At 41.6% G+C, this 499,942-nt stretch overlaps 2 protein-coding genes across 2 annotated transcripts; both read right to left on the reverse strand.

The window, feature by feature from the left end:
• Positions 1–150,522: 150,522 nt before the first annotated feature.
• Positions 150,523–151,638, reverse strand: LOC122815130 (zinc finger protein 525-like). The gene has a single exon (XM_044087383.1). It carries the CDS (start codon positions 151,592–151,594, stop codon positions 150,548–150,550), a length of 1,047 nt encoding a protein of 348 aa, XP_043943318.1. The 5' UTR covers positions 151,595–151,638; the 3' UTR covers positions 150,523–150,547.
• A 24-nt stretch (positions 151,639–151,662) lies between these two features.
• On the reverse strand, positions 151,663–403,127 carry LOC122815976 (zinc finger protein 570-like). Its single transcript, XM_044088860.1, has 4 exons — positions 402,903–403,127; positions 296,568–296,694; positions 240,507–240,629; positions 151,663–151,670 (listed from the first exon to the last, which is right to left on the reverse strand). Exons 1-4 carry the CDS (start codon positions 403,125–403,127, stop codon positions 151,663–151,665), a joined length of 483 nt encoding a protein of 160 aa, XP_043944795.1.
• Positions 403,128–499,942: the final 96,815 nt, after the last annotated feature.

Raw genomic sequence — 499,942 nt, forward strand, 5'->3', positions numbered from 1 at the left:
AGACTAACTTTTTTCATCTGAGGTGTTCTACCTTCTATATGCAGATGACCTGAAATTGGGTAAACTGATTACATGTGTTACAACAATGCCATGTCTGCAAATACTAAATTGACCATTTGGGCACAGGAGAATAATATGCTGATAGATATATCAAAAGCATATGAGATTTGGGAGCCAAATTAAAAGGTGAATATTTAATACAGCACACTGTGATTGAAACCAGATTCATTTAAGGACCTGGGTATATGGGTAGAGCCAGCTTTGAGTTTTTCTAATTATATCAACCAATTGATTAATGATAGTTATAGAACTATAGGTTGTATAAAAGATCTATAAATTCTAGGAAATCAGAAATGATGAAGTCATTGTTTGTTACTTACATTAGACCCAAACTTGAGTATGGAATAACAATATGGAAACCTTATAAGTAAACAAGCATGAATAAACTGGAAAGAGTATAGTGGAAACATACCAAGGGCATCTATATCGGATGTGAAAATTTAATATCTGAACTTGTACAGTGTCTCTTATAGATATCTAAGTGGAGATCTTATTCAGGTATATAGGCATTTAGAGATAACTATTTCTGGGAATGTTTAGGATTATCAAAAAGAACTAGAGAATCATCAGACAACCTATGTAGAAGATTCTACAAAAATAAAAAAAGATAGCTAGGTGCACAAGACCTTGGATAAAATGCCAAATCCTGGTAGGCACACTGGTGCCAGCACTGGAAAATATGACCGCGTAGAACCCTCAGGACATGGAAACATTCCTACAATTATGCTAGGCCAGGCCCAGGGGGAGGATGCCCCTCCCCCACCATTGTAGAAGGAAATAACAGTCCACAAAAATCACAAAATCTGATAGGCCAAAGAGCCATAAAGACGATAGAGTGGACTATTGAGGATAAGAAAGAAATTATGTATTGTTACTATTATGCAAGAAGCCAAGAATTTCCAGACAAAAGATACACAAAAAGATTAAGAGACGGAGACATTAGAGGAAATAAAGTATTTCCAGAAGCAAAACTGTCAGAAGCTTTAAATAAAAACTTGGGTTCATTAATACAGCAGATTTATGAAAAACATTACATAGACCAATAAACTTTGATCTGTTTGGAAAAAAGAATCATCTGAAGAAGTGCAAAAATATAAAGAACAAAACCTAGAGATTTTTGAAAGGTACAAAAAACAAATATGGACATGGGAAAGAAAGACACACATCCAGTATGGTGCCATATATTTATGCAAAGCAGAAAGCCAAATTAATCAATACAAAAAGGCAGTTTCAAAGATATTCAAATAGAAATGCAGGCAAAGGCATCCAGATATGGAAAATTTCACAATAAAAATAAATATGATCACAAAGAGGGAATGTAGAACAGATCAGTAAACTAGAAGTTAAAGAAATAGAAGGTGACGTTATGGAACACTTGAGAAGTGAAGAATTTAGTGTAGAAAGTCTAACACGGGTTACATTACAGCATGATGGAACAAGTCCCCAAAGTAAGGAGAAACAGGAAGATCAGGAGACATCTGAAGAAGAAACATGGACAAGAGAAAGAAAAAGAGATTTAATCTGGTGTAATATTTATGCAAAGGAGGAAGGAAAAAAAAAGAGCAGCACCAAAGATATTCAAAGACAAATACAGACAGAGGCATCCAGACATGGAAAATGTTACAATACAAAAAATATGAAAACAGAGGAAAAGTAGAAAAGAGGATTAGTAACGAAGAAGTTAAAGACACAGAAACTAAGGATGTCATTCTATTCATCTGTTGTAGTATTCTGACATGAGGGAGTTACCTGCCAAGGTGACAACCTGACACCACTACCTTAGGGTACGCCGGTGCATCTGACGAAGGCCACTATCAGACATCAGCCATAAAAGAGGTGTACATATACACCATCCTCTGAACTTTTTGCCACCAGTCGGATTGCCAGTCCTGGACATTGCTCTGCTGCCAAAATTGCTTACTTCTATAAAGATAACTTTCCCGTTGGGAAAACCTTTTTGTCTTTTACTGCTACCTTACTTTTCATTGAGGTTAATGTCATGCAGGAAAGGGAAGTGTGACTGTGGAAGACAGATTCCACATAAGGATAGTCATTCCCAGTGCCTCTTTTGTCTAGGGCCCTAACATGACCATAAAAAACTGCTCACTCTGTCAGTCTTTTGTGCTTAAGACCCTCTGAAGTTGGTTATCGTCCTTTGCTATTTACTTAGAAAATCAAAGCCTTAAGCTTTTAGCCAAGAGCACAATGGAAAGTTCCTCAGACCCAACGACAGAGCCTGTCAAGAATAAGGCCAAAAAAACAATGCCCAAAGCCAAAGCTGCACCTGTTGATATGAACATCTCTCCTGAAGCACATGAGAGTTCTGGGGCATGCTCCATCAATGAAATGGAGCCACAGGTCGAGCCTGCCTTGCAGCCCACCTTGGTACTGGATATATACACGTCCAAAGAGGCAACACAGACATCAACTCCTGATGTCCAGGGGGAAGCCAGGCTTATCATGTCTGAAGGCCCCAGAGGAATTACCCAGATCATGGTTCAAGTGGACGTTGACATGGACTTGGTCGAATGTAGGCTGACATCCATCCCTCTTTCTTTGCATCTCATGGATGCACCTGCAAAGAAAAAGCAAAAACATCAAACATGTCTCCACCTCCAGACCCAACAAAAAGAATCGCAGACTTTCACTCAAGGCCTTTTCAAGACCTTCGTGGTGCTAAGGCCTCCCTCAAGTCATCCAGCTTCCCCTCCTGCCTGGCCAACCTCACCTCAGAAGAGACCTAGGCCTTCAGCTACCTCAGAGGAAGACTCCTCATCTGAAATGGAGAATGATTCCTTGGATTATTCATCCCAAATCCCCTTACCCTTAGACTGTGCTTCCCCTGAGGAAGATTTGAATGGAACAGAATGTCCTATATTGGAAATTTCCTTTGGGGAGACAGTCACTAGGATGCGAGATCATTTTAAGGGGGACATTACAGAGATGTCTGAGGTCCAAAAACATTATTATGACTCTCCAAGTACAGGTCCCTAGTCCTTCTGCCATTCCTTTTGTAATTCCAGCCTTCTTAGATGTTTTTGCATCCACTTCCACTCACCCTGATTTTCAGCCTCCAGCTCCAAAAAAGCCACGCAGGTGCTACAAAGTACTTATGGACTGCAGTTATCTTTTCAAGGCCCCTGTGACTGACCCCTCTGTGATATCAGTAGCCTCTGATAAGGCCACTAGGTCACTACCTTCTACTTCCCTCCTCCCCTCAGACAAGGATAGTAGATGGTTGGAGAGGTTGGGCAAGACATTTTATATTTCAGCCACCCTAACTTTCAGGGCACTAAACTACCAGACCCATATGACCAAGTATAATTTGGAACTCCAGTCTCAAATCTCAAAGCTAGTGTCAGATATGCCCAACTTGCAGAACAAAACCTTGGCAGCTTCTCTTCTTGCTACTTCCTCTCAGGTCATCAGGCATTCAATCAAATGCAGCTACGATGCTGTAAAGGCCATCTCACAAGCTGCAGCATCTTCCTCTGCTCTAAGATGATTTGTCTGGCTAAGGCTTCAGCCACTCCCTGAGAGCATTAAAGCAAAACTAATGGATGCCCCATTGGACATTTCTGCCCTTTTTGGCAAACGCTCATCAAAATTATTTAAATCCTGCAAGAAAAAAGCAAGGAGCTAAAAGACCTAAAACACACTTTGTTCTTCCCTTTGCCCAAATTCTACAGGAATTACCCTGCAAAACAGGTTTTTATACACAGGCAATCCACTCCCCAACAGACAAAGCCCCAAAAAGGATCAAAGAAAACTCAATAGTTCTCTTCTTCTTCCTCTTCCCAGCCCCCCAAGCAGCCCTTTCTTGATAGGACGGGCTCTACATCATGACTCCTCAAGCAGTCTGGGAGCACTCCTCCTCTCCCTACACCTTACCCTTTCCCCTCCCATCCTGGGAACTCATCACTCAGGACTCCTGGGTCTTAAGCATTATAAAAGGGGATACTTCATGATCTGGCACACTGAGCCCCCTTCAGGGGTATCTCCCAACCACCAAAAGAACAGGTATCTCTTTTTCCCCCAGTTCTCCAAAACCTACTGGAACAGGGCACAATTCAACCTGTGCCCCCCCCCAGCTCAAGAGGGAAAAGGTTTTTATTCATGTCTTTTCCTAATTCCCAGGAAGGAAAGCCCTTGGAGACCCATTGTAGACCTTTCCTCTCTCAACAACTTTCTAATAGTTCCCTCCTTCAAAATACTTACCCTCCAAACTCTCTTCACCCTCATCCTCCCTCAGGCATTCCTAGCATCAGTAGACATCAAGGATGCTTACTTACATATCTCCATATAGCCCAGATACAGGAAATTCATACACTTCTCTCTGAGATCCTCACATTTTCAATTCTCTGCTTTGCCTTTTTGACTTTCCACTGCACTGAGAGTCTTCATAAAATGCCTAGCACTAGTGGTCGCCTTTTGCAAACTCCAAACCATCTAAATCTTCCCCTACCTAGATGACCATCTGATTCAAGCCAAAACACAGGAGAAATTAACCAGAGACCTCCAGTCAACAACAGCCATCTTTCAAAGCCTGGGATTCACTATAAATTTAATAAAATCTTCCCTCATCCCATCCCAAGACCATGTCTTTCAGGTGCACGTTTCAAGCCAAGGATATGGTGGTGTCTCTTCCACCCACCAAGGCACAGGAGATTTCTACCCTTTTCTCAGAAATTCTCCCCCTCAATCTCCTGTCTGCAAGACAGTTTCTGTGAATCTTGGGGTTGATGGCCTCTACCATCCCTATTCTTCCTCTAGTGAGGCTAAATATGAAGAAATTCCAATGGTTTCTGAAGTCAGTCTGGTCTCAGCATGCCCACCCTCTGGAATTCCAAATGCCAATTCTACCCTGCCTCAAGAAGGTGCTCCAGTTGTGCATTATACAACTGTCCATAAATCTATGTTTCCCCAGTCACCCTGTGCCCCCAACTCAAGTATTGTATACAGATACATTGGATACAGGCTGGGGAGCACCTCTGGACCACCACACAGTCCAAGACCAGTAGATATCCTCTCAGAGGAGAGACCACATAAATGTAAGGGAGATGAAGGCATTAATTCTGTCCCTTCAGTCCTTTCACTCCATTCTGAGACCAGGAAGGCTTCGCATCCACACAAACAATATGACTGTCCTGTGGTATATCAACAAACAGGGGTGGACAAGGTCCTACCTCCTTTGCAGACTAGCCTTACAGGCCTGGCATCTATCCCACAAACTACAAATATCTCTTCAAGTGGTTTACATCCCTTCCTGTCAGAATACTCTGGCAGTCACTCTGAGTAGATCCAGAACACAGGCCTACAAATGGATGCTTCACAGGGATGAAGGATGAAGACATTGTCCACCAGTGGGGTATTCCACAAATAGATCTGTTTGCCTCCCCCATGAACAGCTTCCAAAATTCTGTGTCAGAGAACCCCATCCTTAGGCATGGAAAGTGGATGCCCTATCAATCTCTTGAAAGGGAAAATTCCTTCATGCATTCTCCCCTGTTCCACTTACTCTGAAAGTCCTGCTGAAAATTCAGCAGGACCAGCCAAGGATCTTGCTGGTGACTCCCTGTTGGCCAAGACAGCACTGGTTCCCCCTTCTCCATCTAGCCAAGGACAATCACCAATTGTCTTACAGAGTGGACCCACTCACACAGAACAAGGGCTCACTCATCCACCCTCAGTGGTAGACCCTCCAACTGACCCTATGGGAGATAGAGCCCTGATTCCTTTCAGGCACCATTATTTGGAGGACATGCTACAAGTCCTGTAGGAGGCCAGGAAACCAAATATCAGAAAATCTTACCTCTCCAAATGGAAGGGATTTTCACTGTGGTGTCTCACCAGAAACCAGGACCCGCTTAGAGCGGACCCCCCCCCATGGTTCTGTCTTATCTATGTGAATTGCTCAATGCAGGCTTAGCTTATTCCTCCATAAAAGCATATCTGCCAGCTATCTCTGCTTGCCTGCCTCTTTCACCACCCCTAGCTTCTAGATTTCAGACCAAACAATTCCTTAAAGGCGTTCTTCACATTAGACCTCCCTGGAGACCTGTCACTCCACCCTGGGACCTGAACTTTGTGATACAGAAACTGACTCAGGTGCCTTTTGCTCCAGCCTCCTGTAGCTCACTCAGACACTGTACATAGAAAACTATCCTCCTAGTGGCTATTACCTCTGCCATGCAGGTATCGAAATTACAAGCCCTTATGGCCTCTCCTCCTTTCCTTTCCTTCCACAAGGACAGGGTTTCTCTGCATACAAACCCCTCTTTCATGCCTAAGGTAGTTAATGAATTGTCCTTAAACCCGGCCATTCATCTGCCCACCTGATCCTACGCACTCATGATATACACAGACAACTCAGGTTTTACCTACACAAGACCAAATCCTTTAGAAAATCAGACCAACTGTTGATGTCATTTCACCCCAGGGCTCTGGGATTGCCTGTGTCAAAACAATCCATCTCCAACTGGATATCCAAAGCCATAGCCTTTTGCTATACCCATTATGGTAAAACTCCTGCAGGCACAGTCAAAGCTCACTCTACAAGGGCAGTTTCTTCCTCGGAGGCTTTCCTCAAAGGGCTAGACACCAACTCTATCTTAGAAGCAGCTACTTGGACATCTGTCCACACCTTCACTAAACACTATAAGCTGGATTCCATCTCCAAAGCCAGGGCTGGGTTCTCCAGGGTCATTCTCCATGGCTTCCTGGAGAGTTCCTCAGCCACTTTCTCCTCCCTTTCTGCATGAGCTTTTCCATTCTCCTTCATGTAAGAATACTGCAACAGATGAATAGAAGGACATAGATTAGTTGTGTAAGAACTTATCATAATGATAGATGTCCTTCTCCTCTGTTGCAGTATTTGTCCATCCTTCCTTCCCCCACTTCCTGGCTTTCTTGGATGCATTGATTCTCTTTCCCTTGGACCGTCTCTCCACCTGGGGCTTCAGTTCTGAGGATGGTGTACACGTGCACCTCTTTTATGGCCCAAGTCTGATCGTGGCCCACGTCAGATGTAACACACCCTGGGGTAGTGAACAACGTTGATATACTGGCTGGCATTGGGTCGTCACCTTGGCAGGCAACTCCCTCATGTAAGAATACTGTAACAGAGAAAAGAAGGACACCCATCATTATGGTAAGATCTTAGACAACTAATCTTTATGGAGTACCTGTGAAGTGAAGGATTTAGTGCAGAAAATCTAACTCAGAGAACACCACAGCAGGATAGAAAAATGGATCCACAAATTTAGGAGAAACCAGTGCAGCAAGAAACATCTGATCAGTTGCCATATGAAGATAATTTGGAGCCTTCCATAGGAAACCAGTACATATGTTCAGTTGGAGTTGCACAGCAAGGGGAGGAATAGGAAACTATGGCATCTCTGACACAGTCAATGTTGTTGAGTGATATGCCAGTGAGTTCCCATATGACAGAGCAACAGATGACACAGGATGAAAACCAAAGAGAATATGGCACAGGAAGATGCTCTGGAACATTCTATAGAATGTCTGCAGGAAATGGAGAACAAAGAATGTGCTCTCAGAGTTGCTTGATTTAATAGAGATGGACAGACATATTAAGATCAATGAAAGAAATAGACTACAGAAAGTCAATGAAACCTATAAAGTTAGAAATCTGATAAAACAAATGAACACAGTAATTAGGACTGTCCTTAGAGATTCATGAGATGTATCAGAAGTAAACATGATATATTACTGTGCAGCTAAATTAATAACAGATAAAGTCTTACCACAAAAACACAGGGTAGTAAGTGAAAGGAAGGGGAGAAATCGAATGCCATCGTGGAAGTATCGAACAGAGAAAACTATAAAGCAATTAAGACAAGAAGTGTCATTGTTAGAAGAGAAGACAGATCAATAAAAATACTCGAAGATAAACATGATAAAAGCAATGCACAGTATCAGAACAGATAGGATCTATTGTGCACTGTGGCAAATAAACTAAAAATATCAGCACAGGCAAAAAAAACTTAGAAGATATGCAGATAAATATAAAGAAAAAGTACAAAATAAGCAATTTATTGATGATTCAAAAGAGTATGCTAAATGGATAGAAATGGGATAAAGTAATGGCCATAGAGATTGAAACAAAGACAAGAAAGCTCCTAATTGGAAAACTCCAGGTCCAGATGCAGTACCTAACTTCTGCTGATATTTAATATCTTTACAATAAGATTTAGCCATAAGTAAGTACTACTTATATGCACACCCCAAACAGACACCAGCTTGGTTAACAACAGGAACAACAATACTTCTGCTTAAGAGTAAACCTGCAAGCTATCCTAAAAACTATAATCCAATAACTTGCCTTCTGATGAGGTATAAACTTCACACTGGAATTGATGCTGACAAAGTTTATAGTCCTCTAGAAGAAATCTCAATCATGACAATAGAGCAAAAGGGTAATAAAAGAAAGCCACATGGAACAAAGGATCATTTGCTGTTAAAGTCATAATGGAGAACTGTAAAAAGGGGAAGAATCCAAGTATGGCATGGATAGACTACAAAAAAGCATTTGACAGTATCCCACATTCATGGATAAAAGAGTGCTTAAAGCTGTATAAGATGCACCCTATGTGACACCCGAGCACTGGACAGTAATCAAGGATCCTCAATCCATACCAATAGCACCAGTGAGGGGTGTCCACAATGGGAAAGATAACAAATACACACACAGTAAAGTACAATTTCCCTTAAGAGCACACAGAGATCACAGTCAGTCTGGGGCTGGTTTCTCTCTTTCTCCAGATCCCCAATAAGACTCCCCACTGGCACAGCTATAGAGTGGAGTCCTTAGCCAGGATTCCAAGCCAAGGTCTCCCCAGCACTCCCTCTGTCCAACAAGTGCTTCGTGTCCCTGACAATGTAGCTGGCACACACACACACACACACACACACACACACACACTTTGAGATATGATTTATATACAAACACACAGACACTCCTGGGGAAGGCTCTTAAATGTAAGAAAATTCTGTTAAATGCTGAACGTCAAAAATATAACAATAGTGCACTCTGCTGGAAGAAAGCTGACAAGTCAAGCATTGTATGGCTGTTGGATCCCAAACTCAGAGCCGTAATGTCTGGACCAGCAGATTCTTTTTATTGCTTTGAAACCAGAGTTAATTGCTAGATTTTACATATATAATGTGTTTAATTGCTTTGGTTTCCTGACCAGGTGCAAGATCAAAGCTATATTAAACTTTGCGTTTGTGTTAGCATGGGAGCCAGAGAAGAATGATGTAATCTAAAATGAGCCAGCAGTGATGTATTATCAATTAAAAAGACTGTCTTTTTGTCTAAAGCTGACAACAACTCACCAGCACTCTGCTTTTGTTCTATATGTAAGTTTATTTAGAACTGTGATTGATCTTAGGAAAAGATAGAAAATAGTAAGGTTAGTCTAGCTGTTTTCTATATTTATGTCAGAACTATTCTACAGTATTATTTTAAGCATTTTCCAGTGATGTCTGAACTCTTGACTAGCACTGTGTAGTAAGAAGTATTTTGCTTTTATTATTTATTATTAAATATTTTTAAACCTTTCAACTGTGGCTGTTTTGTGTAGAGATTATTTAAGCTGTAGAGTACATTGCATGTGTATAGTCTTTTGTTTTTTCCCGGTTAGGGGTCGCCACAGCAGAACTCTGGTCCACTAATGATTGGCAGTGAATTTTTATGGTGTCGAGTAGCTACCCTGGCGCCCAACCTTCAAAGAAGGTACATGCACACACACTTGCACGTATCTGCATGTCTTTTAAATTCACTCGACCATGGGGAGGACATGCAGACTCCGCACAGAAGGCGCTCCAGCCAAAAATCGAACCGGAGAACCTCTTGCTGTGAGGCGACAACGCTAACCGCTGCATCACCATGGCAATTGCATGTATATAGTGATACTGTACAAAGCCACTCCAATAATCCTTAAAAGTTCTGGTTACACTTACTAACTGGATAATAATAGTGCACAGTAATAATTGGACACCCTTTTTGGTAAGAGCCTTTTTAGTAGCTGATATTAGAGGTTCTGGTGGCAGTGGATTACTGCTTTATAAAAAACAATGCAAGCCAGTAAGACCACAGGTACTCTTCAAAGGCTTTGAGCTGAGGTGCTAGAGAGAATTTATTTTATTAAACCTATGGTCTTACTGACTTGCATTTTTTTTTTAATTTTATTTTGGTCTTGGTGGTTTACTAGATTACTACCTTATAGCCTGGGCAGAAGGGGCATGCATAGTGAACCTGTTCCAACCTTCCTCAGAAGTGTCTCTGTTTTTGTATATCAATCATATCTCAAAGTGTGTGTGTGTGTGTGTGTGTGTGTGTGTGTGTGTGTGTGTGTGTGTGTGTGTGTGTGTGTGTGTGTGTGTGTGTGTTTGGGTGGGTGTGTCAGCTATTTGGGCAGGGAAATGAAGCACTGGTTGGACAGAGGGAGTGCTGGGAAAACCCTAGTTAAGAACTCCACTGTATAGCTGTGCCAGTGGAGAGTCTTATTGGGGATCTGGAGAGAAAGACAGAAACCAGCCCCAGACTGACTGTGATCTCTGTGTGCTCTTAATGGAAATTGTACTTTACTGTGTGTGTTTATTTGTTATCTTTACCAATGTGGACACCCCTCACTGGTGCTAGTGGTGAGGATTGAGGCTTCTTCATTACTGGGCCAGTGCTCGAGCATCACAACCTACACTGATTGATTACATTACAGCAACCATGAAACAGTGGCAAACCACTTTGGAGTTAAGCCATGATAAAGGACAAATTATTATTCCAGGGATAACAATTCAAAGAGAGATATTCCAGGGTGACAGTCACCGCTGCTGTTTTGTCATGCCCTTAACCCATTAAGTTGTCTGCTTAGCAGATTAGGTTATGGCTACAATTTGGCTCCCAGAAAACAAAATGTAAAGACTTCTCATCTCTTTTTTTTGTAGATGATTTAAAACTGTATATTTCATCAGAAGAGGAACTGAAAGCACAACTGCAAGTGGTCAAAACTTTTTCAGATGATATAATAATGTCATTTTGGTCTTGATAAATGAGCAAAAGCAACCTTTAAACAGGAAAGCTGCAGCACCAAGAGAACATCAGTTTGGGACAGGAATGTGATACAAAAGAACTTGAGCAAGAGGAAGTGTATAAATATTTGGGAACTGATGAAGGATCAACAATAAAACATGAACATATGCGAATAAAACTCAGTAAGGAATATTTTAGAAGACTAAAATTAATACTGAAAACAGGGTTGACATCAAGGAATAAAGTCCAAGTTATAAAGCAATTTGCTCTTCCTGTCCTAACTTACAGTTTTGGGGTGATTGATTGGCCACAAAAGGTGTTGGATAGGTTAGACAGAAAAGTGAGGAGGATGCTTTATGCTCATCAAATGATTTACAAAAATCAGTGCATACCACGATTATATATTCCCTGTTCTGAAGGAGGTATGGGCCATCTTGAAATTGATTACATGTATAGGTCTGCAATCCTGGGACTGCATACATATCTGCTGACCTCACAAGATTAGTTGAAAGTTTTGAAACATGAGGAGAATAAGTCTAAGATGACTTCCCTGCTTAGTTTAGCAGAAGCACATCGGCATCAAGCGGGAATGGAAATTAAACCAGAAGTAGATAAAAATCAGGCAGTTACTGAATGTGCCAAAAATCAAAAGAAAGAATACAAGGTGAGTGATCAGATGAAAAGGCAAGAAATGTGGAAAATCCATAAATATAGTTACAAGTATAGGAAACCCTTGGAACAACCTCATGTTGATCAGAATCAAATGTAGGAATGGTTAAGGAGAGGTGAATTTAAACCAAAAGATGAAAGGTTAAGATAGTGGACTACGTACACGTTGGTTTACAAAGTCCATTGAACATATGGTAGAAACAGACAGATGTAGGTTTTGTGAAACAGAACTGGAAACAGTTGCATATTTTGTAGCTGGTTGTGATATACTAATGGCAGAAGGACTGTATACTGAAAGGCATAATAATGGATTGTGCAAATAATATGGTATTGAAGTGGCTGAAAACACTAGAAACGAGCCACAAGGCATTACTTTATAGAAAATGAAGTTTATGGAGATGGTGGCATTGACAAAAAGGTAGGAGTCAGAGCTGGACATGGCAGGGTTAAAGATGTTAAGATTTGCATTGGGTGTGACAGGGATGGACAGGATTAGGAATCAGTATATTAGAGGGTCAGCTCAGGTTGGGCGGTTTGGAGACAATGCCAGAGAGGTGAGATTGCATTGGTTTGGACATGTGCTGAGGAGGGATGCTGGGTATATAGAGAAAAGGTTGCTAAGGATGGAGCTGCCAGGTAAGAGGAAGGCCTAAGATAAGGTTTATGGATGTGGTGAGAGAGAACATGCAAGTGGTTGGTGTGACAGAGCAAGATGCAGAGGACAGGAAGAAATGGAAACGGATGATCCGCTGTGGCGACCCCTAACGGGAACAGCCAAAAGAAGAAGTAAAAGAAGACTCACCCATTACCAACAGTTCAAAAATAGATGCGAGAAAACCAGATATAGTAGTCCATGAACAGAAAACAAAAGTAGCATTGATCATTGAAATTGGTACACCCAGTGACTGCAGTGTTTTACGTACAGAGGGACACAAAGTCATAAAATACCAGGATTTGCAGGAAGAAATGAGGGCAATGTGGAAGAAGGATACCCAGGCAGTTCCAGTACTAGTAGTAGGAGGAGCAGGTCTTATAAAAAAAGAATTTACAATTGTACTTAGATATTTTACCAATGCATATAACTCCATATGAATTGCAGGAGGAGTCATTGCTGGGCACATTGCTGGTGCGGTAAAGAGCACTTCTGGCTAATATCAAAAGATTGAAACAGTACTAGTTTCATGAATTTTAATCGTACTTTGACTTAGGAATGGAGTCCATTCCCGTCATGGTATTAGAAATCCAAAAGACTTGGAGAAATTAAAAAAAAAGATGTTATAGGAATGAGAACTGTACTAACTGGTTCCCCGAGAGCTGCTGATGCATGGAACAGACTAGCAAATTACATTAAAGCAAGTACTAGTTTAGATATTTTTAATAACAGCCTGCACACTTACTATGGGAATAAGTGTTTTGTTATATTGTCAGGCTAGAAGGGCATTAATGCCCGTGCTTGAAATATTATGTATGTAACATTGATCTAGATGCATAACACTTTGCATTTTACGCCACAGCAGATACAAACTGTCCAGTGCTTTTCCCTTCTGATTATTTTTCTGTTTATTTACATTTGTTTGTAATTCAGTGTGTGCTTTGATAGTTTTATCCCTTGCTGCCCACAGTCCTTTGTAAATAGTTCTAACTCCATCACCAATGTTTTTAGCTCTGTTATGCTCTTGTTGACCTTACCTTTTGCCGAATCTTAAATCTTACTCCTTGGTTGCTTCCTTGCCACCCCATTTTTTAACTTGGCTACTCCGTCCATGTTTCCATTTGTCTCTGCTTTGATAAGCTTCTGTATACCTGAAAAAAAAGGCTCTTAGTTACTTAAATTTAGTGATAATCATGTTACTTAAGGATGGTATTTTTGTTGCAGTCAATGCTTTTTAGCCTTTTGCCCCCTGCAGAAGTGGCAGAGCTATAAAATTATGAAAGGAATACACTGAAAGATGAAACTCACAACAAGCTCACCAACGTGGGTGTTACCGTAACTCCCCTGCTACTTTACTATTTCAAACTACCATATCCTGCATTGGGAGGAAACCTAAGAGGTACTGTAATTTTAGACATAGAACATATCCTTCACATTTGTACAGTCTTAATTATGCTGAGGATTGCACATACAGTCCTTAGAATTTGAAAAAGAACTCTCAGCCTGTAGCATTTTTACCCCCTTTTCTTACAGTATTTGAACATTTTACTTCCAGGGTCATCATTTAAAATGCTATTATCTGACTCTTAATACAGATTCTATTCTAGCCATGGAAGTAACACAGTAATCTTTCACAAAATCAAAAACATCTGCACTGATCTTAAATTTGGCAGAGTTTTGACTTTGCTTCTTGATTTGTCTGAGGGATCTAATACTTTTGGTCTTTTCATTGTAGTCAGTCATTATAAAATAAAATAAATAAATAAATGTATTAGAGGGTTGACATATTCTGTAGTGCCAGGACAGTTATGACCACCTTGTACCAGGATAACTCCAGCCCATTCTCTGCTGTATTAGAGGCTTGACATATTTTGTAGTGCCAGGACAGTTATGACCACCTTGTACCAGAATAGCTTCAGCCCATGCTCTCCAGTTGCCTGCCTCCGCTATGCTTCACACAAACTACTTAACCTTTGCACAACTTGAGCTCACCTGTAAAAGGACACATGCTTTGCTGCTGGAACAGTCATCTGATGTTACCCCACTTATGATTTAGTCAAACTTTTGGGTAAAATTATTCAATTATATGAAGGAGTTTTAGTTAATCTGTTAACTGGATAAGTCCACTGAACAAGTTGTCTGTTTTTCAGTGTTTTCCCAGGAGCACTGTTTGCTTAAATGGGTTGATCCGAGTCACACTAAGCAAATGCAGGTGGAAGAAATCATCTCTGTACTCTTGATTACAACAAACAAAGTGGATCACATACTGTACTGCCCTGATATACCCATTCATGGCCCCATTACTTTACCAATATCTCATTAATACAAGTTAAGACACTGGCCAAAGAGCTCCACCTGTGATGTCTACATAGTAACACAATGTAATAAACTCTTAATCTATGAGAAATTAACTAGGTGGCACCTGCTTTTGTAATTGAAGGATGACTTTTCCTAGCTAAGCAGTCATAAGCTTCTATTTTCCTTTCCATTTTATAAATCTCATTATACAACGACCCCCTATTAATATTCCAAAACGTGCATGCTGATTGGTCAGCGTGCACTTTGTAAATCAGTTATAGTAATGGAAAAAGGTGCAGTCGCCCGAACTTTTTCCATTAGTATAACTCTTTTTTTTTTTTTTTTACAGCAATGGAAAACGCAAGATCTCCGTTTCTTTTTACAACCTGTCTCGCTATGTTAAATGAGTTTAACATAGTGAGACAGCTTTAAAAAAAGCAACGGAGCATCTCCGTTGTGTTTTTTAAAGTTGTCTCGCTATGTTAAACCATAGCGAGACACTTTAAAAAGCAACGGAGAACTTGCTTTCTCCGTTGCTTTTTTCAAAACTGTCTCGCTATGTTAAATGGGTTTAACATAGTGAGACCACTTTAAAAAAAAGCTGTCTCGCTATGTTAAACCCATTTAACATAGCGAAACAGTTTGTAAAAAGCAACGGAGATCTTGATTTCTCCGTTGCTTTTGCCCACAGCTCTGATGTACTGCGTAGGCATACGCATGCACAGTTCATCAGAACTGCCACAGAATACCAGACAGCTGTGGAAGGGCAGCAAGGAGGCATTATACAATGCCATTATTTAAGAAAAGTAATTATTTTTTTTCTTAAATAATGTCATTGTATAATAGCAATAACCCACTTCTGAATGTGGGTAATGCTGGATTTACCCAAGGTTGGCTTAGTTTGGCCACTCGGGCTTCGCCCTCGTGACCAAACCACACCAACCGTGGGTAAATCCAGCATTACCCACACCCAGGAGTGGGTTATTGCTATATTGTTAAACTGTGTCTCATCTGCTTTCACCCTTCCACTCTACTCTGTCCTTCCATTACCCTTTACATTTGTCTCTTGTTTTCAGTTGTAGCTTGCAGATGCCCTCATTGAAAAAATGTGCTTTCTATAGTGCTGTTCATGCGTTTGTTTGCTTACATTAGGTATTTTAACTAATATATTTAGCTGATCATCATTAAATGTGGTTAAGGCTGATTTGTGGGAGGAGGAGGAGAGAAGTAACTTATTTATGGTAAGTCAAAAAGGAAAAGGTTTACTCTTTGGGAGTTGCCACTGATAATACTACTGCAATTCAACTGTTTTGGATTTCTACCCTCCTACTCGGCCCCTGATGTGTTTAACCTCAGTGACTATTGAGTTGCCTGCCCGTACTGTAAGTCTGATTTCAGAAGCTCCTTCCAGTCTCTTCTCATTGGCTTACACTAGTGAATACTATATCGACCTAGGAAGGCCCTTCCTTTAGACCGGTAAAGCTTGGCCTACTCCCTGTGTTGTATTCTCCCACCTGCTTAGTGCACACTGCAGCATGTAGATTAACTCATTATTTTATCTTATTTTAAAACAACGTCTGAGACAAGCCTACTGATAACTGGACAGCATACAAACTGCTTCTCAGGAATCAGCTTGGGATTAGTGCTTCTGTTTTGTTCCTGGTTAGAGAAGGAGCAAACATAATTTCTTAACCTTCTTGAAAAGTAATACTGATTATTTGTGACCAACACTTTTATTCACCAGGACATTTTAAATGCGAGTCCAAAATGTTACTTATATGGCTTACTGTGGGACAAATGTCTGGTATTATACTGCGGAAAAAAGTACAGTTGTGTACACTTACCATAAATGTAGATGTTCGAGTGTCTTCACTGTTGCAGTCATCACTGTAGGGTTCTTCCTGCCGGCAGGCAACCCTTGGTCAGCCAGAATCCCAAAGTCTGGGTCCGGCATCGGCTGTTCAGTCATGCTCCCTGATGTCAGAGCGCCAGGAGTACAAAGCTGCCAGCCGACACCATGTTCTCCAGTTTTTCTTGCCCCAGATGTCAGGTGCCCACAAATGAAGGCTAATAGTAAAACAGAAATGTAACATACAACAAACCCCATACCCTGTAGCAAATACACCTCAGAAGAAGGGTGAAGTAGGAAACCACAGGAGGGACAGGAGGGTGGGTAACCCAAACTGCAACAGTGAAGACACTTGAACATCTACATTTATGGTAAGTGTACACAACTGTACTATGTTCATCGTATTTCACTGTTGCAGTCATCACTGTAGGGCTGAATCCCAAAGCTGAGATAAAGGGTGGTGGTTATGTAGAAGGGGCGGCTAGAAGGCCCTGCAAGACTGCAGAAGCAAAGCCTGCCCTAGACTTAGAATATAGAGGGAGATTATAGTGCTTAGAGAAAGTATGCACTGAACTCCAAGTTGCAGCTTCCAAAATATCTTTGGTAGGTACTCCCGGAGAAAGGCAGCTGGAGTAGCAGCAGCTCTGGTAGAGTTAAGTCCTAATTTTTCCTGGGATTTGCTTTCCATGATGAGAGTAACAAAATCTGATTCCATGAGCAATCCATTTAGAAATGGTCTGTTTTGAAACAGCTTTGCCTTTGGAATTTGTTGCATAAGAAACAATCAGTTGCTCTGTTTTCCTGATATCCTTGGTTCTGTCCAGGTAGAAACGAAGTTGTCTGTGTACATCCAAGGAATGCAAGATCCTTTCCTCCTTATTTTGTGGGTTAATGAAAAAAGTTGGCAGGTGAATAGTTTGATTTAAAGCCACTTTGGAAACCACTTTAGACATGAAAGTAGGATTAGTCCTTAAAGACACCCTGTCTTGGTGAAAAATAATATAAGGTTCCACAGCCATGAGTGCTTGTAACTCTGAGACTCTCCTGGCTGAAGTCAAAGCCAGTAGGATAGCTGTCTTCCATGATAAATACTTAATAATATGAGATGTGGCAGCAGGCTCAAAAGGAGGCAGAGTGAGTTTTTCCAGAACATAGTTGAGGTCCCAGGCAGGTATGGGTGGTGTCCTTGGGGGCCTTAAATTTTTTGCTCCTCTGAGATATTGTTTCAGAAGTGGATGCGAAAAGATTGGAGGATCTGTATTGTAATGTGCATAGATAGCTGAGGCATGTATTTTTATGGAGGAGAAGGATAAACCCTTATGTAGCATGTCTGTCAGGTAATGTAAAATCAATGGGATATTAGGAATGAGAGGATCCGAATCCTGAGCATGCATCCAGGTGCAAAATCTCTTCCATTTACCTGCATAAGATTTTCTAGTGCTAGGCCGTCTGGCTTCTAAGATGGCATCCATGATCTGTTTGGGAAGGGTAGGATTAATCATAGACCCTGAATTCGCCAGGCTGCCAGGCTGAGAGTTTTGATATGAGAGTGCAGAACCTGGCCCTGGTGTTGTGACAAAAGATTTGGAATCTGAGGTAAAATCCAAGGAGGCTCCTGGGATAGATTCATCAGTGATGACTATCAAAATTGACGAGGCCAATTTGGGGCCAGTAAAATCATCTTGGGTTTGTCCTGCTTGATCTTTAATAACACCCGTGGAAGAAGAGGTAGTGGAGGAAAAGCATACCCTGAGAGGTTTCTCCAACTGAATGAGACTGCATCTACTTTCCATGCTAGTTTGTGAAATGTCCTTGTGCAAAAAATCTGTAACTGGTGGTTGAGGGAGGATGCAAATAGATCTATGTCCAGGCAGCCCCAGGCTTCTGTAATCATCCTGAATATTTGGGTGTCCAGCATCCACTCGTGTGGGTCTGACAGGTTCCTGCTCAGGCTGTCTGCCAGAATATTTTGTTTCCCTCGCAGGAACTGAGCTTGTAGATCCACTTTGCAAGCTAGAGCTGTGTTCCATAGAGTCATGGCTAGTCTGCAAAGGGGGTAGGAGTGTGAACCCCCTTGCTTGTTTATGTACCACATAACTGTGGTGTTGTCTGTCCGTATCAGTAGTTGTCCTGGCTGTAGAAAATCCCTGAAAGCCAAGAGGGCATTCTGTACAGCTAACATCTCCTTTAAATTGATATGTAGGTGCTTCTGATCCTCTGTCCAAAAACCGTGCAGGCCTTTCCCCTGCAAGTGGGCTCCCCATGCATAATCCGAGGCGTCCGTGGTTAACACTTGGCTGGCTGGAGGCAGACTGAAGGCTTTCCCTTTGTTGTGAAGACATGCCATGGTCCACCAGTGGAATTCCTTTTGTAGGCAAGGCAAGACAGCAATCTGTGTGTCTAGACTGTGGCAATGCTGGGACCATACACTTTTTAGGTACCATTGTATTTTTCTCATATGTAGTCTTTCATTTGGTATGAGAAGGATGCAGGAGGCCATGTAACCCAAAGCCTGCAGGAATTTCCTTGCAGTTAGCTGAGACATTAATGCCAAGGTTTTGAAAGTTGAAGCCAGCTGTAGTTTTTTTTTGGATGTCAGGAATGCCATCTGGGTTGTTGTGTTTAGAAGAGCACACAGAAAGGTTATCTGTTGTGTGGGTGTCATATTTGACTTTTTTATGTTCACAGTGAATCCCAGGTACTTGAATAGATTTTGAACAAATTCCAGGTGCTGGAGTAAGACCTCCTTGCTGTCTGCTTGAATAAGGCAGTCATCCAGATAAGGGTAAATTTGAATTCCCTTGAGTCTGCAATAAGCTACTACTGGTGCCAGGCACTTGGTGAAGACCCTGGGTGCAGTAGACAAGCCAAAGGGCAGCACAGAGAATTAGTAATGTTTCGAGCCGGCCTTGAACCTGAGGTATTTTCTGCACTCCTGTCTGATAGGGATGTATAGGTAAGCCTCCTTTAAATCCAGTGTCACCATCCAAGCATTTTTGCTCAACATTGGCAGAAGCTGCTGCAGAGTAAGCATCTTGAACTTTGGTATCTCCAGGAAAGTATTTAAGACTGACAGATCCAGGATGGGTCTCCATGAATTTTGTTTTCTGGGAACTAGAAAGAGCCTTGAGTAAAAGCCTTGTCCCGTCTCTGATTGTGGAACCAGTTCTATGGCCCTCATAGCCATGAGGGATCCCACCTGGTTTAATGCCTCTGCCCATTGGTGTTTTGGCAGGTCTGGCCATCCGTTTGGTCTTTGCAAGGTATGAAAGTGGAATTTGTAACCTCTTGAAACTACATCCATAACCCACTTGTCTTGGGTTATGTAAGTCCAATTTTATTGAAAAAGAGAGAGTTTTCCTCCTAGAGGGGCTTCCAGGAGAGAAGTTCCTGGAGCCATGCAGGGGGAGTCATTGAGCCTGTTTTCTATAACATTGAGGTCTGTCCTCTCCACCCCTGGGGGTGGAAGCACTCCACTGTCTAGGTCTGTAAGAGGTCTGTGCTTGGGCCCTCCCTCTGGAGCGACTATATCTACCCCTCTGAGGCCTGTCCGAGCTGGGAAAGGACCAATTTTTAGTTGGCCAGTTTCTGCTAAATCTTGGGGGCTGAACTTGTAAGAAATCCTTAACCATTTGCATGGATTTTGCCTTATCCTCCATTTTCTTTATCACCTCTTCAGCCTTAGACCCAAACAAAACATTATGCTGAACAGGAGCATCCAGTAACTTTGCTTTCACTTGATCAGGTAAGTTTTGTTCCTTTAACTAAGCATGCCTTCTAATGACTGTGCTAGTGGCAGCCGCCCTGCATGAAGCCTCCAAGGCATCAAAATCACAATGTAAGCCATGCTTCCCCACTTGCTCAATAGCATGCATCAGATTGTGTAATTCCTTATTATCTGCACATGCAGAAATGGTACCTAGCTTTTGTTTCATAACAGACAGCAGGAATTGCTGATATTTTAGCATATGAAATTGACAATTTAAAGCCCTAATAGGTAAAGTAGCAGAAGTGTACACTTTTTTGCCCCATCTCTCCAAAGCTCTGGAATCCTTATCTGTCGGAATAGGGTTTTTAGCAGAAGCGGCCTTAACACCCTTAGGACCCTGAGAAATGGTTTCTGGATCAGCAGCAGGATTTTTGAAAAGGAACTGGTGGGAGTCAGGGACCCTGTAATATCTGTCGGGCTTATCAGGTGCTGGAGGAAAGGAGTCAGGAGTCAAATTAGCCTCAGGAAAGGCATCATCCACAATATCCAAAATAGGAGGAATAGCCAGAGGTCTATGTTGGGGAAGAAGAAGGAAATCACAAAGCCTTCTCTTAGATTCACAGTACTCCTGTCCTTCCCAGTGAAAATGTTCCCTCATGTCATGTAAAGTTTCCCCAAAAGAAAAATCCTCAGGGGGAGAAGCTGATGGAATGGATTCCTCAGCATCAGAATCCTCATAAGGAGGGAAAGTATATTCCTGTTCAGAGGAAGACACTGAAGAAATAGATGCCTGATCAGAGGATTCATAATCCAATTCTTGCCTTGGCCTTTTGTCTGGAGGGGGATGTGAACCCCTAATCATGGTTAGTAAGTCCTCTGCCATTTTAAGCAGCTGTTTCTGAGATTTGGATCCCGGATCAGAAGAGGCCTGGGCTGGTGTCCTTGATTTAGAAGGAGTCTTCGCCTTTGTCTTTGGTTTTGCCTTTATCAGAAGCTGTGTAGGCCTGAAAACCCCCTCGGAAGCCGGTACCTGCACAGCAGCTCCGGACCCATCCGAGGGAGCATTGTCAGAAGGTCCTGCAGCTGGACTACTCAAAGGCCTAGTAGGCTCCTTGTGGGAGTCCGTTTTGGCAATCGGTTCTGAAATGGCCGATGACAGGGGCTGTGAAAGCGCCTCACTGATGACGGCCGAACCTGTAGCTGGCTATGCTTGTAAACCATCATCTGATTTGAACCTCGGAGGCCTGTCCTTATCCTTGCTCGTTTGTGAACTCCGGTAGTCGGAAGCGTGTCCGACGACATTTTATAATTAAATTGCCTGCCAAAGTAGTGAAAAGCAAAATCGTACCTCTGCTTAATAGTACGTTGGTTAAATCTAGCACAAAACCGACAACTAGCTACGTCGTGGTCAGGGCCTAAACAAGGAATACAGTAAGAGTGGAAATCCTTATGAGGTATTTGCTTCCCACAAGAAATACAATTATTAACTTTTTCTGACATCGGACTGGAGCAAGAAAAAAGTTTCCCCAACGGGGTACTTAGCTTTGAGAAGAAGAAGTAAGTCTTCGGACTGAAGCACGAAAAAATATCAGGAGTCAGCCGATTGGCACTTGTGAACTGCTTACACTGCACAGCAAGAAAGGCTGGAGAACATGGCGTCAGCTGGCAGCTTTGTACTCCTGGCGCTCTGACATCAGGGAGCATGACTGAACAGCCGACGCCGGACCCAGACTTTGGGATTCTGGCCGACCAAGGGCTGCCTGCTGGCAGGAAGAACCCTACAGTGATGACTGCAACAGTGAAACATGATGAACATCAGAGAGAACATGGAATGAGAAGATGTAGGAACAGTTATACTATCCAGATAAAAAAGTGAGTAATGCCTTATATAAATATATAGTGAGCTATGAAAATGTTAAACATTTTAATTATTGGTTATATAGAAAATAAATAATAGGAGGGAACAGTGAGATTCTATTAGACATAAACAAATGTGTATGGCAAACAAGATTTCATGCTTACACTAAATTAAAATTAAATGAAGTAGTGAATTTTAAGTTTATGATTCAGAGTAATAAACTTTTACACAAATGGCTGGTTTATAGCTGTCTTCTAATAAAGAAAACAGTTTAAACCAGCTGTTAGTTTTAATCATCTCTGAATAAATATCTTACTTTGTGTCTCTGCACTTGTATGTTTTTTCATCATTAAAGGCTTGGCATTTTGAAGGTTGTTTTTGGCTTTATTTTTTTGCTTTTCACGACCTGTACAGGTGGAGCTATATTTTATCATTTCAATAACAGTTTAACTGACTCAAACAAGAAAAGCTTACAAACATAACTGTTAACAATAATGTATAAAATCACACAACTCATTAGTTACATCATATTTTTCTGTGGTTTAGCTGTGTTTTTATGCATACATTTCTGAGCAATGTTCCCAAGGTACCAGAACTCTGTGACCTAGAAAGAGCTACTGCATTAGACCTATAGCATCTGCCATAAAGTGTGGCTCTCAGAAGTTTAATAAATGGGACATTATCTTTTAAAAGGAGTAATATCTTTACCACTTCTATTGATTCTGGAATCTCCCCTACCCTTTCCTGCTCCTGTTTTTATATCTATTTTCCTACATTTTTATAATTATGTCCCTAGAAATCTCCAGTACAGGCCATTCCATGGATTTCCACATTCTCACAGTGGTCATTTTTTATTGATGTCTTCAGTTTAAGCATTCAATTCTTCTAATGTACTTCTAGAACAGTATGAGGATCACTACCCAATAAGAAAACATTTCCATAAGGGAACTCTTCTCAGTAAGACTGTTTTCATCACTTTTGAATTCATTTATCCTTGCACTCTCCCAAATAAATGCTGACACATACCTCTTTCCCCCTGCCTACCTACAGAAGGATATGCTGCAGCCTGGTAAAAATGCAACTCTGTCTACCTTCAGTGGCATATCTAGTCTGAAAACAACTGTTTTCCCATTGGGCAAATATATTTTCCATGTTTATATTCCTCTCCCAGGAATTTTCCCACTGTTTAGTCACTGACCTTTCAAGTTTTTTTTTTTTTTTTTTTTTTACCACCTGTACCCTAAACTTATTAGCCTCTTCACTGAGCATCTAGAATATGTTTAAATTTTTATCAGTCTGGTTTGATTAGCCTTACCTACCAGAAAGCTACCTAACATCTTCGTCAGCCACTGTCATCAAACCCTGAAACTCCAACCTATTAGTTTAATTGAGGATATATTCCATCATATCATTTCCCATTCCATCCATTCTTCCCTAGTCCTTAGCTGCTCCCAGTATGGTAACTGGCTTTTCTTTTTTCTCCAAATGTCTATAAACCTCCTGGTCAAGACTGTTGTTACCTGGCATCCCTATGGACAATAAGTATTCATTCCACGCACGCATCTCACTGTTTCATAATTATCTAAGTACTAAAATTGTCTATCTAGACTGTCTCTGCTCAGGATCCCACTATACCACCTATCTCTTCAGTTACTATTCAGTCATAATTAGGAGTTTGAATCTGGACAATCTGTTTCAGTGGTGCCATCTTGTAATATTTCTTAGAACACAGGCAACTCGGCCATTCTGCTGGGAGAGTGAATCTTTCTCAGGAGACTCTTGGCTTCACACCACCCCAGATAAACTCTACCAGTTTATACACTATTTTTAAAACATTCTGTGGGTAAAATTTAGGAAAAGATTAAAAGTCATACCACCACAGAAGGCCATGAATATATTTAATGCATGAATACCTTGATTACTTTGATCAAGCTTCATTGCAGGCATCTTACACATTTTCACATCTTGACTAATTCTATCTAGCAATTCATTGTACATTATAACTACTGTTTGTGTGACTGTTTGGCAGCAACAGAACCACTTCCTAAATATTCAAATGTATGTATGTATGTTCCATAAAATCAGGGAATTGGGTTTTTAGAAAGATCAGCAGAGTATCATTAATAATTAGCACCCTAATCTTTCCCACATTTACCTTATACTTCATAATCCTTACAAATAGCTTTAAACAGTTGGACAATGTTATTATTGGGGTCCTACAAGCAGTTCAGAAATCATACATGTGTAACACTGTTTCGTGATCACCCACTCCCAGACATTATCTCCTAATGTTTACATTTCTGATCTTCTGATCTACTCCACTTACAGACCATCTCCACCAAGAATGAAGTTGTGGGCAGCAACATAATCTCTGTGGTGTCTATAGGGGAAGAGTTCTATAGACCAATTACCTTGGGCATCAACTATGGTGCAGAATAGCCTTAAGATAGGAGAACACGGATCACAGACTGCACACTGTGTCAGCGGTAATCTTTTGATAGTGTAAAAATTGTCTCTAGGTGATTTGGTTGTGTTGACTAATGTCACCAAATGGGCATGGGTATTTGCCTATGATAACATGGTTGACGGCCTGGCCTACTCTGACCTATGCCAAAGAGTCATGCCCCTACTGGTCAGTATGTGCTGCCATAAAGCCCAGCAGCCATGGGTCAGGTCAGTAAGCTACTGGCTGGCCGGTGTCCAATTGCCCAGCTTGACTTACTTGGGATAGCTCTGTTGAGTTGCCTGGATGTAATCAACCTACCAAACATGAACAAAGAATCGCCACATTCAGTGCGCTTTCACTGACAGGATGGAGCTTGGAAGTGGATGGCATGATAGTAAGGAGAAGGCTGGACATCCTCTGTATTCAGCAGGCAAAATGAAAGGTTAGTGCAGCAAAGCCACTTGGCTTTGGTTCCAGAGTCTACTACTCTGGAGGAAGACAGACTAGAAATGGTGTGGAAATTGTAGTGAGGGAGTGGCTTCAGAAGACAGTGAGGGACGTCATCAGAATTAGTGGGAGAATCATGGAAATCAGACTCCAGCATAAGGATAGGGCAGTATTCATAATCTCAGCCTATGAAAGGGCAGTATTCATAATCTCAGCCTATGCCCCCCAGCAAGGTTGGGATAGTGAATAAAAGAGTGCATTCAGACTGCAGGTAGGGTCCCAATACATAAAGCAAGACAATGTGAATTGGTGTTGATAATGGATAACCTGAATGCACATATCTGGAAAGACAGAACAGTATGTGATCACTGCCTGGGTCCACATGGGCTGGACAACAAGAATAAAGAAGAAGAGGAGGCCATTCTAGACATGTCTAGCAACAACATGTGTGAGGACTACAGAACAGATATGCAGCCAAGCCAGGTATGGAAATAAGTTACATAAGGAAAGCCAGTGGAATGCAGAAGTCCAGGAAGTCATCAAAAGAAAGGAGTGCAGGAAAAAGTGAGATATAGAAAAGATGGATCAGGCTAAGAAGGAATACTGATTGGCTAACAAAGAGGCTAAGAGAGCAGTAGTAAGGAACAAGGCATCAGAAGCACCCTACCAGGTATTGGCAGGTGACTCGGTAGATGCACAAACAAACTCTATCAGGTTGTAAGGCAAAGACTGAAAGATAAAGAAGTCAGCTACTCTTTGTAAAGGATGCCAGCAACAACCTGCTTACCGGTTCACAGGGCATCAAAGTCTGATGGAAGGAGTACTAGAAAGCAGAAGCTGAATGAAGAAAACCCCACAGAAGCTGTATTGCCCCAGATACAACCTTCGATGAAAGAAGAAGAGGAGTCCACCCTAGAAGAGGTATGAATAGCACTAAGTCAGGGAAAGCAGCAGACTCAGATTAGGTTATGGCAGATATGATCAAGATGTTGGGTGGGACAGGGAGAAATGGCTCCCGAGGGTACTCATAGCAGTATGGAGAGAAAGGAGTAAATGACTGGAGGATAAGCATACTAGTGTGCCAGTGTTCAAGATTAAAGGAGACATTTACAACTGTGGGCATTACAGAGCTATCAAACTCCTGTCACACTGCATGAAAGTTCTGGGGAGAGTGATTGATAAACAAATATGCAGCACAATAACTGTTGGAATGCATTATATGGAGAGGTAACATTGCAGCCCGAACTCATTGTCACACAAAATGTATTCAAATAGAAACAAATATACAAAATAAAAAAACAAAACTAGTTAAGTGTAGGGCTAGCGGGAGTGAGAACAGCACCTACCCTCTCAATGAAGTTAAATACTAATAAAAAGAAACTATAACTCAGAACTTCTAGTATGACTGTCTAATTTATTGTACATGAACAGACCCACTCCCAAGGAAGAGATTCATTTATGTGATTTTAAACAACCAATATTTTATAAAATTTGTCTGTGTTGCTGGTGCCAACATTAGGCTGAAAGGGTCTTCCTTCTTCATGGGAGTGGTAATTATGAAAAAAGGTGAGCCTATGAAACAGTGCCCAGATGATAATGCTGGAAGTTAAAAATCTTCAGATTTAATGTTAGAAGAGTTTCAGAATATTAACACAATTCTTGATGGACTTTTGGAAAATATGGCCAGGCTCTAGGCAGAAATGGATCAAGCATTCTCAGAGCCTTCAGTTCTTGTGGCTGTGTTACATAAGGGGGACAACTTATTAAAAAGATGCATTGGACATTGCAAAAGATAGGTACACCGCAAGGACTGGAGTGCCATTACAGAAGTGGCTCATGGAAACCAAGGAATTTTTAGTGTCACTTGATAAACAGAGGAAGCAACCCCTCAAATGGCTTGGATGTGGAAGCTATGCTTGCACCAACCATATGTGTGCCACTAGTGAAAGCATCCACTTTGTAATGACTATTACATTACAATATAGAATAGTTCACTGTACATTTGAAAGGACTGATTGACCAGGCCAACCTGTGCATGTGTTCTTCCAGGCAGCTATGATGTGTGTGCACACACTGACAGTAATATTTTGTGTTCATACCCTCATTGGTGGAGAGTACAGCACAACAGGATAACAAAGGCCTGATGTGAATCAGTATGCCTGGGGTCGACCATGATGGCAACATGCAAGTAGCACAGTCTGATGACACAATGGAACTTTTTCTAATGCTCTCCCTTTGTGCATAAGCATTCGACATATATGTCCATCCATAACCCCTTTTAACTTTATTTTTGGACATGGGGACAGGGTGTCACTTTACCAGTGACAATCATCTTGAGCCAAGGTTTACACTGCTGGGTGGCTAGCCCTGCCATGGTAATTCTTCCATACCACAAACTCACGCCTGTGGCCATTTTAGAGTGTCCAGTCCATCTATTGCATGTATTTGGAATGTGGGCGGAATATCAAAATAATGTGAAACCGTGCAGCAAATAAAACCATGAACACAAGAAAAAAAACACGGAGTGCCGCTTGCCAGGCAGTGCAAAAATATAATGAGCTACAGTAGTGAAACTTAAATATAAAGTATGCAAATCTCTAAATCAGCCTAAAAACGTCAAGGCACGATGACAAGTAATAAAAAACACTCTTATTCAAAAAACAAGATGGTCGAGCACTTTCGTCCTTGATAAATGGGCTTCTTCAGAACCATCAAAACCCAAAAATGAATCATATATGTACCCACTAAAATCAATTAACAAATCACATGATCAATTAACCAAACATATTAATTGAAAGTGTAAGTGTCTCTAAACACTTAAGTAAAACCAAATACAAATTCACACAAAATCCTTATTATAAAAATACTAATCCTGTTGAAAAAATATGACAGAAAAACTTAAAAAAGTAAAATATATCTGTAATGAAAATACTAAAACATTGTAAAATTGTTCATAAACCATTATTTACAGTTGAGCAGCTTTATACTTTAAAACAGGTAAAATAGAAATATAATCTTTAAGACCTTTACCGTTGGCAGCATTTAATCGAAGCTGCCAAAACAATTGCCTCATTCCTAATTGAGTTACCCAGTCTTCCCCTAGTATCCTGAGGAACAATTTCCACTATCCCAAACAAAAATGTGGGAGGAAACTAGCGCACCCAGAGGAAACTCATACGAATACAGGGAGGACATGCAGACTCAGCACAGAAAGCACCCCAACCGGGATTCAAACCAGGGAACCTTTTGCTGTGAGATGACAAGTCTATCTGCTGTGCCATCCATTTAACTTGTATGTCTTTTTCTAAAATAAATCAAGGAGGGAATTCATAAAAGTACCACAATGTGTACACATCACAATGACATTGTTGAATTCAAGAGGAGCTCTAGCATGGTGCTGCAGAGTGCACTACCATGAAGATGTGTAGCACCTGGCATGGTTGGCTCAGACGCCATGTTGTATGCTAATAAGGCAGTCTGGGTGAGGCATATGCTAATTAACCATTTGTTCTGCCTCCCAGAACTGACTCCAGGAAAGCATTTACATGCTGATTGATTCAGAAAACCACTTGGAAGTGTAGAACAGCACAAAGCCAGTCCCATGACATTGTGGAAGTCATCTACAGAAAGCAAACACAGAATGGGGATCAGGGAATCACTAGCCACCAGGTATCTCTCTAAACTCCAGTGCCATAACAGTACCTATAGCAGTACAGGGATCAGAGGTGAGGGAAGCAATAGCCACCAGGGGATATTACACATGTGCTTTAATGTCACCAACATCACTATGGGGAGTGGGGTAGGGAAAACACTAGCCACAAGGCATACTACACTTCTGCCATAATGGCACTTAAACTAGTATAGACATCTGGGGTGTAGGAAGCACTACTCACCAAGGAATACTGTAAACTTTCATGCCTTAATAGTGCTTCAACTAGTACAGAGATCAAAGACTGAAGGAATCATTAGATATAGGGAGAGTAGACAACTCAGGGACAGGTACGGGAATGGATGTGTTTGTGTTTGAATGTGTAGTTGTGTATGTGGGAGAGTGCCCGAAGGGGGATTCCTATGCCTATGTGATGTGACTGCAGCAGTTATCAACCATGATGTACAGATTAGCAACAAACAGTATGAACTGCAGATTTCAACTGTGATTCACAGACATGCAAATTAACCAACAATGAGGGGTTGCCAAACAGTGGCTAGCATGTCTGAATTGCAAAATACTATGTTGGGGAAGTAGGGATGTACAGCTCATGCTAGGCTCTTTAATGAATTCCCAGGAAAATAACAAGCTAATATTTTATTCCAGCATCTCTCTCCATCAACTTATTATACTTTCATATTCACCACATTTTACTCCCACTAATCTTTATTTCCTTTCATGTGAAATATATCCCATTTATTGGTTTTATCTCACCAAATCCAACTACACTTCATTTTAATTATAAACCATTTTAACACTTTTGATCCATCCCTTGTTTAGAACTAGATAATCTGCATGAGTGATGCATATTTCAATATAACTTTTCCTTCCATCTCCCATCCTGCGTCCCTCATTTCTTACCTACAAGTCTGTACTACTGCATCCATTATTAATACAAATAAAACACGTACTCATTGGGCATCCCTGTTTTACCCTCCTTAATACTTACTTTTCCCCATCCATTATCATAATCTGTATTTTTATTACACTAATATTTTCTTCTATACCACGTTTCTAAAATCTCCTGCAGTGCTTCAAAACTCACTCAAAGGCTTTAACTGTATCACATGCTACCAATCGTATTTCTTTATTTTCTTTCAATGTCATCTCTGCTAGTCTTTTCACCATAATTAACATATACTTCACCTTGCATCCTTTTATACCATAGGCACCTTACTCTGCACCACATCCATTACTTTCTACATTCTTTTTTGTATTTTTTCATAAGTATTTTATAGTCACTATTCTCTAGTCTTACAGGTCTCTATTTTTATCTTTGCTTTTGTTCTTCTTCCTTACAAATTGTATCATTTTAGCATGTCTTCCTCCATTGTACCTTCCTCCATTCATTTAATATTAAAAAATCCCTTTCATCTTTATTCCTTTCTTTACGATACTTACAGCTTACACCTCCCAATCTTGCTTCTAATTCATTCTTATCTTCTATCACTTTTTCTATTCTTATACCATTTTCTAAAAAATCTTTACTGATTCAGATTTTTTTTTTATTTCCATTCTTCTTGTCCACTTTTTCTTATATTTTACCTAGAAATTTCTCTGCTACATCCATACATACCTATCAACCTCTTACTGGAAGAACTCTGGACAAAGTCTAAAATAATGCGGGGCAAATACCCAAAAATAGGGACATATTTTAGATATTGTTCTTATAAACGTAGAAAGAGCTGGAATAACACAATCCCCTGGATTCACCAATCTTCCGTGCAAGACTAGTCCTGCATAGAAGCACCCATTTAGGAGCAGGACAGCAGCGTGCCATGCATATCAATGAAGGCACACTGCCTGATCTCCTAGGCTTACGTGGAGCGTGTTTGAGTGCAGGGGGTGTGTCTGAGAGCAGAGCTCTCAAAAAAACACACCCTGCAATGTAGAACAGTAGAAAGTGGGAAGAAATGGGTGAGATCGCTCATAGGTGTCCGCTTATCCTCACTAACAGTTCCCCATGTGTACAACAGCAAATCTGAGTACAGCTAACCATAGGTGCGCGGATGTGCCCAACGCTTAGCTATGGTTAAAGCAGCTTAAAAGGCTGAAAAGGATAACAAGGAAGATATATGCAAATGAAGCAGCACAGCAATAGTGTAGTGGGCTGAGTATTTGCCTAATGAGCAGGCATTCTCAGTTCGAGTCCCACTACAACACAGTCTATTTTACATGACAAAGCACATTATAACCAATAGTTTTGTTGCAAAACCCACTAAAATAACACATATTTATGAACTAGAGAACTGCAAGAAATGCACATGTGAAGTATCAGTGTCATAATGAATAGGGCACTAGTAACCATATTTAAGCACAACTAAGCAGTAGTAAGCATATGTAAGCACTAGTAAGAGTGTTTATGTGTGTTTGCGGGGAGGGGGGGTAAGCACTGCCTACACAGATTAAGCAATGTGAAAGCTAACTGAGTATAAGAAACTGTAACCAGAAGTTAGCAGTGCTTAGCTCCTCGCAAACCCGCTTACAACTGCTTTAAAGTGCCTTAATCACTCTGTATCCAATGGCCCATGTTCTGCCCAGCAACAAAATAAATAGCATCTGCAAGGCTCAAACCCAGGACCATGCACACCATACACAAAGTGATTTACCACTAAGCCATGCCAGATATACATAAATCTGATGTTTTCAGAAACATAACATCCAGCCCAGTCATGCAACAGTACAGAGAATGTATACCAACATCTAGATGTATGTGTGTGTGTGTGTAAATATATTAATATCTAAACAGATACAACATATCTATATATGTAGTGTATATATATATATATATATATATATATATATATATATATATATATATATATATATATTTATATATGAACATATATACATGCAAATGCCAGGTCTATATCAGTTAAATGAAACAGCTCATCATCGAATACCACAACCTCGAACTTCTAACCATAAAATCTACAAACATCGAAAGCTCAGAACAGCAAATTTTTCTCTGGGAAAAAAATGCACTGTTTCGAGAAACACACACACAACACAAGCATACCAAAAAAACAGCAATCCACACACATACACTTAAAATCCTACATCTAACCGTACACAAAACTGTACATACAGTACTATCTATCCAGTATCCTTAACCCAAACCCTAGCCTTGAGGTCCGTCACTATCTCAGATTCACCTCACCCACACCCTAACCCTAACTCACATACCCTCCTTAACCCTAAAGTCTATCACTATTGCACATTCACCTCACCCGTGCCCTAACCCTAACTCACATACCAAGCCCTAACCCTAAAGTCTGTCACTATCGCACACTCACCTCACCCACGCCCTAACCCTAACTCACATACCCTGCCCTAACCCTAAAGTCTATCACTATCGCACACTCACCTCACCTGCGCCCTACCTCACATACCCTGACCTAACCCTAATGTCTGTACAATCGCACACTTACCTGAACCCAACCTGTAACTCTCCACCACAGTGCTGAAAATAGCGAAACCACAGAAACGGACAACCAAATTCTTTCCCTAAGAAAAAATTCAGCTATCTGCAGCTTTGCCATTTTCAGCGTTCACTGTTTTCAGATTGATATTAGACCATTCAAGGTATTAACACTTTGATGATCTAATATAGACCCCAAATGCCGACATCTACACATATGTATGTCAACACCTATATGTCCACATATGCAAAGCAAGGTACATATATGTACGCAGATATATATCTCCGTAGGTCTATATGGACATACTTATAAACATGTAAGCAAATATATATATACTTACATAGGTATATATGGCCATACATCTGTAGATAGTAATGGTAGATTAGCAGAAACATATATGTCCACATGCACCATTAATGGGGTTGAGAGGCCCCAAACAATATAAGTCTTGTACGAATTGGCATATCTCTCCCTCAGTCAAACACGTCCACCCTGCAATACACTACCAAGTTTATTTTAAGTGTTTTATTTAAACAGGGATTTAAATTATTCTTCTATTATGTTTCACTTTTTTATATCTCATTCCACTCTCCCCCACCCATTAGGCGGGCCGACGAGTACAGGCCCATTCAGCCCAGCCTCTCCTTGACCCATATTTTCTTTACCCACAGTTCCGCCTCCACCCTCTGCACACACACAGCCGCCATCCCTTCTCTGGTTACTGGCCTGTAGCAACCACACCCCCACACTTTTCCCACCCTCCACTCCTCCTCCCCTCAGGACACATCTTGTACATTGTCCCGACCCAAGTATCTTCGTTCTTCCACATGCTGTAGTCCATGCACATATGAACACAGCCATGCTTACCTTTGCAGACATGAGGTTACTGCAAATGATAACACCTAAATTTTTGGGTCGTCCCGCATGGGACGACTTTATTCTTGGTAATAACAATAGATTTCATGGGTGACTTTGTTTACACCAATGGTTTTATTTTTAGGTAGTCAATCAGGTTCAGGAGACAAGATACAAGGGTGGGATCCAGTTTTTGCTGGTTGCCAATGTCTTAGTTTATAAGTTCCATGATTATGCATTCCATGCCCTTTTAGATCAGGCTTGTCAGACTGATGAGACAGTAGTTCCTGGGATCCAAGGTGAATCCCCCCTTGTGGAGTGTGATAACTGTAGCTGTGCACCACTCAGTGGGATCAAAGCCTGAGGTAGGGCTATGATTAAACATGACACTTAGGTGAGATGCAAGTGTATTTTGTAGTTCATGTAGTACACAGCCCAGGATGTCATCTGGTCCCATGGATGCTGTAGTCCTAGCTGTGGAGAGTGCGGCTTCTACCTGTGTGGCCATGATTACTGGAATTGGCAATCTTTTGGTAGTGAGATGGGCCCCTTAGGAGGTGAGAGGAGGGTGAATGTGGCACTAAAGTGATCTGCCCGGATATTGGCAAACTCCTTGAAATCAGTATATTTAATACCCTTCTGTAGCAGCTCAGAGCAGTTTTGGGCATTGCCGATTAGATTCTGGATATAACAATAGAATGCCTTGTGGTTGTCTTTGGAATCTTTGGCAATTATATTTACATAACAAGCTTTGGGGGATTTTGAGGGATCTCAGCTTCTTACTCAGGCTGGTAAGGGAGCTGTTTGCATTTTGGGATTATCCTCTTTTCTTCAACAGTTTCTTCCTTCTGTTGTATAGTTTGTTTATGGCAGTGGACCACCAGATTGGCTTCCTTTTTTGGAGGACAGCATCTTGGTTCTATTTGGGATGGCACAATTCATGCACAAGTGGATGTGCTCATACAGTGCCTTAGTGTAGGATTCATCAGTTGCACTGTCAGCTCCCATCTCCATGGGTCATGAAGTTTGTCACATCTGACTTGAGTAGCATGACGCTGGCTTTGGAGAGAGTTCTTATGGAGGTTTCCTTACTGGCGGGTGGGGGTGGGATGTGGATGTCAATGGTGTTTACCTTATGGTCAGACCTGACCAATGAGGGGGTGACCACTGGTGTGGAGCATCTGTCTCCCATGTTGGTAATGACCAGGTCTAAGATATTGGAGCAGCTGGTTGGACAATGGATTAGTTGATCCAGGAGGTTGAAATGTATGAATTCCAGGAACCGTTGGTAAAAGGTGTTGGTACTTGAGTAGTTTTCCCAGTTAATGGCAGGGTATTTGAAATCATCCAGTATTATGGTGTTTGGGTGTATCTTAATATTGTCCAGTATGTTTATAATGGTGTAGTGAGACCCTTGGACCATGGAGGGGCTTCTGTAGCAAGCTGCAATTTGGATTGCAGTCTTCCCTAGTGTTAGTTGCACCTGGACAGTCTCAAATGCATTGTGTTGGGAACTAGGCTGGAGGTGCGAATAGCCTTGGTGAATATGTACACTCCTCCACCTGTAGTGTTGTGGTCTTGGTTTGGTGCCCGAAATGTGTGATGAGTTGTAGCCTGGTATTACAGGTGTACTCTCTGGAGTGTTGAACCAGGTTCTGCACTGATAGCGATGTTCCCCATTTGTAGGTGTACCTCAAGACAGTGCCTTTTTAGGTTTAGACATCTAGCATTGAGTAGCAGTACCTTCAGTTTTGCATGCTTGTACCTGTTACAGTGGTGGTTTTGTCATTTGAACCTTGCCTAGATAAGGCACTATGGGGGTGCCAAGATTTGTAGCCAGTAACCTGAATCCCAGGGGCAACAGGTGCAGACCATCTCTGGCAAAGCATCGTGGTTTGTTAATCATGTCGTCCCAGGCAGACAGATACTGGATCCCCTTTGAATGACATCAGAAGCTTAGCCACTTGTTGAAGTCATTGCTGTGTATATGTATGTGTGTGTTTATATGTGTATATATGTACATATATATCTCCATATATGAATACGAATTTAAATTATGTTTCTCGTATGTTTTACTTGTTCTATATTTCAATCCCCTCTCCCCCACCCACTAGGTGGGCCGACCTGTATAGGCCCATCCAACCCAGCCCCACCTCAACCATTGCATTCATTACCCACAGTTCCGGCCCTCCCCCCCGCTGCACACACGCAGCCACCATCCTTCCCTGGTTACTGGCCCGTAGCTACCACACCACCACACTTTGCCCACCCTCCACTCCTCTTCCCCTCGGGACTCATCTTGCATGTTGTCCTGACCCAGGTATCTTAGGTCTGCCACATGCTGTAGTCCATGCATATATGAACACAGTCATGCATACCTTTGGAGACATGATGTTACCGGAAAGAAGATCACACAATTTTTGGGTCGTCCAGCATGGGACGAAAGTTTCCCTGGTAATAACAATAGACTTCACATGTGACTTTGTTTACACTAACAGTTTTATTTGTAGGTATCGCAAAGCATACATGGCACACAAGGTTGCCCAGTATGCACAAGAAACCTAATAGGAACATCTAATTCAGGTATACGGGCAACACACAACTCTGGTATACACACGACACTACAGGTTCCCCTCCTGATAACTAAATTATTGTTTAATGAAGATGCACTGCTTTAAAGTGCCTTAATCAGTCTGTATCCAACAGCCCGTGTTCTTCCCAGCAACAAAATAAACAGCCTCTGCAAGGCTTGAACCCAAGACCATGCACACCATACACAAAGTAATTTACCACTAAGCCATGCCAGATATACATAAATCTGATGTTGTCAGTAACATAACATCCAGCCAGTCATGCAATAGTACAGACATCTAGATGTATGTGTGTGTTTAATTACATCCATATCTAAACAGATAATACATATCTATATATGTACATATACACACACACACATATATATATATATATATATATATATATATATATATATATATAGTCTGAAATATATACATAGATATAGATATAGATATATATGAACATATATACATGCAAATGCCAACATCTACACATATATATGACAACACCTATATGTCCACAGATACATAGCAGGTTACATATATGTACGCAGATATATATCTCCGTAGGTATATACAGACATAGTTAGAACTATGTAAGCAAATATATATACCTATATAGGTATATATGGGCATACATCCGTAGATAGCAAGGGTAGATTAACAAAAACATGTGTGTCCACATGCACTGTTAATGGGGTTGGGAGGCCCCAAACAATATACATCTTGTAGTAATTGGCAACCCCCCACAGCCAAACACATCCACCCTGCAATACACTACCAAGTTTAATGTATGTTGTTTGATCTATATAAATAATGGTTTAACTATACTGTCATTTATCTGTTATTTGCATATATTTCATTCCCCTCTCCCCCACCCACTAGGCGGACTGACCAGTACAGGGCCATCCAACCCAGCCTCCCCTCGCTCATAATTTCATTACCCACAGTTCCAACTCCCCTCCCCCCCACTGCACGCACACACAGCCACCATCCCTCCTCTGGCTACCGGCCCATAGCTACCACACCACTACACTTTGCCCATCCTCCACTCCTCCTCCCCTTGGGACTCATCTTGTATGTCATCCCGACCCAAGTATCATAGGCCTTCCACATGCTGTAGTCCATGAACATATGAACACAGCCATGCTTACCATTTTAGACATGGTGTTGCTGCAAAGAAAATTACCCAATTTTTGGGTCATCCTGCATGGGACAAATGTTTCCCTGGTAATAACAATAGACTTCACATGTGACTTTGTTTACACCAACGGTTTTAGATACATAACATAAATATGTGAACTGGGCTACTACAGTAAGTCCAGATGTGAGGCGTTAGTGTAATAAAGTGTTGAAGTCCCCAAGACCCCATACAGTGTATGTACACATGAACCACAGATATCAGACACAGATATAACATGTAACAAATAATAAATCAATGTCAAAAGGAAAATATAATGCTAATCATATAGTAAGCAATGCTAAGCATTGCACAGGTCAGCCTATGTGGTGTAAGCTGGCTAACTCAATCTGCCCAGTGGTATGCCCCTTTAAACAATGCCAACATTAGGTAAGCAGGTGTGCCCATAGCTTAGTCTTTTCAAAACCATCATATCATGGGAAAGTGCAGGAAATTTGGCGTATTTAAACCCCACAGGCACCAATAATTCCCATAACTGGTTGCAGCTCCCTACTGTAGGCAGAATGACTGGAGTCGGGGAAGAAAAAATGGATGCAGCCACCTAGTGATAGCACTCAACACACACACACATACATACATACATACATATATATATATATATATATATATACACACACACACACACACACACACACACACATATATATATATATACATATATATATATATATATACACACACACACACACACACACACACATATATATATATATATATATATATATATATATATACACACACACACACACACACGCGCACACGTGCACACACACTCACACACACACACACACACGCACATACTCACATGCACGCACACGCGCACGCACGCATACACGCACACACACACACTCACACACACGCGCACATGCACACACACACACACACACTGCCAGTGATATATCTGACACAAGACCTGTGTGGTGGACAGACAAAACATAGGCCCACAGTTGAGAGCGATGCAGACAGACTGCAGTCCATGTTAAATTAGTATGTACACACAAACCCTGCCAAACTGGTGCTATACAATGCATATACCAACTCTACTCACACTCTAGCTGTAGTTCTGGAACCTTATACCTTTGGAAAATCTCACACATCATTCCCTTACATAAAGGAGGCAACTCTAATGAGTACTCCAACTATAGGCCCATAGCACTACTCTCACCCCTAGCTAAGATCATGGAGAAATGTATCCATCATCAGCTAATAGATTACCTTACTAAAAATAACATCCTGGCCAGCTGCCAACATGGCTTTAGACCCTTTCACAGCACCACCACTGCCCTTCTATCTTTCACCAATACTATTAACACCAACCGGAACAATAACTACCTCTCATCTGCACTCTTCATTGACCTGTCAAAAGCCTTTGATATGGTCAATCACTCCTACTTATAAATACCCTACAATCCCTCTCTCTGGATTCTAATTCTATCCTTTGGTTCAAGTCTTACCTCAGCAACCGAAAACAAGCTGTTTTGTGGCAAAATCACTTGTCTTCATATCTCCCTGTTTTACTAGGAGTCCCTCAAGGCTCTATTCTAGGACCCCTTCTCTTCTCTCTGTTCATAAATGATCTTCATGTAGCTATTCCTCAATCCACCTGCATACAGTATGCTGATGATTCTACTATCATCTGTTGTGCAAAGTCTCTTCCTGAGCTGAAATCTCTAAGCCAAACTGTCTTCTCCATAGTAGAAACATGGTTCCAAAACCGGTGCTTACTCTTGAATGCCAAAAAAAACAAATTACTTCTGATTACTCCCAACAACAAGACCCCTCCCATACACTTCTCCATCCTAGCTAGTAATGGAACCCTTATATCACCTGATCTGACCTGTAAGTTATTAGGAGTTACAATAGACAATAAACTCACTTTTGACAATCATATTAATAACACCATTAAGTCCGTTAACAGGAAATTAGGCTCCTTGTATAGGATAAGACCCTTCCTCACCCCTAAAGCAAGAACTATCGTTGCCCACTCTCATTTACTCTCTACCCTCCTCTATGCTTCTCCCATTTATACCAATTTAAAGCAAAACAATCTCAACAAACTTACCAAAGCCTACAACAGTATTGCAAGGTTTGTAACTGGTAAGCCCTACAGAACCCATCACTGCATTAACCTACATCAGCTAGACTGGCTTGAACTGCAAAATGCGCTGCTATTCTCTCAACTAACAACTGCTCACAAAATCTTCTACCTTCCTAACAACACACCTACACTAAACAATCTTATAACACCCTATAACAATCTTCATTCCCTACGCTCCGCTAATAAACTCCTAGCTTATATACCCAAATCTAACAACTTGGCTGGTGACTCCTTGTTCTCCATCACCACTGGTAAGCAATGGAACATGCTGCCACCCAACCTAACCTCTATTTCCTCTTTTCCCCTCTTCAAACTTAATCTTAAAAATCACCTAAAACTTCAATGGTTATGCCCTTGCTGCAACCCTGACTAATACTCTACTATTAGCCTGTAACCTATCTTCTCTCTCTTCCTTTACATTACTACTCTGCCAATAAATGTTATGTAAATGTTATCTTCCACATTTTTAACCCGATGGTTTACTTTAAAATGTTACGTTAATTCCTTCCTAATGTATTTGGCATTGCCTCTTATTGCTTTTTTTATATATTATTATTAAGTATGTGGAGCTTTTCTCCCCGGGCCTCTACTGAAAATGGAAATATCTCCAGCTAGACTAGCCCGGTCAACAAATGTAAAATAATAAAAAAATAATAATATACAAATATGTAGCAGCCCTGAGACTGCAAGTCCTCTTCTGAGAGGTATTGCTACCTGCTGTTTGTAACACTGCTGCCCACATGCAGGAAGGATGTCCACCATACAGGAAAGGTAAAGGACCATGCCCAAATGATGTAGTGATTTATAGTAGTGGGTTGCCATGACAGTGGCAATTGGAAGTAGTACACAGCATGCTGTATGCAGGTAGCAAGTGGAGGACACTGATTGGTGCAAAGAGGAGAGAGAGAGAGAGAGAGAGAGAGAGAGAGAATCTCAATCTATAGGCTAAGGCCAGGAATAAAAAGGAAGTTTTGAACACACATCACTCATACAACAGGTATGTGAAGTATATATGCATGTAACTGACTGTAGTACTTGAGCCATAATAATGGGATAGATGATGCTGAATGATTTTTATGTGCCATCAGGTGTTGTTGTAATGATGTTCAGCTGAACAATTGCTATGGACACTAGAGTCTGTTCCTGTGGGTGGTGGGCCACACCCATCGACTGTGCAGAGCAGCACTGACTGACCAGATGTAAGCCATCATAGTGTGTGTTGTGTAATGGAAAACATGTCTAGTAGTATGGCCAATAGTCAGTGGTGGAGGTAATAGGATAATGATAGATATGTGGGTTCCAGAGCCCACCACTTGCAGGCTACTCAGGTTAATGTGTAATGTAGCATGCTGCAATGCCACAGGTGTGTAATAGGTGTACCTGCAATCTGTCCATGTATATACCCCCCTAATGTTAGGCTGTGTCCATATGTGGCACCTGTCTGTGGTGTAGCAAGTCAGAACACTCCAGCTGTGCAGGAAGGAGAGTCAGAGATCATGCACCTGATGTCTGAATGTACTATATATATATATATATATATATATATATATATATATATATATATATGGATTTACTTTACTTGAATGACACCTCACATCGCTCACACCCACTTCATCGAGACGACTTTACCGACAATCCACTTCACCGACATCACGTATTACAGGTAACAGGTATTAAAATATGTGAGGTAGGGGATGTATTTATAAGCAACTGTCACTTAGTCTGACATTATACATGTATATAAGTATATAATATATACAATATATAAATATAGATACATAGATATGTAGATATCTCTATAGATATACACACACACACATATATATATATATATATATATATATATATATATATGTATATATATATATATATGGTTCTACCTGACTTCGTCGACAGCGCAGAAGACCGACAACGGAATCCGGAGCTCCAGAAGATCGACAATGAAGAAGACCGACGCGAATCGCGAGTGCCAGAACATCGACAATGCAGAAGACCGACACGACGGATGACAACACCAACGCCGAGGATGCCGACATGGGAAAAGGCTGTGTGAGTATGCGGTAGTGACGGACGTTAGGGTGCGAGGCAGGTAAGTGTGGAGATTGATGGTCTGTGGGGATAGGGGTGGGTTAAGTGAGTTAGGGTTAGGGAGCGATAGGGGTGGGTTAAGTGAGTTAGGGTTAGGGAGCGATAGGGGTGGGTTAAGTGAGTTAGGGTTAGGGTGCGATAGGGGTGGGTTAAGTGAGTTAGGGTTAGGGATTTAGGGTGGGTTAAGTGAGTTAGGGTTAGGGAGCGGGTAGGTAAGTGTGCGATAGTGACGGACCTTAGGGTTAGGGTAAGGTTTAGTGTGGGCTTGTAAGGATTTTGGTGTGCTTGTGTTGTGTGTGTGGTTTGTGGAATGGGGATGTGTTTTGTTTTTAATTGTTGTTGTGGTGTGTGCAGTGTATGGGGTTTCGTGTTTGTGTACCGTCGGTTATTTCGTTGTCGGTTATGTGTGGTTTCGTGTTTATGGACTGTCGATGATGTGGTGTCGGTGATGTATATATATGTTGTGTGGTTTCGACTATGTCAGGTAGAACCATATATATATATATATATATATATATATATATATACACACATATATATATATATATATACATACATATACATGTGTATATGTATATATATAGATATATATACATGTATGTATATATATATATATATATATATATATATATATATATATATATATATATATATATATATATATATATATAATCACATATGTATGTCTACAGATATACAGATACCTACATGTATATATTAACACAGATATACAACATAATATATATCTACATATATATAGAGATATATACATGTCTGTGTCTACATATATACAAACACACACGCATATGTACACACACACATATATATATACACACACACGTCCCGTATGTTTGCATCACAGTGCTGCAAGCTATGTGGTAGGGGATATCACACATATCAATGCACACAAATATACAGCAATAAATGTTTGCAACATGGACTGGTATGTCACTTGTGAACCCATTTTTGGGACCATATTGTACTTGTCTGTGAAGGTGGGATTGTGAATTCAGGTAAGGATAGCAGGTATATTTATGGAGGTGAGTTGGGTTGGTAGATAGAGAACAGAGCCTACAGGGGTGGTATATGACACATGTGGTGGATAAACACCCTGGATGGTGAGTGTTGTCTGCAATGTGGAAGCTACATGAGCCCCCATATGGAAACAATGGGACCAAGGCTTCCCCCCATTGCCCGTCACAACAGCAGTTGCACAGACCTGAAGGTGCCTTGGTTGGAGGCTGAGCATGAGTAGCATGTGGACCCTGTGAGTGTGTACTGAAGGCCTCAAGGCAGGGGCTATAGGACTGCAGGACTGCAGCCCCCCTACCTGTAGAAAGAAAAAACATAACAACACAAATAAACCTAGAAAAAAAATTGTGAGTCCCAGAACTTCATGCATGTGTGCACGCAGTTCCTGGAACTCACAGAACTCCGAGTCCACACTGCTGTGTCAGCAGTCTGGATAGGGGGAAAGGCATCTCTGCCCTGCAGATGCCCAAAAGTCTGTGCGGTGACAACCACACAGAACAGAAGATCTCCGGACTGCATCATGTGCAGGCTGGACCATTCAGGAGGAGAGTTGAGCTCTAGTGGGGTGTTTAGCTGGTGCGAGACAGACTGGGACACTACACTACTGAATGGATATTCCAAGTTGAGGCTTTGCGATGTGGATAACGAGTTGAGGAGCAGACTGGGAGACTACCGAATATTCCGAGTGGTTGAGAATTCAGGTAAGCTAAGCTTTGAATGGGAATGAATGGGGTAAGCATTAGTGGGAACTTAGCAATGGCTTGGAAGCAACATGATGTTAGACCATCTTTAGTATTTTGAACAAGATAAGAAAAAAAATAGAACTCTCAAATGGAAGGGATGACAGATAGGACAGATTGATGCTCCTTAATTTCTGTTATATTTTATGTTTTGGCTGTGTCATCTAACAAAGTTTTTATAAATTACTGTTAATCATGAGGGAACCTTGTCCACTGCATCTCTGCCATAATGAAAACACACAATCATGTGCCTGCACACATAGGCATGCACAAACACACACACACACACGAAAATATAAGCACACACACAAGCAAACATATTTACAGCAAAAACCTATAAATACAGATACCTTGATTTTTAATACCTACAGATGGACCCACTGCATACAATGGATCTTGCAATCTGTTGTTTATTAGCACTCCCAGGCATATGACTGATAGAGATACAAAATTCTGATGAGAAAAGACATTACTTCAGAGAAAGTATGTCTTCAGTAATACTGTCCTATAATAAGTTTTGAGATAATTTTTCTGCAGTAACTATTATTTATTTACTTATTTGCATTTGTTGACCGGGATAGTCCACTGGGTCGAGATGGCCCATTTTCAGTGGAGGCCTGGGGAGAAAAGCTCCACAAGAACATAAGTTACATAAAGCTCCACAAGAACATATATTACATTACATGATAATATTTACATATATATATATATAAGGTTACATTATGTTACTTAATGAACAGCATGTAAATCAATGCATCAGGATAAACCAGGTTGACAGAGACAAAGCTGAATTAGATACATGTTTAACAGAACAAAGAAGGGGGTACTACTGAGTAGGGCTGAGAAGTACTTTAGGTAGGAGCATGAGAGGGACATTCCTATTTGGAGGACAGATATTTGAAGAGCTGGCTTTTGAAGTTATTACGGTTAGGTATGTTACGTAGGTGAGAGGGGAGAGAGTTCCAGAGTTTGCTATTGTGAAAGATAGTAGTAGTTGGCCTGGGGGATGAGAGGGTTTGTGTACTTGAAGCAGATTTTGGTTCTCTGATCTTAGGGAGTGGGGGGGGTGTAGGGTGTTAGTGCTGTGGCTAGGGAAAGACAGTCAGAAAATGTTTGAAGATGAGCTTGTGAGTAGTAGTGAGTTGTAAATATCTAAGGTAGTTGGGGAGTTCTAGCCATTTGAGGTTGAGTAGTGAGTGGCAGTGATAGGATGAGTTTTTGGAGTTAGTAGCGAATTTGCTAATTTTGTGATAGCAGGCTTCTAGTTTGGAGAGCAGGCCTAGTTGGAGATTGGTAAATAGTGGAGTGCCATACATGAGGGATGGGAGGAGGAAGGTAGTTACAAGTGTTTGTCGGGTGGAGGGGCTGAGGTAGCGATTGTGTCTGTATAGGAGACCTATCTTCTGATGTTTTTTTTTGATGGTGGAGTATATGTGGGAGTCAAACTTTAGGTTTTCATCAATAATGATTCCTAGCAGTTTGGTTGAAGGGACTATTTCTAGTGGAGTTTTATTGTGGCTTGTAATGCAGAACAGATTTCTGTCTAAAGTGGAATTTCTAGTAGGGGTAAAGATCATTAGTTTTGTTTTGGAGGCATTTAGGGCAAGGTGATTGGCTTTCATCCAAGATTCTGTTTTGGAGAAGGCATGCTGGGTTTTTATTAGTAATTCGGTGGGGGAGGTGGCAGAGGAGATGATGGTGGAGTCATCTGCATATTGGATGATGGAGGCATTGGGGATGGAGAGGTGGAAATTGTTGATAAATATGTTAAAGAGCAGAGGACCAAGAACATAGCCTTGAGGGACTCCGGTGGGTGTGGGTAGGAAAGGAGAGGTAGATTCCTTCCACTTGACGGCTTGTTGTTGGTTAGATAGGTAGCTGGTGAACCAAGCAAGGGTGGAGGGAGAGAGATGTAAGGATGAGCGCTGGGATAGAAGTAGAGGATGGTTGATGGTGTTGAATGCTTTTGAAAGGTCTAAGAATAGTGATGATACATAATTGCCCTTCTCACATGCAAGGTTGATGGTCTCTAGAAAGGAAAGGAGGGCAGTGATGGTACTGTGGCCGGGGCGGAAGCCGTGTTGGGTGTGGGAGAGAAGTTTGTTTAGGTTGAGATATTGCATGATTTGGGCATGGATGTTTTTTTCAAGTATATTTGAGAGGGGGAGAGTATGGCTATAGGTCTGAAGTTTGTTGTATCTATGTTTTTATTGCCTTTATGAAGAGGAATGATGTATGCTTGGCGCCAGTTCATAGGGATGTATGATTCCTGCATAGATCTGTTTATTAGAATAGATACAGCGTAGGCAATGGTTTCAGCGGAGTCTTTGAGGAAGAAGGGTGGTAGATTGTCTGGTGTGTTACGGCAGGATTTTAGCTTGAGGAGAAGTATTTTTATTGTGTTTGTGGGGGTGGGTTTGAGGGTAAAGGGGGAGAGTTAGAGTGTGGAGGGTTGCTGTTGGGGGGGTGCAGGAGGAGTGGTCAGGGAAGGAGGATGATAGTTTAGCAATACTATCAATGAAGAAAAGGGTGACATTAGTGGCAGTTTGTAGATCTGAGAGAGTGGGGTCTGGGCATGGGTTGCTTTTATTGCCTGAGTGAAGTATGGAGGATACGGAGCTCCAAACTCTTTCTGGATTGGATGAGTGAATGGATTGGAGGTTATTGTAGTAGTTTTTGCGGTCTTTGGTTAACAATTTTTTGGCTAAGTTACGTAGTTGTTTAAATTCTTGGAGGGAGCTGGTTGTGTTTTGTTTTTGGTATTGTTTCCATTTTTTGTCACACTGATGCATGATATTTCTAGATTCATGGGATAGCCAGGGGCAGGGATTTGATTTGATTCTTTTGGATCTTAGGGGTGCCTTTTGATTTAGGATGGTTAGGATTGTATTGTTAAAATAGGATAAAGCATCGTCAAGTGGGAGAGTTTTTAGGGGTGAGCAGTCTATATGTTTAAGTCATTCTGTGAGTATGTGTGGGTTGTAGGAGGTTAAGTTGCAGGTTAGGGATATATTGGTGATGTTTTAGGGGGGTGGGGGATATGCGGTCAATGAAGGCAGGTAGGTGGTCGTTGAGTAAATCTGGTAGAAGACTGGCTTGAGAGGCAAGGTGGGGGTGTATAGTGAGTATCCAGTCTATGATGGTACCAGAGGTTCCATCTTTGTTGGGCCTGGTTGGAAGGTTTATGAGTTGGGTGAAGTTGTAGAGATTGATTGAGTGGGATGGGGTGCTCGAGTTGATGGATGCCCAGTTGATGTTTACATCACCAAGGATATAGGTTTTGAGTATTATACTGGAGTTAAACCAGGATAGTATGTCTTCTAGTGTTTTGGTGTTTATTGCCTGGAGGGCTATAGATAGAGCAGATGCATAAAGATTTGCAGTTATTAAGCTTTAAATACACTATTTTTATTTTGGCATTGGAGAAGATGGGGATGGGGTTGGTGTATGGAGTTAGAGTATGGGTGGACGGGTAGATAATAGCTACACCACCACCTTTTCTCTGGGTCCTATCATTGCAAAGAATTTTGTAGCTAGGAGGAAGGATTTCGCTGTCAGAGATGGAGGGTTTAAGCCATGTCTCAGAGACAGCTGTAATATCAGGTTGGTTGTGAGCAAGCCAGGCATGCAGGTTGGGGATTTTGTTTCTTAGGCTTTGTGCATTGAAGATGGTTAGTTGGATGGTTTTGGGTTTGTGAGGTTTGGTGGGGCTGTTGCTTTGGATGCTGGCTGAGGAGGGTCCAGAGTTAGGGTGGATGTCACCTGATTGAGAGAGGGAGTTGAGAAAGAGGTGTTGGAGGTGATGAATGGGGAATAGGAAGGAAGGGTTGTTGAGGGGGAGCTTTTTCTTTGAGGTGATAGTATGAAAGTGGTGGTGGGGGGAAGGAGTAGAGAGTATTGATGGTTTGAAATAATAGCTTAGTTTGGAGGAATATAGCTCAGGTGAGATTAGGCTATAAGCTGTGGATGTGTAAGGAAGGTCAGAGATGGTGGCTTTGGGGTTTAGAGATTGGTGTGTGTTAGGGAGACTTGTAAGGAAGGTTAGATAGTAGAGTGGGATAATAAGGCTGGTTAGTAGCAATGTGAGTGTGGAGGGGTGGCCATAGTGTATGGAGTGTGTGGGGTAAGCATATGTTTGGGGTTGGGAGCGGCTAGTTTTAGTTAGGGTGTGGATGGGAGTGGTTAGCTGTAGGGTGGGTGTGGTGGGGAGGGGTTGGGGTGGGGATAAAAGTACAGGCACTGGGGCAGGTGGAAATTGGGGGCAGGGTAGGGGAGCGGAGTGAGCCCGCAGAGCGAACGGAGCGGGAAGAGCCAGGTAAGAGTGGGAGCAACAGAAAAAAACTATCAGTTAGTAAGGGCTCTGTAATGGGGCAGTGTACAGTCTACAGTGAGGTATGTTGGGGTGGGAGTTTAGTCTGATATGAGGTACAGGGCAGAGATGGGCTATCTCCTTTAATATATGCCCTTACCTTTAGGTTTGGTGTACTAAAAGATGATAGCTGTGGTTAGGTTGTGGGACATCAGTCAGGAAAGCAAGTGTAGCACTGTAGTGGGAGTCTGCTGCCACCTAGTGGCGAAATAGGGTGGGAGACAGACACTTTAGTTGGCTTTTTATTGAAAAACTATGGGAAAAAAGAAAGCAACCGGAAGGGCGGTAAAGGGCTGCTGTAGGCTGCTAGAGTGCTTGCTAAGGGTAGGCTACAATGTACAATTAAATTAATCCAGTAGTGTAGGTCAGATACATACACGCTAGTTAAGTCACTAATTCAGTAGGCAGTCCCAGGTAGTTGACCAGTGTAGGGGTATTCCCGTTTACTTTGTTTTCTTTTTTTTTAGGTTTGTTGGGAGGGGGGTAAAACACCTGAGGAGTTAGCTGTAAAGAGAGAGAGAGGTAAGTTAGTGATTATAGGGTATGTGGGGATATGTAGAAAGAAACTGAAGAAGGGGTGAGTGCAGGTGGGAGGGTACAGTTAGAAAGAAGCTGGATAAAGAGTGAGTGTAGGTGGGGGTGCAGTGAGGAAGATACAGATTCAGAGGCAACACATTTACATATAGGTGGAAGCAGGGTAGAGAGTGCTTGTAGGTGTGGGGTACAGTTAAAATATACAGATGCAGGGAGTACAAACATTTGGTACTTCACAGTCAAACAGAGCACATGAACTATTAGGAAATGCAGATGTTGAAAATGCAGACAAATATAGTAGTTCACAATCTAATTCACAGTACTAATCCTTAATAACTATTTATAGATCGCAGTACTAATAATTAATAACTATTTATAGATCACAGTACTAATCCTTAATAACTATTTCTAGATCCATAACAGCCCATTGAATACATGCTGATGCTGCTGTTGCTGGCATTCAGCCTCTGTAGCTTGATGAGTTTGAGTATGCATCCTAATATATTGTCTGAAAGCCCAAGGGGTTAAATGATAGATTAATGCCGGGCCTAATACAATGTCTGAACACTCAGACTAAAAATTCAAGCTATTGTGCTACTCGTGAGTGATCGAAGTCCTGAGGGCTTTAGGGGGCCTTGCAAAATGTTGTTGTGATTTGGGTAATGGGGCTTTTACTTATGTTGTTTCATTCTGTACCATTAACTGACAAATATTTAAGAATTTTCTTAGAATTAACACATGTCCATTGAGGTCTCTAAATTTCACTTTCTGCAAGTAATAAAAGGTTAGCAACAACAGTTCTAAGAAAAAGGTGGAAAGCTGCCAGTCTCCATGGCTGTTTTCATTCTTTCACACGTTCACTACTTTTAATAGTGGAATGCTTTAAAGTACAAAAGCACACAGTAACATTATAAGTACTACAGCCAGATTTTCTAACATATTCTCAGAATGATGTAATCCCTGATGCTTCATCTGTAGAAAGAAGCGTATGTTTTATGCTAGTGAAAACTTAGGGAACTATATTATGCAAGACATAAAGTAATTAAGTTTTCAACTACAGCAGTCTATTTGGTCAGGTTTAAACAGTATTTAAAAAGGACCCAGCAATATATTATTAAACTAACGAGCTTTTGTTCATTGAATAAGAAGAGCCCTAAATAACATATTGGATGGTTAAATTATCAGATGGATGGCTGGAAAACTGGATGTCCAGTTACATTTGGCAGCCACATTTCATGATTTTAGAGCCGTTATTTTTACATAAGCAAAGGCTTCATTATTGCACTTCTACTATTAGTATTTTTTATTTCTCTGTTCCACTGTTCCCCATGCCTCTCTTCTGGGTGTCCCATGTGTCTAGCAACACTGTTTTCCTGAAAAATCTATGCTGTAGAGCAGAAAAATGGGGCATTAGCTAATATGCTACATTTCTGCTTTTTTTACCTGATGGTACACAGTAGACACAAGTTTCTAATCTCAGGTCTGATGCATAGCCTGTAACATGTCTAAGCAACATGTACAAAATCACTGAGTCTTCAAGAGTAGATTGAAAGAATGAGATCGGTATATATGCCAGGTTTACATCATTAGTAGCTTATGACCCTAAACCTCTCTGCTGCATGAACACCCACTTTCCTAAGAAGCCCCTGTGGATTGGTTGCTGCTTGGGCTCTTGCTGCTGTCATTGTCAGCTGACTTCCAATGAGCACCCACTTTCCTAAGAAGCCCCTGTGGATTGGTTGCTGCTTGGGCTCTTGCTGCTGTCATTGTCAGCTGACTTCCAGCAGGTAGCATTCATACAGTCATGCATCATATCTCATTAGCTGTTGACTGATTCATTTCCCTCCCTGTCCCTATCCTCCCCCATCCCTTTGGCTGCACCCTGTCCTTCCTCCTGCTATGATTTTCACTGTTATAGCATTCTAATGCCGATTTATATTGCCTTTTCTGTTTTTTACTCCCCTCTTTTTTTCATTCCAGTTATTTTCTGCCATCTTCTCCCCATGTCCAGGAACCTCTTTTGTAATTCATGTTCTTGTACTGTTTTTGTCTGTTTCCAATTTTGAGTGATGATGGTTTTAACTTCAAAACTCAGCAGTTTGATAACATATGTTTCTCTTTCTTTCCAGATGCTATCCTCTTTCTTTATGCTCCATATACTGAATTCCCTATCATGCCCTGCTTCCTTTTAAAATATGTCTCTCTCAGTCTTCTGTGCTTGTCTTGAGAGTTATTGTATCCACCCACAATCCCAGAACATCTTCATTCCTCTCACTTTCTCTTGATACCTTCAGCATGCTCTATCCCCCTTTGTGCCTTCCTGCATAGATACCATCTATACAATACTCTCAGGTTTGATCTCTTACTCCATGTACTTTCTGCATGTGTTTCGCTGTCTGAATTGTTTTCTGCCAAAATCCTGCAACTCCTTTCCATCCTTTCTTCCTTTCCCAATTTCTTCTTACTCTCTCTTCTTTGACCTTGACCCTTTTTCCTTAATGTTCCACAAATCTATTTGATCCTTTGACTTTCTAGCCTCTTCATTTCCTCCAGGGTGCCATCCTCTCTACTTTGGCCCTCCTTTCCTGCCTGTTCCTTTCTCCTGTTTGTCTTCTCTGTTTCTTTTTCCCCCGAGTACCAAGTATTTGCACCTCTGGGCTCTGGTGTACTATAGTTTTGTATTAATTCCTTTATTGTTTTAAACCTTTCCCCGTCCTTTTCTCTGCATATCAAATCTTCTTCAGCTATTCCACTTCTCCTCTGTATTTCTTCTTTTTTCATCCCTATCTTTTCCCCTGCACTTCTGTCCTCCATGGTATTTTGAAGACCCATTTACCCCACTAAATGTATCACAATTCTTTTAGCCCTGCTTCATTCGTGACACTTAGTATGTTTCTCCACATCTCTCTTTTGCTTAGCCTCCTTCTCCTTTGTTTCTCTGCAGTGAATGATGGTACATGTCAGTGAATACACTGTGATATGAGGGATCCCCCAGACTCCCCCACTCCTGTTTTTCTATTCTTTCTCATTTGTGCTTGCTCACTCTTCCCCTTACTTTTTTGATCCAATACTCCATGTCGTTTTGTGAAGGTGGAGGAGGATTATCGGTGCTGTCATCATCCATGTTGTATTAATTCTCCCAAGCAGTGTATAAGCATTTTCCTCCTCTCTCTGGAGAATATCCCTTACCTTTTATCCAGCCTACTGTATGTTTGTCCCTATTGTTTCTCACTGTATTCCCAACATAGAGCGCTTGGGAAACTCTACTTCTTTTATCTCACCTAGTCCAGCTTTCACTTTTTCTAATCTTACTACCACTGTTTTATATTATTTTATTTATTTCATTTGTTTATCGGGGAAGTACACTGATCACAACAGACCACTTGCAGGCACAGCCATAATGAAGAAATTCACACAAAAAAAACAGAACAAATTCACAAACAGAAGGTAAAGACTACCATTGGCAATTGAAACTATTTGTAAATATTAACTGAGTAGAAAACCAAATTTGAATTAATTTATGAGAGCAAAACAGGAGATGAGAAAAGTGGATCAAAGGAGAAGTCCTCTTTGGCGGAGATACCTAGTAACTATGAACCTGTTATCAGTTTGCCATCCATTCCCTATTGCAATATTACTAGCTTATCATTTTTAATGTAACAGGCAATTTATTCCTCAAGGGCAAGAGGCACTTTATTTGTAGATGAAACAATGAAATATAAAGTTGTTTGCTAGCAGCAACATCTTCATTAGTTACAGATCTCTTTAATGTGGAATTATTTAGATAAATTTTACTTATTCAGAGATTGTGCATATTTACTGATACTGGTGGACTGTAGAAGTTTGAGTAGCATTTTATTATGGAAATGTTCTGAATTGGGCAGTTTTGTCATTACTGGTGCATGCATTTTGTTTCATTGTTTACTAGAAAAATGTTCAAAACAATACATTTTAAAACACCCTCTATATTGTAATAGGATTATAATTTAATACAATCAGGAAGGTGCATCAAAGAGCATGTGTATGTTTCATGTGCAAGGGGCCTGTGATTTGAAAACAGCGCAAAGTTAATCTTTATCTGCCACTGGCAAAATGTATTTTCTTTGAATGTGGGTTCAATGCTGTTTCAATGAATGTGAGTTTCAAGGGCAGAGAAGTTTTAATGCTAAGTCTGTTTTCATTGTGAGACTGCATTGCTTTGTTTAGCAGATATCTATTAGTGTTTGTGCTGTAAAATGCAAAATAAAACCTTCAAATGAAATCAAAATCATCTCAGAAGTAAAGCAGTATGCACATTACAGTGTTTATGGTAAATGAGGCGAAATAACCAAGGAATAGGACATTGGAATGGCTGTAGGGGGGAGGCTCCATTCGACCATAATTTTGTGAGGGGGGGAAGGGCAGCAAACTCAGACTGCCCTGGCTGAACTATACCTCTCAAATGTCCAGAGTTTTGCAGAATGAATAGATTTTTGCTTCTTATTTTGGTTTGTTCCTCATACAATTTGTGGTTTTCTGGCAAATCATTTAGGAATGAAGTCATTAAATAAAGACAGACATTGAGTTTCAGACGTCATAACCTTCAAAAAATGCATGCTAAAACAAGACCTGTTATTCTATCAACTGTCTTATACAAGAGCAATTTTTAGTACTGTTTGTATGTTCCCCCAGTATATTTGGCCTTGTCCAGATTTCCTGCATTAAGAGGTTGAGAGGTACATACAAATAAATTGCTTTATAGAATTAGGAATATCCAAACTTCTCAACTGTCCCCAATTTTGGCTCAGAATGTTGCTCTCCCCTTAATAATCCCTCTGCAAAATGGCAGTTTTGGAAGAAAACGTGGAGGGTTTACAATTTTAAATAATTGTAATGATCAGAGTTATAGATTACTTTTATTTCAGACATGCATGTAGATTCTCTTATTTTGTCAACTGCCCAAGTTAACGTACTAATATTAAAAGGTGTCCTTTCTTTGACAGGTTTCCCAGCTGTATTGTGTAGCAATTTTATATTTTTGCATCACATTTTTGGTCCATTTTTCATAAAATTGTGTTTTTTTCTGGCAAATTAGTGGCCAATCATTAAAGATTGAAGTTAGAAAATAATGGCAGACATTTGAGTTTCAGATTTCATACCCTTCAAAAAATCATACTAATGCAAGACCTACTACTATTCTATTATCTTTCTAAGTTTATAAGAGCAATATTTAAAAATTGTTCTTATTTTTGGGTCTTTGTCCCACTTCTGTGTATGGCTTTGTCCAGATTTCTTGCTCTGAGGTTGAAAGGTATGAGTATCAGAGCCATTACTGTCAGCCAGAGACATTTCAAATTGTGACACACTTGTTGCACCCCACTCCCCCATGTAGTGACTCTGGATGTGTCCAAGTAAGGCAAGGAGCAGTTATGTAGTGTAAGTGTGCAGAGTATTCCTCCATCCAAGGTAGACCCAAGTATACTGTTGATTTATGCTTATTATTCAGAAAATGCATGCTATTGCAGTGCCCTGTTGCTCTGTGTTTAAGTAGCAATGCTTTAATGACCATCAGGTAAGCTTGTTGGAGATTGTAAGATGCAAGTAAGCTTTAATAAGCATACTGTTAAAGAATTACTAACACTGAAAGCCTTTTTGTTATTGCCATGCAGAGAATATTTACATAACTAGATAGTGTATAAGCCTTAAGTACTGAAATGCATATGACAGTATTTGTAATAAAGGACAGGATTACAGTATTTTCAGAAGCTCATTACATTTGTTGGATACTTGCAATCATCTTTGCCAGCTTTACCCGTAAACTAAACAGAATGCCAATCTATCATGTGTGGTCCATAACCTGTGCATTAATCCTTTAAGCAATTTATCTTGAGCTTGTTTCTTATTTGCTGTTCATTTTTTTACTTTGATCATGTCTTTCCCATGAAACAAGTAGATAGTTGTTGTCAGGCAGCAGGTCTTTTTTTGGATAAGAAAATTTTACAAGTGGGGTTATCACAGATTGCTACTTTCAGCATGTTACGTGATACTTTTATAAAGTTGAATATAAATTATAATTAAAACTGCAGTGCAAGGAGAAGTGGTTTGAGTTGAGTGCTGCTTATTTTTTTATACTTAATTTTGACTGGCATTCTAGTAATGTATTTAAAAAGTAATTTCTTTTTTTATGCCTCGCAACCTTTTTGTTTCCATCTAGATATTAAGCAAGCTGTCATGTAGCCAATGCAATGAACTATTTTTTTTCTTCTACACTTCATTTGTCTTGATTGGACTCTTGTAATGACGGTTTGACACCCAGGGCAGCATATTTAATTAAAGTTCCAGTTGTTGTGGTTTTGAACATGGCCCCACCCATTCAGCTGTCTCCTGCAGCCCCCCCCTTTAATTTGAAGTCACCAGCCACCACTGCCTCAAGGTGCTGTAGCATATCTCCCGGGTTTGTGTGTAGATCCCTATGCACCAAACCCTGGACCTGACCATGGGTTACAGGATCATGTCTGTGTATGCCCTCAGGTGAGGGGGACACCACCTCCTGAGGAGGTTCCACCTGAAGGTAGTCCGGGCCAGTAGTTGAGGAGGCACCAGTGTGGGTCACATATGTGATGTGGCCTGGTAACATGGCCAAATGAGGTTGGAGAGGTGGCTCTGCTGCCAAATATCCCCTAAACATGCTACTGTGTCACTGTTGTAGAACATATGTGGGTAGTAATATTCTAAAAAATCCCTGAACATGTCCAAAAGCATGCATAGATATTCCCAATAACACAGAATGTCAGATGTGCAGGAATCACACAGCAAGCATACCAAATGCATATATGGAACCATAGTGGTCCAGACAATGCCATGCGGGTGAATAGTCTGTAACACACCGGCAATGATAGTGTCCACACAGGGAACATGGCCACAGACACATAGCATAAAGTGTGTTACAATACAATACATATATATCCCACTGTTAGTTCAGGTGTGCCATACTTAATGAGTTGTGTGAATAGTTTGTTGTTGCAGATTTGGGGGGGGGAGCAGAAATGTGTATTAAGAACTATGGTAACCTTGCTGGTATGATTTGCTGAGACCTGTTTCCATCTTTATGTCTTTCAGGCAAAATGTCCTTAGGGCGGCTTCCATCATATTCTGCAGAGGAAATGGAGATCATCCTCAGCTACCTCAGCAGTCACTATGCATTACTGTTTGGCAGGCATGCACATGAGGAGCAGGAGCAGACCACCCTGTGGAATGACCTCGTCCACAGGGTCAACAATGTTGGGCACCATAACCAAAGTCATTGTTGCTCTGACCTGCTTCTCAATGCCCGCAGGCATGCTGCTGCAGTACGGGGGGATCACCTTGCAACAGGGGGGGGTCGTGCAACCCCCCCCCGACATGTGTGGAACAGCTCCTCAGCAGCCTTGGGGCACCTGCCCATACCAATGTACAAGTGTCAGACAGCATTTTGAAGGTGGGTGTTACCCACACACCAGCTGAGGAGCATGCAGTTAAGACCACAGGGAACACCAGTAGACCACATTTGCATATGCATCTACATCTGTATAGGTAGAACATCTTCGTCTTCTTTTGGCTTTTCCCAGTTAGGGGTCACCACACCAGACCACCTGTTTCCATTTCTTCCTGTCCTCTGCATCTTACTCTGTCACATCAACCACCTGCATGTCTTCTCTCACCACATCCATAAACCTTACCTTAGGCCTTTATCTTCTCCTCTTACCTGGTAGCTTCATCCTTAGCATCCTATTCCCAATATACCCAGCATCCCTTCTCAGCACATGTCCAAACCAATGCAATTCCACCTCTCTGGCTTTGTCTCCAAACTGTCCAGCCTGGGCTGACTGTCTCGTATACTTATTCCTAATCCTGTCTACCCTTGTCACACCCAATGCAAGTCTTAACATCTTTAACTCTGCCACATCCAGCTTGGACATCTGCCTGTTTGTCGATGCCACTGTCCCCAACCCATATAACATAGCTGGTCTCACTACCCTCTTGTAGACCTTCCCTTTCACTCTTACTGGTACTCATCTGTCAAAAATCACTCCTGACACTCACCTCCACCCACTCCACCCTGCTTGTACTCTCTTCTTCACCTCTCTACCACACTCGTCATTACTCAGAACTGTTGATACCAAGTATATGAACTTATCCACGTTCGCCAATTCTACTCCCTACATCCTCACCATTCTTCTATCCTCCCTCTCATTCACACACACATATATGCTGTCATAGTCCAGCTGATCTTCCTTCCTCCCTCTCCTCTCTAGAGCATATCTCCACCTCTCCAGGGTCTCCTCAACATATTCCCTACTCTCACTACATATCACAATGTCATCTGCAAACATCATAGTCCACTGGGTCTCCTGTCTGATCTCGGCTGTCAACCTGTCCATCACCACTGCAAATAAAAAAGGGCTCAGAGCTGATCCTTGATATAATCCCACCTCCACCTTAAATGCATCTGTCACTTCCACTGCAGATCTCACTGCTGTCACACTACTATTGTAGATATGCTGTACCATTCTTACATACTTCTCTGCTACTCCCGACTACCTCACACAATACCACAATGCCTCTCTAGGCACCCTGTCATATGCTTTCTCTAAGTCCAGAAAGACACAATGCAACTCCTTCTGACCTTCCCTGTACTTCTACATCAACAGTCTCAGAACAAAAATCGCATCTGTAGTGATCTTTCTTGGAATGAAACCAGACTGCTGATCACTAATAATCACCTCCCTTCTTAAACCAGCTTCCACTACTCTTTGCAATAATTTCATGCTGTGAATGATCAATATTACCCCTCTGTAGTTACTACAGCTCTGCACATCACCCTTATTCATATAATCCAGTACCAAAATACCTTTCCTCCACTCCTCAGGCATCCCCTCACATTCCAAGATTCCATCCAACAATCTGGTTAATCATGTCACTGCCATTTCCCCTAAACACCTCCAAGCTTCCACAGGTATGTCATCTGGACCAACAGCCTTTCCATTCTTCATCCTCTGCATAGCTGTCTATAACTCTGCCTTGTAGAGCATGCATATCTGATATGTCATAACTACTGTTTGTTAATGCATAGTAGTAATAAACAGATGTGCATATGTGCTAGTATTGTGGACTTGTACTGTTGATGTACTATAATGCTGCACCCACCCTGTAGCAATGCCACAGCTTTGGCCACTAACATTGCATCTCTCACACCCTTATGCAGATCCCTCCGGTATACCACCATGGCAGCAGCCTGTAGTTGGTAAGTATGGTTTATGTTGATGCTTGTCAATACACCGGGCATGTACTGGCTATGGTATATGCCATGCACACATCTAACAAACCTACCCTTAATGCATGCTGTACATGTTCACGTACTGTTGATATTACATGCACTGCATCACAGTGGTGACCATGATGGGGTATTGTAAATGTATGTCAGACACCTGCAGGATAAGTAACTTCCTGTCATTGTGAAGTTTGTCCACAGGGATTAACATAATGGTGGCACAAACAGACTACAGTAGGGACATGTGTGAAACATCACCCCTGTACAGTGCACCAACAGTTTATATACCAGTGTTACAATGGCAACTGTTACAGATGTACACTATGGCATAATGTATTAGTGTGGTCCACATTATTAGCTGGGACTTGGCTGTAACACGTGCTGTTCAGTGTATAGGACACTGCAAACTGACACATTTGAGGCCCATACTTGTCAAGCATCTGCAAAAAGCCTGAAGGTGGGGAGGGTGTGTCAGCATGATACACCAGTGCACTGCACCAGGGACCCATAATGATGGTAAGAATGGCTGTATCTGCACACAGACAGGTCAGTAACTGTGGCAGACATAACTCTACACCCACAGAAATAGTGATGGCAGTGTGTGAACACCAAGGGGTGTGCATATGAGTAGACCTTGCAATCATGCCGAGTTGGGAAACATGTGTAGGGCAGACTGACCATACAAGCAAAGGCAGATGGACCATGCTAGCATACCTCTGACAGGAATAGTGACTGTTGTAGTACACGTAACAATGGGTGCAACAAAATATCATGATAATCATGTGCACACATAGGCACTCACATGACTGTATGCAATGCAGTTAGCATCCGCACACCTAACACCTTTAGTAGACATTGCATGTGGATGTACAGGATATATGGCACATATCAGGCTCATGTACTGTTAATATATGTAGCAATGTTGTTCCATGGCAGATCAAGGAATGGTGCATCACATCAATAAGAGTGTGTAGACTCCCTCATAGCCATGGTATAATCTGGCAGTTGCCAGTGTAATACTATTGAATTGTTCATACATGGTCTTCTAATGTTGAGAGCTGTAAACTACACATCAAGCATTCACAACTGACATCCGACCACACATCATCCCAGGTATGTTTTGCCGGAAAACATAGGGTCTGTGAGCATTACAGCTGACATAACTGGCACAGTACTACACATGCAGCAATGGGATGTACACCTGTGAGTTGTGGTGCACAGTACATGGCAGGGTGCATAACAGGTGCACAGCAAAACTGTGTACATGGGTGCAGTCTTCCCCAAGGGAAGGGGTATCACCTACTAACACAGGCCATGCCTCACACACATGTATATTGTTGCTAGCATGGGTTGACTATAGCTGCACTGCATGCTGTTGTGTACCATATGTTATGCATGTTGACAGATGGGTAATAGGAGGACTGTGTGTAACACAGTACATGCATCACACACATGTATACTGTTCTAGCATGGATTGACTATAGCTGCACTGCATGCTGTTGTGTACCATGTTATGCATGTTGACAGATGGGTAATGGGAGGACTGTGTATACTATCATTGTGCAACCTCACCTGTATGTGTGTCTGTGTGTGGGTGGGTGTTCATGTTGTCTGTAGGTTCAATGTGGTGTAGAGGAGGGAGGATGCTGCATGTAGGATGTGTGTATGTATGTGTATGTGTGGTTGTGTGGGTGTCCATGTATGCACGTGTGACTGGAGTTTATGATATGGCAGCACTTCCCTTTGTGATAGTGCAGTACATGGACATGGACTGACACAAGACACAACAGGAATACTTGTCTGGTATGTAATCACAGGACAGCTGATGGTCTAATAAGGTCTGCAGCATGGAACATGCATTGGGAGGGAAAGTAGATACCTGGTATACCCTCAATATCGCATGCAACAGGGAGGTGAACGACAACCCATTTAGGCAGCACTACAGATGCATTGGGTAATTACTAGACAACAGCAGGGAGTGTGTGTGTGTGTGTGTGTATCTCTCTCTCTCTCTTTCTATATATATATATATATATATATATATATATATATATATATATATATATCACAGTTGCCACATGATAGGTTGATCGAGCAGCATTGTCAGGCATGTACTGAGCAATGCTTACACATGACACTACAGTGTGTGATATTATGGAGGGAACGTATCAACCCCTCACATATAGGGGCCAAGCTCACAAAGTCCCAACATACACAGGGTGAACGCTGAATGACTGTCTTAAGGCCATGTAAACAGTACTACACTCAGGTCTTGGAGTTAATGGAGTAACAGGTCTTGTGTTGTAGTCACTTTTGTGGACATTTAGAGGAATAAGACATTAATGAGTGGCATTAATGAGTGTATGTCACCAGGCATGATGCATGATGGGCAACTTAACAGAATACATGTGAGACTGTCTGCAGCACCACAGATAGGTAGGTATTAAGGTGGAGTGTGTGTGTGTGTGTGTGTGTGTGTGTGTGTGTGTGTGTGTGTGTGTGTGTGTGTGTGTGTGTGTGTGTATTGTTATCTAATGCTAGACAGGTTTTAAGTGCATTTCTTTTTATCCCCCACAGGTGTTGAGGTGGGTCAGGGTCCCTCCTGCAGGGAACCTGATGTTGGTGTGCACGCAGACACTGACGATGATGAGACCATGATTGAGAAACAGGTGGGTTTGTCAGGGGTCGACACAGTGCCAACGTTTGACATCCTCCTCTTAGCCACCCCACACGTGCACACAGTTGCAGTGCCTATACGTACCCCATCACCAGTGGCCATAGCTGAGAGACAGTTGGCAGTTAGTGGCAGTGCACAGGGTAGTGTGGTGACCATGCCAGCTGTGTCTGTGCACAGCAGACATAGCCAGATGTCCGGCAGGCCACCACATAGGCGGATGCGCCAGGGTGCTCATGGTAGGGCTGCTGGTTATCCTGCCTCTGGCAGAGGGCCACAACTGGTACCACCAGGCGCATGTTTCAGGCTGTCATGAAGGCACAGGCATGTATAGAAATGTACAACAGACAGGGCCTGAGGCTGCAGAGGGCTGCCTACTCATCTGTAAGTGACAACATCCATGAACTTGCTGCTGTTCTCCGTGAACAGAACGAGATCATGGTTAGACAATGGGGTGAGATGGTGGGCCTCCTTGACCGTGGTATGTCTGTGCTTGAAAATCTGGTGGGCCTCCTCGACCGTGGTATGTCTATGCTTGAAAACCTGGTGGGAGTGGTGCAATGGCCGCGTGGATGTAGGCCAGAAACAACAACATCTGGCAGAAGATGTGGATGTGCTAGGATGTCAAGCCACTCCCATACTGGAAGTAGTGGCCCCAGCACATTACTGGGGATGCTGTCCACACCACACCACACCAAAGCAGGCCTCATGCACGTGGCCCTGGCCAGTCCCAGGCGGAACATGGTTCCAGCAGATATCTGTCATCATCAGGGGAGAGCAGCACCTCAAGGCCTGTACCTGCATGTGCCCGTGGAACCCCTGGCAGGCGCAGTCAGCATGTCCATGGCCGGAGGCAGTGAACTGCACACCCTGCCAGGTATGGTCTTCAGCTGTCCAAAAACACCTGTATAGGCAGCCACATGGCAGAACTGTGTGCATGCATACCCACACACTATACAAACACATGTAGGGCAACCCCATACCAACATGCACCACATAACCACACCCCATCCAAATAAACCCCTCACCCACATATATGGTGTCAAATGTATGGACCACCCTCAGCCTCTGGCAAACCAGCAACACACTTTGTGCATATAATGATGCCTGTGCCACATCCCTGTCATCCATAACATCGATGCAGGGACAGGCTAATATGGTTCTGATGCACACGGTGAGTGTAATGCAGTGCAGCAATGTACTGCAGTGTAACATGTTGTCAGGAGTAATGTGTAATGCATACATGTCAGGTAGTGTAGCCATTCAGCTATGATGCATGTCAGCTGTTAGTAACACTGGGTGATTGTGATCTCCATAATGTTATCCATTTGTGTTGTAGGTGTACATGTGTCAGCAGGAGGATGGTCTGCAGTTATATTCCACAAGGGTTATGGCACTGTGGTGACACCATGGCTGTGACTTATCCTGAAGACAGTTGCACATATGTCACAGAATTATTTAACAGTTATTGTCTGTGCCACATAGACAGGTGACCTGCTGGGACATGTATAATCTGCTACCATATGTAGACCCATCCACATACACGCACACTCTTACATGGCAACACTGTGACTAGACCCCTACCTAGGTATGTAGTGCTACTGAACTGTGTGGCTTTCATTGCTCACACCACACATTTAGGGTGAGGTGTGTACCAGGTTATGTTACATGCAGAACATCCACAGACATGTACACTATGGTAATGGTGGATGTAATGGTCATATATGGATAATACATAGTATGACATACCATCATACACACACTGACAGACACATAACAGGCAAACACACATCCGAGAGACCTGGGCATATTGGTGCTAACTAACTAGTCCATGTATCCAATGTGTCACAGGTAGGCTGCACACAGCACATGTGTAACTGGGCTGTATTGTGGTTTCAGTTACCTGTATGGTTGATGGTGACAGTGGTCACCATAAAGTGGTACATGGGGCATATACCGGGTGTACCATGATGTACTGGCAGTGAACACATCCCCCAGTGGTTATTGTATGCATTGGAACCCATGATGACACTCTGACATACCGAATATCACACATTGCCCATGACTGCAATACAACCCATTGTATATCACAACAGTGGTACTACAGGGATATGCTTCTAATGCACATGCCACAGGCATAGTAGTGTGTTGTATTGCCATGCCTCACCTATGGGGGGGGGGTGACAAAACTATCTGTACTACTGTGTGGCAATGTGTAGTGTAATAGGAGTATGTGGCCTCAGAATGGTGTACCCTATAGATATGCAGACATACACACACTTGCCAGACCTCAATGGGTTTTGCATGCCTATCGACCCATTTGTACAACACTGTTGTGCTGGTAATGCATGGCTCATGAGGCCGTTAGAGTGAGGAGTGTAACAGGGTACATGTCATGTCCAACAAAGCAGCAGCAACATGTGACTATGACAATGTGTGTTGAGGGGGTTGTGAAGGCCATCATGGAGTTAAGACCTACAGGTGTACTAACACACAGACACTGCTATCCTCAGTAATGCACATGTACACATGTATCAGTACTGTGGTGCATTGCTGTAGGTGGTCATAGCTGTGTCAATGGCTACTGTCCATGGAGAGATGGGTTGTGTAGGGGTTGTGTGTACATTGGTATCATGCTGCCTGCCAAGTGCCAGCAGTCAATCTATCGACAGACACTACTTTGGTGACTGTCAGGGTGAGAGTGACATGCATCAGCCAATCCTCGGGGTGCCTTCTGCACATGACCACTGAGGTGATCCTGTTGAAATGTATGCAGCATGTATTACAACACATGCTTAGTGCTTGTGTTGGAGACCTGTATCCAAGCATGTTCTGTTGACTGTGGTAGTGGAGTGTAGGTAGCCATGGCAGGTGGTCCATACAGTTTGTTGTCTCCTATATGTGCCAGTTACTACACAGCTGGGCAGACATGTCAGTGCCAATCAAGCATGGGTTGTCTGTACATATCCCAGCTGGATACCTGCCATCTACACATCTGTAAAGGGACTCACAGACATCAGCTCGGCAAGTAGCTATGCAGTAGGATGAATGTGTAGACAGATGGATGTTTGACAACAATATGTATGCCAGTAATAAATGTTGTACGGCCTCACTAACATGTTCTGTACAGACAGTATTCTACAGTGGCATTCCACATGTCTGATCATTATCCAGTAGGGGATATACATGGTGACACAAACCACACATCAGGAACACGACACTGAGGCCTCAGAGTCCAGCTATGCCTGCAGGTGTGCTTGTTGTCAGTAGTACTTTTAGCACTCTATCCCTGCCTGGGACAGCACTGTCAAAAGTAGTACCACCATGTTACACTAAATGGCAGTATGACAGCATGTACCCTGGGTTACTACCCCTGCACGTAACTCATTCTTATGGATAACAGTGCTGTGCAGGTCTCAGATACTTGTGTGTCCCAGACACGACACTCACACCCCTTGCTAGTGTAATGACAGCACATAGATGCATGTATAGTACATGGCATTACATACACTTATTACAGATGTCAATACCCAGGGTTTGACATGGCATTGTATGTTAAGCAGAATTTGTCTCTCTGAGTATACGATATGCCACAGAGTATAGCTGGAGATTTATGAGACTGTCAGCATAGGGCATGTGCTTTAGGCCTGTGGTACGTGTAGTGATGCATTTCTGCAGCCTTTGCAGCTGTTGCGGATGTCATGTGAGGTACATACCAAATGCGGCATTGTACTCTAAAATGTGTGTAATGAGAGATGAGTACAGTGGGACAACTACCTCTGTTTTCCTGGAAGAAAAGCCATTAGTGATGAGGTGTACCACATAGAAGGATCACCTCACTGTTGTGGCAATGTGGTTATTGAATGTGACACCACTGTCCACCTGTGTCCCTAAGTCTGTCATCACACCTTTGGTGTTTAGTGTACTGCCACCTATGTGGTAATTCATGGGTACATGGTATATCCCAAAGGGAATAACCACACATTTCTGGCCACTAAGCTTGAGCCCATGGCTCTGGCACCAAGCATCTGTTTCTGTAATGCCCTTTAGTAGAATACCGCATCATTTGGGGATTCAACAGTGGCTCCCGGTTTACAGACATCTGTGAACTTTGTTAGACAGGGAACCATAGTGTTTGCATGTACTTCAGAGAAGTAGATACCAAACATGAGTGGTCCCAAGATTGAACCCTGAGGTACTCCACTTGTCACTTGTTTGTAACTGGTATTGGAGTCAGCTACTTTTACAGTGTGTGTTCTGTCAGTAAGCCAGTTGGCAATCCATTGTGTGACATGGAAATGTGTGGCCATACATCTGTAGATAGCAATGGTAGATTAACAAAAACAAATATGTCCACATGCACTGTTAATGGGGTTGAGAGGCCCCAAACAATATACTTCTTGTACGAATAGGCATACCCCCTCCAGCCAAACACGTCCGCCCTGCAATACACTACCAAGTATTGCAGATCCCATAACCAGGACCTGACATGACATGGGCACAAGATGTTAACAGTACTACATCCCACCTGTATGATGTCAGGCTGGTATTGGTAACATATGCAGTACAGTCTGGCTTCCATGGGAAATGTAAAATGTGGAAGCTATCAACATCCCCAGGATACATATACACAGACACATATATGTAGATACAAATATACATATATATATTTATATTTACATATATATAGATATACACGTGACTACACATTCACAAGCAGAGATATGTACAGTAAGATACATATGTAAGAGGTGCACAAAATATCGAACAGCCACTATGCCTACAGTTCACACCTGAACAACTGGACACTTTATGGGCCACCCATACAAATGACAATCATTGCCTGCAACATATACCCACAGAGAGGTCATAGGAAAAAAACAACACACACAGGTTTGCAGGAATGGAAAACTTTTATTTGTGTACTATTACAGTTCTATATACTATTGCTACTGTAACTGGGATTGTCTTCACAGACATGGTGTTTGTGTGGGGGTCACATCTGCTTTCCACATGTGTGCCATTGGCTGCAGACAGACATCCTAAGGACATCAAAGTAAAGTACCGCTGCTAGCATTTACTGCACCTGTCGACTGCAGCAGAGATATTGGCCAATATGTGTGGACATTCTGACACACACTGTGCAGTCCAGAGGTATACACAGAACCACTTAGTGCAAAACATGTGTACCATGCCTGACAACATGGATGTTAACAGCCATGTAGATGGGTATAACACATAACTGGTATACATATGCCACCATAGGTTATGCATTCACACACCTGTCTGGCCTGACATGTAATACCCACTGGTACAGGGGTGCCATGGCCACAAACTACCCACTAGATATTGACATACATCTGTACAGCATCCCACTGCTCTGTCTGACATACATGACTGTTAAGGGAGGCCTGGCAGCAGTACATCTGGCAAGTATCTGCACATGACATCTCACTGGGTAAGTACACTAAGCTGCTAGGCATGTAACAGTGCACTGTGCAGGCTACAGACAGACTGGCTCAACACTGGCCTACATCTCCTATGGGGGAATGCACATGTACCTGCATATATAGCAGGCTGTACAGGCATGTCACAGCACAGGGTAAGATACACCTGTGTGAAAGTGCATAACCACAACCAATGAGAACAGAGTCACAGCCACATATGGCAAGCTAGCATAATATTGCAGTACATGGATTATCTGTTCAACACCATCCTCATATGTGCCACTCACACTCTAACCCTACATATACTGGACCGCTACACAGTTTGGTCTGATGGCTGACTGTGGTATGGGACATGTGTGTGTATGGCCCTACAAACATGTAAGCCAATACGATAACATACAGTGGAGCAGCATGTAACATCAGATAGGATGGGACCTAGGATGATGACAACTATCACAGTCTGTACAAAGGAAAAGGTACATATTAACAATATACACACTGTCCACATTCCCCATAAGTACACAGACCTCAGTAGTGTATAAACAACCACAGTATGTCCAGGTTATGTCATCAAATATAACCCCACTGTATATAACATGTGTAGCAGTCTGATATCTCACTGGCTTATCAGATATGATGACACTAATTATGGTGTACAGCACATATGGACTTCTTCATGCACAACATATGTGCAAAGGTTGATAGAGTTGGGGCTGGAAGCACATACACAGGGCCAATACTGACATGTTGCTGTGATAACCTCATACATTTACAGTTGTGACAGGGTTTGTTGCAACATATGTCCTATGGGGGATATGAAGTCAGTAACTGTCATGGCTTTCACCATCTACAGACTGCAATCCTCACACTATTTTCTGCAAGTCCACAGATAGATGCTCCATGGGTAACACATGAAACAAAAGGCACAGCACACTGCCCAGTCTGCAGATGGGGATTCCTCATAAACACAGAACTGACATGGCAGGTATTGAAATATGTAGGACAGCCATATCCACACACACACTGTTAAACCAACATTACTCCAAATGCAGTATAGCAGCACTTACAGTCTGTAGTCAGGTCAGGCACATCCTCCTCCTGTGTGTTGCCCTGTTTCCACAGTGTATGTTGTTAGAGGTAAATCCCCAATCCATCTGAGATGCTATTTGCCAAACAACAGATCTAGTTCCTGCTTACAGTGAATGAAAAGGGCCAACGCCAACATGATGTTCCCAGATATCGGAGTGTGTTTCCATGCAATTGGCTATGGGAATGTTACCACAGCTGTTCCACATGCAATCAGCTAGGGGAGGGTTGCAATTCATGCAGAGACCATTAGCTGATCATGAGCATCACTTAAAATACACATCCTGTTGCCTAAGTAAAGCAGGTATATGTCTCCACATCCACCAGTAAGGGAGTGGGAGAAGCAGACAGAGGCTAGAACAAGTCAGGGAGGGGTGGGAGAGTAAAACCTAAGCATGTTTGTGTCGCACACCTACCAGCACAGGGTATCAAACCCCTGATGACTATGTAGTGCTATCACAGTTCTGTGTAGTTACTGGATGCGCCATATGGGTTACCTGTTGTGGAGCCCTCAAAACATATATGTGATGGTGAGTGACATCTGCAACAGGGATATGGTAGCTATAGGTAGGTGACATACACGTGCCTGTCTGCATGAACAGGTGCCACCGTCAACACAGCCACACTCTCACAGGGACACACACACTGACGCACTTGGTAGGGCCAGGATTAAAACTCATCAGTAGTGGTATTGCCACAACACATCACTGTGCAGGTACCACATGCACCACATGGGTCATATGGAGGTTGTATGGGCAAAGGGTATGGGGTGGTGTCTGACATCAGACAGCATGTTTCAGTATGCCACTGGGGGTTGTAGTGAATGTGGATGTGATCATACACATAATACAACGCACACACAAACACACAGGGTGCCAATACTGACATGCATGGGTGCATTTCTGCACGGGTATGTGGTGGTTGACTGTGGCAGATGGCTATACAAGGCTAGGTGATGGGTATATCTTGGCATCAGGCCACATGACAATGGTCTGCATTGTGGCTCAGGCCTATGGTTTCTGCATTTGCCCACACAGGTGGGTATTGTTTCCACCATCCAGTCACCTGGGTGGCTATTGCATGTGGCCAATGCTGTGCATCACCTGCCGTATATGTGTTCCCTAGTCCATGACATTGACAGTGTCTGGGATGTCCACACCTCCCACATGCATGTACAGTGACATGTGGAATTGTACCTGGGGTATCAGGCCCATGTTGTGTACACAGATTATCATCAGATGTGCCACTCGTGGCCACCTGTGGCGGAAACTGGTAATGGACAGCAGGTTAACCCTGCACCTACACTGATAGCATACTACCAGCATTCCCTGGCATTGGTAGCATCTGTCCATACAGGGCATGTTTTCAGGCATGGTATGTCCTTTGTGGGTCACATGTGATGGAACCACAGGTGTTGTAGGTGTCCAGTGGGGAGCATGGGGAAGGTGCACTGTCTGCATGTATGTGCCTATTGGACAGATGGGCAGGGTGCCATGCCTTCTGTAGGCCACTGCAACCACTCCATAGTTACTATCAGTCACCAATATGCAGTGTACTACAAACATATTGGCTGTTGCCTCAGTATGTGTGTGCATGACATGGGTTGAGAGTGTGCTCTAGGTAATACTGGGGTTGCTAACTGTGATGTCATGTGTATGGGTATGGAATTGCACCCCAGCCTCTCAGCTATTTCACATCTGGTATCTCTGTGTAGTGGGCATTGTGATATAGGGCCACCATAAAAGACATTTGCAACCCCCCCCTACATTGGACAGACAGACACACACACACACACACACACTGTCTGGGAGTTGAACCCCTACCTACCTAGTTTAGTACACTAGATCACTATGCAATTATAGTATGCGCCATGGAGATTACTGGAGTACTCCTTCCCCAAAGGTGTATTTCACAGTGGATGACATCGGCAGTCCCCGAAGGTGAATTTCACATTGGATGACATCAGCAGGACTGCCAACGTAGTTCATTGGATATGTACTGAGTGTGACTAGCCTAAAATGCATTGCTCCCCACACAGACAGTGGAACACACACAAAACATACACAACCGACACACATGGGTATAGAACCCCTAACAGAGGTCTATATCACACTACAGCAGTGTGCAGTTACAGGATGTGCTACGGAGATTACTGGGCTATAGCTTCCCAGAGGTGTATTTCTAGGTGTATGACATCAGCAGCCTTTCCATAGATGAGCATTTGAATTGTATGGAGTGTGACTACCCTAAAAAACATTGCTCTCAACAGAGACAGACACACACAGTTGCCATGTCTGGGAATTGAACTCCTACATAAATATTTTAGTCACACTACAGCAGTACACAGTTATGGGACGACACACACACACACACACACATACTTGCCATGTCTGGGAGTAGAACAGCTATCTACCTAATTTATCACACTACAGCAGTACACAGTTATAGGATGCACTACAGAGATTACTGGGCTCCATCCTTCCCAGAGGTGTATTTCTAGGTGGATAACATCAGAAGCTTTGCCAAAATAGAGCATACAAATTGTATGAAGTGTGACTGCCCTAAAAGCATTGCACTCTATACAGACAGGGTCAGACAGACACACACACACACACAAACACACACACACACTTTCCATGTCTGGGAGTAGAACAGCTACCTACTTAATTTATCACACTACACAGTACACAGTTACAGGACACGCTATGGAGATTACTGGGCTACATCCTTTCCAGAGGTGTATTTCTTGATGGATGATAACAGCAGCTTTGCCAAAGTAGTGCATTTAAATTGTAGGGGGTGTGACTACCCTAAAAAGCATTGCTCTCCACACAGACAGACACACACATTTGCCACGCCTGGGAATTGAACTCCTACCTAACTACTTTATCACACTACAGCAATACACAGTTATGGGACACGCTACAGAGATTACTGGGATACAACCTTTCCAGGGATGTATTTCTAGGTGGATGACATCAGCAGCCTTACCAAATCAGAGCATTGCAATTGTAGGGAGTGTGACCACCCTAAAAAGCATTGCACTCTACTCAGAGTCAGACCAACACACAAGCATACACACACACACACACACACAGTTGCCAAGGCTGGGGTTAGAACTCCTACCTAACTAGCTTATCACACTACAGCAGTGCACAGTTATGGGATGCGCCAGAGAGATTACTGGGATATGACTCACCATTAGGTGTATGTCACAGTAGATGACCTCAGCAGCATACCTCTCAACCTGGAAAAATCAAAAATCTGGACAAGGTCCATGTAAAATAGGTACAAATCTGTATGCTGATTAACAGAAAATGTGCATACATAATTACCTAACTAATTGTGTGTCTTAACTGAAAGTATAACTTGTAAATTTGTCTACTACAGATAAAACAGTATCTTGAAGTACAAAAATGAGCATTGCATAGTACTCATTTTATAATGTCCAGCTGTTGCCGTCACACACACACACACACACACACACACACACACACACACACACACACACACACACACACACACACACACACACTCAAAATGAAATAGCCACATCTCTTCTAAGGAGCAGGCACTCACATCTCTACAAACTCTACTCTTCCTACCTTGTCCAGGTGATGATATGCATTCATTGCAGCCTTCCATATTCAAAATGAAACAGCCGTATCGCTTCTGGATGTAAGCAGCAGCATAGATCTTCTCACAAAACCGGCGATTTCCAGCAGGCAACGATATGCAACTCTTTCATAGGTGGCAGCATATTTAAACTTTGAGGGGTTGTTTCTGTAGCATATATATCCAGTGTTGCGGTTATTCCCGTTAAGGAAGTTTGAGCAGCTGGAAATTATATGTTGAGCTTCAGCTCAATTCCAGCAGTCTGGCAGGCCATTTCATGGAGCTGATGTCATCGCGCACATGATGACGTCAGCTGCGAAAACCAAGAAATAAAATTTTAAAAATAAAAGTGCCGGGAAATTCTGAAATTAAGGGGTGCCACTTGGGAATCGTGGCACCCCATTTGTTGGGCCTCAAAACTCAGTAAAAATCGATTAATTCACTATGGTTGGGAGGTTTGCTCAGCAGGCTTGTCATAGTGGGGCTATGGGGAGGGCAGAGTGTGTGTGCATGGGCCATAACCCATTCATCTCGGGGTTGTCACACTACATGGGGGCACAACCTGGGTCATATTTCACAGGTCCGTGTATACAGCTGCTAGATGACTACTTCCTTGAACAGTCATGTTGCTCAGCTGGCACATGCACCACATACTCTGTAATGCTGACAGATACCAGTGGCTGGTATCTGCAGTGTGTGACATCAGACCCTCATGTGGTTGTGGGCTTTTGGCTGTGTGCTGGGTGGGAGAGCCCTGGATGGCTCCTTGTCACAGTCACCCTCTTCCACACATCTATGTATGTCTACCGTTGGCTTATTATAGTGTGTTGCCCTTACATATATGCCTGTATTCCTATCCACTGTGTATGCAAAGCATGTGTGGTGTATACTGAGGAGTGTCTGCACTAACATCTGTGGCTGCTAGATATGTCTGGTCCACTGGTGTTTGCAGACATGGCCTTCATGTGTTTAAGTATGTGAGCATGCCCAGTATGACCTTTCAGTATGCTGTTGACTGACATTGCCTTCATTACTCTAAGTGTGAGGGCATGCCCAGTATGGCCATCTGTATTGCTTGCATGTGTGGATCAGGTCCAGGTAGTTTGTACTGTATTGCTGACCTTTGTGTTGTACACCTACAGGTAGCATGCTGTCTCTGCAGGGTCTCCGTTGATCATTTGACATGGACTGTTACTACATCTCTGCATAGGATGGGAGGCACACCTGACTATTTCTACAAAGAATTGGGGGGCATACCTGACTGTTATGATATTTCTATGTAGGATGGGGGGGCACACCTGACTATTTCTACATTTCTACACAGGATTGGGGGAGCACACCTGACTATTTCTACATGTCTACACAGGATTGGGGGGAACACCTGACTGTTACTATATTTCTACGTAGGATGGGGGGCACACCTGACACTTGTACACATTTGCTAGGACTGTACTGGTATGTCAGGTATCCCATTTCAGTCTGTAGTCTTACGTATCATGCTGGCTAGAGGCATACTAGTGTACTACAGATCTTAGCTTTAATTTACCTACATATTAGTTACTGACTTCCTAGCCTTCAGAACTGACATCCCACTGCCTGACCTGCTGTGGTCTGTCTGTGTAGGCCTGGGGGGGAGGTTACCCATAGGCCTCATTCAGAGGCCATAGCACAGCCTTTGTTTGTGTTTGTCTACACCTGTCCTGCTGGCTGTGACTGTTGTTGGGTATGTGAACCCCCGACTGGCATGTGTGAGTCACTTACCTTGTGGGTGTCCCAGTATTGAGGGTAGTGCTGCAGGGCTGCCTATGTCAGATGCACATAGTACACTCCCTACACATGGTTAGGCACAGGTAGTGTAATGTTTGGCATCCCTTTTACTGTATGTGAGAGTCGGAGAGAGGTGTTATTCCCTGGGTCCCTCCCATGTCAGTGTATGTGTTATGCGTTGCCTCTTTGCCAAGGCCAGGGCATACTGGGCATGCCTCCTTCTGCCTACTGGGGCAGGCTCAGGTTGTTCCTCCTCCAAGTCACTCTGTGCCTGTGCAGGGCTTGGCAATGGTGGGGGGCTGTGTGGCCCTGCCCTGTGCTGTTCCTGCTGCAGCTGTTTCCACAGGATCATATTGTGCAGCATGGCACATACAAGCTGGTGAGTACTGCAAGGCTCCACCAGATGTGTCCAAGCACTGGAACCGTGACTTGAGCATCTCAAACACACGCTCTGTTATGATTCTTATTTGTGCGTGTGCCTCATTATGGAGTTCTTGTTCAGGTGTGTGTGCATTTCTGATGGGTGTCATCAGCCACGGCTCCAGTGCATATCCAGCATTCCCCACTAGGTGACCTTGTGGGATGTCCCCATTGGCAAATCTCTGGTAGAGCTGCGTCAGATGCCAGATGTGGGAATCGTGATAGCTTCCAGGGCAGCCAGCACACACATTCATTATTATGCCCTGGGCATCGCACATGACCTGGCAGTTGATAGAGGGGGAAGCCCTTGTGGTTGATGTAGACCCTAACCCACTCATCAGGTGGTGCTTTAATGCATATGTGTGTGCAGTCTATTGCACCAACTACCTCAGGGTATTCTACTATTTGGTGAAAGAGACGCATATTGCTGGCCAATGCCTCACGGGTGTTGGGGAAATATACATGCTCACTTGACATATGCTGACATGACATCCAGGAACTGGTGGAGTACCCTGGATGCTGATGCCTGTGAAATCCCCATCATATCCCCAGTTGACCTTTGGAAGGTACCTGTAGCTAGTATTATTAGGCCTACACATACCTTGGTATCCACTGGGATGGGTTCCCCTCCGTTAGTTCTGTGTGTCAGGCGTGGCTGGCACAGCTCAACAGTTTGCTGCAGGAGGTCCCTGTCCACCCTATAGCGCTCCACTATCTCCAGCTCATGTAGCCTCTGGTAGGTTATCCTGGGTCTGTACACTCTTTTCCGTCTCCTCAATGTGGGTTGGTCGGTAGCATTCAAATCTTCACCACCATCATCCTCTTCCAAAAGTTGTTTTGATAGCTATTGCAGCCCCTATCATTTTGCTGTTGTGAGTGTTAAACGTTCCCTGATTGTTTACACCGGTGGTGTAGAGTGTGGGAAAACCAGAGGGGAAGGTGTTTGCTTAGTTTATAGTAGTGTTCTGAGCTGGGCTGGTCTGCTGCCTGTGTAATTGGCTGATTCTAATACATTTCACCTGCCAGCTAAGCTAGTTCTCCTTGATTACCTTCCTACTGCCAGTTTCCCTTCCCATTTCCTTCCTGTTTAAGCCCTTGTGCCGCGCAAACAGAACACTTAAATGTGCTCACTGCTGCTATTTCCAGGTTTCACCTCTTTTTTCTTCCTGTAAATCCCAGTGCGCAGTGCGCACACCCACTTAGGCTTTGTAAGGAGTGCTATGCAGGTTTAGACACACCCCCTAGCTAAGCTCTGCAAACCCGAGCCACAGGGCTCCAATCCACATACAGAATGCCTGACACACACCCCCATGATGTCACCTAACTCCTAGGCTTGCACCAGGCTATTCCCACTCTTACACTGTTGGGACCTAACTCACATGCTGGGGAAAACTGGGATTCACTATCCTTCCCCTCATTTGCATAGGATTGCCTGCTAATGTAAAGTTACATGCCTCACACTGAGCCACCCCCCTAAGCAACCACTACTCACTGGCCAGATTGTCTTCTGCCTGCCATTGACTTGCATGGCAGAATACTGATTTTAGTTAGAGTACTTATTTTAGGTTTATTTTATTATTTCCCCCCGATCCTGTTTGCACACCGCTGCCCTACGCATAAACAGCTGAGATAGCCGATAAAAAAATAAAAGTTGATTTTTTTTTTTGATTTGTTTGCAATGCCAATGGCCTTATACTTGGCCATTGGCATGCTTCCTCAATGATATGCAGCCTTTATTTGGAGCTGTCACAGCTCCGTTTCAGATTTTGCAGAAATGTACTTGTTTACTAACCAAGTACATTTCTGCTGATTGCACTAGTCCTGCATGGATGGTCACAAGCTTCCTGGATGGCAAAATCACCTCATTTGCATGGATTTCTCCTGCAAATAGAGTGATTTGCATACAAGGGCTTTGTCTGTGTAGGATTAGTGCAGGAGCTCTCATGCATGCCCCTGCAGGCTGTTCCTGGATCACACGGCAGACATACTGCCTGCTAGAGCTCCTGCACGCCGTGCAGGGCATATTGAATCCAGGGGAATGTGTGTTAGCAAGTATTTTCTGAAGGATATGTTTGAAACTCAAATGTATGTCATTATTTACTGATGTCAAGCTTCTATGATTTGCCAGAAAACCACACATTTTATGAGGAGCACACTATAAACATGAGGTAAAAATCTGGACAGTTGAGAGGTATGCCTCCATAATATCATTTGTATTTTATGCCTCCTTTATCATCTAAGATAGTTTCCATCCTTCCCTCAGTTTCACTTCTTTTCCTAACTATGGGGATACATCCTATTTCTTTATTTTCAGAAACAAATATTTGTCTAGATAACATAATTTTTACTTTTTCTCTATTTTTTGCAAATGTCTTTCTCTTTCCCTTATTTTTCACTTTTTCTTTTTCTCAAAAAATCTCTTTATATTTCATCTTAATTTTTTCCTCTCCACTTCCAAATATATTTTTATACTTGTACTTATATACAAGCCACTATTGTGTCCTATTATGAGGAATATTTCTGTCTGATCCAAAAACTATGGCATCTGTACACCCACGTTATTTCTTTCATGTTTTTAGAGTAAAACATATAATCAATTTCAGTCTTATATGTTTATTCTCTATTATTTCCTACTTCAACATCTCCACATTTCATTAATTCTTAACATCTTAATATTTTGTGTTTGTTTTTTCCTTTTACTTCCTCAGGTTACAGTTCAACTTTCCTACTGTCACCATTGAAATATTCCCTAACACAAATGTTTACATTTCTTGAAACAGCTGTTTCTCTCAGTCATGATAGTATCTACATTAATGACTATTAAACTTATACAGTTTCATCTTTTTTCTCATATGACATATGAGTACCAGTCTTAATACTATTACTGTTGCATATAAAATTCTTATTTCATAATGTTTATATGAGTTCCTATTCTACAGCATGTCTCATTTTCTACTGGCCAACCCCCCCCCCCCCCAATACTGTATTCATTTTCCTTTTTATGCTTTGTTATATCTGGTATCCAGTAATAAAGAAGCACTACTATTATTTATTTATTTATTGACATTTGCTAACCGGGTTTGTCCAACTGGGCTTGTGGCCCATTTTCAGTGGAGACCCGAGGAGAAAAGCTCCAGTAGTACATTTTTAAACAAGTACAATTTTAAACAATATTGATATAATAGCAGTTATAACAAAAATATTCACATATGTTGGGTTACGTGCATAAAGTTAAAGTTGCATTAAAAAGAAGCTAGGTAACATAATTTTACATTGATATAGTTCAATAGGTCAACAATACATTTTTTTTTTGTTTGTATTAAATTATGCAAATGCATAGTAGACACATCAGAGAGAGAGGTGTAATGAGGTACTAAGTATGGACCTTTTGAGGGTACATAAAGGGAAGTAGAGGGAACCAGTGAATCTCTTATATTATCTCAAATGGTATTCACATTTAATTCTAAAATTCCCAAATACTCGTTTTTTTCTTTCTGGTGTTTTACTTCCAGATTTTATGTTTTCTTTTCTTTCTTGTAACTCTCTAACCGATTTAGTTTTCATTTTCTTGTTCTCCTCCTGTATCAGTTTCTTCCAATTCACTTTCTAAAAGTTTTCATCCTGCACATTAATAACTTCACATTTAATTATTTTATCAGCTACTTCTTCCATCTCTTACCCTTCATCAGGAGCCCCCTTACTGATATTTTCTTCACTTTTTTTAAATTTGCCTTTAGCTTTTTAGTTTTAGTTCTAAGGCAGCACAGTCTCAGATATTAAGGGTGAAGGGGACTTGGTTAAAGGAATTATGTTATTGCTCTTAAAAGAACCACCCTCTGTAAACACCCCCTTCCTCTAAATAACCTGGTTATACGTAAATAATGAATGTTTTTGATGCTTTTAATTATACTCAACTAGGATCACTTGGTGTGTTTCAAGAAAGGATATTCCATTTTTATCGCAACTGTGGACTACCAACTACTTTCTACTTTGTTATTCTGTAGCACAGATTTTACAGTTTGATGCATAACATAATTCAAGAAGTGAATATTATACCCTACACACTGTGGTTTCTTCTTGGTTTTTGACCCAGCATATGTTGCACAGTGAGTTTTCAGAGACTTAGAGGGATACCACACATTTTCCATTTTGAAGGTAGTTAAATGTATAGTATGATCAAGAGGCAATTCATTGACCACCTTGAGCATGAAAGAATGGTTAGCCGTCAGGGAAGGATTGGTTAGTCATAAAGGCTTGAAGCTCAGAAACCCTTCTGGCAGAAGTAAAGGCTATTAGTAAAATAGCTCTCCAAGTACAAAACATTAGGGATGTGGAAGCCTCAAGTTCAATAGGTGGCAAAGTACATTTTTTCAAAATAAAGTTGAGACCCCAGTACCTCCCCTAGGTGGGTTCAAGTAAAGGATGCTCTTAAGGAACTGCTTGTCTTTAACTCTTGAGAGGAGTACAGAAACAGCAGACAATTTGCATTTATAGAACAGGTAAGCCCAGTTTTGGCTAGCTCACACAAGTAGGAGAAATTTTTAGGGATCTGCGCCTGGAGGGGATTCTTTTTATGACACCAGATTAAAAATATTTTACCTTTGGAGATGTAAGACTTTCTAGTGGTAGGTTTTCACACCTCCTGGGGCACCTGAAACGTCCTTAGAAAACTGGTGTCTGAAAAGGAATTAAAATTCTATTATCCATAGAATCATGTTGAGAGCTAGCAAGTTGGGATAAAGCAGAGAGCCCTTCTTCTTTGCAATAAGAGTCCACTTTGTATGATAACTTGTGGTGATGACCCCTGGCAAGGTGTGGAAGGGGAAACCAGTGCTGTCTGGATCAGAAAGCAGGCACCAGCAAGATATTGGTCTGTCCTACTGGATGTTCAGTAGAACATTTGTGATTAGAGGGATATGTGTAAGCCACAGAGGTCATTTTTCTCCCAGCTGAAATACATATTTGTCCAAAAGGCTTGGGATAAAGAGTCCTGGAGTAAAAGAGATTGAGCTGTCTGTTTGAGGAGCACTCCATCCATGCACTATGTCCAGAAAGTCTTCACTGTTCAGCATCCATTTCTGTAGGTCTTCCATGGACCTGCATAGAGAATCTGCAAGTATTTGGTCCCCTGATGTGATGTACACCATTTGAAGGGACAGATTTGCCATTATAGGTTACAGGTAACTTTCCCTGTGGCACAAGGTGTTAAGTGCAATGATCTTAAAGAGTGAAGACAGCTGATGCAGAGTTCAAAATCAGTTAGATACTTTTTTGGGAGGGTTGGAATAATTATTTGTACAGAGTTTGATTCTCACCTTTGAGGGAAATTGGCTAAGCTTAAAATGGCAAACAACATCAGTTAGCCTAGTACTTAACTATGAACATATAGCCTGGTCCCATACTGAAAAAGCTAGACTGCCCAACTGGTAGGACTTGGTGGTCCCCCCCCCAATTAGTTAATATACCACATCACTGTGGTTGTCTGTGAAAAATATGAGAGGGCTTGGGTTCCAAATGTGAGAAAAGGACTAAAAGGCTCTCAAATAGCCTTTGTTTCTTTAGCATTGACACACTGTCTCATTTGTCTGGGGCCACTGGCCTTGAACTGATGAGGAGACTGTCCAGGCTCCCCAAACCTGGTTTGATGCATCTGTGTTCAGTTCCTTGTCAGAAAGGACTGGAGTTGGTTGGACCTGGGTTATTCACCATTGTAACACTTTCTTCAGAAATGGCAAAGAGTGGGATTTTGGAAGTCCAGTGGATGACAATGGTGAGACCATACAGATTTCTTTCTGAAGTGTAGCCTGGCAAAAGGTACCACTGGAATGGCGCCACGCCATGTATCCCTGGGTTCTCAGAATGTCCCTTGTAGTACTAGACTGAAGGAAGGCAGAGAGGGGCTGAACTTTCTCTTGGGGGGAAATGCAATAATTAGTTAGGCATCCTGTCTGCAGCCTATGAACATTAGATTATAGGAAAGTGTTAGAGCAGACATTTTTTTGAGAGTGAATTCTGGTCTCACCAGAAGTGAAACTGTGAAACTGAGATGCAGATATAGGGGGTCCTGAGATGTACCGTAGATAAAGTCATCCAGGTAAGGAAAATTTTTTATTTCTTGTGTTCCACAAAAGGCAGTGACTGGAAGTGGTAGAAAAAATAAAAGGTACAGCAGAGAACTGAAAGTGTGATAAAAAGGTAGAAAACAAATGACTTTTCTGCAGCTGAGGTAAATGGAGATGTGCAGATATGCATCCTTCAAGTCTAAGGAGTCCAGGAAGTCCTGGTGAAGTTGAAAGGAGGAACAATTTGCAGTGATAGAATCTTGAAAGATAATGCCTCCAGAAAGGTGTTGAGGTGAGATAAATCCACAGTGGGTCACCCAAGTACCTTCTTTTCCTGGTACCAAAAAAAGTCTTCAATAAAAGTCTCTTCCTAGATGCTGGTGTGACATCAGTTCGATGGTGCCTTCGTTAAGGAGATTTTTGTATGAGAGGAGGAAGTAAGTGCATTTGATTTGAAGGAGGAAGAGGGATACCCCTCAGTGGTGGAATTTCCCTCACAGACATCTTGTAACTTTGCCAAACTATGGTCAATATCCATTTGTCTGTACTGGTGAATTCCCAGACTGGAAGAGACAAGGTTAGCCATTCTGACAAGGGAATTCCTGGACTTAGGAAGGATAGAGGAAGGTGGCATCAGATATACAGGCTCAGTCATCTGAAAAAATTCATCTACCAGACTTGGAGTCTCTGGTACGTTTATCATGATATATTTTCCTTGGCTGTTTTCCTTTAATAGGGTTTCTGATCCCTGCTGACAAAGGAGATGGGCTTAGCAGGGTGATTTCTTTGATAGCTAGGCAATGAAGTGAGAACAATCTGTTAAATCCTGCATCACTCTGCCTTTCCCTTGCACAGTCTTGAAATGTAATGCTCCAAAGGGTTGAAATTAAAGACCCCTCTGAAGGGTAGAATCCAAAATCTTTGACTTATCATCATCAGCTCCAGCTTCTAATAACTCAGACACTAGCAGCAGCCCTGGAAGAAGCCTCTGCAGCATTGTAGCTGCACATTATGGAATACCTTGCAACTTGTGTAGCCTCTCCAAGCATTGAATTTACGTGTTGCTTAGAATCAGAAACCTCAAAGATAGGTATAGTCATACTTGGATATCCCAAAAATGGACAAAAGGTATTTTGTCATTTTGGTCTTCCAATTTAAAGCTCTGAAAACAAGTGTGGATGAAGTGTCAACCTTCTTCCCATAACTGTCTATGGTCCTACTATCTCTGTTGGATGGTAAAACATTAGCTGCTGGCAGAAGCTTAAATGTTCATAGGTGTTTACTAGGCTAATGAGCACAAGGGCCTTTTTAAGCTTAGCCATGCATCCCAAATCTCTGAACAGTTCTGGTACCCTTGTTAAGTTTAAGCAGAGGTTTGGGAGATTAAACATTTACAATCAGAGGCCTGGGAGATGAACCCTTTATAGGCTGCCTGTGTCCATTAGAGACATAGATGTCAAACCAGGGATGAAGTTCCTGTTCCCTATCCAGTTGTCCAAGTTACACTTGAATTGGATGGGAAGCCCGTTCCAGAGAAGAGTTAGTCTCTGGGATACATGCCTGTCTCTCCAGAAGGTCCTAGTTCTATCACAGGCAAGGTTTAAGTCTTTAGAACAGGAAATTCTGGTACTGTTTATTTTGCAAATATGCAGATGGTCCACAGGGGTCTAACAATGCCTTGCATGCCAGGCATAGATCTTCCCTCAACAGCCAGTAGGAGACAGGATACAGGGAAAGGGTCTTGAGGCAGTCTGCATAGGACATGTTACTTACTTTTGTATTCTTTTAGTTAGGAACTTCTGTGGATGTTCCAGTTGTTGAATATGCCTGGTTAGGTACATACCAAATGGGGCATTGTACTCAATGATAGGTCTGCTGAATGCCAGATACATTGGAACAAAGACTTCCTTGAACCTAGATGCCATAGTTTTGGTTATAAGTTGCACAACACTGAATACTTTCCTCACTACTACAGACATGTGATGGTCAAAGGCTAGATTACTATGTCTGTTCCTTAGTCCCTGACTACTGGGTCAACTCTTAGGGGTGCGTTGTCAATATGATAGTTACCAGCAGTGGATGACTTCCCAAGTTATCAGTAGGAAGAGAAAAAGTAGAGGGGCCTGCTGTTATATTTTTATAGAGAAACTTAAAAAGTCTGTTACCTTATAAAACCTGCCCCACTTCAAGGGTGCTGGAGACTGGAAATCAGAAGTAGAAGTGGGTACAAATGCATAGAATAATAGGAGTTTACCAGGATAATAGCCCTAGAGCCTTTTTAAGCCTAGTTATTCATGCCCTGATTTTCCCAGTTACCAATACCCATAGGCTAGAATAGCTTTGGCATATGCCTATGTGTTAAGAGAATCTACAGCCTGTCCTTGTCCGTAAGATCCACAGACTACAAGTCATGGGTGAATTTGTGATTTCCCATACATTGGTCCAAACTGTATTTGAATAGGCTTAGGAAAATAAGTGTTGGTGGATCTTTTATATGTTCCCAAGTTACCACCTACTCAGGCAGATGGGACATTGGTTTAACATCACATTTGAAAGACAGCATATTTAGAAGTTAAGGACTCCCTTAGGTTGCACTGCAACATCAGTAATAGCAAATGAATTCAACCACCTGGGTGAGAAGAAAACTCACAAGTTTTGTTCTTCCAACATCAGGGACAAGTGTACTGCCTGTTGACACTGAAGCAGGCCTCCATGACTGGAGGGACAGGAGAAGGTGTGGGAGCCCTTACTTCCAAGCAAGTATTAGATCTTTTTTGTACATCAGACACCTGCTTGGTTTCCCAAAGTTCTGCATCATTTTAGTTAAACTTTCCCAAAAGTAGAGTTCCTCAGTAGGATAGTCAGAGTACAAAGTACCCTCATCATCGAAGGCAAGCTCACCTGCAGAACAGACCTATGATGAATATGCCAAGGAATCTTAATCAGAATCAGATTCCTTCTCAAATGAAAATTCATTCTTTCTCTTCTGAAGGGGAGGAGAAGTAAAGGAGTTGATAGGAAAGAAAGGGGGATCAGAGATAAAAATGGCCTTGTGTGAACTCCACCCATTCCTTTTCTTCACATGACTAAACAGGAGAAATATTTGGAGTTTTCTGAAAGTTGGAACCCTGGAGGATCTCCATCAAAGTTGCGGGCACCTTTTCCCATACAAGGATGAGGCATACCTCCAGACCTTCTGAAATGATCACCCTCCATTTGCCCTTCTCAACTGTATCAGTATGAACAATGTCAAAGGATGTGTGGGAGTCAGACACCATGCAGGCCTCCATTTGGGTTGTAATGGTGGGTGCCTGAAATAGAGTCGGACAAACAGGATTCCTATAGCATCTCAAATTGGTGTCTGAATCAGACTGGGCAGCAGACAGTTCAGGCCCGCTTTTTTGAATTTCTTTTCTGATTCGAGCAGGATGTCTGAGGCTGAGGGTCCGCCATCTTTTTTTTGCACAAGTTGCTTCAGACATTGAGTTTTTAAGTATGTATTTAATGAAGAAAGTACAGTACAGAGGGTTTTGGGAACAAACTATTAACAGTTCTGACAGTTTCTATAATCATGGTCAGCCCCTACACAAAAATAAGCAATGGGAGTAACACGTACCTTATAACGTACGTGCTACCACCTTTGCACTTCCCTGTCTTAGCTGACATTAACATCTTTAATAGAAAAATACATGAAAAAGGAGGTTCCCCATGACATACATAGGCAATGGTAGCAGTCAACAACACAGCAGAGAGCAGACTGATGTGACTGAAGATCCTGCATTTGGACTGACAGCAAGATAGTCTGAGGATCTTACACTCCGTGTCCACTTATGTATTTCTACCCCCCAGGGGATAGTGTCATATGATGGACATACAAGCACATGGAAGGCTTATGGCTTTGGAACAGTGGACAAATGTCATGTTATCACAGCAAAATAACACAGTGGTGTTGGAATATTGCAACAGTGAACTAAGGAAGGACATCCATTATCTACAATTCCTAACCCCAGTACATTTCTCTCATCACATTTTTTTTAATATTTTGTACTTTGCTATATATGAAGTGCTAAATTGCACACTTATTTTCTTTTTCAGATTTAGTCCACAGCTCTGAAATGAATAGCCTTTCTGCAGTGGTGCTGTATTTCTTTTTTTCTGTCTCAGTTGTAGATTTTTCCAGCAACTTAAAGTTTCAAATGTCATTTGATATAAATTTTTATCTCCCAAATAAATTAATGCCATTACATCTTGAATGTCACACCCTAGTGACAAAATAATACTGTCCATAATATATTGCATGTTCACATGGTCATTGTTTTTACTATTATTCTTACCATCAGTGTTGAGAAACTGCAAATATTTCTCCTGTTTCAGTTCCTTCTCCCAGTCTTCTTTGTACAAGTTCGTTCTTTTTATAAAAAGGAAAAAAAACTGTTACAGAAGCAAACTCTTAAAAGCTGTCTGCTCCACCAGCTAAGAATACCTCCAATATTGTCTCACCAGCTGCTTCTATTTCCAACCTTTCATCTTCTTCCTCCTGTAACACTCTCTCCACCATGTCACTCCATCTTGCTTTCTCTTCTCTTTTTTTTTGCTCTTCCTGGGTCATAAAATTTACCAATGCTGATGTCTCCAATCCTCATGTTTCCAACTCCATAACAGTTATTTAATCTCCTTTTTGTAAGTTTTGCCCTGCTCCACTCCTCTCCTCCATCTTGGAATTCCTGGAAATGCAATAGCAGCCCTCTGGCACCACCTAGCCACTACAAAGAGTGCTTCACTTCTCCTTGAAACAAACAACAACAGAAGTTTTCTGGTGCTCTAGCTAAATTTCCCTTAGTATGCATGAATACTACCTCAGGTCTCCAATGAAAAGAGACCAATACTCTAGTGGGACTAACTTGGTCAATAAAGTGCAAATAAAAAAATAATGAGTATTATGTTCTTCTGGAAACATTCCCCTATCCTTGCTGGTGTGTAAGAGTAATTATGGAAGCACTTTCAAGAAAATATCCCAAACCTCCATGCCAGGTTGGAACCTTCAGCATTTTAGCAATACAAACCCATCTGAATGTAGAAATTTCTGTGTTAAACAACCTTTTCCATTCAGTCTTTGTTATAATTTTGGTGGATTTTCACATTCTATAAAGCACTCTGAAGGACTTACTGATGTTCTTCGTGTTTCACTGTTGCAGTCATCATATTTGGGTTATCCCTGCAAGGGTAGCCCTCAGTCGGCCCAAATACCAGAGGCTTCGTATTTCTGCTTCGGTTGCTGTTGCTTCAGGACTGACATCAGGTCGTCAGTAGTATAAAGTAAGGCAGCCGATGGCATTATATCAGTCTTTCTTGCCGAGGAGCCTGAAGCAGAAGCAGTTCACACGAGTTCCGGTTGACCGCTACCTGAGTTTTCATTTTCCGAACTGAAGCTGAAGTCTTCTAAAGCTAAGTACCCCATTGAGGATCCTTTTTTCTTGCTCTAACCGATGTAAAAAAAAGTTAACAATGGTCTCGCCTGTGGAAAGCAAATACCACACCGAGACTTTCTTTCTTACTGCATCACTTGCTTAGGCCCAGACCATGATGTCCCTCGCTGCCATTTTTGTGCTTTGTTCAATGCCAGAACTATACGTTGTTGGGCCCTTATTGTAGCTAGATATTTTCGCTTTCAATCCTCGAATTCTGATATGGCTTTGGTAAGCCATCCGACAGAAGATCTTCCGAAAAAACATAAGGATAAAGACAGAGGCAGACTGCACAGGTCCAAACCTTCTGACGACGCTTCTGTTAAGCTAGTCGTCAGTTCTCCGGTCCTCAGTGAGGCGCTTTCACAGCCCCAGATGCCCTCTTCTGTGGATTTGCAGGACGCTATCGGGACCCTTTCGGAGTCCGGTATGCCACAAAATTCTTCAATGACTAAGGATCCTGTGGATAGGTCTGGAGCCGCTGAGCAGGCACCAGCTTCCAAGGAAATATTTTGCATTACCGTTTCTCGACACAGCCCGACGACTTCTATCGTGTCTACCGTTCTTTTGAAAACTACTGAGTTTTAAGGCCCAGGGTACGAACCACACCCAAGAAATCAATGACCCAATCTCATGCACTTGCTTCCTTGACTCAGTCTGAAATTGTTAAAATGGCAGAAGACCTTATAATGCTGATCGGGGAAGCCAAGCTACCCCTTCCAAAAGAAAAAGAGATTTGTCCCCAGTAGTTTTATCTGAACAGGGGTCCGATGACTGATGCATCTGAATATGAAGACATGCAACCCCTCCCTGCTTATGAGGATTCTGATGCAGAGGAATCCATTCCTTCAGCCTCTCCACCCAAGGACTTTTCCTTTGGGGAAATCCTAAATACTTTAAGGAATCATTTCCAATGGGCATGGCAGGAGTACCCTCAGTCTAAAAAGAGACTCAGGGAATTCTTAGATCTTCCACAGTGCAGACCCTTGCCATTCCTCCTGTCCTGGATGTTGTGGATGATGTTTTCATGGAATCCATTTTGACTCCCGACCCCCACCCTCCTGCTCCCAGGAAACCTGACAGGTATTACAGAGTCCCTGACTCGCGCAAATTTCTTTTCAAAAATCCTACTGCTGACCCTGAGGTTATTTCTCAAGGGCCTAAAGGAATTAAATCAACTTCTGCTAAGAATCCCCCCCCCCCAGATAGGGATTCCCGAGCATTAGACAGATGGGGTAAAAAAGTATACACCTCTGCTACTCTTGCTATTAGAGCCCTAACTTGTCAGTTCCATATGCTAAAATTTCAGCAACACACCATGGAACTCCTCAAAGAAAAAATATTCTGTCCTACTTGTGCATAAAATAGAGTTGCAAGAGTTAATGCATTCTGCAAGTCAAGTAACTAAGCACACCTTACACTGTGGTTTTGACGCCCTACAAGCATCTTGCGGGGCAGCAGTCACTGGTTCTGTCCTTAGAAGGCATGCTTGGCTTAAGGAACAGCCCTTGCCAGACCATGTCAAATCCAAATTATTGGGTGCACCCTTGCACAAAGACAATTTGGCACCAAGGCAGAGAAGGTCTTAAAAAAGATGGAAGAAAAACCAAAATCTATGCAGACAGTTAAGGATTTCCTGCAGGTTCAGCCACCCAGATTCAGAAGGCATTGCCCCTTCAAGCACTGATCCTTTCCTGCCCCATCCAGGTCAGTTCAGCCCAGGCCCTGGGGAAGCAGACCCCCCAGACAACAGCCACAGGGGATGCAGAAATCAAAGCAATGGAGTTCCTCCACTTCAGAACCAGGGAGTGCTAAGCCACCCCTCAAGGTAAGAACTCACAACGACTCTCCACTTCCACTCCCTCCCTCTGCCCTCCTGCACTTGCCCCTAGGAGGAAAACTCTCCTTCCATGAAGCACCTGGGCCACCATTACCAATGACCGCTGGGTCGTCAATATAGTGTCTCAGGGATACAAATTTTCTTTCCACACACTACCAACCCCAAAAGGGTTCCCAGATCTTCCTTCAAACCAGTGGGCAGAGGCCAAAAAGAAAGTCCTTTCCCTGCTCTCCATGACGGCAATAGAGCACGTTCCTGCAGGACAAATAGGCCAAGGTTTCTACTCCAGACTCTTCCTGGTACCCAGAAAAGAGGGCACCTGGCTCCCCATCCTCAATCTATCCATTCTAAACACTTTCCTGGTGATACCAAAATTCAAAATGCTCACCCTCCAGCAACTATTACCTATGGTCTCCACGAATGCTTGTTTAGTCACCCTAGACCTAAAAGAGGCCTACCTTCACATCTCAATCAGGGAATCATGCAGGAAATATCTATGTTTCAGGGCAGGATCTCTGCACTTTCAATTCTCTGTGCTTCCCTTTGGCTTATCTACTGCTCCCAGAGTTTCCACAAAATGTCTGGCTCCTGCCATTGCTTTTTGCAGATGAAGATAATTCAAATTTGCCCATACTTAGATGACTGCCTAATTCAGGCAGAGAGTCAGGAAAAGATGCTCAAGCACCTGGCTTTTCTAAAGGCACTAGTGACCTCCCTAGGGTACACTATCACCGAACATATATCCAAATTAGTACCCACCCAAAAGATTACATTCCTGGGAGTAAGCCTGGACACACCATCCCAGATGGCATTCCTTACTCCAGAAAAGCAACCTTATCTGACAGCTTATTTCTCTCAACTAGCCACCAGACCCCAGTTATCCACAAGGAAAATCCTGCAAGCTCTGGGGTTCATGGCATTTTGCATTCTACTCATTCCATATGCCAGACTGCATATGAGGAAACTTGAATGGTACCTAAAAAGCCTTTGGTGTCAACACTCTCAAGACCTGGAAACTCTTATACCTATGATACCTTACCTAAGATTTTCTATGGTGGGCAGCAGCATGCAACCACAACAAGGGACTACCCTTCTCACCACCCCACGCCACCCAGAGCCTCACCACAGATGCATCAGACTATGTCTGGGGTGCACACCTAGACGGCATATGCATATAGGGCCATTGCAGCCCACATCAAATAGATCTGCACATCAACCAAAAAGAGATGTTAGCTGTTCAGCATGCATTGACAGCTTTCAGGCCCCTTCTCTCCCCAGGGGCTCTACTGATCAAAACAGACAACACCACTGTGATGTGGTATATCAACAAGCAGGGAGAGACTCACTCCTACCCTCTATGCAGGCTCGCCATGACCCTTTGGCGCACAGCCTCAGCCATGCAACTACACCTGTTAGCACAATTCCTGCCAGGCTCTCTAAACTCCCTGGCATATAACTTAAGCAGAAACCTTCTGGACCCACACAAGTGGCAGCTAGACACCAAAGAACCTTTGCCATAATAACTCAGAAATGGGGCACCCTGAAGGTTGACCGCTTTGCTTCCCACTCCATCCATCAGCTCAGCAAGTTCTGCACCAGGGAGCCTCACTGCAGGGCCTGGAAAGTGGATGCCCTATCTTTCCAGTGGATCAAACTCTCGGTCTATCCTTTTCCCCCTACTACCTCTCATTTCCAGGGTACTGCTCAAAATAAGGGAGGCAAAATCAAGGACAATTCTAATTGCTCCAGGCTGGCCTCGCCAGCACTGGTACCCACTGCTGCGCAGCCTGTCCCCTCTGCCACCACGGCATCTCCCTCAGATCCCAACCCTCCTGACCCAGAGGGATGGAGAATTTATGCATCCTCGATTGCATTCACTCAATTTGGCAACCTGGCTTATTCCCTGACCACTGAATAAGCTGTCAATGTAAGTAAACAGATTCTAGATGTTATACATGAGGCCAGATGCCCTAACACTAGAAAGTCTTATGCTGACAAATGGAAAAGGATCTGCATATGGATCCAGGCTAAGGGAGCCAATACGGCACAGCCCTTCCTACCTCTCATCCTGGATTACCTAGCTGACCTACTACACAGTGGTCTCTCCTTTTCCTCAATTAAAATTCATGCCTCTGCTATCTCTGCTCATTTCAGCACTGAACAACCACTTTTCTCACACCTTCTCATCAAACAGTGGCTAAGAGGGGCTAGCAACTTGAGGCCACCCAGAAGAGCACCAACCCCAGCTTAGGGTCTAAACTTTGTGTTGGAAAAACTTACCCAATCCCCCTTAGAACCAGCAGCTTCAGCAGAGTTAAAGTTTCTCTCCTGTAAGACAGTCCTGCTTCTGGACATCACTTTAGCCAGAAAAGTATCCAAGCTACAAGCCACTCATGGCTGTAGAGCCCTTCATCATCTTCCATGCTGACAGTGTGTCCCTCAGGACTAACCCATCCTTCATGCAAAAAGTGGTGTCCAGTGTGGCTCTCAACCAATCCATTCATTTGCCCACCTTTTTCCCTAACCCACAAAACAAGGGTGAAAGGATACTACATTCTCTAGCTGTGCACAGCTAGCTCAGATTCTATCTAGACAGGACTAAATCATTCAGAATGACCAATTGTTAGCTTTGCTGCAGGAGCAGAGGGCAAAGCCATATCCAAGCAAACCATTTCCAAATGGATAGCACACTGCATCCATTTCTGCTACAAGCAACATGGGAAACCTCCACCTAAGGGGGTCAGGACTCACTCTACCACAACAGCCTCCACTTCTACAGCCTTCCTCAGTGGAGTCCCGACCAGGGACATCCTGGAGGCTGCAACATGGGCATCTGTTCACACCTTTACCAAGCATTACCACCTGCCTATCTTTTCCAAATCCAGGGCAGGCTTTGCCAATGCAGTCTTGCAGGGCATCCTAGCCAGCCCCTAGTCTTATTGACTGCCTCCACCCTTTTCCTCAGCTTTGGGAATCAACCCAAATGTGATGACTGCAACAGTGAAACACAAAGAACATAGTTCAGTTGTGTACACTTACCATAAATGTAGATGCTCGAGTGTATTCACTGTTGCAGTCCTGGTTCCCCCTCCAGCCCCCTTTTTCTCTCTCTCTCCTTACAAGGAACTTTTTGGTATGTACCTTCTACTGGTGTGGTTCTTCCACCATAACTGACACCCACATGGGGGCTCCTGATAGTTGGGGGCAAGAAAAACTGGTGCAATGGCGTTGGCTGCCTTACTTTACACTACTGACAACCTGACGTCAGTCCTGAAGCGACAGTAACTGACATAGAAATACTAAGCCTCTGGTATTCGGGCCGACTGAGGGCTACCCTGGCAGGGATAACCCAAATGTGATGACTGCACCAGTGAATACACTCGAACATCTACATTTATGGCAAGTGTACACAACTGTACTTTCCTTTTCCCTTTAAAGTACTAATATTTTTAACTTTGCAGCGGATAATCATTCTAGTCATTTTACTTGCATTAAATGAAACAGTATGTAAAATTACATTTTAGGTATCAGTTACAGACAAAAACTTCAGTGTTTTGAAATTAGTTTTACATATTTCTATGTTCAGCTAAGGATAGATTTGGCTGAGCATGCTTCATTCTTTTTCACAGACAATAAACCTTATTTTTCATTGTTGAACTTTTACTCTCCATTTTAGTCCTCACACAGAAAACAGCTTCCAAATTCCTTCACTGTGATGATGACACTTACTTTCAGAGATGTCAATTAATCCCCAGCCCATCTGATACTATGTTGACCTAATATGTTAACACCTCTTGATAAAGAAAGTAACCAGTAATTGCAGTTTTAGACAACCTGAACATCAACACCTTACCTAAAGATAAGTATTTACTAACTGATTGGCAGATTTATATTTGATGACATATTCATTTTCTGTGGAAAAAACACCAAAAAAAACAACTCTAAATCCAAGAGGAAGGGGGGGGAGGGGGATGAGTTGAATGAATGATGGATGGATGGATCCACATCAAAGGTAAGTACATACATACATAACTAAAAATGGAATGGGATCATCATACATTCATGATTCATGATCAGCCAGCCCCTAGCTAGCACCCACCGGTGGCTCATTGAACACACACAGAAGAAACGTGGTGAGAACCGAAGAAGCTGCCTGAAACCACATCCATCCAATTGTAAATAAGAAAAAAGTGTGAGGAGAGAATGGAGAAGTCAGCACAAATAATATCATCAATGGATAACTTGGAAAAAAAAGCTACCAATGCCAAGGAATGAAGTTGCCTGGAAGAGAAGAAACTGAAAGTTGTGAATAAACAAAGGTGAATGAATAAACAAAGGATATACAATCCCAATATTTTTTACTATTTGTTTTTTGATACTGGTTGATGATTTTTTTGTTTTGAATTTGATTTCAGAATGAATTGTTCTGATTTCGGCGTTTGAGCAGTTCTATCCAATCTAAAAAAAACAAATTAATATACTGCATTTAGAAAATTTATGACAAAAAAAGTTATTCTATGGTTTTGTTGTAAACAAAAGTTCTATGGTTTGTTGGAATAAATAAGACAGAAAGAAGAAAATGGGTTCAAATGTTTTGCAAAAATCAAATAGGGAGGATCAGAAAAGAGGGACAAAATCAGAAAATGGGAAGATCAGAACAGAGAGCTTGAAGTTCTGGTAACTCGCCTAGCAGATGTTATGGCTAGGGAAAGGGCTGTGAGACAAGAAAATGGTTAGGGGCAAAAACAGGATAGCATAAAGGAGGAAGGATTCAAAGAGATAAGGAGGAACAGGACAAAAGGAGGTGAGGGGGAACAGGATGCAGCTAAGAGGCCTAAGAGACAAGATTGAGAGCGAAACTGAAATGAATGGTAGAGATGAAGATCCAAAACCTTGTTGAATGCTGAAAATTGGATCGACTGAAGGAAGGAGTTGAATTCAAACAAATCCATCCAAGATCAACGACTGAGGAAGGAAGGATCATTCTTTATATCATTTTTAAACTGTGCTTAATGTATATCTTATCAATTAAAAGACAGATGATTTAATTTGCAATAAAATTTGAAATATTTGAAAAAGAAATAATGAATAACAAGGTATAACACCATCAGACAGTGCATTAAAATTTAACTATAGAGATAATGCAGAGAACGAATAGAAGAGAGGAGGAGCAAAAAAATCTTCAGGTGTTACTGCAATTTACTGGCTGCTATTTGTTAACAGAAAAAAAAAAACACTAAAGAATATTTCTTCCTTTTTTATTTTAAGGCCTATCTATAAAGCAGGCCTGCATTAGCGTAAGTGACTTACACTGAGATCAGGTCTTTTGGAATCTGGCCCAAGGCATACTACTGCTCATGCTGAATTTATTATTGTAATACTTAGTAATTCTGATACATGTATTCGTTATATACTTTATATCACATTTATTGCCACATTATTTGGTCATTTTTGTACTCCTTGTACTTTGATTTGTTACTCATTACAACCCAGGCTAAGCCTGCAATTGGTCATTCTTGACAGGTGCTACACCCTGCTAAACAAAGGTAAAATAAAACAAAAGTTTGAATAAAAATAGGAATAAGTTATAAAATTATGCGTGTGCAAGTAGAGGGCATTCATGTAGTTCCACAATGATATGTCTGTATGAAAATAGTTTCAATTAGATTTCAACTACTGCTTAGAAGAAAAATTGTTACACTGTAAGAGGATATCTTTTGTAGGACTTGCAAGGAAGGAGGATGGAGAATGAATCATAAAATGCATTCCTGGACTTGGGTATGGACACAACAAGGCTATGAGCTGACCATTAGTGTTGCAGGCTATCTGAGCTAAAAAAAAAACTATTAGAGATGGATACAGGAATGAGGACCTGTGTAGACAATGATAACTTGATCCCAGTGGCTAAAGCATGTAGGGAATTCACCCTAGTCAAAAGGCTTCTCATAATTTTGTGCATTTCCTCCTCTATTGTATCCAGCATAATTCAAGACACTGGGGAAGAAATCAACCCTGGTACAATTCCTGTGAAAGGAACCGAGTAACCTCAAAGACAGCAAATGTCTCTGCAAATGAAAAGGTGCCAAAAGAAATAGACAGCATTAAGGACAATCCTCACTGATGCAGCTCTGGTCAGGGGTTCCAGTCTCACATGAGAAACAAAAGAAAGGGAAAATACAAAGAAATAAATTACATCCTGGAAAAGTAAACAAATAGGTAAAAAGGATAAAAAGATGCACAAATCAACTTACTCTTTTATCATATGAATTTCTTTTTCCCTAGATGATAAGGCTGTGTTCAGTATTAGATACAGCTGCCTGAATTATTCCCTTCCACCGTCTCTCTTTTTAATGTCTTCAAATGCTTAAGAGTTTTTATTACTGAGACAGGAACTGACTTCACTCCTAAGACAGGGTATAAAAAGAAGTTATGTTCTTACCATAACGTTCCATGTGAGTTGTTCATCTCGCCTTTATTCTTACACATCGGCTCCGAGTCGACTGCTTTACTAGCTAAAGATCTCAGAATAGCTCGAAGCCAGGCCCCTATCCCATGATGCTCTCCATCCTACCCCAGATCTAGTTTGCTGCAGAAGTACTCCAGCAGGAGTAAGAACCCCAGAAAAGAATACCGGACACCAAGTCTACCCGTTATTTGAGACCCTTGAGGGGAATGGTGGGTGGGAATGTAAGAATAAAGGGAGATAAACAACTCACATGGAATGTTATGGTAAGAACATAACTTCTTTATGTGAAGTTGTTCAATCTCGCCATTTATTCTTACACGTGGGTAGCGTCCCAAGCACCCTAATCCTGGGTGGCTCACGGGAGTATATTCCTGAGGATAGTGGAACCAAAGGAAGCCCTGTCCCTGGAGGCCTTCTCCACTCTGTAATGAGTGATAAAGGTATGAGGCTTAGACCAAGTGGCAGCCGCACATATAGTATCCAAAGGTAAACGAGCCGTATAAGCCAAAAACATGGAGACAGCTCTAGTTGAATGGGCCTTCACAACATATTCTAACGTTTGGTTGGCAGAAGAGTAGATAAATTTAATGCAGTCAGTTAACCATTTGGAAAGGATAACTTTAGAAACTGAGAATCATTTCTTGGTGTCCACATAAGATACAAAAAGCTGGTCAGATCTTCAAAATTCCTTCATCCTGTCCAGATAAAATCTCAATTGTCTGTGGACATCAAGTTTCTGCAACATGTATTCCAACTGACTAGCATGATTACGGAAAAAGGTTGGAAGTTCAACAGTTTGGTTTAGATTGGTCTCAGAGCACACTTTTGGCAAGAATGAAGGGTTAGTCCTCAGTGAAACCCTGTCCGGATGAAACACCAAATACAGTGGTTTAACAGAAAGGGCTTGAAGCTCAGATGAAGTAATGGCCACCACGAAAATAGTCTTCCAGGATAGGAACTTCAATTGACAAGATGATGCAGGCTCAAAAGGAGAAATAATAATGCGGGACAGAACAAAATTTAGATTACAGGGAGTAAAGGGCTGTCTAACAGGAGGCCTGAGATGAATGGTGCCCTTAAGGAAGGCCCGACACAATTTGTGTGACATTACGTTAGAACCCTCAGTTCCAAGATGAAAATTTGAGATGGCAGCAAATTGTACTCTAACGGTGGCAGCCACAGCACCTTCTTGAAAAGGCTTAGAGAGAAATTACAGAATGCTAGCAATAGGGGCCACATAGGGATCAACATTGTTTCAAGAAGCCCAAATGGCAAAACGCTTCCATTTACTAGCATATAACTTTCTGGTAGAAACTTTATGGGAAGATACAAGAATGTGTTGTACCTCCAAAGAAAAGTCATGTGACTTGGCTAGGAAGGTAATTGGAGCAACCAAGCTGTCAGTCTGAAGAAACAAAGAGAGGGGTGGAGGGTCCCTGACGAATGTGTCAGAAGGTCTGGAACTGGGTCCAGAATCCAAGGTTCCTCCAGTTGGTAGAGTTGGAGAAAGGGGAACCAAATCTGACAAGGCCAAAGCGAAGCTATTAAGATTATCATCCTGTCAAGAGCTTTGGCTTTCTGCAAGAACTTGGAAATCAGGGGAATAGGAGTGAAGGCATACAGGAGTCCCGGAGGCCAATCGTGTACGAGCAAGTCCCTTGGGTTGTCCCCCAGTGGGGGATTTAGGGAAAAGTAGCTTCTGCATTTGGTATTCATAGGGGATGCAAACGGGTCGCAGCAAGACTGGCCCCACCTGCAGCAATTCTTCTCCGCAACTTCGTTCTAGAGGGAGCACTCGTGAGGTAACAGAATGGCTCTGCTCAATTTGTCCGCTATTACGTTGAAGTTCTCCAGGATATGCGTTGCTATCAGAAAACGCCCGGGGGACACAGCCCACTGACAAATTCTCAAGGCCTCTCAACACAGGGGGTAAGACTTGGTTTCTCCTTGTTTGTTGATGTACCAGACAACCAACATGTTGTCCGTCTGTGTGGCAATCGTCCCTAGAGGCAGAGAGTTGTGAAAGTGCTGCAACACCAAAAGCACTGCTCTCGGCTCCAGAACATTGATGTGGAACTGTGACTTTGTCTCCGACCAGGTGCCTTGGGCAGTACTTCCCTGAAATAGGCCCCCATCCTATCAGGGAAGCATTCGTGGTCACCATGGCCAAAGGCAGGGGAGAACAAATGGACGACCCATTGTAAGCTGTTGGCTGGTCAACCACCAGCGAAGATCCTTCTTGCAAGAGTTCATAAACATGACTAAAGATGAAATGGGAAGTTGTTGGTATGATCACTGGGTGAACAGTAACCAATGGAGAATTGCTCATGTGCATTTGTCCCAGAGGAACTGCTATGAGTGTAACTGCCATGGTGCCTGGGAGTTTTAGAACCTGATGGGCTGGTACTTTTTTCCTCTGCAGAATGCTTGAGACCTGAGTCCATAAGGAGGTTATTCTGTCCAGGGGTAATCTCATTGTGATGGTGGTAGTATCTAATTCTGCTCCGATAAAGGATATACACTGCGATGGTGGCAACGCTGATTTTTTGAAATTGATAGTGATGCCTAGCTGAGAGCAGGGATTGAGTGTGTGATCCCTGGACAGAATTCGTTGATGCCTGGAAGTGGCGTTAAGGATCCAGTCGTCCAGATATGGAAACACTTGGAATCCTAGATGTCTCAAGTGAGCCATAACTACTGACATGCATTTAATAAACACTCTGGGGGCTGTTGTGAGTCCAAAGGGCAGTGCTTGGAATTGGTAGTGACTGGCTCCCAGCTGGAAACACAGATGATCTCTGGATGGCCTGGCCATTTTGATGTGGTAGTACGCATCCTTGAGATCTATGGAGCACATCCAATCGCACACTCCGAAGAATGGAAGGATAGACTGAAACGTGACCATCCAGAACTTCTCCTTCTTTACAAATGTGTTGAGTCTGCTGATATCCAAGATGGGTCTCCAGTCCCCTGTCTTCTTTGGAACTAAAAAGAATCTGGAGTAAGTTCCCGATCCTATCTGGTTTGCTGGGACTGGCTGGATGACTCTGCTTGATCCCTGAGACTGGGTGGAACATCTGGGATTTTTGTGCCGACAGGCGGGCTTCGTAGAAATGGAATAAAGTATCCTCTGGTAACTGCTTTGTACCCAAGAATCTGTTGTAATTCTTAGCCAGGCATCCGGATACAAAACCAAGTGACCACCCGACTACCTCCACAGCAGGACAGTCGGGCCTTCTCTCAGGAGTGCTGGTAGGGCTTGCCAAGGAACTGCTCCCTGTCACCCTGGTTCTGCGGACCCCCTCTGCCACCAGGGCAGCGTCTTCCGTTATTGCCCTCTCCTCTGCCTCTAGAGGGGGGTTCACTACATGTATTCTGGAAAGCTCCTTGGGACTTTCGGAACCACATTTTCCCATCTTTCTGCCCTTTGGGGTATGGTCTAGTAGGGGTGGAAAAACGGACTCCTACGGCAGATAGAGTCTTTCCCTCCTGCTCACATCTAGTGAGAGTCTCCTTGACTTTGGGCCCAAACAGGGAAATGCCATCAAATGGGGTGTTGAGAAAGGAAGACTTGAAGGCTTCCGCAAAGGAGCATAAGCACATCCAGGATTGTCTCTGCAGAGCTATCGCTGAACCTGCTGCTCAGCTCGATCCATCGGCTGCATAAGAAATGAGCCACATGGATGAGTTCACAATAGAATTAAGGGTGTTAAGGTGTGCTGTCACCTTCTCAGAGATAGCATTATCTGTTGCACTTTAGAGCATCTCCAAGCTCTTTGAGGAGATCTCATTGAAGACGGGTGTAATGGGTAAAATAGTTAAGCGATCTCATGGCAAATGTCGCAAACTAAAGATGCATTTCCTGTATCTATCCATCGTCCTAGAGTCTCTATTAGGAGGATGGACAGAGGAAGAAGTGTCTGACATCTCTTTCTTGGTGGCCGCCGCCACCACCATGGCATCAACAGGGACTCCCTTGGTTAGAAATGTCTTGTCTTGGGGGGATGTGATAAATTTATTAGGCCTCCGAGGGACCAGTTCCATGGAATCAGGAAACTCCCACGCCCTTCGAGCGACCAAATCCATTAGTTCATCGAAGGGCGGAGTCACCCAGGAGGTGGAGGGTTGAGACCCAAAGGCCTTCAGGAGCACCAACTCATCCTCAGTAGGGCTAGTGGATTGCCAGTCACCCCTCTGCTTTAGGACTTCCAGGATATCCACAAAGAAGATATCCTCCGAGGGGGACCGTGGGGACCCTTCTGATTCCTCTAAGTCGGTGTCTGATGTCAAAGATTCCTGAGGGGAATCTATATGCCTCCTCTTGCATAATCTTTCTGGGAACATCATCAGTGGGGGCTTCTGGTGAAGTCTCTGTAGAGCAGGGGTCACTCATTGGGGGGTACCTGAGACTCTGGGTCTCAGACGCTTGACAGGAACGTGAGGTGTAGAGACAGAACTCGGCACTTTAGGGGAGAAAGAGGAGGGACCTGAGGATGTGTGTGTCTTACATGACATAACCTTCCTCATGGCATCGAAGGCACCGCTGCTTCGACCAGAGGAAGCCGCCGGTTCAGAAGAAAACGACAGCCTCCCCAGCACCGTGACAGCGGGCTCCGAACCAGAGGACTGAGCATAGCTCATCTGAACCGAAGCCCCGAGAAGAAGGGTCGGAACAGACTCATCGGTTCGACTTTACCTCCCCAGAGCCAACAAGAGAGTGTCAGCTCAGAGGCTCTTCCAAAAAGAACCGAAGAAGTCAGGGTTGAAGGGGCCGAAGGCACTGGGACAGGCCTTGGCTCCGAAATCATCAGATCCACCTCCTTCAGCTCCGAAGGCCCTGCTCGGCTCGGAAGAGGAGTACTCACAGTCAGTGGGACAGTCTCAGGCTTCTAACCCAATTGGGACGAAGCCAATAGTAATTTAGCCAATGCCGGGTTCTCTAAGTCTTTGCACCACCTGGTCTACATCGACATCAGAAAGGGTCCTCGACGAACGGGTCGAAGGAACCAAAGATGCCACCAATCAAAGGGTTGGAGACTTCAGAGTCTCGGAGACCGGTACCAAGACCGGGGACCAGCTCCGAGGCATCTGTTCGGTTCAAAGCTCTGAAGACTGCGGAGCTGGCAACCACGCCCTCACAGGACTAAGAGCCGATGACCTGGGCTCTGAGGACCCCTTCGAGGACTTGGAGGTCTGGTTAGCTTTATCCAGTGAATCTTGAAAGTCAGGCAACAAGCCTCTATCTACCAACTTCCTTCGCCGTTTTAATAAGACCCTACTGCTGAAGGAGTGGCAGATAGAGCAATCTTCCTGTAGGTGTACAGGCCCCAAACAATAAACACAATTAATGTGTCCATCTGTAATGGACATCTTCTGTCCACAATTAGACTTCTTGAAGCCAGACCTCTGTTTTTCCACCGGGTCTACTTCATTTGCCCGAACTTACAATTACCCGACACCCATTTGCCCGACACTTCATTTAACCGACAAGTATTATTGGCAAGAAAATGAGATATGCCCCCTTCCCCACTGTAGTGCGACCCTGCAGTTAGAATATATAGTTAGGGGGGTGTGGGGGGCGAAGCCCCCCACTTACTTTTGTTTTACTAAGCAATATTAAAGCAAAACTAAACAATGTAATATGAAATTAAGTGGGGGGCTGTGCCCCCCACACCCCCCTAACTATATATTCGAACTCCAGGGTCGCACTACAGTGGGGAAGGGGGGCATATCCCATTTTCTTGCTAATAATACTTGTCGGTCAAATGAAATTTCGGTCATTTGGTCTCGGGCAAATGAAGTAGACACTTTTCCACCATATTAAAAACTATAGAAGTTGTCAGAGCCCTGATCAACTTCAATCACACAAATGCACAAAAAACAACAGCAATCTGCACAAACTGAACACAGATATAAAGTCCCTGCACAACGAGGGATAAGAAAAGTTCAGTACTTCACCTATCAATATGTATGTATATATATATATATATATATATATATATATATATATATATATATATATATATATATATATATATATATATATATATATATATATATATGTAATAAAGATAGCATGCACACACACTAACTGCTACTACTTGAATTTCAAGGGATAGGGTAGTAAGAACAAGTAAAGAACAGTAATTTAAATGCAAACTTCAAACTGTATTGATAAAGCAAAACGGCCAAAGGCCTACAGCAAACCGCTCCATAAATAACGTGGAGTTATACACTAACGAAAATAGAGGTTAACTGCCTAAAAACCCTATAAGAGTGTACACTAAGCTAAATATCAAACTTTTTAGAAAAAAACACTTTCAAAAAATAGGTCAAAGATAAAGAAATAAATTCTACTGGCCCAAGCTCTCCATAGACCTTGCGATCAGTTGCAGCGGCAAACTAGATCTGGGGTAGGACGGTCAGCATCATGGGATAGGGGCCTGGCCTCGAGCTATTCTGAGATTTTTAGCTAGTAAAGTGACTGACTTGGAGCAGATGGCTCGGCTCAGAACCCATGTGTAAGAATAAACGGCGATATTGAACAACTTCACATTTAAAGTTATGAAATCAGTACTGCTTTAAAGTGTATTGGTCATGTTCTGAATCTAGTGTAAGTAACAAATCCTTGAAGTTGGAAACAACCTTCTCAGCATATACAATAACGGGTCCCCTACAGAATTTCGAAGCTTAAAACTTCAAAATTCATATGACTGAAGATCATATGATCGAAGTTTTAAAACTTCAAAATCCTGAACGGAGATCGGCATACAGCACGGAATGGGAGATTTCCCTTTTCCTCGCTGTAGTCCAATCTCAGAGTTGGCATATTTAAGGTGTGGGGGTGCAGGGGGGCTTGCCCCCCCCCCTGCAAAAACATATTTTGTGATGTAACTGCTTGTTGAGTGGGGTCTTAATTTTGAGATTCCAAGACCTCAAGGTTCTGAATTCGAAATTCTGAACCTCAGGATTTTGGTATTTCAAAATAAAGTGAATCCACAACAACACATTATGTAGATGCTGATGTAAAAAGTATGCTGCTTTTGCATTTTCTTTTGTAAATAAGGATGCCCTGTTCTTGGAACTGGAAATAACTACTATGACATCATGAAAGACTGAACCCATCAATGCCTCACCACCTAAGTTAATGTACATGCAACAGTATTTCCATGCTAAATTCATCTGCATAAGTTTCTTACTTCTTAGAAAAACAAGATGCCAACTAGGTCTTTGAGGTGGAACACCTCACATTCAGAATAAACACACAATGCTGTAGAAGTGAGACTACAATGTAAGGAAGAAGCTGCTCCTCTAAAGAAGTAAGACTACCTAGAATGCTTTGCAGTTGTAAGTCATTACTCAACATCTAGCATGACATTATTTAGTTGTTGTGGTTTCACAGAAAGAAATCTAAACATAAATTAAAAGAATCAAACAGTACACTGTAATCTTCATTTCTTGCAACTCAACTTGCAGCTTCAACATGAAGACTGTAATGACAAATTAAAGTAATTTCAAAGCAATGGTATCTCTGAAAGTGGCAACACACTTTGATAAGTGATGTTTGCCATGAGCAGTGTTCTCATCAGTAGTATGTACCCAGAAGTGCCGCTGTCTGCAATTCATATGGAGTTACCTGTACTGATCTACATTTTTAAGTAAGCCTGGAATTCCTTTTATTCATCCAGGTACTCCTACTGCTACTGAACTATCTGGATGAATTCAGTCCACATTACTGTAGTTTCTGATTTCAAGTCCTGATATATCTTTAATGTCACTCAGTACACAGGACATTATAGATACTTTGGGAAGCTATTTCAATAATTAACGCAGCTTTTATTTTTTCTTCAACTATTTCTTATTTTCTTGTTTTTACTTTTTTAACTGCTGGTACTGGATGATTCCTTGTTATCACTGCTTCATCACCATCTGCAATTCTTTGTGGTTTATGTTTCTAATGCTTTTCTCATCTATCTGTATGCTTCAGTGCTTGATCAATTCTCAAAATAACAATCTTGCCACACAACTGTGCCTCTTCTACATTCATAAAGACCAAATTTCATTCTTAAGCCATCTGAAAAAGGACTTTCTTATTAGTAATTGCACTTTCAGTATCTTTGATGAGCTACACAGTTTTAAATCACTGGAAAAAGTAGATGATATATCACTGGCAAGGTCTATTTCTGGAATTCAAGCTATACGCATAACTTAGTCTGTTAAGTGGTGACAAAGAACTGCACCACAATATCCCCTATTGGAGTATTAACCCTGCATATTTATTTTCCCTTTATTATGGAAGCTGTAAAGTGGTTTGCTGCTGTTTTGTAATAGTTGACATATAGTTTTATCAGTACAAGGCATATTTTATAGTACACATTTTTAGTAATCCATGAATATGAAATGTCAAATGTTTTTCTGTAATCTGTCCAGATCATACTTACATTCCACCCCCTTTGTATAGCTTTCTATTATATTTTAACAGCAGATGTCCTTTTTTTCCAAATAATTTTCATTTACTACCTTTCTGTTCTATTGCTAAGATTGATTTGACTATAAACATTGTCTGTGTCATTTCTTGTGTATGGCTTCTATATTCTTGGAAGGTAAGTTATTGGTATACAGTTTTAGAATGGTCTGCAGGTTCAAAAATTTCTCCAAGTCTTTTGGGGTTTTATTATCATTATGGGAATAGACCCCATTCCTAACTCAAAGTACGATTAAAGTTCAAGAAATTATTATTGTTTCAATCTTTGATGTCAGCCAGAAGTGTTCGCAGCACCTGCAATGTGCCCAGTAACAACTCCTTCTGCAATTTGTATGGCGTTACATGTATTAGTAAAATATCTAAATATGAATGTAGATTCTTTTTATAAGGTCCATTACTCCTACTACTATTGGAACTGTCTGGGTATATTTCTTCCACACTGCTCTCGTATCTGCCTGCAAATCTTGATATTTTATGACTTGATGTCTCTCTGTACGCAAGACACTGCAGTCACTGGGTGTAGCGATTTCAATGATCAATGCTACTTTTGTCTTCTTTTCATGGACCACTATTTCTGGTATTCTCGCATCTATCTTCTGAACTTTTGGTAACGGGTGATCCCATGTTATGTAGACGTCATCATTTTCTATGATGCTTTGTGGCTCATGTTTCCAGTGTTTTTTAGCTACTTCAATAACATAACGTTTACACAATTCCCCAGTGCAACAGTCTTGCCACATTATTATGCCTTTCAGTATACAGTCCTTCTTCCATTAGTATATCACAACCAGCAATGAGGTGTGCAACTGTTTCCAATTCTGTTTTACAAAACCTACATGTATCTATTTCTCCCACATGTTCAATGTATTTTGTAAACCATGTGCGTAGACCACTATCTTGTGCCGCAAATATTAACCTTTCATCTTTTGGTTTGAATTTGCCTATTCCTAACCATTGCTGCTTTTGATCCTGATCAACAGGAGGTTTTTCCAAAAGTCTTCTACACTTGCAACTATAATTATGCATTTTCCACATTTCTTGCCTTCTCATCTGTTCCTTCACCTTATATTCTTTCATTTTTTGGCACATTCAGTTGCTGCCTGATTTTATCTACTTCTGGTTTGATTTCCATTCCTGCTTGACGTTGATATGCTTCTCCTAGACTAGGCAGGGAAGTCATCTTAGATTTATTCTCCTCATGTTTCAAAACTTTCACTATGTTTGGGTCTTGTGAGGTCAGCAGATATGTGTGCAGTCCCACAATTGTAGATCTATACATGGGATCAATCTGAAGGAGGCCCATATTTTCTTCAGAATGGGGAATATATAAACTTGGTATGCAATGATATTTATAAAATCATTTGGTGAGCATGAAGCATCCTTTTTGATTTCCATCTAATCTATCCAACATATTTTGGGGCCAATCACTCCAAAACTGTACATTAGGACAGGAAGCTCAAATTGAGTTATAGCTTGAATTTTGTTCCTAGATACCAATGCTGTTTTCAGGATTAATTTAAGTCTTCTGAAAATATTCCTAAGTTTTATTTGCATTTGTTCATCCTTCATCAATTCCCAAATATTTATACACTCCATCTTGATGAAGTTCTTTTATATCACATTCTTGTCTCAAACTGTTGTTTTCTTGACTACAGTTTTCCTGCTTTAAAAGTTGCTTGTGCACACTTATCAAAACCAAATGACATTCTTATACCATCTGAAAAAGTTTTGACAACTTGCAGTTATGCTTTCAATTCCTCATCTGATGAGCTATACATTTTATATCATCGAAAAAAGATGATGAGAAGTCTTTACACTTTGTTGTTTTCTAGGAGCCACACTATAATCTGTTAGGTAGACAGCTTAATGGGTTAAGGGCAAGACAGAATAGCACAGGTGACAGGGACTCGCCCTGGAATATCCCCTTTGGATTTTTATCTCTGGAATAATAATTTGCCCTTTATCATGGCTTAATTGCAAAGTGGTCTGCCACTGTTTCATGGTCACTGTAATGTAATTGGTCAGTGTAGGATGAATCTTATACATTTTTTAAGCACTCTTTTATCCATGAATGTGGGATACTATCAAATGCTTTTTTGTAGTCAATCTATGCCATAGTTAGATTCTTCCCCTTTTAACAGTTCTCCATTATGACTTTATTTAGCAACAAATGATCCTTTGTTCCATGTAACTTTGTTTTATTTCCCCGATTGAGTTTTCTTCTAAATGACTATAAACGCTGTCTGCATCAGTTCCCGTGTATAGTTTATATGTCATTGAAAGGCAAGTTATTGGTCTATAATTTTTAGGGTAGCTTGCAGGTTCACTCTTAAGTAGGAACATTGTTTTTCCTGTTGTTGGCCAGGTTGGTGTCTGTTCAAGGTGCACATATCAATATTTCCTATTCATGGCTAAATCTTCATTCAAAGATGTTAATACTTGTAACTAGAAGTTAGGTACTGCATCTGTGCCTGGTGTTTTCCAGTTAGAGGTTTTTCTTAACTTTGTTTCAATCTTGGTAGCTGTTATTTCATCCCACTTCCTATCCTTTACCTTTGAACTTCTTATACTTTCTTTTACTTCTTTCTATTTAGCATCTTTATGTATTACAGGATCTTCAAAAATGCTTCTTCAAAATGTATCTATTTATTCTTTTTGGGTGGTATTTCAATTCCTTTTACCTTGTTTCCCAATTCTCTACAAAACTTTTTGGGGTCATCAATAAATTGCTTATTTTGTACTTTTACTTTATATTTATCTGTCTATCTTCTACATTATTTTTGTCTCTGCTGATATTTCTAGTTTACTATTTGCAATAGTGCATGATAGATCGTAATCCATTATACTGCACATTGCTTTTATCGCATTTGAGTATTTTTGTTGATCTGTTCCCTCTTCTAGACTCCTCTAACAATGACACTTCTTGCCTTAACTGCTTTATAGTTTTCTCTATTCAATACATCCATGATGGTATTCAATTTCTCCCCTTAATTTCTCTTACTACCCTGTGTTCTTGTGGTAGAATTTTATCTATTAATTTAGCTGCACAGTAATTTATTTTGTTTACTTCTGATATATCGCATGGACCTCTATGGACAGTCCTAATTCCTATGTTAATTTCTTTTATCAAAGATCTGACTTTTTGGGTTTTACTGACCTTCTGCAGTCTATTTCTTTCATTGATCTTAATACATCTATCTATATTAAATCAAGTAACTCTTCCCTTAGCTCATTTTCTTCTGAACTGCGGGCACATTTTTTGTTTTCCATTTCCTGCAGGCATTATATAGAACGTTATATAGCATCCTCCTGTGGCACATTCTCTTCAATTTCATCCTGTGCCATCCGTTGCACTGTCATATTGAATGGGAACTCACTGGCCTATCACTCCTCAATATTGAATGTGTCAGAGTTTCCAGTTTACTGTTCCTTCCCTTGCTGTCCAGCTTCAAGTGAATGTTTATACTGGTTTCCTGTGGAAGGCTCCAAAATATCTTCACATGGCATTTGAGCAACTGCTTCCCATTCCACTGGTTTCTGCTTAATTTGGATGTCCATTGCTCTGTCCTATTGTGGTGCTTTCTGAATTAGATTTTCTACACTGAATCCTTCACAGGTACTCCATAACCTCAGTTTCTATTTCTTTAACTTTTCCATTACTAATCTCCTTTTCCTCTTTGTCTTCTTATTTTTATATTGCAAAGTTTTCCATGTCTGGATTCCTTTTCCTGCATTTCTCTTCAAATATCTTTGGTGCTGCTCTTTTTGTATTTGTTTGTTAGTTTGGCTTTCTCCTTTGCATAGATATTAAATCTCTTTTTCTTTCCCATGTCCATATTTCTTCTTCAGATGTCTCCTGATCTTCCTGTTTCTCATTACTTTGGGGAGTTGTTTTATCATACTGTGATGTAACCTGTATTAGATCTTCTACATCAAATCCTTCACTTCACAGGCACACCATAACTTCAAATTCTATTTTTTTTAGTTCTACTTTAGTAATCATTTTTTCTAGCTACTTCTTTGTGATTTTTTTTTTATTGTGAAATTTTCCATATTTGGATGCCTTTGCCTATATTTCTCTTCAAATATCTTTGGGGCTGCCTTCCTTCTACTGATTAATTTGGCTTTCGCCTTTGCATATATATTGCACCATATCAAATCTCTCTATTTCCCATGTCTGTATTTCTTTTTTATACTTTTCAAAATTCTCTAGGTTTTGTTTATATTTTCACACTTCCTCAGCTGCTTCTTTTTCCAAACAGATCAAAGTGTCTTGGTCTATATACTGTTTTTCAAAAATCTACTGCATTAATGAACACAATTTTTTTTATTTCAGGCTTCTGAGTTTTTTCTTGTGGCAGTATTTTCTTTCCTCTAGTTTCTCTCAATCTTTTTTTACATCTTGTATCTGGAAATTCTGGGCTTTTTGCATAATAGTAGCAACACAGTACTTCTTTCTTGTCCTCAATAGTCCACTCTATCGGGGCGTGGCCAAGGATGAACACAGGATAGCAGCAGATTTCTTCAGCTCCACCAACATAACTGCACTGACAGGAAATAATTACTTTAAAATTCAACTAATGAAATAATTTTCTTTCTAAATACGTTTGGAATATCAGTTTCTTGAATAATATCTAAAAAAGAAAGAAAATTTAAATAATTTTCCTGTCAGAAATCATCTTGGAAATTTCTCTTTCATCACCTCTGTTTAAGATGAGTTCCAGTAAGGCTAACAGTCAGGATTCCAGCATCAAGAAAGAGCTTCAGTCTTTGATATCAACTATTCAGCAACTAACAACCAAAATGGACAAACTGGATACTAAAATTGATAACTTTATAGAAAAAAACTACTAAACAAATGGATTTGTTACATCAAGACTTGCAACATCAGAAAGCTCAGATTACAGGTATGGAAGAGTCTCTTATTGATATGAACAACAGAATTCAGGAAGAAGAAATTAACATTGAATTTTTACTGAAACAGAATACACATCTACAATCCAAACTTGATGACCTGGAAAACAGATCTAGACGCAATAATCTCAGGATTTTTGGACTGCCAGAAAATATCGAAGGTAACAACATTACTTCCTTTTTAAATACTTGGCTTCCCAAAACTTTAGACTTGTCAGAAGCATTTTCTTTTGGTATTGAAAGAGCCCATAGGTCCTTATCTAATTTTAACTCTAATAAAAAATATCATAGATCAGTTATTGTAAGATTTTTATCATCTTATGACAAGGAGATGGTATTAAAATTTGCATGGGCTAAAGCACCTATAAAAATTAATGAGGCAACTGTGCGTTTTGACAATTACTATTCTTCCTTGGTAATAACTAAAAGAAAAGTTTTTTTGCCATTAATAAGAGAGCTTAAGAAAGCACAGTTCAAAACTCACCTTTTATTTCCTGCCAAACTAAAAATCTTTTTACCTGATGGCCCTAGAATGTTTGAAGACTTGGACTCTGCTTTGCTGTATATTAAAAAAAATAAAATATTAGATAAAATAGAAGATATGGAATGGGCAAGCCCTTCGCTAAAGAGGATGGCAACAGGAACTTCTTGGAAGACTTCGGAGAAGCAAAAACGACTAAAAAACAAATGATATGTTCTATATTATTTTTTTTTCTTTTAAATTCCTCAACTACAGTTACTGCATTTCCAGAAAGCCACAAATATTTTAAAGATTTATTCAAAGTTACTTTTTTGTGTGCAAAGAACTGTTTTTGTTTCATAAATAATCAAACTCTGTGAGGAACAAATAACATGCTATGAATCAGCTTGTTTCTCTTTGTGATAAAGAGACCTAAGGTTAGTAATTTGATACATTTCCTTTCTCTTCTTGTTTTAAATATTGGCATTCTTTCTAAACCATGCATTTTGTGAGGGGTGGGGGAGGGCAAGGAGAGAAGTATGATGAAAAATATGGAATAAGTGAAATAATAACTTATTAGTTCTTTAAAATTATATATGCTGTTTAAACACTGATGTTAAATATTATACCATGACTTAATTGCTTATACATGATTTCAAATAATATGTCATGATATAATTGCAAATAATTAGTACTAATATAGTTGTAAGTAATATATCTCATGTTTAGCTTTATTAAAACAAACAGCAAGTAATCTATCTTTGTAGATACTCTTTGTAGCTTCCTTTTTTTTCTTTTTTCTTCTCTCTCTTTCTTTCTCGCTCTTCTTTTTTCTCTCTCTCTCATATATACAGTTATATACTTCTGATGATACTGATATATGTATATAATGGAATTTGTATGAGAAAATGAAATGGGGCATATTAAAATGGGTTGTGTGGTATGTTGGATAACTGTAGGCTTGGTTTCACTGTCATAGAGACTGTAATGACTTGTAAAATACTTTGCGAAGGTTTTGCACTGTTTAGATTCATTTGTATTACTAAATGAATGTCAGTCACTTGCTTTTGCTAAAATTCCCGCCAGAATGTTAAGGGAGACAATTTGGGATGTGAGTTACCTCGTGAATAATGTCCTCGAGTTGTTTTAAAAGCTTCAACACTCAGAATACACGCAGAGAAGCTGAATGCAGCCAATTTGAACTTTGACCCCTGATTTCACACTGACACATCGCAGATTCAAGAAGAATACTGTTTCAGGAAGTAGAACTGCTGTAAATGCGACTTTGTGATGAAAAACGAACTTTATGACACTTAAATGTGAGTTATTCTTTATAACAACTTACTTAAGATGTATTTTATAAAATATAAAAGTTATAATGATTTTAAATGACTTAGTATGCCATAGTAAACAACTGAGATATTTTAGAAGGCATAGAAGGTAAAACACATATACACATGTTTTTGAAAGCTTACATGACTGCAGCATATTAATGTATATAAATACTTATGATTTAAACATATATAATGTTATAAATAATTTGCCTTAACTAACTGACAAGCACAAGTATCATTATGTCTATATTTTAGAAGAAACTGTCATGTGACATATTTTAAAGCTGCAGTTCAGATATATAAAATACAGATGGCTTTCATCACAATGATTTATGTATAACTAGGAATTATCATTGCTGTGCAGTATGATTTTTAAACTTATGTATGAGTATAAATATTTTACTTAATTGGCAATAATAAGTATGAGAAGAAAGCTTTTGGTACAAGTACTTTTTTAAAACTGTTAACTGCATTTCTATGGCAGAAAGTAGGAATACCCTAATATATGTAATGTTTGAATCATAATAGCCTAAGTTATTGAATTCAAATGAACATAAGAACTTATTCTTACAAACTTTTAACAAACTAATATATAGATATGCCCCCCTTTTTTTCTCTCTCTCTCTTCTCTGTTCCCATTATCAAGATTGTTAGAATGCTATTTTGATTATGAATGTATTATACAAAATAGATGTACATAGTAATATGAGCTGTTTCTAAATGTTCTTATTTGTTTATATGAAGCTGATTTACAATTTACAAATTGTTTAGCTTTGTCATAATAGATAATCTAATTAAATGAGGTTAACTTTAATTAATAATAGTTAATATTGAATTAATTTGGTGGCAGCTGAGGTACTGCTGCTTAGGATAGAGGGATAACTCGAGTGGTATGTGCTACTCAAAGTTGGAGTTCTTAACTCCAGGCTGGGTGCAATGTTTAATCCCAATATTTTTTTTCACCTGATTATTGTTGTATGTATATAGTTCTGACATCCACATCACATTTTATAAACTCATTGTCACTACAAATAAAAGTGAAACTTATACAAAATTCCATAAGATTTTCAATAAATACAGCTATAATTAATGATACACCTAAAGGAGGAGACATAATATCACTTACTTTGTTAATTGTTATTCTGATTATATGTCTTATATGTTTATAAAAGCTAAATGATATCTCTAAAAGGAATTTCTTTAAACATTAATGGATTGAATAACCCATGTAAAAGGCAAGTTTAATGAGATATATTAATTTGCACAGGGCCAACTTAGTATTCCTTTAAGAAACACATCTCCTGAAAAAGGATATTGATAAATTAGCCACTAATAAATATACAGTCTTGCTTAGTTCAGAACATACACAGAAAAAAAGAGGAGTGGCTATTTTATGGAATAAAAGTATGCCCATACCTAAAACTATTAAGTCTTATAAAGATGATAAAGGAATGTTTTGTATGGTTACAATACAGATTAATGGAAAGACATATACATTAATCAATGTATATTGGATACCAGGAATTGGCATTAATACAGTGAAACACCATCTCAATAAGATCATATCATTTTCTGTAGGAGATATTATTTTAGCAGGTGACTTTAATTGTATCCTACATGAAAAAGATACTACTACTACAGGAAAGAGGAAAATTACATCTAATGCAAAACATTTAAAGGATTTTATTAATTTATATCATTTGAATGATATTAATAATCAGATAGATTCAAAATCTTTACCATACACTTTTTTTTCTAACAGATATAAAACTTATTCAAGAATAGATAGAGTCTTTATTTCTAACCAGATGGTAACAGACTTATTTAATTCCAAAATCATTTTGTGTCCTATATCAGATCATAATTCAATTGTCTTTGAGTTTACGGTAAAAAGTACTTATAATGTTCAGATCAAAAGAATACCAGCATACTTAACTCAACTAAAAGACTATAAAGATTATATACTTTCAGAAGTGCAACATTTTTTAGACTTAAACATTACACCTGATGTCTCCATTGTTTACATTTGGGATGCTTTAAAATCATATTTATATGGACAAAGTATCAGATGGTATAATAATAAAAGGAAATCTTGGGACAAGGAATTACTAGATATTCAAAGCAAATTAGACTCATACAAACATAATAATAAAGAAAATATTATGGACAAAAAAGTCATTGAGGAAATAAATAAATTAAATGAGAAATACAAAGAAATTTTAACTCATAAAGTCAAAATAACATTAGAGAAATATACGTTGTTGTCTTACTCAATAAGTCCCAAATACTTACATAGACTTAAAAATAAAACAAAAAGTTTGAATAAACAAAATCATATCAAAGAAATTTTCTCTCCAAGGAAAAAGAAGAATGTTTCTAGTTTGCCAGAAATATTAGATGAATTTAGAAATCACTTTCACAAAATTAATCATAATAACATTAACATGGATCCTAAAGATAAAATAAAGAAATTTATAACTACAAACATGAACAAAAAACTTAAACAACAGACTAAACTAATGGATAAAAATATTTCATATACAGAGGTTATTACACAAATAAACAAGCTTAAATCAAACAAAGTACCAGGTAATGATGGTATTATACCAGAGATCTATAAAATTCTTCCTAAAAGTACTTATTCATTAATACATAAGGTTTTTATTTTGGCCCAAAATGAGTTAACAACTTCCCCATCTTGGCAATACACATTTATTTCACCAATTTTAAAACCCAATAAAGACCCAACCAGATGCACTTCATATAGACCTATTTCATTACTTAATGTTGACTATAAAATGTTTAGGAGTATTTTTGCTGATAGATTAAAGACAATCATCCCAGGCATAATAGATATAGACCAGACAGGCTTTATTATAAATAGAAATACTTTTGATAATATAAGGAGAACTTTAACGTTAATTGATTTTGCAAATAGGAAAAAGAAAGATTTAACACTTATTAGTCTTTCGATATAAGTTCAGCATTTGATTCAGTAAGTTGGGACTACTTGTTTATCTTACTGAAGTGCACAAACTTCTCTGATGCATTTGTAAATCTGATTGAACATCTATATAAAGGAGCATTAGCTTACATTAAGATAGGAACATATGTCTCACAAAAAATACCCATTTTAAAAGGTACAAAACAAGGGTGTCCACTCTCTCCACTATTATTCACTTTAATAATGGAGCCTTGGGCTAATTTGATTAGAAACAGTACTGATATAGAAGGATTTGATATAGATGAAAATACAATATCTAATATTCAACTTTTTGCAGATGATGTACTAATTACATCAGCAGGAACTAACTCTTCTATGCAGTCCTTATTTGATAAAATGATGGATTTTAAAAATATCTCTGGTTTAATATTCAATGAAGAAAAAACTAAAATATTACCTATATTCACACGAAAAAATGTCCTCATTAATGATTTTAACAAATATATACCCAACTCAGCTCAGATAACGTACTTAAGTATAATATTAACTAAAGATATTAAATTTATTATACATAATAATTATAGTAACTGTTTTCTTAATATACAAAATCTTTTCAATAGCTGGAACAATATGTTTTTTACCATGGAAGAGAGACTCACAATTATTAAAATGATAATATTTCCTAAGATATTATATTTAATACAATCAATAATTCTCCCACCTACAAAAATAATTATTAAGAAATTGAATTCATTAATGTTAAATTTCTTATGGGCACCTAATAGACCTAGGATTGCATTAAAGAAACATACTAATAGCTGGTCTCAAGGGGCCATTTCATTTCCAGACTTTAATCTATATACTATATCTTCTATTATAAAAGTTATTACTTTGTTAATAGATCAGTCATATGTTGCAAGATGGAAAGATTATTGGGAACTAATTAGTATTCACTTCATGAAAATCTCTTTAATACATAAAAATATTATTGTAAATAACCCCATGTTATGGTTACTAAAAGAATTTTGTACTTCATCTATTACACCAAAATATATAGTTAGTTACCCATTAAACATTATTATCAGTTATCGTAATTTTATATTTATGCATCCTAAGTATAAGGAATGGAATTTTATTCTATTCCCTATAATGTATACACAAGGTATGCTTTTGTCAACCACCTCTGAAAGAACTCTTTTAGTCACAGAGAATGACCTAAAGTATTGGTATCAGTTGCTGTCTGATAATAAAGTAAAAAATTTAGACTTCTTAAAGCAAGAATTTGACTTGAGAGAGACATGTTGGTTAGAAATTCAGACTTTTAGACAACATCTTATTAATAAAATTGATTTAATGTCTTTAACAGTTAAAGAATCTGTTCCAATTCTGATTGATTACTTGATATTAAATTTACAACATAGAGTTTCTGATAAAGGTAAGCTCTCACACATACATAAAATTATCAGAGAAGAAACTCATTACAGTTCAGATACCTATTGGAATTATTTCATTTCCATTAATGGTGAATCACCAAAACAACAAGATAAACAATATATATTGGAATCTGCTTATAAAACTACTACTTCCATTAATTGGAGACTTTTTACTTGGAAATTTTCACATAGATCTTTCTATACACCTTTCATGATGAATAAAATAAATAATAAAGACAACTTATGTAAAAGATGTAATGTGGAAATAAATGCTGATTGGGCACATATGTTTTATGACTGTATAAAATTGAAGGAATATTGGAAGTTAATCAATGATTTTTTGCAGGCCCTTTTCACAGATAATTTTATTGTTTCTAAATCACTTATATTATTTAACACTCCTGTTCCTAAAAGTGTTAAAAAAGTTAAGCTTCCCTTATTATGGTCTATTCTAGCAGTGGCTAGAAAAACAATAACCAGAAATTGGATTTCAGATACCCCTCCTTCATTTAATGAATTTAAAAATGTTATGACTGAAGTGTGTCATATGGAATTGATGACAATAAAATCAAGAACTACTAGAAAAACATCTTACTATGTTATATGGGATACTTTACAAAACCTGTTAAAAAAATCTTAGTTTCAATAGTAAGACATTATAGTTTAATCAATTGATTTGATTTGTAATGGATGTCTCTGTAAATACTTTGGTTATTTTATTGAATGTTATAACTATTTATATTTTAATTGCTTGTATAAAATTGTTATGATATTTATTTTGTATGTTAAAAACAATAAACTTGTTTAAAAAAAAAAATAGTCCACTCTATCCTCTTTATGGCTCCTGTTTGGCCTATCAGGTTTTGTGATTTTTGTGGACTGCTACTTCCTTCTACAACAGACAAAGGGGGCTATCCTCCCCTGGACCCATTGTAGGAATGTTTCTTTATGTTGAGGATTCTATATGGTTATTTTTTCCAGTCCAAGCACCAGTGTGCCTACCTGAATTGGGCACTTTTTTATCTTGGGACTTGTTCATCCAACTATCTTTTTTTTAATTTCTGACCTACTTTTGTCCATGATATATGCTGTATAAAGACAGTCTATATATCAGTGTTGTCTTGGTGACATTTTGTGAAAAACAGCATCCATCTTGTGAAGGTACTCACCAAGACATGAGGATGAATTCAATTTCAGCAATACTACTCTCCTTTGCTTGCTGCCTTATCTCTCCATTTGGACAATTTTAAGGAAGAGTTTATGTCAATGCAAGTAATTTTTACTCAAGGTTAGACCACTGAGTAAAAATGTCAATACTTGTAAACAGATGGGTACTGTATCTGGACTTATTTCCGTTTAGGAGCCTAGCCACCAACAATATGACTAGACTTGTAAAGGCTCGAGGGCTGTATCCTTCTATGAACCTATGAGCCTTTCTTAATAATTTTTCTGGCTGTTACTTCACTCCATTTCATATCCCCTGTGGTAGCCATTCTTGCTGTTTATTTTATCTCTTTTATACATTTTACATTTTTGTTTGTTGGTATCTACATAAAGACTTCTCCAAAATGTTCTGATTTCTTATGTTTAAATGGTATTACTATAGCTGTCATTTTCTTTACCAATAACCTGTAAAAAATGTTTTGGGTGATCAATGAATTGTTTGTTTTACACATTTCCTTTATATTTTTATACAACTTATTATTCATAATTTATTACTGCAGATGATGTAAGATAAACCCTTATTTGCTTTGATACTGTGTGTTGCTGCTCTTATGTCATTGATTATCCACTCACTTTTCTGTGTTCTGGTAATAGTGATGCTTCTTATTTTAGCTGGTTTATAGTGCCCTCTAGTCAATCTTTCCATGGTGGGGCATTCAACTTATTCACTTCCTTTAATTTGTTGTTCTGAATTCTATATATTTTATTAATTTCTCCTAATGTTTAGAGTTTCTAATACCCTAACAGGAGGGTACCCCTTCATATGTTAAGGTATAATCACAAAGTTCATTAAATCAGTAGTGCTTCAGTCTTGGATTTCCCAGACTGCCTCCTCCTGCAGTTCATATAGAATTCATTTTATCAGGAATGTATTGAAGTATGCTTGAAAAATCTTCATTAGTGTAAGATTATATATATATATATATATATATATATATATATATATATATACACACACACACATATATATAGGACACATAATACTGCATGCACACTTTTACTTGTTAAAATACATACAGTAAAATATAGACATTTAAATGCATGTACATTTCTGTTTGTTAGCATATATGCACAAAAGGGTTAAACTTTTCTTAGTTACAAACATGCATGGTTTGGCACCCTACTATGTAATACAGAATTGATTCTGTGCTTGGTACAAACTTCAAGGAAAATTACAGATAAGAAACCCAGGTGCAGGGGGGATTGAAAACAGAAACAACTTCAAAACAGAAACAACTCCACAGAAGTTAAAGATTGTCACATAAATTCACCTTGAAACATAATGCAATGGACAGACTGCATGACATCAGGCAAATTAACACCAAAAGACTGCTTTCATAAAAACTGACAGTGACTGAATGGTGGGGTAGATTTGATTTTTTTTTAGATCTGGTACATGTAGGAACAAATTTGTTCTGATGTAAATGGAAAACAGTTATCATCATGAAGTAAACTTTGCACATTAAAGCTGTCAGCTATAACAGTGTCATCTGTTACATACACAAATTATTTTATTAGTCACTATGCAGAAGTTAATACAGTGCTGCAAAAGTTAATAGTCTGCAAGGCTCAGTACAATAATCAGACTTTGGTTTCAGCAGCAAAAAAACAATTTGACTTTTCAGTGGTGATCCTAGCCTGTATTCGAACACAGGGGGACTACTGCCTTGCATAAGGTCACCCGTAAAGGCACAGTAACTAACATTTATGTATGTAATTGAGTCCTGAATAGGAGCACTTCAGTTTTCTACAGTTTGCAACAGTACAGTTCCTAGACATCTGGATCCAGCATAATTCTGCCATGCAGGAAGGTTGCCGTGTCATAAATTCTCCAAGTCAGTGAGTTTCAAGGTTTCAAATCTGCAACTGCCAGTTTTATTTCCCCAGCTTCTTGAATAACTACATAAGTTTTCCAACCATCTACTAAAAGCAGTTTGGCCATCTGTGTCCCTGTGGACTGGTAAGAAATCTTTCTGTATTACTTGCAGTAAGGACGCCGATAGACAGGGTAGTAAAACATGTAAACAAATCTTTGCTCTTAATGTGTCAGAGCAACCAGATAAAATTTTGAACAGACTACAGAGTTGGTAAAAGGAACATATTGGTAAATGTCAAACCTTATTAGGGCAAGTTGACAGTGGGGCATTATGCAAATGGATTACATATGACTGTTATCTTAAACAAAAACGTGTGGTATGACAGCAAATGTTTACTGTGCAAGTCATGTAAAACTGCTTCTGTATGCAATTCATAAAAGTACAATTCAGGCTGTTGTTAAAAAGTTATACTGCAGAAAAACTCTTCTAATGGTAAAAAAAACAAATAAAGGTCATAGACTTGCATTATATCCAGTCATGCCCTGTCACCACATGTAAAACGTTAATTGCAGAGTTACAGCAGCAGTCAAGTCAGTTATTGACAAAATCTCCTGTACATCTTGTTACACCCTTTAGACAAAAGTAAAATAAAGCCACTGTACAGCACAAAACAGATAAGGACAGGGATGAGGTTTATGGTGAAATGACAGAAGAATTTAATAAACTTTTAAAAGACAAACAAAATTAATTCAGAAAGTTAAGACAAGACATACAAACATTTTTTCAGAAATGCATAGGAGCTTTAGAGTCAGAACAGGTCACTACAATATAAGACAGTGCGTGCAAAATTACAAGACAAGAAGAATATGGTTACTAAACAGTTAAAGAAATTCCAGACCTCAGTGGTTAGGCTAAGCTGACATAATATAATTTATAGCACGCTACTCTACATTTAAAAATGGTTAGCATACACAGCAAAAGTTAATGTATGGACAGATGCCTTACTTAAACCCTTTTAAATTTTTATTCCCAAATGTTTTAAAATTTGCATCCAGTTAAACCAAAATGTTTATAAATTAAACAATAGAGTATATGACTGCCATTCTCATGGCATACACACAAAAACAGCCTCTCATAGGTAAGCTGTTAAATAATTTCAAAATCACCATTGCAGATAAATTAATAAAACACACTGACCATTTTATATCATTGTTACAGACAATCTGTGAAAATGTAAAAAATGAAAAACAGAACAGTTCTAGTGCATAGAAATCAAATAGTAGTTAAAAATAGTAAAAAATAAAGTCACAAGAGTGACATGGATGTATTTTTTGCATCTGTTTAAAAATGCACAACAGCAAAAGGCAGACAACAGCAACTGTAAATATATCTGTTTGAAGTATGTGTTAGTTGAACCAATATCTCTCTTGTTTTTTACAATTTTTTGTAATTGCATAATAGCACCAGGAGTAGCAGAAACTCCAGCAAAACAAGTATACAGAAGTAATATTACTAATATAAAGTAGTACCGGGTATGTGACACTACAAATAAAACTCAAGGTAACTTTTCTTGTCCTAAAGGACAAGAATGTCACATTGGAAGCCTTTCCTTAGACCAGAGTGTCACAGTCTAAAAGACAGCTAGAGGACAAATATATATCCAGCTTTCACAATGTAAAGGACATGTATCTTTACATAACAATAATGCAGTAACATTCCACATACTACAGGAAAAAAGGGCACTCTTTCAATTTTACATTAACTGTGTACACAGTATTGTAGAAGGGTCTAAAATAAAGCATATATATAGGCAGAGGTGGTAAGTTTCACAGCTCCCACACTAAAGGATAACACTGCCCAAGATGTAGAATCCTTTACAATTGCACTCTATAAGCACCTACAAGGATGCATGGATCGTGCCATCCCTAGCAAAACCAAGACTCACTCCCCTAAGAGAAGGAAAGCAGTCTGGTGGACCCCTGCCATAAACAGGTTATATAACAAAAGGAGGAAACTAGTTCAGAAAAAAAGCAAATCTCAAGAAGGAAAGACATCCCTGATCAGTATCAGTAAGAAACTAAGGTCCCTCATAAAATCATCCAAGGCTAACTTCGAAAGAAAAATAGCCAAGAATTCGAAAGATAACCACAAAGCCTTCTTTAGCTATGTTAAGAATCTAAGTGGAAACTCGCAGATATGCTCTGAGCTAGTGCAAAATAGCACAAAATATACTGAACCTACTGATATTGCCAACATCCTGGCAGATAGATTCAGTACAAACTTCACCTCCCTCTCACCTTCAAAAGGGCCCACAACAACACCGGAAAAGTGTAGTGACCCGGAAATCACAAAAGCACAGGTGAAAACAGCCCTTTCAAAAGCCAAAAACACAGCATCAATGGAGCCAGATGGTGTCCCAGGCTGCATCTTGCACGAACTACAGAACAAACTAACCCCCCACCTAAACACGCTGTTCAACCTCACTCTCTCCACAGGCTACGTGTCCACAGAATGGCGCACAGCAATGATTATTCCACTCCACACAGGAGGGGCCACAACTGACCCTGGTAACTATCGCCCCATAAGCCTGACTAGCCTGGTCTAAAAGGCTATGGAGCGCATCATCATGGAACTCATTAACACACATTGGGAACCTCCAAACACTGGACCCAACCCAGTTCGGCTTTGTTAAGGGCAGATCACGCCTACTAAACCTGGATGACTTCTTTGAGACAGTCACCAAGGCCATAGACGAGGGAAAGGTGGTTCACACAGCCTACCTTGATCTCGCCAAGGCGTTCGACACCATTCCTCACTCGGGTATTATAGAAAAACTCACCAGCCTGAACATAAACCTCTACCGTCACAAGATGGGTTGCCAACTGGCTTACAGACAGAACTCACAGGGTAAGAATAGCGGGCTCCAGGTCTGACTCTAAACCAGTCACAAGTGGTGTCCCTCAAGGCTCATTTCTGAGACCCCTACTGTTCGGCATTTATTTCTCAGAAGTACAGGCAAACACAGGAGGACTATGGCTAACCAATTTCACCGATGACTGCAAACTGGGAGCCATAAATGACTCTCCGGCTGACACGGACATCCGTCAAAAAGGCATCAAGTTAAATGCCAAAAAATGCATAATCATCCCATTTGGGAAAAACAAAACACTCACAAATTACCACATAGACGGCAGCCCCCTTAATACAGAAGAGGTAATAAGAGATCCGGGGACCCAGGAAGATAGTAATCTCTCCTTTGACAATCACATTGCCAAAGTAGTTAGGAAATCCTTCTATGTGGCCCATCTAATTACTAAAAGGTTCACATCTAGAAATAAAGAGATTATACTGCCCCTCTACTCGTCACTCATCAGATCATAGAGTACAATGCCCCATTTGGGATGTACCTCACAAGACACTTCCAACAGCTGGAAAGACCACAAAAGCACCTCACCAAGAGGATTACTGGCCTCAAACGTATGTCCTATGCAGCCCGACTGAAAAAACTCCAGCTGTACTCAGTGACATATCGCTTACTCAGAGGGGATCTCTACCTGACTTACAAAGCCATGTCTAACTCAGTATTGATGAACATGCTCCACCTAAAGAAATCCAAGTCACTGCGAGCCACGCACTCTACTGAGCTAAACCTCGCCACAACAATAAATAGAACATGCTGGAAGGATAGATTCCTGTCACAGAGACTTCCCATGCTTTGGAACAAAATTCCTAAATACATTAGGCAGAGCCCCTCACTAACACTCTTCAAGAGAAGCCTTGACGAGTTGATGGGTAACAGAAACTACACCCCTGGGATCACTTAATTGGCTCTGCTTGAAACAGGCTCAGTTAATTAATCAATGGGGCAGCGAAAGCTTTCAGACTATGGCTAGGCTTATAAATGCCCTCGAGCAAATAGCCTAGTACCTACCTATGAACCGATATATATATATATATATATATATATATATATATATATATATATATATATATATATATATATAATTAGCCTGCATCAATGTTTCAGTAATTCTTGAAAAACAGGCTTGCCCTTTTATTGTCAAAACTTTTAAATGTCACAATTTGTAAATTAGACTAAAAGTACTTTGCAGTTGTTGTATGTGCAAGCAAAACTGATGGTAAATAATAAATATGCTTGGTATATGTTGTACAGCAAATGGTTTAATACATACACAGCATTCTTCAGTATATAAACCATGTTTTCTATAACACTCTGTAAATCTGTGTAAATGGACAACTTTGTCATCAGGTTTATTCCAAAAAGGAAGACTACAATGCCTTTACGATGAAATTCTTAAACATTGTCAATGATTAATGTAGGATTTTCATTAAAATCATTGCATAAAGTCATAAATAAAAATAAATAGTTGATTGAGGAATTGCAAAATGTTAATAAAACAATTTTAAGTCATAAATTCTGTAATTGTAAAGACTAAGACAATCAAGTTAGCAAAAAAAAAAAAAACTGAAGCAGATACAACTCACAATTGGCGGGACATTTTTACAGGATGATCTTCAGAAAAATCTGTTAGACTGGATTATACACCCAATTCTGGTGGCAATATTTATTATTGTACTTATTATAAGAAACTGTGTCCTAACTTGTATCAAAAGACAGCCAAAGGTTTTGTTTCCTAATGTGTTCTCTGTAAATCACAATAAAAATTATGATCTGACCAAAAAATACATATCAATGTAAACTGTTTTGAGTGTTTTTAAAACAAAAAGGGAAACTTGTTAGATATATACTTAAGATACTTATAATAGTGCATGTACACTTCTGCTTGTTCATAGGTTAAAATACATATAGTAAAATCAAGAGATTTAATTGCATGTACATTTCTGTTAGCATGTATGCACAAAAGGGTTAAACTTTTCTTAGTTAAAAAATATGCACAGTCTGGCATCCTACTAGGTAATACAGGATGATTCTGTGCTTGGTACAAGCTTCAAGGAAAATTACAGATAAGAAACCCAGGTGCAGGGAGGATTGGAAACAGAAACAACTTCCTAACAGGATCAACTCCCTAAAAGTTTAAGATTGTCACATAATTCACCTTGAAAACAGAACACAATGAACAGACTGCATGACATCAGGCAAATTAACATCAAAAGACTGCTTTCATAAAAAGTGTATAAAAAAGAACAGAGACTGAATGGTGGGGTAGATCTGATTTTTGTTAGATATGGTGTAGGAACATGTTTGTTCTGAGGTAAATGGAAAATGGACAGTTATTTATACTGATCATGAAGTAAACCTTGCAGATTAAAGCTGTAAACTGTAACAGTGTCGTTTGTGTCGTCTGTTACATAGACAAGTTATTTTATTAGTCACTGTGCAGAAGTTAATACAGTGCTGAAAAAATTAATAGTCTGCAAGGCTCAGTGCATTAATCAGACTTCGGCAGCAGCAAGCATCATCATCATCATCTCATTTATCATTTTAAATAACTTTTCGATTAGTGTCATTACTAGTACTACTACTGGAATTATCGGGATCCTTTTATACCACAGTACTCTAGTTTCTGCTTGCATATTCTGGTATTTTATCAGTTTACTTCCTTCAGTACAGAGGGCACCATAATCAGTATGCAACTATTTCTACAGTAAACATGACTTTCATCCTGTGGTGTACGTTTCCAATGCCTCTTGGCTACTTGTAAGTTCCAGCAATGGCAAAATCCAGAATATTCCAGACTTGACACATTACTGTACTTTTCAGAGTACAGACCCTCAGCCATGGGTATTTTATAACCAGCAAGAAAAAGTGCAAATGTTCTAGTTTGTACTACAGAACTTATATTTGTCTATAGCTCCCACTTTTTCTATAGAGTTAGTAAACCAGGAAGTACATAGTCTGTTATCTTGGCCTGCCATTTTTAACCTTTCATATCTTGCTTTAAATTCACCTCTCCTGTCTTTTATGAATCAAATCTGGATCAACATGTGGCTCTTATAGCAGTTTTTCATACATGCTACTATAACTCCAGGATTTCCCATTTCCTTCCGTTTTTCCAGTCATGTTCTTTTATTTATTCACTCTTGACATTTCCTGTTGTCTCCTGTTTATTGTCTCTTTCGGGTTTGATTTCAGTTCCCAATCTTTTCTTAATACTTCTGCTAATCTAAGCATAGATGTCAACTCAGACTTGTTTTCTTCATAGCTGAGAACTTTCATTATATGTACCAGTCACTTGACTGCAGACCTATATATATACTCACTTTAAAGAAGGCCCAAACCTCCTTCAGACCAAGAGATACATAATTGTGCTGTGCCTGGTTTTAATATACCATTTGATAAGCATGAAGCAGTTTTTCCTGATAATTTGGATAAGTTGAGACCAGTCAAGCATTTCAAAGCTGCAAGTTAGAATCACAGCAGCAAACTAACCTTTACTCCCAGACATCAGTGCAGTTTTCACTATTAGTCTTCTAAAATATTCCTCAAGATTTGGTCTCATTTGTTCATGGTGTACTGCTGATTCACTCCCTCTTGTTCAAGTTCTTTTATATCATGTTCTGTTTCATGTGATCTTGAAAATTTATCAAGACCAAGTGCCATTCTTATGCTGTTTAAAAATGTTTTAACCATTCGTAGCTGTGGTTTCATTTGCTTGTCTGATGAGCTGTACAGTTTCGACTAATACACAAGAAGTAGAAGATATGTCATTAGTCAAAGCTGTTTTATACAAATCAATTTGTAACCATATCCTAGTCTGTTACATACACAGATTATTGGACTAAGGCAAAGCAGCAGTGGTGAGAAATAATCATCTTGGAATAACCCTTGTTGGACTTTTATCCATGGAATTGTAATTTGGTCTTTATTATGGCTCAGTTATAAAGTGGTCTGCCACAGTTTCATACTGACTGCTGTATAATTTGTCAGTGAATGTTTATACCTATAAGCATTAATGTGGAATGCTGTTTTTTTTTTTTTTTGTAATCTATCCATGCCATATTTAGGTTCTGCCCCTTTTACAGCTCTCTCTTGTGGCCCTGTTTAATAACAGATGACCATTTCTTTCAAACTCTTCTCTTTTATTACGCTTCTGTTCTATTACAATGATTTTTTTTTCTTAGACTGTAAATTGTCTGCATCAATTCTAGTAAACAGCTTACATATTGTTGGAAGACAAGTTATTGGTCTAGAGTTCTTAGGATGTTTGCAGGCTCACTTTTAAGGAGGAGTATATTTTTCCCTGTTGTCAACACAGGTGTTAATTCAGGATGTGCATACAAGTATTTTTTGCTCAAGGCTAAATCATTGTGCAAAGATTTTAATACCGTTAGCCAGAAAATGGGTACTGCATTTGGAAATTAAGTATTCCAGACAAAAGCCTTTCTTATTTTTGTCTCAGTTTCTCTGGCTATTTTATTCCATTTAATACCCACTGTGTTAGTACTTCCTAATGTTTCTTTTACCTCTTGTATCAATTCAGCATTTTATTATATTCAACAGAAACTTTATTCATTATTCTGCAAGATTTACTGATTTCTTTTTAGATGGTGGTGTTTTTTGTTTTCTTTTATATTTCAGTATAACACCAACTTTTTGGGTCATTAATGTTCCTTACCTTAGACTTTTTCTATAATCCTTCTACATTTTTCTGTTTGTGCTGATATATAATGCAAGACAAATCCTGATCTGTTCTGAAGCAGTATGTTGATTTTATCAAATCTTTCTAAGAAATGTTGATTACCCATTCCATTTTCTATTTTTGTCTGTTAATTATATATCTCATCCTAGTTACCTTGCAGTTCTAACTGATACTTTCATGATGTCATTCTGTCTTCCCTTTTTTTCCTACATTATTCTATATATTTGTAGCATTTTATTTATTAGATTAGCTGCAAAAATTATATTCTATTTCTTTTGCATCACATAGATCTCTCAATTGTATCAGTTACTGTGCTTATTTTATCACTCTTCTACCACTTTGGGTTTCTTTCTACCATATATTTTAATATCTTTGTCCATTTGTATTAGATCAGAGAAGTTTTCCCTTACATTATTTTGTTGTTGGCTAACACATCATTTTTGTTCTGTTTTCTGCTCCCTCCCCACATATAATCCTAACTTGACATTCTGTCACATCTTCTGATGAAGATTCTATTTTTTTTTTCGTGTTACATCTCATTTAAAAGTATCTTGTTCATTTAACTGTACCATTTCATGAGAATTTATTGACACTATTTGGGATACTGTCTAAATCAGAGTCCAAATTAAATTCTTCACTCCTCATTTGGTCTATTATTTTATTTTCAATCTGTTGCCTTTCCACATCAGAAAACAGTTTCATCTGATCCTTCTCCATATATTTCACTTTTGTGTTAATATTTTATTCTTTGTAAACAGTTACCACAAATAAACATCTTGCCTGTTGATATTGTCAAATATCATGGAAGCAGCAGTTATTTCTGAATAAATACTGCATCATATCAGTTATCTTCCTTTCCCCAAGTCCATGTTTCTTTTTATAAATTCTGATAAGATTTGATTTTGTTCTTTTACTTATAACACTTCTTCATTTATAACTCTCCTAGATGTTCTAGTTTTTATCTACATATTGCATTGTTCTGATCTGCTGTATTAATGACCTTACATTTTCTGCAAGATTTTTCAAAATTTCATTCAGGAACAAAAGGTCATTGCAGAATATGTTATCAGGCTGACAGGCCGTTGCATATTAAGAACACACTGGCCAGCTCTTTACCTTGCAATAACTGTCAATTTTGTAGTTACATTGATACAACAGGTAGTTTTATACATCCTGAGAATGGGAAAGTGTTCAGCTTTAGGATAGCAGCTGACTGCAATACAGCTGACTTGATATACCTGGCCATGTGCCATGTTTTCCAATGCTTTTATGTAGGCAAAAACAACCGGAGGTTGAGGGACCGCATTTGTGAGCATGTTTACAATATCACCACTGAATCTGACAACAATGCATTTGCTAAGCACGTTATGAGGTGTGGACCTTTACATAAGTTTAAGTTTATGATGATACACAAGATGTATTTTAACAATAGGGGTGGTGACACAGAAAATAAAACTGAAGCTCAGGAAATAAATTGAATGGCAATGTTATGAGTCAATAGGAGCAAGGGCTTCAATGAGAAGATGTCTCTAAAGCTGTTTTTGAAATTGAGGCAACTGTATAAATGACATGATTGAAATTGAGGCAGCTGTATAAATGACATGAGTTTCTTTTTTAATGCTAATACTTGTTAATATATAGCATAGTGTTAATTTTATAATGTTTTATATACAAGGGGTTTTGTCTGGTTTCCATGAAGGTTGTATTGTTTAATATATACAGTAATATGATTTTACTTTGTAGATAAGATGTTCTGTATTTTTAAATGTGTTTAAGTGCATTTTTAAATGTGGTTGTTATGGTGATTGTGTTTAATGATGTCATAATGAGCTGCAGTGTGTGAGTGGCAGTGTTCATTATTTAAATTTGAATCAACAGTTTGTGAAATATGTCTGATGAAGCAGTGGAAGCACTGCGAAAGCACTCACATATTAAAGGATTTTATTTTATTTTCCAGTGTTTGGTTTATCTTTACATCATGTTGACTTAGCCTTTTATGTGTGTCTTCTGATCTTTTGACATGATTAAAATTTTTTTCAAGGTGACTTAACTGTGTTCACATCAATTGAGGTATGTGTTTTATATATCTGAAAGCAAGTTATATATGACTTGCAAGTTGGTTGTTTCAGAGGAGTTGTTTTATTTATTTATTTTACTGTTGTAAGCCAGGTTGGCATCCATTCTGGATTCATATGTAAATATTTTTTTTTTCACTTAGGGACAAGTTACCATGTAAAATATTAATACCTTTATCAGAAGTTGGGTAAACTGCATCCAGGTCGGGGGTCATACCTCTCAAGTGTACCTCATTACGAGGAACGTACCTCATTTGGGGTCTTATAAAGTTCATGTTCTTCAATGTTCCACATTGAAAGACTCTGTCACACATTCAGTGTTAGGAATTTTTTCAAGTGAAATCCATGGTAAATAGAAATGAATCGTATTAATTCATTAAAAGGTCTTATTTATAAGTAAAACCAGCATATTTTAATCATCCTATGGCCTTCCTAGTTGAAGATGTTAGTAAGCCACTAGTATGTGTTCCACATTTTGCCCAATTTGTTCCACATTATGAGGGCTAGTGTTCCTCATTTTGGAGATGGAAGGTTGAGAGCTATGGGGGGTCTACTTAAACTCTTTTTTTTCTTAATTTCTCTTTTACTCCATTACACTTAAATATCCACTAAGTAAGCATTCAGAAATGAACATGCGAATGCCCTTACAAGGCCATCACATGGGTCTTCACAAAAGAGTTAAGGTTTTCCACAATGAAGCCATGGATTTATCTGGGATATTTCTGTTTGTTGTTGGCATTTTGACTTTTCTGTAGTACCCCTTTTACCCTTTGTTTGATTATTTGGGATATTTTGCAGTCATTCCGGTGTTAAACACACTTAATTACCTTATTAGAGGAGACTGATCCAAGCAAAACCAACCTAACCACTTAAAACTGTATTGACAAGCCTTAAAAAGGAAAAACATGTCATGTCTATGGCTAATGGGATTCGGGGTTAAAGGTCTGACTGCATAGTTAAAGACTTTAAAGAAGTAAACAGTCAATGGGCATTCATGACACTTAGAAAAAGAACAATTAATGTCCTTAACAGGTCATTTGAGTATATCCATATATCCCACTGAACTACTTCAAAGGAGGTTAAAGGTATTACACAATGAAGACATTGGTTTATCTGGGCATTTGTTTCTTTTGGCTTTTTATCTTTTGTGTGTTACCTTTAATGTCTTGTTTCAACTGTATTATCACATCTTACTGGTGATTTTTTACTCTATCTACTCAGTATCTTTGTTATGGTCACAATGATCTTCATAAATACTCCCCCAAAGTGTACTGACTTATTTTAAGATGATGCTTGTACTGCTGTTGTCTTCTTTCTCAATTCTCATTAAAACTTGTTTGGCTCATCGAGTTTTCATGGTATACAAGATGTTTCTTAAAACGTGCCACATGTACATTTATGGCTTTCTTTTTTACATTTCTTTCAGTTTAATTTCTCCAAGTCTTTTTGGTTTCTAATACCATGAGGGGAATGGATCCCTTTCCTACATCAGAATATGATTAAAGTTCATGCAATTAGTATTGCTTTGATCTTTGTTATTGGCCAGAAGTGCTCTTTGCAGCACCCTCAACATGACCAGAACTGACTCCTTCTGCAATTCACAGAGCGGTGTATGTATCTCCTGCATATCTAAACAGAACTGTAAGTTCTTTTTTTTTTGAGACCCATTACTCCTACTATTATTGGAACTGTCCTTATATTTTTCTTCCACATTGCTCTCATTTCTGCCTGCCAATCCTGATATTTTATGAATTTGTGTCTCTCTGTATGCAAGACACTGTAATAACTGTTTGAAGCAATTCCAGCGATCAATGCTACTTTTGTCTTCTTTTCATGGACTAATATATCTGGTTTTCTTGCATTTATTTTTGAAATGTTGGCAATGAGTGATCCTGTGTAATATAATATCTCAATAATGCTTTGTAAATAGAAGTTATGTTCTTACCATAACGTTCCATGTTAGTTGTCTTCTTCTCGCCTTCTTCTTGCTGGATGGGTTCGGAGCCGACCTCGGCTCTCTTCGGCCACTCTAAAAGCTCGAGAGTTGGTTCCAATATCCCACAATGCTAGGCGTGAGTTACCTCAGATCTCATTTGTAAGCTAACCCCAGCTCATAATAGTAACAGAATAAATATAAACAAAGTCCACCTCTAAAATCAGGGAGAAAAGAAGGGTGACCTATATCCTGATCCAGGAACTATGCACAGTAGCATATGTCTAAGTAAAGAGGTGGTAGAAAGAGAGGTCACAATCACAACTCCTCTAGGTCTGTCCAGGCCAAAGACAACTAACATGGGTTGTCTATCTTCATTCTTGCTGGATGGGACCTAGCACCTTGTCCCGGGTGGTCTGAACAGACTCCTGAGAACAGTGGAACCAAAGTTAGCTCTATGCCTAGAAGCTAGATCCAACTTATAATGAGAAATGAAAGTGTGAGAATGGTGTCAATAGGCAGTCTGTCTTGGAAGGCTATAGAAGTAGCTAAAGCTCTGGTGGAATGGGCTTTAGGTTTATTAGGCAGCTTTTGGTGTCTAATTTCATAAACAAGGGAAATTAGAGATGTTAGCCATCTGGATAATGATACCTTTGAAACTGAAAGTCCCTTTCTGCCTTCTGCATAGGAGACAAACAGCTGGTCAGATTTTCTGAATTGTTTTGTTCTATCCAAATAGTACCTTAACTGACGATGAACATCTAGCCAGTGTAATTTTTGTTTAGACCTATTGGAATATTCTGGAAAAAACACAGGGAGGTCAATGCATTGATTTAGGTTAGACGTTGAGGCTACCTTAGGCAAAAAGGACGGGTTGGTTGATACCCTGTCCTTATGGAACAACAGATAAGGAGGTCGACAGCTGAGTGCATGAAGCTCTGAAACTCTTCTAGCTGAAGTAACAGCCACCAGAAAGAGAGTCTTCCATGAAAGCAATTTTAAAGAACAGGAGGCTGCAGGTTCGAAAGGGGGAAGAATCAAAGAACTAAGAACTAAATTTAGGTCCCAAGGAGGAGGAGGATTTCTTATAGGAGGTCTAAGTAGAAAAACTCCTTTCAGAAAGGCTTTACAAAGCTTGTGGAACATGATGGCCGACTCTGAAACGCCCACATGAAAGTTAGAAATAGCTGCCAATTGAACTTTAAGAGTAGAAGGAGATGAACCTGCATGGAAGAGTTCAGCTAGAAAATCAAGGACCATTTGGATGGAAGCAGTAAAAGGGTCTATGTGCCTTCCTTGAGCCCAATATGTGAAGCGTTTCCACTTACTCAAATAAATCTTTCTAGTGGAAGATTTATGGGAAGCTATCAAAATATCTCGAACAGAGTGAGATAATTGAGGAAGCCTGGCTAAGGTTGGAACTGGAGGAACCAAGCAGTGAGGTTCAGAGAGGGAAGGGAGCGATGAAACTGACCCGACTGATGGATCAAAAGATCTGGAACTAGGTCCAGATGCCAAGGTCGCTCCAACAGAAAATGATGTAGAAAGGGGAACCAAACCTGTCGAGGCCAGTAAGGAGCAATGAGGATCGAGATTAGTGGGAGGAAATGCATACAGAAGTCCCCGGGGCCAAACTTGGACTAGAGCGTCTCTGCTGGGCTGGCCTGGTAAAGGGAATAGTGTGAAAACATTTCTGCACTTGCTGTTTTGGGGAGTAGCAAAGGGTCCAGCAAGGCTGACCCCACTTGAGAAAAATTTCTCTCACAACCGAGTCTTTCAGAGACCACTCGTGAGGCATGAGGATAGCTCTGCTCAACTTGTATTTGATTGGACTTCCGCTATCAGAAACCGCTGGGAAGAAATCGCCCATTGCCACAGTCTGAGTGCTTCTCGACACAGGGGGTAGGACCTGGTTCCGCCTTGTTTGTTGATATACCACACTACAGACATGTTGTCTGTCTGGATTGCAATAGTTCCCAAGGGAAGAGAGTCTTGAAGGGCTTGCAACGCTAAAAGCACTGCTCTCATCTCCAGAACATTTATGTGCAGGTGGCATTCGTGTGGTTGCCATATGCCCTGGACAGTCCTGCCCTGATAATGCCCCCCCCACCCGATCAGGGAGGCGTCCGTTGTCAGAGTAGCAACCGGAGGGGAAGGAACAAAGGGTCTTCCCAACAAGAGCTGAGGAAGACATCCACCACGAAGATGATTTCTGCATGCCTGCGTAATCATAATGGTGTGGGACATCGGAAGTTGCTGGTAAGACCATTGTGCAAAGAGCATCCATTGAAGGATTCTCATATGGAATCTGGCTAATGGAAGCAGAGGTATGGCAGCCGCCATAATTCCCAACACTTTCAGAACTAACCTGGCTTTGATTCTGTTGTTGCTGAAAAGGAGTGAGACCAGTTTGTGTATGTCTGTTATTCTCTGATCTGTTAGTCACATGTTGACTGTGTCTAGATTTATGTAGGTAATAAACAGACTTTTCGCAATTTATTGAAATGCCTAATTTTTGACAAATGCGAAAGGTGTAATCCCTGGCCATTAGAAGAAGATGCTTGGTGGGAGCTGTAAGGAGCCAGTCATCCAAATATGGAAACACCTGGAATCCTTGTCGTCTCAGGTGAGAATCTACCACTGCCATGCATTTGGTAAACACCGGGGCAGTGGTGAGACCAAAGGGCAGGGCCCTGAATTGAAAATGACTGGTTCCCAGCCTGAAGCGGAGGAATCTTCTGGAGCGTCTGTTCATTTTATGTGATAATCCTGAAGGTCTATAGAGCACATCCAGTTTCCTTTTCCCAATAGGGGAAGGATGGATTGCAGCGTGACCATCCGAAATCTTGTTTTCTTGACTGACTTGTTCAAGATACTGAGATCTAAAATTGGTCTCCAGTCCCCTGTTTTCTTTGGAACTAAAAAGAACCTTGAGTAGATTCGGATCCTTGCTGGTCTGCTGGAACTGGCTGAATTGCTCTTTTGCAAGCAGCTTTGAAATTTCCAAAGCCGCTATATCCCTTTGAGCGGGTGGTACATCTGGAAGGGATTTTTGATTTGTTTGGGATGCGAGGGAATGGAATAACCTTCGAAATGATGGACTGTACCCATTTGTCTTGAGTCAGGGATAGCCAGGCTTCTGGGTACAGTGACAATCTTCCCGACTGGTGGGCAGTCAGGGATGTTGAAAGGGCTTATCGGAGAAGGCTTCTCGATTGCCCTGGTTCTGGACCTCCCTGCCTCTACCATTGTTATTCCGCCTCTGCCTCTGGCGAGATTGTTTGGAACCACATTTTCCCACTTTTCTGACCTTTGGGGTAAGGCCTAGAAGGAGTAGAAAACGGACTCCGGCGGCAGAAAGAGTCTTGCCATCAGTCTCGCACCTAGTCAAGGTTTCTTTCACTTGAGGACCAAAGAGATGATCCATCAAAGGGAATTAGTGAAAGGCGTTTTAAAGGGGTCCAAGTTGCATAGCCGCATCCAGGCATGCCTCACACCTGTCCCTGTGGCCCTGCTCGCTCCATCAGCCGCATAAGAGAGGAGGCGCATGGAGGAGTTGGCTATGGAGTTCAGGGTAGCCAGCTGAGAGTTCATCTTGTCTTGAAAACCCGCAGCCGTAGGATCCTTCAACATGTCACTCGCTTCTTTGATCAAGTCCCTTTGAAGGCGAGTGAAATGGCATATTGTAAATGTCGCTGACGAGAACATCCGCTTCTGTCCATGGACCTAGATTCCTTATTAGGCGGATGGACAGGCACTGAAGGATCAGCTAGTTCCTTCTTAGTGGCAGCAGCAACCACCATAGCATCCACAGAAACTCCTTTTGTCAAAAACTGTTTATCTGCTGGTGCCTTTATGAATTTTGAGGGTCTCCTGGGAGTGGGGTCCACCGAATCAGGAGCCGTCCATACCACCTGCATGAGGGGGTCAAAGGGGGGAGACACCCAGGAGGTGGAAGGACGAGAGCCAAATGCCTCAAGGTAAACAGATTCATCCTCCGAAGGGTTGAGGGCTGGCCAATTTCCCCTCTGCTTAAGGATTTCCAGAATGTCTGCAAAAGACATCTTCAGAACCTCGAATCCTCTAAATCTGTGTCAGAGGTGACGGACTCAGGTGAGTCTATGTGTTTCCTCTTACACTTTCTCTTCGAGGGGCTCTTCTGCCAAAACAGGAGAGGCCTCGGAAGAGGATGAGATCCCAACAGGGGATTCCTGAGGAGCTGGCTCTCTGCGGTCCGGGATGAGGGAGTGAGTCGACTTGACCTGAGGCACCGAAGAGGGGGGGGGCCGACTGTGGGGTAGAACCAGGTTCTAACACACTCCGCATGACCCCTGTCAGGCAGAGCCAGAGGTCCCCGAAAAGCTAAAACCTCCCTCGGCACCGACAGTGATGGCTGACAATGGTCGATGCCACTCATTCTTCCAAAGAAGAAATCGGAGCGATGGAGCCGAAGACAATTGTATTGGCTGAGGAGGAACATATTGATGGACAGGGGCAGGCATCGACTGATGAGTCGGGCTCTGAAGCATTTGGGCCAGTGCCTCGGACTTAAGAAGTCGACTCACTACCCTCTGAAGGTCATGATCCGACAGCCTCGATGACCTAGAGGTGAGATCTATGGCTCCGTTCAGAGAGCAGAGGAGATGCTGGGCCAAGGGATGGTGACCTAGATCTCTTCTAGATGTCGGCTCCGAAGGTTTGGTCGGAGCCGACACGGGAATTCAATACCTCGGCTCCAGCAAAACTGTAGACTGAGACTCATCGGCTCCAGCAGGTCTCGGCTCAATAGCTGGAGCCGAGGACCTGGCTTCCCGAAGAGACAGTAAGGGAATCCTCAGGCTTGAGTAAACCTCTTAAAATCAATTTGTTTTTTCTTTCCTGCAGGACCCTGGGACTGAAGCCCTGGCAAACAGCACAGGAGTCCTGCAGGTGCAAAGGTCCCAGGCAGTAGACACAAGAAGTGTGACCGTCTGTCAGAGACATTTTCTGACAGCCTTTGATTCTTTAGACATTTTAGAAAGTGTAATCACACACACCCAGTCAAACACACTGATTACACCCTGTCTTATTTTAAACTCAAAAATAAAACAACTACCAAGGTTTAAATAAGAGAAACAACACACACACACCACTAGGGGATGGGGAGAAGGCCTGAAGGCCCTAGGGAAGAACTTATAAGTTCTTGTGGAGAAAAACGGATTCTAGAGAGAAAGGGAGAATTCCTCTAAACTAAGGGAAACAAGTGTTAAAATTAAAAATAAAGGGGTTTAAGTATATTAACTTTTCTTCAAAGTTACTCACCAAGAAGCCGGTAGAAAGCCAACACCTCGATCGAGATCTGAGGTAACTCACGCCTAGCATTGTGGGATATAAGGGGAGCCTCGAGCCGGTGGAACCAACTCTCGAGCTTTTAGAGTGGCCGAGTCGGAGAGGAGGTCGGGAACTCCCATCCAGCAAGAATGAAGGCGAGATAGACAACTTAACATCTCATGTTTCCAATACTTCTTAGCTACTTCAATGTTGTAGTGTTTACACAATCCCCAATGCAACAGTCTTGCCACATTATTATGCCTTTCAGTATACAGTCCTTCTGCCATTAGTATGTCTTGAACCCTGTTGAATGGAAATGCTGCACCTCCACAAATCAAATGGGACAAGATTCATTCGATCTAGGGACCTTAACCTAGCCTGCGACATTAACAGGGCAGCATACAGGAGAGACAAATATGTTTCCCAGAGACTGACACTTCCCTGGAACAAACTCCCAATTCGCATAAAACAGAGCTCCTTAATGACACTATTTAAACATAACTTGGACAACTTGATGGGACACCGTATATGTACCCTGGGGTTTCACCTATGTCCTTCTTGGGCAGGGGAAGCCGGTGCTGATCTTAGATTCACATTACAAATACAGACTCTGTATCTTGGTCTATAAGGGAACAAGGGTATAACATGGCTATGCTTGTAAGGGCCCTAGGAACAATAGCCAAGTACTCTCCTATCATCCTAAGTGTAAGCAGGATGTCTAAATACGACTGTAAATTCTTTATGAGACCCATTACTCCTACTACTGTCTGGGTATCCTTCCACACTGGCTATGGCAATTTCAATGATCAATACTAGTTTTGTCTTCTTTTTATGGACTACTAATCTGGTTTTCTCGCATCTATTTTTAAACTCCTGGTAATGGGTGATCCCACGTGATATAAACAACATTCTCTACAATGTGTTGTGGCTCATGCTTCCAATGCTTCTCAGCTATTCTAATATTGTAATGTTTTTACACAATTTCCAGTGCAACAGTCTTACCACATTATTATGCCTTTCAGAATACAGTCCCTCTGCAATTAGTGCATCACACCCAGCAACAAAATGTGCGACTGTTTCTAGTTCTGCTTTAGCGAACCTGTATTTGTTTCTCCCATACATTTAATGGACGTAACCAATGTGTATGAAGTACACTCTCCTGAGCTGCCAATATTAACTTTTCATCTTTTGGTTTAAATTCACCTCTTCTTAACCATTTCTGCATCAAATCCTCATCAGTACAAGGTTGCTCCAGGAGTTTTCTATACTTGTTAGTAAATTTATGCCTTTTCCACATTTCTATCATTCTCATCTGATCCTTTTCCTTACAGTCTTTCTTTTGTTTTGTGGCACATTCAGTTGCTGCCTGACTTTTATCTATTTCTGGTGTGATTTATAGGTTCATAGATTAGTACTAGGCTATCTGCCCTTGCAGGCCACTTTAAGCCTAGCCAAACTTTCCAACCCAAACATAAGAATCAAACCATGTACCTTGTGTCTAGAAGGTAAACACATTAATCATTATGCCAACCCCCATTAGTGCCACGCTAACTGTCCTTGTGGACTTCCTATTCCCGCTTGACACCAATACGTTTCTGCTAGGGTCTATATTACCATCTCGAATGGTACAAATATCGAACGCTTGCATGAGTGAAAAGGTACAAAAATGAACTTACTATTGTGGGGGGTCTGCGCCTCCACACCCCCCGCTAAATATGTATTCAAACTCTGAGGTTGCACTACAGTGAATAAATGGCAAATATTCCATCCCTCATTGTGCTGCGACCCCCCCAAAAAAAGTTTATGTGCCATTTCGCTCATGTCAGCATTCGATATTTTTACCATTCGAGATGGTAATATAGACCCTTCTGCTACACTAAGCAGGGACGTGATCTTAGATTTGTTTTCTTCATGTTTCAAAACTTTCACTATGTTTAGATCGGATGAGGTCAGCAGATATGTATACAGTCCTATTACTGCAGATCTCTACATGCAATCAATTTTTGGGAGGCTCATACCTCCTTCAGAATGAGGCATATATAATCGTGGTATACACTGATTTTTATATATCATTCGATGAGCGTGAAGCACTTTTCTTGTTTTCCTGTACAAGTGATGCAATACCTTTTATTGCCAGTCAATCGCTCCAATACTGTAAGTTAGAACAGAAGAGCAAATTTGTTTATAGCTTGGACTGGGTTCCTATATATCAGGGTTGTTTTCAGTATTAATTTTAGTCTTCTAAAACATCATTTGAGTTTTGCTTTCATGTTTTGCTGATCCTTCATCAATTCCCAATTATTTATACACTTCTTCCTGCTCAGGTTCTTTTATATCACATTCCTGTCCCAGACTGATATTTTCTTGGTGCTGCAATGTTTCTGCTTTAAATGTTGCTTTTACACATTTATTAAGACCAAACAACATTCTTATATAACCTCAGAAAGGTTTGACTACTTCCTGTTATGCTTTCAGATCCTAATTTGATGAACTAACCACCAAAAACAAGATGGTCTTTAAACTTTGTTGTTGCAATGGGAGCCAAATTGTAGCCATGACCTAATCTGTTAAATGGACAGTTTAATAAGGGCAAGACAGAAGAGCAGTGGTGACAGTCACCCTGAAATATCCCCCTTTGAATTTTTGATCTCTGGGATAATAATTTGTCCTTTAACATGGCTTAGATGGAAAGGGGTTTGTCACTGTAATGTAAATGATCAATGAAGGGAGTATCTTATAGATTACTCCTTTATCTATTAATGTGAGATGCTGTCAAATGTTTTTTTTATAATCTATCCATGCTATACTTAGATTCTTCCCCTTTTTACAATTCTCCATTACTACTTTAACAAGAAATTATCCTTTGTTCGATAAGACTTTCATTATCCTCTTGTTCTATTCCCATGATTGAGTTTTCTTCTAAATGATTAAAAACTCTTGTCAACATCAATTCCAGTATCTAGTTTATACATTGTCTGAAAGTAACTTATTGGTCTATAGTTCTTAGGATAGCTTGTAGGTTCACTTTTAAGGAGGAGTATAATTTTCCTGTCAATAACCAAGTTGGTGTCTGTCTCGGGTGTGCATATAAGTGGTTCTTACTCAGGGGTAAATCTTTGTGCAACAATGTTAATACTTTTAGCCAGAAGTTAGGTACAGCACCTGGGCCTAGAATTTTTCCATTTAGGAGCTTTTCTTAATTTTACTTCAATTTCTCTGCCCATTAATTCATCCCATTTCATATCCTGTACATTTGAACTTCTTACTGTTTCTTTTACTACTTCTATAAATTCAGCATCTTTGTTACGTTCCACGTGGGCTTGACATATATTTTTCCAAAATGTGTCTATTTCTTCCCTTTTGGTGGTGCTTCTACTCCTTTTGCTTTGTTGCCCAATTCTCAATAAAATTTTTTGGGTTATTTTATTTTTCTTTTATATTTATCTGCATATCTTCTAAGATTTTCCTGACTGTGCTGATATCTTTAGTTTATTATTTACATTAGTATATGATAGATGTGAATCTTTTCTAATACTGACATCTTTAGTTTATTATTTATATTAGTGTATGCTAGATCCTGGTCTGTTCTAATACTGACATCTTTAGTTTATTATTTATATTAGTGTATGCTAGATCCTGGTCTGTTCTAATACTGATATCTTTTGTTTATTATTTACATTAGTGTATGCTAGATCCTGGTCTATTCTAATACTGATATCTTTAGTTTATTATTTATATTAGTGTATGATAGATCTGAGTCTGTTCTAATACTGATATCTTTAGTTTATTATTTATATTAATGTATGCTAGATCCTGGTCTGATCTAATGTTTGTTGCTTTTATCATGTCTGTACTTTTACTTATCTGTTCCCTCTTCTATTCTCTTGTAACAGTGACACTAATTGTACTAATTGCTTTACAGTTTTCTCTGTTCAGTACTTTCATGACATTTCATTTCTTCTCTTCCTTTCCCTTATTACCCTGTATTTTTGTGGTAAGACCTATTACTAACATTTTGGGCCTTATTGACCTTCTGTAGTCTACTTCTTTCATTGACCTTAATATGTCTCTCCATCTCTATTAAATCAAGCAACTCTTCCCTTAGATCTTTCTTCTTCTAAATTGAGGGCACATTCTTTATTCTCATTTTCCTGCAGGCATTCTACAGAAAGTTCCAGTACATCTTCCTGTGACACATTCTCTTCAGCTGTGTCATTCACTGCTTTTTCATACAGGAAGTCACTGGCCTATCACTCCACAATATAAACTTGCCACAGTTTCCTGTTCCTTCCCTTGCTGTGCAACTCCAACTGAACTTTTATACTGGCTTCCTACTAATGGAACCAGAGTATCTTCATGTGGCAGCTGATCAGATGCTGTTCCACCTGTTCCTACTTAATTTGGAGACTCATTGTTCCATCATGCTGTGACGTTACCAGTGTTGGATTTTCTTGACTAAATCTTTCACTTCTCAGTTAATTCATGACTTCAATTTCTATTTCTTTAACTTCATTACTAATCCTCTTTTCTACATTTCCCCTTGGTTTTCTCATTTTTGTATTGTAAATTTTTCCATATCTGGATGTCTTTGCTTGCATTTATCTTCAAATATCTTTGGTGCTGTTTTTCATATTAATTTTGCTTTCTCCTTTGCATAAATATTGTACCACATTTAGTCTCTTTCTTTCCCATGTCCATATTTTTTATAGATGTCTCCCGCTCCACCTGTTTATCCTTACTTTGTGGACTTGTTGTTCTATCATGCTGGGTCATAACCTGCCCAAGAACTTTCTACATTAAATCCTTCACTTCACAGTCATTCCATAATTTCGGCTTCTATTTGCGTAACTTCTACTTTACTAATCTTCTATTCTACATTCCTCATAGAGGGAACATAGAATGTTTTGTGTTCTTATCTTCTGTACTGTAAATGTTCCTATCTGGGTGCCTTTGCCTGCATTTCTCCTCAAATATCTTTGGAGCTGGTTTCTTTGTATTGATTAGTTTGGCTTTCTCCTCTGCATAAATATTATATGCCTTTCAAAAATCCCCATTTTTTTTTTTTTGCACTTCCACAGTCCCTTCTTTTGGTGTTCGAAAGACATGCGTGAATGGGCGTGCCTTCGTTGAAGGTTGGGCGTCGGGCTGGCACTGTACAAATCTACTGCCAATGATTAGAGGACCGGATGGAGACCCCTAATAGGGAAAAGCCAAAAAAAGAACAGTCCCTTCTTTTTCTAAACAGCGCAAGGTTTCTTGGTCTGTATAATGTTTTTCATGAATCTGTTGTATTAATGAACACAAATTTGCATTTAAAGCATGACAGTTTTTCTTGCGCAAGTATTTTTCTTTCCTCTAATTTCCCCTCAATCTTTTTGTATATGTTATATCTGGAAATTCTGGGCTTCTTGCATAATAGTAGGAATGCATAATTTCTTTCTTATCCTCAATAGTCCATTCTATCATCTTTACGGCTCTTTTTGGCCTGTCAGTTTTTGTGGAATACTACTTCCTTCTAAAACAGAGGGTCCATCTTCCCCTGTGCATGGCTTAACCCCACTGTGGGAATGTTTTCATGCCTTGAAGATTCTAAACTGTCATTTTTTCCAGTCCTGCACCAGTGCACCTTTTATGTTGAGACTTGTGCATGCAGGTGTCTTATTTTTTAAAAAGCAAAACTGAATGAGGCAGCCGAACACGACAATGAGAAGTTGACTGTTTATTCAGAATAATAAAAACAAGAAAAAGAGAAAATCCAGTAAGCGCTTTCACATTCAAATAGAATGCTTTTTCAAACTGTTAACAGTTGAAATCATTGGTTCAGTTTAAATACCATGACAATTCATTTGCAAACCAATCATACTTCAACCTCATGAATATTAAATAAAAGAGGCCATATTAAAATTAATTTCTTTGGTCTGTCATGCATTCTTGATTTGTAAAACCTTTCAGTTGTTTAAAAAAGTGTATGCTATACAATAAATATCAAAATCTAAATACAAAAAATGTATACAAAAAAATCTATATAAAATATAAAGGGATATCTATATGAAATGCCTATATAAATAAAACTGCATAAATAACTCCTATTAAAGAAGCTTCTGTTTAAAAAACATGAATGTATAAAGACATGCAAATATAGAAAACATGAATTTCCGATGAATGCATGAAATTACATTTCTTAAATTGTTTCAGAAAAAAACATGTTTACATTTTATATCATAATTCATAAAAAAATAATAAATAAGATATATAGAAACTTGAACAAATATGGAGGTGTGAATATTTATCTAAGGGCAATGGGGAGTGACACGTATAAATTACACATATCATTTATCTATTTTTAGGTGAAAAATATATTTGAGAAATGTGTATTTACTTAATGTTTTAGATCTTTGGCTACTAAAAAGGGTCTCATGGACACCCTGTCATTGAGTCCAGAGCCTCTATCTGCCTGTAGTCTTAGTATCCACCTCATTTCTCTTTGTTCAGTATAGTTCTTGTAGTTACCTAGCCTCGCATTTCTATAGATCAATTCTAATACCATAAATTTAAAACTGTGTGTGGTGCCCTTGTTTATTATCTCTTAACTCAGTACTGGCATAACCAGTCAGGAGGAGAAGGAAACCACACTCACTACAATTCCAGTCTCACATAGACCTACCATGACAGCAAACCAAACACCTAATCACACAAAAACATACTCGGAGGCTCTAAATAGAGATCTGCCTAAGCAGCAGAGACATCCAAAGCAGACACCAGAGCAACCGCTACCCCAAAACAAAACACGTGCAACACATATCTCACAAAGCCAGTGTGCCGAACAGTCAAAGCCCTTAAGGCTAAACAACACACCTGATACACTTGTAATAGGTGACTCTATCGTCAGGCACACTGACGTCCCACTCACCAGGCTGAACAAGGAGAGGGTCACGGTGAGCAGCCTGTTGGGCGCTAGGATCCGCCACATAACACAAGCACTCAGGTCACTCCAAGGCAAGTACAAATATGACTCAGTCATTGTCCATGCTGGTGTGAATGACCTGAGACGTACCTCCCTGGACTACATGAAAAGAGACATAAAGGAGCTCTCTGAGCATGTAGCCCAGGCCGGTATGACCCTGACCTTGAGTAGCATCTTACCCTCACCAAGAATGATGCCACAATATGAAGACAAGATGATCAATTTCAACAATTGGCTTAAGTACTGGTGTCATTCAAAGGGGATCCAATGCCTCTCAGCTTGGGATGATATGCTCGACAAGCCACGATGCTTCACTAGGGACGGCTTGCACCTGTCACCCCTGGGCTTTCGGATATTGGCAAAGGCTCTTGCTACCCCATAGTGCCTTTTTTAGGCAAGGCTCAAAAGACAAACCCACCTCCATAGGTATCACAAGGGACAAGAAACTAAGAGTAATGCTACTCAACGCCAGAAGTCTAAACCTCAAGATGCACGCACTCGAAACTCTCCTTAGCATGGAGAACATCGATATCTGTGCAGTAACAGAAACCTGGTTCAGGGCTCCCGAGAGCACCCCAGCACTACCAGGTTATACCTCATACCATGCTTTTTGGCCCCAAAACTTGGACCGAACCACAAAAGGAGGGGGAGTATCGATATTCATCAAAGATACCCACACCTCCAGGTTGGTGGCAAAGCACAAAGCATCAGAGACTATCCATGTGCAACTAACAGTGGGTAAAAAACTGCCTTCCAGTTTATAGCCTGCTACAGACCACCCTCCCAAACCCAGGAACCTCACTCGGCCTTCCTGAGAACACTGGAAAATATGAAGGTCTCTCCAAACACCATTATATTGGGTGACTTCAACTACCCAAACATAGACTGGGAGCATTACTCTTAGCTCCAACACCCTAGCCCAAAGGTTCCTAGAATTTATAAACTCAAATGCTATGGAACAAATTTTTACCACTCCCACAAGAGGGGAAAACATACTGGACCTGATCACCAACATGGGGACTCTATGCTCCAGACCAGAAGTGTATCCCTCACTGGTAAGATCAGACCATAAACTAATCTCACTGGATATTAACATCCCGACCCCACCCCCTTCCCAGAAAACCACAGTGAAAAACTTCTCTAAAGCAAATTTCACACTCCTCAAAACCGAGGTGGAATCCTTCAAAGCCCCCGGGCCTGTGGAAAATACAGCCCAGACTGCAGAATCCTTTATAAACGTATTCTATGAACACCTTCAGGAATGCATGGATCATGCGATCCCAAATAAAACCAAGACCCAATCCTCCAAAGGCAGACGTCCTGTCTGGTGGACCCCAGCCATAAACAAACTATACAACAGAAGGAGGAAGCTACTAAATGATAGAGCAAAATCCCAAAAAGGGAAGGCATCACTGATCAGTATTAGCAAAAAACTACGGGCACTCATAAAATTGTTTAAGGCCAGCTTCGAGAGAAAAATTGCACAGGACACTAAGGATAATCACAAGGCTTTCTTTAGTTATGTTAGGAACCTGGGTGGTAATTCCCAGATATGCTCAGAATTAGTTCAAAATGACAAAAAATACACTGAACCCACAGACATTGCCAACATCCTAGCTGACAGGTTCAGCGCAAACCTCCCCCTCCCTCCCCACCAAAAGGGCAAATATCTATCCCAGCAGAGTGCTGCCCCCATGACATCTCAGATGCTCAGGTAAGAGCTGCCCTCTCCACAGCAAAAAACACAGCATCAATGGGACCAGACGGTGTCCCGGACTGCGTCCTATATGAACTCCAAGAAGAGCTAAACCCAAACATAAAACTACTGTTCAATCTCAGCCTTACTACAGGATATGTGCCCAAAGAGTGGCGTACAGCAACAGTGGTCCCTCTCCATAAAGGTGGTGCCTCAACGGATCCTGGAAACTATCGCCCCATAAGCCTGACTAGCTTGGTCTGCAAAGCTATGGAAAGGATCATCATGGACCTCATAAATAAAGATATTGGGGACCTACAGACACTGGATCCTACCTAGTCTGGCTTTGTTAAGGGCAGATCCTGCCTCTTAAACCTGGTTGATTTCTTTGAAACAGTCACCAAGGCGATTGGCAAGGGGTAGGTGGACCACACAGCCTACCTGGACCTCGCAAAAGCCTTCGATACAATACCCCACTCGGGCATTATAGTTAAGCTCACCAGCTTAAATATAAACCCCTATGTCACTAGATGGATTGCAAACTGGCTCAAGGACAGAACCCACATGGTTAGAATTGCTGGAGCCATGTCAGACTCCAAACCAGTTACAAGTGGTGTCCCACAAGGCTCAGTCCTGGGACCTCTCTTGTTCGGTATATATTTCTCGGAGGTACAGGCAAACACGGAAGGACTGTGGCTGACCAAGTTCACAGATGACTGCAAACTGGGCGCCATAATCAACTCTCCAGCTGACACAAGCATCCTCCAAAAGGGCCTCATAGAAACAGACAACTGGTGCCAGAGCCATGGCCTCAAGCTAAATGCCAAAAAGTGTATAGTCATCCCTTTTGGCAAAAACAAAGTGTCCACAAATTACCACATAGGTGGTAATCCATTAAGTACAGAAGAAGTAATTAGGGACCTGGGGACCCAAGTTGATAGCAATCTCTCATTTGACAACCACGTGGCCAAAGTGGTTAGAAAAACATTTTATATAGCCCACCTAATCATGAAGGGATTCACATCTAGATCAGGGGAGGTCATCGTGCCTCTTTACTCATCCCTCATCAGGCCCATAATTGAGTACAATGCCCCTTTTGGGATGTACCTTACCAGACACCTGCAGCAACTGGAAAGACCCCAAAAGTACCTCACCAAGAGGATTAAAGGGCTCAAACAGATGCCATATGCTGCCCGGTTAAAGGAACTCCAGCTCTACTCACTGGCATACCGCCTGTTCAGAGGCGATCTGTGCCTAATGTATACAACCCGGAATTAATGGACATGCTGCACCTCAGAAAATCCAAATCCCATCGAGCTATGCGCTCGAGAGACTTGAACCTCAGCACTGAAATAAATAGGACATGCTGGAGGGACAGATTCATAACCCAGAGGCTCCCGTCACTCCGGAATAAAATCCCAGTCCAGGTTAGGCAGAGTCCCTCATTGACTCTCTTCAAGAGGAATCTTGATGAGTGGATGGGAGATCGTAGGTTTACCCCGGGTATCACTTCTGTGTCACTGTTAGACAGAGGCACAGTATACTAACCTCGAAAAAGGGCATAGCAAAATAAATTTAAAATGGGTGGCGAAAGCCAAACACATTCTGGCTAGGCTTATAAATGCCCTAGGGCAGATAGCCTAGTATGAACCTATGAACCTATAATATGTTTTGCTAGCGCATTGTTCTCATCCTCTTTATTAATTGCGTATATGTGTTCCTTCACTCATTCCCTTATGGTTCTATTAGTCATACCTACATAGAACGGATTACATTTGCTGCAGGTGGCAAGAGAGATCAAATCACGTGTTTTGCAATCAGCATAAATGCTGAATTCGTATTTCTTTCCAATATCTGGATGTATAAATTTGTAGCCATTCAACATAAAGGAACATTGATTGCAGCTCCTGCAAGCAAAAGTTCCTTTTCTAATAGATCTAGATGTTTTCTTTTCATTATTTTCATAGCATAACATACATTTCAAAGATTTTGTATTTCTATAAGTAAATCTAGGATGGTCACCTACTATAGCACTCAGTTTTTCATCTACAGTCAATATATTCCAGTTATTGATAAAAAATTCTTTAATCTTATTATTATTTGTAAATGAAATTACTGGTTTGTTCATAACTATTGTTTTTTCTCCATTCCTTAATATATTGGCCTCTTGATGTTTGGGATGTATATACGGTTTACCTTTAGAAGTTCTCTTAACAGTAACATCATGGAACAAATGTTTTATTTCTTCTTCTCTGTAACCCCTTTCCTTAAATTCTCCATGCATCATCTCAACCATTTCATGAAATCTAGATTCTTTACTAGTGAGTCTAGATGCTCTTCTAGCTTGTCCCTTAACTATGCTGGTGTAGATGTGAGAAGGATGCATGCTTGTGCAATGTAATATAGAATTTTTTCTGCATTCTTTCCTATATAACTGCGACTGTATGGTATCATCTTCCTTGATAATGGAAACATCTAAAAACTCTATTTCTGATGCTGACCGTTTTCCTGTCAAGGACAGAAAATTTGTGGTCCCATTTATATACTCAATGAATGCACATAGTCTAGTTTCAGCTCCTTTCCACAACAAAAAAACATTGTCCACAAATCGTTTATATAACAAAATATTTCCTTCATATTCACTTCTTCTTATGTATGTGTGTTCCCAGTATGCCATTAAAATATTAGCATAAGAGTTTGCACACAGGGTGCCCATGGCTACTCCCCTTTTTTGTAAAACATATCTATCACTATAGACAAAAACATTATTATTGAGGACGATATCCATTAACATAGCACATCTGATTACTGAATCTCTTGGTATATTATGTTCTATTAGAAATAATCTCATGTACTCAACCCTGTGTCATTGGGAATCGAAGTAAAAAGAGAACTCACATCTAGAGTTACCACATAACAAATTTCTCTATTTTTCTCGGATGTGATATATTCCGATAGGCTCCTAACAAATTGTTCAGTGTCTTTGACTATGGTTTCTGTCTTTTCCACTACCTTCTTGAGTTGTTTTTCTAAATATATAGATATAGCTTCAGTGAGTCATTCCTTGCTAGATACTATAGGCCTAAGGGGTGGCTTTGTAATATCCTTGTGAACTTTGGGTAGGCCTCTAAAGGTGGGTACTAACGGTTGTTCAACCAAAAATATTTATATAAATCAAAATCAATCACATTACACAAAACATGTCATATAATTCATCCTGTACATTGCTTGACTATTTTATTTAACTCTGTTAGGTCTATTTCACAATATGCTTCTTTGTCTGCTAATAAACCTAACATCTTTTTCTTATACATGGATGTGTCTAAAATGACTATAGCCCCACCTTTATCTGCTCCCCTTATAACTATATCATGATTTTATTGCAATTCCTTAAGTGCCTTTTCTTCTTCTTTATCAAGATTATAAAAATCATGTTTCGTGTTCTTACTATTATATAACTTATTTAAATTTCTTTCCATTGCCTTTTCAAAAGCCTCTACTAAGGGATGTATTTGTGGTATAAATGTCAAAGGTTTTTAGAAACACATAGGAGCTTCACTATTGCTATTAACAAACATCATTCTCAAGTTCAGATTCCTGGTGAACATTTTTAAATCTATAACATGCTCAATACAATCAACATTTTTAGGTGGTATAAATGTAAGCCCTTTGTTCAAAAGGCTTTTTTCAGGAATGGAGAAAAAACAATAGCTATGAACAAACCAGTAATTTCATTTACAAATAATAATAAGATTAAAGAAATTTTTATCAATAACTGGAATATATTGACTGTAGATGAAAAATTGAGTGCTATAGTAGGTGACCATCCTAGATTTACTTATAGTAATACAAAATCTTTGAAATGTATGTTATGCTATGAAAATAATGAAAAGAAAACATCTAGATCTATTACAAAAGGAATTTTTGCTTGCAGGAGCTGCAATCAATGTTCCTTTATGTTGAATGGCTACAAATTTATACATTCAGATACTGGAAAGGAATATGAATTCAGCATTTATGCTGATTGCAAAACACGTGATTTGATCTATCTTGCCACCTGCAGCAAATGTAATTCGTTCTATGTAGGTATGACTAATAGATCCTTAAGGGAAAGAGTGAAGGAACACATATACGCAATTAATAAAGAGGATGAGAACAATGCGCTAGCAAAACATATTATAAACAAGGACACCACACATAGTTTTAAATTTATGGTATTAGAACTGATATATAGAAATGCTAAGCTAGGTAACTACAAGAACTATACTGAACAAAGAGAAATGAGGTGGACACTAAGACTACAGGCAGATAGAGGCTCTGGACTCAATGACAGGGTGTCCATGAGACCCTTTCTAGCAGCCAGAGATCTTAAACATTAAGTAAATACACATTTCTCAAATATATTTTTCACCTAAAAATAAATTATATGTGTAATTTATACGTGTCACTCCACATTACCCTTAGATATTCACACCTCCATATTTGTTCATGTTTCTATATATATTATTTATTATTTTTTATGAATTATGATATAAAATGTAAATAGATTTTTTTTCTGAAACAATTTAAGAAATGTAATTTCATGCATTCATCGGAAATTCATGTTTTCTATATTTGCATGTCTTTATACATGCATGTTTTTTAAACAGAAGCTTCTTTAACAGGAGTTATTTAGGAAGTTTTATTTATATATTTATATAGGCATTTCATATAGATATCCCTGTATATTTTGTATACATTTTTTGTATTTAGATTTTGATATTTATTGTATAGCATACACTTTTTTAAACAATTGAAAGGTTTTACAAATCAAGAATGCATAATAAACCAAAGAAATTAATTTTAATATGGCCTCTTTTACTTAATATTCATGAGGTTGAAGTATGATTGGTTTGCAAATGAATTGTCATGGTATTTAAACTGAACCAATGACTTCAACTATTAACAGTCTGAAGAAGCATTCTATTTGAATGTGAAAGCACTTACTGGATTTTCTCTTTTGCTTGTTTTTATTATTATCAATAAACGGTCGGCTTCTCATTGTCGTGTTCGGCTGCCTCATTCAATTTTGCTTTTTGAATTTTATTGACAATTGCTGTAGCTGAGGAGCCTTACCCTTGTCTAAGGATTTTTCTTCCAGTCTTATTTTTTAACCTACTTTTACCCATGACATACGTTATATAAACAGTCTATATATCACTGTCATCTTGGTGAGATTTTTTAAAAAGTGTCCACCTCAAGAAGGTACTAAACAAGACTCGAGAAGGAATGAATTCAATTCATTCCAGCAATACAACTCTCTTTGCTTGATGATTTTATCATCTCTCCATCTGGATCCCATAGTCCAGTGTGAGCTTTTTCATGGCATACAAGACTGCATTTCTTTGCAAACCTCTTTCCATATGTAGCACATCTACACAGCCTGTTACCAGTATGTCTTCTCTCGTGAAATATAAGAAGTCATTTCTGTGTAAAACTCCATTTACAATATGCACATTTATATGGCTTCTCTCCTTTAATTTCTCTAAGTTTTTTCGGTTTCTAATGCCATGACAGGAGTGGACCCCATTCTTAAGTCAAAGTACAATTAAAGTTCCTGAAATTAGTATTGTTTAAATCTTTGATGTTAGCCAGTACTGCTCTTCGCAGCACCTGCAATGTGCCCAGTAATGACTCCTGCAATTTGTATGGAGTTACATGTACTGGTAACATACAGTGGATATAAAAAGTGTACACACACTGTTAAAATGCCAGGTTTTTGTGATATACAAAAATGAGACCACAATAAATCATTTCAAAACTTTTCCTGCCTTTAATGTGACTTATAACCTGCACAATTCAATTGAAAAACAAATCTGTTAGGGGAAAAATATAAAAAATAAAAAACATGCAATAGGCTGGTTGCATAAGTGTGCACACCCTTAAACTAACATTTTGTTGAAGCACCTTTTGATTTAATTACAGCAGTCACTCTTTTTTGCGTAGAGTCTATCAGCATGGCACATCTTGACTTGGCAATATTTGCCCACTCTTCCTAGCAAAAGCGCTCCAAATCTGTCAGATTGCCAGGACATCTCTTGTGCACAGCCCTCTTCAGGTCACCCCACAGACATTCTACTGGATTTAGGTCTGGGCTCTGGCTGGGCCATTCCAAATCTTTTATTTTCTTCTGGTGAAGCCATTCTTTTTTTGATTTGGATGTATGCTTGGGGTCATTGTCGTGTTGAAAGGTGAAATTCCTCTTAATCTTCAGCTTTCTATTTTGGGCCAAATGTGACTGGTATTTGGAACTGTTCATAATTCCCTCCACCTTGACTAAAGCCCCAGTTCCAGCTGAAGAAGAGCACTGTCCACTAACATCAGGTGGTACGGTGCCTGGGCAACTTTTTTTTTTTTTTTTGGGCTAGGCTTGTAAAAGCTCCAGGGTCATTAGCCTAGTACAAAACAGCTATGAACCCCAAAGCATGATACTGCCACCACCGTGCTTTACCGTGGAGATGGTGTTCTTTTGGTGATGCGACGTGTTGTTTTTGCGCCAAACGTACCTTTTGGAATTGTGGCCAAAAAATTCAACCTTGGTCTCATTGGACCATAACACATTCCCACATGCTTTTGGGAGACTTGCTGCATTGTTTTGCAAATTTTAGCTGGGCCTGGATGTTTTTTCTCTGTAAAAAAAGGCTTCCATCTTGCAAACCTATCCCAAAGGTCAGACATATGGAGAATATGGGAGATTGTTGTCACATATAATATACACCAGTACTTGCCAGAAATTCCTGTAGCTCCATCAGTGTTGCTGTAGACCTCTTGGCACCCACCCTGACCAGTTTTTGTCTCGTCTTTTCATCAGTTTTGGAGGGGATGTCCAGTTATTTGCACCATCATTGTTGTCCCATATTTTCTCCACTTTTTGATGACTGTCTTTAGTGTTTTCCATGGTATATCCAACGCTGTGGAATTTTTTCTGACTGATACCTTTCAACAATGAGATCCCTTTGATGCTTTGTAACCTCTCTGCGAACCACAGCTTTTGCTGTAGCAGGCAAATAAGTAAATTTCAGAAAAATCCTACTAGGACAGCTGAACTTTATTTGGAGTTAATCAGAGTCCCTTTAATTAATGGCAGGTTTATACCCAAGAAGACTGAATGTTGTAATTAAAGCAAAAGGTGCTTCAACAAAGTATTAGTTTAAGGGTGTGCACACTTATGCAACCAGCTTATTGTACGTTTGTTTTTTATTTCTTTATATTTTTCCCCTAACAGATTTGTTTGTTTTTCAACTGAATTGTACAGGTTATAGGTCACATTAAAAGTGGGAAAAGTTTTAAACTGATTTATTGTGGTCTAATTTTTTTGTATCACAAAACCTTGGCATTTTAACAGGGGTGTGTACACTTTTTATATCCACTGTATTTAAAAATGATTGTAGATTCTTTTTTTTAAAGACCTATTGCTCCTACTATTATTGGAACTGTCTGGGTATCTTTCTTCTACACTGCTCTCTTTTATGCCTGTAAATCCTGATATTTTATGACTGTGTTTCTCTGTACGCAAGACACTGCAGTCACTCGGTATGGCAATTTCACTGATCAATGCTACTTCTGCCTTCTTTTCATGGACCATTATATCCATTTTTCTAGAATTTATCTGTTGAACTGTTGGTAATGGATGATCCCATGTGATGTACACTTCATCATTTTCAATTATGCTTTATGGCTCTCGTTTCTAATGTTTTTCAGCCACTTCAGTACCATAATGTTTGCACAATCCCCAGTGCAACAGTCTTGCCACATTATTATGCCTTTCAGTATACAGTCCTTCTGGCATTAGTATGTTGCAACCAGCAACGAGGTGTGCAACTGTTTCCAATTCTGTTTTACAAAACCTACATTTGTCTGCTTCTCCCGCATGTTAAATTGACTTTGTAAGCCGTGTACATAGCCCACTATCTTGGGCCGTCAATAATAACCTTTCATCTCTTTGTTTGAATTCAGCACTCCTTAACCATTCCTGCATTCGTTCCTGATCAAAATGAGGTTGTTCCAGAAGTTTTCTATACTTGTAACTATATTTATGCATTTTCCACATTTCTTGCCTTCTCAACTGGTCCTTCACATTATATTTTCTTTTGTTTTTGGCACATTCAGTTGCTGCCTGACTTTTATCTACTTGTGGTTTGATTTCCACTCCTGCTCGACGACAATATGCTTCTCCTAGTCTAAGCAGGGAAGTCATCTTAGATTTATTCTCCTCATCTTTCAAAACTTTCACTACATTTGGGTCTTGTGAGGTCAGCAGATGTGTGTGGAGTTCCACGACTGAAGATCTATACATGTAATCAATTTCTTGGCCCAGCCCTCCTTCGGAATGGGGAATATATAATCTTGGTATGCACTGATTTTTATATATCACTTGGTGAACACGAAGCATCCTTCTTGTTTTCCTATCTAATCTATCCGATATGTTTTGGGGCCAGTCAGTCACTTCAAAACTGTAAGTTAGGACAGGAAGAGTAAATTGGTTTATAGCTTAGATTTTATTTGTAGATGTCAGTGCTGTTTAAGTCTTCTAAAGTATTCCTTACTACATTTTATTTGCATTTGTTCATGTTTTACTGTTGATCCTTCATCAATTTCGAAATATTTATACACCCTCTCTTGCTTAAGTTCTTTTATACCACATTCTTGTCCCAAAATGATGTTTTACTGGTGCTGCAGTTTTTCAGCTTTAAAGGTGGCTTTTGCACCTTTAAGACCAAATGAAATTCTTATATCATCTGAAAAAGTTTTGATAACTTGCAGTTGTGCTTTCAGTATCTCATCTGATAAGCTATACAGTTTTAAATCATCGACAAAGAGAAGATGAGAAGTCTTTACACTTTACTGTTTTCTAGGAGCCAAATTGTAGCTATGGCCTAAGCTGTTACGTAGACAGCTTAATAGGTTAAGGGCAAAGCAGAACAGCAGCGGTGAGAGAGAGAGAGCCACCCTGGAATACCCCCCTTTGAATTTTTATCCCTGGAATAATAATTTGTCCTTTATCATGGGTTAATTGCAAAGTGGTCTGCCACAGTTTCATGGTCATTATAATGTAGTCAATTAGTACAGCGTGTTATCTTACACACTTTTAAGCACTCTTTTATCCATGAATGTGGGATAGTAGCAAATGCTTTTCTGTAGTCAATCCATGCCAGAGTCTTCTCCCTTTTACAGTTCTCTACTATGACTTTTAACAACAAAAGATCCTTGTTCCATATAACTTTCTTTTATTGCCCTTTTGTTCTACTGCCATAACTAAGTTTTCTTCTAAATTACTATAAACTCCACTGGCCTCAATTCTTGTGTATATTTCTTTGGAAGGCAAGTTATTGGTCTATAATTTTTAGGGTAGCTTACAGGTTCACCCTTAAGTAGGAGCATTGATTTTCATGTTGTTAGCTAGGCTGGTGTCTAATCAGGGTGTGCATATAAACAGTTCTTGCTCAAGGCTAAATCTTTGTGCAAAGATGTTAATACTTTTAACCAGAAGTTAGGTACTGCATCTGGGCCTGGGTTTTTCCAGTTAGAGGCTTTTCTTAACTTTGTTTCAATTTCTCTGGCCGTTACTTCATCCCATTTCATATCCTGTACCTTTAAACTTCTTATTCTTTCTGTTACTTCTTTTCTCCCGTATGAGTTTTGTTATGGTACACAAGGCCACTCTTCTGTCTAAAAGTTTTATCAAATATTGCACATTTATATGGCCTTCCCCTGTGTGCATTTTTTTTATGGTATACAAAACTGTTCTTCCGTGTAAAACTCATGTCACACATTATACATTTATAAAGCCAATCACCAGAATGAGTTTTTCCATGGTATACAAGATCACTTTTGTGTGTAAAACTCCTGCTATATGCAGCACATTTATATGGACTATTACCAGTGTGTGTTCTCTCATGTTTTGTTAAAGACCATTTTCGTTTAAAACTGCTATTACACCATGCACATTTATATGGCTTCTCTCCACTGTGTATTACCTCATGCTGTACGAGCGTACATCTCCATATAAAACTCTTATCACACCATGCACATTTATACGGTTTCTCTCCACTGTGTAGTTTCTTATGCTGTGTGGCATTCCCTTTCCATACAAAACTCTTATCGCATGTGCCACACTTATAAGGCCGATCACCAGTATGAATTTTCTCATGGCGTGTGAGCTGCACTTTCAATAAAAAACTCTTATCACATATAGCACACTTATAAGGCCGATCACCAGTGTGAGTTTTCTTATGGTGTGTGAGCTGAATATTAAATATAAAACTCTTATCACATGTACTGCACTTATAAGGCCTATGACCAGTATGAGTTTTCTCATGGCGTGTGAGCTGCACTTTCAATAAAAAACTCTTACCACATGTACCACACTTATAAGACCGATCACCAGTGTGAGTTTTCTCATGGCATATGAGCTGATCTTTAAATAAAAATCTTTTATCACATGTACTGCACTTATAAGGCCGATCACCAGTGTGAGTTTTCTCATGGCGTGTCAGCTGACCTTTCAATAAAAAACTCTTACCACATGTACTGCACTTGACCGATCAGCAGTGTGTGTTTTCTTGTGGCGTGTGAGCTGAACCTTTAATATAAAACTCTTATCACATGTACCGCACTTATAAGGCCGATCACCAGTGTGAGTCTTCTCATGGTACATGAGCTGATCTTTGAATAAAAAACTCTTATCACATGTACCACACTTATAAGGCCGATCACCAGTGTGAGTTTTCTCATGGCGTGCAAGATGACTTTTGAATAAAAAACTCTTATCACATGTACTGCACTTATAAGGCCGATCACCAGTGTGAGTTTTTTCATGGCATGTGAGCTGCCCTTTCCATACAAAACTCTTATCACATGTACCACACTTATAAGGCCGATAGCCAGTATGAGTTTTCTCATGGCGTGTGAGCTGAATATTCAATATAAAACTCTTATCACATGTATCGCACTTATAAGGCCGATCACCAGTGTGAGTTTTCTCATGGTATACGAGCTGACCTTTGAATAAAAAACTCTTATCACATGTACCACACTTATAAGGCCGATCACCAGTGTGAGTTTTCTCATGGCGTGTGAGCTGCCCTTTCAATAAAAAACTCTTATCACATGTACCACACTTATAAGGCCGATCCCCGGTGTGAGTTCTCTCATGGTTTGTGAGCTGACAATTCAATATAAAACTCTTATCACATCTACTGCACTTGTAAGGCCGATCACCAGTATGAGTTTTCTCATGGCATGTGAGCTGCACTTTCAATAAAAAACTCTTATCACATATACCGCACTTATAAGGCCGATCACCAGTATGAGTTTTCTCATGGCATGTGAGCTGCCCTTTCAATAGAAAAGTCTTATTACATGTACCACACATATAAGGCCGATCGCCAGTATGAGTTTTGTTATGGCGTGTGAGCTGAAACTTTTGTATAAAACTCTTGTCACATACTGCACATTTATACGGTTTCTCTCTTGCATGATTTTTTTCATGGTACAGGAGGTCAACGTTCTGTCTAAACATTTTATCACATGTTGCACACTTATATGGCATAATTAGTGACAACTGACATGGATTCTTGCAGCAGTGTAAGCCCCTGGAGACTAAACAGAATACAATAGTTAGCAGTCTTATTAAAAATGAAAATTATGTTATCAGGTATATGTATACAGTGCAAAATCGCAAACACATTTCTTTATGCATTTAAACTAACAGTACATTATATAACATTTTTCTACTTAAAATGTACTCTGCCAACACAGAGTAATGCAGAGATATGTAAACAGCTCTGCACTTTGCTCAGATTACTGTACCTCCATCCAGCACATGACAAACTTTTTACTACACTTCCTGTGTGAAATTACAGCAAAAGTTATCAAGGGGTTGCTGCTACTATTTAAACAAGTGTTTTGCTATCAATATGTAAACAACACTTCATGGTGTCACCATCACTTCATCTGTACACTGGTCAGAACAGGAAATAAATAGTAAAAGGTAGTACTCGTGACTAGCGGTGGGAGGAATTACTGAGGGAGGTACTGTTGGTGTGTGCAATGACAGCAGGATGACATCATCTAAACTTCACCTACGGCTTCTACTTCTTTGCAGTAAAACATTAAATAAGGTGAGTATAAAGACTCAGTGTTATCCCCGTTTCAGCCATGTTCATAAAGATGGTCAAGGATTACTTAGAAACACTCAACCGAAGAAGGAAAGCTATGCCAGAGATATTTAATGAACAAAGAATGAACGGAACAGCTACATGATTGAAATGCAATGCAATTTGGGAACAGCAGAAAAGAGATTTTTTTTTATTTTTATTTATCCTGTGTTGACTGGGTTAGTCCCACTAGGCTAGCAGCCTCTTTTCAGGGGAGACCCGAGATGGTATTTATAATATTATGGTAGATTTGGCCAAGACATCAGGGAACTTCCCACTACTCGGTAGTAGAGGGAAGCATTTGTGTGCGACACAAAAGACTTCCTGTTCCAGGTGCAGAGGCAGCATGGAGAAACGGGGAGAAAACATGTCGGATTCATTTCAGTTTCAGCAAAGGCTGGAAGTTGCTGAAAATGTAGTTGAAATGGTAGCTTTTCTGATAATGTGGGTGCAGAAAAAAACAGTGACATTGCAGGAAAAGGAAATTGTAGCTGAAACAGAGATTGATTCAGAGGAAAAGTTTCAGAGGAGATTGTTTGAACGAGAGACTTTAAACTCTGAAAAATGCATAATTACAACCCTCCAATTGGGGGGGGGGGTGCGGGATGCTTATTTGGAAGAAATGGCAAACCAAAGTGAGCCAGAAAATGGAGGAGCAACTTCATGGAATCACATCATAAAAAAAAATTAGAAGAAAAAGGAGAACAGACAGTGCCAGAAAAAGTTCTAGAGACAAAAATGTATGCACAAACTGTTGGAGAAGGAAAGTACAGTTGTGTACACTTACCCTAAATGCAGATGTCAAGTGGATTCACTGTTGCAGTCATCACATTTTGGTTATCTGCCTGCAGGTAGCATTCAGTCGACCTGAATACCAGAGTCTTGGGATTTCTGCATCGGATGCTGTTGCTTCTTCCATGACGTCAGGACATCTTTGGTATAAAACATGCAGCCGATGCCATTACATCAGTTTTCTTGCCCCAGATGTCAGGAGCCCCCTAAATAGGAAGCGAATACATGGTGTGGAACAGCCCCAGCAAAAAGCAAATACCAATGATATAAGGTATGCCAAACAAAAAGAATAGGTAGAAGTAAACAGAAGTCAGGGGGCTGGAGGGAGGATAACCAGGATTGCAACAATGAATACATGCGAACATCTACATTTATGGTAAGTGTACACAACTGTACTATGTTCTTCATGTTTCACTGTTGCAGTCATCACATTTGGGTTGATTCCCAAAGCTGAGGATGGGTGGAGGCAGTCAAGAAGCATTAGGGTTGGCAAGCCGGCCCTGTAAGACTGCTGCAGCAAATCCAGCTCTGGATTTAGAAAAGATAGGCAAGTGCTAATGCTTGGTGAAGGTGTGTACAGAGCTCCAGGTCGCAGCTTTCAGGATGTACCTGGCAGGGACTCCCCTGGGAAATGCTGTAGAGGTTGACGTAGCCCTAGTGGAATGTGTTTTGATCTCCTGTGGGGCAGGTTTCCCATGGTGTTTGCAGCAGAAATGGATGCAGTGTGCTATCCATGTAGAAATGGTCTGCCTTCTGCCCCTGTAACAAAACACACTAGCAGCTGGTCAGATTTTCAGAAAGGTTTAGTCCTCTCCAGATAGAACCTAAACTGCCTATGCACGTCCAGGGAGTGCAGGATCCTTTCCCCCTGTATTCTGAGGCTTAGGGAAAAAGGATGGCAAATAAATGGATTGGTTTAAAGCTACACTAGATACCACATTTGGCATAAATGATGGGTTAGTCCTGAGGGAACTCTGGCCGCATGAAAGATAATGAAGGGTTCCACGGCCATAAGGGCCTGCAATTCAGACACTCTTCTTGCTGAAGTGATGGCTAGAGGTAAAGCTGTTTTCCAGGAGAGGAATTTTAACTCTGCTGAAACAGCAAGTTCAAAGGGTGGAAGCGTGAGTTTTTCCAATACAAAGTTAAGGTCCCAGGCTGGAGTAGTAGCTCTCCTGGGGGGGGGGGCTTAAATTTTTTGGCTCCTCTCAAGAACTGTTTGACCAGAGGGTGAAAGAAGAGGAGTGGCAGAGTATTATAATGAGCTGAGATGGCAGAGGCAGGAATCTTAACTGAAGAGAAAGATAGGCCTTTGTGGAACATTTCTGTTAAGTAATCTAGTATATGAGGTATGCTGGGCACATTTGTGTCCATTCCTTGAGATTGGCTCCAAGAACAGTATCTTTTCCACTTTTTGGAATAGGATTTTCTAGTAGTAGGCCTTTTTGCCTCCAGGATGACATCCAGCACCTGCTTACTGAGGGTTCTGGGTATGAACCAGGCTGCTAGGTTCAGGGTTGTAACAGGATGCAAAATCTGCCCCTTCTGCTGGGACAGCAGGGAGGGGGTCTGAGGCAGGTGCCAAGGTGGCAGTACTGTCAGACTGCGCAAAGGTGGGTACCAGTGCTAGCGTGGCCAGTCTGGCACAATCAGGGTTGTCCTTGGCCTGTCCTGTTTGATCTTTAGTAGAACCTTTGAGAGGAGGGGCAGAGGGTGAAAGGCATAGACAGAGGTTTCTCATGTAAAGGACAGACCATTCACTTTCCATGTTTGGCTGTGGAGAGTTCTGGTGCAATATTTGCTCAACTGAAAGCTCTAAGGGGAAGCAAAGAGGTCCACCTCTGGTGCCCCCCCCACCTGTGGATCAGCAGCTTGAATGATTTGGGTTCCTGTTTCCACTCGTGTGGGTCCATTAGATTTCTGCTTAAGTCGTCTGCCAGCGAATTTATTTAGTTTGCCTGGCAGGAATTGAGCTTGCAGGTGCACTTGGTTGCTCAAAGCTGTGTCCCACAGAGCCATGGCTAACCTGCAGTGTGGGTAGGAAAGGTTTGCCTACTGCTTGTTTATGTACCACATAACTGTGGTGTTGTCTGCCTCTATCAATAGTTGCCCTGGAAGAATAAGGCGTTTGAAGGCTGTCAGAGCATTCTGTACAGCTAACATTTCTTTCTGATTGATATGCAGGTGCATTTGCTTTGGGCTCTATTTGTCTTGAATACCTTGTCCTGCCATGAGAGCCCCCCCCCTGCATAGTCTAATGCTTCTGTTGTTAAGGCTTGGGCGGCAGGGGGTTGAGTGAAAGGGAGTCCCTTGTTGTGGTTGCAAGCCTCTGCCCACCAAAGAAACTGTCCTTAGGCAAGGAATGATAGGAGTCATTGTTTCCAGGTCCTGAGAAAGTTGACACCAGAGACTTTTTAAGTACCACTGAAGTTTCCTCATATGCAGTCTTGCATATGGAATTAGTAGAATGCAAGAGGCCATGAATCCTAGGGCTTGCAGTATTTTTCTTGCAGATAGCTGGGTTTTGGTGGCCAGTAGATTGAAGTAGTTTGTCAAAGACATTTGTTTTTCTGGAGTGAGGAATGCCATCTGGGAAGTTGTGTTCAAGCTTGCTCTCAGGAATACAATCTGTTGGCTGCGTACCTGATGAGATTTCTTTTTGTTGATGGTGTACCCCAGTGAAGTTAGAGGTCTCTTTACAAACATCAGGTGCTGGAGTAGCAATTCCTGAGTGTCTGCCTGAATCAGGCAATCATGCAAGTATGTGCAAATTTGAATTTTTCTCTGCCTGCACTATGCAATGGCTGGAGCTAAGCATTTTGAGAATACCCTGGGCGCAGTAGATAAGCCATTGCGAAGTGCATAGAACTTATAATGCATAGAGCCTGCTCTGAAGCGTAGGTATTTTCTGCACGATTCCCTTATGGGGATGTGTAGATAAGCTTCTTTTAAGTCTAGGGTGGCTAGCCAGGAGTCCTTGGTTAGCATAAGAAGCAACTGGAGAGTAAGCATCTTGAACCTTGGAACCACCAGGAAGATGTTGAGAATAGACACATCCAAGATAGGGAGCCAAGAGTTTTCTCTCCCAGGTACCCAAAACAGTCTGGAGTAAAAACCTTGTCCCCTATGCTCTTGTTGGGACAGGTCGAACAGTCTTGATACTGAGAAGAGGAAGCACTTGCTTTTGGGTCTCTGCCCACTGGTTTGGGGGGAGGTCTGGCCATCTGCTTAGGGTTGGAGGGTTGGCAGTGAGTGGAAGTAGAGTCTGTATCCCTGGGAAACAATGTTCAAGACCCATCTGTCATGGGTGATGTACTCCCAGTTTTTTGCATGCAGGGCAAGTTTTCTTCCTAAGGGTGCAAGTACTTGGGCAAGGCTTGGAAGAATTAAGGATAAGTCATTGTGAGATTTTACCATAAGATGTTGGCTTACTACTCCCTGTTTTAGAGGTGGGAACACTCCACTGCTTAGATCTGTGCATACCCTGAGATTGTAATCGTGGTGGTATGCTGCCCCTGGGTTAGGACCGAGAAGGTCTGGGAGGGACTGGAAAGGACCAGTTTTTAGAAGGCCAATGCCTACTGAATCTATTTGGCTGTAACTGTAGGAAATACTTAACAGTTTGCATAGATTTAGCTTTTTCCTCCATCTTTTTGAAGGACTTCTGCTTTATTGCCGAACAGGCGTTCTTGATTTAGTGGTGCATCTAGTAATTTTGCTTTGACAGTCTGGCAAGATATGTTCCTCATGCCAAGCATGCCTTCTAAGAACAAACCCAGTGACAGCAGCCCTGCAAGATGCTTCTAAGGCATCCAAACCACATTGCAAAGTATGTTTTCCAACTTGGTTAGCAGAATGCATTAAATCTTGTAAATCTTTATGTTCTGCACAATCAGGAATCATCATAATTTTCTGTTTAATTAGTTCTGTAATATGTTGCTGATACTTTAACATATGAAACTGACAATTTAAAGCCCTGATGGCAAGAGTAGCAGAGGTATATACCTTCTTACCCCATCTGTCTAAAGCCCTAGAATCCCTGTTCGAAGGGGTAGGGTTTTTGGCTATTGTAACCTTAATGCCTTTAGGTCCCTGGGAAATGGTCTCTGGATCTGCAGTAGAATTCTTAAAGAGAAACTTGTGGGAGTCAGGTACTCTGTAGTACCAGTCAGGTTTCCAGGACGCTGGAGGCAAGGTATCAGGGGTAAGGCTGGATTCCAAGAAGACATCATCTACAATCTCCAGAACAGGGGGTATAGCTAGAGGCCTGTGCTGAGGCAAGTCTAAAAATTATCTGAGTCTCTTTTTGGACTGTGCGTAGTCCTAGCATTCCCAGCTGAAATGCTCTCTTAAGGTATAAAAGGTTTCACCAAAAGAAAAGTCCTCTGGAGGGGAGGCAGAGGAGAAAGAATCCTCTGCATCTGAATCCTCATAGGTAGACAAGAGAATGTCCTGGTAATCAGAGGGATCAGAGTTATCAGGTTCACTGTCTGTAGAATCAGAAGGAAAAACAATCCTTTGTCTTATAGAGGGGAAGGCTGGCTTCCCCTAATTAAAGTTATAAGGTCCTCAGCCATTCTAAGCATTTGTTTCCATGGCATGGGAGCTAGAGCATGTGCTTTGGTCATTGGATTTCTAGGCGAAGTGCAAACTCTGGGCCTGAGAAACTCAGTAGTTTTAGTCAAAAACGAAGATGTCTATTTAATACGATCAGAAGGTTGGAATACACCCTCAGAAGCCGGTGCCTGCACAGCGGCTCCGGACCCATCCAAGGTAGAGACATCCGCAGGTTCCATAGCTGGAGAAGCAACTAGTGGCATACTTGACTCAGAAAGGGTCTCAGCAAAGGCCTGCAAATCTGCAAAAGCGGGTATCAGGGTACCGGCCGATGCAGACTGTCTCTGTCTTTATGTTTACATTTTTTCGTAAGATTGGAAGCCGGATGGCTTAATCAAAGCCATTTCAGAATATGGAGAATGAGAGCAAAAGAATTTAGCAACATAAATAGCCCTACAACTAATAGTTCGGGCATTGAACAAGCCACAGAAACGACAGCGAATAACATCGTGGTCCTGGCCTAAACAGATGACTCAGTAAGAATGAAAATCTCTGTGAGGTATTTGCTTTCCACAGGCAAGACAATTATTAACTTTTTCTGACATCAGTTAGAGCAAGAAAAAAGGATCCCCAATGGGGTACTTATCTTTTTTGAGACTTCAGGTCTGAAATTCGAAAAATGAATATTTCAGGAGGCGGCCGACTGGCACTTGCGAACTGCTTCTTCTTTGGACATTGCATGGCAAGAAAGACTGATGTAATGGTGTCGACTGCATGTTTTATACCCATGACACCATGGAAGAAGTGACAGCATCCGACGCAGAAATCCCAAGACTCTGGTATTCAAGCCGACTGAGGGCTACCTGCAGGCAGATAACCCAAATGTGATGACTGCAACAGTGAAACACGAAGAAAGTACAGTTTTGTACCTACCATAAATGTAGATGTTCGAGTGCTAATACAGCTGCAGTCAGGCGGGTCCTCGGTCGGCCGAATTCCAAAGTCTAGGTCCGGCGTCGGTTGTCGTCACTTCTTCCCTGACGTCAGTGCAACAGGGGTATAAAAGAACCAGCCGACGCCATTTTCTTCAGTCTTTCTTGCCCCAGATGTCAGGTGCCCCCAGAAGGAAAGCAATACATAAAATAATGTAATAATGCAATGCAATATAATTAAAAAACAGTAGCTGCAAGCAAATACACCATAAAAGAATACCCCTAGAGGGGAAGGTGGGAGGGAAACCTGGACTACAGCTGTATTAGCACTCGAACATCTACATTTATGGTAGGTACAAAACTGTACTATGTTCATCGTGCATACAGCTGCAGTCATAACAGATGGGTAGAATCCCAAAGCTAAGAAAGGGGTGGTAGGCACTAGGTGGAGCTAGGAGGAGCCAAAATGCCCTGCAAGACTGCAGTGGCAAAGCCTGCTCTAGATTTGGAGTATAATGGTAGGTTGTAGTGCTTGGAAAAGGTATGCACAGAACTCCAAGTGGCTGCTTCTAAAATATCCTTGGTAGGAACTCCTCTGAGGAAGGCTGCAGAGGTGGCTGTGGCCCTGGTAGAATGAGTTCTAATGCCTGTAGATACAGTTTTGCCATGAAAGGAATAGCAAAAGCGTATGCAGTGGGCTATCCATTTTGAGATTGTCTGTTTGGATATTGACTTTCCCTGAGCTCCTACTGCATAGGCCACAAAAAGCTGTTCTGATTTTCTGAAAGGCTTTGTTCTGTCCAAATAATAACACAGTTGTCTGTGGATGTCCAAGGAATGCAGTAATCTCTCCTCTTTGTTTTGAGGATTAGGATAAAAAGTAGGTAAATGTATGGCCTGATTTAAAGCTACCCTGGATACCACTTTAGGCATAAAGGACGGGTTGTTACGTAATGAAACTCTGTCCTGATGGAAGATGATGAAAGGCTGGACAGCCATAAGAGCCTGTAGTTCTGAAACTCTACGAGCTGAAGTGATAGCCAGAAGGAAAGCTGTTTTCCAGGACAAATATTGTAAATCTGATGAGGCAGCTGGTTCAAAAGGGGGCAAAGTCAGTTTTTCCAGAATGAAATTAAGATCCCAAGCAGGTATTGGTTGTTTTCTTGGAGGTCTTAAATTCTTAGCCCCTCTGAGGAGCTGTCTTAATAGAGGGTGAGAGAATAAAGGTGGATCAGTGTTGTATTCTGCAGAAATGGCTGAGGCATGGATTTTGATGGTGGAGAACGAAAGTCCACTGCTTAGCAGTTCGGCCAAATATTGTAGTATTTGAGGAAAATTCAGTTTTCCAGGGCACTGGCCCTTTTTCTCATTCCAAACACAAAAACGTTTCCATTTTGCAGTGTAAGCTTTTCTAGTTGATGCCCTTCTGGCCTCCAAAATGACATCCTGCACCTCCTTGGAGAGCAGGGCCTGCTGTGATGCTAAGGAATCTTCCATGCGGCAAGATTGAGTGTCTTCAGCTGACTGTGAAGAGTTTTGAAGCTGTGCTGAGTCAGAAGAAGAGGCATTAGAGGCAGGGTCCATGGTGGGGAATGCGTCAGGCTCCTTAGTAGTGGGTACCAGTGTTGCCTTGGCCAGTCCGGAGCAATGAGGATCATCTTTGGTCTGTCTGCTCTGGTCTTCAATAGGACTTTGGCCAGCAGAGGAAGAGGTGGGAAGGCATAAACTGTCATTGATGTCCAGCTGAAAGAGAGAGCGTCCACTCTCCAGGCCTTTGGATGGAAGATCCTTGAGCAGAATTTTGTCAATTGATGATTTTTGTGGGAGGCAAAGAGATCTATGTCTGGCCTTCCCCATTCTTGGATTATTTCTGTAAAAACTTTTGGATGCAACTTCCATTCGTGTGGATCTGTCATATTCCTGCTTAGGTTGTCTGCCAGCGTGTTTTCCTTGCCTGGCAAGTACTGTGCTTGTAGCTCCATTTGTAAGTCCATGGCCATGTTCCAAAGTGACATGGCCAGTCTGCATAGGGGATAAGAATGTGTTCCTCCCTGCTTGTTTATGTACCACATAACTGTGGTGTTGTCTGTTCTTATCAATAGCTGACCTGGTTGTAGAAGGTCCTTGAAGGCTGTAATAGCATTTATCACTGCTAGCATTTCTTTTGATTGATGTGAAGGTGCTTTTCTTTTGGGTCCATTTGCCCTGAATGCACCGGTCTGTCATGTGCGCCCCCCAGGCGTAGTCCGAGGCGTCTGTTGTGATGACTTGATTTGCTTGAGGCTTGCTGAATGGAAGACCTGTGTTTGTTTGGCATGCTTGAGCCCACCACAGAAATTCCTTTTGCAGACATGGAATTAGTGGTATCACTGTTTCCAAACTGTGGCTGTGTTGAGACCATATGTTTTTTTAGGTACCATTGTAGTTTTCTCATATGCAGCTTTGCACATGGGATTAGTAAGATGCAAGATGCCATGAATCCCAGAGCCTGCAGGATTTTCCTTGCAGTCAGCCTGGTGCAATTTGCCAGTGTTCTGAAATATTGAATTAGTTGCCCCTGCTTCTCTGGCGTGAGGTAGGCCATCTGGGTGTTTGTGTCCAAATTGGCACCCAGGAAAATTATCTTCGAGAGGGTATTAGTCTTGATTTCTCTTTGTTGACTGTGTATCCTAGAGAGTTTAATAACATTATTACATAAGCCAGATGTTTCAGAAGAATGTGCTTGCTGTCCGCTTGGATCAGGCAGTCGTCCAAATAAGGGTATAGTTGTATCCCTTGAAGTCTGCAGTAGGCAATTACTGATGCCAGGCATTTCGTGAATACTCTGGGCGCAGTAGATAAATCAAAGGGCAATGCAGAGAATTGATAATGTATTGAACCTGCAAGAAATCTGAGGTATCTTCTGCAATTTTGTCTGATTGGGACATGCAGGTATGCCTCCTTGAGGTCCAATGTTACCAGCCAAGACTCCTTGCCCAGCATGGGAAGAAGTTGCTGTAGAGTGAGCATCTTGAATTTTGGTACGCGTAGAAATGTGTTTAGGATGGAAAGATCCAAAATAGGTCTCCAATCTTTGCCCTTCCTTGGCACCAGAAATAGCCTGGAATAAAAACCTTGACCTTGTTCGTGTGTAGGTACCTCTTGAATAGCTTTCATGTTTATAAGATCTGAAATTTGCTTTTGTGCCTCTGCCCTTTGATTGTGTGGCAGGTTTGGCATGCCTTTCATTTTTGGAAGGGTATGAAAATGGAATTTGTAGCCTCTGTTTATAATGTTCAGGACCCATTTGTCCTTTGTGACAATATGCCAATTTTTTGAGAATAGTGCCAGCTTTCCTCCTAAGGGTGCTGCCATTTGAGACCTGGTTGGCATGCAAAGGGGAAAGTCATTGGTTTTGCTTTCTGAAAGATTGCGAGTTGTCCTCACCACCTCTTTGTGTAGGAGCTTGCCATTGTCTGCCTCTGTACGAGCCTTGTGTTTGTCCTCTGCCCCTCGGGCGCCTGTATCTGCCTCTTTGGGGTCTGTCTGTGGCAGGAAAGGACCAGTTTTTGGAAGGCTAATTTCTACTAAAACGTGGGGGTTGAACCTGCAGAAATTCTTTCACAGTTTGCATTGATTTAGCCTTTTCCTCCATTTTCCGTAATACTTCCTCAGCATTTGCCCCAAACAGTACATCCTTTTGAAGAGGGGCGTCTAGTAATTTAGCTTTGACATGATCAGGCAAGGCTTGTTCCTTGAGCCAAGCATGCCTACGTATGACTGAGCCTGTAACAGCAGCTCTACATGAGGCCTCTAGAGCATCAAAACCACATTGTAAGGTATGTTTACCCACTTGTTCTGCACTATGCATCAAATCCTGCAACTCCTTCATGTCTGGTTGTTCAGGTTGTGACATTTTACTTTTCAATTGAGATAACAGAAACTGTTGGTATTTTAGCATATGAAACTGACAGTTTAAGGCCCTCATGGATAAGGCAGCCGAGGTATATACCTTTTTTTCCCCACCTTTCTAAGGATCTGGAATCTCTCTCGGAAGGCAATGGGTTTTTGGCAATGGAGGCCTTAACTCCCTTGGGCCCTGTGAGATGGTTTCTAGGTCAGCAGCATGGCTTTTGTATAGAAATTGGTGTGGGTCAGGAACCCTGTAGTACCTGTCAGGCTTAACTGGAGCTGGAGGGAGAGAGTCTGGGTTAAGGCAGGCCTCCGATTAAACATCATCTAGGATGTCCAGCACAGGAGGTATGGCCAGAGGCCTGTGCTGGGGTAACAAAAGAAATTCCCTGAGCCTTTTCTTGGAATCTGAATAATCCTGGCCTTCCCAGTGGAAGTGTTCCCTTAAGGTATGCAGAATTTCACCAAATGAGTAATCCTCAGGGGAGGATACAGAAGGAACAGATTCCTCTCCATCAGAGTCTTCAAAAGGAGAGTAAGACTGTTCCTGATAATCAGAGTGCTCTGAAATAATGGAGCCCTGATCAGAGGAGGGGGAATCTTCCTACACTCTGGGTCTTTTGTCCGGAGGTGGCTGAGAACCTCTGATTAGAGTAATTAAATCCTCAGCCATTTTAAGCATCAGTTTCTTAGGCATGGGGCCTGGAGATGGACCCTGTGTAGCTGGTCTCTTAGGGTGCATGGTAGCTTTAGACTTGGTGAAAGCCTTGATGGAGAAAGAAGAGGAAGGTCTGAAGACACCTTGAGTGGAGGTGGACCTGTCCACATTCTGTGTTTCAATGCCAAGTGTGGCTTCGGTATCTGTAGTCAGGGTGTGGGCCGAGGAGCCTGCAACCTCGGGTACAGGAGACACTGCCAAAGATGTGTCGTCGGTAATCAGGGGATGCGTAGGCGCCTCGCTGAGAACCGGACCACGTGTAGTCGTCTTTGGCGTGGTGTCGGTAGAGGCCGCGGACCTCGAGTGTCGGTCCTTGTCTTTGCATTTTTTAAGACAAAACCGGAGTCGGAGTATCCAACGACATAGTATAGTTAAATGCTTTCCCAAAATAATGCTGGGCGAACTCCGCCCGACACTTAATAGTGTGTTTGTTGAATGTAGCACAAAAGCGAAAGACCGAGACGTCGTGGTCTGGGCCTAAACAAGGTATACAGAGGGAATGGAAATCCTTATGCGGTATTTGCTTCCCACAAGAAATACAATTATTAACTTTGTCTGACATCGGTCTGAGGCAAGAAAAGTTTCAACGGCGTACTTAGCTTTTAAGAAGACTTCGGTTCCAAATTTTTTGTAATCTCAGGAGCTGGCCGACCGGCACTTGCGAACTGCTTCTGCTTCGGGCACCGCGCGGCAAAAAAGACTGAAGAAAATGGCATCGGCTGGTTCTTTTATACCCCTGTCGCACTGACGTCAGGGAAGAAGTGACGACAACCGACGCCGGACCTAGACTTTGGAATTCGGCCGACCGAGGACCTGCCTGACGGCAGGGGAACCCATCTGTTATGACTGCAGCTGTATGCACGATGAACATCATCAAAGAAGAAAAGCGAAATAAAAGAAACAAAACAGAAGTACACAGTACATGTGAGCAGTAAAACGAAGAAAGTTTGGACAGATATAAGGTTTGGGACTCTGCTATAGCACCTATGGGTGTCAAAGTAAAAGAGGTAAGATCATTTACTTTAATTAATAATGAGACTTTTTCTGACTTGATATTTGAGGCTGGGCGGGGCCATGAAAAATTTTTTGGGTGCATATGAACAAAAGAAAAATATTTATCCATGGTCAGAATATGAGGTGAAAGCTTTTTACAGACAAACAAAAAAAATAACAGTGATCCAAGTTCAGAACTGAAGTTGAAGAAAAAGAACTGAAAAACATTTGTTAATTATATGTAAACAAGTAATGGACATTTCAAACTATATGATGAAAAAAGGACTGTAGTGGGGAATGGGAATGTTGAGTAATACTGAAAATGGAAAACGATAATGTTATGCATGTACCTAGTATTATTAATGACAGGGATGTGGTGAAATACACAGATCAACCAAAGACTTGTTATTTTTGTGGGAAAAATATCATTAATCAATGACTGTGATCAAAAAATATATTATTTATGTGGTAAAACAGGGCACAATGCAAAAAAATTATTTAAAGTGTAAAATGTGCCAATACTGGTTATTCATGGCTAGAATGTGAAATTAATGTGCAAGAAAATGAAGTTAAACAGGCGAAAGATGTAGAAGAACGTGTTATACAAGAAAATGTACACAAAGATGTGACTGATAAAGGGGTTATACATGAAGTTATACAGGAGAAAGATCTAGAAGAATGTGTTATACAAGGAAATGTACACAAAGATGTGACTGATAAAGGGGTTATACATGAAGTTATACAGGAGAAAGAGCTAGAAGAATGTGTTATACAAGGAAATGTACACAAAGATGTGACTGATAAAGGGGTTATACATGAAGTTATACAGGAGAAAGAGCTAGAAGAATGTGTTATACAAGGAAATGTACACAAAGATGTGACTAATAAAGGGGTTATACATGAAGTTATACAGGAGAAAGAGCTAGAAGAATGTATTATACAAGAAAATGTACACAAACATGTGACTAATAAAGGGGTTATACATGAAGTTATACAGGAGAAAGAGACAGTAGAATGTGTTATACAAGGAAATGTACACAAAGATGTGACTGATAAAGGGGTTATACATGACGTTATACAGGAGAAAGAGATAGAAGAACGTGTTATACAAGGAAATGTACACAAAGATGTGACTGATAAAGGGGTTATACATGAAGTTATACAGGAGAAAGAGACAGTAGAATGTGTTATACAAGGAAATGTACACAAAGATGTGACTGATAAAGGGGTTATACATGAAGTTATACAGGAGAAAGAGATAGAAGAACGTGTTTATACAAGGAAATGTACACAAAGATGTGACTAATAAAGGGGTTATACATGAAGTTATACAGGAGAAACAGCTAGAAGAATGTGTTATACAAGGAAATGTACACAAAGATGTGACTAATAAAGGGGTTATACATGGTTATACAGGAGAAAGAGCTAGAAGAATGTGTTATACAAGAAAATGTACACAAAGATGTGACTAATAAAGGGGTTACACATGACGTTAAAGTAACAAGGAAAAAGAAACAGGAGACAAGGAAGGAAGAACGTGACTGTAGTACATTAAGAAAGCAAAATAATTCAATAGGGTAGGTAGAGAATTATAGAAAGGAAAAGAACATTCAAAAATATAACGCTTAGAGAAAATAAGAAAGGAAAGGGATACAAATTGTCTTATACTAACTGTTCTTAAAAGCTGAAAATATTAGCTTTAAATGTGAACAGAATGAAAAATCGTAAGAAAAGAATGGGTATATTACAATGGTGTGCGGCAGTAGATCCACATATTATTGTTTTAGAAGATAACAGATTATTAGCAGAGGAAGAAAGAACACAAACTGAAAAACTTTGGAATGGTGTGCTAGTTTGGAACACGGGGTAAGAAATATGCTCGTGGATATGTATATTATGTCAAGAAAACATTAAAATATTAGATATAACCTTAGTGGAACTAGGACAAATTATGGTAATAGACTTGAGATGGAAAAATGTATATAGAATTATAGCTTTATATGCATACATAAACAAAGAGAGGGAAATGATGTTTAAAAATATTCTTGAATATATTTGTGTAAATATGGACATTATAGTGGTGGGTAATTTTAATTCTAATTAAAAAAAACAACAGCATGTACATGAGTTATAACATTTATATTTAAAAAAGGAAATAAAGCGGAGATAAACAATTGGAGACCTATAACATTGAAAAATACAAATTATAAATTTTTTGAGAATAACAAAAAGGTTACAAAATATGGATAGAATATATGACCAAATGTGTTTGGAAAAAAAGTAAATGGAAGTCCAAGAGTTATTATGGATAATAAAGAAATAATCAATGAAATCATAAATAAAAATGTAGAAGGGAAGGTTGTGATAGGGGATACAAGTAAAGCCTATGATAATAATCAATATAAATCATTATGGGAAATTTTGCAGGCATATAATGTAAGCAAAAAAATATTACAAGTAAAATCTGTTTCTGAAAGGAACTATGTAAGACTAAATGTAAACAGCTGGATTGGGGAAGAAATAAAAATAGAATGTGCAATAAAGCAGGGCCGCCCAGCTAGTAGCACATTTTTTTCATTAGTTGTTAATATAATAGTGAAGGAAATTAAAAAAATGTCAAGTGGCACTGGATACAAAATGATGAAGGAAGTACAATTGTCAATAACGTATAAATTATCCAGATGATATTGTACTAATTGTTAACAATAAAGTATGGCTGGAAGAAATAAATGAAAAATTAAGTATAAATTAAAAACGGTTTAAGTATAAACAAAAGAAAAGTAAAGGATTTGGTTTTGGGGGTATGATAGGAGGTATCAAGTTCAATGAAAAATATATACATATATTAAGAATAATACTTGGAAGGAATGAATGCAGACAACAATGGGATCATGTACTCAGAGAAGTAAAGGATAGAACTACTTTTTTGGAAATCATACAGATTTTCATATAGAAAAAAGTGCACTTGCTGAACACCATGGTAATAGCAAAAACTGCTTATGTTGTTAACATCTATACGATTCCTATTAAGTATGAAAAGGAACTAATGATAAATATATTTTCTTTTATATGGGGCTCTAGACTGAATCCAGTCAAGAGAGGGATCCTACATATGAAAGAAGAGCAAGGAGGCTTGAGTTTAATGAACCCAATAGTACATGCAGCATCTTTAATTTAATATAAGGTATTAAAAGGAACTGTGAAGGAAAATAACAACTTGATACAAATGAAGGAAGTTAAAAAAATAAGTAAAAGCATTGTGAATGAAGAAATGAAAGAGAACCAAAACAAAACTGTGTTATGGAAAACTGAATATATGTGAGAAAAATAGAAAGGAATGGTACTTAAATATTATGAAAGCATTTTATGCACTGATGCATGGAAAGATTTAGGAATAGAGAAGAAAAGCCATAATGATAAGATATAATAACTATAAAAAGATTAAAGAATGTAATGACTTTTTATGTAGATCGTCTATAAGAAAATTGCCAGTTAAGGCAAATATGCCATACAAGAAGAAGCAAGATAGAATATGTAATAAGAGTTTGAGACTACTGAGCATGTGTTTTTGAAATGTGAATGAGTTAATACTTCGTGGAAAGAAATATTTAAACATAAAGTGAAAGGTTTGCTAAAATATGAGGAAATAAATATGGACGTAATAGAATTTGGTTGTTATGTTGCACAAAGCAGGAAGAAGTGAAGAAAATGGACACAGTAATATTTTACGTTTCATGGACTGTATGGAAGGAGAGACTAAATTAAATCAAATACAATGGAAAATGGACTTTGATAATGACTTTGGAGAAAATGTTTTGTTTGTAGATAAAAGAGAGTGGCAGATGCTTAAATTGAAGTTTATAATGTGTGGAGATTTGTAAATATGTAAATAACATGTAAAGTACACGCCAATAAACCCCCCTACTTTTAACTGGCATTCGTGGTGTTAGTATACATGAGTACACGCGTATGTCCTGTTCCTAGTGCGGAGGCGACTGGGAGGATGATGCGTGAGATGAAAAATCAACAAAAGGTAGTAGAGGGAAATGCCAGCCTGGAAAAAGCAAGTGATGCAGAGGTAGAAAACTTGGAGGAAGCTTCTACAAAAAAGCTGTCTGACTGGACCAAGGAATCAGTCAGAGAGGAGTATACAGTTACAACAGAGAGGAGTGTAGGTTCATAGGTTGGTACTAGGCTATCAGCCCTAGGGCCTATGCAAGCCTAGCCATAACAATTCCCTGGCTATTTATTCCCACACTATTTACTTCCCTGGACCGCTGTCTAGCAGGGTGAGTGACGTGATCCCCTGGGTGAATTTCCTTTCTCCTATCCAATCATCAAGCTTCCTTCTGAAGAGGGCCAAAGAGCCACTCTGCTTGACATGTATGGGCAATCTATTCCAGAGTCTGGGGAGTCTCTGGGTCAGGAAGCTATCCCTCCAGCATGTTTTGTTTATTGTGATGACAAGGTTTAGATCCCTGAAGCGTGTGGCTCTGAGGGATTGGGATTTCTTTAAGTGTAGCATGTCCAACAGCTCTGGGTTTGACATGGCCTTGTATGTTAAGCAGAGATCGCCTCTGAGTAGACGATATGCAACAGAGTACAGCTGGAGTTTTTTAAGGCGGTCAACGTAGGGCACCTGCTTTAGGCCTGTGATTCTTTTAGTGAGGTATTTCTGCGGCCTTTCCAGTTGTAGCAGATGTCTTGAGAGGTACAGATCAAATGGGGCGTTGTATTCTATAATGGGTCTAATGAGGGATGAGTACAGTGGGACAATGACCTCTTTTTTTCTGGATGAAAAGCCCTTAGTGATGGTGTGTGCTACATAGAAGAATTTCCTGACTGTTGTGGCGATGTGGTTATCGAAGGTGAGACCACTGTCCACCTGTGTCCCTAAGTCTCTTATCACACTTTTGGTGTTTAGTGTACAGCCACCTATATGGTAATTCATGGGTACATGTTTTTTTCCCAAAGGGGATAAATAGAAGTTATGTTCTTACCATAACGTTCCATGTTAGTTGTCTTCTTCTCGCCTTCTTCTTGCTGGATGGGTTCGGAGCCGACCTCGGCTCCGACTCGGCCACTCTAAAAGCTCGAGAGTTGGTTCCACCGGCTCGAGGCTCCCCTTATATCCCACAATGCTAGGCGAGAGTTACCTCAGATCTCGTTTGTAAGCTAACCCCAGCTTATAATAGTAACAGAATAACTGTAACAACAGAATCCACCTCTAACAACAGGAAGAAGAAAGGGAGACCTACATCCTGAACCAGGAAATATGCAAAATAGCATATGTCTAAGAAAGAGGTGGTAGAAAGAGAGGTCACAATCACAACTCCTCTAGGTCTGTCCAGGCCAGGGGGAAGGAGGGTGGGACGCAAGAAGAAGGCGAGAAGAAGACAACTAACATGGAACGTTATGGTAAGAACATAACTTCTATATGTTAAGTTGTCTATCTCGCCTTCATTCTTGCTGGATGGGACCGCGTCCCTAGCACCTTGTCCCGGGTGGCCTAACGGAACAGACTCCTGAGAACAGTGGAACCAAAGTTAGCTCTATGCCTAGAAGCTAAATCCAACTTATAATGAGAAATGAAAGTGTGAGGAGTAGCCCAAGTAGCCGCTGCACAAATGGTGTCGATGGGCAGTCTGTCTTGGAAGGCTAAAGAAGTAGCCAAAGCTCTGGTGGAATGAGCCTTAGGTTTGTCAGGCAACTTTTGATGTCTAATTTCATATACAAGGGAAATCAAAGATGTTAGCCATCTGGATAATGAAACCTTTGAAACTGAAAGTCCCTTTCTACTCTCCGCATAGGAGACAAACAGCTGATCAGATTTTCTGAACTGTTTAGTCCTATCCAAGTAGTACCTCAATTGACGGTGAACATCCAGGCAGTGTAATTTTTGTTCAGACCTATTGGAGTATTCTGGAAAAAAGACCGGTAGATCAATGCTTTGATTCAGATTTGACGTCGAGACCACTTTAGGTAAAAAGGATGGGTTAGTTCGTAAGGATACTCTGTCCTTATGAAACAAAAGATAAGGAGGACGACAGCTGAGTGCTTGAAGCTCTGAAACTCTTCTAGCTGATGTAATAGCTACCAGAAAAAGAGTTTTCCATGATAATAATTTTAAAGAAGAGGAGACTGCAGGTTCGAAAGGGGGAAGAATCAAAGAAGCAAGAACTAAATTTAGGTCCCAAGGAGAAGGAGGATTTCTTATAGGAGGTCTGAGAAGAAAAACTCCTTTCAAAAAGGCTTTGCAGAGCTTATGGGACATTAGGGCAGATTCAGAAATACCCACATGAAAGTTAGAAATAGCTGCCAATTGAACTTTAAGTGTAGAGGGAGATGAACCTGCATGGAAGAGTTCAGCTAGAAAATCGAGGACTAGTTGGATGGAAGCAGTGAAAGGATCTATGTCCTTTCCTTGAGCCCAATGTGTGAAACGTTTCCACTTACTCAAATAAATCTTTCGAGTGGAAGATTTATGGGAAGCTATCAAAATATCTCTAACAGAGTGAGATAATTGAGGAAGCCTGGCTAAGGTTGGAACTGGAGGAACCAAGCAGTGAGGTTCAGAGAGGGGAGGGAGCGATGAAACTGACCCGACTGATGGATCAAAAGATCTGGAACTAGGTCCTGATTCCACGGTCGCTCCAAGAGAAAACGATGTAGAAAGGGGAACCACACTTGTCGAGGCCAGTAAGGAGCAATGAGGATCAATGAGGCCTTCTGAGCGATAGCTTTCTGTATTACTTGAGAGATCAAAGGGAAAGGAGGAAATGCATACAGAAGTCCCCGGGGCCAAACTTGGACTAGAGCGTCTCTGCTGGGTTGGCCTGGTAAAGGGAATAGAGTGAAATATTCTCTGCACTTGCTGTTTTGGGGAGTAGCAAAAAGATCGCAGCAAGGCTGACCCCACTTGAGAAAAATTTCTCTCACTACAGAGTCTTTCAGAGACCACTCGTGAGGCATGAGAATGGCTCTGCTCAATTTGTCCGCAATTTGATTGGACTTCCCGGGGATGTGCGTTGCTATCAGAAAACGCTGAGAAGAAATCGCCCATTGCCACAGTCTGAGTGCCTCTCGACACAGGGGGTAAGATCTGGTTCCGCCTTGTTTGTTGATGTACCACACTACAGACATATTGTCTGTCTGGATTGCAATCGTTCCCAAGGGAAGAGAGTCTTGAAGGGCTTGCAACGCTAAAAGCACTGCTCTCATCTCCAGAACATTTATGTGCAAGTGGCACTCGTTTGGTTGCCATGTGCCCTGGACCGTCCTGCCCTGATAATGCCCCCCCCACCCGATCAGGGAGGCATCCGTTGTCAGAGTAGCAACCGGAGGAGGTGGAACAAAAGGTCTTCCCGACAAGAGCTGGGGGGAAGACATCCACCACATGAGATGATTTTTGCACGCCTGCGTGATCATAATGGTGTGAGACATTGGAAGTTGCTGGTAAGACCATTGAGTAAAGAGCATCCATTGAAGGAGTCGCATGTGATATCTGGCTAATGGAAGCAGAGGTATGGCCGCTGCCATAATTCCCAACACCTTCAGAACTAACCTGGCTTTGATTCTGTTGTTGTTGAAAAGAAGTGATACCAAATTGTGAATGTCTGTTATTCTTTGATGTGTTAGTCTCGCAGACATGTTTATTGTATCTAGATTTGCGCCTATGTAGGTAATAGTACGACAAGGCGATAAAACAGACTTTTCGCAATTTACTGAAATACCCAGCTTTTGACAAACGCGAAAAGTGTAATCTCTGGCCATCAGAAGGAGATGCTTGGTGGGAGCTGTGAGGAGCCAGTCGTCCAAATATGGAAACACCTGGAATCCTTGTCGTCTCAGGTGAGAAGCTACCACTGCCATGCATTTGGTAAACACCCGGGGGGCAGTGGTGAGACCAAAGGGCAGGGCCCTGAACTGAAAATGACTGGTTCCCAGCCTGAAGCGGAGGAATCTTCTGGAGCGTCTGTTCATTTTTATGTGATAGTGCATCCCGAAGGTCTATAGAGCACATCCAGTTTCCTTTGCCCAAAAGGGGAAGGATGGATTGCAGCGTGACCATCCGAAATCTTGTTTTCTTGACTGATCTGTTCAAGATACTGAGATCCAAAATTGGTCTCCAGTCCCCTGTTTTCTTTGGAACTAAAAGAACCTTGCGTAGATTCCGGATCCTTGCTGGTCTGCTGGAACTGGCTGAATTGCTCTTTTTGCAAGCAGTTTTGCGATCTCCAAAGCTGCTAGATCCCTTTGAGCGGGTGGAACATCTGGAAGGGATTTTTTTGACTGATTTGGAAAGCGAAGAAAAGGGATAGAATAGCCTTCGGAAATGATGGACTGTACCCATTTGTCTTGAGGCGGGGATAGCCAGGCTTCTGGGTACAGTGACAATCTTCCCCCGACTGCCTCCGAAGATGGGCAGTCGGGCAACACCTCAGGGATGCTGAAAGGGCTTGTCAGGGAGGACTTCCCGACTGCCCTGGTTCTGCGGACCCCCTGCCCCTAGGGCGGCGTCTACCATTGTTATTCCCACCTCTGCCTCTGGCGGGGAAACGACTCTGTCGTCAGGCGAAGTCCCTTGAGATTGTTTACGGAACCACATCTTTCCACCTTTCTGGCCTTTGGGGTAAGGCCTGGAAGGAGTAGAAAAACGGACTCCGACGGCAGAAAGGGTCTTGCCATCAGTCTCGCACCTAGTCAAGGTTTCTTTCACTTGAGGACCAAAGAGATGATCCATCAAACGGGAGTTCGTGAAAGACGTCTTGAAGGGTCCATAAAGTTGCATAGCCGCATCCAGGCATGCCTACGTAAGGCCACACCTGTCCCTGCGGCTCTGCTCGCTCCATCAGCCGCGTAAGAAAGAAGGCGCATGGAGGAGTTGGATATGGAGTTAAGGGTAGCCAGCTGCGTGTTCATCTTATCTTGGAAACCCACAGCTGTAGGGTCCTTTAACATTTCACTCGCTTCCTTGATCAAGTCCCTTTGAAGACGAGTAAAATGGCACAGGTAGTTCAGCGAACGCATCGTAAAAGTCGCTGACGAGAACATCCGCTTCCCGTACCTGTCCATGGACCTAGATTCCTTGTTAGGTGGATGGACAGGTACTGAAGGATCAGCTAGCTCCTTCTTCGTGGCAGCAGCTACCACCATAGCATCCACAGAAACTCCTTTTGTTAAAAACTGTTTGTCTGCTGGAGCTGTTATGAACTTGGAGGGTCTCCTGGGGGCGGGGTCTACCGAATCAGGAGCCGTCCATGCCTTCTTAGCAACCACCTGCATGAGGGGGTCGAAGGGGGGGGGACACCCAGGAGGTGGAAGGACGAGAGCCAAACGCCTCAAGATACACAGATTCGTCCTCCGAAGGGTTGAGGGCTGGCCAATTTCCCCTCTGTTTCAGGATCTCCAGAATGTCTGCAAATGAGACATCTTCAGAAGGGGAACGGGGGGAACCCTCAGAATCATCCAAATCTGTGTCTGATGTTATAGACTCAGGTGAGTCAATGTGTTTCCTCTTACACTTCCTCTTCCGAGGGGGCTCTTCTGCCAAATCAGGAGAGGCCGCGGAAGAGGATGAAATCCCCACAGGGGGTTCCTGAGGAGTTGGCTCTCTGCGGTCCGGGATGAGGGAGTGAGTCGACTTAGCCTGAGGCACCGTAGAGGGAGGGGCGGACGGAGCCGACTGTGGAGTAGAGCCAGGCTCTAACACACTCCGCATGACCTTGAATGCACCCCTGTCAGGCAGAGCCAGAGGTCCCTGCTCCGAGAAGCTAAGAACCCCCCTCGGCACCGACAGTGATGGCTCCGAGGCCAATGTCGGAGCCGAACTCACCAGCCAAGCACCGAGAGGGAGAGGGGGGTCGGACAAGGGTCCGATGCCACTCACCCCCTCGGAGCCGACGAGGGAAGTCCGGCGCCGAGATTCTTCCAAGGAAGAAAACGGAGCCGACGACGGAGCCGAAGACAATTGTATCGGCTCCGACGCTATCACAGTCTCGGTTCCGACTCGACCCGGCTCCGAGCTCAATAGAGTCGAAGGAGGAAAAAGTTGGTGGACCGGGGCAGGCATCGACTGATGAGTCGGGCTCTGAAGCATCTGGGCCAGTGCCTCGGACTTAAGTAGTCGACTCACTACCCTCTGAAGGTCATGATCTGACAGCCTCGATGACCTAGAGGAGTGAGATCTATGGCTCCGTTCAGACAGCAGGGGAGATCCTGGAGCCGAATGAACGGAGCCAAGAGATGGTGACCTGGACCTCTTCCTAGTTGTCGGCGCCGAAGGTCTGGTCGGAGCCGACACGGGAGCTTCTACTACCTCGGCTCCGGCCGGAGCCGAGGGGGCCACAGCAACTGTGGACTGAGATTTATCGGCTCCAGCCGGAGCCGATGAAGGCAGAGGTTGAGAAACCTTAGGTCTCGGCTCAGTAGCCGGAGCCGAAGACCTAGATGCCTTAGAGGGCTTCCCTGTTGAAACAGACAGGGAATCCTCTGGCTTAAGTAAGCCTCTAAGAATTAATTTATTCTTTCTTTCCTGCAGGACCCTGGGGCTGAAGCCATGGCACACAGCACAGGAGTCCTGCAGGTGCAAAGGCCCCAGACAATAGACACAAGAAGTGTGAGCGTCTGTCAGAGACATTTTCTGACAGCACGCATCACACTTCTTGAATCCGGAGACCTTTGCTTCTTTAGACATTATTAAACAGGTGTACACAAAACACACACACACACACACTAGTTACACCCTGTCAAGATAAATTATAATAAAACCAGTAACTAGGATTTTAAAATAAAATAATACACACACACTCCACTAGGGAAGGGAAGGCCAGTAGGCCCAAGGGAAGAACCTAAGGTTCTTGAGGGAAAAAAAACGGAAATTTTTGGAAGGGGATAAAAATTACTCTAAACTAAGGAAATTGAGTAGATATATTAAAATTAAAGGGGTTTAAAAGACTAATTTCACAATAAATTGTCACTCACCAAGAACCGGTAGAAAAACCAACCTCGAAGCTGCAGCGGCAAACGAGATCTGAGGTAACTCTCGCCTAGCATTGTGGGATATAAGGGGAGCCTCGAGCCGGTGGAACCAACTCTCGAGCTTTTAGAGTGGCCGAGTCGGAGCCGAGGTCGGCTCCGAACCCATCCAGCAAGAATGAAGGCGAGATAGACAACTTAACATCTATACATTTCTTGGCATTGAGATTGAGCCCATGGCTCTGGCACCAACCACCTGTTTCTGTAAGGCCCTTTTGTAGAGTATCCACATCATTTGGGGATTCAATAATGGCTCCCAGTTTGCAGTCATCTGCAAACTTTGTTAGCCAGAGTCCCTTAGTGTTGGCCTGTACTTCAGAGAAGTAGATGCCAAACAAGAGCGGTCCCAGGACTGAACCCTGAGGTACTCCATTTGTCACTTGTCTGGAGCTGGATTTGGAGTTGGCTATTTTTACAGTGTGGGTTCTATCAGTAAGCCAGTTAGCAACCCATTGGGTGACATAGGGATTAATGCCCAGCTTCATAAGTTTATCTATGATTCCAGAGTGGGGGATGGTGTCAAAGGCCTTGGCAAGGTCTAGACAGGCTGTGTGAACCACCTTACCCTTGTCCATGGCTCTGAAGACTGATTCGAAGAAGTCAATCAGGTTCAGGAGACAAGATCGTCCCTTCACAAACCCAAACTGAGTGGGGTCCAGTGTTTGAAGGTTGCCAATGTCTTTGTTTATAAGTTCCATGATAATACGCTCCATGGTCTTGCAAATAAGGCTATTCACACTGATGGGATGGTAGTTTCCAGGATCCAAGGTGGATCCCCCCTTGTGGAGTGGGATAACTGTAGCTCTGTCTACTCAGTAGGCACGAAATCTGAGGTGAGGCTATGATTAAACATGACACTTAGGTGAGGTGCCAGTTCATATTGTACTTCATGTAGTACACAGCCCGGGATGTCATCTGGTCCCATGGATGCTGTATTCTTAGCTTTGGAGAGTGCATTTTTTACCTGTGTGGCCGTTATTACCGGAATTTGGCAATCTTCCGGTATTGAGATGGGCTGTTTAGGGGGTGAGAGGGGGTGAAGTTGGCACTGAATCGATCTGCCAGGATATTGGCAATATCCTTGGGATCAGTATATTTAATGCCATTCTGTTTTAGCTCAGAGCAGATCTGAGCATTGACATTTAGATTATTGACATAGTTATAGAATGCCTTGTGGTTGTCTTTGGAATCTTTGGCAATTTTACTTTCGTCACTAGCTTTGGAGGATTTTATGAGGGATCTCAGTTTCTTACTGAGGCTGGTAAGGGAGTTTTTTGCATCCTGGAATTTTCCTCTTTTCTGTAACAGTTTCTTCCTTTTGTTGTAAAGTTTGTTTATGGCAGGGGACCACCAGATTGGCTTCCTTTTTTTTGGATGAGAGCATCTTGGTTCTATTTGGGATGGCACGATTCATGCATGAGTGGATGTGCTTGTACAGTGCCTTAGTGTAGGATTCAGCAGTTGAACTTTCAGTTCCCGTTAGCATGGGTGTCATGAAGTTTGTCACTTCTGACTTGAGTAGCATGAAGTTGGCTTTGGAGAAGTTTTTTATGGAGGTTTCCTTACAGGGGGGTGTATAGTTACAAATCTAATCAGGAGGGTTGCGGGATGATATACTGCAAGAAACAATAAAAAAGTGAGCCTGAGAATGAGGTTTAATGGGAAGACATTACAGAAAAAATAAATGAAGGGGATACAGATGTAATACTAGGAGGAAGCAGTAGAAAGACAAAAAATATATATATATAAAGGCAGTAACGACTACAAGAGAAAGAGAGAAAAAAAGAAAAAGAGGACACTGTAAAAACAAAATCTATTGTAAGAATATAAAGCAAAAGAGATCAGGAGTTGAACAGATACGAGTTATGGGACAATGTCATTTTACCTTTGAGTGTAAATGCACAAGAGATGAGAAAGTACAGTTTTGTACCTACCATAAATGTAGATGTCCGAGAGGAATGCATCTGCAGTCCTAACAAATGGGTTGTCCTGTCGTCAGGCAGCCCTCGGTCGGCCGGATTCCAAAGTCTGGGTCTGGCTTCGGCTGGTGTCGCTCTTCACCCGACATCATAGCTGCAGTAATTCGGGTATAAAGGCATCAGCCGACACCATTTTCCTCAGTGTTTCTTGCCCCAGATGCCAGGTGCCCTCCTGGAAGGCTAAATTTGGATAAATGCCAATGATTCCAAATAATATAAAGTAAACATCAAAATAAGCATGTATGTACATATATACAAACAAATACACCATAATAGATCCCCCCCAAGCTAGCTGGAGGCTGGCAAATACCCTAGGAGTACCTCAGAGGGGAAGGAGGGTGGGTAATCCTGACTGCAGATGCATTCCTCTCGGACATCTACATTTATGGTAGGTACAAAACTGTACTATGTCCTTCAAGGATGCATCTGCAGTCCTAACAAATGGGTAGAATACCATAGCTAAGCAAGGGGAGGAGGAAGAGTAGTGATTATGGTGTAGCTAGGATCCCTTGCAAAACAGCAGTGGCAAAACCTGCTCGGGATCTAGAGTATAAAGGCAAATTGTAATGCTTGGCAAATGTATGCACGGAGGTCCAAGTAGCAGCCTCTATAATGTCCTTGGTAGCCACTCCTCGTAAGAAAGCTGTAGTAGTGGCTGTAGCTCTCGTGGAGTGAGGCCTGATGTTTTCTGGAGTTTTCTTTCCATGATAGGAGTAACAAAATCTGATGGTATTTCCTATCCATTTGGAGATTGTCAGTTTTGAAATTGGTTTTCCTTCCTTTCCTGTGGCATATGCCACCAGTAGCTGGTCAGTTTTTCTATTGGATTTAGTCCTGTCCAGATAGTAGCGTAACTGCCTGTGCACATCCAAGGTATGTAAAAGCCTTTCTCCCCTGTTCTGTGGATTTGGGAAAAATGTGGGTAGGTGAATAGCCTGGTTTAGTGACACTCTGGATACCACCTTAGGCATAAATGTAGGATTTGTTCTCATAGACACTCTATCTTGATGGAAGATCAGGAAGGGTTGTACTGCCATTAGTGCCTGTAGTTCAGAGACCCTTCTAGCTGAGGTTACTGCCAGTAGAAAAGCAGTCTTCCATGACAAGTATTGTAGTTCTGCTGTTGCTGCTGGTTCGAAGGGAGGAAGTGTTAATTTCTCTAGCACAAAATTCAAGTCCCATGCTGGCACTGGTGGTTTCCTGGGAGGTTTCACATTTTTAATTCCTCTCAGAAATTGCCTGAGCAGGGGATGAGAGAAGACAGGAGGATCCAAGCTATACTGTGCTGAAATAGCTGAAGCATGTATCTTGATGGAAGAGTAGGACAGGCCTGTGTGGAAGAGCTCTGCCAAGTATTCCAGGATGTTGGCCACGTTTACTAGAGTCACATCTTCCCCCTTTGCAGTACTCCAAATGAAATATCTTTTCCATTTTGCAGCATAATTCTTTCTTGTTGAAGGCCTGCGTGCCTCCAGGATTATGTCTTTAACCCTTTGGGATAAGTTTGGGTTAATTGCTGTCATGTAATGTTCCAGGCAGTTAGTTGCAGAGTTTTCAGGTTTGGATGCAGTATTTTGTAATTGCTCTGTGTTAACAATAATGGGGTCAGGGGTAATGTCCATATTTGTTCTCGAGACATGGTCCTCAGCAATGGGTACCAATGTTGTCTTGGCCAGTCTGGAGCTATCAGAATGATTCTGGGACGGTCCTCTTTGATCTTCAGAAGCACTTTGTGCATCAAAGGAAGTGGTGGGAATGCGTATGCTGTCAGGCTTTTCCAACTGAAAGAAAGGGAGTCCACCTTCCAAGCAAGTGGGTGGTGCGTCCTGGTGCAGAATTTCTTTAGCTGGTGATTGACCGGAGATGCAAACAAGTCTATTTGAGGCAATCCCCATTTCTTTGTGATGGCTTTGAAGATGTCCGGGTGAAGCATCCATTCGTGGGCATCTGTGGTTGTTCTGCTTAATATGTCTGCTAGAATGTTTTCTTTTCCTGGCACAAAGATTGCTTGTAACTAAATGTTGTAGGTCAGGGCCACATCCCATAGGTGCAGTGCCAGCCGGCATAGAGGATATGAATGTGTGCCCCCCTGTTTGTTGATGTACCACATAACTGTGGTGTTGTTTGTCCTTACCAGCAACTGACCTTCTTGGAGAAATGGTCGGAATGACTGGATTGCCATTTTTACCGCCAGCATTTCCTTTAGATTTATGTGTAGGTACAGCTGTTCTTGAGTCCATAAGCCTTGTATGCACTTGTCCTGCATGTGTGCTCCCCAACCGAGGTCTGAGGCATCTGTCGTGATGGTTTGACTTGGTTGGCTGTTGCTGAAGGGTAGTCCTGGGTTTGACTGACAGGCATGAGCCCACCATAGGAACTCTTGTTTCAGGCATGGAATTATTGGGATTTTGGTTTCTAGGCTGTGCTTGTGCTGGGACCACAAATTCCTTAGGTACCACTGAAGTTTTCTCATGTGCAGCCTGGCATGAGGGACCAGGATTATGCAGGATGCCATGAATCCCAGGGCTTGCAGTATTTTTCTTGCAGTTAGGTGGTTCTGTTTGATTAATGCCAAGAAGTAGAGTGGTAGTTGTTTTTTCTTTTCTGCAGTTAGGAATACCATTTGTTTTGATGTGTCCAGCTCTGCACCCAGAAAGGTTATTCTTTGGGATGGAGTCAGTCTTGACTTTTTTATATTGACTGTATATCCCAAGGCTTGTAGCAGGTAAATGACTCTTTGTAAGTCTTCTGCTAGTTTGTTTTTGTTGTCCGCTTGTATCAGGCAGTCGTCCAGGTATGGATAAATTTGGATTCCCTGTAGCCTGCAATGAGCAATTACTGATGCCAGGCATTTCGTGAACACTCTGGGCGCAGTAGATAAGCCAAAAGGCAATGCTGAGAATTGATAATGCTCTGATCCTGCAAGAAATCTGAGGTATCTTCTGCAAATTGGTCTTATGGGGACGTGCAGGTATGCCTCCTTGAGATCTAGAGTTACCAGCCAAGACTCCTTGCCCAGCATGGGAAGAAGTTGCTGTAGGGTCAGCATTTTGAATTTTGGAACAATAAGGAATGTGTTTAAAGCAGACAGGTCTAGAATGGGTCTCCATTTGTTTTCTTTTCTTGGAACCAGGAAGAGTCTGGAGTAAAATCCTTTTCCTTGCTCCATAGGTGGTACTCTTTCCACAGCTCTCATTCTTAATAGCTGAGATATTTGTTTTAGAGCTTCTGTCCTTTGAGAAGGTGGTAGGTTTGGCATTCCTCTCTTCCCTGGTAGAGTATGGAAATGGAACCTGTAGCCTTGGTCTATAGTTTGTGAAATCCATTTTTCTCTTGTTATGCAGTGCCAGTTTTTTGAGAATAATGTTAGTTTTCCGCCTAAAGGTGCTTCTAGTTGTTCCCTGGAAGGCGGTGTCACTGCTAAGTCACTGTGATTGAGCTGTTGTTGTGGTGGTGGCTGAGTGTGAACCTCGTTGGTTGTTACCTTGCCATTGGCGTCCCCTGTAGGTACCTCTGGATTGGTTTCTGCCTCTTGGACGCCTATACCTGCCCCTCTGGGACTTAGAGGAATCTGGAAAGGACCAATGTTTGGAAGGCCAGTTCCGGCTAAACCTTGGAGGTTGAACTTGTAAAAAATCTTTCACCGTTTGTACAGATTTTGCCTTCTCTTCCATCTTTTTTAGTACCTGTTGAGCAGGGGAACCAAATAAATTGACCTTGTCCATGGGAGCATCCAAGAGCTTTGATTTGACCTGGTCTGGTAATGCTTGTTCTTTCAACCATGCATGTCTCCTGATAACTGTGCCAGTCATGGCTGATCTAAAGGAAGCCTCCAGTGCATCATAGCCACATTTTAAAGAATGGTTACTAACCTGCTGTATGTTATGTACCATTTCCTGAACATATTTCTTATCTAAGGATTCTTCAGAGGAAAGCTTTTTAGTTAACTGGTCAAGCATAAACTCTTGATATTGAATCATATGAAACTGGCAGTTCAAAGCCCTAGCTGACAAGGTTGCAGAAGTGTAAACTTTTTTACCCCATCTCTCTAAGGATCTGGATTCCCTATCAGAGGGGAGGGGGTTTCTAGTGGAAGTAGTAGCTACAGCTTTTGGGCCCTGAGCGATGGTCTCTGGATCTGCCAAGGGAGCCTTGTATAAATGATGGTGAGTGTCCGGGACCCTGTAGAACCTATCGGGCTTAGCAGGAGCCGGAGGTAAAGAATCAGGAGCAGTGCAAGCATCATTAAATGCATCATCTACAACAGAAAGGACTGGAGGAATAGCCAAAGGCCTATGTTGTGGCAAATGTAGAAAGGTTCTAAGCCTTTTTCTGGAGTCTGAAAAATCTTGGCCTTGCCACTGGAATTGTTCTCTCATAGCATGCAATGTTTCCCCAAAGGAAAATTCCTCAGGCGGAGAGGCTGAAGGAATGGACTCTTCAGCATCAGAGTCTTCGTAAGGAGAATAAGGAGCCTCAGGGAGTTCTGAATGATCTGATTCAACAGAAGAACCATCAGAGGATACTGGTTCAGGGGGTTCTGCTCTAGGTCTCTTTTCTGGAGGGGGAAGAGAGGACCTGTCTGGATGGGGCTGGGAACCACGGATTAATGAAATTAAATCCTCAGCTAAAGATAACATATGTGAGCTAGTGCTGGGCCTGTGTGGGGGTAGTTTGGTAGGCACAGATTTAGAAGCTTTTGCTGCTTTGGCCCTGGCAAAGGCCTTAATGGACATGGCTGCAGGAGGCCTAGCAGCTCCACGTGCAGGGGTGGAAATATCCAGTGGTATTGTATCTGATAAATCCTGGGAAACTGCCACAGAAGGCTGATTTTCAGAAGCAGATTCTACCAGGTTAGAGGAGGCCTCGGTAGAAGGCACGGTTTCAGCTGAAGAAGGAACCGCTATCTCGGTTTCGGCCGAAACCGAGACACTCGTGGTTTGCTTCATCGCGGTTTCGGCCGAAACCGCGGACCGCGAGTGTCGGTCCTTTTCTTTTCGTTTTTTCGAAATTTGTGCTGTCGGAGGATCCGACGGCATAATGTAGGCAAAATCAGAGCCGAAAATTTGTTCGGCAAACTCCGACCGACGTCTGAGCGTCCGTCGGTTAAAAGAAGAGCAGGCTAAACAAGCTGCTACGTCGTGGTCTGGGCCTAAGCAATGTATACAGTAGGAGTGAAAATCCTTATGAGGTATTTGTTTCCCACAGGCTAAACAATTATTAACTTTCTCTGACATCGGCTGAGGCAAGAAAGAGTCCCCAATGGGGTACTTAGCTTTTTAGAAGTCTTCGAAGTAGTATTCGGTAGTAGTAATCTCTGGATCTGACCGACCGGCACTTGCGAACAGCTTCTGCTTCGGGCGCCACGCGGCAAGAAAGACTGAGGAAAATGGCGTCGGCTGATGCCTTTATACCCGAATTACTGCAGCTATGATGTCGGGTGAAGAGCGACACCAGCCGAAGCCAGACCCAGACTTTGGAATCCGGCCGACCGAGGGCTGCCTGACGACAGGACAACCCATTTGTTAGGACTGCAGATGCATCCTTGAAGGACATCATTTATTTTGATTAACAGAGACATTTATGACATTTTTCTTTGAGAATGTACAAGATATAGACAGATTTTAGTGAATATGATAATAAAAGGCTAAATATTAATCTTTGGAATAAATACATAACAAAACCATCTTTTCGGGAAACTAAAGAAAGCTTGCATACAGATTTGAACCAAAGTGAAAGAGAAAGACTTTAAAAGAAAACTTAAAAAATAAATGTAAAGAAATTTAGACATTTCAAAAGTTTATGATAATAGGGATTTATGGACTGAGGCTTGTGGAAACAAAATTGTACATATTCAGAGTATTATAAATGCTGATGGTAACTGGTGTTGTAAAATATTGGGCACAACCAAAGGCATGTTATTTTTTGTGGAAAGAACATCATTTAGTTAATACTTGTGACAAAAAGAAATGTTATATATATATGTGGTAAAACAGGGTATGAAGCAAAAAATGTGAACCTGAATGTTATAAAAGTAAAACATGGGACATTTATGGATGATTGCAAAGAAAAAATAATGAGTTAAGTATCATAAATCAGAGTAAGAGAAACAAGTACTGAAGATGAGCTAGAAATAGAGGAAACCTCAGTAACAAGGAAGATACTGAAAAAATAATGAGTTAAGTATCATAAATCAGAGTATAGAGAAACAAGTACTGAAGATGAGCTAGAAATAGAGGAAACCTCAGTAACAAGGAAGATACTGAAAAAATAATGAGTTAAGTATCATAAATCAGAGTATAGAGAAACAAGTACTGAAGATGAGCTAGAAATAGAGGAAACCTCAGTAACAAGGAAGATACTGAAAAAATAATGAGTTAAGTATCATAAATCAGAGTATAGAGAAACCCCAAAAGGAGAGATATCTATCCCCCCCAAAAGGAGAGATATCTATACCAAATGATTGCAGCCCCCCAAACATCTCCAGCGCCCAAGTGAGAACTGCTCTCTCCAAAGCAAAAAACACAGCATCCATGGGACCTGATGGTGTCCCCGGCTGTGTGCTCCACGAACTAAATGAGGAATTAAACCCACAGCTAGGACAGCTGTTTAATCAAAGTCTTACCTCTGGATACGTACCCAGGGAGTGGCGCACTGCAACTGTGGTCCCACTTCACAAAGGCGGTGCCTCCACCGACCCTGGAAATTACCGGCCCATTAGCTTGACAAGCCTTATCTGCAAAGCCATGGAGAGGATCATAATGGACCTCATAAATAAAGACATAGGAATTTGCAGACTTTGGATCCAACCCAGTTTGGCTTTGTAAAGGCAGATCATGCGTTTTAAACTTGGTTGACTTTTTTCGAAACAGTCAGCAAAGCCATTGATGAGGGAAAGGCAGTCCATACAGCCTACCTCGATCTGGCTAAGGCCTTGATACAATACCCCACTGGTATCATTGAAAAACTCATCAGCTTAAATGTTAACCCATACATCACAAGATGGGTTGCAAACTGGCTGAGTGACAGAACCCACAGGGTCAGAGTTGCTGGCGCCATGTCAGACTCAAAGCCTGTCACAAGTGGTGTCCCACAGGCTCAGTCCTGGGCCCACTCTTGTTTGGCATCTACTTTTCCAGTACAAGCAAACACAGGAGGGTTATGGCTGACAAAGTTTGCAGATGACTGCAAACTGCGCCATAGTAGAAAACACATCTGACACAGATATCCTTCAGAAGGGTCTCACAGAAACGGATAACTGGTGCCAGAGCCACGGCCTAAAGTTAAATGCCAAAAATGCATAGTCATACCCTTCGAAAAACAAGGTTACCCCTAGCTACCAAATAGGTGGCAATCCACTGAGCACAGAAGAAGTTATCAGGGACCTGGGGACCCAGGTTGATAGTAGTCTGTCATTCGACACCCATGTAGCTAAAGTAGTCAGGAAGACCTTCTACATTGCCCACCTTATCATGAAGGGATTCTCATCTAGATCAAGGGAGGTCATAGTCTCCTTTACTCATCACTCATCAGACCAATGATTGAGTACAATGCCCCATTCGGAATGTATCTGACCCGACACTTGCAGCAGCTGGAGAGGCCACAAAGTTCCTCACCAAAAGGATAAAGGGTCTCAAAATCTGTCCTATGCTGCCCGACTGAAAGAACTCCAGCTCTATTCAGTCGCTTGCTCAGAGGTGACCTTTGCCTAACATACAAGGCCATGTCAAACCCAGATTTGATGAATATGCTTCACCTCAAAAATCTAGATCCATCAGAGCCACAGGCGGAGACTTAAACCTCGACACGGCTATTAATAGGACGTGCTGGAGGATAGATTCATCACCCAAAGACTCCTATGCTGTGGAACAAAATCCCGGTACATGTGAGGCAGAGCACCTCGCTGGCCTTGTTCAAGAGAAATCTTGACCAATGGATGGGAGATCGCAGATATACCCCAGGGATTACCGCAGTGTCACTGCTCGACAGAGGCACAGCAAAATAATGGGTATAGTTCCCCATACTAAAGGGGTGGCGTAAGCCACAAAACGATGGGCTAGGCTTGTAAATGCCCTCGGGCAGATAGCCTAGTATGAACCTATGAACCTATGAACCTAAGTACTGAAGATGAACTAGAAATAGAGGAAACCTCAGTAACAAGGAAGATACTGAAAAAATAATGAGTTAAGTATCATAAATCAGAGTATAGAGAAACAAGTACTGAAGATGAGCTAGAAATAGAGGAAACCTCAGTAACAAGGAAGATACTGAAAAAATAATGAGTTAAGTATCATAAATCAGAGTATAGAGAAACAAGTACTGAAGATGAGCTTGAAATAGAGGAAACCTCAGTAACAAGGAAGCTACTGAAAAAATAATGAGTTAAGTATCATAAATCAGAGTATAGAGAAACAAGTACTGAAAATGAGCTAGAAATAGAGGAAACCTCAGTAACAAGGAAGATACTGAAAAAATAATGAGTTAAGTATCATAAATCAAAGTATAGAGAAACAAGTACTGAATATGAGCTAGAAATAGAGGAAACCTCAGTAACAAGGAAGATACTGAAAAAATAATGAGTTAAGTATCATAAATCAGAGTATAGAGAAACAAGTACTGAAGATGAGCTAGAAATAGAGGAAACCTCAGTAACAAGGAAGATACTGAATAAATAATGAGTTAAGTATCTTAAATCAGAGTATAGAGAAACAAGTACTGAAGATGAGCTAGAAATAGAGGAAACCTCAGTAACAAGGAAGATACTGAAAAAATAATGAGTTAAGTATCATAAATCAGAATATACAGAAACAAGTACTGAAGATGAGCTAGAAATAGAGGAAACCTCAGTAACAAGGAAGATACTGAAAAATAATGAGTTAAGTATCATAAATCAGAGTATAGAGAAACAAGTACTGAAGATGAGCTAGAAATAGAGGAAACCTCAGTAACAAGGAAGATACTGAAAAAATAATGAGTTAAGTATCATAAATCAGAGTATAGAGAAACAAGTACAGAATATGAGCTAGAAATAGAGAAAAACTCAGTAACAAGGAAGATACTGAAAAAATAATGAGTTAAGTACCATAAATCAGAGTATAGAGAAACAAGTACTGAAGATGAGCTAGAAATAGAGGAAACCTCAGTAACAAGAAAGATACTGAAAAAATAATGAGTTAAGTACCATAAATCAGAGTATAGAGAAACAAGTACTGAAGATGAGCTAGAAATAGAGGAAAAGTACAGTTCTGTACCTACCATAAATGTAGATGTCCGATAGATATGCAACTGCAGTCATAACATATGGGTTGTCCTGTCTCAAGCAGCCCACGGTCGGACGGATTCCAAAGTCTGGGTCCGGCGTCGGCTGGTGTCACCTCCTCTCCGACGTCAGAACGGCTGGAGTATAAAGGCATCGGCCGACGCCATCTTCTTCAGTGTTTCTTGCCCCAGATGCCAGGTGCCCTCCTAGGAAGGCTAAATTTGGTGAATGGACAAACAATTCCAGACATGCACAACAGTAATAAACAGATACACCATAGGAGATACCCCCAGCTAATAGGAATAGGGGTAGTGGACCCATAAAGAAGGTTGCAGAGGGGTAGGAGGGAGGGAAAATCCGACTGCAGTTGCATATCTATCGGACATCTACATTTATGGTAGGTACAAAACTGTACTATGTCCTTCAAGAATGCAACTGCAGTCATAACATATGGGTTGAATACCATAGCCAAGCTGGGGGTGGTTGGAACTAAGAAAGTGATGGTGTAGCTAAAATGCCCTGCAGGACTGTCGAAGCAAAGCCTGCTCGGGATCTGGAGTATAAAGGCAGGTTGTAGTGCTTGGTAAATGTATGCATGGAGCTCAATGTAGCAGCCTCTAGAATGTCCTTTGTAGCCACTCCTCTTAGGAAAGCTGTGGATGTGGCTATAGCTCTGGTGGAGTGTGGCCTAATATTGGCTGGCACACCTTTTCCATGAAAAGAATAGCAGAATCTGATGCAGTGTCCAATCCATTTGGAAATTGTTTGTTTGGAGATTGCTTTTCCTTGTACTCCAGCAGCATAGGCTACAAGCAGTTGGTCAGACTTTCTGGTGGCCTTAGTTCTGTCCAAGTAGTAGCGTAGTTGTCTGTGTATGTCCAAAGTATGCAGCAGTGCTTCCCCCCTGTTTTGAGGATTGGGGAATGGCAGGTGAATGGCTTGATTTAGAGACACCCTGGAAATTACTTTTGGCATGAATGAAGGATTGGTTCTTAGAGAGACTCTGTCCTGATGAAAAATGAGAAAAGGAGGTAATGCCATGAGTGCCTGTATCTCCGAGACTCTTCTTGCTGATGTGATTGCCAATAGGAAAGCCGTTTTCCATGAGAGAAATTGCATTTCTGAAGTTGCTGCTGGTTCAAAGGGGGGAAGAGTTAATTTTTCCAAGACGAAATTGAGGTCCCATGCAGGTACTGGCTGTTTCCTGGGAGGTTTGATATTCTTTATCCCTCTTAGGAACTGTCTTAGCAAAGGATGTGAAAACACAGGTGGATCACAATTGTATTTTGCTGAGATTGCTGAGGCATGAATCTTTATGGAGGAATATGAGAGACCAGTATGAAACATTTCTGCCAAGTATTCCAATATCTGAGGTATACTCAATACTGTTGTATCCTGACCCCTGTTAGCATTCCAGATGATGAATCTCTTCCACTTGGCTGAATAAGTTTTTCTGGTGGAAGGTCTGCGTGCTTCCAGTAAGATCTCTTGAACTTTTTTGGAAAGAGAGATATCGGAAGGAGTTATGGTAACCTCCCGGATGTCAGATGTAATGTTTTCAGGTTTTGATGAACAGTCCTGTAATTGTGTTGTGTTAGAAGCAGAGGCCATAGGGGCAGAGGCCACGGCTTGGTCCGAGTTATGCTCAACAGCAATGGGTACCAGTGATGCCTTGGCCAGTCTGGAGCTATCAAAATGCCTGTTGGTTGTTCTGCTTTGATCTTCAGTATCACCTTGGTCAGCAGTGGTAGAGGAGGGAATGCATAAATTGTTAGGGAATTCCAGCTGAAGGAGAGAGCATCCGTTTTCCAGGCTAGAGGATGGTGGGTCCTTCTACAGAACTTTTCCAGGTGATGATTCATGTGAGAAGCAAAGAGGTCTATGTCCGGTCTTCCCCATGTCCTTGTTATTTGTGAGAAAATGTGAGGATGCAGCATCCATTCGTGTGGATCCAATAAATTTCTGCTCAGCTTGTCCGCCAGTACATTGTCCTTGCCTGGCACAAACTGGGATTGCAAATGAATCTCAGATTTAGGGATTTTTCCCAGAGAATCATTGTTAGTCTGCAAAGAGGATAAGAATAAGTGTCTCCCTGCTTGTTTATATACCACATAACAGTGGTGCTGTATGTCCTTATTAGCAAATGTCCTTGTTGAAGTGATTTTTCAAAAAATCTCGATTACATGTATCACTGCCAACATCTCTTTTTGGTTTATGTGCAGGTGCCTTTCCCTTGGTGTCCATTGACCTTGAATGCATCTGCCCTCTTGAGCCCACCACAGAAATTCTCTTTGCAGACATGAAATGAGTGGGATTACGTCCTCTAGGCTTTGGCTGTGTTGGGACCATAAGCTTTTTAAGTACCATTGCAGCTTTCTCATATGAAGTCTTGCCAAAGGTATCAGAAGAATGCAAGATGCCATGAACCCCAGGGCCTGCAGGATTTTCCTTGCAGTCAGCTGGGAGAGCTTTGCTAGGCCTTTGAAGTACTCTGGTAACTGCTGTTGTTTTTCCTCTGTGAGATAAGCCATTTGTGTTTTTGTGTCCAGTTTGGCTCCTAGGAAAATAATTTGTTGGGATGGCAGAAGTCTTGATTTCTGAATGTTGACTGTGTATCCCAAAGCCTGTAGTAATTGAATGACATAGTCCAAGTTTGTTATCAAGGTTTGTTTGTTGTCTGCTTGTATGAGGCAGTCGTCCAGGTAGGGGTATATTTGAATCCCCTGGAGTCTGCAGTGTGCCACTACTGATGCCAGGCATTTCGTGAACACTCTGGGCGCAGTAGATAAGCCAAACGGCAATGCTGAGAATTGATAATGCTCTGTCCCTGCAAGAAATCTGAGGTATCTTCTGCAGCTTTGTCTGATTGGGACATGCAGGTATGCCTCCTTGAGGTCCAGAGTGACCAGCCAAGACCCCTTGCCCAGCATGGGAAGGAGTTGCTGCAACATCAGCATTTTGAACTTTGGCACAATGCGATAAGTATTTAGAGAAGACAAGTCCAGTATAGGCCTCCATTTGTTTTCCTTTCTTGGAACAAGGAACAGTCTTGAATAAAATCCCTGGCCTTGTTCCTGAGGAGGGACCTTTTCTATTGCTTTTATATTTAACAGCTTTGAAACTTGAATGAGTGCCTCTGCCCTTTGATGAAGTGGCAGGTTTGGCATGCCTTGTCTTATTGGTAAAGTATGGAAGTGGAATCTGTAACCTTTGTCTATTAAATCCAGAATTCAGTTGTTCTTGGTTAAGATATGCCAGTTTTTTGAGAATAAGGATAATTTTCCGCCCAAAGGTGCTTCTCTTTGAGCCTTTGTTGGTGGTATGAAAGTCAAGTCATTGTGGTTGTCCTTGTGGTGCAGCTAGACTGGCTGCGCCACTTCTTTGTATTGGTGGTTGCCATTGGCGGCCCCTGTAGGAGCCTCGGTATTGCCCTCTACCTCAGGCACGCCTGTTTTTTCCCCTTTGAAACTTGTCAGTGTCTGGAAAGGACCAATTCTTTGAAGGCCAATTCCTGCTGAATCTGGGTGGCTGAACCTGGAGGAAATCTTTGACTGTCTGTACTGATTCAGCTTTTTCCTCTATGGATTTCAGTACATCTTGTGCATTAGCACCAAAAAGCTTCTGTTTTTCCAGAGGTGCATCAAGTAACTTTACTTTAACATGGTCTGGCAGTGGCTGTTCTTTTAACCAAGCATGTCTACGTATAACAGCCCCAGTCATAGCTGCCCTACATGAAGCCTCCAATGCATCATAACCACACTGAAGAAAATGATTGCTAACCTGCTGAGTGTTATGTACTAGATCCTGCAATGCCTTTCTATCAATAGGCTCAGGAGAGGCTAGCTTTTTCTGTAAACCATCCAGTAAGAAATCCTGGTACTGAAACATATGAAACAGGCAGTTAAGTGACCTCATGGCCAGGGTGGTAGAGGTATAAACGTTTTTACCCCATCTCTCCAGGGACCTAGCTTCCCTATCCGCTGGCAGTGGATTCTTGGCTGTGGAAGTAGCCACTCCCTTGGGGCCCTGTGAAATGGTTTCTAGGTCCACAGAATGGTCCTTAAAGAGATGTTTGTGGGTGTCAGGGACCCTATAATATCTGTCTGGCTTGACAGGAGCAGGAGGGAGAGAATCAGGGTTAGCACTGGAGTCGGAGAAGACATCATCCAGGACATCCATAACTGGAGGGATAGCTAAAGGTCTGTGCTGGGGTAGCTTGAGGAAGGTACTTAGCCTTTTCCTGGAATCAGAGAATTCCTGACCCTGCCATTTAAAATGCTCCCTCATAGAGTGTAGGACTTCACCGAAAGAAAAATCCTCTGGAGGAGAGGCAGAGGGGAATCGATTCCTCAGCATCAGAGTCCTCATAGGCCTGGAAGGATTCTTCTTGGGTATCTGAATGCTCAGAATCCCCAGAGGCTTCATCAGAAGAGAGGTTGTCGGCCTGCTTAGTTCTGGGCCTTTTCTCTGCAGGTGGCTGAGAACCTCTGTCTGGATGAGGCTGAGACCCCCGGATAAGAGAAATAAGATCTGCAGCAAGAGACATGATCTGTTTATCAGAAGAAGGGGCCTGGGCAGTAGGTTTAGGATGGGCCTTGGCCTGGCTGGCGGCCTTAGCACGTGCAAAGGCCTTGATGGACATGGATACAAGAGGCCTAGCTGCCCCACATGCAGGAGTAACCTTGTCCACAGGAATGGTGTCGGGTAGATCCAGAACTTCGGTTTCTGGAAGAAAATCAACAACCGGCACCGGTGTAGACTCCGAGACCAAAGGACGTGATAACGCTGTGTCGTCGGCCTGGAGCGGTTGAATTACCACTTCCGAAGGGACGGAAGCACTCGCGGAGGGTTTAGGAGGAGCATCGGTGGAGGATGCGGGCCAAGGATGTCGGTCCCGGTCCTTTCGTTTTTTGGTAGATTGAGTTGTCGGTTGTTCCGACGGCATGATATAAGCGAAAGATTCGCCGAAAAAGTCTTCGGCAAATTCTGCCCGGCACCTGAGAGTGCGCTTATTAAAGCAAGCACAGGCAGCACAGGCCGAGACGTCGTGGTCTGGGCCCAGGCAAGGGAGGCAATAAGAATGGAAGTCCTTATGAGGTATTTGTTTACCGCAAGACAAACAATTATTAACTTTCTCAATTTGTGCTGACATCGGCTGAGGCAAGAAAAAATGTTCTCAACGGGTACTTAGCTTTTAGATGACTTCGGTACTGAAAACACAGGAGCTGACCGACCGGCACTTGCGAACTGCTTCTGCTTCGGGCACCGCGCGGCAAGAAAGACTGAAGAAGATGGCGTCGGCCGATGCCTTTATACTCCAGCCGTTCTGACGTCGGAGAGGAGGCGACACCAGCCGACGCCGGACCCAGACTTTGGAATCCGGCCGACCGAGGGCTGCCTGAGGCAGGATAACCCATATGTTATGACTGCAGTTGCATTCTTGAAGGACTTCCTCAGTAACAAGGAAGATACTGAAAAAATAATGAGTTAAATATCATAAATCAGAGTATAGAGAAACAAGTACTGAAGATGAGCTAGAAATAGAGGAAACCCTCAGTGACAAGGAAGATACTGAAAAAATGAGTTAAGTATCATAAATCAGAGTATAGAGAAACAAGTACTGAAGATGAGCTAGAAATAGAGGAAACCCTCAGTAACAAGGAAGATACTGAAAAAATAATGAGTCAAGTATCATAAATCAGAGTATAGAGAAACAAGTACTGAAGATGAGCTAGAAATAGAGGAAACCTCAGTAACAAGGAAGATACTGAAAAAATAATGAGTCAAGTATCATAAATCAGAGTATAGAGAAACAAGTACTGAAGATGAGCTAGAAATAGAGGAAACCTCAGTAACATGGAAGATACTGAAAAAATAATGAGTTAAGTATCATAAATCAGAGTATAGAGAAACAAGTACTGAAGATGAGCTAGAAATAGAGGAAACCTCAGTAACAAGGAAGATACTGAAAAAATAATGAGTTAAGTATCATAAATCAGAGTATAGAGAAACAAGTACTGAAGATGAGCTAGAAATAGAGGAAACCTCAGTAACAAGGAAGATACTGAAAAAATAATGAGTTAAGTATCATAAATCAGAGTATAGAGAAACAAGTACTGAAGATGAGCTAGAAATAGAGGAAACCTCAGTAACAAGGAAGATACTGAAAAAATAATGAGTTAAGTATCATAAATCAGAGTATAGAGAAACAAGTACTGAAGATGAGCTAGAAATAGAGGAAAAGTACAGTTTTGTACCTACCATAAATGTAGATGTTCAAGGATCCACATTGCTGCAGTCATAACCTGTGGGTAGTCCGCTGTCCTCGGTCGGCCCGAATACCAAAGTGTTAGGCTGGCGTCGGTCATGGTCACTCAGATCTGACGTCAGTACGCCGTGGTACTAAAGCGCATGACCGACGCCATATCCTCAGTCTTTCTTGCCCCAGATGTCAGAAGGCCTAAAAAAGAAAGGCCATAGCCAAAAATAGAAAAATACCCAATCACCAATAAAGAAAAATAATTACCCCAAAAGCAACACAGCAACCCCAAACTACAGAGGGGAAGGAGGGAGGGAAAATTGGACTGCAGCAATGTGGATCCTCGAACATCTACATTTATGGTAGGTACAAAACTGTACTATGTTCTTCGTCTCACATTGCTGCAGTCATAACCTGTGGGTAGAATCCCAAAGCAAAGGTAAGGGAGGTTGGCAAAATCAGAAAGCATTAGGAGCTGCTAACATGCCCTGTAAAACTGCAGTGGCAAACCCAGCCCTAGATTTGGAATAAAGAGGGAGATGGTTATGTTTAGAAAACGTGTGCACTGAACTCCAAGTAGCTGCCTCCAAAATATCCTTAGTAGCTACTCCCCTTAAAAAGGCAGTAGAAGTGGCAGTTGCCCTAGTGGAATGAGGTCTGATTCCAGCCGGAACATCCTTTCCATGATGAGAATAACAAAAAGCAATACAATGGCCAATCCACTTAGAAATAGTTTGTTTTGAAACAGGTTTTCCTTGTGAACCCAAGGCAAAAGAAATGAATAACTGTTGAGACTGCCTGAACCCTTTAGTTCTGCTTAAATAATAACACAACTGCCTGTGAATATCCAAAGAGTGCAAAAATTTTTCCCCTTTATTTTGGGGATCAGCATAAAAAGTAGGCAAATGAATAGATTGGTTTAAGGCCACATTAGAAACAACTTTAGGCATAAAAGTAGGGTTAGTACGCAGGGATACCCTATCCTTATGAAATATCAGGAAGGGTTCAACTGCCCTTAGGGCCTGTAATTCAGATACCCTTCTAGCAGACGTAATGGCCAGCAAAAAAGCAGTCTTCCAAGACAAAAACTTCAACTCAGATGTAGCTGCAGGCTCAAAAGGAGGTAAAGTAAGCTTTTCCAACACAAAATTGAGATCCCAGGAAGGAGTAGGAGCTCTACGTGGGGGTCTTATGTTCTTTGCCCCTCTAAGAAATTGCTTAAACAAAGGGTGAGATAATAAAGGTGGGTCACAGTCATAGTGAGCAGAAATGGCTGCAGCATGAACTTTTACAGAGGAGAAAGACAAACCCTTGTCTAATAATTCTGTAAGATACTGAAGTGCAACACTCAAATTAGGCACTGAAACATCAAAGCTCTTTGTTCTGCTCCAAATAAAAAATCTCCTCCATTTATCAGCATAAACTTTCCTTGTACTAGGCCGTCTGGCTTCCAAAATGACATTCAAAACTTGTTGAGGAAGCTGCGACCCCCCAGGGTCTAGAATAGAATATGCCAGGCTGTCAGATGCAGGGACTGAATCCTGACATTGAGGAAGTGATTGCTTGCCTGGGACAAAAGGTGTGGAATTGATGGCAAAGGCCAAGGAGGCTCCCGTACTAAACTCCTCAGCAGAGGGTACCAGTGCTGACGTGGCCAATCTGGAGCTATTAGAATCATGCAAGGCTTGTCCTGTCTGACCTTCAAGAGTACCTTGGGAAGGAGAGGCAGAGGAGGAAAGGCATAGACGTGAAGATTGTTCCAACTGAAAGATAGAGCATCCACTTTCCAAGCTTTTGGGTGAAACATCTTTGTGCAAAATTTTGGCAGTTGGAAATTTAGTGGTGAAGCGAACAGATCTATGTCTGGAGTTCCCCAAGCCACTGTCAATTGTAGAAATACATGAGGATCCAATTTCCACTCGTGGGGATCCACCATCTGTCTGCTCAAAACATCTGCTAAGGAGTTCTGTGCTCCTGGCAGAAACCTTGCTTGAAGAGTGAGGTGCAAACTCAGAGCAGTCTCCCACAAAATCATAGCTTGTCTGCAAAGAGGGTACGAATGAGTTCCCCCTTGCTTGTTGATGTACCACATGACTGTTGTGTCTGTTTGAATCAACACCTGTCCTGGTTGAAGTAGATCCTTGAAAGCCATCAGTGCAAATTGGACTGCTAACATCTCCTTCATGTTGATATGCAAATGCTGTAGTCTGGGAGGCCACGTGTCTTGAATCCATTTCCCATTGAAGTGTGCTCCCCAAGCCATGTCTGAGGCATCTGTCGTTAAAATCTGACTCGCCTCTGGTCGGATCACAGAGTCCCTTGTTTAGGTGACATTCCTGAGCCCACCACAAAAATTCCTTTTGGATGCAAGGTATTATCTGAATGACAGTGTCCAAATCGTGGCAGTGTTGAGTCCATACACTTTTGAGATACCATTGTAGCTTCCTCATATGTAGTTTGGCATTGGGAAGTACCAGAATACAAGATGCCATGAACCCCAAGGCTTGAAGGACTGTCCTTGCAGTCAGCCTGGCCAGTAGGGATAATTGCTGGAAGTAAAGGGGAAGATTTCTTTGTTTGTCCGGGGTCAGAAAAGCCATCTGAGAGGCTGTATTCAGTCTCACACCCAGAAAGCACATGTCCTGAGAGGGTACTAGACTGGACTTTGTTTCGTTCACAGAATACCCTAGGCACCTTAACACTGCCATTACATACTGTAGATGCTGAAGTAACTTGACTTTGTCTTGAGCAAGAATCAGGCAATCGTCCAGATAAGGATAAATTTGTATTCCTCTTAATCTTAAGAAGGCTATCACAGGAGCCAGGACCTTTGTGAACACCCTGGGCGCAGTAGATAAGCCAAAGGGCAATGCAGAGAACTGATAATGAAAAGTACCAGCCAAACGCAGGAACCTCCTGCAGCTGGGCCTGATAGGAATGTGAAGATAAGCCTCTTTGAGATCCAGAGTTACCATCCAGTGATCTTTGCCTAGCAGAGGCAGAAGTTGCTGCAAAGTTAACATCTTGAATTTTGGAATGTCCAGGTATGTGTTGAGAATAGACAAATCCAGAATTGGCCTCCAAGTGTTTCCTTTCTTTGGCACAAGGAACAGGCGAGAATAAAATCCTAGGCCTACTTCTGTCGGAGGGACCCCCTGGATAGCCCCCATTTTTAAAAGTAAAGAAATCTGCTTGTGAGCCTCCAGCTTTTGCTGAGGAGGAACGTCTGGCATGCCCTTGAAAGGAGGCAAGGTGTGAAAATAAAACTTGTAGCCTCGATCTATAATGTCCAACACCCATTTGTCCTGGGTAACTAAAAGCCAATTTTGCTTGAAAAGTGCCAACTGTCCTCCTAGAGGAGCTGCCAGACAGGAGGGATCTGGCAGCTGGAGATACAGGTCATTGGGTCTGTTTACGAAAAGGCTGACCCCTGCCCTCACCGGAAGACTGTGCAGGGGAACTCCACGTCCTAGGTCTGAAAGAACCCTGAGCATGAGCCCTGCCCCTACCACGTCTAGATCTACCCCTAGACTGTAAATCAGAAGAAGGATAAGCCCATCCCTTTGCAGGCCAATTTCTGCTAAACTTAGGGGGCTGCACCTGTAAAAATTCCTTAACTGTCTGCATGGACTTAGCTTTGTCTTCCATTTTCTTCAAAACTGACTCCACAGGAGAACCAAACAGAACTTCAGATTGAAGGGGAGCATCCAAAATTCGAGCTTTAACATGCTCTGACAAATTCTGATCCTTAAGCCAGGCGTGCCTACGAATAACTGAACCAGTGGCAGCCACCCTGGAAGAAGCCTGAAGAGCATCAAAGCCACACTGCAAAGAATGCTTACCTACCTGATCAGAGGCATGAACTAAATCCTGCAATTCCTTACACGCTATACCCTCAGCTAAAGCATCTACCTTAGATTTCAACTGACTTAAGAGAAAATTCTGGTACTTCAGCATATGAAACTGGCAATTTAAAGCCCTCATCGCTAGAGTGGAGGAGGTATATACTTTTTTACCCCACCTATCCAAAGCTCTAGAATCTTTATCCAGAGGAACTGGATTCTTTACAACAGAAGCCCTGACACCCTTAGGTCCCTGGCTAATAGTCTCCGGGTCAGCTCTAGGACTCTTATACAAATATTTATGAGCCTCTGGCACTCTGTAATACCTGTCTGGCTTGACAGGGGCAGGAGGTAAAGAATCAGGATTAAGGAAGCCTCAGAAAAACATCCTGAACAACATCCAAAACAGGGGAATAGCCAAGGGCCTATGCTGTGGTAAAACAAAATTCCCTAAGCCTCTTCCGAGAATCTGAGAAATCCTGACCTTCCCACTTAAAATGCTCCCTCATGGAATACAGGGTTTCAGAAAAGGAAAAATCCTCTGGAGGGGAAGCAGAAGGACAAGAATCCTCTGCATCCGAATCAGAATAAGGAGGAAAATCCTGAATGTCCTCAGCTGAAGATTCAGAGTAATCTGAGGAATGCTCCAAACCTTCCACCTCTGGCTCCACCCTAGGCCTCTTATCCGGAGGGGGCATAGAATCTCTGATTAAAGTAATCAAATCCTCTGCCATTTTCAGCATATGCTTTTTAGGAACAGAACCTGCAGAACTAGGGCTGACGCCTGAGCCAGAAGGACCAGGCCTGGCTTTAGAAGGTGCTTTAGTGATGGAAGTAGAAGGCCTAACAACCTTATGTAAAGAAGGGACTACAGAGACTTGAGAGGCCCCCTCGGCCTGACCTAACTCCTGAGAGGCCACCTCCTGTAAGATTAAAGGCTCCCCCTGAGATTCAGCTGAAACCTCGGCTGGATCCACAGATACCACCGTAGTTTCCAAAGAACCGGCGTCCGCAACGGACGACTCATCCTGCTTGGACTTTAACGATTTTTCTTTTCGCTTCTTAGCGGTAGCTGGCGTCGGAGTATCCGACGGCATGTTGTAGTTACACCGCTTACCGAAAACAAGTCTAGCACAATCTAACCTGCGTTTAATGTTGCGCTTATTAAATCTAGCGCAAAAGCGACACCCGACTACGTCGTGCTCAGGCCCCAAGCAAGGAATACAGAGAGAGTGGTAATCCCTATGAGGTATCTGTTTCCCACAAGAAATACAATTATTAACTTTTTCTGACATCCGGATTTAACTGAGGCAAGAAAAGACAAAAATATTCCCCAACGGGGTACTTAGCCCAACTTGGTCTTCGGTCTGAAACTCAGAATACGAAAATTTCAGGATGCCGAACGGCACTTGCAAACGCTGCTTCTGCTTCGGACCATGCGGCAAGAAAGACTGGGGATATGGCGTCGGTCATGCACTTTAGTACCACGGCGTACTGACGTCAGATCTGAGCGACCATGACCGACGCCAGCCTAACACTTTGGTATTCGGGCTGACCGAGGACAGCGGACTACCCACAGGTTATGACTGCAGCAATGTGAGACGAAGAACATCCTCAGTAACAAGGAAGATACTGAAAAAATAATGAAGGAGGTGAATTAAGAGATTGAATCAGTTGTCACTGTTGAAGTGACACCCCAACACCATGTGCAAAACGGGAAAAGGGGTGGAGGATGGATGGATGGATATAAGCTGGAAAATGGTAAGAGGAGAAAGAATTCCATTGGTAAGGAAAGTTAAAGATAGAACAAGCATATTTAAAGCAATTAATATAAAGGGAAATCTTAAAGGGAATGTATAAATTATTTCTTATAAGAAGTTATTATAGGACTAAAATAGGGAAAGGAATAATTTAAAAATTATTTCAGTGAATGTTAATAGTACTAAAAATATTACTAGAAGGATAGAAATTTTAGAATGGTGTAACAAGGGTGATATTGATATTATTATTCTGGAGGACATACGGATTCTGACACATGAAGAAAGATTACAGACAAAACATATGGGAGGAAATAATAAGAAACAGAATGAACACGGAAAAAAAAAAAAAAAAATCCTTGTTTCCCGCCTTTCTAAGCTAGTATAGCCCAGTTTTCAGGTTAGTGCTGAATTCAGGGCTGTGTTACAAGTTTCTGTGTTTGCCCATACCTTACTTGGATAGAAGGAAGTTTCTCTGTTCACCTGTGAGAGAGGGGAGCTTTGAGCAGCCTATCTGTCCCTGGAGGAGTGGTTCCAGCCCAGAAGTTAGTAGTTTATTGACCATTTTGGGCTAATTTCTATCTCTTTCATTTCCCTATTATAAATCTGCGTTTGCACGGTTTTGCACACCGGGCAGTGCCGGTTAGCTACGGTTAAATTATTCCCGGCTCCACTAAGTCTCTTCAGTTTTTCCCTTGAAACTAGTCTAACTCTGAACCTAAGCACTCAAAAAGCATCTTACAGCCCAGCACTTGCTCAGACCTAACAGCAAGCAATAATATACCCTGACAATGATTGCCCAACAGGGCAAGGCTCTTTATTCACCCCTCACCAACCAAGTGACTAAGCAGCTCACCCTACTATTCAGGCATGACCAAAGGGCAACTTCAGGTGCACTCTCCAGTCCAGCTGGTGAATCTGGGTATCCTGAGGCAACGTTACAACTGCCTCATGTACAGAGACAACCCTCTCCTCCTACCACAAAACACTAACATATGTGAGAGATGCAATTATTCAGCCAAACTGGAAGCTAAGCGGTCTCCACCCAAGACTGGAACAGACAGTCAAGAGGAGAAGGTTAACACTTGCACCACAACTCCAGCCGCACACAGACTTACTAAAACAGCACTGGCAAAAAATATACATAAATACACAAAATCATACTCGGAGGCTCTAAATAAAAACCTGCAAAAGCATCAGCGACCTCCAAAGCAGACACCCAAACAACCTGCACTTCCCGTCACAACCCAGACAACACATAAAACACAAAATCAGTGTGCCGCACAATCACAGCCCTTAAGGCGAAATAACATACCTAACACACTAGTAATAGGTGACTCTACAGTCAGGCACACTGACATCCCACTCACTAGGCTGAACAAGCAGAAGGTTCCTGTTAGCTGCCTGTCGAGAGCCACAATCTGCCACATAACACAAGCACTCAGGTCACTCCAGAACAAGTACAAATATGACACTGTCATTGTTCAGGTTCATATGAATGACCTGAGACGTACCTCCCTGGACTACATGAAAAGAGACATATGGAAGAGCTCTCTGATCATGTAGCCCAGGCTAGTATGACCCTGACCCTGAGTAGCATCCTGCCCCCACCAAAAATGATACCTCAGTATAAAGAAAAAATTATCAATTTCAACAACTGGCTATGCTTCTGGTGTCATTCAAAGGGAATCCAGTGTCTGTAAGCCTGGGACGACATGCTCGACAAGCCGCATTGCTTCGCAAGAGATGGCTTGCACCGGTCACCCCTACGCTTTTGAATACTGGCCAAGGCTCTTGCTGCCTCCATAGTGCCTTTTTTAGGCAAGGCTCAAAAGTCAAACCCACCTGTGTAAACAGCACAATTAACAAAAAACTGAGGGTTATGCTACTCAACACCAGGAGTTTAAATCTCAAAATGCATGTGCTCGAAGCACTCCTCAATATGGAGAACATCGACATCTGTGCAGTAACTGAAACCTGGTTCAAGGCTCCAGAGAGCACCCCAGCACTACCAGGCTACAACTCATACCACACGTTTTGGCCACAGGACACGGACCGAAACACAAAAGGAGGAGGGGTATCTATATTCATCAAGGATACCTACACCTCCAGATTAGTGGTGCAGCATGATACCTCTGAGATCATCCATGTGCAACTAACAATGGGCAAATCTGCAAAGCAAATTGTGGCCTGCTACAGATCACCCTCCATGACCCAGGACCACCACTCCACCTTTCTGGAGACAGTGGAAAACATGAAGGTCCTACCATACACCCTGATATTGGGCAATTTCAATTACCCTACCATTCACTGTGAAAACTACTCGAGTACAAATTCCCAGCACAGCGCTTCCTGGAATACATCAACTCAAACGCCCTGGATCAGCTGGTAAACTCCCCTACCAGAGGTGAAAACATATTGGACCTGGTCATCACCAACATGGGCGACAGGTGTTCCACACCGGAGGTCAACCTGTCACTGGTTAGATCAGACCATAAACTAATCACTCTGGATGTCCACATCCCACCACCACCCCCAACTAGGGAAACCACAGTAAAAAAACTTTTTTAAAGCAAACTTCACTTTACTTAAGACAGAGGTGGTAAGGTTCACAGCCCCCACGCTAAAAGATAACGCTGCCCAAGATGCAGAAACCTTTACAAATGCACTCTATGAGCACCTACAAGGATGCATGGATCATGCCATCCCTAGCAAAACAAGACTCACTCCTCTAAGAGAAGGAAACCAGTTTGGTGGACCCCTGTAATAAACAGGCTATACAATAGAAGGAGGAAACTAGTTCAGAAAAAAATCAAATCCCAAGGAAAGACATCCCTGATCAGTATCAGTAAGAAACTGAGGTCCCTCATGAAATCATCCAAGGCTAACTTCGAAAGAAAAATAGCTAAGGATTCAAAAGGTAACCACAAAGCCTTCTTTAGCTATGTTAAGAATCTAAGTGGCAACTCGCAGATATGCACTGAACTATTTGCAAAATAGCACAAAATATACTGAACCTACTGATATTGCCAACATCCTGGCAGATAGATTCAGTGCAAACTTCACCACCCTCTCACCTCCAAAAGGGCCCACAACAATACCGGAAATGTGTAGTGTCCCAAAAATCACAGACGCACAGATGAAAACAGCCCTTTCAAAAGCCAAAAACACAACATCATTGGGACCAGATGGTGTCCCAGGCTGCGTCTTGCACAAACTACAGAACGAACGAACCCCCCAACTAAACACGCTGTTCAACCTCAGCCTCTCCACAGGCTACGTACCCATAGAATGGCGCACAACAACGGTTATTCCTCTCCACAAAGGAGGGGCCACAACTGACCCTGCTAACTATCGCCCCATAAGCCTGACTAGCCTGGTCTGCAAGGCTATGGAGTGCATCATCATGGAACTCATTAACAAAGACATTGGGAACCTCCAAACACTTGACCCAACCCAGTTCAGCTTTGTTAAGGGCAGATCATGCCTACTAAACCTGGTTGACTTCTTCGAGACAGTCACCAAGACCATAGACGAGGGAAAGGTGGTTCACACTGCCTACCTTGACCTCGCCAAGGCTGTCAACACCATTCCCCACTCAGGTGTTACAGAAAAACTCACCAGCCTGAACATAAACCCCTACGTCACGAGATGGGTTGCCAACTGGCTTACAGACAGAACTCACATGGTAAGAATAGTGGGCTCCAGGTCAGACTCTAAACCAGTCACAAGTGGTGTCCCGCAAGGCTCGGTCCTGGGACCCCTAGTGTTCAGCATACACTTCTCAGAAGTACAGGCAAACACAGGAGGACTATGGCTAACCAAGTTCCCCGATGACTGCAAACTGGGAGCCATAACTTGACTCTCCGGCTGACACAGACATCATCCAAAAGGGCCTTACGACGACGGACACCTGGTGTCAAAGTCATGGCCTCAAGCTAAATGCCAAAAAATGCATAGCCATCCCGTTTGGGAAAAACAAAACACCCACGAATTGCCACATAGATGGCAGCCCCCTTAATACAGAAGAGGTAAGAGATCTGGGGACCCAGGTAGATCGTAATCTCTCCTTTGACAATCATATTGCCAAAGTAGTTAGGAAATCCTTCTATGTGGCCCATCTAATTACTAAAGGGTTCACATCTAGAAAAAAAAGAGGTTAAACTGCTCCTCTACTCGTCATTCATCAGACCCATCATAGAGTACAATGCCCCATTTGGGATGTACCTCACAAGACACTTCCAACAGCTGGAAAGACCACAAAAGTACCTCACCAAGTGGATTACTGGTCTCAAACATATGTCCTATGCAGACCGACTGAAAAAACTCTGGCTGTACTCAGTGGCATATCACTTACTCAGAAGTGATCTCTGCCTGATTTACAAAGCCATGTCCAACTCAGAATTGATGGACATGCTCCACCTAAAGAAATCCAAGTCACTGTGAGCCATGCACTTTAGTGAGCTAAACCTCGCCACAACAATAAATAGAACATGCTGGAGGGATAGATTCCTGTCACAGAGACTCCCCATGCTTTGGAACAAAATTCCAAATTACATCAGGCAGAGCCCCTCACTAACACTCTTCAAGAGAAACCTTGACGAGTGGATGGGTAACAGAAAATACACCCCTGGCATCACTTCATTGGCTCTGCTTGACAGAGGATCAGTTAATTAATCAATGGGGCGGCGAAAGCTGGCACACTCTGGCTAGGCTTATAAATGCCCTCGGGCAGACAGCCTAGTACCTACCTATAAACCTAAGTAGTAGAACAGCAGTGAAAATTTGGGATGTTACATTAGTCAAGAAGGGAAGATTGACAATTACGGATGTAAGATGGCAAGAAAGTGTGCATAGAATTATTGCTATATATGTGCACATGATTAGTAAAGAAAGGGAGACTCCATTTCAGAAAATACCACATTACACCTCCTTCCACACATTCAGACCAAAAACAACAAAACTAAAGGGGGAGGTGTATCAATATTTAACTAAGATAAATACACCTTCAGATTGGTTAAACAGTATGATGCCCTACAGGTATTTCAGATGCAATTAACTGTTGGTAGAATACCTATTCAAGTTATTGCCAGCACAGAACCCCCTCCATGAATCAGGGAACCCAGTCTGTATATTTGGATCAACTCGAGTCTATCAAGCTACATCCGAACACCATGGTTTTGGGTAACTAACTACACTAGCATTGACTGGGTGAATTACTCATGCTCAAACTCACCTGCCCAAAGGTTCCTCGACTTTATCAACTGCAATGCCCTAGACCAGCTAGTTGACATCCCCACTAGAAGCGCCAACATCCTGTATCTGGTGCTTACAAATATGGGAGACCAGTGTAGCACCCCTACTAAGAGTTAATCCCTGGTGACATCTGACCACAAATCGGTCTCATTTGAAGTAACTATCACACATGCCCCCCTCCCAGCAGGAACTAGACTAAAATAACTTCTCCAAAGCAGATTATAACCTCTTACAGGATGGTATAAACAGCTTCACTACACCTCTCCCTCAGGCAGGACCAGTAACTAGGCCAAGCTCTACACCAATACCCTATACAAGCACCTGTATAAATTGCATTGATTCGGCAGTACTTGTTAGGACCAAAGCAAGCTCTTCAAGGAAGTCCAAACCTGCCTGGTGGACAACTGCCATTAACAGGCTCTACAACAAAAGGAAGAAACTGCTGTCCAACATTAAGAAGCAGTGCACTGTAATATTGAGACACTCCCTCCTCAGCTTAAATAAGCAAGTAAGACTTCTTGTGAAGTTTTCCAAGGCATGAATCCAAATTACCTTCCTTAACTAAGGACAAACATAAGGCATTCTTAAGTTACATCCATAACCTATAAGGTAAGAGCCAGATTTGCGCTGAACTGGTACTTAATGGTAACTCATGTACTGAGCCTGTGGACATAGCTAACTTGTTAGCAGACAGATTAGGTGAAACTTCATTGCCCTGTCCCCGCAACATGTACCTCATGACATCCCTACCACTTGTCCCCTACCTTGCATCTCTAAAGGGCAAGTCATAAATGCCCTCTCCAAGGCCAAAAACACAGCATCAATGGGACCAGATAACATCCCAGGCTACGTCCTAAATGGGCTCAAACAAGAAGCCTGACTAGCCTTATCTGCAAGGCCATAGAGAGAATCATCATGGAACTCATCAGCAAAGACACAGAATCTATAAACACTAGATCCTACCCAGTTTGGATTTGTCAAGGGGAGATCATGCCTGTTAAACTTTGTGGAATTCTTTGAGACAGTCACCAGGGCCCTGGATGACAGGAATTGTGTGCATACAGCCTACCTAAACCCAGCCAAGGCATCTGACACTATTCCACACTCGGGCATCATTGACAAACTCTCCCAGCTAAATATCAACCCTTGTATCATAAGGTGGGTTGCAAACTGTCTCACTGATAGGACCCATACAGTCAAAATACTGAAATCCACCTCCAACAGCAGACATGTAATCAGTGGTATTCCACAGGGATTGGTCCTGGAACCTCTACTGTTTGGAATCTATTTATCCAAAGTATGAGCTAAAACCAAGGGACTGTGGCTGACAAAGTTTACTAATGACTGCAAACTGGGTCATACAATCTCCAAACGATGTCAACATCTTTCAAGATCTTATGCAAAGAAATGATTGGTGCCAAAGTTGCATCCTCAAACTCAATGCAAAAAATGTATTATCATCCCTTTTGGTAAGAGTGATGTTCCTGCAAATTACCACATCAATGGCAATACCCTAAATACACACTCAGTGGTGACAGTCTTGGGCACTCAGGTTGACAGCAACCTTGCCTTTGATCACCATGTCTCCACAGTGTTAAAAAAAGGCATTCTATGTGACTCTTCTCATAAGTAAGGGCATTGCCTTGCGAAAAAGAGAAGTTATCACCTCCTTGTACTCTTCACTCATTAGGCCAATAATAGACTACAACACCCCTTTTGGTATGTGCCTTTCAAAGCACCTGCAGCAATTGGAGAGACCACAAAGGTTCCTCACAAAGAAAATTCAAGGTCTTCAGCATCTGTCTTAAAAGGATAGTCTGAAGTCACTGTCACTTTATTCTTTTTCATACAGACTACTCAGAGGCGATCTCTGCCGTGCATATAAGACAATCTTTGACCCTGTTTTACTGGAAATGTTGCATATCCGTAAGTCAAATGGCACACGGGTTACTGGCTCTAATGGCCTTAACATGGTATGTGACATTAATAGAATCTGCTTGAGGTACAGATTTGTCACCCAGAGGTTACCACACCTTTGGAACAGACTCCCACTTCACATCAAACAGAGCACCTCAATCTGGACAACTGGATGGGTAACCGTAAATTAACACCGGGGTTCCACCTGTGACCCTCTTGGACAGGGGCAAGAGGCTAGGCTTGTAAGGGCCCATGGGTAGTTAGCTTAGTACTTCCTATGACCTTATGTATTTGTAAACACAAGTGTAATAATTACAGGAGATTTCAATTGTGACTTAAGAGGAAATAAAAAGAAGACAGTAAAAGATGTAAAACAGCTGATAGAAGTAGGAATATTGACTATATGAATAATAAAACATGGACTAACAGGAAAGGTACTTCAAAATCTAAGATAGACTGTTTTCTGGCATCATAAGGGATATGTATAACGAAAGAAGAAACTATTACAACAGGTTTCTCGCAACATTTGGCAATATGGTTGAAAAGATATAATAAAGAGCATATAAAGATAGGAAAGGGTTTGAAAAAAATAAAAAAAGGAATGGGATGAAACGAAAAAGGAAAGAAAGATAATCAATTATGGAAGGATCATATTACTATGAAAGCATTTAAATGTTAAATGGTCAGGATGGTGGAGTGCTTTTAAAAGAAAATATAAAGATAGTTATTTGTGGCAGATAAAGAAATGCAGTAATATGCAATAATACACAGAGATGTGATGAATAATTCAGAAAATTAACAGAGATTATTATGAAAATAAAAAAATTGTAAGAAAAATTATGGGAAATTAGAGAATTACTGTATAAACAAAGGTGTTATTGTGAGGAATAAAAGTAGAAGTTTCACCTTATTTGAGTAAGACAGTGAAGGAGGACAGTAGCATAAGGAGAGAAATAAAACATAAAGAAGGTAACACAAGGAAATGTCAGCAACAAATTATGGAAATCAAGAAATGTTTAGCAAAAAAAAGAGCCATAGTATAAAGCTATAGGAAGTAAAAAATAATTCTGAACAGATTAATAAAGAATTTGAAAATGAGATCAGACTATATGAATTGAAGAAAAGTGTTTAAACAGTTAAATGTAGAATCAGCACCTGATCTGGATGGTATTGGGTTTGAAATGTATAAAAATCTAGAAAGATGGAAGGAAATTATTAAATATGTGTATTCAATGAATGGTTAAATGAAGGATTAAAATACAAGGAATATGTACATGTATTCCATATGTATATGCATTTTCTGCTGAAAAGCTGCATACTTGAGCTGTCTGGTTAGCTTTTACATACCTACATCAACTTTATTACAAGCTAAGTACAAACTTGCAGTGTTATAAGACAGTACTGCATTTTATTGTTTCTGTTTTATTGTTTCATTGAATATTGTGTTAAAAATAGTACTGCATTTATCTGATTATTTATTTGTTCATTGAAAATTGTGAGCTGTCGCTCTGTCTGCAGTTAGTAGGTTTGTTCTTCTCACTTCATTGATATTCGGTGCGGAAGTCTTAGCCTACAGGGTTTCGCTGTGCGTCAAAGTCTTAGTCCCTTATCTCTGAAATTATTTCTGCTGAAAAACTGCATACTTGAGCTGTCTGGTTAGCTTTTACATACCTACATCAACTTTATTACAAGCTGAGATAAGTACAAACTTGCAGTGTGACAGTACTGCATTTTATTTTTTCTGTTTATTGTTTCATTGAATATTGTGTTAAAATAGTACTGCGTTTATCTGCTTATTTATTTGTTCACTGAAAATTGTGAGCTCTTCCTCTGTCTGCAGTTAGTTTTCCAACCCACCCTCCCTGTTCTTGTGGTATTAATCTTGGTGGCTTTGGAATTGAGTGTCCCTCCTGTAATTTTTGTTTGAACACTTCTCATGGGCCCATCTCATTTGCTCACTCAGCCGAGTACAGTGAGATCATATTTTGATTTCAGACACTGCTACCATTCCCATCTGTTCAGCCCTATCCCAGCTCTATCCTAGTCTAGTCTCATTAGCTCAGCCTGCCTAATACAGAGAGAACATTTGAGTACGCATACCCACTTAGGCCCTGAACTTGTCTGATTAAAGACTGCTGCAACAGGGCTCAGTTCTGAGGTTTTTTACTGGTTAATTGGGTAATTTGTTTAAATCAGTTTGCTTGTTTTCTATTGTTTATATATATATATATATATATATATATATATATATATATATAAAATTCACTGCTGCATTTATTACTGCTTGGTAGTAGCCTGATTAAATTGTAACTGTTATTCTAAGTCTTTTGGTTAAAGCACTTGGGCTTCAGACCAGTTGTTTTACATTAAGAAGGTTTGTGGTCTGCACTGTTGTGGCAGGACAGGTAGATTACATCCTTCTAAGTTGGGAACTGCTGATTGAAGGCCCAGTGTCTGTTGTTCTAAAAGTGTATTAGTTCTGGTTTAAGCACTTGGGTCCAGGCTACTTATTTTACATTAAGAAGGTTTGTGGTCTGCACACTTGTGGGAGGAGAGGCTAGATTCTTCCCTTCTGAGTTGGTAATTTCTGGTTAAAGGCTTACTCTGCCTGCTTATTTGAACTGTTTTTCTGATATTGGTGCGTCTTGTCTGCTGTAGCATAGACTAGATTCAGGCCTGCTGAATCTAGCTTTGTTTGTATAACTTGAGCACTAATCCAGGCCATCTTTTTTGGAGAAGGTTCCCCTGCACCCCAGTGGCAGGAGTGTGTGGTTAGAACTTGTCTGATTGAAGATGGCTGGAACAGGGCTCAGTTTTGAGTTTTTTTACTGGTTAATTGGGTAATTTGTTTAAATCAGTTTGTTCGTTTTCTATTGTTATTAAAAAAAATTGTACTTTATTCATCTGCTTTTACTGTATTGGTGTTTCTTCCTACTTTATTACCTTATTTTGCTTGTGCTTCTTCTTAAAAGTACTCAATTGCATTTATTCTGCTGAAGTTATTACTGCTTGGTAGTAGCCTGATTAAATTGTAACTGTTATTCTAAGCCTTTTGGTTTAAGCACTTGGGCTTCAGACCAGTTGTTTTACATTAAGAAGGTTTGTGGCCTGCATTGTTGTGGCAGGACAGGTAGCTTACATCCTTCTAAGTTGGGAATTGCTGATTGAAGGCTCAGAATCAGTTATTCTAAAAGCGCATTAGTTCTGATTTAAGCACTTGGGCTTCAGGCCAGTTATTTTACATTAAGAAGGTTTGTGGTCTGCTCTCTTGTACGAGGAGAGGCTAGATTCTGCCCTTCTGAGCTGGAAATATTTGGTTAAAGGCTTATTGTGCCTGCTTATTTGAACTGTTTCTTTCTGAAATTTGTGCGCCTTGTTTGCTGTAGCCCAGAAGTTAGTAGTTTATTGGCCATTTTGGGCTAATTTCTCTCTTTCATTTTCCTGCTATAAAACCGCATTTGCACATTTTTTTGTGCTTGTATTCAGCTCAGCGAGTGCCTGACAGGAGTCCTGCAGAGTTCTACAGCAGCAGAGAGACAAAAGAGAGTGACTTTGGAGTGATTAAGTATCATTTTTCTGCATTTTCTTGCAGCCTTTAACTAATTCCACCTAAAACGCCGATTTGTTAGCGTTTCTGTGATTTAAAAAGCTTGTTTCTGCTACATATTGTACTTATTTGCTGCCTGCACTTGAACAAAGTAATTTTTGTGTTTAAATAATCTGTTTAACTGTTGTAGGATACACACTAAAGTGCGATAGCCATTTCTGTGCCTTTAAAGTGTTTTTTTTTATTGTATTTGCTTTATTTTCGAAAAAAAATATATACTTGTTTCCCGCCTTTCTGAACTAGTATAGTCCAGTTTTCAGGTTAGTGCTGAATTTAGGGCTGTGTTACAAGTTTCTGTGTTGCCCATACCTTAATTGGATAGAAGGAAGTTTCTCTGTTCACCTGTGAGAGAGGGGAGCTTTGAGCAGCCTATCTGTCCCTGGAGGAGTGGTTTCAGCCCAGAAGTTAGTAGTTTACTGGCCATTTTGGGCTAATTTCTATCTCTTTCATTTCCCTGCTATAAAAACCGTATTTGCGTGGTTTTGCGTGCCGGGCAGCGGCGGTTAGCTAGGGATAAACTATTCCCAGCTCCACGAAGTCTACTTTCAGGTTTTCCCTTGCAGCTACACAAACTTTCAACTTAAGCACTTAAACCATTCATTTCACAGCCCAGCACTTGCTCAAAACTCATAGCAAGCACTAATTAACCCTAGCACCAGACCCCCCTATACTGTCCAGAAGGACAAGGCTCTCTATTTGTCCCTATCAGCCAATCAGTAAAACAGCTCACTTTACCTATTCAGGCATGTCCAAAGGGCAGTTTCAGGTGTACTCTTCAGTCCAACCGGTGAATGTGGGCATTTTGAGGCAATGTTACAACTGCCTCATGTACACAGACAACCCTCTCTCCTCCTACCACCAAACACTAATATATGCGAGAGATGCAATTATACAGCCAAACTGGAGGCAAAGCTCTCTCAACCCAAGACTGGAACTGACAGTCAAGAGAAGAAGGGAAATACTTGCATCACACCACCAGTCTCACATAGGCCTACTAAACCAACACTGGCAAATAACACACATAAATACATGAAAACATACTCGGAGGCTCTAAAAAAATCTGCAAAAGCAGCAGAGACCACCAAAGCAGACACCCAAGCAACATCCACACCCCATCACAAACCATGAAACACATACTTCACATAATCAGTGTGCCACGCAAATACAGCCCTTAAGGCAAAATAACATACCCAACACAACAGTAATAGGTGACTCTATAGTCAGGCACACTGATGTCCCACTAATTAGGCTGGACAAGGAGAAGGTTACAGTTAGCTGCCTGTCAGGGCACCAGGATCCGCCACATAACACAAGCACTCAGGTCACTCCAGAACAAGTACAAATACATCTCTGTCATTGTCCATGTTGGTGTGAATGACCTGAGACGTACCTCCCTGGACTACATGAAAAGAGACATGGAAGAGCTCTCTGATCACGTAGCCCAGGCCGGTATGACCCTGACCCAGAGTAGCATCCTGCCCTCACCAAGAATGATGCCACAGTATAAAGAAAAAAATTATCAATTTCAACAATTGGCTAAGTTTCTGGTGTCATTCAAAGGGGATCCAGTATCTGTCCATCTGTGATGACATGCTTGTCAAACCACGTTGCTTCGGAAGTGATGGCTTGCACCTGTCACCCTTAGGCTTTCGAATACTGGCCAAGGATTTTGCCGCCCCCATAGTGCCTTTTTTAGGCAAGGCTCAAAAGACAAACCCACCACTGTAAATAGCACAAGTAACCAAAAACTGAGGGTAATGCTACTCAACGCCAGAAGTCTAAACCTCAAAATGCATGCACTCGAGGCACTCCTCAGTATGGAGAACATCGATATCTGTGCAGTAACAGAAACCTGGTTTAAGCCTCCACAGAGCACCCCAGCACTACCAGGCTATAACTCATACCATACTTTTTGGCCACAGAACCCGGACCGAAACACAAAAGGCAGGGGTGTATCCATATTCATCAAGGATACCCACACCTCCAGGTTAGTGGCACAGCACGATGCCTCAGAGATCATCCATGTGCAACTAACAATGGACAAAACTGCAATTCAAATTTTAGCTTGCTACAAATCACCCACCATAACCCAGGACTCCCATTCTGCATTTCTGGAGACATTGGAAAATATGAAGGTCCTACCAAATGCCCTAATATTGGGTGATTTCAAATACCCAAACGTTAACTGGGAGAACTACTCAAGTACTAACTCCCTTGCCCAACGCTTCCTAGAATTTATAAACTCCAAACCCCTGGATCAACTGGTCAACACCCCCACCAGAGGTGACAACCCCTCGCTGGTTGGATTAGACCACAGACTAATCACTCTGGATAACCACATTCTGCCCCTACTCCCACTAAAGGAAACCACCGTGAAAAACTTTTCAAAAGCAAACTTCACGTTACTTAAGACCGAGGTGGAAAGGTTCACAGTCCCCATGCTAAGGACAACGCTGTCCAAGCTACTGAATCCCTTACAAAGGCACTCTATGAGCATCTGCAAGAATGCATGGATTGTGCTATCCCAAGCAAAACCAAGACTCACTCCTCCAAGAAAAGGAAACCAGTCTGGTGTACCCCTGCCATAAACAAGCTATACAATAGAAGGAGGAAACTAGTACAGAAAAGAGTTAAATCCCAAGAAGGAAAGACATCCCTGATCAGTATCAGCAAGAAACTACGATCCCTCATAAAATCATCCAAGGCTAGCTTCAAAAGAAAAATTGCCAAGGACTCCAAAGATAACCACAAAGCGTTCTTTAGCTATGTCAAGAACCTAAATGGAAACACTCAGATCTTCTCTGAGTTAGTGCAGAATGACACAAAATACACTGAACTGACTGATATTGCCAACATTCTGGCAGACAGGTTTAGTGCAAACTTCACCCTCCTTTCACCCCCTAAAAGGCCCATAACCATACCAGGAGAATGTAGAGCCCCAGCAATCACTGACACACAGGTTAAAACAGCCCTATTCAAAGCCAAAAACACAGTTTCAATGGGACCAGACGGTGTCCTAGGCTGTGTCTTACACGAGCTCCAAAATGAACTAACCCCTCACCTAAACACACTGTTCAAACTCAGCCTCTCTACAGGCTATGTACCCAAAGAGTGGCGCACAGCAACAGTTATCCCGCTCCACAAAGGTGGAGCCACAACGGACCCTGGGAACTATCGGCCTATAAGGCCTGACTAGCCTGGTCTGCAAGGCTATGGAGAGCATCATCATGGAACTCATTAACAGAGACATTGTGAACCTCCAAACATTGGACCCTACCCAGTTTGGCTTTGTTAAGGGCAGATCATGCCTTCTAAACCTGGTGGACTTCTTTGAGACAGTTACCAAGGCATTAGACGACGGGAAAGGAGGTCCACACAGCCAACCTAGACCTTGCAAAGGCTTTCAACACCATTCCCCATTCTGGTATTATAGACAAGCTCACCAGCCTGAACATAAATCCCTATGTCACGAAATGATTTGCCAACTGGCTCACGAATAGAACCCACATGATGAGAGTTGCAGGCTCTAGGTCCTACTCTAAATTGGTTACAAGTAGCATCCCCCAGAGCTCAGTCCTGGAACCCCTCCTGTTCAGTATATACTTCTCAGAGGTACAGGCAAGCACAGGAGGACTATGGCTGACCAAGTTCACAGATGACTGCAAACTGGGGGCCATAACTGACTCTCTGGCTGATACAGACATCCTCCAAAAGGGTCTCAATGAGACGGATGCCTGGTGTCAAAATCATAGCCTCAAGCAAAATGCCAAAAAGTGCATAGTCATCCCCTTTGGAAAAAACAAAGTACCCACGAACTACCACATACGTGGTAGTCCCCTAAATACAGAAAATGTAATAAGGGATCTGGGGACCCAAGTAGATAGTAATCTCTCCTTTGATAAACATATTGCCAAGGTGGTTAGAAAATCCTTCTATGTGACCCACCTAATCACAAAAGGATTCGCATCTAGAATAAAAGAGGTTATTGTGCCCCTCTACTCATCACTCATCAGACCCATCATAGAGTACAACACCCCATTTGGAATGTACCTTACAAGACACCTGCAACAGCTGGAAAGACCACAGAAGTACCTCACCAAGAGGATTACTGGCCTCAAACAGATGCCCTATGCAGTCTGACTGAAGAAACTCCAGCTGTACTCGGTTGCATACAGCTTACTCAGAGGTGATCTTTGCCTGACATACAAGGCCATGTCCAACCCAGAATTGATGGACATGCTCCACCTAAAAAAAAAAACAAATCCCTGAGAGCCACACACTCTAGGGATCTAAACCTCATTACAACAATAAATAGGATGTGCTGAAGGAATAGATTCCTGTCCCAGAGACTCCCCATGCTTTGAAACAGGATTCCAATCTACATTAGGCAGAGCCCCTCACTAACACTCTTCAAGAGAAACCCTGACGAGTGGATGGGAAACAGAAAATTTACCCCAGGGATCACTGCAGTGGCTCTGCTGGACAGAGGCACAGGGAACTAATGGCTCTGCTGGACAGAGGCACAGGGAACTAATGGCTCTGCTGGACAGAGGCACAGGGAACTAATCTAAGGGGGCGGTGAAAGCCAACACATTCTGGCTAGGCTTATAGATGCCCTCGGGCAGATAGCCTAGTACTTACCTATGAACCTATGTGTAGCAGAACTTTAAAATGTATACGGAAAAAGGGAAAAAAAACATATTAAGAAAATGGAGACCAATATTTCACAATAATACAGACCATGAGATATTTATGAAAATAATACAAAACAGATTTGAGAATGAGGTGCAATATGTAATGGAAGAAAGTGTATAAAGTATGAAAGGAAAGGATGCTAAGAATTATTAATTATTGTGAGAGAAATTATGGATTACATAAACAGTAAGAAAGAAGATATAAAACTTATGGTAGGTGATAATAAAGCACTTGACTCAATACACCATGATATATTGTGGAAAATAATGGACATGTATAATGTTAACAATAAAATCAAGCAAATGCGTAGAAATGCTTATTAGCATAATAAAGTAAGAGTCTTGGTCAGTGGAAGGCTAAATAAAGAAATGGTTATGAATAATAGTATAAGATAAGGGCGTCTTATTAGCAGTAGTTTATTTGTTTAAATCACAAACAATAGTTACAGAGGTACATCAGAAAATGAAGAATGCAAATTATAAAATTAAAATGGACATTGAAATTCCAGTTATGATGTCATATGCAGATATTATAACAATGAAAAAACAGAATGGATGAGAGAAGTTATTTCCTATTTAGTTTAAAGGAAAGAGTCATGATGCTTAATAAAGAAAAAAGTAAAGGAATGGGTGACGTAATAAAAAGAGTCGGTATACAATTTTCAGCTATGTAGTAGGACAGTACCTCAACGGGTGCGCAGTAGCAAGTAACACCTAAACTCTGCCCACCACCCAACAGCCAGTGATGTTTTGTAATTAGGAATGTATATTCACGGTGATGTCTTCACCGACATGAACACACATGTGGCACTTGGCACGTTAGCAGGGGGGAAGATAAAAAGAAAAAAGAAAAAAAGTCCCTCACACCCCTGCCAAATAAATATACCAACTCAGAGCTCACACTACAGTGAGGGGAATGGGTAAAATTCCCATTCCACGCAGGACCACAATCCACCCACTTTGCATGTCACGCCCACTTCTGCACAGACCAACCGGGGAGGTACTGTTGTACTATAATGCCCAATTTTCTACAGAAGAAATATACGTTCTCGGGATAAATTTTGATAAACAAGAAAAGAAGGCGGCATGGGATATAATAATAAAGGAAATAAAATATATATTGTATACTATGGAAAATGTACCGATTAGCATATAAAAAGTGCTTCTGATTAATTCAGTGTTATTTATTCAGTGTTGTCATGATTCCTACAGTATATGAAAAATTTTTACTAGAAATATTCTTCTCATTTATATGGAGATTGAGATTAAATCTTGTTAGAAGGCATGTATTATATATGAATACAGGAGGAGGATTAGGTATGATAAATCCAATAGTTTATGCTGCTTCATTTAGGATGTACAAGTTACTGAAATGGTTAAATAAAAAAAAAATGGAAAATTAGTGACAAATGTATTAAGTATAAGGAATTCTGGGAAAATATAAGAAATAAAAGAACAAAATAACATTTAATGAAGAAATACAGAATTATTAACAAAAGGCGCAGTGGTGCCGTGGTTAACGTTGTCGCCTCACAGCAAGAGATGCTCTGGTTCGATTCTCGGCTGGGGTGCCTTCTATGTGAAGTCTGCATGTCCTCCCTGCATTTGCGTGGGTTTCCTCCAGGTACTCCCGTTTCCTCCCACATTTCAAAGACCTGCATCTGGAGTGTTTCTCCCTGGGCCTCCTCTGAAAATTGGCTCATTCCAAGTTGGACTTTCCCGGCCCACAAATGTTAAATAAATAGAAAAACATGGTATAAGGAAATGTTATTGTATTAATCCAGGGGAAATATTCTAGCAGTAAAGATTAAAGCAATTTAAAAAATAAATAAATGGAGCAAACTTAATGAGTGCCAAGATTTTTTGTGGAGACTGGGAATAAAGAAATTACATCTAAAGGCAAATATGCCTTTCAAAAAGAAAAGAGAAAGAATATGTTTGTATTGTGGTGAAGAAACAACAGAACGTACAGTTGTGTACACTTACCATAAATGCAGATGTTCGAGTGTATTCACTGTTGCAGTCATCACATTTGGGTTATCTGCCTGCAGGTAGCCCTCAGTCGGCCCAAATACCAGAGTCTTGGGATTTCTGCATCGGATGCTGTTGCCTCTTCCATGATGTCAGGTCGTCAGGGGTATAAAACAGGCAGCCTATGCCATTACATCAGTTTTTCTTGCCCCAGATGTCAGGAGCCCCCAAAATAGGAAGCAATTACATGGTGTGGAACACCTCAAGTAAAAAGTAAATACCATTGCCATAACATATGGCCAAAAAGAGTAAAGGTAGAAAGCACAGAGAAGTCAGGGGGCTGGAGGGAGGGTAACCAGGACTGCAACAGTGAATACACTCGAACATCTACAGTTATGGTAAAGGTAGAAAGCACAGAGAAGTCAGGGGGCTGGAGGGAGGGTAACCAGGACTGCAACAGTGAATGCACTCAAACATCTACAGTTATGGTAAAGGTAGAGAGCACAGAGAAGTCAGGGGGCTGGAGGGAGGGTAACCAGGACTGCAACAGTGAATACACTCGAACATCTACAGTTATGGTAAAGGTAGAGAGCACAGAGAAGTCAGGGGGCTGGAGGGAGGGTAACCTGGACTGCAACAGTGAATGCACTCGAACATCTACATTTATGGTAAAGGTAGAGAGCACAGAGAAGTCAGGGGGCTGGAGGGAGGGTAACCTGGACTGTAACAGTGAAGACACTCGAACATCTACAGTTATGGTAAAGGTAGAGAGCACAGAGAAGTCAGGGGGCTGGAGGGAGGATAACCAGGACTGCAACAGTGAATACACTCGAACATCTACATTTATGGTAAAGGTAGAGAGCACAGAGAAGTCAGGGGCTGGAGGAGGGTAACCCGGACTGCAACAGTGAATGCACTCAAACATCTACAGTTATGGTAAAGGTAGAAAGCACAGAGAAGTCAGGGGGCTGGAGGGAGGGTAACCCGGACTGCAACAGTGAATGCACTCAAACATCTACAGTTATGGTAAAGGTAGAAAGCACAGAGAAGTCAGGGGGCTGGAGGGAGGGTAACCCGGACTGCAACAGTGAATGCACCAACATCTACAGTTATGGTAAAGGTAGAGAGCACAGAGAAGTCAGGGGGCTGGAGGGAGGGTAACCAGGACTGCAACAGTGTGCTAACACTCATATGTAAGTACACAAACAGGGAATTTTTCCTGAAAAATAACAAATAATAAAAGTTATTTCTTATCTGAAGTTGCTCGAGCTCGATCCCAGTGATGTGAACGCAGCAGCGGCAAACTAGATCTGAGGTAAAGGCAGAGGGGGATTGTGGGTATTAGGTTGTCTCGAGCTTCTTCTCGATGCAGAGCTTGCAAGCGGCCGACACGGAGCCGAGGATCGGCTCCGAACCCATGTGTAAGAACAAACGGCGAGATTGAACACTATCACATCCTGGTTTAAGCCTCCACAGAGCACCCCAGCACTACCAGGCTATAACTCATACCATACATTTTGGCCACAGAACCCGGACCGAAACAAAAGGCGGGGTGTATCCATATTCATCAAGGATACCCACATCTCCAGGTTAGTGGCGCAGCACGATGCCTCAGAGATCATCCATGTGCAACTAACAATGGACAAAACTGCAATTCAAATTTTAGCTTGTTACAAATCACCCACCATGACCCAGGACTCCCATTCTGCATTTCTGGAGACATTGGAAAATATGAAGGTCCTACCAAATGCCCTAATATTGGGTGATTTCAAATACCCAAACGTTAACTGGGAGAACTACTCAAGTACTAACTCCCTTGCCCAACGCTTCCTAGAATTTATAAACTCCAAAACCCTGGATCAACTGGTCAACACTCCCACCAGAGGTGACAGCTTATTGGACCTGGTCATCACCAACACGGGCGCAACCCCTCGCTGGTTGGATTAGACCACAGACTAATCACTCTGGATAACCACATTCTGCCCCTACTCCCAATAAAGGAAACCACCGTGAAAAACTTTTCAAAAGCAAACTTCACGTTACTTAAGACCGAGGTGGAAAGGTTCACAGCCCCCATGCTAAGGACAACGCTGTCCAAGCTACTGAATCCCTTACAAAGGCACTCTATGAGCATCTGCAAGAATGCATGGATTGTGCTATCCCAAGCAAAACCAAGACTCACTCCTCCAAGAAAAGGAAACCAGTCTGGTGTACCCCTGCCATAAACAAGCTATACAATAGAAGGAGGAAACTAGTACAGAAAAGAGTAAAATCCCAAGAAGGAAAGACATCCCTGATCAGTATCAGCAAGAAACTACGATCCCTCATAAAATCATCCAAGGCTAGCTTCAAAAGAAAAATTGCCAAGGACTCCAAAGATAACCACAAAGCGTTCTTTAGCTATGTCAAGAACCTAAATGGAAACACTCAGATCTTCTCTGAGTTAGTGCAGAATGACACAAAATACACTGAACTGACTGATATTGCCAACATTCTGGCAGACAGGTTTAGTGCAAACTTCACCCTCCTTTCACCCCCTAAAAGGCCCATAACCATACCAGAAGAATGTAGAGCCCCAGCAATCACTGACACACAGGTTAAAACAGCCCTATTCAAAGCCAAAAACACAGTTTCAATTTGACCAGACGGTGTCCCAGGCTGTGTCTTACACGAGCTCCAAAATGAACTAACCCCTCACCTAAACACACTGTTCAAACTCAGCCTCTCTACAGGCTACGTACCCACAGAGTGGCGCACAGCAACAGTTATCCCGCTCCACAAAGGTGGAGCCACAACGGACCCCGGGAACTATCGGCCTATAAGCCTGACTAGCCTGGTCTGCAAGGCTATGGAGAGCATCATCATGGAACTCATTAACAGAGACATTGTGAACCTCCAAACATTGGACCCTACCCAGTTTGGCTTTGTTAAGGGCAGATCATGCCTTCTAAACCTGGTGGACTTCTTTGAGACAGTTACCAAGGCATTAGACGATGGGAAAAGAGGTCCACACAGCCAACCTAGACCTTGCAAAGGCTTTCAACACCATTCCCCATTCTGGTATTATAGACAAGCTCACCAGCCTGAACATAAATCCCTATGTCACGAAATGATTTGCCAACTGGCTCACGAATAGAACCCACACTATGAGAGTTGCAGGCTCTAGGTCCTACTCTAAACTGGTTACAAGTAGCGTCCCCCAGAGCTCAGTCCTGGAACCCCTCCTGTTCGGTATATACTTCTCAGAGGTACAGGCAAGCACAGGAGGACTATGGCTGACCAAGTTCACAGATGACTGCAAACTGGGGTCCATAACTGACTCTCTGGCTGATACAGACATCCTCCAAAAGGGTCTCAATAAGACAGATGCCTGGTGTCAAAATCATAGCCTCAAGCAAAATGCCAAAAAGTGCATAGTCATCCCCTTTGGAAAAAACAAAGTACCCATGAACTACCACATACGTGGTAGTCCCCTAAATACAGAAAATGTAATAAGGGATCTGTGGACCCAAGTAGATAGTAATCTCTCCTTTGATAAACATATTGCCAAGGTGGTTAGAAAATCCTTCTATGTGACCCACCTAATCACAAAAGGATTTGCATCTAGAACAAAAGAGGTTATTGTGTCCCTCTACTCATCACTCATCAGACCCATCATAGAGTACAACACCCCATTTGGAATGTACCTTACAAGACACCTGCAACAGCTGGAAAGACCACAGAAGTACCTCACCAAGAGGATTACTGGCCTCAAACAGATGCCCTATGCAGTCTGACTGAAGAAACTCCAGCTGTACTTGGTTGCATACAGTTTACTCAGAGGTGATCTCTGCCTGACATACAAGGCCATGTCCAACCCAGAATTGATGGACATGCTCCACCTAAAAAAAAAAAACAAATCCCTGAGAGCCACACACTCTAGGGATCTAAACCTCATTACAACGATAAATAGGACGTGCTGGAGGAATAGATTCCTGTCCCAGAGACTCCCCATGCTTTGAAACAGGATTCCAATCTACATTAGGCAGAGCCCCTCACTAACACTCTTCAAGAGAAACCCTGACGAGTGGATGGGAAACAGAAAATTTACCCCAGGGATCACTGCAGTGGCTCTGCTGGACAGAGGCACAGGGAACTAATGGCTCTGCTGGACAGAGGCACAGGGAACTAATGGCTCTGCTGGACAGAGGCACAGGGAACTAATCTAAGGGGGCGGTGAAAGCCAACACATTCTGGCTAGGCTTATAGATGCCCTCGGGCAGATAGCCTAGTACTTACCTATGAACCTATGTGTAGCAGAACTTTAAAATGTATATGGAAAAAGGGAAAAAAACATATTAAGAAAATGGAGACCAATATTTCACAATAATACAGACCATGAGATATTTATGAAAATAATACAAAACAGATTTGAGAATGAGGTGCAATATGTAATGGAAGAAAGTGTATAAAGTATGAAAGGAAAGGATGCGAAGAATTATTAATTATTGTGAGAGAAATTATGGATTACATAAACGGAAAGAAAGAAGATATAAAACTTATGGTAGGTGATAATAAAGCATTTGACTCAATACACCATGATATATTGTGGAAAATAATGGACATGTATAATGTTAACAATAAAATCAAGCAAATGTGTAGAAATGCTTATTAGCATAATAAAGTAAGAGTCTTGGTCAATGGAAGGCTAAATATAGAAATGGTTATGAATAATGGTATAAGATAAGGGTGTCCTATTAGTAGTAATAATGGTATAAGATAAGGGCGTCCTATTAGTAGTAATAATGGGTGTATGGCAGTCTATTAGTAGTAATAATGGTATAAGTAGTAATAATGGTATAAGATAAAATTATTAGTAGTAATAATGGTATAAGATAAGGGTGTCCTATTAGCAGTAGTTTATTTGTTTAAATCACAAACAATAGTTATAGAGGTACACCAGAAAATGAAGAATGCAAATTATAAAATTAAAATGGACATTGAAATTCCAGTTATGATGTCATATGCAGATATTATAACAATGAAAAAACAGAATGGATGGGAGAAGTTATTTCCTATTTAGTTTAAAGGAAAGAGTCATGATGTTTAATAAAGAAAAAAGTAAAGGAATGGGTGACATAATAAAAAGAGTCGGTATACAATTTTCAGCTATGTAGTAGGGCATTACCTCAACGGGTGCGCAGTAGCAAGTACCACCTAAACTCTGCCCACCACCCAACAGCCAGTGATGTTTTGTAATTAGGAATGTATATTCACGGTGATGTCTTCACCGACATGAACACACATGTGGCACTTGGCACGTTAGCAGGGGGGAAGATAAAAAGAAAAAAGAAAAAAAGTCCCTCACACCCCTGCCAAATAAATATACCAACTCAGAGCTCGCACTACAGTGAGGGGAATGGGTAAAATTCCCATTCCACGCAGGACCACAATCCACCCACTTTGCATGTCACGCCCACTTCTGCACAGACCAACCGGGGAGGTACTGTTGTACTATAATGCCCAATTTTCTACAGAAGAAATATACGTTCTCGGGATAAATTTTGATAAACAAGAAAAGAAGGCGGCATGGGATATAATAATAAAGGAAATAAAATATATATTGTATACTATGGAAAATGTACCGATTAGCATATAAAAAGTGCTTCTGATTAATTCAGTGTTATTTATTCAGTGTTGTCATGATTCCTACAGTATATGAAAAACTTTTACTAGAAATATTCTTCTCCTTTATATGGAGATTGAGATTAAATCTTGTTAGAAGGCATGTATTATATATGAATACAGGAGGAGGATTAGGTATGATAAATCCAATAGTTTATGCTGCTTCATTAAGGATGTACAAGTTACTGAAATGGTTAAATAAAAAAAAATGGAAAATTAGTGACAAATGTATTAAGTATAAGGAATTCTGGGAAAATATAAGAAATAAAAGAACAAAATAACATTTAATGAAGAAATACAGAATTATTAACAAAAGGCGCAGTGGTGCCGTGGTTAACGTTGTCGCCTCACAGCAAGAGATGCTCTGGTTCGATTCTCGGCTGGGGTGCCTTCTATGTGAAGTCTGCATGTCCTCCCTGCATTCATGTGGGTTTCCTCCAGGTACTCCCGTTTCCTCCCACATTTCAAAGACCTGCATCTGGAGTGTTTCTCCCTGGGCCTCCTCTGAAAATTGGCTCATTCCAAGTTGGACTTTCCCGGCCCACAAATGTTAAATAAATAGAAAAACATGGTATAAGGAAATGTTATTGTATTAATCCAGGGGAAATATTCCAGCAGTAAAGATTAAAGCAATTAAAAAAAAGAAATAAATGGTGCAAACTTAATGAATGCCAAGATTTTTTGTGGAGACTGGGAATAAAGAAATTACATCTAAAGGCAAATATGCCTTTCAAAAAGAAAAGAGAAAGAATATGTTTGTATTGTGGTGAAGAAACAACAGAACGTACAGTTGTGTACACTTACCATAAATGCAGATGTTCGAGTGTATTCACTGTTGCAGTCATCACATTTGGGTTATCTGCCTGCAGGTAGCCCTCAGTCGGCCCAAATACCAGAGTCTTGGGATTTCTGCATCGGATGCTGTTGCCTCTTCCATGATGTCAGGTCGTCAGGGGTATAAAACAGGCAGCCTATGCCATTACATCAGTTTTTCTTGCCCCAGATGTCAGGAGCCCCCAAAATAGGAAGCAATTACATGGTGTGGAACACCTCAAGTAAAAAGTAAATACCACAGCCATAACATATGGCCAAAAAGAGTAAAGGTAGAAAGCACAGAGAAGTCAGGGGGCTGGAGGGAGGGTAACCAGGACTGCAACAGTGAATACACTCGAACATCTACAGTTATGGTAAAGGTAGAGCACAGAGAAGTCAGGGGCTGGAGGGAGGGTAGCACAGAGAAGTCAGGGGGCTGGAGGGAGGGTAACCAGGACTGCAACAGTGAATACACTCGAACATCTACAGTTATGGTAAAGGTAGAGAGCACAGAGAAGTCAGGGGGCTGGAGGGAGGGTAACCAGGACTGCAACAGTGAATACACTCGAACATCTACAGTTATGGTAAAGGTAGAGAGCACAGAGAAGTCAGGGGGCTGGAGGGAGGGTAACCTGGACTGCAACAGTGAATGCACTCGAACATCTACATTTATGGTAAAGGTAGAGAGCACAGAGAAGTCAGGGGGCTGGAGGGAGGGTAACCTGGACTGCAACAGTGAATGCACTCGAACATCTACAGTTATGGTAAAGGTAGAGAGCACAGAGAAGTCAGGGGGCTGGAGGGAGGGTAACCAGGACTGCAACAGTGAATACACTCGAACATCTACAGTTATGGTAAAGGTAGAGAGCACAGAGAAGTCAGGGGGCTGGAGGGAGGGTAACCAGGACTGCAACAGTGAATGCACTCAAACATCTACAGTTATGGTAAAGGTAGAGAGCACAGAGAAGTCAGGGGGCTGGAGGGAGGGTAACCAGGACTGCAACAGTGAATGCACTCAAACATCTACAGTTATGGTAAAGGTAGAGAGCACAGAGAAGTCAGGGGGCTGGAGGGAGGGTAACCAGGACTGCAACAGTGAATGCACTCGAACATCTACAGTTATGGTAAAGGTAGAGAGCACAGAGAAGTCAGGGGGCTGGAGGGAGGGTAACCAGGACTGCAACAGTGAATACACTCGAACATCTACATTTATGGTAAAGGTAGAGAGCACAGAGAAGTCAGGGGGCTGGAGGGAGGGTAACCTGGACTGCAACAGTGAATGCACTCGAACATCTACAGTTATGGTAAAGGTAGAGAGCACAGAGAAGTCAGGGGGCTGGAGGGAGGGTAACCAGGACTGCAACAGTGAATACACTCGAACATCTACATTTATGGTAAAGGTAGAGAGCACAGAGAAGTCAGGGGGCTGGAGGGAGGGTAACCAGGACTGCAACAGTGAATACACTCGAACATCTACAGTTATGGTAAAGGTAGAGAGCACAGAGAAGTCAGGGGGCTGGAGGGAGGGTAACCAGGACTGCAACAGTGAATGCACTCAAACATCTACAGTTATGGTAAAGGTAGAGAGCACAGAGAAGTCAGGGGGCTGGAGGGAGGGTAACCTGGACTGCAACAGTGAATGCACTCGAACATCTACAGTTATGGTAAAGGTAGAGAGCACAGAGAAGTCAGGGGGCTGGAGGGAGGGTAACCAGGACTGCAACAGTGAATACACTCGAACATCTACAGTTATGGTAAAGGTAGAGAGCACAGAGAAGTCAGGGGGCTGGAGGGAGGGTAACCTGGACTGCAACAGTGAATACACCAACATCTACATTTATGGTAAAGGTAGAGAGCACAGAGAAGTCAGGGGGCTGGAGGGAGGGTAACCAGGACTGCAACAGTGAATACACTCGAACATCTACAGTTATGGTAAAGGTAGAGAGCACAGAGAAGTCAGGGGGCTGGAGGGAGGGTAACCAGGACTGCAACAGTGAATGCACTCGAACATCTACAGTTATGGTAAAGGTAGAGAGCACAGAGAAGTCAGGGGGCTGGAGGGAGGGTAACCAGGACTGCAACAGTGAATGCACTCGAACATCTACAGTTATGGTAAAGGTAGAGAGCACAGAGAAGTCAGGGGGCTGGAGGGAGGGTAACCAGGACTGCAACAGTGAATACACTCGAACATCTACAGTTATGGTAAAGGTAGAGAGCACAGAGAAGTCAGGGGGCTGGAGGGAGGGTAACCAGGACTGCAACAGTGAATACACCAACATCTACATTTATGGTAAAGGTAGAGAGCACAGAGAAGTCAGGGGGCTGGAGGGAGGGTAACCAGGACTGCAACAGTGAATACACTCGAACATCTACAGTTATGGTAAAGGTAGAAAGCACAGAGAAGTCAGGGGGCTGGAGGGAGGGTAACCAGGACTGCAACAGTGAATAAACTCGAACATCTACATTTATGGTAAGTGTACACAACTGTACTATGTTCTTAGTGTTTCATTGTTGCAGTCATCACACTTGGGTTGATTCCCAAAGCTGAGGAAGGGTGGAGGCAGTCAAGTAGTAGTAGGACTGGCTAGCAGGCCTTGTAAGACTGCTGTGGCAAATCCAGCTCTGGATTTAGAAAAGACAGTAAGTAGTAATGTTTGGTGAAGGTGTGTACAGAACTCCAGGTTGCATCCTCCAGGATGTCCCTGGTAGGGACTCCTCTGAGAAATGCTGTAGAAGTTGAGGTAGCCCTAGTGGAATGAGTTTTGATCCCCTGTGGGATAAGTTTTCCATGGTGTTTGTAGCAGAAATGGATGCAGTGTGCTATCCATCTGGAAATAGTTGGCTTTGAAATGGCCTTGCCCTCTGCCCCTGTAGCAAAGCTGACTAGCAGCTGGTCAGTTTTTCTGAAAAGCTTAGTACTGTCAAGGTAGAACCTGAGCTGTCTGTGCACGTCCAAGGAATGCAGAATCCTTACACCTTTATTCTGAGGATTACAAAAAAGGTTGGTAAATGGATGGATTGGTTTAAAGCCACACTGGATACCACCTTGGCCATAAATGATGGGTTAGTCCTGAGGGAAACCCTGTCCGCATGGAAGATAATGAAGGGTTCCACAGCCATAAGAGCCTGTAACTCAGACACTCTTCTTGCTAAAGTGATGGCTAGAAGCAAGGCTGTTTTCCAAGAGAGGAATTTTAACTCTGCTGTAGCAGCATGCTCAAAAGGGGGAAGCGTGAGCTTCTCTGGTACAAAGTTAAGGTTCCAGGCAGGGGTGGGGGCTCTCCTCGGGGGTCTTAAATTGTTAGCTCCTCTCAGGAACTGTTTGATCAGAGGGTGAGAGAAGAGGGGTGGCTCAGAATTGTAATGAGCTGAGATGGCAGAGCCATGAATCTTAATTGATGAGAAGGATAGGCCTTAGTGGAGCAGACCTGCTAGATAATCTAGGATTTGAGGTAAGGTGGGCATGGCTGTGTCCTTACCTTGAGACTGGCTCCAAGAACAGTATCTTTTCCATTTTTCTGAATAGGATTTCCTAGTACTAGGCCTCCTGGCCTCAAGGATGACACCCAGCACCTGTTTGCTGAGGGTTGCTGTGATGTATTCAGAGAATAAGCCAGGCTGCAAGGTTCATGGTTTGCAGCTGAGGATGCAAAAGCTGTCCCTCCTGCTGGGACAGCAGAGAGGGGGTCTGATGGAGGTGCTAGGGTGGGACTGCTGTCAGACTGCGTAGGAGTATGCACCAGTGCTGGCATGGCCAGTCTGCTGCAATAAGGATTGTCCTTGGCCTGTCCTGTTTGATCTTGAGTAGTACTTTTGAGAGGAGGGGCAGAGGGGGAAAGGCATAGATTGAGAGGTTTTCCCATGTAAATGATAGGACATCCACTCTCCATGCTTGGCTGTGGCAAGTTCTGGTGCACAATCTGCTCAATTGATGGTTTTGGGGGGAAGCAAAGAGGTCCACCTCTGGTGTCCCCCACCTGTGGATTAGAAGTTTGAATGAGTTGGGATACAGTTTCCACTCGTGTGGGTCCAGTAGATTTCTGTTTAAGTCATCTGCCAGTGAATTTGGTTTGCCTGGCAGGAATTGAACTTGCAGGTGCACTTGATTGCTCAAGGCTGTGTTCCACAGAGTCATGGTTAACCTGAAGAGTGGGTAGGAATGAGTTCCCTCCTGCTTGTTTATGTACCACATAACTATGGTGTTGTCTGTCTTTATCAACAGTTGTCCTGGAAGGATAAGGTATTTGAAGGCTGTCAGTGCATTCTGTACAGCTAACATTTCTTTTTGACTGATATGCAGGTGAATTTGCCCGGGGCTTCATTTGCCTTGAATGCATTTGCCTGCCATGTGAGCCCCCCATGCACAGTCTGATGCGTCTGTTGTCAGGGTTTGGGTGGCGTGGGGTTGTGTGAAAGTGAGTCCCTTGTTGTGGTTGCAAGCCTCTGCCCACCAAAGTAACTCTGTCCTTAGGCAAGAAATGATAGGAATCACTGTTTCCAGGTCCTGAGAATGATGACACCAGAGACTTTTTAAGTACCATTGAAGTTTCCTCATATGCAGTCTTGCATATGGAATTAGGAGAATGCATGAGGCCATGAACCCTAGGGCTTGCAGTATTTTTCTTGCAGATAGCTGGGTTTTGGTGGCCAGTAATTTGTCAAATAAACTTGCTTTTCTGGAGTGAGGAATGCCATCTGGGAAGTTGTGTTCAAGCTTGCTCCCAGGAATACAATCTTTTGGCTGGGTAGCAGATGTGATTTCTTTTAGTTGATGGTATACCCTACAGAAGTTAGGAGTCTCTTTACAAACGTCAGGTGCTGAAGTAGCAATTCCTGACTGTCCGCCTGAATCAGGCAGTAGTCCAAGTATGGGTAAATTTGAATATTTCTTTGCCTGCAGTATGCAATGGCTGGAGCCAGGCCTTCTATACTGCACATCTATAATTAAGGGCATCACATCCAGAACTAAAGATGTTTTAACTCCACTACACTCATCCCTCAGACCACTAATAGAGAAAATGCTCTCTTCTGTATCTACCGCACCAGACATGTACAGCAGCTTGACAGACATCAGAGGTTTCTCACCAAGAAAATTCAGGGCCTTCAACATGACTACATGGACAGACTGAATGCTCTGTCACTCTACTCTGTATCTTATAGGCTACTGAGAGGTGACGTGACTGGCCTATAGAGCAGTCTCGGGCCCTGCCCTAATGGAAATGTTGCACATCCGCCAGTCAAATGGAACAAGATTCACTTGCTCTAGGGATCTTAACCTAGCCTGCAACATTAACAGGACATGCTGGAGAGACAGACATGTCTCCCAGTGATTGCCACTCCTCTGGAACAAACTCCGAATTCATGTAAAACAGAGCTCCTCAATAACCCTATTTAAGCATAACTTGGACAACTGGATGGCAGACTGTAAATTTACCCCGGGGAGTCACCTATGTCCCTCTTGGATAAGCGAAGTTGGTGTTGATCATAGACTCGTGATGCAAATATAGACCATACCACTTGGTCAATAAGGAAACAAAGGTATACCATAGCTAGGCTTATAAAACCCTACGGCCAACAGCCTAGTAACCTCCTATGAATCTATGAACCAGACAGAGGTACAGAGGATAACGTAAGGAGATGGAGAATATTTAGAAGATGAGCAAATTGGGGAAAGGTTAAAGGAATAGTACAGGAAGAATTACAAACAGGTAATAACAGAAAGTCTCAGAATGGAAGTGGGAAAAGAATGTAGAGGGATAGGTACTCGAAAACGAACGAAGAGACAAACTAAATGCAGAGGAGGAAAAGGGATACCACTGGCAAGATAAAGGACGGGAAAGCTGAAAAGCTAGGTGGATTCCTCCTAAAATGTTACAAATGGGGATATTAGAAAATGTGGAAGGTTTTAGATGAAGAATACAAGAGAACACAGAACTCAGGCAAAACATCTAAAAGTACAAGGAGGACCAAGATAAAAAGAAGTTATGTACTCACCATAACGATCCAACTGAGTAGGTAACTTCATTTGTCTTCAACCTGTGGGTATCGGATCCGATTCGGAAAGCTGGCAGCTTTCCTAGCCAAACTCCTCCCCCTACCCATAATGCACTGCCATCTCCCTCTAACCCTCAGATCGAATTTGCCAAAAAAAAAGGCAATAGGAAAATTACTATAACACAGGAAGGGATTACCATACATTCCACCTAATGTCATCTGGAAAAGACATATTCTGATCCTTTGATAATGAACTAAGGGTCCGGGGGATGGAGGGAGGGTCGGTTGCAGACAAATGAAGTTACCTACTCAGATGGAATGTTATGGTGAGTATATAACTTCTTTATCTGAAGTAGTTAACTTCATTTGATCAGCAACCTGTGGGACAGAGTCCCCAGCTACCAACAACTTGGGAGGCCCTTATGGAAGGATATTCCGAAGCACTGCAGAGAAAAAGATGCGCGTCCTCTGGATATTAAATCCAATTTATAGTGTGTAATAAAGGTATGAGAGGAAGCCCAAGTAGCTGCTGAGCAAATGTCATCCAAAGAAACCCTTGACCAGAAAGCAGCAGAAGTAGCCATAGATCGGGTAGAATGGGCTTGCACTCTCAGGGGCTCAGGACGACCAGAACTTTTGTATGCGAGGAGGATGCATTGGGAAATCCATCTAGCTAAGGTTACTTTAGTGACCGGTTTCCCCAGACAGGATTTAGCAAAAGAAACAAAAAGTTGATCTGATTTTCGAAGATCTGCAGTTCTGTTTAAGTAAAAATGTAACTGTCTGTGAACATCCAGACAATGAAGTCTATATTCTCCTAATTAGGAAAGAAGACAGGTAGATTGATGGACTGGTTGATATTGGCTTCTGAAGCCACTTTGGGCAGAAAAGAGGGATTAGTCCTGAGGGAGACCCTGTCTTTATGAAAGATGATGAATGGAGGCTTACTGCAAAGAGCGTGAAGCTCCGATATCCTCCTAGCAGTAGTAATGGCAATAAGGAAGACCATCTTCCAAGATACATATTTTAACTCGACTGAAGCCGCGGGTTCAAAAGGAGGCCCCGTCAGAGCTTGAAGAACTAGGGTAAGATCCCATGGAGGCACTGCATCTTTAATAAGGGGGTCTTAACAAAAAAGTTCCTTTCATGAATGTTTTGCAAATCTTGGAGGACACTAGGGGACTTGAACTGTTTCCAACGTGGTAGTGGAAAATAGCTGCCAGCTGAACTTTAATAGTAGAAGCACTAGCCCCTTGATGAAAAGTATGGGAAAGAAAGTCTAGAACTGCTGGGATAGGAGCCGTGAAGGGGTCCAAGTTCCTGTGCTCCGCCCAGACAGAGAACCGTTTCCATTTACTCTTGTATGTTTTCCTGGTAGATGGTTTATGGGCGGCCACCAGGATGGCCTTAACTGAGGAAGATATACCAGGAGTCCTAGCCATTAAGGGAACTGGATCAACCAAGCTGAGAGCTTGAGATAGTCCAGGTCTGGGGTCTTCAATCCTAATGGATGAGAGATCAGATCTGGATTGGGATCTAAAATCCAGGGAGGATGTACTAGATGAGACCAAAGGTAAGGGAACCAGGTTTGGCGAGGACAGAATAGGGCTATGAGGATAACTCTGTTCCCCAACCAACGAGCTTTCTGCAAGAATTTTGTCATCAATGGAAGAGGAGAATAAGCATACAGAAGACCGGATGGCCAAGCATGAACCAGAGCATCTCTGGGGGCTTCCCCTGGTGGGCGAATTAGAGCGAAGAACTCACTGCACTTTGTGTTCAAAGGTGAGGCGAAGAGATCGCAGCAAGGTTGACCCCATTCGAGGAAGATTTGTTTCGCTACTGCTGGGTTCAGAGACCACTCGTAAGGTGAGAGGATCGTTCGACTCAACCTGTCCACTAAGATGTTTGACCGACCCGGAATGTGCGTTGCTATGAGAAAGCGGTTGGTGGATATCGCCCATTCCCACACTCTCATTGTCTCTCTGCAAAGTGGATAAGATCTGGTTCCCCCCTGTTTGTTTATGTACCAGACTACCGACATGTTGTCTGTTTGAACTGCAATAGTTCCTGGAGGAAGAAGGGGATGGAGAGCCTGCAACACTAGAAGCACAGCCCTCATCTCCAGGACATTGATATGCAGTGAGGTCTCTGTGAGAGTCCACGTGCCTTGGACGGATCTGCCCATGCAATGCCCCCCCACCCGAGGAGAGATGCGTCCGTGGTCACCGTGACTTGGGGAGGGGGTATAACAAAGGGGCAGCCTTCCCGGAGATCTCTGCAGCGGAGCCACCAAAGAAGCGACTCCCTGCAAATCCTGCTGAGGGGAATAGGTGTAGACAGGGGGTGAAAAAGAATGGACCATTGAACTTGCAATGTCCATTGAAGGATTCTCATCTTCAGACGAGCAAAAGGTGACAGATTGATGGCCGCTGCCATGGATCCCAGGGCCCTCAGAACTAGTTCCGCTGGGGGGGCTGATGATTGGAAAAGATCTAGAATGTGAAGGCTTAGATTGTGAAGTCTGTCCGCTGTCAGAAAAACTCTGGATTGTGTAGTGTCTATCCTGGCCACTATGAATTCCAAAATTTGAGTAGGCTGAAGGGAGGACTTCTTGTGGTTGATCGTGATCCCTAGATGGCGGGCTAGATGTAAGAAATAGTCCCTGCCTGTGCAGAGTTGATGCCTGGTGGGGGCGGTTAGGAGCCAGTTGTCCAGGTACGGAAAGACTTGTATTCCCTGAAGCCTCAGGTGGGCCCCTACAACTGCCATGACCTTGGTGAACACCCTGGGGGCTGTGGTGAGACCTAAGGGTAGGACCCTGAACTGATAATGGCTGGCTCCCAGCCGAAAGCGGAGGAACCTCCTGGATCGTCTGTCCATAACAATGTGGTAGTACGCATCCTTGAGGTCTATCGAGCACATCCAGTCGTTCTCCTGCAAAAGTGGGAGAATGGATTGAATAGTGACCATCCGGAATTTTTCTTTGGCGACTGACAGGTTCAGTGTGGACAGGTCGAGAATGGGTCGTAAGTCCCCCGTCTTTTTTGGCACCAAAAAGAACCTGGAGTAAAAGCCTGATCCGGATTGCTCGAGGGGAACGTGCTGGATGGCTCTTTTTCTTAGCAGCCCTCGAATTTCGGATGCTGCTGCCTCCCTCTGATCGGGTGGAACATCGGGGAGTCCTCTTGACTGTGGAGGATAAGTTAGGAAGGGGATAGAATAGCCTCTGGGTATGATTCGGAGCCCCCAGCGATCTGTCGTAATGGACTCCCAATTTACTAGGTGTTCCGAGAAGCGCCCCCCCGACTGCCTCCAGAGAGGAGCAGTTGGGCAACCCCTCAGGGTTGCTGTGCGGGTCGATACGAAAAAGGTTCTCTCGACCCAAAATTCTTCAGCCCCCCTCTGCCTCTAGGCCGGTGTCCACCCTGTCCTCCTCTGCCTCTGAAGGACGAGGGATCCTGAGCGAAACGGGATTGTTGAGCTTTCCAGAACCACATCTTCTTTTGTCCCCTTTGGTTCCTGGAGTAGGACCTCTGAGGAGACGAGAAGCGGATCCCAATGGCAGACAACGTCTTCCCATCTTTCTCGCTCTGGATAAGCGTATTGCGGATGGTTTTGCCAAAGAGCGTAGAACCATCAAAAGGGGCGTTCGCGAAGGACACCTTGAAGGGATCCGCAAAATCTCAGAGATGGAGCCAGGCCTGTCTACGTAAGACGACGGCCGTTCCGCTAGCTCTAGACACTCCCTCCATAGCATGGGAGAGAAGCTGCATAGATGTGTTGGTAACTGACTTGAGAGTAAAGGGTCAGACCAGGAACAAGTTAACGGCTAGAAAGCTGACACCACCTTGATTTTAATGTAAAACAGACCACAAAGTTTTCAAGTTCATACACACTTACAAACCATCAGCTTAAATAGCTGCTTGTGATGAAATAAAACAATCATGAAACAATTAAACAATCAAAACCTAAATTAGAACTAATTAAAACCTTTCAAATTGTAAAAGGTTTTACTTACTAAAAAATGTGTTTTAAAACTCAGATGTGTTACACCAGCCAATGTGTGCCATTAAAACACTACCAAACTACAGTGCACTTCGTTATTGCACAATAAGAAAAGTAAAAAAACTACATATTAAAATTTATGTTTACATAATATTTAACACTGCACTAAATGCAAAGCCAATTGCTTTGCTAAAGTTGCATAGTCAAAGCTTGAATGAATAAAGTGCTTGTGAATAAAAGACATCAATGAGGGAACAAGCGGCCAACCGCAAGTGACTCATAAAACTGTACTTAACCCTCTCCAAGAAAGGGGAGCTATATATAAAGTGTGCAAAAAGCACCCCTGATGTACCACCTTTATAGCCTAGCCCTCCTAAGTTTTAGAATGGGTTTTATACTAATGGTGTCATTTAACCCGGGCCAACTTGCTGCATTTAATTTAAGCTGCCACACTAGTTCCCTGTATTCCAGAGTGGCTTCCCAGTCCCCACCACTGGAATCCTTATTTACCTGCTCGAGAATCATAAATTTAAAATTGTGATGAGGGCATACAAGGGAATGCTTGAAAAGGGCATTAGTTTCTTTATTTTTAGTTAAATCATAAAAATGTTCATACATTCTCTTCTTTATTTAAAACTTTTGCAGAACATACACACCACCAAGTAGACCACCCCTCTTGAATTGCATGTAAAATGCATAGGGGAATCCACCCTCATCTTTCTGGACGGCAAATAAATGCCTTTACTATTCAAAATTGCATGGCATTGTTGGCACGCTCCACATTTAAAGGTACCAGGTTTTTTAGTAATTAATGGTTTTGCATTATGTAGTCTAGAATTTCTCTCAAACATATCCTTTAAATTGACCCCCTTCTTTCTAATAAATCTCGGTCTATAAGGTAAAGTGTTCCTAAATTCCTCATGTGCCGTTAAAAGTGGCCAAAATTTTGTAATAATTCTCTCTATGTCCTCTGCCTGACTGCAAAAAGTGTATATGAATTTAGGACCCAAAAATTCATTATTGTTTTTTGCGTTGTTCTTCTCTCCTTCACTAACCAGTTGATCATTCACCGGTTCTTTACCTAATAATGGGGAATACAATGTCCCCCTCTTGCTGCTGACCTCATTATGTAAAACTTGGAACAGGTCTAAAGGGTAACCCCTTTCCAGAAACATTTTCTGCAGCGTCATGACCTCATTGTGATAATCTTGTTCTGAGCTGCACATTCTTGAAGCCCTAATCAACTGGCCTTTGAGAACCCCTTTCTTTTGGGCAAAGGGATGGGCACTTTCAAAGTGCAAAAGGGAGATGGAAAATGAGGGCTTGCGGTAAATTTGGGATTGAAACGTCTTGTTACTGTAGTCCTTATATAAACTCACATCAAGATAATGTAATTCATGCAATGTTGTTGAATGCGTGAATTTCAAAAAATCAGTTGAATTACTAATGTGTGTGAGGAATTCTGATAAGTCCTGTGTACCTCTCCACAAGATGCAAATGTCATCCAAGAACCTCCTATAGAATAACAAATGCTGGTTCCATGGGGGTATGAATACACACTCGTGTTCCCATCTATGAAGAATAATGTTAGCATAGATGGTAGCACAAGGTGCCCCCATTGCTACCCCTTTAAGTTGTTTAAACAATTCACCTTTAAAAAATACAATGTTGTTTTCCAACACTGTGCCCATGAACTCAACAATCAAGTTAGTTAAATTAGGACCAAGGTTGGTTTCTTTCATAAAAAATTCACCAAACCATTGCAGCCCAGTATCATGAGGTATGCTAGGGAACAGATCTTTAATGTCAATGGTTACCATCAATAGATCAGAATCAAAGTTATTGCAAGGAACACTTTGTATAAATTACCAGGAATCCTTACACACATAACTTAGCAAATGCGTGAATCTTTTTGCTACATGTTCAATAAATTTCGATAAAGGCTCTGTTATACCACCACTTCCTGCCACTATTGGTCTAAATGGCAGGGGTCAATTAGGGATCCCAAAAATTATGGGAGACCTAGGTTTCGGGACCAATAAAAAATTATACAATTTCTCACTGATGGCCCCTTGCCATAAATGATCATTTAGAGAATACTTGATCTTAGACCAAAAAATGTGCACTTCATTTCTAGAAACTGCCATATACTGACTATTGTCCTGCAGCATTTGATAAAGAAAGTCATCATAGTTGTTTTCGTACATTAGGACAATACCTCCCCCCTTATCGGGTTTCATAACCCTTATGTTTTCATCCTTTAATCTTTCAACAAAATCAAACTCTACTTGCTTAAAATTGGTTCTATCTGATTGCATGTACTTCAAACCCCTAAGTTCATCTTCAACCAGTTGCTCAAAGAGCCTGATTAGCAAGTGCATTGGGGGATTAAATAAACTTTTCCTATCCAACTCCAAAGATGTACCTGACTGCTGTTTAAATAGTTGTTGCAAATTTAGATTTCTAGTAAATAGCTTAACATCTATTAAAGTGAGGGGTATGTTGCAATTTTTTAGTGGAACAAAATGCAGGCCTTTTGTGAATACATCAAAAGCAATATTATCAATTGCAATCTCCGTGTAGTTGTAAATAGTAAAACTGGATTTAGTGTATAATGTACACATTCCCTGTTTAGAGACCGCTATTGTATTGCTCACATCCTCAGTTCTATCATGAGATAAATTGTTACTATCTACAAACATTTTTATTATGTAATAATTTAATTTATGTAAACATAAATTTTAATATGTAGTTTTTTTACTTTTTTTACTTTTCTTATTGTGCAATAACGAAGTGCACTGTAGTTTGGTAGTGTTTTAATGGCACACATTGGCTGGTGTAACACATCTGAGTTTTAAAACACATTTTTTAGTCAGCAAAACCTTTTACAATTTGAAAGGTTTTAATTAGTTCTAATTTAGGTTTTGATTGTTTAATTGTTTCATGATTGTTTTATTTCATCACAAGCAGCTATTTAAGCTGATGGTTTGTAAGTGTGTATGAACTTGAAAAAGCTAGGAACATCCTAGCGAAAGCGCTTGTGTTACGTTTCTTTGTGGTCTGTTTTTACATTAAAATCAACTTGTGAAGTCATTCGTTTTTGGTGGTGTCAGCTTTCTAGCCGTTAACTTGTTCCTGAACTGACTTGAGAGTGGCCATTCGAGCCGAGAAGGTCCACTTGTCCTCGGCCGACATGGACTCTGGCGGTGACCCAGCGTACTCTTTAATCAGGTCCCGCTGGAGCCGAATCACATGTGCCATATAATTCAGTGACCTTATAGAGAAGGTCGCTGAAGTGAACATCCGCTTTCCAATGCGATCATCCGAGACTCCTTGTCTGGAGGATGCACCGAGGAACTCTCCTGTGCTAATTCCTTTTAAGTGGCAGCCGCCACCACCATGGTATCCACTGGGGCACCCTTGCTCCAAACTGTCCTGTCCATGGGAGGGCTGAGGATCCTGTCTGGTCTCTTGGGTATTGGCATGACAGTTTCCGGCTCCTTCCATGCCCTGGTAGTTATGAGGTCCACCAGGGGGTCGGCGGGAGGGGACACCCAAGAGGTAGATGGGCCTGCATCAAACGCCTCCAGAAACACAGACTCATCCGAGGAAGGTATTTGGGCAGACCACCCCCCTCTAATGCGCAACATTTCCATAATATCTCCAAAGGAGACGTCTTCGGGGGTGACCTTGGGGAACCTTCCCCTTCCTCTAAGTCCGTGTCCTCCGTGAGGGACTCAGGTGAGTCCAAGTGCCTCCTCTTGCACTTTCGTTTGTGAGGGACCTCCTCGGGGGGGGGGGGCTGTCCGAAGAGGCCTCACCAACAATGTCCTGTTCTTCTATGGGAACAATCTGGGACGTAGGCGCAGGCTGTCCCTGGGGCGGATGTTGGAAGACAGGCCCGTCTGAGCGGGAATGGCGGGTGGATCCATAGCAAGAGCCTGGGGCCTCGAATCCCTCGAAAGGACCCTCTCCACGACGTCGAATGTCGAGGGAGAACTGCTTTCCCTCAGATCCGAAAGCAGTCCCCTCAGAACCAACGTGCGGACCGGCGCAGAAGGTGACCCGATCTGATCCGAAAGGGTAGTGTGCTCCGACCTTAACGGAGCCGAAGGCCCACTAACCCCTCCGGATCCGACGCTCAACTCATGGCCCCGAGAGCTCGGATCCAAAAACAGATCCAACAGACTCGAGGGTACAGTAAGCGCCAAAGTAGGAAACGCTGTCGGCGCCGACCCTACCCCAGCTCCGAAGCTAGTCGGACCCGACAGCTCCGAACCCCAATAGCGGGTCGGAGAAGGAGCAATGGGGGTGAAAAAAGGTGTCGAGCTCCCCCCCAGAGGGAGGCAAGAGCATTCCCATCTGCAGCTGGGCCTGGAGAAATCGACACATCATCCGGTCCATGTCTGCGTCGGATAAACTCCTCGTAGATCTGGATGAGGCCACCGAGGCCGGCCGGGAAGGCCGTCTAGATGACCTCGAAGGTGACCGGGTCTCCTCCTCCAGCTCCGGGGAGAAACATGGAGAACGGAGCCGAGAGGGGGAAGGTCCGGAGACCTTAAGGGGAGAGGCAAGCTGTTTGGACGGCGGTGCCGAAGGGGTCGACTCGGACCGCCTCTTGTGGCTGCTGTGCCTCTCTTTCTCTCTCTCCCTATCCTTTTTGTCCTTCTTTTTGCCGTCCCTTTCCTCCTGGGCCAACGAGGGAGTTTGAGTCCCGGCCAGGGGATCAGGAGCGCAGCTGGCGCCACAGAGGAGGAGGAGGACGAAGCGGAATCAGGGGGCAAAAGGCCCGCAAGGATAAGTTTCGTCCTCCTATCCTTCAAAGCCTTGGGGTTGAAGGTTGCACAAGTAGTGCAGCCCGAAGAGAGGTGATCAACCTCCAGGCAGATGACGCACCTTGTGTGGCCATCTGCTGGGGACAGCTTATGGCCACACTCGGTACATTTACAGAAGACAGCTTTAGGGTCTTCAGACATTATAGAAAAGAAAAACAGGCCCACACACACACACCTTCACACATGCAGAGGAGGGAGGGGAATAAATTTAACTTAAACAAAAACGTTTAAAACTACCCACAAAAGTTAAGAAAGTTAAGAGAGAGTTCACACACACAAAGACAGAGAAAGTTTGACAGAAAAAATAAACTTTTTTAATCCTAAACTCATAGTACCATGCTTGGAGCTCGTTCTGAGAAGCTTACAGAAGCCGCGGAAAACGAGATCTGGGGGTTAGAGGGAGATGGCAGGGCATTATGGGTAGGGGGAGGAGCTTGGAGCTTGGATATTTTAGCTAGGAAAGCTGCCGGCTCGGATCCGAATCGGATCCAATACCCACAGGCTGCTGATCAAATGAAGTTAACTACTTCAGATCCATGATATGTAAAGAAAGAGGAGAAAGTGGGAAATTATAGGCATACCTGCCATTAATGCTGATGATACGTAAAGGAAGAGGAGAAAGTGGGAAATTATAGGCCTATCTGCGATTAATGCTGATACATAAAGGAAGAGGAGAAAGTGGGAAATTATAGGCCTACCTGCCATTAATGTTGATGACACGTAAAGGAAGAGGAGAAAGGGAGGAAGTGGGAAATTATAGGCCTACCTGCGATTAATGTTGATGATATGTAAAGGAAGAGGAGAAAGGGAGGAAGTGGGAAATTATAGGCCTACCTGCGATTAATGTTGATGATACGTAAAGGAAGAGGAGAAAGGGAGAAAGTGGGAAATTATAGGCCTACCTGCGATTAATGTTGATGATACGAAGAGGAGAAAGGGAGAAAGTGGGAAATTATAGGCCTACCTGCCATTAATGTTGATGACACGTAAAGGAAGAGGAGAAAGGGAGGAAGTGGGAAATTATAGGCCTACCTGCCATTAATGTTGATGATATGTAAAGGAAGAGGAGAAAGTGGGAAATTATAGGCCTACCTGCGATTAATGTTGATGATATGTAAAGGAAGAGGAGAAAGGGAGGAAGTGGGAAATTATAGGCCTACCTGCGATTAATGTTGATGATACGTAAAGGAAGAGGAGAAAGGGAGAAAGTGGGAAATTATAGGCCTACCTGCGATTAATGTTGATGATACGAAGAGGAGAAAGGGAGAAAGTGGGAAATTATAGGCCTACCTGCCATTAATGTTGATGATACATAAAGGAAGAGGAGAAAGGGAGAAAGTGGGAAATGATAGGCCTACCTGCCATTAATGTTGATGATATGTAAAGGAGGAGGAGGAGAAAGTGGGAAATTAGAGGCCTACCTGCCATTAATGTTGACAGCAAGATTTTGGCAATGGTAGTAGCAGGTAGACTGGATGAAGTACTGCCAAAAGTAAAACAAGTAAGATGAAATGGCTTCATGAAGGGAAGGGGCAGAAACAAACTGGTGGGGCCTGCTAGAGTTTATGCAGAGTGAATAACAGAAGGCGGAAGGGAAAGGTGGGACTGTACTCTATGACCTGCAGAAGGCCTTTGATAATGGTGAGGTAGGAATTCCTAGGAAGACACTGCAATAAAAGCAAGTAGGAGAAAAGTTCCTATACTGGATATACAAGATGACCCAGAAATTGAAATACTCACAGTCAAACAGAGGAGACAAGCATATAGAGGAGCACCAGACAGGAGTGTCTGTTATCCCCAAGCCTGTTCACATATGACTGGGGAACTGGCAATGGAAGCCAGATACTATTTAGCAATGCTTGAAGAAATGAGGGGATAAAATCTCAGTTTGTGTTCTATACACAGTGTCAACATCAGAGGATGTGGCCACAACAATGGGAGCAACAGGACAGACCTTCAAGAAGTTTAAGGTGGACTGATGTGCAACAAAGACAGTGGTTGTTAAATTAGGAAAAGGGATGGTGAAGAGGGAATACATGAAATAAGAGGATAGAGTTCCCCCAAGTACATAGTGCTCTACACTAGGAACAGGATAAGAGACAACAGAACAAATAGAGGAAGTTGAAAAAAGGAAAGGGATACTCTCCAGAGAGGGTAGGGGTATTTGTAAACATTACTTGGGAGAATTAATACAACAAGGATGTTGGTGCTACATATAATCCTCATGTATTTTACAACATACAAACAGACCTTGGGGACAATCCCTGCAACACGTTTTTCATTTCCAACTCCATCCTGCTTATCCCCTTCCTGATTCAACATAGCAAGTATCTGAGATCTAAACATTTATACAGTAACAAGTTGTTTCTAAATACATATTTAGTAGCATATTTAGGTATTGCATGTATGCAGGGCCATAGCCAGCTCTTCTGTTGCCCTGTGACATTCCCCAGTCTGGACCAAAAAGAATGGTCTCCAACCTAGTTTGCTGCATCTAAACTTACCACACTCAGAATCATGCTCCTTTACACTACTTACCTTATTTTATACACACAACACCTGAATTACTCTCTCTGCTCTGAGTCAGTTTCCTATCTATCAAACTATTTTTAGCCCTAAACTCATATCCTTTAATATTCCAGGCTGCTACAACATACAGTATTAGAGGTATTTCAGAATGTCTTCTTCTCCACCTTGGTAGTGACCCATTAAAGTAATTCAGCAATGTTCAAATGAGTGAATGCTTTCTGTATGAAGCCATGCATTTGGCCTTATGTAAAAGAAATTAGTAGCCAGGGGATCTACCAACCTGGGTGCCAGAACCCTTCTTCAGTAGCACAGCTAGGGTGGAGTGAAGGGGGCAGTCACCTAAGGTGCAAAGTGTTAGGAGGGGCTGCAATCATCAGTCAACTTACCCAATCAATCTTCTGTGCATACTGGTATTAAAACAACAACACTGCATTTGCAGTCACAGCTGAGCACTGTAACACTGTGTGGGGTACAAACTGTTGTAGCAAGCAGTTTGCTACAACTTAAAAGTAGAAACAAGTTGTTTTTCCTCTTCAGATTAGAAGAGCTTCTTCAGGGGATATAGAATTAGCCAGCTACACCTCTGCCCTTCTTGTAACCTTCTCTACAGTGCCTTGGTGTTTACAAATATAAATTATTAATGAAGCCGCAAAATCTTAACTTCTAAATTCCCAATATTATCATCATATATTTACTACCTCACAATACCCCTTACCATTTCATTGACTTTCTTGTTTCTGCCTCATGGCAAATAAAACAAACCCATAATCCACCTGTACTAATGAGCATTATATGTCTGAGCTGTATGTCAGCATTACATGGTAATCAACACTGTGTATATGTAAAACAGAATTTTCCAGTTTTTACTACACAGATTTTGTACTGGCATGTGCAACATAAAACCAAGATTGTGGCATTAAAAAAGATTTACATCTATCTAAATAAGGTCTTGTGTGCTAACTGAAGCCAGAAGGAAAACAGGATATCAGCCATTTACTTACCGTTGGTGGGATCATCAGAGACAGTAATCTGAGGTAGGGTCTCTTCTCCTTTCAACACCCCAGGGGTAAGTTTGTCATGTTTTCCAATCAGTAGCAATAGCTGGTCCTTTGGGATGTTGTATCCTGCACAAGAAAAAGCAGAAATACAATTAAACTACAACCCTCAATACATAAATTCTAAGACTTGCTGTAATTAACTGTCAAATCATTTTTCTTTATAAACATGACAGATAATGACTCAAACACATTTCAACAAAGCTTTTGTTCAAAAACATGTTTATAAAGTCAAACTACAAACTCCTGAACCAACCAGTCTGGTTTTGTGAATGGCAGGTCCTGTCCCCTGAACCTTGTAAGTTTCTTTGAAAAGGTTATAGGAGTCCGAGGACAGAGATCATTCTGTGCACACTGCTTATCTTGACCTGGCCAAAGCTTTTGGCATTATCCTCCTTGTGGGTATTACTGACAATTAGACAAGTTTAATATAACCCCCCTACACTGTCCACTGGATTTCAAATTGGTAATCCAATGGATCTCTAGTTGTGAAAGCTGCTGGTTCCCTCTCTGAATGCAGATTTGTAGCTAGTGGGACACCACAGAGATCAATTCCTCTGAATGTAGATTTGTAGCTAGTGGGACACCACAGAGATCAATTCCTCTGAATGTAGATTTGTAGCTAGTGGTATACCACACACATCAGTTCTGGGACCCTCTTCTGCTAGACATTTAGTTTGCTGACATCCAAGCCAATATGTCAGAAGTGCAGTTGACCAAGTGTGCTGAAGACTACATACTGGACACTGCTATCATCTCATCCACTGATACACAACAGCTCCAGCAACAGTTGGAATATGCGCACACATGCTGTATCAAAAATCTGTCTCGAAATTAAAAAAAGTGTAGCATATTAGCATTTGGCAGAAGGTTGTTCCTACCTCATATGTTATAACTGGTACTCCTTTTCAGACAGATATTATCATAAGAGACCTAGGTACTTATGTGGATAGCTTTCACTCATTCAGTCATGATGTTTCCACCATGGTCAGGAAATCCTTCTATCAGGCCCAGCTAACTTCCAAAGGAATATCTTGAAGATTCGAGAGAGTCATCTTTCCACTATACATGTTCCTTATCAGATCCATCCCTGAATTTGGCATGAGGTATGTACATCTGGAATGCAGCACATTATTCAACTGCTTGCCTACTATATTTCTGTGATGTTCATCATTCCAACTACCTTAGTGGCATTTTGGGTTATCTGCCAAGGTAACCCAGTACTGTTCAGCTTTCAAAAGCTCAGACTCCCCTACCTATTTGAGAGGGAAGCCTTTGGCTGTAACAGGAAGTGAGTTTCCAGCCTTTTTCTGACATCCAAAGAAGAAAATGCTCTGGCTCTTCACAAGATCCAGTGCTGATTTCTCCAGCTTACTGCTCAGATAAGCCCCATTTAGGGACTCCCTTCTGCTCATTTTATTGTTACATTTATTATTCTCTTTCTATTTTTAGGTTTAATAAATATTTGGATATTTTATTTCTGTCATTGTTTAAAGTAATTCCTGTGAGAATTTCTATTTGTAACAGTATTTATTTTCATCTGTCTTTGACAAATGTCTGCCTTTACTGTTGTTACTCTGCTTCATTCCCACCTTTTGACAGGAAAATATCGCAGAACTTGGATGTTATAGCATTTATACATTACTTAATGTATGCATGACTGCTCTGTGTGTCTTTAATTTATCATGAATGAAGTTATTTGAATGCATTGAGATTTTACTGAAAAGAAACATTTTAAATTGCTATTAAATGTTATTTTATTGCAGCTGAACATGGTAAGTGTGTGGAGCTAATTTTCAGCAATGGTTGCTCTGATGTTAGGACTTTGTGTACTGGAAATTCTTTAACCTAGATTCCAAAAAGAAACCAAACACACTTTTAAGGCTACTGAGGTTAAATATAAACCAAACAAAATAACAAAAAACACTTAAGATGCAAAGGAAGTAGAACAAAAAATGTTTTAGTGTAGTTTCTTTTAATATCCACTTTTGTTTTCATTCCGTTTCTTTAACCTAGATTCATCCAAGTTTTCTTGAAAGACTAATGACATTCTGCATACAACTACGGCACTGAGGGCCAGACATTTACATGCTACCTCTCTACATAAGGGACATGGGTTCCAGGTCTGATGTAAATTTCTATTCCCCATCCACCGGCCTAGGTTGTGCTTAAATAGGGTAATAGACAAACTCTGCTTCCCATGGATGGGACGAATGTTCCATAGGAGGGGCAGTCTCTGGGACACACACATCTGTACCTTAAGCATGTTTCAAGTCACAGACAAAATTCAGGTCCTTAGGCCTTGTACATCTGGCACTGACTTACGAATATGCAGGAGATTCATAAGTGTGGGGTTGCAGATGCCTTGAAAGACAGGCACAGAACACCCCCTCAGCAATCTATAGGAGACTGAGCATGGGAAAGGGCTTTCAGGTGCTCTACATAAGGCAGATGTTTATGCCTTGCATTTTTTGTGAGGAACCGCTGAGGCCACTGTAGTTGTCACACGTCTGGTTAAAGTACATACCTTACTCTGATAAGGGCTGAGTACACTGGGATAATGACGTCTTTGGACCTAGATGCCATGCAACATAAAAGGATTTCCTCACCACTAGGTCAAAGGTAAGGTTACTTTCTATGGACCTACACAGATCCCGCACTACTGGGTCAACTCTTAGGGGGTATTATCAAATGGTTATTAGCAGGGATGGTTGACTTCCCAAGGGGTACAATTATGCATTTCATGGCACTGAATTTAAGACCATAGCTTTGGGACCATTTGTTAATCAGAGATATGCCTTCTTGAAGAATGCTAGTGTTTGCAGACAAGTCGATGATAAAACTTAGCCAGCCATAAACCATCAGTTTGCTTCCACTTCAGAGAAATAGATCCCAAAAAGGAATGGGCCAATTACCTACTCCTGGGGAACTCTGCTAGTGACTGGCCTCTTGGTCGAGGTGGCCTTACCTATTTTGACCACCTGGGTTCAACCAGTGAGCCAGTTGACTACCCAGTAGGTGATAAAAGGGTTTATTCCTAATTTGTGAGCTTGTCTATAAAGCCTGAGTGGGGTATTGTATCAAAGCCTTGGCCAGGTCCAGGTAAGCTGTGTACATAGTCTTGTCCTCATCCATTGCTTTCGTGACCCTCTCGAAGAAGTCCACCAGATGCAATAGGCATGTTCTTCCTTTAACAAAGGTGAACTGTGATGGGGCCAGCTTTTGCAGGTTACCTATGTCCTCATTTATCAGCCTACAGCACAGTCCAGTCTAATTAACCCATTCCTTTCCCTGATAAAGCCACAGTAAGAAACTGATATCATGAATGGGCACTTTCCTAGCATTTCTGTAGCCAGCTTGATGGACATAGGCATCCTCAGTTAATGTAGCAATTGCCTCATGTATACTGACAACCACTTAATCCTGAAACAAATACTACATGTGACAAATGTAGTTATACTATGAAAATAGAGGCAAGACTCTCACATACAGACAAATCAAACGCCAGACAGGTTGTCAGCACATGCAGATCACTTCCCACACTAAATAAGGACTTGACACACAAACCAACAGATGCAGAGGTACTCAAGAAACTTATCAAAAATTCAGAGGTCTTCCAAATGCTGCCTTCAGAAACCACATATACACACAGAAAAGCAAACAACCACCACAACACATAACACACACACACACACACACACACACACACACACACACACACACACACACACACACACACACACACACACACACACACACACCAGTGTCTCAACAAACAAACCCATAAGGCAAAACTTCACAAAACCTAATACACAGGTCATAGGCGACTCAAAAGAGAGACACACAAATGTCCCCCTCACCAGGCTGGATAAGGAGAGGTTATGGTTAGCTGCCTGTCAGTTACTAGGATCTGTCAGATCACACAAGCACTCAAGTCACTTAGCCACAAGTACCAGTATAACTGTCATAGTGCATGTGGGTGTGAATGACCTGTATGTAGAGACAGAGTAGCCCATCAACAAATTAATGTAGCAGCAAGAATGATAAAAAGCCAAACGACAAAAGAAGCTACCACAAAAAGATATTTGGTAAATTTAATGAACAACGCTAGCACATACAGACGTAATAGTACTTTCACAGAAAAAATTTGCTTCCTGAGGCATCAACCATAATTCTGATTCAACAATTTAAGTAGAATTGGTAAACACTTCAATTAGCATGTCAATTAAAAGGGTAAACTGCATATACCTATATTAGAAATATTATAAAATTAAGATAAAAAAAAGTCATAAGAATGTATGTATATATATATATATATATATATATATATATATATATATATATATATATATATATATATATATATATATATATATATATACATATATATATATAAAATAAAAATACCTATAAAAACTCATAAATAAACATTTTGTGAATACATTTTTTTAAACAAATTTTATTTTTAAATAAATTTTAAAAACGTCTATTAAGCATTTTCACTTGAAGCAGTTACGTAAATGTATACGTTCAGGATTCAGAGAATAAAAGCTGTTTAAGCCAGGAGGAATAAAGGCCCTAAAGTAAAGTATCCATTTGTTCACACATCTCTCTGCTATATTTACTATGTCACCTCCTCTCAAAGAATCATGACCATTCTCTAAGATACAGAACTTAAAATTATGTGATTCATCTATTTCTGATATATGCTTAAACAAAGCATTTGTCCTAATTTTTCTTTTTATTTCAGACACGTGACTACTAATTCTATTCTTGAACATTTGATTAGTTTTGCCAACATAAAACGAAACACATTTCATGCACTTAGCTATATATATATATCACATTTTTGGTTTCACAATTTCCAAAAGCTTGAATGTTAAATTTTTTTCTCACTGGATCAATAAAATGTGTATCAGTAAAAATATATTTACATAGGGAGCATCGATAACATTTATCGTCCCTATTTTATTCAGATGACCATAAGTATTACAAATATGTCGTTCTTTATAACATAGTCTATTTTTCAGGGTAGCACATCTCCTATATGTAAATAAGGGTTTTTCTAAACAGACATCTCATAATTCAGGATCCTGTGACAGAAATGTCCAGTATCGATTAATTATATCCTTAATAACATTTGTATTCTGGTCATATCTTAAAATATATCTACATTTTGTTTTATTTTTCCCACGCATATTATTATTATTATTATTATTATTATTATTATTATTATTTTGTTTACTCTTGTGTATGTTAGAGAAAACATGGGGTATCGGAATTCCCTCTTTTTTAGTACCTCATTTTTTATGTTCATAGCCCTTCGTCTTGAATAGCCCAGTGCCTCAAAATCATTCACCATCTGGTTCAATTGTTCTTCAAGAATGTCATTTTGTGTATTCAATTTACTGACTCTTACCATTTGATTTAACATTATGTTATGAAACGTGTAGGTTGGGTGCATACTGTCTCTAGATAAGTAGGTACATTTCTTCACTTGTTTTTGTATAACATTGTTTCTAACCTACCAGTTAGATTTTTCTTTAAAGTGATATCTAAGAAATCAATAGCTTGATACTGAACATTCTTTTAGAACTTTAAGAATGATGTGGTGGTATGTAAATTTGTAATGACTTCATTTAATTCAACAAGAGAGCCACCCATTATGAAAAACAGATCAACAAACTTTTGTAAACCTTTCTTACTCAACAAGTTTTGTTTTAAGCTCTCAGAAATTCATAACTATGTTGGCATAAGTATTTGCTACTGGGGTGCCCATGGCTACCTCTGTCACTTGTCTGTAATATTTTTTATAGAATAAAAATACATTATTCTCTAATACCAAAATTAATAGGTATAATAAATAATAATAGTAAACCAGTTTTGAGATTAATTAGACTAGCTTGATCAAGTATGTATTGCATGGACATTCGGATACCTTCATCACTGGAAATACTGGTAACAGCGAATCTACATGAAGAGTAACTAAATAACAAGTACAGAGTTAGTTTGGTACCACTGATACAGAAGTTCAAGAAATTCACTACTGTCTTTAACTATCGTAGTGGAGGTATGGAGCACTTGTTTTAATTCACTTTCCAAGTATTTCAAAATGGGTTCTGTGACCGACCCACCCATGTGGTGAAACTATCGGACGAAGTGGAGGGTCAACCAAAGATTTGTGTATTTTTGGAACTCCATATATCACAGGAACTTGTTCACAGATGCAGTGTAACTTATATATTCATCACCACTATGCCCCCACCCTTTTACAATATTTTTGTAAGTAAAGCATTGTACAAATCATGTTTTACAAGTTTTTCAAATGATGAAATAATGTGGTTTGCAGGTGGTACAAAAACACTATTTCTCTTATATTTGTTATGCAACAACTGCCCATCAGAAGATTGTTGGTGAAAACAAGCTTTTAAATTAAGTTTACGGATAAAAACCTTAAAACCTGTAACAGTATGGGAGATGTTCAACGCTGCTGCTGGAACAAAAGTGAGTCGCTTATTTCAAACTTTTAGGTTGCATTCACTTAGTCTACAGTCAGATAAACTGAACACAAGGTTAGATTGCACAGTACCTGCTTATATGTCGTTTTGCTCTTCTTCCTTTCTGGGTGACTGACAGTTTCCTTTTGGGTGGAATAGGGACTGGTTCTTTCAAATGGAAAAAAAATCCTTTGTAAGTGGATTTCTTTCCATTGTGGATTTATTAGAAGCGGCATTGTTCTCATTATCGGTAGCAGGTGCATTATCTTCCGGTAGTTCCAATGGGTCTAAGGCTGAAACTAAAGTGGCATCAATGATAACTTTATGGGAGGTATTCACTTATACACAGTGTTCAGACAAAAACTGCATGTTGATTTTCATTGCCATTCTTTCTTTTGGCGAGCCTAGAGGGATGTCACTTACTTCAGTTGAACACTCCTCTGTACTTGGATTTATGGATTGCTTATCTAGGTCTCTCCTCTGACTGGTCCTTCATGGTTTAGGCCAGGAAAAAACATATCCAGCCCAAAAATCGTTTAAGTTACTACAGTGGAGAAGGCATCAACTACATGAATTCAGGACTCCCTTACTCTCTTCAGACCCCAGTCCAATCTGTCCAGATGGATTCTTCAGATTTTTATGGGACTGTCCACTGAAGTTCAAGTACAAGACTTCTGGGGTCCTCAGGACATGCCAAAGCACATAATAGTAAAAGATATTTTGGCACTGATTCATGCCTTAAAAGTTCTTCACCACTTAACAACTCAGGGTCCTCTTCAAGTGGTCACAGACAACAATACTGTGATGTGGTACCTAAACAAACAAGGGGGTACAAGATTGTACGCAAGTGGCTAGTTGGTAGTGATAGCCTGTGAGCTGGCTTTACAGCATTCTTTCTTCTTCCAAAGCTTGCATTCAAGAGAACAACTTGTCCAATTCCTTCTCATATTGTTTATTGCCTTTGGAGGCAATGGCATTATTTTGAAAAACATCCAATATGCTGTCAGTTTTTGTAGTCAAATGCTCTACTTGTTGCTTATCATATTCAACCAAGATTTTCAAAAATTCTGAAAATAGTTAAAAGAAACAGTACCCCAATGTTTCTTTAAACTTGGACAGTATGAGTCAAAAGAAAATGTTGGTTTCACAATCACTTGTAAACCTCTCGGTGAAATACCATGCAGCATACATTGCTATAATAAAGTCATATTAGTAGAATGTTTGACCTCTTTTTCTACATTTCTTCTTAAATCTTCCAAGTCTTGCATCATGCATATGGAGTTATTAACTTCTGTCCTTCACCTTTAATAGAACCCATACCAGCATTGACGCCTATTACCAGATGCAAAATTCAAAGGTTGTTCTTCCTGTGTTGTACAAGGAATTCCACATATCATTATTCATACTGGGACTAGCAATGTGATTAACTGATAAAAATATCTTAAACCAACTTACATAATCACACTTTCCACCCAAATTGACCAAAATAAAACTGAAAAACAGCAAAAATCACTTTCTGGTCTCAAAAGAAGCTAAACAACTTTATTTTAAACAAAAGTGAACTAGTGCTTTGGCACTTGCCTTCAATGGTGCTAACAATTCCGTCCAATTTACTTTTTTATAATTTCTTCTGCCAATCAAAAGCATTAAAGAATACAATAAATCCCAATAAATATTTCATTAATAATTCTAAGACCATTATGAAAAGTATCAAATCTAAAAATATATATGCTTTTTTTTTGCAATAAGATGTCTGAAACAGTAATATATCAATTACATTTTTTAGAATATATATTATAAAAAATGTTTTAAATAACCATCTGAAAAATGTTCTTTTTGAAAGTGCATGGCAACTGGACTTATCAAAGATCAGTGTGTATACTGAACCTAGTCAGCCACCGTAGCTAGACAGCAAATGCATATAAATGTACTAAGCATGTGCAAGGTTTGCACTAGTTCAGTAGTCATGTTATGGGTCTGAGTATCAGTCTGAATGTGAGCTTGTATGGAGATGCATATGAGTGTGTGTGTGTGTGTGTGTGTGTGTATACAGTAGGCAGTCAGTAAGTACTTAAAGTTCAAAGTACATATTTCAGTTATGGTTTCTGATGTATGTATAATACATATAATAATTATAATAATATAATATAATAAATAATAATAAAGTCCAGGATTTATTTCTTATATGCTTTAAATGTTCCAAAATTTACTCACTTAATAGACAAATTGTTTGACCTACACAATATAAACTACGTGGACACTATTGCCTTCACGTAACAATTACTAACAGGTATTACAAAACATTTCTGGCCACTGTACAGTTTGCTTTGATTATCTCCCTTCCTCATTCTCCAGCCAACCCCTGGGCTCTCCAGTTTACACATCCCTGACACCACCCTCCTACTACACACTTCTGACCATCCATTAAGGGATCACGCAGCTTCACTAAACTAAATACTTATGACACACTTCCTCAACCATCTTAGTGCGATATCCCCACATTTAACTTCCATCCACTTTCACCATCGCCCAACTTTAATTAAAACCACTAACAAACACCACGTCACTTACACACTCTACATCTTCCCATACATACTGTCTAATAGTACATCATGCACTCCTGGCACTTACTTTGAGAACTCCTTATCAACCCTCAACACCCACAAAGCTTCTCCAACTTACCATCTTACCCCTTCTCCTTCCTCTACCCTACTACAATGTACCACCTGCAATCCTATCACTCAGCCTTCCTTTCACTATCCAATTACAAAGCTCCACAATCATCCGCTTCAGCTGTTCACCCACTACATTCTCCACCTACCACTCACAGACCAACTTCAACTACACTCTCACTTAGCCTCGGGGAACTCTAGGCAATTCTAGCATTCCCAACCACAATGATCGAATGATCAGTGCGTGTTTTCTAGGCTCGGAAGTCAGTTCACATGACCAAAAAACACTAAAAGGCAAGCACCTACTAAGTGGCAAGTCTGTAAAGAGTAATCCAGTAAATTAACACCCATAAAGCTTCTCCAACTTACCATCGTACCCCTTCTCCTTCCTCTACCCTACTACAATGTACCATATGCAACCCTATCGCTCAGCCTTCCTTTCACTATCCAATTACAAAGCTCCACAATCATCCGCTTGAGCACCAAAACCTACCCCACTCTTTCACCCACTTCATTCACCACCTACCACTCACAGACTAACTTCAACTACACTCTCACTTAGCCTTGGGGGACTCTAAGCAATTCTAGCATTCCCAACCACAATGATCCAATGATCAGTGCGTGTTTTCTAGGCTCAGAAGTCAGTTCACATGACCCCTCGACAGAGCCAAATAAGCTGGACAACAAGATTTACATATCAGATGCATAAACACACATACACTCTAAGTTTGCTTTCTCTTTATTCTGCTTTACTATTATCATCTTGAACAAAATCATCTGGGTAATTATATGAAATATCATACATGTGGAATCAAGCCTTGTTAATCATTTTACTCACCAACAAAAGTCATCATTATTTCTTAAAAATACAAGTCCAACTGTAGTTGATGCACAATAAAAAATAAAATCATCTGGGTAATTATATGAAATATCATATATGTGCAATCAAGCCTTGTTAATCATTTTACTCACCAACAAGAGTCATCATTATTTCTTAAAAATACAAGTCCGACCGTCGTTGATGCACAATAACAAATAAATCATCTGGGTAATTATATGAAATATCATACATGTGCAATCAAGCCTTGTTAATCATTTTACTCACCAACAAGAGTCATCATTATTTCTTAAAAATACAAGTCCGACCGTCGTTGATGCACAATAACAAATAAATCATCTGGGTAATTATATGAAATATCATATATGTGCAATCAAGCCTTGTTAATCATTTTACTCACCAACAAGAGTCATCATTATTTCTTAAAAATACAAGTCCGACCGTCGTTGATGCACAATAACAAATAAATCATCTGGGTAATTATATGAAATATCATACATGTGCAATCAAGCCTTGTTAATCATTTTACTCACCAACAAAAGTCATCATTATTTCTTAAAAATAAAAGTCCGACCGTCGTTGATGCACAATAACAAATAAATCATTTGGGTAATTATATGAAATATCATACATGTGCAATCAAGCCTTGTTAATCATTTTACTCACCAACAAAAGTCATCATTATTTCTTAAAAATACAAGTCCGACCGTCGTTGATGCACAATAACAAATAAATCATCTGGGTAATTATATGAAATATCATACATGTGCAATCAAGCCTTGTTAATCATTTTACTCACCAACAAAAGTCATCATTATTTCTTAAAAATACAAGTCCAACTGTAGTTGATGTACAATAAAAACAATAAAATTAAAATGAACAGTATAATACAATTAACACTGTATTACTTTGACATGTTAGTTTGATAAACTAAGTAATGTTTTGTTACAGAAATACTGATTGTGCATGTGCGGTGTGTGTGTGTGTGTGTGTGTGTGTGTGTGTGTGTGTGTGTGTGTGTGTGTGTGTGTGTGTGTGTATACACACATATGTATATTTGCAAAACAAATCAAAGCAGGAGCAGAATACCATCTTCCTGCATCAACCTACATTACTTTCTGCATTTTAAGCAATTCATTTACACAAATGTAATTGTGAATAACTTGCAGTCAATTTAATAATAATTTATGGCAGTAAACTTCACAGAAGAATCCCATGTCTTTGGGGAAACAGGAAATACCACTTATCTTACGATCACGAGAACAAATAATAAAAAATGTTTCTATCATTGATTGCGTTTTGGCAATACTTAGATTAACAGCAAGCTACAAATAAGGACATCTGATTTCATTAATGGTAGTTAAAAATAATTATGCGAGTGCGTTTTTAAGTCATCAGTCCATATTTACATTATTATATTACAGCGCAATTATAACTAGCGCTTACCGTCCTTTTATTAAAGTGGATTTTATTTAGTACTTTTCAGATGTGGCATGGTGTTTTTCATTCTTTATTTGGATTTGTGTTTGCTGGTTTACACCACTTGTCCTCGGCAGCGTTGTTTTTACGATTTGGAGCAATTATAACTATTATTTAAATAAACCTATACTTTGCTACTTTTGGCTGATACAACTTTAGTAGGGGAAAATAAAATACTTTTCCCTCCTTTCCTTGTATCAGTTGGGGGAGCAGCAACAAAAAAAAGAAGTTACGTACTCACCATAACGTTCCATCTGAGTAGGTAACTTCATTTGTCTGCAACCTGTGGGCATTGGATCCGTCCTTGGATCCGAGCCGGCAGCTTTCCAAGCTAAAAGATCTGTGCTCTCAGCTCCTCCCCTTACCCATAATGCCCTGCCACCTCCCTCCAGTCCTCAGATCGAGTTTGCCTAACAAGAAACAGACTACGACCCTCGAAAGAGGAACACTAACCTAATGCAAGACCAGGTGAAACCCTGCATCATGGAATAACCATAAAACAAGTTAGGGGGAAGGAGGGGGGGTCGGTTGCAGACAAATGAAGTTACCTACTCAGGTGGAATGTTATGGTGAGTACATAACTTCATTTGATCAGCAACCTGTGGGACAGAGTCCCCAGCTACCTAAATCCTTGGGTGGACTTCAAGGAAGGATATTCCGGAGCACTGTGAGCCAAATGATGCCCTACTCCTGGATATCAGATCCAACTTATAATGAGAAATGAAGGTATGAGAAGAGGACCAAGTAGCTGCTGAGCAGATGTCGTCTAAAGGTACTCTCGACCAGAATGCTGCAGAAGTAGCCATAGACCTGGTAGAATAGGCATGGACCCCCAAGGGTTCAGGCTGGCCGGAGGCTAAATAAGCATGCCCGATGCATTGGGATATCCATCTGGCCAAGTTAACTTTCGTAATAGGCTTACCCATAGATGGTTTATTTAGCGAAAGAAACAAAAAGTTGATCTGATTTCCTAATAGTAGCCGTCCTGTGCAAGTAAAAACACAATTGTCTATGTACATCCAATAAGTGCAATCTGTATTCCCCTTTGTTCTGAAAGTTGGGGAAAAACACAGGCAAATTAATGGATTGGTTGATATTGAATTCAGAGGCTACCTTAGGCAAGAAAGAAGGGTTAGTCCTGAGAGACACACTGTCCTTATGAAAGACCAGATATGGGGTTTCATGCAAAGGGCTTAAAGCTCAGATACTCTCCTGGCTGAAGTAATTGCAATCAGAAAGGCCGTTTTCCAAGATAAACATTTTAACTCAACCGAAGCAGCCAGTTCAAAGGGTGGGCCAGTCAAGGCATGAAGAACCAAGGTAAAGTCCCAAGGTGGAACCGCATTCTTGACAGGAGGTTTCAACAGAAAAGTGCCTTTCAAAAAGGTTTTGCATATCTTAGCGGACGCTAAGGGGCCAAGGTTATCCCCAATGTGGAAATGGGAAATAGCTGCCATTTGGACTTTGACTGTAGAAGCACTAGCTCCTTGGTAAAGATATGGGACAAGAATTCAAGAACCGTTGGGATGGGAGCAGTAAAAGGATCTAAATCTCTATTTTTGGCTGAGATGGAAAAACGCTTCCATTTACTTCTGTAGATCTTTCTAGCAGAAGGTTTATGCACCGCTACCAGAATAGATTTTACGGGAGACGTGATACCGGGAGTCCTTGCAATTAGTGGAACTGGATCAACCAAGCCATGAGCTTGAGGTCGCCCAGGTTTGAGGGCTGTAATCCCGCAGGATGAGAGATCAGATCCAGAATGGAATTTAAGATCCAAGGAGGAACTATACTGTGAGACCGCAGGTAAGGGAACCAGATCTGGCAAGGCCAGAATAGGGCTATGAGGATTATTTTGCTCCCCAACCGATGAGCTTTCTGCAGAAAGTTTGTCATTAGCGAGGATAAGCATACAGGAGACTGGGGGGCCAAGCATGTACTAGGGCGTCTCTGGGACTCTCCCCTGTTGGGGGAATCAGAGCGAAAAACTCACTGCATTTTGTGTTTGAAGGAGAAGCAAAAAGATTGCAGCAAGGTTGACCCCATCTGAGGAAGATCTGATTCGCTACTAATGGGTTTAGAGACCACTCGTAAGGTGTGAGGATCGAGCGACTCAGCTTGTCCACTAAAATGTTGGACCAACCCGGAATGTGCGTTGCTATCAGAAAGCGGTTGGTGGAAATCGCCCATTCCCAAACTCTCATAGCCTCTCGACAAAGACGGTAAGATCTGGTGCCTCCCTGTTTGTTGATATACCAGACTACTGCCATATTGTCTGTATGAATTGCAATAGTCCCCAGAGGAAGAAGGTCTTGAAGGGCTTGCAGCACTAGAAGCACCGCCCTCATCTCCAGGACACTGATATGCAGAACAGTCTCTAAGGGACTCCACGTGCCTTGGACGGTTCTGCCCATAGAATGCCCCTCCCCCACCGAGGTGAGAAGTGTCCGTGGTCAGCGTGGCTTGGGGCTGAGGCATCACAAACGGTCTCCCCTCCCGCAGCTCTCAGGAATGGAGCCACCAAAGAAGGGAGTTCCTGCAAACCCTGCTCAGGGGAATTGGAGAGTCCAATGGGTGGAGTAGGAGAGACCATTGAACCTGAAGAGTCCATTGTAGAACTCTCATATGCATCTTGCTAAAGGTGACATGCTTATGGCTGCCGCCATGGAGCCCAGGGCTCTCACAACCAACTCTGCAGGTGGGGCTGGAGACTGCAGGAGCGCCATTACATGTTTTGACAAGTTGCGCAACCTGTCCGTTGTTAGAAAGGTTTTGGCTTGGCGCGTATTTATCCTGGCCCCTATAAAATCCAGAACTTGCACAGGATGAAGAGACGACTTCTGAAAATTTATAGTAATGCCTAGATGCTGGGCCATGGCTAGGGAGTAATCCCTGGCGGAGCAAAGCAGATACATGGTGGGGGTGGTGAGGAGGCAACGTCCAGGTACGGAAAGACCTGAATTCCCTGAAGTCTTAGGTGGGCTGCTACAACTGCCATGACCTTGGTGAACACCCTGGGGGCTGTGGTGAGGGTGAACACCCTGGGGGCTGTGGTGAGGCCGAACGGGAGAACCCTGAACTGAAAGTGACTGGCTCCTAGCCGAAAGCAGAGAAACATCCTGGACCGTCTGTCCATGAGAATATGGTAGTACGCATCCTTGAGGTCTATGAAGCACATCCAGTCGTTCTCCTGTAAGAGAGGGAGAATAGATTGCAGAGTGATCATCCGGAATTTCTCTTTGGCAATGAACAGGTTTACAGATGACAGGTCCAGAATTGGCTTCAAGTCCCCCATCTTTTTTGGCACCAAAAAGAACCTGGAGTAATTGCCTAATCCGGACTGCTCTGGGGGGATGTGCTGGATGGCCTGTTTTTCTAGCAACTTCGAAATTTCTGAAGTCGCCGCCTCCCTTTGATCGGGTGGGACATCGGGAAGGTGTTTTGTCAGAGGGGGAAGATGCAGAAAGGAACAGTGTAACCTCTGGATATTATTCGGAGCACCCAACGATCTGTAGTAATGGACTCCCAACTTTGTAGGTGCTCCGAAAAATGTCCAACTGCCTCCAGAGAGGGACAGCCGGGCAAGCCCTCAGGGCTGTTGTGCGGGTCAGTCTGAAAAAGGCTCTCTGGACCTGAAATTCTTCGGCCCCCCCTCTGCCTCTGGGCCGGCGTCCACCTTGTCCTCCTCTGCCTCTGAAGGACGAGGGGTCTGGAGCGGGACGGGACTGCTGGGACTTCCAGAACCACATCTTCTTCTGTCCTCTCTGGTTCCTTGAGAAGGACCTTTGAGGATTAGAGAAGTGGATCCCGACAGCAGATAGCATCTTCCCGTCTTTCTCGCTCTGGAGCAGCGTGTCGCAGATGGTTTTGCCGAATAGCGTAGAACCATCAAAGGGAGCGTTCGCGAAGGACGCCTTGAAGGGTTCCGCAAAGTCACAAAGGCGAAGCCAGGCGTGGCACAGTAAGGCGACCCCTGCTCCACTAGCTCTAGCCGCTCCCTCCATGGCATGTGAGAGGAGCCACATGGAAGTGTTAGAAATTGACTTTAGAGGGGCCATGCAAGCCGAGAAGGTCCGTTTGTCCTCGGCCGCCATGGACTCTGGGGGAGCTCCAGCATATTCCTTTATCAAGTCCCACTGGAGCCTGATGACGTGTGCCATGTAATTCAGCGCCCTTATGGAAAAGGTAGCTGAAGCAAACATCCGCTTTCCAATACGGTCCATCATCCGAGATTCCTTATCAGGAGGATGGACCGAGGAACTTTCCTGTGCTAGTTCCTTCTTAGTGGCTGCCGTCACCAACATGGCATCTACTGGGAACCCTTTATTCCATGCCTGTCTGTCAGAAGGAGGACTGAGTATTTTGTCTGGTCTTTTAGGGATTGGCTCCATGGTGTCCGGCTCCTTCCAAGCCCTGGTAGTAATCAAGTCTACCAGGGGATCAGCCAGGAGGGACACCCAAGAGGTAGACGGGCCTGCGTCAAATGCTTCCAGAAACACAGACTCATCAAAGGAAGGTGTTTGGGCAGACTACCCCCCTCTGATACGTAGCATTTCCATAATGTCTCCAAAGGAGACATCTTCAGGGGGTGACCTTGGGGAACCTTCCCCTTCCTCTAAGCCCGTGTCCTCCGCGAGGGACTCAGGGGAGTCCATGTGCCTCTTTTTGCACTTTCATTTGTGAGGCACCTCCTCGGAGGGACTGTCCGAGGAGGGCTCACCAACGGAGTCCTGTTCCCCCTACGGGAACCAACTGGAGCGCCGACACAGGCTGTCCCTGGGGCTGGACGATGGAAGATAGGCTCAAATGCGCGGTAGTGACGGGTGGATCCGTAGCCCGGACCAGGGACCTGGAACTTCTCAACAGAACCCTCTCCACTACGTCAAAAGCCGAGGGCGAACCACTCTCCCCTGGCTCCAAGAGCAGCCCCCTCGGCTCCGACGCAAGGACCGGTGTCGGAGCTGATGCGATCGGACCCGAAAGGGGAGTGTGCTCCTACCAAAATGAAGCCGAAGACACACTCACCCCTGCGGATCCAAAGCTCGGCTCTCAGCCCCAAGAGCTCGGATCCAACATGCTCGAGGTTACTGTCGGCGTCGAAGTAGCCACCACTGTCAGCGCCAATGACTCCCCGGGTCCAAGACGGCTTGGATCCAAAGACTCCGAAACCCAATAACGAATCGGGGAAGGAGCAATTGGGGCAAAGAAAGGGGCCAAGCTCACCCCCGGAGGGGGGGGCAGGAGTACCCCCATCTGCATATGGGCCTGCAAGAATCGACGCATCATCCGGTCCAAATCAGCATCAGACATGCTTCTGGTGGACCTCGAAGAGGTCGCCGAACTGGGCCGGGAAGGCTGCCTCGAAGACCTAGAGGGAGACCGGTATTCTTCCTCCGGGTGGAGATCCAGAGACCCTCCTGGGAGGGCTAACTACCTTAGCTGGCGGAGCAGAGGGATGAGACTCTGCCCACCTCTTATGGCTTTTATGCTGCTCCTTGTCCTTGTGCCTCTTCTCTCTAGAAAAAGAGTCCCCTCTCTCCCTGAGACACAGAGGGAGGTTGAGACCCAGGCAGGGGAGGGGGAACTGAAGGCAGGACAGCCGCAGCCGTGGTTGGTGCCTTAGAGGGAGAGGAGGAAGAAGAATCCATGGGCAAAAGCCCCACCAGGATTAACTTATTCCTCCTATCCCTCACAGCCGGGGATTGAAGGCCGCACACACTTGGCAGCCAGAAGACAAGTGGGCTACCCCTAGGCAGAGACCGCACTGAGTGTGGCCATCTGCTGGGGACAGCTTATGGCCACACTCAGTGCATTTTGAAAAAAATGGTCTTAGGCCCTTCAGCCATCGCACGACCACACACACAAACACACACGGTAAAGGGGAGGGAAAAATTAAATTTAAACAATAAATTTACCACAAGAAAACTGAAAAAAGTATATAGACAGAAACTAAGGGCCTACTACACTCGCTCAACACACAAAACCTTAGAAAAAGTATTAAAAGGCTTTTTAAAACTCTCACCCAATGCCAAGAGCTCATCGCTAGAAGCTATCAGAAGCCGCGGCAAACGAGATCTGAGGACTGGAGGGAGGTGGCAGGGCATTATGGGTAAGGGGAGGAGCTGAGAGCTCGGATCTTTTAGCTTGGAAAGCTGCCGGCTCGGATCCAATGACGGATCTGATACCCACAGGTTTCTGATCAAATAAAGTTAACTACTTCAGATCAAAATATTATAAGGTATTGGCATATTTAGCTTCCCAACAAATGTATCCATAGTTGTTGACAGTTTCCTGTAGCTGGAATTTTGACAACTATTTTTAATAAGTGCTTTAATAAAAAAATGAATGACTGATACACTTTTCTACTTAAAACTGTAGAGAATATGCTGTTTTGTTTTCACCAAATACCACTGACAGAAATTGTCCCTGGGATTGTGAATGAAGTAAGCCCGCAATTTTGGTAAGTGGACTGGACCACGTCATCTAGCTATACATTTTCAACTTTAAAGCACTAGCACAAATGATGCAAAACCCTTGACATGAAGGAGTGCCTTTTCCTTTATCTGTTTTGGGATAACAGTCTTAGTGTTAGTTTATGTAATGGCACTGCCTCTAGTGATTTGGTAGCACAGACCATTTCTATCAGTGTATCGTCAACACAAACTAGTGGATGATGTTAATTGTCTCATAATGTCATTAGAGATGTTGAAACAGAACCTCAACAATTAGCACTGGGATAAACGGTCATTTAAATCCAAGATTCAGTAGAGTTTTCTGCCATTCTGAACATAAAGCACAGGGGTTTTCAGTCTTTCATTATGCCGAAGCAATAACATATGGCCAGTAATCCCACCTTAGTTTTGTCCATTCCCATGTGACCTTTTAATATATGACTTGGGACCATAGGTTTTGGCACTACAAACTGAAACACAACTTCCTCCTTATATCTCACCTAATCTGTATAAGAAGTCATCTTTTCACTCAAAACAAGGATAAGTAGTAATGGGCATATTCTGTTCACTATCTTCCACACAACCTTGGATTTAGTCCAGCTTGTTCTGCTTAAAGTATCTAGACTGATTTTATTACGTTTATGAGACCTGGCTATAATTCCATGAACTCCAGAGTTACTACCATCACAAGGCTGTCTTGTGATGGAAGGTATAACTTTCTCTCCCAAAAGTACTGGCACCGCATTCTACAAAGGGTACTGCTTAACGAAAACATCCTTTTGCTGATTAGGTAACATTTTACAGATTAAGTATGTCACAGTTTAAATGTAAAATTTGTAGAACAGTAAAATGTATTTTAATTAGGAAAACATATACAGTATAGTCTGGCAGTTAGTGCAGAACATTAAGATGGAAGGCAGTTAACAAGCTGCTTCTTGTAGTCCAGGGTTTGATTCCCTTTGACACCATTTGCTATGTGCCTAAGCTCAAAAAGTACACTGGGGTATATGGGAAACTGAGCTAGGCTCCCCAGTGATCTAGATTGTATGCCTTGTAACAGCCTATGAACTTAAAAAAAATGACATTAAATGCAGGTGATTTAATGTTTACTGCAGTAGATAATTAGATTCTGACTTTAGCTAAAACCAGAACCAGAACTGCTGGCCGAGGGAGGGGAGGGGGAGCTGTCACATTTACTTTTTTTAATTTAAAAAAATTACTTTTTTTAAAAAAAAAAAATGGCTGAGAAGATTATCTTGATACACTGTCCAAAATTTAGATTTATGGGAAAAATTTGTTTTATTTATTTCAGAGATAATTCACCAACAAATTTATAACAGTCCAATGTAAAAAGTGGGTAGATACAAATAAAAAATACAAACACATTGGGCGTAAGACCATAGAGATAATTTGCCAGTATGGTTACAATAAACAAGGAAATGGCACATGAGCAACAATACTGCTGATAGCTATGCATTTAAAAAAATAGTATGACTTGATATAAAGATTTTTGACCTTTATTTAATCCACAACTATATACAGTATTTACAACTGCTACGATAAGAAATCTCATAGAGCAGGGAGTTTTACTGTTTTGTATGTTCTACATAGTTAATATGAAACTACAGAATTTTCCCTGCCTATTATGTATTCAGGGGACAGAATGTATTGATTATTATAAGCTAATGTCTGTAATATCTACAAATGGCATTATTCCTTAAGAATGTGGTTAATGAAAAAATCCAAAACTTCTGGTAGTAGGAACTTTTTTTACTATTTCTTGTTATCATTTTATGGGAGGTGATGTATTTGAGTGCCATGTTTCTTTTTCCCTCCCATGCTAATTTGGATCTATCTAACCCGTTTTGAGTGATATAAAGCTTCATTAACATGAAAAGGGTGATAAGAATGTGGAATTTCTGCTTGGGTATTTTACCTGTGGTAATGTGAAGGATTGCAAACTCCCATGAAGTAGTAGTTTTCCCACATCCCATATTTTCTAGCCTGAATCTTAATGAACCCCATAGATTTTGTGCAAATTTACAATACCAAAGTATGTGAAATAGGTCAGCGATGCGTTTTGGGGCAGAAAGGACAGAAAGGGGAAGAGTTTCAATTAAATTTGTTCAGTCTAATTGGTGTGAAATAAGTGTTATTATTGATCATTAATTGTGTATATAATAGATTTCTAAAAGGAGATAATTTAACAGTATTTTCTATAGCATGTGAAACTTGTTCCATGGTAATTTTATTGTTTATTCCATTCCAATACTTAGGGAGAATAGGGTACAGGTTTGATATTTTATTACTGTAATTAATTTGTACACAGTAGAAAGCTTTTTCCTTTTATACAATAGATATCTCAGAATAATTAATGAAGTATTAAAATCAGTTTGCACATCTTTGGGTATGTTTTTGAAAGCTGCAATGAATTTCATGATTTGTCTAATGATAATAATGTATTTTTTGCTTAAGTTGAAGTTTTCCCTGATTTCATCTCTGGTTTTATTTTTAACTTTGTAGAAGTCCCAAATGATGAAGTTTCTGATTAATGGATATTGGGCTAGATTTAACATCTTAGTTCCTATTGTTAAGTTAGGGTTTAAATGACTTGGTTGCAATAGGTTTAGAATACGTGAAAGGCTTAGAAATTCAAAGTTCTTGGAACATGAACATTTTATGACTCAGTACGTTATATACTTAAAAATTGTTAAGTCTGAAATGTCCATAAAAGGGAGAGCTTTGGGGTTAAGTCCGTATTCTTTAATGTAATTGTGCCATAATTTGACCCAATCACTGCTCAGTGGGTTATATTCAGCAATTTGAAAAACTCTGTTGGAACATATTAATTTATAGTACAGTTCAAAATCCGGTAACCCCATGCCTCCTTTATCGGTTGGTAGTATTCATTTTGTATAACAAATTCTGGTTGTTTTCAGATACCAAATAAATTTGGATAGGTCCTTATTTACTTTTCTGAAAAACGATTTACAAATTGAATATTAGTGGCATTGAGCTGGCATAGAAGTTTCAGAAGAGTATTCATTTTAACCATTGCAATTTTAGAGAATAGTGGGACATTAATGTTTTCCCATCTCTGCAGATCTAGTTTTATAGCCATCCATTTTTTTAAAAGGTTATTTTGCATATTTGAGTCATGATTATGCTCAACGTTTACCCCTTAGTATTTAAGTGAGTAGCTTGTTTTAACAGTAGTGTGGAAGGTAAGCTATATTATGACCCAGGCGGTTAAGTGGGAATATGAAGGATTTCAAGGTGTTGACTTCATAATTTGACACTAAAATTCTCAGTAGCATTTATAATTTTGTTTGTCCGTATTTGGGAGCTGAAAGTATATGTTAATGTCATCCGCATATGCTGTTAAGGTTGGTTTATTATGCAGAATCTCTGGAATATGGTGGAATGTTCTTTGTTTTATATATATAAATAAGGGTTCAATATAGAGGTTAAAGAGAGGGCGACGGTGGCAGCCTTGTCTAGTACCATTAATTATTTTTATTAGGTTAGACTGTGTATTGTTCAAGAAAAGTATCATGGTGGAGGACTTGTAAAGCATTTTAAGTAGTTCAATGAATTCTTCAGGGATATTGTAATATGACAGTGTTAAGTATGGAAAATCTAAGTTTATTCTATCAAATGCTTTAGTTGTGTCCAAGGTGAGAGCATATCTGGGGTGTTTATCTTTCCTCAGAAGTTGAATAACTGCATCTAGAGTGAGAGTATTGTCCCATGTTTGCCTGCCCATCATGAAACCAGATTGTTCAAATGAGACAATGCTGGATAGTATTGTTTTGAGTCTGCTGGCCAAAACTATAGTCAGAATTTTATTTCTATATTTATAAGAGTAATTGGCCTGTAGTTCATGGGGTTCTTATCAGAACTAGGTTTTGGAATGAAGACAGAGTTATTAAGGTAAATGTCAGTGAACCCCTTTTAGTAATAAAATTATATAATTTCAGGAGAATAGATGAGACTTTGGATTCAAAGGTTTTGTAAAAATTAGAGGTGAACCCATCAGGCCCAGGAGATTTATTTAGCTTCAGCTGACTTACATTTGTAATTTTTTTCAACTGAGAGGGGTACTTTTAGCAGGTCAGCTCACTGATTTTCAACTGGTGGGCATTTCATATTGTTAAGAAAACTTTTACATTTTTTTTACATTTTAATTTTATATTAATTTCAACTTTTACATTTTATTCAACTTAATGACATATTTCTTTTTATACATCTTGAAATAGTTTTGCTATACTCCTGATCATTGACACTATATAACATTCTATTGCAACTTAATGCCTTGTAATAATCCTATAACACTGCTGTTTAATGCTAATTTATAATGAAAATTGTATAATATGTTGGAACTTTTCTCCCCGGGCCTCCACTGAAAAGGGGCTCTTTAGCTCAGTCAGAGAATCCCATCAACAAATGTAAAATAAAATAAATACAGTGTTCTACTGAGGTTTGTTTCTGGGGTCCATATAGTTTTGTATACATTTCTACAAAGATATCCATTATTTCCTGACTTGCATTTGCTGTTTTGTTATTATGTTATTTCAGTTATAGTGGGAGCTGATTGGTGTGCATTTATTAGTTTTGCTAATAATTTGGATGTTTTTTGTGTCAGGTCTGCATATCTAGTGAGAAGTTTCATTTCTGTAAAATAATAGTTTTGACTATGCACTATACATATAAATCTTTTTGTAATTTCAGCAGATTACTTTCCAGTTCTAAAGTTATGGTGGGAGTTTTTGCTCAATTTCTTTCATTTCAGAATGTAGTTTTATCTCTTTATCCTTGATTATTTTTTGTAATAGGATGATCTGTGAATTAAAATGCCTCTTCTCCTCACTTTCATTGCAGTCCATATTGTATCAAATGTCTAGAAAGTTATTCTCCAAGTCATCAAGAGAGCTATTTCCTAAGGTCAGGGTTTAGGGACCATGCAAAACATTTAAAGTTATCTTGGTTAATTTTTTATTTTGAGGGATATTCTACAATGATCCAAGAGAGATCTAGGTTCAGCACTATAATTAAGCTCTAATTTTAGAAAGGAATCTAAGATTAGACGTCTATTCTAGACCATGATTTGTAGCAAGGTGAATAATATGTGTAATTTACCTTAGGATTAGTGTCACTTTTAAGTTTGCAGGGATCTATTAGTGAAAATTCTGTAATGACGTCCTCTAATGCTAAAACAGGTTGAAAGTCTTGAGGGTTTTTATTATTTGTTCTATTGTAAGGTCTTGCACCAAATTTCAGTCTCCTCCTAATATATATCCATATTCTGGGTATTTTTTAAGAGGTTGTACAGCTCAATAATAAAATATTGTTGTTTAGTACAGGGGCCATATAGATTCAGAAATAAAAAAGGTCTAGTGAGAGGGGCTTCTAGACAGGTAAAGTAGCACACCTACCCTCTTCATCCTGACCAAAGTCGAAAATATGCTCTTTAAAATAGGCTTTGATAACAGCCAAGGCTTTTGAGTTGGTACAACTGCCCGAAGCTGTTACTGAATTTATCAATTTCTTCTTCCTGTCACTATCCCAGTCACCACTCATTAAATGTGTTTCTTGGACAAAAATAACATAACCATCAGACTTAAAGATTAAGTACATAACTAGTTTTTTTTCTTAGTATCCTGAAGGTCTCTGACATTCCAATAATCTATAGACCACATTATTTGTTCACAATAAACTTAAGTAACATAATCTATTTGGATTTTAACTATTTCTTTAGAAAGTATGTAAATAAACTGCAGTAGAGACATGTCCATATCTTGTCATCATAACATCATCAATCTACAAAACCATCCCCAAGCTTAATCCTAAAAACAACTGACCTAAGGGGAGGATAACACTGAAAACTTGTAATTCTTTAACAGTATAAATTAACTTTATACATATTACAACCATAATAATATCAAGTTCAACTCACAAAATGTGATAGTAACTAACAGCACAAACCTCTACATCATTGCTCCAATTATAACTGTTAATAACCTGGCATAGTAAAACAGTGCAACATCAAAATCAGCTCACAAGAAACATTAGTATTAAACATGAAAGAACAGCTTAATGCAGATATTTAAGGAGGATGAGTGCCACATACAAGTTATGCTTAAAGGTGTGCTCACCAAGCTATCAAGACCCTTAAGGACTCTGGGAATAGCAGTAAAATTGTGTATAATCACACTGGAACAAACATTATTTTCCATATTTTAACATATCAATGTCTAAACAGCCTGAAGGTATTAGGTAATCTATTACTGATTACTCTATTTGACTGAGTAATGCCTAAGATTATGTTAGTATACAGCTGTTAAAAAATGAATACAATGTGTCCGATGGTCTTATTTCCAAAACATAGCCTGTACAGTCATAGGAGGGACAGACTATGAAAGTTAACACTGTCCCTGACTTCATTTAAATCTTATAGCAGAGCATTTCAGTTATTTGTATAAACAGTTGACAGAATTTCCAACAGTGACAGGCAAGTCAGGATTAGTCTATGCAGTGCAACCAAGCAAGGCACAGCAATGGTAAGCTGTAGGTCTATATAAAAATGCAGTGCATACTGAACCTGGAGGAAGAAAAGTCTCTCGTTTCACCACATCTTATCAACAGACAATCAGAATGGTAGAGTTCAGTTTTCAGCTTGCCATAGTTCAGTTTATTTCCACACAGGAACTATTCTCTGTTTGATTTAATTCAGAACTGCAATCAACCGGTTTACCAATGACCACTTTCCTTATGAATGCTGAGTCTTAAGGAAGGTGGTGTTGCTATTCAGTCCTGAAGGGAAAATAAACGCGTGCAGTGCAGCCCTCCCCTTTTTCTTTTGCAGCTTCTTAGTGGGAAATCCCTGTATTTCTGGATGACATTAGAATTTCTAAACAGGACTAAAGCACCTCAGGCCCCTAGATATCTGCTGCTGTTTATTTTTTCCCCGTCAAGGTTAATTTTCTTTCAATATTTATAGTGAGTCATAACAGCCAAAGGAATTACAAGTTGCTGAACGGACTATATTAGTGCATGCCACGAGTCAGCAATTTAGGTTAATTGTGGCAGTTCATTAAAGGCTCTTATAAAAGCTCTTTTGGCTTCACTGGGTGAGTTGATACTGTATTTATTTTCTTTATATTGGAAGCACAAAGCATTAGGATATTTCATTTGGAATTTGATGTTTTTACGAATCAAGAAAGCACAGTAAGGAGAGAGCATTTGTCTTTAAGTTTTATTTGAAGTGGAAGATCTTGTGCAAATGTGATGTTATAGCCATTCCACATGGTCTATCTCTAAGATTTGGCTGCATCCATCAATTTCTGAACATGGTAAAAATTCAGCAGCTTGGCATAAATTTGTCTAGGGTTGTCAGTATTTTGAGATTTATGGAGCTCTCTATGCGCTCTATCACTATTTCTTTAACAATATTTTTGTCATCCAGGAGGGCATAGAATATCTGATGTTATGTGATCCTATCTCGCCTACATTCTGAACAGATGGGTTCGGAGCCGATCCCTCTGCTCCGACTCGGCACGCTTATGCTATAGAGCGAGGCCTCTAATTGGCTGAGCTATCGTTATCCCAGGATGCACCACCACTAATCCCCCAGATCTCGTTTGCCGCTATCAAGCTTAGACGTGGTCTCAACATTGGCTGGGCTAAGTACTATTTATTAGGCTTTTTCCTGTCACAAATTTCCTCACTTTGAACCCAAAAGCTGTTTTAACAGCTATTGTTGTTATATTGGTGTGATTGGTGAATTTCTGTTGGTAAATTCGTGATTTTTTCAGTCAGGGAAGGTTTCCCATTTTAGTTAGAGGGGCCTTCCCCTGTTACTTTGCTGTTTGTGTATCTTCTTGGGTCAAGTACCCGTTTAAGTTAGAGGGTCTTGACTCTCTTTATCTCGTTTTTTGTCTACTAACTGTTTAGTTTAAAAAAAAATAAATAAATAAATAAATAAATAAATATATATTGTTGTTATATTTGTTAAACTTTATCTGTTAAACTTGTGGTATTTAACTAAAGTTTAGTGTTTTTTCACTTAGATAGTTATGTCTAAAGAACACAAACCCTCCGGGTTTAAGAAATGCACGAGGTGTGGTTTTAAAATGTCCATAACGGACGACCACGCCTCGTGCGTCTATTGCTTAGGTGCTAAGCATTTACAAGAGTCATGTAGTGTGTGCCACGCGTTCTCTTCGAGAGTCCTCCAGGAGAGGAAAAACAAATTAATCCTCAAGGGATTAATCAAGCCTTCCTTCGAGGAGGCTTTATCTTCCTCTCCGTCTCCTTCTAAAAAGAGGAAAGCATCAGCTCCGACCAGTCAGTCGGAACCGAATGCTAAAAAATCCAAGCAGACTTCTCCATCGGCTCCAAGGACTTCGGAGCCGAGGTCGGAACAGTCTGCCTCGATGCCTCCAGCCTCGACCCCTCTGGTTTCAGAGCCGAGGTCTGGGGCATCGAGAGGCGGGTCACCCTCATCGGCTCCACTGATATTGGAGCCGATCAGGGTTACCGGCTCAGACTCTTCCCCCTCGGAGCCGAAATCCTTATCAGCACCGAGGGAAATTTCCTTGAAACCTTCCTCGGAGCCGATAGTTGTTGAGTCCTTTCGGAGCCGGTCCCCGAGCCCTTCGGAGCCGATGGAGAAATCGGTTCGGGCCCGATCGGTATCCTCCAGATCATCCAAGATGTCTGATTCGGACATCGACAGGGTGCTCCTTCGACTCTTCCAGTCTCCGGTGTTCCAAAAGCTTGTTTCGGCTCCAGCCCATTTGGCTTCGGAGCCGATGGTCCACTCCCCTACTGTGGTTCCTCCTCCAACAGCTTCGGCACCGTTGGAGCCGGTGTTGGTGGAACCTGTGGAGGTGTTAGGGTCGGGCCCGACCCTTGCTCCAACTCCGGCTCTTGAGTCGGAGTTCAGTACACAGACTTCTTCCTTCGGCCCTGGGGGGGAGGCTTCGGGATTGATGCTCTCGGTCCCGAGTCTCCCTCTTGGTGCGTCGGCGGCGGGAGTACCGTCCACTGTCGTGGCCACGGAGGTGGGACCCTCCCAGGATTCTGGTGGTCCCGCCTTCAGGGCTATGAGGAGCGCTCTAGCCAAATCTTCCTTGGCTACCTCCATGGTTTCCCCAGCTGCCTCCCTGCATACGGAGACTGGGTCGTTGGCAGTCTCCCTGTCTTTAGGCAGCGGAGCCCCCGGGCCTCAGGTTACCCCCGCTGGGGTTTCTCCCCCTCCTGGAGGTCCTTCTGAAGCCTCTTCGGAAGAACCCCCCAGGAAAAGGTCGTGCAAGAGGAAGCACGTTGACTCCACTGATGAGTCTTTGACATCCGACACCAATCTTGATGATGCAGAGGGGTCCCCTAAGTCGTCCTCGGATGATGTCTCCTTTTCAGACATCCTAGAAGCCCTAAAACAGCGAGGCGGCTGGCAGTCCAAACCTCCCTCTGCTGATGAGTCGGTGTTCCTGAAGGCCTTCGGGGCTCAGCCCTCCGCCTCCTGGGTGTCTCCGCCCTTCGACGAGCTCTTGGATTTGATCTGTCGAAGGGCGTGGAAACACCCAGACTCTGTGGAACCGGTGCCTGCTCGTCCAAACAAATTTCTCTCAGCGCCCCCTGATAGAGAGTTCCTTACTAAAGGTGTGGCTGTAGATGCTTTGGTGGTGGCATCTGCTACCCAGCAAGATGTAGCAGAGTCTTCTACGTCCGTCCATCCTCCTAATAGGGAGTCTAGGAGCATGGATCGGTACGGAAAGCGCACCCTTAGTTCAGCGGCCTTTACACTGAGGTCCTTGATCTACCTGACGCACTTTACCAGATTTCAGAGGGATCTGATTAAGGAACTATCCGATACCCTCTTGGGTAACCTGCCTGAGGAGCTGGCCCAGACGGTTGGCTCTCAGATGGCTACAATGTCGTCCATTTCGAACTCGTCCATGAGGCTCATTTCGTATGCGGCCGAAGGGGCGAGTAGAGCGGCGGGTACAGGCATTGCTCTACGGAGACAAGCCTGGCTCCGCCTGTGTCATTTCGCGGAGGCCTGCAAGTCTTCATTTGCCGACGCCCCCTTTGATGGGTCCTCTCTGTTTGGACCCAAGGTAAAAGACACACTAACCCGCTGTGAACAGGAGGGTAAGACTCTGACTGCCGTAGGGGCACGATTTTCCACTCCCTTTCGGCCTTATCCCAAGGCTAAAAGAGGAGGGAAAATGTGGTTCCGTAGATCTCAGAAGCCTTACCCCTCTCAGCAGGAAGGTTCCCCTTCCAGAGGCAGAGGAGGGGGAAATTCATCCGGAAGACGCCGTCCCAGAGGCGGCAGAGGCCCTCGCAACACTGGAGACCGCGAGTCCTTTCATGGCTCTTCAGCCTTTCATAGTCCCTGAGGGATTGCCCGGCTGTGCTGCTCTGGAGCCAGTCGGGGATCGTTTCTCGAAGCACCTGAAGGCCTGGGAAGGGATCACTCAGGACCGATGGGTGCTTCGGATTATCGCCGGAGGTTACTCCATCCCATTCTCTCCCCGCCACCCAGTCAACGGGAGACCGCAGCCTCAGAAGTTTCAAAGCTGCTGCAAAAAGGAGTCATCCAACCGGTCCCCGTAGACCAGATCGGATTAGGGACTTACTCAAGATTCTTTTTGGTGCCAAAAAAGACCGGGGACTTGAGGCCCATTTTGGACCTAAGCATCCTAAACCGTTCAGTCAGAAAGTCCAAGTTCCGAATGGTCACTCTACAAACCATTCTCCCATTGCTGGAGAAGGGTGTTTGGATGTGCTCCATAGATCTCAAGGATGCTTATTATCATATCATGGTACATCAAGCGTCCAGGAGACATCTGCGCTTCAGCCTAGGAGACAGTCATTTTCAGTTCCGTGCGCTGCCCTTTGGTCTCACCACAGCCCCCAGGGTGTTCACCAAGTGCTTGGCAGTAGTGACTGCTCACCTGAGAAGTCTAGGATTCCAGGTGTTTCCGTACCTAGACGACTGGCTCCTAACTGCCACCTCCAAGCATCTACTTCTGCGGAGCCTACAAGCCACTATCTTACTGGGCAATTCCCTTGGAATCACCTTCAATTGGCCAAAGTCTGTGTTGCGGCCATCTCAACGAATAAGATTCATAGGGGTAGAGATACACTCAAACCAAATGCGGGTCTATCTACCTTCGGACAGAATTCAAACCATACAAAATCAAGTTCGTGCCTTAATTCCCAGGTCCAAAGCCCCAGCCAGACTGGTCCTGCAGCTACTGGGATCTATGTCTGCCACGGTTGTTCTAGTTCCCTTGGCAAGGTTGCACATGAAAATCCTCCAGTGGCTTCTTTCAGCCCAGTGGTCCTTTCAGGAACTCCCTCTCAGTCACCTCATATGGATCACGGAATCTTGCAAACGGGACCTGCACTGGTGGCTAGTGCCCTCCAATTTGGATCAGGGATGACCCTTTGTTCTTCCTCCTCCGGCGGCCACTTTGACCACGGACGCCTCCCAGATGGGGTGGGGGGGGCATTCCCTGGGCAGGTCAGTCCAAGGCAAATGGCACCCGGAAGAGACTCTTCTTCATATCAACATCCTAGAAATGAGGGCAGTACTCCTGTCCCTTCAAGCCCTTCATGATTATCTCCCTCAGGGAGTAATCGCTGTTCACTCAGACAACATGTCAGTTGTCTGGTACCTGAACAAACAGGGAGGGACCAGATCCTATCCTCTTTGCAGAGAAGCCATGAGAGTTTGGGAATGGGCAGTCTTGACCAAACGCTTCCTAGTGGCTACTCACATACCGGGCAAGTCCAATGTCATAGCCGACAGATTGAGCAGAACCATCCTCTCTCCTCACGAATGGTCTCTGAATATGACAGTGGCAAGTCAGATTTTCAGCGAATGGGGAGTTCCGTGTTGCGACCTCTTCGCGACTCCTCTGAATGTGAAGTGCAAAGAATTCTTCTCCCTAATCCCGGCTCCGGGGAATAGCCCCATGGACGCATTAGTCCATCCTTGGCCCACCGGCTTGCTTTATGCCTTCCCTCCAGTTCCTCTCCTCCCCAAGGTGATTCAAAAGGCATCTCTCTTGGGGAGCAAAATGATCTTGATTGCTCCTTACTGGCCTCGTCAAGTGTGGTTCCCCTATCTTCGGAAACATTCTCTGGAAGGTCCATGGTTCCTGAACCAGGTCCCAGACCTTCTGGTTCATCAGTCAGAACTATTCCACCAGTCCCTACACACCTTAAAATTGACGGCTTGGCTCCTCCTCTTCCGACGATAGTCAGGAGTCATGCATTGGATCCAGATGTTGTGCACATATTATCTTCGGCCCATAAGTCTGCTACAAAGAAATTGTATTCTAGCAAATGGAAAAGGTTTGCTATTTGGGCTCAACTCCGGGGCCTGGACCCCATTTCTATTCCCGTGGCAGAAGTACTAAAATTTCTGACATCTCTTTTCAATCAAGGCTCTTCAGTTTCTACAATCAAAGTACAATTAGCAGCAATTTCTAACTTTCACGAATCCATAGACCCACCTTTAATGAGCAACAGATTGTGTAAGACCTTCTTGAAAGGTGCTGCTCTATTAAGACCTCTGATTTCTCATCCTGCACCTTCACGGGATCTCGATATAGTGTTACGCGCCTTGACTTCTTTTCCCTTTGAACCGGCAGCCACATGTGATCTAAAGTTTTTATCATGGAAGACAGCCTTTCTGGTGGCGATTACTTCTGCCAGAAGAGTTTCAGAGCTTCAAGCTTTGTCAGTGAAACCCCCGTACTTGGTTTTTCATAAAGACAGAGTATCTCTCAGACCAAATCCTTCCTTTGTTCCTAAAGTTTGTTCTACTTTCTGCTTGCAACAATCGTTAGAGCTTCCAGTTTTTTTCCCAAAATACTCCAACAAAGCGGAGTTCATATTCCACACACTAGATGTCCACAGACAGTTACGTTTTTATTTAGACAGGACCAAACAAACAAGGAAAACAGATCAGTTGTTTGTATCCTTTGCAGATAACAGATTGGGCAACGCTGTCACAAAGGTTACTATTGCCAAATGGATCAGGGACTGTATTACTCAAGCATATATTTATTCTAACAAAGAGCTTACCACCTCTGTCAAGGCTCATTCTACAAGGGCTATGTCTACTTCGGTAGCATTTCATTCTAAGCTTGTTATTAGTGACATTTGTGCTGCGGCTACATGGTCTTCTCCGCACACCTTCATTTCCCACTACAAATTAGATGTGGCATCTAGAGGACGAGCTTCATTTGGTTCCACAGTGCTCAGGAGTGTTTTCCAATGAGCCACCCGGGATTTAGGTGCTAGGGACGCTGTCCCATCTGTTCAGAATGTAGGCAAGATAGGATCACATAACATCTTTTAGTTATGTACTCACCATAACTTCAGATGTTTGGGATCCATCTCGCCTACATTCCCAATAACCCACCCTCCTTCCCCCTTCCTTGGAGATCAGATGATATCAGAAGGTCCGAATCCTGTTGTTTCATCTTGAAACATCTAACAATGTTATATAACCAAGTTGTGCATGTGTGCATGAATGCGGACAAACAAGATCTGGGGGATTAGTGGTGGTGCATCCTGGGATAAAGATAGCTCAGCCAATTAGAGGCCTCGCTCTATAGCATAAGCGTGCCGAGTCGGAGCCGAGGGATCGGTTCTGAACCCATCTGTTCAGAATGTAGGCGAGATGGATCCCAAACATCTGAAGTTATGGTGAGTACATAACTAAAAGTTTAAGTGCATCATGTAGCTTTGTCTGATCATACACCTCAGGAACTCCTCTTACAAGTACATTGTTCCTTGTGCTCTGTGCTTTGAGATCAGTTAGCTTTCAATTTATTTTTTCAATAGCTACATCCTTAGCCTTTAATTGTTTTTGTAGTTCTATCTTCATTTCGTTTGCTACTGACTCAGCCTCGGTTAAATCCAGTCTTGAAGCAATATGGTCAACAAAGCTTGATAGCTGGTCTGAGAAGATTTGGATTGCAGTCTGGATTGGAAGAAGGGCTATTTATGGTTCCTCTATGTTGTATGCCATTTTAGTCTTAGATTTATTGCTTGATTTATGAGTGTCTTTTTGTTTCGATGTTCTCTGCCTTTTTGCAATCTCTTCTTTCTCTGGTGAAGTGATATGTAAGAATTTTGATTTTGTTATTGGAGAGTCCATTTGCTTGGGAATGTTAGCTATTTCAGAGTGATCTGTAGTTGAGCAGATTTCTTCAACTATGAAGTTACAGGCTTGGATACACGTGTTCTGAGCTGCAGACTTGCTTCCAGCAGACCTGTTTTGTTTTTGTTTGTTTTTTTTAATAGAATTGCACCCAAATTTCCTTACGCTTTCTTCCTAAGCATTAGAATTGCTTCAGATTTGCTTGCAGTATGTTTGGAGCTGATTTTGTTTGTCCAGTAATGGTTATAATTGTAGTTTTAAAAGAAAAGGTGGAGAGAGGGTGTTTACAGTCTATCCGCCATATTGGAGTTCCCCAAATCTTAATTTTCATCTCCAGCTTCACAAAGCCCTACAGACTAAGAATTGTTTGTCTTACTAAACTACCATGTTACTATACCGGACGTGACATGTTTGAACTCTGAACTGACAAATTTGTAATGCTGCAAGAAAAAAAAATATCCTATAAAACAATTTATGTGGACTTTTAAACAAGTAAAGCAACTCCTTAAAGCTTTAAAAAATTCAAGTATTTTAATAAGATGCAGGAAAAAAATTCTGTGATGCAGCATGTAATAAAATCAAAGACCAGACTTCAATAAAAACTTACAGAACACATCAGGAGAAGAGCACCATCCACCTGACATTACAAACACATTCGTTTATGCAGACATCCATCAAAAATGTAGCTGCATTCCATCTACAGATTTCAGCTTCTAATATTTATTCAGCTTTAACTGGTATCAGTAACAGAGTAGGAGTTCATTTTGCTGCAATTACCCATTATTAGGGAGAGTCTTCAGTTCTGCAGCATGTGTTAACAACTTATAGTGTGTAACAGTGGAGAGTGCCTTTTCATAGGTTCATTGGTAGGTACTAGGCTATTGGCCCTAGGGCCTATATAAGCCTAGCCAAACGGTACCCTGGCTTTTGCCACCCAAGAAAATTATTATCCTGTGCCCCAATCAAGCAGAGCCACAGAAGTGATCCCCGGGGTGAATTTCCTATCTCCCATCCAATCATCAAGATTTTTCTTGAACAGTGCTAATGAGGAGCTTTGTTTGATATAGATAGGTAGTTTGTTCTAGAGTATGGAAAGTCTCTGAGACAGGAATCTATCCCTCCAGCATGTTTTGTTTATTTTGGTGACAAGATTTAGGTCCCTAGAGTGTGTAGCATAGAGGGATTGGGATTTCTTTCCATGGAGCATGTCCAACAGCTCTGGGTTTGACATAGCTTTGTATGTTAGGCAGAGATTGCCTCTGAGTAGGCGATATGTGGCAGAGTAAAGCTGGAGTTTTTTGAGACAGTCTGCGTAGGGCATCTGTTTGAGGGCAGTAATCTTCTTTGTGATGTACTTCTGTGGCCTTTCCAGTTGTTGTAGATGTCTTGTGAGGTACATACCAAAAGGGGCATTGTACTCTACAATGCTTCTAATGAATGATGAGTAGACGGGAACAATGACCTCTTTTTTCCTGGATGAGAAACCTTTTGTGATGAGGTATGCCATGTAGGATTTTCTGACTACTGTGGCGATGTGATTATCAAAGGTGAGACTACTGTCCACTTGTAACCCAAGGTCTCTTATCACACTTTCGGTGTTAAGTAGACTACCACCTATGTGGTAGTTCATGGGTACATAGTTTTACCAAAAGGGATGACAATGCACTTTTTGGCATTGAGCTTGAGGCCATGGCTTTGACACCAGGCATCTGTCTCAATGAGGCCCTTTTGTAGGATGTCCACATCATTAGGAGTTTTGATTATGGCTCCTAGTTTGCAGTCATCTGCAAACTTTGTTAGCCAAAGACCTTCTGTGTTAGCCTGTACTTCAGAGAAGTAGATACCAAACAGAAGAGGACCTAGGACTGAACCCTGTGGTACTCCACTTGTCACTGGTCTGAAGTTGGATTTAGAGTCTGCTACTTTCATAGTGTGGGTTCTGTTAGTGAGCCAGTTGTCAACCTATCTTGTGACATAGTGATTTATACCTAGTTTAGTGAGTTTGTCTATAATTCCAGAGTGGGGGATGGTGTTGAAAGCCTTAGCGAGATCTAGATAGGCTGTGTGAACCACCTTACCCTCATCTACAGCTTTGGTGACCACTTCAAAGAAGTCTATCAGGTATAGGAGACATGATCTGCCTTTTACAAACCCGAACTGCGTAGGGTCCAATGTTTGGAAATTACCAATGTCATTGGTTATAAGTTCCATGATGATATGCTCCATAGCCTTGCAGACCAGGCTCGTCAGGCTAATGGGGCAGTAGTTCCTGGGGTCCGTGGTGGCTTCCAGTTTGTGGAGTGGGATAACTGCTGCTGTACGCCATTCAAAGCTTGAGGTGAGGCTATGATTGAACATGGTACTTAGGTGGGGTGCCAGTTCGTTCTGTAGTTCATGTAGAACGCAGCCTGGGATGTTGTCAGGTCCCATGGATGCTGTGTTCTTGGCTTTGTAGGGTGTGTTTTTTACCTGTGCAGCCATGATTACAGGTACTTTGTATTCTTCTGGTATAGAGATGGGCCCTTTAGGGGATGAGAGAAGGGTAAAGTTAGCACTGAACCTATCTGCCAGGGTGTTGGCAATATCAGTTGGTTCTGTATATTTAGTACCATTGTGCTGTAACTCAGAGCAGATCTGAGTGTTGCCATTGAGATTTTTGACATAGCTATAGAATGCTTTGTGGTTGTCTTTAGAATCAGTGGCGATTTTGTTTTAGTAACTAGCTTTCGAGGATTTTATGAGGGATCTCAGCTTCTTACTGAGGCTGACCACACAGTTCCTCCAATCATGGGATTTTACTCTCTTTTGCAACAGTTTCTTTCTTCTGTTGTATTGTTTGTTTATAGCAGGGTCCACCAGATTTGCTTTCTCTTTTTTTGGAGGATAGCATCTTGGTTCTTAGGGATTGCACGATCCATGCACTCGTATAAGTGCTTATAAAGTGCAACTGATAACTCTTAATCCAAACACCGTTAGACTGTGTCACAGAACCAAACGACAAATGAGTTTTCATCTGCTTAAAATATTTTGCTCAGTTGACATGCAACATATGATGTCCAACAGATCCATGAGAACTAGTTAAACATCTTGTACAGTCTTGAAACTGGACTACAGAACATATAATTTTGAGCAATATTCTAAAGACCATATATACCAATATATTTCAGCTTCTTTATGTAGACAGCTGATCACCCAAATATGTTTAATAACCTGTCAGTAACACAACAAATCTTAACAGAAAGGGTTAAAGTAGAACAGAGTACAGCCTTCCTTTGGTTAAATGAGAAAAGTACAGTTGTGTACACTAATGTAGATGTTCGAGTGCATTCACTGTTGGTCCTGCATCGGTAGCTGTCCCTTCTTCCATGACGTCAGGTCGTCAGGGGTATAAAACATGCAGCCAAAGCCATTACATCAGTTTTTCTTGCCCCAGATGTCAGATGCCCCCTTAATGGGAAGCAATTAAATCTGTAAATATACAACATTATACCTCCAACAAAAAAGCAAATACACACAAAAAGCTTTTGAAGATAACAAAGGAAAGTAAAGGTATATCAAAAAAAGAAGGGGGCTGGAGGGAGGGTAACCAGGACTGCAACAGTGAATACACTCAAACATCTACATTTATGGTAAGTGTGCACAACTGTACTGTGTTCTTCGTTTTCACTGTTGCAGTCATCACTTTTGGGTAGATTCCCAAAGCTAAAGATGGGAGGGTGGATTTAAATAGAATTAGGACCAGCTAAAAGGCCCTGCAAGACTGCAGTGGCAAAGCCAGCTCTGGATTTAGAGAAAACTGGCAGATGGTAATGATTGGTGAAAGTATGCACAGAACTCCAGGTAGCAGCTTCTAGGATGTCCCTGGTAGGAATGCCTCTGAGAAAGGCTGTAGAGGTAGATGCAGCCCTGGTAGAGTGGGGTCTGATCCCCTGTGGGATAGGTTTTCCATGGTGTTTGTAGCAGAAATTAATGCAATGGCCTATCCACTTGGAAATGGTTTTCTTTGAAATAGCCTTCCCCTCTGCCCCTGCAGCAAATGCCACGAGCAGTTGATCAGATTTCCTTTGAGGTTTAGTTCTGTCCAAGTAGAATCCAAGTTGTTATTGCACGTCTAATGTGTGCAGAATCCATTTCCCCTTTGTTCTGTGGATTAGGAAAGAAGGTTGGCAAATGTATGGACTTATTAAGGGCCACACTCGATACCACCTTGGGCATGAAGGAGGGATTGATCCTGAGGGACACCCTGTCCGCATGAAAGATGATGAAAGGCTCTACTGCCATGAGGGCCAGTAAGTCAGATACCCTTCTTGCTGAAGTGATTGCTAAAAGGAAAGCTGTTTTCCAAGAAAGGAATTTTAAGTCTGCAGTGGCAGCTAGCTCGAAAGGAGAAAGGGTGAGCTTTTCCAATACAAAGTTGAGGTCCCAGGTTGGAGTTGGAGCTCCTTGGTGGTCATAGATTTTTGGCCCCTCTGAGGAACTGCTTAAGTAGTGGATGAGAGAAGAGGGATGGCTCTGTGTTATAATGAGCTGAGATGTCTGAGGCGTGAATTTTGATGGAAGAGAAAGACAGGCCCTTATGAAGCATCTCAGTTAAGTACTGTAAAATCTGAGGTAAACTGGGCACTGTTGTATTCATCCCTTGAGCTTGGTTCCAGGCACAGAATCTTTTCAATTTTCTGCGCAAGACTTTCAGGTACTAGGTCTGATGAAGTCTGGTGATTCCTACCTGATGAAAGTGCTAACTATTGGAAAATAAAGATTTGGATTTGTTGATATCCTGGTTTCCAGCTTTGTTTGCAGTTTTTTCTGGACCTGTTTGGTGGATGTTCATCGTGTTACCCTGCTGCAGTCATCACACCTGGGGTTATCCTGCCGTCAGGCAGTCCCGCAGTCAGCCCGAATTCCAAAGTCTTGGTCCGGCGTTGGTTGCTGTCACTTCTTCCCGGACGTCAGTGCGCCAGGGGTATATAAGAGGCATCCAACGCCATTTTCTTCAGTCTTTCTTGCCGCGCGGTGCCCGAAGCAGAAGCAGTTCGCAAGTGCCAGTTGGCCGACACCTGAGATTTTCAAATCGAGTTTCAGTCCGAAGTCTTCAAAGCTAAGTACCCCATTGGGGAACCTTTTCTTGCCTCAGTCCGATGTCAGAAAAAGTTAACAATTGCATTTCTTGTGGGAAGCAAATACCTCATAAGGACTTTCATTCTTATTGTACACCTTGCCTAGGCCCAGACCACGACGTCACTGGTTGTCGGTTTTGTGCTAGGTTCAATACGCGAACTATAAAGCGATGCTTTGATTTCACACGACACTACTTCGGTAGGAAATTTAATTACACTATGCTGTCAGAGCAACCAACTACCGGCGTGCATAAAAAACGCAAAGATAAAGACAGGCAGCCTAGATCCAAGCGAGACTCTGAGGCCTCGGCTGGGCCGGTTGCCGGTTCTCCGGTTTTCAGTGAGGTGCCTACGCAGCCCCTGGCTACCGCAGAATTGGATCCCCAGACCGCTTCGGATTCTCCAGCAGAGAGTTCTAGGCTGACGCAGCCATTTTCTTTAGGCCCTGCTGACAACGATGCAGAAGGAAAAGTCGGTGCTGTAGAAACACCTTTGTTTTCTGAAGGTGTCTTCAGACCGACTACTCTCACCATAAAATCTTATGCTAAGCTTAAGACTCCACTAAAACCAAAAAAAGACTGCACTTCAGTCTCCAGTTCAAGGCCCCATGCCTAAGAAACAGATGCTTAAAATGGCTGAAGATCTGATTTCTTTAATCAGGGGTTCCCACCCCCCCGACAAAAGGCCTAGACAAGAGGAGGATTATGCCTCCTCTGATCAAGTGTCTATTTCCTCAGGCTCCTCTGAGGAACAGGATTACTCCTTTCCCCCTTATGAAGATTCTGATGCTGAAGAGTCCATTCCCTCAGCTTCTCCCCCTGAAGACTAGTCCTTTGGGGAAACATTACATACCATGAGGGAACATTTCCACTGGGAAGGTCAGGACTACTCAGACTCAAAGAAAAGGCTCCAAGAGTTTCTTTTACTCCCCCAGCATAGACCACTTGCTATCCCCCCAGTTTTAGACATTGTGGATGATGTTTTCTTAGAATCTAGCCTAAATCCAGATTCTCTGCCTCCTGCTCCAGCCAAACCAGATAGATACTATAGAGTGCCTGACTCACACAAATTCCTTTACAAAAGCCCTGTTGCTGATCCAGAGACAATCTCCCAGGGTCCCAAAGGGGCTAAGGCTTCAATGGCTAAAAATCCTGTACCCTCTGAAAGGGACTCCAGAGCACTACATAGGTGGGGGAAGAAGGTTTACACCTCAGCTACTCTAGCTATTAGAGCACTAAATTGTCAATTTCACATGCTTAAATACCAGCAATTCCTAATGTCTCAAATAAAACAAAAGATGAGCACGCACTCTCAACAGTCTGAATTCAAGGAAATGCAGCTGAACAGGTGGGCAAACATACTTTACAATGTGGTTTTGATTCCTTGGAAGCTTCCTGTAGAGCAGCTGTTACTGGGTCTGTTATACGTAGGCATGCTTGGTTAAAGGAACAAACTCTGCCTGATCATGTTAAAGCAAAGTTACTAGATGCACCCTTACAGCAGGATGTCTTATTTGGGGTTAAAGCAAAAGAGGTTTTAAAGAAAATGGAGGATAAGGCAAAATCTATGCAGATGGTCAAAGATTTCTTACAGGTACAGCCCCCACGCTTCAGCAGAAATTGGCCAACAAAAAATTGGTCCTTTCCAGCTTCTGACAGACCACAGAGGGCTAAATACAGGCACCCAAGGGGCAGAGGACAAACACAAATCCCTTACAAACCTTGCCAATGGGGCACTGCAACACAGAAGGGAGGAGAAGACAGGTCCCAAACTACTAGAAGGCAAACACAATGACTCAAACCTCAAACTGCCAAACAAAACTCTCTTGGCAGCTCCCTTGGGAGAAAAATTAGCACTTTTTGCAGATAACTGGCGCAACGTGACAAATGGGTCCTAGACATTACCTCACAAGGATACAGATTCCATTTCCACACCTTGCCAAGGATAAAAGGAATGCCAAACCTGCCACAAAATCAATAGGCAGAGGCACAAAAACAAATTACAGCTCTCATGGACATGAGAGCCATTCAACTGGTACCTACACAGGAGCAAGGCCAAGGATTTTACTCAAGGCTCTTTCTAGTCCCCAGAAAGGACAATGCTTGGAGACCCATTCTGGACCTTTCAATTCTAAACACCCAAATTCAAGATGCTAACACTACAGCAGCTTCTTCCCATGTTGGGCAAGAAAGCTTGGCTAGTAACGTTGGACCTCAAAGAGGCATGCCTGCATGTCCCTATCAGACAAAGTTGCAGAAGATACCTCCATTTCATTGCAGGTTCAACCCATTACCAATTCTCTGCACTGCCCTTTGGCTTATCTATTGCACCCAGGGTCTTCACAAAATGCCTGGCACCAGTAATTGCATACTGCAGACAAAGAAAAATTCAAATATACCCATACCTGGATGACTGCCTCATCCAAGCAGAAAGCAAGGACATTCTCTTACAACATCTGGCTTTTGTAAAACACCTTCTAAGTTGCCTAGGGTACACAGTAAATGAAAAGAAATCAAAACTAGTGCCCTCACAAAATATGACATTCCTGGGTGCCAGCTTGAATACAACAGCCCAGATGGCTTATCTGACGCCAGACAAACAACTACAACTAACTCAATACTTCAAAACAATGGCAACAAAGACCCAACTCCCTGCAAGAAAAATTCTGCAGGCCTTGGGCTTCATGGCATCTTGCATACTACTAATACCATTTGCAAAACTGCATATGAGGAAATTACAATGGTACCTAAAAAGCGTATGGACTCAACACAGCCACAGCTTGGAAACAATGATACCTCTCATTCCCTACCTTCAACAGGAGTTTCTATGGTGGTCACAGGCATGTCACCTCAACAAGGGTCAGCCTTTCACCTTACCCCCAGCCAGGCAAACTATAACAACAGATGCATCGGACTATGCCTGGGGGGGCACACATGGCAGGATGGCGCGTTCAAGGCATATGGACTGCAGATCAAAGGAATCTGCACATCAATCAGAAAGAAATGCTAGCTGTACAGAATGCCCTGACAGCCTTCAAGGACCTCTTACATCCAGGACAGCTTATCATAAGGACAGACAACACCACAGTAATGTGGTACATAAACAAACATGGGGATACACACTCCTACCCTCTATGCAGGCAAGCAATGACCTTGTGGAACACAGCACTGGCATACCAAGTTCAATTACAAGCTCAATTCCTGCCAGGAGAAAAGAACACATTGGCAGACGACCTAAGCAGAAACATCATGGATCCCCATGAGTGGAAACTGGATCCACAAGTATTTGCAATGATAACTCAAAAATGGGGGCACCCAGACATACACCTGTTTGCCAGCCACCAAAACTATCAGCTAACAAAATTTTGCACAAGGACTTTTCACCATGAAGCTTGGAAAGTGGATGCACTCTCATTCAGTTGGAAAATGCAGACAGTATATGCCTTCCCTCCATTGCCGCTTCTCACAAAGGTGCTGCTGAAAGTCAGGATGGAGAGACCCCGACTGATACTCATTGCCCCAGACTGGCCACGCCAGCACTGGTACCCACTATTAAGGAATATGGCCCAGGGCCCACCATGGATTTTACCACAAATTACTCATCTGCTCACTCAGCAAGACAGTCAAATTCTACACAGCCAGCTCAAAACCTTAAACTTGGCTGCATGGCAAATCACCTAAGCAACCAGCCAGCTCCTCCTTCACAAGCTGTTATGGATGTTATTCTGGAGGCCAGGAGGCCCAGCACCAGGAAAGCCTACTCAGACAAATGGAAAAGGTTTTACGCCTGGAACCAAGCTAAAGACCAAAATACCCTTCAGCCGGACATACCTCAGATTCTACAATATTTAACTGAGATGTTACACAAAGGACTTTCTTTTTCATCTATTAAAATCCACGCCTCAGCTATTTCAGCTCACTACAGCATGGATCCTCCCTTATTTTCACATCCACTTCTAAGGCAGTTTCTCAGAGGGGCCAAAAACATTAGGCCTCCCAGGAGAGCACCAACACCCACTTGGGACCTCAAATTTGTTCTGGAAAAACTTACGCTACCTCCTTTTGAGCCAGCTTTCTCAGCTGACTTAAAGTTTATATCATGGAAGACTGCCCTGCTGCTAGCAATTACTTCAGCCAGAAGAGTCTCAGAGCTTCAGGCACTAATGGCAGTAGAGCCTTTCCTCGTTTTTTATCAAGACAGAGTTTCTCTACGAACTAACCCCTCCTTTATGCCTAAGGTGGTATACAGTGTGGCTCTAAATCAAACCATCCATTTACCCACCTTCTTTCCAAATCCACAGAACAAAAGAGAAAGACTCCTGCATTCCTTGGACATTCACAGGCAGGTACGTTACTACTTGGATAAAACTAAGGTTTTCAGAAAATCTGACCAGCTTTTTGTATCCTATGCTACAGCATCACAAGGAGAGGCTATCTCAAAACAGACCATTTCCAAATGGATAGGACATTGCATACGTTTTTGCTACACCCACCATGGAAAACCAGTTCCTGCTAGCATAAGGCCCCACTCTACCAGGGCAGCAGCTACATCTACAGCCTTCCTCAGGGGGGTGCCAACCAAGGATATTCTGGAAGCTGCAACTTGGAGTTCAGTACACACCTTCACTAAACACAATCACTTACCACTTTACTCTAAGACTAGAGCTGGCTTCGCCACTGCAGTTTTGCAGGGCCTTCTAGCCTCCTCTAACCCTGTTTGACTCCACCTCCCATCCTTAGCTTTGGGATTCTACCCAAGTGTGATGACTGCAGCAGTGTAACACGATGAACATAGTACAGTTTTGTACCTACCATAAATGTAGATGTTCGAGTGTTCACCCTGCTGCAGTCCAGGTTACCCACCGTCCATCCCCTCTGAACTAGCTGAACTTATCTCTACCACTCTATCCTATACAACCTCTGTGGTGTATTTGCTTGTACCTTAGGGTTTTGTTTTATTTTTATATAGCCATATATATATATATATATATATATATATATATATATATATATATATATATATATATATTGCCTACCTTTTGGGGGCATCTGGGGCAAGAAAAACTGAAGAAAATGGCGTCAGATGCCTCTTATATAACCCTGGCACACTGACGTCAGGGAAGAAGCGACAGCAACCGACGCCGGACAAAGACTTTGGAATTCGGGCCGACTGCGGGACCGCCTGACGGCAGGATAACCCCAAGTGTGATGACTGCAGCAGGGTGAACACTCAAACATCTACATTTATGGTAGGTACAAAACTGTACTTTTCTTTGTGGTCAGGGCCTAGGCAAGGAATACAGTACGAATGAAAATCTTTATGAGGTATTTGCTTTCCACAAGTAATGTAATTATTAATTTTTACTCACATCGGTAAGGAGCAAGAAAATGTTTCCCCAACGGGGTACTTAGCTTTAGTTGAAGACTTCGGTTCTGAAACTCGAAAATGAAAATTTCAGGAGTCGGACGACCGGCACTTGCAAACTGCTTCTGCTTCGGGCACTGCACGGCAAGAAAGACTGATGTAATGGCGTCGGCTGCATGTTTTATACCCCTGACAACATGACGTCATGGAAGAAGGACAGCAACTGACGCAGGACACAAGACTTTGTTAATCAGGCCGACTGAGGGCTACTGCAAGCAGAGAACCCAAAAGTGATGACTGCAACAGTGAAACATGAAGAACATCTACTAATGGATGTCAGCTTTCCAAAGTGTACTTTCAGAAACTAGAGACAGTCTATAAAAATCTGCTTCAAAAACTTTACCTGAATCACAAAAGAATGTTGGGTACTTGCGTATTATCGCAACCACATTTTCGCGGTTGCATTAATACTTATGTTGGCCTGAAAAAGAGTGTGAGAATTGGCGTAAGATGTAATTTAACATCTGTATTAACAGAAAGAAAGTTTGTTGGTCTTACATTCAGGAAGTTAAATAACCGTGAAAGTTACACATGCACTGTTCAATTGGATCAACTGCTGTTGTACGGTTCAAAGGATTACTTGAAGTCTGAATAGTTTTTAATTGGCTGAGTTGCTGTCCTTGGCTAAAATTATTTCATGTGCAATGAGTTACATTATCATATGTTACCATTTAAACTGAACAGCTGCTATTTTATGAAAATATACTTGGATTTCCATATGCCTTCTGCCTCTCTTCTGCTTCCACACCTCTACTAATTTTCCGGGTTCTGACTAAGCCCTACTGGCAGTTTCGTTTCTATCCCTCTTCCAACTCACATTACTGCTACTCATGTCAGTGTAATGTAAAACGGACATTATATTTTTTAACAGTTTGGCTTTCACACCATGGAAACATTTTTTTTTTTATAATACTGGTTGGCATATTGGCAAGCACACATTTCAAGGACCTCCCCCCGAACTGTAAACCACGTCAGAAATTTTTAAGATTTCGGTACTTACGTATTATTGCAATGGAAGTAAAGCTATGTAACAGTGTACTGGACAGAAATTTCGTGCTAATTTCAGACTTGCATTTAAATGAGAGAAAATGTTTTCAAGCAGCGATATCTACCAGCTTACAAATGTGGTTGCAATAATACGTGAGTACCGAATTTTACCTGTTATCACAAAAGAATTCTGTGTAGTTACCGACTGGGCATTTAATTTATTTCTATGCATGCAGCGAGAAATGCACTTGTGGTTAATCCTAATGCAACTATTCATGTTACCTCGTGTTTAACAATGTTTATGAATAACTGCATTCCAAAATAATGTACTAACAAACACCACTGTAACAGGCTGAATGTCTAACTACTGTGTATAAGTGAAAAACTGTACACACGAACACCCACCAGAGGTACCTTATTACTACTTGGATATAATGTGCATAGGATGATGTACAAGGAATTATGTAAAGTTTATTATACTTACTAATTTGTATGTCAAATGTTTTCTCGATGTTCCATTGTTTCCTCAATTCCTGGCTCATTATCCACAAACTAATACTTAACCACACACAAAAAAAATAAATAAAGACATGCTATTTGCCAACACCCAAAAACCTAAATCACCAAGTCACTCAATAACAATACCCTTTGTTGCACACCAACAGAAACAACTAACTCCTTCATAGGTCCATAGGTGTGTACTAGGCTAACGGCCCTGGAGCTTTAACAAGCCTAGCCCACAGAAGTGCCCTGGCATCGTGCCACCCGTTATTTCCCAGTGCCTCTGTCAAGTATAGCCACTGGGTGAACTTTCTATTACCCTTCCACTCATCAAGATTTCTCTTGAAGAAGGACAGCAAGGTGCTCTGCTTGACATGTGGGAAGTCTATTCCAGAGCATGGGCAGTCTCTGGGTGAAGAACCTGTCCCTCCATCATGTTCTATTGGTTGAGGTCTCTGGAGCATGTGGTGCAGAAGGATAGGGATTTCTTTAGAAGAAGCATTTCTAACAGAGCTGGGTCAGACATGGCTTTGCAAGTCAAGCAGAGATCACCTTTACATGAGACAGAGAATAACTAGAGTCTTGAGTCTGTCCATGTAGGACATGTGTCTAATGCCTAGAATCCTCTTCATGAGGTAATTCTGTGGCATCTCCTGCTGTTGCAGGTGTCTAGTGAGGTAAATGCCAAATGGGGCATTACACTCAATGATTGGTCTAATGAGGGAAGAGTAGAGAAAGACGATGACCTCTTTCTTCCTGAATGCAAAACCCTTGGTAATGAGATATGCCACATAGAAGGTCATTCTGACCACAGTGGCAATGTGGTGGTCAAAGGAGAGGTTGCTGTCAACCTGTGTCCCCAGAACTCTTATAACACCTTCAGTGTTCAGTGGGCTCCCATCGATGTGGTAATTAGTGGGAACTGAGTTTTTAGCAAAGGGGATGACGCATTTTTTGGCATTAAGCTTAAGGCCATGGTTTTGACACCAGTCATTGGTATCAGTGAGGCCTTTCTGTAGGATGTCTGCATCATACCTCCCAACCATACCAAATTCCTCAGTATTTACCATTTTTGAGGGCAAAATACTGGGGTGCCATGAATTTCTGAGTGGCCCCTTTAATTCCTGATTTTTTTTTTTTTGTATTGTAACTTTAAATTTATGGGTGATGTCACCAAGCATCACGAGTCTACAGGGGCATGCGTGACTACATCAGTTACATCCTGCTGGACTATTTTGAATTATATTGGAGGGAAACAGGGAACAGTAATGGCAGATCTACTTCAGGTGTAAGTCGCTGAGAACGGAACTGTGTTTTATCTGTTGGGAATTATTTCCAGTCTGCCATTCCGTTCAAAACTGTGTTTTATCTGCTGTGCTGAGGTTGGGGTTCCGAGTTTATTTTTAAATGCTTCTGATGTTATGGAACTGCTGCTAGCTTGTTTGTGCTGTTGATATGCAGAAGAATCATTCAAGAGTGGCACAGCTTTTACCCTCTCTGCTGTTTGTAATTCCGTGGAGTGGAACTGCTAGTTTGCTGTCAGCATCTAGTTAGTACAGGACATGGTGTAAGTTTATTTTATTTATCTTCTTCTTTTGCTGCTGGCATCTAGTTAGACTCTGTTAGCTTGTTTGTTGACATGCAGAGTCTTCAGAGAACAGAACTGTGTTTTATCTGCAAGTCTGTCGTTCTGTTCAAAACTGTGTTTTATCTGCTGTTATGGAACTGCTACTAGCTTGTGTGTGCAGAAGAACCATTCAAGAGTGGCATAGCTTTTACCCTCTGCTTTTAAGCCAAAGCCCATGGAACTGCTACTTTGCTGTCAGCATCTAGTTAGAAGTCAGAACAGAACATGGTGTAGTTGTAGTCCACAGCCAAGTTTAATATGTAGTCAGTATCATCTAGTTAAAACACAACATCACAGCCGAGTTTATCTGCTTCTTTTGCCGCCATCATTCTGTGTGTGTGTAGTTCACAATGTCTAGGTCGAAGAGAACGTGGAGTTTATTTATCTGCTTTGCTGTTCATTCAATTTTATTTACCTTTTGCAGTATTTATCTGCTGTATTGTTCAATTTTATTTATTTTTTGCAGTTAATGGTGTGTGTGTGTAAATGCCCCAATTAAAAATAACTGGTGGTTAGCATTATTCAGGCTCAAACCCTGTATCTTGGGTACAAGGAGCAAGAGCCTGAATTTCCTACCCATACCACCACTTGTGTTCAATGTTTGTTTTTATTTAACATTTGTTTACCAGGAAAGTCCAACTTGAAATGAAGACAATTTTCAAGGGAAGCACAGGGAGAAATGCTCCAGATGCATATCTTTGTGATGTGGAAGGAAACCAGAGCACCCACACAAACACAGGGAGGACATGCAGACTCCACACCGAAGGCATCACAGCTGAGAATCAAACTGGAGCACCTCTTGCTGTGAGGGGACAACGCTACCACTACACCACTGCGCCATCCATGTGGCTCATACCTCTGGTCTGTTCCTCTTAAAATTTGTGGAATTCTAGCAAATCAGTGATAACTGAATTCATTAAATCATGACAACCATTTAAGTTTCAGTCTTCCTATCTTTCAGAAAATGCATGGTAATTTGGTAACAACATTTTATTCTAGCAACTATCCAAGATTATACAAGCAATGTTTAAAATGTGTCCGTGGTTATTGGGCTTTTGTCTCCCACAATAAATTTTGGCTTTTACCAGATTTCTTGTGCTGCAAAGTTGAGACAGACAGTGGAGTATCAAGTGGATTTTACAAGGAGCTGACAGCTTCAGGGGAAGAGAAGTTTAGTGATGCAACAGTCTGCTTGCATTGTTAATAGCACATCATACACTTGCTTTTGATGCAGAAGGCTGTGGGTTCTACTCTCAAAGTATGTAGATGGATTGCTGATACTGTACTGAGCTGTACTTTTAAAGGTGGTGGATGCTACAGTCCTGAGAATGTCCTCCTTTGAAGGAGATACCTAGCAACTATGAACCTATTGGCTAACTAATGCAATGCAAGCTTAACTGGAATTAAATCGTCATCAACCCTCCCTTTTTTTTTCCTGATTTTTCTACATGGCGTCTGCTGTTGGTTGTCAGCTTTCAGCATCTCTCTCAATTCAATGCAGGTAATTTTAATTTTATAAAAGACAATTGGTATTTTAATTTTATACAAATTCAAAGTATGATACACATTCAAATGTTTAAAACTCTATTCTGATTATATTTTGTGTTTAATATTTTGTCTGTTCTTCAAGTTGTGTTTGAATGATGCTATCCCACAATTCCATTGGAGTGGGCAGGGTTACATAATTACATATGCAAATGTTATGTTAATAAGCGTACAGATTTGTACCTATTTTTCACAGGCCTTTGTCCAGATTTCTGATGCTTCCAGGTTGAGAGATATGGTCTGCATCACTTGGGAAGTTAATAATGGCTCCCAGCTTGCAGTCGTCTGCGAATATGGTCAGCCAGTGTCCCTTTGTGTTGACCTGAACTTCTGAGAAGTAGATGCTGAACAGGAGAGGACCCAGGACTGATCCCTGTGGGATTCCACTCGTGACTGGTCAGCAGTCTGACTTGGGAGTCCACTACTTTCACACTGTGTATTCTATCTATGAGCCAATTTGCAACCCACCTAGTGATACAGGGGTTGATGCCTACTTTGGTAAGTTTATCAATAATTCCCAAGTGAGGAATGGTATCAAAGGCCTTGGCCAGATCGAGGTAGGCTATATGCACTGCTTTACCTGCATCCATAGCCCTGGTGACTGGCTCAAAGAAGTCAATCAGGTTGAGCAGGCATGATTTCCCTTCCACAAAGCCAAATTATTGTGTGCGGTCTAGAGTTTGGAGATTTCCTATATCTTTGTTAATCAAGTCCATGATGATGTGCTCCATAGCTTTACACATCAGACTCGTCAGGCTTGATGGGGCAATAATTTCCAGGGTCTGTAGTCGCTCCCCCTTTATGGAGACGGATGACTGTAGCAGTACATCAATTGGTAGGGACAAAGCCTGAAGTGAGGCTGTGACTGAACAGGGCACACAGACTTGGTGCCAGTTCACTTTGTAGTTCATGTAGAACACAGCTAGGGATATTATCGGGTCCCATGAAAGCTGTATTTGTGGCCTTGGACAATGCAGCTTTAACCTGCTGCAGTAATGCTGGGTGCCTGGCATTCTTCCGATATTGTTTAACCTGCTGCAGTAATGCTGGTGCTTGGCATTCTTCCGATATTGTGATTGTTTTTTTTGGAGGGGGGGTAAAGTTGGCACTGAATCTGTCGGCCAGTATGTTGGCAATATCTGTTGGCACAGTATAGGAGGTAGGTACCATTGTGCAGTAACACAGGACAAAACTGGGTATTGCCATGAAGGTTCTTGATATAACTATAGAAGGCTTTGTGATGGTTTTTAGTGTCTGCCACAATTCTGCCTTCATAGCTGGCTTTAAAGAATTTGATGAGGGATCTCAACTTTTTGTTGAGGCTAATAAAGGAGTTCTTCCAGTCTTGGGACTTCACCTTTTTCTGCAATAGTTTCTTCCTTCTGTTATAGAGTTTATTAATGGCAAGGGACCACCAGACTGCCTTCCTTTTTTTTGGAAGAGAGCATCTTGGTTCTACTGGGTATGACTAGTTCCATGCATTTATGTACATGTTCATACAGTGCATTGGTGTATGATTCGGCAACCATGAAGATATTTTCCATTGGCATGGGTGCTGTACAGTTAACCACTTCTGTTTTTATGAGCCCAAAGTCAGCTTTGGAGAAGTTTTTTAAGGTGCTTTACCTTTGTGGGGGGGGGGGGTAAGATGTAGCTTTCCATGATGATTAGTTATGGTCGGAACTGACCAGGAAGGGATTGACTACTGGTGTAGAGCAACGGTTGCCCATGTTAGTAATAACCAGGTCAGGATGCTGCTTCCTCTAGTGGGGGTCAGAATGAGATGATCCAGGGCATTGGAAGTGATGAATTCCAGGAAGCGTTGGGCCAGTGTACTACTGCTCGAGTAGTTTTCCCAGTTGATGGAGGAGTAGTTAAAGTCTCCCACTACGACAGTGTTGGGTTGGACCTTGACAGATTCAAGGGAGCTTAGGGACATGACTGGGGACCTAGGGAAGGCTATGACCTGGATCGCCATCTTACCCAATCTTAGTTGTACCTGAAGTATCTCAGATGTGTTACGCTGGGCTACTAGTTTGGAGGTGTGCATATTCTTTATGAATACAGAGACACCACTGCCTTTAGAGGTTTGGTCCATGTTTCAGGGCCAAAAGGTGTGGAATGAGTTATAGCCTAGTAATGCAGGGATGTTTTCTGCCAACCAGATCTCTGTTACAGTACAAATTTCGATGTTCTCCATTTTGAGGAGTGAGTCTTGAGATTTAGACTTCTAGCACTGAGCAGCATGACCCTCAGACTGCGTTTATTTATAGCTGTTACGATGGTAATTTGGTCTTTGGAACACTGTTTAAGAAAGAGACTATAGGGGTGGCAAGAGCCTTAGCTAGTACCCGGAAACCCAGGGGTGACAGATACAGGCCATCTCTGGCAAAGCATCGAGCAGACAGATACTGGATCCCCTTAGAATGACACCAGAAACTTACCCAATTGTTGAAGTCAATTATTTTTTGTTTGTACTGTGGTATCATTCTGTGTGATGGGAGGATACTGCTCAGGGCTAGAGTCATATCTGCCTGGGCCACCTAATCCGAGAGCTTCACCATGTCTCTTTTCATGTAGTCCAGGGAGGTGGGTCTCAGGTCATTCACACCCACATGCACAATGACAGAGTCATACTTGTACTTGCTGCGGAGTGACCTGAGTCCGTGTGTTATGTGTTGGATTCTTGCAGCTGACTGTTACCTTCTCCTTATTCAACCTAGTTAGTGGGACATCTGTGTCCCTCACTATTGAGTCACCTATGATTAATGTATTGTGCAAGGTGTTTAGCCTCAGGGGCGTAGACTGAGGGGCACACTGTGGAGGTTAACTATGTGTCCTGTGGTTTGTGCTGTGTTGTCATGGTTGAGTGCATTTCTATCTTGGAGGTCTCTGCTGCTTGGGTAAACTTCTACTAAGAGCTTCCGCAAAGGTGGGTGAGTGGTTTGTTTTTATCCGAGAGCTGTGGTGGTGGGTGCTCTGGAGTGCTATGTATTCCATGTGGTGTGGTGCATGTGTTGACCTTCTCCTCTTGACCAGCTAGCCCGGTCTTGGCTGGAGAGTGCATAGCTTCCAATTTGGTTATATAAGTGCATCTCTCACAAGTCTGAGTATTGGGAGGTAAGAGGAGAAGATTGTCTGTGTACATGAGGCAGTTGTTACACTGCCTCAGAATGCCCAACTGCACCAGGTTAATAAGAGAAAGCACAGGGAACTGCCCTTTAATCATGCCAGGAGGGGTGATCATAACTACTAAGTACTGAAGAACGACTAGTGCTGATGGCACTTAGGTGTGCTACAGTAATTGCTACAAAAACCTGTTGAAGTGCAAAGCGACTAAGCTATTTGAAGTGCAAGAGAGAAGGAACTAGCAAGATCTAAGAGAAAAACTGAAGAGCAGACTTTCTGGCACCAGTAATAGTTTACCTCAACTTGGCGTCGCTGCGTAGAGTTTAAACAAGCACAAACCCACGCAAATGCAGGCTTTTAAGTTGAAAGGGATGGAAAAATTGCCCAAATGGCCAATAAACTACAATTTCTGGGCCAGAACCCACTCCTCTTGTGGTAGATAGGCTACCTAGTGCTTACCACTCCCACTGATATACTAGAAGGCTTTCCTCCAACACAGAAAGGCTTAGGGGGGCTCAGAAGCTTACAAACAGTCCTGGATACAGCAAATCTGTATCTGGACTAGCTTGGTCTGTGACTAGACCAATCACAAACATTACATTACCAACAATGAGAAATCAAGACAAAAGTTAACATACTTCTCTTCTGAGCCTGGAAAATTTCACCCTTTTTTATTTATTTTATTTTATTTATTTTACATTTGTTGACCGGGCTAGTCTGACTGGATATATTTCCATTTTCAGCAGAGGCAGGGGGAGAAAAAAAAAGTCTACATATGGTCATAAGAGATAATATAATGATAAAATAACAAAAATAAAGTAACACAACTTACACTTGTACAATACTTCAACCAATGCATCTTGAAAAGAAAAAGAAGGCAAAACTAAAAAACAAAAATATTCTAACATCAATACAACTTCTAGAACCAGATAAATAATAAAAAAAAGAACTTAAAAAAAAAAAAAAAAAAAAACAAACCTAAACTAGATTACAAGACAAAGAATACCACTACTAGGACTATCTAAATACTATCATCTTTAGCATAATTACAAGAGAGAGAAGAGAGAGTGAGAGTAGGGGGTTAGCAAAGAAAAAGGGGAGGCAGGAGAGAGGAAGGTAAATAAAATATAAATAATATAAGAGTTCTGGAGAGAGAGGAGAGAGAAGGAGAAGAGGGAGGGAAAGTGAGAGGAGGGGTGGAAGGCCAGTAAAGGGGGGAGAAGTGGGTGGTAGAAGTGGAAGAGAAAAAATTAACATTTAATCAGACACATCACAGGGACATCCAGTATTCTTTTTTTTAGATTCTAAGTTTTTTTAGATTCAAAGTTGTTTAAACAAAGTAGAGAGTAATCAGTTCAGTAGTTTCCAAGGTATTTTGATTTCAGTTTTGACCCAAGAGTCAGTGAGAGGAGGGTAGGTTTTTGCCAAGTTTGCTAGCAAGGCAAAGGGAGTTTTGAGAGTGAGGATATTAGTGTTTGTGTAGAAGATAGAGGTGTATTTAGTGTTTTGGTATTTGGCTATTGGACAACTGTAAGTTGGGTGGAGAACTGCAGGTTGTAGTTTAGTGTTTTTAGAAGTGAAGTTTTAGTTAAAGTTAGATTTGAACAAAGATGTGTTCTAAAAACAAACCAGTAGTAACAAATCTGGCTATGTTATTGTAGGTGGTAAGATTGTTTTTTTTGAGTGTTTTGTTTTTTTAGTGGTAGATGGAGAGAAGAGGCAGGTGAGAGTGGAGATGAGGGAGGAGCTGGGGCAGTAAGTGGTAGTGAGAGGCAGGAAAGAGTTAAATTCGATAAGAGGAGATTGTTTTCCTGACAGTCATGTTACAGTCATTGTAGGGTTGACAGTCAAAGTGTTGGTTATTGGGTTCAGTAGGCAGTTCAGGGTTGTGTAATGGGGTGATATAATGGTTCCATTATTAGTTAATATAGTGAAGTCTAGTGCAGGATCTATTAGTTAGGTTTGAGTTTTAGGAGTTTGTTTTTTTAGCGCAAAGGTTACCAACAATATTTTTTTGAACAAGTTTTAATTTCAATATATCTAATTAGTTTGGAGTTAGTTTTAGTCGATTGCGCAGAGCAAATTAGTGTATCGTATGGCTGCATGTAGCGCATTAGAATGCCTTGTGTAGGCGTGAGAGAAGCTGCCTGTAGGTCGCTTGAAGAGGAAGAGGAGGTAGGAGGGGAGAGAGAGATTAGAATAAGATGAGGAGAGAGAGATAGAGAGAATAGGTGATTGTTTCAGAGAGAAGAGAACGAGAAACGACAGAGAGAACTTGGAAAGGCTTTGAGAAAAGGGATAAGGAGAGGAAAGAGAGAGTTTTATTAATCATATCAATTAAGTAAAGAGTTTAAGGAGATTGGATAGGTTGGATAAGTGAGCATTAGCTGTTGGTCAACTATCATAAGGGGTGAGGAGAGGTCAGAGTAGTAAGAGAAAAGTTATAAAGAAGTTGAAACAAGTAGTAAGAATGTTATGTTTATAAGGTGGTGATGGTTGGTTTTCCAAAGGTGAGGCTTTTTTTGGTGGCTATTAGAGGATTTGAGAGAACATGGGTTCATAGTTGAGTAGAGAGTGGGGACAAGGCAATGTCAGAGAGTGTGATGTCTTAGAGTTTTGAGATGTGTTGAATGGTTGTGTGGTGAGTTCTGATGGTGGTTTCTTGTTAGATATGGCTATTGAGGTTGGTCTGCTGAAGGAATAGCAAGGGATGTTGGTGGATAGGAAGTTGTGCTGGAAAGGTTTGAATTTTTGAAGGAATTATAGGTTGAAGTTTAGGAAGAGATGGGTGAAGATGTTTACAGTTTGTGGAGGGGTTTTTCAGAGTCAGGGTTGGAAGTGTTGTCGGTAGTGAGATGGAAGAAGGCATTATCAGTGTCAGTAAGATGAGAGGAGAAGGTAGGAAGGCAGGCAGAGCAGAAAGAGTCAAAGTCCTGATAGGGCTGAAGGCATCTTTCCCAGAATTTTTTCTTTTTTAGGAGCTGGCCAGGAGGTGAAGAAGTGTTGGATTTGCTTGAGGAATTTTTTTTTTTATGTTTGAGTGTTTTATTGGTTGTCTTTGGTGATTGTTTTAGTGGAGGTTACGAAAATAACTCCTTTTAGCAGTGAAGATGGCTTTGTAACTTTTTCAACAAGCCAGCCAGGGTCTGGATATTTGTCAGTATCTAGCCCTGTGACTTGCTACTGAAAGTATGGAGCTTTTTTACTCAGGCCTCCACTGTAACAGCCTGCTAGCTCAGTCAGACTCCTTTCAAGTAAGGTGGTGTCAGAACTGTTTCTGATGGGTTTTCATGGCTGCAGGCCTAGGCTGCCTTAGGATGTATAACAGCACAGGCCACTGAATCTGATCTCCCCTGCCTGGTTCCTAAAGAAGTTGTGCTACTAATCCAACACAGGTGACCCTGGGTGCAATCAGGACTTGAGCCCTCTGCACCATCAGACTGGGTGTCAAGTTATAATTTTCTTGAAGGTAACTACTGCACATTTCAAAAGGGTTAGAGGCTGTCTATACAGATTTAACAAACTGTATAAATACAATCCAAGTACTAAGGACATTACAAGCAGTGTGAGAGCTGTCTGAGGTAACTGCAAGCAATCTGCACCAGAAGAATGAACAACCTTCATTTAAGAAAACATCAAGCATTTTACATCTGTGCCCCACAACCAAGCCAGGATTTGAGAAAACATTTAAACAGTTATGAGTGCAGACAACAAACTCTTGCAACAGACCACTAGATTTACTTCTTCCCTTCAGTAATGAAAATCATCCATTCATAAATGCTATGCCTGCTCTACTGTTCATGAACATTTGTCTGGGATCAAGATTATATTAATTAAACCCTACATTAGTAGAGGAGTGCACGTGTACACTCACACGCACACAAACTAATGAACGAAAGGCTTTTGCAATCTGTTCCCACAGAGCAACATCTGCTAGAAAGAAGCCATACAACTGACAGATAATGGGCCAAAATATTAGATGAATAGGGCCCTTGATGTGCCCTGCCACTAGAGGACATACGTGGAACATGTGAAAGGCAAGGCTCTTGCTGCGCCCCGCTGATAGTGGACATACATGGAACAAGTGCAGAGCAGGGCCCTTAATGTACACAATCAATACCGGATATCCACAGAACATGGGGACAGCACACAAACAAAACGCAATGCCTCCACTAGCCTAAAGGTCCAGAATATGCTTCAAGGCAGCTGACGTTCAAAGTTGTTCCTTTTGAGGTATATGAACATACCTGTTACCAAAGTAAGCCATGTGCATGTATAATTCTGCAGCCAACCTAGTTACTTAATGGAACAATGTGCTTAAAGTTATACACCAGCACCTCCTTGTGTAACTCTAGTACCTGTGTGCTCATTGTTCTATATCATCACCACCTGCATGCTTATCAAAAGGCACTGTGTGCTTGTAGGTCTGTATCATAACCACAGGTGTGCTGATCCACTGACACAGTGTTCTCGTAGCTCTGTATCATAACCACCTATATGCTCATCCAATGACACCATGTGCTTGTAGTTCTGTATCATAACCACCTGTGTGCTGATCCAATGATGCTGTGTGCTTCTAGTTCTGTATCATAACCACCTGTGTGCTGATCCAATGACACCATGTGCTTGTAGTTCTGTATCATAATCTTCTTGTGTCTTTTGTAGCTCCGGCTCCAATGTATTCACCAAATAACATGACATGCTAAAAGTAGTGTACCATCATCTTCCCGTGTAGCTTTGGGACCATTTATTTATTTATTTCACGTTCAATCGCTAAGTAAACAGATTGCTCTAATGACTGTTTTCAGGTTTGACTCTGGCCATAAGGGTAAAACAGCAGACGCAGCACTTAAGTAGAACAAAGTAACATTGACAGATCAATACATACAGTACAAACAGATACAGTAGACATAAAGTAAACTAGAAACTCAACTTAATCTGCATAAAGAAAACGGAGGTATAAGTTGTTCTAGACAGCAAACATATTTACAAGCCCCATCATTCTCCTTACCATCTGATCATTGTTCCACACCATCATGTCCCTCTGTAGATCTACCTCCGTCTGACCTAATGAATTAATTTGCTCATTGTTCCACACCATCATGTCCCTCTATAGATCTGGTACTTCCGTCTGACCTAATGAATTCATTTGCTCACTGTTCCACACCATCATGTCCCTCTGTAGATCTGCTACCTCCTTCTGATCTAATGAATTAATTTGCTCAGAAGTAGCAGCCATCACCTTGCTGAATAGCCCTGGGACAACTGTCATAATTGACACCATATGCTCATAGCTCTGTAATGTCACTTCCTAGTGTACCTCTGGTATGATTCCCCTTTACCTAGTGACACCATATGCTCATAACTCTGTACCATCTTCAGTCTGAAACCCTGGTATAAACTTACGTAGTGATACCATGTACTCTTAGTTCTGTAATGTCACTTCCTTGTGTAGCTCTGGTATGATTCCCCTTTACCTAGTGACAACATGTGCTCACAGTTTTGTGACATCACTTCCTTGTGTAGTTCTGGTGCGATCCCCCCTTACCTAGTGACACCATGTGCTCATAGTTCTGTGACATCACTTCTTTGTACAGTTCTTTCTCCCAGCTGCTCAGCATTTTCCACTCCTCTGTTGAAAAACTGACAGCAACATCTTCAAAGGTTTCTGGTATCTGAAAGTACAAAGGATTTATTTAATAATTCTTGAAACCATTATACACATAAAAGTGAAACTTTCCAAGAAAATGGTACAATGTGATAACAACTGTTGCCAAAAGTACATTAATGCAGTCTCTTTCCCATCAGCAGGAAATGTACTTTCTTCTACACTGTAACAATAAACAAGAATCAGAACAAAACAGAAGAAATCCCCGAATGTATCCTTGGCTTGCAGACTGAATTCTGGACCTTGAAGGAAACAGATGGCTACATTTATAAAATGTGGGTGAAGCACAGTGCACTACAATGATACCAGAGTGTCAGCACTGTGTACATGTAAAAGTACCAGCGCAAAGGTGGGAGAGGTGGCAACAGTGAACCATACCTGAAGCATGGAGGTGCACAGCATAGGGTAGTGAGTTTGTGTGGTGCCTAATGAAATGCTGCATACAACGTGTGCTTGTTCTGCACAACACAACACAATCCCCATAAAGCATTACCAGCAATAAGACTGTGTGACAAACAAGAAAACAATAGTGACTCTAGAACAAGCTGTTTGTCACTAAATGTGCCTTTACAAAGTCTGAAAAATACTGAAACCTGTAACTTCAACATAACTGCGCATTTGTGAATGGCGGATACAACAGCATATCTAACAATGGTTCAGACTGACTCTACAAAAGGATAAGATGTTGTTTTTCTGTTAGCATGTCAGTACTACAACGTTTCCTTAAAAACAAAATAAATGACTTAAATACAGTCAGCAGATACAAATGTATATGATACAGCCGGCAAGCAGCATGTAGAAAAAACAAAATAAATGAATTAAATACAGTCAGAAGATACAAATGTATATGGTACAGCCGGCAAGCAGCATGTAGAAAAAACAAAATAAATGACTTAAATACAGTCAGAAGATACAAATGTATATGATACAGAGATACAAATGTATATGATACAGCCAAGCAGCATGTAGAAAAAACAAAATAAATGACTTAAATACAGTCAGAAGATACAAATGTATATGATACAGCCGGCAAGCAGCATGTAGAAAAAACAAAATAAATGACTTAAATACAGTCAGAAGATGCATATGTATATGATACAGCCGGCAAGCAGCTAGAAAATCAGCACATTTTTATATCCTCTGAAAATTACACACGAACAAAACAATGATCTGTGTAAAGAGAATAGAAAAAGAAGTTATGTCTTACCATAACGTTCCATCTGTATTGTTGATCCTCGTTCAGTCATTACGCATGGGTATCAGTTCCGACCTCGAAACCGAGCCGGCCATTTTCCAAGCTCTCAAGCTAAACTCTTACCCACAATCCCCCTCTCCCTGTTACCTCAGATTGAGTTTGCAAGTCAAAGAAGGTAGAGGCGACCTCTGGTCAAATAACCTAAGAGAACCGGATGGTGAGATGCACTAGAAGCTACAGGAGGGGGAAGGAGGGAGGGTCGTAATGACTGAACGAGGATCAACAATACAGATGGAATGTTATGGTAAGACACAACTTCTTTATCTGATCTTGTTAATCCTCATTCATTCCTTACGCATGAGACAGAGTCCCCTGCTACCTCTATTCCTCGGAGGCTCTCATGGAAGGAGATTCCTGAGCACCATAGAACCGAAAGATGCTCTTCCCCTGGAGGCCAAATCCAATTTGTAATGATTGAAGAAGGTATGAGGCATAGCCCAAGTTGCAGCTGCACAGATGTCATGTAAAGAAGCTCTGGCATGGAAGGCAGCAGAAGTTGCCACCGACCTTGTTGAATGAGCTTTCATGGTAGTAGGCAACTGGATATTATATTGTGTATAAATGAAGGTCACACAGTCCTTCAACCATCTAGCTAATGTGACCTTAGCAACAGCAGATCCTAATCTAGGTCCAGAAAAGGCCAAGAATAACTGGTCAGATTTACGAAAGAACCTAGTCCTGTTTAAGTAAAAACAGATTTGCTTGTGGATGTCTAGGGTATGTAGGCAATACTCTCCTCTGTTTGAATGATTGGGAAAGAAAACTGGCAATTCAATGGTTTGATTAATGGACATTTCAAAGATCACTTTTGGCAGAAATAATGGATTAGTTCTCAGAGACACTCTATCTCTATGAAAAAACAAGTATGGACTCTTGATACATAAAGCTTGAAGCTCAGAAATACGTCTGGCAGAAGTAATGGCGACCAAAAACAAGGTTTTCCATAACAAGTGCTTGAGGTGGCAAGAAGAGGCTGGTTCGAAAGGTGGCATTGTCAGAGCTTGTAGAATTAATGATAAATCCCATGTTCTCTAAAAGGTGGCTTCAGATGATTCACACCTTTTATGAAGGTCTTGCACAATTTGTGGGACACAAGAGAGGAATCTTGGACACCCTCATGAAAATTAGAAATTACAGCCAAATGAACTCTAATGAAACAGGCCGATAGACTCAATTGGAAAAGGTCGGCCAGATAGTCTAGTATTATCGACACTGGTGCTGACAAGGGATCTACTTGTTTATCTTTCAGCCAACAGGTAAATCTTTTCCACTTGCTCTGGTAAGTAATTCTAGTGGAAGACTTATGAGATGCAATGAGAATGTCATGTACTGGTAAAGAAAGATCATTCTGCCTGGCAATCAAGGGAATTGGAGTAGCCAAGCCGTGAGCTTCAGACTGTTCAAGATGAGCTGAATCAGGTTCTGTGGATGTGAGATCAACTCTGGGGTTGGATGGCGAATCTATGGTTGATCTAGTAGGTGAGGCTAAAGGAAGGGGAACCAAATCTGTTGAGGCCAATATGGTGCTATGAGGATCACCTTGCTCTTCAACTGACGGGCTTTCTTCAGAAATTGGGGAATGAGGAGAAAGGGTGGGAATGCGTAAAGAAGACCCGAGGGCCAATCATGGACTAGAGCATCCCTGGGTGAATGTCCCGGAGGGGGAATCAGAGTGAAGTAATTGCTGCATTTGTAGTTGGTTGGGGATGCAAAGAGGTCGCAGCAAGGATGGCCCCAGCAGTGGAAGATCTCCACTGCTATCAAGGGATTCAGGGACCATTCGTGAGGTTGAAGAATGCACCTGCTGAGTCTGTCTGCTACCACGCTGGAACTCCCGGATATGTGCGTTGCTAGAAGAAAACGGTTGGTAGCTATCGCCCATTGCCATATCCTCATGGCCTCTCGTCAAAGAGGGTAAGATTTGGTTCCACCTTGCTTGCTGATGTACCAGACCACCGCCATGTTGTTTCATTGAATTGCAATTGTCCCAGACAGGAGCGGGGGAGGGAATGCTTGCAATGCCAGAAGCACCACCCTCAGCTCTACAACATTTATATGCAGATGGGCCTCCAGTTCGGACCAAGTGCCTTGGACTGTCTGTCCCTGACATAGCCCCCCACCCCCACCCCATCAGGGAGGCATCCTTAGTCACTGTGGCCTTGGGCTGCTGGGTGGAGAAGGGGCGAGACCATTGTGACAGATTGCGTGTCATCCACCAATTTAAATCCTGTTTGCACCTGTGGGTTACTCGAATCATGGTTGAAAGAGGATGCTGAAAGGGATATCATTGGGTGAGCAGTAGCCATTGTAGAAGCCTCATGTGAAACCTGGCCAGGGGGACAATGGTGATGGAGGCTGCCATGAAACCCAACAGCTGTAGAACCGAGTGAGCCAAGGATTTCTCCCTTGAAAGGATTGGAATCAGTTGTTGCTTTATCCTTAGAATTCTGTGCTCTGGAATAGCAGCTCTGCAGTTCTTTGTGTCCAAGATAACCCCTATGAATTCTGTCGACTGAGATGGGGTCCAATTTATAGTTATGCCTAGCCTTTGTGCAACGAGGACAGAGTATGCCAGGGCTTCTTCCAGTAGATGTCTGGTGGGGGCGGAAATGAGCCAGTCGTCTAGGTATGGAAACACCTGGAATCCTTGAAGTCACAAGTGAGCTGTGACAACTGCCATGCACTTTGTGAACACTCTGGGGGCTGTAGAGAGTCTGAAGGACAGTACTCTGAACTGGTAGTGACTGGCTCCCGCACGGAAGCGCAGAAATCTTCTTGATGGCCTGTCCACTTTTATGTGGTAGTACACATCTTGAAGATCTATCGATCACATCCAATCGTCTTTTTCCAAAAGCGGGAGGCTGGACTGTATTGTGACCATCCGGAATTTTTGTACTTTCACAAACTTGTTCAATAACCTGAGATCCAAAATTGGTCTCCAGTCCCCGGTTTTCTTTGGCACCAAAAACAGTCTTGAGTAGAATCCGGATCCTATCTGGTCTGGAGGGACTATTTGGATGACTCTCTTTCTTAGCAGCTCTTCTATCTCTAGTGCTGCTTCTTCCCTTTGACTGGGTGGAACGTCGGGAAGGTTTTTTGAAGGGACAGGACAAAGATCGAAGGGGATATGATAACCTCTGGTTATAATCCTTTGTATCCAAGAATCAGTGATGATGGTTAGCCAGGCAGAAGGGTACAAGGAGAAACATCCCCCAACCACCTCCAGAGGAAAGGAGTTGGGCCGCACTTTAAGAGCACTGGTAGGATTGACCAGGGAAAGAATCCCTGGGACCCTGGTAATACGGACCCCCTCTGCCTCTAGGGGAGAACTTGGCCTGTGTGTCAAGGAAAGGACCCTGAGATTTCTTGAACTATATCTTCCCACTCTTTTGGTTTCGGGAGAAAGCACATTGAGGGGAAGAATAACGGACACCTACAGCAGAAAGGGTCTTACCATCCTGCTCACATCTGGCCAGTGTGCTTTTAACTTTGGGTCCAAACAACGAGGAGGCCTCAATGGGAGCATTAAGAAAGGAAGCCTTAAAGGGTTCCATGAAATTGCACAAGCGCATCCAGGCGTGTTGTCTCAAGACCGCAGCTGAACCCGCTGCTCTAGTTGCTCCTTCTGATGCATGAGATATCAGTCGCATAGAGGAGTTAGATATTGACTCAATGGTGGCCAGCTGAGAGGCCACTTTGTCACGGAACTCATCAGACACGGCACCAGCCAAGGTTTCAGAAAGCTCAAAAATCAGATCCCTTTGAAGCCTGGTAAAGTGTGCCATATAATTCAGGGATCTGACAGTAAAGGTCGCTGATGCAAAGGTGCGCTTCCCTATCCTGTCCAGGGCCCGGGACTCTTTGTTAGGTGGACGGACAGTCATGGCTTTCTTTTTCTGCCAGATCCTTTTTTGTTGCGGCCGCCACCACCAAAGCATCCATAGGAAGACCTTTTGACCAATGGGGATCCAAAGCAGGAGGGGACAAAATCTTATCTGGCCTCCGGGGAATAGCTTTGACGGTGTCAGGAGCCTTCCAAGCACGCTGCAAGATAAGCCGGACAAGTTCATCGGCAGGTGGAGTAACCCAGGAGGTAGGGGGCTGGGCACAAAAGGCCTGCAGGAACACATATTCCTCAGAGGTCGGATTAGAGGACTGCAATCACCTTTTTGTTTCAGGATTTCGAGGGGATCACCAAAGGATACCTCAGAGGGTGACCAAGGGGATCCTTCCCCCTCATCAACATCTGTGTCTTCAGTGAGGGACTCCTCTGTGGAGTCCATGTGCTTCCTCTTATATGAACTTTTCTGGTGGACTTCCTCAGCAGGAGAAGCTGGGGAAGACGGCGGAAAGAAGGTTTCCTGTGGGAATATGTCCTGAGGCCCTTGCACCCGGTGTCCTCTCAGTGTGACTTGTGGAACCAGTGTACCAGAGGAGGGCAGAGGGATAGACAGTCCAGTATCGCCAGCAGCAGCGAAAGCCTTCTCCATCAGTTGGAAGGCTGGTCCACCTTAAGAGGAGTAAATGTCTAGGACAGGAGTCATCCCTCCCATAAGTGTCTCAGCCTGCCGACCCGGAGTCCCTGGATGGCTGTGGAGCAGAAAACTATGCGTGTCACAACTGACATCCTAGGTCATAGCAAAACTTTCCTGCCATGAAGGCAACTGCGGTTCCTTAGTGAGATCCATAAAGGGAACCGCACAAGGGGAAGACTGTGCTATATCCATGGACTTCAAAGGCAATGAAGGAGGAGAATAAGAAGAAGTCTTTGGAGACGAGTGATCACCTCCCAAGGAAGGATAGTTCTTGGGGGGGTGGGATACCTCTGGCCAGGAGCACCTGATCCACAAGACACAACACATCATGTTCGGAAAGACTTCTAGTGGACCTCACGGAGACTGAGGAAGAAACAGGCCAGTCCACAAAAGAGGCAAACTCGGTGCCCATCTCACCAGTCTGCACTGAGAACAATGGTGCCGAGAGAGACTGGACTATGGGTGTCTGCACCGAAGAAGTCATCGGTGCCAAGATCATGGTCTGCACCGACACAGGGATCGGTGCCGAAGTGGTTGTCAGTTCCAAAGCTGGAACCAACAAAACTGGAGTCAACAATAAAGGTGTCGGTTCCGAGTAAGATGTCGGAGCCGACATGGTCAAGATCTGCACCGACTGAACGGTCGGTGCCGATACAGTGGTAATAGTCTGTACTGAGGAGCCCCTCGGTGCCGATAAAGTGAAGGCTGCAGGAGAACACAGAGCTGAGATCACTAATGGAGCCAAAGGCCTCGGTGCCGAAGGTCTAGGCACCGAAACCACTGGGGCTGACTGAGTGAGCTCCGGAGCCAAAACTTTAGCCTTTTTAGGTTTTGGTTGGCGGGAGTCCCCAGCCAGGGACGAAGGCAAAGATTTAGCCTTGGTAGGAACATCCAACATTTTCTTATGGGCTCTAGGAGGGGTTGAGACCTCCGACCCAGAAACAGCCTCTGAAAAGGGAGATTTAAGAAGTCCCTTCAGTTGTTGTTGTTTGTCTTTCGGCTTTTCCCGGTTAGGGGTCGCCACAGCGAAACTCCGGTCCGCTAATGATTGCCAGTTGATTTTTTTTATGGTGTCGAGTTGCCAGCCTGATGCCCAACCTTCAATGAAGGCACGCCCATTCAAAGCATGTCTTTCGAATGCCCACTCGACCACGGGGAGGACATGCAGACTCCACACAGAAGGCACTCCAACCCAAGCCGAGAATTGAACGGGAGAGCCTCTTGCTCTGAGGCAACAACGCTACCGCTGCACCACCACGGAATTATGAGAAGTCCCTTCAGTAATAGCTTGCTTTTCCTTTCCAACAAAGTTCTATTTGAAAAGTTTTCACAAATAGTACAGGGCGGGTCAACAGATAAGTGGGACACCCCCAAACAATAAACACACAAAAAGTGTGCATCTGAAGTAGGTAGTTTGTGTCCACAATCAGAACACCATTTAAACTCTGAACTACCTTTCTTATCTGCCATGATAGCTACATTAGAAAGCAGAAAAGGGTACCAGCAATGGTACAAAAGAATACCCGAAGGTATGAGAAAAAGGGAAGGATTACCAACGATGGTAAGGGGAGAATACCTCGCGGTAAAAAGGTAGAGAAAAGAGAAGAAAAAAATGAAGAAAATATGGTCGCTAGATACGATAGGGTAAGAGACAATGAAATAGGAACTTTTCTGACAGAAAAGTAATATAAATGGCTATTAAACAACAAATAACTGTACTTAGCTCAAGAGAAGCAGCTTGACACGACCGAATGGAAACGCGGCAAACGAAATCTGAGGTAACAGGGAGAGGGGGATTGTGGGTAAGAGTTTAGCTCGAGAGTTTGAGGCTGACGCGAGCTTGAAAAATGGCCGGCTCGGTTCTGAGGTCGGAACCGATACCCATGCGTAAGGAATGAATGAGGATTAGCAATATCAGATTATATTTTCCTGTGGAGCAGGTAATGGAGCCAGCTGATGCAGACAGGCTGCAGTTACCACATGGTCCATACATGTGCCACTGTAAGATATGAAGTACAGTACAAAGGTCATAATGAGTAATGCATACAGTCTACTGCAAACACCATCAGCCTTGTAAATGTATAAGTTAAGTGGGATATAAACTAAAAGAAAAAAGACCAAGTGAATATGCTTTCTTATTGAAATACATTATATAAAGAATACTGAAAATAACAGCTAACATAACAAACATCTGACACGCAAATATTACATCTATCCATTTGGTTTTAGCTTGTAAAGAACACCATCTACTACAATGAAAGAATAAATTTACATTTTTTTTTTAGCTACATTCAACATGACTTATGAAAAGGGAAAAGAACGTGGGCTCTGTTAACTCAGAGTTGTAAGTGAACACTATAACTATTATTCTAACTGCATGTTTGAGTCACTTCAAGATTTTTCTGTTTTGTGTATGTACTCTAAACCAACATTTTACATTAGGATTTTATATTAGGAGGATTTGGAGCAGTCTTCTTTACACACACACACACACACACACACACACACACACACACACACACACACACACACACACACACACAAATGGTTCCCCTTGAAAACACTGCACACCACATCGCTGAAGCTTAAAACAGCGAGACAAAAACTTAAGTACAGAAGAATGAACTCCTGGAACATCATCTGTCCTCTCCTGGAAAGTAAGTGTGGTGTGCAACGATTTCAAAGGGAACCAATATACACATATATTATATATAGGTTTACTATCATTTTAGCGATCGCACTTCGTGCAAATTATCTTTTCTATGAACTGTAGAAACGAAAACAAAAATAGTGACAGACAAAAAAGTCGAACACGGAAGTGGTGAATGTTCGAATTCAACAAAATTTGAACATTCACCACAATTCTGGAACTGCTACTACTGTGCAACACACAGTACCCCCTGCACGCCCCATGTGGGGGGTGTACCCGACAGCACTCATCCTTTTATTAAAGTTTTATTCAGCTGTGGTAGTCTATTTTGGATTTGTATTGCATACACACACACACACACACACACACACACACACAGTTAGCAAAGTAGTAATATCAAAGACTGGAAAGAACTAATGTGCCTACACACACGCACATAATGCATTAGTCAGGAGAAGATATACATGAAGATTTCTATGTTGTAGCTATTATTTTACAGGCTGCTATAAAAATAAAACTAATATATGAATGACTATGCTGATTACATCATGCAGCTATATTATCAGATACCCATGTGTTTGGAAAGTATGAAATAATGTATGCTAGAGGGGAATGTAGACCCACATGCATTTATACACACACAGCACGACACACACGCGTATATAATTTAAATTCTGTACATATGTATTTATAATACAAAGACACCTGTATAACTGTTTTGACACGGCCATACCTGACAGGATCAAAACAAGCTCTTTAAGGAAGAGCAAACCTGCAAACCTGCCTGGTGGATAACTGCAATTAACAGGCTTTACAATAAGAGGAAGGCATTTTTTGCCAAAGTAAGAGGGAACATGCCCTAAACTGGAAACACTCCCTCCTCAGCTTAAACAAGTAAATAAGACTTCTTGAAGTCCTCCAAAGCAAACTATGAATTCCAATTAGTGCCCTCAACTAAGGTAAACCATAAGGTGTTCTTTAGTTACACCTGTAGCCTAAAGGAGAAAAACCCAGATTTGCGCTGAACTGGTAGTTAACGATACCACATACATTGAGCCTGTGGACATAAACCTGTTAGTCAACAGGTTCTGTGAAAACTTCACTCCACTGTCCCAACCAAAAATACCCCATGACATTCCTTCCACCTATCCCCCACCTTGTATCTCTAGAGAGCAGGTCGTAAATTCCCCTCTCTAAGGCCAAAAATACAGCATCTATTGGTCAGTACAGTTGTGTACACTTACCATAAATGTAGATGTTCAAGTGTATTCACTGTTGCAGTCATCACACTTGGGTTATCTGCCTGCAGGTAGCCCTCAGTTGGGCTGAATACCAGAGACTTAGTATTTCTGTGTCAGATGCTGTAGCTTGAGAACTGAAGTCAGGTCATCAGGGGTATAAAAAAGGCAGCAGACGCCATTACATCAGTTTTTCTTGCTCCAAATGTCAGGAGCCCCCCAAATAGGGAGCTAAGTTACGGTGGGGGAAAACACCACCAGTAAAAAGTAAATACCAATACCTCTGAAAGGGGTAAGTAAAAGCCATAGAGAGGAGAGAGAGAGAGAGAGAAACTAGGGGGCTGAAGGGAGGGAAACCAGGACTGCAACAGTGAATACACTCGAACATCTACATTTATGGTAAGTGTACACAACTGTACTATGTTCTTCGTGTTTCACTGTTGCAGTCATCACACTTGAGTAGATTCCCAAAGCTGAAGAAGGGTGGAGGCAGTCAAGAAGAGTTAGGACTGGCTAGAATGCCTTGCAGGAATGCTGTTGCAAAACCTGCCCCGGATTTGGAAAAGTTAGGCAGGTAGTAATGCTTGGTGAAGGTGTGTACAGAACTCCAGGTAGCAGCTTCCAGGATGTCCCTGGTAGAGACTCCCCTGAAAAATGCTGTTGAGGTAGATGTTGCCCTAGTGGAATGTGTTCTGACCCCTTGAGGAGTTGGTTTCCCATGGTGCTTGTAGCAGAAATGGATGCAGTGAATTGTTTGTTTTGAAATGGCCTTGCTCTCTGCCCCTGTTGCAAAGCTGACTAGTAACTGGTCAGATTTTCTGAAGGGCTTAGTCCTATCAAGGTAGAATCTGAGCTGTCTCTGCACATCCAAGGAGTGCAGAATCCCTTCCCCTTTATTTTGAGATTACGGAAGAAGGTTGCCAAATGGATGGATTGGTTGAGAGCCACACTGGACACCACTTTAGGCACAAAGGAAGGGTTAGTCCTGAGGGAAACCCTGTCAGCATGGAAAATAATGAAGGGTTCCACAGCCATAAGTGCTTGTAGCTCAGACATTCTTCTAGCTGAAGTGATGGCCAGAAGCAAGGCTGTTTACCAAGAGAGGAATTTTAACTCTGCTGACACTGCAGGTTCAAAGGGGGGAAGCGTGAGCTTTTCCAGTACAAAGTTAAGGTCCCAAGCAGGGGTGGGTGCTCTCCTTGGTGGCCTTAAGTTGTTTGCCCCTCTCAGGAACTGTTTGATAAGAGGGTGCAAGAAGAGAGGTGGCTCAATGTTGTAATAAGCCAAAATGGCTGAGGCATGTATCTTAATGGAGGAGGAGGACAGGCCTTTGTGAAGTAGATCTGCTAAGTAATCCAGGATTAGAGGCAGGAAGGGCAGAGTTGTGTCTTCTCCTTTAGACTGAATCCAGGAGCAGTACCTTTTCCACTTATCAGCACAGAATTTTCTTGTACTGGGTCTTCTGGCCTCAAGAATGACGTCCAGCACCTGCTTGCTTAGTGTTGCTGGGAGAGAATTCAAGGAATAAGCCAGGCTGCAAGACTTAGGGTTTGCAGTTGCAGATGCAAAATCTGTCCCTCCTGCTGAGAGAGCAGGGTTGGGTTCTAGTGTAGGTGCCAGGGTGGCACCAGTGACAGGCTGTGCAGGAGTGGGTACCAGTGCTGGTGTGGCCAGTCCGGGGCAATCAGAATTGTCCTTGGTCTGTCCTGTCTTATCATGAGTAATACTCTCGGGGGAAGGCACAGTTTGAAAGATTTACCCACTGAAAAGACAGGAGATCCACTTTCCAGGCCCTGCTGCAAGGATTCCTGGTGCAGAATTTGCTGAGCTGGTGGTTGCAGGGGCAGGCACAGAGATCTACCTCTGGGGCCTCCCATTTCTGAATCAGAAGGGTGAAGGTGCTGGCTCTAATTGCCACTAGTGTGGGTCTAGGAGATTTCTGCTTAAGTCATCTGCCAGTGAGTTTTGTTTGCCTGGCAGGAATTGAGCTTGCAGATGGACTTGCATTTCCAAGGCCGTGTTCCACAAGGCCATGGCTAACCCGCAGAGTGGGTAAGAGTGGGTTCCCCACTGCTTGTTGATGTACCACATAACTGTGGTGTTGTCTGTTTTTACTAGCAGGTGTCCTGGACAGAGTAGGGATATGAAAGCTATTAGAGCGTGCTGCACAGCTAGCATCTCTTTTTAGTTGAGGTGCAGATGAATTTGACTTGGGCTCCAGTGATACTGAATGCATATGCTGTCCATGTGTCCTCCCCAGGCATAGTCTGAAGCATCTGTGGTTAGGGTGTGGGCGACATGGGGTTGAGTAAAGGGAAGTCCCTTGTTTTGGTTGCATGCTGCTGCCCACCAAAGAAACTCTGTCCTTAGACAAGGTATGATAGGAATGACGGTTTTCAGGTCCTGAGAATGTTGGCACCAAAGACTTTAAGTACCATTGAAGTCTCCTCATATGCAGTCTAGCATATGGAATTAGTAGGATGCATGAGGCCATGAACCCTAGGGCCTGCAGGATTTTCCTTGCATTAGCTGGGTTCTGGTGGCCATTTGAGTAAAACAGTCTGTCAGATAGGCTTGTTTTTCTGAAGTGAGGAATGCCATCTGGGATGCTGTGTCCAAGCTTGCTCTCAGGAATACAATCTTTTGACTGGGGACTAGTTTTGATTTCTTTTCGATGATGGTGTCGCCCAGGGATGTGAGAAGGTTTTTTACAAATGTCAGGTGCTGCAACAGCAATTCCTGACTGTCCGCCTCTATCAAGCAGTCGTCCAAGTATGGGTAAATTTGGATATTTCTCTGCCTGCAGTAAGCAATGGCTGGAGCCAGGCATTTTGTGAACACTCTGGGAGCAGTGGATAAGCTAAAGGGAAGTGCAGAGAACTGATAATGCATAGATCCAGCCCTGAAACTTAGATATTTCCTGCATGACTCCCTTATAGGGGTGTGCAGACAGGCTTCTTTTAAGTCTAGGGTGACTAACCAGGCATCTTTGGCTAGCATAGGTAAAACCTGCTGCAGGGTGAGCATTTTGAATTTTGGTACCACCAGGAAGGTGTTGAGAATTGAAAGATCTAGGATTGGGCACCAACAGCCCTCTTTTCTGGGTACCAGGAAAATTCTGGAATAGAATTCTTGACCTATCTGTTCTGCCGGAACCGGCTGAATTGCCCTGATAGAGAACAGGGATAGGACTTGGTTTTGTGCCCCTGCCCACTGGTTTGGAGGAAGGTCTGGGAACCCTTTTGGGGTTGGCAGAGAGTGGAAGTAAAATTTGTACCCCTGGGATACAATGTTGAAGACCCATCTGTCTTTGGTGATGGACATCCAGGTTTCTGTATGAAGGGCAAGCTTTCCTCCTAGGGGCACAAGCAGTTGGGCAGAGGAGGGGACTGGAGTAGAGAAATCACTGTGAATTCGTTCCGTAAGGAGGTGGCTTAGCACTCCCTGCTTTGGAGGTGGAGGCACTCCACTGCTTAGATCTCTGCATTCCCTGAGACTGTAGTCTGGGGGGACCTGTTTCCCCCTGGATCTAGTTTGAGATGGCCTGGAGGGGGCTAAAAAGGACCAATGTTTTGAGGGGCAATGCCTACTGAATTTAGGAGGCTGTACTTGTAAGAATCTTTTGACTGTCTGCATAGATATAGCTTTTTCTTCCATATTTGTAACAACCTCTTCTACTTTGGTGCCAAACAGATTGTCCTTGTTCAAAGGAGTGTCTAATAACTTTGATTTGACATGGTCTGGCAAGGTCTGCTCCTTAAGCCAAGCATGCCTTCGCAATACAGAACCAGTGACTGCTGCCCTACAAGATGCTTCTAGGGCATCAAAGCCGCACTGCAGTGTATGCTTGCTGACTTGGCTTGCAGAATGCATAAGCTCTTGCAATTCTTTATTTTCTGCACAGTCTGTAAAGGTTGCTATTTTTTTGCTTAATAAGCTCCATAATATGTTGCTGGTACTTCACCATGTGAAAATGACAATTCAAAGCCCTAATGGCGAGAGTTGCAGAGGTATATACTTTCTTACCCCATCTGTCCAAAGCTCTGGAATCCCTGTCCGAAGGGGTGGGATTCTTAGCTGTAGTTGCCTTGATACCTTTAAGGCTCTGGGAAATTATCTCTGGGTCAGCAGTAAGATTTTTGAAAAGGAATTTGTGAGAGTCAGGTACTCTGTAGTACCTGTCTGGTTTCCTAGGAGCAGGGTGTAAAGTATCTGGAGTAAGACTGTATTCCATAAAGACATCAACAACTTCTAGGACTGGGGGTATTGCTAAAGGCCTATGTTGTGGCAAATCTAGAAATTCTCTGAGTCTCGTTTTGGACTGAGGATAGTCTTGGTATTCCCAATGGAAAAAACTCTCTCTTTAAGTATGTAAGGTTTCACCAAAAGAAAAGTCCTCTGGTGGACAGGCAGAAGGAATGGAATCCTCTGCATCTGAATCCTCATAAGCAGATAAGGGCATGTCTTCATAATCAGATACCTCAGAGTCATCGGACTCTTGGTCTGTTGAAGCTGCTGGGGACTGGTCTCTTTTTCTCTTAGCAGGGGAAGGCTGACTTCCCCTAATCAGCATAATAAGTTATTTTGCCATTTTAAGCATTTAATGTTTTGGCAAGGGAGCAGGTGCATGCGATTTGGTTGCCGATTTTCTAGGCATAGCAAGTACTCTTGGTCTTAGAAACTCGGTAGTTTTAGACAGAACTGAAGACGCGAAAGAAGTCATCGGTTTGTGTCGAGCATCGGTACTGCGAAAAACTTCCTCAGAAGCCGGTGCCTCCTCAGCAGCTCCGGACCCATCTATGGTAGAGACATCTGCAGGTCCCATAGTCGAAAAAGAGTCTCCCGGCACACTGGACTATGAACGGGTCTCGGTAGAGGCCTGTGAATCCAGTGAGGTGGGTATTAGGGGCTGTGAAATCACCACACTGAGTACCAGCAAACTGGTGACTAGCTTAATAGTAGTGTCGTCAGCAGCTTTGGACCTGTGCTGTCTGTCTCTGTCTTTAGCCTTACTTTTTTCGGACTATCAGTAGTCGGATGGCTTACCGAAGCCATTTCGGAAGACGGAGATCAAGAACGAAAGTATTTAGCGATAATGAGGGCCTGACAACGAATGGTTCGGGCGTTGAACAAGGCACAAAACTCACAGCGAGGTACATCATGGTCTAGGCCTAGACAGGTGACGCAGTAAGAATGAAAATCTCAGTGTGGTATTTGCTTTCCGCAGGGAAGACAACTGTTAACTTTTTCTGACATCGGTTAGAGCAAGAAAAAAGAATTCCCAATGGGGTACTTAGCTTTAGAAGACTTCAGGATTCGTAAAGAAAAAATTCAGGTAGCGGCCGACCGGCACTCGTGCGAGCTGCTTCTGCTTCAGGCTCCTCGGCAAGAAAGACTGATGTAATGGCGTCGGCTGCCTGTTTTTATACCCCTGATGACCTGACATCAGTCCTGGAGCGACAGCATCCGACGCAGAAATACTAAGTCTCTGGTATTCGGGCCGACTGAGGGCTACCTGCAGGCAGATAACCCAAATGTGATGACTGCAACAGTGAAACCTGAAGTACATTTAATAATATCCCGGGCTGCATCCCACATGAGCTCCAAGAATTAGCAACACCACTGGGCATAGCTCTCAATCATCCCGAATTAACCAAGAGCACCCGTTTTTAAGCTTAAATAAGCTTACTTTCCCGAATGCCTGGTTTGGGTGCAAGGACACCCGAGATCTACAGTAAAGCACACTCTGTTCTGGCTGTAGACGTCTCAGCCAATCAGAGCATTGCTTTACTGCACCTGTTTTGCATGCAGCCAGCCAGCATGCTTCGATCATTTCCTCATTTTCCTGTTTATGCGGAAGCGGAACTTAAGCAGCTACAGCAGACCTGGCCTGAATGGAGGGCTCAATTAGGTCTGCTCAGTCTGGACATCAGCAGCATCAGGGGGGTGGAAGGCTACCAATCTCTGGGGACATATGAGCAGCATCAGGATGGTGGAAGGCTACCAATCTCTGGGGACATATGAGCAGCATCAGGATGGTGGAAGGCTACCAATCTCTGGGGACATATGAGCAGCATCAGGATGGTGGAAGGCTACCAATCTGTGGGGACATATGAGCAGCATCAGGATGGTGGAAGGCTACCAATCTCTGGGGACATATGAGCAGCATCAGGATGGTGGAAGGCTACCAATCTCTGGGGACATATGAGCAGCATCAGGATGGTGGAAGGCTACCAATCTCTGGGGACATATGAGCAGCATCAGGATGGTGGAAGGCTACCAATCTCTGGGGACATATGAGCAGCATCAGGATGGTGGAAGGCTACCAATCTCTGGGGACATATGAGCAGCATCAGGATGGTGGAAGGCTACCAATCTCTGGGGACATATGAGCAGCATCAGGATGGTGGAAGGCTACCAATCTCTGGGGACATATGAGCAGCATCAGGATGGTGGAAGGCTACCAAACTCTGGGGACTGAGTGAGCTACTTGGAGAGAAGAGAAGCAGTCGAATGTAGTTCATTTGTGTCATGGCTGGATGGATACTTTGCAATCTTGAGAGAACTAAACATCATTCATTCATCTTTGATCGAGGGACACTGAGAGCAGTGGGGGAATTTTATAGCTCCAGTTTGCCGTGGTGGTTCATCGTTTCTGTTCGTGCCTGTGGGTGTGTGGACTTGTTCCCAGGAGGTCTGTGGTTTCTCCTTCTCCAGACCATCACTGTGTGAGTTTGATCCAATCGAGGATTTTATTTTCAGACAGTTCAATAACAGGTAAGCAGCTCTACAAAAATAGTCATAGAAATGCAGGTTTATGTGTGGGGTAAGGGGGGTTAAGTTTACTGTGGCTAAAGAACTTCTGGCTCACATAAAAGATTGAAACAACACTAATGACTTTTAATGAGTTAGAAAGAACTAGCAGCAGTAATAATCTATGCTAGCACCTCATCCATGCAGGAAACATTGCCCAGACGTGAATTAAAATGATCTACGTGATGAAACTTGATTCTTTCAGCCCATGTGACGTGGTTCTTATAAATAACATGAAATTGTTTTAATGCCATCCAAACTGCTGTTGGACCATAACAGACATAGTTACTGATGTCTTTCAGCCCATGTGATGCGGTTATTATAAATAACATTAAATTGTTTTAATGCCATCTAAACTGCTGTTGGACCATAACAGACATATTTATTATGATGTGATGAAGTGTAAAGTACAAGGTACTACTCCTCACCATCTAAACCAACCAGTAACAAAAAATAAAAAATTAACGAATGTAGCAAAAAAAAAAAAAAAATTTATTCCATGGATAGTATGGATAGTTCTCTGCTTCTCACTCTTCTTTCTTCTTTTAATTTAAACTTTAAATTACACAAATACATACAAATAATCAAAATCTTCTACTAATAAACATACTAAAATCACATCAACATCAGTTTACACATAGAAGCAAGGTTCATAAAAAGCATAAAAAAACTTACTTAAAAAAAGATATAAAAAAATAGTAATAATATTTATTTCAACACCAATGCCAAAAAGGAAAATTTATAGAGAAAGGATTTAAAACTAACTTTTTTTAAGACCATGTCTACCATGTCTTGCTGCATATTAATCTAATAATCCACTTTCCCTCTCTTCAGAAGTGAAATTTACATACATTAATTTGACTCTGTCTTAGTTAGTTCTATTGCCAGGCTATCATGTGTATGTATGTGCCCAATACACAATACATGTCTAGCTAAGGCATTATTATCATTCTTATTATTATTATACTGATGCATTCTGATCTCTCTCTCCTCTTAAGGGTCCCTATCCTCACTATCACTTGATACATAATGCCAAATATACAAGATTCCTTGACTTGCAATCTGCATAATGATCAAAATTATATAACACCCTGTATCAGGATGTTCAAAAAATATCTTGCAGATCATAGCATAACATTTTCTTTAATGATCTAGTGTTTCTTAAAAAAAAAACTGGGGTAGGATACTATAATGTTTTTATTATCATCATCTTGTAAAAAAATCAGTTCTTCTTTATAATGTTTGTGATACTTTGATTCCTATTGGTATAGGTAAGTACCATTCTTTTTTTTTATGGTAATCCATCTGGATAAAGGGTGCGTGCCCCATCCTTGGCTCTACTTGTTTGTAGTGCTAACAAGTCAGTTTCATGATAGCCCTAGATTTAAATTCACTATCCAAAATCCTACCAATCTTATGAAGGCAGTCATCACATCACTCACTAGTGGAACACCTTGCAGCTTGATTCTTAACAATTATTTTTATGTATATGTGGTGCTCTCATGATTTTCTGTAGATGTTAGTATCAAATGACCATTCTGTTTTTTAATATAGTAACATAAAACATTTATAGTACTTAATATATTGTGAGTACAATTCATTCTCCAAAAATGTATGGATTCCCAATAATACTATAATACTAAGTTTTGAAAGAATTGGGGCACACGCTCCATCATCACAACTGGAGGTAGTAGGTTATACTTATTATAAAAAAGAAATTTTCTATTTTCGGCTTGGAGCAATGCAAACTGATAGATGAGATTTCAGTTTTCAGTATATCACAATGACTATGGATGACACATCACATCTAATTTTTTAAAAACCTGGTCGATGATGGATGGAGGGGAGCCAAGACCTCCAACATTTCAAAATTTAAAAAAGTTAATGAGAAGTTTCTCTGTTTTCAGTGAAGAAGCAGAAGCAGAATTCAGTTAAAAACATTAAACTCTTTATTAGCAATAAAGATGAATGAGGAAAATGACTGGTACTGAATGAGGGGCAATGACTGGGTACTGTGAACGAGACAAGGACTGCTACTGTGTGAACGAGGACAAGGACTGCTGTGAACGAGAGACAATGACTGCTACTGTGAACGAGGACAATGACTGGTACTGTGAGAGGACACAGGACAATGACTGAGACTGAGGACAATGACATGACAAATGATGGACTGTGAATGGGAAATGAATGACAATGATGAATGAGACTGTGACTGAGGACAAATGACTGCAACTACTGTGAGGGACAATGATGAGCACACACTGCTGGACAGGACAGCAGAGACTGGTACCTAGGGAACGAGGACAACTGCTGCTACTGTGAGCGAGGACAAGCTACTGTGCTGTGAAATTAGGACAATGACTGCTACTGTGACAATGAATGAATGATGGTACGACGAGAATGAATGACTGCTACTGTGAGCGAGGACAAATGGACAGGACAATGACTGCTACTGTGAACGAGGACTGCTACTGTGACTGTGGAGAGGACTGACACTGTGACTGTGGACGAAAAACATCCTAAGGACATGTTGACAACACAAATACTGTAGTGTGTGAAAGACAACAACTGCTGCTAGAGACGTGAAAGGACAACTGTGAACTGGGTGAACGAGGACACTGTGAATGACTGATGACAGGGACTGCTGATGTTGACTGTGACTGAGGACACTGAATGAGGACAGTGACATAAAGCAAATTTACTGACAAGAAGGACTGGGACTGATAACGATAAGGACTGCTACTGCTTACAGGAGTTTTGGAAAAAAACTGATACCTGTGATTTTGACTACTACTGTACTGTGGGACAGGACAAAGGACTGTGGAGTGAAACGACACTGTGAATTATGTGACTGTGACAAGGGACTGCACTGTGAGCTGTGACAAATGGACTGGACTGTGAGACAGGGACAGACTGTGAGACTGTGAATGAGGACACAATGAAGCTGTGAGTGACGAGGGACAATGACTGCTAAAGAATGAGAGGACAAACTGTGGGACTGTGACAGACACTGAACTGTACCTGAAGGGACATGACATGAACACAACAAGGACACAAACAAATGCACTGAACAGCTGACCACAAACAATGACATTGACTGCTGTGCAGTGCTGCAATGACTGCCTGGAACTGCTGCTGAATTGAGCGACACTGAATGAATGTGAATGTTTCTTTCCATGTTGAGCAATTTTTAAGGTGAACTGTGAGGGGGGAGTGGTATGTGCAAAAGTGAGGGCAAAACTATGAATTTGTACATGACTTGTGAACTGAAGACATGTCAACCATCTTTGTGTAATTGAATGAATGGTGGGCATGTCCATTAATGCACTTTATTTAAATATGCATATCTTATGATAATGAGGTGTCCTGATTTTTTTAAGGTTCCCTGATTCTGATTCTGATCTGAGGTTGAGCTGGTATGCCACTGGGTACTTTTTTCAATCATTCAAAGCACCAGCAGCAGCTTCATAGCTGAAAAAAAATGGCCATCCCTTGACCCCTTGACTACAGACCTACAGCCCTATCAGCCCTTATCTGCTCCTTATCTGCAAGGCCATGGAACAATCATCGACCTTAAAGTAAATAAAAACACTTGACCCACACAGGTTTACAGCAACCTTACTTTTGAGTACCATGTCGCCATAGTGGTAAGAAGGGCGTTCTATAATTGCTCATCTTATATGTAGGCAGCAGAGAGACAAAAAAAAAAATAAAACCTCCTGTCTCTCTTCCTTCATCAGGATAATAGAGTGCAACGCCTTTTTATGTGCACCTTCATGCAACAATTGCATTGCAGAGAGAGAAAAAACTTCCAAACAAAAAAATTCAAAGTTTCAGCATCTGTTGGGTGAACAATTCTCAGGCATGGAAATTATGTCTAATACATTTCAGGGTCATACACACAGTGAACACATCCCAAACACTTTAGAAAGTCTGTTCAAATAACTGGCTTTACTTGTGAAATTGCAATATTATAAAATTATGATATGTTGATAAATACACCATGTTTCACTAGAGCTATTACAACAAAAAATCATTTAGGAAATGATGTATGTAATTCTCATGCAACATTGTTTCTTAGAAAGCACTTAAACTGCTGAATGTATAATGCATATCCAGTCATTTTTTTTAGGTATTGAAAGGAAAAAGCTGTACAAGTTTAAAGAATTAGTACAGTGTAGACTTTCCAGTTCTCCTACTGCGCTGCAAAGATACCATAAATCTGATGGTGTTTTAAACAGCTACAGTTGTAAACATCTAACATAACAGTGTTTCTACTGTTAAATGTTTGAACTGCTTTAACATCACATTTATGTATTCTGAATCTGTAGGCTTATGAGTTTTGTTGGTGTTGAATGTTTGTAATTTGATTTAGTATGTTTTCTATGAATGGCATACTTTCATTTGCATATCTCACAGCATTATACTATCTGCAAAGAGAAACATTCACTTTTCTGGGTATTTACATACCAACAAAAATCCAATCCACAAACGAAACTCAGAGTGGAAATAATTATACCTTCTTCTGAAAAAGGATCCAGTTGAAAAAGCTTTTGTCTAATGCAGTATACTTCAACCTTTTCTTTTGAAAGACATACTTGGGGAGTCAATAAACTCTGTGTAGCCTTCATGACAAGCCTAGATGCAGTTTGTGAGTTTGTGCGGTGAGCAGCAGTGTTAATTGCATATGCATGCCACGCACCATATTTAAACATAAACAAGGGCAGTTTGTGGCCAGCAACAGTGTAGCCAACCAGGAAACCATGTAAAGCAACACAAACACCTGCAGACATGAGCACATGTTTACCTGTGGGCAAACTAGATCTGCAGGATTGTGCAGAGAGCCACAATGACTACCAGGGTTATTAATACAGATATATATATATATATATATATATATATATATATATATATATATATATATATATACAGTGCAGAGTACTGTGGAAACCTGTTTCAGGCATAATGAATAAACGTTGTGTGTAAATGATCAGTAAGGGCACATAGACTGCATTATAAATAAATAGTCAGGGGAATTGTGTTTATTGAAAAGTGATACACAGGGGAAGAGGACGTGAAACATGGTAATGTACAGCAGATGAAGGCATGTCAATGAAGACAGTGGTAGCATGAACACTAATTACATATCGACATGATACAGTACAGACTGCACTGTTATTGTATATTATGTGACTGTCTCACAAGGTGACATATCAGTGGAGAAGATTCTTTGTGATATCAGCCTCCTGACATAAACAATACACCGGTCCTATATCAGGGATGGTATATACAATAGGGTTTGCTGCATATTGTGAAGCTGTGGAAAACTAATTGCCTGAATATGACTGTAATGTCAGCATAGGTCTCAACCAAGTGGGACACATAGTAACAGGATCATGGATAACTGTAGACAGAAGCACCCACACTCATGGACAATATCAGAATAACACCAGGAGTAATCCCATGTCTTTGACGTAACATATGTAACTGTGAGTGATCATAGATGGTTCTGCAAGTACACACTTGTACAACTATTATGCTTTGTCAGCAATCTCTGAGGGGAATCAAGCACACCTTCCTTAAAATTTAACATCTGCTGGGTGTTAGGGGGGGCACTATTACACCTGTATTTGAAATTATGAGTGATCCTGGCTAGTTGACAGGTGTACATACTGTATATATATATATATATATATATATATATATATATATATATATATATATATATATATATATATATATATATATATATATATTTTTTTTTCTGTGTGCATCACAGGAACATGTATTACACATGCATGTTGTTTAACACATTGAACAGGTTTCTGCACCATCACAGCTTAATGTTTATGCACTGAAAAGAATACTTACGTATGGCTAATCTGATGTCTGGGAGTCCACAATGGCAACGGTGGTATACTTGAGTAACTCATCCCTGGAAGATGTGTTGGGAGGTACATGCAAAAAGCTGCACTGTACTCAATTACTGGTGTGCTGAGGGCTGAGAACAACAGAACTATAATGCCAGTGATGCAGATGCCCTGCATATACTTAGTAGTTGTGCTACATACAAGGGAGTGGTCACCACTGTGGATACATGCTGGTGGACATTCTGCATACCATCTACCGAAGAACACAGGTCACATACCACTTGGTGTGCTGTGTATATTATAATTATCTGGTGTATTTGCTTTCATGATGGAACTAATCCCCCTCCCATGATTTTTCTTCATCTACTGTGTCTCCACAGCTGTGGCAGCATTCCTTTGTCTGTGCTGGTACTGTATGCATTATATCAATACCACACTTGGATTCTATGATTGTCCACAATCTGCAGTCCCCTACAAAACTGGATAGAGAAAGGGTGTATAAGTTAGCTTTTATGTCTGAGACTTAAATAATGGACAGAAAAGGGCCTATCACAAAGCACTGAGGTACAGACCTGGTCACTGGACACTAGATTGAGTTGATTTTACACACTAAAACATATTTATCTGTCACATATGTAATCCAGTTCTCTACCCATTTGGTGACATAGGTGTTCATTGCCATTGAAGACAGTTTCTCTGTAATACCTGCCTTCAAAATTGTGTCAGATGCCTTGGCCAGGTCAGGTTACAGAGGATGATAGTGTTGTCATCATGCATGCCCTTGGTAACCTTCTTGAAGACAGTGAACAGATGTAACAGACATGATGTACCCTTAACAAATCAAATGTGGCTTTGGTACACAGTTGGATATTACCTGTGTCCTTTTAGAGAAGGCCCATGACGACTCCTTGGCCTACCTCACAGATGAGGAGAATCAGGACGGGTCTATAACTCCATGCATCAGGTGATGGTCCCCCCCCATCAGAATGATGCATGTTGCAGTACAACCCTATATGGGAACATACACTGTCTGGAGGTTGTGTTGAAGTACGGATCAAACTGTCTGGTAGGTCAGGTTTCAAGTCACGTTATAGGCAGCCTGTGATGTTGTCAGGGCCCACTGCTTCTGTTTTATTAGCCATAGAGACTGCTCTGATGTGCTGTGCTGCTGAGAATAAAAACTGAGTAATGTTTCCATGTATACTCTGGCCGATGGCCAATGGCGACAGGCGGGGGTGATGTGTGCATGCACATTTTGCATGTATTAGAATAAATGCTTTGTGAAAAAACTTGCGAATACAACCTTGGTCATTCATCACATTCCACACATTGTTGCTATGCACGGTCATACAACTGTACCAATGTCACATAGTTACATTACTTGCACAACATATGGCTATACATGTTTCATGGGCAAGCTGTGTTTGAGCAGACTGATGTCATATCAGGACACATTACATATCAGTTATTTGTGGCTCATGCAGAACATTTCCTGATACAAATGCTAATAGTCACACAATGGTGCTGCTGACCACCTCAATAATCCTTGGGTATATCAACACAAATGCACATACAATTAATTCCACAAGGCTGCAATTACATCAAGACATGTGATACACTGGTTGTGTATATCACAGTATAGCATTTGTATGAGACCAGACTTATCTGACCATGTAATCCATATGAATTAATACTGATGTCTGTCACACAGCATTTAAGGATTGGTATGTAGACACATGCACACCTGTACTATACTGCAAGTGTCACTGTGATAGTGGAATATGGGGTCTGTATAAGGTTGATCTGCTCCACTACAACAAAACATCCTAATACACCAAAAATAATCATAAAAGTGCATCATACCATGTCAACAGTTCTCAGGAGGTATATTACTACAGCTGTTATATAAGGAACATGTACTGCAATAGCAGCAACGGCCATCAGTACATTATCTGACACCACTGATTGCAATACTCTCTTGTAGCCATACTGTACATTCACTAGTCAGTACAGCACGTCAATGACAGCAACACTGACATGTCAATTGTTTACAGGGTCACAGGACATTATTAGGCTAACGGCAAACATCAAATGACATCCTATCCAAATTACTATGCCATAAAAAAGATTTCCTATATCTATATGACAATTGTACTTATGTGCATATTTGTTAGTTTGCATTACATCCTACCACTGTCCATATGGGGCATGTACACCATATCCTCCACCACTGTCCATATGGGTCATGTGCACCACACTATAACACAATTAGCAATCACACATGCAGTCTTCTGGAGATGGTAAGGACTCTGCTTCACAATTTGTGTATGCATATTTGACATAAGGACATCCTGCACTCCTCTACAGGAAGGACATCATGTGGCCAGAGGAAATAGGAGGATGGTTGGATCCATGGTGCTAAGTGAAAGGTTCCCCGACTGGTACCGAAAAGTAGAACAATTCCGAAGATCCTGCAATGACCATAATGTACCACCAAATGTGGGCACACACAGCAGTAGACTGGGTCTGATTTGAATCTTAAAACCTGTGCATGCACAGAAGATAGGTTCCATGTAAGGTCACAGTAGCAATACCACATTTGTCTAAGTGTAAAACTGTCACATTGCACTTTATGGAGTATGACAGTATTATTGTATGATGAGGAGAACATGTTGGGGGGAGTGTATGACATTGATGTGAAGTCACATCCCTGTATAAAATTGTCTCAAAAGTGATACAGACATGCAAGTTGCCTGCTGTCAGATTAGCACCTCTATATATGTAGGTCAAGTAGTTTGCAAACACATTAGCATGTTAATGCCACAGCACAGGTTTGTCTTGAATACTGTCAAGAGTGCAAGTTATACAGGATGCTACAATGAGATGTTTGGAGTTGGGTTTGACATAACTGAGTACCCGCATATCATTCAAAAATTATCTCCATAGTGATTGTTGACTGTACACACAGTTGAATGTAGTGAGAACAGAAGCCCTACTTAAGTATTTCCAAAGCACAGTACTTAACACAAATGCCACATAAGTCTGGCTTTTAGAGTGTTGGACAACACTTTATAAGTGATGACATCAGCAGTGTCCTGTGAGAAGACGATGCTAATAGCAGTGTCCCACATGCAGATGTAAAATGGTCTCTTGAATGTCAACCAACTGAATGGAGACACACACACACACACACACACACACACACACACACACACATCAGCTGACTGCAGTAAGATTAGAACCCCTACTTAACCAAGTACATTGACTAGAGAACTCAGTATTTAATGAGAGTGCCATGGCACGTCAGAATTTTACAATGTTGCAAGACAATTTATAGTGGATGACATCACTTTATGTTTGAGAAAAGATGCTGGGAGGCCTGAATTAAATGGATATTTAGTCATGTACAGCTGTCAAAATATTTGTACTCCATGGGATTGCACTGATCATGTAAGATATACAGTTACACTCTTCTGAACAGACACAGACACCCACACACACACATACACAAGTTGACCACAGTGAGATTCAAACCCCTACCTAACTGGGTACACTAGCTACAGAACTCAGTACTTAAAGCAAGTGCCACATCACAAGTCTTAGTTTTACAATGCTGTCAGACAATTTATAGTGGATGATGTCATCACTGAATGTTTGACAAATGATGTTGGGAGGCCTGTATGAAAATGGATGGGTAGCCACGTATGACTGTCAAGATATTAAAGTTCTGCATGTTACCAGATATGAGTGTGCAAAGGGTAATATTTGCTATGTTTCCAGTGTGCAGGTATACTTTAAGAGACAGCTTTACAAACTATAATATTTATTTATTTATTTCAGTTTGATTACCGGGGAAGTCCACTGGGCCAGAATGTGCCCATTTTCAGTGGAGGCCCGGGGAGAAAACCTCCATAAGAAACACAATTAGAGGTTACAAAAAATTCCAAATACAAAGGTAAAATACATGTATGAATTCATACAAAACAGGTATAGTAAAATAATAAATTGTCATTGTACATGCAATGAGACAAAGGTTGCAGGTTTTTACATTCAGAGCAATAAGAATCAATTGTCAAGAAATAGGCATCAGTGATTACTGGACAGTTGCGTTATATACATGCTAAGAGTTGAGAGAGAAATTGAATGATCAGAAGGTGATGGATTAGATTTGTGTAAGGTAAATAGAAAAGGAGAGGACGTAGTGAAGTTTGCATCAGGAGTTTAGTAGGCTCTATGGGGAAATTTATTTGTATTTATGTAGGGTGAAAGCAGGAGCATTTGCGTTTGGAAGATAGAAATGAGAAAAGTTGTGTCTTGAAAGATTTGGGGTCAGGTATCGTCCTAAGTGAGGGAGGAAGAGAGTTCCATTTTTTGCCTACAATGAAAGAGAGAAGGAGTTGGCCTGCAGGGCGTTTGGGTTTATGAATAGAGATTAAATTTTGATGTTCAGATCTCAGGGATCTGGTAGGGATGTAAGGGGGAAGGATGTTTGTTAGTGCTGGGCACTTATTTGGAAAGAATATTAATTTGTGAGCAGTGGTAAGTTGGAGGTAGTTAGGGAGTTCCAGCCAGTTCAATGATTGTAGGGTGAGGCAGTGGTGAGTACAGGTTTTGGATTTGGTTGCGAATTTGGAGATTTTATTATAGCAAGTTTCAAGTTTAGAGGTGATGGAAGAAGACAGGTTAGTTAGAAGAGGGGCTCCATATAGTAAGGAAGGAAGGAGATAGGTAGTTGCTAAAGTATGCCTGGAGGAGTTGGAGAGAAAGCGGTTATTCCTGTAGAGCATACCAAGTTTTTGGTGGGTTTTCTTGTACGTGGATATCCAATTTAAGGTATTCATCTATGGTGATACCAAGGAGTTTTGCAGAAGGAACCACTTCTATGGCAGTGTTGCTTTGGCTAAGGACTTTGAATGCATTTTTGTCGAAGGAGTAGGCCCTGGTGGGTGGGAAGAGAAGTATTTTAGATTTATTAGAGTTGAGAGAGAGATGGTTGCAGTGCATCCAGTTCTCAGTAGTGGAAAAAGCTATTTGAGTTTTTGACAGTAGTTCTGGCAGGTTGGCAGTGGAGCAAACTAAGGTGGAGTCATCAGCATATTGGATAAATGTTGTGTCAGGGATGACAGTGTGAAGGTTATTTATGAATATGTTGAAGAGCATGGGTCCAAGGATGGATCCCTGGGGAACACCGGTGGGTGTGGGCAGGAAGGAGGAGGTAGAGTTATTCCATCTGACAGCTTGTGATCTGTCAGATAGGTAGCTGGAGAACCAGGAGAGGGTTTCAGGGGAGAGATGAAGGTTAGAGAGATGGCAGAGAAGGTGTTTGTGGGAGATAGTGTCGAAGACTTTAGAAAGATCAAGTAGTGTTGAGGATACTAGTAAACCGGAGTCTCGGGCCCGATTTACTGTTTCTAAGAAGGATAGTAAGGCGGTAATGGTGCTGTGGCCAGGGCGGAAACCATGCTGGGTGGGAGTTATGAGGTTATTTTGGGTTAAGAAAGGCATAAGTTGGTGGTGGACACATTTTTCAAGAATTTTTGATATAGGTGAAAGAAGGGCAATTGGGCGGACGTTGGAGGTATTAGTGTTTTTGCCTCCTTTATGAAGAGGAAGGATGAAGGCAGCACGCCAGAGTTTCTGTACGTAAGATTCTTTTAAAGATCTATTGATTAGGATGCTGATAGGGATGGCAATACCTTCAGCAGCAGCTTTGAGGAAGGAGGAGGGTATGTTGTCAGGGGCATTTGAGCTAGGCTTTAGTTTAGTGAGAAGTCTTTTTATAAAAGTAGTTGGAACAGGTTTGAGATGGAAATTAGGAGGGGAGTTAAAAGGGTAGGAGGGAGTAGAGGAATGAGAGTAGAACGATTTGTTGTCTGGGAAAGATTTGGTAAGATTAGCTATGGAGTCAGTAAAAAAAGTGTTAAAGAGATAGCTGAGTTCTGAGTCAGTTATGCTAGGGTCTGGGCAGGGATTATTCCTGGATCCTGGGTGGAGTAGGGAATTAATAGATTTCCAGAATTGTTTTGGGTTAACGTTATTGTTAGACTGAAGTTTATTATAATAGTTTTTTTTTATCAGAGATGATTAGTTTTTTTGCTTGGTTGCGAAGTTGGGTGTATTGAAGCAGGGTGGAAGGCATCTTATTTTTCTGGTAGAGCTTCCAGTATTTGTCCCTACAATTCATGGTTTGTTTGGTTTCTTTGGAGAGCCATGGAGCAGAATTAGTTTTGACTTGTTTGTTTCTTGGTGGGGCTTGGGAGTTGAGAATTTTTAGGAAAATGGAGTTAAAAAGTTCTACTGCGTTGTCAAGGGGAAGAGTATTTAGGATTTGCCAGTTAATGTGTTTAAGAGTGTTGGAAAATTTTGTGGGGTTGAAGTTGCTGAGATTACGAGTGTGGCTGTAATGGTGCTGATGTTTAATGGCGTTGTTTGAGCGATGTATGAATGCAGGGAGATGGTCACTAAAGGTGTCTGGGATAGTGCCAGAGAGTGTTATTTTGTTTGGGAGGGAGACTAAGATCCAGTCAATGATGGATCCTGGGGGGTGGTGTTTATTTGGGCATGTGATAGTGTGAATTACTTGGGTAAAGTTGTACAGGTTAATGAATAAGGAGGGAGAAGGTGAGTTAATTTTATTCCAATCAATATTAACATCGCCTAGGATGAAGGTTTCGAATTTTATTTCGGTTGAGGCCCAGTGAAGAATATTTTCAAGGGTAGAGATGTTGTCGCCAGGGAATATATAAAGGGAGATAATGCAGATATTTTTATGTTTATTTAGTTGTAGGAGACTAGTTGTTAGTTCAGAATTTTTTAATTGTGGAATTGGAGTTTGTAGAGGGATTACTGAGAGAAGGTTAGAGTAGATTAGTGCAGAGCCTCCTCCTTTTCTGTTTAGACGGTCGCTTCTATGGATTTGGTAACCAGGAGGTAGGATTTCGGAGTCTGCAGTATGGGGTTTTAGCCAAGTTTCAGAGATGGCTAAGATGTCAGGTTGGTTGTGGCAAATCCAAGCTTGTATTTGGTGTATTTTATTATTTAGGCTCTGGGCATTTATAGTAAAGAACTTAAGGGAGTTAAGAGAGGAGGTAGGAGAGGAAGAGGGAAGGGTGGAGTTGGAGTGCTATGAAAGAAGTAGGGGTGGGGGGAGAGAGTTGTTAGTTGTGAAGCAAGGACCAGGGTTGGGATGGATATCTCCAGATAAGGCTAGGTCATTATAGGGATTAGCTTTTAGTCGTTTGGATTTATTGAGAAGGAAGTTGTTTGGAGATGGTATTAGTGTAACAGTGAAGGTAGTTGTTTTAGTTGAGAGGAGTTTAGGAAGGAATAGGTACAGTAGTTTAGGAGGAATAAGAGAGGAAGATATGGCGTTGTAGTAGGTAATAAAAGCAGGTTGAAAGTGAGTGCAATGGATAGTTTGAGAAGTGGGTAGGTGTAAGGGAGCTATGGGAGAGTAGGAAGTAGCAAGATAGAGAGGAATTAGAAGTGCAAGAAGGGAGCATGGGACAAGGATTGTGTGAAGGATTTGGGAGGGCATACTTAAGAGAGGAGGGGGACTGAGGAGAGAAAAGTTAGAAGTTTGCAGGCTATTTGAGGAGGAGAGGTAAGGAAGTAGAAGAGGATGTGAAAAATTAGTCTTAATGTAGGTAGGAGTACAGGTTAAGTGGAGTGGGAGGAGTCACAAATGGGAGGGGTAATGAGAAGATAGAGAGAGGCTGATTGGAATGTGTAGGAGGGGTTAGGTAGGAATAAATGTAGAGGTACTGGGGCGGGTGGGAATTGGGGACAGGGTAGGGGAGTGGAGTGAGCCCGCAGGGCGAACGGAGCGGGAAGAGCCAAAGGAAGTAGAAAATAGGAGGAAAAAAATCAGTGCAGTATGAGAACCAGAAGGTAAGCTTACACAGCAGTGAAGTAAGATGTAAGACTGGCAGCAAATTAGAGTAGTGGATAGATGTAAAGAAATGACAGAAGAAGAAGGAACAGAGACATATAAGGGGAAATAGAGATGAGTATATGTAGAGTGGAGAAGAGGACAGGTAATCCAGGGAGGATGGTAAGGGATGGAGTAGTAGGATAGTCAGAGAACTATATGGGTAAGGATAAGGAGAAGAGAAGGAATGAAAGTGGAGAGAGCAAAATGGAATAGGAGCGCCACCTAGTGGGCAGTCAGTATGATACAACAGAGACCCCTACATGAGAAAATCAGGAAGGGGAGAGGAAGGAACGGTTGTTCACATTACTACATGTATTAGACAATCTGAATGTGTATCATTAGTAGCTGGAGCAATGTCAGACTCAAAGCCAGTCACAAGTGGTGTCCCACAGGGATCTGTCCTGGGACCCCTCTTGTTCGACATTTATTTCTCAGATGTTAAAGCAAACATGGGAGGGCTGTGGCTGACAAAGTTTGCAGATGACTGCAAACTAGGCGCCATAGTCGATACACCAGCAGACACACACATCCTACAAAAAGGCCTCACAGAAACGGACAACTGGTGCCGGAGTCACGGCCTTAAACTAAATGCCAAAAAATGTATATTCATCCTCTTTGGGAAAAACAAAGTACCCACAAATTATCACATAGACAGCAATCCACTGAGTACGGAAAAAGTAATCAGAGACCTAGGGACACAAGTCGACAGCGACCTCTCATTTGACACTCACGTTGCCAAAGTGGTTAGAAAAACATTCTACCTTGCACACCTCATCATGAAGGGATTCACATCCAGATCCAAGGATGTCATTGTACCCCTATATTCCTCCCTCATCAGACCCATGATTGAGTACAATGCCCCATTTGGTATGTACCTCACCCGGCATTTGCAACAGCTGGAGAGACCACAAAAGTACCTCACCAACAGGATCAAGGGTCTCCAACATATGTCTTATTCTGCCAGACTAAAGAAACTTCAGCTCTATTCAGTAGCATACCACCTGCTCAGAGGTGATCTCTGCCTGACGTACAAGGCCATGTCCAATCAGGATCTGATGGACATGCTCCACCTCAAAAAATCCAAATCCATCAGGACCACGAGAGCTAAAGACTTAAACCTCGGCACAAGTATGAATAGGACATGCTGGAGAGATAGATTCATAACCCAGAGGCTTCCCATGCTTTGGAACAGGATCCCAGTTCGTATTAGGCAGAGCCCCTCACTGACTCTTTTCAAGAGAAATCTTGATGAGTGGATGGGAGATCGTAAGTTTACCCCAGGGGTCACATCTGTGTCACTGCTAGACAGGGGCACAGTAAACTAATTCTATTATATAAGGGGACCTTCATTGTGTCACTACTAGACAGAGGCACAGTATTCTAAATTTATTCTGTACAATTTGTGTACCATTTCATGGGGTGGCAAAAGTCACATCCCTATGGCTAGGCTTACAAATGCCAGAGGGCAGATAGCCTAGTACTATACTATGAAACTATGAAACTATAAAGATGTACATAGCATGAAACAAAGCATTTTTTATTTTATTTCTGTAGTGTAGTTAATATATTTTGGAACATGTACTGACAGACCACGTTTCAAAAGCATGGGTGCAAGTAACATATGACTACAGTGTAAATATGTGTGTAGTCATTAAACAGTGCCTTCCCTTTGACTGTGTTTTTACATGGACTTTAATGGGATGAAGACTTAAGTATGCAGTAAACATAAGTAATACATGCTAATCATCACTTTGCATAGTGCACCACTGAGGCAGCTGGTTTGCAAGACAGATTGCAAAGTGTTTGCACACATGAGATATACATTTATACTGCTGTTCCCATTTGCGCATAGTTAAGCAATGAGCAAACATGACCCTCTGCTTCACTGATAAAATGAGAGTTCTATTGGTTGGCTGTCCGCACAAACATATTAAGCAGAGAAGTGCAGCAGTCAACACTTTAGACAGTACCGAATGTAAGAAACATACCTGCTACTTAGCTGACTTTGTGGCAGCATGTTTAAGTGCATGGAGATGCTTCTTTTGAGCCCAGATGATACTGGGTTCGAATACAGGTGTATCTCACACTTTTAAATATGCATTTAGAATGCAATGAAATGACTGTTCATACTACTTTCACCAACTGCTACCTTAGCACAGCATGTTTATGTAGCATTGGGTGGAGGTAACCTCACTACTGAAGGTGCGTTCACTGTTGCTCGACATTGTTTTGTGACGCCAAACTCCATGCAAACACCGAACTCAAAATGCGAAAGGTATCATTGGGTTATTACCAGTTGTGTGTGTGCTATGTGATTCTATTTTTTGACCATAATAAAAAGGTTTTAAAATGAGGTAGATAGGAAAGTGGTGAAATTGGAGCAAGCAGGGGGAAGAACAAAGGGAAAGTAATATAACAATGTGCAGGAGGGAGGTAGGAAAGAACCATGGCTATGAACTTCAACAGTGTAAGATAAAAATATGTAAAGAATATTAGCTGAATTTGGATTGTCACCTCAACAAAGAGGCATGACAACAACACAATCATGTATTGCCAACTGGACCAAATCAAGTATGTCAAGATGACACATGTGCGAAATGAAGAGCTATGTATGGGACAATATTTTTTGTGGGACAGGTGCCTATTTTTTTTTATTTTTTTACTTCAATAAAGAGAGGACTGTTGGGTAAGGGACACAGGTATTTGTGGGTCAGTTAGGTTGGGTATGTGAGGAAGTGGATACAGACGAGACACAGGGAGGGACACAACAGGTTGGGTGACACCATAACTGGGGATAAAGAGGGAACATTGGATGCCCATGCCCATCAAACACGAGGACAGTGAGAATCTAATCCTTATCCCCAACCCAAAGAACTGTCAATACTGTCACCTTACTCTGCTGGCTGTTGGGAGTGCTTGACGTCTTTTTCTATGGACCATAACAGAGAGAATTCTCTCCATCTGGCATACATATACACCAGTGGTGCTGTGCATGACCCTATGCACCAAGCTTGGTAACTCCAGGCTGGTGACAAAATTCCCATCTCTGCCACTACTACCAGTGGGTACCACAGCACCAGCTGCCAGAGTAAAACTACCTGATGGGGAGGGCCCAGGTAGTGCAGGGGCAGCAGAGGCAGTACTGTCAGACTGGGTCCAGGATGTGCTGGGAGTCGGTACAGGATGGAGTGAGGGCAGGCTGAGCCATGGGGCTCAGACTACCTCCCTGTACTGTTAAACATTTTGTGAGTTGTCAGAAATGAATGATATGAAAATGTTGTGACCACAAATATATATTAAATAAAAAAAAAAAAGCAGCGATATGGGTTAGGGTAAGAGAAAAAAAAAGACAATCAGTACCATCATGTGCGACATGCAATGAATTATTACACTTGAATGTAAAGTAGAAATAAATTCTTTAAAGTATACTTAACTACAAACTATTACTTATGATTGGTCAAAGTAATCCTTATAATGTGCGCATACTGCACACTGTTTGCTCAGTTATACAGATTAAGTTAACAGCAGGGCATTTATGCCACTTTTGTTGAAATTACTATATAATATTTTTTTAAATGATTCGACTATATATTTGTTACTTGTGGTATTTGAACACACATCTGACTACAGTATTAGACATAACTCCCACAGTTGACCTGACTACAGATTGAAGCACTCATGCTTGATTTTATAGTTAGGATATGCACACTTAAGTTGCTACCACTGTATAGAAGAGAAATACTTTAGATAAAATAATAGTAAGGCTGCACTGCATACACACCCCTTGCCTCCCTCAGTCTTTCTAAATGTTTAGCAGGGGCCTCCCTATTCGCCATTATCTCTTGGTTGGCTGTGGAATAAAAAGAGAAGAGCATTATGCATACTAGTCTTATATATGCAGCTGTCTCTCTAGTTTAAATTATTAGTCACTGGTTGAGTGTATCCTACTTGTGCCTTTGGAGGCCATTAAAATGGCACCTGCACTGTTCTTCAGTGCATGGAATGCCAGTCACAATGGAGACAGCCTTGGCCAGAAGATTCCATGCCTCAGACTTATACTGGGAGCTAGTAAAGATCCCCTGCAACAGCTTTCAGCTGTGGCATTTTACAAGGAGTCCAATAAAGATTCTGGACTCCTTGACACCTCAACTTTGAGCCCTAAATTGGGCACCTTATCCTCTACCTCCAGACATGTCCAATATGGGAAAACAGTAATAGTTAATAGTGCCTTTCCATCAATGATTGTTACCTCGGTTATAGGGAGCAAATCCGAACAACCATACTAACCAAGTCTGCGGGACGTTAAGTGGGGAGCATCAGTGGCAAACTGAGATGAAAGCAGTTTATGAACCAAGAAGGGTAATGTGACAGTTGGCATTAGTTTTTGGTTTGGATGCTGCTATACTGTTACTTGATTTAACTTTGCAGACGTGTACTGGGGGTATAAATTATACAATGCGACACATTTTTGGTGTGGCTTTTGTAAGGGGTTAAATCTTACCCTTCTGAAGGTGCATGTGCCTGTGAGATAGGAAGATTTGTGTATGTGAAAAAGAATGCTTTTGCAGAACAAGCAAGTCAGCTGGAGCACTAAAACAGTTAGAAATGTTTCTAGCCATTATGCCTGAAGCAGCATTCTCTCTACTTGTTTTTCCTCTTAATTACTGCAGAGTTCAAAGTTATAGTTAGTGTATAGCTGATTTATTTTTGTACAACTGATATTTTATAACTGATACTTAGTACTGATCTAATGAATAACCAGATTGTAAAATATACTAGTTAACTAGTAAGCAATTTCTTATTGGTCAACAGCAGTGGTCTTATTGATAGTTTGTTATTCTGGATGATATTTTCTTATAAAAGAGCTATGATTTAATTATTCTGGGAGACACGTCTGAATGTGATGCTGTCTCCCACGTGTGACCTTAAATAAATAATTAAACCTCAACCTTAACAATTTACACACTGACATGTACAATGTGAGATCCAAACCTATGCATTACAGACAAAACAATTATTGCACGTAGCTGATTTTTCAACCTTGCCACATAAGTGGTTCTTGAACACGCTCATTAAATATATATAAATACACACAACAGAGTGAGGAGTTAATCATGTGTGTGTGTGTGCGACCTGACAAGGTCCTGGTTTATATATTCACAAGTGTATGAGTATCACTGAGGTCTGAAAGCTATCCAAGGCCAGAGAATACAATTATAATTACAGAAACATAACATTCAGTATATTCTGTCAGACAAATAATTCATATGAACTCCACTACTATACATACTTATTTATAATTATGTTTAAATTTTTTGTTTTTTTTAAAACTGAGTGGACAAGCATTACTAAAATTGAGTATGTGATAGATCAGGTCCCGGACTCACCTGTATTACAGCCCTTCACTTACACCTGCTGCCGCAGAACAGCTAAGGAACAGCTATACATTTTCATATGCATTAAGTATGTGTGCTGACCACTGCTCAACACCACATAGTGTGTTTATATTCTATATGGTTTGCTGTATACATTTTAAAATGGTCTTCCGTCTGCTTCCTGTCCACAGGTGTTTTGGACCTCCAGGTGTTGGGGAAGGCTGCTGACTGCCTTGCAATGCCGCTTAGCGGGTTTGTGTGATAAGAAAAATAATGCAACAATTTATCCATTTTGGAATTGGCTACTGTCTGCAGGTGGTCTGCTTCACATGTGGGCCATTGGACCAGGTTTGTGTGAAGTTAAGCAACATACAAATGTGACAGACGATGCTAACAAGTGTAGTTTATGTAGTCTTTGTCATAGAAGTACATTACATGAAATTTATTTGATTTATCCATTCCACTGTGTTTGTGCTAAGCCATGTGCCACTCAAAGTAATATTAAAAAAAACATTACAAAAGAAATGTGTAAAAATCTTTAATGTGTACTAACAAGTCTGGATTTGAACTGTCACACTAAGGGTGCCTTATCCCTCTTTGCCACAGAAACAGCTTTGCAGCAGGAATGCAAATCATTGCGCATACAAGCAAGTCCCATTTCAACAGTATAACCAAGACATACGACACTTGTACACTGTCAGTTTGTACATGTGTTAATTACACATTTAGTGCAATGACTAATCACACAACCATCTATTACTATTGTTTGCAGCAATGCACTTCTGTCTTCTCTTTGAATGGTATTCATCCATCTCTTATCTGAGCAGTAATCTGAGATGCATAGTCTGTAAGGCATTTTGCATCATTGTCCTTAAAATGTATGACATTATTAAATGGCCATAGTGTACAGTTTTCAAGAAAGGAAGGGTAGTTTGGATATTACTGAACAGAAACTGAGAAATGTGTGCTGCTTAAAACCTTGATACAATGACTTCTATATTTTATAAGTGTAACACACCAATTGCAGGTAAGGAAGTCTGAAATGCTTTTTTTCTTTTGCCTGACCAGTAATCATTCACAGCTGCACTCCATTAGCAACTAACACCGAGAGAGTGGCTGCACTATGTTTACGTTTGCTACATGGAGCCAAGACTGAGATGGAGCAAAGATTTTGGGATTCAACAATTCTAATGACTTCCCACCTCACTTGCATCTTCACCGTGCTCATAAGCCTGAATCAACATTATGAAAAGGTAACTATATAGCTAGGAAACCTGAAGGTGAGGAGAGTTGTATATCTGGATAATACTGATGAAGATTGCTATTACTTTGGATTAATCTGCACAGAAGGCTACTAATCTTGACAAGGAATGATTGAATTTTTCAATTACATAGTCAATTTGCTCACACGCTTCTAGAAAAAAAAATATTTTTATTACATATGTGTGCATTAAAAAAGTTAGGCATTTTTTGTCAGGATATTTTACTTTCGCAGATACATTGTTACAACCTTCCCTACTCTTTAGCAATTGCGCCCATGTCTCTTGTCCCTAATCATTCAATCTAAACACTAGTAACTTTCCCATTTCCTCATATTTGGCCCATCAGAGTTTTAAATTTGCCCAATAACAATTCCACATGCACTAGAAGTAGGTAGAAAATTTACATGTCTTCAACATTGTCTTCTTTGCCTCCCTGCTTGTATTCCAGTCCATCAGATTCCTAAAGAAGCTATATGTCCTTCTTACCTTCACCTTCCATACATAAAACACAGCTATCATGCACATCCCCGCTATCATGTCCTGATGACATTCCCTATGAAACTCCTCGTCAGAGTTTGACTGAGTCAGGATCAGTCTCCATGTTGAAATCTTTCCCTTTATAATACTAACACTCAAGTTTATCACCCTACCTATGACTGAAGAGAAGTATGCAATAATTAAACCATCAATATTTGGGCTGTACACAGTTTCTCTAACTACCTTTCCACCTGTTCTTCTTTACTTCAGCATAATCCATATGGTGCCTCCAGTTTTCTGTACTTTTTCACTTCCTACTGCAACCTTCTGTGGTACAAAAAGTACAGTTGTGTACCTACCATAAATGTAGATGTTCAAGTGTATTCACTGTTGCAGTCATTACAATTGGGTTATCCTGCAGGCAGGCTACATGCAGTCAGCCTGAATTCCAAAGTCCTGGTCCGGCATCAGTTGCTGTTGCCTCTTCCCTGACGTCAGTGCGCCAAGGATATATAAGATGCAGCTGACACCATTTTTTTCAGTTTTTCTTGCCCCAGATGTCAGGTGCCCCAAAGAAGGTAGGCAATACATTTTGCTTATAAAAAACATACAGTAAAATAATAAAGTAATACCTTCATCTACAAGCAAATACACCACATAGGTTGTATAGGATAGAGAAGTATAGATAAGTCCAGCAAAAAAGGTGGATGGTGGGTGGGTAACCTGGACTGCAACAGTGAATACACTCGAGCATCTACATTTATGGTAGGTACACAACTGTACTACGTTCATCGTGTTTCACTGTTGCAGTCATTACACTTGGGTTGAATCCCAAAGCTGAGGTTGGGTGGCTGGGTCTAAATAGGATTAGGAGTGGCTATGAGGCCCTGCAGAACTGCAGTGGCAAAGCCTGCTCTGGATTTAGAGTAAAGAGATAAGTGATAGTGCTTGGTAAAAGTGTGCACTGTTGCAGCCTCCAAAATGTCCTTGGTTGGTACTCCTCTGAGAAAGGCTGCTGATGTGGCTGCTGCCCTGGTAGAATGTGGCCTAATATTCTTAGGCACTGATTTGCCATGCTGTGCATAGCAGAAACTAGTGCAGTGTCCTATCCATTTTGAAATAGTCCGCTTTGAAATAGCCTTTTATTGTGATCCTGTAGCATATGCCACAAAAACTTGCTCAGTTTTTCTGAAAGCTTTTGTTTTGTCCAAGTAGAAGCGTAGCTGCCTGTATATGTCCAAAGAGTGCAGAAGTCTCTCCCCTTTATTCTGGGGATTTGGATAAAAAGTTGGTAAATGAATGGTTTGGTTAAGAGCCACACTGGATACTACCTTTGGCATAAATGTTGGGTTTGTCCTTAGAGAAACCCTGTCCGGATGAAAAATAATAAATGGTTCCACTGCCATTAATGCCTGTAGCTCTGAGACTCTTCTTGCTGAAGTTATTGCTAGGAGCAGAGCAGTTTTCCATGATAAGAGTTTTATCTCAGTTGTATTGGCTGGCTCAAAAGGAGGCAGTGTGAGCTTTTCCAAGACAAAGTTGAGGTCCCATGTAGGTATCGGTGCTCTCCTTGGGGGTCTTATGTTTTTGGCCCCTCTGAGGTACTGTCTTAGCAGTGGATGTGAGAAAATAGGAGGTTCCGTATTGTAATGAGCTGAAATGGCCGTATTGTAATGAGCTGAAATGGCAGAGGCATGGATCTTAATTGATGAGAAGGATAGGCCTTTGTTCAGCATCTCAGTTAGGTATTGTAAAATCTGAGGAATATTTGGAACAAGCGGTTCAAGTCCTTGTGTCTGGTTCCAAGCACAGAATCTCTTCCATTTTTCTGCATAAGATTTCCTAGTGCTGGGTCTCCTGGCTTCCAAAATGACATCCATAACTGCATTAGAGAGAGGTGTGTTCTGAGTGGTTATATTATTCGCCATGCAGCCAGATTTAACGTTCTGAGTTGGCTGTGCAGGATCTGATTGTTTTGTTGGGTCAGAAGATGAGGAATTTGAGGTAAAGTCCAGGCTGGGCCTTGAGACAAGCTCCTTAGGATTGGGTACCAGTACTGGCGTGGCCAGTCTGGGGCAATCAGAATAATTTTTGGCTTCTTTTGTCTGACTTTTAGGAGTACCTTAGGGAGGAGAGGCAGTGGTGGAAAGGCATAAACTGTTAGGGTTTTCCATCTGAATGATAGAGCATCCACCTTCCATGCTTGTGAGTGATAAGTCCTTGTGCAGAATCCCTGTAGTTGGCAGTTGTGAGGGGAGGCAAATAAATCTATGTCTGGGCATCCCCATTCCATGCTTGTGAGTGATAAGTCCTTGTGCAGAATCTCTGTAGTTGGCAGTTGTGAGGGGAGGCAAATAAATCTATGTCTGGGCATCCCCATTTCCTTGTTATCATGCTGAAGACTTGTGAATCTAGTTTCCACTCATGAGCATCCATGAGGTTTCTGCTTAGTTCGTCTGCCAGAGTATTTTTCTTTCCTGGCAGGAATTGTGCCTGCAGATGTACTTGATAGGTCAGTGCTGTGCTCCACAAAGTCATGGCTTGCCTGCAGAGGGGGTAGGAATGTGTGCCCCCTTGCTTGTTTATGTACCACATGACTGTAGTATTGTCAGTCTTTAGCAATAGTTGTCCTGGATGTAGCAAATCCTTGAAGGCTGTCAAGGCATTCTGTACAGCTAACATCTCTTTTTGATTGATATGAAGATGCATTTGGCCTGCGGGCCACGTGCCCTGAATACATTTTCCTGCCATGTATGCCCCCCAGGCATAATCTGATGCATCTGTAGTTAGTGTCTGCCTGGGTGTGGGTAAAGTGAAAGGCTGTCCCTTGTGGTGACAGGCCAGTGTCCACCATCGAAACTCTTGTTGCAGGCAGGGAATGAGAGTTATTATTGTTTCCAAGCTGTGGCAATGTTGAGTCCAAACACTTTTTAGATACCATTGTAGCTTTAGATACCATTGTAGCTTCCTCATATGCAGTCTTGCATATGGAATTAGCAGGATGCAGGATGCCATGAAGCCCAAAGCCTGCAAAATTTTTCTTGCAGGTAACTGGGTCTTTGTTGCCATCATCTGAAAGTAATAAGTCAGTTGCCTTTGTTTGTCTGGCGTGAGATAAGCCATCTGGGCAGTTGTATTTAAGCTTGCACCCAGGAATATTATCTCTTGAGAGGGCACTAGTTTTGATTTATTTTCATTTACTGTACCCTAGGCAAATTAGTAATCTTCTTACAAACGCCAGATGCTTTCGTAGAATGTCCTTGCTTTCTGCTTGAATAAGGCAGTCGTCCAAGTAGGGATATATTTGAATTCCTTTTTGTCTGTAAAATGCAATTACTGGTGCCAGACATTTTGTGAAGACCCTGGGCTCAGTAGATAAGCCAAAGGGCAGTGCAGAGAATTAGAAGTTATGTACCTACCATAACGTTCCATGTTAGTTGTCTTCTCTCGCCTTCTTTCTTGCTGGATGGGTTCTTTAGCTCGAGAACTCCTTTTACCAGCTCGAGGCAACCCTATATCCCATGATGCAAGGCGGAACTACCTCAGATCTCGTTTGGCAGCTAACTTACCCTGCTAAGACTATCCTAACATAATTAGGAACAATGGTTCCTAAAAGAAGTCCTCATAACAATGCTCAAGAGGAAACAATCTACTAGGAACTCTCCAAGATCTGTCCAGGCCAGGGGAAGGAAGAAAGAAGGCGAGAAGACAACTAACATGGAACGTTATGGTAGGTACATAACTTCTAAATGTTAAGTTGTCAATCTCGCCCATTCTTGCTGGATGGGACCCTAGCACCTGTATCCTGGGTGGCTCAATGGAACAGACTCTTGAGAACTGTGGAACCAAAACTGGCCCTATCTCTGGAGGCCAAGTCCAACTTGTAATGAGACACAAAGGTATGAGGCTTGGCCCAAGTAGCTGCTGCACAAATAGTATCAATGGGTAGTCTATCCTGAAAGGCTACAGAAGTGGATAGACTCCTGGTGGAGTGTGCTTTTGGCTTAGAAGATAGTTGTTTGCCTCTGAGAGAGTACACATAGGTAATGGTGGAAGTCAACCACCTGGATAAGGTCACTTTAGAAACTGGAAGACCTAACCTGTTTTCTGCATAGGAGACAAACAATTGGTCCGATTTTCTAATTTGTTTAGTTCTATGCAAGTAGTACCTGAGCTGACGATGGACATCCAAAAAATGCAGTTTCTGTTCAGCTCTGTCAGAATAGTTAGGAAAGACTGGTAGATCTATAGATTGGTTAATATTGGTTTGAGATACAACCTTGGGGAGAAAGGAAGGGTTAGTTCTCCTATCCTTATGAAAACCAAATAAGGTGAACGAACACAGAGTGCCTGAATCTCGGAAACTCTTCTTGCAGAAGTGACAGCCAGTAAAAATATAGTTTTCCACGTCAATAACTTCAAAGAACATGTAGCAGACGGTTCGAAAGGAGGTAGAATCAAGGATGCCAACATTAAGTTTAGATCCCATTGCGGAGGAGGATGCTTTAAAGGTGGTTTTAGGAGAAAAACTCCTCTCAAAAAGGCCTTGCATAATCTATGAGACATGATGTTATTGTCATGCAAGCCAACATGATACTTGGAAATAGCAGCCAGTTGCACTTTGACTGTGGATGACGAGGATCCTGAATGAAAAACCTCCGCCAGGAAATCCAAAACAGAATGTAAGGGAGCAGTAAAGGGATCAATATTTCTGGCATTTGCCCGCCACTTGCTAGCATAAATAGTTCTAGTGGACGACTTCAAAGAAGACACTAAAATGTCTCTGACCGAGTCAGAAATCATTGGTAGCCTGGCTAGGGAAGGAAGTGGAGCAACCAAGCAGTGAGGTTGAGAGAATGAATGGCCCGGTGCTGCTGACCCGACTGGTGGATCAAAAGATCCGGAACTGGGTCCAGATGCCAGGGCTGCACCAGAAGATGACGATGCAGAGACGGAAACCAAATTTGTCGAGGCCAATATGGAGCAATGAGGATCAACTCGGCTCTCAAAACGGTGGCTTTCTGAATGACTTGTGGAATCAATGGAAAGGGAGGAAAAGCATAAAGAAGTCCCCGAGGCCAATCCTGGGTTAGAGAGTCTCTCAGGGTTGGCCTGGAAAAGAGAGTGAAAAAGTCTGGGCACTTGTTGTTTTGGATCGCAACAAGGAGTGCCCCACTTCAGAAAAATCTGATCCACTACAGATTGATTGAGAGACCACTCGTGAGGCATCAGAATAGATCTGCTCAGCCTGTCCGCCAAAAGGTTGGACCTGCCGGGGATGTGCGTTGCTATCAGAAACCGCTGAGAAGAGATCGCCCATTGCCAAAGTCTGAGAGCTTCTCGACATAATGGATAGGACCTGGTTCCGCCCTGTTTGTTGATGTACCAGACCACGGACATGTTGTCCGTTTGTACTGCAATAGTCCCCGTGGGAAGAAAGTCGCCGAGGGCTTGCAACGTTAAAAGCACTGCTCTCATCTCCAGGACATTTATGTGCAGATGGTATTCTATGGGTTGCCACGTCCCATGGACCATCCTGCCCTGATAATGCCCCCCCCACCTGATCAGAGAGGCATCCGTAGTGACTGTGGCGACTGGAGGAGGGGGAATAAAGGGTCGGCCCTGATGAAGAAGAGGGGAAGATATCCACCATTGTAGATGAGCCCTGCACGACTGTGTTACCAAGATTTCGTGTCTCATCGGAAGATTGTGGTACGACCACTGCGTGAATAACATCCACTGCAGGAGGCATGTGTGGGAGCCAGTGGTAGAAGAACAATGGCCGCAGCCATTAGGCCTAGAACTTTCAAGACAAACCTGGCTTTGATCTTGTTGCTTTGTAACAGAAGCCGAACAAACTTTTGGATGTCCAGAATTCTTTGATCTGTTAGCCTGGCTAACATTTTGACGGTATTTACTTCTCGCCTATAAAGGTGATAGATTGGCAAGGCAGCAGAGAAGACTTTTGAAATTCCCAGATTCCTGCAAAGCTGTAGGGTGTAGTCTCTGGACTGAAGAAGCTGATGCTTGGTGGTGGCGGAGAGGAGCCAGTCGTCCAAATAAGGAAACACCTGGAATCCTTGACGTCTCAGGTGAGCTGTGACCACTGCCATGCATTTGGTGAACACTCTGGGGGCTGAAGTGAGGCCAAAGGGCAGTGCTCTGAATTGGTAATGACTGGTCCCTAGGCGGAGAAACCTTCTGGAGCATCTGTGAATCTTTATGTGATAGTACGCATCCTGAAGGTCTATAGAGCACATCCAGTTGTCCTTGCCCAGAAAGGGCAGAATGGACAGAAGCGTGACCATCCGGAATCTTGCCTTCTTGACAAACTTGTTTAGTCTGCTCAGGTCTAATATTGGTCTCCAATCTCCCGTCCTTTTGGGGACCAAAAAGAATCTTGAGTAGGATCCTACTTGGTCTGCCGGCACTGTCTGGACGGCTCTTTTTTCTAGGAGTTTTGAAACCTCCTGTTTTGCTAAATCCCTTTGACCGGGTGAGATGTCTGGAAGGGATTGTAGAGGTACGGAAACCTTTGGGATCTTGTAACCCTCGGATATGATCGACTGTACCCACTTCTCTTGGGATAGGGATTGCCAGGCTACTGGGTACAGTGAAATCCTTCCGACTGCCTCCAAGGGTGGACAGTCGGGCAACACCTCAGGGATGCTGAAAGGGCTTCTCAGGAAGAGACTCCCTGTTGCCCTGGTTCTGAGGACCCCTGCCTCTAGTTACCCCTCTGCCTCTGGGGGTAAACTGACCACGTGTGTCCGGTGTAGCTCCTTGGGCTTTACGGAACACATCTTCCCCCTTCTGACCCTTAGGATATGGTCTAGAAGGAGTGGAAAATTGGACTCCAACGCAGAAAGAGTTTTACCGTCCTGCTCACACCTGGTCAAAGTATCCTTCACCTGAGGTACCATCAAATGGGGTATTGGTGAAGGACGCCTTAAAGGGGTCCATAAAATTACACAGCCGCATCCAGGCTTGGCGTCTAAGAGCAACTCCTGTGCCTCCATCGGCCGCATAAGATATGAGCCGCATGGAGGAGTTAGATATGGAATTCAGGATAGCAAGCTGCGAGGCAATCTTTTCCTGAGCCCCAGCAGCAGAAGGGTCCTGGACTACTTCACCCAGTTCCTTGAGAATATCTCGTTGAAGCCTGGTGAAGTGACGAAGGTAATTCAGGCAAAGGTCGCTGAAGAAAACATCCGCTTTCCATACCTGTCCATGGTCCTGGAATCCTTGTTAGGAGGATGGACAGGTACTGAAGGATCCGCCAGTTCCTTCTTAGTGGCCGCCGCCACCACCATAGCATCCACAGACACCCCCTTGGAAAGGAACTGTTTATCCGAAGGGGCCGTAATGAACTTGGATGGTCTTCTGGGGACAGGTTCCACAGAATCTGGAGCGAGCCACTACCTGCATAAGTGGGTGAGACACCCAGGAGGTGGAGGGTCGGGATCCAAAAGCCTCCAGGTATACCGACTCATCCTCGGAGGGGTCAATGGAGGGCCAATTCCCCCTCTGTTTGAGGAGCTCAAGGATGTCTGAAAAGGAGACATCCTCAGAGAACCCTCCGACTCATCTAAGTCGGTATCAGATGTAGTAGACTCGGGGAGTCTGTGTGTTTCCTCTTCCTCTTCCGAGGGGTTCCCCTGCAGGATCAGGAGAAACCTCGGAAGAGGAGGAAATTCCCAGTGGGGAAACCTGGGGCGATGGATCCCTGGGCCTGTGGCAAGAGGCATCTGCAGGCACTGATGAGGGAGGAGCTAGAGGGATGGACCGTTGACCTGGCTCTGAGGCCAGGACACTCCTCATCACCTCAAAGGCTCCCTCCCGGAGACCAGAACACACCCGCCCGAAGAGACAGGAATGGTCGGCTCCAAAGAGAGAAAGCTCCGAGGCCGATGTCGGTGCTGAGCTTACCAAAGCGAAGCCCCGAGAGAGAGCGGGGGGTCGACAAGGGTCCGATGCCACTAGCCCCTCGGAGCCGACAGTGGAAACCCGGCGACCGGATCCCTCCAAGGAGGTCTCAAGGAGGAGATCGGGCCGAGGGACCACGGCAGGATGTATCGGCTCCGGCATCGAAACAGTCTCTGTCAGCTCGGCTCCAAACTCTGGTGTGGAGTCGGAGGAGGAAGTTCAGGGATTGGGGCAATAGCCGAAGTCTGTTGAGACGGGCTATGGAGCATTTGGGCCAGTGCCTGAGACTTCAACAGCCTGCTTACCACCCTCTCTAAGTCGTGGTCAGACAGCCTGGAAGATCTCGAAGAATGGCTCCGATGGCTCTACTCCGACAAAAGAGGAGACCCCGGCAGTGGATACTCAGTATCGGGACCGAGATCTCTTGTCAAAGCCATCGGAGTCCCTGAATTCTAGATGGAGCCGAGGATATCTCGGCTCCGTGCTGGATAAGTGTCGGCTCCAGCCGAGCCGACAAGGCCACAGTAGTCAGGGTATCGGAACCGCACCAAACCCACTACTTGAGAAGAAGAAGTATCGACTCCAGGAGCCACCGGAGGAGGCTTGGACACTGTAGCCTGAGCCTTCGGTGGCTTATGAGGTTTTCCTGATACTGACTTAGGAGGAGAACCTTCTGGTTTGAATAAACCTCGGAGGATGAGTTTATTCCTCCTTTCCTGCAGGACTCTCTGGCTAAAGCATGACACAACGCACAGGAGTCCTGCAGGTGCAAAGGCCCCAGGCAATAAACACAAGAAGTGTGACCGTCTGTCAGAGACATTTTCTGACAGCACTGGTCACACTACATTGCCTTCTTTTGACATCCTAGGAGTATAGGACACAAACAATCCCCACAAACACACAAATTAATCCCAAACACAAACAGACAGGAAGGGATAACCAATGGGGAACTAGGCCTGACTAAACTACTTTTGGATAAAGTTTATAGGAAAGTTATAAAAAGGTTGAGAGAGGGAATAGGGTGGGCTGTAACTAATTACAGACTAAACTGACACTAACCGGGAAAAATAAACCCCTAACTACACTTTTTCTTATTTGACTAAGAAAAAACTTACCTCAGCTGGCAAAGGAGACCTCTTTCGCTAAGCGGCAAATGAGATCTGAGGTAGTTCCGCCTTGCATCATGGGATATAGGGTTGCCTCGAGCTGGTAAAATGAGTTCTCGAGCTAAAGCAAGTGCCGAGGATCGGCTCCGAACCCATCCAGCAAGAATGAAGGCGAGATTGACAACTTAACATTTGGTAATGCACTGAGCCAGCTATGAATCGGAGGTATCTTCTGCAAGATCATCTGATTGGGACATGCAGGTATGCCTCTTTGAGGTCCAAAGTAACTAGCCAAGCCTTCTTGCCCAGCATGGGTAGAAGTTGCTGCAGTGTCAACATTTTGAATTTTGGAATGTCCAGGAAAGTATTTAGAGTAGACAGGTCCAGTATTGGTCTCCAGGCTTTGTCCTTTCTGGGTACCAAGGAAAGTCTTGAGTAAAATCCTTGCCCCTGCTCTTGCTGTGGTACTTTTTGAATAGCCGTCAAGTTCATGAGAGCAGAAATTTGTTTTTGTCCCTCTGCCCATTGATTGTGTGGCAGGTCTGGCATACCTTTTGGTCTTGGTAGGGTGTGAAAGTGGAACCTGTAACCCTGAGAAACAATATTCAGTACCCATTTGTCCTGAGTGATCATGTGCCAATTCTGTGAGAAAAGTGCGAGTTTTCCCCCTAAGGGTGCTGCCAAAAGGTAAGTGCTTGGCATTGGTAGAGGAAAGTCATGGAGACTGTTTCCTATAAGGTTGTGATTTGTCTTCTCCGCCTTTGGGGGCTGAAGCACCCCATTGTTTAGGTCTGTATGAGCCTTGGGGCTGAGATCTGCCTCTTGGGCGTCTGTATCTGTCTCTTTGTGGCCTGTCTGACACTGGAAAGGACCAATTTTTTGAAGGCCAGTTCCTGCTAAATCTGGGTGGCTGAACCTGTAAGAAATCCTTTACTGTCTGCATTGATTTTGCTTTATCCTCCATTTTCTTTTAACACCTCTTCTGCCTTAACCCCAAAGTATCATGCTGTAATGGAGCATCCGATAATTTTGCTTTAACATGATCAGGTAAACTCTGTTCCTTTAACCAAGCATGCCTTCGAATGACAGAACCTGTAACTGCGGCTCTGCAAGAAGCCTCTAATGAATCAAAACCACATTGCAAAGTATGCTTTCCCACTTGTTCAGCTGCATGCAATAAATCCTGCATTTCCTTGTCTTCAGGACATTCAGAGCTTGTAAGCATTTTCTGTTTTAGCAGAGACATTCGCTATTGCTGATATTTAAGCATGTGAAACTGGCAGTTTAAAGCCCTTACAGCTGAAGTAGCAGAAGTGTAAACTTTTCCCCCCCATCTATCCAGTGCTCTAGAATCCCTATCAGAGGGAACAGGGTTTTTTGCAGTGGAAGCCTCGACCCCTATGGGACCCTGAGAAATTGTTTCTGGATCAGCAGCAGGGTTTTTATAAAGAAATTTATGGGAATCTGGAACCCTGTAGTACCCATCTGGCTTAACTGGTGCAGGGGGTAAAGAATCAGGTGACAAATCAAACTGAAATAAATAAATAAATAAACTGGATTCAGATAATACATCATCAACAATATCAAGCACAGGGGGGATAGCAAGAGGCCTGTGTTGAGGCAATAAAAGAAAATCTCTGAACCTTTTCTTGGATTCTGAATAGTCCTGGCTCTCCCAATGGAAATGCTCCCTCATGGTGTGCAGAGTTTCCCCAAAAGAGTAGTCCTCAGGAGGAAAGGCTGAAGGAATAGATTCTTCAGCATCAGAATCCTCATAGGGAGGAAGAGAATATCCCTGTTCTGAAGAGGAATCAGAAGAAATAGAAACCTGGTCAGAGGAGTCATAGTCAGTGTCTTGCCTAGGCCTTTTATCAGGAGGGGGATGGGAAACCCTGATCAAAGTAATTAGGTCCTCGGCCATTTTAAGCATCTGGCATGGATGAATGCCCAGGAGAATGCTGTACTTGTTTCTTTGTCTTTAAAGGCATTTTAGACTTTGCATTGGCTGCTGAAGTGGTCTTGATAGTAAGCTGTGTAGGTCTGAAAACACTCTCAGAAGCCGATGCCTGCTCAGTGGCTCCGGACCCATCTGAAGGAATAGTTTCCGTAGGCCTAATACCTTGAGTTTTCAGAGGCCTAGTTGTCTCCACGTGGGAGTCGGAGGAGGCCTGTGGCTCTGAGGTAGCGGGTGTCAGGGGCTGCGAAAGCGCCTCACTGAGAACCGGTGAAACAGCGACTGGCCTAGAAGAGGCTTCATCGTCGGTTTTGGACCTCGGATGCCTGCCCTTTTCTTTGTCCTTGCGCTTTTTATGAACTCTGGCCATCGGTTGTTCCAACGACATTATATAGTTAAACCTTCGGCCAAAGTAATGTAAAGCAAAATCGAACCAATGCTTAATAGTGCATTGGTTGAATCTAACACAAAACTGACAACTAGCAACGTCGTGGTCAGGGCCTAGGCAAGGAATACAGTAAGAATGAAAATCCTTATGAGGTATTTGCTTCCCACAAGAAATACAATTGTTAACTTTTACTGACATCGGTCTGGAGCAAGAAAAAGTTTCCCCAATGGGGTACTTAGCTTTATTGAAGACTTTGGATCTGAAATTCAATTTCGAAAATCTCAGAAGTCGGCCAACCGGCACTTGCGAACTGCTTATGCTTCGGGCACCGCGAGGCAAGAAAGACTGAAGAAAATGGTGTTGACTGCATCTTATATGCCCCTGGCGCACTGACGTCAGGGAAGAGGCAATAGCAACCGACTCCGGACGAGGACTTTGGAATTCAGGCCGACTGCGGGTAGCCTGCCAGCAGGATAACCCAAGTGTAATGACTGCAACAGTGAAACACGATGAACATCAAGTTTGCTACTGTGTCAAGAAAACAGGAAGTCAACAGGGAATCTGTGGAGATAGATAAACATTTTAATACTGCTGCCTGCACAGTACTACCTTCTCAAGCACTTAGTAAAACATTGGAAAAACTGGAAGTGATTAACACCCCTCTGCTACAGAGGGCAAAACTGGAAAGACAAGGGAAATTAAAGATGAAAAGAAGAACTTCTTCATCTTCCTAGGTCTTAAACCTAATTTCTACACTAAGGGGGCCAGGAACATGCATAAGATATATACCTCAAAATCCCCCAAGTGATCCCAAAGTCATGTCTGAAGTGAAAGGAACATTCACTTGTAGAACTTACAACTTCTGTAATTTCACCAGTGGAGTAGGATGCTGCATATCTGCACCACCAACACCACAACGTAACACAGGACTCAGGGAACATCAACAATTATTACATTAAATTCATGGTCCTCATGAAGAAGTGTATAAAATGTAAGCAATTTTCCAATGGCAAGACCACTCAGAGACTTTTAGACTGAATTTATGAACACCTTCAGTCAAGCAAAACCAAGCTTTGATGTTAAGATATCCTCCTAGATGAAAGATAACCATAAGACCTTCTACAGCTATGTCAGAAGCCTCAAGGACAGCGCACACCAATGTGCTTAACTGGTGTTTAATGGTGCCACATTCGTGAAGCCTTGTGATAAAGTAAATCTGTTAGTGGACAGATTCAGTTTCAACTTTATCCCCATTACCCCCAATAATACCCTCAAACATAACCTCTCCAATTATAATTAGGGAGCATGCAATGGAAGTGCTCTCTAAAGCCAAGAATATGGCATCCATGGGCCCCAATAACTGTGCAGGATCCAACCTGAAAAGTCCAAATTATAACTTACCAGGACTCCTGAAGTCATTATTTAACTAAAATCTTTAAACTGGCTTTGTGCCACATGAATGGATGACTGTAGCTGTCATTCCCCTTCATAAGGAAAGATCTTCAACAGATACTGGAAATTACAGACCCATTACTCTGACTAGTCTTATTTACAAACCAATGGGAAGAATTACCACTGAATTCAACAAGGATGTAGGAGACCTCCACATACTGGATCCATCCCAGTTTGGCAATGTCAAAGGAAGGTCATGCTTAACGAATCTGATGGACTTCTTTGAAAAGGTGACTAAGACAATGGAGGAGGGAAAACTGTGCATACGGCCCACCCAGATCTGGCTAAGGCACTTAATACAATACCCCACTTGGGCATTGTCAACAAACTTAAAAAACTAGGTACAAACCCCTTTGTAACACCTTGGATAGCTAGATGGCTCACTGATAGGATCCAGGACGTTAAAATCAGTGATGCCACCTACACAAAGAGGCTGGTCCCCAGTGGGTCCCCAATGGCTCAGTGTTAAGCTCACTTCTCTTTGGCATCTACTTGTCAAATGTCAAAACCAATGTCAAACCCGCTGGTTGACCAAGTTCAAAGATGATTGCAAACTGGGAGTAGTCACTAAATCTATCCTCCAAGACAAGAACACGCTTCAGGGAGGTCTAATACAGTCAAACAGTTTGTGCCAACAACATTGGCTTAAAATTCAATAGCAAAAAAATGCATTATAGATCCTTTTGGGAAGTCTACCACTGTGGGTAACTATGTCATCAATAGAACACCCTTAAAAGTTGATTCACTAATCAGGGATCTGGGAACTCATGTAGATAGTAACCTAGAGTTCGACCAACATGTTGTCCAAGGTAGTAAGATAATCATTTTTGTATTGCTCACCTTATAAGCAAAAGTCGAGAGTGATCATACCACTGTACTCAGCCTTCATCAGGTCCAGCAGAGTATAACATCCCCTTTGGTATGTATCTGACCAGACATGCAGCAATTGGAACGTCTGCAAAGGCTCCTTACAAAAAGGATACAAGGAGTAAACACAATGTCCTACGCGGATTGCCTCAAAGCCCTGTCTTCTTTACTTGGTATTGTGCAGACTTCTGAGAGGTGATCTTTGCCTAAATACAAGGCATCCCTGGACCCACTCATAATGAATCTTTTGCACATCCGCAAAACAAACAGTATCAGAACTAATAGATTACAAAAACTAAAAAATTACAAAACCTAAACTTTTCTTGCAACATAACTAGGCCATGTTTTAGAGGCAGATATGTTTCTCAGAGAGTTCCCATTCTCTTTCGAGCAGGCTCCCCATCCATGTGAAGCAGAGTTCCTCCCTATACCTATTTATGCACAGTCTGGACCAATGCATGGGTAAGCAGAAATTCATCCCAGGTTTAGCTACTGTATCTCTGATGGACAGAAACAATCTGTAAATTACCCCTATAAATCAAACATGTGTGTCACATTTAGATGCACAGCTAGCCTCTTAAGGGCCCTAGAGGTTATTAGTCTAGTATACAGCTATGAACCTTTGAATCTTTATGCCATAAGGAAACACAGGCACAGTGCCTTAATCATGTTATACAGCAAAGTCTTCATATTCTATAGTTTACAAGTACTCCCCAGCAATCTTAGTAGAGGTGATTTAGATACTGCTCTACAGTTTAAAGAACTTTACTGGCAGTTGCGATTGGATGCCTGCAAATCCCTAAGTCTGAATTAGTACACCCCCATCACTTACCTGGCTATTATTTAAAAAAAAAAAAAAAAAGAGAGAGATTCAGGACACTGGAACCAGTCATTCTATACAAATGCTGCATGGCACTCCCATAATTTTAAAAGTGGTCCAGCATACACAGACAGGTCATAGGTTAACATTATTCATACCACACCTTTCGGCCACCTAACCTGGACTGAAACACTAAAGGCGGAGGCGTGTCCATAGTCATTAATGATATCCACACCTCCAGGCTAGTTGCTCAACATAATGCATCCGAAATTATCCTAGTGCAACTAACACTGGGCAAGACTGCAATCCAGGTTGTAGCTTATTACAGATCCCCACCATGCCCCAGGATTCCCACTCTTCATTTCTTAAGATACTGGAAAATATTAAGGTACAACCCAATACCTTAATTATGGGTGATTTCAACTACCCCACCATCAACTGGGAAAACTACTCATGTGCCAACTCATTCGCTCAATGTTTTCTGGAATTCATAACTCGAACACCTTGAATCAGCTTGTCCACACCCCCACCAGGGGCAGCAATATCTTGGACCTGGTCATTACCAATATGGGTAACTGGTGTTCCATGCCAGAGGTCAACTCCTTGCTGGTCAGATCCGGCCACAAGCTAATCACCCTAGACATCCATATCCCACCCTCACCCAACATTAAGGAAACCACCGTCAAAAACTACTCCAAGCCAACTTTATGCTTCTTAAGACAAAAGTGGCAAACTTCACGACACCCACGCAGATGGAAAATAGAGGTACGACTGCTGACTCTTACACAAATGCTCTGTATAAGCACATTACATGAGTGCATGGATCGTGCCATCCCCAACAAAACCAAGGCACTATCCTCCAGAAAAAAGGAAGCCAATCTAGTGGTTCCCTGCCATAAACAAACTTTACAACAGAAGGAAGAAGCTGTTGCAAAAAGATTGGAGGAATTCCCTGGTCAGGCTCAGCAAGAAGCTGAGATCCTTCATAAAATCCTCCAAAGCCAGTTATGAAAATAAAATTGCCACTGATTCCAAAGACAACCACAAAGCATTCTAAAGCTATGTCAACAATCTCAATGGCACCACTCAGATCTGCTCTGAGCTACAACACAATGGCATTAAATATACAGAACCAACAGATACTGCCAACATCCTGGCAGATAAGTTCAGCGCTAAATTTACCCACCTCTCACCCTTCAAAGGGCCTATCTTAATACTGGAAGAATGCAAAGCCCCTGTAATCACAGATGAGCAAGTAAAGACCGTACTGTCCAAAGCCAAGAACACAGCATCCATTGGACCAGACAACATCCCAGGCTGCATACTGCACGAACTACAGAACGAACTGACACCTCACCCAAGTACTATGTTCAATCACAGCCTCACCTCAGGCTATGTGGCTACTGAATGGCGCACAGCGACGGTTATCCCACTCCACAAAGGGGGTGCCACCATGGACCCCAGAAACTACCGCCCCATTAGCCTGATGAGCCTGGACTGCAAGGCCATGTAAAGTATCATCTTGGAGCTTATAAACAAAGACAAAGGTAACCTCCAAACCCTGGGCCACATTAAGTTTGGGTTTGTAAAAGGTAGATCATGTCTACTAAACCGGATTGACTTCTTTGAAGCAGTCACTAGAGCCGTAGACAAGGGCAAGATAGTGCATGCAGCCTTTCTTGACCTCGCCAAGGCTTTTGATACCATCCCCCACTCTGGAATTATAGATAAACTCACTAAACTGGGCATAAATCCCTATGTCACAAGATGGGCCAACTGGCTCACTGACAGAACCCACACAGTAAAAGTAGCAGACTCCAAGTCTGACTTCAGACCACTGACAAGTGGAGTACCACAGGGTTTGGTCCTGGGTCCTCTCCTGTTTGGCATCTACTTCTCTGAAGTGCAGGCCAACACAGAAGGTCTTTGGCTAACAAAGTTTGCAGATGACTGAAAACGGAGCCATGTAGACATTCTCCAAAAGGGCCTCACAGAGACAGATGCTTGGTGTCAACGTCATGGCCTCAAGCTCAATGCCAAGAAGTGCATTGTCATCCCCTTTGGGAAAAACTCGATACCGATGAACTACCAAATAGGCAGTAGCTCACTAAATACTGAAAGTGTGATGAGACCTCGGGACACAGGTGGACAGTAGTTTCTCCTTTGATAACTACATCGCCACAGTTGTCAGGAAATCCTTCTACGTGGCACACCTCATCACAAAAAGGTTCTCCTCTAGAAAAAAAGGAGGTCATTGTTCCTCTCTACTCGTCCCTCTTCAGAACCATTATAGAGTACAATACCCTGTTTGGCATGTATCACACAAGACACCTACAACAATTGGAAAGGCCACAGAAATACCTCACTTAGAGGATTACCGGCCTCAAACAGATATGCCATACGCAGACCGTCTCAAAAATCACCAGCTCTACTCTGTCGCATATCGCCTACTCAGAGGTAATCTCTGTCTAACATACAATGCTATGTCAAACCCAGAGCTGTTGGACATGCTACACTTAAATAAATCCTAATCTCTCCGAACCACACACTCCAGGGACCTAAACCTTGTGACCACAATAAACAGAACACGCTCTAGGGATAGATTCCTGTCCCAGATTTTCCATACTCTGAAACAAACTACCCATTCATGACAAGCAAAGCTCCTCATTGGCCCTCTAAGAAAAATCTTGACGACTGGATGGGAAATAGAAAATTCACCCTGGGGATTACTTCTGCAGCACTGCTTGACAGGGGCACAGGAAAATAATTTTCTTGGGTGGCGAAAGCCAGGGAACCTTTTTGGCTAGGCTTATATAGGCCGCAGGGCCGACAGCCTAGTACCTACCTATGAACCTATTAGTTGAATGATTCAGTGGACCATTTGTAGTCTAGCCAGAAATCGCAAATCATAACAACCCATTGACATAAGCAATTAATACCTAGTTTTAACCACTTTCAGTGAGGGCTTGAGGAGACAGACCTGGGGTGTACTTCTGATTTCCCATCCACTCATCTAGGTTATGTAAAGATGTTCAGGGAGATATATTGCTTTATATGTAAAGGGACTCTATTCCACAGAAATGGGATTCTCTGGTAAGAGTTATTTTTCTCACCAGCAGGTCCTATTTATGTTCTGGTGGAAGTTTATATCACTTGAGCCAGTGTTTAATGTGTTATTTGATTTGTAGGAGGTCATATATGAATGGATCCTTTGAGGATCTACTGGCAAGACAGAGGCCCCCTATCAACAGTCTGTAGGAGACAGAAGAGAGAGCAACAGCACACTTTAATGCAGTCAGTGTAGCTTAAGGCAGACATGCTCTTTATAATCTCGGTGAGCTAACACTGTGGTCTCAAGCGGAGTCACATGCTTAAAAAGTACATACCAAAAAGAGCATTATACTCTACTGTAGGTCTGATGAGTAAGGTGTAGACAGGGATGGTGACTTCCTTAGACTTTGAAGATATACCCAAGTAATTCATTCAAAATCCTTTTATCTAGCCAGACTGAAGTGAGCACATGGTCATGAAAGGATAATTCATTGTCAGCGAAAGTACTTAGGTTCCTAATAACCTAGTCAGTTTTCAAAAGGATGTCACCTACGTTGTAGATGTAAGTGTGCCCAGGTTTACCAAAGGGCAAATGCCGCATTTCTTGGCAATTTAAAAGACAACTATGGGGAAAAAAATTAAAAAAGATATATTTAACTTTTCCTTATAATTGCCTCATTGCAAACCTGTATGTATCAGTCACTGCTAATTTTATTCTGTTTGTAACCCCGAATGCCCTCCTGGGGACAGACATCCTGATCAGACTTTGTTTTCTTCTAAAGAAAAATCTTCCCCATAATACACAGTTGAGTTCACCGTTTCTGAGATTACAATGCCCACAGCTGGACTGTCACATGACAGTTCCATTCACTTAAATGGAAAAACAGAGAACAGCAGCTAATTTTGAAAAGCCACAGTAAAGTATCATTTACTGTCGCACAGTGCCTCTTACAAACGTGTTTCCTGCTGATGTGTTACACATTCTGTGAAAAAAACTTCCAGAACTGAGATAACAGACTTGTTTTAGACATTCAACTTTGATCTGATTCACTTCTTCTCATGTTACTCCTCCAATATTCCAGCCCTCACCTAGCAAGAGTATCACATTTCCCGCCCTGCTGGGTTCAGCTAATTTGAATGACAATACAAATCAAATGGATTTCCTTGCAGTCAGCCTGATGTGCCAGTAAAAGTGCTCCCTCAGCTTGCTCCTTACTCCTATCATTTGAATATCACTGTCACAGTAAATCGTGGTACAAAAATGCTTTTAGCAATCCTTAACATAAAGGTGTCCAAGTATTCCTCTAAACATGCTTGTAACATACACAGATTACAATTAATCTCTGCCACTGGCAGACTTAGCTATGACTGCAAATTCATACTCTAATTGTAAAGAATATTCATATTTGCCTTACAGAGAATTCTGTGATTCTTTTAGTGAGGTATTTTTGTGGCCATTCCAGTTGTTGTAGATGTCTTTTGAGGTACATACCAAATGGGGCATTATACTCTATAATGGGTCTAATGAGGGATGAGTACAGTGGGACAATGACCTCCTTTTTTCTGGATGAAAAGCCCTTAGTGATGAGGTGTGCCACATAGAAGGATTTCCTGACCGTTGTAGCGAAGTGGTTATGGAAAGCGAGACCACTGTCCACCTGTGTCCCTAAGTCTCTCATCACACTTTTGATGTTTAGTGTACTGCCACCTATGTGGTAATTCATGGATACATGTTTTTTTTCCAAAGGGGATAACTATACATTTCTTGGCATTAAGCTTGAGCCCATGGCTCTGGCACCAGGCATCTGTTTCTGTAAGGCCCTTTTGTAGAATATCCACATCATTTAGGGATTCAATAATGGCTCCCAGTTTGCAGTCATCTGCGAACTTTGTTAGCCAGAGTCCCTTAGTGTTGGCCTGTACTTCAGAGAAGTAGATGCCAAACAAGAGTGATCCCAGGACTGAACCCTGAGGTACTTCACTTGTCACTTGTCTGGAGCTGGATTTGGAGTCGGCTACTTTTACAGTCTGGGTTCTGTCAGTAAGCCAGTTGGCAACCCATCGAGTGACATATGGATTTATGCCCAGCTTAGTAAGTTTATCTATGATTCCAGAGTGGGGGGTGGTGTCGAAGGCCTTGGTGAGGTCCAGATAGGCTGTGTGGACCGCCTTACCCTCGTTCACAGCTCTGGAGACTGATTTAAAGAAGTCAATCAGGTTCAGGAGACAAGATCAGCCCTTCACAAACCCAAACTGGGTGGGGTCCAGTGTTTGAAGGTTGCCAATGTCTTTGTTTATAAGTTTCATGATAATGCGTTCCATGCCCTTGCAGATCAGGCTCGTCAGACTGATGGGAAGGTGGATCCCCCCTTGTGGAGTGGGATAACTGTAGCTGTGCGCCACTCAGTGGGCACGAAGCCTGAGGTGAGGCTATGATTAAACATGACACTTAGGGGTTAGGTGACAGTTCATTTTGTAGTTCATGTAGTACACAGCCTGGGATGTCAACTGGTCCCATGGATGCTGTATTCTTAGCTTTGGAGAGTGCGGTTTTTACCTGTGTGGCCGTGATTACCGGAATTTGGCAATCTTTTGGTATGGAGATGGGTCCTTTAGGGGATGAGAGGGGGATGAATTTGGCACTGAATCGATCTGCCAGGATATTGGCAATATCCTTGGGATCAGTATATTTAATGCCATTCTGTTGAAGCTCAGAGCAGATCTGGGCATTGCCATTTAGATTCTTGACATAGTTATAGAATGCCTTGTGGCTGTCTTTGGAATCTTTGGCAATTTTATTTTCGTAACTAGCTTTTGAGGATTTTATGAGGGATCTCAGCTTCTTACTGAGGCTGGTGAGGGAGTTTATTGCATCCTGGGATTTTCCTCTTTTCTGCAAAAGTTTTTTCCTTCTGTTACATAGTTTGTTTATAGCAGGGGACCACCAGATCGGCTTCCTTTTTTTGGAGGAGAGCATCTTGGCTCTATTTGGGAAGGCACGATTCATGCATGAGTGGATGTGCTCGTACAGTGCCTTAGTGTAAGATTCTGCAGTCGAACCTTCAGATCCCGTCTGCATGGGTGTCATGTAGCTTGTCACTTCTGACTTGAGTAGCATGAAGTTGGCTTTGGAGAAGTTTTTAAGGAGGTTTCCTTACTGGGGGGGGGGGTTGGGATGTGGATGTCAAGGGTGATTTGCTTATGGTCAGACCTGACCAATGAGGGGGTGACCACTGGTGTGGAGCATCTATCTCCCATGCTGGTCATGACCAGGTCTAGGATATTGGAGCCCCTGGTGGGACAATGGATTAGTTGATCCAGGGCATTGGAATTTATAAATTCCAAGAACCGTTGGGAAAAGAAGTTGGTACCCGAGTAGTTTTCCCAGTTAATGGCACGGTAGTTGAAATCACCCAGTATTAGGGTGTTTGGTTGTATCCTAATATTTTCCAGTATGTTTAGAAAGGTGTAGTGAGAATCTTGGGGCATGGTGGGGGATCTGTAGCAAGCTACAATTTGGATTGAAGTCTTACCTAGTGTTAGTTGCACCTGGAGAATTTCAAATGCATTGCATTGGGCAACTAGCCTGGAGGTGTGACTATCCTTGGTGAATATGGACACTCCTCCACCTTTAGTGTTTCGGTCTTGGTTTTGTGCCCGAAAAGTGTGGTAAGAGTTGTAGCCTGGTATTGCAGGGGTGCTCTCTGGAGCCTTGAACTAAGTCTCAGTTACTGCACAGACATCGATGTTCTTCATTTTTAGGAGTGCCTCGAGACAGTGCATTTTGTGGTTTAGACTTCTAGCATTGAGTAGCATTACCTTCAGATTTTGCATGCTTGTATGTTACGGTGGTGGTTTTGTCCTTTGTACCTTGCCTAAAAAAGGCATTATAGGGGTGGCAAGAGCTTTAGCCAGTAACCTGAATCCCAGGGGTGACAGGTGCAGACCATCTCTGGCAAAGCATTGTGGTTTGTCGATCATGTCTTCCCAGGCAGACAGATACTGGATCCCCTTTGAATGACACCAGAAGCTTAGCCAATTGTTGAAGTCACTCATTTTGCCCTTATACTGTAGTATCATTCTGGGCGAAGGCAGGATGCTACTCAGGGCTAGGGTCATACCTGCCTGGGCCACATGATCTGAGAGCTCTTCCATGTCTCTTTTCATGTAGTCCAGGGAGGTACGTCTCAAGTCATTCACTCCAGCATGGACAATGACAAAGTCGTATTTGTACTTGTTGTGGAGTGACTTGAGTGCATGCATTATGTGGTGGATCCTGGCACCTGACAGGCAGCTGACTGTAATTTTCTCCTTGTTCAGCCTGGCGAGTGGGACATCAGTGTGCCCGACTATAGAGTTACCTATGACTAAAGAGTTAGGTACATTGTCTTGCCTTAGGGGCTTTTGTTGGGTGACACACTGGTGTTGTGAGCTGTGTGTCACTTTGGTTGTGACTGGTGTTTGTTTGAGTTTCATCTTCGGAGGTCCTTGTTGCTTGGGCAGGTTAATGTTAAGGGCCTCCGCATATGTGGGTTTAGTGTTGCTATGTGTGGGTGTTGATGGTGTGGGTTTTGAAGGGCTAGGAGTTGTCTGAGATGTAGTGCAGGTGTTAACCTTCTCCTGTTGACTTTCTAGCACTATCTTGGCCGGAGAGAGAGCTTTGCTTCCAGTTTGGCTATGTAAGTGCATCTCTCGCAGGTTGTAGTGTTGGGTGGTAGGAGGAGAGGGTTATCTGTGTACATGAGGCAGTTGCCGCATTGCCCCAGAATGCCCAGATTCACCAGGTGGACAGGAGATATCACCGGAAACTGACCCTTGGACATGCCTGTTTAGGTGCTTTTTTTGTATAGTACAAGAGCTGTTTTCCCTTACCTTTGCAAGGTACTTTGCGATTATAGGCTGTTTAGTGCCTACAATTAATTTCTCCTTATTGACCAGGAGAGTTGAATGCGTGTATCAGTTTCAGACTTCCTAGTGCTTTCCAACAGGTTCTAGAGCAAGTGCTAGTCACAGGGATTTAGACTTTAGTGCTTCTACTGATAAACCAGCTAATTCTAAGGGAAAATTTGAAAAGCAGACTTTCTGGCACCTGGAATAGTTTAACTGTAGCCTTGCGGTGCTGCACGATGCGAAAAATGTGCAAACACACGCGTTTTTAAGCCAGAAAGTTGAAAGGGATAGAAATCAGCCCAAAAAGGCTAATAAAATTACAATTTCAGAACTGGAAACCACTCCTCTAGTGTTAGATAGGCAGTACAATGCTCACCAGTCCCACTGGTAAGCAGTAGGGCTTCCCTCTACCACAGCAAGGTCTGGATAGCTCTGAGCACAGAAAATAAAGTCCTGAGACAAGCAAAGCCTGGGATCTGGACTGGCTAGGAAAGGTGGGAAACGAGCAAACAAGACAGTATTTTTTTTGGTTAAAACAGGCTAAACAATGCAATAATACAGTAAATAAACACAGAAAAGGCTTGAGTGTGTATTCCTAAACAGTAAATGCAATTAAAACTCTACAAAATTAGCAATTTAAAACTTTTTAAATGAAGCAAGGCAAGTGTACAACTGAAAAACGATTTAAGCGGCAGTAATACAGCAGAATAAGTAGCTAGTCTACGTCTACAGAGAAGTCTATATATACAGAAAAGCAGCTAAAACACGCAAACAATTCAGATGCAGTGCAACCTAGAGCATTTGAGTTTTAGCAATATTAAGGCAATTACAGTTATAATAAATGCTCTAAAATATACTCTATATTTCCAAAATGTTTGAGAAGCACAGTCAGAACACAAGGAGATTCGGGCTATTTTTTTATTTTTATTTTTTTGAAAGGGAGAAAGGAGGAACAGAAGGCCTTCTCAGATGTTCTCTCTGTATTAGATAGAATGGGCTTATGACACTAGACTGGGAGGAGTGTCCCAGATCAAATTTACAGTAGGGGCGGGCAACTGCAAAGCCACCAAGTATAACACCAGCACACCAACAGGGAGGGAGGGTGTAAAGCTATTAGCCTACACTCTTTAGCCAGCAAACACTACAGAAAGCCACAAAATGAAAGTTTTTAAACAGATTAAGGAGCAAAGAGACTCTACAGAATGCTTTTAACTGCAAACAAATCAGTTACCTGTGCAGATTAGTCCTTATATTTGTAGGTACTTCTGGTTTTGTGTGTTTATATTCATTGGTGTTATGCCGTTTTTGATGCAACTTAATATATTCTTTCCTTCATGCTATGCAGTGCCTGCTCTCACTGTTCCAGTGTGCATACTGTCCCTGCTCACTCTCAATATTGTTTGCCATTGCAGGCTGCCACAACGAGCTTTTCTATTCATCAATATTATTATTCATTTATTGCATTTGTTAACTGGGAAACTCCACTGAGCCTGTAAAGAGCCCATTTTCAGTGAAGGCCCAGGGAGAAAAGCTCCACAACGATACATACAATTAGAGTGAAAATCACTTAGAAAAACAATATAGTACAATACAGTTACATTGCATGAGACTGATAAATAGCAGCAAAGGTGTATGAAGAAAAATACAATCATTCACATATAAAATACAGCCACCAACATATAAAAATCATAAACAACAACAACATAGTACAATTATATTGCAAGACTTGGTGTAATAGAGGCAACAGTGTTGGAATAAAGAAAAATAAAATCACCGATATGTACAAGTAGACAATTTCTGAGAATATGTTTTTGAATGCTGTTTACATTGATTCAGCGGGTGGATTCAAGTACACAAGAAAGTGATAAATTCCAGGTGAGTAGGTGTGAGGAGATTAAGTACAGAGTGAAAGATAGAGAGGGGTATAAGTGGGGAGGTTGGATAGGCCCCATGAAAGTGACAGGGAGAAGGATGGAAACTGATGTGAAAAGTTAGAGGTATAGCACTGGGAGGTGAAGTCAGGAGTTGTGGTTGTTTGGGAACAGGGGCATTGCCATTTAGAAGAGAGCTGCAGTTTGAGGGAATTTTTAAAGGAGGCCAAGCTGCTAGTTGCACTGAGTGATGGGGGGAGATTATTCCATGCCTTAGGCTTAGATACACAGTAGGAATACAACATTTGGCCGGCTGAGAGTTTGGGTTTCTCAATGGATAGTAGCATTTGGATAGTAGCATTTTGTTTTCAGACCACAGGAGCCGGTCTGGATGATACGTAGAAAAACGGAACAAAGGGAAGGGCAAGATTCTGGCTGGTAGATGAGCTTATGGGCTGTAGTTAGTCAGAGGCGGATCCAGGAATTTGCAGAACAAGAAAGTGGGACACAAAGCTCTGACATCACGCCTGGAAAGACATCACTTTACTACACAGCCTACCTTGACCTGACAGAACCCACAGGGTTAGAGTTGAAGCAGTGTCCCACAGGGCTCAGTCCTAGGCCTCCTCTTTCTTGTTATTTTTTTTAGAAGTACAGGCAAACAGAGGGTTTAACTGATACTCCCATCGGACACCACATCCTTCAGAGAGGTCTCATAGAAACGGATAACTGGTGAAACTAAATGCCAAAAATGTATAGTCATACCTTTTGGGAAAGACAAGGTAACCAAATTACCACATAGGTGGTAAGAAGAGGTTCAGGGACCTGGGGACCCAAGTTGACAGTAACTCTCTTTGACACTCACATTGCCAAAGTGGTTAGGAAGACCTTCTACATTGCCCACCTGATCATGAAGGGTTTCACATCCAGATCAGGGATATCAGGCCAATGATTGAGTGACTCAAACATATGTCATATGCTGCCCGACTGAAGAAACTCCAGCTTTATTCAGTAATTAATGGACATGCTCCACCTCAAAAATCCAAGTCCACCAGAGCCACGAGCAAGAGACTTAAACCTCAGCACAGATATAAATGGGACGAGCTGGAGGGACAGATTCATCACCCAGAGACTCCTACACTTTGGAACAGAATTGAGGCAGAGCCCCTCACTGGCTCTGTTCAAGAGGAATCTTGGATCATCTCTGTGTCACTACTGGACAGAGGCAAAACAAGTTAATGGGTATAGTATTCTCAACCTAAGGGTGGGTGAAAGCACACACACACTGGCTAGGCTTATAAATGCCCTAGGCAGATAGCCTAGTATCTGAACCTATGAACCTATAAACTGCCTGCTACTTTCATCATGGCATTATACATAAATGTCAGTAACATTTATGGTATTAAAATTTTGTAAATACACCAGAATGGGTGATATGGCCACATCATTAGTAGTGCATACAGCCCACAGTTATTTTCTTGAGCAAAGTAAAGAGTTGTTCGTGGTCAGTATATCCATACAAATGTCAGACATATTAGGATTTTCCTACCCTAACTGGAAGCACTTTTGCTCATGAAGCACTGGGGTTTACTGGTGGGAAGGATCAAATACATCTCAGAATGAATGCTCCTCGTTTGAGTCTTCAATAAAACCTCATGTTCCTTGCAGTTCCACACTGAAAGAGACTGACACATTCAAACTGAAAATCCATAGTAAATAAAACCGAATCACACTATTTTATCAAAGGTATAAACCCATCCTGCAAACTTCATAGTTTAAGTTATTAGTAAATGGTTTGCAAGCATTCCACATTTCCCAATTTGTCCCACATCATGAGAAACAGTGTTCCACAAAGTACAGATGGAAGGGTGAAGCTGTTTTATAATGCCTAGAACCTCGCTTTAACATGTTTTAACAGTTGTATTAACTAAAAAATGCACCACTAATATAACCATCCTACATGATCCCACCATTTGTGATGAAGGGAAGCAAAGCCAGACAAGTTCAAATCTTTGCTCTCTCCGAAAACTCACTTCAGTTTAGAGAGATAAAAACTGACAACAGTAGAAATATTTACCAGGGAATCTCAAAATTTCAGCCTGATGGCCATCCTGGCACTGGGTGGTTTTACCTACCCGATCAACTCCTTCTATAACAATTAAAGCACCTCGCCGCACCGCAGCCATAATATTCTCACGCTGGGACTTACAAAATAACCTATGAAGAGGCAAACTAAAAAGTGAATACAGTGGCGATATAATTAGAGCTGATAGCCTGTCTGGCTGTCTGAGTGGTAGATTATGTTGCTAAAGTTGTTCAGCAACTCTTAGCAAAGCCAAAAATAATTGTGTTGGGGGACAGGGGTCAAACTGCTACAATGAAGGCTCCATTTTAAATTTTGCTTTTATAAACTTAGAAAACAGCTAAAAACAGCATTTTACATTAAGACGCATTTTCTAAATTTGTAATTTAGAAATTTCAATCCTCAGTGATTCAATGCAGGACTAGACCAAAAGTACAAGTATAAAAAATCTGGGCATTCTGCAAAGTTCATGACAGTTGAGTGAAAGACACTGCTAACTGACAGCTGTAATTATAAGTAATGACCAGCATTCCTGTAGCAAGGGTTAAGGAAGATGCATAATAAAGAGGTTAAAATTCACAGCCCTAATTTACTGTAACTATATACTTTTTTAATGACAGGTAAACTGTTCTACTTTTATTCATTGGCCTGTAAGTGGGCGGATGCTTTATATGAAAGTTAAAGTGTGAGGTATATAGCATATACTGAGTATAGGAATTGTGCATACCCAACCCACACAGGAGACAATATCACAGGGGCAGAGGCAAGAACTGAAGAACCATGGTGACCAAGTCCACAAGATCCTCCCAGAGAATATGGAACCAAACGTATTAAAGCACCGCAACTCTAAAAAACTGCAAAGGCATACATGAACTGAACAAACTATGTATAACCTCACAAATATTAATGAGGGAACATCAGGGAGGTAATGCTCAACTTTAAACTTTATTGCAGGAAACTCAACCTAAGGCACATTTGCCACAGCAAAAAGACAACTGGATCGACCTCCAAGAAGACCTCAAAGGCACTCTCCCCTAAATCTCTACCTCCTACCTAACTCAGGACATACCAGATCTTGAGGACTTGTAACTGAGACAATATGGGACAACAGCTCCTTAAACAGAGCCACACCACACAGAGAATCCCACCAGTGCAGCTTTCCCCATGAAACAGGCATCCTCACCGACAGCAGCAGACAGCCAAACTTTCAGTCTCAATACTGACTTTTCAGAAAAATACCACTGCTTACTGTGTCTATAATTATGCTTGCAATGTTACCAAAAGTAATGCACTAAAATATGTAGCAACTTCATTTAACAAACCGATAGAGCCAGATACCCTGCAACTTGTGACATTGCAGACAATGCTGTTGTTTCTTACAATGCTGTTTTTTTCTAACAATGTGGATTTTTCTAACAATACTGTTTTTTCCAACACTAACCAGGCTATTTCATCTAACTGTCAGAATTTAACTGAAGTTAACTCAATGAATGTACAGAGCAGCATCTAATTTTAAAAACAAGGTATAGTAGACAGCAATGTATTACCAAGCTGTGCGCTCAGAACAAAAGTGTGAATAAGGTGAATACTGCAAATATAGAGAACACTTTGAAATAAATGATGCCCTGAACTTTGAGACTTGCAACGCCAAGCATAATATAGTTAACAATGTCATTTTTAATGCAGAAAACAATGCCATCCATAACGCTGAAACAGTACTGTAAATAGCAGAAAACAAATAATTGCTTTATCTAGCTCCACAGTAAATGTTTTAAGGGTGGAATTGGTTACCACCACCTCTAATAAAATTTCACAAAAATCAAAAGAAAAATACAGCAAAGCTAGATTTTCCACCGTGTGATTCCTTAAACATATTGTATTATAAGCAATACAGAATTTTGTTTATCTCTACCCAGTGATTTTTTTCTGCTCTATTTACTGCCAAATTCAAGCAAATAAAGACAACATTCGCTGTTTCAGCCTTCTTACACTGTGACTCAATGAGCAGTGCTGCACGTGGGGGAAACTGCAGATCATGATAATAAGTTAGTAAAACTAATCTTGGGCCAAACTGAATCTATCATACTGTGGAATTCAAATTTATTATAATTTATTATAATTATAATACTTCAAATTAAATAATATTTAAATATTATAATATATAAATATATAATATATAAATGTTATACTGTTCAACTAACATGCTTAACTTAAATCAATTATAAATTAATAAATTTAACCAGCTACAAAATGGCATTAAACTAAACAAATACTAAAGCACAAACATTACAAAAAACACCACTACATGTAAAAGCACCACTTTAAATGTAGGCACTAAACACACATTACATTTCCGGAACACTTTAAACTATTACCTGACAAGTCTTTTTAATTTTTTTTAATTTAATATCAAACTAGCTAAAAATAATTAAAAAAAAAATACTTCTCTGAGAGACTCACTTGCTGAAGGGAGTTTGCTTAATAGTGCAGCTGACTAGAGTATCGTTTACTAAAGACTTGACCAACTGTTTACAACTACAATGGAGAATTATTTGGAGGAGCAATTATTGAGGATATTAAATCACCTAACTCTGCAAACCTCAATCTCCATTGTATTTGAGTTAGGCTTTTTTTTTAGCATTGATTGGTTCAGGTCATGAAGAACCCAATCTGAAAAAATGTACGGTACTCTGTGACAGTTTAAAACTGTTTTCTTTAAATTGTGTGGAGAGAATTAAATATTACTAGGAACAGTGACTCAGTAATATATATATATATATATATATATATATATATATATATATATATATATATATATATATATATATTATGCATGTCATTAAAAAAAAAAAAAAAAAAAAAAAAACTAGATGGAGAAAGGAGGTACTGTTAGTTGCAGAATTGTGAGATAGTGTTGGGATTCTAGCCAATTAAGTTGATGCAGAGCAGAACAATGATGGCTAAGATGTTTTGCATTTGTAGCAAATTTGGCAACTTTGTTAGAACAAGAGTCTAGTTTTGCTTGCAAGGAGGACTGTAGTTTTGTGAGGATAGGAGCACCATAGAGAAGTGTAGGAAGCAGGAAGGAAGAGGCCCGGGCCTTTTTAGCAGAGAGCATGAGAAAATAGTTGTGCCTGTACAGGGCACCTAGTTTTTGAGGGTTTTTGTGTTACTGTAAATGTGCAGGTCAAATGTTACTGGTTATCAATGACGACTCCTAGTAATTTGGTGCCAGGGACAACTTCAATAATGGTGTTACTTTGGGAAAGAATGGAGAATAGCGGCTTGTCCACAGGGCTGGATTTAGTGGATGTAAATATTAATAGTTCTGTTTTATTGGGGTTGAGTGAGATGGTTGTGAGACATCCAGGTCTCTGTAGAAGTAAAGGCTTCTCGGGTGAGATACTGTAAAGTGGAGGCAGACTTAGCAGAGCAGATGATCACCGAGTCATCTGCATCTTGGATGACTGTGTTATGGATGAGAGAGGAATGAAAGTTATTGACAAATATGCTGAATAAGAGGGGACCCAGTATTGATCCTTGGGGGACGCTTGTGTTTGTGGTTATGAAAGGGGAGGATGCATGTATACAAAATTTCACACATTTCCTCAAGAAGCTAGATAAACCAGACTACCTCCAACAATATGCTTTACATCACAATTATTTTTTGTGTAATTACGACTGTTCCATTTCAATCATATGAATTTAGTTCTTACAGCAGGGATCAAGCGTTAAAGGCCATTTTGCACAGGAATATCAACAAAGCAAATGAGCTGACAACACTTTGTAAGATTATACACAAACACCAACTCATAAGCATCACATGGATGGGTTACGGTTTCAGAAAAAAATAGGTGCAAAGGGCAAAGTCTGGGTCTTAAACAGCTGAGCTGAAACATCAAAGTAGAGGCAAACCATCAAATATACAAACAGCCTATGGCAACAACACTGCATAAATAAAAAGATTATAAGAGATTCTTTAAAGTTAGAATCCACAGCAATTATGTAGATAAAACACTGTTCAGCTATCTTAGCATCTACAAGTGTATAACTTGTGAAGCCTGATGAATAACAACGAGCATTGCTTTCAGTACAGGAAGGGGCAAGCAGAGCTAACAGGTATCATGTTGAGGAGATAAATTAATTATGTAGACATCAGGACTCCTCAGTGTATCTTCAATGGACTGTTCAGCAACAGAAGACGAATGAGGTGTGATGCATATGAATGGGAACCCTAAGTCACAGGAAACTGCTTAGCATGTTCACAGCAATGTTAACAATAGCATCAGATGATGTATGAGCAGAATCACTTAGGAAACCAGTTTTTAAACTGAAAAAACAAATTAATAATCACATGGTGCTTGTGTCAGACACATCTACGCATGGACAGGTTACCAGAAAGTAGCTCAAACAAATATACTTCCATGTTTATGCAATCACTATTTCACTGTAACATCTGACTATCAATTACCGTTTTTCTTACAGGTGTAACATTGACTGTTTAGGAAAGTTGCATCAAAAAAGGCACATCTCCAACTGCATGGCAGGCATTATGGGTGACACTGACTACTGTTCACACCACACTGTGGCATTTTTTATGCCACTGTGAAATATACAAAAGTACAGTCATCAAAATTCCCCTGCTCCCTGCACCTTTCCAGATAGCAGTAGCATTCTGGCTTCCAAGTACAGTTTTAAACAACGTAAACCACCTGGTATGCACACTTGGTGAGAAATTCATCTTACATCTTCACAGACATACATCCCTTATCCATAGGTTCAAAGGATACTAGGCTATTGTGGCCTGGAGGCCCTTATAAGCCTAGCCAAGACCCACGTTCCCACAAAGTCAGCACCTGTTTTCCCTGTCCAGCAGGGACATAGGTGGGATCTCAGGGGTATATTTTCCATTTCCAATCCAGTTGTCCAGGTTCCTCTTAAAGAGGGCTAGTGAGGTACTCTGCTTGACATGGAGAGGGAATCTATTCCACAGATGGGGGAGTCACTGGGACACAAATCTATCCTGCCAAGAAGTTCTAATAATGTCACAGACCAGGTTGAGACATTGTGTGTGGGTTGCGCAAATGGAGTTTGACTTATGGATATGCAGCAACTCCCATCAAGGCAGAGTCTGAGATGGCCTTGTATGTCAGACACAGGTCAGCTCTGAGCAGTCTGTACGAGACTGAGTGGAGGGACAGGGCTTTTAGCCTATCTGTATAGGATAGGTGTTTGAGACCCGGGATTTTTCCGGTCAGGAACCTCTGTGGTCTCTCCAACTGCTGCATGTGCTTGGCAAGGTACACGTCGAAGGGGGCACTGTACTCAATAATGGGTCTGATAAGGGAGGAGTGCAGGGATATTATGACCTCCTTGTTCCTGGATGAAATATCCTTATTTATGAGGTGGGCCATGTAGAAAGCCTTCCGTACAATGGAGGCAACATGGTGGTCAAAAGTCAAGTTGCTATCAACCTGGGTGCCCAGGTCCCTCATGACTGATTGTGTGATTAGTACAGTGCTACTAATGTGATAATTAGTGAGGACACAATTTTCCTTTAAAGGGATAATGCATTTCTTGGCATTCAGTTTGAGGCCATGCTTCTGGAACCAGTCATTAGTTTGAGTATGGCCCTCTGGGGCATTTATGACAGTGCCCAGCTTGTAGTCATCTGCAAATCTGTTCAGCCACAGACAACTGGTTTTGGCTTGCACCTCAGAAAAGTATAACCCAAACAGCAGAGGTCTCAAGACATATCCTTGGGGTACACTACTCGTTATGGATCTACTGCTAGAGCTGGCTTCCCCTATTTTGACTGAGTGGGTTCTATCAGTGAGTCACTTAGCTACCCATCTGGTAGCATATGGGTTGATGCCTAGCTGGGAGAGTTTATTATGCCCGAGTGAGGAACAGTGTCAAAGGCTTTGGCTAGGTCAAGGTAGGCGGTGTGCACTGTTTTGCCCTCATCCATGGCTCCAATGACTGTTTCGAAGTCGAGCAAGTTTAACAGCCATGATCTCCCTTTGACAAAACTAAACAGTGTGGGATTAAGCGTTTGGAGGTTGCCAATGTCCTTGTTTATAAGGTTTATGATAATGCATTCCATGGCCTTGCAGAGCAGGCTAGTTAGGATGATGGGCCTATAATTGCCTAGGTTGGTGGATGCTCCACATTTGTGTAGAAGGATGAAAGTGTCTGTCTTCCATTCTGTTGGGGCCAAGCTGGTGCACAGGCTTTGGTTGAAGAGGGTGCCTAGTGGTGCTGAGACCTCTTGCCCGAGATCATGTAAGACACAGCCAGGGATGTTGCCCGGTCCCATGGAGGCTTTATTTTTTGCCTTTGAGAGGGCATTAATGGCCTGCTCCCTGGTGATGAGGGGGAAGGGAACAGGTGCTGGAGATGTCATGCTTTACTGATGGGGAATGGGGGGGGTGAAGTTTTCACTGAACTTGCCTGCCAGCAGGTTGGCTATATCTATGGCATTTATGTGTTATTCTTGACAACCAGTTCAGAGCAGATTTGGGAGTTGCCTTTGAGACTGCAGATGTATGCCAAGAAGGCCTTGTGATTGTCCTTACTGGATGTGGCCAAATCTGGCTTCGAAGTTAGCCTTAGAGGATTTCACCAGCGACCTTAATTGCTTATTCAGACAAGGGAGAGATTGCTTCCAACTTGGCACCTGCTCCTTCTTTTTTCCTTTTATTACAGAGTCTGTTTATTGCTGCTGTCCACCAGACAGGTTTACTCTTCCTTGAGGAAGATGATTTGGTCCTGTCAGGTATTGCCGAGTCCGGAACATGATAGAAGTCAAGCCACTGCTGTGTTTTCGGGCATACTGATCACCTGTAATGCACAACTAACAACGTAAGAAGCCTCATGGGAACTCCTTTCTTCTGCAATACTACCGTAGGACCATCAAATCATGTGTAACGACCTTGCATCAGGCTCTCTAATCACTAGTGACAATTGGCCACGAACTGTTAGGGAGAAATTATATGACCCTTGGTCATGTGTCTAGTACTCACTGCACCCTTCCAACATCTTCCCCTCAGTATATATTTAAGAAAGTGCTTCAGTTTATATATTACCATGCTTCCTAGTTTTTTGTAGAAACAAAGATAAGAAGGTGTTAAATAGGAATTCTACTGGTTGCTCCGATTACTTTTCATCCACTACTACCAAAAAATAAAAATACAGCATCCATGGGACCAGATGACATCCCAGACTGTGTACTACATGAACTACAAAATGAAATGGCACCTCACCTAAGTGCCATGTTTAATCACAGCCTCACCTCAGGCTTCGTGCCCACTGAGTGGCACACAGCTACAGTTATCCTACTCCACAAGGGGGGGATCCAACTTGGATCCCGGGAACTACCGACCCATCAGTCTGATGAGCCTGATCTGCAAGGCCATGGAACGTATTATCATGGAACTTATAAAACAAAGACATTGGCAACCTTTAAACACTGGACCCCACCCAGTTTGGGTTCGTGAAGGGCCGATCTTGTCTCCTGAACCTGACAGACTTCTTCGAATCAGTCTCTAGAGCCGTGGACGAGGGTACGGCAGTCCACACAGCCTATATGGACCTCGCCAAGGCCTGTGACACCATCCCCCACTCCGGAATCATAGATAAGACTTACTAAGCTGGCATTAATCCCCAAGTCACTCGATGGGTTGCCAACTGGCTTACTGACAGAACCCACTCCAAATCCAGCTCCAGACAAGTGACAAGTGGAGTTCCTCGGGGTTCAGTCCTGGGACCGCTCTTGTTTGGCATCTACTTCTCTGAAGTACAGGCCAACCCTAAGGGACTCTGGCTAACAAAGTTCATAGAGGACTGCACACTGTGAGCCATTATTGAATCCCCAAATCACGTGGATAATCTACAAAAGGGCCTTACAGAAACAGATACTTGGTGCCAGAGCCATGGGGTCAAGCTCAATGCCAAGAAATGTACAGTTATTCCCTTTGGGAAAAAACAAGTACCCATGAATTACCACATAGGTGGCAGTACACTAAACACCGAAAGTGTGATAAGAGACTTGGGGACACAGGTGGACAGTGGTCTCACCTTCGATAACCACATCGCCACAACAGTCAGGAAATCTATGTGGCACACCTCATCACTAAGGGCTTTTCATCCAGAAAAAAGGAGGTCATTGTCCCACTGTACTCATTCCTCATTAAACCCATTATAGAATACAACACCCCATTTGGTATGTACCTCTCAAGACATCTGTAACAACTAGAAAGGCCGCAGAAATACCTCACTAAAAGACTCACAGACCTAAAGCAGATGCCCTACGCTGACCGCCTTAAAAAACTCCAGCTATACTCTGTCACATATCATCTACTCAGAGGCGATCTCTGCTTAACATACAAGGCCATTTCAAACCCAGAGCTGTTGGACATGCTACACTTAAAGAAATCCCAATCCCTCGGAGCCACATGCTCCAGGGATCTAAACTTTGTCATCACAATAACCAAAACATGCTGGAGGGATAAGTTCCTGACCCAAAGACTCCCCAGACTCTGGAATAGACTGCCCATACATGTCAAGCAGAGCACCTCTTTGGCCCTCTTCAAAAGAAACCTTGACGATTGGATGGGAGAAAGGAAATTCACCCCAGGGATCACGTCAATCGCCCTGCTAGACAGGGGTCCACGGAATTAAACAGTGTGGGAATAAATAGCCAGGGAATTGTTATGGCTAGGCTTGTATAGGCCCTAGGGCCGATAGCCTAGCACTAACCTATAAACCTATAAGGTTCGAATGTATTCCACAAAGTGTGTATGTACCCCCTACTGGTTGTGTGCCTGCCATAAAGCTCAGCAGCCATAGGTCAAATAAGCTACTAGCCATATAGTGTGTAGCTACCCAGCCTGGGTTTACTTCAGTAGCTCTGTTGAGCAACAGTTGGAAGCATAACTGATGAACCTGCCAAAACACAAACTGTGAATTGCCACAAAATGTAGGTTCACTGACAAGATGCAGCTTGGAAGTGGATGACATGATGGTAAGAGGCTGGACATCCTATGTATCCAGGATTCAAGATGGAAGGGCAGTGCAGCCAAGCCACTTGGCTTGGGATCCAGAGTTTACTAATCAGGAGGAAGAGGACAGGCTAGAAATGGTATGGGAGTTGTGGTGAAAGATAAAGGTGTCAGAAGGCAGCGAGGGATATCATCAGAATTATTTATAGACACATGCCAATCAGATTACAGTGTAATGATGGGGCAGTATTTATAATCTCAGCCTATACCCCACAGCAGGGTTGTGATACTGAGGAAAAGAGTGCATTCAAACAACATTTGCAGGACCACTAGATAAAGCAGGACAGCATGAATCAGTGTTTATAATGGTGACTTGAATGCACATATCACAACAGACATAACAGGACAGAAGGACTACCTGGCTCCACATTGGTGGGGCAACAGGAATAAGGAAAAGGCCATTCTAGACTTCTGCCTGGCTAATGGCTTGATAGTAGCCAACACATGACTCAGAAAGAGACAGAGACAGAATTTCACATATAAGCGTGGCCAATATGCAACTCGGGTAGACTTCCCCTATTGAGGAAAGGGAAGTTATCCTCAGTGAAACTGCTGGCCCACAGCATAAACCACTGGCTGCCACAATCAGCAGCAAGCAGTAGGCAGAGATGGCCCTAAGGTCAGAGACCAGGAAGTTAACTGGAGATAAAGTACAACAGTTCAAGGAATTACTCAGGGCTTCAGCACCCCAAGATGAGGTGGAAATAGTTGTACTTGAAGAAGAATGGTAGCACCTCAAAATATCACGTGTAAGGACTACAGAACTGATATGTGGCCTGCCATCTATGTTAATAAGTACATAAGGAAAGTGTGTGGTGGATTGCAGCAGTCTAGATCTCCATGAAAGAAACTGAGTGCAGAAAAAAAGTGTCAGACAGAAAAGCCCAACCAAACTAGGAAGGAATACAGGTTGCCTAAGAAAGGAATTGCAATCACAAAGAAAAGGGTATTGGAGGTACTCCACCAAATTCTGCAAAGAGACCCACTAGGTGCCACAAAGGAACTGCATCAGGTTGCAAGGCCAAGTACTCAACCGATACCATCACAAAGAGCCTTCATCGTAATCTCTAGCTTTCCTCAAAGCTGCGAACAAAAATAAAAGTTAAAGGCTGAGTTAGTATTTACAGATCTCTCCCTGCCCGGCAATGCTCATCCTGTCAGTCCAAGTCCCCTACAGCTACTGCTCTCTATTGCTGGACCTTGCCTTTTGGTTACCTCTTCCTCTTGTCTGCTTTGTCTGTCTGGAGTATGCTTTAACACTTGATGTTACACGTTATTCTCTTGTTTAAACTTTCTTTTTAATAACCCGCAAGCTATTCAAGATCTCCTAATGTTTACCTTTTAAGGTTTCTCTTTCTATTCGTTGTTTCTTATGTTTTCTATAGCTATCCCAATGTCCATGAATACCCATTTTCACATTAGTAATAATTCAGAACACTTTCAAATACAAACCAAGAACCTACAGAAATGAAGAATATCACAACAATTTAAATAAACACCTGTACAGATCTACAGCTTTCAGCGATACATTTTCCTTCGTACTTCACGTACGAACATAAAATAACTGAATGTCATTTACATTATGTGTTCCTTTAGAAACACTTACCCGATTATCTTCCAACGATCTCACCTCTAAAACAGAGTGGCTACTGTAACATCACTACCAGAAATTAATGAATAGCATTGTACTTCATAAGTGAATACAGAAAGTGAATCAGCAACTATATATACAGTGGATATAAAAATAAAAGTGTACACACCCCAGGTTTTTGTGATATTTATGAGACCACAATAAATCATTTCAAAACTTTCCCCGCCTTTAATGTGACTTATAACCTGTACAATTCAACTGAAAAACAAATCTGTTAAGGGAAAAATATAAAAAAACGTACAATAAGTTGGTTGTATAAGTGTGCACACCCTTAAACTAATACTTTGTTGAAGCATCTTTGATTTAATTACAACCTTCAATCTTCTTGGGTTGGAGTCTATCAGCATGGCACATCTTGACTTGGCAATATTTGCCCACTCTTCCTTGCAAAAGCACATCTCTTGTGCACAGCCCTCTTCAGGTCACCCTACAGATTTTCTATTGGATTTAGGTCTGGGCTCTGGCTGGGCCATTCCAAAACTTTGTCTGGTGAAGCCATTCTTTTGTTGATTTGGATGCATGCTTGGGGTCGCCATTCTTTTGTTGATTTAGATGTATGCTTAGGGTCATTCTCGTGTTGAAAGGTGAAATTCCTCTTCATCTTCAGCTTTCTAGCAGACACCTGAAGGTTTTGGGCCAAAAGTGACTGGTATTTGGAACTGTTCATAATTCCCTCCACCTTGACTAAAGCCCCAGTTCCAGCTGAAGAAAAGCAACCCAAAGCATGATACTGCCGCCACCATGTTTCATCATGAGGATGGTGTTCTTTCGGTGACACAAAGTGTTGTTTTTGCGCCAAACGTACCTTTTGGAATTGTGGCAAAAAGTTTGAATTTGGTCTCATCAGACCACAACACATTTTACCACATGCTTTTGGGAGACTATGTATTGTTTTGCAAATTTTATCCAGGCCTGGATGTTTTTCTGTGTATTATTTATTATTTTATTTCAGTTTGATGAGCGAGAAAGTCCACTGTGCCATGAAGAGCCCGTTTTCAGTGGAGGCCCGGGGAAAAAACTCCCAAGAAAAAAAGAAACAATTAATACAGAACATACATGATATAATATAAACATTATTAACGAAAACAAAAATACAGCAGAATACATATAATCATTGAACATTGTAAATTAAGCATATAAATACTTATAGCAGTAGTACATACAAGATAATGCTGTTTTTTTTGATAGTATGGAAGAGGTCATCCCAAATACAGTAGAAGAATTGTCCAGAGGAGTCAAGGAGGAAGTATAGAAGTATAAGTAGTGGTACACAAGTGTCGTGTAAGATGGAGAAAGAGTGGGTAGAGGGGAGGTTAAGTTGGAGCGTGACATGGGCATTCCCATGTGGAAGACAGATGAGAGAACAAGTGATATCTGAAATTGTTATGGTTAGAGTTTAGTTATGAAGAAGGATAACAGCAGTTGGCCTGGTGGATGTGAGAGCTTGCAGACTTGTAGGAGATTTTGATTTTTGGATCTGAGTGAGCAGTTAGGGATGTATGGGGTTAAGGCTGTACCGAGAGAGGCGCAGTATGCAGGTTTGAAGATGAGCTTGTGGGTAGTGGTGAGCTGGAGATATCTCAGGTAGTTGGGAGGTTCGAGCCAATGTAGGGTATAGAGGGAATGGCAGTGGTGGGAGGAGTTTTTTGAATTTGTTGCAAATTTTGTGGTAACAGGATTCTAGTTTAGCTTGAAGGCCAAGCTGGAGACTGGTGAACAGAGGAGCACCATACATACGAGAGGGGAGAAGGTGGGAGGATGCAAGAATTTGTCTTGTGGAGGGGCTGATGTAGGGGTTGTGTCTATAAAGGAGGTCTATTTTTTGATGGGTTTTCCTGACTGAGGGTGTCAAACTTTAGGTATTCATCAATGGTGATGCCTAGCAGTTTGGTATTGGGAACGATTTCTAAAGGGGTGTTATTCTGGCTGAGTATGGAGAATGAGTTTTTGTCAATAGTGGAGTTTCTGGAACGAGTAAAAATCAGTTTAGTTTTCTTAGCATTTAGGGCCAGGTGATTCTGTTTTGGAGAAGGCCACTTGGGTTTTTAATAGGAGTTCACAGGGGGAGTAAGCTGACCAGATGATAGTGGAGTCATCTGCGTACTGGAATAGTGAGGATTCGGGGACTGAGTGGTGGAAGTTGTTGATAAATATGTTAAAGAGTAGAGAACCAACAACAGGACCTTGGGGTACACCGGTGGGTGTGGGTATGAAGGGAGAAGGTGATCATTTCCATTGGACAGCTTGTTGGTGATTGGACAGGTAGCTAAAGAACCAACCTATGGTGGTAGGATACAGATGGAGAGCAGAGAGTTGGGATAAGAGTAAGGGGTGGGAGACTGTGAAGAAGGCCTTTGAGAGATCTAGAAAGTGGAGAAAGGATGGCAATAGGTCTGAAACTGGTAGTTGTAGCAGATGGGATGTAGGATTCTTGTATGGATCTATTTATAAGACTGGAGAAGGGATAGGCTATGCTGTCTGCAGATAGTTTGAAGAAGGTTGTTGGTAGATTATCAGGTGTGTTGCGACAGGATCTGAGCTGGAGGAGATGTCTTTTTATTGTGCATGTGGGGAAGGGCTTTAGGCTGAAAGGCGAGGAGGGAGGTAAATGATCAGGGGGATGGGGGGCAGGAGGGGATAGGGTCGGAGGAGGGGTGTGGGAAAGAGGAGGATAGTTTTACAATAACAGTCCAATAAGAATGAATTGAACTGGGTGGCTGTTTCAAGGTCTGTAAGGTTGGGGTTTGGACAGGGGTTTTCTTTATTACCAGGGTGGAGGATGGAGTCCTAGAATTTTTTAGGATTGGATGAGTGCACAGACTGAAGCTTTCAGTAGTAGGCTTTGTGGAATTTTGTTATTAGTTTTTTGTGGAGTTTCAGAGTTGCTTAAATTTCAGGAGGGAGGTGGGGTTTTGGTATTTCTGATATTGCTTCCATTTTTTGTCTCTGATGCATGGTTAGTTTTGTTTCTTTTGCTAGCCAGGGTCAGGGACTGGTTTTGATGCATTTGGTTCTAAGGGGGGCTTGCTGGTTTATTAGGCTTAGGAATGATTGGTTGAAATAAGCTACAGTATTGTCTAGTGGAAGGATTTTTACAGGGGGCCAGTCAGTATGCTTTAGACATTCTGAGAAAGTTAGTGGGTTGAAAAAGGAGAGGTTGTGGGTTTGAATGTAGTGATGTTGTTTTCATAGAGGAGATGGGAGTCGGTCAGCAAATGCAGGTAAGTGGTCGCTGAGAGGGTCTGGTAGTATTCTGGCATTTGAGGTAAGGTTGGGATGGGATGTTAGGATCCAATCAATGATGGTACCGGAGATACCATCTTTATTTGGTCTGGCTGGAGAGTTTACGAGTTGGGAGAAGTTGTACAGATAGACTGTGTGGGAAGGGGATTCAGAGTTAATAGAGAACCCAGAAAGGTGAGCGAGAGACTTTCAGCTAGTATCTCGTAAAACAGACCGAGGGTAGTAGCTGTAACGGTTGTAAAAGAGAGTGAATGTCTGTTGGCAGGAATGTGCAGTCTGAAGGCAGTGCAAGTTTGTGAGCAGCAATGTAATTTAAAACAACTGCTTGAAGGCTCAACTACTAATCGTTAGTGTCAGAATGGCACAGACTTAATCCTTTTTGGTTCAGACAGAGGTTGAGGAGGAGAAGGGGTTGGTTGGATGTAAGGGGGGATTTTAGTCTGATGCCACCTAGTGGTGGAAAGCAGGTAGAACAGACAGAAATAGCAAATGGGAAAGAGGGTGTCCCTGCGAGTGTGCACGCTAAACGGGGAGCGCTATAGCAGAGGTGCACTAAGCTGTAAACTATAGTAATCAACAGCCAAGTGCTGTAGCAATAAATTGTGTTCTGGGACAGCAAATTGTTTCCACAGGCTGGGAGGCAGATGGTGGTACTGTAGTTCAGTCTGTTTTTGCTTCCATTCTAGCTCGTATGGCCCATTCTACAAGCCCCTCACTATCAAGAAGTCTACAAAAAACAAACAAAGAGGTCAGAGATAGATAGACGGAGGGTAAGGTTCAGTAATTTATGGGATGAGAGCGATAAGAGGTGAGCGGAGGAATGTAAGAGTGGTGCGTGTGTGGAGACTGAGGTGAGAATGAAGTCGAGGTGGAGGAGGGAGTGTGTGTGTGGAATGAAAGGCAGTTTGCTGTGGAGTTTTATTAGCAGCCGTGCAGGCATGTAGGGATATAACAGAGGTGTAGGCTAGGACAATGCACTCTGCACGTGGGAAAACCCTTACAGAGTTAAGTATACGTTAGGAAAAATTACAATAGGTATCAGCAGTTCAAAATTGAGCAAAACAGACATTTAACTCTCTTGTTACCTAAATATAATTGCGTAGGTTATCTGCAGTTCAAACACTAGACAAACAAACTATAACTCGCTTGTTAGCTATAAATATTATAAAGGTACTACACAGCATGTGGGGCGGGACTAGACAACCCTAACTATGAGGTATAACAGCGGTGGAATATCTGGTAATTAAGCACAGAGTTTTACTACTGTATGAACAGTTTTGTTGATACATGCAACACAGAGTTCTACTATTGTTTTAATACAATATGAACAGTTTTGTTGTGATAATGCCGTTAATACATGCTTTGGTAGAAATTAGGCATGTAGTCTCAGTGTCCTTAAGATAATAAAAAGAATGCAGCCAGGGGTTTGTTAGCACTGCCAGATATTTGGTTTGCAGTGCAAGTTATCTGGTTCTAGGTCGCAATCAGAGTGGAGTTGCTAAATAAGGGACAATTAAAGGATTAGTGTGGAGCCTAAAATAAATAAATAACACTGGTGGGATGGAAATTATGTATCAGACAAGTATGCAGTGCTGATAAGGCTTCTGTCCTGCAACCCTACCCCATAGTCCATACATATGGAGAATACGGGAGATTGTTGTCACATGTAGTACACAACCAGTACTTGCCAGAAATTCCTGCAACTCCTTTAGTGTTGCTGTAGTTCTCTTGGCAGCCTCCCTGACCAGTTTTTGTCTTGTCTTTTCATCAATTTTAGCAGGACCTCCGGTTCTTTGCAACGTTACTGTTGTCCCGGATTTTCTCCACTTTTTGATAACTGTCTTCACTGTGTTCCATGGTATATCCAATGTTGTGGAAATTTTTGTACCCTTTTCCTGATTGATACCTTTCAACAACGAGATCCCTTTGATGCTTTGTAAGCTCTCTGCGAACTATTACTTCTGCGGTAGTAAGCAACTGTGTAAATGTCAGGAAAATCTTACTAGGACAGCTGAACTTTATTTGGGGTTAATCAGAGTCTCTGATGGCAGGTGTGTACCCAAGAAGACTGAATGTTGTAATTAAATCAAAAGGTGCTTCCACAAAGTATTAGTTTCTACATTTTTTATACTTTTCCCCTACCAGATTTATTTGACTTTCAATTGAATTGTACAGGTTATAGATCACATTAAAGGTGGGAAAAGTTTTGAAATGATTTATTGTGTTCCCATTTTTTTTTTTGTATCACAAAAACCTGGCATTTTAACAGGGGTGTGAACACTTTTTATATCCACTGTACACTTGTACACACACTTTTTTTTTTGTTTGTTTACTGTCAAACTGTAGCAAACAGTAGAAAACTGTTTGCCACAATGCAGCAAACAATTTGCTGCAATTTAGACAACACAAGGAGCACTACAGCTCTTATGTTTGACTGTAAATGCAGTCGGAATCAGCTAATTGCACCTTCCCAACAATGTGCACACTGGCAGTTGCCCTTTCACTCCCCTTGCCCCATTCTGGTCCTGTTTCTGTGCCCTGCCCCAACTCTCCTTCTATATTTTATTTAAAAATGTTAAACTGCAGCAAACCCTTGTTAAAACAGCTGCTACAGTTTATACACTCCCTACACTGAATAGTATGGCAATCCAGGTTTAAAGAAAAAATATATATTTTTTTAAACTGTAGCAAACTGCTACAGTTTAGACCACATATGGAGCACTGCAACTTAAGTTTGAAAATCGGGATCAGCTAATTACACCCTCACAACACTTTGCACAAAGGGACTTGCCCTCTCGCCCTACCATAGCTATGCTACTGGATCTTGGCATTGGGTGGCATAACTTAATCAGTTCTCCTAGAAGAAGAAAAAATAAATAAAAAAATAAAAATATATTGCAATACTGTCTGTAATGGGATCACCAATACAGAATATTGGAAGAATGCAAGCAAAAACTGAATACTCTCAGATCGACGTACCCAGAGATAAGACAGTTCTGAACATCGAATGTCTAAGTCTGTATTTCTAGTCATTCAGTCTCTTTGTTGGTCAGTAAAATAGTAAGTGAGCCGTAACTACAGAAATACTCAATACAGCGCTAATTTTTCTCCACTAAAACAAATTTTAAAAAAGACAGACGTCTTCCAAAGTTCTGCAGTGCAGAAAGAGACTAAACACATTGTTGATTTAACGAATTACAAATTTGTATTACTTTTGATGGTATATGTACAGAAAAAATATATAAAGCAATGCTTTTTGTAATGCGTTTGCTACTTTACCAACGATCACATTATAAAACACTACAAAAATACTTGCAGTCTAAAAAAAAAATTAAATGACTATTTGGCTTCAGCATAGCTTGCAAGATGACTAGATAATTGGGCTGCACATACCTGTAACATAAATAAAAAAAGTTTCCAGGACAACACTTGGCTCTACGATCTGCAGCTAAGAATCCCTCAACAAAACGGGATACCTCCAGCAACTTGTGAGATCTGTATAGTTCCCACAGATGCTCAGCATTGTGTTTTTATTGGATGTTAAACCGGGGTTAAAAGGAGCTAATGCATACATAATTAAATGCTCAGCATTGTGTTTTTATTGGATGTTAAACCGGGGTTAAAAGGGGCTAATGCATACATAATTAAATGCTCAGCATTGTGCTTTTATTGGATGTTAAACCGGGGTTAAAAGGGGCTAATGCATACATAATTAAATGCTCAGCATTGTGTTTTTATTGGATGTTAAACCGGGGTTAAAAGGAGCTAATGCATACATAATTAAATGCTCAGCATTGTGTTTTTATTGGATGTTAAACCGGGGTTAAAAGGAGCTAATGCATACATAATTAAATGCTCAGCATTGTGTTTTTATTGGATGTTAAACCGGGGTTAAAAGGAGCTAATGCATACATAATTAAATGCTCAGCATTGTGTTTTTATTGGATGTTAAACCGGGGTTAAAAGGAGCTAATGCATACATAATTAAACGCTCAGCATTGTGTTTTTATTGGATGTTAAACCGGGGTTAAAAGGAGCTAATGCATACATAATTAAACGCTCAGCATTGTGCTTTTATTGGATGTTAAACCGGGGTTAAAAGGGGCTAATGCATACATAATTAAACGCTCAGCATTGTGTTTTTATTGGATGTTAAACCGGGGTTAAAAGGGGCTAATGCATACATAATTAAACGCTCAGCATTGTGTTTTTATTGGATGTTAAACCGGGGTTAAAAGGGGCTAATGCATACATAATTAAATGCTCAGCATTGTGTTTTTATTGGATGTTAAACCGGGGTTAAAAGGGGCTAATGCATACATAATTAAATGCTCAGCATTGTGTTTTTATTGGATGTTAAACCGGGTTAAAAGGGGCTAATGCATACATAATTAAATGCTCAGCATTGTGTTTTTATTGGATGTTAAACCGGGTTAAAAGGGGCTAATGCATACATAATTAAATGCTCAGCATTGTGTTTTTATTGGATGTTAAACCGGGTTAAAAGGGCTAATGCATACATAATTAAATGCTCAGCATTGTGTTTTTATTGGATGTTAAACCGGGGTTAAAAGGGGCTAATGCATACATAATTAAATGCTCAGCATTGTGTTTTTATTGGATGTTAAACCGGGGTTAAAAGGGGCTAATGCATACATAATTAAATGCTCAGCATTGTGTTTTTATTGGATGTTAAACCGGGGTTAAAAGGGGCTAATGCATACATAATTAAATGCTCAGCATTGTGTTTTTATTGGATGTTAAACCGGGGTTAAAAGGGGCTAATGCATACATAATTAAATGCTCAGCATTGTGTTTTTATTGGATGTTAAACCGGGGTTAAAAGGGGCTAATGCATACATAATTAAATGCTCAGCATTGTGTTTTTATTGGATGTTAAACCGGGGTTAAAAGGGGCTAATGCATACATAATTAAATGCTCAGCATTGTGTTTTTATTGGATGTTAAACCGGGGTTAAAAGGGGCTAATGCATACATAATTAAATGCTCAGCATTGTGTTTTTATTGGATGTTAAACCGGGGTTAAAAGGGGCTAATGCATACATAATTAAATGCTCAGCATTGTGTTTTTATTGGATGTTAAACCGGGGTTAAAAGGGGCTAATGCATACATAATTAAATGCTCAGCATTGTGTTTTTATTGGATGTTAAACCGGGGTTAAAAGGGGCTAATGCATACATAATTAAATGCTCAGCATTGTGTTTTTATTGGATGTTAAACCGGGGTTAAAAGGGGCCAATGCATACATAATTAAATAGGAGTTTCCAGGATGAAAGGATAAGGAAGGGCTGTCCTTCGGCGGCGGCAGCAGAGAAAAGAGGAAATAAAACAAGGGTGTTACTACCGTGCTGTACCAGTGCCCATATACTTTGAAAGTGCCGTGAGAGTGTTTCAGGGTTTAACGAAGTTGCAGGAGCAGGGTGCGTGAGAAACAGTCAAAACTGCGATTTCCCATACCAGTAGAAATATTTGGTACTACAAGGTTCAACAGATAGGGGAGAAACTCATACCAGTAGAAATATTTGGTACTACAAGGTTCAAAAGATAGGGGAGAAACTAACTGCAGAAATGAGGAATCATGTGCAGAAGCACGTAGCGGTCGTTTAAGGGGGTGGTACAGACACCACTTGTGTGTGTGTTAAGGCCTCCTGAAGAATGCAAGACGTGGATTTTTTTTTTTACAGCTCTGAGCTTGTATTCTTCCACAAACAAAGTCAGCCACAGGCCCCTTGTTGTTAGCTTTGACGTCACAGAAATGGATCCCAGATCAATCTCCGGGGGGGGGGGGCACTACAGATAACTACTCTTTTAAATGCCACTCTGCCTCCAATATTAATAGATTATGTTCGGTTAGTAAGCCAGGTTGTTATTCAGTGGGCAGCAGATGGGTTTACAATTAGCTTACTAGTAATGCCTGAATGTGGGATGGTATCAAAGGCTTTGGCCAGGTCCAGGTAGGCAGCTTGAACCAATATGCCTGCATCTAATGCATCAATGAATTGTTCAAAGAAGTCCAACCGGATCAGAAGGCAAGTTATACATTTGACAAAGTCAAACTAACTTAAGTTTGTACAAGTACGTTCCATGATGATGAGTTTCATTGTTTTACGGATGAGACTGGTGTGGCCTACAGTTTTCAGTAGTGGGTACCCCCAATGTGGAGTAGTAGGGAACTTACCAATGTGCTAAATGTAAAGCATGTAATTTTGTCACTTCTTCCTTTGAATGTATTAATAATATCCCTTTTAATACTAACAATATGTTTAATTGCAATTAAAGAGCTTTTAAAATAAGGCTTATGGAGCATATTAGGGATATCAATAATAAAAAAGAAGAAAGCCCTGTAGCCATGCATTTTTTAAATTTTCATAACAGCAATAGTCAGGGGCTACAAGGGACTATTTTAGAACAAATACATGATTATAAATGCAGAAATGTTAATGTTAAACAATGGTTGTTACATAAAGAAGCTATATACATTTTGAAATTTAAAACTTTACATCCACTTGGTTTAAATGAGGAATTTAACTGGAGAATGTTGTTGAACTGATTGTGATTGTTCAATTATTTTAATTATATAATTGTTTAATTGATGCCTCATTTTAGTATAAATATGTATGGGGTTGTATATGATTTGTACTCCTTGAAGGCTGTGGCCGAGACATCAGAGTTTTAATAAATTGTGCTTTTGGTGGATTTCCTTTGTTGTTTCATCTGTTTTTGCTTTGGTGGTCATTTTAGCTTACTAGTAATGCCTGAATGTGGGATGGTATCAAATGCTTTGCCAGGTCCAGGTAGGCAGCTTGAACCAATATGCCTGCATCTAATGCATCAATGAATTGTTCAAAGAAGTCCAACCGGATCAGAAGGCAAGTTATACATTTGACAAAGTCAAACTGGTGTGGATCCAAGGGTTGTAGACAACTTAAGTTTGTACAAGTACGTTCCATGATGATGAGTTTCATTGTTTTACGGATGAGACTGGTGTGGCCTACAGTTTTCAGGAGTGGGTACCCCCTTGTGGAGTGGAATAACTACCACAGTTCTCTACATCTCTGTTATGATGCTGGTGAATGTGTTGAGATTAAACAGGCTTAGTAACAAGTCTATGAGACAATGCATGTTGACTTACAAGGTGGTGACCTGGCACATTTTTTGACCTTGTACAGAGCACTCAGGATTTGCTCAGAAGTGATAACAGGAGATGGTACAGACATGCCAGTATGTTATGGAAAGTTGGGAGGGGCGAAGGAGAAAAGTTTGAACTGAACTTTTCAGCCAATACATTGGCTACATCCTCATCAGAACAGTATAATGTTGTAAAGTTTTAGTTCCTTCAGTGCTAGAGATTAGGTCTAAGAGTTCTGAAATTGCTGAAGAAGGCTTTGTGGTTGCTGTTAGCATCAGTGAAAATTTTCATTTTACACAATCTTAGAGGATTTAATTTTGCTTTTGAGTTCTTTGTTGCCCTTTTGATGATTGGGCTCAAATGTGCTCATATGGGCCTAGCATTTCCTCCTCTTATGCACTTTTTTATAGGGTTCCACCACTGGGGTTTATTCGTGAACTTGGCATGCTATTTGTCTCTTATCGTGAATGGTACTGCAAATGCATGCTTTGAGGAGGGCCAGAAATCATCTGTAACTGTGGAAGGAAGGAAGGGTAATGGGGTCATCAAGAAGAGAAGGAAGCTGAATTTTCATCATGTTATCAGTTAAGCTGGAGTAGGTTTGCCTTGGAACAGTCTCTAAAGCCACAAGAGTTTTGTGGTCAATCCGGTTTTACCCCAATAGTGAACGTCACTGAATGGTGGTCAGATTTGACGAATGAAGTGGTAAATGTAAGTGCTGAGCAAAGATGGCTATATTATTAAGAAAGAGATGCAATATTTTAGCAGCACAGTTGGAACTAGAACCACTTGGTGAAAAGGAATCATTGTGCATGCATATCGGTGGTGGTGCAGGTTTCCCAGTTAATGAAGGGATAGCTGAAGTCACTCTACAGAGTAGTGTTTGGTTTGATAGGGATTGATGTCAGCTTGTTTAGGTATGCACACAGTGGGTAGAAGATTACAGAGTAGGTATTGTTTCTTGTTATGATGCAATACACATTTTAATTTACTTGTGTCTTTCGGCTTTTCCCGGTTAGGGGTCGCCACAGCGGAACTCCGGTCCGCTAATGATTGTCAGTTGATTTTTACATACCGGCTTGCCAGGCCTGACGCACAACCTTCAACGAAGGTACGCCCATTCATGTATGTCTCCACGCAGAAGACGCTCTAGCTGAGAATCGAACTGGACAGCGTCTTACTGTGAGGCGACAACGCTACCGCAGCACCACCACCGCGGGTATACACATTTTTAATTTACTATGAGAAGGATATGGATTAATTCAAATTTATTGTCCTGCTTTAAGAGTCTGGGTGCGACCTGACTTCAGTAACAGTAATTTTCAGCATTGGCCTGAATGTGTGGTAGATACCAAAATACTGCACTGCAGAGGTGCTAGATATTTCCAGGACAGAAACATATTCTGAAGCATTCAGATACATTGCCATTTATTAGACATTTTCATACTAAACCTTTAATCACATAACTGCTACAAGCACAATCTCAAACTAAAAGCTAGAATGCATTGCATTTTCCAGTATTTAAGGACTAGCATCCAGTATTTAAGGACTGGCATAATGGTTAACATCTTCACCTCACAAGAAAAGATTCAGACCTCTGGCTATCAGCTAGCTCTCTAACAGTCTGCAGACTGAGCCTAGTATTAATGTATAAAAGAATACAGGGTGTAAACATGTTCTACCCAGACAGCCTCAAATCCCTATTCCTGTACTAGGGTCTCCAATTCCACTCTGTTTGACCTGTTGCACATATGCAAAAGTACAGTAGTGTAAATTCTTACCATAACAGTAGATGTCCTTGCCTTCACTGCTGCAGTATTCGTAACTTATGGGATTCCCTGCTGTGAAGCCTGTCATCCAGGCAGTCTACCAAAGCCAACAGTTGATATAAGATATGCTGAATGTCACCTAAATACTCCTCACATAGCGTAGGGCATAAAGGTGATGATCAGACATACCATCCTCAGAACCGATTGCCCCAGTAGGAACAGCAGTCCACAGAAAACCAAGGAGAATCTGTGGAGACACGAAGGGAAAAAGACCAGGGGGATGGAGGGAGGGAGTGAATACTGCAGCGGTGAAGGCAAGGACATCTACTGTTATGGTAAGATTTTACACAACTATACAATGTCTTTACATTCACTGCTGCAGTATTCATTACAAATGGGAGAGTGCCAAAGCTCAAGAAGAAACCTGGGAGGAGGAGGAGGAAGCAGCAGTAGAGCCCCCTAAGAATGGCACTAGCAAAACCTGCTCTAGCTAAGGAGATACCATCCAACTGGTAATGTTTGGTAAAGGTATGAATACAAGTCCAGGTAGCAGCTTCAAGAAAAGAATTAGTGTATGAGCCCTTGAAGAAAAGCACCAGAAGAAGCCACAGCTCTAGTAGAATGAGCCTTTACAAAAGATGGAAGGCTCTCAACATAAAAAGTGTAACAAAAAGAAACAGCCTTTGAAATCCAAGTAGAAATAGTTTGCTTGGAAACGGACAATCCTAAAAATGTCTTATCCAAATAAAATCTGAGCTGTCCATACACAGCTAAGATCTACTGTCAAGACTGTGGAGATGGGAAAAAAGTAGGCAAATTAATAGATTAAGTGACAACTCATTAACCACCTTGGGCATAAAACGAAGGATTAGTACACAACACCCTGTCCTCACAGAATATCAAAAAAAGTCAGACTTTATGGGGAATCTGCCTCCCACACTGGCATTTACCCTTCCTGGATAACATTAAGCCCCCAAACAGCACAAAAAAAAATCAAGAAAAAAAAGTACCCATGGGGGGGGGGGTTATCTGCAGTGATGAGGACTTCAGCACATAGGAGTAACCACCAGAATTCTGTAATACAGACAAAACGGCAAAAAACAGATGGAGGCAAACAGACCACTGGTTTAAAACAGCGTTTGGACTGGCAGCAAAGAAGTTCTGTGGACGGTACACCAGAACGTCACCTTTATGCCCTACACTATGCAAGGAGTGTTTAGGTGACATTGAGAGTACCTTAAAGCAATGGTAGGCTTTGGTACATTGGCCAGATGATGGGCTTCACAGCAGGGAATCTTATAAGTTATGAATACTGCAGCGGTGAATGTAAGGACATTAAACAGTATCAAATTACCTGATCTGGGAACCTAAACCTCATTTGCAACATAAACAGGTTTATAGGTAGGTACTAGGCTATCTGCCAGAGGGCATTTATAAGCTTAGCCAGAGTGTGTCGGCTTTCGCCGCCCCATTGATTAATTAACTGATCCTCTGTCAAGCAGAGCCAATGAAGTGATCCCAGGGGTGTATTTTCTGTTATCCATCTACTCGTCAAGGTTTCTCTTGAAGAGTGTTACTGAGGGGCTCTGCCTGATGTAGCATGGGGAGTCACTGTGACAGGAATCTATCCCTCCAGCATGTTCTATTTATTGTTGTGGCAAGGTTTAGCTCACTACAGCACGTGGCATGCAGTGACTTGGATTTCTTTAGGTGGAGCATGTCCATCAATTCTGAGTTGGACATGGCTTTGTAAGTCAGTCAGAGATCACCTCTGAGTAAGCGATATGCCACTGAGTACAGCCGGAGTTTTTTCAGTCGGGCTGCATAGGACATATGTTTGAGACCAGTAATCCTCTTGGTGAGGTACTGTCTTTCCAGCTGTTGGAAGTGTCTTCTGAAGTACATCCCAAATGGGGCATTGTACTCAATTTTGGGTCTAATGAGTGACGAGTAGAGGGGCACTATAACTGCTTTATTTCTTGATGCAAACCCTTTAGTAACTAGATGGGCCACATAGAAGGATTTCCTAACTACTTTGGCAATATGATTGTCAAAGGAGAGATTACTATCTACCCGAGTCCCCAGATCTCTTATTACCTCTTCTGTATTAAGGGGGCTGCCACCTATGTGGTAATTCGTGAGTGTTTTGTTTCTTCCAAACGGGATGACTATGCATTTTTTGGCATTTAGCTTGAGGCCATGACTTTGACACCAGGTGTCCATCTCAGTAAAGCCCTTTTGGAGGATGTCCGTGTCAGCCGGAGAGTCAATTATGGCTCCCAGTTTGCAGTCATCGGGGAACTTGGTTAGCCATAGTCCTCCTGTGTTTGCCTGTACTTCTGAGAAGTATATGCCGAACAGTAGGGGTCCCAGGACCGAGCCTTGCGGGACACCACTTGTGACTGGTTTAGAGTCGGACCTGGAGCCCGCTATTCTTACCGTGTGAGTTCTGTCTGTAAGCCAGTTGGCAACCCATCTCGTGGCGTAAGGGTTTATGTTCAAGCTGGTGAGTTTTTCTGTAATACCCAAGTGGGGAATGGTGTCAAAAGCCTTGGCGAAGTCAAGATAGGCTGTGTGAACCACCTTTCCCTTGTCTATGGCCTTGGTGACTGTCTCGAAGAAGTCAACCAGGTTTAGTAGGCATGATCTGCCCTTAACAATGCCGAACTGGGTCGGGTCAAGTGTTTGGAGGTTCCCAATGTCTTTGTTAATGAGTTCCATGATGATGCGCTCCATAGCCTTGCAGACCAAGCTAGTCAGGCTTATGGGGCATTACCAGGGTCAGTTGTGGCCCCCCTTTGTGGACAGGAATTACCGTTGCTGTGCGCCATTCTATGGGCACGTAGCCTGTGGAGAGGCTGAGGTTGAACAGCGTGTTTAGGTGGGGGGTTACTTCGTTCTGTAGTTCATGCAAGACGCAGCCTGGGACACCATTTGGTCCCATTGACGCTGTTTTTGACTTTTGCAAGGGCTGTTTTCACCTGTGCGTCTGTGATTTTTTTGGGACACTACACTTTTCCGGTGTTGTGGGCCCTTTTGGAGGTGAGAGGGGGGTGAAGTCTGCATTGAATCTATCTGTCAGGATGTTGGCAATATCAGTAGGTTCAGTATATTTTGTGCTATTTTGCACTAGTTCAGTGCATATCTGCGAGTTGCCACTTAGACTCTTAACATAGTTAAAGAAGTCTTTGTGGTTATCTTTTGAATCCTTGGCTATTTTTCTTTCGAAGTTAGCCTTGGATGATTTCATGAGGGACCTCAGTTTCTTACTGATACTGATCAGGGATGTCTTTCCTTCTTGGGATTTGCTTTTTTTCTGAACTAGTTTCCTCCTTCTGTTGTATAGCCTGTTTATTGCAGTGGTCCACCAAACTGGTTTCCTTCTCTTACAGGAGTGAGTCTTCATTTAGCTAGGGATGCCACTTACCACCTCTGTCTTAAGTAAGGTGAAGTTTGCTTTAGAAAAGTTTTTTACTGTGGTTTCCTTAGTTGGGGGTGGTGGTGGGGTGTGGACATCCAGAGTGATTAGTTTATGGTCTGATCTAACCAGTGACGGGTTGACCTCCAGTGTGGAACACTTGTCGCCCATGTTGGTGATGACCAGGTCCAATATGTTTTCACCTCTGGTTGGGGAGTTTACCAACTGATCCAGGGTATTTGAGTTGATGAATTCCAGGAAGCGCTGGGCCTGGGAATTTGTACTCTAGTAGTTTTCCCAGTGAATAGTAAGGTAACTGAAATTGCCCAAATATCAGGGTGTTTGGTAGGACCTTCATGTTTTCCAGTGTCTCTAGAAAGGTGGAGTGGTGGTCCTGGGTCATGGAGGGTGATCTGCAGCAGGCCACAATTTGCACTGCAGATTTGCCCCATGTTAGTTGCACATGGATGATCTCAGAGGTATCATGCTGCGCCACTAACCTGGAAATGTAGGTATCCTTGATGAATATGGATACACCCCCTCCCTTTGTGTTTCGGTCTGTGTTCTGTGGCCAAAACATGCGGTATGAGTTGTAGCCCGGTACTGCTGGGGTGCTCTCTGGAGCCTTGAACCAGGTTTCAGTTACTGCACAGATGTCGACGTTCTCCATACTGAGGAATGCTTCGAGCGCACGCATTTTGAGATTTAAACTCCTGGTGTTGAGTAGCATAACCCTCAGTTTTTTGTTAATTGTGCTGTTTATGGAGGTGGGTTTGACTTTTGAGCCTTGCCTAAAAAAGGCACTACGGGGGCAGCAAGAGCCTCGGCCAGTATTTGAAAGCCTAAGGGTGACAGGTGCAAGCCATCTCTTGCGAAGCAACGTGGCTTGTCGAGAATGTCGTCCCAGGCTGACAAGACACTGGATCCCCTTTGAATGACACCAGAAGCTTAGCCAATTGTTGAAATTGATCATTTATTCTTTATACTGAGGTATCATTTTGGTGAGGGCAGGATGCTACTCAGGGTTAGGGTCATACCAGCCTGGGCTACATGATCAGAGAGCTCTTCCATGTCTCTTTTCATGTAGTCCAGGGAGGTACATCTCAGGTCATTCACACCAACATGAACAATGACAGAGTCATATTTGTACTTGTTCTGGAGTGACCAGAGTGCTTATGTTATGTGGCGGATTCTGGCTCCCGACAGGCAGCTAACAGTAACCTTCTGCTTGTCCAGCCTAGTGAGTGGGAAGTCAGTGTGCCTGACTACAGAGTCACCTCTTACTAGTGTGTTAGGTATGTTATTTCGCCTTAAGGGCTGTGATCGTGGGGCACACTGATTTTGTGTTTTGTATGTTGTCTGGTTTGTGACGGGAAGTGCAGGTTGCTTGGGTGTCTGCTTTGGGGGTCTCTGATGCTTTTGCAGGTTTTTATTTAGAGCCTCAGAGTACGACTTTGTGTATTTATGTTTATTTTTGCCAGTGCTGTTTTAGCAGGTCTGTGTGCGGCTGGATTTGTAGTGCAAGTGTTAACCTTCTCCTCCTGACTGTCTGTTCCAGTCTTCGGTGGAGACAGCTTAACTTCCAGTTTGGCTGAATAATTGCATCTCTCGCATATGTTAGTGCTTTGTGGTAGGAGGAGAGGGTTGTCTGTGTACATGAGGCAGTTGTAACATTGCCTCAGGATACCCAGATTCACCAGCTGGACTGGAGAGTGCACCTGAAGTTGCCCTTTGATCATGCCTGAATAAGTAGGGTGAGCTGCTTAGTCGCTTGGTTGGTGAGGGGTGAATAAAGAGCCTTGCCCTGCTGGGCAGTCAGTGTCAGGGTATATTAGTGCTTGCTATTAGGTCTGAGCAAGTGCTGGGCTGTAAGATGCTTTTTGAGTGCTTAGGCTGAGAATTAGACTAGTTTCAAGAGAAAAACTGAAGAGGAGACTTAGTGGAGCCGGGAATAATTTAACCGTAGTTAACCGGCTCTGCCCGGTGCGCAAAATTGTGCAAACGTAGTTTTTATAGTAGGGAAATGAAAGAGACAGAAATTAGCCCCAAATGGCCAATAAACTTCTAACTTCTGGGCTGGAACCACTTCTCCAGGGACCGATAGGTTGCTCAAAGCTCCCATCTCTCATAGGTGAACAGAGAAACTTCCTTGTAAGGTATGGGCAACTCAGAAACTAGTATCACAGCCCTGAATTCAGCACTAGCCTGAAAACTGGACTATACTGACTTAGAAAGGCAGGAAACAAGGGATTTTCTTTTCTTTTTTTTTTTTTTTTAAAGATAAGGCAAAAACAGTAAAACATACACTTAAACAGCTTTAAACGACAACAAACGATCAGAAAAGGCTATCGCGCTTTAGTGTGCAACCTACAACAGTTAAACAAATTATTTAAACAAAAAACAACTTTTTAAAAGTGCAGGCAGTCAAATAAGTACAATATGTGAAAAAAAACAAGCTTTTAAATCACAATAAACACTGGAAAATCTGCGTTTAGGCAGAAAACAGTTAAGTACAGCAAGAAAGTACAGAAAACTGATACTTAATCACTCCAAAGTCTCTCTCCTAAGCTAGAATAAGAGAAGTAGGTGTCTCAGAGAGTACCTGTTCTATGGGAAAGGCTTCCTATCCATGTAAAGCAGAGTTCTTCCCTAACCCAAGTCAAATGTAACCTGGACCAGTGGACAGGAATTGGAACTTTACCCCTGGTCTTGCACCTATGTCTCTGATAGAGAGAGACAGCCTGTAAATGCTTGGCCACCCATGACCAAGTTTACACATACCCCATAAAATAACCCTAGGGTATCAAACCTTGTCAGACGCATTTAAGAAGCATGGTTAGACTTAAAAAGGCCCCTTGGGTCATTATCCTAGTAATCACCCATGAACCTATCACAAGCTCACCCTACTCTATATGTATTCAGAAATAATTGCATTATATGACAAATCAGAAAACAACTAGCCATGCGATCCCGTAGAAACTAAAGACAGCTCATGTTTATTTCATGTTAACAAGCAAGATGAAATCAAGGCAGTCAGGCTTATTCTCAGAAATAAACAATTTTTTTCACTTTTAATCCTTTGGGTTTGTACCAGCACACTGGTTCGAACAGACATTCTGTCTGCTACAAGGCTTCACCGTCGACATGCTCCTTCAGTATCAGAATTATTCAAGGATGCTTTGAGCACGGTGCAAAATAATTTTGTGTAAGCCTGATTTGTAACTGGAGTATAAGCATGCCAAATCTATTACAAAAAAGAGAGAAATGTTAATATCACACAAAAACAGTAAGATTTTTAACATACCTTACAGGAGTGTTTGTCACTATTCTGAAACAATGTTTCAGTAGCTATACAGATAGCTGTATTTTCCAGAGTTAAGAATGCCTATAAGGAGTGCAACTTCCTGTTTAGGCTTCTAACTTTGAGCAGCCGCCATCTTTATGTCATCTTGATGCTGTTTCTCTCTGTAGGTAATTTGAGGAAACAGACCTTACTTAAAAAAGGGCACTTATTATGGGGAAGAGAGTGTCCTGCCAAATATTCAGAAACAACGAGGAGAGAGGTGCACACCATCCTTAAAGTACTTAAGGTTGTCAGTGATATACTGGACCCCCACTGAATGACACCAACAGCTAAGTCAATGGTTAAAGTTAACTGTCTTTGGATTGTTTTGCAGCCTCGTTCTTGTTGATGGCTGGATACTGCACAAGCCTAGTTTCACACCAAATTCTGATGTACATTCAGACAGCTCCCCATGTCCCTTTTTATATGATCCAAGGTAGCATGTTCACTCCCAGGGCACAATGACCAGGTCATGTGTGTAGTTAGGATGCAGGACCTGGTTGTTGTAGTGACACTGCAGATTCCAGCACCTGGGAGACAGCTAACCATCACCTTATCTTTGCTCAGCCTGGTTAAGTGGTGCACTTCTGAGTCTGACTTTGGAGTCACCTATGACCAGGGCATTGCCAGGTGCATTGTTCCCGTCTTGCTGGTTTAAGAGTTTCTGCATGCCGGTTAAGTGATTTCCTTTGTAGCTGCATTATAACTAATCTGTTGATGAGTTGTGTGTATTAGACAGGTTTGTGGGTTTCGCTGATGTCTAGACTTAGCAGTTCTAGAAGGCTTGAATAGAGATTTTAATGGCCTGAGCATATGGTGGTTTTGAGTTGGTAGTCTGACGATTTTAAATAGGTGTGAGTGTGAATAAGACAGTGTTATGCCCACTGCATGCCATTGGCTAAGAGAGTGGGTTGCCTCCAGTTTAGCTTTTTACACCTCTCCCAGATTTACACCTCTCCCAGAGAGACAGAGTTTGTCAGCAAGCATGGCAGTTCTTACAACAACATTGTCATACTCATCAACCCAGTTCCCCCCTTTTCTATACATGGTTGGGGTCACACTTTAACTGTTGCCATCTCTTTTGATTCACTGTCACTCTCCTACCTTCTATCACAGGTCTTCTTTGTCACAATCCATCAATCTAGTTGTTACGATGCATCAGGAAACAAGAGTACTCTAAGCTTAACAATAGAAACGGGTTTAGTAAGCTGTCCCCCCATGAATACCATGGCAGCTGTGTGCTGACAGTAAAGTGAGGAGAAATGAAGAGGTGCTGTGGAAGTATTTAGAAGAAGTTTGTCAAACCAGTGACATGTTACGGGCTACTCTATGCAGATAAAATAGGTTTACTACATGTTATGGGCTACTCTATGCAGATACAGCGGTTTATTATTAAAATGTAGAACTGAGGTTCAGCAAGTACGGGAATGCCGAATGCAAGTTGGATGATTCATGTATTGCCAAACTTCAAATCTACAAGTGTGCCATGCAGCGAATGCCACTGTGCATTTGCTCATATGTGGTCATGTTAAGACTAGAGGTCGTGGTACACTAGGGATCGGGAAATTTACCCTTTTCATCACTGTAGCTCAATCTCAAGAGCTGAAATATATAACTGGCAGGGGGTGCACGTGTATTTCATAGATGTACAGTACTGAACCACATACATTTGTACAGGTGGAAATCTGGCAGGCAAGTGGCTGCAGGTATAAAAACATTTTCTGTCGAAAATACCGAATTCGGCATTGTAACCTAATTAATATGCAGTACAAAAGGTATTATGGTTCAGTATTTTAACCAGGTTATGCTGAGACATTCATATTTTTGAAAGCAAACCGATAAATACAGCTGATACCCAAAATGAACAGACAAGTGTGCGGCTAAAAAAGATAAACCTGAGCAGAAGTGGGCATCTCATTTACAGGAGTTACAGGAAGGTACACTTTCACAAACAGTATATAAGAGAAAGAAATTATGTGTATACGCCGCCCTATGAAACTAGCACTACCATGGCCGAATGCAAGTTGGATGATTCATGTATTGCCAAACTTCAAATCTACAAGTGTGTTATGCAGCGAATGCCACTGTGCATTTGCTCATATGTGGTCATGTTAAGACTAGAGGTCGTGGTACACTAGGGATCGGGAAATTTACCCTTTTCATCACTGTAGCTCAATCTCAAGAGCTGAAATATATAATTGGCAAGGGGTGCACGTGTATTTCATAGATGTACAGTACTGAACCACGTACATTTGTACAGGTGGAAATCTGGCAGGCAAGTGGCTGCAGGTATAAAAACATTTTCTGTCGAAAATACCGAATTCGGCATTGTAACCTAATTAATATGCAGTACAAAAGGTATTATGGTTCAGTATTTTAACCAGGTTATGCTGAGACATTCATATTTTTGAAAGCAAACCGATAAATACAGCTGATACCCAAAATGAACAGACAAGTGTGTGGCTAAAAAAGATAAACCTGAGCAGAAGTGGGCATCTCATTTACAGGAGTTACAGGAAGGTACACTTTCACAAACAGTATATAAGAGAAGGAAATTATGTGTACACGCCGCCCTATGAAACTAGCACTACCATGGCACTGCATTCAGCTTAGCTCCACCCAGTAAACAAGAAAACAAAAGAACCAACGGAAAACAAGTGAATCCTAAAGCCAACGTAACTTAGGACATGCAACAAATAGTCCAACTCTCACTTAGATTAACCACCATTCTATCCAACATGCCCCCTACATCTAGTCAAACAAACTCAGAATGTCCTTCTCAGGACATGGTGGAGGGGTACTACCTCCCAGTCCATACCTTAAGCTTCTCACTAAATTCAAATATTATTCTTCATGACTGCAGAGCAGATCACAAATTACTCCTAAACAAAACAGGCATTAAACAGGGCCATGGAACATTTCCTACTGTCCATCATCTGTGGTGAAGATACTGATGGGGATGTGGGTAGGGTTACCACCTGTCCCTCTTTGGGCAGTAGTGTCCTGTGGGGGGGCATTAAAAATGGCAAAAGTCCTGAGTTTGCAGGACAAAAATAGTTCATAAGTTTTCTACACTAGTTGCATAAAACAGTTATTTTGTGTCTGAAACACCCAAATGTTACATGAAATAGGATAACCAACTCAAATGCTAAAAAAAATAACAATTTTTGGCAACCAACTCAAATTATGTCCTTTGAACTGGCCATCTTGTGTCCCGCAAAATCTCATGTCTCTACCAAAAATATCCCACTTTAGGCATCTGAAAAGGTGGCACCCAAGCCATGCTGTTAGCCCTGGTGGAGGTGTGTCAAAGAGCAAGCATGTCTCTGCATTAGGAGATACATGTGCTTTGTGTAGGAGGCTCACGTTAATGGGGGTGGGGTAAGGATACATTTAGAAAAAAGGCCATAACTGTTTCAAGAATGACAGCTCAGAGGTTGACTGTCACCTCATGGGGAAGCACATGAGCTGGGAACAGCTCTTGTGATGCAGGACAAGAAGAATGGGCAACCTGATTGCATGAGCTGATGGCTAGCAGACAGTGGAACCCAAAAAATATAATAACATAAATGAAGATCTTTAGTAAATGCATGAGGTTAACCATATGAGAGTTTGACCACCACTCTGGATGAAGGATCACCCATCCACTCAGCTTACATCAATCTGGTTAATGGTTTGAGCACTATACCTTATGACTAAATCATACACAAACCCATGGATCTAAAGGCATACAAAGCTTAGTAACCTGGGTCTACAACTGGCTACGTGGCTGCAGATTTCCATAAAGCATGTGCAGTTACTCAGTTAATACTCTAGGGGACAAACAGCATGGCAGGAAGGTAACTACTAGTTACCACCCATATTATGCACCTTTAAACTATCCCTTGCATCACTCTTATCCCACCTATCAGCTACGAATGCTGTATGTAAGCCTAAATCTAGAACAGCATTAATAACAAACACCGTATTACAGTCGCTCTGTTTGCCAGCTCATGTCACTTTCTTTGGCTGCTCTGCTTGCCAGCTCATGTCACTTTCTTTGGCTGCTCTGCTTGCCAGCTCATGTCACTTTCTTCGGCTGCTCTGCTTGCCAGCTCATGTCACTTTCTTCGGCTGCTCTGCTTGCCAGCTCATGTCACTTTCTTCGGCTGCTCTGCTTGCCAGCTCATGTCACTTTCTTCGGCTGCTCTGCTTGCCAGCTCATGTCACTTTCTTTGGCTGCTCTGCTTGCCAGCTCATGTCACTTTCTTGCCCTCGTCTTTCTGATTAAGATCTACAGTCATATCCATAACATGTACAATGCAAACACCACGTCTGCATTGCAACAGCATAACTTTGCTGTTCTCACTGTTCAAGGTATTTCATTTCTTTTCTCTTTTGCTTCAACAGCTGGTACTACTGCTCACTGGTATAATATGCACTTGTTGCCTTCTAACCATTAAATGACTACTTTAATAGACATTGTACTTCTCTTTCTTACTGAAACCTTTTGTAAATTCAATGTGCTTATTTATGTTGAGCTTTCCCCCTTGGATCTCCACTTCAGGATTTGTTACTGGTCAGACTCTCTGACTAAATAAATGCTAATAAATAAACATACAGAAAGCAGTGTCTTGTGGCTCCTCCCTTTAGGGGTTGCCACAGCATATCACCGGTCCACAAATTGAGTTTCTACAGTGTTGAGTTGCCAGCCCAGCACCTACTCTTTACAGAAGGCAGGCAGGCGCAAACACACATACACACCTGCATGTCTTTTTAAAACTCAAATCGACCACAGGGAGGACATGCAGACTCTGCAAAGAATGCACTTCAGCCAAGCAACCTCTCCTTTGATAACCACATTGCCACTGTGGTCATAAAGTCATTCTATGTGCCACATCTCATTACAAAGGGTTTTTCATCCAGGAAGAAAGAGGTCATAGTCCCTCTCTACTCGTCCTTCATCAAACCTATTATAGAATACAACACCCCATTTGGCATGTACCTCACTAGACACCTACAACAAGTGGAAAGGTCACAAAAATACCTTACTAAGAGGACCCTGGGCCTTAAACACATGCCCTATATGGACAGACTCAAACAGCTCCAGCTATAATCTGTCTCATATCGCCTACTTAGAGGCAATCTCTGCTTGACCTACAAAGCCATGTCTGACCCAGAGCTGTTAGATATGCTACATCTGAGGAAATCCCAATCCCTCCGTGCCACACCTTCCAGGGACCTCAACCTCATTACCACAATAAACTGAACATGCTGGAGCGGCAGGTTCCTAACCCAGAGTCTACCCATGCTCTGGAACAGACTTCCCATTCATGTCAAGCAGAACACCTCGCTATCCCTCTTCAACAGGAATCTTGACAAGTGGATGGGCAATAGAAAATTCACCCTGGGGATCACTTCAGTGGCCTTGCTTGATAGGGGCACTGGAAACTAACGTCGGGCAGCAAGTTGCCAAGGAGTCTTTTTGGGCTAGGCTTACATAGACTCTGGGGGCCGATACCCTAGTACACTCCTATAAACCTATAAGAATAAAACCAGAACCTGTTGCGGTGAGGCGACAGTACTAACTGCTGCACCACAGCGGCCATATATATAGATAAGTAAATCAGCATCAGGTGCTGATTTGTCTAAACATGGGCTAAACTCTCGGCTAGGCTTATAAGGGCCTCAGGGCCAATAGCCTTGTAACCTCCTATGAAAAAATAAGCATGTCCCTGTACAGAGCTTTTATGGAACACTACACCTAGTTATATAGCTGTAACCTATTCATATGCCGTCTCAAAACTGGAGAACGGTACAAATGTTTCTCACAAACAATCAAATGGCTTCACAACTTGGCTTGCAGCAAAAGATCACAGCATTTTTCCCTTTTCTCTGTATCTTACTGCATTCTTAAGAGAAGAATGCCAGACACTCACAGCATTAAAAGATCCCTTGCTGCTTGAAACACTTTGTTCAGAGCATCCTCTGGTGAGCAGAAGGTAAGAGGACACAGCCTTACTAAAACTAGATACTGACAATTCTTCGAAATGCGACTTTTATCGTACCCACATAGAATTAATTCCTCCTCACAATTAAACTCAGCCAAATGATCTATAATTTCAAGTATGGACTAGACTACTACATCGGTACCTGTAACTTCCAACATGAAATCTGGGGCATCAAACTTCTAGATGTGGAAAAGGTCTTCAACTTGTTCATCAGACCTATCAAACTACGGCTAACAATGTTTCCGGGAAAGTTACAACTTGAAAATTCTGCTAACAAGAAAACTTTTCATGCCCAAAGAGCAGCAAAACTGTTGATGGCAGCCTGGGACACAATGGAGCCACAAAAGTGGCTCCAAAAATGTGGTTTGGCATATGTGGTCCTTCCTTTACCAACCTTTTCTGACTTGTTGGCTGTTGGGGAAGCACCCACCAAGAGGAGAAAATGCTGAGAGAAGAAAGGAGCCACTTTTGAGATTTTAAGTATTTTTCTTCAGATTATTTGCTAAGTTTTTCTGCATAGCTGCATACTTTGAGCATTTTCTGGCTTGTTAAACTTGATTTCTGCATTGGTAACTGTATTTAGAACACAACCTAGAGCTGTTTACTAAATTTCCTGTTTGCACTTATTTTTAAAATCATTTTTTTCTTAAAACTTGCATTTTATCTGTCTCTGGCCTAGCACTCAAGTGTGGGGTCATTTACTGCACTGTTATAACTTGTTGATACTTGTGAACCTCTGCTATCTTTAAAAAAACAAACAATCTTGCTTTTTTCCCACTTTTCTGAGATTTAAAAAAGTTCAGTTACAGGCTTGCTGTTCTGAACTGTTTGTAAGTTTCTTGGAGGCCATTTTTTGCTTGGGCTAAAGGGAAGTCTCTCTGTTCATCAGTGGCAGTGATAAACATTGAGCAGCCTGCCTGCCCCTGTGGGAGTGGTTACTGCCTTGAAACTGTAGTTTTATTGGCCATTTTGGGTCAATTCCAAACTCCTTGATCTCCCTCTCTTAAAATCCTCTTTTGCACATTTTTGTGCATAGCGCAACAACGGGCAGCGCCGCCTAATTGGGTTTAAACTATTCCTGGCTCCACGAAGTATGCTCTTCACTTTTTCCCTTAGAACTGCTCTATCTCTCAAATTAAACACCATATTCTCATTCTAAGGCCCTTCACTGGTCCAAATAAGTAATCTTACAAGTTAGCACTATTAAACCATAAGCACTACTTACTCTTACACTCTCTACGATTACCTTGACCCCTATTGGTCCGTCTTAATTCAGTTTCCCTATATTACTCTAGAATGTCCAAAGGTCAGTCAATGGTTTCCTCTTCAGTCCAGCTGGTGAATCTGGGAATTTTGAGGCAATGTTACAACTGTCTCATGTACACGGACAACCCTCTCCTCCTCCAAACAGGTTCAAATATATGTGAGAGATGCAACCATATAGCCAAACTGGAGGCTGAGCTCTCTCATCTCAAAACTGGTGAAACCAGTCAGGAGGAGAAGGTAACCTCACACAACACAATTCCAGTATCACATAGTCCCACCACATCAGTGAACCAAACACATAAATATACAAAAACATACTCAGAGGCTATAAATAAAAATCTACCTAAGCAACAGAGACCTCCAAAGCAGACATCCAAGCAAACGCTACCCCAAAGCAAAACACGCACAACACATAGCAGCCACAGTCCTTAAGGCTGAATAACACACCTGATACTCTTGTAATAGGTGACTCTATTGTCAGACACACTGACGTCCCGCTCACCAGGCTGAACAAAGAGAAGGTCACAGTGAGCTGCCTGTCGGGCGCTAGGATCCGCCACATAACGCAAGCACTCAGATCACTCCAAAGCAAATACAAATATGACTCAGTCATCGTACATGCTGGTGTGAATGACCCGAGACGTACCTCCCTGGACTACATGAAAAGAGACATAGAGGAGCTCTCTGATCATGTAGCCCAGGCCGGTATGACCCTGACCTTGAGCAGCATCTTACCCTCACCTAGAATGATGCCACAGTACAAAGACAATATGATCGATTTTAACAATTGGCTAAAATTTTGGTGTCATTCAAAGGGGATCCAGTGTCTGTCAGCCTGGGATGACATGCTCGACAAGTCACGTTGCTTCGCTAGGGACGGCTTGCACCTGTCACCACTGGGCTTTTGGATATTGGCAAAGGCTCTTGCCACCCCCATAGTGCCTTTTTTAGGCAAGGCTCAAAAGTCAAACTCACCTCCATAGACAGCACAAGGAACAAGAAACTAAGGGTAATGCTGCTAAACGCCAGACGTCTTAACCTCAAGATTCACGCACTTGAAACTCCTCAGTATGGAGAACATCGATATCTGTGCAGTGACAGAAACCTGGTTCAAGGCTCCAGAGAGCACCCCAGCACTACCAGGTTATACCTCATATCATGCTTTTCGGCCCCAAAACCCGGACCGAACCACAAAAGGAGGGGGAGTTTCCATATTTATCAAGGATATCCACACCTCCAGGTTAGTGGCATTGCACGAAGTATCGGTGATCATCCATGTGCAACTAACAAGTGGGCAAGACTGCTTTTCAGTTTATAGCATCCTACAGATAACCCTCTCAAAGTCAGGAATCCCATTCGGCTTTCCTGAAAACATTGGAGAACATGAAGATCGCTCTGAACACCATTATATTGGGCGACTTCAACTACCCAAACATAGACTGGGAGCACTACTCAAGCCCCAGCACCTTAGCCCAAAGGTTCCTGGAAATTATAAACTCAAATGCTATTGAACAACTAGTCACCACTCCCACAAGAGGGGATAACATACTAGACCTGCTCATTACCAACATGGGTACTCTATGCTCCATACCAGAAGTATATCCCTCATTGGTAAGATCAGACCGTAAATTAATTTCACTGGATATCCACATCCCGACCCCACCCCCAACCCAGAAAACCACAGTGAAAAACTTCTCAAAAGCGAACTTCTCACTTCTCAAAACCGAAGTGGAATCCTTCAAGGCCCCAGGGCCAGTGGAAACTGCGACCCAAACTGCAGAATCCTATATAAACGCACTCTACGGACATCTCCAGGAATGCATGGATCATGCTATCCCAAACAAAACCAAGACCCAATCATCCAAAGGCAGGCGTCCAGTCTGGTGGAACCCAGACATAAATAAACTGTACAACAGAAGGAGGAAGCTACTACATGATAGAGCAAAATCCCTAATAGGGAAGGCAGCTCTGATCAGTACTAGCAAAAAATTACGATCCCTCATAAAATCCTCCAAGGCCAGCTTCAAGAGAAAAATTGCACAGGACACTAAAGACAATCATAAGACTTTTTTCAGTTATGTTAGGAACCTGGGATGCAACTCCCAGACTTGTTCTGAGTTGATTCTAAACGACAAAAAATACACTGAACCCACAGACATCACCAATATCCTGGCAGACAGGTTCAGTGCAAACTTCTCCACTCCCTCCCCCCCAAAAGAGCAAGTATCTATCCCGGCAAAGGGCTGCCTCCCAAACATCTCTGATGCTCAGGTGAAGGCTGCCCTCTCCAAAGCAAAAAACACTGCTTCCATGGGACCAGATGGCATCCCGGGTTGTGTCCTACATGAACTCCAAGAAGAACTAACACCTCAAATAAAACAGCTGTACAATCTCAGCCTCACTACAGGATATGTGCCCACAGAATGGCGTACAGCAACAGTGGTCCCACTCCACAAAGGTGGAGCCTCTACGGACCCTGGAAACTATTGCCCCATAAGCCTGACTAGCCTAGTCTGCAAAGCTATGGAGAGGATCATCATGGAGCTCACAAACAAAGACATTGGGGACCTACAGACACTAGATCCTACCCAATTCGGCTTCGTCAAGGGCAGATCCTGCCTTTTGAACCTGGTTGACTTCTTTGAAACAGTCACCAAAGCCATAGATGAAGGGAAGGTAGTCCACACAGCCTATCTGGACCTAGCAAAGGCATTTGACACAATACCCCACTCGGGCATCATAGATAAGCTATCCAGCTTAAATATAAACCCCTATGTGACAAGATGGGTCGCAAACTGGCTCAAAGACAGAACCCACAGAGTGAGAGTTGCTGGAGCCATGTCAGACTCGAAACCGGTCACAAGTGGCATCCCACAAGGTTCTGTCCTGGGACCGCTCTTGTTCGGTATATACTTTTCCGAGGTACAGGACAACGTGGGAGGACTATGGCTCACCAAGTTCGCAGATGACTGCAAACTGGGCGCCATAATCGACTCTCCAGCTGACATAAACATCCTTCAAAAAGGTCTCACAGAGACGGATAACTGGTGCCAGAGCCATGGTCTAAAGCTAAATGCCAAAAAGTGCATAGTCATACCCTTTGGCAAAAACAATGTGCCCACAAATTACCACATAGGCGGTAGCCCATTAAGTACAGAGAAAGTAATTAGGGATCTGGGGACCCAAGTTGATAGCAATCTCTCCTTTGACAACCACATTGCCAAAGTGGTTAGAAAGACCTTCTACATAGCCCACCTCATCATGAAAGGATTCACATCTAGATCAAGAGAGGTAATCATGCCCCTTTATTCATCCCTCATCAGGCCTATCATAGAATATAATGCCCATTTTGGGATGTACCTTACCCGACACCTGCAGCAATTAGAAAGACCCCAAAAGTACCTCACCAAGAGGATCAAGGGACTCAAGCAGATGCCATATGCTGCTCGGTTAAAAAAACTCCAGCTCTACTCAGTTGCATACCGCCTACTTCGAAGCGATCTATGCCTGACATATAAAGCTATGTCCAATCCAGAATTAATGGACATGCTCCGCCTCAGTAAATCTAAATCCCTTAGAGCCACACGCTCGAGGGACTTGAACCTCAGCACAGAAATAAATAGAACTTGCTGGAGGGACAGATTCATAACCCAGAGGCTCCCTTCGCTCTGGAATAGAATTCCAATTCATGTTAGGCAGAGCACCTCACTGAATCTCTTCAAGAAGAATCTTGATGAGTGGATGGGGGATCGTAGGTTTGTCCCGGGGATTACTTCCATGTGACTGTTAGACAGAGGCACAGTAAACTAAACCTTAAAAAGGGCACAGTATACTCAAATCAAGGGGTGGCGTAAGCCAAACAAAATCGGGCTAGGCTTGTAATTGCCCCAGGGCAGATAGCCTAGTATGAACCTATGAACCTGATACACTTTCTCTCCATACTACTATGAAAGTATGTACCTCCAAAAGCAGATTCCCTGCCACCACTTCATGTCCCTCCTCAAGTAGGATGTCCACAAACTCTCTCCACATGTGCTTTTAGTTAGTTACTAGGCATGCAATCCTGGACACTATTAAGAAGCGTAGCCAAATTTCCCGATTTCCAGAAAGCATTGTCTGCTTAAGTGACTTACTCAACGTAGGGTTACCACCTGTCCCACTTTGCAAGGGACAGTCCTCTCTTTCGCCAGTTCTGTCCTGTGAAAAAAACTAAAAAATTACAGATGTCCCGAGATTTTTTTATAAAAAATATTTCACGTTTTTTTTTAATATATTTTATAAGAAATAGTAAAAGCAACTCAAAATTTACAAAAGTGAGCTTTTATTTTGGCAAAAAAAAAAAAGTGAAGTTCTGTCCTTTGCACTGGCTGTGGGTATGTTCTGTCCTGCAAAATCTCATGTTTTTTACCAAAAAAAAAATACCACTTTGGACATTTGAAAAGGTGACAACCCTAGCTCAAGGTCACATAGTAGGCAAATGAATGCGGAGAGAATCAGACACTATACTACAGGAGGCAGCACATTAACAGCTCTTAGCCTTAATCCTCCATGCTAATTGCCAGCTGAAACCTATTAGTGTTAAAAGTTTTCTCCTATTTGCATTGCAAAGGGTAGTTTCAATTTACTGACCTCTGGGCACAACATGGTTCCCCTACATTACTCTGCTGCCGGAGGAAGAAAAGACAGACATGTGATTGGTTATTAATCTGTGCCCCAAATGGGCCTCTAAAACACAACCCAAGCCTCCAGCAGTACAGATGGACCTGCTGCCCCTTTAACAATGGGCCAGTTTATCCCGAAGCACATATACTTTGCACTTAGGAGGGAAGCTCTTACATGATGGGAAGGTAGCTGTAATCAAATATGTGAATACTGCCCAACATTTCTAGTGTATGTGTATGTGTATAAAAGTACAATACTTGCAAACAAAACGTGTACTGATTTAATTGCTTTGGGTAAATTTAATTTGAAAGCTTGGCAAAATATTGTCCTCACCAAAAAAAAAAAAAAGAGAAGCCATGCATGTACCACAGCCGAGTCCCACCAAAAAACTACATTTCCATTAATGTTTAGGGTCGGTAACCACCCACCTTTCCTTGGAGCAAGGCCATACACCACCGCATCGTCCGTAACCCCACCCATTTCCGCCATCATGACACCACCGTGGGAAACGCCCCTTTTCCCGGTCCATGACTCCCTGATTTCTGCTTTCTGTCGGCTTACTATGCTTTTCAGTAAAAGGTGTAGTAAATCCAACGTGTAACATTCTGTTTCTTTCTTTTTTTTCTGTTTGAAGCAGAGTATCAAAGAAGCACACCACAGTGTTTTCCGGTTTGATTTCCCAATAGTCCGGAAACAAAGCCAATACGTGATTACGCGACGGCATTTTTACTTCAACCAACTTCAGTCACTCAAAGGAAAAAACACGTACTGGACACGAGCTGAACTGCTAATTACAAACCAAATCACTGAACGCCACGTGCTGCGTACTGTAAACATTACTCACCTCTAGCTTCATGGCTCCAAAACTACCAACCACACTCTTCAGAAACGTGGGCAGACGTTTTCTCCACAGATCAACCGCAACAGCACACAAGGTCAATACCCAGAATAAATTTGTGGAAAATTCGCATAGCCGAATAAAGTAAGTTAGTAATCCGATTCTTTTCCTCTCCGTCACAAAACCGAGTCTCAAGTCCTCTGCTAAGTACAGCACTGCCCCTACATACATATTAATGAGCTGATTTGCATGCTGTTGTGGGACTCATTTTTGTGATGGATAGGAAAAGAAGCTGCTAAGTTTCTTTGTTCAGTTAGAAGAAGTACAAAACTCATTCGGGGTATTTGTATGCTGGTGCATTTCATACCTCTCAACAGTCCAGATCTTTGCCTTATATTTTTGGGCTGTTCCTCATAAAATTTGTGGTTTTCTGGCAAGTCACTGATACTGCAGTCACTAAGTAATGACAGACATTTCAAAGTCACGTTTCATATTCTTCAGAAAATGCACGCTAACAAATCCTCATATTCTAGCAATGTTCTAAGTTTACTAGAGCAGTATTTAAAATCTGTCACTATTTTTGGGCCTACCCCCGTTATTTTGGACTTTGTCCAGCTTTCTTGTGCTCAGAGGTTGACAGGTGTGGTGCATTATGTTTCCGAAGATTGCTTTAGCCTGTTTCTAGGTGTCAGAGACATAAACAGTTTTTAATGCTTTATTAATAAATGTGTGCAGGGACAGCCTTTGGTCAACTGGGTGCCCTAGGCAAAAAGGCTAAACAGCTACCCCCACCACCTGTTGCCCCCATCCTAGTCTACCTACATCATCCAGGTTACTTTTTTATTCTTTTTCTCACAGTTTGTCTTACTCTTCAGTTTTTCCTGTATTCATTCAACACATTTTAAAGAAATAATTTCTTTAATACAAAAAAAATAATAATAATAAACAGACAAATACTGGAAAAGCACCCACTAGAGTGGTGCCCTAGGCAGATGCCTAGTTGGCTTATGCCTAAGGTCGGCTGTGAATGTGTCTTAAGTGAATACACTAAGCTATGATCTGATGCTGTAAATCTTTGTTCATTCATTACAAATAGGACCTCGGTTCTGTCCTCCGTTTCCAAGCTCGTGCCAGCCAAAAACTCTCAGCTAAGACCTACCCATAATGCCCCCCTCCTAGTTACTCCAGATCTCGTTTGCCACATTCCTAGTCAGACATGCTAGCCATCTCTCTCAAAGCTAAGTAGAAAATTGCTATTTTTAAAACAGTTTTTCTTCAAAATTGTTTACTTTTTAGTCGTTAGCCTTTTCTCACTGTCGCCTATAACCTAGTTCTATTCCCTACCCTTTTCCTTGGTAATTTAAATTTTACCATTTTTGGTACTGTTCCTCTCGCCTGCCTTTGACAGGCCTTTCCTTACCACTTGTGGTATTTTTTTTAAATACTATCTCTGGTATTCTCTCCCTTATTTTGTTTTTTCTATAGGATAGCCTTCTTGCCTTATTATGTCAGACAAAGCTAAGTTTGGGTTTAAACAGTGTGACAAGTGTGGACGGAAGATGCCTAACAAGGATACACATGCTCGTTGTGTCTACTGTTTGGGCATGAATCACATTAGAGCTGACTGTAACATTTGTGCTGGTTTTAGTAATTGTACACTAGCATAACGTAAAAATAAACTTATCTTAAAAGGTTTACTCAAGACACCTTTTTCGGAGGCTCTATCTGGGTCGGAGGTCTCACCCCCTCCAAAGACCAAAAAACATAAGTAAAAATCGATTACTCAAGACACCTTTTCGGAGGCACTATCTAGGTCAGAGGTCTCACCCCCTCCAAAGACCAAAAAACATAAGGAAGAATGGATTACTCAAGATACCTTTTTCAGAGGCTCTATCTGGGTCGGAGGTCTCAGCCCCTCCAAATACCAAAAGACATAAGACAAATGAAGTCACTTGGTTCCTGCATCTCTGTCAGTTACAGAACCAAGGTGGCTCTGTGCTTCGCTGGCGACCTTGGCGCAGACCTCTTCGGCACTACGCTCTGTGTCTTCTCCCTTGGTGCCGTCCATGATATTCACCCTTATTTTGGTTCCGACCTCAGCACCACTGACTTCGGTGCCGTCCTTGGATCTGACATCGGCTTCGATGACTGTACCTGCTTTGGCACCATCCCCAGCCACTGTGCCGACAGTTTCTTCGGCTCCATCAGCTCCAAAACTCGAATACCTGCCAAGGACAAGATACTTCCACTCTGGTGCATACTGGTTTGGTTCCAACAGTAGTGTTTTCCCTTGCTGCATCAGCTCCAATGGAACCGATGCTCTCCCGAAGCAGTGCTTGGACCATCCGTACCTTGGTACCTAGCCCGGCACCTATTTTCTCGTGGTGCTGTCTATGTCCATGGCACCAATGATTTTCAGTTCTCCCAGAGATCCTCACCTGGAGGTGGGCTACTCACGGCGGGGTGTGACCCCGGTTATGAGGTTGTCCCTCCCGGTTCCAGGCTCCCATCCCTCCTCAGGTGGGCCTGCTGTACAGGTAGTGGACTCACAGTCAGCATCAATGACATCAGTATCAGAACCCTCCCCTAGCATGCACATCTCCCAACCCTCTATGTCGGGACCCCGGGCATGGGAGTCATAAGAACCCTCTTTGAAGGGAACCCCTTCTCCGGAGTCCTCCTCAGAAGATCCCACTGGGGAGCCACCCTGGAAGAAATGGTGCAAGAGGAAGCACCTTGATTCACCGGAGGAATCTATCACTGAAGACACTGATTGTGATGAGGGGGAAGGGTCTCCATGGTCTCTCCCAGACGACATCTCATTTGGAGACATTCTCGAAATCCTCAAGCAGTAGGGAAACTGGACGTCCTATAACCCTTCTTCTGAGGAATTGGTGTTTCTGTAGGCCTTCTGTGCCTAGCCATCTACTTCCTGGGTGACTCCACCTGCAGATGACCTTGTTGAACTCATTGTGCAGCATGCCTGGAAGGCCCCGGACAAAGTAGAACCTGTCCCTCGGAGGCCATACAAAAAATTTATCTACACCTGAAGACCAGCCCCACTGGTACTAACAGCTGATTCTATGGTTGTGGCCACGGCCACCAAGAGGGAACTGGCAGAAGATAGTTCCACCGTCCATCCTCCAAACAGAGAGTCCCGCACCATGAACAGACTAGGGAAACGCACCTATGCTTCAGCGACATTTGCCATTCACTCGCTGAACTATCTGGCACACTTTACTCGCCTCCAAAGAGATCTAATTTATGAAATGTCTTCCTCTTTGGTAGGGTATCGCCTGATGAGGAGTGTGATACTGTCGCCTCGCAGCTAGCTACCCTTGAATCCATCTCGAATTCCTCGATGCATTTGACATCTCACTCCACCGAGGGGGCAGCTCGAGCTGCTGCATCAAGCGTTGTCATGAGATGCAATGCTTGGATGCAGTTGTGTGATTTCGCAGACCCCTTTAAATCTTCCTTCATCAATGCACCTGTCAACGAATCTGCACTTTTTGGACCCAAAGTACGAGACACACTTACACGTAGTGAGAAAGACAGAAAGACCTTGTCTGCTGGTGGCATACATCTTTCCAACCCCCAGAGGTCCTATTCCAGGAACCAGAAGAGATGAAAAATGTGGTTCAAGAAATCCCAAGGACCCTTTCGTGACACTCATGGTGAACAATCCCCCCAGGGCAGAGGGGGCAACTCATATGGAAGACATCCCTTTCAGGGTAGAGGGGGTCCATGTAACCAGGGCGCTACAGATTCTTTCTCCGGCAGACCTTACCAGCGCTCCTGAGCAGTGGCCTGATTGCTTTCCTCTGGAAGCAGTCGGAGGTCATTTTTCTCTGCATCTACCAGCCTGGCATCTTATTACTACCGATGTTTGGGTGCAGAGAATAATATCCAGAAGCTACCAAATACCATTTGATTTAACTCCCAGACCCGTCAAACGAATCCCCGATGTACCACCCAATCAGAGGGAATTAGCAACTTTAGAAATAGAAAAGCTGCTGAGGAAAAGAGTCATCCAATCAGTACCACCAAACCAAACAGGATCCCGGTTTTACTCGAGGTTCTTTTTAGTGCCAAAAAAGATGGGACTTGACCATTCCATTCTTCCCTTCCTAGGGAGGGATAACTGGATGTGCTCTATAGACCTCCAGGATGCGTACTACTACATAAAGATGGATCACCGCTCCTGGAGGTTTCTCCACTTCCAGCTGGGAGCCAATCACTACCAGTTCAGGGCACTGCCATTCGGTCTCTCGACAGCCCCTCGAATGTTCACCAAATGTATGGTAGTTGTGGTAGCTCATCTTCAACTACAAGGATTTCAGGTGTTTCCCTATTTAGACAATTGGCTCCTTACCACTCTGACCAGGAATCTTCTTACACTCAAGGTCTCACTCTCCGCTTGGGGATTACAGTCAACAAGGACAAATCTCAATGTCTCCAATGAAGACAATGGAATTCATTGGAGTGGTCTTTGACACAACATCCTGTCAAGCTTCTCTCCCCCCTCACAGGCTTTCAAAAATAATGCACCAAATCCAAGACCTTCTTCCTCAGTCTTACGTATCAACACGTCTTGTACTGCAGCTCTTAGGCTCCATGGCAGCTGCCATTACATTGGTACCACTGGCGAGATTGCAGATGAGAATCCTACAGTGGCTCCTTTCCGCACAATGGTCATTGCTAATTTACCCATTCGACCACATGATACGTCTTTCAAACCATTGCAAGGAAGAAATGTTATGGTGGATGAACCCACAAACAAATCTTTGGTGTAAACCATTCTGTCTTCCCCAGCCCACGGCCATGGTGACCACAGATGCTTTGCTGTTAGGGTGGTGGGGGGGATTTCCAGGGAAAGACTGTCCAAGACACCTGGTCCCCCATGGAGGCCAATGTGCACATAAATGTCCTGGAACTGAGGGCAGACTCTTAGCATTGCAAGCATTCCATGCATCTCTACCCTCTGTCTGAAGCTCACAGCTTGGTTCCTACACTTCCAATGATTGCCAGGCTGCCTGACATCCCATCTCCTGTTTGAGAAATTCTTCTGGATTCACACAAACCTTCCACTAGGAAAGTTTATTCTAGTATATGGACTAGGTCCTCTATTTGGGCCCAAGATCAGAACTTAGAACCTTTCTCTATGCCTATTCAAAAGATCCTACAATACCAGCCTACTCTTTTGCATGCAGGAGGCTCAGCTTCGACGATTACTGTACATTTAGCAGCTATCGCCATTTTTCATAATGGTCTTGATAATTCTTCAATTATGTCACACTGCCTATGTAAGACCTTTTTGAAAGGAGTATTACATGTTAAACCTCTGGTTAAGCCTCCCTTAGAACACTGGGACTTGACTTGGTACTTCAGTTTCTCACAGGTTCTCCTTTTGAGCCTTTTGATTCATGTGATTTGAAATTTTGGTCATGGAAAACCTTACTTCTAGTAGCACTTACCTCAGCGGGAAGAGTATCTGAGCTGCAGGCTTTGAGTATGAAGAGTCCTTACTTGATCTTCCACATGGATAGGGTGTCCCATTGTATTGACCCCTCTTTCTTGCCTAAGGTAATTTCTGGCTTTTCCATTAACCAATCTATTGACCTGCCGGTTTTCTTCCCTCAGCATTCTAACAGAGGGGAGTACCTTTTGCATACCCTTGATGTGCATCAGCAGCTTCGTTGTTGTTTGGACAGGACTAAGTCTTTCAGGAAAACCGATCAATTGTTTGTGGCCTTTGCAGGACCCAGACTGGGTAAACCTGTTTCCAAATTGACTTTATCGTCCTGGCTTAGAAACGTCATTACCTTTATCTGCCAACAGAATAAGCTATCCTTACCTTCCAGAATAAAGGCTCATTCTATCAGATCTATGGCTACTTCTATAGCATTTCATTCCAGAGCCTCTATGGATGATATTTGCGCAGCAGCCACTTGGGCAAGACCTCATACTTTTATATCTCATTACAAATTGGATTTGGCCTCCAGGGGACGGGTATCTTTTGGTTCTATGGTGCTCAGGAATATCCTTCCTTAGGGCCACTCAGGACTCAAGTAGCTGTGGACTCAGTCCTATTTGTAATGAATGAACAAAGATTTACAACATCAGATAAAGAAGTTATGTCTTACCATAACTTTCATCTGTGTTGTAGATCTTTGTTCATTCATTACTTCCTGCTCTCCTTCCCTCTGCCTGGACTCCTGGTGGACTTTAGGAACTCCTGGTTAGGGTATTTGCTCAGACAGAGTCTCCTACTATTTTTTCTATTACTACATCTATTATCTAAAGGCAGGCAAACTCAATCTGGAGTAACTAGGAGAGGGGCATTATGGGTAGGTCTTAGCTGAGAGTTTTTGGCTGGCATGAGCTTGGAAATGGACGTATTGGTTCCGAGGACAGAACCAATGTCCTATTTGTAATGAATGAACAAAGATCTACAACAAAGATGGAACATTATAGTAAGACATAACGTCTTTTTTTATTTCAGAAATTAGTTTCCTTGGAATATCACCTAGATCTATGGAACTCATGTTTTTCACTGTTCCTTGTGGCCTGAGGTTTATGCCAAATCTGTATAGCGGGGTGTTAGCTGTATCTTTTGTCTCTGTTATAGTGACAGCATTTTGTTCAAGCATGCAGCATTCTTGTTCCTTTCCCTTCATTTTTTCAGATGTAATCATTAAAGTCATTATTGTCACCCATCCTTATGGCAAGGTTTGCTTCGAGTATTACTTTGCTTCTTTTAAATATTTTAATGTAGCCATTTTGGTCGGAGTTGACCTAGGACTTGTGCTGGGAAAGTTTGAAAGTTCTGTATGCACTTTTATTTTTCTTGTTTTATTAATTTGTTGATTAAGTAACTCCACCATTTAGGTTTATTGCAGATTTTTCAACTGTCAGTGTCTTATTCAGTTGAATTTGCCAGTGCTCCAATTTACTACAGCTCACAAGCTAATATTCTACCCTACCAAATGCCCCGCTCTTACTAACATCCTACCCCTATACATCCCAAATAGAACTCTCAGATCTGAACACCAAAACTTAATCACTGTCCACAAACCCAAGCGTCCTGCTGGACAAATTCTCCTCTCCTTCTCCCTAGCCAAAAAAATGGAATTCTCTCCCCTCCACCCTAAGGACAATACAGAACACAGATAACTTTAAAATTCAGCTGTACTCCTACCTCTCTTCAAAATGGAAATGTAACTGCATTCTCCCAACCTAACACTCTTACATATAGTGTATCTAGGCCCACTATGAGTTATGGTTCATTCTTAATAGTTGCAAACACACATGATATCTTGTTCTATGTAAATATTGTAAATGATTTTATGCATAATTGAAATTCACATGATATTTGTTCTATGAAAATGTTGCAATAATGTTTCTTAGCCTTTCACTTCAACTATGTATTTTATTTGTAACAGTCTATTACACATGTATGTATCTTGAATTTGTGTCTTTGTACTTGTCACCACAATTATGTATTTTATTTGTAACAGTCTATCACACATGTGTGTATCTTGAATTTGTGTCTTTGTACTGTGGGGCTTTTCTTCCCGGGGCCTCCAATGAAAATGGGCTCCATCAGCCCAGTGGACTTCCCCGGTCATCAAACTGTAAATAAATAAAATGTAATTTCAGAGGTGATCCAGTAATATGTTGTGGTTAAGTCTTTTGGCTTTTCCTGGTTAGGGGTCACCACAGCAGAACTCCAGTCCGCTAATGATTGACAGTGGATTTTTATGGTGTCGAGTTGCCAGTCCAGCACCCAAACTTCAAAGAAGGCACATCCACACACAGCTACCTGCATGTCTTTAAAGTTCACTCGACTGTGGGAAGGACATGCAGACTCCACACAGAAGGCACTCCAGTCAAGAATCGAACAGGAGAACCTCTTGCTGTTAGGCGACAATGCTAACCGCTGCACCACCACGGCTCAATATGTTGTGGTTAAGTGATAAGCCCAAATGTCACGTGGTGGGCAACTGGAAACTAAAGAAGTCAAACCCAGAAATACAAGAAAAAGTTTGTTACGATATCAAGGTTTACATGTAATAGTGATTTGTAATGGGCTGATGGGAAATTGTGGGAAACACAGTTATTAAGGCAGAGGCGAACATACATCTCAACATGCAGACATTGAAAATATGTACAAGGGCCCCTTAAAAGTAGTTAAATCAAGCCAAAAATCCCGACATCTGAATAGCACACAAGTCTTCCTGCTTCCAGTAGGAATGTGGGTTACTGCTTAGATACACATTTAAAAAAGCAGGGAATGTGAAAAATGATGGAAAATATAAACACATTATCAAAGAAATAGGGTAAAATCGTAGATTTTAATGAACCGTATTACAAAATGCTGCCACACAACTTCATTTATGTTTGCTTCTGAAAAAGGGAAGTTTAAGACATGTGTCCTCTTTCCTTTTAATTACTGGTGCCATCAGTATGTTGACCATGTAGTGTGGTTTTCTGTGTACTAGACAGCTCCAAAAATGACATGTGATGAGAAGGAGTCAGAAAACTCTGTGAAGTAGTAAATCAAGTCTGAAACTAGAGAAATACCCCCAAAACAGGTACATTATGTGCATGGGTAAATCAGGCCTGAAACTAGGGACATTCAAAATAGGAATAGTTAAGAGGTCTGTGAGCCAAAACAGTTTCACTACTTTTCAGTGGGCATCTGGCAAGACTAACAAAAATGTTTTTAAACTACTTCATTTAGAAAGTAGATAGCTGATTTGAAATACAAGATTATCTTAAAGACAGCAAGATTTTTTTCAACAAAATGGTACTACAGTGTAAGACAAAATTCTATGTGCTGCTTATTGTCACATGGTTACATATATTAACAATACTTTTGTATAAGGGTGAGGCAAACTATAGTGGAAGTACGGTGGGAGGTCGGCATAATGGTTAAGGTGTTTATCTTACAGACTCGAGGTGCAGGGTTTGATTCTCACATGGGGTAATTTGCTAGGCTTCAAATAGCCTAGGAAAAATCTATGAACCTATGAAGTATACATATCCCACTGTTACATTATCAGTAAATACTGTGACTGCAGAGGGCCTCATTAACTGTTGGTGAATGACAATTTTGGAGGAGTATGTTCTGCTTTATTAAACCAAATGCTATATTTTTGTTACCTACTGCAGCACCATTGTAAGCGTGTGAGGTAATTTCTTAGATGGGGTCACCTAACCAGGACAGAGAGTGGCAGAAGGGTCTCCAGAGTGACATCAGTACTCCTTTACCATGGACATAACAGTTTGGGCAATGCAGTCCATCATTCTACTAGCTGTAGTGGTCATAGACAGATAGACAGTCAGATTGGCAGACATATGCTGACTGGTGTGGCATAATAAGGATGCTTGAGTTAGCAAAGAATAAACATTTTTAAAATACAGATTCTTGGGATTCCTACAGCACAAGCAGTTTTTATCTTATTTGAGTGTTTAGTTCTTTTGAACTCAACAGCAAATTGTTACAGAAATCTTTTTTTTTACCATGTTGTCATGGTGAAGAGGCTTATGTACTTAAGACAGCATAAGCATTAAGTCATGTATAAAGTGCAGTAGCTGCCCCATCTAATGCCCAGTGCTGTTCCTTGATCTGACACCTCACCTTCTCAGTTCTTCACTTGAAGAACAGAGGAAAAGGCCTGCTCCCTTACTCAGGCAGTCCAAGCCAAATCCCTGCACCCTTAGATCTTAAATTGAAGAGCAAAAAAAAAAACAAGAAAAAGAATGCAGGAAATAGGAAATACATTTAACAATCATCGCCCCTCCAATACCCTGTGCCCAGGGCCACTGCCCTTGTGTCACTATGCATCTACAGTCTGTATTTCTCACTTGTTGAAGAGGGCTGTAGATGAACAGACACATAACAAATTGTAATAATGATATGTCAGTCCAGGAGGGCCCAGTCTGCACTAAGTTTACTGGGGCACACACATGGTGCAATGCCTGGGGGATGTATATTGTGGACTGCCTGGCAGCTGGGGTAGGAGTATGACAGAGACAGTCAATACTCAATGTGGGTACCTAGACCTATGTTATGCATCACCATCTCATAGTCAAATGGGGCCCTAGGTAGACTAATGGACCAGGGCCCCCTTCCACAGCCATTCTGGTGTGCCATTACATGGCTGACTCTCCCCAATTACTATAAACACTGTTGAAAACTGTCAGTGTGCAATACTTCTTTCTTCTTTTCTTTTACAATGATTACAGAGATTTTATTTAAAATCTGTACTTCAGCTTTTACAGCTGAAAGACTGGTGGCTATTCATAGGTTCATAGGTAGGTACTAGGCTATTGGCCCTAGGGCCTATATAAGTCTAGCCAAAGGTACCCTGGCTTTCGCCACTCAAAAAAATTATTTTCCTGTGCCACTGTCGAGCAGAGCCACAGAAGTGATCTCTGGGGTGAATTTACTATCTCCCATCCAATCATCAAGATTTTTCTTGAACAGTGCTAATGAGTTTTGTTTGATATAGATAGGTAGTTTGTTCCAGAGTATGGGAAGTCTCTGGGACAGGAATCTATCCCTCCAGCATGTTCTGTTTATTGTGGTGATGAGGTTTAGGTCCCTAGAGCATGTACCTCGTACTCGATTGGGATTTCTTTAAGTGGAGCATGTCTAAAAGCTTTGGGTTTGACATAGCTTTGTGTGTTAGGCAGAGATCGCCTCTGAGTAGGCGATATGCAACGGAGTAAAGCTGCAGTTTTTTGAGATGGTCTGCATAGGGCATCTCTTTGAGGCCGGTAATCCTCTTTGTGAGGTATTTCTGTGGCCTTTCCAGTTGTTGTAGATGTCTTGTGAGGTACATACCAAAAGGGGCATTGTACTCTATAAGGGGTCTAATGAGTGACGAGTAGAGGGGAACAATGACCTCTTTTTTCCTGGATGAGAAACCTTTTGTGATGAGGTGTGCCACATAGAAGGATTTCCTGACTACTGTGGCAATGTGATTATCAAAGGAGAGACTACTGTCCACCTGTGTCCCAAGGTCTCTTATCACACTTTCGGTGTTAAGTAGACTACCACCTATGTGGTAGTTCATGGGTACTGAGTTTTTACCAAAAGGAATGACAAAGCACTTTTTGGCATTGAGCTTGAGGCCATGGCTTTGACACCAGGCATCTGTCTCAGCAATGCCCTTTTGTAGGATGTCCACATCTTTTGGAGTTTTGATTATGGCTCCGAGTTTGCAGTCATCTGCGAACTTCATTAGCCAAAGACCTTCTGTGTTGGCCTGTACTTCAGAGAAGTAGATACCAAACAGGAGAGGACCAAGAACTGAACCCTTTGGTACTCCACTTGTCACTGGTGTGAAGCTGGATTTGGAGTCTGCTACTTTCACAGTGTGGGTTCTGTCAGTGAGCCAGTTGGCAACCCATCTTGTGACGTAGGGATTTATACCTAGTTTAGTGAGTTTATCTATAATTCCAGAGTGGGGGATGGTGTCAAAAGGCTTGCTGAGATCTAGATAGGCTCTGTGAACCACCTTACCCTCATCTACGGCTTTGGTGACTGCTTCAAAGAAGTCTATCAGGTTTAGGAGACATGATCTGCCTTTTACAAACCCGAACTGGGTGGGGTCCTGAGTTTGGAGATTACCAATGTCATTTGTTTATAAGTTCCATGATGATACGCTCCATAGCCTTGCAGACCAGGTTCGTTAGGCTAATGGGGCGGTAGTTTCCGGAGTCTGTGGTGGCTCCCCCTTTGTGGAGTGGGATAACTGTCGATGTGCGCCATTCAGTGGGCACATAGTCTGAGGTGAGGCTATGATTGAACATGGTACTTAGGTGGGGCGCCAGTTTGTTTTGTATTTCATGTAGAACACAGCCTGGGATGTCTTCCGGTCCCATGGATGTTGTGTTCTTGGCTTTGGATAGTGTGTTTTTACCTGTGCAGCCGTGATTACAGGAACTTTGCATTCTTCTGGTATAGAGATGGGCCCTTTAGGGGTTGACAGAGGGGTAAAGTTAGCACTGAACCTATCTGCCAGGATGTTGGTAATATCCATTGGTTCTGTATATTTAGTGTCATTGTGCTGTAACTCAGAGCAGATCTGAGTGTTGCCATTGAGATTCTTGACATAGCTATAGAATGCTTTGTGGTTGTCTTTAGAGTCAGTGGCGATTTTGTTTTCATAACTAGCTTTGGAGGATTTTATGAGGAATCTCAGCTTCTTTCTGAAGCTGACCAGGGAGTTTCTACAATCATGGGATTTTACTCTTTTTTTGCAACAGTTTCTTTCTTTTGTTGTAGAGTTTGTTTATGGCAGGGGACCACCAGATTGGCTTCCTTTTTTGGAGGATAGCATCTTGGTTCTGTTAGGGATTGCACGATCCATGCACTCATGTAAGTGCTTATAAAGTGCATTTGTGTATGATTCAGCAGTCATACCTCTATTGTTCGTCAGCACGGGTGTCGTGAAGTTTGCCACTTCTGTCTTAAAAAGCGTGAAGTTGGCTTTGGAGAAATATTTTACTGTGGTTTCCCTAATGGGGGGTGGGGGAGGGATGTGGATGTCTAGGGTGATTAGCTTATGGTCGGATCTGACCAACGAGGAATTGACCTCTGGTGTGGAGCACCTGTTGCCCATGTTGGTAATAACCAGGTCTAGGATATTGCTGCCCCTGGTGGGGGTGTGGATAAGTTGATCCATGGCACTGGAATTTATGAATTCCAGAAAACGTTGAGCACAAGAGTTGGTACATGAGTAGTTTTCCCAGTTAATGGTAGGGTAGTTGAAATCACCCATTATTAGGGTGTCAGGTTGTACCCTAATATTTTCCAGTGTATTAAGAAATGAGGAGTGGGAATCCTGGGGCATGCTGGGGGATCTGTAGCAAGCTACAATTTGGATTGCGGTCTTGTCCAGAGTTAGTTGCACTTGGATAATCTTGGATGCATTATGCTGAGCAACTAGCTTGGAGGTGTGGATATCCTTAGTGAATATGGACACGCCTCCACCTTTAGTGTTTCGGTCCAGGTTAGGTGGCCGAAAGGTGTGATATGAATTATAGCCTGGTAATGCAGGGGTACTCTCTGGAGCCTTGAACCAGGTCTCTGTCACTGCACAGATGTCGATGTTCTCCATTTTAAGGAGTGCCTCGAGAGAGTGCATTTTGAGGTTTAGACTTCTAGCATTGAGTAGCAATACCCTCAGATTCTTCTCACCTGTAACTGTTAGGGTGGTGAATTTGTCATTTGAACCTTGCCTAAAAAGGCACTATAGGGGTGTCTAGAGCCTTAGCCAGTATCTGGAATCTCAGGGGCGACAGGTGCAGGCCATCTCTGGCAAAGCATCGTGCCCTGTCGATCATGTCATCCCAGGCAGACAGATACTGGATCCCCTTAGAATGACACCAGAAGCTTAGCCAATTGTTGAAGTCAATCATTTTGTCCTTATACTGTGGTATCATTCTGGGTGATGGCAGGATGCTACTCACGGCTAGGGTCATACCTGCCTGGGCTACAAGATCAGACAGCTCCTCCATGTCCCTTTTCATGTAGTCCAAGGAGGTACATCTCAGGTCATTCACATCAACATGGACAATGACAGAGTCATATTTGTACTTGTTGTGGAGTGACCTGAGTGCATGCATTATGTGGCAGATCCTGGCACCCGACAGGCAGCTGACAGTAACTTTCTCCTTGTTTAGCCTGGTGAGTGGAACATCAGTGTGCCTGACTATAGAGTCACCTATGACTAGAGTGTTGGGTACGTTGTTATGCCTTATGGGCTGTGGTTGAGTGGCACACTGAGTTTATGGGCTATGTGTCATTTGGGTTGTGTTGGGGGGTGGAGGTTGCTTGTTTTTCTGCTTTGGAGGTCCCTGTTGCTTGGGCAGGTTTTTACTGAGAGCCTCCGCGAATGTAGGTGTGTGTTATGTGTTTCTATGTGTGTGTTTTGGTGGTGTAGATTTTGAGGGACTATGTGCTGAGTGTGGTGTGGTGCAAGTGTTTACCTTCTCCTCTTGACTGTCTAGTCCAGTCTTGGGTGAAGAGAGCTATGCTTCCAGTTTGGCTATATAAGTGCATCTCTCACAGGTTGTAGTGTTGGGTGGTAGGAGGAGAGGGTTGTCTGTGTACATGAGACAATTACTGCATTGCCCCAAGATGACCAGATTCATCAGGTAGACAGGAGAAAACACTGGGGGCTGACCCTTAGACATGCCTGGATAGGTGCTTATTTGTTAAGTACTAGAAACTGTTTTCCTCTAGACAGTGAGGAAGGTTGAGTGCTGTAGTAATTTGTAGCTTGTTTAGTGCTTACAATAAGTTCTGAACAAGTGCTGAAACAAAAAAAATGGCTAGTTCTAAGAAACAAAATTAAGCTAGAAGGCTTCCCTCCAACACAGAAAGGCTTGGGCCCTAGTCTAGAAGCCTACAAATAGTCCTGGACAGCAAATTTATGTCCAGGCTAGACTACCCACAGGAAAGGCAGGAAACAAGCTTAGAAAAAGTTTTTTTTTTTTTTTTTTTTTTTTTAGTGGAAAGAGAGAAAGGAGTAGCAGAAACTAAGCTGATTGGCATTCTCAAATGTTCTCCCTGTACTAGGTAGAATGAGGTAATTACACTAGACTGGGAGGAGGGTCCCAGATCAAATTTACACTAGGGGCAGGCAACTGCAAAGCCACCAACTATAAAAAACACTATACCAACAGGGAGGGAGGATGGGAAACACAAGAAATGTTTCTCACAGCTGAAAAGCAGCAGTGAGCCTTTAAATGAAAGTTTTAAACAGCTAAATAAGCCTCTAGAAAAAAGAGTTTAACTGCAACAAGTTATCAGAAACAAACAACCCAACAGATGTTTATTTTATTATTTATTTTAAATTTGTTTACCGGGGAAGTCCGACTGAACAGAGCTGTCTATTTTCAGCAGAGTCCTGGAGAGAAAAGCTCCAGAAACAGTTATTAACATACTATACATAACATATTTACATAAACATAGTGGTTTACACATACAGTTATAAAATATAGCAGATAACATATGATTACATAAGATAGTTACATAGGGGTAGTGGTTTATATGTACAATTAAAAGTATAGCAGGTAGTAACATGTGGTTCTTGTTCATACAGTATGTTTAGTAGAGATAATCTTGAAGATGTAATAAAGATAAGAGAAGAAAGAAAAAAACTAAAAATACTAGCCAGTGTGTCAAAGGAGGAGAGTATAGACAAGTTGATATGAGGTTCATTGACATGTTAAGGGAAAGCTTTTCAACTTAGTTTAGGGGAGGGTTAGTGAGTATAGATGGGACAGTGGGGAGTAGGCGGGAGTGAGTTGTAAGTAATGTGTGATAATAAATACAGTACACCTGTGGGAGTTTTACAGAAGAGGTTGCATAGTGGGTAGGGGGAAGGTGTTAAAATAGGTAAGCCAGGTGCTAGGCAGTTGCATGTGCAGGATTTGTTTAGGTGGGAAATAAGCTGTTTTTTGAAGATGGTTTTGTTAGGCTGTACCTGGATTTGTAGTGGTAGGGAGCTCCAAGTCTTGGCAATATTGCTAGAATTCAAGGAGTAACCAGAGCTGTAATGGCTTTTTGAGATTGCATAGAGGGTGATCAGGTTTTGTAAGGCTGGAGTTCTGTCAGGTTGGTACAGTATTTGGTGAGCTAGAAAAAGTTGGTTTAGAGATGAGGTGTTAGGGAATCCCAGCCAGGAAAGCTGTTTTAGGGCTTGACAATGGTGAGTGTGGTAGGAGGAGTTTGTGGCGAATTTTGCTATTTTGTTGTAGCATACTGATAGCTTGTTTAAATTACTCTTGTTTAGATTAATTAGGACAGGAGAAGCATACAGTAAGGTAGAGAGAGGATGGGTATGAGGTAGAGTAACTTTACTGTTGCTGGTTAGGGTTAGGAAGTTTTTACATGTGTTCTGCTGAATAGCTGCATACATGAGCTGTTTGGTTAGCTGTTACATACCTACATCAACTTTATTATAAGCTGAGATAAGTACAAATTTGCAGTGTTATAAGACATTACTGCATTTTATTTTTTCTGTTTTATTGTTTCATTGAATATTGTGTTAAAATAGTACTGCATTTATCTGCTTATTTATTTGTTTCACTGAAAATTGTGAGATCTCTGTCTGCAGCTAGTTTTCCCACCCACCGTCCTTGTTCTTGTGGTATTAATCTTGGTGGCTTTGGAATTGAGCGCCCCTCCTGTAAATTTGTGTTTGAACACTCCTCCTGGGCCCATCTCATTTGCTCACTCAACCGAGTACAGTGAGATCATAGGTTCATAGGTTCATAGGTTCATACTAGGCTATCTGCCCGAGGGCATTTACAAGCCTAGCCCATAGTTTTGTGGCTTACGCCACCCCTTAGGTTTGGGGAACTATGCCCATTATTTTGCTGTGCCTCTGTCGAGCAGTGACACTGAGGTAATCCCTGGGGTATACTTGCGATCTCCCATCCATTGGTCAAGATTTCTCTTAAACAAAGCCAGCGAGGTGCTTTGCCTCACATATACCGGGATTTTGTTCCACAGCATAGGGAGTCTTTGGGTAATGAATCTATCCCTCCAGCACGTTCTATTAATGGCCGTGTCAAGGTTTAGGTCTTCCGCTCTTGTGGCTCTGATGGATCTAGATTTTTTGAGGTGAAGCATGTACATCAAGTCAGGGTTTGATAATGCCTTGTATGTCAGGCACAGGTCACCCCTGAGCAAGCGGTAGGCGACTGAATAGAGTTGGAGTTCTTTCAGTCTGGCAGCATAGGTCAGATTTTTGAGACCCATAATCCTCTTGGTGAGGAACTTTTGTGGCCTCTCCAGCTGCTGCAAGTGTCGGGTCAGATACATTCCGAATGGGGCATTGTACTCAATCATTGGTCGGATGAGTGATGAATATAGGGAGACTATGACCTCTCTTGATCTAGATGTGAATCCCTTCATGATAAGGTGGGCAATGTAGAAGGTCTTCCTAACTATTTTTGCAACATGGGTGTCGAATGACAGACTGCTGTCAACCTGGGTCCCCAGGTCCCTAATAACCTCTTCTGTGCTCAGTGGATTTCCACCTATATGGTAGCTAGGGGTAACCTTGTTTTTCCCGAAGGGTATGACTATGCATTTTTTGGCATTTAACTTTAGGCCGTGACTCTGGCACCAGTTATCCGTATCTGTGAGACCCTTCTGAAGGATATCTGTGTCAGATGTGTTTTCGACTCGGCACCCAGTTTGCAGTCATCTGCAAACTTTGTCAGCCATAACCCTCCGTGTTTGCTTGTACTTGAAAAGTAGATGCCAAACAAGAGTGGGCCCAGGACTGAGCCCTGTGGGACACCACTTGAGACAGGCTTAGAGTCAGACATGGCACCGGCAACTCTGACCCTGTGGGTTCTGTCACTCAGCCAGTTTGCAACCCATCTTGTGATGTATGGGTTAACATTTAGGCTGATGAGTTTTCAATGATACCCGAGTGGGGTATTGTGTGAAGGCCTTCGCCAGATCGAGGTAGGCTGTATGGACTGCCTTTCCTCATCAATGGCCTTGGTGACTGTTTGAAAAAGTCAACCAAGTTTAAAAGGCATGACCTGCCCTTGACAAAGCCAAACTGGGTTGGATCCAGAGTCTGCAAATTCCCTATGTCTTTATTTATGAGATCCATTATGATCCTCTCCATGGCTTTGCAGATAAGGCTTGTCAAGCTAATGGGTCGGTAATTTCCAGGGTCGGTGGAGGCACCGCCTTTGTGAAGTGGGACTACAGTCGCTGTGCGCCACTCCTGGGTGCGTATCCTGAGGTGAGGCTACGATTAAACAGCTGTCCTAACTGAGGATTTAATTCCTCGTTGAGTGCATGTAGCACACAGCCGGGGACACCATCAGGTCCCATGGATGCTGTGTTTTTGCCTTTGAGAGCCGTTCTCACTTGGGCATTAGAGATGTTTGGGGTCTGCAATCTGTTGGTATAGATATCTCTCCTTTTGGGAAGGAGAAGTTTGCACTGAACCTGTCAGCCAGTATGTTGGCAATGTCTGTAGGATCAGTAATCTTCTCATCATTTTGAACTAATTCTGAGCATATCTGGGAGTTTCCTCCCAGGTTTCTAACATAGCTAAAGAAGGCCTTATGATTGTCTTTAGAGTCTTTAGCTATTCTTCTCTCAAAATTTGCTTTGGATGATTTTATGAGGGCTCTCAGCTTTTTACTTATAGTGATCAAAGGCGTCTTACCTTTCAAGGATTTTGCTCTATCATGTAGTAGCTTCCTCCTTTTGTTGTAGAGTTTGTTTATGGCTGGGGTCCACCAGACTGGACGCTTGCCTTTGGTACAAAGAGTCTTTGTTTTGCTTGGGATTGCCTTATCCATGCAGTCCTGCAGGTGCTGGTAGAAGGCATTTGTAAGTGATTCAGCGGCTAGAGTACTATTTTCCGCCGGCTCAGGGGCCTTAAAGGAGACCACACTAGTCTTTAGAAGTGCAAAGTCTGCTTTCGAGAAGTTCTTTACTGTGGTCTTTTTTGTTTCAGGAGGGGGTGGGATGAGGACCTCCAGCGAGATTTGTTTGTGATCTGATCTCACCAGTGAGGAGTATACTTCTGGTGTTGAACATTTTGCTCCCATGTTCGTGATGATGAGATCAAGTATGTTTTCTCCTCTTGTGGGGATAGTGACTAGTTGTTCCATGGCATTTGAGTTTATGAATTCCAGGAACTTTTGGGCCAGGGTGTTTGGGCTTGAGTAGCATTCCCAGTCTATATTTGGGTAATTGAAGTCACCTAGTATGATGGTATTAGGGGATACATTTATTCCCTCCAGTGTTTTCAGGAAGGCCAAGTGAGATTCCTGAGTTTGTGAGGGTGGCCTGTAACATGCTACAATTTGTAGAGCAGTCTTGCCTATGGTTAACTGCACCTGGATGGTCTCCAATGCATCGTCGTTGCCACCAATCTTGAGGTGTAAGTATCCTTGATGAATATGGATACCCCTCCTTTCTTGGTATTGTCCAGATTTTGGGGCGGACGCATGATATGAGGTAAAACCTGATAGTGCTGGGGTGCTCTCAGGAGCCTTGAACCAGGTTTCTGTCACAGCACAGACATCGATGTTCTCCATACTGAGAAGGGCCTCGAGTGAGTGCATTTTGAGATTGAGACTTCTGGCATTGAGCTGCATTACCCTTAGTTTTTCCTTTTTGTGTTCTAGGGTGGAAGGTTTAGAATTTGAGCCTTGCCTAAAAAGGCACTATGGGGGTGGCAAGAGCCTTTGCCAATATCCGAATCCCAGGGGTGACAGGTGCAAGCCGTCCCTTGCGTAGCAGCGTGGCTTGTCCAGCATGTCATCCCAGGCAGACAGACATTGGATCCCCTTTGAATGACACCAGAGTTTAAGCCAATTGTTAAAACTGATCATCTTATCTTTGTATTGTGGCATCATTCTTGGTGAAGGTAGGATACTGCTCAAGGTCAGGGTCATACCTGCCTGGGCTACATAATCAGAGAGCTCCTCAATGTCTCTTTTCATGTAGTCCAAGGAGGTACGTCTCAGGTCGTTTACACCAGCGTGGACAATGACTGAGTCGTACTTGTACCTGCTGTTGAGAGACCTGAGTGCTTGCGTTATGTGGCGGATTCTAGCGTCCGACAGGCAGCTTACTGTGACCTTCTCCTTACTCAGTCTGGTGAGCGGGACGTCAGTGTGTCTGACTATGGAGTCACCAATGACTAGTGTGTCTGGCATTGTGTTTGGCCTTAAGGGCTGTGACTGTTTGACACTCTGACTGTGAGGTCTATGTGTTGCAGGTGTTGTGTTTTGAGGTAACAGTTGTTTGGGTGTATGCTTTGGTGGTCTCTGCTGTTTTGGTAGATTTTTGATCAGAGCCTCCGAGTATGTCTTTGTGTGTTTATGTGTATGATTTGTGGTTGTGATGGTACTATGTGAGACTGGGTCTATATTGTATGTGGTAACCTTCTCCTCCTGTCTGGTCTTGCCAGTCTTGTGTTGAGAGAGCTCAGCCTCCAGTTTGGCCGTATAATTGCATCTCGCATGTATTTGTGTTTTGTGGGAGGAGGAGAGGGTTGTCTGTGTACATGAGACAGTTGTAACATTGCCTCAATATTCCCAGGTTCACCAGCTGAGCAGGAGAGGACACTAGCAACTGATCCCTCGACATGCTAGAAGGAAATAGACAAAAAAAAACTTTAAAAGAGTTTTCAGGGGGTGTGGGTGAGCAAGAAAGGGGCTTGCCTTTTTGGGGTGCTATCTATAACAAGAGTGCTGTATCAAGGTGATAAGTACTGTAGGAGCAAGTGCTAGGTTTTATAGATAGAGTATAGTCTACTTGGAGTCAAGTAGAGATGATCTTTTTTAGTTTAGGATACGCAGGTTTGATCAGTAGTATAGTTCGAGGAAGGTAGTTATAAGGGAAAATTTGAAGAGTGGAATTTAGATGGCCCAAATAGTTTAAACTTTGCTAACCGCTGCTGCTCTAGTGTGCAACGGTGGCAACTCCGTGCTAATTCGCGCTAATGCGCGTTTAGCGTGTTTTATACCAGGGGGCTGGAAAAACTAGAAACTGGCCCCAAATGACCAATAAACTACTAGTTACTGGCTGAAACCTCACAAAACTGGACCAAAAGGCAGCTCAATGCTTCCCCCTCTCACTGGTAAGCAAGGTAACTTCCTTTCCCCAAATAAGGCAAGGAAACAGTACACAGGAACTACAAGCAAAGACTTGGCCTAATTTAAAATCGTTTAAGTCCCTACTGATTTTATGTTTCTTCTGTGTGATCAGCTTTCTTTCTAATGCTGACACACTATCTAGGACATTTTCAAACAAAGGGGTTACAGTACCTTCATCAAACTCATTGTAAATGGTAGAGTATTTATCATTAATGTCCTTGTTCAACGCTTCCTCTTCTGGCACAAAGAAATTTATAAGTAGTTCCAAGTATTTCCTGCTCGCTTCCAAGTTGAGTTTCTGCCAGGTGGCCAAAAGTTGAGGGTAATCTCGCCCTTGGCTAGGCATATTAAATATGCGCAAGCCTCGTGGCACTATATTTACATCCAAACAGTATTGCAAGTGCATACGCTGTACTTGCAGCCTCTTCAGTTTAAAGAAACTCCGTTCAACGCCTTCCAGGAGATGGTGTAACTTCTCCATGTTCGTAGTATCTGCAGCGATGTCATCATTCGTCGCCAACGCTTCAAGCCGCCAAGCCGAAACGGCCGTGCAGTCCAAGTGCTGCTTAAAGCGGCGATGTAGCGGTCCTTTCCTCTGGTGTTCACCTCGAGGATTATAGCCGAGTTCAATGTCTGCCATTCTTATATTGAGGGATTTCACCACAAATAAACAGTCTAGTGTTATCTAGAAGCAGAATACAGTTCGTAAATAAATATTCCCTCGATGCGACAATGATGCCTTCAAGGAGTTACTTCTTAGTTATAAGAAAGACTGCATTCAATGCTCCGTATGGTGGTTTGTAAATAAAATCAAAGTCAAGTAAAAAAGTGAAACCACCACTACGGTAAACCCCCTCAGTTAAAGTAGAATCACAAATAATATGGTCCAAAGAACTTCTGGATAACTGAGGGTGAAGCAGTGAGATGTAAACGTGCTGTAGGTTTCCCAAAAAATCTCCAAAAATGATTAATTGAATATATATTTTATTCCATTCAGACAAGCGCTTTCGCTAAAAGTAGCTTCATCAGGTCTATAATAATACAAATGAATTAAGTTCCTATTTTTATAGTCTTGGTGATTTAATCAAACTTAATTCCATCATGCACTTAAAAGGGAAACGTCACTACTTTTAAGAAACAAAATTCTTCTACAAATAAAAACCATATTTCCTTCTAGAACATTTGTATAATGATCTTATCTCAATAAAACATGTTAAAAAGCTTCATTACTAGTGTACATGCATATTGTGAAATATATAAAAAATATTTAATTATTGGAATGTGTGATAAACATGCCTGAAACTTCTGTGTACATGTATAAATATATGATTGTATGGTCACAAATTCATCTAGCCTATTATAAGTATGCTGAATGATATGTATAAAGCATGTATATATATATTTATACTAGAAATGGATATGTGTCTATAAAGAGTGTATGTGTATGAACAATATGTAAAAAATATATCTGGTTGTCATGTTTATATATTTTTATTTGTAGAAGAATTTTGTTATTATAGAGTGAGCTAGGAGGAGTTTGTGGCGATTTTTTATTTTGTTTGTGTAGCATACTGATTATGTTTAAATTACTCTTGTTTAGATTAATTAGGACAGGAGAAGCATACAGTAAGGTAGAGAGAGGATGGGTATGAGGTAGAGTAACTTTACTGTTGCTGGTTAGGGTTAGAAGTTTTTTACATGTGTTCTGCTGAATAGCTGCATACTTGAGCTGTTTTTATAAGCTGAGATAAGTACAAATTTGCAGTGTTATAAGACATTACTGCATTTTATTTTTTCTGTTTTATTGTTTCATTGAATATTGTGTTAAAATAGTACTGCATTTATCTGCTTATTTATTTGTTTCACTGAAAATTGTGAGATCTCTGTCTGCAGCTAGTTTTCCCACCCACCGTCCCTGTTCTTGTGGTATTAATCTTGGTGGCTTTGGAATTGAGCCCCCCTCCTGTAAATTTGTGTTTGAACACTCCTCCTGGGCCCATCTCATTTGCTCACTCAACCGAGTACAGTGAGATCATAGTTTGATTTCAGACACTGCTACCATTCCCATCTGTTCAGCCCTATCCCAGCTCTATCCTAGTCTAGTCTCATTAGCTCAGCCTGCCTAATACAGAGAGAACATTTGAGTAGGCATACCCACTTAGGCCCTGAACTTGTCTGATTGAAGACTGCTGCAACAGGGCTCAGTTCTGAGGTTTTTTACTGGTTAACTGGATAATTTGTTTAAATCAGTTTGCTTGTTTTCTATTGTTATATAAAAGAAATTGCACTTTATCTGCTTTTACTGTATTTGTGTTTCTTCCTACTTTATTACCTTATTTTGCTTTTGTCTCTTCTTAAAAGTACTCAATTGCGTTTATTCTGCTGCATTTATTACTGCTTGGTTGTAGCCTGATTAAATTGTAACTGTTATTGTAAGTCTTTTGGTTAAAGCACTTGGGCTTCAGACCAGATGTTTTACATTAAGAATGTTTGTGGTCTGCACTGTTGTGGCAGGACAGGTAGCTTACATCTTTCTAAATTGGGAAATGCTGATTAAATGCTCAGTGTCCGCTATTCTAAAAGTGTATTAGTTCTGGTTTAAGCACTTGGGCTCCAGGCCAGTTATTCTACATTAAGAAGGTTCATGGTCTGCACTCTTGTGGAGGAGAGGCTAGATTCTGCCCTTCTGAGCTGGGAATTTCTGATTAAAGGCTTATTGTGCCTGCTTATTTGAACTGTTTCTTTCTGAAATTTGTGCGCCTTGTTTGCTGTAGCCCAGAAGTTAGTAGTTTATTGGCCATTTTGGGTTAATTTCTCTCTCTTTCACTTCCCTGCTATAAAAACTGCATTTACACAGTTTTTTGCACTTGTTTTCAGCTCAGCAAGTGCCTGCCAGGTGTCCTGCAGAGCTTTATAGCAGCAGAAAGACAAAAGGGAGACTTTGGAGTGATTATCATTTTTCTGCATTTTCTTGTTGTCTTTAACTAATTCCACGACATCATAAAATATATAAAACGCTGAAAAAATACTTGTAGTAGAATACCCCAGAACGCAACACAGCACGCTGTAGTTGGTGTAACAATCTTCTTTATTGCATTCTGGTACCTCGGCCTTCGTGAAGAAAAAATGATCAATTTCAACAATTGGCTAAGTTTCTGGTGTCATTCAAAGGGGTCCAGTATCTGTCTGCCTGGGATGACATCCTCAACAAGCCATGTTGCTTCTCAAGAGATGGCTTGCACCTGTCACCCTTAGGCTTTCAAATACTGGCCAAGGCTTTTGCTGCCACCACAGTGCCTTTTTTTAAGCAAGACTCAAAAGACAAACCCACCACTGTAAATAGCACAAGTAACCAAAAATGAGGGTAATGCTACCCAATGCCAGAAGTCTAAACCTCAAAATGCATGCATTCGAGGCACTCTTCAGTATGGAGAACATCAATATCTGTGCAGTAATAGAAACCTGGTTTAAGGCTCCAGAGAGCATTCCAGCACTACCAGGCTATAACTCATACCATACTTTTCGGCCACAGAACCCGGACTGAAACACAAAAGGTGGGGGTGTATCCATATTCATCAAGGATACCCACACCTCCAGGTTAGTAGCACAGCACGATACCTCAGAGATCATCCATGTGCAACTAACAATGGGCAAAACTGCAATTCAAATTGTAGCTTGCTACAAATCACCCACCATGACCCAGGACCCCTATTCCGCATTTCTAGAGACACTGGAAAATATGAAGGTCCTACCAAACACCCTAATATTGGATGATTTCAATTACCCAAACATTAACTGGGAGAACTACTCAAGTACTAACTTCCTTGCCCAACACTTCCTAGAATTTATAAACTGGAAAGCCATGGATCAACTGGTCAACACCCCCACCAGAGGTGACAACATATTGGACCTGGTCATCACCAGTATGGGTGACCGGTATTCCACACCGGAGGTCAACCCCTCACTGGTTAGATCAGACCATAGACTAATCTCTCTGGATATCCACATTCCGCCCCCAACCCCAATCAAGGAAACCACTGTGAAAAACTTTCCAAAAGCAAACTTCACATTACTTAAGATGGAGGTGGAAAGGTTTACAGCCCCCATGTTAAAGGACAACACTGTCCAAGCTGCTGAATCCCTTACAAAGGCACTCTATGAGCACCTGCAGGAATGCATTGATCATGCTATCCCAAGCAAAACCAAGACTCACTTCTCCAAGAAAAGGAAGCCAGTCTGGTGTACCCTTGCCATAAACAAGCTATACAATAGAAGGAGGAAACTAGTACAGAAGAGAGTAAAATCCCAAGAAGGAAAGACATCCCTGATCAATATCAGCAAGAAACTACGATCCCTCATAAAATCATCCAAGGCTAGTTTTGAAAGAAAAATTGCCAAGGATTCCACAGATAACCACAAAGCGTTCTTTAGCTATGTCAAGAACCTAAGTGGAAACTCTTAGATCTGCTCTGAGTTAGTACAGAATGGCACAAAATACACTGAACTGACTGATATTGCCAACATTCTGAAAGACAGGTTTAGTACAAGCTTCACCCTCCTCTCACCCCTAAAGGGCCCATAACCACACCAGAAGAATGTAGAGCCCCAGCAATCACTGACACACAGATTAAAACAACCCTATCCAAAGCCAAAAACACAGCTTCAAAGGGACCAGACGGTGTCCCAGGCTGTGTCTTACACACTGTTCAAACTCAGCCTTTCTACAGGCTACATGCCAATAGAGTGGCGCACAGCAACAGTTATCCCACTCCACAAAGGTGGAGCCACGATGGACCCCAGGAACTATTGCCCTATAAGCCTAACTAGCCTGGTCTGCAAGGCTATGGAGCGCATCATCATGGAACTCATTAACAGAGACATTGGGAACCTTCAGACATTGGACCCTACCCAGTTTGGCTTTGTTAAGGGCAGCTCATGCCTCCTAAACCTGGTGGACTTCTTTGAGATAGTTACCAAGGCTTTAGATGAGGGAAAGGAGGTCCACACAGCCTACCTAGACCTCGCAAAGGCTTTCAACACCATTCCCCATTCTGGTATTATAGACAAGCTCACCAGCCTGAACATAAACCCCTACGTCATGAGATGGGTTGCCAGTTGTCTCACAGATAGAACCCACATGGTGAGAGTTGTAGGCTGTAGGTCCGACTCTAAACCAGTTACAAGTTGCGTCCCCCAGGGCACAGTCCTGGGACCCCTCCTGTTCGGTATATACTTCTCAGAGGTACAGGCAAGCACAGGAGGACTATGGCTGATCAAGATTGCAGACAACTGCAAACTGGGGTCCATAACTGACTCTCCAGCTGATACAGACATCCTCCAGAAGGGTCTCACTCAGACGGATACCTGGTGTCAAAATCATGGCCTCAAGCTAAATGCCAAAAAGTGTATAGTCATCCCCTTTTGGAAAAAACAAAGCACCTGTGAACTACCACATACGTGGTAGTCCTCTAAATACAGAAAATGTAATACGGAATCTGGGGACCCAAGTAGATAGTAATCTCTCCTCTAATAATCATATTGCCAAGGTGGTTAGAAAAATCCTTCTATGTGGCCCATCTAATCACAAAAGGGTTCGCATTTAGAACAAAAGAGTTTATTGTGCCCCTGTACTCATCACTCATCAGACCCATCATAGAGTACAATGCCCCATTTGGGATGTACCTTACAAGGCACCTGCAACAGCTGGAAGGACCACAAAAGTACCTCACCAAGAGGATTACTGGCCTCAAACAGATGCCCTATGTAGCCCGACTGAAGAAACTCCAGCTGTACTCGGTTGCATACCGCTTACTCAGAGGTGATCTCTGCCTGACATACAAGGCCATGTCCAACCCAGAATTGATGGACATGCTCCACCTAAAAAAAACAAATGCCCGAGAGCCACACACTCTAGGGATCTAAACCTCACCACAATGATAAATAGGACGTGTTGGAGGGATAGATTCCTGTCCCAGAGACTCCCCATGCTTTGGAACAGGATTCCAGTCTACATTAGGCAGAGCCCCTCACTAACACTCTTCAAGAGAAACCTTGACGAGTGGATGAGAAACAGAAAATTTACCCCGGGGATCACTGCAGTGGCTCTGCTGGACAGAGGCACAGGGAACTAATGGCTCTGCCGGACAGAGGCACTGAGAACTAATCTAAGAGGGTAGCGAAAGCCAACACATTCTGGCTAGGCTTATAGATGCCCTCGGGCAGATAGCCTAGTACTTACCTATGAACCTATGTAAAGAGTACCTAGTTTTTTGTTGACTTTGGTTATTGTATGAGCTATGTGTTTGTCAAATTTCATATTATTGTCAATAATGACCCCTAGTAATTTGGTTTGTGTGACAGGGATGTAGGGGTATTACCTGATGCAGAAATAGAGAACAGGGGAGTAGATACTGCTGCTTTGGAAGGATGGAAGAGCATAAGTTGGGTCTTTTTAGTTTTTAGTATTAGCTGGGAGTTTGTTAGCCAGGTTTTGATGGATGTAAAGGCTTCTTGGGTCTTCATGTGAAGTTGTTGGAGGGTGGGGGCAAAGCAGATTAAGGCGGAGTCGTCAGTGTATTGAACCAGGTTTGCTAGTGGGTTGGCTTTGTGAAGATTATTTGTAAATACAGTAAAAAGTAGGGGTCCTGGGATTGATCCTTGGGGTACTCCTAGTTTTATAGGAAGTAGGGGAGAAATGGAGTTTTTCTACTGAACAGCTTGTTGGCATTGGGAGAGATAGTCTTGAAACCATAATAGAGTGGGGTTAGTTAGTTTCAATTCTGAGTGATGTTAGAAGTTTTGTATGGGAGACTGTGTCAAACACTTTTGATAAGTCAAGGAAAACTGCAGACACTAGTTGGCCGTTGTTGTGTTGCATATTTACCAGGTTACTAAAATGGATGGGTGCAGTGGTAGTGCTATGGTTGGGATGGAATCCGTGTAGAGTTTCAGCAAGAAGATTGTTGGAGAGGAGATGTGTTAAGATCTGGGTGCTAATACATTTTTCAAGTATTTTAGCCAGTGGGGAAAGTATAGCTATAGGGCAGTAGTTTGTTACATCAGTGGAGGTGCCCCCTTTGTGTACTGGTATAATGTAGGAGATTTTCCAGAGAAGTGGTACCTTTTGTTCTGAGATTGATCTGTCCATGATTTTAGAGATTGGATATGAAATGGCTTTGGCAGCTATTTGTAGGAATTTGGCAGGTAATTTGTCTACTGCTAGGGTGGTGGGTTTAAGTTTGATTAGATGTCTGTAAATGGTGTAAGTTGGTATGGGTTGAAGGGTGAAGGAGTTGGCATTATTTGATGGGTTACATAATACAGTGGAGGATGAGGAGGGTGGGTCTGTTGACAGCTTTAGTACATAGTTGGTAAAGAACCATTGAACTGAGTGTCTGTGTTTATAGAGGTAGTTTCTATGTTTGGATGAGGAATTGGTGATTTACCTGGTTGAAGAATACTGTTTATAGCAGCTCAGAACTTTTGTGGGTTGGTGTTGTGCTTAGTTTGAATTTCACTATAGTATTTTTGTTTGTCTAGTCTGATTTATTTATTTATTTATTTACTTATTTATTTATTTTTTTTTACAGTTTTCTCAGTTATAAGAATGTTTGCCTATTAGGAGTAGTTTTGTTTTTGTGGCAGGTGTCCCAAGCTTTGTCTCTTTGTTTCATAAGTTGCCTAGTGCTCTTGGTAAGCCATGGGGCAGCAATGGTTTTAGTGTGGATCTGTCTTGGTTGGGCAAGTTGGTTGAGAAGGCCTAAGAAGATAGTGTTGAAATACTCAACTGCTTCATCTAAAGGAAGTGTTAAAAGAGGGGACCAGTTAGAGTGTTTAAGAGCTGTATTAAGGTCATCGCTCCTGAAGTTTATAATGTATCTGATGTGTTTAAGAGAGCTAGTTTTAGTGAGTTTAGTTTGTCTCTGATGAAGAAGGTTGGGAGGTGGTCACTTAGGGTGTCAGGTAGTGTACCGAAATTATGGGTGAAAGATGGGTGATTGGTAAGAATGCAGTCTAGTATTGATTCTTTTTTGAGATTTTGTCTACCCCAGCAGGAGTTTGTATAAGCCGTGAGAAGCCATAAAGGTTAATATGATTTGAGGGGTGGAGTGATTTAAGTGAGGTCCAATCAATATTGAAGTCGCTTAGTATAATGGTTTCGTGGGGGAGGGTTTCTGATGTCCAGTGGAGAAGAGATTTTAGGGTTTTGATGTTATCTCCTGGAGGGATATATGATCCTAAGATATTTAGCTGTTTTTGTGTATTTAGTCTTACGTTAGTAAGTAGGATCTCTTTATTATTAAATGTAGGGATTTCTATGTTAAATAGTTCAACATTGATGTTGTTCTGATATAGCAGAGTGACTGTGCCTCCTCTTTTAACTATACAGTCTTTTTGTATTATGCTATAACCAGGGCGAAGCATTTTTCTTTTTTAATGTGTGGTTTAAGCCATGTTTCTATGAGGAAGATGATGTCAGGTAAGTACAATGCTATGGTTGCATGGAGCTCAGTGGTTTTGTTCAGGATGCTTCTTATGTTATGATTTATTATTAGAATATTGGATGTTTTCTTAAGTAGGCTAGTATTGGTTCTAGGCTGATTTTGGTGATGTGCTGGATTTGTTATTGCACCTGGGTTGGGGCTGATATTGCCACTGCAAAGCAGTTGAGAGGCAATGTTTATTATGGTTTGTAGGTATTTGGAGAAAGCTAAGTCACATTGTATAGATATGCTAGATTTGCTTTGATAATGGAGGAGTTTGTGGGGTGTGGGTTATCAGAGGTGTGGTTAAAGAGTGAGAGTGAGACAAGTAAGGGGCAGTTAGTGAATGGTGGAGGTAAAACTGAGGTAGGGTGACATGTTGGGATTGTAGTGTTGTTGAAGTAGGGTGAGGTTAGATGAGCTGTGATGGTGAGTGCTAGTATTAGAATTATTTGATGGCAGTACATGTTTGGTTTGTTAGAAATAGAAGGAATGTATAGAGATAACCTTGTGGAATGTGTAGGGGTCCTGACAGTATACTGATGGGGTGGACTGCAGCAACTTTGTGAGTTTGTAGAGTGTGTAATATGAGGGCAAATGAGGGGAAGGGGTGGTGGTGGTGGTTTGGGTGACTGGCTGAAGGATGGGGGTTGGGTGTGGGTGTGGTAAGGTTAGATATAAAAAAATGAGCTATGGGGGTAGGGTAGGGGAGTGGAGTGGATAGAGCCCTTCTTAGGAGATAAGAGCTGAAAAAAAGTTATCAGGAGTCTGACTAAGTAATGAAGGTTAGCAATGTTGTCCCTTAACTGCAGGGAGTATGTCAGTTACTGCATCTCCACTATTTATTCACAATGAATAGAAAAATAACTCATGTGAAGGGACTTGTGTGACTTTACAGTAGACAGAAATACTGGAGAATTTAAATAACTGTAGAGCACTGTCCTGCTTACAAGATGAGCTGCTTATCTGGGCTAAGATGCAGTTGTTTGGTGGTGTTATGCTGCCACCTAGTGGCAGTGAGTTGCAATGGCAGGGAATGGTAGGAGGAGAAAATCAAATGGCAACTACACATGCTGAAAGGTCATGACTGGCATGGGCTCCAAATGGGCGCCAAAGAAATGTCTGTCACTACTTTGTCAACCTTTAACTGTTGCCCATCAATAGTATATAAAGCTGGTTAGGGGAGTCCAAGTTCCAAAATGCTGCCTTATTTTTTCTTTGAAGGTAATTTCCACTTCCCTATTTGAGTGTAATATTAAGTGTTATTTGAAGAGATATGGTGTTAGGAAGGTTAAGGACAATGCTGTCATAGTTAATTGCATATCTTATGAGTCAGACAGTGCAGTAAATGCATAGATATAGTTGTAAGTACAGAAAACTTCTGGAAAAAACTCATGTTGATCAGGATCGAACACAGGAATGGTTAAGGAGAGGTGAAGTCAAACCAAAAGATGAAAGGTTAGTATTGGCGGCCCAAGATAGTGGGCTACATACACATTGGTTCACAAAGTCCATTGAACATATGGGAGAAACAGACAAATGTAGGTTTTGCAAAACAGAATTGGAAATAGTTGCATTCAAAGATGGCTGCCATGCTGTAAACACTGCTAAACTGCAGCTCTTCAATTAACCCGAGGAAAATCTCTGATCTGAGTGGATATCAGGAGGTTTAAACATCAAATTGATGATAAAAAGTTGCATTTATACTGACCTAATCTAAAATCAGTTAAAAAAGTGGGAAAAAAAGTATTTATCCATCAGGATTACAAGTGATTACTTTGCTGTGAAGAGAGAAACAAACAAAGGACCGTGTGCTTTCTTTATTCTGCCTTTCTGCTTGGGGAAAGAAAAATCTTGCAACAAGGAAGAACCATGGAAACAACTACTACTAAGACAAAGTTGTCAGAACTACAGTCGCCAGTAAAGGATGGAACTGCGAAAAAACAAAGGATTACTAGACAGCAGGAACAACAGAAACCAGAAACTAGATCCAGGACTGATCAGCCACTAAACATGGAGGATATCAAACACGCTTTACTACCTATACAGGAAGCTCTAAAGGACTTGACCTCACAAATACAAACATTTGGAGTTTTATGCAATCAATTGCTTCAGAGAATGGACAAAACTGAGACCAGAATTTCTGAAATAGAGGACAAAATTGACATGCTGAAGAAATAATCAAAGGTATGTGATGTGGATGTACAAGCCATGCAAAATAAACTTATTGATTTAGAAGCAAGGTCTAGAAGAAATAATATTATTATAAGAGGAATCCCTGAAAACATCCAGTATGCAGAGCTAATACCAGCCATAACACAAATATTTGAAATACTGTTAAATGATGCTGATGGGGTGAAACAGATTGTAATAGAAAGGGCACACAGAGCTGAGAGAGGTACAAGCTTCTACTATGCCTAGACCTGTATATGTTAAGATATTGAACTTTCAAGATGTTAGCAAAATACTGTTTACTGCAAAAAAAAATGGTGGCTATGTTATGTGGAAAAATGTTAAAATATTTCTGGCTCAAGATTTACCATTACAAGTAAGGCAGGCTAGACAGTCTTTATCTGCTTACTGTAAATTTCTGATTGATAAACAAATTAAATTCCAGATGAAATACCCCAATATGCTTACATTTATGGTGGATGGCACTAAATATTCTGTTTCCAATAAAAATCAGGCAAAAGAAGTGTTTCTGAAAGTTTTAAAGTTCTACCTGCATCAGAGGGCTGAAAAGAACTTCAATTGAGACTGGCATGTTCCTGTAGTCAGATCCAGCATGTATTTTACCTCAAGGCTTTTCTAATCCTTTGTTTCTTCACTAAACTGTTCAGGCCTCTGAAAAGCAATAAAACTGTTTGTTTATGCTAATCTGAGGGTCTGCTGTCTGGTTTCCAGACTTTTATGGCCTCCAAGGTCTATTTCCATTGTGTGGTAAACAGGAAATGCCTGGATTTCAACTGAGAGTGTAGATTTGGATGTAATACTTCTTGTGGTCCTGCTGTGAAAGAGGTCCCTTGTCGTGAGTATTTCTGATGGTTTCCTGGCTTGAAAAGACAAAGAGAACTGAAAATAATATGATAATGTTCTTTTTATAAATAAATAACATTACAGTATGTACTTAAAGCACATAATAACATGTACTTTTACTGTTTTTTTCTTCTTTTATAGGTGTGAACCAAAATTGTTTTTTTTACTATATGCAGTGAGTGGCAGGCACTGTGTAGGGTACAGATCTAAAATGTAGGATGTATTTATTTTTTTCTCTCTCCTCTCTTCTGTAAAAAGTTTATGTACATAATGATTGCAACAAAACAGATACTTAAGGTAGGATAAAATAAGTACCCAATCTACTAAAACTTTCCTTTACACAGTAATAACCTTAGAAATGAGATTTGTTTAACTAATAGTTAAACCAAAGCTGTAGTTAAGTAGCGGTGTTTGGTAGGGAATGTGTAGTTTAGACTTTGATGTAGATATGCTAGAATATATAGGTTGTATGTTTAGGAAATGTTTTAAATGTTATTACCTGAAGTTTTTCAATGTGTTGGTGTGTTTAACCTTGTTTATATTTTCTCTTATACAAGACCTATATAAATCCTGGTCCAGGGGTAAAGTGGGTAAGCACTGGTTAGGGACGGGATGTAGGAAATGCTTCCAGATTAGATATAGTGTACAGTCAATACATGTCAATTTCATAATTCCCTCTTATATTGTTATTTGATACCAAGACCTGTGAATGTGGGAGTTGAACTCATGGAATGTTAAAGGGCTCCAGAACTTGAAGAAGAGAAAGCTGTTGCTACACATATTATTACAGGACAAAGCACTGTTTGTATTTCTACAGGAAACACATTTGATGAATGAACAATGGAATGATATTAGAAAAAGAACTGGATTAGAGAGCTAGTGACATCAGAAGGTAAGACAAACAGTGCAGGAGTGGCTATAATTATCAAAACCCAATACAAAGATAGGATTTTAGACTCCAAAGTGGATCCAAATGGGCGATGGTGTTATGTGATTTTATCGGATAATGCATTTGATAAACCTATCCTACTTTTGAATATATATGCCCCATGCAATGATCAACACAGTTTCATAGCATCATTATATCCAATATTAACACAATATGATGGTTATTATTTTGTTGTGGGTGGGGACTGGAATACCTATCAAAATCCAAAGTTGGATAGGTCTTGTCCACAGAGAGCATTTAATAAGCAGGCCGGGATAGCATTAAATGATTTTAAGGAAGATTTTCAATTATATGACCCCTTTTCTTATTCACAAGATATTAATAATGCAAATAAATATACCTTCTATTCACCATGCCACAAAATGTGGGCTAGAATAGATTACTTTTTGATATCTAAAGCACTAACGAATTTAGAACCAGTGGTGGTTATACATACTCGCCATCTATCAGATCACTCAAAAATTTCGTTAAAATTTTCTAAAGATTTAAAAGACACAAGAAGGCATAGGGGTTATAATTGGTCACTCAACCCAAATCTTTTAAGTAAAAAAGAGATAGCAGATGGAATTATAAAATATTTGAAAGAATTTACAGATAGCCTGAAGCTCCAAAACATACCCCTGACATTGAATGGGCGACAGCTAAAGCTCAAATTAGAGGATTTCTTATACAAAAGCCTCATATTATAAGAAAATTCATAATAGTGATATTCAAAAACTAGAAATAAGAATAAAACAACTTGATAATGAGCTGATTCAGAATTTTAACGCTCAGACTGAGGAGGAAATGTTGAAGCTTCAAAGGGATCTCTTTTTGCTTCATAATAATAAATTAACACTTCAAGAACATAGGTGTTTAGTGAAATATGCTAATAATGTTCAAATACCATCAAAAGCACTGGCAAGGATTATAAATCAATCAAAACAACTGGATATATTTCGAAATTCAGTATAACGACACAATATATTCTAAAACTGAGGATATTGTTGATGTTTTTGGGAAAATCTATACTAAGGTGTATGAGGGGCAAACTGATAGGTCTCTACATAACCAGAATAAAAATTTTCTGCAAAAAATTAACTTTCCAGAATTAGAAGAGAGCCTGCAAAATGACCTGATTAAACCTATTTCTAAAGAAGAAATAGTATATACAATTCAACATATGAAAGTACATAAGTCGCCAGGGCCTGATGGTATTACAGCTGAATTTTACAAAGAGTTTGCTGATAGTTTGGGAAAAGAATTGTCTCATGTATTTAATTATATAACTAAAAATAAAATTAGTGACCCCCACCTCAATGCGTCAAAAACAATTTTCATACATAAAACCAATTCGGATCCCGTTAACCCAGATAATTACAGACCAATAGCACTAATGAATGTGGATATGAAAATTTTAACATCAATTATAGCATCAAGACTAAAGAAGGTTTTGATATATCTAATTTCTAAGGAACAAGCTGGATTTATGGCAACTAGACAAACCAGCGATAACACACTTACACTGCATAATATGATGACGTATGCTAAAAAAACAACTTTAATATCTATGCTCTTATAATAGATGCCCAGAAAGCATTTGATAGAGTAGACATAAATTTTTGTTTGATGTGTTACCCTATTTTAACTTGCCCCAAGAATTCATTCAGATACTACAAATATTATATAGTAATCCATACACTACGCTATACATCAATAGGACTTATTCTAAGAGAATAGAGATTAAACATCGTACAAGTCAGGGTTGTCCCATGTCCCCTTATTGTTTAACCTATATCTAGAACCCTATTTTTATATATCAAGCAAAATTTGTATCATAATGCACCAATAATTTATAGGAATAAAATATTAATGTCAGCATTCCGATGATCTTATTATTTATTGTACAACCCCAATTTCAGACAGTGAAAAGATATTAAAGCTCATAAACGAATTTTCAGTAGTTTCTAATTATAAAATTAACTTACAGAAAACAAATATCTTCCCATTAAGAACCCCAAAACCTTTTTCACTAATGGCCCTGATGGGGAAGTTAACATGTAAAGAAAATATTAAATATTTGGGTATCAACTTCTCTACGGATAATAAGGACTTTTATAACAATAATGTTAAACGAGTATGGGAACACATAATAGCTGATTGTGACAGATGGAAGAATTTAAAACTACCGGTATTAGCAAAAGTATCAATAGTGAAAATGAATATACTACCACGAATGTTATACATATTTAGGTCTGCCCAATTATCAATTTCAAAAACAGTTTTAAACAAATGCATAAAGATCTAGCTAAATTTATCTGGAACCCAAAAAGAACTAGAATATCTTATGAGAAATTAATGACCCCTAAAACAAGAGGGCGACTTGAGCTACCAAACTTTGAAGCATATTATTTGATTGTAAACGCTAATAAAATTTTAAGAATTGCTAATTATGATGTAACTAATACAAAATGGATACCAACTTGGGTGGTCTTGAATCATAAGCATATTTTGGATAGGAAAATAAATCCTAAAGCATTGCCCTTTATGGACAAAATTAGTCTGATAAAATATGGGGTCATGGACCACATAATAACCTGTGTCTCATCTTTGCAAACTTTATTTCAGTCCGTAGATTTATTGCAATATATGATGGTTCTTCAACCTTTCCACAGGAATCCTAATTTTAAACTAAATAATCAGCTGATCGATCTCAGCAAATTTCCATTAATACTTAATCTGACTCTATTTGATGTTTTTAATAAACTTGACTTATCGGCTTTACAAATTAGACAGGAAATGAATCTACCTAGAAGTTACATTGTTATAATGAGACAAGTTAAAGAACTTGCCTTGAGCTACTTTAGGAACTTTAAACCTGCAGCCGGATTTGTGGATAAGTGCTCTGAATTGTGGCAAGCTATCCAACAAGACACTAAATTTATAGCAACTGCATATAAATTAATTAAGGATTTGAAATTTCAGGACAAAATTTTGCTTTCAGAGTATTGGGTAAAAAGTAACAGTAACAGACAATCAGATATTAAAAGCAATTGATATAACTAGGAAATCAGTTTCTTTTCAAAAACTGATGTACACGCAATTGATGATTTGGAACAATGCATATTACACACATCTTAGATTACATAAATTTAACCCTAGGAATTCTCCAATTTGTCCATACTGTGCAGATCAAGCAGCGGATCTTCTTCATATGTTCTGGAGTTGTAAATGCGTATATAAACTTTGGAACTCTCTTAAAGTACAACTGCAAAAGATGGGTTATCAAAGTTCTACACTGTCATGGGAATTTATGATTCTACACATTCCTCCAAGAGAGCTTTCCAGATCGCAAACTATTATTTGTATGAATATTTTTTTGCTGATGAAACTCTATATAGCCACAAATTGGCTAGAACCACATAAGACATCATGGAATAATTTTAAACTTGTGGCTATAAAGCATATACTAGCACATAAATTACTTCTGAAACAAACTAACAAAAATATTAATAACCTGAAAATATGGGAAAAGGTCTTCAATATTATATTAGCATGATACTGATTTTAGGAATATATTAAATATAGGAAGCATTTCATGTAGATATTGTATAAATGGTTTGTAGTAGTTATAGTGTATTATGTGTGTGATGTTTATTGTATTTTTGTAATGTTTTTGGAAAATATATTTCAATAAAAATTTATTATGGAAAAAAAAAGAATTGGAAATAGTTGCACACATTGTTGCTGGTTTTGACATACTAATGGCAGAAGGATTGTATACTGAATGTTGGGAGGATGGCCTAATGGTTAAGGTGTTTGCCTTACAAACACAAGGTACAGGGTTTGAATCTCACAGGGGATAATTGTCTAGGCTTAAAATGGCTCGCAAGGGCAGTTAGCTTAGTACTCATCTATGAATCTATGAATCTAAAGGCATAATAATGTGGCAAGACTGTTTGCACTGGGGATTGTGCAAACATTATAATATTGAAGTAGCTGAAAAACACTGGAAACATGAGCCACAAAGCATCATAGAAAATGATGAAGTCTACATCAAATGGGATCACCCATTACCAACAGTTCAAAAGATAGATGGGAGGAAAACAGATATAGTGGTCCATGAAAAGAAGACAAAAGTAGCATTGATCATTGAAATCTCTACACCCAGTGACTACAGTGTCTTGCACAGAGAGAGAGTCACAAAGTCATAAAATATCAAGACTTGCAGGCAGAAACGAGAGTAGTGTTGAAGAAAGATGCCCAGACATTTCCAGTAGAAGTAGGAGCAACGGGTCTTATTAAAAAGAATCTACAATCATATTTAGATATGTTACCAATACATGTGACTCCATTACGAACTGCAAAAGGAGTCATTACTGGGTACATTGTGGATGCAGCGAAGAGCACTTTTGGCTGACATCACAGATTTAAACAATACTAATTTCATGAACTTTAATTGTACTTTGACTTAGGAATGGGATCCATTCCCATCAAGGTATTAGAAACCCCAAAGACCTGGAGAAATTAAAAATCAAGTAAGAGTTGACATTTGAGAAAAATGCCAAAAAAGCAATGGCTCCAGGACAGACCACTGAAGTACCCCACTGGTGACAGGATATGGTAAGGATAGTAGAAGTTCTATTGCTATTTTTTGTGTATGACCACATGTCCAGTTCTGGCCCCAGGTTACTCTGGCTTTAGTGACCTTTAGACCCCTGTGTTTGTTTGATTTCATCATGCAGTTTAGTGTCAAAGCATTAGACAAATTGATGTAAACTGTGTGGGCAGATAACCTTCGTCCAAGGTGGAGGTCAGACTTTCATATAATTAACCTCATTCACTTTTTAATTATCTGGCTTTGACAAAATTGCAATGCATGAGTTTACGAAGAAAGAGATTTCCCATGAGTACCATGATCTGCCTTCCCATCATCTATCACAAAATGGTTATGAGCCTGTTTGGTCTGTACTTACTAGAGTTTTGAAAGGACTGTAGACTGTATTAGCCTGTTTCCAGCTGTGGATATAACAGGCTATGTGTGATTGTACAAATTAGAGCCTCTGAAGTATCATCTCTCCCATGGAGCTGGTGTTTCTGACTGTGTCGAAGACAGCTGTGACTATTTTGAAATAGTTTGGGGCAGGATTATGTTGCAAGGAGGAATAACAGGTGAGAATCCCCTTTGTGGCCCGAAATCTGCTCCATATCTGTGTTAGATGCATCTGTTGCCATTGTAACAGTGATAACATTTTATTTTAACACATAGCATTTTTATCCCCCACCCCCTTCATGTTCAGATATTATCAGTAAAGTCCTTATTATTGTCACCCGTCATCGTTATGTCAAGTTTTACTTTGAATGTAGATTTTATTCTTTAATTGTCTGAATGTTGACTCTTTGGTTTGAGCTGACCTTAGTGTTGCTGCAATGGGGTGGGGAAGTTTGAAAACTTTGTATGCAGTTTTCTTTTTTTTTTTTTTACTTGATCATTTGTTAATTGTTGATTATGCACTTCCATTTAGGTTTATTGCAGAATTTTCCACTGTGTTAATGTTTCATGGTACTAAATCTGTTAGCACAGCTGTTTAAAATGTTACTTTTCATGGGGTGATCCAGGAACAAAAGTGATGATCTCAGACATCACATAATGGGCAAGTAGAAAATAAAGGAGTCAAACCCAGAAATACAGGGAAAAAGATTTATTATTTTCTCATAGCTTTTGCTCCCTGTGCTATACTGCAAAACACAAGTAATGATTTTATTATGGGGTGATGGGAAATGGCGGAAAAAACAGTTATTAAGGCAGAGATGAGCCCAAGCAGTTTCTTGGAGATTGGTAAAAGTACGTCTAGACTTTCTACTGAAATGTCAGGACATGCATTGCATTGTCCTGACATAATGTGCGTGTGTGTGTGTGTGTGTGTGTGTGTGTGTGTGTGTGTGTGTGTGTGTGTGTGTGTCTGTCTGTCTGTCTGTGGGGTGGGGGGCTGACAATACTGGAGAAGAATGAATACCAAACATTACTGTTCTTTAATTTTTTTTTTTTTTTTTTTTTTGCAGGGGCCTGTCCCCCTTCATCCCTGAGGTGGGGAAAGCCCTCAACACCCAAACTTCTATACCAACTCCACAATCACCATACCTTGGAGAAAGGAGAATGTTTTGAGAAATGGCATTCTAGAACTTAATATTATTAAGTCCAGCTTTCCCGTCATTCAATCTACACATTTTGTGACATTGCATTTCAGATTGTGGCATTTAAATGGCTACTGTGTGTGTATAATTTAAAATTATATGTTTTTTTTTTCCCAGATGGCGTTTAGCAAGACTAACAAAAAGTTCTGAGTGCCCTTTTACAAAGTAGATAATCAGCTGATTTGAAATACAAGGAACATTGTTTTACAGTGTAGCAATGTTTTGCTGAAAATGAACAGAATTCCATTTGCCACATAGTTAAATAAGTTAACAGTGCTTTCGTGTGAAGATAAGACAAACTACAGAAGAAGTAACACATTCCATGGTTACATTATTGGCACATGCTCTGACCTCAGAGGCTGCATTACTTGTTGCTGGTCAGTATAATTTCCGGAGTTGTACGTTCTTAGTTAAACCAACAAATGCAATATTGTAAGTTGCAAAGAGCCACCATATCCAGCAGTTCCCCGAGTCTTCATGACCTTAAAGCATGTTTATGGTCTTAGATCTGTGGTGTTTAAAAAGAAGAAAGAAACTGTTGCAAAAAAGAGTAAAATCCCATGATTGGAGGAACTCCATGGTCAGCCACAGTAAGATGCTGAGATCCCTCATAAAATCCTCCAAAGCTAGTTACGAAAACAAAATTGCCACTGATTCTAAAGACAACCACAAAGCATTCTATAGCTATGTCAAGAATCTCAAAGGCAACACTCAGATCTGTTCTGAGTTACAGCACAATGGCACTAAATATACAGAACCAACTGATATTGCCAACATCCTGGCAGATAGGTTCAGTGCTAACTTTACCCCTCTCTCACCCCCTGAAGGGCCCATCTCTATACCGGAAGAATGCAAAGTTCCTGTAATCATGGCTGCACAGGTAAAAAACACACTCTCCAAAGCCAAGAACACACCATCCATGGGACCTGACAACATCCCAGGCTGTGTTCTACATGAACTACAGAACAAATTGGCACCCCACCTAAGTACCATGTTCAATCATAGCCTTACCTCTTGTGCCCACTGAATGGCACACAGCAACGGTTATCCCACTCCACAAAAGGGGAGCCACCACGGACCCTGGGAACTACCGCCCCAATAGCCTGACAAGCCTGGTCTGCAAGGCTATGGAACGTATCATCATGGAACTTATAAACAATGACATTGATAATCTCCAAACTCTGAACCTTACCCAGTTCGGGTTTGTAAAAGGCAGATCATGTCTCCTAAAGTCACCAAAGACGTAGATGAGGGTAAGGTGGTTCACACAGCCTATCTAGATCTCGCCAAGGCTTTCGACACCATCCTCCACTCTGGAATTATAGATAAACTCACTAAACTAGGTATATGTCACAAGATGGGTTGCCAGCTGGCTCACTGACAAAACCTACACTGTGAAAGTAGCAGACTCTAAATCCAACTTCAGACCAGTGACAAGTGGAGAACCACAAGTTTCAGTCCTAGGTCCTCTCCTGTTTGATATCTACTTCTCTGAAGTACAGGCTAACACAGAAGGTCTTTGGCTAACAAAGTTTGCAGATGACTGCAAACTAGGAGCCATAATCAAAACTCCTAATGATGTGGACAACCTAAAAAGGGCCTCACTGAGACAGATGCCTGGTGTCAAAGCCATGGCCTCAAGCTCAATGCCAAAAAGGGCATTGTCATCCCTTTTGGTAAAAAACTCTGTACCCATGAACTACCACATAGGTGGTAGTCTACTTAACACTGAAAGTGTGATAAGAAACCTTGGGACACAGGTGGACAGTAGTCTCTCCTTTGATAATCACATCGCCAAAGTAGTCAGGAAATCCTTCTACGTGTCACACCTCATCACAAAAGGTTTCTCATCCAGGAAAAAAGAGGTCATTGTTCCCCTCTACTCATCACTCATTAGACCCATTATAGAGTACAACGCCCCTTTTGGTATGTACCTCACAAGACATCTACAACAACTGGAAAGGCCACAGAAATACCTCACAAAAAGGATTACTGGCCTTAAACAGATGCCCTACACAGACCGTCTGCCTAACATACAAAGCTATGTCAAACCCAGAGCTGTTGGACATGTTCCACTTAAAGAAATCCCAATCCCTCCGAATCACACGCTGTAGGGACCTAAACCTTGTCACCACAATAAACAGAACATACTGGAGGGATAGATTCCTGTCCCAGAGACTTCCCATACTCTGGAACAAACTACATATCTATATCAAACAAAGCTCCTCATTAGCACTCTTCAAGAAAAATCTTGATGATTGGATGGGAGATAGGAAATTCACCCTGGGGATCACTTCTGTGGCTCTGCTTGACAGGGGAACAGGAAAATAATTTTCTTGGGTGGCAAAAGCCAGGGTACCATTTGGCTGGGCTTATATAGGCCCTAGGGCCAATAGCCTAGTACCTACCTGTGAACCTATGAACCTAAGTAAATGTAGATGCGTTGAATGTAACCTTACAACCTTAACCTTCATAACATAATCTAGGTGTGCAGAATGGTTTCCTTAGCTAACCAGACTGAATTATTGAGACGTGTGTACAGAGAGAGAGAAGAGCATGGCATACTTATAGATATTTCCAAAAGTCTTTTCATGGCATCCCATAGTCAGTTTTCCTCTGGTCAAAAAGTTTTAATACAAAGCTCCTTTTCAGATGGGTCTAACAAATGTTCCAGGCAAAGAATACCAGCTTTTATCCAATTTGCCCACCACAACCTCATTTCTTCCCCTATTTGTAACAGGGGTTATTCTAGATGGAAAGCTTTCCATGCCAAACATCTAGACTTGGGTAGCATTTAAACTATCAACAAAATGCCTTATTAGCTTCTTGTGATGTTCACCACCTCCCTTATTGCTGTACAAAGAGGGTTTACATTTCCAAAGCAGTAACTGAGAAGTGTAGCTACCAAATAATTTGTTCTCAGCCTTTGCCCATAGGGAGGATTCTGTTCTTCAGTCAATACCAAAGGGTGTCAAATCACTGCTTGAGCCAAACTGCACATGTTCACCAGGCCCCCATCTCCATATATAGGTTCATAGGTTCTTAGATATGTACTAGGCTAATGACCACTGGGGTCTTTTTAAGCCTAAGCATGTATTTCAAATCTCTGGCAAGTTCTGGTACCCTTGATAAGTGGGGATTGGGAGATGAAACATTTACAGGAAGGTGCCTGTGAGGTGAAATACTTGTTCCCATTAGAGACATAGGTGCCAAACCAGGGATGAATTTCCTGTTCCTCATCCAATTGTCTAAGTTACATTTGAATTGGGTTAAGGAGGAAGTCAGCTTCACATGGTTGGGAAGCATGTTCTAGAGAATACATACCTGTCTTTCCAGCAGGCCCTATTTATATCACAAGCAAGGTTTAAGTCTTTAGAATGGGTAATTCTGGTACTGTTTGTTTTGTGGATATGCAGGAGGTCCATCAGGGTAGGGTCTGACAATGCCTTGTATGCTAGGTTTAGATCTCTACTCAACAGCTTGTAGCTGTCAGAATACAGGGATGGGGCTTTGAGGAGGTCTGCAAAAGACATGTAACTTACGCCCTGTATTCATTTAGTGAGGAACCCTCTGTGGTCATTCCGATTGTTGGATGTGCCTAATTAGGTACATACTAAAGGGGGCACTGTACTCAGTGATAGGTTGGATGAATGCTGAATACAGTGGAACAGTGACCTCCTTGGACCTAGGTACCAAACCTTTGTTTATAAGTTGCGCAACATAGAACGAGTTTCTCACTACTGTACACTTATGATGGGCAAAGGCTAGATTACTGTCTGTGTGTCTCTGTGCCCCTGATGACTGGGTCAACTCTTAGGGTTGTGTTGTCAATATGATAGTTGCTCGGGGTGGATGAATTCCTGAAAGATGCTATTATGCATTTCTTTTCATTTAGTTTTAGTCCATGGCTCTACCTTCAGTTGTTTGTCTGTGCCAGCCCCTCTTGGAGAACATTTGGGTCAGTATTTGACTCAATAACAACTCCTAATTTGCAATCATCTGAAAATGTAGTCAGCCTGAGGCCCTTGACTTCAGAGAAGTAAATTCCAAAAAGGAGTGGTCCCAGGACCTATCTTTGAGGGGCTTCACTTGGTGATTGGCCTTTTTGTAGAGGTGGGCTCTCTGATTTGAACTTCCTTGACCCTGTCTGTGAGCTAGCTGGTTATCCACTAGGTGACATAAGGGCTTATACCTAATGTTTTGAGTTTGTCAACAATGCCTGAGTGGGTATTTTGTCAAATGCCTTGGCCAGGTCGAGGTAGACAGTGTGAACCATTTTGCCCTCATCTATTGCTTTGGTGACCTTCTCAAAGAAGTCCACCACGTTGAGTAGGCATGACCTGCCCTTGACAAAACCTAATTGGAGTGGGCCCAGTCTTTGGAAGTTTCCTATGTCATTATTGATAATTTCCATTATAACTTTTTCCATGGCTTTGCATATGAGACTAGTGAGACTTGTGGGTCTGTAGTTTCCAGGGTCTGTCGATGACCCACCTTTATACAGAGGGGTGACTGTTGCTGTTCTCCATTCATGAGGCATGAAACCTGTTTGGAGGCTATGGTTAAATAGCAATTCCAGAGGGCCTGATAGGTCATGTTTCATGCTATTTAGAAGGCATCCTGGGATATTGGCTGGGAATATTCATGCAATGTTCTTGGCTTTAGAGAGAGCATTGAGGGCCTGTTTCCCAGAGTTAGCAGGGGAAATTATATTTGATGGTATTTCCTGAGGGGAGATTGAGGGGGGAGAGGGGGGGTCATTGAAATGCTGCCAGGTTATCACTTAATAGTAGGAAGTTAGCCTTAGAGCAGTTCCTATACAGTCCAGTGTTAGCTGTGGTTCTGGATTTTATTTTTACTTTAAAGAAAATGATTTTGTGGTTTGAATTTACCTTGCACTAGGGGGTGTGCAACTCTCTCACAAATCAGTGATGACCAAATCCAGTATGTTTGCATCCCAATCATCGTACTGACAATCTGGGCCAAGGAGTTTGTGTTTATATATGATCCCCTGTAGGTAGTGGGGTAATTAAAGTCACCCATGAATATTGTATTGGGTTGGATGATTTCCCCAAACAGTAAAATGTAGCCAAAACAGGAATATGTCTTATAGTATAAAACAGTTTAAGGTAAAATATAATTTGCAGGGCAGATATTCTATATCACCAACAGAGCTGCAGCCTTCAGCAGATATGGGTAAAGGCAAATGTCAACTACCAAAAGGCATACAAAAATATACCAAATACCAAATGCTAATAGCAAAGGGCTCTGGCTGACTAAGTTTCCATATCACTGTACGCTAGAGTCATTGAATCCCCAAATCACTTAGCCATCCTGAAGGAAGGTTTGTCCCAAATATATAACTGGTGCCAAAATCATGGACTGAAACTGAATGCTAAAAAATGAATTATTGTTTTTGGGGTTGGTATAGTGATTAAGGTCTTATCCTCACAAATGCAAGGTACAGGGTTTGATTCTGACCTATGTTTATTGGTTAGGCTTGTAATAGTCTACTGACATAGCCTAGTAGTTAACTATGAACTTTTGAACCTTTGAGAAGGCATCTATCCCAGGAAATACCATATTAACAATACACCAATAAGTGCTGACCCAGCCGTTCAGGATTTGGGAACTTATGTGGAGAGTGACCTAACTTTTGACCAACATACATCCATTGTTGTAAGAAAGTCCTTATATATTGCACAGTTTATAAACAAAGGGATTGTGTCTAGATCTAAGGATGTCATTGTCCCCCTTTACTCACCTCTTATTAGGCCAGTCATGGAATGTAATGCCCCCTTTGGAATGTATCGTTCCAGACACATGCAACAACTGGATCACCCACAGAGATACCGTAGTAAAAGGATACAAGGCCTAAACAGTGCACTAGACTGACTTAAGAGCCCTGGGACTATACTCTGTATCCTACAAACTGTTAAGAGTTGACCTGTGCCTGGCATGCAGTGTATCCTCCGACCCAATACTGATGGATTTACTGCACATCAGCAAGTCAGAATGTGTTAAAAATACTCTGCCTAGGGATCTAAACCTCCTCTACAACATCAACAGAATGGTTTGGAGGGACAGGTGTATCTTGCAGAAGATACAGCTGCTCTTGAACAGACACACCGTCCGCATAATGCAAACTCCATCCCTGTCCACATTCAAGTGTAACTTGAATCTGTGGATGGGAAACAGAAAATCCACCCCAGGCTACCCCCTGTACTGCTAATGGACAGAGGCATCTCCTAAATGCTTTATCCCATGCAATGATTCAGGACTATCTCATTGAAAGGTTGAAAAGAGCATCTCCCCAGACTTTATTTTTATATTAAATAAAGTGACTAATGTAGGCTATAGCTGCTTCTGTACCACCTTATATAAAACTGCTGCCTGGTCACCTGGCCCACATGCCTTAATACTTAGTGTTTCTTGTAAAAAGCTTTTAAATCTTTGCTAGAACTAATTTTGCATTCAGTGCAGCGGCGTCATCTAATTCTGTTCCAGAAAACATATTTTTCAAAACTTGGATATAGAGAGGAGCCTCCCCTTTTCAACTGCTGTCTTGAACACAACACTTTTTATAATATTCCTGGAACACTGCACGGATTTCCCACATATCAGTATCTTATCCATTCTTTCCCTTTAGATTCATAGGTAAGTACTAGGCTATCTGCCCAAGGGCATCTATAAGCCTAGCCAGAATGTGCTGGCTTTTGCCGTCCCCTTAGATTAGTTCCCTGTGCCCCGGTCCAGCAGAGCCATTAGTTCCCTGTGTCTTTGTCCAGCAGAGCCACTGCAGTGATCCCCGGGTAACTTTTCTGTTTCTCATCCACTCATCAACGTTTCTCTTGAAGAGTGTTAGTGAGAGGCTCTACCTAATGCAGATTGGAATCCTGTTTCAAAGCATGGGGAGTCTCTGGGACAGGATTCTATCCCTCCAGCACTTCATATTTATCATTGCGGTGAGGTTTAGATCCCTAGAGCGTGTGGCTTTTGGGAATTTGTTTTTTTTTTTTTTTTTTTAGGTGGAGCACGTCCATCAATTCTGGGTTGGACATGGGCTTGTATGTCAGACAGAGATCACCTCTGAGTAAGCGGTATGCAACTGAGTACAGCTGGAGTTTCTTCAGTTGGGCTGCATAAGGCATCTGTTTGAGGTCAATAATCCTCTTGGTGAGGTACTTCTGTGGTCTTTCCAGCTGTGTTGCAGGTATCTTGTAAAGTACATCCCAAATGGGGCATTGTACTCTATGATGGGTCTGATGAGTGATGAGTAGAGGGGCACAATAACCTCTTTTGTTCTAGATGTGAACCCTTTTGTGATTAGGAAGGCCACATAGAAGGATTTTTTAACCACCTTGGCAATATGATTAGCAAAGGAGAGATTACAATCTGCTTGGGTCCCCAGATCCCTTATCACATTTTCTGTATTTAAGGGACTACCATGTATGTAGTAGTTCGTGGGTACTTTGTTTTTTTCCAAAGGGGATGACTATGCACTTTTTGGCATTTAGCTTGAGGCCATGATTTTGACACAAAGTATCCATCTCAGTGAGACCCTTCTGGAGGATGTCTGTATCAGCTGGAGAGTCAATTATGGCCTCCACTTTTCAGTCATCTGCGAACTTGGTCAGCCATAGTCCTCTTGTGCTTGCCTGTACCTCTGAGAAGTATATACCGAACAGGAGGGGGTCCCAGGACTGAGCCCTGTGGGACGCCATTGTAACTGGTTTAGAGTCGGACCTAGAGCCTGCAGCTCTCACCATGTGGGTTCTATCCGTGAGCCAATTGGCAGCCCATCTCATGACATAGGGGTTTATGTTCAAGCTGGTGAGCTTGTCTATAATACCAGAATGGGGACTGGTGTCGAAAGCCTTTGAAAGGTCTAAGTAGACTGTGTGGACCTCCTTTCCCTCATCTAAGGCCTTGGTAGCTGTCTCAAAGAAGTCCCACCAGGTTTAGGAGGCATGATCTGCCCTTAACAAAGCCAAACTGGGTAGGGTCCAATGTTTGAAGGTTCCCAATGTCTCTGTTAATGAGTTCCATGATGATGCGCTCCATAGCCTTGCAGTCCAGGCTAGTCAGGATTATAGGGTGATAGTTCCAGGGGTCCATTGTGGCTTCATCTTTGTGGAGTGGGACAATTGTTGCTGTGAGCCACTCTATGGGTATGTATTCTGTAGAGAGGCTTAGTTTGAACGGTGTGTTTAGACGAGGGGTTAGTTCATTTTGGAGCTCATTGTAGACACAGCCTGGGACACCATCTCATCCCATTGAAGCTGTATTTTTGGCTTTGGATAGGTCTGTTTTAACCTGTGTGTCAGTGATTGCCGGGGCTCTACATTTTTCTGGTATGATTATGAGCCCTTTAGAAGGGGAGAGGGGGATGAAGTTTGCACTAAACCTGTCTGCCAGAATGTTGGCAATATCAGTCGGTTCAGTGTATTCTGTGCCATTCTGCACTAACTCAGAGCAGATCTGAGAGTTTCCACTTAGGTTCTTGACATAGCTAAAGAATGCTTTGTGGTTATCTTTGGAGTCCTTGGCAATTTTTCTTTCGAAGCTAGCCTTGGATGATTTTATGAGGGATCGTAGGTTCTTGCTGATATTGATCAGGGATGCCTTTCCTTCTTGGGATTTTACTCTTTTCTGTACTAGTTTCCTCCTTCTATTGTATAGCTTGTTTATGGCAGGGGTCCACCAGACTGGTTTCCTTTTCTTGGAGGAGTGAGTCTTCGTTTTGCTTGGGATAGCACGATCCATGCATTCTTGCAGGTGCTCATAGAGTGCCTTTGTAAGGGATTCAGCAGCTTGGACACCGTTGTCCTTTAGCATGGGGGCTGCGAACCTCTCCACCTCAGTCTTAAGTAACGTGAAGTTTGCTTTTAAAAAGTTTTTCACGGTGGTTTCCTTGATTGGGGTTGGGGGCAGAATGTGGATATCCAGAGTGATTAGTCTGTGGTGTGATCTAACCAGCGAGGGGTTGACCTCCGATGTAAAACACCGGTCGCCCATGTTGGTGATGACCAGGTCCAATATGTTGTCACCTCTGGTGGGGGTTTGACCAGTTGATCCAGGGCATTCGAGTTTATAAATTCTAGGAAGCGTTGGGCAAGGGAGTTAGTACTTGAGTAGTTCTCCCAGTTAATGTTTGGGTAATTGAAATCACCCATTATTAGGGCGTTTGGTAGGACATTCATATTTTCCAGTGTCTCCAGAAACGCGGAATGCGTGTCCTGGGTCATGGTGGGTAATCTGTAGCAAGCTACAATTTAAATTGCAGTTTTGCCCATTGCACATGGATGATCTCTGAGGCATTGTGCTGTGCCACTAACCTGGAGGTGTGTTTCTGTCCAAAAAGTATGGTATGAGTTATAGCCTGCTAGTGCTGTGGTGCTCTCTGGAGCCTTAAACCAGGTTTCTGTTACTGCACAGATATCGATGTTCTCCATACTGAGAAGTGCCTCAAGTGCATGTATTTTGAGGTTTAGACATATGGCATCGAGTAGCATTACCCTCAGTTTTTGGTTACTTGTGCTATTTACCGTGGTGAGTTTGTCTTTTGAGCCTTGCCTAAAAAAGGCACTATGGGGGCTATAAAAGCATTGGCTAGTATTTGAAAGCCTAAGGGTGACAGGTGCAAGCCATCTCTTGTGAAGCAACATGGCTTATCGAGTATGTCATCCCAGGTGGACAGATACTGGATCCCCTTTGAATGACACCAGAAACTTAGCCAATTGTTGAAATTGATCATTTTTTTCTTTATACTGTGACATCATTCTTGGTGAGGGCAGGATGCTACTCAGGGTCAGGGTCATACTGGCCTGGGCTATGTGATCAGGGAGCTCTTCCATGTTTCTTTTCATGTAGTCCAGGGAGGTACCTCTCAGGTGTTTTATACCAACATGGACAATGACAGAGTCGTATTTGTACTGTCCTGGAGCGACCTGAGTGCCTGTGACGGATCCCGGCACCTGACAGGCAGCTAAATGTAACCTTCTCCTTGTCCAGCCTAGTTAGTGGGACATCAGTGTGCCTGACTATAGAGTCGCCTATCACTAGTGTGTTGGGTATGTTATTTTGCCTTAAGGGCTGTGATTGCATGGCACACTGATTATGTGAAGTATATGTTTCATGGTTTGTGATGGGGTGTGGAGGTTGCTTGGGTGTCTGCTTTGGAGGTCTCTGTTGCTTTTGCAGATTTTTATTTAGAGCCTTCGAGTATGTTTTCATGTATTTATGTGTGTTATTAGCTGGTGTTGGTTTAGTAAGTCTATGTGAGACTGGTGGTGTGTTGCAAGTATTTTCCTTCTCCTCTTGACTGTTAGTTCCAGTCTTGGGTTGAGAGAGCTTTGCCTCCAGTTTAGCTGTATAATTGCATCTCTCGCATATATTAGTGTTTGTTGGTAGGAGGAGAGGGTTGTCTGTGTATATGAGGCAGTTGTAACATTGCCTCAAAATGCCCAGATTCACCAGTTGGACTGGAGAGTACACCTGAAACTGCCCTTTGGACATGCCTGAATAGGTAAAGTGAGCTGTTTCACTGAATGGCTGGTAGGGATGAATAGAGAGCCTTGTCCTTCTGGTCAGCATAGGGGGTCTAGTGCTAGGGTTAATTAGTGCTTGATATGAGTTTTGAGCAAGTGCTGGGCTGTGAAATTAATGGTTTGAGTGCTTAAGATGAAAGTTTGTCTAGTTCCTAGGGAAAATTTAAAGAGTAGACTTCGTGGAGCCGGGAATAGTTTAACCCTAGCTAACTGGCACTGCCCGGCGTGCAAAAGCGTTTTTTATAGCAGGGAAATGAAAGAGAGAAATTAGCCCAAAATGGCCAATAAACTACTAACTTCTGGGCTACAGCAAACAAGGCACACAAATTTCAGAAAGAAACATATCAAATAAGCAGGCACAATAAGTCTTTAACCAGACATTCCCAGCTCAGAAGGGCAGAATCTAGCCTCTCCTCTCACAAGAGTGCAGACCACAAACCTTCTTAATGTAAAATAACTGGCCTGAAGCCCAGGTGCTTAAACCAGAACTAATGTGCTTTTAGAATAACAGACACTGAGCCTTCAATCAGCAATTCCCAACTTAGAAGGATGTAAGCTACCTGTCCTGCCACAACAATGCAGTCCACAAACCTTCTTAATGTAAACAACTGGTCTGAAGCCCAAGTGCTTAAACCAAAGGGCTTGGAATAACCGTTACAATTTAATCAGGTTACTACCAAGCAGTAATAACTGCAGCAGAATAAATACAATTGAGTACTTTTAAGAAGAAGCACAAGTAAAATAAGGTAATAAAGTGGGAAGAAACACAATTACAGTAAAAGCAGATGAATAAAGTGCATTTTTATATAACAATAGAAAAGGAGCAAACTGATTTAAACAAATTACCCAATTAACCAGTAAAAAAACTCAAAACTGAGCCCTGTTCAAGCAGTCTTCAATCCGACAAGTTCTATCTGCACACTCCTGCCACTGGGGTGCAGGGGAACCTTCTCCAAAAAAGATGGCCTGGATTAGTGCTCAAGTTATACAAACAAAGTTAGATTCAGCAGGCCTGAATCTAGTCTACGCTACAGCAGACAATGCGCACCAATATCAGAAAAACAGTTCAAATAAGCAGGCACAGTAAGCATTTAACCAGAAATTCCCAGGTCAGAAGGGCAGAATCTAGCCTCTCCTCCCACAAGAGTGCAGACCACAAACCCTCTTAATGTAAAATAACTGGCCTGAAGCCCAAGTGCTTAAACCAGAACTAATACACTTTTAGAATAGCGGACACTGAGCATTTAATCAGCAATTCCCAATTTAGAAAGATGTAAGCTACCTGTCCTGCCACAACAGCGCAGACCACAGACCTTATTAATGTAAAATAACTGGCCTGAAGCCCAAGTGCTTAAACCAGAACTAATACACTTTTAGAATAAGACACTGAGGCTGCAATCAGCAATTCCCAATTTAGAAGGATGTAAACTACATTCCTGCCACAACAGTGCAGACCACAGACCTTATTAATGTAAAACAACTGGTCGGAAGTCCAAGTGCAATAACCAAAAGACTTACAATAACAGTTACAGTTTAATCAGGCTAATACCAAGCAGTAATAAATGCAGCAGGATAAACGCAATTGAGTACTTTTAAGAAGAGGCAAAAGCAAAATAAGGTAATAAAGTAGGAAGAAACACAAATACAGTAAAAGCAGATAAAGTGCAAATTTGTTTTTTTATATATAACAATAGAAAACAAGCAAATTGATTTAAACAAATTACCCAATTAATCAGTAAAAGAACCTCAGAACTGAGCCCTGTTACAGCAGTCTTCAATCAGACAAGTTCAGGGCCTAAGTGGGTATGCCTACTCAAATGTTCTCTCTGTATTAGGCAGGCTGAACTAATGAGACTAGACTAGGATAGAGCTGGGATAGGGCTGAACAGATGGGAATGGTAGCAGTGTCTGAAATCAAACTATGATCTCACTGTACTCGGTTGAGTGAGCAAATGAGATGGGCCCAGGAGGAGTGTTCAAACACAAATTTACAGGAGGGGGGCTCAATTCCAAAGCCACCAAGATTAATACCACAAGAACAGGGAGGGTGGGTTGGAAAACTAACTGCAGACAGAGAGAGAGCTCACAATTTTCAGTGAACAAATAAATAAGCAGATAAATGCAGTACTATTTTTAACACAATATTCAATGAAACAATAAACAGAAAAAATAAAATACAGTACTGTCTTATAACACTGCAAGTTTGTACTTATTTTGTACTTATCTCATATACATCTTCTCTTCATATGTTACCTTTTCTGTCTGAGCCTGTATACCAACAGTCTCCCTGGCTTATCCAAGTGGGGCTATGCTTGAAGTACCTCTTTTTAAAAAAAAAAACAGGGTGGGTCTGTTTGCTATAGCTTGTTTAACTTGGCACATTTGAGGTCTTATATTCTGATAGTTCTTATATTGGGAAGTTCCCTAGCCTTAAACCTTGCATCCCTCATTCTTTTATAGGCATGACAAGCTTCTTCCATATTTTGTATGTGAGTACCTCTCAACCTCTTAATGCAAGAAACCTGGACAATCCCTAAAATAATTGGGAGGCATAGGAAATAGGTCCAGATTTTAAATATTGCTTTTACAAGCTTTGAAAGTGCTAGAATAACAGGATTTGTGTTAGCATGCATTTTTTGAAATACATGAAGTATGAAACTCAAATGTTTGTGATTATTTAGTGACTTCAATATTCAGTGAATTCCCAAAAGAAATAAAAAAATTTACAGGAGACAGATGCAAAATAGAAGAAAAAATCTGGACATTCTGTGAACATCTGGACAGTTGAGATGTATTTGTATGTGCCTGCCCAGACTGGCCATAAGTCTGACCTTAAATGAAGTGTATTTATCCTTCAAATTATACCTAAATTACTCCTACCAAGTAAAACTAGGCATTGATCCCACTGGGTTCCTGTCTGTGTACTCCTGTACTTTATGTGGTTTCCAGGTCTGACATTCACTATTTGCCACCACTAGTGGATCTCCCCTTCAGGCTCTTATACCTTCACAAATCTGTGGACCCCACTCTTGGTGTAACTTGATTGCTTCATGTTCTGAGGTCAGGCATGGTATGACTTCCTCTTCCATAACATCTTTAACTATGTCACTTGATCCTAAAAAATAACCCAGGTGGCTGCAGGCAGTCCTCTTGGAGGTCTTATAGCCCAGGCATTCTCCATGGAGGTCCTGTAGCCTGGACCAGAAGGAGAGAGCGGGTGCCAATCATCTGCAAGAAATATCCTTCCCATAGTGCAATGCAGTATGGACTGGCCTTAAGGTGGTCACTCATGGACTTAGATCTGACCAAGAATAAACTTACCTCCTTTACTAAACTTGCCCCATAGAAGGGCTGGAAAGTATTTTCCTCTCTCTGATTTCGCTCTTAATCTGGGCTTCTTGCCTAGTAGTAACAATGTGTCATTTCGTCCTTATCCTCGTTAGTTATCGTTATCATCTTTATGGTTCTTTTTTGTTTGGCCTGCCAGTTTTTGTGTTTTTTTTGGACTGCTACTTCCTTCTAAAATAGGGGGGGCCATCTTCCCCTAGGCCTGCCCAACCACATTGTAGGAATGTTTCCGTGTCTTGAGGATTCTACAGTGTCATTTTTTCTAGTCCTGGCACCAGTGCACCTACCAGGATTGGGCACTTTTTTATCCTGGGACTTGTCCACCCAGCAGTCTTTTTATTTTTTTAACCTACTTCTGTCCATGATATATGTTATATAAAATACAGTCTACATATCAGTGTCGTCTTGGTGAGACTTTGTGAAAACAGGATCTGTCACATGAAGGTACTCATAGACTCATACTGCTGGCAACTGTTGATCTTCTAAAGCAGCCATGTACTCTGCTACAAAAGCAGGGTTATCCTAGTATGGATCAAATATTAATCCTAAGATTATTTTGCCCTCTAAGTTCTGGCCCATTCCTTGAAGTCTCTTTGCTATCCACAATAATCCACTCCATGTTTTGGTACACAAAGATTGCCACTCTAGCCTTTCATGCAGACAACTTAGGAACTAGTTGGTCTCTCATAATATGACCCAGACATTTTCTGTACTTCCTGTTCACTTTGCACTCTTTTACACAACAACTACACCCATTTTAACTTATACAAGCACTTTCCTGGAACATCTTGTTTGATTTTAGAACCCAATTCCTTGCATTTAATATCACCACCTTCACTGTACGCATGAATCAATAAGTAGGTACTTCTTATAGCAATAACCTATGCCTGGGTGTGGGTAATGCTGGATTTACCCACGGTTGGCGTGGTTTGGTCCCAAGGGCGAAGCCCGAGGGACCAAACAAAGACAACTGTGGGTAAATCCAGCATTACCCATACCCAGAAGTGGGTTATTGCTATTATACCATGACATTATTTAAGAAAAGAAACTATTACTTTTCTTAAATAATGGCATAGTATAATGCCTGTTTACTGCCCTTCCGCAGATGTCTGGCATCTGCGGCAGTTCTGATGTACTGCGCGCCTGCACAGTACATCAGAGCTGTGGGCAAAAGCAACGGAGAGAGCAAGATCTCCGTTGCTTTTTTTTTTACTGTTTTCGCTATGTTAAATGGGTTTAACATAGCGAGACAGTTTTAAAATAAGCAACGGAGATCTCCGTTGCTTATTTTAAAGCTGTCTCGCTATGTTAAACCCATTTAACATAGCGAGACAGTGTTTTAAAAGTAGAGTTATACTAATGGAAAAAAGTCTGGGCGACCGGACCTTTTTCCATTAGTATAACTCGATTTACAATGTGCATGCTGGCCAATCAGCGTGCATGTTTTGGGGGGGTCATGGTATAATATCTAATAACCAATAAAAGAGAATTTTCAAAACAGAGTAATGTAACACACTGGCAACCCACTCTCTAATTTACATTTTGTTTGTTACAAAATAAATCTATGCCAAATGCAACCCAAGATGTACCAGAAAACACTCCCAATGCAGTGTGTAATAAACTACACAAAACTTACAGAGTTTCAAGTACAAGACTAATTATAACCCAACAGCCTTGGCCTAACCATGAAGTATCAATCCTGCCCTTCATCCAGTCACAACCCTTTGAAGTGTCATTGGGTGACTGGTGCTTTTCCCTAGGTAACGTTTAAACAACAAAATGTAATGAAATAATTTTTTATGTTTTTTGTTTTAGATTACTTCTGTATTTCCACCTTGCTGCCTCCCTCATTATCTGATCCCCCGATAAAAAAAGAGTGCACTGTCTTAGCTCTATGGGAGGGAGTCTGTCCTGTGATCAACACATCAATCATAACACCCAGAGAGAGAGTGTCATCTGCTGCATGAGTACCTCTGGCATCCTCTTCTAACAGTAGGAAACGTGAGTACCTCTGGTATCCTCTTCTAGCAGTAGGGAATGTGAGTACCTCTGGCACCCTCTTCTAACAGTAGGGAACGTGAGTACCTCTGGCACCCTCTTCTAACAGCAGGGAATGTGAGTACCTCTCGCACACTCTTCTAACAGTAGGGAACATGAGTAGCTCTGGCACCCTCTTCTAACAGTAGGGATCGTGGGTAACCCCGTCTAACAGTGGGGAACATGAGTACCTCTGGCATCCAGTTCTAATAGTGGGGAATGTGAGTACTTCTGGCATCCTGTTCTAACAGTAAGGAATGTAAGTACCTCTGGCATTTTGTTCTAACAGTGGGGAACATGAGTACCTCTGGCACCCTCTTCTAACAGTTGGGAATGTGAGTACCTCTGGCACCCTCTTCTAACAGTAGCGAACGTGAGTACCTCTGGCAACTTGTTCTAACAGTGGGGAACATGAGTACCTTTGGCATCCTCTTCTAACAGTGGGGAAAGCTGTTTTGTGTGGGAATGTCAGTCAGTTGTCTTGCCATCTCCTTATGCACCAACATCTGTAGGGCTCACACTTCTGTGCCTTGATCGTTACCACTGCATGGGCTATCGGGGGTGCCAGTCTCAGATGCTTGTACAGCAGCAGATTTACCAGGATCTGTCACCATTTTTGACTTGTACATCTGCTCCATTCAAGCAGAACTAGATGCAGTAGATACATGCATAGAAAGATGTAGGTGCAGGAAATACTCTGCATAGTCAGGTTTACCAAATTCTCCTTCAGCATATTTTTGTTGGTTTCATTTTAATTTTAATTTTATAAACGTTACTGTTCTTGCTGAGTACTGAAAGTGACTGCTCTTTCTGAAGTCCTTAAGCTTCAGCTATGTTACATCTACAGCATTGTAAATCTGGTTACATTATAACCACCATGTAGTGTGATATAGCACTGTAAATCTGGTTACACTATAACTGCCATGTGGTGTGATACAGCACTGTAAATGCACTGTAAATCTGGTTACATTATAACCACCATGTGGTGTGATATAGCACTGTAAATCTGGTTACACTATTACTGCCATGTGGTGTGATATAGCACTGTAAATCTGGTTACACTATAACCACCTTGTGGTGTGATATAGCACTGTAAATCTGGTTTTGATATAACTGCCATGTGGTGTGATATAGCACTGTAAATCTGGATATGATATAACCACCATGTTGTGTGATATAGCACTGTAAATCTGGTTATGATATAACCACAATGTGGTGTGATATAGCACTGTAAATCTGGTTACACTATAACTGTCTTGTGGTGTGATATAGCACTGTAAATCTGGTCATACTATAAGCACCATGTGGTGTGATATAGCACTGTAAATCTGGTAACATTATAACTGCCATGTGGTGTGATATAGCACTGTAAATCTGGTAACACTATAACCACCTTGTGGTGTGATATAACACTGTAAATCTGGTTACACTACTAACGTCTTGTGGTGTGATATAGCACTTTAAATCTGATTACACTATAACTGCCATGTGGTGTGATATAGCACTGTAAATCTGGTTACACTATAACCGCTGTGTGGTGTGATATAGCATGGTAAATCTGGTTACAATATAACTGCCATGTGGAGTGATATAGCACTGTAAATCTAGTTAAACTATAACAGCCATGTGATGTGGTATAGCACTCTGAATCTGGTAACATTATAACCGCCATGTGGTGTGATATAGCACTGTGAATCTGGTTAAACTACAACCACCATTTGGTGTGAAATAGCACTATAAATCTAGTTACATTATAACTGCCATGTGGTGTGATACAGCACTATAAATCTGATTACAGTATAACCACCATGTGGTGAGATATAGCACTGTAAATTTGATTACATGATAACCGCCATGTGGTGTGATATAGCACTGTAAATCTGGTTACAGTATAACCACCATGTGGTTAGATATAGCACTGTAAATTTGGTTACATGATAATCGCCATGTGGTGTGATATAGCACTGTAAATCTGGTTACACTATAACTGCCATGTGGTGTGATATAGCACTGTAAATCTTGTTACACTATAACCACCATGTGGTGTGATATAGCACTGTAAATCTGGTAACACTATAAATGCCATGTGGTGTAATATAGCACTGTAAATCTGGTAACACTATAACTGCCATGTGGTGTGATATAGCATTGTAGAGCTGGTTACACTATAATTACCATGTGGTGTGATATAGCACTGTAAATCTGGTTACACTACAACCGCCATGTGGTGTGACATAGCATTGTAAATCTGGTTACACTATAACCGCCATGTGGTGTGAAATAGCACTGTAAATCTGGTTACACTATAACTGCCATGTGGTGTGATATAGCACTGTAAATCTGGTTACAATATTACGGCCATGCAGTGTGATGTAGCACTGTAAATCTGGTTACACTATAACCACCGTGTGGTGTGATATAGCACTGTAAATCTGGTTACACTATAACCACCTTGTGGTGTGATATAGCACTGTAAATCTGGTTTTGATATAACTGCCATGTGGTGTGATATAGCACTGTAAATCTGGTTATGATATAACTGTCATGTGATGTGATATAGCACTGTAAATCTGGTAACTCTATAACTGCCTTGTGGCATGATATAGCAGTGTAAATCTGGTAAAACTATAACCATGTTGTGGTGTGATATAGCACTGTAAATCTGGTTGCACTATAACTGCCTTGTGGTGTGATATTGCACTGTAAATCTGATTTCACTATATCCGCCGTGTGGTGTGATATAGCACTGTAAATATGATTAAAATATAACCACCACGTGGTGTGATATAGCACTGTAAACCTAGTTACACTATAACCGGCATGTGGTGTTGTATAGCACTCTAAATCTGGTTACATTATAACCGCCATGTGGTGTGGTATAGCACTCTAAATCTAGTTACATTATAGCCATCATGCGGTGTGATATAGCACTGTAAATCTGGTTACACTTTAACCACCATGTGGATGTGATATAGCACTGTAAATCTGAATGTTAAGTTGTCTATCTCGCCTTCATTCTTGCTGGATGGGTTCGGAGTCGATCCTCGGCTCCAACTCGGCCAATACTAAAGCTCGAGAGCTAATTCCACCGTCTCGAGGCTCCCCTATATCCCACAATGCTAGGCGGTAACTACTCAGATCTCGTTTGCCGCTTAGCTGACGAGGTGCTTTTCTACCGGCTCTGGCAGGTTAGTGAAAAATTATTCTATTTTCACAATTTTTAGACCCCTATTACTTTCTTAGTATAATTTTTAGTTTTAATTATCTTTTTCCTTGAATCGATTCGCCTCTTTTGCCCATAATCCCTCCCTTTATTCCCCTTTAACTTTAGGCCTTAGGCCCCATTCCCCTCCTTCTCCTAGTCCTTTAGTGTGACTGGAATTTAATATTTTCTTAAAGGCCTGTGTGTGTGTGAGTGTTTTTATTACTTAGGCCTTTACTATGTCTAAGGACTCCAAGGTCTCAGGCTTCAAGAAGTGTGACTCGTGCTGTCAGAAAATGTCTCTGACAGATGGTCACACTTCTTGTGTGTATTGCCTGGGACCTTTGCACCTGCAGGACTCATGTGCTGTGTGCCATGGTTTCAGCCCTAGAGTCCTGCAGGAACGCAAAAATAAATTGATTTTGCGTGGCTTATTAAAGCCTGAAGGCCCCCCGACCCAGTCTGTGTCGGGGAAGCCTTCTAAGACTTCCAGACAGTCGGCTCCGGCTTCAGAGCCGTCCTCTGGAAGCATCAAAACTGCTTCGACATTGGCTCCGGCTGGAGCCGATGTTTCCAAGCCTCATACTATTACCTCTGCTTCGGCCGGAGCCGAGGCTGATAAGACTCAGTTGGCTCCGATACCCTTATCAGAGCACCTTCAAGAAAGAGATCTAGGTCTCCCTCCATCGGCTCCGTTCACTCGGCACCAGGATCCCCTCATCTTTCGGAGCCATAGATCGCATTCCTCACAGTCTTCCAGGCTATCTGACCACGATTTGCAAAGGGTAGTGAGTAGACTTCTCAAGTCCGAGGTGCTGGCCCAAATGCTTCATAGCCCGACTCATCAGTCAGCGGCTATTTCTGTCCCTCAGTGTGTTCCTCCTCCGACTCCTTTGAGCTCGGAGCCGGGGCTCATCGGAGCCATGACTGTCAGTGCGTCAGATCCGATACCTTCCCTTTCGGCTCCGTCGTCTGCTCCGATCTCCTCTTTGGAGGGATCTCAGCGCCGAGCTTCCCTCATCGGCTCCGAGGGGGTGAGTGGCATCGGACCCTTGTCCGACCCCGCTCTCCCTCTCAGTGCTTCAGCGCTGGTGAGTTCGGCTTCGACATCAGCCTCAGAGCCGTCCCTGTCGGTGCCGGGGGGGTCCTGGTCTCTTCGGAGCAGGGACCTCCGGCCTTGCCCGATAGAGGTGCCTTCGAGGTCATGCGGAGCATGCTAGAACCAGTGTCTGCCCCACAGTCGGCTCAGTCAGCCCCTCCATCATCAGTGCCTGCGGTGATTTCTACCCACCCCCTTGCTTCAGACCGCAGAGAGCCAACTCAAGTTTCCCCATTGTGAATTTCTTCCTCTTCCGAGGCCTCTCCTGATCCGGTAGGAGAACCCCCTAGGAAGAGGCAGTGCAAGAGAAAGCACATTGACTCCACTGAGTCTATCACCTCTGACACTGACTTAGAGGAATCTGAAGGTTCCCCTCGATCCCCCTCTGAGGATGTCTCCTTTGCTGACATCCTTGAGATCCTGAAACAGAGGGGGAACTGGCCAGCCCTTAACCCTTCAGAGGATGAGTCTTTGTACCTTGAGGCGTTCGGCTCTCGCCCTTCTACCTCCTGGATGTCCCCTCCCTTTGACCCCCTTATGGAAGTGGTGGCAAGGAAGGCCTGGACGGCTCCTGATTCAGTGGAACCCACCCCGAGGAGGCCGTCTAAGTTTATTACTGCCCCTAGAGATAAAGATTTTTTATCTAAAGGTGTCCCCGTCGATGCCATGGTGGTGGCCGTGGTCACTAAGAAGGAGTTAGCCGAACCTTCGGTACCTGTCCATCCTCCTAATAAGGAATCTAGGACCATGGGCAGGTACGGTAAGCGGATGTTCTCATCAGCGACCTTTTCAATGCGGTCGCTGAACTACTTATGTCACTTCACTCATCTCCAGAGAGATTTACTCAAGGATATGAGTGAAGAGGTAAAGGATCCAACAGCTGAGGGGTTCCAAGACAGAATGAACTCCCAGTTGGCAACCCTGAACTCCATCGTTAACTCCTCCATGCGGCTTATATCATATGCTGCGGATGGGGCGAGTAGAGCCGCAGGCACAGGCATTGCCTTACGACATCACACCTGGATGTGGCTGTGCAACTTTGCGGACCCTTTCAAGGCGTCCTTCACCAATTCCCCTTTGATGGATCATCCTTGTTTGGCCCTCAGGTGAAGGATACATTGAATAGGTGCGAGGTGGAAGGTAAGACTCTCTCTGCCGTGGGAGTCCATTTTTCTACCCCTTCTAGGCCTTATCCCAAAGGTCAGAGGGGAGGAAAAATGTGGTTCCGCAAACAAACACAGGGAGTCTCATCTGACGCACAAGGTCAATTCCCCTCTAGAGGCAGAGGGGGGAATAACAATAGACGCCGCTCTAGAGGCAGAGGAGGTCCGCAAAACCAGGGTAGCAGAGAAACTTTCTCTGATAAACCCTTTCAGCATCCCTGAGGAGCTGCCCGGCTGTCCACCTTCGGAGGCAGTCGGGGGGAAGATTATCCCTGTACCCAAAAGCCTGGCTTTCCCTTACACAAGACAAATGGGTACAGTCGATCATATCCGAGGGTTACAAAATTCCCTTTATTCACATTCCATCCCAACCCAAAGAATCCCTTCCAGACGTTCCACCCAGTCTACAAGCAACACTAGAAATTTCAAAGCTGCTATCAAAAAGAGCTATCCAATCAGTCCCAGCAGACCAACAAGGATCCAGAATCTACTCCAAATTCTTTTTGGTACCAAAAAAAACAGGGGACTGGAGACCCATACTGGATCTCAGCAACTTAAACAAGTATGTCAGAAAAACAAAATTCCGGATGGTCACGCTACAGTCCATTTTACCCTTCTTGGGTCAGGACAATTGGATGTTGTTGATAGATCTTCAGGACGCGTACTACCATATCAAGATGAACAGACGCTCCAGATTTCTCCGCTTCAGGCTGGGAGCCAGTCACTACCAGTTCAGAGCCCTGCCCTTTGGTCTCACTACAGCCCCCCGAGTGTTTACCAAATGCATGGCAGTGGTTGCGGCTCACTTGAGACGTCAAGGATTCCAGGTGTTTCCATATTTAGATGACTGGCTCCTTACTGCCACCACCAGACATCAACTACTTCTATCCAGAGACTTCACTATCCAAACTTGCCAAGCTCTAGGCATTTCAATAAATTTCAAAAAATCTGCCTTGTCGCCTTGTCAATCTATTACCTTTATAGGCGCCACATTAGACACACTCAATCTTTCAGCCAGACTTACAGAGCAGAGAGTGTCAGACATCCGCAAACAAGTTTACCTTCTCTTACAATACAACAAAGTCAAAGCCAGACTAGTTTTGAAGGTATTAGGACTCATGGCAGCAGCTATCCCCCTTCTCCCCTTAGCTCGCTTCCACATGAGGATCCTCCAATGGATGCTGTTTACTCAATGGTCCTTCCAACAGCTCCTGATGTCCCACACCATATTGATAACTTAATCATGCAAGAATCAACTGTCTTGGTGGATCACATCACCTCAGGTTCTCCAAGGAAGATCCTTCACTCACCCCCCCCCAGTCGCCACGTTGACAACAGACGCCTCCCTGACCGGGTGGGGGGGCATTATCAGGGCAGGACAGTCCAGGGCACGTGGCAACCTTTCGAGTGCCACTTGCACATAAATGTCTTAGAGATGAGAGCAGTGATTTTAGCGTTGCAAGCCCTTCACGACTCTCTTCCCACAGGGACTATTGCAATTCAGACGGACAACATGTCCGTAGTGTGGTACATCAACAAACAAGGCAGAACCAGATCATACCCCTTATGTCGAGAGGCACTCAGACTTTGGCAATGGGCAATCTCTTCTCAGCGTTTTCTGGTAGCGACGCACATTCCTGGGAAGTCCAACGTGATTGCAGACAAGTTGAGCAGGGCAATTCTCATGCCCCACGAGTGGTCTCTGAAGAAATCAGTACTGGAACAAGTGTTCCAACGATGGGGCCAGCCTTGCTGCAATCTTTTTGCTACTCCCCAAAACAGCAAGTGTCACGACTTCTTCACTCTCTTCCCGTTACCAGGCCATCCCACCAGAGACACTCTAGTCCACGATTGGCCCCGGGGACTTCTGTATGCTTTTCCCCCTTTTCCACTGATAACTCAACTAATTCAGAAAGCCATCGCCTTGAGAGTGACAATGATCCTCATTGCCCCTTACTGGCCTCGACAGATATGGTTTCCGTTCCTTCATCGTTACCTTTTGAAGCAGCCTTGGCATCTGGACCCAGTGCCAGATCTGTTGACCCACCAATCGGGCCAGCTGCACCAATCTCTTCATTCTCTCAACCTCACAGCGTGGTTTCTCTGATTCCGACCTTAGCCAGGCTTCCCTTAATATCTCGCTCGGTCCGAGATATCTTGATAGCCTCTCATAAATCTTCTACTTGGAAGATTTATAATAGCAAATGGAAACGCTTCTCCTTTTGGGCAACATCAAAAAATATAGATCCCTTCACTGCACCTGTACAGTCTATTCTAGACTTTCTAGCAGAACTCTTTCATTTAGGCTCTTCTTCATCTAACATTAGAGTTCAGTTGGCTGCTATATCTAATTATCATGTAGGTGTCTCGGAGTCTAGCATCATGGCTCACAAGCTCTGCAAAGCCTTTTTAAGGGGCATTTTTATTCTCAAACCTCCAATCAAAGCTCCCCCGCCTCAATGGGACTTGAACTTGGTTCTAGCATCCTTAATCCTTCCCCCTTTTGAACCAACGGCTTCATGTTCTCTGAAGTTGCTTTCATGGAAGACACTTTTTCTAGTAGCCATAACTTCAGCGAGAAGGGTATCTGAACTCCATGCTCTGGGCAGTCGCCCTCCTTACTTAGTGTTTCACAAAGATAGGGTATCCCTCCTTACTAATCCATCCTTTTTACCTAAGGTTTTCTCTCAAACAAACCTAAACCAAACTATTGATCTCCCCATCTTTTTCCCTAACTATTCCAACAGGTTGGAACAAAAGCTACATTTTCTGGATGTTCACCGCCAACTTAGATATTATTTAGACAGGACTAAACAATTCAGGAAATCTGATCAGCTTTTTCTATCATATGCGGAAGGGAAATTGGGCCTTCCAGTTACTAAAGTTTCCCTTTCTAGATGGCTCACCTCTACAATTACCTTCATCTATGAGATCAGGCATCGAAAACTACCTTCAAGACCTAGAGCTCATTCAACTAGGGCATTAGCTACATCCGTAGCTTTTCAGGACAGGCTGCCAATAGATTCCATTTGTGCAGCAGCCACTTGAGCTTCTCCTCATACCTTCATTTCACATTACAAATTGGACATGGTCTCCAGAAACCGTGCCAACTTTAGTTCCACTGTTCTCAGGAGTCTGTTCCGATAGGCCACCCGGGATAAGGTGCTAGGGACGCAGTCCCATCCAGCAAGAATGAAGGCGAGATAGACAACTTAACATTAAGAAGTTATGTACCTACCATAACGTTCCATGTTAGTTGTCTTCTTCTCGCCTTCTTTCTTGCATCCCACCCTCCTTCCCCCAAGCCTGGACAGACCGATAGGAATTCATTTTGTGATCTTCCTCTGGAAGAGTTTCATTCCCACATGTTCTACCACCTCTATTTCCCCTTTTGTTAGGTTTGGGATACCTTGCACTCTGGTTTATATAGAGGTGGGTTACCCTTCTCCATGCTATGGAGACTAGAATTGCTTGGTCTAGCTATCAAACGAGATCTGAGTAGTTACCGCCTAGCATTGTGGGATATAGGGGAGCCTCGAGTCGGTGGAATTAGCTCTAGAGATTTAGTATTGGGCGAGTCAGAGCCAAGGATCGGCTCCGAACCCATCCAGCAAGAAAGAAGGCGAGAAGAAGACAACTAACAAGGAACGTTATGGTAGGTACATAACTTCTTATTACATTATAACCACCATATGTTGTGATATAGCACTGTAAATCTGGTTACACTATAACCGCCATGTGGTGTGATATAGCATTGTAAATCCAGTTGCATTATAACCACCATGTGGTGTGATATAGCACTGTAAATCTGGTTACACTATAACTGCCATGTGGTGTGATATAGCACTGTAAATCTGGTTACACTATAACCGCCATGTGGTGCGATATAGCACTGTAAATCTGGTTACACTATAACCACCATATGTTGTGATATAGCACTGTAAATCTGGTAACACTATAACTGTCATGTGATGTGATATAGCACTGTAAATCAGGTTACACTATAACTGCCATGTGGTGTGATATAGCACTGTATATCTGGTTATACTATAAACACCATGTGGTGTGATATAGTACTGTAAATCTGTTTATACTATAACTGTTGTGTGGTGTGATATAGCACTGTAAATCTGGTTACACTATTACCACCATATGGTGTGATATAGCACTGTAAATCTGGTTACACTATAACAGCCATGTGGTGTGATATAGCACTGTACATCTGGTTACACTATAATCACCATATGGTGTGATATAGCACTGTAAATCTGGTTATACTATAAACGTCATGTGGTGTGATATAGCACTGTAAATCTGGTAACACTACAACTGCCATGTGGTGTGATATAGCACTGTAAATCTGGTTACACTATAATCACCATATGGTGTGATATAGCACTGTAAATCTGGTTACATTATAACCACCATGTGGTGTGATATAGCACTGTAAATCTGGTTACACTATAATCACCATATGGTGTGATATAGCACTGTAAATCTGGTTATACTATAAACGTCATGTGGTGTGATATAGCACTGTAAATCTGGTTACATTATAACCACCATGTGGTGTGATATAGCACTGTAAATCTGGTTACACTATAATCACCATATGGTGTGATATAGCACTGTAAATCTGGTTATACTATAAACGTCATGTGGTGTGATATAGCAATCTGGTTACATTATAACCACCATGTGGTGTGATATAGCACTGTAAATCTGGTTACATTATAACCACCATGTGGTGTGATATAGCACTGTAAATCTGGTAACACTACAACTGCCATGTGGTGTGATATAGCACTGTAAATCTGGTTACATTATAACCACCATGTGGTGTGATATAGCACTGTAAATCTGGTTACATTATAACCACCATGTGGTGTGATATAGCACTGTAAATCTGGTTACATTATAACCCCCATGTGGTGTGATATAGCACTGTAAATCTGATTATGATATAACCGCCATGTGGGGTGACATTCCGGAATAGACCATTTATTCTATTATACCATGTACTGGTTTCCTTAGGATTATTTGGTGCTTTCTTGTATGAACTTGGAGAAAGGTCTTCTTCAGAAAATGAATAGTTCTAGGGTGACACACATGGAATCAGAGCCAGGATCACCCTCTTTTGAAAGACTGGAGTCTAACAGGTGGAGAATGAGTATTTGCTGGACATTAGGACTGTAATATGGTGAGAACATTTTGTCCAGATTTGTAAATCCTTAGTGGGCTCTTGAGTTTGTACTCCACCTTTGATGAAGATAACAGAGAAAGCCTCAGTTAGAATATTTAGAATATTGTCTATAACCCCTGAGTCTATGACAAGTGTATCTTTGGCCTGTTTATCTGGGCCATCCATTAATTTGCCTTTCTGTTATCTATCAGAAGATTTTAGGATGAGTGCAGGCTGTTCATGATGGATGCTAATTATGATTAGTCCTCACCACTTAACAATAATGCCTCAACTCAAATCAATAAACAGTGTCGTATTACCTGCTGCCTCTTTAACACCCACAGCATCAAGAACAAATTAATGAATTCAACGTATTTTCCATACAACATAATAATCCTGGCTGAAACTTGATATCCCTAGTCTTCACCACATCATACTAAACTATTCATACCTACAAGATTATAGACCAAGTAAAAATAAAACGTTGGGAGGAGCATTATCATTGCACCAACTAACAGTAACTCAGAACTGGATCCTAACTGGATCCTTTTAAAATTTCCAGCAACCAAGAAAACCTCTTTCCTATAGCCAGTTCATAGATACCTCCAGCCTCATTACAAAAATTAAATACTCTCATCCAAAAAAAAAAAAACATGCCAAAGCTCCCAAAAGCTGAAACATAATCATTCTTAGAGACTTTAACTTCAATTACATATGACCAAAAGCCATCAATATATCAGAATTCCTGGCCAGTTTAAGTCTTACCCAAATCAACTCAGAAGCTACTAGACAAAACCTCCAATCCAACAGGCACACCTTAGTAGATCTTGTAGTAACTAATAATCCTACAGCGTTATCTACACTCACCCTACATGCACCCTCCTTCAGTGACCACTGTCCCATAACTTTCTCAGTACATAATCTAACATTAAAATATAAACCTAAACATATCTTCTTCAGACCCAAATACATTCAGAATATCATTAATCTTAAACACCTTTCCACCATTGTTTGGTCTCACTTACTTGCCATAAAAGACTCCAACAGAGCAGCTAACAACCTTACCAGTACCCTATTGCACTTCAAAATAATTATTTTCCTTACTACGAAGGCTACTTCAATCTCATAAATGTAACTAGGTATCTAATAAACTCAAACACCTCCTCAAATTATGTGATGGGGCATGGCATACCTGGAAATGCAACCCCCCCCCACAGATTCCTGAAGTAAATATACCTCCCTATGCAAATTAGCCAAGCAATCCATCAGCAGACACAAAACAACCACTACCAAAAATAAACAAATCCTGCTTTCAGCCAAACTTAAAAAGATTCTAGGGAGAAATCAGCCTATTGACTGGTTGAAAAACTCAACACAACTCCACTGCCCTGAAACCCTCTAGCACCACCACAAACAAGTTCTCATGCGCTGACTTCCTCCATGAATTCAGTAACTTGCCTCATATTAACAACACACATACCACTCCCACAGCTACCCCCCTTTACAGTCCACTGTTCCACTTCAAAAAGATTATAACCAAAGAGACAGAAACAGAAATTAACCAAATTCAAATGGATACTCCCCCAGGCTCAGATAACCTAGTTTCTTGGTTCATTCTCTTTTGAAAAGACTTCATCTCTCACCCTCTAACTCATATATTCACCCTCTGCTTAACTAATACAATTATGCCTCAGGTATGTAAAAAAGCTATAGTCACTTCTATTCCAAAACTTCAAGCAAGCTACTGCTTTGCAATACTGTTCTATGTTGGTACTTTCCATTTTAAGTAAAATAGTAGAAAAAAATTCCTTGCAACCAAATTACTGGTTATTTACATTAATACCATCTTCTATCATGAAAGAAACATGGATTCTGGATGGGATGTAGCACCATAACAACCCTCTACTGCCTTGCAGATGATATCCTATCTGATATGGGATCTGATGAAGTTCTGTTTTGGAATTCGTGAATAAAAACAATGAAAATGCTAATAACCTTACTTGGACTCATGTTTTGGTGTCTTGGACCTTTTACTTTGTGAAGGAAACTTGTGTTTTTTGTTTTTATATTATATGGGCAAAGGCATCCTGCCAGGAGTGTCTTCACTGACCTCACAAAAGCCTTTGATCTAATTCAGGATAACTTCCTATTTGACTAACTGAAATAAACATTGGTTTGTAGATTTCCTCACCAATAAATCCTCCAGTGTGAAAGTGGGCACCATCACATTGAAAAAGCTCCTCTTATGAAAAGAGTGTTCCAGGGTTCCACTTTGGCCCCTATTCTATTTTCAATATTTATCAACAAACTCCCATCTGATCACACTCAAATATTTCTAATTTTTTTATGCAGATGACAGTCATCTAGATGTCAAACAAATCCCACTCTTTTATTTAAACACAGCTCTAAGATTACCTCCAAACCCTCAACCAATGGCTAATAGGCCAGAAGATTATCCTCAATCCCTCAGAAACAAAAGGAATGCTATTTGGAAACAACCAAAAAAATTGCCAGTGGGTAGAAACAAATTTACACCAGTTATCATGTACAGCTCAGCTCAGTTTCTGAGGTGAGTACAATTAATTGCTTGAAAAGGGTCTTATTAAAGGTATGTATGGCTAGGAATCTTATCATCCCAGTAGTCACTTGCCTGGTATGTTGCTATGTTCCTAAATGGAAATTAAAATAAAAAAATAACTTAAAGGCCTGCCCTGCCAGAAAAGGTGAGGTTAAAGGACTCCTGCTAGGAGTTGTTTAGGACTTTCTACATTATCCTTCAAGTTTGGGTTAAATAAATGTCAGATCTAATGAAGCTTTACAGTGAAAGCGCTAATAAAGATTCATATTTCTCTTGTTAAAATGGAAGCCATTATGTTCAAACTTGTTATGCTTTTATTCATTTGTACTTCCATTACTTTTAGGTTTAGGTTTGTGCTTTATGCTTATGGAATTGTTTTTGGTATAAGAACCCATATAGAATATTTTAGTGTTTTAAAGCTGACAGTTATGTTTGTGGGGTGGGTTTGCACCAAACTCCCACAAAAAGTTTTAAGATGGGCTATGTTTACTCAATGGGCCAACCTCTCAGGCCCTCCTCCATAAGGGACACCCCCACAAGGATGGCCTACTGATGAACATGCCCCAACATGCTTCTACATGTCTGCAATAAATACAGGCTGCTACAGTGACTCTTTTGTCAAATAGCACTCATCTGCATCTAAGAAAGAGTGATTTGAAAAAGAACAGGCTCCTGCATTTACTTTTTTTCATTTAAGTTTTTATCCTTGAGATAATAAGTATTTTTCATGGGAAGTTTACTTCAAACTTGACCGATCCCACTGAAAAGAAGCATTCCAATCAACATTAAACAACAGCTATTATGGATACTAGTCCAGCGGAGGAGTGTCTCCTACTAGCTCCAACCCTTCCAGGGGCAAGTAGGTTATATCTGTGTTTCCTGTGCTGTATTGTTGGAAGAAAAATGGTGACAGGAGAAGTTCAGATTACCACTTTTCATCAGAGTGGCTTTTCAGATGACTTTTGTAATTGCTAGATTATCCTGAAGACTGTAGAGAGGGCAGTAAAGAGTGAAGCAAGTCAATGAATGGTGTAGATCCAGTATCACAGTTTTGCCAGACTTCTACCCGTAGTTGGCTTGCTCCTACGGAGATGCGATCTTCTACTGAACCATTCATTCCTCATAATGTTCCTATTTCCAGAAAGACTTCAGAATAATATGAGGGCAAGCAGGTGTTACCCAAATAGACTTCAGTTTATCCCAGGAAACTGTATACTGCTGCTATCTCATATTTAAGTTGTTACTATCAAACAATGTAATCAATGCTTTGCTGTGCAACAGACATTGGTAAGATGTTTGGTTAAATCCAATACTCTCTTTGTGCAATATGATATATGAAAAAATAGTTTAACTACTTGGTCTTGTGACATCTCCATTTCATAATCTACTTAAAAATAGAGACTTTTGTGGGCATTATTTTTACATTCGAAATCTTTTCAGCTGGATGCAAAGTTTATCAATAAATTAACTGCACAACAGAACATTTCCACCTAGAATGATTACCTTCTTCAGGACTTTAGTACTCAAGCATCTAAGCTTTTGTGTTTGCAATTTCATGAAGACAGTCTGGACATAGGAGAGATTTTCTTCATTTTTGAAACAAGAGTGTGCTAAAGTTCATGACATGTAGAAAAAAAACTCTAACTGAGCCCCATCCCCTGTACCACCTTACTAATGGGCGCTAGCCCTAACCATAATGCTGCTTTATCCCCAACCCTAATCCTACACCTTACCATAATAAAAGACCTTCCATAATACTGCCACTATACAAGACACACCTACACAAAAACACTAAATCATATCCCCTTCTCTCTGCCTGACCCTAACCCTAAAAGTCACACACTCATTCACTCACAAGACCTATTTCTCACTTATCCCTGACCCTGATTGTAACTCAAACACATGTACAAACACTCTTACCCCCTCCAACCCCCACTCACATATCTAAGCAAAACATAACATTGAAATTCAGACTGCTCAGCTGTCCGTTCCATCAGCATTAAACAACACCCCCCCCCCTGCATTTGTTGACCAAACAGACATTCAGGAAAACACAGGGGAACCCATAATAAGGAATTTTGTTGAATTTGAATTTCGTTATTTTGGGACTTCTTGGCTATATAGAAAGGTCTTTAATTTGTCTAAAATTGTGGAAAAAGATATTTTTTTCTTTACTTTCATATGGGGTTTAGACTCTATCCCATCAGATGCTGTATAACATAAACAGCAAAAGAGATTTTGGTTTGCTCTGTTCCCTATTATTCTTGGCTTCTTTACATATTTTTGTTTGCTTTACAGTGAGTTAATGGTTCCCTTCCACCACTTCTTCTGTCTTTTAGTATGACATAAATATGCTTCATATTGGGAATGGGTGGAAAAAAGAGACTTATACTCCGCTGCCCCCCAGCAGTACATTTTACTTCTTATCTTTTATGTATGGAGCATGTTGATAGCAGCCTTTCTGCATTAGCTGGTTACATTGCTTGAACGACAAAAAATATGTTCTGTGTCCTCATTAGATCATTATGCTGCTGGTGTATGTTATCTTCACAGGGTGTATAAACATCTATGTTATCTTCACAGGGTGTATAAACATGTATGTTACCTTTACAGGGTGTATAAACATGTTGATATACACATTCTGTTTGCTAGCTTTACGATATTCTGTTTGTATTCTTCTGACTGCATTTTAAAAATTATGTTACTCTTTAGGAAACATTGACATGGTGACAGAAAAATCTGTTCTGATCCCCTTGTACAGTCAAACTGAACCATTGTTTGACATTTTGCATTCCCCATTCAAAGGTGCACAGTTAAGTTGAAGTACAGGATTCAGTATTTTTCAGAGTCCACCATGAAATACCTGTCTTCCATGTTTTTCACTCAGTTTTTTTTGCTAGTAGTTGTTCATGAGGCATGTATTCTACACTGCAGAATATGCGCACATTACAAGCAACACTTCATCAGGTCGCTCGACACAGTACCCTGTGCCATGTTCCAGGCATAGTCCAACATTGTCATCTGCTCACCTTTGCAGCTGTATGTTTTCATGTACACAACATAGCCACACAGGTATCATTACACTGCAGAGTGCTACACCCAGTTCTTATGAATGTAGCAGTCTGTTTCCTTCTAGATACAGAATTTAAGTTGCAATCCTATGAAACATTCTGCAATTTCTTCTGTTTTGTTCTGATGATTATTTATTGCTAGATTGTAGAAGAAAAGATGTCTGCCAAAAAAGAGAAGTATAAATTAGGCAATAGGTGCACATTTTAACATTTTCTTGAAAATTTTAATTTTCATGTGGTAATGGGTATCAAGGCACATTAGTTGACTCTCTTGTACTTTTAGGTACCAGAAACCTTTGGCTGTTTATTTTTCAAGGGAAGAGTGGAAGATGCTGAGTGATCAGGAAAAAGAACTGTACAAGGAAGTGATGTTATAAAACTATGAGCACATGGTATCAATACGTAAGCAAGGAGGAATCCACACAAGAAAGTGATTTCACAGAACTATGAATCCATGGTGTCAGTAGGTAAGTGAACTTGTGTCAGATTTACACAGAGAGGAGAAAATACAAAGGTATGACCATATAGTGTCAGTAAAGAAGAATGTCCCTGGGCTAGTCAGGGAGGTGACAGCACAGAATTCTGTGCACATAGATTCATTAGGTAAGGAGGGTGGTCACAGAGCTATGCAGGGAAGCGATGGTGCAGAACTATGAGCACATGGTGTGACTGACATCTTTAAAACTAACACTTTTATGTTCTTTAATTTTAATTTAACGTATTAAGAATAGCGAACTGCCACCAGAGCTGGAATCAGTTAAAACCTTGGTTATAAAACTTTATTAGTAAAACTTTAATAATTACAGAAACTTAAAACCAGATGCAATCTAGCTGCTGAAAGGATAAGTGCTTTCGGTTTCCAACCTTTTTCAAATTCTGTTTAAAAAGCAGCTTCCTTCTATTTAAATAATCCTTTCGTTGATCAGTGAATCATAGTCAAACAGCCAATTAGAAACTTCCATTTTGTCACACCCCTCTTTGCTATTGCTTCACTTTCTCAGTGCTCTCCCTTTGAGAATCGGTTTAATAGGAATGATTTCATTTAATCCTGGCATTAAATCTGCCTGTAAGTTCATGATCCATTTACTTTCTTCTGTCTCTGTGCGATTGACTATGTCGCCTCCTCTTAGTGCCTCAAAGAGTCTATTAAGAACCATGAACTTAAAAGAATGGCCTGTGTTGGACCTAATGTGTCCGTATAATGCATTTGTCCCTACTTGATTTTTAATATCCAAACTGTGTCGGAGAATGCGTTCCTTAAACATCCTGTTTGTCTTGCCTATGTAAAAGGCAAGACAACATAGGCACTGGGCTACATAAATCACATTCTTACTTCTGCAACTAGCAAAACCTTTAAATATATATTGTTTGTTTGTTTTGAGATGTGTGAAGATGTTACTAACTCTGATATAAGGGCAGGCTTTACAAAACCCACATTTATGCGTACCTTTTTTAGCACTAATTATACTTTCAGTATCTTGAATACAATTATTCTGGTGGCATAATAAGCTCTTCAGATTGTTTCTGTTCTTGAAGGAGAAACTAGGGCTGTCTCCTACAATCCCCCTTAACTTCTCATCAGATGTTAGGATGGACCAGTTCTTCCTTATTATATCACATATTACTGTATTGTCACTACTGTAGGTTAAACAAAACCTCAGTTTGTTCTCTCTTTTTCTTTTACCTTCATCCACTTTAGTGACTTGGGTGGAATAGTATGGTTTACCTTTTCCATTCTGTAGATTAGGTATCTTGTTCATGTTTCTGATAACATCATCTTTCTTATAGCCCCTCTCCACAAAATTGTTAACAAGTTTCTCTTGCGCTCTCATAAAATCTACCTCCTCAGTACATAATTTCGATATACGAACCATCTGATTTTCAGCTATATTGCTGAAAATATGCCTGGGGTGCATACTGCATCTGTGAAGCATATGATTACTCCATGTAGATTTCCTGTGCATAGAAATTAATACCTGTATATTCATCTAATGTCAATTGAATGTCCAGGAAGCTAATCATTTCCTTTGACATGTTCATCTCAAATTTCAAAAAAGATGTAGTGCTGGTTAAATATATTTCAAAATTTCTTAGGGAGTTCTCATCCCCATCCCACAGAATGAAGACGTCATCAACAAAACATCTATATAAAACAATATTTCTATTCCAGATGTTATTGGGATCTAAGTTCCAATCATCCTCCCATTGTGCCAAAACTAAATTTGCATAGCTATTGGCACATGGGGTCCCCATGGCCACTACAGATCTTTGCCAATAATAAGTATATTCAGATATAAATCCATTATTATATAGCACTACATCCAGAAGACTGCATATCAGATTTATATTATCCACAGTCTTATGCTTGTTTCCAAATAGTCGAATCTCCTCAATTCCATGCTCATTTGGTATGGATGTAAACAAACTGTTTACATCTAGGGTGACCATTATCAGTCCCTTGAAAGTGTTTCTTGTTAACATTTCTTCATACAGTTTCCTTAAAAATTCAGCTGAATCTTTTACTACTGTTTCTGCATAGGGTAACAATATCTTCAATTCTCCCACTATATATATCGAGATCGGTTCTGTGATCCATCCTTCCCCATTGACAATCAGTCGCATTGGTGGGTCCATTAAGTTCTTATGGACTTTAGGTAGTCCATTAATGCTTAGTATCAGGGGATGTTGTTTTTCGAAGTAATCAAATAGTTCTTTAGTAATAGTTCTCTTCATCACTTTCTCATACAGTACATCATGAACACTTATTATCAGCTTGTTAACTTCTTTCTATTCTTTGGTATGTGATTCGGTAACTTATCATCGCTTTCATTTTATTCTCATATCCTGTAGAATCCAATATAACTATGGCTTCTCCTTTGTCAGCTGCCTTTACTGCTATATCTCTTCTTCTTTGTAGCTTGTTCAGTGCTGTTCATTCTTGATGGCTCAAATTGTGAAAATGTTTGCCCTTTCCCTCTGTTCTGTGTTGTGCCACTTCCTTTTCACAGAGGTGTATAAAAACATCTACAGTGGGATGGCATAAAGGAACAAAAGCACTTTGTCTCTTGTAGACAGTTTTATTTTCATGAGACTCATTCTCCTTGTTGCCATATATATTTTTTAATGTTATATTTCTTCCAAAACATTTCAAATCCGTTGTAAATTCACATAAAGGTGACCGTAAAGATGGTATGAAACTCAGTCCCCTTTCCAACATGCTTGTTTCATAATCATTCAATTCATGACCAGATACATTCAATACTAAAGAACTCTCTATGCTTACTGTTGGACTTTCCTCTTCTTTCTTTCTCTGCTCATAGAGCGTGGTTCTCGTGCATTTTTGGTTTGTAACAAAAAAGGAAGTTGATGATACAGCAGTAAATGTACTGCTCCTTCATTTGGTTTGGTTTAATTGTTACTTGTATGGCTATTTTCGACCTCTGACTCTATTATGGTGTCATCTGATACTGCCACCCAATTGATCAGTTTGTTTTATCATATTGGGGTCCTCCGTAATTTCATCTACCACTTCTTGAACACATCCATTCTTCCTTGATTGCTGAGTTTTATTTTGTTTCCTGATTATATGCACTTGAGTTTCCACCATAAATGCTGTGGGCTTCCAGATCGGATCAGGAACTTACTCAAGACTATTTTTGGTGCCAAAAAAGACAGGGGACTTAAGGCCCATTTTGGACCTCAGATCATTGAATCGCTTTGTAAAAAAAATCCAAATTCCGAATGGTCACCCTTCAGTCCATTCTCCCGTTATTGGAGAAGGATGTCTGGATGTGCTCCATAGATCTCAAGGACGCTTACTATCACATTCTGATAAGTCAAGAGTCCAGGAGTCATTTACGCTTCCGCCTGGGAGCCAGTCATTTCCAGTTCTGAGCACTGCCCTTTGGTCTCACCACAGCCCCTGGGTGTTCACCAAGTGTCTGGCAGTAGTGACAGCTCACTTGAGAAGTCTAGGATTCCAAGTGTTTCCCTATCTAGACGACTGGCTCCTTACTGCCACCTCCAAGCATCTATTAGTTCGGGCGCTTATGACCACAGTCAGTTTGGGTCATTCACTAGGAATCACGTTCAATTGGGGAAAATCTGTGCTGCAGCCGTCTCAGCGTATTACCTTTATAGGCGCAGAGTTAGACACAAGAAGAATGCGGGCATTCTTACCTGTAGAAAGGATTCAGGTCCTGCAGTCTCAGGTTCAAACCTTGTTACCCAGATCACGAGTTCAGGCCAAACTGATTCTGCAGTTATTGGGCACGATGGCCTCGACTATTCTTCTAGTCCCCTTAGCCAGGCTGCACATGCGGGTGCTGCAATGGCTACTGTCGGTTCAATGGTCCTTTCAGGAACTCCCCTTGAACCATTTGGTCCAGATTACGGAAATTTGCCGTTGGGACCTACGTTGGTGGCTGCTTCGGTCCAACCTGGACCAGGGGCGACCCTTTGCCCTTCAGGCTCTCATCGCCACGGTGACCACGGACACCTCCCAGATAGGGTGGGGGAGTCATTATCTGGACAGGTCTGTCCAAGGCACGTGGCAGGTTCACGAAACTCACTTACATATCAATATCCTGGAAATGAGAGCGGTGCTACTGGCGTTGCAAGCACTTCATCATGCTCTTCCCCGGGGTACTATTGTGATTCTATCTGACAACATGTTGGTAGTCTGGTACATAAGCAAGACAGAACCAGGTCCTACCCTCTTTGCCAAGAGGCCATGAGAGTGTGGCATTGGGCGATTGCTACCCAGCATTTCCTAGTGGCAACGCACATTCTGGGAAAATCCAATGTGATTGCAGACAGGCTGAGCAGGACTTTCCTGTTGCCCCACGAGTGGTCCCTCAACGACAGGGTGGCTGCAAACATCTTTGCCAAGTGGGGCCTCCCTTGTTGCGACTTGTTCGCCAGCCCTCACAATGCGAAATGCAGGGAGTTCTTCACTCTGACTTCCTCTCAGGGGCAGATTCCCAGGGATGCTCTAGCTCACAGTTGGCCCCCCGGTCTACTTTATGCCTTCCCTCTGGTTCCCCTTCTCCCGAAGGTGATACAGAAGGCGATTTATCTAGGAAGCGACATGATTTTGATCGCTCCACACTGGCCTCGTCAGGTTTGGTTCCCCTTCCTTCTGAGGTATGCGGTGGAAGGCCCATGGTTTCTGGACCTGGTGCCCGACCTGTTAACTCATCAGTTGGGACAGTCTCACCCATCCTTCAGGTCCTTGAGGTTGGCCGCTTGGTTACTCCACTTCCAACCTTAGTCAGAGATAACTCTCTTTCTCCAGACTTCATCCACATTTTGTCCTCTTCTCACAAACCTTCCACTATTAAACTGTATTCCAGCAAATGGAAGAGGTTTGCTCTTTGGGCCCAGCAACGAGGTATAGATCCCCTTACCGCCCCAGTACCTCAGGTTTTAAAATTCCTGGCTTCTTTGTTTTATTTGGGCTCTTCAGTTTCCACAATTAAAGTCCAACTGGCGGCTATCTCTAATTTTCATGTCTCATTTGAGCCTTCCTTAATGGCAAACAGGCTTTGCAAATCTTTCCTTAAAGGAGCATGGCTCCTTCAGCCCCCAATAGCCCATCCTGTGCCCCCTTGGGACCTTAATATGGTTCTAGCTTCTTTAACTGCCCGCCCCTTTGAACCAGCAGCTACTTGTGATATAAAATTTCTATCTTGGAAAACCGCCTTTTTGGTGGCAATAACCTCTGCCAAGCGGGTCTCAGAGCTTCAGGCTCTCTGTTCTAATCCTCCTTATTTGACCTTTCACAAAGACAGTGTCCCTCAAGTTAAATCCCTCTTTCTTGCCCAAGGTAGCATCCCCCTTATGAGTTCAACAATCCTTGGAGCTCCCTGTGTTTTTTCCCAAATTCTCTAATAGCGCAGAATATATTTTCCATCAGTTGGATGTTCACAGACAACTGCGTTTTTATTTAAGTAGGACCAATCAGACAAGAAAGTCAGATCAGCTGTTTGTGTCCTTTGCGGAAATAGGTTGGGTCAACCGGTGGCTAAAACCACCATAGCCAAATGGATTAAAGATTGCATCTCCTTCATTTATTCACGGTCCGGCAAAGAGCTACCCTTCCCAGTCAGGGCTCATTCTACCAGGGCAATGGCTACTTCTGTAGCATTCCACTCCAAATTATCGATAGATGATATCTGTGCGGCCGCTACCTGGACTTCTCCGCACACCTTCATTTCTCATTACAAGATAGATGTGGCTTCTTGAGGTAGAGCTTCCTTTGGTTCCACAGTTCTCAGGAGTGTTTTCCAATGAGCCACCCGGGATTTAGGTGCTAGGGATGCTGTCCCATCAGTTATGAATGTAGGCGAGATAGGATCCCATTACATCTTTTAGTTATGTACTTACCATAACTTTGGATGTATGGGATCCATCTCCACATTCATAATCTCGCCTCCTTCCCCTTCCCATTGGATTTAGAGGGAATGTTGCTACTTACTGAGTTTTTCTCTTGAAGGACTTTAGTTTGTTACAGTTGCTGGTATGTCTCTGTGTCTGGATGTAGGTATGAAAGCAAACAAACAAGATCTGGGGAAGCAGGGATGGTGCATTCTGGGATAAGGGGTAGCCCAGCCAATTAGAGACTTCGTTCTAGTATATAGTGGCCGAGTCGGAGCCGATGGATTGGCTCTGAACCCATCAGTTATGAATGTAGGCGAGATGGATCCCATACATCCGAAGTTATGGTAAGTACATAACTAAAAGTTTTGGCACAATGGGAGGATGATTGGAACTCAGATCCCAATAACATCTGGAATAGAAATATTGTTTTATATAGACGTCTTCATTCTGTGGGATGGGGATGAGAACTCCCTAAGCAATTTTGAAATATATTTAACCAGCACTACATCTTTTTTGAAATTTGAGATGAACATGTCAAAGGAAATGATTAGCTTCCTGGACATCCAATTGACATTAGATGAATATATAGATATTAATAGTTCTATGCACAGCAAATCTACATGGCGTAATCATATGCTTCACAGATGCAGTATGCACCCCAAGCATATTTTCAGCAATATAGCTGAAAATCAGATGGTTCGTATATCAAAATTATGTATTGAGGAGGCAGATTTTATGAGAGCGCAAGAGAAACTTGTTAACAATTTTGTGGAGAGGGGCTATAAGAAAGATGATGTTATTAGAAACATGAACAAGATACCTAATCTACGGAATGGAAAAGGTAAACCTTACTATTCCATCCAAGTCACTAAAGTGGATGAAGGTAAAAGAAAAAGAGAGAACAAACTGAGATTTTGTTTAACCTACAGTAGTGACAATACAGTAATATGAGATATAATAAGGAAGAACTGGCCCATCCTAACATCTGATGAGAAGTTAAGGGGGATTGTAGGAGACACCCCTAGTTTCTCCTTCAAGAGTAGAAGAAATGTGAAGAGATTATTAAGCCACCAGAATAATTCTATTCAAGATAATGAAAGCAAGATTAGTGCTAAAAAAGGTACGCATAAATGTGGGTTTTGTAAAGCCTGCCCTTATATCAGAGTTAGTAACATCTTCACACATCCCAAAATGAACAAACAATATATATTTAAAGGTTTTGCTAATTGCAGACGTAAGAATGTGATTTATGTAGTCCAGTGCCTATGTTGTCCTGCCTTTTACATAGGCAAGATGAACAGGATGTTTAAGGAACACATTCTCCGACACAGTTTGGATATTAAAAATCAAGTAGGGACAAATGCATTATACGGACACATTAGGTCCAACACAGGCCATTCTTTTAAGTTCATGGTTCTTAATAGACTCTTTGAGACGCTAACAGGAGGCGACATAGTCAATCGCACAGAGACAGAAGAAAGTAAATGGATCATGAACTTACAGGCAGATTTAATGCCAGGATTAAATGAAATCATTCCTATTAAACCGATTCTCAAAGGGAGAGCACTGAGAAAGTGAAGCAATAGCAAAGAGAGGGGTGTGACAAAACGGAAGTTTCTAATTGGCTGTTTGACTATGATTCACTGATCAATGAAAGGATTATTTAAATAGAAGGAAGCTGCTTTTTAAACAGAATTTGAAAAAGGTTGGAAACCGAAAGCGCTTATCCTTTCAGCAGCTAGATTGCATCTGGTTTTAAAGTTTCTGTAATTATTAAAGTTTTATAACCAAGGTTTTAACTGATTCCAGCTCTGGTGGCAGTTCGCTATTCTTACTACGTTGTTTGTTGCTTATATGAACTGCCTTTAGTGGTGCTACCAGTTATTTTGTCTTAATTTTAATTTAGGATAGTGCATGGCTTATTTACATGCATAATTAATTGTGCTTAGATGTTGAAACTCACCAATGAATAGAGCTGTGGGCAGTATCACAGACTCTATATGGTGCCCTATGGGGGAAGAGTTGTACAGACCAACCACTTTGGGCATCTACTGTGGTGCACAGTATATTCAAGATAGGAAAACACAGATCAGAGACTGCGCACTGTGGCAGAGCTAGAAACTCAGTAGTGTAATATATGGCTCTAGGTGATTCGGTAATGTTGACTAATGTTGCCAAAATGGGCATTGGTAGTTACCGATGAAAAGTGGGTTGAGGACTACTCCAACTTATGCCAGGGACCTATGCTAATGGTGGGAGGGGTGTATGTGCCCCTGTTGGCCAGTGTGTGCCCATCATTAAGCCCAACAGCCTTGGGTCAATAAACTACTGGCCGGCTGGTGTCTAGTTGCCCAGCCTGGGTTACCTGGGATATCTCTGTTGAGTGAAAGCTGGAAGTAAAATCAATTAACCTGCCAAACATGCACTGAGAATTGGTACACTTAATGTAGGTTCAATGACAGGATGCAGTGTGTCATGTAATTTGGTTAAGGACTTTGGAGACGGATCTACAAAAGACACAAGAAGGTTATTATACAGAACTATGAGCACATGATGTCATTGGATAATCACACAGGTGGTTATGATACAGAACTATGAGTGCACAGTGTCACTGGATAAGCACACAGGTGGTTATGATACAGAACTATGAACACATGGTGTTATCGGATAAGCATGCAGGTGGTTATGATACAGAAGTATAAGCACATGGTGTCTTTAGATAAGCAAACAGGTGGTTATGATATAGACCTGCGAGCACATGGTGTCACTGCATAAGCACACAGGTGATTATGATACAGAACTATGAGCACACAATGTCATTGGATAAGCATGCAGGTGGTTATGATATAGAACTATGAGCGGATGGTGTCATTGCATAAGCACACAGGTGGTTATGATACAGAATTATGAGCACAGGGTGTCACTGGATAAGCACACAGGTGGTTATGATGCAGAACTATAGGCATACGGTGTAACTGGATAAGCACATAGGTCCTAGAGTTACACAGGGAGGTACTGGTTTATAAGTGTAAGCACATTATTCATTAAGTAAGTAAGATGGTTGCAGAGCTACATGTGGTGTAAAATTATACATGCATTTGGCTTACTTTGGTAACAGCAATGTTCACAGACCTCAAAATGAATTTCTTTGAAATTCAACTGCCTTGCAGCATGTTCCAGACCATTAGGCTGGTGGGGACATTGTATTTGATCTGTGTGCTGTCGCCATGTTCCTTCAATGTCAAGTATCAGTGCTGTAAACCAAGGGCCCTATTCTGCATATGATCCATGTATGTACAGTATCAGTGGTGTACATAAAGGGCCCTGTTCTCCACATGTTCCATGTACATCCAGTATCAGAGCTGTACATCAAGGGCCCTGTTCTGCACATGTTCCATGTATGTTCCCTATCATTGGTGTATATCAAGGCCCCTATTCTGCACATGTTCAATGTATGCCCAGTATTGGTGGTGTACATCAAGGGCCCTGTTCTGCATGTTCCATGTATGTCCAGTACTGGTGGTGTACATCAAGGGCCCTGTTCTGCACATGTTCTGTGGTCTACATTAAGGGCCCAGTTCTGCACACATTCCATGTATGTCCAGTATCAGTGGTGTGCACCACGTCCCCTGTTCAGCACGTTACATGTATGTCCAGTATTGGTGGTGTACATCAAGGGTCTTGTTCTGCACATGTTCCGTGTATATACAGTGCTAGTGGTGTACATCATGGGCCACGTTCTTCACACATCTTGGCCCATTAGCTGTTTGTTAATTCTTTGGCTTCTTACTAGTAAATGTTGTTCTATGGTAAAACACTGCAAAGCCCTCTAACTCATATAGTAAAACTGGTGGATGTGCAATCATCTTCTGATGTAGGTCTTGTCTAATCTTGATCCAGGACATCTGTTCATGATCAGCACAGGAGGTACAACATTTGTGGCTGCGTGATTAATATTACTGAAGCCGAAAAGAATATCCAGACTTCTGTTGCAACAGCTTGTGTGCGCTCATGACTGTTAAATGTTTGCTCAAGTCCTTCTGGCAGCCCATTGGTGCCTTGGTGGTGGGACACAGATATAGCATGAAGGTGGTGGGGCACAGATATAACATGATGGTGGTGGGGCACATATATGACATGATGGTGGTGGGGCACAGATATAACATGATGGTGGTGGGGCACTGATATAACATTGTGGTGGGACACAGATATAACATGCTCAATGGTGGTGGGGCACAGGTACAACATGGTGGTGGGGCACAGATATAACATGCTCAGTGGTGGTGGAGCACAGATATAACATGATGATGGTGGGGCACAAATATAACATGATGGTAGTGAGGCACAGATATAATATGATGGTGGTAGGGCACGGATGTAACATGATGATAGTGAGGCACAGATATAATATGATGGTGGAAGGGCACAGATGTAACATGATGGTGGTGGGGCACAGATATAACATGGTGGTGGTGGGGCACAGATGTAACATGCTCGATGGTGGTGGGGCAGAGATATAATATGATGGTGGTGGGGCACAGATATAACATGATGATGGTGGTGCACAGATATAACATGATGGTGGTGGGGCACAGATATAACATGAAGATGGCGGGGCACAGATATAACATGCTCGGTGGTGGTGGGGCACAGATATAACGGTGATGGTAGTGGGACACAGATATAACACGACGGTGGTAAGCAGGGGCGGCTCTTGCTATTGGACTGCAGGACTGCAGCCCCCCCCCCCAGCTGTAAAACAAAAAATAAAATAAAATAAATAATAAAAGAAAAGAAAAAAATAATAAAAGCAAAGAAAAACAAACGTCACGGAACACAGTGCATGCACACTTGCAGCATTTTCTGATATCCGGACTGCTGGTGAACCAGTCTGGAAAATGAGCACAGAATCCAGACTGTCTCACCAGCAGTCCAGATTAGGAAGAGAGCATTCAGCAGCACTATCCCAGAAGTCTATGCAGTTACAACTGCATAGACTGGAAAGTGATCAGACTGCAACGTCCGCAGGCTGGGTAGCACCCAGCTTGCTCTGCTCTCACGGAAGCACTTGCTTTCATCGTGGGCTGTTGGATGGTGCAGACTTGTGGACTCAGGAAGGAATACAATGGACTTTGGAGTTTACTAAGGAAATGGGCTGCCTGTTTTATGGACTTTAATGTATGGAACTGCAGGAAGGAATTTGGTGTGTGTGTGTGTGTGTGTGTGTGTGTGTGTGTGTGTGTGTGTGTGTGTGTGTGTGTGTGTGTGTGTGTGTGTGTATAAAATGCCCCAGTTGCTATATGGTGGTGGGTAGAGAATACCACAGGCTTGAACCCTGTACCTTGGGCCCACACTTACCTTAACCCGGTCCGTAACATCCGTTCGCATACTTACCTTACCCTAGTCCGTAACCTTCCCACCATAGTAGAGTAACTAGAGAAGCCATGGAACGGACAACCGAAATCTTACCCTAGGTAAGATTTCGAAGTTCCATGGCTTTGCTATTTTGAGTTTTTGACAAAAATGGGTCGATATTATAGCATTCGAAGTTTAATAACTTCGATACTATAATATAGACCCTTACTAGCTTATCATTTCTTTAGTGTAACATAGGCAATTTATTCCTCAAGGGCAACAGGCATTTTGTCGATGAAACAATGAAATATAAAGTTGTTTGCTAGCAGCAACCTCTTAATTAGTTACAGACTCTTTAATGTGGAATTATTTAGATGACTTTTACTTCTTCAGAGATTGTGCATATTTACTGATACTGGTGGACTGTAGAAGGTTGAGTAGACTTTTATGATGAAAATGTTCTGAATTGGGCAGTTTTATCATCATTGGTGCATGCATTTTGTTTCACCGTTTACCAGAAAAATGATCAAAACAATAAATTTAAAATGCCATCTAAAGCTGTACTGTATTGTACAAAGAATATAATTTAATACAAGCAGGAAGGTGTATCAAAGAGCATGTGTATGTTTTGTGTGCAAGTGGCCTGTGATTTGAAAACAGCCCAAAGTTAATCTTTATCTGCCACTGGCAAAATGTATTTTCTTTAAATGTGGGTTTCAATGCTGTTTCAATGAATGTGAGTTTCGAGGGCAGAGAAGTTTTAATGCTAAGTCTATTTTCATTGTGAGATTGCATTGCTTTGTTTGGCAGATATCTATTCTGTAAAATGCAGAAATAAAACTTTCAAATGAAGTCCAAATCATTGCAGAAGTAAAGCAGTATGCACATTATTGTTTATGGTAAATGGAGTGAAATAGCCAAGTAATGGTTTATTGGAATGGCTGCAGGGGGGAGGCTCCATTCGACCATGATTTTGTGAGAGGGGAAGGGATGCAAACTCAAAGACAGCCCCGGCTGAACTCTCCCTCTCAACTGTCCAGATTTTTGCACTAAGAATAGATTTTTGCTTCTTATTTTTGGTTTGTTCCTCATAAAATGTGTGGTTTTCTGGCAAATCATTTAGAAATTAAGTCACTAAATAATGGCAGACACTGAGTTTCAGACTTCATAATCTTCACAAAAATGCATGCTAAAGCAAAACATGTTATTCTATCAACTGCCTAAGTTTATACAAGAACAATTTTTAGTACTGTTCATATGTTCCCCCAATATATTTGGCCTTGTCCAGATTTCCTGCATTAACAGGTTGAGAGGTACGTGCAAATAAATTGCTTTATAGAATTAGGCATATGCAAACCTCTCAACTGCCCCTGATTTTGGCTCAAAATGTTGTTCTTCCCCTAATAATCTCTCCACAAAATGGCAATTTTGGAAGAAAACATGGAAGGATTTACAATTAATAAATAACTGTAATAATCAGAGTTATAGATTACTTTTATTTCAGAAATGCATGTAGATTATTTTATTTTGTCAGCTGCTCAAGTTAGCAGTACTAATATTAAAAAAGTGTCCCTTCTTTGACAGGTTCCCAGCTGTATTGTGTAGCTATTTTATATTTTTGCATCACATTTTTGGTCCGTTTTTCATAAAATTGTGTTTTTTTGGCAAATTAGTGGCAAATCATTAAAGACTGAAGTTAGAAAATAATGACAGACATTTGAGTTTCAGATTTCATACCCTTCAGAAAATTCATACTAAAGCAAGACCTACTATTCTATTATCAATCTAAGTTTATAAGAGCAATATTTAAAAATTGTCCTTATTTTTGGGCCTTTGTCCCACTTCTGTGTATGACTTTGTCCAGATTTCTTGCTCTGAGGTTGAGAGGTATGACAAATGTGTCAGAACCATCACAGTCAGCCAAAAACATTTCAAATTGTGACATACTTGTTGCACCCCACTCCCCCATGTAGTGGCTCTGGATGTGTCCAAGTAAAAAAGGAGCAATTATGCAGTGTAAATGTGCATAGTATCCCCCATCCAAGGTAGATGCAAGTACTACAGTGGCTTTTCATCTGTCCTTGATTTTGCAGAATGTTCTGGTTTTCTGTCATATTTTTATACTGTTTATTTATGCTTATTATTATTATTATTCAGAAAATGCATGTTGTTGCAGTAGCTGTTGCTCTGTGTTTAAGTAGCAATGCTTTAATGACCATCAGGTAAGCTTGTCTGAGATTGTAAGATGCAAGTAAACTTTAGTAAGCATACTGTTAAAGAATTATCAACATTGAAAGCATTTTTGTTGTTGCCATGCAGAGAATATTTACATAACTAGATAACGTATAAAGCTTGAGTATTGAAATGCATATGGCAGCATTTGTAATAAAGGACAATATTACAGTATTTTCAGAAGCTCATTACATTTGTTGAAGACTTGCAGTCATCTCTGCAGGCTTTCCCCATAAACTAAACAGAATGCCAGTCTATCATGTGTGCTCCATAACCTGTACAGTAAACCTTTAAGCAATGTATCTTGAGCTTGTTTCTTGTTTGCTTTTCATTTTTTACTTTGATCAAGTTTTCCCCATGAAACAAGTAGACAGTTGTTGTCAGGCAGCAGGTCTTTTTTTGGATAAGAAACATTTTTACAAGTGGGGGTATCACAGAGATTGCTACTTTCAGCATGTTACTTGTTACTTTTATAAAGCTGAAAATAAATTATAATTAGAACTCCAGAGCAAGAATGATTTGAGTTGAATGCTGCTTGTTTTTTTATACTTGTTTTTGACTCGCATTCCAGTAATGTGTTTAAAAAGTAATTTCCTTTTTCTTGCATTACAACCTTTTTGTTTCCATCTAGATATTAAACAACCAAAGACCAGGAACAAACTTATGAAAACAGTACTTGAAACGCTTAAGAGTCCCAGAAGCAGAATGATTCCTTAACGCAACTTTATTGTAAATACACAAATAGCGTTTTCGCTACTCTCAATAGGTAGCTTCTTCAGAGGAAATTAAGACACAAGAAAGCGCCAAACTTTTTGGCCAAATAAATATCCTTGATGTCATTACATCACTTCCTGAAAGTTGTAAACACCATTTCAAATAAAAAACTTTTTCAAACAAGCACCTTTTTTTTAAAAGCTTTAAAGTAAGCCCATCATCAAGTTATTTAAAAACAATTAGTCCAAAACATATATATTTGTATATAAACTGTCAGTAGTAAAGCCACAATAAATGAACATATGAAATATAACAAGCAAGTAAATATTCATATGTGTACAAGCATTATTATACCTGTTAAAACATACTAAAAGGTATACTAAAAAAATATATAGTAAAAGGTATGCATAAGACAAAGAGCTTGCACAGCAAGTGAACTAGTGTAGCCTTATATTTGTACCTATATCAATAGATAAAATTAAGGGAAATAGATAGAAACCAAAATGAAAAATTGATTCATCATTAATTATCTCAAATAGGATCTATATTTTAGCACTGGTGCTATATTACAGCTCTCATTAAGTCCAGGGGTGTTAAAGGCGTCCAGCTTAAGTTGCCACACTAGCTCACAATTCTCTAGAACAAGAGAAATCGGGCCGCCTCTGATTGTAATGGGTATATGGTCTATACCCATAAAAAGAAAGCTATGTCCTGGATTGTTCACTGTGTGCTTGGCTAGTGCATTTTCGCATTTACTGTTCCTTATAGCATAACAGTGTTGATAAATGCATTCCCTGAATTTCCGGTCGGTCTTTCCGACATAAAAGGCTGGACAGCAAACGCAAAAGGCCACATAAATAATTGATTTTGTATCACAGTTGATTTTAAATTGGATGTCATATTTTCTCTGCCTTATGCAGAAAGTGCTCCCTGTCCTTATGACATTACACCAGTTGCATAAGCCACATGTAAAACAACCTTTAACTCTATTGTAAATATTAGTTTCAGACCTCCTCTGCAGTAGCTCTTTAATATTGCTTCCTCTTTTGTATACAATTCTCGGTTTTAGCCCCAATTTCTCCGATAACAGAGGATTACTGGAAATAAAATGCCAATTCTTGTCAATTATTCCTGCAATCTGCCTGGAATTTAAATTAAAAGTAGTAATGAAACTACTAGGGTACTCCACGGCATTCATTTCTAAGTTAACATCATGGGAACTACTAGTGAGGATGGGAGTGGAAGCATCTGATACCTCCACGTTAGAGTAACTCATTGTTTCACTACCAAGCAGTGGTTTGTAAAAACCTCTAGATCTCTTAGACTCTACTTCACATATTAAATCATCGATTATACCTTGAGGGTATCCCCGATTAATGAATAAATCTTTCAGGAATGCACATTCTACTGTGAAGTCTAGTATATCACTACACATCCTTGCCGCCCTCACCAGTTGTCCTTTCACAATAGCCCTCTTTAATTTAGGAGGGTGAGAACTGGTGTAGTGCAGGAAGGAGTTCACATATGTGTCCTTCCTGAAAATAGTAGATTTAAACTTAGAAGTAGATTGGTCTTTTGTCAGCTTAACGTCAAGATAGTCGATCTCCTCACTAGCAAATCGGTGTGTAAATTTCAAAAAAGATGTCAATTGATTCAGGTAATCTACAAATGATTGTGCAAACATAGCATCCCCTTTGAAAAAAATAAAAACATCATCAAGAAAACGGGTATAGTAGCAGATTTTTTCTTTCCAAACTGGGTGGTTAAAAACAAAATGTTTTTCCCAGTAAGCCATAAATATGTTTGCTACACAACCCCCACAAGGGGAGCCCATTGCTACCCCCTGTTTTTGGATGTAAAATTCCTTTTCAAAAGTAAAAAAATTTGAGGACAAAACAATATCAAGTAATTCAGTGACGTTGTCAATTTCAGTTCTTGGAGCCTCTAATTCATGTAAGAGCAACCCGACCCATTCCGTAGCTTCTTGGTGGGGAATAGAGGTATACAAATCGACAACGTCGATTGTAAGAAAGTTGTGAGAACCATCAAAACCAATGCTGTTGATGTTCGATAAAAAAGACCAAGAGTCTTTACAAATGCTTGGGATCAACTTCAGATATTTTGAAAGCACAGAGTCTATATATTTTGAACAAGGATAGGAGATCGAAGACCTCCCATCCACTAGTGCTCTCATAGGTGGGATCCATCTAGATATTAAGTAACCTGTCATGTAGCCAATGCATTGAAAAATGTTTTTCTTCTCCACTTCATTTTGTCTTGATTGGACTCTCATAATGATGGTTTGGCACCGTGGGCAGCGTATGTAAAGTCCCAGTTTTTGTAATTTTGAGCATAGCTCCACCCCTTTCTCATTGGCATCACCCCTTCCCATTGGCCCCACCTATTCAGCTGTCTCCTTCAGAAGTCACCAGCTGCCACTGGTACCAGTACAGTGTGATATAATGTGTTGGGGGGGGGTCAGGGTTATGACCAGAGGCTTCCTACGTTTGTTAAGCAGACCTAACTTCAAGGAGTGGGTTCATAGTACTGAGAGAGATTTAAAATGTACACTTGGCTAACAGAATCCCTCTATAGAAGAGTGGTGAGGTAACGTAGAGTCAAGTAAAGAAAGCTAAGGGCCCAGATGAAGGAGCATAGGATTTGAGAGGAAGGTAGTAAGAGATAAAGGAACATTTAATCAAGTTAAATGTTAATGAAAGAAATAGGCAGGCAGGAGTGCAAAATAGCAGTGAAGTGGCAAATGTAGATTTAAAGGAAAAAGTGCTTCAATTTCTTGATGAGATCAATGAAAGTTAATGTTTGCCCTAACATTAATCTTTGTTTTACTGTTATCCAGGAGAATAAAAGTATTTACCAAGGACAGCTGAGATACAAAAAAAAAAACCCAGAGGGGATGCTCCTAAAGCTAAGATGTCCAGTACCAAGGAAAATTGTTAGGAAGCCTTATTACAAATGCCTCTATAAGACAGAAACAGGGAAAGACAGGGGAAGGGGCACTAAACAGAAAGGGGAAGATAATCAATTGCTTACAGGAGTTGCAGTTACACACACATGGTCTACAACAGAACAGGGAAAATAGGAATTTAATAGTGGAACTACAAAAATTGGTGGTAGCAAGGCAAGCAAAAGTTACTGTGCAGGCATGGATGGTGTTCCAGTGGAGGTTTGGTAACTCTGCAGGGATGAGGTTATGCCAATTTAGACAGAGATATTTAACAGAATACTAAAATGTCACCCTGTCTAAGCTGTAGAAAAGGGCACTGATGGTTGTTATCATTATGGAAGGCAAGGACTTGACAGATCCAGCAGCCTAGAGTCCGGTCTCCATCCTTACCATGACTGCAAGGTCTTCTTTTCCTAAATAGGCTAAATAGCTTTCTTCCCAAATTAGCAGATCAAAACCAATGTATGTGCTTCTGTAGGAGAGATGGACTTTTGAATATTACTAGAACTCTGATGCTGCAAGAGAACTCAGAAACAATTGCTGCGGGTTAGCCTGGATGCTGAAAAAGCTTTTGATGGGGTCATTTGGGAACATTTGTTTAATGCCACATTTAGAATGGGTCACCAGACAGTTTTATGAGTTTGATTAGGGTTTTATATGAGGGAGCTACAGCAGCAGTGAAGATAAATGGGAGGGTGTCAGATAAATTTCCATTAAAGACAGGCACAAGACAAGGGTTCCCTTTCTCCCCAATATTATTGCAGTATCCTTAGAGCTGCCAAAATCAGAGGAACTAGCCTGGAGGGGGTGGAATGGTGTTGATATAACACAAGCTAGCATTATTTGCAGATGTTGTTATCTTGTATTTGATGACCTCATATAAAGATGTTAAGCTTTGCTTTTGAAATATTTGAGGGATTTGTGAGGTTGTCGGGATATATAATTTACCTAGATAAAATGATAACTCTAAACTTTAATCCTTCCTTTGAACTAGTACAGAAATACCCCACTCTTTGGGGACATAGCATGAAGTATTTGGGGGTGTGGTTCACCTAATCCAATAGAGGAAACAGCAGAAATGATGGGGAAGGATACCAAAGTAAAGATCCTCCAAAATATGATGGATATGAGGATGCTGAAATGGGATACAGATTCAAGAAACTTGGTGATAAAACTACTTTAGGTGTAGATGATCAAAATGTTGATTGCCCCACTGGTCCTTTATGCAGACCAGTCATACTGGTGTGCATCAGAACAAGCTATGTGGGATGGAAAACCACCAAGAATAAGTGAAGACAAATCAGTCCTCCTAGTAGACAGATGAAGAGTGGTAACATCTAACCTGAAGGGCGACTTTGAAGCACACAACAGTGGCTAATCTGTCTGGAGCATATAAACATTTACAGACCCACTTGTAAAGAAGTATTACATACTTGGGGAGAAATATTATGAGAGAGAAAGAGATTGGGAATCTGGTCAGTGGTGCCACTGTGTTGGAAAACATACATTGTTAATGGGATAAGAAGATTAATCCACACAGAAGTCTACAAATTGTGGTAGCTTGAGGTTGCCTCTTAAGCACACAAAACAACTGAAATAGGAGTATGAAAGTAGGACAGGCCGTAATTCAGTGGAGAGCTGAAAACAAAGACCCCACCTTCTAGGAACATAACCTGGGAGCAAGCATTAAAGTCAGGTTGGAAGAACATGGCAAGTTACCCTTTGTGGGCCTTCTTAGCATATTCAAGAAGCGTCATATCAAATCTGGGGTAGAGGAGAAGCCCCAGATTTGGTTCAGCTTTTGATAGAAGCCAGATCAAAGAGTGTAACAAAAAAGGGTAAATTAGCAGAGCATTCAGAATATTACATAAAACTTTTAGGACTCTACATCTCAGCACAGGAACACCACATGATGAACTCTTCTTTGGTGGAATAGGAAAAGATTTGTCAGCTGCCAAGACATGCAACCAGGTCTAGAAAGGCAACCAGGTCTAGAAAGTGTAGAATATTTGACTGGAAGTGTGTTTACAGATACTTTTATACACCAGTCAGATTGGGCAGAATGTTCCTGATGACATTTGACTATTACTGAAGGTGTGCTACATTGGTTACAGGGGACTGGGGACATGCTTTCCTTGAGTGCAAAACTTGTGACAGAAGTAACTGAGAACAGTTTAAGACTAGATAAAAAAGTGTCCTTGCTTGGTGATAAAACTGCTTTAGATATAGATAGTAAACAGGTAGAGGGAAGCAAGGCAGCAAACACCAACAGATGAAAGTTAATCTTCTTTAATACAGATAAAATGTGAAGCGCTTTTCGTTTGAGACTGTGCTCAAACTTCTTCAGACAAACAGATTACACAAATCACAAGTATATATACCAATTAGGTGAGCTGCTCACACAAGCACTATATCAATTAAGCAATTAAAAACTGCACCAAGGTAATAAAGCATTTAAAGGCATATAAAACAAAACTGCCTAAATGCTCTTAATACATGTTTGTACTTAAAACCACATTCAACTGTTGCAAAATAAAATAAAATAAAAATAAAAATATAACCGTCCAACATGTTGATTAAATAACCTACTGAGGATAGATATATATATCAACTAATGTATACTACAAAAAAATAAAAAATATAAAAAATGTGAAATGTATATATATACATCTATCTTGATAAACTTTTAAGTTTTAAAACACTGAAAATAGAACAGCATTCATTAAGTCCAGGGGTATTATACGCATTTAATCTAACTTGCCACATAAGTTCTAATTCTTCCAGTTTTAATGGAGTAGGGCCTCCCCTAGGATCTTCGTGAATCTGATCTATTATCATAAATTTAAATTTGTGGTCCGGGTTGAGACTGACATGCTTAGCCAGAGCATTGTTGAGTTTATTCTTCCGAATTGCATAAATATGTTCATACAAACGGTCACGGAGACGTCTCTCTGTTTTCCCTATGTAGAACGATAAACAATTCTGGCATTGTGCTAAATGAACTATCATTTTAGAATTGCAATTCACTCGACATTTCAAAAAGTATTGATGGTTGTGAATAATGAATCTATTAGATTCACTAACATATTGGCAGTAGTTACAAGACTGACACTTAAACATACCCGGTGTTTTTGGGTATGTGCGTTGGCATTGCTCAAGAAGGGACTTTAAATTTTTTGCCCTTCTATACGTGACCACTGGTCTGTCACCAACTTTATTGAAAATACTGAAATCACTTTTAAAGATAGCCCAATTTTTACATAAAATTTCATAACAAGACTTACTATTAATACTGAAAGTAGTGATAAATGATGGAGCATTGACCGTAGGTTCACATGGTGTATTAATGTCATCTATTGAAACATTAACTGCACTACTATGCTGTACCACTTCTACGTTCGTAGAATTAATATTTAATAAAGGTTTAAATAACTGTCTATTCCATTTGGACCTCACTTCTTCTATAAGTTCATTAATCAGATTCTCAGGATAGCCTCGGTGGATGAACATATTTTTTAATAAACGACATTTTTCAATGAAGTCGGCATCAAGAGTTGACATACGGGCTGCCCTGACTAACTGGCCCTTAACTACAGCTCGCTTCTGGTGCTGAGGATGACAGCTAGAATAATGCAAAACCGCATTAGAATATGTGCTTTTTCTATGTATTTTAGCTGTATACCTCTGAAGTGATGAATTTTTAGTTAATAAAATGTCAAGGTACGCTATAGAATCCATACTAAAAGAAGATGTAAACTTCAGGAAGTCTGTGGTGCTGTTGAAATAGTCGACTGTCATGTCACTAATGGCTCTGTTACCTTTAAGTAAAATAAAAATGTCATCAAGGTGACGTGTATAGAAAATGAACACATCTTTGTAATCGGAATTAGATAAAACAAAAGAGTGTTCCCAATGAGCCATTGCCATATTGGCTATACTAGCACCACAGGGGGAGCCCATTGCTACCCCAACCTTTTGCAAATAAAATTCATTATTAAACATGAAAAAGTTATTGTTAAGAACAATATCCAAACGTTCTTCAACTAGGTCAAGTTCTATTCTGGTACACCCTTTTGCTCTTAAATCCAGCCTGATCCAGTCATTAACTATTTCATGTGGGATACAGGTGTACAAATCTTTGACATCTGTAGTTAAAAAATGATGTTGGATGTCGAATGGTAACTCATTGATTCTCTCTAGAAACGACCAGGAGTCTTTACAAATTTGTACATCATTAACTAAAAATGTTTGCAAAATTACATCTATAACTTTAGCACATGCATGCGTAGGTGAACCTCTGCTGTCAACTAAAGGACGCATGGGAGGGTCCAAAACATCTTTATGGATTTTAGGAATACCAAAAAGACTTGGAAATCTAGGGTAAGTGGTCAGCATGTAGTTAAACATTTTCTGGTCAATTCTCCCGTCAATTATCATTTCTTCCAATGTATTCTTTATATGTAAATATGCTGTATTCACTTCAGATCATGAACTAACTAAATATGAAGGGCTATTCAAAAGTTTTAACATTCTGTTAGTGTAATCACCCCTATCAAATACAACCATACCCCCACCTTTATACGGTTTACAAACTCGAAGGTCATGTACCTTAATAAAATCAATACAATCCTTCTCATTTAATGAATCTGCACAACCATACTTATAATAATGTTCAGACTGGAATCTATGACGAATATCCAGCTCACAAATAAGTTCAAACATCTGAAGGGTAGGATGGAGGGGGGATTAAAAACACTAGATATTCTAAATGTGTCACTAGTGCCCAAACTAATCCAACCCATCATAAGGTTGAAATTAAGTTTCCTGGTAAAAAATTTGAGGTTGATAATAGACCTTACAACATTAAGAAGAATCTCAGGATGGTGATTTTAAGGATTATAATTATTCTCTGGTAAACATCACCAGTGATATAGTCGAGCTTTTTTCTAAGGGTTACACCTATGTCCCACCACAGAGATTGGATGTTGAAAGGTCTATTATCGACCTCAAATTGTTTACCAGGAAACTTAATTTCAACCTTATGATGGGTTGGAATAGTTTGGGCACTAGTGACACATTTAGAATATCTAGTGTTTTTAATCCCCCCTCCATCCGACCCTTCAGATGTTTGAACTTATTTGTGAGCTGGATATTCGTCATAGATTCCAGTCTGAACATTATTATAGGTATGGTTGTGCAGATTCATTAAATGAGAAGGATTGTATTGATTTTATTAAGGTACATGACCTTCGAGTTTGTAAACTGGATAAAGGTGGGGGTATGGTTGTATTTGATAGGGGTGATTACACTAACAGAATGTTAAAACCTTTGAATAGCCCTTCATATTTAGTTAGTTCACGCTCTGAAGTGAATACAGCATATTTACATATAAAGAATACATTGGAAGAAATGTTTATTGATGGGAAAATTGACCAGAAAATGTTTAACTACATGCTGACCACTTACCCAAGAATTCCAAGTCTTTTTGGTATTCCTAAAATCCATAAAGACGTTTTGGACCCTCCCATGCGTCCTTTAGTTGACAGCAGAGGTTCACCTACGTATGCATGTGCTGAAGTTATAGATGTAATCTTGCAAACATTTTTAGTTAATGATGTACAAATTTGTAAAGACTCCTGGTCGTTTCTAGAGAGAATCAATGAGTTACCATTCGACATCCAACATCATATTTTAACTACAGATGTCAAAGATTTGTACACCTGTATCCCACATGAAATAGTTAATGACTGGATCAGGCTGGATTTAAGAGCAAAAGGGTGTACCAGAATAGAACTTGACCTAGTTGAAGAACGTTTGGATATTGTTCTTAACAATAACTTTTTCATGTTTAATAATGAATTTTATTTGCAAAAGGTTGGGGTAGCAATGGGCTCCCCCTGTGGTGCTTGTATAGCCAATTTGGTAATGGCTCATTGAGAACACTCTTTTGTTTTATCTAATTCCGATTACAAAGATGTGTTCATTTTCTATACACGTTACCTTGATGACATTTTTATTTTACTTAAAGGTAACAGAGCCATTAGTGACATGGTAGTCGACTATTTCAACAGCACCACAGACTTCCTAAAGTTTACATCTTCTTTTAGTATGAATTCTACAGCATACCTTGACATTTTATTAACTAAAAATTCTTCACTTCAGAGGTATACAGCTAAGATACATAGAAAAAGCACATATTCTAATGCGGTTTTGCATTATTCTAGCTGTCATCCTCAGCACCAGAAGCGAGCTTTAGTTAAGGGCCAGTTAGTCAGGGCAGCCCGCACGTCAACTCTTGATGCCGACTACATTGAAGAATGTCGTTTATTAAAAAATATGTTCATCCACCGAGGCTATCCTGAGAATCTGATTAATGAACTTATAGAAGAAGTAGTGTCCAAACAGAATAAGCAGTTATTTAAACCTTTATTAAATATTAATTCTACGAACGTAGAAGTGGTACAGCATAGTAGTGCAGTTAATGTTTCAATAGATGACATTAATACACCATGTGAACCTACGGGTCACGTTCCATCATTTATCACTACTTTCAGTATTAATAGTAAGTCTTGTTATGAAATTTTATGTAAAAATTGGGCTATCTTTAAAAGTGATTTCAGTATTTTCAATAAAGTTGGCGACAGACCAGTGGTCACGTATAGAAGGGCAAAAAATTTAAAGTCCCTCCTCGAGCAACGCCAACGCACATACCCAAAAACACCGGGTATGTTCAAGTGTCAGTCTTGTAACTACTGCCAATATGTTAGTGAATCTAATAGATTCATTATTCACAACCATCAATACTTTTTGAAATGTCGAGTGAATTGCAATTTTAAAATGATAGTTTATCTAGCACAATGCCAGAATTGTTTATCGTTCTACATAGGGAAAACAGAGAGACGTCTCCGTGACCGTTTGTTGAACATATTTATGCAATTCGGAAGAATAAACTCGACAATGCTCTGGCTAAGCATGTCAGTCTCAACCCGGACCACAAATTTAAATTTATGATAATAGATCAGAGTCACGAAGATCCTAGGGGTGGCCCTACTCCATTAAAACTGGAAGAATTAGAACGTATGTGGCAAGTTAGATTAAATGCATATAATACCCCTGGACTTAATGAATGCTGTTCTATTGTCAGTGTTTTAAAACTTAAAAGTTTATCAAGATAGCTGTATGTATATATATATATATATATATATATATATATATATATATATATATATATATATACATATATATTTTCACATTTTTTATATATTTTTTTTTTTTGTAGTATACATTAGTTGATATATATATCTATCCTCAGTAGGTTATTTAATCAACATGTTGGACGGTTATATTTTTATTTTATTTTATTTTGCAACAGTTGAGGGTGGTTTTAAGTACAAACATGTATTAAGAGCATTTAGGAAGTTTTGTTTTATATGCCTTTAAATGCTTTATTACCTTGGTGCAGTTTTTAATTGCTTAATTGATGTAGTGCTTGTGTGAGCAGCTCACCTAATTGGTATATATACTTGTGATTTGTGTAATCAGTTTGTCTGAAGAAGCTTGAGCACAGTCTCAAACGAAAAGCATTTTATCTGTATTAAAGAAGATTAACTTTCATCTGTTGGTGTTTGCTGCCTTGCTTCCCTCTACCTGTTTTCGTGAAGATTAACTTTCATCTGTTGGTGTTTGCTGCCTTGCTTCCCTCTACCTGTTTTCGTGGATTTTTAGTTTGTTTTTGCTTGTGCTATACCAGTTAGATATAGATAGTCCCAGAACGAGTGTGTTGTATAGGGCCCTATTGATAGGGAGGAAACGTATAACCTGCGAGCAGAAGAACAAGGAATCCCCAGACAAAAT

This window comes from Protopterus annectens, chromosome 11.part0, assembly GCF_019279795.1.
Source record: "Protopterus annectens isolate FY-2018-M chromosome 11.part0, PAN1.0, whole genome shotgun sequence".
Classification (NCBI taxonomy): domain Eukaryota; kingdom Metazoa; phylum Chordata; order Ceratodontiformes; family Protopteridae; genus Protopterus; species Protopterus annectens.

Coding starts and splice junctions, on each gene's coding strand:
- LOC122815130 (XM_044087383.1), bottom strand. CDS start 151,594: ATGCCATATAAGTGTGCAACATGTGATAAAATGTTTAGACAGAACGTT.
- LOC122815976 (XM_044088860.1), bottom strand. CDS start 403,127: ATGTATGTAGGGGCAGTGCTGTACTTAGCAGAGGACTTGAGACTCGGT. Junction 296,695..402,902: donor TTGGAGCCATGAAGCTAGAG/GTGAGTAATGTT, acceptor TTGTACTTTCAG/ATACCAGAAACCTTTGAAGA. Junction 240,630..296,567: donor TGAGCACATGGTGTCACTAG/GTAAGGGGGGAT, acceptor TTTCTTGTGCAG/GATACAACATCCCAAAGGAC.